General features: G+C 39.8%; 3 protein-coding genes and 1 pseudogene across 5 annotated transcripts; all 4 read left to right on the top strand.

The window, feature by feature from the left end:
• Nucleotides 1–92,273: 92,273 nt before the first annotated feature.
• Nucleotides 92,274–119,583, top strand: LOC149227957 (nascent polypeptide-associated complex subunit beta-like). Of its 3 annotated transcripts, XM_089378003.1 has the most exons (7): nt 92,274–92,448; nt 101,100–101,189; nt 117,881–117,950; nt 118,187–118,335; nt 118,481–118,537; nt 118,747–118,785; nt 118,938–119,583. In XM_089378003.1, the coding sequence occupies exons 3-7, from the start codon at nt 117,883–117,885 to the stop codon at nt 119,084–119,086; spliced, it is 462 nt and encodes a 153-aa protein (XP_089234129.1). In that variant the 5' UTR covers nt 92,274–92,448; nt 101,100–101,189; nt 117,881–117,882; the 3' UTR covers nt 119,087–119,583. The 3 variants fall into 3 exon arrangements, with proteins under 3 accessions (XP_089234129.1, XP_089234130.1, XP_089234128.1); XM_089378004.1 differs by lacking the exon at nt 101,100–101,189 and having other exon boundaries at nt 117,850–117,950; XM_089378002.1 differs by lacking the exon at nt 101,100–101,189 and having other exon boundaries at nt 92,279–92,448.
• Nucleotides 119,584–180,600: 61,017 nt separating this feature from the next.
• On the top strand, nt 180,601–535,104 carry LOC149227954 (uncharacterized). The gene is made up of 9 exons (XM_089380634.1): nt 180,601–181,030; nt 181,145–181,240; nt 249,508–249,591; nt 333,697–333,854; nt 398,450–398,567; nt 426,513–426,648; nt 494,659–494,837; nt 528,644–528,900; nt 534,945–535,104. The coding sequence occupies exons 1-9, from the start codon at nt 180,746–180,748 to the stop codon at nt 535,102–535,104; spliced, it is 1,473 nt and encodes a 490-aa protein (XP_089236760.1). The 5' UTR covers nt 180,601–180,745.
• LOC149227956 (uncharacterized) lies at nt 319,144–328,787 on the top strand. The gene is made up of 6 exons (XM_089376859.1): nt 319,144–319,354; nt 319,461–319,557; nt 323,477–323,601; nt 326,843–327,712; nt 327,827–327,968; nt 328,093–328,787. Exons 1-6 carry the CDS (start codon nt 319,144–319,146, stop codon nt 328,595–328,597), a joined length of 1,950 nt encoding a protein of 649 aa, XP_089232985.1. The 3' UTR covers nt 328,598–328,787.
• Nucleotides 353,996–354,669, top strand: LOC149227955 (universal stress protein PHOS32-like; annotated as a pseudogene).
• Nucleotides 535,105–576,716: the final 41,612 nt, after the last annotated feature.

The following is a 576,716-nucleotide window of genomic DNA, read 5'->3' as shown; positions in this document are numbered from 1 at the left end:
TTGATTTGGAACTCAATAGGAAGCAGGACTTCCTTCCCATAAACAAGTTCATAGGGAGAATGTCATGTTGTGTTCTTCCATGTGGTCCTATAGGCCCATAAGGCTTCAGGGAGCCTTTCTGCCCAATCTCTTCTATGAAGATGAACAGTCTTGGTGATAATGCCTTCAAGAACTTTATTGGTAGATTCCACTTGACCATTGGATTGCGGATGGTAGGGAGTAGATGTTCTGTGCTTGATCTTATATTCCTCCATCAGCTTCTCCATCAATTTAGATGTAAACTGGCTGCCTTGATCTGTCACAATTTCCCTTGGGACACCAAAACGAGTGAAGATATCCTCAAAAAGAAATTGAACAACTGAATTTTCAGTGGCAGAAGGCAATGCTTTTGCTTCTACCCACTTAGTAACATAATCAGTACAAACCAGTATATATTTCTTTTGCTTTGATGGTGGATTAATTGGTCCAACGAAATCTAGAGCCCATTTCTCAAAGGGTTCGATGCATACCTGAGGCTGTAGAGGCATTTCATTTGAAGGAGTTGGTTTCCCAACTCTTTGGCAGCTGTCGCACCTTCTAACATACTGCTTTGCATCTTTAAAGAGAGAAGGCCAATAATATCCTAGAGAAAGGATTTTATAGGCTGTCCTCTTGTCCGCAAAGTGCCCGCCGCATGGTTCATCATGACATGCCTTAAGGATGTCAGGCATTTCATCTTCCCGAACACACCTTCTGATTATACAATCTGGCCCTGTTTTGAACAATTCATTAGAAATCCAAGAATAATGTGAACTCTCCCGAATGATTTTCCTTTTCTCATTAGGAAATAAGTGTAGAGGAAGTTTCCCTGTAACAAGATAATTAGCCATATCTGCATACCAAGGAGTCTTGGTAGTCACTGCAAACAAGTATTCATCTGGAAACTTATCTTCTACTGGAGAATCCTCATTAGTGTTTTGGATTCTAGACAAGAAATCAGCTACTGTGTTTTGCTTTCCAGGTCTATCTAACACAGTAATGTTGAATTCTTGCAAAAGTAAAAGCCATCTTGTAACTCTACCATTAGTGACAGGTTTGTTCATTAAGTATCTTATGGCAGAGTGATCAGTATGGACAAAGGTTTCATAGCTGGTTATGTAGTGTCTAAATTTGTTGATTGCATGTACCACAGCTAAGAACTCTTTTTCTGTAACAGTATAATTTAACTCAGTAGGAGTCAAATTCTTACTTGTGTAATAAATGGCATAAGGGATCAAATCCTTTTGTCCCAAAACAGCTCCTAGAGCTGTATCTGAAGCATCAATAGAGATGTGGAAAGGGAGTTTCCAATTTGGCCCCCTTAAGATGGGTGCTTCAGATATTCTAGACTTTAAAGCTTCAAAGGCAGATTGACACTCAGGATCCCATTTAAACTCACAGTCTTTGGTAAGCAATTTGAAAAGAGGAGATGCTATCCTAGTGAAGTTTTCAATAAATCTTTTGTAATACCCAGTAAACCCAAGAAAACTTCTAACATCCTTTTGGCAATTTGGAACAGGTAACTTAGAGATGACTTCAACTTTGGATTTATCAACCTTGATCCCATCTCCTGAAATATGATGTCCTAAAACAATCCCTTCAGTAAACATCATAAAACACTTTTCATGACTTAAAGAAAGATTTGTTTCCTTACATCTTACCAGTACTTTTTCCAAATTTTCCAAAGTTTCTTCAAATGTATTACCATAAACTGTGAAATCGTCCATGTATACCTATACACAATCATGAATCAGATCTGAAAAAATTCCTAATACAGCCCTTTGAAATGTAGCAGGTGCATTGCACAATCCAAAAGGGAGTACTCGGTAGGCAAAAGTTCCCCAAGGACAAGTAAATGTGGTTTTGTCTTGATCTTCAGGTGCTACCTGAATTTGATTGTACCCACTAAAACCATCCAAGAATGAGAAATATTTTTTACCTGCTAAAGTGTCTAGTACCTGATCAATAAAAGGTAAAGGAAAATGATCCTTTAGGGTTGCCTTGTTCAATTCTAGATAATCAATGCAAACTCTCCATTTACCATTCTTTTTGGGCACTATAACCAAGGGAGAAACCCATTGGCTGTCTGAGATGGGGTAAATGAAGTTTACCTTGAGCAATTTCTGCAGCTCTTCTTTCACAATTTCCCTAAGGTTTGGATTCATCCTTCTTTGTGGTTGCCTAATAGGTCTGCTATTCTCTTCAATGTAGATGTGATGAATACAAGTCTTAGGATCGATTCCTTTCATGTCAGTGTATTCCCATGCAAAGGCAGTGGAATGTTTTTGCAACAGTTTAGTTAATTCTTCTTGTTGTGGTCTTCCCAAGTTTTTGTTAATGTTTAATGTTTTTCCTGGAAGGATTTCAACTGAAGAACTACCAAACTCTTCCATTGAGAAGAGAGACATTTGTCTAGAGGAGAGATATTCAATGTCTGCATCTATCTGAAAATGTTCAGAGTCATATTCTAAAGATACTTCAAAATTTTCTAATGTATTTAGAATTTGACTATCCTCACTGATCTCAGAGATGGTTAGAACTGGTTGTATAGTATCTTCATCCTCTACCCATTCATCTTCTCCTATTTCTGTTATAGCTTTTGCTAGGGGATACAAGTTGAACTTCTTGGTGGAATTACCATATGATATATACATGTCTCCAGACCTACAGCTTGTGAAAGCATCAGCTGTGGCCAGCCAAGGTCTTCCTAAAATAAGAGGATGTCCTCCTAGATTGTTCTTGGGAGTTAAAATCATAAAATCAACTGGATATTCCCAAGAATCTAGAGAGACTGGAATGTCTTCCAATACACCATCAGGTTTAATGATTGATCTATCTGCAAGCTGCAGCAGAGTGGGTGTAAAGAGAAGGTTAGGAAGCTTTAACTGATCCATGGTCTGTCTACTCATGATGTTGATCGCGGCCCCTAAGTCAATCAGAGTATTTGGGATTTCAACCCCATTAATATGAGTTTTGACAATAGGACTACTGGGATCTACATACTTTTGCATGGTAATCTTACCCATCATTATGTCTGCAATTTTTCCAACTAAATTATCCTTTTAGTATCTCTGGTTCTTTTTACTGTTTTCTTCAAACTCAACTCCTTTATTGTCTTCGCTAGAATGGGAATTTCCTTAATGGCTTGTAACAAGGGGATCTTGATACATACATTCTTCAATTCATCTAGGAAGTTATAGTCAGGCACCCATATCTGCTTTTACACCCCTTTATCAATTTGCAATCTTTCAGGAAAGGGAGGTGTAGCTGTAGGTGTAGGTTGCTCAACTAGGGGAGTTGTAGAGATTGATTCTTTTTCTTTTTCTTTTTGCATATTTTGGGTTTGAAGTGATACTTCAGAACCTTTATTGACTTTGAGAGATTCCTCCTCAGAGATGCTTGGTTGTTGAACACTTGTGGAAGGTTGATCTAGGATTCTACCTGATCTAAGTTGTACTTCATTAAGAGGAACAACCATATAGGTAGGGAATGGTTGACGTTCCATCATGTAAGCATTTTGAGGGTTCCTATTATTTGGATTTGGTAATGGCTGAGAGGGAAGTTGATTAGATTTCTGCTGGGATTGAAGTGCTAATTGAGAATTTTGATTTTGTGGAGGAGGTTGTTGCTGTTGAGGGTATGGTAATGATAGTTGTTGACCTTGGTTTGGAAGTTGTGGAGCTTGCTGATTCTGAAATGATGGAGGATATTGATAGAATTGTGCAAATCTCCCATAAGGATTTTGCATGCTTGGAAAGCATTTTGTGGTTGAGGCCAAGGTTGTTGCCAAGGATTCCAATTTGGTTGGGATTGATAATTCATAGAGTTGCTAAACCCTTGATTCTGTTGTCCTTGCCAAGGTCTCCTTGCAATAAAACAGAGAGATTCAAGTGTATCTGGATCCTCTTGAAAGACTGCTTTGAGGCCAGGGATTGAAGGACAATCCTTGGTCTCATGAGTTTCTGAGCAAATTACACATGTTTCTACAACGTGTGCATCTAAGGGACATTCCCTTAAAGCATGTTTCTTTCTACATTTCGGGCAAAAGATAGCCAAAGCCTCAACTTCTGCTTTTTGTTTATTGTGAATCTTAAGGGTATCAAGTTGTTCACTAAGACTCCCTAAGATGTCAGTTTTAAATTCATCAAGCATACTGCCGATTTCAGCCCTACTCACTGATCCTGTTGCAGATTTATTCGCCCTAAGGAGAGAAGGATCTCTAGGCCCTTTTTGAGTTTTTGATTTGCCCCTTGAGAGATGGATACAAAGTTCTGCTATGTCATTGAGAGAAAGTTGAGAAATATCCCCTTTCCCCATCATGTTTAAGATGTCTATCCATTCATCCCTGATGGCCTTTAATAAGAGGGCTTTTAAGGTCTCTTCATCCAAGGTATTCATTTTTTCTCTTTTCAAGTTATATTGAAACCTTTCAAGTAAATCTTCGAGACTCTCATCTTCTTTTTGTACCATTTTAAAAACCTCGTCCTTGTGATTAGTAGGCATGCAGTAGTCTAAATACCTATCCAAAAATGTTTGTTTCATCTCATCCCAAGTCCTAATGGATTGAGTGAGTAACCCCATGAACCATTTCAAGGCTTGATCCTTCAATGTTGAAGGGAACAACTTGAGTTTCTGAGAGTCATCCAGGTAGTCATAAGTTCGACACACCACTTCAAACTCAAATAAGAATGTTTCAGGGTCCTCAGTCCTTAACCCATGGAAGTTAGGGAGGACAGATGGTGATATGTTTTTCATAGTGGCTCGGGAATCCTCATTAACAATGGGAAACCCAAATGAATTATCCCCATTTCTATTTCCTCCTCCAATGGGACCTCTACCTCCATTATTGTTATTGTTATTTCCTCCTCCTCCTCTACCTCTACCTCTACCTCCTCCTTCTTCCTCTGCCATGATGATTCTCCTAGGGATTTCAAAATCTTCTGGTTCCTCTACAAAAGGTGAATGAGAAGAGATTTCTCCTTCTTCTTCAGATGATTCCAATTCCTCAATTACAATTGGTCTTCCTGTAGGAGCAAAAGAAGAGTCTCTTCCTGGTTCAAACTCAATAGAAGGTGTAGGAGAGTCAACTCTTGGCTCTTGAATTCTAGGAATTCCAGGACTAGGAGTTTCGGTTGGAGATAAGGGGGGTGTCTCTTGTCTATCCCTTGAAGCAGATGGACTTGTAAAAATTGAACTTCGAGCTCTAGCTAAAAACCGTCCTCTAGAATCTCTAGCTCTATGCATGTCATTTTTTTTATTTTTTCTTCAAGTCAAGTTAATAGTTCTTTTTCTAATCTTCCAGTTCACTCTAGGTGCAAGAAGAGAGCATACTCAAGAGACTACTAAATCAATAACTTTCTCCTTTCTGATCCTCCAGATCACTTTAAAGTGCAAGAGGAGAGCATACTTGGATAGGTTATTAACTTCTTTCCTCGAAATTTTTATATTTTTTTTCCTCTAAGTATGGCTACTTAATTTCACTTCCCCGGCAACGGCGCCAAAATGTTTAGTCAATTTAGTGTTCCTAAATTGATGTCATTAATTGTCAACCCGGGGCTCGTAAGCTGATGAAGTGAAGGTGTACTATATGTACTTAAGCAACTTTCTTAGAGCTTTTGTCGTTTGGGGGTGTTGTTTATGGTTAACTTATCTTCCTAAAATGGAGTGATGATTATAGACAGATGAGTGCAAGTGTGTGAAAAGTGAGTTCTATATGAGTGAAAGTGTGTGTGATTGGTGATTCTAATTACTTGCTGAATTTGTAAAGGAACAAAACTTGAAAGAAATGAATAAATTGAAATGACTTGAAAGTAAATGACCACGTTCTAATGGCATTAGTCTCTATCCATATTGCTGCAAATAAAAGAAACAAGAAAATCATTTCAAGGATTTGATGATAATGATTATCTCCTCCTAACTCCCTGCTTCTACCACATAGTACTGCGTAAAACACGATTAGGAGGTAGCTGAAGACAAATCCAAGAATTGATAAAAACTCTAATTGACAAATTGTAACACTACTAAGCCTTTTCCATCATACTGCTTCCTACATATGTGATTATGTGTAACAAGTGGAAAAAAGTATTAGTGTCACAAGCCAAGACTACTCAAAGACAAGCTGCAATTAATTAGTGTTCTGTTCTCTTGAAAGATAAGCCATTCGTGATAAAGAGAGCATAAATTAGTTAGCATCCAACTTGTAAAACTAAGCTAAAAACTAATCTAGAAAACAGAGTAAAAAGGGCAGCATTATGAACAAGACAACTGCAACTACCATTAGGTATTAAAGCAAACACAACACACTCAATCCCGGGTGAAAACCTGCAAAGAAGTAAATCTGATCAGTGAAAATAAAGGCTGCAGCAATGAAAAGAAATCAAGCTGTACATAACTCAAGAAAGGGAATTCTGTTTGTAAAATAAAGAAATTGCAGAAGTATAAACATGAAAATACTTTACAAGGCTAATACGAACAGGGGCCCTCCATTCATATTATCCACAGAAAACTCAGATGCTCTTAAGACTTCAAAACAGCGTTTCCATTACTTTATATGCAGAGATACATAGTCAAAAAGTGCTGGAACAGCTCTTATAAAAACAGAGTTTGAAAACGTGCCAAAATTCTCACAAGTACATACACTACAGCATCTAAAAGTTAACATAAGCGTACGCAGACGCAAATATATATATAGGCATCTGCAAGATGGCCTAATACGTAAACATAAAAACAGAAAATAAACTGACTGTCATGCGTATTAAAGGTGCAGTTAACACGTCATAGGCTTCGTGGTCAAGCTGGAGGTCCTGGTCGATATGGGCAATGAATCCAGCATTAGATCATGTCCCCCACGGCTTTCAAAACATGGACAAGTCACCTTTTCCACCGACGTGATCAAACAGCTTACGTATCAACGTTAAGCTGCCTTTATTTGACCGTAACTTGACCCCCTTTGACCGGAGGTACAAATGACGTGGCCGGCTGAACTGATGGCACAGGAACCTCGAGCACGTATATTCCAACATGCCCACGTGGCTCGTTCTGCAAAATAGCACGTGGAACCTTGAGATCAACAAAATGGCTGCGGGATCATCAGATGGCTGCGGAATCAGCAGATGGCTGCGGAATCAGCAAAAAGCTGCGGAATACCTGTAAGTATGTCAAAAACTAAACAAAACAATTACCCATTAGCAAAGCTCACTTGATCATGTTTAATGACAACTAATGTAATGATTTGGGTGGAAAATGAGGCAGAAGAGAGAGGAAGGTGATGAAAACAGTAGGTAATGATGGATTATAAGGTGTAAAGTAGGGACTCTACACCATGTGAATAGATGTTTTGAAGTCGAACATGGAAAGACATCATCTGATTACCAGCCAATGATGTAAGTTGTTAATAGACGCAATAGGAATCACTGATAATGATAATGACCCTCAAGGTACTACAGTACATTTCGCATGGTGTGAATAAATGATTTGATGTCGAACACCATACAAAGTCTTTCGGTCGAAGGCCAGTGATATCAACCTATCGCCGGAAGCGAGAAACCTGCCATTGATGTATGCAAGCCTCAAGGTACTGAAGGGTTGTTTCTAATTCAACTTCTTGGATGATGTGCTGATGTCGACAAGAAGTGACTCGTCGCAGGAGGGCCTAGATGTATCCCACATCAATGACATGAAACGAGGTAAATGGTTTTGGAGATGAAAAATCAACTGAATATAGAAGGTTCAGGAATGGAAATCATGAAAATGAAGGTTTATGGTATTGCAAAGGATGATGTTTGAACTGAATGACTTCTCTTGAACATGTTGGCGACACTAGGATGAATTGGTGGCATTGACCCACAACAAAGTAACAGATGGTATGATAGACCAACGGTGTGATAACCATCAAGCTGAAAGATCCAACCCACATAGTCACAGTGATGAGATGAAAGTGTCATGTTCAAGAGCGACTTGCTACCATAAAATATTTTCCCTTTTTTCCCAATTTTCCCCAACCATTGCTGACCAGTACCTCTTTATTTTTATCAAGCTTGAGGAGGATAACATATGCTTGTTGTATAATTTCACCCTTCGGGCGAATCCATCGTTATTTGATGCTTTAACGAGTCTAGCGAAGGTGAAACTCAGTCTTGTGTAGATGGACAAGTTTGTCACTATTTGATGTTTTTAACAAGTTTAACGACAAAGATAACTCGGTCCTTTTCATGTTTAGGGAGTTTGAAAAGGGACGAAAATGAAACTCCAAAAGTTCTTTTTCGTAGATTAATCTCTCAAGTCCGAAAAAGCGTAAAATAATACAAGAGAGATATCGTTTCCTATCGCTTAACGAGCTGGAAAAGACGAGCGCTCGACAATCTTTTCATGTTTAGAGAATCTGAAAAGAGCTTAAAGAGGACTCCCAGGGGGTTCCTTTTTCATTTTTAACAAAGCTCGAAAAAGAGATAAAAGTTTTCTTTGTGGTCAAATATGTTCAATTTACATTTGAGCACGTGAAATTATACATTTCAGTTTGTTAAACCTGCTCAAAACACCATCAAAAGAGATTAAAAATACCTGTTTCATGGATAAAATGAATAAAAACTAATGTTTACTCTATTAATGTGTAAGAAATTTACATAAAAACAAGTTTTACCATTTCACATTTACCCTTTGATTTTGGTGCTCTAGAGCAGTTTTTACCTCGAAGTTTACTAGCTAATTGCGGAGGATTCAGTGGACCGTTCCTCGTGCCGTCCGGACCAGGTAGGAGCTATCTCTGTTCTCTTTCATTTCATTCCATTTATTTTCAGTTTTAAGCAAAAATTTCAAGTTTTTGAGGCCCCTAGGGTTTCAATTTTGAACTTTGGAATCAGCGCACCCTTTCAATATCGAAAGGTGGCTGCATGCATTGTAGCACACTGTCTCTAAGGCACGGGTGTGTTGGGCGCAAAACCTATGTTTACACAGCTATTTTCTCCCAAATTTTCCACTGTTTTTTTTTGCAAAAAATGGATCCTAATTTGTCTAATGGTTGCATTGCAGACATTCATCGGATCAAAATGGTGATTATATGGAGAGAATGAGAGCACGAAGAACAAGATATGATTTCCCTAAATAATCAAGGTACGGTTGAGGCCCTAAGGAATTGCAGGTTACTCAAGTATTTCTGATTATCTAGCATGCGACAGCAGATTGAGCTTTTACAGTTCCTTGTTCGTTCATGGGATCCTACTGATCAGGCCTTTCATATTAGGGACAAAGTGATCCCATTTACCATCGATGACATCTACTTTCTGACTGGACTGTCGAGGCAGGGTGCCCCCATCTCACTATCAGGATTTGCCAAAGGAGGTGAATCAATGAGAGACTATATACGACAGTTCTGCTGGGAAGGTGCTCAACCTAGCAGAGACGAAAAGATTAACATTAGGGATGTTAGTGATTTACCATTGAGGATGATCCTCTTCACCCTCGCCAAACTGGCTGGCAGTGTGACATTACACTTGGCAAACAGATCATACATGTAGTATGCTTTAGAGTGTTTAGAGCCAAAAGTGTTCAACTAGTGTGAGGCAGTTCTTTCATCCGCGAAAGAACAATTGACCAAGGTGAAAAGTGGAAAGACAAAGAACTTTGGCTATGGGTCAATCTTGATTTCTTTCACCTTGGAGAGAATTCCACTTCTGCAGCCACAACTTGTTTCACTGGGTGTATCTGGACCTAGAGATCCACGAATGCAGAGATGGGTAGATCTTATGGCTAGACACGCTGGTCAGTCATTGATCTCATTTACCCTTGCATTCTTTGAGTGGTTTGATCGACAGGATATGGCCATCGCAGAATATCCATATTCAAGAATGGATTTTCATGGTGATCCAGACTTGATGTTACTAGTTGGAGCACAGTGGAGTGCTATAGGTAAATTGTTTGACCAAAGTGTGGTTTTTTTTTGTTTTTGTTTTTGTTTTTGTTTTTTTTGTTTTTTGTTTTTTGTTTTTTGTTTTTTGTTTTTTGTTTTTTGTTTTTTTGTTTTTTTGTTTTTTTTTTTTTGTTTTGTTTTGTTTTGTTTTTGTTTTGTTTTGTTTTGTTTTGTTTTGTTTTTTTTTGTTTTTTTTTTTTTTTTTGTTTTCTTTTTTTTGTTTTCTTTTTTTTCAAGACTAAACAAAACATTTTTTATGTATGCAGATGTTGGACCTGTGGGGCACCAACGAGAGGCAGGTGGGCCAGCATAGAGACCTGTTGGGAGAGCAGTTTTCCGCGACTTAGATATAGCCGAGACATTGATTGAGCTACAGGACCACATAGAGGGTTTGACCCTAGGCATTCCGGATGTCCGGATCGAGGAATTGCCTATGCGACTGCAGCGCCACACCATTGGTGTGTCGAGTCATTGGATGAGACTTTTACGCATGATAACACAGACTATGACCTGTTATCATGAGCAGCACTAGTCTACTTAGATGTTTTCTGCATACATTTTGAGTTTTTGGGTCACATGACCAATTTTTGTCTTGGACACAAACTGTTTGTAAAAACTTTTAAAACAACTATTTATTTTAATTTCAGAGTTTTATTATGGTTAAGTGATGCAATCCTATTCAACTAATGATGTGAATAGAAAATATTTTCTTTACATATGTCGCAAATGTGTATTTAACACATAATTTGCTAGAGAATCAGTTAATGTGTTTAGATTTTTGGAAATATGATGATATTGAATAAACTTAAAATACCTTTCCAAAATACAAACTCTAAGGAACATGCGATGAATTGCTGGGTTTCGAACAGTATAAACACGAGTAATTTGTAGTACAATGAGTTGTGAATCTAGCCTAATGATGATTCGGCGTATGCCAAGTGAAATGGCATCAGAGAGAAGTTCAATCAATGCGCTATACTCAGCGATGTTGTTCGTCGATCGACCAATACAAATCCCTCTAAAACTCACTAACTCGCCGCTTGGAGCGAAAATGGCCCATGCTGTAGAGGATAGATTCTGCGTACTACGACTAGCCCCATCGAGGTAACCAACAAATGGTTCTGAAAAGTTCGACATCTACAACAAATGCAAATTGGATTACTTAACCAAATAAGAACTCTAAAAGAGACACACACACATGTAATCAAAGCATATATAGAGTGAGTTTTACTACACTTAACTAAGCATAGTAACGTTTAAGGTACAGTCCATTTCGGGGTTGCGACAATGGAATCCCATCATAGTCCACTAACTCGTAGGCACCTTTCGTCAAAACACGCTTAACAATATAAGGGCCCATCCAAAGCAGTTCAAATTTTCCTGCACCAAGTTTATCAGACTCCTGATCGTAAATCAATACCAGGTCACCTTATGAGAAGACACTAGGCTTGAAATTTTTATCATATTGCGCCTTAATAAGTTTCTTGTGTGCTTCGTTAGCCAATGTGGCATCACGACGGGTTTCATCCAGATGGATTAACTCTAAGAAACGTGCTTCTTCTTCGGAAATGTCGGGTAGCAGGTCAATCGCAATTTTGAGAGACGAGATTTCACATTGGATTGGTAAGACTGTTTCCAAACCATACACCAATTGAAAGAGTGTAAATCCGGTCGCATTTCTCATCGAGCTTCGATATGCCCACATAGCCGAGTACATGATTAAATGCCAATTTCGTTTATGAACTCCAATCATTCTTTGCAACATGCACTTAAGGACTTTGTTGATAGCCTCAACTTGTCCATTAGCTTGTGGGTAATATGGAGTAGAACTATCATGTGACAGTCCTAACTTGGCGGTCAACTCAACCATCATGTGATTGCGAAAATGCGATCCATGATCTGTAACTATGGCTTGTGGTACACCAAACCTGGCAACCACATGGTTGAAGAAAAATAAAGCAGTCGTTTCGCCACTGTTGTTCAATGTTGGCATCACCTCGGCCCATTTGGTAAAATAGTCAACGGCGACTATAATATACCCATGCCCCCCAGCCGAGGTGGGGTTACATGTCATAAAGTCAATGCCCCATTTGGCAAATGGGCCAATAGCAACGACTGGATGCAATGGTGTAGGTGGTAATCTAGTTTTTCGGTCAAATATCTGGCAAGCATGGCAACTTCTGATAACAGTAATGCAATCTTTGAATATGGTTGGCCAGAAGTAACCAGCACGGAGAATTCTCTGCACGGTAGCGTAACCAGATAAATGTCCACCACAAGCACCTGAATGACATTTATTCAAAGCTTTTTCAGCTTCCTCATGAATGAGGCACCTACGTAAAATCGTATCAACACCACGATGATAAAGTGTATCACCAATTATCAGATAATCTTTGGCTTGGTATCAAGTACGTCGTTTTTCAGAATGAGAGGTATTGGGCTGAAAAGCTTGGGTCTCGAGATAGACCAGTATATATCCATACCATGGATCACTTGACGAGATAAGAAACAGAGACTCATCCAAGATTCATGATTCTAATGTTAAATCATTGGAGGATGAGGGAAGATTGCAAAGTAACTCGGCAAAGACAAGAGATTTATTTGATTTAGATTTGATGAATTCCAAATCAAACTCTTGCAAAATTACTATCCATTTTGAATATTTTCCCCCCAGCAATTGACATGACAAAATATATGTCATAGGGTTGCAATCCAATATAATGGTAGTTTTACGGAGGAGGATGTAATGATGAAATCTCTGTACAGCTTGAACGGTTGCCAAAGCTAACTTTTCGACATAGGAATACTTATTTTTGTGTCATTGAGATTACGACTCAAGTAGTAAATAGGATGTTCAATTCCACTTTCTTCTTGGACTAAAACCATACCAATAGTTGTATCTGCAGCGTTGAAATACAGGTAATAGTATTTTTGATAGTTTGAGGCATACATTAATGATGCTCTAATCAAGGAATATTTAAGAGCATCAAAGGAAGCTTGCGCAACCTGATCCCAATGGAAGGGTACCTCTTTCTTCAATAGACGCGTAAAACCTTTAGCCAACTCAGCATAGTTTGGAATGAACCTCCTAAGAAATTTTGTCTTCCCTTGAAGTCTCTGTAACTGTAACAAGTTTGAAGGCGGAGGCAAGTCAAGGATTGCATGAACCTTAATTGGATCGAGTCAAATTTCATCTTTTGAGACTACGAATCCAAGCAATCGACTAGAGCCAACACAAAACACACACTTCTGCGGATTGAGTCTTATCTTGTATTGTCGACACCGTAAAAATATTGCTCTCAAATGTTGTGGGTGATCAAACCGCTTTCGTGAATGAGCAGGTAAATCATCAAGATAAGGTTGAACAATGTGCTTGATGTCATGGAAGGCATAATTCATTGCCCTCTGAAATCTAGCCCCTACATTCTTCAAACCAAAAGGTAACTTTTGATAGGCGAATGTGCCCCAAGGACAAATAAAAGTTGTTTTAGATTGGTCCTGTGGGCGGATATTGATTTGATTATAGCCAGAAAATCCATCCATGAATGAAAAGATTTCACATCCATCACACTTGTCAATAATCTGGTCGATAAAGGGTGTAGGATAATTGTCTTTTGGACATGCTTGATTTACATCCCTATAATCAACACACACTCGAATTGTCCCTTATTTTTTCATAACTGGAATGATGTTAGATACCTAGGCGGTAAGAGGCACAGGAAAATGAAGCCAGCACGCAAAAGTTTTTCAACCTTGGCTTTAATGGCAACGACTTTCATAGGATGAACAGGTCGAAGTCGCTGTCGTACTAGTTTGACATCAGGGTACATTTTAATCTCATGTTCAAAAATGCTTGAGTCAATTCCTGGTGTCTCCTCATAAGACCATGCAAAAATATCTCTAAATTCACGAAACAAAGCATGGTAATTATCAAGTTCCAATGGAGAACAAGATTTTCCAACATGAATGTTCTCTACAATGTTAGGTTTGGTCGAAATGTTTATAGAAATTGTTTCTTCTATGTTTGATAAATTACACTCAGAATCTACAGTATTTACTCTAACAGAATTCGACAAGAAATCAAAGATTGATGGGTGGTTTAGTTCATTTGAATAATCTTCATTGTCATCTAGAAGGTGGGAACGATGATGATAATCTCCCCACGGTTCCTCTCATATCATCATTGATTGGATGATTCCTTCATCCGTAGAATGTATACGTGAAAAAGGATCCGAAGAGGTACCATATTCTAACGATCTATCTACCCATACAAAAGTTGAGTGCGGATTTGGGTTTGCCGCACAAGCCCGAAAAAATTGATTGCTATGATAATTCAATGGGGCTTAACGGCAACACCTAAAGATTACTATCAACTTCAATTTGGTTGGAAATCCTCCTTAAATCAGATGAGGTGGAGGAAATCATGTTGCAAGTCTCTACTCTTGCCACTTCCGCCAAATCAGATGGTGATGGGAGGGTCAAAGTACCCATTAGGGAAGGATCTTTAAAGAGACATACTCCAACACTTTTAAGTGACAGCAGGGGTCTGTGTACCAACGGAATGCTTCCCGTAGCTTGTGAACTATTGGTAAAGAAGGCTCGCTGATCAATGACTGTGATTCCACCCTTAAAAGGGAATGCAATAGTACGAAAGTACGTGGAAACCACAACAACCATAGCATATACCTAAGGCCTTCCTAGTAAAATGTTGTAATCGAGGGGTTCGTCAAGTACCTCAACCTCAACAGTAATCATTTTGCCCCCTAGTTCGATTTGTAGGTTACTCAAAATCCCACATGGAGTATAAGTTCTTCCACCAAAAGCTTTCAATGTGGTTGGTGATCGTGATAATGGCGGTGAACCAAGTGTTTTCTAGCAGCTCATGGACATAATGTAAGTAGATGCTCCCTCGTCAATAATAGTTCGGTGAACATTGTTATTGAGAGCTTTTACTTGGATTAGGAAAGCTAATTGTGCCGGTAACTGTGGTGAATATCCCGCATGGTTAAAAACCACAAGATTTTAATCCATAGGATCTATTCCGCCTATCGCTGACAATAAACCCTGTTTCTGGGAGGGATAGTTTTGCAACACTTCAAATGTCGACATAGCTGAAGGTGATTGAGCAAGATATTATACTATGTTATAGTTTTGAGCTGCTCGAGCCCGAGGGCTGAATGTTGATTTGTGCACAACTCCCTTTGGTGGTTTTATTGTCAATTCAGTACAATAGGTGGAACAACTTCAGATGAAGTTGAGGTCGGCGGATTAGGTTGATCAGTGGCCTGATTATTCGACGACAACGAATTTCCATAATCATTGTTTCTTGTTGACACCAAAACATCGTTTTGTGGCTTTGTGATGGATAACATGAGTACTTGGGATGTGGAAACATGGTCTGTTGCAACCAAATGTGTCTCTAGGGTTGGAAACGGATCTGTCAACACTGTCGATGTGTTTGAAGTCTTTAAAAGTTTAGAGACCTCAGAGTGATGTGGACAATCTATTGTATAGTGCTCGTCATGACATATCAGACATGGATAACGAGGTTTCCTTGCCACGATAGAGGAATCAGATGATTTCTTTGGAGGGGAATTTTCTCATTTCTTTTTGTTCTTCCCCTTTTTCTTGCCTGTTGGTTGCTTTGGATTTTTGCCTTTGTCAGATGACAGGGCATTAATCTCGGAGGCAAGAGTATTTTCTAATGCATTGGTAGTTTGATTGGAAACATCAAGAGTTTGACCAGATGGTCTTCCTGCTGATTGTGTGCTTGAAAAAATGATCACACCGTCGTTGGCATGAGAGTCCTTACTCGATTGTGGAGGAGGTGGAACAGTGAAAGCTGGTCGAGGTGCATTGGGAATTTTATCATAAATCATGTCAGATTGTGTAAATCAAATCCAAGTATTGGTCACGAGCAATGACTTTCTCTTCTGTGACAACTCCACCTTTTGCCACATCCTCGGTGATTGATGGCAACAAGGATTTTATGAACCACTCAGCTAAAAGCTGATCGGGAACATATGTCTTAACCATTCGACGACGACACTACCACTCATGAATATGATATGATATATGGGTAGCAGTAGTCTATTTAAAGTTGGTTAGGAGTTCCATTCCAGTCTTGTATCTGATAGGTAACTGGAAGTGGGTCAAAAAAGTAGTAGCTAAAGTGTTGAAGTTATCGAAAGAAGCTCTTGGTAATTCAATGTACCATTTAGCAGCTAGACCAGTAAGTGTTCTTTGGAAAAGATGAAGTTTGACCGAATCGTCATTTAAGGAGTTAGATGAACACCACAAATGAAAGGTCATAACATGATTTGATGGGTCTTCTCCAGTATTTCCGTTAAACTTTGGAATGTTAGATGGTGACTTATGTGGAATTACCGGGCACCAAGGTGCATATAAGATTAGATCATTAGTGAGCCGATTTAAATCTGGTAATTCTAAAGTTGCTACGAAGGGCAACTATAAATTCAAGTCAGGTTGAGCATACCCAGGATATGATGGAATTACCCGAGCAATAGGTCTTTACATATCGACATAGGGCATTTGCATTTGGTAACCTTGGTATGGTTGTTGAACAAAACCAGTATAAGGTGGTTGTTGATAACCAGGTTGGATGTGTGGTTGTCCATAACCTGCAAAGCCTTGTTGACCTTGACCTTGGTAAGCTTGAGATTGACCAAAACCAGGTTGAGCCTGTGAAACAAGTCTAAACTGGGGTTGGAACTGTTGGAATTGGGGTTGTTGAAATTGAGGCTGCCACGATTGTTGAATCAACTGTTGTTGTTGCTGGTACAGTTGTTGTGTATTCAACGGTTGTTGTTGTCCAGCTATGAAAGGTTGGCCAGGTTGTGAGTAAACTATACCAGTGTAAGCCTTGGTCAGTCCAAATAAGGGTACACTAACCTGAGGTTGTTGTTGAACTCCAGAAACAAGTGGTTGTTGTACAACAACTTGAGGAATTTGAACTTCTTGACTTGAAACTTGTGATTGCAAGGTAGAAGGATCAGTTTGAACAGGTTAACATACAACAGTTTGAACTTGTGACTGTGGTACAGTAGTAACAACAAGTGTAGTAGGAATAGCTGACACAGTTTGCATTTTTTGTGTTGGATACACAAGCCTTGCTTCAATTGGCATTATTGGTTTCCATTGACAAACTCTAACTCCAGGTTGACCTGACTACTGTGGGATATTACCATATGGTAGTCCCCCGGAATAAGGAGGATACGGTGAATAAGCATATTGCTCTCCATATGGTGGCAATCCAGTATTTAATAGATACATAGGTCTTTGTTGACCAGATTACCCAACTTGATACTGATATGTAGGATCAAACTGTTGAGTTCTTATTATAGAAGAACCAGGTAAAATTCCAGTTGAGGACATGGGTGATGACCATGGTGTAGAAGAAACCCCTGAGTGGGTTCCAGACAATGATTGGCAACCAACTGGGACGTACAATTCACCATACAAGTGCGACTTAGGTGTGGTAGAAAACATCAAAGAAGTTACAACAAAAGAATCTGCCACAGCTGCATCAGATGATACAGTCTGGGATGTTGACGGTTGTTCAGCCATAGTTAATTGACCCAAAAGTTGTCCTAAAGATTCGACAGGTACTTGAAAAGCAGCAGGATCAAATGAAGCAAAGAAATCAGGAGTATTAGGGTAAAGATAAAGCCCAGTTCCAAAGTGAAACGGGGTTCCAGGTGTGGAATCTTCTTCCAATTCCTCCTCTATGGCAATCAAACCTGGTGGAAGAACTTCATCGTCAGGTCCGTAAAAGATTTCTGGTGTTGGTGAAGTTTAAGTTTCAATAGTTACTAATGTCTGAGGGGTAACCAGTTGATCATCTTCCGGTAAAGTAACAACTTCTTAAGGTTCAAATTCGAAGTCCAAATGTTCGGGTAAATGAACAACAGTTTCAGTAAGAGGTTCCTGAACAACTTCAGGTTCAAATGTAACTTTTGTTTGAATTGGGATAGATTCTGGATTAACTTCTCGTTGAATTGATTCAAGTTCAGAATTACTTTCTTGTTGAGCAATTTCAAGTTGAGGATCAACTTGTGGTTGAACAACTTCGATTATTGTTTCACTAGGATCAGTGCTAATGTCCTCAGGTAATTGTGAAACTTCTTCTTCAGTAATGAATGTACCAAAAATATTTGGAGTAACTGGAATCTCTGTACTTACCGAAATAGATGATTCAGGTAACTCAGATGAAGAAGTAGGAGTTCTTGATGTACTAGACTCAGTTAAGCGAGACCACTTTGCCCGAATTGGTGTCGCTTCGAGAGGCAAAGGCAATTTGTTTGTTGTTCTCCGCGAACGACGGGGTATGGGTTGATGTTCCTCCATGATTGCTGATTAATTTTATTATCAAAAAGAAATAAACAAAAAGGGGTATACTAGGCAAAAGGTTTACCAAGCAACTATGAACTGCAGAATACTTCCTAGCGAACCGAGAAGTACGAGCAGGCAATCTCCCCAAATGTTGTGTTCGGTGTATCACAATTTACAAGGTGGCCGACTCAGTTACTTGAGGATGGATAGCAACCTAGAGTTGTCCTCAAATATATACTCAAAGGTACATGGAGGCCTAGTCTGTATAAGCGCTTTCTAATGCAAAACCGCACAATGAGAGCATTCCCATATACTTTATGTACTGTAACACCGCCCTATATACTTGAAGGTACGTGGACGAGCTACGATATACTCACGTACGTGGAATGAGATATCGCACTCAAGATGTATTACAAACAAGTTAGTGACAACTGCTTTGTTTTACGACGTCGGAACATGTCTCTAGCCTAGAACCACTAAATGCTTGCGTTAATGACAATGCTCCATTAGGTAAATTGATGTTTATTTTAAGTTGATCTTGCTTATGAATTTGCCTTTCAAGTTCACCATGTGATGTATTCTGAAATTCCTACGAATGCAACTATCATGATAAGCAGTCTTTCCATTCAATTTAACAATGAAAATCCTAGCTACTTAGGGATAGAGCAATCAAATTTCTTTTGATTAAGGAGTAAAGAGCACAATCTAAATGCAAATTCCCTACACTATTCCTTATCAACACACACAAACTTTCTCAATGCAACATACATGTATTTATTTTCAATTTCCCTTAATGTGAATGAACAAAAAGGAAAACTAATGCACAATCGATGAATAAACTCTTTTCATAAAAATGACGATTTTGCAACAATTTATTTTCAAGGAAAGGAAGATTTTACGACATTTTCGTTTTCAAAGAAATGAGGAATTACGACACTTTCAACGAAAAATACTAATCATTTGAACACATAAATTAATCGATCATTCATGAATGAAGATTTGATACCAATTCAATTTTCGAAGGAAAAGATGATTTTACAACACTTTCTTTCGCTAAATAGATTGAAAATGACAAAGTAAATACATAAGAAACATTTATCAATCATAGTCTAAGTAGGGCCAGGTAAGGAGATGAAACACTATTTTCAGAGACAAAACATCATTGACATTCAACAAATCATTCAAACAGGAGAAAATTGGCTCAAAAACTTCAGCTCCTAGATGGGAAACTGACCCTCAAGGGATCAGCGTAGACAGCAGTGAGAGACAGTGTGTTGAAGTGCACTGGATCTATGTGGGAAGTGTATTGTAGTGCATTGTGTCCTTCATTGGGTTTCGCTGGTGACAGTAAGCAATTTTGAAGACAATTTGACACTGTTTTGGCTCAATTTTCAATGAAAGAAGACTAAAATTCAACCAATGACCACAAGTACAGTATGTAGAAATATCTTAAGAGGCTGATAAGCTACTAAGATGGATGATCGCTCCCCAGTGGAGTCACCAATTTGTTTTAGTGTCTATGGATAAACGCTTAAACCCCTACACTAGTAGCTAAGTCTAGAACAACAGTGTAAAGCATTTATAAGTAGAACTTCTGCGTAAATCACATAAAGAGAGACATTTGTTGACGCGTTTCGAACCAACCAGTGTGGCTCATCATCAGGACAAGTTGAAGAAACAGATCCAGCTATGCATGCTAAATAGTCTGAGCAGAGCCTCCAACGGCTATCTTAACCAACGGCTAATTTTGACTTAGGGACTGCAGTCAAAAAGTCAAAATGATAATTAATGGGAGTTATTTAGATTAAATAAAAGAAATAATTATATATATTGATTATGTTATTAGTTTAATAAGAATAGTGACTTATATGGGAATTAGTTAGATTAAGGACATGACTTATATATATATATATATATATATATATATATATATATATATACATATATATAGATATGTATATATGTATATATATGTATATATGTATATATGTATATATATGTATATATACATATATATACATATATACATATATATACATATATACATATATATATATGTATATATATATATATATGTATATATGTATATATATATATATGTGTGTGGATATGGTAGTTAGTTATAATAACTATATATAAATAAAATAACAAAAGTTAGTTGAAAAGTAAAATTAAGGGGGAAAGGTCAAAATATAAATAACTAGAAACTTTTTAAAAAATAATTTTATATGGTGATAACTTATTGGTTGGTTAAAATTTTATATAAATTTAAAGGAAATTAGTTAGATAAAGGACCTTACTTTCATAAATATATTTATAAGGTAATTTAAGGTGATAGATGGTTATAGTAATTATATAGTCCTAATATGCTAAAATAAGATGGATAGCTAACTAAAACTAAAACTGAATAAAACTAATTAAGAACGAAAAAAAATAAAAATAATAATAATATATATATATAATAAAAATAAATAAATTAAATTAATTAATTAATAATAATATATAATAGTTACGATCATATCTATATAATAGTTATGATCAAATTAATATCTATCAGGAAGAAGAAAAAAGCAAGAGCGCCTAACATAAAAAGAAGGAGAAGGACCGGAAATGGCCTAAAACAATAAGGACAAACCCTAACGAAAGCAAAGAAGATGAAAAAGGAGGGAGGAAGAGAAAGACTAGGAAGAAAGGGCGGGGATCCAACATCTACTGATCTTCCAGCCGTCATCTCTATTGAGATTGATTGGCCTTCTTTGAATCTCAATAGCTTCCCTGAATTTACAATGATGGAACTGAGCAACTTTCGCGACAACCTTGGCCTCCTCTATACACACCTGATGCTTGGTCTTTTCAACATGCTTTGCCAATGCTGAAAACTTGGATCTCCGATGTCTTAGGTCGGCTGCTGTCGTCCTTAGAAAGGCTAGGCCCCCTCGGAAGAATCTTAGCAATGAGGAATTCTCTGCCCTAAAATCCTTGAATCAGAACAAAGATATTGTAGTTCTGAAGGCAGACAAAGGAGGATCTACGGTCATCCTTAACAAAGACGATTACCGTAGGAAGATGTTAGATCATCTTCACAATAGTGGCAGTTATAAAAAACTGCCCAAGAACCCTCTGAAGAAGATTTCTAGGACAGTGGCTCTCGCCATCAAATTGAATAACTCGGTGAGTTCCTTGTGCCACAAGCTCATTGAAAGCAATCCCATTGCTCCTAGGATCTATGGGTTACCGAAGATTCACAAGGAAGGGGCTCCTCTGAGGCCTATCGTCAACACCATTGGTGGTCCAACCTATCTTCTGGCTAAGTTCCTTGCCCTCAAACTTAAGCCCCTGGTTGGCCGCACTGATTCCTTCGTGAAAGACTCTGCATCCTTCGTTAAGGAGCTTAAGGATATTAAGCTTAACCCTGAGGACATTCTCGTCAGCTTTGATGTGGTCTCCCTTTATACTTGCATCCCTATAAAGGAGGCCTTGGAGGTGATCTTTCGCCTAACAGATCCCGATACTGCGCATCTGGTGGAGATCTGTCTCACTTCCACTTTCTTCTGTTTCGAGGGTGAGTTCTTTGAACAGACTTGTGGTGTTGCCATGGGTTCCCCTCTTTCCCCTATTGTTGCAAATCTTTTTATGGAAGATTTTGAAGCCAAAGCTTTAGCCTCGGCTCGTCTCCTTCCCAAGCTTTGGAAAAGGTATGTAGATGACACTAATGTCATCTGGCCCCATGGCCCAGAGGAGTTGGAACACTTCTTTAATCACCTCAACAGCCAGTCCTCTGCCATTAAGTTCACCATGGAAAAAGAGGTCAATGGTTGCCTCCCTTTCCTGGATATTCTTATATCCAAGAATAAGGATGGCTATCTCTCCCACTCTATTTTGCGAAAGAAAATGCATACTGAGCAGTATCTTCATGCAGATTCCCATCATTTCCCTGCTCAGAAGATGGGTGTTCTTAACACCCTCGCTACTCGTGCCCTTAAGATTTCTGATAGTGAGAGCTTTGATAAGGAGAGATCCCATCTCCTTGATGTCTTTGTGGAAAATGGATATAGTAGGCACCTAGGTCGGAAGGCTTTCCGTAAAGCCTCTGAAAATGCGTTAATTAAGAAAGAGCCTAAAGAGCGTCGTCTAGGTGTACATCTTCCCTATGTCCAAGGAACCACGGACAAGATTGCTCGGATCCTTAAGAGGTATGAGATTCCCTCAACCTTTAGGCCCCTCAACACCATCCGCAATTCCCTCCGATCGGTGAAAGATCCCATTAACCCTAAGGACATGAAGGGTGTCTACTTGATCCCTTGTTCTTGTGGGACCCCCTATATTGGGGAAACAGGGCGCTCCATCCATCAGAGGATCAACGAACATGCAGCCGACCTAAGACATGGGGGATCCAAGTCTTCAACATTGGCAGAGCATGTTGAAAAGACCAAGTGTCAGGTGTGTATAGAGGAGGCCAAGGTTGTCGCCAAAGTTGCTCAGTTCCATCATCGTAAATTCAGGGAAGCTATTGAGATTGAAAGAAGGCCAATCAATCTCAATAGAGATGACGGCTGGAAGATCAGTAGATGTTGGATCCTCGCCCTTTCTTCCTAGTCTTTCTCTTCCTCCCTCCTTTTTCATCTTCTTTGCTTTCGTTAGGGTTTGTCCTTATTGTTTTAGGCCTTTTCCGGTCTTTCTCCTTCTTTTTGTGTTAGGCGCTCTTGCTTTTTTCTTCTTCCTGATAGATATTAATTTGATCATAACTATTATATAAATATGATCGTAATTAGTTTTGTTTTGTTTGTTTTGTTTTGTTTTGTTTTTGTTTTTGTTTTTGTTTTTTGTTTTTTTTGTTTTTATTCAGTTTTAGTTTTAGTTAGATATCCATCTTATTTTAGCATATTAGGACTATCTAATTACTATAACCATCTATCACCTTAAATTACCTTATAAATATATTTATGAAAGTAAGGTCCTTTATCTAACTAATTTCCTTTAAATTTATATAAAATTTTAACCAACCAATAAGTTATCACCATATAAAATTATTTTTTAAAAAGTTTCTAGTTATTTATATTTTGACCTTTCCCCCTTAATTTTACTTTTCAACTAACTTTTGTTATTTTATTTATATATATATTTATATATAGTTATTATAACTAACTACCATATATATATATATATATATATATATATATATAAGTCAGGTCCTTAATCTAACTAATAATAATAATAATAATATCCATTTTTAAGGTCACAGCCAAGCCAGACACCAAATTGGTGTATGAGACCCCTTGTTTGTGGGACAAGGGACCCACCTCCGCGCAGCGATTTGACTGCTAAGTCTACGAAGGCATACATACTCTACCCCCCTCTGGTTTTGAACCTGTGACCTCTTAGGAGGAAACACATGTTCTTAACCATCAGGCCCACTCAAGCTAATTCCCATATAAGTCATTATTCTTATTAAACTAATAACATAATCAATATATATAATTATTTCTTTTATTTAATCTAAATAACTCCCATTAATTATCATTTTGACTTTTTGACTGCAGTCCCTAAGTCAAAATTAGCCATTGGTTAACATAGCCGTTGGAGGCTCTGCTCAGACTATTTAGCATGCATAGCTGGATATGTTTCTTCAACTTCTCCTGACGATGAGCCACACTGGTTGGTTCGAAACGCATCGACAAATGTCTCTCTTTATGTGATTTACGCCGAAGTTCTACTTATAAATAATATGGATCACATAAGCCTCAATTCAACAATGTAAAGCATTCTCTACTTTTTCTATGATCAACAAATTAAATAAGAGGTAAAGAAGCCTACCTGTAGCTTTCACTTACTCCTTATCTCCCTTGATCAATTATGTTGCTCCTCTCCGTACTTAATCCACTTGAAAAATACCTACACACATACAGAAGACAAAAACCAAACAAAGCATATGATAATGATCTATTGATTAAACATAGCATGGAATCAAGTACATGATACACATATGAAAGCATAATTGAATAACACAAGCATATGGAAAAAGCTTTGAACACTTTATTAGTAAAAGGAAAAGTTACAACCCAATTTGCTTGATTCAGCATCAGTCCTCCAGTTCATCCTCTCCTCATAACAAGCAAGACATTTTGACATCATTACAATACTTGAAATCAACTCAAGTCTCATACTAACATCATCTCCCTATAATTCAATAATTTCCAGCCTCTGATCACTTAGATGATTGGTCTTTTTATAGGTGAATGAAGGAGATTATGCCATAAATGGTGATAATGAATGCCCTCCCAAACTAGGATTTAGTTCCATGGAGGAAGGGATAAAGGGATTGATGTTCCTTAACTCCCTTTCTCATCCAAATACGAGCTCAAAGGAGTAGATAGCCTTGAGAAACTTCCAGAGGCATCCAATGGATAAGGAATTTTTCAAACCCTCATGGAAATTCGCTCAAATTCACCCAGCGCAGGCCAAAGAGGGCTCAAGTGCGCTGCATAACACCCTATTAGTGTATGGTCTGCATTGTAGTACACCCTAATGAAGGCATTCCTGCACTGATCTTCTTAGAGGCAGTTTTTGGATGATTTTCGTCATGGAACTTCTTGGGAAGCTAGGAATTTTGATGGTTGACTTATTTAGGGCATGTAACAACTGAATTAGGGTTTGATGGGCCCTAATAGTACTGATCTGTAGGTTGGGGTTGATGTGCACAAATGGATCTATAACACACATCCATGGCCACATGAAATTGTTGATGTTATCAAAACCCAAAAGCAATAGACAAAGATAAGCTGTGTTCAAATCCCAATGGAAAATGTCCAACATATAAGATAAGATCGGGTAGTTTTATTAATGTCTAACAAAGGACCACGACTATGTAACTGAGACCAATATGTGGAAAAGTGTGTAGTTGACACATCAAAACTGAGTGAAATCCTTGACTATCTTGATGATCCACAAATGATGGATAGGGATGATCAATGTTCAAATACCAATAAATATCATTTAGTGGAACAACTTCATTCAATACAAGTTAAAATTTTAATGCCTTAATGGCAAGTTGTTACATGTCAATTTGTCGCCATGACACTTGATCAATTTATGGGTCTTTTTACCATCCGTGAACATGTTTGAATGAACTGCCTTAGAAGCTAAACAACCCAAAATATCTCGAAGTAGATGAGAAATTTGGGAAAATAGTTGTCATGCCTTGTTAAGTTTCACCTGCGCTGATTTTTCTAGCTTTTCCTGCGTATTCGCTAGAATTAACTCTGAGAACAGCGTAGAGCTGCGCTCTGTCTGTCACTATAAACCCACGCAGGTGAATTCAAGAAAGTAAAAATAAAAAGGACATTATAGAAACATATTTCCCAACTGAAATCTTCCAGGTGATGACTGTTCGAATTATAACCCTCAGATGATGCATCTTAATCCCTTTTCTCATGATCCCTCAATTAAGGAGTCTCATCCTCCTCTTTTGGATCTGAAACTTCTTCCCTTGGCCTAGAAAATGGCTAGAGGGTAGAGGGATTGAGGAGGTCAGAACTCATAGAAGATAAAATTATGATGTTAGTTTGATATTGGAAATCTTGTCATCTAAGGAGGAGATTGAAGGAATTTGGGAGGGACCTCATGACATCAAGACAGAGGTTGTAAGGCTCCTATTTATCTTTGATTAATACAGATGAACACTTTCTCCCATTGAATTTTCTTATTGGAATGATGAATGGTTTATAATTGTTTATAATGTTTATTAAGGCAAATTCAATTCCTAATTTCCTTGATCATTAGGTGAAGTTTTGTTTGGATTATTATATCACATGTGATTTTGATCCTTTTATGGTCTATGATTGCAGGTCTTATCAAGCATTGAGGAGCTGCATCAAATCACAACAAGGGATCTTCATTAAGCATTTCATGAAATAGGTAAGAGGCTCATCCATTAGCCTTAATTCTTATAATTCAAACAAGTCCAACTTAGTGAAAGAGTCAGTTCAATTGTCTTACTTGTTTCTAGTTTCTGTCAAGGGTCTAGGGAGATCGCTCTTGTCCGCAAGAGGAATTTTTCTGGTGTAACAAATTGGCGACTCCACTGGAGAACGTCTATGTTCTCATCTTTTTCCTTAGTTTTGCTTTGTTATCCTTCTCATTTATCTCGACCCGAGTCTTTATGAATTAATGACCTTTCAGACCTATGTGGTTGATTCCTTGAATTTTTATTTTTTCTTGGGTTTATGACACTTGCGTTGTTTTCGTTCGCTAGCGTAGTGCAATTCTGCACCAGTTTCACCTTAGCAATCGGGTGCATGGGCTCTATTTTGTATTGCTGACCTGCGTAAGCCTTAAGAATTTTTGAAAATTTGCCTTTTGCTTCAACCCATACCTGAATTTGTTTTTCTGGAAGTGCCATTATCTCCAACTCTCTTGATTGATTTCTGTGATACTTTAAAATTTTGAGTGATAAAAGATCAAGAGTATTTTGGTTTATTTGATATTTAGGGAAATCCGGAACTTGGTTTGTTTTCTGCATTTTCATTGCATTAAGATGAAATTGCTTGTTTTAGGAAAGTTGGAAAATTTGTAAGTTTTGAATTTCATTTCGGAAAAATCAAAGGAACTCTTTCTTTCCTCTAAATAGGATTTCATCGAATTTGAAATTTGCCATCGCACTTTTGAGTGCATTAATATTTTGAGCCGTATCATAACATCATGAGTTTCACCTTCGTTATGTATTGAGTAAAGAACAACTTAATAATACAACATTAATTAAAATTCATCTAGAATAAGTGTAGGGATTTGGAATAGGGAAGGAATTAAACTTTCCAAAGCTACAAACAAACAATAGAATCTTGAGTTGGGGAGAGAAAATCCAATTATTTCCGTTTTGCTTTGGGAAGTTCTTCTTGTACATGAGTTAAGCACGAGATCATGTTGAATATGGAAGTGATCATACCCACTTCATCAACCTAGATATAGTGATTTTCACATATTATAATGGTACCGAAAGCTACTTGGGGTCACTTGAAAGTAAACCTCCAATTGATCATGTGGAGGAGCCTTCGAGGAGATTGAGCTTGTTACTTTGCCCTTGCGTGTACGTCTAATCTGCGACTGTCCCCCCAATTAAAATTGTTGTATTTGGTAAACTTAATGACTTTAATCCTAGGGCTCTACCTAAGGTGACAACAAAGGGAAGGCCCTGTTGTACCTTGAACATACGTTGACTAGACTCACTTGGACTTTTTAGAGGGTAATCTTTGCTCGAGATGGTTTATAACAAAGTTACTTGCACCAGACTGTTTTGTTAAGCAGGGTATCATGGTAACTGGTTCCAAATGCTCATTTCTCTAAATCTTTTCACCTTGGTCACTGTGATGTTGGAATTCACCACCAACTAGTATTATTGATCTCTTTGAAGAGTCAGTTTGTATGGTTTGAACTCCTAGATTTTTAGCGTGTGTTACTCCCTGTGCTGTTTTTACTTTTTTGATACTTTAGGAGTAATTTAGATATTGTGTGATTTATTAATTGAAAATTTTCATATTGGCAGAATTACCAAGACAATCAAGTAGGATACTCGAGAAACCCCCTGAGTATGCACCGAGTCAGTTAGAAAAGATAAAAGCCAAAAAATCTAAATCATCGGGATTCGAAACTATAGAAAAAACTGGAACTTTTACTATTATAGACTCTGATGTAAAAGGAACTGAAGTTAATCAACCAAAAACATCTACTATCTTAGGCCTTGAAGTGACAAAAACTGAACTAGATCAAACTCAGAAATTAGTATCACACTCAGGAGCAACTGATTTACAAATTACTAAGCTCATTCAAACTGAATTAGACACTGGAGACTTTTTAGATACAAATCCCATTTCTGAACCAGATATTAACGAACCTGAGTCTAATATTTCTAAACCTGAGACTTATACGCCTGCTACAGCGCATATTGCAGATCCTCCACATTCACCGCGTGTGAAACTTATTATTACTGATAGTCTCCCTCCTGGTCTCATTAGCATCAAAGAAATTGTTTCAGACGAAGAGGAAGAACCAATAGTTTCTACCAGTGAACCATCAGATATCTCGGATATTTTGTTTAGATCTCTTCACCTTGACCCTTGGTATTTCACACCCTTGAACTTTTTAGGGCAAAGGATTCCACGATAAACGATTCCTTACTCTATTGTACCAGGTTTTGACTGGTCTTTGATGTCTTATAGAAGTGCCTCATTAGACACATCTATGTTTTCTACTTCTCCGGAGTCAACATTATATGGTGGTTTTCTACCGCCTAGATATCACTCTCTTGTTGGAGCTTATTTAGGAGCTTCTTCCTCAAATTCATCTTCAAACATGTCAACTGGTGTAATTAATCCTACCAATGAAGGTTTGACATCTGAAAAATTTATTAATATGATTTCCGGTAATGTTGGTAATCCTCAAATCAACCCAACAAGTGGTTATTACTCGCCTCGGGGGCAACAATCGTATTCTCTACCTGGAGGACAACCTTTAGGGTGCCTTTAAGTGGATCTCACCCTACAGCTGGGGGGAAACCCCCCGCCAGAAATTATCTTAATTATGCTCAAATGCATCAAACTGGTTTTGGTCAACCTGTTATGCCTCAAACCACCATTAGAATGCCTTACCCTGGCATGAATACAATCTGTAACCCTTCTTTAAATCAACAATCAATTCTAGCTGCTTCTCAAGTGCCAGTGTATCAACTTGTTCAACCTATTGGACAACCTACACAACAAATACCTTTTCAAGGTATGCCTTTTCAAGTCCAACCAACTGCCCAGGTTATTTCATCGACACCTACCCAGCAACCACTCCAACATACTGTCACGAGTACTCCAGAACCCTTGGTTGAGTCTGTTGTACCAACAACTGTTCAGAATTTAGGTTTAGGTTCAGCTCAAACTCCCATTCCAGGAGTATCGCAGGTAACTATCCCACTTATATCACAAGTAACGGTGCAACCTCTTGTTCAGTCTATCCCTCAGGTATTTGGTGTTCAATCTATTCCTACAATTCCATCCATACCCCAAATACTTGTTGTACAGCCTAATGTCCCATATATGCAAGTGTTGTTTCAAGGGAAACCTTTCCAAGGTCAACCCCAGAGTCAATTTGTTCAAGGTCCACCTTTTCAAACTCAATTTCTCCAAGGTCAACCTTTGAAAAATCAACCCTTTCAAGGACAGTTCATTCAAGGTCAAATGGGTCAAAGTCTTCTGTTTCAGAATCAACCATACCTAGGTCATACATTTCAAGTACCTATGCAACTGCAATACGGTATGGCTCATCCTGGATATCTAGGAGGTATGCAGATTCCAACTGCTCAGGCTATTCCAGGATATCTTGGGTATCCTCCTCCCAGTACAGGACTCGTCCCTCAGGGTTATCAGTATGCATCTCAGGATCCTAACCGCCAATTTCCTTTCATTACAACTTTGGATTTGCATGACCTCTCTCGGTTAACTAATTACCATTTTGGCCAGCCATTCCTACTAAGTTACCTAGTGACATCCCTATGTTTGAAGGTAAGTTAGGCGAAGACCCATCAAACCATGTTATGACCTATCATCTTTGGTGCGCATCCAACTCATTAATTGACAATTCTATTAGATTACGACTTTGTCAACAAACCTTAATTGGTTCAGTAGCCAAATGGTATGTAGAATTACCGCGAGCTTCCTTCAGTACATTTAACACCCTTGCTACAACTTTTTTGACCCATTTCCAATTGCCCAATATGCTAATGGAACTGAACTTTTGACCTCTTTAAAACAGTCAATGTCAACCTATATCTCAGATCACATTCATGAATGGAGATAAAGGTGTCGCATGGTTAAAGTTTACATTCTAGACCAGATTTTGGCCGAATGGTTCATAAAATCTCTTTTTCCAGTAATAACTGAAGATGTTGCCAAAGGATATGTTGTAACTGAGGAGCAAGTAATTGCTTTTGCTCAATATCTTGATCTTTTTTATACTCAGTTTAGTACTTTGTATGAAAAGATCCCATATTTACCTCGCCTTGGTCAAACTAATCCACCCCTTACATGATCACATGCCGCTGATGGTGTGATTGGTTGAGCGAAAAATCTAAGAGTAAAAAGAAAAATTATAAGAAAACTCAGATTTCGACTCTATCTGATTCACCTGAAGAAGATCCCTCTCCCGAAATTACTTCGGAAATTAATGTCGTAGAATCATCTATTGGCAAAGGTAAGCAATCCGGAAATAAGAAAAAGGGAAAAGGGAAAGCTAAACAAGACACTCATTCTAAGGAGAAATCAAACAAGAACAAACTGCCTGATGAAAAGAAGAAGCCTCATTATCCTTGCCTAATTTGTGATGAATATCATTACACCAAGGAGTGCCCACATCGTGCCAAAGTTTCTAAATTTGTCAAAGGTTCACCCACTCTTGTTGTTTTGAAGGACCCCTTTCCTCCCCAAGACAACAAAATGGTTTCTCATGACCAATCCTCCTCATCTGCATCGGCAGATATCATGATGATGTCTTCCAAAGTTATGGTAGTAACGAGATCCAAAGATTACACATCAAAGAGTCATGTTGAAGATGGAGATGACTCCAGTCCAGCTGGTAAAACTTCCACATCTACTCCTCCTTCTTCTGAACCATTACATATTGAAAAACCAAACCCTAATATGATAATTCATCCGCCTCCTAAAGGTATGCTTCAAAAGTCAGCCTTTAACCCTCATGCTAGGGCTGCTCAGACTATAACATCGTCGAAGATTTGTCTATGTCACCTTTGGCAATGTCGGCTCTTGAAGTGTTGTAGAATTGTCCAGCACAAAGGAATCTATTATTATCATCCATTGGAGCAATAGATCCTCATGACTCCAATTTGATTGTTTTCAATCTCGAAATCATGTCCCGTGTCTCCCGCACCAACTGGATTTTCAGATACTTGTTCATGTCAAAACACGATGAGTTTTCAAGCAGTGATTCATGAAGGAGCATCAACATGTATTATGTCCATTTCCTGTTGGAAAGCTTCAGGTTCTCCAACAATCAATCAATTTCCCACAACTTTGAAAGCCTTTGATGGAAGAGGTTTTCATCCTTATGGTCTTTTAAATGATTTACCAATCGACTTAGAGGGTAAAACAGTTTCAATAGACGTTGAGGTTGTTGATGCTCAACTTGAATATAACCTCTTGCTTGATCGGAGATGGACTTATGCCATGTCGATAATAGTCTTGTCATATTTTAGGATGATCATGTTTCTTCACAAATGAAGAATTGTAAAGGTAGACCAATTATCCTACTATACCTCAGATCCTAATTCCACTAGTAGTGTGCCTTTTGTTGGAAAATCAATGACTCCATATGAATAAGTTGGTGTTGGCCTTCTCAAAGACTCATCTTGGATGGGAAATTTCGCATTCCCTCCACCCAATTTCCCTCATAATGATGCCAAAATTAACATGACATCAAGTACTTTCGAATCAGGAGATCCGTGGAAAGTACCTTCAGAGTAAAAAATAGTCTTATATGGCAGTGAGATGCCTCGTAGCCCTTTTGAGTTGGCTTATGAGGCAATTTAGTCCTTTTCCAACTTATCAACATCTGAAAACAATCGAATGAATACGATTATTGATGAATATTCTCATTTGTCACGCTTGGAACCAATCTCTATGCCTGATCCTTTTAACACATATTTCTTAACTGATGAAGGGATTATGGAAGTTATGACCTTGGACGAAATTCCATGGAACGATACTCATCATCGTTCAACCTTCTTGCCATCCTTTGACAAAATTGAGAATAATTTCTCATCTATGTTTTCATCTAAGACTCTTAGTGATCCTCAATGTCCAATATCTACCCTTTCTTCCAATTCTGAACAGAATTTAGGGAACATATCGGCAATGATACCCATAGATATCTCAATGAAACCAAGGATAACTAAAAATATTCATATAGGAGTTTCTTGTTCTTTAGAAGAGATTTAAACTTATAAAGCCCTAGTTTAGAATTGTGCGACATCTTTTCCTGGTCATACGAAGAATGTCAGGAATCAACCCTAGTATAGTTATACATGAAATAAAAATTTATCCGGATGTTAGATCTGTTAGACAATGATTGCGTCGTATAGATCCATGAAAAAATGTCGCTATCAAAACTGAGGCTGAAAATTTGTTGAAAGCAAGATTCATTTACCCTGTTCCTTTGACTGATTGGGTATCAAACATTGTACCCATTAATAAAAAAACAAGGAACTATTCGAGTATGTGTTGATTACAGAGATATTAATCAATCTTGTCCCAAGGACAATTATCCAACTCCATATATCAACCAAATTGTTGATGACTATGTCAAGAATGAAATTTTTTCATTCATGGATGGATTTTTTGGCTACAATCAGATAAACCTACTCCCTATCGATACAAAACCGTGTCTATATACCCAAGGGGGACTTTTGCTTATCGCAAACTCTCATTTGGCCTAAAAAATGCTTGCACAACTTTTCAGCGAGCGATGTCTTATGTATTCCATGGTATCAAGCATATTATTCAACCCTATTTAGATGACCTGTCGACTCATTCAATGAAAAGACAAGATCACCCATTACACTTAAAAGAAATTTTCATTAGATGCAGGCATTACAATATTCACTTGAATCCGAACAAATGTGTCTTTTGTGTACAATCAGGTTGGCTTCTTGGTTTCATCGTTTCGAAAGAGGGTAGTTATGTTGACCCCCTCAAGGTGGAGGCAGTTCTAAATTTTCCTACTCCTTATAGCCTTACACAACTCCAAAGTTTGCAAGGGAAAGCAAATTTTTTTGCGTAGATTCATCCACAATTATGTCGAACTAACCAGGGTTTTACTCTACTATTGAAAAAGGGCATCCCTTTTTTTGGGATGATCTTGCCGATAAAGCATTTGATGCATTAATGCACTGACCAATGCATCATTACTGCATCCACCTAATTATCTTCAAGATTAATTTTTGTACTTAGTTGCATTTGATGCCACTGTTGGCATGGTGTTAGTCCAAGAGGATGATTCTAACAGTGAACATATGATTTATTATCTGAGTATAAATCTCACTAAAACTGAGATTAAATATGCACATGTGGAGAAGCTAGCCTTGGTAGTTGTTCAAGTTGGTCAACGATTCCATCACTATATACTTCTCCGAAAACAACTATCATTTCAGATTGCAACCCTATGATGTATATTCTCACTAAGCAATTGATAGGGGGCAAATACTTCAAATGGATAGTTATATTACAAGAGTTTGATTTAGAACTTGAAAAATCTAAATCAAAGAAACATTTGGTTTTCATCGAACTATTGTGTGACTTTCCTCATACTAATATAGAAACTGTAGCAGAAGCTTCATTTGCTGATGAATCTCTCTTTCTTATTAGCATGTCGAATCCATGGTATGGAGATATCATTCTATATCTCCAAACACAAACTTTTAGGCCCGAGTTATCTAAAACTGATCGTCATCAGATTCGATACCAATACCAACAATACCATATTATTGGTGACACTCTTTACCGTCGCGATGCCAATTCTATATTTCAACATTGTTTGACTCTCCAAGAGGCCGAAAAAAACATTAAATGACTACCATGCTAGAGCATGTAGCGGTCATATGTCTAGTTATGCTATTGCCCAAAAGATATTACATGTCATTTATTTTTGGTCTTCAATGTTTAAAGATTGCATTACTGCAGTTTGTAAATGCCATAATTGCCAAATCTACGAGCGAAAAAATGCAAGCACCTCCAACGCCTCATCACCTTATCATAGTTGTCAGTCCTTTTTCCAAATGGGGCATTGATTTTGTCACCTGTAACCCTCACTCAGCCGGGGGGCATGGGTATATTATCCTTGTAGTCATTAGTTTACTAAATGAGCCGAGGCGATGGCTACATATAGAGACAACGACGAAACTACAACAATTTTCATTTTCAATCATGTGATTGCTCAGTTTGGTGTCCCACAAGCTATTGGTGAAGACCATGGTAGTCATTTTTGTAACTTTATGATGGTTGAACTATCCGCACAACTCGGCCCAGGCCATGATAGCTCTACTCCTTACTATCAACAAGCTAATGGTCAAGTCGAAGCTGTCAATAAAGTTTTAACCAATATGATTAAACAGATAGTTGTTATTCATAAAGGAAACTAACATTCCATGCTCTTTTCAGCGTTGTGGGCTTACCGTACTTCTGCAAAAATATTGATAGGTTGTACTCCTTTCCAACTTGTTTATGGTTTTGAAGTAGTGTTATCCATTGAATGTAAAATCCCATCCCTAAAACTAGCTATCGAATTACTATCTGCTACCTCTGCAGACAAAGAACATTTTGTACATTTAGCACGTTTAGATGAAAATAACCTTGATGCCACACTGGCTAGCGAAGCTCACAAAAGACGCGTCAAAGCTCAATTCAATCAAAACGTCAACCTCTTTCATATTCAGAAGGTGATCTAGTCTTGGTTTATGATCAAGCTCATGACAAGTTAGGCACGGGAAAGTTCAAACCCATGTGGCATGACGCTTACATCATAAAACGCATATTGGCTAAAGGAGCATATGACCTGGTTGATTATGATGGTATTCCTTTAGGAAAGCCTAGAAATGGTCTTTACCTAAAGAAATATTATGCATAAAATTTTGGTGGAGATTTGTACATTATTTACCGTTTTTTAGGTATCTGTGCTAGTTAATGTTTTTTCACATTTTCTACTACTCCTACTTATCTTTTTTTTCACTTTATTTGTAGATGTCCATGTTCCCTCAGACTTACGTTAGCTTTGCTAATGGTGCTAGTCTTAGTACTCGGAATTTATCTTCTGCAACGTGGGTTATTTATTCACCCAGTGTTGAGCTAGTCTTTATTCATGGAATATGCTTTGGTCAAACAACAAATAATATAGCGCAGTCATTGAGTTATTAGTTGATGCCATCACATTTCGTATCCGACATTTGATAGTTAGGTTAGATCCACAACCCGTAGTATTACATTTAAATAGTGTCTATACAATAAGGAGTCCAACAATGTTAAGAATGTTTTTACGAGCCTATCTTTTGGAAAGGGAATTTGATTATATCGAATATCAACACTTTCCAAGATATTTAAACACATTGACAGATCCATTGGATAATCATGTGTTAAATAAACATTTGCAACATTTGTAAATTAAAAACAATGTCCATTCATACATTGATCAAGATGAACTTTACGCAAAAGTAGTATATTTTTTTATTAAAATGGAGTTTGTATAAAAGTGTTTCTACAAAATATGTCATCTGAGGACATAAGGCCTTGTAGCCTTTTATTTTTCAAATACGCTAGCACCAAAAATCAAAATGTGGTCCTAGAAACTAGAACAGCTAAGTATGATGATGCTCATGATAGCAAACAACAACACGAGCAACTCGACGTAGTAATTGTCTAAGTGGCCCTAGAACCCCAACTTCATGTCTCTGATATCAGAGAGGAATATAATTAGTCCCAGTCTCTGGGATATCCAAATTCAAGCTCTCTAGGTTATGTTATAGCTCTGTCAAAATCTCTATTGTCTTAGGTTAGTTGTCGTAGCTGCTATAGGTTGCTCGCCTCATCTATCAAATCGCCTCAGCCCTGTTGGTCGATTTGGGCCCACATCTACACATGCATTTCGAATAATTAGCCTTTAAAGACAAAAACACAAAAAATAAATAATTGAAATCATGTCAAAATGAGAAACTCTCACCTAGATCACCACACTAAGTTCCAGCTAGAAGTGGGATATCGGGATCACCTCTGTAATCCATCCCGACATATGGGAAGTCCTCGACTGAAACTATCTATTGACCTAACCAGTCAAAAAACATAGGATATACCTCACTACTGGTGCATCGCCTCCATGACGTGCCATCAATGCAACCCACTTCATCATGCGCGGATCCTTAGGTTCCCCCTCATCTCCTAGAATATGTTGTGGTCGGAGAAGAGGAATCCTCTCTAGGGTGAAAGCAATAAGGATGGTGCCATAACTAAAATTCTTCAGCTTCCCATTCTTGCATGTAGTCAGTTGTCCCTTCATGTTTACCACCACTACCTCGCACCAATTAAACACCGTGGATTCCCAACATTCCACAAAAGTTTGCATCTGTGCCAGTGTGGCTAAATGAAGGGAAGCGCTACCACACAACTTGCTAATAGTGAAAGTAATGGTCCTCAGGGAAAAGAACTCGATGGTATAAATATCAATTATGCCATCCATGGGTGGTGCACTCTTGCAAAAGCGACGTAGATACCCATTCGTAGTATCTCCTCCTGTCCTCTATCCAAATAATGAAATTTCGGCGCCCCGACGAGACAGTCGAGTTAAGAAATAGATTTCATCAGCATCAATGGTAATGTGATGATCTCCGATCACAAATATTGTTCCTGGACATTCCAGGTTGTTACCAACCATGTCATCAAATCTAATTGAGCTTTCATCCCACGAATGAGTTAGTATTTCAAGAGGCCACAAGTCCATAGAGCCTACATGATAGCTGGATTTTCCAAAGCTGCCAAATAATTGGCTTCATACTCTCTTTCTCTCTAGTCCATTTTGAATAATCAATTAGTCTAAAATGACATTTTTAAAAAGGTTAGAATCATTTTTTAAAACAATCTCATGTTTTTTTGGGCCCAAATCTTTCAAAAAAATGAACCCTCGTCGCTTGCATTGTCGCCATTTTGCAGATAGGGCACAGCTGCGTGGATTTTTCCAGAAAAAATCTGCGCAAGCTGCGATTTTCCATGTGGAAAATTTTACCCGCCTGCGCTAGCTCGACTGAAGGAAATCAGCGCAGGGGCGAGGGCGCATTTTTTTACATAACCTTGCCCAAAAAATTAACTAAAAGCTTAAAATGGAAATTTGAACAGATGAAAAGCTAAGGAAAGATCTTCTACCTTGAAGAAGAGGGTTGTGATTGCGTCCACCGGTTAGCTTGGAATCAGTCCTGGAACTCTGGTGGTAAAAACTCCTCTCTCTGCTCTCAAATGGTAAAAATGAAAATGGTGAAAAATAATTTACTTTTCCCACTTTTATAGGGTTTTTAAGCTAAAAAATATTATTTTTATATTTAAAACCTTTTAGGAGGGAAAATCTTATATTTTTGAGCAGTTATAACGATTTATTGAGTTTAAATGTGCAGGATAGGTTACAAAGCGAGGATAAATCATTTTGACTATTTAGCAAACTTTTATCACTTTTCATGCTCTTAAAAAATTACGAAAAGCGAAAATCATAGAGTCCTCTTTTAAGCCCTTTTCAGACTCTTTTAAAAATGAAAAGATTGTCGAGTACTTGCTTGTTTGAACTTGTAAAAGTAAATGAACAACCATCCACTCAGTATAAGTTTACCCCTTTTACGGACTGAGTTAGGACTATTTACGAAAAAGGTATACGTTGATTGAACATGGTCAATATAGTTCTCTCTTGTATTATTTTATCATTTTTCAGACCCAAGGGACTAAAACTTACGAAAAAGAACCTGATGGAGTCTACTTATGTTTTTCTTCTGACTCTCTAAAACTGAAAAATGTCGAGCTTTACTTTCTCCGGGCTCATTAAAATTTTACGGTAAAAGAACTGAATGAGTTTCCTTTTTGTGTATTTTTCAAAATCTTGAAAAGAAAACGACATCGAGTTACTCCTTTACTGGACTCATAAAAATTAAACAGTATAGGACTCGTTAAGCATAACGGGACTGAACCATTCCTTCTTAGGGTTCGTTAAAAATACTTCGATGGACTCATTTGAAGTATAAGCTTATAGTTAGGGCATATGTTATCCTCCTCAAGCTTGTAAAAAAGAAAGAGGTACTTGCCAGTAATGGTGGGGGGGGATTGGGAAAAGGTTTCCATTTCACATTTTCATTTCTAAAGGTAGCATGTCGCTCTTGAACACGACACTTCGTCACACTCATGTCCGGGTTGGGAAATCCATTTGTCTTACAATTAATCGAACCTCATTGAAAGTATTCACGGTTTTTGGTATTATCGTTAAGTCAAATGCTGCCAAGTCATTTGTCATATCATTATGTGTTCAAGAGAAGTTCAACCTCAGTTCAAAGTTCCTTTGCAAATTATAGCGTTCAATCGTGTCAGCCATCCTTGATTTAGTCCTTGAAAACTATTTTCAAAACTTGACATTGTGTTTCATGTCTTAGGCTTTCTTACGACAAGTCACTTCCATCGACTTTAGCTCATATCTAGGAAATTGATCTAAAAACCTTCAGTACCTTGAGACCTACATGCATTAATGGCAGGTTTCTCACCTTCGACAACTGGTTCTCATCATTGGCCTTCGATTGAATGATTATATGAGTGTTCAGATCACCTATTCACACTTCATAGATTGTACTGGGATAACCTTGAGAACCATTGTCATTATTGGTGGTTTCTCTCGCACTTGTTAACGATTCACATCATTGATCGATAATTAAGTGGTTTCTTCCATGTTTGACTTTGAAACATTCACTCACATGGTTAGATCCATATTGTGGATCGAGAGATGGAGATCAAGACCCTGGATCTAGTTTCATCAATCTAGGTTGTGAGGAGTTTTTATATTCACGATTATGTAGACCCATTTATGACAGATGGTTATGTCTATGATGTGTGTACTATCTATATGATTTTGGTTTTTCCATGCTTGTTCATTGAATTTTCTTTACTCTGAGTATGGGAATGCCTACCTGAATGATGATTCTTGATATAAATTTGCATTGTAATCCTTGAATGTTCCCTGCAGGTTTCCGACCATTGTCTCTGATCTGATCCTTGGAATGATAAAGCGCTTCAATATTTTAAACTTATTTTACAGACTTCACACTTTAGGGGGAAATCTATTACATGTCAATTTTTCGCCATGACACTTGGTCAACTTATGGGTGTTTTTACCATCTGTGAACATGTTTGAATGAACTCTTATAAGTCAAACAACCCAAAATATCTTGAAGTATATGAGAAATTTGGGGAAAATAGTTGTCACACCTTGTTAAGTTTCACCTGTGCTGATTTTTCTAGCTTTTCCCACGCATTCGCTGGAATTAAATTTGAGAACAGCGCAGAGCTACTCTCTGTTTGTCTCTATAAACCCACGCAGATGAATTCAAGAAAGTAAAAATAAAAAGTACATTCTAGACACATAGTTGGTCGAATATTTCCCAACTGAAGGCTTCGAGTTGATGAATATTCGAAATATAACCCTCATATGGTGCATCTTAATCCCTTTTCTCATGATCCCTCAATTAAGGAGTCTCATCCTCCTCTTTTGGATCTGAAACTTCTTCCTCTTGGCCTATAAAATAACTAGAGGATAAAGGGATTGAGGAGGAACTCATAGAAGATAAACTTATGTTGTTAGTTTGAGATTGGAAAGTTTGTCATCTAAGGAGGATATTGAAGGCATTTGGGAGGGACTTCATGACATTAAGGAGAAGGTTGTAAGGCTCCTCTTTATCTTTGATTAATACAAATGAACATTTTCTCGCATTGATTTGTCTTATTGGAATTATGAATGGTTTATAATAGTTTATAATGTTTATTAAGGCAAATTCAATTCCTAATTTCCTTGATCATTAGGTTAAGTTTTGTTTGGATTATTATATCGCATGTGCTTTTGATCCTTTTATGGTCTATGATTGCAGGTCTTATCAAGCATTGAGGAGTTACATCAAATCACAACAAGGGATCTTCATCGAGCATTTCATGAAATAGGTAAGAGGCTCATCCATTAGCCTTAATTATTATAATTGAAACAAGTTCAACTAAGGGAAAGTGTTAGTTCAACTGTCTTGCTTGTTTCTAGTTTCCGTCAACAGTCTAGGGAGACTTCTCTTGTCTGTAAGAGGGATTTGTCCGGAGTGACACAAGTATAAACAACATGCAAGGGAGAGCTAAGTTCAAATAGTGGTAAATAAGATACAATAAAACTACTACATCTAAAGTTAAATGAAATTGTAGTTGACCTTGAGGACCCACTAATAGTCAGTAGGAATGTCTCACGTGAACCCTCATATGGTCACCTAACTTTGACTTTAAAATCTCCTCTCCTCTCTTACCCATCATCATGTACATGAGAAGTGGTGGACATGTACACAACTTTTCCTTGCTCGTTATAAAGTTTTGTTGCAATATTGTTAGATGAAATTATCAACATTCTTTAGGGTGTTGTAGAATTTTCACATCTTTGATTAGAGGGCATGGTATTCACCCTACTTTAATTAACACATATCTTTGCATGGATATTATTTAACATGCTAACACATCATCTTTCATGGATTTGAGTCATGTTTGTCAATGATTTAAATGGCGTATTACACGTTAAGCCCATTATTATGTATTTTAGGAATTAGAGGTGGCCACGAAATTTGATCAAGTTAGTTGAAATAAGGGAATAAGACAAGATGTGAGACATAAGCACACAAATTTGGTATAGTGTTCAATCCATTTTTATAAAAATTTTAAATAGATTGTACACAACATTTCCTTATCTTCGATAAAGGTTTGTTCTAACATGGTCAAATAAAACTTTATCGTCATTCATTAAGGGGGTTTATAATTTTCAAAATTCTAATTAAAGGCCGCAACATTAGCACAACACTAACAAATAGAACTCGTTGGATAAGCATCATAACATAATTGACTTGTGAAACTATCATTGGGTCTATGTTCATCGAGTATTGTGTTGATTTATGTACTCATTAACAACGTTGTGCGTGTAAGGGGTTATAAAAGGAAATGAATTAAAAGTTATAGCCATTATCTATTATCAATGACTAAGTTTATAACCCCAAACCTTACAACACCTAAACTATTTAACTTTGATAATCCCTTTGACCCTTTCACTGATATCACCTATTAACACAAATCCCTATAAGTTCTCATCTCTAATACTTATTAAGTTAAATCTATATCTCTTAATCCATAATAGACTTAATACTTGAAAAATGTATTTAGTTCCTCAATCCTAGTAATTTTACCTCATGTCCCATAATATACCCCTTAAGATTGTAAACATTAGAACCTTCAACACTTGCCCCTAATTCCTAACCATCGACATATTAATCCATAATCTACAAACCTATTAGCCACCAACCACTAACTTATATAACACTTGGCTATCGATCTCAATAACTTCCAACCCACATATGAATACGTATCTATAACCCCAATCCATATATCATGTTACCGCCAATCCTTATAATTTACAACTCATATCGATCCTAACCATTAACCATCATAAGCTTTGTAATGCTTATAATCCTTTAGTCTTATAAAGTATCACCTTTAATTTATAAAGTGAAAACTCCTAAATCTTAATAATAATGAATTTATAATGCTTAAATACCATGACAATTATAAGCTTACATGCCATAAAGCTCCAGGTAGTGAACGTGGTTGCATAATAGTTGTGACCTCTCTTACCAGGGTATTGCTAGATTAACTACATGGTGGATATGCTTCCTCCTGTATCTTCTCTCTTTCCTCTATAAACCATGTGATGTAGGTGTCTATGTGGAAAAAAATCAAATACATTCATGTTACTCATTTTGAAATTGTTTCTATAACTATACAAACTCCTCTTCCCTCTTCCTCCCTCTTCTTATAAGGGTTGAAGATCTCACTACATTTTAAAAATATTATACCTTTGGGTTGTCTTTAAAGAGACACGCATATTTTTTTCGTCTTCTTTAAAGACATTATATATCAATGGACCATAACATATGTGACATCCCGTGCACGTTAGTTCCCTTTGTAAGCATTGTAAATAATTCCCTTTTAATTATATAATTATAAATTAAAATGGCTGAAAGAGGGGCAAAAATTCCATTGCTTGAGGAGTTGGTTGCTTTAAATATCAGTCATGGGTTGACTGAGAAGTTTTAATGGAGCTGACTTTGATATTAAATTTAGTTGGAAAAATGAAGGACAAACACATGTGTCTTTTGGCCATGATTACAAGCAAGAAAGGGGGAAATTTTGATGAAGAAGTATGGGTTTTGTTAGCCACGAGGAAGGCCTGTGTAGACCCATGAGACTAGAAGGTCTGTGGAAAAGAAAATAAAAGGACCCATGACTCATACGCATGAGCAGAGAAGGGAACAAGAAAAGAGGGAAGTCGTGAGGCTCCCAGATGGTCAAGATGAATCGCTGAGAGGGGAAAAGAATAACAATACTGAGACAATTCAAGGGGAGCGTAACTCTAATGATAGCCAACTAACAAACCCATGAGGCTTGTTGACTGACAAACATAACGCCTTGGTTGTGCTTTATAAGGTTGATAAATCCACTAAGGACTTTGTTCATTGATAACCTTTAAGAGATGCAGACACATAGGGCTAGTGGGCTGATAACACCTAATGGTATTTCCATGGGATTTGGGCTGAGAAAACAGGTGGAAGATACCACTAAGCTGATGGAATGTGCAATCTTATTCCTCTAAAGGTAATATAACCACTAAACCCTCCATGTTATTAACTAAATATCTCTCTTTCTCCATATCTGAATTGAGACTCTCTATGTCTAAATCCTTAGACAAGTTGGGATGCTGATTTACAATTCTCTTTGCATAAAATAATTAATTATATGTCGTGTGTGTAATTATTAAGTAGTTGGTGGGTGAAAGTAGTGTGGCCTTGAGACACCCTATTTCAGTTGAGGGTATTCATCTAATCTCCTAAGTGGATGATGGTTGTATGCAAGTTAAGTGATTCACTATGGTTATTGATTCTTGAGAGTTGGTGGGTGGAGGTGAGGTATCCTCGAGATGCCCTATCTCACCTAACAAAACCACTTTAAACTCTTCTGAAAGCACTCTATCTCAAGCTTTGGAATATGGCTCAGGGGTGACAACTACAAGAAATACTTGGCTGCAACTTGTTAATGGTTGGGTGGAGAGTTGAAGTCCCACTCTCGGTTGTCAATTTATCTTGCTACATAAGATAAGTATTTACCTGAGATTCTTATGTTAAATGATATGTACATGTTTATGATGTTGGTTATATGGTTATGCTGACATAAACGAATGTGAATATTGCGTTAATGGTCACTATATTTCTTATATGCATGCCTGAAGTAATGGTTGAATTCATGTATGTGTTGTGTGGGCATGAATATCAGTGACTTTTAGCCCAAATGAATAAATGAATCATTATTCATATTCATGAGATGTGATGAAAATGGTGGTTGGCAAGTATCATGGATATCTTTGTATAAGTTTTGGTGAGAATCATTGGTTGTGTTCCATTCATGAAAGCGATGATCCTAATCTATTGGTTGTTTGTTTCTTATTGCTCTATGTATGTGATCTAAGTATAACATATGTGTTTTTATGTTGTGTTAGGGAGTTGCTCAAGTTCCTTGAGATTTTGAAGAAAATCACTCCAATGCGTATTCTCATGTATATGTGGTTTTTCCTAGTTTCATCATTAGAACTCCTGCGTATCCTTCAGTGAGTTAGTTGAGTGTCGCAACATCTATGTGAACTCACTAAGGAGCTTAGAAAATTCTAAGAGTAAACAAGCTTGAATTCACCTATAAGTATTGCCAAATCGGAAGGTCGAACTCGGATGGCCTCGTTCCTGACCTAAGGTGGGTAGGCCAAACAGTTGGGCAAGCCTGCAAGAGAGGGATGTAGATTCCATTGCTTGAGGAGGGAGATTTCTTGAGGAGTTGGTTGCTTTAAATATCAGTCATGAGTTGACTTAGTGGTTTTAATGGAGCTGACTATGTTACCAAATTTTGCTGGAAAAATGAAGGACAATCCCATGTGTCTTTTGGGCATGATTACAAGTAATAAGCGGATGGGGGGGGCGGATTTAATGAATATATGTTGTGATGGCCACAATGAAGGCCTGCAAAAAAACCACGAAAAGACAAGGTTGGTTTGGTTTGTGTAGACCATGCAAGGAGAGACTCCTTCATTAGGCTACAATGAGAGGGACATTCTCTCATGTACTGGGGAGGAGAAATAACAAGAATATATGAGAAGGTATGTGGGAAAAGAAAAGACCCACAACTCATATGCATAGGCAGAGAAGGGAATAAGAAAAGAGGGAGGTTGTGAGGTTCCTAGATGGTCAAGTTGAATTGTTGAGAGGGCAGACAAAATAACACGACTGAGAGAATTCAGGGAGAGCATAACTCTCATGATAGACAACTGAGAAACCCATGAGGCTTGCTGACTAACAATCATAGAGCACTGGTTATTCCTTACAGGGCTGATAAATCTACTAGAGGCTTTGTTGGTTGATAGCCTTTGAGTGGTGGAGACACACAAAGTTAGGGGGTTGATAACACCTGATTTCAGCTAAGCACAGGTGGAAGATACCACTAAGATTCTAGAATTTTCACTATAATTCCTTCAAGGTAATAGATTTGATAAACCCTCCATGTTATTAACTACATATCTCTCTCTCTCTCTCTCCATATTTGAATTGAGAATCTCTATGCCTAAATCCCTAAAGAAGTTGGGATGTTAATCTACAAGTCCCTCTACATAAAATAATGTGTTCCCTACCTTCTGTTTAATTGTTGAGTAGCTGGAGTTAGTGGGTGAAGGTACTGTGGCCTTGAAACACCTTGTTTTAGTTGAGGGTATTGACCTAATCCCTTGAGTGGATTATGGTTGTATGCGAGTGAAGTGATTCCCTGTGGTTATTGATTCTTGAGAGTTGGTGGGTGGAGGTGAAGAAACCTCGAGACACCCTATCTTAACTGACGACATCAGTTTAAACTCCTCCAAAAGCACTCTACCTCAAGCTTTGGAATATGGCTCGAGGTTGACTGTTGCATGAAAGACTTGGCTGCAACTTATCGAAGGTTGGGTGGAGAGTTGAAGTCATGCTCTAGGTTGCTAATATATCTTGCTACATAACATAAGTATTTACTTGATATCCTTATGTTAAAGATATTTACATGTTAAGGATGTTGGTTATATGGTTCCACTAATATAAACGAATGTGACTTCTTATGTGTTAATGGTCACTAGACTTCTTGTATGCATGCCTAAAGTAATGGTTGAGTTCATTGTGTGGGAATGAATATAAATGATTTTCAACCCAAATGAATAAATGAATATCTATGTGTATTCGTGAGGTGTGATGAAATTGGTGGTTGGCATGTATTGTGGGTATCTTTGTATAAGTGTTGTGTGAGCATCGCTTGTTGTGTTCCATTCATGAAAATGACAAACCTGATTTGTTGGTTGTTTGTTGCTTATTGATATGTGTATGCGAGCTGACTGATTATAAGATATGTGTTTTTATGTTGTGTGAGGGAGTTGCTCAAGTTACATGAGGTTCTAAAGAAAAGCACTTGAATGCATATTCTCATAATTTATCCTCCTATATATTTGGTTTTTTCCAAGTTTCTTCATTAGAACTCTTATGCATCCTTCAACGAGTTAGCTAAATGCCACGATGTTTGTGTGAACTTAGTAAGGATCTTGCAAAATGTGTAAAAAACTTGTACACAAGCTTGAATTTTCTTGTAAGAACTGCCAAGTCAGGAGGTCAGTTGAAATGTTAAACTTGGATGGACTCGTTCCCGACCTAAGGTGCGTAGGCCGAGCAATTGGGTAGGCCCGCTAAAGAGGGACACAGGTTTCATTGCTTGAGTAGGGATATTGATTGAGGAGTTGGTTACTTTAAATATCAATCATGGGTTGACTGAGTGGCTTTAATGGAGTTGGCTATGTTATTAAATTTAGCTAGAAACATGAAGGACATGCCCATGTGTCTTTTGGGCATGATTACAAAAAATAAAGGGGAAAAATTTAATGAAGAAGTATGGATTGTGTTGGCCACAAGGAAGGCTTGTGCGGACCCATAGAAGCACAAGGTTAGATTGGTCCGTGTAGATCACGCAAGGAGAGACTCCTTCATTCAGTTACAACAAGAGGAACATTCTCTCACATGTTAAGGGGGAAATAAAGAAGACGAAGAGACCAAAAGGTTTGTGGAAAAAAAAACCATGACTCATATGCACAGGTAGAGAAGGGAACAAGAAAAGAAGGATGTTGTGAGGCTCCTAGATGGTCAAGTGGAATTGCTAAGAGGGTAGACGAGAATAATAAGACTCAGAGAATTCATGGAGAGCATGACTCTTATGATAGCTAGCTAAGAAACCCATGAGGCTTGTTGAATGACAATTACATAGCATTGGTTGTGCCTTACATGGCTAATAAATCCAATGGAGACTTTGTTCATTAACAACCTTTGAGAGGTGAAGACACACAAGGTTAGTGGGCTGATAACATATCATGGTAGTTCCATGAGAACTGGACCAAGAACACGGGTGGAATATACCACTAAGTTGTTGGAATGTGCACTCTTATTCCTTCAAAGGTAATATAGTTGATAAACCTTCCCTATTATTAACTACATCTCTCTGTCTCTCTCCATATCTGAATTGAGACTCATTGTGTTTAAATCCCTAGATAAGTTGGGATGTTGATCTGCAAGTCCCTTTGCATAAAATAATGTGTTCCCTGCCTTGCATGTACTTGATAAGTAGCTAGTAGCAAAACTTGTTGTAGTTGATAATCCCAATGTCTTCTTGCGCTTTCCTGCTTTTCCTTTTCCTTCTTGCTCAAAAACTCCAAGTGTGCCACACTCTCCAAGAGTGCTCCAAGAAAACTCTAAGTGTCCAAGAGTATGAGAGAGAGAGATTCAAAACCATACTAACAAAAGTCTGTGAATTGATCCTCATAAGCCTTTTTATTAATGAGGCCTATATTTTCTTCATTTTCCATTATTTTCCTCCTCACATGCAACATGTGACCTTTCACCTCCTTTTTCTCCTAATTTCCATTATTTTCATAAATAAATGTGCCAAAATGCCATTTTGCCTTTCCAAAGTCTTTGCCATTGCCTTTGCCAAATTCTCTTAGCCATAACAATGGAAACGAACACCCGCTAGGATTTTTTTCCCAACAATCAGCTTGGAATACGTGTCCTGTGACCATGGTTATTATTTTGCCTTTATTAACTTTTATTACATGGATTATTCACTAGGGCTATTATAGAACCCTCCCTTTGGGAGAACACTATCCTCGGTGTTCAACAACACCTACGACCAACAAGGTTGTTGTAAGCAAAACATACTGCCCATGGAGCTTTATAACTTAGCTCATTGCAGTATTTACAATGATCATCCTTGCTGAGAAGCAAACCAACATGAAAACATAACAAGTATAACATCATAATGACATGACACCCATATCGCTTATTGGAGTTTTATAACATAGATCATGTTGATATTTACATCCATATACATATGTACATATACCAAACATCACCAAAACATGTACCAAAAACATATACCAAAACATCTGCTCAACTAGCGAATAAGGAAGGATACATAGCCCGCATCTAATCCGCCATCTCCCATGTAGCTTTGTTAGGCCCAAAGTGCTTCCATTGCACTTTAACTTGCTCGATTCCGGAGCATGAGCACCTTTCTCTGCAATATACACTAAGGTTCCGTCTGGAATTCTAAATCTGGCTCCACCTGTAATACAGACCAATCAATCACATGATCAACATATTTAACATACTTCTTAAACAATGACACATGGAAAAAATCATGGACTTTCACTATCGAAGGTAGTGCATGTTGATAGGATACTAGCCCAATCCTCTTAATAATCCTGAAAGGTCCAAAAAATCTGGGGTGCCAACTTGGCACATGATCCAATCCACAAGGAGCTCTTTTTTGGTTTGATGCACAAGTACACCTATTCCCCAACTTGGAACTCCTTGAACAAGCTATTATGATTTGCATAACTCTTCTGCCTATCCCGTGCTGCTTTCAAATTCTTCTTGATTACTTGCATTTCTCGCTCCATGTCTGCCAACATGTCTGGTCCAATCAACACCCAGTTAACTGGATCACTCCAATTGATGGGAGTATTACAACTTCGCCTATACAATGCCTCCAACAAACTCATCCTTAGTGACTCCTACTACCCATTGTTGTAAGAGAACTCTACTAGTGGAAGATATCTTCCCTTTTTCGTTGTTGATGGATCACATACATCCTTAACATGTCCTCCAATGTCTTGTTGACCCTCTCTCTGTCCATATGTCTGCAGATGATAAGTTGTATTGAAGGCCAACTTTGTGCCTAGACCTACAGATAGATCCTTCCAAAACTTGGAAGTGAAATTCGCATCCTTGTCTAACACAATCTTCTTCGAAACTCCATGCAATCTGACCATGTCCAAGATGAAGACCTGTGCTACATCACTCGCTAAGAATGTAGACGTCACTGGAATGAAGTGTGTTACCTTTGTCAACCTGTCCACCACTACCATGATGGAGTCATGTTGCCTCACTGTCCTCAGTAAACCTGTGATAAAGTCCATGGAAATGACCTCCATTTCCACTGTGGAATCATAATCGATTGTAGCAGTCCACCTAGATGCTTACACTCTACCTTCACTAGCTGACAATCTAAGCACCTAACCACAAACTCTGCCACGTCTCTCTTCAAATTTGGTCAATAATAAAATTTTAGCGTCTTCTAATAACCTGGGTGACCTGAATACAGTTTCACATGAAACTCCCTCAATATCACCTTCTTGAGCTCACTGTTATCTAGCACATATATTCTATCTCTAAATCTAACCAATCCATCTGTCTTGAGATGATAGTCCACATCCTCTGCACATGCATTTGTACCTGTACCTGTACTAGTACATGTACCTATACCTGTACCACTACCTATACCACTACCTGAAATCTACTACACCCTATGCACAATCCCCATATACATGACATCCTGCTAACCTGCTTGCAAGATCCTACATGTAAATCTGTCCCGTAGGAGCTCATAGGTGCGATGTAATTTACTTGTATCTGCCTGCTAAGAGCATATGCCACCCTGTTCTCTTTACCTTTCATATACTTGATCTCAAACTTGAACTCACTGATCGTGGCCAACCACCGAGCTTGCCTGCCATTCAGATTCGATCGATTAAATAGATAACGCAAACCACTATGATCACTCATTAATACAAACCTCCTGCTAAGAAGATAGTGCCTCCACATCTTCAATGCATGTATGAATGCTACCAACTCAATATCACGTGTCGGGTAGTTCTGCTCTCGCTCATTTAGTTTCCTTTACTCATATCATACCACCTGTCCATCCTGCATAAGGTCTCCACCAAGTCCTCTCTTGCAAGCATCTGTACATACCAAAAACTCCTTGCCCAGAACTGCAATTTTTAATACTAGTGCATGTGCCAACAACTACTTGAGCTACTCAAAAATGGCCGCACACTTCTCTGTCCATTCAAACTTATTACCTATCCTTTGCAATGATGTGATAGGATAAGCAATCTACGAGAAGTTCTTGATGAACCTCCTGTAATAACCTGCTAACCCCATGAAATATCTCACCTCATCCACATTCCTGGGAGTTGCCCACTCCATGATAGCTCTTACCTTTTAGGGTTCCACTGTTATGCCATCCTTGGAAACCACATGTCCCAAGTAGTGTACCTTAGTCTGAAAGAAACTGCACTTTTTGAGCTTAGTATACAATTGATGCTCTCTCAACAACATCAACATTGTTGCTAAATCCTCGGCATGCTCTTCTTCATTTTTTGAATATACCAATATATCATCAATGAACACAATAACAAACTTGTCCAAGTATGGACACAACACACTATTCATCAAGAACATAATGGTAGTTGGATCATTAGTTAAACCAAATGGAACTATAACAAACTCATATTTCCCATAACTGGTCTGGAAAATTGTCTTGTAGATATCCTCTTCTTTAATGCATAACTGATTATATTCGGATCTCAGATCAATCTTCAAGAACATTGTTTCTCCCTTAAACTAATCGAACAAGTCATCAATCCTTGATAACAAATACCTATTATTGATGGTCACTTTGTTCAACTACTTGTAGTCAATGCACAACGTGAGAGTACCATCCTTCTTCTTCACAAACAATATCGGTGTGCCCCATGGTGACACACTTGGCCTAATGTATCCCTTGTCCAACATTTCATTCAACTACAACTTCAAATCTACCAACTCTGGAATGCTCATCCTGTAAGGTGCCTTTTGTGCCAGAGCTTCCCCTAACACCAACTTAATAGAAAAGTCTACTTCCCTGTGAGGTCGAAATTCTGAAATATCTACAGGAAATGCATCTTGAAATTGCTATAGAAATGGGTACCTGCTTGGCCTGCATAGTTGTCACCATTTTAACTGATGTTGCTTTCTTCTTACCTCACAAGACTCTTTGTTTCCCATTATCATCTAAGAACTCAATAGCCTTGTCATAACAATCCACCTTAGTCATTGGCTGGGTAGGGCCTACAATTTTTTCATCATATTGATTCAATTTATAGAAAATCACCCAAGCGGGGGTTGACAGTACAACGGGAATAATACAACCTTTGGGGGTGGGCAGGATTGATGAATTTGATTCTTTAGATCTATTACCCTTATAGAAACATTTTCCCTTTTACTTTATGACTTGAGCTCCCCCTCAGGTTCATCAAGGCGTGGAAGAGGGAGGCCCCCCCGTCCCAGACAGAGGTTCGCGAGTTTGCTTATTTTTACGAGCTAGAAGGGTATGTTATTTATGTCCTACCACCCCTTAGAGAAAATGGACAAGGCTCCATTTTTAGTATCTAAACATTCTAGTCTTTTTGGAAATGACAAGATGAATCTCACTCAACACCAGTACTTCTTGAGACATATAGGGAGGTTGGGTGGTGATGTACTCCAGGAATGAATTGTTGTGATTCAATTGCAGGCAAGGTAGGTTAGATGTGAGGTTCACATGTTTGAACCTATCATCCAACAAGCACGCCTAGGAAATTTTGAGAATGTTTGGCTTACCCGCGTTCTCTTTACCATGACACAAAAATGACGTTAATGAATGAAGTGGCACTCCCGATAGCTCGTGAGATGGTGGTGGTCTACGTGAATTGTTCTCTTTAATACGACACATAAATGAGGTTGTTGTGATCGTGTTTTACCAATTCGTTGGTGATCCAGACTATTATGGTGGCACCGATGGCAATGTCGGGTGGTGGCTAATTGAATTATGTTGGTTTGATATTGGCCCTAGTTAGTTGGATGAAAATTGCTAGTATTTGACCTTAGAGAGGGCAGTGGCAATGGTGTTCAACGACTAAGCAAGATACTTCCCCCTTGACCTTTTGGATCATACTTCCCGGGATGGAGGAAAAATGCTTACTCTCATTGTGAATAATGAACCTGGTGGGGACCCAATCCCACAAAATGATTGGCAGGACCATCCATATGCTTCGACCCTTGCCCCCTTGATGGAGCAATGCTACACACTAGCTTGCCAGAGATCCACCGGCATAGTTCCCCTAGTGATTACTACGCCAATAGGAAGGATAGAAGCTTCGAACCTTGAGGTTGTTGTTATTGATACTTCCCGATGAGGTAGGTTGGTTAGAGCGCTAACACTTGCCTAGATTACCACTGATACATAACGCCCCCATGAAGGGTGATTGTTTGCATTGGACTTGGAGGGGCAGGGCCTTGGAAAAGGAAGTTGAAGTGGCCTTGGAAAGGGCAGTAGAAATGGTGTTATACGACAGAGCCAGATCCTTACCCTTGACCCTTGGTTGGATCAGCTTGCCCCCTGGATGGAAGAATGCTTATGCAGGCTGACGAACTTTGATGTTGCTACTTGGGCATATAAGAATGGATTAGTGCTAACTAACCAAAGCACTTGGCATGTAGGGAACTCGGGAAAAGTCAACAAACAAACTTCGAGAGCTCACGAAATGCACAACAGAAAGAAGCAACAAGAGCATGGCGAGGATCAAAATCTAATAGTGCATGACCTCTAAAAGCCAAGTACCCAACTCATTGATAGGACCCTTTCACTACCTTACACACTACAAGAAAGTCACCTATAGAATTTAGTGCAATGCTTTGTAGCTTCTTAGATGTCACACGTTGTAGCAAGAGGCTCACTTGTTGATTGGGTAAAGAACTAATGGCTTGAGCTGAGTCGACCGCTTGATTCATCTTTTGGTTGCGTGATTATGTCGCTTTATTCTTATATTATTTATTGCAACATATTCATTATTCTATCAAGGATTGTAGTTGCTCTATTCTTCTATTGATTGGTGAATTTTCATCCGTGGTATGTTTATAACGATGAGGATTCATTAGTATACTACAATGATTATTCATAGGATTAGCTGCATTATTACTAATTGGACCACTACTACCTACATGACTTGAACAATACAAGTATACACCCTGGGACTTATATTAGTACAACTGGCACTAGGATACCCACCCACAGATTATTCCTACTGTAAGGGCTTGGTCACACACCGGGACCATCGAAGTGGCACTACATTAGGGGTGCATTTAAGAATCTCAACCATAACAGCCACTTTCACGTTAAACTCTACTGCACGTATACCTAACAATTATTTTACTATGAAAAGGAATCATTCTTTGAATCCTACTATGGGGGGGTGATCAAATACTATAGGTGTCTTCAAGTAGATTGACGCTAGTTGAATGAGGGCTCCAAGGGCTCTAGACACCAGATTGGGCACAGGAAAGGTTCTCACTATAAGATAGGATTGTTCTACTCATAGGATAGGGAGACCATACTCAGTTTCAAGATGTTAATTTCTTCATAAACTCTAACAAATTACATTGAAATCATATTTGGTTAGCATCAAACGGATTCTTGTATTGGATATTGATTGGATATTGACTAATGATAACTTGTTGCAGATCAATATGAGGCTTCAGTGTTATTCTGCTACAATCGAGCATTAACTCACAACATAATAACTTGGTATAACAATAGGTACTACCACCTTGAGAAGAGAGGATTTGGTAGGTACAAGGATCACTTCTACACATGCAGGGAAGGACCATACTACCAAGATGAAATGAAATGGTCTAACCCCATCGATTATACACAAACAAACAAAGGGTGCATGCACAAATGGTACACTAAAAAATAGTATAATAGGAAAGATAAACATACCCATCTCTAGCTAACTCACCTGCCAACCAACAACCTTACCTTCCTACAGAGACTGATTCACTGAACCTGAAACATGAGTACCTCCCTAGAAGTCAGAGTGAACAATTCAAGGTAAAGCTTATCCCACCCTTCGATAGGATCAGATTGAAAGGGTAGAGCGCAGGAAGGAAGGGGGAAAGGGGAAGGATTCTGGGTTCAAGGGGAAGGGTTCTGGGCAAGAAGCAATCTCCTAGGGTGAGAAGGGACAAGGTTTGGTTCAAATTCCCTACTCGTGTAACTTTGTTCCTTAGTGGGAACATGATACCCAGAATCTTATATGTCGTACCCATAATTCTTCAGTAGGGAAAGTAGTAAGTAAAGAGTTCATAGTAAGATCCCTCCTAAAATTCATTCATGAAGCAAGCATCTCCTTGTAGTCAGAATACCCCTCGTACAATGCTCTATGTTTAAGTCCATCCACTTATCCATATATCCATCTATTCCTTCTCATAAGGAAGGTGTCATGTCCCTACTCTCTTGCTAAGGTAATAAGTAAGTTCGTGATATAGGGAGGTTATATTTCTTAAGGTGGGTGACTCATTTGGAAACGAAGAAAGGTAGAGAAACAGAGTTAAACCTATTATATCATCCATCCTATTTTTCTATTCCTGGTATAAAGTGTGGTTGGACATAAATTCATCTCCTAGGACTTCGACATAAGTTCAAGGTCTGTAACAAGGTGTATGCTCGTAAGTCAAGGGCTCGTAGCATGCCCCCCCTCTTCCTCCTAGTTTCATATAATGGGTTGGGCATAACTCCATGGACTAGGTTGAAGGGAGTAGCAAGTGAAAGGTAAACTTGATCCCGACCCAAGAATATAAGTCTAGTGCAGTAGCAACTAAGCGATTCATGAATAAAGTGGTATAGTTATAAGACAGATCTATATCGTGGGTAGGTTGTATGAAGACACTTCAGTAAATGTAAGGATAAAGGCAAATAGTAAGAGTGCCTGTTGTATGCCTCTAAATGTTCATAAAGTGGTAATTGAGCTCGTGACCAATGCTCTTCGTTAAAGCCCTTCAATTCAATCAAATCCAGCAGTTCAACGATATTAGCTAAAGTCATCATTCTCTCACGGCTAATGTACCATCCTGCAGCATGGGAAGCTATCTCCAACAAGTCATCGGCTAATCGATCATCCATCTCATAATTTGTTAAGACTATAGTTCTTGAATCTTCTACCTATCCTTTCATATAACATCTCAAGGAATGCCTATCTCTCCAACTTAGGTCTTGTCTATTCGTATAACATCAAAGGTAATGCATATCCATCTAATATCTCCGGGAATGCCTATCTCTCCATCTTAGGTAGCATGCATGTTCGAAGTAACTAGCTTAGGTATCTCATTTCTCTAGCGAAGGTCTCATGCTCATCTAATAATCAATGTATGTTTTGCTGTCTTACTATCTAACTTGGCTTTCTTATAGTACTAATCAATACCACACTTTAGCCCATATGGATGGATGGATCAATCAATATTGGTACCACTAAGACTATTCCAGATGAGCCTTGCCCAAGATATGTTTATTCAGGATTACTACTGCTTGAGACCAAGAGCCTTGAACCTTTACCTTTTAGGACGACTTCCTAACCACCCTTCTACTAACAGATATGGTGGACTTGTCAGATGGATGGATTCTCAGCAACTAGAACTTATGGGACATAGATGGATGGATCGTCAAGCAGAGAGCCTTATGTTGGCTTCTAACTTATTGCTAGGAGATACATGTTCACACTTTATTTATGAATCTTAGGAGGGGCAAAGCTATTAACTACCCTTCTTTTAGAAGGAACGAATGCATGGATAGATAGATCCCTTCCCTTCCTTATTTGTTTACTTACTATCTGTCCCCCTTAAGAGCTAGACATTTAGCTCTATACCACAACTTAATGAAAGAAATTAGGCAAGCAAGGTACGATATAGCTATAGACCTGAGTAGAATGGCATGGCAGGCATGAAACAATCTACCCATTATGTATGTGGTTACTCACTACATGTACACCTTAAGCCCTAGACCACATTTTTGCATTTTTGGAGTGTATCAAATGTGTTGTAGGAAACAACCCCTCAAAGTATTCCCTTCCATAAACCCTTTGGGCAGTGCTCTCTCTTAAGATGACATAAAATCAAAGGAAAGCTTACCATACGTCATATCCTCATAGAGTTGGTCTAATCGTCTAAACCTACTCTTCCTGACCTGAGTTGCCCTATCCCTAAGATAAAGTATCCCTATCTCTTTCCTAAGGTCTTTGCCCATTCTAGCTAAGTTATTCACTCTTTCTTAGCCTGGAAACCCAAACTGCAGAATTCAATCACACCTCTCCATTAGGTTTGAATATTTTACTAATATGTGGGATCTATGCCTTTTTATGGATAAAGTGCATCCTATCCCTTATCGTTGTCCTCTTTCCCTTCCCAGTTTCCGAGTTTCGAGTAGGCTTATAAATATTATTACACACTATACGTACCAATACTTATACCCCATACGTAACAATAGGATAACAAACATACCGAAGGGCAGAGAGCACTGAAGGAACGGGGGGAGCCTATCTCACTCGGGCCAATAGGGGAGAAGAACCGCTCCAATGCCCTGATTGGATATATCACCTGATCAATTACCGGGACCATGTCCCAAGAAGGTGAGCACGATTGTAGAGGCTCCCTCTCAATAGCAGTTGAACACACAGGATACGAAACAATGTAATTCACCTGTGGTGGGGTACTATCCACCCAAACACTAGGAACAGATAAGGGGATCGAATGGTCTGAAATCAAAGGATGAAGGGTATCACATGATTAAATCTGATCAATAGCGACAGTGCTTCCATTGTGAGGAAGAAAATGCATTACATGAAAGAGTGTAGACACCATAGCATTCATAAAATAGATGTAACCACGCCCAAGGAGCATATTGAAGTCCAACGAGCCTTCCATAACTATAACATTGACAAAGAGAGTCTTTCGACCTAACGAGATAGGAAACTTACGAGGAATCCCCAAGGGTTCATTAGGTATTCTATAAAAATCCAGTAGCTTACTAGTAGCTTACACAAGGTTGGGAGAACCCAAACCTTTCCAAGCAGGATGAGGAGAAAATAATAGTAGAGGCTCCTTCATCTACTATACATTGGAAGATGTTGAATGAAATAACTTAAACCCTTATTCGAAAGGGTGTATAGGAAGGAAGGCGAGGCTCGACTAGACCATTCCAATCAAAGGTACGAATGTGAGGGCTTTGAAGATGATGAAACATGGGTGGAACAATTGAGTAGATGAAGATAATAAGGTTTGATTTATGATATGACAACAACAAGAAGGTAAATAAGCCTAGAGAAATATGACATCAAGGAGAGAGAAAGAGGACTAACCTAGGGTTTCATAGGATGACTTAGGAAAGTAAAGATAAGCCCTAAGGTCAATAATAAAGGCTAACTAAGGTTGATTTAGATCACCAACACCAAAGAATGTGGTCTAAATGACAAACCCTAGCCAGGATAGGCTAGACGTTTTAGGGGAAAATGCCTATTTTTGGTATTTTTAGGGATTTTGGAGTTTTTTTAATTTTCTTTTCTTTTTACGAATAGATTAGGTCAAGAAGACCTAATTAGGGTTTTCAGTAGTAGAGATTGAGGTGTGATGGAAAGAAAGGATCTCATATCTGTGCCTCTTCCCCCTTATGGTTGAGCTATGGAGTCAATAAGGTCAAACCTATAGGGTTTGGAGTTTGCCTTGTTTATACAACGGCTTGAACCCAAAGTACAACCATAATAGATAAGGACAATCTAGGGAAAGAATTTAAGGTTTCATAGAAGGGCCTAATTGACACCGACCATACCAAATATAGGGTGATGGGAGTCTAGCTCTAGGATCGTTTATGGGGAACCTTTACCAAACTAGACACACTTAGTCATGTCCTTACTTATCCTAGCATTCAATCCAGAGTTCTATTCTTAGTGTACTTACCAGAAAGAGACAACCGTCATCAACAACAAAGAACCTCGATATCATCTCTTAGAAAATAATCCAATCCAAATAGACAAACTTTATTCCAAAGAAGATATCACCATTTAAGCCAAAACCATGCACAAGACGGAGAAGAGCCTTTAAGGATATCGAAAATCACATAAGAACTTAAACTCAACCATGAGGAATAACAAATGAGGGAGGCTCTAATTATATGAGCTCTCCCTAATCCACAACATTATAATAATACTTAATTATAGCCTACTCAAGCATGACGTCACCCTTAGATTGCTCAATGACCCTCACGCGTGTGAGATCAAGGGCTAGGGTTAACTCATACCCACAACAAATTTCTCTTTAGCCTTAAGGAAGGCCTATTAATGCTTCTTACCCCTAACTTTCTTCTATTTTTCCTCCAAATATGTAAAAATGAGATCTTGGAACTTTATTTGCATGAAAATATGTAGAATACCCCACACATGTGGAGAAACTAGGCTTATGTAGCTCTAAAACTGGATTTGGGAAGGCTGGTAGGAGTCTAACAACTAGAGGAGGTGTCTTACAGGTCCACCATCATCATCTGACTGCCACACGTCCCAATGCTCAATTGGATCAGGGTACAAGAGGTGCAGGGCTGCTGGATCAAGCCACGCGCGTGAAAAGAGGAGAGAGAAACATCCCAAGTGTTCAGCTTCCTAGGCAGGCGTTTTGCATTTGGAGGGGCCTAGGAAGCATACGATATCATCTGGAGGCAATCTGGTGAATGGCTCTACTTCTGGGCATGTGCATATGAGTTTGGGCTGATAGAGCCCCTAGATGGGTACCTGCAACCACAACACCAGATCATGCAACAAGAAGATCCAAAGTCATGCCAATCATGCTTAGTCTCATAAATGCATATAAATCTAATAAAGTACTACAAATAAATGCCATTGTATAACCTCTATATCAATCCATTAAGATGAAGTCATATCTACCTAAAGTAAGAAGGACACATGGCACTAGGACGACATCACTCAACCAGGCAGGTTATGTGGTTCATTTATTAGTTCGAGGGCTTTCAAGGAACAAGGAAGATGAGGGCTAAATGGTAGGTCAAGGGCAAAGGCTAAGATCTACTGTGTAACCATCATTTATAGTCACTCATATTGGAGCAGGGTATGTCACTGAAGCACTACTTTTTATATGTTGTGCTTCACATTTTGGAGACCTGAGTCACTTGCTTTTATTGTTTCATAATAGTGAAAGCACTTTAAGGTCTACCTTAGTAATATTTTCATGTTCATTCTTCAGCAAGCCCTCAACAATAGAAATAAATAGGGGACATTGCTTTGAACTCAGATGGGTCTCTCCTATTGTCACAAGGATGTTATTTATTCAATCCTTCCTATTTGTTAAGAGATGATTTCTTTCATTGCTTTTTTCTTCGTCTCTCTTTCTCAACAGGTCTCTTTAAGCAGGAAATAAAAGAGATACAAGCCTTGAAAGAGGATGGCTACTCGATTCCTACTACTGGCACATGGACACTGTGGTTTGTTTTTGTGCTCCCTCCAGTTCATAGGAAATCATGACATAAGTGTTCAACAACACTTGCTCCATTAGCTGCATTGTTTAAGCCCCAAGAAACATAGGCAAGTCATGGTCATGAATCATGGCCTTAGCGGCCCCTATGATATACCGATTCTTTTGCTCTACAACCCCATTCTATTGTGGGTTCTACAGAACAGTTAGCCGCCTCTTGTTCCCTGCCTCCTTGTAGAAACCCTTGAACTCCTTGGAGGTATACTCACCCATAATGTCCAATCTCAATACTTTGAGATTCTGCCTGCCGAGAGAGAAGAAGAAAGGCAGGCAAGGTTAGCTTTCACTATCATAGATATAAGAAATAGCTCACTACTAGAGCTTCCCTGTCTCCAGTCAGTCCCCTCTGGCTCGGCTCTCGTGCGATAGTGAAATGTGTTAAGATTAGCATGGCGTACGTACTCCTGCCCCCCTTTCTCGAGCGAGTTTGGAACATTCCGTTCCTTATCATAGGTAGGAGAGATAAGGAAGGCGGGATATGAAAGCCTCAGCCCTGAAGCCTTTCCTGATCTGGCCCCCCCACAGGCAGGCAACCTCTGCTTATCGCTACGCTACGGGATTCTGATGGGCACTACATATAACCCCAGCCAGTTTAGAACCCATCAATGTAGCCTGATACCCGTCCGTTTACAGGCGTGGTATGGCTGGTCTTCTTGCTTGCTGGTCTGGCTGGATAGGATGGATGGGATGGATGGGCAACGCCACCTTCAAGGACTGAATTTCCCATATCTCAAGGCGTGGTACGGCTGGTCTTGCTTGTATTACAAGGCCACTTTCCATCCCCAAAGTATAATCTATCATCTCGATCTCCAAACTAGCAATATAACGCATTTGTATTTAGAAACTTGAGATTATCCTAGCTTTTATTCTCGGGTGAGCCATCCTTTCGAACCCTCACCTTTCTTAGGTCTAAGAGTCACTTAACGTACCTCTCCCTTTTGGTCGAGCAATGAATTCCTAGGGGTGAGTAATAAATAACTTATGTGCAAGCAAGCAATCCTTCCGAACCCTTCTTAAGTTAGTTTAGCCATCCTTCTGAACCCTTCTTAGGTCGGGTAAGCATTATTTCCTCATGAACAACCTTTTGGTGGAACCATCCTTCTATCATTCCCAGCCTCTCATTCCCATCAGTAACTGTGGTAGTATTGTTTCGTTAGGGTTAAACGCCTCATGAACAACCAGGTTAGAAGTGGTCATTCATTATATATGTAATTACACAAGCTCAATTTCTCTAACTGACTCAGGGTAGAGTAAGCTTTCAAATCCCATTCTAACTCTAGGGTGGGGTAAGCGATGGATATTCACTACTCAATATTCCCTTTGGGCTAAAGGAAATATTATATGTTCCCTTCCTTTGCTACTATAGCCGCGGTATAGACTTTCGGGTGGAAGAAATAGACTTTTGGAGACATACGGGATAAGGGTATATGTTTCCTTACCCACTCTTTCCTACTCTTTAGGCATATGTACCAATCTTGATGCGAGGTATGGCGAGGAATGACTATCCACTACATTCATTTACATGAAAAAAGGGTTTAAGGGCTCGTGGTTATTGGGTTAGACATTGCCTAACAGGGTTAGACCAATTCGTTTCCTTATGACTAGTAGGAAAGATATTCATTTATATTATTGAAGTGGTGAAGACCTTTCCTTCTACCTCTCATTCACATATGGCTTGTTCGCATAAGCTCTTATGGCTCGTTCCCGTCAAATATAAGGGTCTAGGCTCACTCAGGGTCGTGCGTCTAAGCTCAAACGGATTCCCCATCTGCGTTACGATTGGATGTTTCTCTGTACTTGTGAAGCCCTTTAGGGACTTTTATGATTCGTCTTACTGGCTTTCTTACGAGAACTTTATGAGCAATTTTTCTAAGGCCAAAATGTAACTTTTAGGATATTGATGACCCCATCAAACTTAAAGGTCAGAAAGGTCGGTTCTCTACCTTGAAACACAACCGTAGAATGCATTTTTTGAAAACCTGAGAGTGGGTAGGAATGGGACCAACCCTTTAGACTAATAGTCCTTACCAGAGTAGGTCTTGGTGGTAAGGTATTGGGCTTTATACTTCGCTAAGGATGCTTGCTTAATATTTTCTTACACTAACTAATAACATACTAGGCTTGCATAAGTCTTAGCTAAGGATGCTTTCTTAGTCGTTAAGCTTACATTACTTGGCATTTATTACTTGATGCATACTCAACAACCTAGATCTTAGCGTAGGGGATCAAAGAACTTCAAGTGGTGAAAAGGTGGAAGGATTAATTTAATGTGGCATTATGCTCATCAGAAAATCACTTCCGCTGGGTTGGGCTATGAACTTTCTTAATCGCATCCATTCATTCTGTATAACTAAATATGAATTGGGGGTTGAATTGGTCTTAATCGCATCCATGAAATGGATTACTTCATTTACTCGACCTAGCTTTCCACTAAACTACTTGTATATATATCACACACAACTATACAATGCCACTCTCGATAGCTCGGACCGAGCCTACTAACTTCGATAGAGAGCAACACGATACTGACTTCGATAGAGAGCACAAACAACAATAACACTCACTCTTACACTCATACCCATTTACACTGCCCACTGAACAAACACTACCTACAATAACTACTAACTTTACAAACTAACACAGTAGCAATCCACTAATGTTGGGTAATGCAAGCTTAAAAATGAGCGTAGTATAGGAGTGCCCTTAGGTGACCCTGACGAGCGATACATAAGTGGTTGCTTTCTTTGTTTAATACAGAACTATCCAGGCAGTGAAATCAACACACAACCTTACAACCCGCCTAATAAGAGTCTTAAGAGCTATGTACTTTCCTCAATTAGGAGACTTACTAGAATCTATAGTGGCACAACAAAGCGCTCATTACCTATTGCCTAAGAAAGAACAATCATTAGAGCTCTCTATCTTTCCCAAATTTTTGACTAGTGCGATTGAGGAATAGGATAGGCTCTACGGTTGGCGTTAAATAGACCTCCCTTTGCTAGTGGGAATAGCCTAAACGGTGTTAATGCATTAGGAAATCAATAAAGGGGTAGAAGTGGTTCGAATCCTCACCATTCATATCATACACTCTATGAGCCTACCACCTATCGATTAATATATGATAGAATAATTCTTAGCCTTTACCTTACTACAACAACCATGAAAAGCCCACTGATTCGCCCTACGAGCCTGTCTTTTATGATCAATGTGCTTACACTATTCTCCCAGCCTAGTAAGTCAGTGCAGTGACTCTTTCTTGCTTGGGCCTACCAATAGATAGGCTTGGCGGTGTGGGAGCTCTTTCTTGTCGCTTATCACTCTAGGATTTGCTAAGATCAGGGCAACAATTATTTAACCTAACCTAGTTGAGTCTTAGTCATTTGATCACAACATGTCGACCGTCTCCATGGGTAGCTCACGATAGAGGGCAAGAGGCATCTATCTCTCGTCTAGGTTCTCGTTCATTCTGTTATCATCCTACCCGAGAAATGGATGAACTCGTTGTTGAAGTTCCGACAACTTGTTCCCTTCGTCGTTACACTGTGAGAGAAAGGTTTGTGAGCTCCCGAATGTGAATGTCTCTCTTCTCTCTAAGATATAGGAAAAAGGTCCTCTCCCTTATGGTCGAGCATGCTTGTGTATCCTCATAGTGGTTAGAGAGGAACATAAGGGAATAGATCAATTTTAGGAGAGGTGCATCATACCCAAAAAGGTACCACTTAGTCAATTCTTCTTCATTCAAGCCCCTCCCGCTCATGCTTCTTCGTCTTCCCCAACCTCCAACTTAGATACTCCAGATTTAGAATCTTACAAGACAACATTTCCACACGATGCCCATTTAACTAGGGGGTAGGGAGTCTCAAATCCATACCTTGAAAGACAAAAAGATATCGACACCAACAAAAAACAGACTAGCCTAAGCAATCGCTTTCTGTTCCCTTCCTGTTATACATGCAGATGGGGAAAGACTCTTCACTTGATACCTGAAAGGAATAGGCCCTCGCTGAATATGGAAATGCCTCAGTGATAAGCCCCCGCACGTAAGGCACAGAGCCATTGACCCGAGATACTTAGTTCCTTTCATTTTCCAAGCACTCACAAGAACAACAACTCACTATACCATACAAGACTATAATCTTTTTTTTTTTTTGTAAGTCAGATGTTTATATTATATCACAAAATATAGTACAAAAAATCCGCAGAAGCAGATCGAAAGCAGGGATGTACAATAGATCATAACTTATCACCTGCTCAGAGAATTCAGAAAAAAGAGACTGCAAAATGCACACCACGCAGGGTGGCCCGAGCTAAACTTGTGCCTAAAAACGATACTGCCGAGACATTACAGTTCATGACATTAACATAGATAGACTAAGGCCGAAACATAGATAAAGACGAAGGAAACATCAGAAGTGACTACCCTAGATAAACTTGCCCATCTGACTGATAGTGTCCAGACCCATCTCCCGCATATGTTTGTCCATTCTTGCTTGCAGGGCTTCAATTGGTTCGTTCTCCTGCACCTCAGTTGTGGCCGGCTGCGGAGTAACGGGCGTTGGGTTTACAGTATCCCGCAGGAGCCTGATGAGCAGAGTAAGCTTTCTGTTGACTGTCTGAATAGCCTCATGCACAGTAGTGATTCGGCTGTCCAGCGAACTGTTGTAGTCGATTATCTTTCCCATTTGAGCCTCTGTAAGGTTCACCTCAGTCACAATTTGCTGCTTCTCCTTCTCGATCGATTCCAGAGCTTTGGCGATGAGAGTCTTGGTGCGCCAACTCTCTGCTTTTGTTCTCACAAACTGAGTTGCCCTCTTCGAGGGGGTGCCCGGATCCTTCATCCAATCTACCTCCTCTGTAATCTCCTCCTCCGTGCGCCCCTCTTCCTCCTGCTTAGCCTTGGCTTCCAGTTCAGCAACTTTTCGTTTGTTCTTAGTTGCCGTTCGGGTTTCATAGGCTCTCTTCGCCTCTTGAAAGTCCCGATTTGCAGCAGCACAACGGCAATCTCCCACTTCCATATCTAACTCTCTGTGCTCCTCCCAGCTGAAACAATTGCCGTTCACGGATGCGTGCTCGACACTATGATGAGAAACTGTGGAGAAAATAGGGTCTCTGCCCTCAGATTTATAGTGTTTTCGTTTGTGAGCCCTCCTGAGGTTTGTCTTAATCCCGCTAGAAGTGTGAGTACTGTTGCAATAAATTTGATTGAGGTTCGCACAAGCAAGGCCACTGCAGGTCGAATTGGAATGAAAGTGGCTGCGCATCATCCAATTGAGATTATGCCAAGTGTCCTGTACGTTTGATCTGTTGCTATGGTTAATAGTGGTGTTTGAAAAACCCTGTTTGCCTGCATGTTTGGTCTTCCTGTGCATTGCCTCGAGCCAACCCGCCTCTTTAGAGATCACCATAAATGTTATTGATGCCTCCCCATACGGATCCCTTCCATGTGTCTTAATTTTGATACTGCTGATGCTATAAGCTCTGTGGTTCGATCTGTAATGATCACTCGTCTGGCTGGCCTGCCGCCGCCAGGAATTCCACCGCCAGAGATGTCCTGTCATTCCGTTGCCTTGGTTATTATTGCTGCTTTTACCGGTATCATCAAACTTCCGGTAACATAACCCGACCCCTTCACCTGCTAGGTTGGATCGGCTTGGATTAAATCCTTCTCTGCCAGCTGTGCACATGTCACCTTGAGGATTGGGCAGTTAACCTCCTGCCAACAGCTGTCCAAAATTTTGTTTGGGTTGTCAACACCATGGTTTGCCAAAAAATCTGCCAACCCATTCGCCTTTCTTCTTACTGTTTGGAAAACCATGCCTCTCATTTCTGCCATCAGCTCCGCTATACTCTCAGTGGCTTTAGCCAGCCTCCAATGTTTGGTGGCTTTACTGGTTCTTGTGCCTGCTTGTAAGCGTTTGGCCGCCGTGATGGCCAAGGAAGAATCCCCCTCAACTATGACATTCCCTTGTCGAATTGTTCTTAGAATTTTCAATCCTTGCTCAAGCGCCGCAAACTCTGCTTCATTGTTGGTGCTTTCTCCAAGCGCCCTGCAGTAGATATGAACAATGTCGCCAGCCTGATTGCGAATTGCGCCTCCGATACCTGTTGTTCCTGGGTTGCCCCTCGATGCCCCGTCGAAATTCAATTTTAGGCCTCCCTCTGGCGGGCATTGCCATCTGAGGATTTGCGGTGAAGGTTGTGACCTGTTTCCCCCAGTTGGTTGATTGCTGGAGGCCTCCAATTGAAAACTCTTCAATATGTGTAAGTCCTGGTCCGAAGGTTTTTCATTCGGTTCTTCTTTACATTTTGTTTGTATGAGCTGTTTGATGTTAATTGTGATTGATTCTTTTGCACATTCTATGTTTCTTACTTCCTCCTGAAATATCCTTCGATTCCGCTCTTTCCATATTGTCCATAAGATAAAGCCTGGGGCGCACTTCCAGATACTCTCAACTCTTCGAATTCTAGAAAAGTTTCTCCTCCAGTTGATGATGGTTCCCTGAATAGAGTCTCTGTCCCGATCAGAAGCTCCAAGAACTTCTTCCATCCAGTGCCAGAGCTGGGAAGCCCACTCACAGGAATTAAAAAGATGATTCATTGTTTCCGCCTCCTCCATGCACATAGGACACCTAGAAGGTCCCCTGAACCCTTTTTTCAATAAGTTTTCCCAAGTTAGGGTTTTCTTCTGCATAAGAAGCCATAGAAAAGTTCTAACCTTCGGCCATTGTAGACTGTCCCAAACTTTATCATTCCAGGGCACTATATCAGGCTGCTCTTCCCTCTCTATGATACTCCTGGCTTCTTTCAGGGAGAAATCACCGTTGCCTTTCGGCCCCCATCTGAGCTTATCATTTTCAGCTGCAATTCGGATTTTTCTTTTGAGGATTTGTTGATTTAAAGCTTGAATGGTTTCCTGAATGTCTTCGTTGTAGGTAGAGTTGAAAACTGTCCATTCCTGCCAATCTGGGTCTTCACTGGTTGGGTTCCAGTATTGATTGACTCTGAATTTGCCCTCAATTTGATTGTTTTGCTTCACGGGTAAAAGTTGAGGGGTGTCCAGTTTCGGGGACTGCTGCCAGGCGTCCTCCCAGAAGAGTCCTTGAGTTCCATTTCGTATCTCCTAGAAGCTATAGTCCTGAACAATACTTCTATTGTTTTTGGCATGGTTCCATATTGGCGATCCGTTGGGAGCGTCCTGCATTCTTATAAGTTCTAGATTGGTGCTATTCGGCATATACTTTTCCTTCCAGTGAATGGCCCATGGTAGGCTTGTGTCAGAGACCCATTTCCACCATATTTTGGCCCCGCAGATTCTGTTTACCACTGAGGGATCAACCAAATTAAGACCCCCCCTATCCTTAGGTTTACACAGTTTCTGCCAAGCAACCAAAGACCATTTTTTCTTTTCACTGTTTCCACTCCATAAAAAGGAGCGCTGGATGATTCTCATTTGATTTAAGATTCCTTTTGGAGCAGGAAGAATTGATAGCATGTACTGAGGGATAGCCTGCAAGACCACTTTTGTTAGTATTAATCTACCTGCGAAATTCAGAGCCCTGTTAGTCCAATGTTTGCACTTCCTTTCCATACTGGCTAGGACTTTCTCCCAATGAGCCTTTTGCCAAGGTCTGAGAGTTAGAGGGGCACCAAGATATCTTGAAGGTAAGGAGCCAATTTTGAACCCCAGAAGCCTAGACAGATGAGATTGGATAGCCGGATGCGTGTTGAAGAAGAAAATGGTGGATTTGGAAAAATTAATCTCCATTCCCGAAGCTTTGCTAAAAAGATTGAGAATGTTTCTGAAAGCTAAGGCTTCTTTTACTGTTGGAGTAACATGTAACATGGTATCATCCACAAACTCTTGATGAGTTGTAGCTGGAATGGATCTGATAGGTTGCAGACCTCTAATTTGACCCTCTGCTTTTTTCTTGGCAATTAATCTGCTAAGGCCTTCCATTAGGATGACAAACAAGAATGGGGACAGGGGATCCCCCTGTCTGATGCCTCTGGAAGGGCTGAAGGGGCGCCATTCACAAGGATAGAGTATCTAGGAGATTTTATGAGGGCTAAAACCCATTTGATCCATTGTCTACTGAAACCAAAAGCTTCTAAAACCGCTTCCAGGTAAGACCAACTTACCTTGTCATAAGCTTTGGAAAGATCTAACTGCATGAGCATTCCGGCTTCTTTCCGCGAGTGAAGAGAGTGAATCGTCTCCTGTGCAAGCAAAATATTGTCTAGAATTTGCCTACCTTCCACGTAGCCAGACTGTTCTTGTGAGATGATGCCAGGGAGAATTGCTTTCAGCCTATTGGCTATGACCTTAGAAATGATCTTGTTGATGACATTGCAAAGGGCTATGGGTCTGATTTTTTCTGGTGTGTTAGCTTCCTCCACTTTGGGTATAAGAGCAATGAAAGTTGAGTTTAGAGATTTTAGGATCATTTTGGATCGTCTTGAGTCTTCCACGATCTCCCAAATGTCTTGCTTTACAATGTTCCAGCAGGCTTTATAGAAGTTGATGGTAAATCCATCCGGTCCAGGAGCTTTGTCGCTTGGCATACTTCTAACTGCCTCCTCGACTTCTTCCATGGTGATTGTTCTTCTTAGGGCCCAGTTCTGATCCTCTGTGATGGTTTTAGGTATGACATTGGTAATTTCTTTGATGGCTTCCTCTCTGTTGATCCCTGGTTCTTGCCCTATGAAGCTGAAGTGGTCCGATAGGGAGGCTGATATCTCGTTATGATTTCTAAGGATTTCTCCCTCACTATTTTTTAGTTCCAGGATTTTGTTGGCACTTCTGTAGTCCATGGCTGATCTGTGGAAGAACTTAATATTTTGCTCCCCTTCCTTTAACCAAAGGATTCTTGATTTCTGCTTCCATAATGACTCTTCATGCTTGCATCTATTGTGCCATTGTTGAGTAAGCTCTTTTTCTTGTTCACACGTTTCTTCATTTCTATAGCCTGCCGCACCATCCTTGTGAATTTGTTCCAGCTTGTTTTCGATGATAGCTTTCTCCTGAAAGATATTTCCGAATACTGTTTTATTCCAGTCCTTTAATCTCATTTTGATGTTTTTTAGTTTCTTTTGAAGATTGAACATTTTGGATCCTTCTTCATCTAGAGGTTCTGACCACCATTTTTCCACCACTGTGAGGAAGTTGGGGTGTTCTATCCAGAACTTTTCAAACCTGAAGGGTTTGTTCCTGGGGGTACCCTGAAGCTCAACAGCTAGTGAGATCAGCCAGTGGTCCGACCCTCCACTTGGGAGGATGTTCGACTCAACTACCGTTCCATCTAAAATTAAGCTTTCCGAGACTAAGAAACGATCCAGTCTTGAAGATATTAGCCTTTCACCCCCCCCTTCTGTTGTTCCATGTAAATTTACCACTCTTAGGGTATACATCTACCATTCTTGCATTATCAATGAAACTTATGAAAGCCTCCGCATCCCTGTTTAGTTTTCTGAGGCCTCCTTTTTTCTCCAGGAGGGAGGTGATCATGTTGAAATCTCCCCCCAATATGTATTTAGCACCAGGGTGCCTTTCTATGAATTTGGATAAAGATTCTAGGAAATTAATCTTGTCTTCTAATTTCTGAGGACTATAGACATTGATGCATAGGAAAGATATATAATTACCTGTAGGTTGCACTTCCAGTGCTAAGTAGTTTTTGCTTGCTTCCGCTGTTAGAATTTGGTATCTTCTTGTGTCCCAGAAAGTAGCTAAGCCTCCTTCTCGCCCTTGGCTTTCGATCTCTAGGACTTCAAAATTTCTTCCCATCTTAACTCGTAGCCGATCTATGATGACTCTATTACATTTGGTTTCTTGTAGAAACACCATATCTGGGTTGTATTTTTGCATTTGCCGCTTCATGATCCTCTGTTTGGCCTGGTTGTTGATCCCCCTTGCGTTCCATGATACTATCTTCATATTTAAACAGATCTTTGGAAGGACGGATAATCACTTAGCTGCCTAATCTTACCTGCATTGAACAACATCTCTCCAAGTTCCTGCAGACGTTCTCCGCTCGACTTGCGGCCTCTACGGCGTTTGTGCCTTGAGCCAGAGGTTTTTCCCAGTATTGCTTTGTAGTGTGGGCTGCTTCCTTTGATGATGCCTAATTTTCTCTTCTGTTTCTCTATTACTGCATTCTGCCGTGCAATGAAGAGGTCATTGACCTTCCTGATTTCTTCCTCTGGTACTGCTTCAATCCCTTTGGCTTTCCAGCTTTCTACAATCGCCGTAAGGTCCATTCCTTCCATAGCTAGGGTCTCTTCCAGCTCTAGATCCTCACTTCCCGCTTCACTTGTTAACATCTCTGTTTCTTCGTCTGTTTCTGCTGTTCTATCCTGCATGTGGATTTCACCATTGAAATCTCCTTCCGCGGTTTCTTTCCCTGTAGGTTCTTCCTGTCCTTCTTGCCCTGCCTCCACATTAGGTATATTTTTCTTTTCCTCCGAGTCAGTCTCAAGATCTAGGATCTCAAAGGGGTTGCTGAAGTAGTTTCTTTCTGTGCTACCTTTATTAGTCCTTCTTCTATTGGTGCGCTGCCTGTTCTTTGGTTTGGTGAAGTTGTTCTTGTCTTTGTTGTTTTGTGTTTTCTCGTCTTCTACCTCCTTTCTATTCAGTGGACAGTCCCTTATTAGATGCCCATGCTCGTGGCATTTCCGACACCTGAAAGGTATTTGCTCATAGTCTAAAGCCTGAAAGTATTCCTCATCCCTGTACTCGAGCCATAAACCTTCATGTAGTGCGCGGACACATCTAGTTCCACACAGATTCTAGCGTAGGAGGTATATATTTTCTACATGGTTGCCTCCGAGGCTTTAACAAAGGTGCCTAGCTTATCCCCTATCTGCTTCAAGGCATTCAATCCCCAATAATCTATTGGGAGAGAAAAAAGTCTGATCCAGACCGGTACTTGAGTAAAAGATTCCTTTTCCGGGACGCAGTTAGGCTTCCAAGATCTCATATACAAGCCTGCTGCTGCTAGAAAATAAAGGCCACCTTCGAAGACTCTATCTTTATCTTCTAGACTTGTAAAGACTACTGTGAAAAATCCTTTAGCCCCCAGATGCAACAGCACATCTCCTTTCGGCTTCCACTGCTGTCTTATCCACTGGCACAGAGTCCTTTCAGACGGCCAGACTCCCATAAATTTACAAATGATGGCATGTTCAGCCATGTGCTCCCTATAGGCCTGGATTTCAGGGTCAGTGATTGTCACCCGTAGGTTGTCTTTTTTCTTGGGCTTGCATGCATTGCTGGTCATAGGGGTCCTGTTGGGGTTCGCGCTGGACTCCCCCTCCTTCTCCGGTTGGACCTCGCTTTTGTTTTTTGGCTCTTTGTCTCCTCTGGGTCGTTCCTCCTCATTTTCTGAGGGTTGAAACTTTGCATCCGTTTTGTCTTTTGTGTCTTCTCGGTTCTGCTTCTCTTTATTCCTGACTTCTGAGGTGTTTTCTGTCTTGTCAGGCATCATTGGTGTCTTTTCCTTGTTTTTTCTGCCATTCTGCATCTTGCTGTTCATTCCCTCTATTATGACTCCTTCTTTCATTTTCTGTTGTTGTTTTTGCATGACAATCTGCTTAAACGTTGGGGTCCCACTGGACCCCTCTGCTCCCATCCAGTCCAACAGCAATCGCCCCTTTCGAAACAATGCTGCTAGTCTGACTCTGTGGTATTCCAGCCCTGTCTCAAGCGCTAGATCGCATAAACCATAGCTCTCGGCTCCGTTGCTGGATTCCCAGGAGTTCATTCGATGGACCGAATCACTGTTGGATTCACTACTAGAAGAAGTTACAAGACTATAATCACTAGCCCAACCTAGATAGTCAATGTAAGTGGAACATAACCCCTTTGCTTCCCTTTCCAAAAGGGGGGATGGTCACAGAGCTCCCTTGTTCCTTAATCTCAATAGCGGAACAAGGAGCATATACAACCTCATTAGGTAGGAGAAGCAGGCTAACTACAATCCCCAATAGGCCCTACAACTAACCAACCTCAAATCAATTGATAAAGGCCGTTGATTCCAATAGTCTATCTTTCCTTTTTTTCCCTCACCATAAGAAGTTGAACTCCTCGTTGATATACATACAATCTAAGTTAGTTTGAGTGAGAGATTTGTAAGTGGAATGAGATTAGCACAAGTGGAAAGCATGAGATCAAAACTTGCTCTAATATATGTATGAGCCAGGTGAGAGGCAAACTCAAACTACCATACTAGAGGAGAGCTGCTAGAATAGGTTGCTCCCCATGGATTTTTGACTCTACTCTGAGAGGCTCGTAGGGTGCATTTTCAGAAATTAAGCTCTTAGATACCACCCTTATATCAAATATTTTTTCAATCAAGATCTATCTTCTTGTGATCTACGACCACTCTTACCTTGACCTTTATGTGTGGATTCACCAACTCTCTCTTTTTGGAACCTCAACATCTGTCCTTCTGCTATCTTTGATTACTGTAATGAATAACATTATGCATGAGAAGCATACAAGAAGGGCTTCCTCGCAAGAAGCCCTAAAAGAGCGTTATTCATTGACACCCTGACCTTTCCTTGGCCTCGAGCCTAGGGGATTGGGATTGTGCCTTTGTCCTGTGGATCAAAAGAGATATATTTATTTTTGTTTGGGTTGTGGACCTTCCCCTTGATTGGGCAAGCTAGATTAGGTTCTGTGGATCGAGTTCTTTCCTTTGGTCTCTTACTCGAGTCACTTGGGCTCTATCCTTATGATTAGCTTATTTGTCTCTTCCACATTTCATTATCTTGACTCGCCTATGCGCTACATCTGCACTTCACTATGCTATATCGTTTCGTTCCTCGAGTCTTGATTTGATCTGCTTTTGGTTGGTTTCATAAGGGGGTTGGAGTTAACTCGCTCCTTTATGGAAGTGGTTTATACCCCTTAGGTAACAGATCAATCTAGTGATTAGCTTACCGCTTTCCCAGTACAGGTCTCTCACGGGTCATCAACATGTCAGATAATTGGTTTGCTTCTAATGGATAAGCTTACCAATGATATGATAACTCCTATAGTTTAGTTGGCTCCTTGGATCCGAGCTCTTTCCCTCAAGATGCGACTTGAGGAATTGGAGCAAAACTACCCCTTTCCCCTTCCAGTTCCATGTGACCCCAACCCGACTAACAACAATGTTATTGGATCTCCGAGCCATAAGCAAAGGAAGGCATCGGTAGAACTGGTGGATCAAGCGGACCCAACATCTTAGTTCAATCATACGAATGCCTCGTAAAGGCATTGGGTAAAGAGCAGAGGCATGGGGTATGACTATGCTTGCTTTGATACTTACTTTGATGCTTTTATCTTAGATATTGGTATAGGTGGTGCTTTCATTCGATCAATTCAATCAACTTAATAAACTGGATACGCTCGAACTAGGTATGCAACTTAACCTGGTGCCTTTATTCTAGTTACCTTTGCCTCTCTCTCCCGCTAATGCTTATACTCCTCTCGTTCCTCCTATTACCCCTACTCTATTTGTTGCTTTCCTTGATGCTGGTCAAATGGTTACTGATGCTATTGATAATGCACTAGGAATTGGATATGAAACTGCTTCCACCTCTGCCTCTGGTTCTGGGCGATCAATTGCCTTCCTTTCTGTTGCCTCCACTAGGTATTAAACCAGTTCATTTGCAGCTGCATCTGCCTTTGCTGCTATCTTAGTTGCTCCTTGCTCGGATACTGCTCCCATTGACGTTGTTGCTATTGGTCATGGTGGTGGCAAGGAAGTTGGGACTAGCAAAGATGCAGACTATGATGGTTACATATAAACTTCAAGAGAAACTTGAACTGGCTTTACATCTTCATATGGATATCAATTTGCGCCTGGAATAGGAAAGGGTGCTAGTGGTTTCAAGTCAACTGCTGGTTCAGGATCAAGCGCCTATGCTGCCAGTGGTGATAAAGTTGGTACACTGAAAGAAGAATGAATGGCACCTACCTTTGCCCTTGTTGTTGTGTTCTTTGCCTATCTTTCTCCTAGTGCTCCTTGCTTGGATGCAGAGTCTGCTGGGTGGTAAACTGCGAAAAATGGTGCTACCTTAGATGTGGCCTCTCCTGCAATTGGTGCCTCCTCAATTGGTTCATAAACGGGTGCTTCATAAGGTGTAAAAGTCAAAACATCCTGGGATATACCAGAAGTCAGAACAAGCACTGATGTACCAAAAGTTGGAACTCCCATCGATGTACCGAAACTCAGAACAAGGTAGAATGTGCAATAAGTCGGAATAGATTGGGAGGCAAGTTAGCAACCTGGAATTGCTGGATCATCCGCTAGATCAACGGGTGTTATTTCTTGGTAAACAAGGTAAACTCAATCATTTGGTTATGACTTTCAAACTAAAAGGGATGCTATGGGAAAACCAGCAATAATGGCTCAATCCACATAACCTAATAGGCAAACCATAGATCGATCTATCTTTCGATGTAACCCCATCACCACCCCAACATTCATCATTGCCTAGTTAACGGGTCCATATTCCCTTTTCCATCTCTTTGCATATACATACTGAGGCACATTCTCTTTAGGTAGCCAATACATCCTTTTCTAGGAACAACATATGTTGAACAGGAAGAGATCCTGGACGTGGTGGAGATTGTGGATTTGGTACTGGTCCCAGATCAATTGATCCAGGGTCAACAACAACTAGTTCAAGTTCAATCAATTTATGGGTCAAATACTGAAACTAATGTGGGGTGCTTCAGCTGGCTGTGTCCCTACCTACCTTATTGTTGTCGGTGATACTGCGAATGATGAATCAATGGGTTCAACTGTTAGATATGAAACTAGATTTGTAACTGGGTCAACTTCACCTGCTCCTTCCCTTTTTGTGAGGTCTTGTTATGGGGAATGAACTTGAACTCGAACTGGTTATAAATAAAATGGATACAGACCTGGGGAATGAAGTGAAAGGATTGTTGCTTATTGTGCTCTTGGCTTTGCCCCTTTTATTGGTGGGTTTGGATAAACTGGGATTGGGTATATATCTATATCTATAAGGGATATTGCGAGAACTGATTCAACTTCACCTAGGACTCGATAATCGACTAGCTTTGGCTTAAGCTCTACTACTATCTTTGCTCCTACTACGTGTCTTTATGCGGGGGCGCAAGTCTTCCCCGGCCGATTGGGCCGAGTGAAAAATAACAGGCATTGCAAGGCCCTTTCATGTTCAATGCTTTTAATGAAAGGCCCTATTTGTGGGTTGGGGCATGGTGTTCCATCCTACGGAAGTTGACATCGAAGGGTAAGGTTAGTAAGGCTTCTCTATTTCTAACTATCTACCCACCCACCCAATCCCCGAAGGATGGCTCGCCCAAAGAACGAGGGTGAGGGAGTGTGCGAAACTGACTTAGCTTTCAACTGAATGAAAGGGAGGATGCCAGCAGAGATCAATTTCCTTCAGAAATGATGACACTATCCAGTCTGAAGCGACAAGAATCAATTAAGCTATCTATCTTTCCCTCCTTCCTTTCACCCTTGGGACTAGAACTTACGAGATTTGCTTCGTCAATATGATGATAAGAACTAGTTCACCTCCTTATGGATGTAGGGCTGCGGCTTCCTTCGCTAAACGTGTTATTGTATCCATAGGCTAGGTATATGGCATCTATCAATGGAAGAGGGTTGACATCAATTGACCCAAGCCAGAATCAACATCTATCCACAAGCATCCACCGCTAGCATCTATTTATGGTAGTTGGCATCTATCCACGAGCCCAATAACAAAATATATATATACGAGCTAACTTTCAAGGAGGTAGGCAGGAGATAGACTATCCAAAAAGGAGTATCTATCCACAGGCGTTGAATCAAAGACTACAAAGAGAAACCTTAATCAAACAAAAAGAAAAAAAGAATATCTCTTTTTCATAGGCGTGTGAGAACCTCATGCATATACATGGATCTCGAATTACTACAATTAGGTTGGGACACTTTTATAGCAGCTATCCAGGGAAAAGAGAATAAGTCCTTGACCTATGGATGGGTTGGCGGGTGAGGTTAGAAATCGCTTTAATTGGGATGTGAATGTGCTTTATTGCCACTTTCCTCCCACAAAGGTGTCTTGATACATGGCCTACTGAATATTTGATAAAATCAACATTTTTGAGGCGAAATCTCCACTTAGAACTCTTTATAAAATGCACGTACATTGCATGACTCTCGTGGCTAAGATCATCTAATCAGTCCCAACCACCCTTTCTCCTTAGTTTAGACTTTCTTATTTGCCCTATCTAGTAGTTCCCCATTTATTGCAAACCCCTTGTAGTATAAGTCATCCCTATAAAAGGCCCTCTCCCCAAGGTAGCAACCTTAACCTATAACATAGTAGTAGCACTAACGATTATACTTCTCCCCCATAAAGTATAATCGCTTATCCGCATTGCCTTGTGTGTAACCGAGCCCCGACAGTTGAAATAGTTTGTTAGTTAGGCCTGGTGGAAGACTTACTAGTATCTTTCTTATAGGTAAGTAGATATGTTGTAGTGAAATTAAAGTAGGTGGTCCTCGTTTCAGTAGTCAAAACTCAAATACTAATAGCTAGCTTGATCGTAATAGTTATTTTTGCAGTGAGAAATTATATGTTGGTAGTATGGTCCTTTCCCTGCGTGTGTAGAAGTGATCCTTGTACCTACCAAATCCTCTCTCCTCAAGGTGCTAGTACCTACTGTTATATCAAGTTATTATGCTATGAGTTGACGCTCAATTGTAGTAAAATAACATTGAATCCTCATATCAATCTGCAATAAGTTATCATCAGCCAATATCCAATCAATATCCAATATAAGAATCCATTTAATGCCAACCAAATGTACTTTCAATGTAATTTGTTTGAGTCAATGAAGAAATCAACATCTTGAAACTGAGTACGATTTCCCTATCCTATGAGTAGAAAAATCTTACCTTATAGTGAGAACCTTTCCTACGCCCAATCTAGTGTTTAGAGCCATTAGAGCCTTCATTCAAGTAGCATCAATCTACCCAAAGGAATCTATAGTATTCGATCACCCCCTATAGTAGGATTCAAAGCATGATTCCTTTTCATAGTAAAAGAATTGTTAGGTATACTTGCAGTAGAGTTTAAGGTGAAAGTGGCTGTTATGGCTGAGATTTTTAAATGCATCCCTAATGTAGTGCCACTTCGATGGTCCCCAGTATGTGACCAAGCCCTTATAGTAGGAATAATCTGTGAGTGGGTATCCTAGTGGAAGTTGTACTAATATAAGTCCTAGGGTGTGAACCTGTACTATTCAAATCATGTAGGTAGTAGATGGGCATTCTGATCATTGTGTTCAGGCAAATGAACCTGAACTGTGCTTTCTGCCAAAATAATGTCTGACTCCTCTGTAAGGCTGATTTGGTCGTTAGGCTCGCAGTCATCCTCATACTGATCATATTTGGGCAGACAGTTGAAAGAGGAGAAGCTATTATATTCATACATTATATCAACAGACTGCTCCATCATGTATGGCGGTATGAATATGTCATCTGTTTTGTGACAGGTTTGTTCATGAATATCATTACTTTCCTTTTGCAAAACAGATATGTTCTGGTGCTCTAAACGTTCAACTTCTTTTGTGCACATCTGCTTTAATTCCTCTGCTTTCTTTACAAAGATATCAAGTTCATCCCCTTTCTCTACTTTCAACTTCTCATCCCTAACTTTCAGATTAACCTCTACATCTACTGCCATGTTCTGCATCTGTTGCATAGTAGAGGGGCTCCTTTCTCTCAGATGGAATTCTATTTCTGGATCAAATGCTGTTGGATAATGTAATAGGGCCAAATCAGGGGGAGGTCTTATATTCAGTGGTATAGAATGATAAACTTGATTGAATCGGTCAGAAAATTGTTGAACAGATTCATTTGGGATCCTTTTTAACTGATTATATTCTTCTATGAGCATGAGGAAATTGACTTTGATCATCCATCTATCAAGGAAGAGTTTGAATAACTGCTGAAGATTTGAGATGCTTGCCTCAGGCAATGCTTTAAACCAAGTCCTAACTTCGCTTTGTAAAGAAAGGGCAAACAGCCTAACACTAACATCCTCATCCTCCACTTCAAAAATGTTCAAATAATCTTCAAAAGCTTGGATATGCTTTTGGGCAGTAACTCCATTCTCTCCATCAAATCTTGGGAGATACATGGGATGATTTTTGGGCAAAGGTTTAAGCACGGGAGGCAAAATGAGTGGCTTATATCTATCAGGGACCTTACGAGGCAGGGGATTGTGTACAGGGGCTAATTGATTGGGTTCGGTGTGCACAACAATAGGATGATTTGATTTGACAGTAGTGTCCCCCTTGACTATAAGGTGAGCATCAGCAGCATTTAGAGGTTGTTGTTCTAATGTGCAAGGAGGGTTTTCTTCAGCATTTTCAAAAGGAAAAACATGAAAGTCAAGTTCAAACAATATGTACAACAAAATTTTATGGAGGAGAAAGAACATGACCTCTTGGATCATAATCCAGGTCAAAAGCCTGATCTGCTCATAAATTTCTTTTGGGTTCATTTCTCCAGTGGAGTCTTTATTATGAGGATGATGTGGAGTCGCCAGGTGGATATATTAACTTTGAGTGCCTGATCTCTGTCCACCATCAAAGATCAGAACTAGACTTGAAAAATGGTTGTGAAGGTTTGGGTCTTCCCAGTGGAGCTTTCCAACTTTCTTTACGAAACTATCTGAGGAAGAATCCCCAGTGGAGTCGCCATTATGTTATCACTCAGGTTGTCCTTAAGCTCCGGAAAAGGATACGACTGAGGTAACCACAGACCAACTTTGGACTGCAGGTTCTAGCCAACCTGCAATCAGAGAGGGCTCTCTCTTTATGATTTAGCTTTGTTTAAAATGATTTCAGGCTAGTTATCGAGTCCAAGGGTTTTGTTTTGTTTTTTGGTGGGAAGGATGATGTTTTCAGGTAGAGAGGCAAAACATAGTCTGGTAAGTTTCAAACCATTGGGCGTGGAGTCAAGGAATCGGACTACTGGTGCGTTTTCTTGGTCACAAGAGAAATAAGGAGCAAGGTAGCTGCTCATGAAACAACACTTAAAGCTTAAAAGGATGGAATGAGGGATAAGGAATGAGAGGCAACACAGAATCTCTCACTATGCTTAAAGGGGGAAGGTGAATGAGCTCTATCTAGGAGCAGTTAAGAATTCCTAGACAACTGTCAAAGATGAATGGATTAGGGGAAATATGAGCCGAAGGGAATTCATATTCATGACTGATCCAGAGGAAAACATAAAGAAACAGCAGAAAATGAGCATAGAGGGCAATTAAACCAATTCTAGATATTCTTTCTTTCTGCTATTTAGACGGTATATCAATGGAAAAAACAGAGATAGGAAAACTTATTGAGTCATGTTGCAGCACATGAATTCCAGATTCACTTCTTCAAACCATTAAACACAAAGCAGACAGTCTTTCCTCCAAGCTTTTCAGCAGTCTTTGATTACAGAAAACATATCAGGTATACAGTGCGAGTCTTCACCGAAAAAACTATCAACCAACCGACCCTTTAAACAAAACAGAGGGTGGTATATATAGGGAAGATTTATAAAAAATTATCTATTACAGTCGACCTAACAGGTCTGACAGAAAATTGATTACTTTAACCTAATCCTATCCAGAAATAAATGCCAGAAAATATCTTTGAGCTTTGCTGGGGGTAGCTGTATCAAAATGAGTTAATATCTGTCCTGGTGGCTCTATGCTTTTTATCTGTCATAACTGTGCATTGGTCTTTGCACCCTTGATGTTCGGCAGTTTTAAATGCCTCTGATTGTGATTTGAGAGCTAGGATGGGCTTACTCCTGTTGATTTGACTTTCTGGGGGGCTCATCAATGTTTAAGTGCTTCGAGCCCCTAAAAAAAATCTTTGGGTGATACTCTTTGGCTCTCCTTCTTCCTCTAATACCATTTGGCGATAAATTGATGCTGTTCTGAGGTGCCGTGGGTCTTGTTCACAAATAAATGACCGCTGTTCAGCCTCTGTTTCTTTCAAAACTGTTTTTGCTCCTTCTGGCAAGCTTCGCGAAGAAAAATGGGTCATTCGGCGCCTTTCGGGCTTGCTGGGGGCCGCAGAATGAAAAGATTCTCTAAAGATTCCCCATTTAGGTGCAAATCGCTCATCAAAAACTGCCTCAGAATTGGATTACGGGGCTCCGAAGTGCGATTTTTTGCCCTTCGCGTCAAAAAGTGCTGATGACGTCAGCATGATGTGACATTTGTACGGCGGGTGATGTCAGCATGACGTCAGTAGGACGACGTGGCGGGATGACGTCAGCATGACGTCATCATGTACGGATGGTGATGTGGCAGGTACGGTGGCAGGGATACGTGGCAGGAGGCCACGTAGGCACTCAACATAGTGACTGGGCAGGGGGGTGACGTAAGCGGTGATTGTGTAGGGGTGACGTCACTGGGCAGGCGGGTGACGCAGGCAGGGGTGGTTTCCGGTTTTGGGCGCACCGCTTATGGACAAAGGTGGTTTCGGGGGAGAGGGCACCGCCACAGCCCAACGCTTGACGCGTGGCGGGAGGTACGGCGGCAATACCGCCCATCTCCCGGACGCTAAAGCTCGGGCGTTTTGAAGATGGGACGGCCCGCCAGCCGTTGATCTGCGGGGTGAGGGATCCAACGGTTGGCGGTAGACTCGAGGCGGCGGTGAGTTAGTGGGCGGGGATATTCGCGGGAATATTCCTTTTTAAATATAGCGCGCGGGTGGGTTTAAACAATGATTTATGCAGGTTATGAGGGTTATATGTGGCGGGGTTAATATTTTATGTACAGAACGTAGGAAACAGGTGCAAAAATGGGTTTTTTTTAAGGTTTTTGAGGGGTTTTTGGGCTAGGGGAGAGGTTACTAGCTGACCAGATGTCAAACTAGCTCCTTAATGACTCGGATGGGCTAAAGACAGCCCCAAATGGACTGTAATTTCCCGGACTCAGTAGAATTATGGCTATAATGCCCGGGAGGGAGTATTTACATAAGGGAGTTTTATATACATGATTTTAATAGGGGAAGGGAAAAACTGATAGGGAGTTATATAATAAAGTTAGTAGTTAATATGGAGATGAACAGAGGGCGCTAAGGTATGAGACCTTAGGCTTTGTTGGGAAAAGAAGGCTCACAGAAGATGAGTGAGCAATCCTTGGGTGAAGCAGATCCTCACCAAGGCGAATGTCATGGAAATGATGAAACTGAGAGGCTCAAGCAGATCTTGACCTCTTGGGGGATGTTAGTAAGTGACTTGGGGGAAATGAGAAGAAGGGGAGGTTAGTGAATTCCAGCTTGAGTACCTCCTTTGAAATAAAACTGCCTGATAACTGTGATCTGAAAAGATAAGACATTGCGAGACACAAAATTTATCATCAGTCATCATTCTGCCACCAAACATCTACCTACCCAGCCTATTGTCCTAGCATTTTTTCTTCTTTTCTGATTAGGGTGCACTTAGACTTGCAGACCCAGAATTACAATTTTTCTTTTGAATGTTTCCTATCTAAATTTGCACTTATTTCTGCCAGGGCCTAGATTAAACAGTTGGGTCCCTTTGATTCTCTACCTATCTACAAATCTGCCAAGGTTGAACTGTTTGGACAGATGCATTCTCTATATTCTACAACAGGAAATTGAAACCTAGGGAGACCAAGATTTAGCTGTTTGGACCTCCCTTAAATGAAAAAACTCATCAAAAATGGAATACAGCAGTGGCATTTGGACCAGCACACTTTCATTGCTTCTTGTGGAAATATGGAACACTGCAGCTTGCAGAGTATGACATATTTGGCATGTAAAAATGTCAATCATGAAAAATGAATACTTGCTGCAGTAGGAGGCTAACAGGATGTAATGTAATGAAAGGGTCTTATCAATGAGCTAGGTGCTTGGCTTTCGGAGGTCATGCAATGCTGGATTCTGGTCCTGGCCATGCTCTCGTTGCTACTTTTTGTTGTCCGTTTCGTGAGCTCTTGAAGTTTGTTTGTTGATTTTTCCCTAGTTCCCTGCATGCCAAACGCTTTGGCTAGCTAGCACTGGTCCATTCTTACATGAATGAGCAACAACATCAAAGTTCATCAGCCTGCGTAGGCGTTCCTCCATCCAGGGGGCAAGCTGATCCAACTAAGGGTCAAGGGTAAGGATCTGCCTATGTCGTATAACACCATTTCTACTTCCCTTTCCAAGGCCACTTCAACTTCCTTTTTCCAAGGCCTTGCCCTGTCCAAGTCCAATGCAAACAACCACCCTTCATGGGGGTGTTATGTATTAGTGGTAATCCGAACAAGTGTTAACGCTCCAACTAGCCTATCTCACGGGGAAGTATCAATAAAAGCAACCTCAAGGTTCGAAACTTCTATCCTTCCTGTTGGTGTAGTAATCGCTAGGGAAACTATTCCAGTGCATCTCTAGTAAGCTAGTGTGTAGCGTTGCTCCATCAAGGGGGAAAGGGTTGAAGCATATGGATGGTCATACCAGCCAGCTTGTGGGATTGGGTCCCCACTAGGTTTGTTATTCATCAACATGTGTAAGCATTGTTCCTCCATCCCGGGCAGTATGATCCAAAAGGTCAAGGGGGAAGTATCTTGCTTAGTTGTTGAACACCATGGCCACTGCCCTTTCCAAGGTCAATTACCAGTAATTTCCATCCAACTAACTAAGGCCAATATCAAACCAACACAATTCAACTAGCCACCACTCGACATTACCATTGGTGCCACCACAACACTCGGGATCACCATCAAACTGGTAAAACACGGTCACAACAACCTCATTTCTATGTCGTGGTATAGAGAACAGTTCACGTAGACAACCACCATCTCACAGGCTATCGAGAGTGCCACTTGATTCACTAACGTCATTTATGTGTCGTGGTAAAGAGAACGCGAGTAAGCTAAATATTCTCGAACTTTCCTGGCCATGCGTGTTGGATGATAGGTTCAAACACGTGCACCTCACATCTAACCCTACATTGCCCGCAATTGAATCACAGCAATTCATTCCTAGAGTACATCACCACCCAACCTCCCTGTATGTCTCAAGAAGTACTAGCGTTGAGTGAGATTCATCTTGTCATTTCCAAAAATACTAGAATGTTTAGATACTAAAAAGTGGCTCCCCGTCCATTTGCTCTAAGGGGTGGTACAACATAAATAACATACCCTTCTAGCTCGTAAAAAGAAAAAAACTCGCAAACCTCTATCTGGGAAGAGGGGGCCTCCCCCTTCCATGCCATGATGAACTCGAGGTGGAGCTCAAGTCGTAAAGTAAAAGGGAAAAGGTTTCTACAAGGGTAAAGGATCTAAAGAATCATATTCATCAATCTCGCCCACCCCCAAGGGCTGTATTCTTCTCGTTGTACTGCCAACCCCTGCTTGGGTGCTTTTTTATAATTTGAATCACTGTGATAAAAAACTGTCGGACCCGCCCAACCAATGATTGTATGATCCCAATGATAATACATTCAAATGTGCTGAGGTAGGCATACCATTCAAATCAAATGCACAAGATCTTACCCAATGATGAACTCGCTTCTTTGTACCTGTAGCCAACTACACTAACCAAGACTCAGCATGTACTTCTTTATTCACACTTATCCACCAAGTCAGGATTAATATAACTATAATTAGATCCAGGGTCAATCAAAATAGAAACAACTTGATCACAAAGCTTACCATCCATCTCAATGATAGATACCTGATTGTTTGCATGTTTGTTATCCAGTGCTGCATAGATCCTAGGAATAATCTACTCAACATCTCCCACTGTTTGTGCCTCCTGAGCATTGTATATTTGCGGTCTACCACCATGATGTTATGGACAATCTCTCCTATGATGCTTTCTTCCACAATTCCAACACCGCACGGGCTCCTTATTTTGCACCTCAGATCGAAGTCCCTGTCCTCTGTGAGATCCATTGAACTTCTTAGACGACGTTGCATTCTCTTTATTACTTGTACCCTGAGGTCTTTCTCACTTCTTGTCCCATTTTCCTTTGTTCTTTGCATTACCTTTCCAGTCTGACTTAGTCTCAAATCTACGCTTCGATTTCTCATAACAATGCTTTAGCTTTCAGATGGCCTCCTCTAATGATCTAGGCTCATTGAACTCAATATTGTCTTTGAATGTAATCAGTAATCCACTAGTGAATCTTTGAATCTTGACCTTCTCCTCCTTGAGGTAAGGCACATACCTCAGTAGCTCTAAGAAGCTACTAGTGTACTCCTTGTCTGTCATCAATCCCATCTTTAGCTCATAGAATTATTTTGCCCTGTCATCAAAGTATCTCTCCGATAGGTACTTCTTCTTGAATAATCTCTTGAACTCATTCCAAGTCAAGTCCTCCTCATGAATACCTTTGACATTCTTCACATATTCCCACCAAATATCTGCTTTACCTTTGAGATTGAATGTAGCTATTATGCCTTTCATGTTCTCTGAGTAATCATGCAACCTGAAGAAATTCCTCATACTAAGCAACCATGCCTATGCATCCTATGATTTCTTCATCTCTCCATCAAATGTAGGTGGCTTTTCTTTCTTAAACTCGTCTGGAAAATATCCCCTATCACTCCTCCTATAAGGATGATAACAATGACGATCATAGTGCTTGTCACAACCTTAACTATAATAGTACATGTGTCCATCACCTCTCCTATCTGGAGTATCCAAGGACCTATCATATCTATCTGACCTGTACCCACTAGGAGACCTATTGCCACATGCCCCATTAGTTATGTCCTCCTGCTCATGGTTGATCCGAAGGGGTCCCTGTTGCTACAATTTTGACAAACTCTAAAGTATCAATGCATTTACCTCTGCTTGTTTCTCTTGTGCCTGTATGATTCTGTCATTGTCTTCCTTACAACTCCTTATTTTTCCCTTTAAGTTTCTCAGTGTGTCTGCCGAATCAAAAGAGTTCCCAACACCACATTGCTCATCTGATACATAGGGAGAGTCTCAGGAACTATAGTCTACCATCTTGTTAGTCATCTTTGATATTCTTCATGCAAGGTATATCATGTCAGCTAAACCAAATCACAATAAACCAATGCACCTTAGTATAATTCAGGGAGGATACCTTGTCTGCAGGATCAACAAATTAATGTAGTACATGTATAACATAATCATGACAACACATAGAAAGATATCACATAAACATATAAGCATATACGCATCATTATAACTAGAGTCCAGTCATTAATGCATGACCATATCAACTAAACATACCATGACTTCATGCATGAAAACAACCACCACATCATTGTACACTTGACCACATGTGAATACTAACGTGCATAAGCAATGCATAATCAACCATACACTCATGACGACACACTCCACAACAACACCATCAACTTTCCATGGCGACCTCACTGCAACCATAACCCATACCATACAAATTCAACAAGCACATGGTCTCGTAACACAAGAAACACATATGCAACCGACATGGATGCATGACCAACACACATCCCATCCAGTCCAAGGGGTGAACCATGCTCTGATACGACTTTGTAACACCCTCCTCCCACATCTACCCAAGCAATCGGCCAACCAGGGTAAACATGTGATGAGAAGTTACTATGATATGATTCGACGCCCTATGTGTCAGTTAAGGAAATGGAATTGATGTAAACACACCATACAGACCTCCCACATCAACAACAAAACTCCAGGGGCCATCCCAACCACTTACGTAACCAGCCCCTGGGTCCCACTGAGTTTTTAGACCATTAAACCCCTAGGCGCTCCCTTGATATGGACAAGCATGCGTCCAGGAGGCTCCAGACGCTCCCACAGCATGGGTATGCATGTGTCTTGGGGCTTTTTTCCTTTGACTTGTGCATGTGACTCCAGGATTTGTGCCAATTTTTCATGCCCAAAGCCCTGGTCACTGCCTAGAACTCAATGACGGGTTCATAAATGATTTATCACAATGGAACAATGATACATTTACAAAAACATTGACAAGGTCTAAACTGGACCCCTACTAGCCAATATATGCATTTCGTCAAACATGTCACAAATATGAAAGATAGAAGTCTTAATAGCAAAACTGAGCATATGGGTCACATACTTATATGAGAATCGCTTAGAAGCATTGATGCCTCAACACATTAGCTGCAATTTCATCTATTAGGCCATAGATACCTTGTTCATTCATTTACAAGTAAAAACATGATGAGAGCCATAGATAGCCACTGTCATAATACATGTTCATAACTAGTATAATAACAACAAAAATACCAAGGAAACAACATCCATATAATCCACATATAAATCAATACAATACTCATGAAATAACAAGGATAAATAACCTTATTTTAATGATGCAAATGCCAACCAGGTTCAGGACTTCCACGAACCACCTGACCATAGACATGGCTGAGCCAAAACTCTCTTTAGCCAGCCACCCCCGTGCCATATTCCAAGCATGAATGTGGAATCTCATAAAACACATCAATCAAAACCATCCAGGGCTTCCAGAGGCCAAACCACCTCAACCCATCAAACAATGATTCCACCTCACGGTCAAACATCACAAACCATCACCATATTGGTCTCTACCCAAGCCTTCTAGGGCTCCAGAGAGTTTGTTCCAACCAAGGCTCCAGGACTAGTAACTCAACCCACCACTGTCTCCGGGCTCCAGAGCATTTGTCCAACCAAGGCTCTAGGACTAGTAACTCAACCCACCGAGGGCTCTAGAGTGTTTGTCCAACCAAGACCCCAGGACTAGTAACTCAACCCCAACTGTTACAGGGCTCCAAAGCATTTGTCCAACTAAGGCTCTAGGAAATAGTGACCTAACCCGAGCTAAAGGAAACATTAGAACCAACCAGAAAAACAAAGAAATGAACCCACAACACCATGGCTATCCAAGAAATGGCAAGGCTAGGCAAATCCACTGTCAATCTAGGCAATCCCCCATGCCAATGAAAGATCGTGACCAATAAACCACATGCATGCCAAAACTAGTGAGGAAAACATACATGCAACTCGGTACCTATAAAAAAAACTCACTGTAGCTGCTAATCCCAATGTCCTCTTGCACTTTCCTGCTCTTCCTTTGCCTTATTACTCCAAAACTCTAAGTATGCCACACTCTCCAAGAGTGCTCCAAGAAAACTCTAAGTGTCTAAGAGTATGAGAGAGAAAGAATAGAGAGAGAGATTCAAAATTGAACTAACAAAAGTATGTGAATTGATCCTCATAAGCCTTTTTATTAATGAGGCCCCTATTTTCTTCATTTTCCATTATTTTCCTTCACTTTCCTCCTCACATGCAACCTGTGACCTTTCATCTCCATTTTCTCATAATTTCCATAAATAAATGTGCCAAAATGCCATTTTGCCTTTCTAAAGCCATTGCCATTTCCTTTGCCAAATTCATTTAGCCATAATAACCGAAATGAACACCCACTAGGATGTTTTGCCCAACATTCAACTTGGAATACATGTCCTATGACCATGGTTATTATTTTTCCTTTATTAACTTTTATTACATGGAATTTTCACCAGGGTTGTTACAATTGCCCTTCATATGTGAGCTAATTGAGTATAAGATATGTGTTTTTATGTTGTGCAAGGGAGTTGCTCAAGTTCCCTGAAATTACGAAGAAAAGCACTCAAATTCATATTCTCATAATGTATCCTCCTGTATATGTGGTTTTTTCAAGTTTCATCTTCAGAACTCTCGTGGGATCCTTAGCGAGTTAGTTGAATGTCGCGACGTGGGGGAATTTAGCAAGGAGATCAGAAATTCTAAGTGTAAAAGGCTTGTAAACAAGACTGGATTCACTTGTAAGAACTGCCAAATCATGAGGTCGGTTGAAAAGTCAAACTCAGATGGACTCGTTCTCGACCTAAGGTGGGTAGGCCGAGTAGTTGGACATGCCCACTAAAGAGGGACACTGATTCCATTGCTTGAGGAGGGAGATTACTCAAGGAGTTGGTTGCTTTAAATATCAATCATGGGCTTACTAAGCAATCTTAATGGGAGTAATTGTGTTATTAAATTTAGTTGGAAAAATGGACAAGCCTATGTGTCTTTTGGGAAAGATTACAAGCAAGAAAGGGAAAAATTTAATGAATAAGTATGGGTTGCGCAGGCCTTCCTCGTGGCCAACGCAGACCCATGAAAATACAAGGTTGGATTGGTCCATGTAGACCACGTAAGGATAAACTCCTTCATTCGTTTACAACACGAGGGACATTCTCTCATGTGTTGGGGGAAAGAAAGAAGAAGAAGATACTAGAAGGTTTGTGGAAAAGAAAAATGACCCAAGACTCATACGCACAGGCAGAGAAGGGAACATGAAAAGAGGGAGGTCGTGAGGCTCGTGGATAGTCAAGTTGAATTGCTTAGAGGGCAAACAAGAATAGTAGGACTGATGATAGCCAGTTGAGAAACCCATGAGGCTTCTTAACTGACAATCACAGAACATTGGCTGTGCCTTACAGGGCTGATAAATCCATTGAAGACTTTGCTGGTTGATAACCTTTGAGAGGTGGAGACACACATCGCTAGTGGGTTGATAACACCTAATGGTAGTTCCATGGTATTTGGGCTCAGAACATAGGTGGAAGATACCACTAAGTTGTTGGAATGTGCACCCTTCAAAGGTAATATAGCTGATAAACCCTCCATTTTATTAACTACATCTCTCTCTCTCTCTCCATATCTGCATTGAGGCTCTCTATGTCCAAATCCGTAGAGAAGCTGGGATGTTAATCTACAAGTCCCTCTGCATAAAATCATGTGTTCCTTGCTTTGCATGTAATTGTTAAGTAGCTAGTGGGTGAAGGCAATGTAGCCTTGAGACACCCTATTTTAGTTGAGGGTATTGGTCTAGTCCCCTAAGTGGATGATGTTTGTATGCGAGTGAAGTGATTCACTTTAGTTATCGATACTTAAGAGCTGGTGGGTGGAGGTGAGGCAACCTCAAGACACCCTGTATTAGCTGACAACATCGATTTAAACTCCTCTAAACGCACTTTACCTCAAGCTTTGTAATTTGTCTTGGGGATGATAGATGCAAGAAAGACTTAGCTGCAACTTGTCTATGGTGGGGTGGAGAGTTGACGTCCCTCCCTTGGTTGCTAATTTATCTTGCTACATAAGATAAGTATTTACTTGAGATTCTTCTGTTAAATTATATGTACATGTTTATGATGTTGGTTATATGGTTCTATTGATATAAACGAATGCAATTTCCTGTGTGTTAATGGTCACTAGATTTCTTGCATGCATGCCTAAAGTAATGGTTGAATTCATGTATGTTCCATGTGGGCGTGAATATCAATGATTTTCAACCCAGATGAATAAATGAATCTCTGTGCGTATTCATGAGATGTGATGAAATTGGTGGTTGGCATGTATTGTGGATATCTCTATATAAGTGTTGTGTGAGCATCACTTGTTGCGTTCCATTCATGAAAATGACAAGCCTGATCTACTGGTTGTTTGTTGCTTATTGCTCTACGTATGTGAGTTGACTGAGTATAAGATATATGTTTTTTATGTTGTGCGAGAGAGATGCTCAAGTTCCTCGAGATTATGAAGAAAAGCACTTGAATGCATATTCTCAGAATGTGTCCTCCCATATATGAGGTTTTTCCAAGTTTTGTCATTAGCACTCTTACACATCCTTTAGCGAGTTAGCTGAATGTCGTGGTATCTGTGTGAACTGAGTAAGGAGCTTGGAAAATTCTAAGTGTAAAAGGCTTGTAAACATGCTTGAATTCACCTATAAGAACCACCAAGTTGGGAGGTCGGTTGAAAGGTCGAACTCAAATGGACTCGTCTTCAACCTAAGGTGGGTAGGTCGAGCCATTGGGTGAACCCTCTAGTCGGGATTTGGATAATAGGGCTCAATGGAATAAGTGAGAGGTCGGGGTCAGGCCTTTGAGTAAAGCGGAGGTTGGGTCAACCACTAGGTTGGGGGTCTGGCCCTTTTGATAAGTTTAAATGTGTGGGTTCGTGGAATTAGGACAACCTCTAATTTTTTAGAGGAGTGTGCCTATCCACGTGGATTTGTCCACAGTGGTGGAGTAGGTGCATTAGGCACCACGCATGGCATTATACGATTGCCACGTGGAAATTAGTGATGACGTGGCAAGGTTGTAATTGGCCTATCTTTGAATGATCACATGTTATGATCAGTAAGTCGAACATAGCTAAAATTTATATCGTTGGAAAGATCTTGCTGAGACTAACACAACTATGTCATCCATTTCAGGTTTTGAGAAAGTTGGGTAATATCGAGAATTTTAGACCCCATTTCCATAATTGTACCATGGAGATTAGGTCAACATAGTGGCCACCTCCTTCTCACCTTATTTGGGGCAGGGGATTATGAGGGGGTGCACTACATCATATATATTTCAAGACATGCACATAAAGACAAATTAATAGATTTTTATTATTCTTCCTTTTTTAGGAGAAAGTGAGTTTGATAATATTTATGGTTATCGATTAAGTGAGTAAGTTATGATGATTGAAAAAAGCTTTTAAGTCACTGATATAAAGTTTGTAAACCTTAGTACATGTGTTATGTCTTTGGAGGTTACATGGTCAATTTCAAAGGGGATAAGTTATCTACAACTTGCAATTTTTTTGTTTTGTTTTTTGTTTTGTTTTTTGAATATAAAGGAATTTGTAATTGATCGGGTTATTTCGGCGAGGCCTAGGTCCAAATTTGGTTGTCATTATAACCTCTAGGCTTGTGACAACGAATCCACAAACCAATGCATAACTGGAAATTTATAACTTAGCAAAAGTCAAGACATCCCATCTAGAGGCATCTACCCATCTAACTTGAATATGAGAGATGACCACACTGATAGTTTCCAACTACTAAAGTTAAACCTCTATACACCTTTGTAAACTAATTAGTGAAATTATTGCGAGGAGGGGGTCCCTTTTCCCACAAATAAAAATATTTTATACATTAATTTTGGTCTTACTTGAAAGCCTCCCTTATCCTGTAAAACATATCTCATTGCGCTTCGAGCCCAATATGGGAGAGATGTTGTAAGGTTATGCTATGTTATGTGATGTTGTGCTTTGTTATGTAAACATTTTCACTCACTCAAATTAGATAACAATAAAAAGTAAATGTAAAATACAAATAAATAAATAAATAAATATAAAAATGAAATTAATAATACCATGATTTTCTCATGGTATTCTGAACCCATGGTTTTTCCCATAGCATTATCTAAAGTGGGTTTTTATTAAGAATTTGAAACATGATTATCTTAAACATATTATAAAGTTAGGTCCTCTATTGTTTAACATTTTGATTTGGTCAAATTACATAAAAATTAAAAAAAAAAATTAATAATTTTGCCAACCCATGGTTTTCCCATTCTTAACCCATGGTTTTTCCCATGGTATTATCTAGGCTTTTACTAAGAATTTGAAACATGATTATTTTAAACATATTATAAAGTTAGATAAACATTTAAAAATACTCTAAAGTTTAAAAGTTTATTGCCCTAAAAGGTGCTCTTTAGCCCAATATGGTAGAAATGTTGTAATTTGTCCTATCATGTTTAACATTTTTATGTGGTCAAATTACATAATAATAATAATAATAATTTTGACAATCCATGGTTTTCCCACTGTATTATTACCCATGTTTTTTCCCATGGTATTATTCTCTAACGTGTCCTATCATGTTTAACATTTTTATGTGGTCAAATTACATAATAATAATAATAATAATAATTTTGACAATCCATGGTTTTCCCATGTTTTTTCCCATGGTATTATTCTCTAACGTGGTCTATTTAAACAGGTGCATAGTATTTTTAAAAAATTACAATTTTCCAATTTTACCCAATAATATTAGTTTAGTTTTTGTTGGTTAGAGATCAACTAGTTTTTGTTGGTTTCAGAAGAGAGATCGTAACCATTTCAATTTACAAGTTGTTTCATTTATGAAGGTAACCACTAATTGTTGTTTTATTTGTGGGACAAGGGACCCACCATTTTAACCATTTTTCAATTTATAAGTTGTTTAGTTTGTGGGACAAGGGATCCTTTGACTGCTAAGTTGCATACATACTCTACCCCCCTTTGGTTTTGAACCAATGACTTCTTTAGAGGAAACACATGCTCCTAACCATTAAGCCCACTCAAGGAAGTTTACTCAAACATAATAGAAGACTCAACTTTGAATCAAACTAGTAGTCTCCCCTTTCCTCACAAAACAATATGATTGATTTTCTTAACTCAAGATCTACTAAGCCTAGAGGGATCAAATCTCTTTCACTCTAAAATAGGTTTGATCCCTCTAGGTGTTTGGTAGATCCATGGTTAAGATGAATCTACATTAGTACATTAATTTAATATTTAACTAAATTTTAACATTAAATTGAATTATTATTATAATTTTGAAAGATTTATTTTTGTTTTTTCCACATAGTAAGAAAACCTAACACATTTGTTAAACCACACCACCTAAAATTAGTCACTCTGGTCTCACTTCTTAAACACAAACTCTACCCAAATACAAGTGATTAAGAGCTAAGGCTACATTTCTTTTTGTTTTAAAGGTGGGAAAACCAATGTTGAAGAACTAAGACTATTTTTTTTTTTTTCCGAAGGTGGTAAAACCTATCAACTCAGGTGTCAAACCAACAGTGAGGACAGCCATCTCTGGCTGCTATCCGCGAATGCTGGGATGACTCATCACTGTTAAATAGGAAAACCACGCCACCTGACATAACCCTGCTGGTGGTCCGTAATCGGGAGCAGGCTCTCACTCCTACCAGATGCCTCTAGGTCTTGGGCCGTTAACCTGTTTCCTTACGTCCGAGGAAGACGAGCTCTTAGCCAAGCAGAAGCAGTTTTAAGAACTAAGACTATTTTTTTTTTTTTTTCCGAAGGTGGTAAAACCTATCAACTCAGGTGTCAAACCAACAGTGAGGACAGCCATCTCTGGCTGCTATCCGCGAATGCTGGGTTTGACTCATCACTGTTAAATAGGAAAACCACGCCACCTGGCATAACCCTGCTGGTGGTCCGTAATCGGGAGCAGGCTCTCACTCCTGCCAGATGCCTCTGGGTCTTGGGCCGTTAACCTGTTTCCTTACGTCCGAGGAAGACGAGCTCTTAGCCAAGCAGAAGCAGTTTTACGGCATACTCCAGGCCGATAAGAACTAAGACTATTAATAACAAAACAATTCTAATAAAAAATGAAATAATGGTTTATTTTTATTTTTAATTTAAATTTTATATGCGAATACATTAACGTCTTCGGACTGTTTCCGAATTTTCCAAAATTTAAGGTATTTTTGTTCTTGTATATAGTGCTCCGAAGTTAGGGTTCGAATGGAAACGGACGGTAAAGATTTAGGTAGGGTTTTAAGGAAGAAAAACGACCCAAGCAGTGGGTTTTTATTGAGCTCCCACGCAGTTTGAAGGGTGTCGCAGCAGAGGAAGATCGGATTCGTCCATCCCCATCACAAAGTGAGTAGAGTTCTTTTTGGATCCGCTTCCTTTTTTCTCAAGGTTCTCAGGGTTTCACTGAGATCTTCTTGTTTGTCACTTTCACTGGATGCAGATATGTGAATGGCTCATTTGTATGATTCTTCTTTGTTTGTATATGTTTTTTCCTCATCACATTCGCAACTGAGAGTGGCTATAATTTTTTTAAAACTCAAATCCAGTGGAGAATAAATGTGTTTGGTGGCAGGCTATTTGTTACATATCAATGTCAGGACCAGTTCTTCTTCTTTTCTTTCCTCCCCAATAACTTCTTTTTGGGTGGGAAATGAAACGCTGTGATATCATGGCTATAATTTTTTTAAAACTCAAATCCAGTGGAGAATAAATGTGTTTGGTGGCAGGCTATTTGTTACATATCAATGTCAGGACCAGTTCTTCTTCTTTTCTTTCCTCCCCAATAACTTCTTTTTGGGTGGGAAATGAAACGCTGTGATATCATGGGGACTGTCATCAGTCTATCAGATCTACCAGACAAAGCGAAGAAAACATCGATAGGACATATAGTGTAGGATCAATCCCTCATGCCTGTATAAGGGTTACGTTATCATTGCCTGTTCTGTGGTGTGGACCACTGCAGAACTCCCAAGACACGGTATTAAGCGTTAATTTAATTTGGAGAAAGCAAGAATCCTGTTGATTTCATCAAGTCTTACTTTGATGCAAGATACTTAAAGAATCGGAGTTAATCATAATGAAAGGATTCTCAATCCACTAGTTTGAAATTGTTTTGGACCAAGCTATGAGAACCAATGACCGTACCGACTGGTACCCAAGCTTAGCCCTGCATGGGGAACATGGCCTCAAAACCGTTGACATAGTTGATTGCTTATGCGGGCCCTCTTTTTTTAATTTACATTTGTAATAGAGACAAGGTGTTGATGCTATTGAGCTGGATGATCTCTGTTGCAGCTTTTCCCTTTTCACTGAAGTTTGAACTATGGATTGGTTAACATGCAAACCGGCATTGCAATTGAGTTGGATATTTCAAGCACCACAGGCGATTTCCATGGGACAGACAGCTATTGAAGGGCAAACCACTGATCACTAGCACTCGCCTTTCGCTAAGCTGCCCCAACTGTGCGATATTCCCCTGACAAGGACATGCACCTGGCTCCAATTTCTTAGTTGGGTCTCCGGGGAACTAAACCTTGGTTGTTGGATTAATATGCCACTATGTTCCCTAAAAAACCATGACCCCTTTGGCTCTATATTAGTTATTGTTTCCATTCTATTTGCCTTTTATTTTATGTTTTGTTCTTGTTTGCATTTAGTTTGTATTAACAAAATTAATGCAAGTTGCAAGGTTCACCAATGTTATAGTCATGTAAAGGGAAGACAAGAGATAGATGTCAAGAGATAGATAAGGCATGTGCTACATTATCATTTATAAAATACACAATAAAACATTAGATTATGACCCTTGGTTTCATATTCCAAGATGGACTTCTCATGACTCTTCACATTCACTTGTGGTTTTTTGTTTTCCACACAAGTGACTATTCCAAATTTACATAATCCTTGAGGAATATGTTTCCAACATTCCCCTCTTTAATTTGAGGAGGTGTCAAATCTTCTATTTGTGGTGGTTTAAAGAAGACCATAAACCAAAACAGTAGCAGAAGTCAAAGTCTTCTATTGGTGATGGTTTAAGTAGTTCTTGGAAAAATTCCAAATTTGTCTAGAAGTTGATGTCTTTTGCAAAATGGAAGTACTCCCTAATGATGGTTAAAAGATAACCACAAAATATTGAGATGGTGGTTTAAAGATGACTACAAATTGTAATTTAGCAAAACAACAAGGCTTCTATTGAGTGGTGGTTTAAGGAATACCAAAAACCAAATTATGCTCATGGAACACAAGTTTGTCTTTGTCTTACTTTGGCTCTAGGCTCTAGTTGTTGGCCATGGCTTAGGCTTGCATGTTATGGAACTAGTAACTAACTATCCATTCCCTCGTTGTCAGATACAAGGCTAGAAGGGGAATTCTCTCCACTGTAAGATTTATCAATACTTGAGGACAAATTCATTGATATGACCGATATATCTTCTTGGAGGTTGAAGACCATTGTTAAGAAGTGATCCATCCAAGGTGAATCTTTTTTCTTGCGGGGTCCTTGTGACCAATGTCACATGGTTTGAGTTCGATTTTGACAACAATAAAGTTTGATTCAAATTCGAATTCGACAATGAGGTTTGGATAAAGTTTGCCATTAAATTTGTCCATATACATATTTTAAATTCTCGAAATATATAAAAATATTCATAATTATATATAAATTATATATTAGATTAATAAATTGATAATTTTTTATAAATATAAATTAGATTTATAATGTTTTTACAAATATATATATATATATATATATATATATATATACATAGCAATGTAAGCCATGTTAGCCATAGAATAAACCAAAGGTTGTGCCACTTGCTACCTAAAATGTGGTGAAAGAGGTACACCCTCGTGTCGTTCAAACACACATTCCACTTGGACTTTGGAGGGGCTTCATAAGTCATATACGACCTTTCACTCCACTTGCTCAACACAAGGATGAGGGGCTATGTTCACTCAAACTTATAAGAACACTCTTTCTTAGCACTGCAACACGCTAGGTTGTGGGATCACAATGAAAATGAAACCTCGTTAAACGCAGAGGGACAAACCTTCTATATATGAAATTTTTTAATTTGTAATATATATTATAAATCAATATGTTAGATTTTAGAACTGTAACCTGTAACACAAATTCGTAACTCACATGTGATTTTACCCGTAACTTGAATTTGTAATCGTAACCTATAACATAGATTGTAACTCGCATGTAACTTGGCCCATAACTCAAATTGATTTGTGCGAACTTGTTCATTGAGGGTTTTCAATATTTTTCATTAGTGCACGAAACAATGAAATTCACAGACTTCCTCTTATAAAACTCCACATGGAATTCTCCTAGGAATCACAGGTCTAATAACGAGATCTTGATGAAACTCACTAGCACTGCGAACAAACAATATTAACTAGTTTTGACCGCATTTTTACTATCAAAATGCATGTTGTGGGGTGCACGTGATTAAACCGAATCTCGACAAATTTAAACAAACTTAATGGATTTATTTGTGGTTTGTTGAATTCCAAACCTCAAGGTTTGGGTTTGGCGAACCCTGTGACATAACTTGTGAATGGAACATCTTTTTGAATGATGATTGTGCTTTCCATAATGCTCAACAAGGGTGAAGAACAAAAAATTGATCTTTCACATGGCCAACTCAATGGCAATGTGGGCATTTTAGAATCTAATGCGAATGTAAAAGATAGGTTCAGAAGTGCAAGAGGAACTTTTCCATTTTCACTTGAAATTGCTGCTGAAGAAGCATCACTAATCTAAATCAACAATTGGCCGTTGATGAATCAATCTCAAACAAAGAATTGTGCTGAACAAGAACTAGTTCAAAATGTTGTTTCCTTTGTTGTAAATTATCTTGTTGAAGTTGTGATCCGAGTTGGAGAAACTTGATTTGTCCTATGCATCTTATAAAGAGATTTGAACACTAGTGATAACGGATTTACCAATTTTGACCATGTTGTCAATAGTAGAAAACATTAGAGATTTTAGTAACTCTAATAACTCAGCAATTTTGGCCGTTTTCTCAACAGTTCAAACTCAACGAATGGAGGGTGTCGACTTCAACCAGAAATGCACCTGTAAACATACAAAATGACAGATAGCTCCAATGCTAGATAGCTATAACTACAGAATGAGTAGTGTGCTACAAACAAAACAATGAAGAATTCCTCTCAATTTGCAAATAAAGTGAATCTCACAAGTGCTGCTCACAACTCCACCATAAATGGATAGCAAGGAACCTGTATCCTTCTAGAAATACTATTGCAAATATCTTTATTAAATTATTCTTAGTGAGGCCAAGAGCTTTAGGATTAGATATCAATTCATGACAGTGTTGCTTTCACACTATCAAGTTTCAATCAGGGCATTTAATTGAGCTCGTCCTTTTACAAAAACCACTAAAATCTAGAAAATGGGAAATAAATAGAACATGCTTTCTCCATTGTTGATTTCATTCTTGTCATGCAAATTGAAGGGACCTGAGCCTTTGTTGGTCAATTGGAATTCCAAATACACATAACAAAATGAACAATGTGGACCAGGGTGGACATTCAACCAAGAGTCTGCAACCTTTTGATTAAAAGTTGGTCAATTTTTCTTGGAAGTTGTCTTCTCTTTTAGTGGGAGCAATTCACTCCATTCATAGTGGAATTCCCTTTGAATGAATTGGAAAAATCTTAATCGGGTAGCTCCCAAGAGTTGTACTTGTAATGGGAAACAACAAATCGCTTACCAATAAGGATATTACAACATAGATTTGAAGGTGAAAGTGAAACACTAAACAAAAAATGCTCGCTAAGACGAAAATAATTGCCAATGGCCTTGAGAAACTTTAGGGAAGATTTTTAGTTTGTATGTCGAAGATCCAAATGCCAACAACCTTTAGAATCTTCAAGGAAATCAAATGGTCAACTTCCAATGCCGTAGTTACAATTCCCTTCCTTGTTTTTGGGTTTATTATTGTTTTAGGTACTAAAAAATGGTTTTCTTCAAGAGATAACTCAACGAGTTCCGGCCATGTCAGTACTCTTCGCATAAAATTTGGTGTAGATTAACTCTTTCAATAATGCCTTACAATATAGTTTTGGAACTATTATTGTCTCCAAAGATGGACATTGCCATGTTGAAGACGAGGAAAGATGCTTGGTGCTATGTCTCAATAGTTTCTTCTGTATTTTTCCACTGGAGGTCTTCTAGATGCAAGTGGTGCCATCTTCATTGGCTTTGTCAAGCAAAAATTGTTAATTCTCGTATTGCATGAACAAGGCATTCTCAGATACCACCTTGATGTGCAATACTAGCACCCATTGAAGTAGCGGGCATTTGATTCCAATAATAATAATATGGGTATCAATATATCATTGAATGATTTCATGGATTCTTTGAGTTGAGGGACAATTCTAATGTTGCACAGGTCTTTAGGATGAGAGAGCTCCCAAGTGGAGGTGTGGAAGACAGTGAGTGAGTTTAGTGGTGAGAATTCCACATTTTGCCTATGGAGACTTGGGCTCGTATCCAATAGCCACACCAGAGAGGGCCAAGGTAATTCTCAAGCCACATAGAGGTAATTCAATTCCAGTCGCAATGGGAGCTTCATTGGATTGAAGGTTTGATGAGGGAGTCAGAAGTGACAATGACATTAAAAGTGGTAGTGGACAACCATGTTAGGACAGGACATGAAATGCTCAAAGAATGAGTGTGGCATTATAGCCAAATAGGAGACAGATGAAATGACTATGGCTTTTGGTGTTCTTCAGAGCACATGTGAGTCACAGTCCTGACAAATAGGGATGGTAGAAAGGAGTTACATGGGCAGAAAAACCCAACACCTAAACCAATTTTTGATACCACTGTTAAACTAACGTAAATGAAAGATAAGAGATAGATAATGTGTGTTACATTATCATTCATATGTTACAAATTACTACATCAGATTATGACCCTTGGTTTACACATTACTACATCAGATTATGACCCTTAGTTTCATATTCCAAGAGGTATCTTGGACTTCTCATAACTCTTCACAGGCACTTGTGGCCTTTTATCTTCCACACAAGTGAATATTCCAAATTTACATAATCCCTAAGGATCACATTCCCAACAACCACGTTATACAAATGACAGCACGCAGTCCCTTCTAAGGGACTTGAGTAGTTATACTTGTAACAATGAGTCCCTAGGGTAATCTATCCAAGATTGAGTTTTAGTTCTACTCCGCTATAAAACTAGTACTGGAATTTGAGAAATCTACATTGAGACATTGTTGTATGCACCTATTTTTTCTTATATACAGTTTTAATCTTTGTCAAAGATGAGTAGCTTGTTGTTATTATTGTAATAAGCACAAATATGGACGAAGGTAGTCTACATTTAGCAGGTTACCTTCATCAGTTGCTCTTCTAGTCGGAGAAAAGCAAGTTCCAGATTTAGAACTAGTGTTTTTGTTCATCTTCAGTTAGATGCTATTTCCAGATCCAGTTCCAGTTCCAATTGGATGCTATTTGCCGTTTTAGCAGTTCAGTTTTATTTTGGCATGCACAGTTACTTAAGAGAGTGCTGATTCCTAGGTAGTGGTGGCAAGAAGGTAGTTGGAGTAGGTGAAAATCTCAAGGAGATATCAGGTTTGCATGCCTAGCGTATTCTCCAATTGAGTCACACTTCTTATTGGTTCTTCTATCCATGCAAGAGGTACACTAGTTAAGTAGGGTTTGATTTGGTATAATATGCACCATTGTGCATGTGTCTAGTTTCAATGTACTAGACATTCTACTAGTCTGTAAAGGACGTAGAGGGTGGCTCTTACTAATTGAGAGGTAGTGATTGTTTTTCCTGTACATGAATAAATGGAGTTGCAGATTCGAAACTCATACTTTTTGAGTGTGTTTACTGTCTTAGCTTTTGGTAAATTTCGGTAGAATGTATAGTAAATTTGTGTTTAAGTTATTTTTTTCACGGTAATTGGTGAATTGGTAGCTTCATAGGACTGTTCTCGGCAAGACCCAAGATTGAATCACAATGGTTGCCACTATTCACCTCAAATCAAGACATTTAAATTTTCCTGCCCTGTTGGGCTTATAGAAATTACTTGTCAATATTTTCATCTTGTTCAAATTTTTGACACACAGGTTAACATGTCTCTGGAGAATAGAACATGGGTGGAGGGGGGATTAAAGTCGCTAGCTATCACTTGAGCTATTGCACTTTGACAAGTTAGTGTAATAATTAATTTTGGCCGAAGGTTAAGGCTTTAATTTCCTAGAATCAGGGTTTGTTTTTAAGTTGAGATCTGAATACCATGGTTTATAAATTTAACATGAAGCATGTATAAATATAAAAATTATAAATTACAATACTTCTGTACAATGCTAATATCCAAAAAAGGTTGAACTTCATTAGGTTTTGTTGCATCATCATTGTTATTGCCTTCCAATCTAATGCCAGCTCATGTCACATTGGCTAAGCTTGTTAGTGGATTTATAAAGTACCTCAATCATCAATATGTGAAGCATCCGTGTTGTCTACATCTCGTTGTGTTGCAAGGCCATGTAAATGCTTTGGAGCCTTCCCTCTTTGAAGGCAAAGACTGCTATCCACAAAGACAAGTTTGTTGTACTCTCTTGAAGGTGAGATTTTTCCTTTTATTAGAACTTAAATACATAGCAAGTTGTTAGATTAACAAAGATTTGCCCCATTATCCTTAGCCATGTAATTAGATTCCTCTACATTGTACTAATGTTGACTAGGGGTGGTTCCACTATTTGTTTAGGGAGTAATAGATCTTCCAAAGTTGGGTTTTCTAACCATCAATACCTCTCTCTATACATGCAAGAGGCCCTCAAGACTTTTGTTTTGGATTCTTAGGCCAGTCCATAGACAAATCCCTAGTCGATTGATTAGTCCCTTCTTTGTGGTGTTGCATTCTACTTGGGGTACCAAGAGGCAAGTAAACAAGTATGGCTCACGACTCTAGATAAATGTAGGCGTGGGGATATAATTCCCCTTCCCCAAGACCTCAACATTGTTGCTAATTTAAAATCCATTCCAACAGTTAGATAAAATCATCCAGGGCTCAACAACGAGAAATCCCATATAGGCAGTAGTACAATACACAATCTAGATCATCTTCTACTACATCTACTAGATGACATTCTATATAGAGTTTCATCCACTAGTCCTCGGATGTGGGAGTGAATGCAAGCAGATTTTGTCATGCTTGCTTCATTTGAAGTTTAGTTGGTGGGTCCATTTTTCAAAAATCTGTTTTTTGCTATTGGTGTCCAGTTTATCTTAGCTTAAAGTTGGTGCTTGGGTTATCTTAACTTAGAGTAGTGTTTTACTGTATTTCACTTTTGACATCTTGTTTTTTCTTTCTTTATTATTTCTTTTAAAGTAGTGATCGACACTATTGTACTTAGGAGTCCCCAATGACCTACTATTGTGGTCAGTTGTTGGGCATCAGTAAAATTATTGTATCTTATCTTATCTTCTCTATCAACTTTTAATGGTTTTAAAGAATTTTAAAGATGGATCTTTGTGACAAATGATGGATATTGCTTTGTTAATCATGTTATAAATTGCCTTGTATGTTCCCCAAGACCATGGGCATTTGAATTTGCATAACTTGTCTCCACTATTGGAGATGTGACTGAAATGGTGTATCTACAGTCATTCGACCTATCATGATCCAAAATCATTTTACTTGTCTTATTTTGTTTTGGATTTTGCCCATGTAGATTAGACACAACTAATATCAGTAGATTGTAAGGTATCTTGCTATGCTATTCTATCCAGATTGATTTTACCTCTGCGCTATTACTATGCTCTAGTAATGCCTACACTGATATTGTTTAAAGAAATGCCAAAAAAATTACAAAACTTTGCTGGCATTAAATAGAATTTAAATATAGACTATGCTCCTAGCCATCTATTATAATCAAATTCATTGTTTATGCTACTCGATTAAGATTAGGAAGTCCAATTGGTGCAGATTGTGCTGAGTTGGCTGAAGACATCAGAATTCCATAGTCTTGCCCACCTCCTTGCTGCATGGCATGAAAATTCTACACCCAAAGCTGAAGTATGTATATTTATGCTCTAATCTCTTGTAGTTTTTGGCGATGGGTAGATAAGATGCTTGTCAATGTATTGTGCAATTAGCTGGTCAACCTTCCTACTGAGCAACACAATTTCCATTCTTTTGTCTTCCTTTACTAGCTTTTTGCTTTTCTCACAATGTTTTTCTTCTTCCCTTTTTATCCTCCATTTCTGTAAGTTAAATTTCGTATGCTTGTGTCTGACAACACCCTATTGAATTATCCCTTTCTCTCTTAGTGTTGGTTGTGTCAATTGCCTTGAATCCCTTGTCCATCCCTAGTTGACTTATGTTCCAAAAATAGAGAGATATTGAAATTAAATCCCATGCAAAAATTACCACCTATAGCATTGTGATATCACCATTGCTCGGGATGCGAAAACAAGAGATAATTACGAAAGTAACTTCTTTGGTCTTCTTTCTTCCTCATGCCACAATCCTTGTCTAATTCATAAAACTTTGAATACTTGTTTCCAGGGGGGGGTGTGTGGAGGCTGTAATGTTGAGCTATCCTTTCATGGCCCTTCCATGTCCTTCGCCCAAGGAAGTCCCTATGTATCACCCATAGTTTTAGAAACCGGAACCAGGCATCGAACCAGCCACCTATCTAACCTTGATTCAAACTGGAACTGGATCAAACTGGAATTGAAAAAAGTACATAAAATATTTATTTTTTAATGAAAAACTTATTTTTAAGATTACAAACCATGATTCCAAAACATTAGAGACAAAATATGGAAATTCTTCTCATTTATATACCATGTAAGGGTGCATATATCAAAATGGCACCAAGTACAATACATATAAGTGATATCATCAACAAAATATATAACTAATGAGGCTCTAAATGGCCTCTAGAGTCCAAAAACAATGCTAAAACTCTAGCTACTAGGCCACTAGCTTACTACAAAGTACAAAATTACAAATCATTGATCAACATGATCACTCATCAAACTCATCACCACTACTAGACATGGGCTCATTAGCGGGAGGTACATAAACATCATATGGGTTAGAGTTTGAGGACTCCTCACACTCCTTTCCAACCTCAATAACAGTACTAGGCCTAGCAAAACTAGAAGCACTAGTTGGCCAAGTTGAATGATTACATGCTCTCCTCACCAATACCATGTGCCATGCTTGGTCTCGCCCTTGGTGGTTTGCTTCCTCCAGTTTTTGGTTCTACTTGATCTGCATTGGAATCGACACCCCTTAACACCATGTCAATATTAAAATCAACATCAAACTTAGTGGGATGGGTCTCCTCCACCCATTCCGAAGTTGGATCAATATCATCCAACACAATGGGATTTGTGTAAGGTCTTTTGTTCAACAACTAGTTGTGCCTTAGTCGAAGGTTGTACTGCACAAAGACAAGATCATTCAATCGTTTTTGTTCCAACCAATTTCTCTTCTTTGTGTGAATCCGTTCAAAAACATACCTAGAAGCACTGCAAGTTTGGTTGAGAACTCTAACTGCAAACTTTTGCAGTTGAGGGCATTGGCTTCCAAATGACTCCCACCAATGTGCTACAAAGACATATACTAGAGTTAGTTCATTATTCAATAATTTATACGGTAAGTTTGAACAATTTACAAAATACAAATTATAGGTTTACAACTTTAATTTTCAACAATTGAACTTTACAAAAAAAACAAATAAATTGGAATAACTTACCTGGTTGATCAACATCTTTTGCAATCTTTGCCAACGTTTTGCCAAATGTGCTTGTGGCCGTAGAGAAAGAAGTGAGTTGTTGATGTATTTCCAGTTGCTGCTACTCATCGAGTAACATGCGCTCCAAGCACTTGTACAACCCATCTTTGACCTCCCCAGTATAATCTTCTCCTAGCTTAACCTTATAATGATACTTTGGGTTCAAGAAATACCCAGTTGCATGTATAGGATGATGGAGTTGATTGTTCCATCTATTATTAGTGATCTCCCAAATAGGCCCATATTTACCTACTTTGTCCTTGTAGGTTGCCCGTATCTGCTCCTTTGCCTGATCCATAGCCTCATAGATGTAGCCCATGGCCAATTTTTCCCCATCCACCAACCATAACACCTTAACAAGGGGCTCACCAATTTTCACAACCTCTGCTGCTTTTTTTCTAAAAAGTGTTGTAAAAAACTTTCCTTTTGGTGTATTTTCCATTTGCTCTGCAAGCCCACCAAGGTGAATTCTAGTAATCACTGGAAAACATTTTTTGCAAGTTTTGTTGTTGGGAAGTGAGAGATTGCAATGTGAGGAAGTGAGTTGCAAATCTCGTGATGGCGAGCCTATCAAGCTCTTTGCCCCCAATGTTTTTCTTCATTAGGCTCAATAGCCATGAGTGGTTGTAGATTTATTTTATGATACTCTTGGCATGCTCTACAATGTTCTTCACCCTCCCCACTTTTCCTATGTCCTCAAGCATGAGGTCTATGTAATGTACAACACATGGGGTCCAAAATATGGTCCTATATTTGGCCTTTAACATCTTTCCAACAAGGACATAGTTTGAGGCATTGTTAGTGATGACTTGCACAACATTCTGTTTCCCCACTATTGTAACAATCTCATCCAAAAGCTCAAATACTAGGTTGGCATCTTTCACCCTATTAGATACATCAACCGATGTCAAAAACATGGTTCCTTAAGGGCAAGAGACAAGGAATTTTATGATAGTGCGGTTTTTTCCATTAGTACATTCATCTGACATGATGGAACAAGCTGTTTTGGTCCATGGCTCTTTAAATTCATTCAAGTAATCTCCAATGGATTCAATCTCTCTTTGCAAAAGAGTTCCCCTCAAGTCATGCATAGTAGGGCCTTTGAAGCCCTTTCCTGTAGCAATAACAACATCCCACATAGCTTGATAGTAAGGTGAGTGAGCAACATTAAAGATATATCTGCATCATACCACCATTTGGCAATGAATTCAAAAGCAACATCTCTGCATTGCTTTTTCCCATGAGCATCTAGGGTAGGTTGACTTAGACTTGGTTGGGAGGCAATGGCACTAACAATAGTAGAGGTAGAGGTGGAGGAAGGTGTGAAATAACTCTTATTTTTAATACTTTTTTTACATTTGGCTTGGCCTTGAGGTTGAGAGTGAGATCCAAGAGAGGGAGGAACATAATGTGAGGGGTCATGTTGATTGGTGGAGGAGTCTTCAAGGTCAAAATCATCATACCCATTTGCTTCTCTCCTTTTCGTAGCTTTTGCAAGTTCCTTCTTCCTTGCAATTTCATTTTGTATAGCCTTTTCCCTTGCCTTTGCCTCCTGATTCTTCCCAAAATGTTCAAGGTGTTCTTTCCTAATAGGCCCTATCACTTTATCATCAACATCACAAGGGGTTACTTGGCCTCTTATACTAGCCAAGTGTTGTTTCAACCTATAAATACCCCCTCCTCCCATTGGGTGCTTGCAATATTTTCACAACATTTTGCCAACAACATCATAGTGAACCCATGGCTTTTGGGGCCATAATGGATGAAATTTGAGATTTTGAAGGAACGAGATCTGCAAATAAAATGGGAAAATGCAAAACCTATGATCAACTACTATCCTTCTTCCTTGATGCTTTTTAACTTGAAACTTGAAACTTGAAACTTGAAAGGGGAAATGAATAAAAAATAGTGACAACAATGAAATATGGAAATTTTTAAGGGAAAAATCATACTAGGAAGGTTGGAAATGAAAACTAGTTGATGAAACCTCCTCCCAAAGATGCCAACTCCACTAGAAAGCTCCTCCAAGATGACAAAGAACCTCCAAACTCGCTGTTGTTGCTCCAAAACTCAAGGCTGTTGCAGTGCCCTCCAAGCTCCCAAACTCTTGCAAACACTAGAAATCAAATGTGTGAGGAAAAGGAGAGCTTGGGCTTGCTTTTATAATTTTAGGGGAGCAAATTTGGAGGGAAAATAACCCATGGTTTGGATAAAACCACCCTAAACTACCATTTGTGGCTCCATAAAGTTGCCCAACTGTGATCGGATCGCACTGACCAGTTTGGTTAGAATCGACTGATTAGGACCAATTAGGTGTCAAACTAGTTGGTTTGGTAAAAAATCGCTCAGTTTGGCACCTAACTGGTCCTGACTGGCCTGCCAATTTGGGTTGAGTGTGAAGTCTGCCAAGTTAGTCTCAAGCAAATACATGGTGTATTGATGACTCAGTAGACTTGGTCAGATTCACGAATCTTGGCTGAGTTTGACAATATCTCCTTATGTTGCACCTTATAGATTTCAATCAAATTTGCAGGTCTTGAAGTTGTCATCGTTATGCTAGAAGGCCCTTGTAGATTGAGGAGGTGGTACAATTTTCCTTCATTTGAGAGGACTCTAAAGTTTGGGGTTCCATGAAGTTCATATTCGCACAAGAAATTGTATTATTTTCAGCAATGATGTGAAGTGTTTTCATTTTGGCCTTTTTTCCCCAGTGTACATTCGTATGCCCTCGCTTGATTTGGTCATAAGATGTTGGTAATTTTGCGTGTAGAAATCATTAAAAGGATAGACATAAAGAGTACATATCCATTCATAGAAGTGATCATTATTTTATTCATAGAAGTAGGGATTTTTGCCATAAAGGTTAAATTAGAATTGAAGTTGGCAAATGTGTTTATCTCAAAATCTACTCAAATCTGTGTCACTTCTAGTTGAATACTTGCGAAGCTTCAACTTGAATATTTATACTACTTGAATCTTTAATGTTACCCACTTCGAGGTCCAAATTAGTTGAAAATACTATTTTCTGCTAATGGCGACTTGCTTCACTGTTGAGTTTGACAAAATGTTGAGATATCTACTAGGATCCTATTGATGCTTTTGATGTGCCCCACTAAATCACACGTTCAAAAGGGACAAGGTTGGGCACATTCCCCAAGTGCAATTGGCATTATAGAAGGAAATATTGGCATTGAAGTAGAAGGACATCCATGTTATGTGGTTTAGTCTCTTGGGGCAAGCTTTTGGAAGCACTCCTAAAAGAATTAGTGGTTTATAGTACTTAAAATACCACCCTTGGTTGCCCTTGATTTTTTTGTTCTAATTTTGTGTTGGGAAAATCATCCATAGTTGATGTAAATAGGGAAAGATCTAAAATTCTAGTGAGTTGCTGATGAGTTAAGTTAGTAGGTTAGGTTTTATTTCATTTGCTTTTCTACTCATTTTACTTTTTAATTAATATATCTTATTGAAAGTGCTTCCCCTAATCTTAATATAAGCATTACAACAATCTTGAAGAAGTTGGGCACTAGAAGTGGCCTGCTTGCATGTGAAAAATTACCCTTAGGTTGAGCCATTAATGCATGCACTTTTGTTTGGTTAAGTTGTGATGAGAAGGGTTCTTTCTAGTTAAAGTCACCCAATACTTTCTCGGGTTCCCAATTGATTACTCGTGTGAAATTGAACTGTGGTGGGTGGCTTGACATGAGTTATTGATGGGTTTTAGGTTAGTAGGTTAGTTTTTCTATTGAAATTGCTTCCCCTAAACTTAATAGAAGCATTACAACTATCTTGAAGAAGTTGGTCACCACAAGTAGCTTGCTTGTGTGGGAATAGTAACCCTCAGGGTGAATCGTTGATACAAGCACTTTTGTTTGGCTAAGCTGTGATGGCAAGGGTTCTTTTCAATTAAAGTCACCCAAAACTTTCTCTTGTTCCCAACTTCTTATTCGTGTGAAATTGAACCTTGGTGGGTGGCTTGACATGCCACCAACTTCAGTTTTGAACCAAAATTCCATTGATAGGGGTTGGTTTTAAGGTTAGTATGTTAATGGTATTTGGTTAGCAAGTTGCTCAATTTAGGTTTTTTCTATGGTGTTTTTAATGCTAAAGTGGCACTTGTTTGGGGAATATATCGTAAAATGTCCCTACGCTGATTTGGGGATACTTGATTGTCCCTTGGATCATCCAAGGGTGTTCCCCTAAACATTGGCAACTTGTCCTAGTGTAGGGATGTGTCCTTGATGTGACAATAAATTTATTATCTTTCTTATGGGTGAGGGAATTAAGCTCTTTCATTTTGTCCTTTGTGTTGTGAAATTTAGTGCCAACTAGTGCATTGAAATATGTCTTGGAGAGATCTCTTCATGAGAACTAACCATCATTGCATGGTGTTTTGTAATATACCATCACTGGCTTTTCTATTTTGATTCTTAAATATACAATGAAATTGAAAGGAACACGGGAAGTGATATAGATTTTTACTATGTTGCTAGGAAACGTGGGTTCAAGAACGGGGACGAGGATGGGTACGTCACTTTTTGAAACAAGGTGTGTGGGTTCATTAGGGGTATATATATATATATATATATATATATATATTATTTTATAAACTATAATATATATGAATTTGTATATTTTCCAAGTTTAAACAAGAAAAATAAAATATTTATGATTTAAACTTTAAAGGTTTAAACATGCACATTATTGAACATTCATATTGAATTTTCAAAATTTCTAGTTTGATATCAAGTGCAAATTGGAGTTTACATATCAATAAGAATCATGATATATGTCCATTGTCATACTAAATTCAAAATTTGCCTCAAGGCATCTCCAAACATGAACTAGGAAATTTCAAAATAGTGAACAATGAATTTTTCAAGCCATGTCATCAACATCACTTAGATCTTCAGTCAACATGCTTTCCAACTACAATAATAATGACCTTAACATAGCTACAATAGTAATGATATTCAACCTAAATAATGAATCTACAGTGGCCATCTCTAGGTCGAAACTGCAGAAAGGGAAATAAAAAGGCTGAGCTTGAAAATAATTACAACAAAAATAGTAAAAAAACTTGACCCCAATGTTCCCAATTTTGGGGTTCCACGCACCGATTGTTGTTGTTTAGCGCACCCAATTAGACAAAAGAACCCAAATTTTAGTTGCAAAGAACCTGATGCTTACTCAGAGAACCAAGTACTTGGGGACGAGAACCCGAGACGGGTTTGAGAACCCCCCTCGGGTCTGTGAACCTGTGCAACAAGGATTTTTATTTGTTGAAATTTGATCATATTGATTGTTGTAAAAACCATGTAAATCAATCTTCCTTTAGAAATTTAAATTGTTTCTGTTCTTTTGTCAATTTCTAAATGTGTTTCTCTATTCTTGGTACAAGATATATCATCATATATATGGTAATTATAGTGCGCTCCTCATACAATTTATCTTATGTAGTAACTTCAATTCAACACTTTAAGATTTTTTTTTCCTTTGGTAATTACAATGTGCTCTTTATATATGTTATCTTACATAGTGTTGTAGTGGCTACAACCCTAAATTTTCCTGACATGAGGCAAATTTAGGGTCCCCTCATCCAAAACACTAAGGCATCTATGTGACCAAGACCCTAAGACCATCTTCATACCCTTGAACTATAATACATAAGGAGGTCATAACTTAGAAAATTCATTAAATTTAATGAAAGGTGCTTGTAACCTTTCATCAATCGCAAATCAACATCATACCAATGCAACCAAAATATACTATGCCTCATCACAAATCTCTTTGCGATTTGTGAATGCAATTAATGCGCATTTAATGCACTTCCCATGATGAAATTGTTATCTATATATATATATATATATATATATATATTCCCTCTATTCCATTTTCATTGTGATATATTGTGGCACGTCTTCCTTGGATACTTGTGTTGCGTTGATAGGTAACGCATCCTTTTCGCTCAAGTTTGTGCCGCACTGGTTGGAGTTGTAATGCGTGCGCTTCATGATGCCACATTTTAGGTCAGTTTTTGTGCATCCTCTTCTCCCATTTGTTTGTGTTAGTAGATTGTAAATGTCACCCTAAAATTTTGGCGCAACTTTTCGTTTATCCACACTTAGCCTTCTGACTTTATATATATATATATATATATATATATATATATATATATAGATATATATATATTGCCGAACTCTTATTTCTAGCTTGCTTACATGGGAAAAATAACCCTCAAGGTGATTCATTGGTGCAAGCACTTTTGTTCGGCTAAGTTGTGATGACAAGTGTTCTTTTCAATTAAAGTCACCAAGGACTTTTTCCTATTTCCAACTTCTTATTCGTGTGAAATTGAACCTTGGTGGGTGGCTTGACATGCCACCAACTTTAGTGTTGAACCATAATTCCATTGATAGTGGTTGGTCTAAGGGTTAGTGCTTGCGTGGGAAAAATAACCCTCAAGGTGAATCATTGATGAGAGCACTTTTGTTTGGCTAAGCTGTGATGACAAAGGGTTATTTTTAGTGAAAACCACCCAAGACTTTCTCTTGTTGCCAACTTCTTATTCGTGTGAAATTGAACCTTGGTGGCTTGACATGCCACCAACTTTAGCATTGGACTAGAATTCCACTGATAGCGGTTGGTTTTAGGGTTAGTATGTTAATGGTAATTGGTTAGCAAGTTGTTTAATTTAGGTTTTTGCCTTGGTGTTTTTAATGCTAAAGTGGCACTTGTTTGGGGAATATAAGCTAAAATGTCCCTAGGTTGTTTTGGGGATATTTGATCATCCCTAAGATTATCCAAGGGCGTTACCCTAAACATTGGCTTCTTGTCCTAGTGTAGGGATGTGTACTTGATGTGACAATAACTCTATTATATTTCTTATGGGTGAGGGAATTAAGCTCTTTCATTTTGTCCTTTGTGTTGTGAAATCTAGTGTCGACTAGTGCATTCAAAGATGTCTTGGAGAGATCTCTTCATGAGAACTAACCATTATTATATGGTGTTTTGTATTATACCACCATTGGCTTCTCTATTTTGATTCTTAAATATACAAAGAAATTGAAAGCAACACAAGATGTGATTATAGATTTTTATTTGTTGAAATTTGGTCACACAGATTGTTGTAAAAACCATGTAAATCAATCTTCCTTTAGAAATTTAACTTGTTTTTATTCTTTTGTCAATTTCTAAATGTGTTTCTTTGTCCTTGCTACAAAATATATCATCATATACTTTGGTAATTACAGTGTGCCCTTCATACAATTTATCTTATGTAGTAACTTGCAATTCAACACTCGAAGATAATTTTTATTCCTTGGGTAATTATAGTGTGCTCTTCATACAATTTATCTTACATAGTGTTGTAGTAGCTACACTAACCCTAAATTTTCTTAACAACAGGGAAATTTAGGGTCCCCTCATCCAAAACACCAAGGCATCTATCTGACCAACACCGTAAGACCATCTTCATACCCTTGAACTATAATACCAAAGGAGGTCATAAAGAAAATTCATGAAATGTCATTGCATCGCAAATTAACATCATACCAATGCAACAACAATCTATGACATTAAGTTTCATCACAAATCTCTTTGCAATGTGTGAATGCAATTAATGCACATTTAATGCACTTCCCATGATGAAATTGTTATATATACCTCCCTTGCTCTATTTCATTTTCACTGTGACATATTGTTGCAAGTCTTCCTTGGATACTTGTGCCAAAGATTGGTAACACATCTTTGTCACCCAAGTTTGTGTTGTGTTGCCAGGAGTTGTAATACTCGTGCTTGCCACACCATGTTTCAAGTCAATTTTTGCGCATCCTCTTCTCGCATATGTTTGTGTCAGCAGATTGTAAGGGTTACCCTAAAATTTTGGCGCGAATGTTCATTTATCCAACCCTTCGCCTTTTGACTTTTGCTTATCGAACCCTTATTTCTCCAACACTTTGTCGTTTTCTTATTCCCCTTTCCCATTGCGCAATGATTACAGATCACATTACTACATTACTTCCTTGGCGTAGCGTGCATCACACTTTGATATATGAATTGTTGCCCCCTCTTTGCACATTGCGTTGCAGATTTGTTGAACAATCAAAGTTTTAGTGTTGCACTACGACACATTGCCCCCTCTTTGCACATTACATTGCATATTTGTTGAACAATCAATGTTTTAGGGTTGCACTACGACACAATCCCTTTGCATAGCATGTGATGAAGTTATGCGATGCGTCACATAGTTGTGTCACGATCCACCCCCACAAGAGCGCATTACCTCTTTTGCCTAGCCGTGGTGCAATCTTGTTTGATAGCCTAATATTTTGCCTTGCACCACAAGTCCACCATGCATCTCTCGGGTTTAGACTGCATTGCTCCTTCGTGCTGCGCCCCAATTTACTTTAGCTTTCTAAGTTACTTATTCTAATGAATATCTTTGATCTTCCAAGTTTGGTCTGCTTGCAATATTTCAGCATATCATTGTCTAAAGATATGGCTTCTCCCAAGAGAAGACCTTATGGAGGAAGAATTTGACGAAAGTCCTATCACATCAGTGCCCACCTACACGCTGATACTAGGTGTTATATTGATAAGTCAATTTCTCTGGAGTGGTAAAAAATCTACCATTTGTTCGCGAAGCAAGAATATTCGGATGAGGAGGAAGACATTTGGGTGTACGAAAATGTCAAGAAGTCATGGCTGCATAAAGTGGCTTTACATCTAGTGGTATTTCCATGTGGTGAGACCATAGAATGGGTAGTCAAGTGTATTGATACAAGGGATATGACTATCAGAGATAGTCATGGCAATGAAATTGTTGCATTTACGTATCCCCATATAGTGAGTATTACAAGTTACCAAACATCAAATTGCATTCTCAGTGGCTTGGTACAACATGTTTAATTTGATTAGCAAGGACATCCTAAAAAGTTGGTAGCAAGACCCCAACAAGTTCACAAGCCAGACGAGATATAAAACAAAGTCACTTCGAAGAGCATATCAAATGTTCGCAACTATGTGTTGTAGGTTGTATGCAAAGCAACAATAGAATTCTTTGAGGAAAGTTGGGTCCCGCTCATGTACACATGCACTCATGATGGGGTCATTTTTAATTGGGCTGAAATTATTGTTGCATCTGTCGAAGCCAATGTGATAGATGCTCACATTCCAATAGAAGGGGAGCAACACGGGTTTTACATGGCTTCTTACAGTTGCCTGCTTGATTGCATATGTGCTAGATGTGAGTTTGAGATGATGGGGTCGAGGTGGAGTCTAAGTCGAGACATTTAGCCCATGCATATTTACTGTAGGGAGTTGTGGGAGAGCCAATATATGAGATCATATATAAAGATAGTTGAAGGCTTTATTTCACCAGTCTTCCATATCTTATTTGATCACGATTCACCCTGCATGTCTGATTGTGCTAAGGAAGCAATCCATGGAGTTGCTAACTAGTTCAACCCACTAGATTCAACATATATCAAAGTATTTGGCTTGTGGAAACCACCACACCAATTCCCATTGTTTGTAACTGACAAGATAATTTCACAAGAAATTGCATATCAGGGGACCACAGGTGTCGGTGGCCTGCTAAGACTAAGGCACCATGGTCTACATATCCCTTTTATGTAGGTATGTATGGTGTAAAGTATTGTAAAGAAGCACAAGCAAAATTTGCTGACTTGGATCATTTGAAATTTGGAGAAATGGACTTCCATAGGTATGAACCAAGGGGTGTAGTCTCAAAAAATTGTTCCAAATGTAAGTGCAAGTGGGATTACTCTTTGCAAATCACTAAAGATGAAGAAAGAATTAAAAACTGTTACAAAGCTATAGAAGCCTTGGAAAGAATTAATGACCTTGCCTCTGCAACAAGAGAGTATTTCGAAGGAAAAAATGTTGAAGACAATAAAACTACACAGAAAAGGGCATCGGAAAAGGAACCTGCAAAGAAAGAAAAGGAGAAGAAATTAAAAGAAGATCTTAGGCTAAAGAAGGAGAAAGAGAAGAGAAAAGGAGGGGTTAGAAAAAAGGGCACAAGCAAAAAGAAAAAGACTGCAAAAGGAGGAACAAAAATAGGAAGAAGAAAATAAAAGGCAAGAAGAAGAATGTCTTGAAAGAGAATGGTTGGAAAAACAAGCCCAAGAGTAAGCAAGGTTGAAAGAACAACGGGAACAAGAAGCCCAAAATGCAGGCAATAATGGCTTGCCTAGTATGTACATTGATTTGACAACCTTAGATTCCACATCGTTGAATAGAGGCCATTTGCCAATTGGTGAAATGGGAACCACTTTAAGTGACGAGAAATAGGTCATTTGCCAATTGGTGAAATGGGAACCACTTTAAGTGACGAGAAATAGGTTATGGATTTGGCAAAATTCTGCTTTGACAGGGACTCTAATCGGATTGTCCAGGGGAGGAGGAAATGGTTGGTGCGAGAACCGCCAAAGTCCATCTCAGTGACGTCAAAAAGAAATATAGTATCCAACACTTTAGATAATTTTTTGCCATAGCCTCAGTGAGGATTTCCTTTTCCTCAACAACAAAAAGGAATATTGAGCATTTGATGAAAAAGGTAAAAGAGCAAGATAGGAGTTTGAAGAAAGCCAACCAAGAAATCAGAAGGCTGCAGAAAGAAAACCAAGCATTATTGACTTCAAGCTCTTATGATAAGGATTATCAGATTGCATCATTGGGGATAAATAAATCATTGTAGGACATTGTGAAGCAATTGTACCAAGAACTCGGGAAACTCCAAAAGGTGGCTGCTATACTCATTTCAATTCAAAATGCAATTAATGGGAGAGGTGTGCAACTCAAAGACACCTTGTTGGCGATCCATCAAATGCATGCGTAGGGTATGGAACACCCTGATTCACTAGAGGTATTGTCGAAAAAAGATGAGCTCAGTAAGGAAAGAGATAAGGCTACAATCAGATTTGCTATCTGAGCACATGAAAAGCTCGAAAAGGATGTGATAAGAACTATGAATACTTGTCAATGACATCACATTATGATGGAGAGACTAGTAAAAGCTCATGGGTTAGTCTCCATCAGAGCCCAAGGAGAGGTGGGACCTGAGCAGGATATTGAACGTGAAATACAAAGGATTCTTGCATGACAGCTAGCATTCACGGAAAACGATATAAAGGCGACTAAATAAGCATTGACACAACATTTGTCGGAGCCCACTAAGCTGCATAGCATGCTCACTTTGTTATTTAACCAGATCCAAACTAACTTGAAGACAATAGTACCAAATAGTAAATACATGTGAATACAAAGTCATAAGTGAAGACCTAATTTTGAGAAAAGTTCTATCTATTGCAACAGATTATAAAGCTTGGTACATACACTCATGTGACCCAAGAGTTACAAGTCCAAGTGCAAGCCTTATCAATTTTGGGGTTAGGCTCAAGTTAGATGTTTATTTTAATTTTTATTCAAAAAGTTATTGTGAAATTTCGATGTAATGATGTAAAAGTAAAACAAAATTAGGGAATAATGTGAATTAGAAATAAGAAATGAGGGTAGGTGAAAAGTCATGGAAGATGAAGAGTCACCTCACTTTTATATAAATATAACCCTCTAGTAAGGAGGAAGGATCTCAGATTTTGGACTTTGGAGAGCTCTTGAAAGGGAAAAACTTGTAATCACCTTGAGGATTTGTTGTGAGCTTTATGCACTCCCACTATTGGGGTTTTGAAGACACTTTATTATTTGGCATTGAATGTTCAACTATAATATTTAGAAGCCCAAAGGGCCATGTCAAGGACTTTCTTATCATGTGTTATCGACTGCTGTAGCTTTTCTTTATTGCTGTTCGTTAAATCTATGATTGCTTCATATTTGTGACAAGTTAATGAACTTTTTTTTCCCATAGAAAAAGTTGTAATTTTATTCATAAGACAAAATTACATTTTGTAGATGCTAAAGAGCATATGCAGATGATTTGTTCCTGTTTTCACAGAAACCAAAAAAATAATAAAAAATAAAAATAAAAATGCTATTATTTTCTCCCTTTCTTTTTCTCCACCTTTTGCCATCCTCCAGTGTTAGGGGTAGCAGTTATAATGGATAGCTGATTTTTGGTTATAGTTATGGGAGAGTCCTTGTCCGACTCAGATCCTTTTGATCCATGAGTTCTCTTGTTGCCAGATATTTCCTTTCCTATTGGCTGGGAAGCTTGTTGCTGCAAAGGGTTACTGGGGGCTTCCTCTTTCTTTGGTGTGCTGTTTTGGACTTTTTGTTCATCCATTTCTGCTTTATATTTTGTAGTCTCTGCTGTGTCTTCTTCTTCATCCAATGGCTCTGTATGTTGCCATCCTTTAGGCTTCCTCTGTTGCTTCTTGTTCCATTTGGGGGTGTTTCTTGCCTGTGGACAAGCACTGAGGAGGTGGCCTGTTTGTAGGCATCCACGACATTGGAACGCTGTATTTTCGTAATCCAAGGGTTGTATCCACTGTGTATTATTGAAATTCAGTGTTATACTTTCTGGTAGTCCCTGGCTGAGATCTACTTCAACACAAATTCTGGCAAAAGTAAATATTCCCTTTGTGAGTCTGTCTCCATCAGTCTTTAGAAATTTTCCCAAGGTGTTCCCTATGGCAATTAATACCTTGTGGTGCCAAAAGTGTAATGGAAGGTTGTGCAACCTAACCCAGACTGGCATCTTTGATACCACCATTGTGTTGGCATCGAAATCTGGAAACCAAGGGGTCATGAAGAGCCCTGCGCTGCCCCAGAACCATGGTCCCTTGTTGAGGATATATTCCTTTTCCTGTTCTGTATTAAATCTTACTATAAAAAAACCCTTGGGGCATAAGTATATTTCGCAGTTTGGTGTCCATGTAGTGTGAATCCAGTGGTGCAGAACATCAGATTTGGGCCAAAATCCATTAAATCTACAGATAACTGAGTGGGAATAAAGATCTGAGTACAAAGCATTTACCTCAGGCATTGCAATGGTGAGAGCAGGATTCTCAGTTTTTTGTTCTACAATGTAGGGCCCGGGAAGTTCAGGCGTTGTTGTTGGTTTGGTCTGCACTTTCCCTTTACCTTTGACTGCATCTTTGAAGGATCCTGTGTTCTTTGAGCTGGTCCCAGAACATCCACCCCGCAGACAGAGATTGATGATGATGGTCGAGTTTGTAGTTATATTGTAATCCTGAAGGGTGTAGTTATCCTGTAAGCTGTGTCCCATGTGGATCAGATTTTGCCCATGTACTGGTATACCAAGGAGGTTCTGTATTTTATATCTTAGATCCTGGATCCTACAGCCCTTCCAAAGCCTCAAGCAATAATGCCTGCCTTCCGGTGTTTTGATAAAGAACTGTGTGAGATCCGTCTCTATAGGGTATGAATCCGTTTGAGAATGACCTTGATCTATTGCCTAGGTTGTCCTGTTCCAAACCACTAGATCACCACTGTTCTGCTTGCCTTTCAGGCCTCCTCCTGCGTTTTGGGCCTGTGATTCAGGGCAGAGAGGTATCTTGGTGGCTACATGCCCCCAGATCTGAACTGCGTTTTGGGCCTGTGATTAAGGGCAGAGAGGTATCTTGGCGGTTACATGCCCCCAGATCTGAACTGCGTTTTGGGGCTGTGATCCAGGGCAGAAGGGAGACTTTGTGTGAGCAGGCCTCAGATCTGGGCTTGGTGTGGCCTATTCTGTCTGTTGAGTGCCAGATCTATTAGATCAATGGCAGATCTGAGGTTAATACACCCTTCCATTATGAGAGGGATCAACCAGGAGCCATGCAAATGCCTTACAGGGACAGCGATATCAGACTCTGATTTGTAGAAAAGGTACGAGGAGGACAGGTTGTCCCAGGCCTCAGATCCAGTAGTATATTAGCCAGCAAAACTAGCGCTGTCTTTGTTGATGTTCCCTTTCATCCTCTCGCAGCTTTTGATACTCAGGGAACCCGGTACAGCTGCATATTGCTGGAGGTGTTGTGCTCTGGCCCACTCTGCGATGGGCGTGGGTGCTGCGTCGCCATTGGATCTGCTTCTGTTCGTTGCCTCCCATCCCCTATAGCCGAGGTGCAGTACCGATGAGGGCACACAGGAGTTCATGGCTCAGTCGCTCACCGATCCTATATCAGAGCAAACCTAAGTGGTTTTCGTGAGTTAATGAACTATTTTGGTAGTTGTAAGCATTTCTTGCTGATCTTTGCATATGTTTATGCTGGTTATTGATTGTAAACTGTTTTACAATTAATAGCTAGTGTACTTTTAGTTGTCATGTATCTTAATTAGAGATTGCTGTCACTCTTTCTTTGAGATATATGCTTATTATAAATATACTGTAGCATTCTTTGTACAGATTAATTTAAAGCACTTTCATTGAAGTTGATTTGACTTGCATTCCATCAAGGACTTAATTTAGGTTTCCCTTTCATATATCATTCATCGAAAATTTAACATTTGTAAAAGCATAAGATGGCAGCCAGATCAAAAAACCTGATGGGACTCTCATCCCAAACCGTGTGAAGCCTAGTTGGGGCCTCATACTAGAGAGATCACCTTAAGACTAAGCGGTGCATTCAGCCCCGTCAACACAGTAACTTGAAATTCAGCACTTGAAGAGATTTTTCAGTAGGACCCAAAAATATCTCAATTTGAAAATGGTCCTTCAATTGAGTTTCAAGTGCCTTAAAATCAAGAATTTCATTGTATTCTTGTGGCTGTTGTTCAGCTATTAATTGTCCTCTTTATATCTACGGGGAAATCACACAGATCCTGTGTTATAAGTACTATTGCCAATGGTACCATGGGATGATATGTCTTGGGTTATTTAGTAAAATGGTACTATGATACTATGTCTTGGACTATTTTTTAATCTGTTTATGGAATAGGAGGAATTTGCAAATTTATTGTCTTGCTATTTAACTCTGTAAGATCCTGAATTTGTATGTTCAGACAATATTGACCTCTAATTGATGATGATCAGAGATGGATCGGGATAAGCTTATGAAGATGGCTGGTGCAGTTCGTACTGGTGGAAAGGGTACAGTACGCAGGTGCTTAATTTAAACAAACAACAAACGCCTGGATGTTTACTTTTGAGATGCATGATTATTTTGATGCAAGATATTGTAATGGTTAAAGATTGAACTTGTTAATAGTAATGGTGCATGCAATTCAAGACTTTTAGAGTTTGAACATTTTGAATGTTGGCAGTTCTAGGTATTTTTGACAAGGGTTGTGCCAAGAATGCTTAATAGTTATGTAAATTCTGTTTCATTCAAATATGCAGAAAGAAGAAAGCAGTTCACAGAGCCACAACAACAGATGACAAAAGGCTCCAAAGTACCTTGAAGAGGTTAGGAGTGAATACTATTCCTGCTATTGAAGAAGTAAATATTTTCAAGGATGAGATGGTCATTCATTTTTTAAACCCAAAAGGTAAATGTACTTTATATCCTGGACCTGCTAGTATTTACTGGGTTGCATGCATGCTCTTGGAACTGTTGCTTGATAAATTATGTGATGATCATGTAGAATGCACGGCTGTCTTTCATTAACAGCTGGTATTCTATGTTTTGGCCAGTTCAAGCCTCTATTAATGCCAATACATGGGTGGTCAGTGGATCTCCCCAGACAAAAAGTAAGTTACCTAAAATTTTCTTTTTTCCTCTGCCTATATTTTTAAGTGGAGGGGAGGATAGGATTAGCCTCTTCATTATGTTAGTTAGAAAATCGTTAGAACAAACTAGGTACATCTAGATTATCCAGTCTTTACTTTTTTGGTATTACCGTTAATGTTATACAATGTTAAATCTAAACTCGACTATTACTTTGTATGTCTCAAATCAGATTTACAAGATCTCCTTCCCGGAATCATCAATCAGCTTGGTATGCAAGAACTTTTCTATTCGTTTTGGTTAAGGATCACCGTTTTTAATGGAGCTTACTATCTAGTGCAATTGACCAGTGTGCTTTGATATAGATTTAGTGTTCTGCAACACAGCCGTGCTGATTGCCTGTGCAACTGTGGATGAATGCAGGACCTGATAATTTGATTAATTTGAAGAAGATTGCCCAACAGTTTCAAAGGCAAGAGTCTCACACTGTTGAGGAAGATGATGATGATGTGCCTGACCTTGTTGAAGGGGAGACCTTTGAAGAAGCAGCTAAAGATGAGCCTTCTTCATAGGTTGCTGAAACCTTGAAACAGAGCTGAGAAAGGAAACCAATTCTTTGTCTGGGCTGTTATTATATTCTGCATTTCTTTAATTACATGTGAGTTGTATGCAAGAGTTTTTGATTAATATTGTTTGACGGCTGGCCTGATTAGTGGTTGTTGGCATTGTTCCGAGGTCAGAGATGGAATGGTGTTCTGTCATTTTCTCAGCAGATTAAACCTTGACAAAATTTCGAAGTTACCTCTAGGATATGCGGTCAATATTTATATGTTTTTTGGACAAAGCATGTTCAAGGCCCCCCACCCTGCCGCTCTATTGATGTGAGGGAGGCAGAATCATTTTCTGTGTCAGGATATCCTTGTGTTCCTGGCTTCTATTTATTGTTCGCTGCAACAGTAATTAACAGCAACTTAAAAGTTAATGCCTCTAAGATATGCCTTAAAAGTTAGTCTTTATATATATATTTTTCCAGATAGATAATAATTAATATATGAAAATTTCTTTGGTAGTTCCTCTATAAATATCTGAATGCAGTTGAAGCATATTTTTTTATTGTTATGGCTTAAGTGCTATAGATCAGTGTTGCAGAAATTGGCATCTGTAAAAAATTGGCCAGGGTCATCAGCTTGTGAAATGGACAAAATCAGGAAAAATCAGAGAACTACAAACCTGGATACAGAAAACCCTGGAAAATTTGGAACAATTAGCCACCTGAGAAACTCTGATTTCTTTTTTAAAAATGGGGTAAAATTGGAGAAGCTTTCGTACATAACAGAAGCTCTTGCTAATTTGTTTACGAGTTATTCTGTTTAATTGACACTTTTTTTTTTAATCTACACCTTACAGACCTATACGAAGGTTCCGTCCCTAGAATATTTGACATGTAATGCTACATTGCACAGATACTTTGATATTACAAATCAGGATATCTTACGACATGGCTGTGTGATGACTTCCTCTTCATTGTCTCCACAAGATGAGCCTGTAACTTACATTTCTATAAACATATCCCGTAAGTGTCGCTGCTGTGGATTTTACAATCATATTCACCTCTGTGCTCCGCTAGAACATTTTTTTTCAGTCACTCTCCAGGGCTTATTTTTAATATCTAGTCAGTCAAACATGGCATATTTATAGTTATATTCAAGTGCAGAAAAGCTGTCAAGTATAATCATTGATATGCTAACTTTGTGCCAAAAATACATACTATATATTTTATGGGTTGTATCAATATCTGTTAAGCAACAGACATTTGGATTATCCTACCACCGTTTGTTGCTTATAATGCCTTTTTGAATCTAGGTTGTTTACTTGCATACTCAAATGTGTACAAGGGGCAGCGTAATTGAATATCAATTAAATTATTTTTTATATCTTGTTAAATTCTGGTCAGGGTATATGTATGAAATTTGGTACATAAGAGGGCAGTGTAATTGGAATATTGTAATATTCCAATACTTCATATTTAATATTTATATGTTGTTAAATTTGGTTTAGGTACTCAATACATAACAGTGGCAGAGTAATTGGAATGGTAAATAAGTTAGTTAATTTTGGATATAGTAAATGTTAATGTTGGTCGTATTGTTATATGATATTTCTATTGAGGTTTTTTTTTTTTTTTTTTGATTTGTAATATATTATTTATCTATACATAATAATGTGATGCATGATGATGGTGTATAGTAGTTTGGTAAACATTGTAGAATATTTTCTACATTTGTTGCCAAATCAACAGTGTAGCTATTAAGTCAGTGGTTTGATTAAATAAAGAGCATAACACCCAAGTATACAAGACAATTGTTTAATAACTTTAATACATTGACTACAATCACTTTACAAAATGGGGTAGTGCCTTTTAACTTCTTTTCATATTAAATCTCCACCCCTCTTATGATTTTCATTTTATATTCTTTTTGTCCCTACTTTCCATCTGCGTTTTTCTGTATATTCTTTGTCCTTGCCATTTGCCATTTGCGTTTTTCTGTATAGATAGATTTATGTTCCTATGTAATAGACCCACATTCGTGCTATTGTTTCCCTCATCCTTCCTCTCCTTCCCATTCTCTTTGTGCATACTGTTCTTTGTCTATAAAGATTGTTTTTTGTTCTTACCTAATTGTGATTGTTTCTTGTGGTTTTATTTTTGGCATACAACCCACTTTATCTTAATTATCTCCCTCCTTTGTTAAGTTATGGTATGTTCTATGTTTATAATAGTTTATTTATTTTTCTTATTATATTCCACAGATTAGCAATCACATGTACATAAAGTAAAGTGTAGATAGAACATTAAACGATCGACAGAAAACAAACCAAGACAATAGACACAAGATGTAGCAGCTAGCCAGAGACAAACCTCATAATGTGTGGGAAACCCTTTGATCAAATCTTTTTTTATCTTCAATAATTCAGCAGAGATAAATAGTATAATAAATTTGATTCATATCAGTGGTAGCAAACCCTAGATTAGGAGCATTAGCATTAACAACTTCATCATCAAATTAGGGCAGACGATATCTTACAAACTCACTGTCGGATCGACTTGATTCCACCACCAAAAGTTGCGGTTTCCAGAGGAGGTTTAGATGAATCTACAACGCAGTTCAGATGAAGAGATCTTCTTCTAGTCCACGCAGGTCAATCTTTATTTCTGCAGTTGCAGCTTCAGTTTCAGTAGCTTCCGGCTTCAAACTAGGGCAGTCGATATCTTGCAAACCGTCCATCAGATTGACTTGATTCCACCTCCAAAAGTTGCGGCTTTCATAGGAGATTCAGAGGAACTTACAGCGCAGTTCATATGAGGAGATCTTCTAGTTCACGCAGGTCAATCTTTACTTCTGTAGTTGCAGCTTCAGTTTCAGCAGCTTCCGGCTTCACATGTGTGAGGGAGAGACCCTTTTTTGCGCAGTAGAGAAGAGACTTTTCTGCGCAGTAGAGAGAGAGACATGATGAGATGAGTGAGTCCAAATGAGGAAAACTCCTGTATTTATACACAACGTTGGTGTTTGAATAGATGCGACTATTGGGTTTTTGAACCTACATGAGTTGTAGGTCGGCTTGATAATAATTACATAATCAAAATAAATTCATATTTCCATAAATACTTATCAGAATCGGATGATCTTTATATCAATCCTACACCTCTCGACGAGAGGAATCTAATAAAAATATTATCAACGATGAATAAGATGACCCACATGAAGTTTTAACTTAGTTGCCAATTTTAACACTCCTTCTCAACTATGGAGAACTTCATCTGCAATCTGTCTATCGGTCGGTACTATTCATCCATCAAATGCACTGCCCTGTATAGCTTGATCCTTGCCCTGCTCTGCTCTATTCTGCCTGTTCTGCTTTGTCTTGTTCTGCTTTGTATTGATTTGTATTTTTGTGCTTTGTTCTGCTCTCTGCTTGCATTGTTCTGTTCTACTATGCTTTTGTCTGAATTATGAAGAAGAAGAAATGATCGAGGATGTATCATACTGACTCAAAGTCAGTCTCAGAGTATGTACCACTGGTCTCAAACCAGTGTCAACCAACCCGAAGTTAGCGTCATAGTGAGTACGACTGCACTGGTCCTAGACCAGTGTCATCCTCCTTTGACTCAAGGTCTGTCTCAGAGTGTGTACCACTGGTCCCAGACCAATCTCAGCCGATCCGAAGTCAACTTCATAGTAAGTATCACTCCTACCACTGGTCCTAGACCAGTGTTGCAGTCTTAGAGAGTGGACCACTGGTCCCAAACCAGTCTCAACCGACTCAAAGTCAGCGTCATAGTATGTACCACTCTCACTGGTCCTAGACTAGTATTGCACTGACACGAAGTCAGTCTCAAAGTATGTACCATTGGTCCAAGACTAGTGTCAACCAACCCGAAGTCAGTGTCATAGTATGGTATAGCTCCTACCACTGGTCTTAGACCAGTATCATTGATCCCAGATCAATGGAGGTCATCCTAGCGTAGGGTGTACGGTAGATACAACGATGCATCCATTGGTACTACTATAGTCCTTAACTTCATTTCTTTGCTCATTGATCAGATGAGAGGTACTTTCCATGAGTCCTAGACTGCATGGGTAGGATGCCTCGACAGGAGAACTAATCAATCCAGGCCTCACAGGAGAACACATCAATCTTGCTACAATCGCCATGGAGAACACATCAATCTAGGCCTCACAGGAGAACACATCAATCTTGCTACAATTGCCATGGAGAACACATCAATCCAGGCCTCACAGGAGAACTAATCATCCTGCTACACAGGAGAGCGAATCATCATGTTCCACATGAGCGAATCATCTTGTCCCACAAGAGAGTGAATCATCTTGCTCTAGTGCGCACCACCAGGGGAGGGTGAGTCACCTTGTGGTCGTATGTTGCTCTAGTAAGAATTGCAAGCCCTTAGAGCTTTTAGAGCTTAATGTATGCAACATGCAGGACCCTTGTACAAGGGTTTCTTGACAACTCCAAGTCATTTGGGAAAATCACAGATTAGATCTTTCCTCGGGGCTTTGACAAAGTGTATCGACCTGTACATCATTTTAATGCGATGGAGCCTCCTTGCTCATCGACTTACCATATCCCAGATGATGTCTATCTGCTGGAGCAATCGACGAATACGAGATTCCTCAATAATTGAATCCCACCTCTGGTTGTTACAGAGAATTACAGTGGTGTGTGTTCAAATAGCTCGCTGAAGAGCTTCCCCAACTAGGTAGCTTCATATGAGATAATACTCGTAGATATATATTTGGTCTCGACGGTGCTTATGGCAACCGACTTCTGCTTCTTGCTCATCCATTATATCAAAACATAATCCAAAGAGAGGCAACATTAAAAAGTGCTCCAGTGATCCTCCACACTAGCTGCTTAATCAGCGTTCGAATAATCATGCAGTTTCATATTCTCGGCAATGTATCTCCAATCCATGAGAGATTATGTCCTGAAGACATATTAGAAGATTCTTGGCACCAATTTAGTGAGGCTCAACCAAATATGAGTTCACAATGCTAACTGCAAAACATATGTTTGGACGGAGTTTCACCAAGAACATCAACGTGAATGAGTTTTTGAAACTCATATGCATTTCCCAATTCTGGTCCGACATCACTACCATATAACTTCTGAAAGTTAAGATCCATGAGGTAGTCACATGCTTGCAGTCCATCATACCAAATATTTTCAGAATCTTCAACACATATTTTCCTTGAGATAGGAAAATTTCCCTTAGCTTCTGCCACACTTCAAGTCCTAGGAAATAGTGCATTGGTCCTAGGTCCTTCATTTCAAATTCAGAAGCCAACTCCCTCTTACATTTGTAAATGAGAGGGTATGCACCTGTTAGAAAGAGGTCATCCACATACAACACCAGTATGAGAGGCTTGTCATCTTCAACCTTAAGGTAAAGGTTAGGATCGACTTCACTCCTAGTGAATCTCAGCTTCATCAAGTAGCTATTATTCTCTCATACCATGCTCGGGGTGCTTGCTTCAGCCCATAGAGAGCATTCTTCAACCTACATACATGAGATTTTCAATCTTAAATCTCAAATCCTTTGGGTTGCTCCACGTAGACCTCTTCTTTGATCGAATCGTGCAAGAACACAGTCTTGACATCCATCTGATGTAGGTTCCATCCTTGTGAAGCCACAAGGGCTATGATCAAGTGGATGGTCATATATTTGGCAACAGGTGAAATATCACATCATAGTCTATACCTTCCTTCTGGGAGAAACCACGAGCAACAAAACGAGCATTATACTAGTCCGTACTTGCATCTGCTGCAGCGTTATCTTGTAAAGCCATTTTGAAGTAACAATTGTTTTGTCTTGGGGTCTGGGAACTACTTCCTAGACATCATTCTCCATAATGGTCATAGCATCCTTCCATACTTGATGCTTGACAACATCTGAGAATGATGAAGGCTCATTTTGTATGATTGTGCTCATACTGGTCAGGTATCCCTGATACCTGTTGGGTTTCTTACTTTCATAGAAGGTTCCTCGGGGTGCAGCTTGTCTTTCAGCATAATCAAGTATGCCCCTAAGCCATGAAGGCCTCTTCCTAGAAGAGGAAGGCTCATGTGGAGGAGGGTCAATCGGATCCATGGGTTCTTCTACATCAGGCATTGATTCATCATCCTTTTCTTTCGGTTCCCTGGTGTCGGCTTCTTGAGAGCTCCTCAAAGTCGGAAGATTGTTCACCTTGCTGAGAGCCATATCTTCGTCAAAGGTGACATCATGATTAATTACGACTTCCCTTTGATCCGCTACATAGATTCTGTAGCCTTTAGTGTTTTCACCATAGCCCACGAAAATTCCCTTCTAGATGCACCCAATTTATTTCTTTTCTCTTTTGGCACATGAAAATATACAGGGCTTCCAAAAAAATGAGAAACATCAGGTTTCTTACCGGTGACATTTCTTCAAGAGTCTTGGAACCCAATGCTTGATGAGGGCATCGATTTTGTACATATACGACGGTGTTTGTAGTTTCAGCCCATAGAAACTTCGGAAGTCTTTGAACAACGTTCATAATCGTACGGTTTTTCCTTTCCGCTACACCATTCTGCTCAAGAGTATGTGGCGTAGTAGTCTCCCTCTGAATGCTAGCCTCAGATATGCCTGAGTGAACCAATTGTAATATATCGGAGGTCTTGCTTTGACTTGAGGGGAATGGTCCCTTTTTAGCTTTCCTTTGGTACATCCTAGACATACACCTTCTTTCGGGCATCCCTGTTACCATCTGTCTTACATCGGGTAGAACTTTATAATGAAGGGGGGGAAACCTTCGATGCCAAAGTTCAGACTGAAGAGATGTGTCATAAAACATGACACCTAGTGGACTTCCATCGACCTAATAACATGAAACCCAAGAGTAAAGGCATCTTTAACATTATTTTTCGATACACGTACCTTGCCATCGCTGAAGGTTACCTTGTAGCCTTTGTCTTCCATTGCCGAGATGGACACCAGGTTCTTTCGGAGGTCAGGTGCATTTAATACAACTTGGAATTTCTAGCCTTCTTGAATGGTTGTCCTCTTCCTTGATTCCCAGCTCTCCTCTTACCTTTGCTGTTGAATTTTCCATTCCTTCGATTACCATGAGAGGGATTTTGATCATCGTCACGGTGAGAGTCCTTTCTATCAGGACATTCCCTTGCATAGTGACCTGCTTTATTGCAAATGAAACATCGTCCTTTTCTTCCAACCTTAGGTCTAGCTTTTCTTTTCAATTTAGACCCAAAATTATTTCTTTTCTTAGCATGAGAAGAAAACGCAGCAGGAGGACCTTTGGGCAAGGGCATTTCTTGCTCTTCTACCCTTGTTTCTTCTTGAATGCATCTAGCCATTAATTCCTCGAAACCAGGAATTACATTATTGTTCAGAAGTGTAGTCCTGAACACGTACCATTCGGATGGTAATCCTCCAAGAGTCGTGAGTGCCATTTCCCTATCAATGATAGTCTCCCCAATAGATAGGAGATCGTTTCTGATCTCGATGATTTATAAGAAGTATGCTTGCATACTCTCATCTTTACTCTTCTTGATTTCCCTAGGCTTATTTCTAAGAAACAAAACTTGATTTGCATCATTAACTTTAAATAAACTCACCAGTCTATTGTAGATTTCATTGGAGGTGTCTACTTCAGAGATGTAGGCCACCAAGTGCTTGTCGATAAAGTCCAGGATGATCTTTGCTTTAATTTCTCCGTTCTTCCATTTGTTCCAGGTAGCAGCGGATGCATTTGCTGGAGGCTCAACAATATTGCTTCTTACATGGCCCAACACTCCTTGATCCTCAAGAGTTAGATCGATAGACATCTTCCATTTGTGATAGTCAGCTTTCTCATGGAGCTTGTCTTCGGCAGGTAAGAGTGTTGAGGACCCTATCGTTCTTTTAGAATAGCCTTGCCAATCTTCTCTTCGGTGATTGCTCTTGCTTTTGCTTGAGCTTTGTCTTCACCTCAGCGCTGATACTATGTTAAGTTATGGTATGTTTTATGTTTATAACAATTTACTTTTTTTTCTTATTATATTCTACATATTAACAATCACATGTACATAAAGTTAAGTGCAGATAGAACATTAAACGATCGACAGAAAACAAGCCAAGACAAGAGACACAAGATGTGGCGGCGAGCCAGGGACAAACCCCACAATGTGTGGGGAAACCCTTTGATCAAATCTTCTTTTATCTTCAATAATTGTGGTTTGACGGTAAGTCACATGGGCGAAGCCCGGGAGGACTGAAGTTCAAATCTCATTGAGTACAGTGACCTGCTGTGGTGGCGGCTAGAGGGGCGGACCCCCCTCCCGTGGGTGTGCTCTTGCTAAAATCATAGGATCTTAGTATACCCGACTTGCAGGTGGTTGGTTATGCTCTTGGTGTTATAGTGGCAGCAATGAGGTTTGATCCTGGGTCTCCCGTGGATTAAACTTGATAGTTACCGATTCACCATGTGTTAAAAAAAAAAAAAATTCAACAGAGAGAAATAATACAATAAATCTGATTCATATCACCGGTAGCAAACCCTAGATCAGCAGCATCAGCGTTAACGACTTCATCATCAAACTAGGGCAGACGATATCTCACAAACCCACTGTCGGATCGACTTGATTCCACCACCAAAAGTTTCGGTTTCTAGAGGAGGTTTAGATGAACCTACAACCCAGTTTAGATGAAGAGATCTTCTAGTCCACGCAGGTCAATCTTTAATTCTGCAGTTGCAGCTTCAGTTTCAACAGCTTCCGACTTCAAACTAAGGCAGTCGATATTTTGCAAAATGTCCGTCGGATTGACTTGATTCCACCACCAAAAGTTGCGGCTTTCAAAGGAGGTTCAGATGAACCTATAACGCAGTTCAAATGAGGAGATCTTCTAGTCCACGCAGGTCAATCTTTACTTCTGCAGTTGTAACGTCAGTTTTAGCAGCTTCCGGCTTCACATGTGTGAGGGAGAGACCCTTTTCTGCGCAGTAGACAAGAGACTCCTTTCTGCGCAGTAGAGAGAGAGAGATGTGATGAGATGAGTGAGTCCAAATGAGGAAAATTCCTCCTGTATTTATACACAACGTTGGTGTTTGAATAGATACGACTGTTGGGGTTTCTGAGCCTACATGAGTTGTAGGGCGGCTTGATAATAATTCCATAATGAAAATAAATTCATCTCTATGAATACTTATCGGAATCGAATGATCTTTACATCAATCCTACACCTCTCGACGAGAGGAATCTAATAAAAATATTATCAGCCATGAATAAAATGACTCACATGAAGTTTTGCTCTAGTTGCCAATTTTAACACCCTTTCTCTTTATTTTCCTCTAAACCTTTTCCTTCTTAGAACCTTACCTTTAGACTTTTAGCATTTAGTTACTCAAATCGTTGCCAAAGCACTCAAAATTTTGGTGAACGCCATCAATTCAAGAGCTAGGCCTTATGACATCACCGGTTCATCAATTTTGTCAATGATATGGTGCTTATAAGATGTTTGAATGTCATCTAAAAGCATAAGGTCAACCATGAGAAAATCACCAAGAAAACGATGGCTGGGGTTGCAAAATTGTGTTGATTGTGCCAAGGTTTCACTCCACTCACCATTTTCCCCTCACCTCTCATTTTTCCCATCTCCCCTTAATCATTTTTCCTAAACCCCTGCCCTAAGTCACTACCAAATCCTCTCCCTATTCCTCCACTATTTGGTTAACGCAAAAACACCATAGGACCAACTTATTGGGCAAGCAAAGCTGTGGAAGAGGGGTGTATGGTCGAAGAGTCAAACAATTAGGAGTGGCTTAGGGTGATTTCAGGGCGCGCGGCGCACACACCAAGGAGCGCGGTGCACTCATTGGGCGCGGCACACACAGGGCCCGTCCACTGTGTAAATCCACCACTGGCGCGACGCACACAGGGTTCGTCCACTATGTAAATCCACCACTGGCGCGACGCACACAGGGTCCGTCCACTGTGTAAATCCACCACTGGCACGACGCACTGGGCATTGCGCGTGGCGCACAGAAATATAAAGCCCAGAAACTATTCAATCTGCCTAAAAAATTTTGGATGCTCACCAAATTTGAAAGGTAGACAACCTACCTCCATTCTTGCATCAAACTTGAAAGGGATAGCATGGTTGTAGGGGTATAAATCAAATGCAATTTTTTTTTGTAAAGCAAACAAAAGAGAAACAAAGAAATCATGATCCTAGGGTTTATGCTACAGTGACAGTGCTGCCAATATGTTTCAAACCCTACCCCATCAACACTATACCTAAACTACTCCCAAATCCCTGATAAATTTCTCCCTTCAAAACCCCTATTCCCCTTTCGTCATTCCTCTCCTAATACTCCCTGTTTTATTGTATCCTTGGTGGCAGATTTTCAAAGCAACTACCAGCTTCATTGTTATTCAAGGGCAGCATAAAACTCAGGGTACAAACAGCAGTAATGGCATCCGAAGTTTCATCAGAATATGAGGAAGAGACCCACAGTGACACAACTACGGGAGAAAGGGCCCAAAGGAGACATCACCGGAGTGGTAGACATCTTAGAGATGAGCCAAACACCCTCACCGAGTTGCAGGCATGCCCTCTTGCTATGTCTTGTTTCCAGCACTTAGCATGTTTTGAGTTTTGTCAGAGGGTGGCAAATGTCAGAGTTCATCATGAGTTGGCCCGTCTTTTCATGCTTCACTTGCATGGAGGACAATCTATCTTGGCTGGGGTCACTTTCACATTGACACCCGAAACCATATCAGTGGCAACAGGGATACCAAACATTGGAGAGCAGTGGCACAAGAAGAAGAAGGTAGAAAGGCATCATTATGAGCCTTACATCAAAGATAGTTGTTTGAGCCACCTCACGAGAGTTTTTCCATTCAGATTTCTGAAAGATGAGTATGCCCCGCTCATGAAATTGATCATGAAATACTTCGGTTGCGCGGGGAGGTTTTCTCGCCTTTATGCATACCACATCAGGGTGCTTATGCACTTTACCAGGGTTCGGATGATGAACCTCCCATTTTTCATCTGCGGGAACATAGAGAGGATGAGAAATTTCATGCAGCACAAAACCCCTCGACAGCAGCTTAACAATGTGTATCACTTTGCCCTTATCCGGATTTTGGTAGACCATCAGTTGGGATTGCAGGGTATTGCTTGGGAGGACTTCATCTCCCGTGACTTCTTCAGCGCTCCACAGGTGGTTTCAGAGGCAGAGCATGAGGTAGGGGGCCCATCTCATCAGTATGAGCGACATGAGACTGCCACTATGCCAGTATACATCACTTATCAGAAAGGCAGTAGACCCTTATTTGCAGCAGCAAAGCGAGTGTTATCTCCACCCGGGGTGGAAGGGGCCTCGCTTCCGACATCAACATCACAGGAGCAGGGTAAGGGCAAGGAGCCAGTGCAGGAGGAGGGGCCATCAGGTGAGTGAGAGACCGAGTTTGTTCTCCTCCGGGATGATGAGACAGATGCAGAACCAACAAATGAGGAGCTTACAGTGATCATCCAGGAGCAACAGTCAGTGATTGAGTCCTTGTCCCTTGACTTGGAGAGGGCCAAATTGAACATGAACTACCTGGAGCGGAGAAACAAACAGTTTGAGGACCAACAAACGATCATGGAGCTGCAAAACCTCCGTGAGCATCGCCAAGCTGCTCAAAGAAGAAGGGTTGCGCTCACATCTTTGGAGCAAGCAATCAATGAGGATCGGGAGGCCAACCTTGAGAGTGTCAACATGCATTTGGAGAGGCTGCTGGACAAAGCCGACCAGGACCTTGCTCTATTGAGACATATCGCTTTCCGTTACAGGGTGCGAAACATGAGTGCACAGGCTCAGATAAGGAACTTGAAGGCAAAATTGAGGAAAGCAACAAGAAGAGCAAAAAGGGAAAAAGAGAAAGATCGACTTCGAATCTTGGCTGAGGCTTCCTTGGCCCATCATAGCACCCCATAGAGATCCTCCAGCCCAAATTTCAAAAAATTTGGGGAAATTTTGGTCACTTGGTAATTTTTTGGGTTCAAAACAAGGATTTTCTCCCTGTGCGCCGCGCCACTGGCGTGACGCTAAAATTCTAGGGCTCCAATTGAGAAATGGCTTGCAGATTTGGATTCAGCATGGAAAATTACGACCACTGGTGTCTGGGCAATAGATTTGGGCAAGATCTGGGTCTCCTAAAGGTCCAAAAACACCCAAAAATGGCCTCTCTGCCGCTTTTTTGACACAGAAAAAAGTATTGGGCGAATGGAGGGGCAAATGAGCACCAAATTTGAAAATTCCAGTTGGGTTAGAAAGTAGACAGGACATGCTTTCCATCAAGCCCACTTGGGCACATTTTGGACACCTGCAAGTGCCCCAAAACAGATCCCAAAGTAGCGCGACGCATAGAAAAAATAGCGCAGCGCACAGAGAAAAAAATTGCCAATTTGCTTCCGTTTCACGAAATTTCGGTTCACGACTTCTCCAAGTGGGCCCGCTCATCTACCCTTCGGTTTTTTGGCACCAAAGGTGGCATTTAAAGAGTTTTTTCTCCAGATTGGCTTCTATCCAAGTGGCCAAGGAATGCAAACGGTCACCCCAAGCCAAATGTCATGTTTGCATCGCTGCACCTGTAGCTGATGGTTGGCTTTCCATCTCCATTTTGTAATGATTCGAGTAACTCCCCAACCCTTGGACGTTCTATCTCTTCCTCACACATTCTATATATTGTATGCAAGTTATTTGCAAAGGGTTGGTTGGCTTGTAACTTCTGGGAGACTGTGGGAAAGAAACTTTGTTTCTTCATTGTGTATTTTTGATAGAGAATTAATGAAAGGCAGCGGCTCTGTTTCATGAGATTCTTGTGGTTTTGAGTGTAACAAATGTGTCTCTTATGTTTTCATATGTATTTCGTTATATTTCATAATTTGATTCATGTTCATTTCCAGTGAAATTTTCTGAGTGAGATTAGGTAGAATTCAATTTTATTGCTCTGCCTGTGGGAAAATTTCATGTTCAGCGTTATTCTTCTGTTGAAAAGGATTCATGTCACTATGCTCTTTTCACTTCCTTCAACAATCTATTCATGCCGCGGTACCTCAAACTAAATTGTTACATTTTCCGCCTACCTTGCCTCACGAAATAATCTGTGCCTTTGTATTAAATTATCCGTTCTTTGTTGAGCGCCAGTGCCATAACATCCCAGAAGCTCAGTGATTCATAAAATTGTTTCGAGAATCCCTATTCACTTACTAGGCTAAGGTAAATATTGCATTGTAAGTCATCTCAGACTGTTTTCGATTATCTATTCACTGAGCGTGACTCAGAGAGAGCCCTCTCCTGCTTTGGTAGGGCTAGCTACCAGACTGAGCGTGGTTTGTGGTTACCCTAATTTTTGCCTTTCTTCAGCCTGAGGCAGATTTAGGTGCTAACAGTTTCAAGTTGTAAACTTCATAATTATTGATTGGAAAAGGAGTAACTGGATAGGTCTTTCATCTTACTTGAGTCTATCATGAGCTTTCCACATTCCATTAATAGCTCATTCTGTTTTTTTCTGCCCCTTTTTTTCCCCGGGTTTTTTGGAGCCAAAATTGGAGTTGGTTTTATCGCTTTCATTCCCTGCTTGCTTTGTTTTTCCATGGCATTATCTTTTTCCAAGCTTTTTGTCTGAGTTTTCCATAAGAATAACTACTCTATTCGCTTGCATTATTCTTGTGGTAGAGATTCTACTCCACCTGTTGTTCCCTTACTCAAGAACCCTTCTAGATCTAGGTTTTCTCGGTCGAGGATCTCTTGTAACTCATTGTCTTCCATTTCCATCTCTGATTCACTCATCGTGATCCCTTTATGTATTTCCTTTGCTTGTTTCTGCTCTTGTTCTTCTTCCTTTTCCTGCTTGTCATCTCCATCCTTCATAACTTGATTTTCGACCACTGCATCCTCCTCCTCTTCAAGAATATGGAACTGATTTGGCCTCCCTTTTTGGTCTCCACGTTGGTGATGTTTTTGCCCTTTTTTTTTTTTTTTTTTTTTTTTTTTTTTTTTTTTTTTTTTCTGTTTTTACCCTTGTGAGCAACTTTCTGAAAGCCATCTATCTCTTTCATTGTGTTAGGTTTACTTTTGTTCTCAGCCCTACTGATAGGACAGTCTCGAAGAAGATTCCCGTGTTCATGACATTTTCAACATTTAAAAGGAATGTGCTCGTAGTCAACCGTTTGCACCCATTCCTCATCATATACCTCTAAACCTCTAATATGACCTTGTCCAGAAGTGCTCCAGATAGGTCTATCTCTACACAAATCCTGGGGAAGGAGATATATTTTCCCCTTCTTGTGGCTTCAGAGGTTTTGATATACCTTCCTAATTTATTTTCTATGGCTGTAAGTGATTCTATTTGCCAATAATCCAGAGGTAGCGAGTAGAGTCTTACCCATACCGGGACTGAGGTAAAGGTTTTCCGCTCTGGCATGAAGTTCATCATCCACGGCTGCATGTAGAGCCCTGCTGCTGCATAGAAGTAGGGCCCTCCTTCAAACACTCTGTCTTTGTCCTCTATGTTTGCGAACACCACTGTAAAAAAACCCTTGGATCCTAGATGAAGACCAATGCCTCCTTTGGGCTTCCAGTGGTATCTGATCCAAGTTTGTAAAGCCTTTTCAGTGGGCCATAGTCCCATGAATTTGCATATGATTGCGTAAGTCTACATGTGCTCCCTGTGGGCCTGCAGCTCAGGGTTATTTAATATTACTCTGGGAGTGACTTCAGCTTTGGGCTTGCACGGGCCCTGATGTTTCCTGTCTTTTGTTCCTTGTTTTTTGTCATTTTCCTCTTTATCCTTTGTGCCATCATTCTCCTTGCTACTTTCTGTTTCCTTTTCCCCCCTTTTGCCCCCATCCATCGTGTTGCCTTTGCCTTAAACTGGAGATGCCTTGCTCTTGTTAGCCACTGCCTCGCGGTAGGAGGGAGTCGTTTAGTATAGTGTACTTCATAAGTGTATGAACCTGGATTAACATTTTAATGTAAGTAATTTAAAGCATTATTAAATTACCCAATAATGGGATATAATTGGTGATGGTATGTGCAATGTTATAGCTGTCTCCATATGAATGTTCAAAGAGAATTGTCAGTTGATCCTAAAGCTCTCTTGAATAGTTGCAAGTGTTGAACAAGTGGTTGGAATCTTCAGAGATTTTGTGAAATAGATGGTATACAGAAGGTCCTTCAGAGCCACATTTAGTCAGTTGATCCCAAGTTTTGCTTCCTAACGAGGATGAAAATGAAGTGAGCTACTTTTGTGGTATAGCATGGTAGAAGACTACTCTATACACACCTGAGAAAAATGGAGTTGTAGAAAGAATGAACAAGACGTTGGTGGAAAGGGAAAGAAGCATGCTCAGTGGTGTCGGGTTACGACAAGAATTCTGGGCAGAGGCGGTGGAGACAACATGTTACCCAGTCAACAGATCACTTTCATCAGCGTTGGAGGATAAGACTCCACAAGAAGTATGGACTGGTAAGAAACCCTCTCTTTCACATCTAAGGGTATTTGGATGTGATGCATAAGTACATGTTCCAAAGGAGAACAGAACCAAGCTGGATAGTAAATCTGAAAAGTGCATATTTATTGGGTATAAGGATGGTTTAAAGGATTATAAGCTTTGGAACACAGTAACAAGGAAGGTTGTGTACCACTGAGATGCGGTGTTCAGAGAAGTTAAAGATGTTACTAAACATGAAGTCCAACCAAAGGAACCTGAGAAGATAGAGTTTGAGCTTAAGGAGGAATAATCTGACTCTACTACAGAAGAGGAATCAGAAGATGAAGAGCCACAAACTCCGGGTGTGAGAAGATTAGTTCGAGAAAGAAGGCAGCCAGAAAGGTATAGTTCATCTGCTTTCTGTTCAAATTTTGATTTATCTATTACTGATGATGTTCCCAGAACTGTGAAGGAAGCAGTAGATTCATAGGATGGAAAACTCTGGAAAGAGGCCATGATTGATGAAATGGCATCTTTGCACAAAAATGAGGCTTGGGATCTGGTGGAGTTGCCAACTAGAAGGAAACCCATTGGAAGCAAATCGGTGTTCAAGAAGAAAACAAATGCAGAAGGAAAGGTGGAGAAATACCAAGCTCGTTTGGTAGCAAAAGGTTATTCCCAAGTGCTGGGAATTGATTTTGGTGATATTTTTTCTCCTGCTGGCAAGGTAGCTTCTATTAGATTACTTTTATCTGTTGCTATTGCTTTTGGTTTTTAGGTAGAACAAATGGATGTGAAGACAACATTTCTTCACAAGGATCTGGAAGAGGATATCTACATGAAGCAACCTGAAGGCTTTGCGATGAAAGGTAATAAAGAACTGGTATGCAAGTTAAAGAAGTCTCTGTATGGGTTAAAACAATCACCAAGGATGTGGTATCAGAAATTTGATACATTTATACGGGGACTTGGCTTCACCAGAAGCAAAGAAAATCATTGTGTGTGTTTTAAATTAATTGGTGACCGTGTTATTTATCTGGTCTTGTATCTATATGATATGTTGCTAGTTGGAAATGACAAAGAAATTATCCAGGATTTGAAGACCCAATTGTCCTCCAAATTCGACATGAAAGATCTTGGTGCTGCAAACTATATTTTGGGAATGGAAATTAAAATATATCAGATAAAGAGGAAGCTTTGGTTAAACCAGAGGAAGTATGTCGAGACAATACTACAGAGGTTTAATATGCATGATAGTAAACCGATGAAGGTTCCTATTCATGTAGGTGTGAAGTTATCTGCTGAACAGTGTCCCAAAACACAGAAGTGGAAGAGGACATGTCCCGTGTTCCATATGCAAGTGCAGTCGGCAGCCTGATGTATGCAATGGTCTGTACTAGACCAGAAATTGCACATGCAGTTGGAGTATTGAGCAGGTTTATTTCAAAACCAGGGAAGGAGCACTGGACAGCAATGAAGCGGATTTTCAGGTATTTGTGTGGTACTAGTGATTATGGTTTGCGTTACCATGGAAGACCAGGATTGGACAGAGTGTTGGATATTCATGGCTTTGTTGATGCAGACTGGGTTGGAGACCTGGATCAGAGAAGATATACAAGTGGGCATGTGTTTAACCTATTTGGAGGTGCAGTCAGTTGGACGAGTAAGAAACAATCTGTAGTGGCAATATCAACTACAGAGGGAGAACACATGGCAACCACTCATGCAAGAAAGGAAGCAATTTGGTTGCAGATATTGTGTTCAAGTATAGGGTTAGTACAGGGAGCTATAAGGATAGATTGTGACAGCCAAAGTGCAATTTTCTTAGCAAATAACTTTGCTTATCATTAAAATACAAAGCACATTGTTGTTCAGTGTCACTTTGTGAGCGATATGATAGAAGACAAAAGGGTGTTTCTCGTAAAGGTGGACACTTTGAAGAATACTGCAGATGCATTGACAAAATCTGTGAGCTCTGAGAAGTTTCCTTGGTGTAGAGAAATAATGGGTGTTTCAGGGCTGGATAAATGACTAAGCTCTCCTGTGGCCCCCAGGGGTTGTGTTGTATTCTTTCCATGAGTAGCTTCCCTAGTTAACCAGGGGGTTAGGCCCCCGCTTTGTTGCACTAACTGCGCAATGAGGGGGGGGGGTTAGCCCCCCTCTACGGGGTCCGGGGCAGAGCCCCAGGGAATTTCTTTGGGACCCTATATTAGGTTGGGTGGACATACCTATGGTTTTGTGCATGGTTTTCGCACATGGTTTTGGACGCGATGGTTTTTGGTCCATGGTATTGAATGCTTCGGCATGTATAAATATGTATTGTAACATTGAAATGAGCATAATGAAAAATCAAGCTGGTAGTCCTGATTTTGGGATCCAGGGGAAAATCTATGTGTATATGTGTTTTATGTGTTATGCTCTCGCATTGTTTATTTTATATGTTTTAGAATTCATATGTAGGTAATTTCTATATGGGGTAAAAACCTACAAAATTGAAAAAAAAATAGGTGGAACCCAAATGGCTCATTGATTTTTTGGACTTCGAGATTAGAGTGAGGAAGGTGGCATTAACATAAAAAAATATTAAAGTTCTCACTTTTGATTCCTCCACCAGGGCATGGATTTCATGCTTATGGAACGGACAACATGCTTGGTAGAAATCGATGGTGAAGCCATTAGGGATTGGAGCTTTATTTTTTGGCATGCTTATGACTACTTCCTCCACTTTCTATAAAGAGATCTCATCAGCTAGGGATTCATCATTCTCCTTAACAAACTCACATACAAATAAATAGGCCAATTAAGATAACTCATGTGATTAATTGATTCACAATAATATACAGTTATACAATATATTATGACTTGTGGTTTTCATATACCAACATGTCTCTTGGACTCCATTGAATATTCATATTCCACAAAAAAACCCTTACCAGATTAGGTGTCCAACATTACCCCCCTTAATCCGAAGGGGTATATATGAGTCCAAGAAGAGAGATATAATACAAAAATACAACAATGCATGACAAAAATAGGTTGAATGTTCTCTCTGAGATGATGGTATAAAGTGGGAGAACCCGAGGTCTCAATCGATGGTGGTTTAAGGATGACCACCAACACTATAATGCTTAGTGGAGTTCCTGGAACTCTTCCAAATATGGATAGAAGTTGAAGTCTTCTACTAGATTAGTGCTCCCTAAAGCTTTGAAAATGGATACCATAAAGGTCTCAACCTATGGTGGTTTAAGAAAACCCACCAACCAAAGGCATGCTCATGGTCTTCTCTGTCTTTGGCTAAAACTCTGAATCGTTGTATAGCTGACTCTAGCTCTAGGCTCAAGCAACAAGTTTAGGTTGTGCCTAAAGCTTGCTTGATTTAACTTTGAAGCTTGTGGATGAACATCGATTCCTCCCTGTCAGATACAAGGTGAGAAGATGAAGAAAACTCAATTGCAATAATTTTCAATACTCAAGAGAAAATTTTGTGGTATGACCGAAATATCTTCTTGGTTGTTGAAGCCCATTTCTTAGAAGCAATCCATCCAAGTTGTATATTCGTTCTTGTAGGAGGCTTGTTTTTTAAGCATATTTTTGAATAATGAATGTGATGACCATAATGCTTACATGGGTGAAGCTCAAAATAGTTATATTTCACATGGCCAAATTTGTCACAATGTTGGAATTTAACAATTTGTTGTTGTGGAAGAGGAGAAGGATTTGGAACAGGTGAAAATGAACCATCTTGAAGAAATAAAACATTTTGACACTGAATGGGCTAGGTGTAGTCAAGAATATGAAAGGACACCACCTTGTCATATCCAAGACTTGTTATATGCTTGTTGCTGACAATCTCTTCCCAAGGTCTAATGACGGACTTGGGAAGCACGCGCTGAATTTCTACATCTGCATGCAAATATTCTCTTGAACCAGGCACTGAATGAACCTCAACTTCACTAACTTGATCACTTTATCGCTATTTATGGGAGTCTATCTCAAACTCAAAGAAAGGATTTTTCTGAACAAAAAAAGGGTTTAGAATGATGTATATTCTAGTGTACCTCATCTTGTTGTAGTTGTGACTCGAGCTGCAAATTTTTTTTTTTTTTTTCGTGTGCATCTTGCAAACATATTTGAATATCAAAAAGAGTTTCCTTTCTAATTTTAACTATGCTTTCAGTAGTAGACATGATTAAAGTTCTTACTAACTCTAATAAATTGTCAATTTTAGCCAATTTTTCAAACAACTTAAGAAGAAAAGGGTAACGAAGCAACTTTTATTTTCATAAGCAGGAGAGAAATTGTGCCTCAATCAACCGGTCATTATCCGCATTACAACTTCTAATCTACCCTCAGACTCCTCAATGTATTTGATAGTCAGGAGAATATTCCTCTCCTTACTGCTCCACTGACTTTTCCTATTCCACTAATTTCACTTCAAGCATGTACGGGGAGTCATGTGAACTATAATCCACCATTATAATCTTCATCTTTTGGTCTTACCATGATAGATAAACCAAATAGAAGACATAATCAAATTCGTACCTCAATATATCTCAAGGGAGGCTATTACATCTGCACAAATCAGTCCATATTAGCACAATATATATATATATATGAATCAATACAAAACTGAAACAATAACTACATGCATGATAACCATAACCATCTGCAATTACCCCGAGGTCCAACACTGTAAACCTTGCTTTAATACCACTTTATAACACCGGTACCAGAGAAAGGCTTACAGGGAACAAAACTACTTCGATACCACCCTATAACACCCCACCCCATATTTACATGCTTTTACAAGCTCTCTAGGATAAACATGAGCTATCCGAGAAACAAAAAGGAAAGGTTGTCACCACTGTCAATCCAGGTAAATCCCATGCCAATGACAACAAAGCAATCATGTAAACCAAATGCATGCACCATGCATTCAAATCATATGAAGAAAATCACACATGCAACTTGTTACCCACAAAATTTTCCTATTGTGGTTGCTCTTCCAATGTTCTCTTGCTACTCCCTTGCTTTCCTTCGCTTGATCTTTTTCTTGCTTGCTTACTTGTGTCTAATTGATCTCCCTCCCTCTTAGAGTTCGATTTCAAGAATTGATCAAGAGATGTCAAGTGTTTCTCAGATGCCTTTTTATCATTGATGTCTAGTGTCTCTTACTTTCCTTTTTCATATTTTCTTTAATTTTCCTTTCTTTTCTCTCTAATTTCCCTTGCATGCACATTTTTATCTCTTCGTCTTCGTTTCCTACTATTTTCCTTTATTTCTTGTATGGAATTATCATTTATTTCCCTTTGCCTTTGCCAATTCCAATGGAAATTTCCATAGTCATTAATTAACCACAAGTAATACCCACTTTAATGTTTTTCCCTCCATTCAACTTGGAATATATGTCCCATGACCTTGGTATTATTTTGCATTTATAATATCCTTCCATTTAGATGGAAAATCGACCCGGGGCTATTACAAACCCCTCCCCTTTGGGGGAACACTATCCTCGCTGTTCTATGACACTTATGACTAGAAAACCGCTAAAAACAGAGCATATTGAGTATTGGACTTTTATAACACAAATTGATCGATGCATTATTTACAATGATGAATCTACATGGGAGATGGTTGATCAGATGTGGGCATTATCTCCTTTATTTGACATAATGCCCACATCTGATCAATATACCAAAAAATAATTTGCTTCAACCAACAAATAAAGAAGGATATAATGCCTGCATCTGATCAGCCATCTCCCATATAGCTTCATTGGGCCCAAACTACTTCCACTGCACTTTAAATTTCTCTATTTCCTGGTTTCGGAGCATGATTTGTTTCCACTGCAATATGCATTGTTGCTCTAGCCGGAACTCTCCCTCTGGTTCCACCTGTAATACAGACCAATCAATCACATTATCAACATCTTGCACATATATATTAAGTAATGAAACATGGAAAACATCATGGAATTTGATCGATCACATCAAAACAAATTTTTAGGTCATTGTTCCAATCCTCTCAAGGATCTCAAAAAGTCCACAATACAAAATTTCCACCTTGGCACCTAACCCAATCCTCAAGGAGATCCTCTTAGGTGTGATGCACAAGTACACATGCTCCCCAACCTAAAACTCATTCAATACTCTGTGTTGATTCGCATAACTCTTATGCCTTTCCTGTGTTTCCTTTAAATTCCTTTTAATAACCTGCATCTCTTGCTCCATCTCTGGCAACATATTCGGTCCAATAAACACCTTGTTCACTAGATCACTCCAACTGATAGGAATATTGTAAATCCTCCCATAGAGAGCCTCAAATGGACTCATCTTCAAGGATTCCTAGTAGCCATTATTTTAAGAAAACTCTACCAGTGAAAAATACTCCTCCCACTTCCTTTGTTGATGCATGACATACATCCTCAACATATCCTTAAGGATATTGTTAACCCTCTCTATCTATCTGTCTGTCTGCGGATGGCAAGTTGTACTGAAAGTTAACTTTGTCCCCAAGCCTACAAAGAATTCCTTCATAAACTTGGAAGTAAACTTGGCATCTCTATTTGATATAATTTTCTTGGAAATTCCATGCAACCTCACTATCTCCCTGATGAAGATCTGAGCCACTTCACTAACTAAATTAGTAGACTACTGTAATGAAGTGAGATACCTTTCTAAGCATGTCAACCACAACCATGATAGAATCATGTATTCTCAATGTCCTAGGAAATCCTATAATGAAATCGATGGAAATGACCTCCCATTTCCATTTTGGAATTGGAATAGGCTGCAAAAAAATAGTTGGATGCTTTCATTCAACTTTCACTTGCTGACAATCCAATCACTTAGCAACAAACTCAACCACCTCTTTCTTCAAATTCAGCCAATAGTAGAACTTCTTAACAAATGTCAAATTCTTTTAGTATCCTAGGTTTCCTAAATATGGATTGACATGAAATTATCCCAAAATAAGCTTCTTCAACTCGTTGTGATCTAGGACATAGATCCTGCTCCTGAATTTGACCGAGCCATCGACTGTGATGACACTCACCCTGCTGTTGCAATATCTGCGTAAGTTGTTGATACTTCTCATCATGCTTCCCTGCTTGTAAGATCCACTCCTGAAAATCTATCCTATAAGAGCTCATAACTCAAATATGATTCACCTGCACTCTCCTACAACTCTGTTCTCCTTCCCTTTGATGTACCTGATCCGAAAATCAAGCTCACTGAGAGAAGCCAACCATCTTGCTTGCCTTTCATTCATATTGGGTCAGTCAAACAAATACCTCGGTCAACTGTGATTACTCATCAAGGCAAACCTCTTGCGAAGTAGATAATTTCTCCACATCTTCAACACATGAATGATCATTGTCAACTCAAGATCATGAGTCACATAGTTCTGCTCATGTTCATTCAGCTTCCTTGATTCATAGCAAACCACCTGTCCTTCCTGCATCAAGACTCCACCAAGTCCTTCCTTGCAAGCTTGTATAAAAACCAAAAATTCATTACCAAGATCTACAATCTTCAAAACCAAATCCCTTTTCTCTACAAAGATGTGATAGGATACCTAATCTTGGAGAAGTTCTCGGTGAACCTCCTAGAATAACCTACTAATCCCATGAATGATCTGACCTCACCCACATTCTTCGAAGATAAATACTGCATGATATCCTTAATCTTTTCTGGATCCACTCTTATCCCTTCCTTGGAAACAACATGTCCCAAGTAATGAATCCGAGACTAAAAGAAACTACACTTTCTAAGCTTGGCATACAACTAATGCTCTCTCAACAATCTCAATACCAATGCCAAGTGTTCTACATGCTCTTCCTCATTCTTCTAATATACCAATATATCATCAACAAATACTATCACAAACTTATCTAGGTTAGGGCACAAGACAATTTTCATCAAACACATGTAGGTGGTTGGAGCATTGGTAAGACCAATGGAGCCACCAAAAACTCATAGTGCCCATACCTTGCATAAAATCCAATCTTTTAGATGTCTTCTTCTTTGATGCACACCTGATGATATATCTTTATCTCAGATCAATATTCGAAAGTAATGCTACTCCCTTCAGCTGATCAAATAAATCATCAATCCAAAGCAATGGATACCTATTCTTCACAGTCACCTTGTTCAACTGCTTGTAATCAATGCACAATCTTAGCGTAACATCCTTTTTCTTTACAAACAACATTGGTGCACCCCAAGGAGACACACTTGGCCTTATGTATCCCTTATCAAGCATCTCTTTAAGCTACAACTTCAATTCCTCAAGCTTTGGAGTGCTCACCTTGTATGGTGCCTTAGATGTTGGTGCTACCCCTAGCACTATCTCAATAAGAAATCCACCTCTCTATGAGGAGGCCGCTCTGGAATCTTCGTAGGAAACATATCATGAAACTATTGTAAGACAAGGTACTTCCTCAAAACTTCAATATCCTTCCCTTTGTCACTGGAAACATGAACTACAAACAATACACACCCTTTCCTGCAACTACGCTTAGCTTGCATAGTTGTAACCATTCTCACTGATGTAGGCTTCTTCTTTCCCTGCAAGACTCTCTTTTCTCCATCATCATCTAGGCACTTAATGTCCTTCTCATAACAATCTACCTTGGTCCCGTGAGTAAAAAATCAATCCATGCTCGATAGCATGTTATATGCACCCAAAGGAAGCTCATTTAGGTGTGTTGTCATAAGCATGCTATTAAGCTCAAATATACAAAACTTCATTCAATGATGAAATATTCTCTTGGTCCCTGTATCCAACTAAACCAACCAAGATTATGCATGCTCTTCTTTATTAAAACGACACTAATCCACTAGATCAGGACTAACATACCTATAATTACATCAAGGATCAATCAAAATGGAAACAACTTGACCTCGAAGCTTACCTTCCATCTCAATAATAGATGCCTAAAGGTCTGCCTGCCTGTTTTCAAGTGTTTCATATATCTAAGGAATAATCTGACCAACATCTCCAACCCTCTTCATCTCCTGAGCACTATATATTTGTGGCCTTCCACCCTGATACAATGGAAAATCCTTCTTGCCATGGTCTTTACCACAAATCCAACACTTCAACGGTTCCCTGCCATTGCCTTTATTTTGTTGCTCTCCAAGTTGAAACCCATATCTTTTCTCAGCTGCAATAAACTTCTTGTGAGGAGTTGAATTTTCTTTCTCCCTTGCATCTTAAGATATTCCTTACTTCTTGGGTCATTTTCCTTTATTCTTCTCATTACCCTTCCAATCACATTTGAACTCACACTTGTGCTTTGACTACTCGTAACAATGCTTTAACTTCCTAATGGCTTCCTCCAATGATTGAGGCTCATCAAACTCAATCTAATATTTGAATGCTACTTGAAACCCACTGATGAACCTTTGGATCTTTGCTTTCTCACACTTGAGATAGAGCACATATCTCAACAACTCTAGACATTTGGTTGTATACTCTTCATCTGTCATGGAACCCATCTTGAGCACATAAAACTCCTTGGAATTTCCATCATAATATCTCTCAGACATGCACTTCTTCCTTAGAGTCTTTCAAACTCACCCCAAGTCATCTTCTCTTCTCTAATTCCTCTGACATTCTTAATATCTTCCCACCATATATCTGCTTTTCCTTTGATACTGAAGCTGGATATCTTGGCTTTCATGTTATCTAAGTAATCATGCAATCTGAAGAATTTCCTCATCCCAAGTAGACATGCTTCTGCATCTTCTGATTTCTTCATTTTCCCATCAAAATTAGGAGGCTTATCTTTCTTGAATTCCTCTGTAAAATACTCGCTCCTCTAATGATGTTGGTGGTGACGGTGATGTTGTCTCTTGGAAGAAGAGCTAGAATAAAACCCATGCGTACCAATCCTCTTGTCATGTGTATACAAGAGTTTGCCACTTCTTACTATATCATATTTTTTTGTCTTGTACCTTCTATGATACCTTCTACCATCTACACCATTAGTATACTCCTCCTACCTATCTCCATGACTGATCTCAAGTTGTATTTGATTTTGTAAGTCTGAAAGGCTTTGAAGAATCACTGCATTGACTTCAACTTGCTTTTCTTGAGCCTTTGCAAGTCTTTCTTGTGCCTCAGTTAACCTATCAATATATTATTTACAACTTCTAATATCTACCCTCAGACTCCTCAAGGTATTTGATAGATCGGGAGAATATTTCTCTCCTTACTGCTTAACTACCTTTTCCCATTCCACTGATTTCACTTCAGACATGTACGGGGAGTCATGTGAACTATAATACACCATTCCGCTCTTCATCTTTTGGCCTTCTATTTCCTACAAACATACCATGTTAGATAAACCAAATAAAATACATAATCAAAATCATACCTCGTTGTATCTCAGGGGAGGCTATTACATGCATGCATTCCATGTTGTGCATTTGTCCAGAAGGCTCGAGCCGCATGCACATGCCTTCCTCCATGCAGCTATAGCTGAGATTTCTTAGTTAAGAGACTGTGGCCAGAAGCCCTGATTCAGATTTTTAGGACTAGCTACAAACCAACTACCCAAAGTAACCCAAAACGTTCGGTAATCCAATCAATGATGATGATAATTTTGTATAATCTATGCTAAGACTAAGATCTTTCCCAAACTTGTCAAACACATGATAAAAATTTTGACAAACACATGATAAACATAGTAGCTACAAGTTATGAATGCATATTTGTTAAATTATGGTATGTTCTATGCTTAGAGAAATCTACTTATTTTTCTTCTTATTAGCCACAAAGTAGCAATCACATATACATTAATTAAAGTGCAGATATAACATTAAATGATAAACAAAAAACAAGCCAAGACAAGAGACACAAGATGTGGCGGCTATCCAGGGACAAACCCCAATGCGGGGAAACCCTTTGATCAAATCTTCTTTTATCTTCAATAGTTTAGCAGAGAGAAATAGTACAAAATCTCAATTCTATAATTTTATATCAGCAGCAACAAACCCTAGATCAGCAAAGTCAAACTTGCTCAAACTAGATGAAATTGACCTCTAATATGTTTGGTCAATTTCCAGTCAACTTGCCCTTGAACATCCTGAAGAAATAGCCCTTGAACAGCTCCAAAAGTACAATCAATTTGCATATTTCTGAAATCAACTTGCAGCCCTAAACTAGGGCAGTCAATATCGGTCAAACCAAAGGTCAGATCACCTTAGTTTTCGTGCCAAAATTTGCGGCCTGCTTAGGAGAGGCAACCACACCCAATCCTCATCCCTAGATGGTCAACACTGATCAAAGAGATGACCTGCTACCCTAGCATCCTTCTTTCTGCGTCTTCCTTGCCCTAGAACGTCTTCCTTTCAACCACACATGTGTGAGAGAGAGGCGCTCCTTTTATGCGTAGGAGAGAGAGAGAGAAGATGAGTGAATGAATGAGTTCCAAATGACTCAACCTCTCTTCTATTTATATGAAACGTTGGGCATTTGTGCCACACACTTAGCTGCTGGTCGACCTTGACAATTTGTTAAGTGATTATAAATAAATTCATATCTCCACAAATACTTGTTGGAATCAGATGATCTTTAGATCAATCCTACACCTCTCGATGAGAGGAATCTAGGAAAAATATCAGTAGCCATAAATAAGGTGAACCACATGGAGTTTGGCCTAGTTTTCAATCTTAACACTCCCTCTCAACTAGGGAGAACTCGATCTACAATCCATCGGACTGTCGTTGCTATCAGTCCATCAAATGCACTGTCCTGCACAGTTTGACCCCACTCTTCTCTGCTCTGCTCGAACTGTGAAGAAGAAGAAATGATCAAGGATGTATCTTACCATCCTCCACTGACCCGAAGTCAGTCTCAGAGTGTGTACCATTCTCACTGATCCCATATCAGTATCATTCATCCCAGATCAATGGAGGTCATCCTAGCATAGGGAGTACGGTAGATACAACTATGAGTCCATCAATAGTACTACTATGGTCCCTATCCTCATTTCCCTCCTCATTGATCAGATGAGAGGTACTTCCCATGAGTCCCAGACTGCGTGGGTAGGATGCCTCGACAAGAGAACTAATCATCTTGTCCACAGGAGAACAAATCATCCTATCCAGTGGATGCCACGGAGAACTAATCATCCTAGCCTACAGGAGAACTAATCATCCTGTTCCACAGTTGCCACAAAGAACGAATCATCCTGGCCCACAGGAGAACTAATCATCCTGTTTCACAGTCGCCACAGAGAACGAATCATCCTGGCCCACAGGAGAACTAATCATCCTGTTCCATAGTTGCCACAGGGTGTCACAGGGGAAGGTTGAACATTTTACCCTGTACATAGTGCATCACCAGGGGATGGTGAGTTGCCCTATGGTCACATGTCGCTCCAAGAAGTACCTCGCGCCCCCCTGGAGCTCCCAGATCTCAATACATCATACTCGACCCTCATAAGAGGGTCGCTAAACGACACCGAGTCGTTTTCAAAAAGTCGGGAATTTTACCTTTCCCAGGGGCTTTGTCAAAATGTCGGCAACCTATTCATCCATACCGATATGTTGGAGCCTTATTTCTCCCCGCTGCATCATATCTCGAATATAGTGGTACCTGATATCGATATGCTTGGAGCGATCATGGAAAACGAGATTCTCTGATAAACGAATCCCGCTCTGGTTGCCACACAGGATCACGGTGGTATCCAATGTAAATCCAAACAGCTCACTGAAGAGCTTTCGCAACCAAACTGCCTGATAGGAGGCCATGCTAGCAGTAATGTACTCTGCCTCAGTGGTGCTCAAAGCCACCAACTTCTGCTTCCTGCTCATCTAGGATATCGAGACAGGTCCTAAAGAGAAACAACACCCGAAAGTGCTCTTTCAATCCACCACACTACCTTCCCAATCAGCATCAGTATATCCAAGTAGTCTAACATCTCCGGCAGTGTATCTTAACCCATGAGTGATTGTGCCATGAAGATATCTCAGTTGATTCTTGGCACCAATCCAATGTGTGTGGTGAGGTTCAACTATATGTTGACTCAACGTGTTGACTGCAAAGCATATATCCAGACAGGAGTTCACCAAGAACATCAATGCTCCAACGAGTTGACGATACTCGGTAGCATTTTATAAAACAGGTCCAACAGCACTACTGCTTAAATTCTTGAAGTCAAGCTCCATCAAGGTAGTTATGGTCTTGCAGTCCACCATGCCGAATCTCTCCAATATCTTCACTACATATTTTCCTTGAGATAGGAAAATCTCCCTGGCTTCTACCAAACTTCAAGTCCTAGGAAATAGTGCATCAGTCCTAGGTCCTTCATCTCAAACTCAGAAGCCAACTCCCTCTTACATTTGTGAATGAGAGGGTCTGCACCTGTTAGAAAGAGGTCGTCAACGTACAACACCAGTATGATAGGTTTGTCATCTTCAACCTTAAAGTAAAGGTTAGCGTCGGCTTCACCCCTAGTGAATCCCAACTTCATCAGATAGCTATCGATCCTCTCATACCATGCTCAGGGTGCCTGCTTTAGCCCATACAGGGCTTTCTTCAACCTGCACACGTGAGGTTCTCGATCATAAATCTCAAATCCTTCAGGTTGCTACCCATAGACCTCCTCTTTGATCGAACCATGCAAGAATGTAGTCTTGACATCCATCTGATGTAGGTTCAATCCTTGCGAAGCAGCAAGGGCTATGATTGAGCGGATGGTGGTATATCGGGCAGCAGGTGCAAATATCTCATCATAATCTATACCTTCCTTCTGAGAGATGCCATGAGCAACAAAACAAGCCTTATATTTTTCGATACTTCCATCAACTTCATGCTTTTTCTTGAAAAGCCATTTTGAAGTGACAAAGGCTTTGTCCTGGGGTCTGGGGACCACATCCCACACATCATTTTTCATGGTGGACTCATATTCCTTGGTCATAGCATCCTTCCATACTTGATGCTTGACAACTTCTATGAATGACGAAGGCTCATTTTGGATGATCGTGCTCATGATGGTCAGGTATTCCTGATACCTGTTCGACTTCTTACTTTCACGGAAGGTTCCTCTGGGTGAAATGTTTCCTTCAGCATCATCAAGTTTCCCCCTAAGCCATGAAGGCCTCTTCCTAGAAGAGGAAGGCTCTTGCAGAGGAGTATCAATAGGATCCATAGGTTCTTCCACATCGGGCATCATCTCTTCTTCCTTTTCCTTTGGTTCCCTTGTGTCAGATTCTTTAGATCCTCTTAGAGTAGGAAGATTGTCAACTTGGCTAAGAGCCATATCTTCGTCAAAGGTGACATCATGGCTGATTTTGACTTCCCTTTGTACAACCACATAGATTCAATAACCCTTAGTATTTTCACTATAGCCCACGAAGATTCCTTTCTTTCTAGATGCACCCAATTTATTCCTTTTCTCCTTCAGCACATGAAAATATACAGGACTTCCAAAAATTCTAAAATGAGATATGTCAGGTTTCTTACCAGTGAACATTTCTTCGGGAGTCTTGGAACCCAATGCTTGATGAGGGCATCGGTTTTGTACATATACGGCGGTATTTGCAACTTCGGCCCATACAAACTTTGGAAGTCTTTGATCATGGAGCATAGCACGGACAACTTCCACAATTGTACGGTTCTTCCTTTACGCCACACCATTCTTCTCAAGAGTATATGGTGTAGTTGTCTCTTCTTAATGCCAGCCTCTTTGCAAAAGTCATGAAACTCATTGGATTCATATTCAGTCCCATTATCATTCCTTAATATCTTGATCTTCTTTTCGGCCTGATTCTCGATCAAGGCTTTGAAGTGCCAAAACTAGGAGAACACTTCCTCCTACTTTTTCAAGAAGTATATCCAAGTCTTGTGAGAATAATCATCTGTAAAAGTGAGGTAATATGAATATCCTCCCAAGGATTTCACAGGAATCATACCAGATATGTCTGAGTGAACCAACTGCAATATATCGGAGGTCTTGCTTTGGCTTGAGGGGAATGGTCCCCTTTTGAGCTTTCCTTCGGCACATCCCGAACATACACCTTCTTGCTCTACTCGGAACTCGGGCATCCCTGTCACCATTTGTCTCGCATCGGGTAGAGCTTTATAATGAAGGTGAGCAAACCTCTGATGCCATAGTTCAGACTGAAGAGATTTGTCACAAGACATGACACCCAACGGACTTCCTCTGACCTAATATAATGAATCAACTCGAAACCCAAGAGTGAAAGCATCTTTAAAGTTCTTTTTCCATACACGTACCTTGTCATCGTTGAAGGCCACCTTGTATCATTTGTCTTCCATTGCTGAAATGGACACCAGGTTCTTTTTGAGATCAGGTACATATAATACATCTCGTAAATGGATTGTATTTCCCTAATTCAATGAAGAGTGACATTTCCTATGCCTTTCACGAGATATTTTGAATTATCTCCAAGAACAATTTCCAGGTTGGTTTCCTTCTCTACCAGATTAGAGAGAGCTTCTTTGTAACCAGTGAAGTGCCTTGAGGCACCACTATCAATAAGCCAATTTCCTAGTGAGTCATGGGGATCAGTAATAGAGAGAGCTACTGGAAGATAATATTCATCTTGCTTATTGTTAACAGTTTTAGATTCATACCTGGACTTTCTTGCCTTCTTGAAGGGTTGTCCTCTTCCTTGATTTCCGACATTTCTTTTGCCTCTGCCATTTGCCCTGCTATTCCTTTGATTGCCTTGAGAGTGATTTTGATCATCGTCGCGGTGTGAGTCCCTTTTATGAAGGCACTCCCTTGCATAGTGGCATGTTTTATTGCAATTGTAACATCGTCATTTTCTTCCACCCTTTCGTCCAACGTTTCCTTTGGATTTAGCCTCGGAATTGTTCTTCTTTAAGCATGAGAAGAAAAAGCAGAGGGATGGCCTTTAAGTGTGGGCATTTCTTGTTCTTCCACCCTTGTTTCTTCTTGAATGCATCTAGCCATCAATTCATTAAATCCAGGAATTACGTTATTGTTGAGAAGAGTAGTCTTGAATCTATACCATTCAGATGGCAGTCCTCCAAGAGTTGTGAGTGTCATTTCCCTGTCAGGGATTACTTCTCCAATAGATAGGAGATCATTCTTGATCTCGGTGATCCTTAAGAAATATGTTTGCATACTCTCATTTTTTCCCTTCTTAATTTCTTTCAGCTTATTTCTAAGGAACAAAACTTGATTTGCATCATTAACTTTTAATAAACTCACCAGTCTATCGTAGATTTCCTTGGAGGTGGTCAGCTCAGAAACATAGGCCACCAAGCCCTTGTCGATAGAGTCCCGGATGATCTTCCTTGCCCTCCCTTGGTCCATTTGTTCCTATTAGCAGCGGATGCATTTGATGGAGGCTCAACAATTCCTCCTCTCACATGGTCCAACACTCCTGCTCTTCTAATGTTAGATAGAGAGACATCTTCCATCTGTGATAGTCAGACTTCTCACAGAGTTTGTCTTCAGCAGGGAAGTGTGTTGATGACCCCATGATTTCTTTAAGATAGCCTTGCCAAACTTCTCTTCGGTGATTGCTCTTGCTCTTTATCTTGCTTGGGCTTTGTCTTCACCTTAGCTCTGATACCATGTTAAGTTATGGTATGTTCTATGCTTAGAGAACTTTGTTATTTTTCTTCTTATTAGCCACAGATTAGCAATCACATATACATTAAGTAAAGTGCAGATAGAACATTAAATGATCAACATAAAACAAGTCAAGAAAAGAGACACAAGATGTGGCGGCTAGCTAGGGACAAACCCCAATGCAGGGAACCCTTTGATCAAATCTTCTTTTATCTTCAATAGTTCAGCAAAGAGAAATAGTACAAAATCTGAATTTTGTAATTTTATATTAGCAGCAACAAACCCTAGATCAGAAAAGTCAAACTTGGTCAAACTAGATGAAATTGACCTCTAATATGTTTGGTCAATTTCCAGTCAACTTTCCCTTGAACAGCGTGAAGAAACAACCCTTGAACAACTCCAAAAGTACAGTCAATTTGTAGATTTCTGAAGTCAACTTGCAGCCCTAAACTAGGGCAGTCAATATCGGTCAAACCAGAGGTTAGATCACCTTAGTTTTCATGCCAAAATTTATGGCCTGCCTAAGAGAGGCAACCACACCCAATCTGCATCCCTAGATGGTCAACGATGGTCAAAGAGATGACCTGCTACCCTAGCGTCCTTCTTTCTACATCTTCCTTGCCTTAGAACGTCTTCCTTTCAGCCACACGTGTGAGAGAGAGAGGCTCCTTTTATGCGTAGGGAAGAGAGAGAGAAGATGAGTGAATGAATGAGTTCCAAATGACTCAACCTCTCTTCTATTTATATGAAACATTGGGCATGTGTGCCACACACTTCGTTGCTGGCTGACCTTGACAATTTGTTAAGTAATTATAAATAAATTCATATCTCCATAAATACTTGTCGGAATCGGATGATATTTAGATCAATCCTACACCTCTCGATGAGAGGAATCTAGGAAAAATATCAGCAGCCATAAATAAGGTGACCCACATGGAGTTTGGCCCTAGTTTCTAATTTTAACAATATATTATCATTGTCTCATTCATTCCATCAAAGAATCATCAAGACGGCTCACTCGCCTTTCAGGATAGTTGCAACAACACTTGTTAGCTCATACATTCATGTAATCATTCACTAGCTTTTTGAATCATGAACAAGATCCATAACAAGGTCACATCATTTAACCATGCACATAACCAAAATTTAATTAGAATGAAGCCATGGAAAACCAATCATAAAATCAACATGATAACCAATACATGTGCTCATTGATCCCAATAAGAAATAAGATATAATAACATATGCATAGATCCAACCAAATCAGGGACTTCCACATACCACATGACCGTAGATTGGGCTGAACCAAATCTTTCTTTCAACCAATCACCGCCGTTCCATGTTCCAAGCATGAATTTTGGATCTCATGGGCTAAACCAAAACAAAACCAACCAGGGCATCCAAAGGATAAACCACCTCAACCCTTAACCACAGTGATTTCATCCAAACCGGTCTAGAAATCACCAAACCAACACAAGCTTGGATGCCTTAGAATTTCTTCACCATACCGAGAATAATTTTCATATCTCCACCCACCTGTCAAGGTCTTCCTGGAGAAAACCATCTCCATCGCCAACCATTGGGATTTTCCTAATACCACCTCAACCAGATCCAAAACCTTCCGAAAATCCAAAGCTCAACCTAGAATGAATCCCATCACACCATGACTATCCAGGAAATGTCAATGAAAGGTTGTAAGCACTGTCAATCGAGGCAAATCCATTGCTAATGACAACAAATCAATAATGTAAACCAAATGCATGCACCATGCTTTCAAATCCCAACAAGGAAATCACACATGCAACTTGTTACCTGCAAAATCTTCCTATTGTAGTTGCTCTTCCAATCTTCTCCTTTTGCTCCCTTACTTTCCTTTGCTTTTCCTTTTGCTTGCTTATTTGCTTGTGTCCAAGTGCTCTCCCTCCCTCTTGGAGTTCAATTTCTGAAACTGACCAAAAGTTGTCAATTGTTTCTCTGATGCCTTTAATCATTGATGTCTAGTGTCTCTTCTTGTCCTTTCTCCAATTTTCTTTCATTTTCCTTTATTTTCTCTTTAATTTCCCTTGCATGCATATTCCTTTCTCTTCATCTTCCTTTCGTCCTATTTTCCTTTATTTCTTGTATTGAATTGTCATTTACTTCCCTTTGTGTTTGCCAATGCCAATGCCAATTTCCATAGCCATTAATTAAACAAAAGTAATACCCACTTTAATGCTTTTTCCTCCATTCAGCTCGGAATATGTGTCCTATGACCTTGGTTTTATTTTTCCTTTATAATTTCCTTCCATTTACATGGAAAATCAACCCGACACTGTTACATTGGGTCTATACATGCCTTTTTGACTATCGTTGGCTTTAAAAGCATCACATGTTTTCATAGATGGCTATGTAGACCCCCCATATACTTGAGGAGTTCATTTGGTTTCTTGGGAGAGATAGCTAACATGATGGTCATATTTCTCATTTGATTGGTGTACTTTTGTACAAATCACCCTTGCCTTTACCTGAAGTAGTACCCCTAGATCTATTGGTCCTCTAACTACCAGATAAGGTAAAATTAGGATTTAATGAGAGTTTTGAAGTCCACTCACCAAGTTACTAATGGACTAATGGATCACCCTCCAACCTAAGTGTTTCTACATGGATTTCCCACTAGGTTAGAGCATGGCCCTCTAACTTTAGTATAACAAATGATATCTTTTGCTCTTCATATATATGGTGAACACTAAAATAAAATACTAATTGCGACAACAAATGATTCAGTTTTAATGCATCCATCTCACCTTACTATGGATTTACGTCCATCTTTGCTTCCATCTATTATAGATACTGTGAATTGTTAATAGCACTAGAACTAGATGTCAATCTTCCAAAGGGCTAGATTTTTATTTGCTTTAGATAATTGAATTACATATTTTACAATCAATTCAACCTATCATCATCGCATCATATCATCAATAACAATGATGTTGAAAGAACAATATCATCAATGATGCAACAAAATAATAAAAGGAACATCGAAAGAAAAGCATGCACAAATAGAGACATCAAAATTTGGTCGGTGACCAGGGAAAAACCCCATGAGGGGGAAAACCCATAATCAATTCTTCTTCTTCTATTATATTTCATCAATTGTTCAACTAAGTACAAAGAGATACATCAACAAGCCTCCAAGGACCAAATTAAGTCAATTCACAAATATGTTTTTTAACGAGCATTCGATAATTCAAGAATCCTTTTGTTATATTACGGTTGCTAGAGTCATCCATTACTACTGTATCAAAGTCGCATTGAAAATACTGCCACAATAGATTACAATTATACCTAGCGACTACCAAATCATCACTACCTTAGATCAAGGTCTAAGTTATATCCTATCTTTGAGATACATCAAAATATTTGCCATGACTGTTATATCATGTCACTGGCATACATACATTAAAATAGCCTACCAAATTTGTTATAAAAATCATAGCTATATATCACAAGGGTGAACACCATCATATATATTGTTTGTCATGTCTTATATGTCTGCAATGTCACATATACTACTTCCCATGTCATACATACTATAAAGGTGTTTGCGATGTTTATATAAACTATCTGCCATGTCTTATATGTTTGCAATGTCACCTATACTGCTTTCCATGTCAAACATATTGTAAAGGTGTTTTTTATATTCACATAAACTTTATGCAATGTATTATATGTCTACAATGTCAAATATAATACTTGCCATGTCATACATACTACAAAGGTGTTCGTCATGTTTACATAAACTGTTGTGGGACTGCCATCCTTAGTTACTTTACTTGATAAAAAAAAATATTGACATAAATGTACCAAAGTTTGTTGTCAAAATAGAGATGATTTCAAACCACATGAGGTATAGGAGAAACTCATATTTTATAACATGCATCATGGCCATCAAAGTTATACGGTGAGAGGCATATCATATAGCAAAAGAATACATACCATAACACAAGGTATGTGTGCCCTAAGGGAGAGTGGTCCTTATCTTAAAGAATGTAAACCTTAATATAGATGAACCGTATCAGATGGAGACAAACCATCAATGATAGAGAGGCACAAAAGAATAGGAAACGAGTCAATGCCGCAGTATAAATAATGCTATTGTACATAATTGATACTAGTGTAAAGGGTGTAATAAATGATGTTGATGCCACTAGAAAGATAAGTTCAATGACACTGGAAAGACTATGTGTTGTTTCTGAAGAAGAAAACCATTGTTTGATTGTTGGGCATACTATATGGTCACACTATAATATATGCATCCATGTTGTACCATGGCAAGCCATCCATGTAACTTATTTGAGCCATACCATTGCAGGTCATGTGATACATGCCATCCTGTAACATATGTGAGCCATATCATTGCGTGCAGACCATTATCATTTATGCATTTCCAGGTTTCTAAGATTACTACAATTTATATGACCACAAATCGATACGGTGTCACCTAAAGATCAGGCCATCGTAATTGGCATAGATTGAAACAAGCTAAAAGCATTCCTTAATTTAGTTCGAGCATCAACAGAACATCCAAGCCAATAGTATGAACGAGAAGAATGTTGAACCACTAAAGTTGCAGCAAACTACAATAAAAATATTCGAACCTTAGAAAAAATCGAACCTCAAAGGTTATTCAATAATGATGAATAAGCTTACATCGATCTCTATTTATATTAATCGAAATCCTTTTATTTTACTCAAGTCGACTTTGAATTCTTTGTAGGGAAACTGATTAAATTTAAATTTCACTCCAAACATATTTGATTTAATACTTATTTGTCAAATCGATTTGGACCAATTGAATTTTCAACATAAACTCTCTTTAGGGTTTCCTATATGAATTTCTCCCTGGCTACCAATTTTAGCACTCCCTCTCAGCTAGGGAGGAATTCCAACTGAAATATAAGTCTCAAGCAAGTGACCATCATAAGTTCCATCTCGAATGCCATGACTCAAAATAATAAGGTAGGAAACAACATCATCATTACATCTCATCTCATAGAAGAATAATGCACAAACAACAATAGGGGAGATCAATCCTCAATCCCTGCTAATCTCTAAGTCAAATCACATGACCTCCATCTCAGCACATCTCACCTAAATTTCCTTTGATCATCAGTTGAACAATCACGATCTAATAAAAGAAGAAGAATCACCATAGAGTATTCTATCTCAACTCACATCATTATCATAAGGGAACAACCGACTTCCACGCTATATCTAATAATTAATACAGTTATTGAAATAGAATCATCATCATCATCGAGTCATTTCTCATTTCGGCTCATCCATATTTGTTTAATGATCTCAAATATGAAGAAAAATGAATTGACATCATAGGGGAGCCCATCCCAATCCACAAGAACATAGGAGAGCTAAGCTTAATCTAGAACAACATCAGGGAGCCTTGTTAAACCTGGAATCACAACTAGGATCTAAAGATACCACCCTCTATCCATCAGGGACCCACTGCTACCACCTGGAATCATTGTCATCGGGGAGCCATTTCTACCACCAATAATCTATAGAAAATGGGAGGGATGCAACTTACATTATGAGGTAAGGATTTTTCATATCCTACTGCCTGGAGATAATAGGAGGGATACTACTTATAATGAATGTTAATGATCATGCCTATCCTATTATGTGTTGATCTTCCCATAATGACACTAAAGAGTCAAGTGGTAGAACATCTGCATCATAATTTGAGCTTGGGCTAGATACCTGACTTCCCAAAGGTAAGGATCACACACTCCCAAGCCTCCTAAACCCATTGGCTAGATGGAGAGGGGAAATCCCAACAAGCCCAACTTGTGGGTATGATTCCAACTAGGCTATACTCTGCTAGACCAAGATAGGGGTAGATACCCAAATTTTCAAAACAAAAAAGGATCAGACACACCCTATGGGTGACAATAGGGGAGACACCAAACCTACTGCAAGAATAAGGATCAGACACACTTATTGTCCAGAGTTCCCTTAACCTCGAGAGCTCTTCGACTCAATTCCTCACCCTAGGAGCTCAGGTAGGGTGGGAGAGTTAGCTCAGTGTCCTTGATTAGCCTAGACCCTTTCCTAGGAGGGTCACATCCATCAATCCAAGTTACTATCTGAAGATCTCAATACATATCAAAGTGGTCATATCTGGTACCAGCTCAAAATATCTCGTTGACTCTCTATTTATCCTCTTCATATAGGTCATCAAAGGTTAGAGAAAATGTATGACATAAAAGAAAATAACACCAGATTCATCCTTTCTCCCTCATACGCAAGGGGGCAGCAGCCACAAAGCTAAGAATTATATTAATCCATGAAGATATCTTTATCCCATATATATATGAACAAACTATATCTAACTTAGAGTGTATATAAGGATCCATCAAATCCAATAACAATAATCCATCAATGCAATCTAGCATGCCATTTAAGAACTTCTATACGAGATGTGGATCCTGATGCTGCATGGGTAAACCAATCTTGTTAGCAAAGAACTGATAGCACATACCATCAATAAATAACATTAGATGTTTATCAATTCATATCCAAAAGACTTGTTTCCTTCTGCAAACATAATCAACCACCATAGTAATAGGCGATGGGATCTCATCAAGGGTCTCTCCCTCTGAATGGAAATCTTCTTCAATCACAATCAATCAAGTGCATCAACTAAAATTGTCATGCATCAACAAAATTGTCATATCATGGAGTCAAATCATATCAAGTTCACATACATATATATCATAGTCATGACAAGTCACCATCAACTGTTTCACTCTCACATATGGTTAGTGTCATATAGCTAGGGAAACTGACAAGTGTAACTTCATACTTCAAAAATCATAACATCACTTCTTTCACATCATATAAATATTGTCACCTGAGTCCTATCATTGTGTTAGGGCATCCATTTTTATCACATTGTTAACTCATCATATGAGTTAAATATAATCAAATCCTTATTAAGATAAACAAGAAGATAGTCAAAATATCATGAGTATCAATCTTACAACCATTCCACTTCCATCAAGGTCAACATGCTCATTACAAGTACTATCAATAGTATCAGGTTAACATATATCAAAATATCAATGATATTTAAACTATGAAGTGCACCAGTATATCACATGTACAAGGAATCAAACTTACATAAGTATATGACTGGCATGCAAGAGTTAAGAGAATTGGAAGAATAAAAAAATTGAGGGTGTTATTTTTGACATACCTCAAGAATTTTCTTGCCATAAAAACAAAACATTGTAGCAATTATGATACACTATACATACCTCATAATATTCAAATACCTTTAGCAACTCGTAGCACTTGTTCACCATTGGAAACTGTAGCTAGCTGCTTTGTCATCTTGCATATCTACTCTAGCTTCCTTTTCTTTTCTTGCACTAGCTTTTCAAATGATCCTCGAGAAGGATTTTCTTATGACATCTTCAGCGGGAAGTTAGAAATATTCAAATATTCATGCAGGAAAGATAAGCAACAATTGAGACAATAAATGTAAACAAGAGTAGTTCCTAAAGAAGGTACTTATCTTTAATGAGAGATGATCAACTCCTTCTTGAATCAACCTTCAAGAGCCATTGTTGCTTGGTAACATCAAGTGACTTTATCAACATCCAAGCCCAAACCTATCATCTTCAATCCATATAGGGTTACATAGAATCTGTACAAGTACTGGATTGACTTCTCACAGTTCTTACTAGGGTTTCAATACTTCAAGCCTTCATCATATCTAGTCCACACTTCAAGGTTTCTTCCAAACCCAATCTTTATGTTATCCACCAAAATCTCTCTTCCTTTGATTGAATAAACGTGTCTAGGGTTTCCTTAAAACCATATATTTTCTTTAGGTCTTCGCAATCTTCACTTTCTTTCATCAATGATGTCTTCATGGGGGTGATATCCATGACCTTTCTTCAACCTAGGCTCTGATACCATGTTAATTTTCCAAAGGGCTATATTTTTCTTTGCCTTAGATAATTGCATTACATATTTTACATTAAATTCACCTCATATCATCATCACATCATCTCATCATTAACAATTATGTAGAAAGAACACTATCATCAATGATGTAGTGGAATAATAAAAGGAACATCAGAAGGAAGCCATGGACAAATAGAGACACCAAAATTTGGTCGTGACCATGGAAAAACCCCATAAGGGGGAAAACCCGCAATCAATTCTTCTTCTTCTATTAGATTTCATCAATTTTTCAACTGAGTATAAAGAGACACATCAACAAGCCTCCAAGGACCAAATCAAGTCTATTCACAAATACGTTTGTGAACTGACATTAGATAATTCAAGAATGCTTTTGCTATATTATTATTTCTAGATTCATCCATTACTATTGTATCAAACTCATAGTGAAAATACTGCCACATTAGATTATAATTATACCAAGCCACTGCCAAATCTCACTGCCTTAGAACAAGGTCCAAGCCATATCCTATCTTTGAGATACATCAAAATATCTGCCATGACTTCTATATCATGTCACTGACATACATACATTAAGAGAGACTACCAAATATGTTATAAGAATCACTATTATATATCATAAAGGTGACTGCCATCATATACAATGTCTGTCATGTCTTATATGTCTACAGTGTCACATATACTACCTCCCATGTCATACATACTCTAAAGGTGTTTACCATGTTTACATAAATTGTTTGTCATGTCTTATATGTTTTTTATGTCACATATACTTCTTGCCATGTCATACATATTATAAAGGTATTTTCCATGTTTACATAAATTGTCTATCATGTTTTATATTTTTGCAATGTCACATATATTGCTTCCCATGTCATACATTTTTGAAAGGTGTTTGCCATGTTTACATAACTTGTTGTGGGACTGCCATCCATAGTTACCTTTACTTGATTAAAAAAAAAACATATTGACATATATGTACCAAAGGTTTTTTTCACAATAGAGATGAATTCAAACCACATGACATATGGCCTACACTCATATTATCTAGACATACATCAATGCCATTAGAGTTATAGGATGAGAGGCATAGCATATAGCAAAAGAATACATACCATAACAAAAGGTATGTGGGGCCTAATGAAGAACGATCCTTATGTTCAAGAATTTAAACCTTAATAGAGCTTAACCATATCGTATGGAGACAAACCATCATTGATAGAGAACCACAAAAGAATAGGAAACGAGTCAATGCCACAGTATAAATAATGCTACTGTACATAATTGATGCTAATGAAAAGGGTGTAATAAATGATGTCGTTGCCACTAGAAAGATCATTTTTATGCCACTAGAAATACTATGCGTTGTTTGTGAAGAAGTAGACCACTCTTTGAATGTTGACCATACCATATGGTCACACTATAATATATTCATCCATGTTGTATCATGGCAGATCATCCATGTAAGTTATGTGAGCCATACCATTGTGGGTCATGTGATGTAGGCCATACTGTAACATATGTGAGCCATATCATTGCGTTCAGACCACTGCCATGTATGCAATGCGAGGTTCGAAAGACGACTACAATTTATATGACCACAGATTCATACGATGTCACCTAAAGATCAAGCCATTGTAATTTCCATATATTGAAATAAGGTAAAATCATTCCTTGATTTAGTTTTGGCATCAACAAAATGTCCAAGCCAACATTACGAACGAGAAGAATGTCGAACCACTGAGGTTGGAGCGAACTATAATAAAAATATTCGAACCTCAGAAAAATCAAACCTCAAAGGTTATTCGATAATGATGAATAAGCTTACATTGATCTCTATTTATATTAATAGAACCCCTTCTATTTTACTGAAGTCTTTGAATTAATTGGAGCGAAATTGATTAAATTTAAATTTGGCTCCAAATATATTTTCTTTAATACTTGTCAAATTAAATTGGACCAATTTAATTTTCAACATAAAATCCTCTTTAGGGTTTCTTATAGTAATTTTTCCCTAGCTGCTAAATTTTAACACTCCCTCTTAGCTAGGGAGGAATTCCAACTAAACTATAAGTCTCAAGCAAGTGACCATCATAAGTTCCATATTAGATGCCATGACTCAAAATAAGAAGGCATGCAACAATATTATCATTACATTTCATCTCATTAAAGAAAAATGCACAAACAATAGTAGCGGAGATCAATCCTCAATCCCTACTAATCTCTAGGTCAAATTGCATGACATCCATCTCAGCACATCTCATCTCAATTTCCTTTGATCATCAGTTGAACAATATTGATCTAATAGAGGAAGAAGAATCATCACAGAGGAGTCTATCTCAACTCACATCACTATCATAGGGGAGCATCTGAATTCCACCCTATATCCAATAATTAATACAATCATTTGAAATAGAATCATCATTGTCATTGAGTCATATCTCATTTTGGCTCATCTTTATTTGTTGAACAATATCAAATATGAAAAAGAATGAACTTATATCATAGGGGAGCCTATCCTAACCTAAAACAACATAGGAGAGCTAAGCTCAATCCATAACAACATCAGGGAGCCTTGCTCAAGCTAGAACCACATTGAGGAGCTAAAGCTACAACCCAAAATATATAGACAAAAGGAGAAGTGCCACTTACATTATGAGGTAAGGATCACATCTATCCTACTTCATAGTGATAATAGGAGGGATACTACTTACCATGAATGGTAAGGATCACATATATCTTATTATCGGTTGATCTTCCCAACATGACCCTAAAGATTCAAGTGGTAGAACACCTACATCATAATTCGAGGTTGGGTGTGATATCTGACTTGCCAAAGGTAAGGATCACACACCCTCAAACCTTTTCAGCTTGTTGGCCAGAGGGGGAGGGACAATCCCAATAAGCCTGACTTGTGCGCATGATGTTAATTGGGGTATACTCTACTAGACCGAGATAGGGGGAGATACCCAACTTGTCAAAACGGATAAGGATCATGCACACCCTATGGGTGACAATAAGGCAGATACTCGACCTACTGCAAGAGTAGGGATCACACACACCTATTGTTTAGAGTTCTCTCAACCCCAGGAGCTCTTCGACTCAATTACTCACCCTAGGAGCTCAGATAGGGAGGAAATGCTAGCTCAGTGTCCTTGATTAGCCTAGAACCTTGCCCATGAGGGTCACATCCATCACTCCAAGCTTCTCTTTGAAGATCAAAAACATATCAATGTGCTCATATATGGTATCAGCTCAAAACAACTCGTTGAATCTGTGTTTTTCCTATTCATATAGGGCATCAAAGGTTAGATAAAATGTATGGCATAAAAAAAATAACATGATATTTGTCCTGCAACCACAAGGTTAAGTATAATCTTAATCCATGAAGATATATTTGTCCCATATATATATGACTAGACTCTATCTAACTTAGAGTGCATACAAGGATCCATCAAATCCAATAACACTAATCCATCAATGCAATCCAACAGGCCATAAAAGCACTTCTATACAAGAGGTGGATCCTTATGTTGCATGGGCAAACCAATCCTATCAACAAAGATCTATTAACACATAACATCAATAAATAACACCAGATGTTTATCAATTCATATCCAGAAGACTTGTTTCATTCTGCAAACATAATCAACCACCATAGTAATAGGTGTTGGGATCTCATCAATGGTCTCTCCCTCTGAATTGAAAGCTTCTTCAGTCACAATCAATCAAGTGCATCAACTAAAATTGTCATGCATCAACGAAATTGTCAGTTCATGTAGTCAAATCATGTCGGGTTTACATACATATATATCAAAGTCATGACAATTCACCATCAATTGTTTCACTATCACATATGGTTAGTGTCATATAATTAGGACAATTGACAAGTGTATCTTCATACTTCAAAAATCATAACATCACTGCTTTTACATTATACAAACATTATCATCAGATTCCTATCATCATGTTAGGGCATCCATTTTTGTCACATCGTTAAGTCATCATAGTAGTTAAATCTAATCAAAGCCTCATCAAGATCAACAAAAAAATAGTCAAAAGATCCTGAGTAACAATCTTACAACCATTCTATTGTCATCAAGGTTAATATGGTCATTGTAAGTACTGTTAATAGTATCAAGTTAACATATATCAAAATATCAAGGAGATTTAAACTTGAAGTGCACTAGTATATCACCTGTAATGGGAATCAAACTTACTTACATAAGTATATGACTGGCATACATGAGTTAAGAGAACTAGAAGAATAAAAAAATTGAGGGTGATACTTTTGACATACCTCAAGGCTTAGCTTGCCATGGAAACATAACATTGTAGCAATTATGCTATACTATACATACCTCATAATATTCAAATACCTTTAGCAACTTGTAGCACTTGTTCACCATTGGCAGTTGTAGCTAGCTACTTTGTCATCTTGCATATCTGCTCTAGCTTCCTTTTCTTTTCTTGCACTAACTTTTTAGATGATCCTCAAGAAGGATTTGGTTATATTCAGTAGGAAGTTAGAAATATTCAAATATTCATGTTGAAAATATAAGCAACAATTAAGTCAATAAGTCTAAACGAGAGATGATCAATTCCTTCTTGAACCATCCTTCAACAATGATTTTATTTTGGCATCATCAAGCAAATTTATCAACAACTAGGCCCAAACCTGTCATCTTTAGCCCATCTAGGGTTACACAGAATCTGTACAAGTACTGGAACGTCTTCTCATAGATCATATAAGGGTTTCAAGACTTCAAGCTTTCATCATATCCAGTCCACACTTCAAGGTTTCCTCCAAACCCAATCCTTATGTTATCCACCAAACTTTCTCTTCCTTTGATTGAATAAAAGTGTCTAAGGTTTTCTTCAAACCCTAGCGTTCTTTTAGGTATCTGCCATCTTCACTTGCTTTCATCAATGATGTCTTCATGGGGGTGATATACATGATTTTTCTTCAACTTGGGCTTTGAAACTATGTTAATTTTCCAAAGGGATATATTGTTATTTGCTTTAGATATTCGCATTACATCTTTTAAATTAAATTCACCCCATATTATCATTACATCATCTCAACATTAGCAATTATGTAGAAAGAACACTATCATCTACAATGCAACGAAATAATAAAAGGAACATCAAAAGTAAATCATGCATAAATAGAGACACCATAATTTGGTCAGTGACCATGGCAAAACCCCATTGTTATAGGATAAAACACCCTAGGGTCTGGGTTGAAAACCCCAATAGATCGAAGGGAATATGGCAAAAATAAGCAAGCAAACAAGCAGTCCTAATGCTTAAACTACTAAAGTGGGATGAAGAGAGTACTCGTAGATCCTACGTTTGAAGATGTTCCCACAGGGTTCAAACCCTCTGCTTCCTCCAATGCTTCAAAACCTACAACTCATTCCAAAAAATCATATATACTAGTAGTAGTTCGAAGCATGTTCAAGATATAAATGTTAGATCATATACACATATAGATATAAAACATGAAATCATACATAATTAGATCATAACATGAATTAAAGCATAAATATCATAACCTCAAGAACAAGACAAAGCTTCTTTATTGATCTCTTCAAAGAAATCTGGAAGAATACAACATGATTCGACCACGACTCCAAGAAAAACCTTCCTCTGGATCTATCCATCCCAAGCCTCAACAATCCTCTTTCAAATGCATACACATAAATGTCATATAAAGAAGATGAACATATCTGTGAGGAAACAAGGGTTTCCTATACCTAGGAGTACAAGAGGCACAAGGATAAATCAGACTTGATCAGGGACCAATTGGATATAATATCAATATCCTATCTTTCTCTCCCCTTAGGCCTTCCCATGAGGTGTATTTATACCACCTCAAAATAGTTGTTTTAGTTGGGATATAGTTAGGCCACAGGCTCATGTAGGTGGTCTTTTGGTGTAACCCTAAACCCCACCCATAAAAAAGGGATTTTATATTTCTTTTATATTTCAAATTATATGCGCGGGTTGGGTATAGATGGACCCACATGTGTACGTGCTTTTTGAAGGGTAGAGTCACATATGGAATTTAAAATAATGTTTTTTAATAAAAGGACCAATTCTGAAGGGAATGGGCTGCCCAAGGCCATGACTCAGAGCTTCAAGTATACAAGGGTGATAAATAATGTTATAATAGATGTCCCCTAATATATGAGGTCAAAAGGGGTACATGATGGCTGAAATGTATTAAGTGTATCAAAAGAATCATGCGAGGACTTGGGAGGAGATCACCAGATTCCAGCCTGCCAAACTAGTGGAAGAGATCAGAAAGAAAGCTCATGTCTGAGGCGAGCATACCCATGCTCAGAGATAGTAAAGCATGTTCGCATATCAAGTGTATAGCGGATCCAATATGTATACAAGTACAAAGGAAATTGAGAAATACATAGTGGATCATCTTATCATAGTCGCAAAACTACATATCAAGGCCATGTCACAATATCACATATAAAAGAACTAATCAATGATGCTAAAGGAGATATATCATCACTGATGTCACATAACTGATCCTCAAAGTACCAAGTAAAAAAGTGGAATAATGGTATTACATGCAACTCGGGTGCCAACATATAAAATGTTGTTGTGATGAACTGCAACATATAAGGTGGATGGTGTCACTGGTAGAAAACTGGAGGAACTGACAAGTGAACCAAAAAATGCTGATGCAACCCAAGGTCTTCACCGACCGCCATGGTACATTTCTACACTATGGGAATAAATGAGCTGAATTTGACCATGTGAGAAATCATTTGATTACCGGTCATTGATGTATACCATTAACAAATACGAGACAACTCACCAATAATGATGATGAGTGTCAAGGTACCCCAATACAATCTAACAAGTGCGATTAAATGAGTTGAACTTGAACACTTGAGAGAATCTACCAATCAAGAGACAATGATGTATTCTCACTATTGATAGTGAAGGAGTCTGTCATTAATGACAGCAAACCCTAAGGTACTGCCAAAGGACTCTAGACCTTATTCCCAGAGCAATGAGTTGGAGTCGATGGGAAAAGATCTGTTGGAAGGAAGGCATTAAGGCATCCCACATCAATCCAGTGTGAGTGTAACCCGCATGCCAATAATTTGGAAGGAATCAGATGAAGAAAGATAAAGTAACCATACCAAAGCACGTTTCTGACATACATAAGATGTGGCTAGTGCACAACAGAAACCCTCTAAACCAACCAATAATGAAAGATGACACAGAGGCGAGGAATCCACCAATAGGGTCAAATGAAAACCAAGGTACTGCATGACTCTAGACCTTATTCCCAGAGCAATGAGTTGAAGTCGATGGGAAAATATTTGCCGGAAGGAAGGCATTAAGGCATCCCACATTAATCTAGCGCGAGTGTAACCCACAAGCCAATAATTTGGAAGGAATCGGACAAAGAAAGATAAAACAACGATACCGAAGAACATTTTCGGCGTACACAAGATGTGGCTAACGCACGACAGAAACCCTCTGAACCAACCAATAATGAAATCTGACACAGATGCGAGGAATCCACCAATAGGGTAAAATAGAAACCAAGGTATTGCATGAATCCCAATGTGTGATAATGTAAGCTGACGTCGAACACAAGGGAAACCACTCAATCAAAGACCCATGATACTGATCGATGTTGAGCACAAGGTCACCTATCAATGATGGAAATAGGGCCAGGGTGCGACTCTAGGTCTACTCTCAGAGCAATTTGTCGAAGTTGATAAGAGAAGACCTGCCAACAAGAAGTCAATGGATACCTTCTTAACTAGCACAAGCAAAGGACCAAATAGCTGATGTGATACTAAACATAACTTTAATAGATCAGGTATGGCCGACTGAAAATGAGTCAAGAGACACCGTAAAAAGGCCGACTCAAGTTTACTTCCCTTGAACAAAAGCATGACTCAAATGTGACTGTATGGCAACATATGATAACTTTGTATAAGTTTGTCATGCAGGAGGCATAAACAAACTCTCCATATGATTGGAAGAGATAACCAACCAGAGGAGTATTGACTCAATGACAAGGTTATGGCTCTCCTAAGTCAAACTAAAGCCCATCCCGATGGAGGAAAGACTTTCTTTGAGTACTTTGTTCAAGAGTGACACAAATGACTCTTGTTGCCATCAATTATGGAAGTAAAGTCTCTTTCCCGATCTTTTTTGCAATATATATATATATATATATATATATATATATATATATATATATATATATATATATATATATATGTCTTTTTCATATTTTAAAAGCCTGAAAAAAGAATAAAAGAATGCCTATGGTACAGTTAAAAGAATGAGTGTCTAAATAAAAATGCGCTAGTTCCTGGGAGTGCAACATTCCCATGCTCAATGCAAGGTGATGAAACTGGTCAATGACACTCAAAGGAATTGTCTTTCCATGAGCATAAGGTGTCAAGTTGCAGAGGATAAGTGATTGCAAGGTTGATTTTGCAGAAAGACATGGTCAAAAAGTGTCTTATACACGATTCCAAGTGAATTCGGCTTAAGTCCAAAAGGTAAAACTAATCAAAATGAAAATGCAACAATATAACTCAACATGTAGGAGCCTCTAGGGTATAAAGCTAGAAAAAGAGAAGAGGAATGAGGCTTCATCGCAAAGTCATGGCGGGACTAAAGAGGAGTCTCGAGCCTAAGAACAAAAGTTCAGCATGGATGTCGAGTGACAACAAGGTACTATCTAGGGCGCCCATGATAAGGTAGGCTCTACCACACAAGTTCTGCCAATTCTAAGCAATGAGAAGGTTCTGTGTCATATCTTGGTGGGGTTGATCCTAAGGCCAAAATGGAAAAGGAAACCAATAAATGAACAATGCAAGTGAAAAACCTAACCTATATGCCAGTTTCAAGAACCAATACCTGTCAAAGTGGATCAACCATAAAAATTCCCAAAGGAGAATTCTTCCAAGTTCTATAGACATAATTAGGAACACTATACTAGAAGTTAATACATCCCATATACAAAATGCAGATAAAAGCTTGTGTTATAGAATACAAAACTTGAAAATGCGTACCTTATATGTACAATATGGTATAGGGAACCACACAGCCTTGATGCTTACACATAATAGTTCTTTAGGACAAGCCCCTTGCGAGGCTTGGGCCAATGACTCCTTTGGTAGTTAAAACTCATGGCTTCAAAAAAGTTCCTCCTGTGAAGGCAACTCAACTTCCAAGAAATCATGAGAACTAGAAGGATGAAAAGAGGGAATTAAGGGGTCCCATATCCCCATAGGAGAAATCAGTTGGTCAATTACCGGGACCAAGTCCCAAGAAGGAAAATAATAGTTCAAAGGATCCTTCTCAGAAGTAATTGAACATTGAGGATACAATGCCACATAGTTCACCCATGGCTGGGTAGAGTCTATCTGAACACTTGGAACATACCAAGGGGTATTCTGTAGTAAATTCGAATTAGGGGGTGATTATCAGATGCAAGCTGATCAATAGTGACAATATTTCCGTTATGAGGAAAATACATCACTCGAAAGAGTGAAGACACCACAACATTCATAGCATAGACAAAATCATGCCCAAGTAGCATATTAAAGTCTAAAGGGCGATCAACCACTATCATATTGATTAAGACAGTCTTCCCACCTAAATTAATATGCAATTGAGGAAGAACACCCATAGATTCACCAGGTCTTCTATCATAGGCTAACAACTGACTATCAGTTGCCAACAACTTTGGAGAACCCAAAGATTTCCAAGTCAAGGAGGATATAATACTTGCAGAGGATCCTTCGTCCACCATAAATCGATAGATGTTTGTCGAATTAACTCTAACCCTTATTTGGAAAGGTGCAACAAAAGAAATATGATGCTCGACAAGATTATCCCAATCAAAGGAGGCACTCCTAAAACTTGGAGGGGGTACACTCGAAGAGACCGAAATGCCCCTTAGACCAGAAGACTCTGTACTAGAAATCAATAAGACTCTATTGTTCAATACTTCAACCCTAAAAGAGGAGTGGAATTAGCCAGAGATTGCACTGGCTCGACCACTTCATCAACCAATGGTTGATTAGACTGTTGAGAAACCATAATAGATTCAGAAGTAGAAGAATCGTCAAAATCATACTATAACCTTTGTACCACTGGAATACCATGGCACAAATGAGTAAGATGGCCTCCCTTACATAACTTACAAGGGAACTTTGATTTAAATCTTCTACACCTAGGTTTCTGATCAACATCCATTCCGCCAACATGACTAGCAGTAGTTCGTGGAGAGTCCCCAACATGACTAGCAGTAGTTCGTGGAGAGTTAGTGACTCTTTCCCAAGCGAGATAAGACTTTTGCCCCCAATCCTACTCACATAAGCAGGTGAGTCAACAGAAATATGACTCATAGAGGTAGGTGACCCATTGCTAGTATGACTTGCAGTGACTAGACTTATGCCCCCAACGTGACTTGCAGCGGCTGAAAGCTCATCTCCAACATGACTTGCAGGGGTTGGTGATGATTCATGGATATAACTATTCTTCTTCTTCTTCTTCCTCTTTCTCTTCTTTTTAGATCTCTTATTACAGGAGGGAGGAGAAAGAGGAATCCTAGATTTCTCTTTTGAAGAAGATGAAAAATTAACACCCATTTTATGCCCTTGAAATAAAGTATTCATCTGAGAATCTTCAAGAACATTTGGAATATTCATAGTGGACCACAACCAAACTGGTATTCCAACATTCAATCCAGGAATATTCAAAGTGGCCATCAAGGGGGTACCAACATTTCCAAAGAAACGAAAATCACGAGGATCCCCATTTGGACGGGTCACTTGGTTGGCCTCGACAAGAATATTGGCCATACCCATCTTATACGCAGATCCTTCCCTTACGGGATCGTACAAATGAATTTCCAAGGAAGAGAGATGCATAACCAAACCTTTTCCCTTAAGGAGGCAACTCCACAACTTTCAAAATAAAGATCAAAAGCCTTTCAATACTAGTGGATTGGTTGGTCAGTCACTCAGAATCTAAGGTCCAAAAGTGACAAGACAAATCCACCTAAATCTAACTAGAGAAAAGAGCACTCCACTATAAAGTCCCTAAATATGCAACAAATCAAGCTACTTTCAGGTATTTCCGCTCCGGGTGATTAGGATCGGACACCAAATACAAGAAAGTGAAGTAAGGGACCTTACGAAGATAGTTTGGGATAATTACAGCCCAAACCTACCAGCGAAGGTAACAGAAACAATTACATTGACCTCTAAACAAAAGCCTTTGCCGGTGCAAGTACCCTAGCTTCGCAAGGGCACCCTCCAGAAGTACTATGAAAGTGATGCAACGTTTGCCTCAGGTACCATGGGTATTTCCCCCTGCAGTCACCTATGAGATCCCTAGGAATGGCAACTAAGGTCACCATTTCGTATCGGAAGCTGGGCAGAATAGTCTTTGGTTGGGATCTGTTATGAAACCAACTCACAAAAAGATAGAAAAGAAAGATCAATGCCTTTGAATTCAACCTCTTCGAGGGGGAAACCTCCTATACATTACACAAATGAACAATTATTGGATGATACAAATGACAAGACCTCCTTTCTATATATAGGAGTCTAAGGGGTCATAATATAATCAGAGCCGACATAACAATAATAATGTAAGGGCACAATAATAACAATAGTGGGCTTATATGGGGCACAATAATAACAATATGGGGACTACATGGGCACAATGATATAATAAGGGGGTTGTATTGATAACAATAAGGGGTTACACTAGTAGTATAGGGAGCTAACATGCCCCTCTCCTTCAAAAAGTGTTGTCCTCAATGCTTGAATTGTTCTTGATGCTTCTGTATAAAATTCTTATCCTCCCATGTGGAATCTTCAGTGGGTAAGTTCTTCCACTTGATGAGATACTCTGAAATTGATCGATTTCGTAGCTGTCGGGTTCTTATTTCTATGACTACTCTAGGTTCCAATATGATTTTTCCTTCCTCATCAAGTTTTGGCAATATTGTTTGAACTAGGATCTTCTACAACTTTTGAATGAGTGGCCACACTTCTTCGTCCTTATTCCATTCATCCCTTGCTTCGTTTATCCAATCTAGTTGGATAATAGAAATAGCACAAAACAATGCTTCCACATCCTCATCCTTTCTTGAGAGTGCATTTGCAACAACATTTTGCTTCCCTTTCTGTAGATGATTTCAGAGTCATAACCCAACATATTTGTGACCCATTTTTTCTATTCTTCTAAAGGTAATCTTTGTTCTAAAAAGTATTTAAGAATATCATGATCCATTTTTACCTTGAAGTGTCTTCTCATTAGGTAAGGTTGCCATTTCTTAGATTCATGTAGTATTGCCAACATTTCCTTCTCATAAATAGCTTGCTTGAGATGTAGTTGTAAAAATACCCAATCGCCTACATCAAAACTTCTTTCACTGCAATGTTGATCTGCCTGTTGTTTCATTCGATTCTGCACCAAAGTGGCGTTATCCTTTAAAAGTTGGAGAACTTGTTGTTGATGCTCAATGTGATCTTTCACTGCTTGAATCTTTTTCTTCTTGATATGTCCTTCTATATTGAGAGTTTGAGGAGTGGTAATTTCTTCCAATGCATTACAAGATATGGTCGGATTCATTTCTTGATGCTCAATGTGATCTTTCACTTCTTGAACATTTTTCTTCTTGATATGTCCTTCTATATTGATAGTTTGAGGAGTGGTAATTCCGGCCAATGCATTACAAGATATGGTTAGATTCATTTCTTCTTTCTCGATGTGATCTTTCACTTCCTGAACCTTTTTCTTATTGATATGTCCTTCTATCTTGAGAGTTTGAGGAGTGGTAATTCTTGCCAATTCTTTACAAGATATGGTCAGATTCATTTCTTCTTTCTCTGGGGTTGGTTCCTGGTGTATATCCTCTTCTTTTGACATTTCTTGATCCTTTTCTTCCTCCTCTTCACAATCAATGTAAAATAATTTCTTTTGAGCACACTTATGACCTTTAATGTATTTGTTATCACAATTGTAACAAAGCCCTTTTGCTCTTTAATCTTCCAAAAGTTGTGGTGTCAACCTTGTAGGTACTATAAGGCTAGGAGAAACAACACTTCCATCATTATAGTTGTGAGGGGTAGACTTCCTTGTTGCCATAATTTTGCTTTCCACTTTTCTTTCCAACCTGAATGCATTCTCCAATGAATCAGGTTCCCAAAGACGAACCTCATGTTGAATGTTATCCTTTAAAGTCCCTATGGAGACATCAATCCTCTACTTCTTTGGAATATCATTTTCCCTTATATTCAATTTTTGAAAGTCCTAAATGTGCTCTTCCATTGAACACTTTTGTTTGAGATTTATCAATTGGCTAAAGAAGGTGTTTCTCTTTGTATCCTCATAATGTGCTATCATTTCCTCCGTGAAAATTGACCACGTAACAAGTCGTTTACGAGAACACAGCCCTTTATACCATAAAAATTGATCTCGTCCTAAATATGAAGATGCAAAACGTACCTTTTGTAACAGTTCCACTTCATGTAGATCAAAATATTGCTCCATCTATAGTATCCAATTTACCGGGTCCTTTCCATCAAACTTCCTCATATCGCCTTTTCTTGATTTTAGGAGTTCGATCTTGAAATGGCTGTAACTATGTACTTTCAGATCTCAAAGTTCTAAAATTGCGTCTTGCAGTAGCCCTCTGAGTCCTCTTTTTAACCCCGCAAGTCTGATCAAGATTGGATTCTACAAGGAAGAGTTATGTCAAATCTCCCACGATGACCTGATTATAGACTGGTTCAGTAGAGCGAACTTGTACGAAGTACCACGTGTCACTGTTTCAACATAAGGACCTAAAGCCAATATACGTAAAACTACATTTTGTCCTCTTTCTGTAAATTCTTACTAAATTTCAATATGATGTTTGTAGAGAAAGTTATGACGATTTTTCCAAGGTCACCTGTTTGGAATGTAATTAGGGACTCTGCAAAAACCCTAATTTCCTCAGATCATATCTCCTAAAATATAGCGAGACAAGATCTGAAATTCCTACCCAAGGTTCAAAACGATTTATTCTCAAATGGGTTTTTTTTTAGCTTGTGAAACTTCGTAGAGAAAAAGTTATAGTGAAAATTCCATGATGACCTACTTGAGATGGAATTCTGGAGCTTGCAACAACCCTAACTTCCTCAGATCATATCTCCGAAAATGTAGTGAGAAAAGATCTGAAATTCGGAATCGAGGTTTAGAACGATTTCTTCTCAAATGGTTTTTTTTTAGCTTCTTAAAATTCTTAGCGAAAACGTTATAGCAAAAATTCCACAATGACTTGTTTGGAGCAGCAAAACCCTAGAATCCAAAGCTCTGATACCAAATGTTATGAAACCAGCTCACAAAAAGATAGAAAAGAAAGATCAACACCTTATAATTCAAACTCTTCGAGGGGGAAACCTCCTATTTACACAAATGAACAATTCTTGGATGATACAAATGACAAGACCTCATTTCTATATATAGGAGTCTAAGGGGTCATAATATCATCAGAGTCGACATAACAATAATAATGTAAGGGCACAATAATAACAATAGTGGGCTTCTATGGGGCACAATAATAATAATATGGGGACTACATGGGCACAACAATATAATAAGGGGATTGTACTAATAACAATAAAGGGGTTACACTAGTAGTATAGGGACCTAACAGGATCCATCAGGTAGGAGAGGGGGTATCTCTCTTCCCTGCTTTCACTCACCCTCGTGCTTAACTCCTAGAAGAGAAGAGCTTTCTCGAACAACTTAATGACATTGGATTTCACTCTTTTAATCAACTTCTATGTTTAAATTTAGAGTGGCCTTAGAGATTTAACTCTCCACACACCTATTCTAAGGCCCTAAATGACCTAGACTAGTTGATGTATATATGACAAATCAAAAAATTCTAGTTCATTTTAGTTTTAGCACTTGATTTTAATGGTTGTTCTTAAGTCAAGGGTAAAATGGAAGTGCAACTTATGATGTTATTTGACACAAGAAGAAACCAATAGAAAACCTAGCTACATGCATATGCAACTCTTTTTCTTCGATGAAAGAGATTTCTACAAAAGGTTCTATGAACAAACTAAGAAAGAAAAAATTTCTTTTCTTTTTCAAAACACACGCTCACACACTCAAAATCTACAAAAAATATTAAAAAGTCTTACAATGCATCTATCCTAACGCAAACTAAAAATGCTTAATGCAAGATTCCAAGGATTGCTCTTAAAGCAAGCAAATGTGTTTCTCAAAGAGATCAAGAGGTCAAAACTTGACAAAAAGGAGGAACAAATTCAATCAAAAACTTTCCGCCAAAATCAAGCAAATTCAACCTAATGAAAAGACTTCACACTTGCTCAAAAATGATAAGAAGACAAAAAAAAGGAAACAAAAAGATGTTTTTCTATTTTTTTCTTTTTAAGGGCACAAAAAAGTTCTTGAGAAAACAAAACTACTAAAGGCTTCAAGATCAAATTCGAGCATAAAGAACCTAAAATTTCACAAGCCATAGGAATCATTAACATGATAAGGCTTAAAGTGAAAAGAGGCTGCAAACTCAAACAAACTGATCTGAACAGCGGCATACAAACTCCAACAAACAAGAAAGATTCCAAGAAGAACAAGAAAAACTTTTCAAGATTGCAAGAAGGACTTTCTCAAAAACCAAGAAAAAACCAAATATTTCAACTTAAGAAGCAAGGCAAAGCAATGTAAAGGCTATGCTATAAGTGAATTGAGACCAAATCCCTATTCCAAAAGCTCATAACAACCAAGAACTTCACTAAGAAGCCTTGAACCCAAACACAAAAACTAGCACTTCACCAAGACGCAAACCCTAGATTGACTGTGTTTTTCCACAAAGAGAGATAGGAAACTGAAACAAGAAACAAGACTCTCCCAAAAAATCAATGACTAAACAGAAGCAACAAAAAATAAAGCAAAACCCTTTACTGAACTCAGAATCTAAAAAAATCCATTCAAAACCAAACATATGCGACTGTGCAGTGATAGACCTCCGCATATATGCGACTGTACTCAAGGAAACCCGCGTATACACATTTTTCTTTGGACAAAAGCGCGTGTGTACGCAACTGTGTGAATTGAAAACCGCGTATAAATAGACCAACAAAGAAAAATAAAAAATTTAGGCTTGATCCAGAAGATCAGACTTTTTGCCCAGATTGCAAACAAATCAAAGATATTGGAAAAATCAAGAAACCAAACAAGAAGCCCAGATCAAGAGAGAAAAAAACCCAAACAAGGAAATACAAAATTGTATTCCCTAGCGGAGTCGCCAATTCTATTACGGGATAAAACACCCTAGGGTCTGGGTTGAAAACCCCAACAGATCGAAGGGCATACACCAATAAGAAGCAAGAAAACAAGCAATCCTAATGCTTAAACTACTAAAGTGGGATGAAGAGAGAGTACTTGTAGGTCCTACGTTTGAAGATGTTCCCGCAGGGTTCAAACCCTTTGCTTCCTCCAATGCTTCAAAACTTGAAACTCATTCCAGAAAAAAACATATATACTAGCAGTAATTCGAAGCATGTTCAAGATATGAATGTTAGATCATATATGCATATGGATATAAAACATGAAATCATACATAATTAGATCATAACATGAATTAAAGCATAAATATGATAACATCAGGAATATGACAAAGATTCTTTATTGATGTCTGCAAAGAAATATGGAAGAATACAACCTGATTAGATCGCGGCTCCAAGCGAAACCTTCCTCCGGATCCGTCCAGCCCAAGCCTCAACAATCCTCTTTCAAATGCATACACATAGATGTCATATAAAGGAAATGAATATCTCTGTCAGTAAACAAGGGTTCCCTATACCTGGGAGTGCAGGAGGCATAGGGATAAAACATACTTGATCACAAACCAATTGGATATAATATCAATATCCTATCTTTCTCTCCCCTTAAGCCTTCCCATGAGGTGTATTTATACCACCTCAAAACAATTGTTTCAATTGGGATTTAGTTAGGCCACTGTCTCCTATACGTGGGTTTCCGGTGTAACCCGTAAACCTCGCCCATAAAATAAGGATTTTATATTTCAAATTATATATGCGGGTTGGGTATATATGGACCCGCGCGTGTACACACTTTTTGAAGGGAAGAGTCGTGTATGGAATTTAAAATAATGTTTTTTAGTAAAAGGACCAAGTATGAAGGGAAAGGGTTGCCCAGGGCCATGAATCAGAGCATCAAGTATACAAGGATGATAAATGATGCTATAACACCACAAGGGGGAAAACCCGCAATCAATTTTTCTTCTTCTATTAGATTTCATCAATTGTTCAACAAAGTACAAATAGATACATCAATAGGCCTCCAAGAACCAAATCAAGTCAATTCACAACTATGTTTGTGAACTGCCATTCAGTAATTCAAGAATGCTTTTGCTATATTATGGTTACTAGAGTCATCCATTATTGTTGTATCAAAGTTACAGTGAAAATACTGCCACATTCGATTACAATTATACCAATCCACTGCCAAATCGTCATTGCCTTAGATCAAGGTCCAAGCCATATCCTATCTTTGAGACCCATCAAAATATCTGCCATGACTACTATATCATGTCACTAACATACATACGTTAAGAGAGCCTACCTAATATGTTATAGGAATCACTTCTATATATCAGAAGGGTGACTTCCATCATATATGTTGTTTGCCATGTCTTATATGTATACAATGTCACATATACTACTTCCCATGCCATACATTTTGTAAAGGTGTTTACCATGTTTACAAAAACTGTCTGCTGTCTTATATGTCTGCAATGTCACATATATTGCTTTCCATGTCATCATACTATAAATGTATTTTCCATGTTTACATAAACTGTTGTGGGACTGCCATCCTTAGTTACCTTTACTTGATAAAAAAAGAAGAAGCATAATGACATATATGTACCAAAGGTTGTTGTCATAATAGAGATGACTTCAAACCACATGACACATAGGCCACACTCATATTTTCTAGACATACATCAAGGCCATCAGAGTTATAGGATGAGAGGCATATCATATACCAAAATAATACATACAATAACAGAAGGTCTGTGGGCCCTAAGGGAGAGCGATCCTTATCTTGAAGAATGTAAACCTTAATATAGATTAACCGTCTCATATGGAGACAAAACATCAATGATAAAGAGCCACAAAAGAATATGAAATGAGTTAATGCCACAAAATAAATAATGCTACTGTACATAATTGATACTACTGTAAAGGGTGTAATAATTGATGTTGATGCCACTAGAACGATAATGTCGATGCCACTAGAAAGACTATGCATTGTTTATGAAGAAGCGAACCACTATTTGAATGTTGGCCATACTATATGGTCACACTATAATATATGCAACCATGTTGTATCATGGCAGGCCATCCATGTAACTTATGCAAGCCATACCATTGCAGGTCATGTGATGCAGGCCATCCTATAACATATGTGAGCCATATTAGTGTGTGCAGACCATTGTCATTTATGCAATGCCAGGTTCTAAAGATGACTACAACTTATATGACCGCAAATTGATATGATGTCACCTAAAGATCAAGCCATTGTAATTTCCATAGATTGAAACAAGCTGAAACCATTCCTTGATTTAGTGTGAGCATCAACAAAACATCTAAGCCAACATTACAAACGAGAAGAATGTCGAACCATTGAAGTTGGAGCAAACTACAATAAAAATATTCGAACCTAAAAAAAAATTGAACCTCAAAGGTTACTTGACATTGATAAATAAGCTTACATTGATCTCTATTTATATTAATCAAAACCCTTCTATTTTACTAAAGTTGACTTTGAATTCTTTGGAGGGAAACCGATTAAATTTAAATTTCGCTCCAAATATATTTGCTTTAATACTTATTTGTCTAATCAATTTGGACCAATTGAATTTTCAACATAGCCCTCTTTAGGGTTTCTTATAGGAATTTCTCCCTTGCTACTAATTTTAATACTTGACTGCTCTTTCTTAGGCTCTTTCCTTGACTCCTTTTCTGAGTCTTCATTATCCCATGGATTTCCCTCCAATCTAAACCCTGAGTTTGAACCTCCATTCTCTCTTAACGATTTCGACTTGTTTGCTAAAGTTTCCATGAGGAGGTTCATATTGTGAGTGATGTTGGTGACTTCCGCTACCAGCCTCACAAATCTCGTTTTTGCTAAATCATGTGGGTTATCGTGAACAAACTTGTTATCCATGACAAGGGCTATGTGAATTCTTCCTTAGACAAATTCTTGGATCCCTTGCAACTTCCTATAAATACCTAAAAAAAAACTACTCTAGTACCAATATGGATTGTAAATTACCATGAATATTCCACGAAAACATTTTTTCACAACAGATTTGATAAAATATTAGGACCTTTACTGTGAACGTTAATTCCCTTTTAATCTCAAATTATGCATTTATTGTTTTTATGCTTAAAAATAAGTTAGCTAAATTGTGAGAAATACATAATGGAAAAAAATACACACCATCCACAATAGGCACAAAGTTTTCCCTATGAAACCTTTATGGGAGAAAACCCATGTAAATGGTGAGGCTTCTTTACTCTCTTTTCTCTGGTATGTAAATATGCAAATACAAAGGAAGAGTTACCCTCAATGGAGTTACCTGAGACTTTTGTCCTGTAACGTTGTTGGAGAACTTAAACCCCCTCTCCTATCCTCTCTCACTTCCCACTCCTAGTTGCTTTTTTCAATTATGGAACAAAATACAAACATAGAATAGAAGTCTTACTCATGCTAGTGGCCTAGTATTTAACATAGTTCAAATATCCAACCAGGGGTAATATTTGACTCTTTCAACCCTTAATTAGAGTTATGGGTTTGAATCTTCTAGAGTCTTCTTCAAAACTGATATGTGGCTAGCCCCATATGCATGAGTAATGAGGTTTGATGTGGCAACTACTCATACCATGGTGGTCAACATGGTAGGTCAACTTGTGGGAGGCATAACTTTTGCACACGAACTTCGTTTGATGCGATTCTTGTACCATTAGAAAGGTCTTTGAGTGTAGATGATAATTCTAACATCCCATACTAAAGGGGTAAAGTTTTTCACCCACCCCAAAAATAACGTGTGTGTCCCTACACTCTTGACCCTCTTCATTGATCAAAACAAACGGACTGGGTAAATAGCTTCAACTACTGGACCAACAATGAGTTCAACCAAATCAACTGAATCAATGGTTTCTTCTTCAACCCTAACTACTATTAAATTTTGGCCTTGATTTCAAATTGTTGCTTTTACTACATCTAGAATTGGATGCTATTAGGAACAACCAATTTACTTGGAAATGGTCTTGTCCATTAAGTTTTAAAGATGTCATTTTTTCCATCAAGCCTCTCTTATGCCTTTATGCCATTAATTTGTCTCCTAGTCATTTGCTGCCTCAAAATGGCTCGGCAAGGTTTTAGACCCCAATTCTTCAAACTGAGACCCGTCATTAAAAATGACCCTACAAGCTGATTCCACAATTTTTTCTACTTTGAAGCATCGAGATAGATGACAAATAATATAATGGTTTAACTTGGATCATAACCCATTTGTTAATTAGAATGAAGATAGTTATTATTGGTTACTATTCATAAATGCGAGGTGGGCTTATAACTGATCTCTATAATTTAAGAAAGACCGGCACTTGAAATAACTTGTTGGTGGTCCATAAGGGGGTAAACTTTCACTCTTGGCACATGTTTTCAAATCTTAGGTCGTTAACCTGTTTCCTTATGTATGGGGAAGACACGCTTTTAGATAATCATAAGTACTTTTATGTTTGACTCTAAGACTAAAAGGTGATTTCAACATAGATAGTATCCACAAAAAATCCAATATGGCCTATGGGCATTGTCAACACTATGTCAAGTTAGATCATGTGCTTTTTAATAATATTTACCCTTAGTTATATATGAGATCAAATACTATTCCATGTTACATGTAACTTCTTACTCTAAATAGAATTAATTCTAAGATTAGATTCTAATTTGATTTGGTTTGATAAGAAACTAGATACTACCTCATTACTAAAGCGTGAGAGGGCCAAATGAATAAGAACATATCTTTCTTCCTAAAAAGAAACAAGTTAAATTCAAAAAATAGAGCATATATACCTCCATAAACTTTACCAATCAAATTCTAAAGTGACAAGTCAAATTCGAAAAGATAGAACATATATACCTCCAACTTTACTAGTCGAATTCAAAAAAATAAAAGCATATACACCTCTATAAACTTTACGGATCATAACATTGGATGGAAAAAAATCCTTACCCGATTAAAAGTAACTGTAAAATGAAACGGTTGAGTTATTTGAAAATATAATATATTTAAAATGAGGCTACTTTGCTTTTTGAAATTATAATATATTTATTTTGATAGTCGCAGATGACTAACGAAGTGCGTGTTTCATAGATAAATTCATAACTTATACGAGGGGATGAGAAAAGAGAGGCTTACAATTTCGAACGAGTTGACCCAAGAATTCGTGTACTACTACTATATTGAAAGGGTATCCAAAGAGCATTAACATAGAATTGGCTGAAACAATGGCTGGTGCTAGATCATTTATATGCTCCAACGCCCTTTGGAGTTCAAGCAGCATTGGCATCAATCCTTCTGTGAGCAATGGGCATGGTATCGCTAACAACAATAACTACCTAAAGTTCATTCTACCTCCTGCTGCAGTTGCGCAGAAAGGAAGCAGCAGGAGGAAGCCAATCATGGAACCTCCCAGAGCAGTTGTCATGTCTACTAAACAATCTGAAAGCACCCTTCAGTATAAAAAGCTTGGGGACTCCGACTTACTCATCAGCGAAATCACACTTGGAACAGTAATTGCCTAAAGCTCTATTGGGTATTTAAATTTTTATCATCGTCAAAGTTCTGCCTCGTGGTAAAGCAGAAAAATGATTTTGACATATAATTTATGTATAAAATAATTGTAGATGACATGGGGCAATCAAAACAGCGAGAAGGAAGCTCATGAACAGCTCAGCTACGCATTCGACCAAGGAATCAACATATTGGACACTGCGGAGGCCGTAAGTCTCTAATAATAATAACGACATTCTTCATTTTGTTTGTTATACTGTAGCATTATATTTTTATTGAATTAATGTTTCAAATGATCCCGGGCAAGCTCTGCTAATTTATAATCTAGGGCCCTGTGTTTGGCGGGGTTTTAACTGAATAACAATATTCTTCATTTTGTTTGTACTAGACTATTATATTTTTATTGAATTAATGTTTCATATGCTTCCGGTCGAACTCTGCTAATTTACAATCTAAGGCTCTGTCTATCAGGGTACAATCTCACTGCTTGACCATCCTCACAATTTAGAAACTACTTGAAATGGGAAGGCATAGTAGAGTACTATTTAATATTAACAACGTCAAATTTCCCAAAACATTTGTAAGGCATTCTTTAATATTTATAGAATTAGTTTTTGGAAATTTATAATTCTTGTGCCGAAATTAGAGAATTATGTGGGTGGGTTTTGCTTGGTTGGTAAAATGAAAGTTTCATACCCCTACTAAGATTGAAATTCTCTATAGACATTTTGCCCCTTGTAGGTCATCTTGCCCATTTTTCATGTGGTTAGGGGTCAAGTCATGTTTTTGATGAATTTGATATAATAGATGCCCACATACATAGTTTTATGAAACTTATTGCTTGATATGTGGGATGTGTTGTATTCTTTGTAGGTAAACTTAGCTCACACCTTGACGGGGTGTGGGGGGCATGGGGACTCATTTGACCTCTCATTTTGGTGCCCGGATGTTATATACCTAGGGGGGATAATATGGGGTACCAAGGGAGGTACCCAAGGTAATAATGTAATAATGGGATGGGCCATAGTAATAAATAAGGTGGTTAACCCATATCATGTAAGGGACCACAAGTAGTTGGTAATAATGTAATGGGCCCATGGTAGTAGTTTGATGGTATGAAGGAACCATGGTAATGACCCATGGTATTGTATGTATGAGGCCTATATAGAGGCTAGAGACTCCATGTCAAGGAATAGTGTGAAGGATTATTGTATAAACAGGCATATGGCTTGTGGAGTGTTCTCCTTCCTTAAGGAGTGAATGTATGGTGTTGCCCTACCTTAAGGGTTTGATCAATAAAGAAGCATTTCTATCTTATTATTTCTGGGTATATTTGAATTATCTTATACTTTTGGATCAGATCTATAACAAGTGATATCAGAGCTATAACAAGAGGTATCAGAGCACTTTCTTGGGCAAACCGTGGATAACTTTTTATTTTTTATTTTTTATTTTTTGCAGGATTTAGGGGGCGACGAGTTTGCAGATCAAATCTATAAGTTTTGGTGCAAGATCTGTAAAATCTAATTGTAGATCTGGATTTTATGTGAAAAATACCCGATTTCAAAAAAAAAATCGGTCGAATCGGAGTCCGGATGAAGGAGATATCGCTGATTTAAAAATCAGTGGGGTTGCAGACAATTTTGCGGGGCAGCGAAGTTGCGGCACATATTTGGATGTCTTGGTGCAAGATCTGTAAAATCTAATTGTAGATCTGGATTCTGTGTGAAAAATCACTCAATTTCAAAAAAAAATTAATCGAATAGGAGTCCGGATGAGGGAGATATCGCTGATTTAAAATCAGTTCTTTTTTGCAGAAATTTTGGTGATGGCAGGAGAGTTGCAGCACAGATCTGAAATTCCAAGTGCCTAGATTAGAATTTCTATCACATGGGCAAATGCAGAATGATTGTTTCATTTCCAAAAACATGTCATAATAGGGATTCTGAGCAATATTGACAGAATTGTGGCCATTTAAAATTTTCGCCAATTTTTTTGTGATGGCGGGCCAAGATTGGAGTTTGAGAGACTTGTATAAATTTGACGGCTCTCATCCAGCCAAATGGCTAGCACAAATGGAGAAATGTTTTAGTTTGAATTACATCATGGATGATGAGACTCGGCTGAGAATGGGACAAATGTACTTGGACTATGAAAGATGGCAATGGTGGCAAAGGCATCAACATTGCTATCGAAGGCCCTTGACTTGGGACATATTCACAAAAGCTATTATGGACCACTTTGACCGTAAAATTAATCTTGTGGATAAGCTCACACAGACAGACACACAACCTAGCAAAGATTTTATTTTTACAGAAAAGAAGGAAACCAAGGAACCTAAAGGGTTATTTTCTGCTGGTATATCCTTATTGCAGGTTCATGGATTGATTCAGAAAGAGAAGATCATTGTTTCTATAAATCCTAGTTGCAAGCATAATTTCATCAATGTTAATTTGGCAAAAAAATTGCAAGTTCCAGCAAAACAAATTGAAAATACACAGGTTGATGATGAGGATGTTCAAATTTATAAGGATCTGAAGCTTTCTATGGATAAGTATGTGTTGCATGGTGATTTTTATACTTCAGAGATGGATAATATGGATGTTGTTTTGGGATATCCTTAGATGGAATCTGCGGGTACTACCAATATTAATGTGCAAAAGAAATTCCTTAAGCTCTGGTATAAAAAGAAGAAAATTACATTACTGGATATTTCCATTAATAAACAGGTAGATTCCAAGGAGGCTGAAGGAGAAGATGTTCCAGGGTCTGACATATTAGATGATGAGCCGGTGATGATAGACAATCAAACACAAACAGAGGTTGAAGCAGAAAAGGTTACAGGTGTTGATACATCAGAGGAGGGCTCAGTGGTTGAAGTCATATTGGAAAAGAAGACACCACAATAGGCACCACAGCAGGGTGAATTAAAGAAAAAGCTATCGTGGGTTAAAACTTCAACATATCATCACCCACATCACCCCGCAAGACAACCATCAAGATGGCAACCAATTAGCCACATGGACAACAACCCCCGCAGGACATATAGAGAGGAGCGAAGATCCACCTACTACACATCAACACAGAAGAGCTACCACAGTCAACTTCCATCTCAAGCGAGCGAGGCACCAGCGAGACCGAGGGTTCACCTTTCTCTTAGATGGCTAGATTCACGTGCATGGTACCAGTGGACTACTCTTTTGAGTAGATCTTATTATTTGTGTTCTTCCCATGTTTCGGGGACGAAACATGCTAAGGGGGGTGGAATGTTATATACCTAGGGGGGATAATATGGGGTACCAAGGGAGGTACCCAAGGTAATAATGTAATAATGGGATGGGCCATAGTAATAAATAAAGTGGTTAACCCATATCATATAAGGGACCACAAGTAGTTGGTAATAATGTAATGGACCCATGGTATTAGTTTGATGGTATGAGGGAACCATGGTAATGACTCATGGTATTGTATGTATGAGGCCTATATAGAGGCTAGAGACTCCATGTCAAGGGATAGTGTGAAGGATTATTGTATGAACAGACATATGGCTTGTGGAGTGTTCTCCTTCCTTAAGGAGTGAATGTATGGTGTTGCCCTACCTTAAGGGTTTGATCAATAAAGAAGCATTTCTATCTATTTCTATCTTATTATTTCTGGGTATATTTGAATTATCTTATACTTTTGGATCAGATCTATAACAGCGGATGTAAAACCCCCCATATTTTTTCTTTTGTTTTATGTGGTCTCATTTGGCCTCCCATTTTGTTGCCAAGGTGTAAGACCCCCATATTTTTTGTTTTGTTTTATGTGGTTTGTTTTGTGCTTTTTTGGCCAATGTTTTTTTATTCATTGTAGGGTTGTAATTCAACCCGTTTAACAATTAAGGATAATTAAGGTTGCAGAATACCTAAATATTTTATTGTAAGCAATTAAGTTAGTACAATGCGATACAAAGGTGCATGAGTTAGGTTGATTTTCTTCGTTAATGGTTTTTGGGGCAAATCTTGTGTTTACTATATGACTGTGCCATTGTTTTTTCTATTTTAAGATTTTGTAAGCATTGTGTTTCATAAATAGGTTTATCAAACTCTTCATATGGTATTGGAGTAAGATTATTGGCTTCAACGGGGCACCCTTGCTACTAGGGTTTAGCTTATTTCATGAAGAGAAAAGAAGACCGGGAAAAGTTGGATAGGTAGGAAAAGATTGCCATTTTATTGTGCTTTTAAGATTCAATGTTGTGTAATGTCTCTAGAGAAGCCAATGCTGACGAGTTATGGAATAAGGAAAGCGTTGTGTATCAATCTAAGTCCTTGTTAAACAATCTATTCCGTTGAATGACGCTGTATAATCTTAGGATGAATGACAATGACTTCGTGACAAAATGTCTCAATTCGTTTAATACCGTGGTAAGTCTATTAGCCTTTGTTGATATTAAAATGTTTGAAGAATATAAGTGTATTATGTTGTTATGTTCTTTGCTACATTCATGAGATAATATGGTTGTGGCTATTGGTAACACTACTACAACAACTTTAAAATTTGAGGATGTAACCCTTGAAGAGTTATTTTTATTATGTCTTAGGGATGGCCTCTCACAGATAAGGCATCCTTGGAAAAACCCTCCAAGGATTTTTTCCTTATCTCTTATGATTAAAGTGATGCAATTCTATCTTAGGGATGACCTCTCACAGATAAGGCATCCTTGGAAAAACCCTCCAAGGATTTTTGCCTTATCTCTTTTGGTGATAGTGATGCAACTATATAAAAATAAGTCTTTGAGAGGCAGATCGAAATTTAAAGGTAGATTTAATCTCGAGGATAATCTATAAGGAAATTCAAGAAAGTCGATAAAGATGGGCATTATAAGAAAGATAAACGTTGATAAAAGTAAGGGATTCGATGATGCCCGTTGCGTAGAAACGAAAAAATCCATGGAAGAAGGAGGTAATGCGTTCTTGGCATCTATAGACATTCAAATCATGATGCGTGGCTAATCGACTCGATTGCTTCATTTCATATGATCTTTGAGTGGTTTTGTGAATATGAAAAGTACAATGGAGGTGATGTTTTCCTAGGAGATGACTTGACAACCAAAATAATAGGATGTGGAAGGGTCATGTTGTTGCTTAAAGATGGAATGTTTAGGGCTCTCCTTGGGGTTCTACACATTCTATAGTTGGCCAAAAATTTTATATCTATAAAATGAGTGATGTAGGTTCCAATTGTATTTGAAAGAAAACCTACAAGATGGTTCGAGGAGCAATGGTGTTGCTGAGGAGAGTTTAGATTGGAAGTTTGTACAAGTTGTTGTGTGGCACTATTATTGATGGGTGTAACAACTATAGTGTTCCTGAGGGTAGCAATGAAGAAGATAGGTCCCATATTGTCCCTATAAAGAAGACAATGCTTTGGAATCGAACACTGGGACATATTGGAGAGAAGGGCCTTCAAATTGCGCACAATAAAGGCATGGTTGAAGGAATTTATGGTTGTTGCTTAGATTTTGATTTTTCTGAACATTATGTTTATGGAAATATTTTTTTCGTTGAAAATGATGAGTAATTTTATTCGTCTTGAGGAGAAATGAAATTACATTTTGCATATGCTAAAAAGAATTCATGAGAAAAACGTCTATCGACACAAAGCTAACATAGAAAGACATAACAACTGATGCACATACAATATGAAGAGGGCGAACATTTGACTAACATTTTTGCTTAGCCAAACTTTTTACCCTTCTTTTTTTGCACTTTATGCCAAACATCTAGAGCTAGTTCAATAGGAACCAATGCCAAATCTCTACCTTCTTCCACACAGGGGGGCTTCTTTTTCAAAGTCTAAACTGTTTGAAACATGGGCTCTTTTAGTGCCCCCAAGCCCATTTGATGTCTGCACTCTTACATGGTTAGAGCTCTGCTGGACCTGTATGACCAACCCCAACTGAGTCAAGGCATCCTCTTTTTGCTGATGTTTAGGTTGGGCCTTAGTCTCTGCTTTAGGTTGAGTTTTATTATTCTCTTTTGTTCCTTCTCCTTCGTCTTCAGAAAGAGGAAGCTTTGAAAACTGCCATTCCTTTGGTCGATTTGGTTGCTTCTTTTTATTTTTCAGGTTCTTCTTAGCATGTGGACAAGAATTCTATAGATGCCAAGTTTGTAAACATTCATGACATCAGAAAGCCATGTTCTCATAGTCCAAGGTTTGTGTCCACTGTAAGTTATTATGCATCAAAGTTATATGATTTGGAAAACCTTTGCTAAGGTCTATCTCCACACATATTTTGCCAAAGGTGAAGAGACCTTTTTCTATTCTTTCCATGCCCCTATTTTTAGATTTGTCCAGAGCATTTCCAATGTCTTCAAGAATTTTATGATGCCAAAAAGGAAGGGGAAGGTTTGGAAGCCTCACCCAAATCAGCATAGTTGTGACCACCATTGTTGTAGCATCAAACTTTGGGAACAATGGGGTGATGAATAACCCAACATTCCCCCAGAACCATGGCCCTTCCTGTAGAACAAAATCTAAGTCTTTTTGTGTATCAAATTGGACTATGAAGAATCCTTTTGAACATAAATATATGTCACAATTTGGTGTCCATGAGGTGAAATCCCACTGAATCAATGCTTCAGGTTTTGGCCAAAAGCCATTGAATCTACTAATTATTGCCTTATTTTTAGAGCAGAAAAAAGAGAAGAAACCTCTGGATTATTGATCACCATGGTTGGAGCTTAGTCCATTTGGTCTACTATATAGGGGCCTGGGATGTTTAGGCTCTGTTCTGCCTATCCAAACCCCCCTTGAATTGCTTCTTTGAAGGAGGTTGAGTTTCCATTTGATGTCTTGGCCCCAGGAGCACCCCCACATAACCTAAAGTTTAAAATACTAGATGAGTTTCTTGATATGCTGTTATCTTTGAGCAAGGAAGAGTCATGAAGGACCTTCCTTGCATATCACAGACATTGGAACTTAATGGGGATGTCCCATTTTCCTTCAATGGACTTCTTGAGACAAAGCTCATACAACCTTCAAGGAAGTCCTCAAGTTGAGGGGGAAAGAACTAGGGTTTCTCTCTTGGAGCAACACTTAGGCCAAGAGATTTTATGGATGAAATTTGAGTGGATGCCCACTAAACTTGGAGAATAGGTAGCCTAGACCCTAAGCTTGATGTTTAGGCTCTCAAATCACCAAAAAAGCCTCCTTCCTAAAATTTCGCTGGAAGCCCTAGATTTTCACCTTAGCCTTAAAAGGACCGATTTTAAGGAAAGAACATTATGGAAAAAGTTTAGGATTGATCACCAATGACTTGGACTAGTGCCTTGTCCTTTAGGCATATGGAGTCAAGGTTGAAATATATAAGCTAGATCCTTTCTAAGGAGGATAAAAATTGATGCCCTATATATCAACTTTTAGCATTTACCCACTTCAAAAGAAAATGGAGTTCGATGGAGAGATTAAAGATTTCCTCCACTAGGAAAATTTATTACATGTTGTACAATGAATAACATATGCAATACTCAATTAGATAGCATTTCAAAATTGATTTTCAACAATTAGGGCACAATTTAACATAACCTAGAAGCAACAATTCCATACATTAGACAATTTCAAAATAGAAAATCTTCAACAATAAGCACTTACATGAAAACATGTAGTATATCCATCCATTATCCAAAGAAGTAGCTCTAAAGACAATCAAAAATAGCTTCCAAATATCGAAATGGATCCCATAGATCTCCATTAGCCAAAAGAAACAAGTGCGAGTTCTTCTCAAGAAGCCTAATCTCAAGTGTGATGATGATGAGAGACTCAAATGAGGGCTCTTCTATTTCTACATGTTCTATCAAGTCTAATTTTAGCTTAGAACCCCCTCTTAGTTGTCAAATGGAGGGCCAAACTAATTGTGGTTAAAAGCCAACTACATAGCCAATGTAAAATGATAAGATAATCCCACAAGAGGGCCAAAATGTTGACGTCATCATTGCGTAGGCCTCTTGGAGGCATGCATTGAGTTCTCTTGGTGCTAAATGTTAGTTTTTGGTAGCATCAGATGTGCTCTAGCCATGAAAATTAGTGGAGAGGCTAAGGCACATGAGTTCTAAAGAATCTAGAAACCATTTGGTGAAATTCCACCCATTTTGTATTTTATTAAAATAATTAATATTTTTAATGGGGTTCCTAAGTCTAAACTTAGGAAAATCAAAGTATTAATGGGTATTAATCAAAATATGGGTGAGATTGTTCTAGAAAGTGGATCAAGTCAAGTTTTTAACCTTAGCCGTTGATTAGAGACTTAATCTCAGTCGTTGAAGTCTCAACGAGAAAAGTATAAGGAGGCTTGGGGTTCATTCAGGAATATACCAAGAGAACGAATTGATCTAGAGTTCGAAATTTCTGGGGCTTGGAAGCTGAGAAATTCGAACTAAGTGATCATTCTACAGTAGAGGGGCAGGGATAGTTCGAGAATACTGGGCAGAGAGGAAGAGAGCCACCAGTGGAGGCAACACAACACCTAGAGGGACTGATGCCGGGTCAGTCTGAGCCTATGCAGGCTTGACACTGAACCAGGGAGAGCCAGCGTAGAAGTGAGGTTACCCTCACGCAGAAATCCAGAACTGCCGGGGATCTGCCGGAATAGCCAGGAGAGTTTGATGCAGAAGTTCCAAGAGACAGAAGAGACTGGGCAGAGCCTGTAAGGCTGACGCAGAGATAGTTGGGTGTTTGCCAGTTCTGCTATCGGATCAGCCGGGAACTACTAGGAGAAGTGAGGTAATCTCACTCAGTTTTCTGCCATTATATTTTTCTCTGTAACTGGATTGCCGGGAGGGCATCCAACATTGTATTCAAAACTATTGCTTAATAATATAAAACCCTTAGAGCTGCTGCACCGGTTTTCCCACATTGGGTTTTTCCGGGGACTATTTTGTCCAAAAATAATGGTGTCCTATGTATCTTGTTCTTTGCTCAATTTCTTGTTTCATGTAATCAAATTAAATTGGTGTAGGCTGCAGAAGTAATTTACTTCAGTATTTTTCAGAAAATAACTTGATAATGTATATTAAAATCAAGTAGGAGAAGTTTAGTTTTGCTGCAACAGGGGTTCCTTGAGTATAGGAATTTTCACATGGTATCAGAGCATTGATTTTGAAACAGGGAGAGCAGATCCAACACTGAGCAGAGAGGCCAATAGCTGCATTTGACAACAATTCGAATCCCCTTGAAGGGATTGCGCAGTCCTGTGCTAGGAAAGCAGAGATTCTGAGGAAATCTCTCTCTGAGAGAGTCAACAGAGAGGTACGATTTTTGGTTCGTGAGTTTGCAGAGGTAGAGGGAGTGACGCAGAGCCTCAACGCAATGCTTGAAGGACGCAGTTTCTGCTGGGGCAGAAATCTGTCGGAAAAGAGTGAAGACACATAGAAGGGGAATTTTCTCCTCAGAGGACTTTTTCGCCAAAAGTTCGAAGTTTTCACTTGCCGGGAAATAGACCAGTGCTGCACAGTGACTAGAGGAGTCAATTCGACAGTTTGGGTGAGATGGCATCACATGGGCTCAGAGATGGCATACTCATTCTATTACTCAGTATAATAAAATGGCTTAGCATTTCTTTCTGCATTTCTTGAGTATTTGCTTATATCTCACGGTGATATTGTTATATGTTGCACCATTGTTATTTTCATCACTTTGAGTTTCCTGGTTATTATATCATTTATACGTATTTGGTTGGAGTTTACTGGGGTTTGGGGAATATCTCGAAAACGGGATATTACATACCAAAATGTAAAGCCCTGAAATTTTAACAAGATATAACTATCCAAATATAAGAATTTATCAATTTGTAGTTGAATACATACATGATGTTAAGTACCTACCTGGCGGAAGATGCTTCTGATTTGCTCTAGTTCCCGCTCCCGTTACCAAAAGACCAAAAACCTCCCAGCCAAGCTAGGTACAGTCTCAGTACCCAACCCCAAAAAACTTCAAATTCGAAATATTTTGGCCCCCGTGCCCAAAAGTCTCAAGAACAACTGCTCAATCTCCATTAATCTCTGTATCTTCCTCTTATTAGTTCCTCCTCTGCCTCCCTCAGTTTTCTCTTCCAGAATTTCCCCTTTCTACAATCCCATCCCTCCTTTTATGTCCTCCAAAACTCCTCCACCGCTTCCCTTTTCTTTATCATTATAAGTTGTAGAGTCGGTCACCGCCTTCTTCCTTTCCAGTTTGCTGACCATGCAATCTTATTTATACAATATCTCCTTTATCATAATGTTGGGTTTCACTTTTATTTAAATTGAATTATTTTCATAGTATTATGGTTTTATATATATTATTCTCTTTATTACATTCACTATTTAGTATATATATATATATATATATATATATACATATTTTCCTTTAACTTTATATAGTAGAATTATATATATTTATTATGGTGGTGGTACGTATATCATATACCCTACTATCTAATATGGTGGTGGTGTGCATGCTAATATCTCTATGTCCCTATTAATTTAAGATAGGTCCTTACAAATGACAAAGGATAAGGTTGGAAATATGATACAGAAAGATGCCCCATGGCATCAAAGGTCCTCAATGAAGTTCCTGCTAAGAACCTGCTTACTTTCAGGTATATCCATGGGCTACTTTTCTGATGTGCCTTGTCCAATTCTGAATCTCTGAGGACTTTGACCAATCCCAACATTGTGTTGTACATGGCCATCAGATTTACCAAATCCTTTCCGATTTTTTCTTTTCTTCTTAATAGATTGTGATTTTGATGTTGAGGTGATCAAAGTAGACCTTTTTGCCCGATCTTGAAGATGTTCTGATGGAAAATTCGAAGTATCCAAGACTTCTTTGACTTTCCTTTGTCCATTCTGCTTCTTCTCTGACATGGGTGATGGATCAATCTCAGAAGTATAAACTTGATTTCCCTTAGTTTCCTTGCTATCCAAGTCTCCATAAATTAGCTATTTTTCAATGGAGTAAATTACCTCGTCATAATGAGATGAAGATTGCTTCAGTGGACCGAAAGGCTTATGATTTGTTTCTTTGTTCTCTTCCCATTCGTCATTTAACCTAAGTTGGAATTTTTGTACCTGTAAGCTTTTCATTTCATCCAACCTATTCTTGAAAGTGACCTAATTAGACTTCATAACACTTATTTCCTTGGTATGATTTGTTTCCATGGTGTTGATTAATTGCACTTGTTTTTCTTCCATGGTAAGCAACCTATTTTGAAAACTGACCATTTGATTAGAATGATTTACTTCCATGACCGTTATTGCTTGTGCATGATTTTCCTCCATGCTCTTAATGAGTTGAGCTTGGTTGAGTTGCATATCCTTAATCATTCGGGCATATCCTTAATCATTCGGGTCAACCCCTTGATGAGATCCTTATCATTCTCATTTGCTTGAGTTTTGATCTTTCTTTCATCTCCATATTTTTCTTCAAAGGCATCAATGATTGATTCTAGAGAATCAAAATTGTTAGCAGGTGAGTCTATGAACCAATCCATAGCATCGCCATCTAATGAAAAGATGAAAAGTCTCATTTTAACATCCTCATGGTTAATATCATGGCACCTTTTGCTCACACAAAGGTGGAAATTCCTAAGGTGAGTTTCAATACTAATGGCATTGTTACGTAGAAAACTAGGCAACTATTCAATAGCCTCAATGGCCTCATCCGGAATGAAATTCGGATAGCCTGAAATGTTATTAAAATCACAGGGGGTGAACAAATAATTCATGATGTCATGCTCACTTGACCCTGAAAAAGCAAATGGATACTAGAGAGAGGCTCCTATCGAAGATTAGCAAGAAATCTACAAGAAGTAATCTTCAAGCAAAATCCTTGCAGAAAATGAAAATAAGCGGAGTCGCCACTTGAACAAGAATCTAACTCTAAAATCCAACACGCAAAAACCAAAAGTTAATTGTATTTCCCAGGTACAAGAAGACTTGTCCCCGATAACGATGCCAAAAATGTTGACCCTGCCGCCTACAACTACCTACAAGTCAGTGAGAAAAGCCTTCAACCCCACAAGGTGTGGTTGGTGGCAGGGAACTAAGAGAAGTGGCTGTCACACTAAATCCCCTCTCTCCGTTTAAGCTATCTCCTAGGTTAGCTATGGGGGGTGGTCCCTAATATGGAAAACTAAGATAAAAGAAATGTGAGGTTCTAGGAGAGATGTTAAAATGAAAGTGGATTACTTTTAAGATTTATGAGCAAAATATGATATAAGCAATAAAAATCATTAACATAATAAAGCCATAAAACTAGTGCCTTAAGATAAGTTGCTCAACATGAATGAAAGATATATTTGCTCAAAATAAAAGTAGAATGCTTCAAAAAATGAAAGCAAAGCAATCTTGAAATGGAGACAAAGATGTTAGCACGATAATCGATATAAGCTATAAAATGCTTTTAAAATATAATCAATGCCTAAATCAAAGCAAATAGAGATATCTTGCAAAAGGAAAATCAATTAGTGTTCTATTTGCAAAAAGAAAATGGAACAATGCTTGCCAACATAAAATATTGAATAATGACAAGTAAAATGGACAATTGCAAGTGAATTCATAAAATGTATTAGCATGACATACACTTATACTAGATTTGAATGCAATTAGTCTTGGTTATTTTTAATCTAAAATGTCTAATCTAAATGTGAAGTCCTCCTTTTGAGCTTTTACCAAAGGTAAAAATTGGGGTGACTGTAAGAAAGAGGGGGCGAGGGCACGAAGGTGTCCCCTGAGTCTTACGAGCCAGCGTGTCCCTTCATTCCTACAAGGGGACAAACCACCTTCATAGCTGTAGGGTCACAACGTTTTTACCTTACTTCGTACTAGATGGAAGGACTTTCTACGAAAGATTTTTTCCCTATACTTTCTATCAACTAAGCTTATGCTTAGAGGTTAATTTTAGTGAGGCTTGGGGCCTAGGTTGGAAGCCTTATTATACTAAAATGCCTAGATGAAATGCATGAGTGAGTGCAATTGCTTCCAAGAAAGTATTGATATTAGTGCTCAAAATAAAAGACAATGCTCAAATAAACAATACCAATATCTTTCAATGAAAAGGGAAAGTGAAACAATTAGCTCAATGTGGCTCCACATGTTCCAAAGGAAACCAAAGGAGTCTTTTACAACATGCCACTGCCAAGGGCTAGATCTCTTCAAGTAACAACTACAGGAGAGTTCGGAAAAATATGAAAATACAAGAAACAAATTTGCAACAAATCAAATTAGCCACAAAGAGAGTTATATTCAGCACTAAGGAGAGAGGCTAAGCCTCCTCTAGCCCACAACCTAGTGAGAGAAGGATGCTGCCCTCAAAGTAGAACTCGGCCTTTCAAGAAATGATGCCTCAAATACTCACAACCTCCATGGATTTTCGTCTCAAAATGCTCCAAAGGTCCTGCAAATAACTTGTTAAATGTCTCAAATGAAAACTCCCTCAAGTTGCCACAAGGATTGAATTAGTAAATCTGCTCAAAAGGAGTTGCAAAATAGATCCAAAATGAGTGGAAGATGAAATGAAAGAGTCAAAATGATAATATACAATTAGTGTACAAGAACTAGATCAAGACATGCAAGTAGAACTCCATATTTGTCTAGTTAAAACCATGCTCTAGGTAGCATATAAAATTCTTGAAAGCACGAGATATTGATCAAGAAAAATATTGAATTTAAATCTATGTGATCTTAGTAGGCTAGAAGAAAGGAAACTACTTCTTTCAAAATCGTTTGATGAGATCCTTAAGGCAAACCGATTAGGTCCTGTTGTCGCACAAATTGACACGATAATGCTCAGACCGGGGGCTATCACCCTGATCCCCGATCTCTCCGTTTAAACCTGTCTCCTGCGGCTAAGGGGGGTAGACCCTATGGGACAATGGATGACCAAGGGAAAACAAGCACTTATTTGATTTTATTAAGTTAATAGACCAGTGCCTTATGGAGTTAATGACTGAATGATCAAATGCTTGCAGAAATATGAGCTCGTTAACAATCATTTACCATCAAATAACTCAAACAAAGATTGACCTTTACCAAATGCGAGATAATCGATAAATGCTCGATGGCTTAACAATATTCCAGCAAATAAAATTCGAAAGATTAAAAGCTTTATTAGAATATTCCTATTTAGTATTCTGTTTAGTATTTAATGCTCATTGTATTTAGCTGTTGCTATTTGTATTCTTTTAGCAGTTTCTTAGATGAAACTGAGTGTTTCTATATTCTACATAGAAACCTGATGTTTCAATTATTGTAAATATCTCTGTATTATGATTGAGCTGTTTTGCTCATTCGATATGAATTCATTCAACATTCTTTTATGGTATCAGAGCAAGGTTAAGAGATTTCTTGAACAATTATTCTCTCTGCATCGTAATCTCTTGAGTCCTTTCTAAGGTCGAGCCCTCTGTAAGCCAGGCAGCCTTCACTGAGTCTTAGCCTCGGCTTTGCTCGCTGTGATAAAAGCTTACAGTCGTCCATCTTGATACAGAAATGGATTCTTCCCCTGCATGATCATTTTTTTTAAAGGAATTAACTTTGTGGCGGTGACTGTTTCGTGGGAGCGGAATTTTTTTTTTTCTTGGCTGGCCAGTTTGCTTGGAATCGTGAATCCGGCTATCTTCTTCTTCGCCTGGCGGCTACTCGAACTCAACGTGGAATTCTTCTATCGTGAATTGAATCCAGCTATTTTCTTCGGCCACAACGTGGAATTCTTCAGCAAACGTGACCCAGGTGTTTTCTCTCGTTCAAAACTCATTTGCTTTTTGAAAATCGGAGTCGTGGTCTGAAAATTCGATCTGCGGGCAACTGTCTATTTGTTTTTTTTGTTTGAAACCCTGTCAAACAAACCCGTGGATATCTGTGGATACGCGTGTGTTGGTTCATTGTATTTCAAACCCGTGGATATATTTCAAACGCTGTCAAACAAACCCGTGGATATATTTCAAACGCTGTCAAACAAACCCGTGGATATCTGTGGATACGCGTGTGTTGGTTCATTGTATTTCAAACCCGTGGATATATTTGAAACCCTGTCAAACAAACCCGTGGATATCTGTGGATACGCGAGTGTTTGTTCATTGTATTTCAAACCCGTGGATATATTTCAAACGCCTCGGAACATATTTCAAACGCGTATATATAAAGCTCGTATATACCGTGGATATTTCAAACAAGCGTATACACCTGTGGAACTATACCACGTAGCTGAGACGTGAAGCTGAGACGTGAAGCTTTGACAGCTCACGTGGGTCCATTTTTAAATCTTCGTATTTGCTTTATCATCACCGGTTCTGTTTGCCGGCAGTGTGTTCCCAATCAGCGTTTTTTTTTCTCCTCGTGATCCTGACAGCCTCCATTACAAACTCAGACCTGAAATTATCTGTTGCCGCTCGGATTATGGTGCTAGCTGTGGGGTCGGATTATGGTGGAGCTCCACGGACCTGAAGCAAACCTGTGGGAAACTGTATTCTCAGACCTGTGCTTATCTTAGGACAAAACTCAGATCTGGCCAGAGAAAGGAACCTCAAACTTTATTTTATGATTTGGACCTGTCACATTTATTAAAGAAGGGGACTTTTGCAGCAGGATTAAAGGGGACAGTTTCAGCAGTATTACTATTGTTTTTAGACTGGAGAGATATTTTTGCTGGTAAATATTTTTTCTAGCAGAACAAAGTCTGTTTTTTTTTAAATTACACCAGGATAAACAGGCAGCTACATTTTCTTGTGTGTCAGACTTCTGTATTTTCTTTGGGAAAATGGCCACGCTCACCAATCTGATGTTAGAAGGAAATCAACGCTTTAATGGCAGCAACTATAACATTTGGAAACAAAGAATGTTGACCATTTTTGAGTACAGGTGTCTTGATCAACTCATTTTGGGCAAAGAGCTTCGTCCCGGTACAGCTGGGACCGATCAAGATAAATTTGATGATCGAAATCGAGAGGCTGTTATGCTTCTCAAGCTCTCTGTCGCTGATGATCAGTTACCACAGATCCCTTCTGGCAAGACAGCTGCTGAAATCTGGCAACAGTTGAAAGAACTGCATGAGACATCTGACAAAAGCAGAGCTTTTTTTCTCAAAAATCAGTTGTTCTCCATCATGATGGACGAACATATGTCTTTACAGGAACATCTCAACAAAATTAAAGACATTCGAGATCAGCTCGAAGCCATTGGTCGGACCATGGAGGAGGAAGATATGGTAGTCATTACTTTGAAAAGTCTACCGAAATCCTATGAACACTTCATAGAAACACTCAACATTACCACCACAAATGTTGATCTGAAGTTTCCAGATTTATGTACCAAACTTCTGCAGCAGGATCAGTGGAAACAGCAGTTTGGTAGTAGTGCTTCATCAGTGTCCTCGGAAAATGCATTTTCTGCAAAATATCAGTCCTCTCAGTCCTTTCAGCAGAAAGGCTCCTCTCAGCTTTTTGATCCTGCTCGGAAGAAAAGTGTGCAGTGTAATTACTGTCACAGGTTCGGTCACATGAAGAAAGATTGCCGACAGAGGATTGCTTCTGAACAGAGGAAACAGGGAGGGCCACATCAGACAACAAATGTTGCAGAACATTCCGAGCAGACAGAGTCTGCCTTTTACGCCTTTATGGCTAAAAGGTCTTCAGATCCTGTTCCTTCCTCTGCATGGTACATTGATTCTGGCGCATCACGTCATTTTTCTCACAGGCGTGACTGGTTTATTGACTTCTCACCTTTCAGTGATTCCGTGGTATTTGGCGGAGGTGAAAAGTACACAGTAGCTGGCAGAGGTACAGTTCAAATTCAGTCTGGTGGGCGCACACTTATATTTTTGAATGTATACTATGTTCCTGGTATGGAAATTAATCTGCTATCTGTCAGCCAGATTATGAGGAATTCTCCTCAACTTGATGCAGTGTTCAGTACCCACAAGTGCTCCATTATTGACAAGGAGACTAGTTTAACAGTTGCTGTTGGCCTAGAGGATCATGGTCTATACAGGCTACTTGACACCGGTGACTCTCCAGAAGTGGCTCTAGCAGCACGTATCTCTCCTATCAGCACTCTATGGCATCAGCGATATGGGCATCTCAATATGCAGTATCTCTCTCAGCTCTCTCGGGAGGGACTTGTGTCTGGATTACCTGATATTCAGACTCAGCAGTTGGGGGTATGCAGCGCCTGTCAAGCGGGAAAGCAACATCGGTCTTCATTCAAAAATGGAGAATCTTGGCGCGCATCTAAGGTACTTCAGTTACTTCATGCTGATATTTGCGGTCCTATGAATACAGCTTCTATCACTGCTTGCAAATATTTTTTACTTATTGTAGATGATTTCAGTAGAAAGATGTGGGTATATTTTTTAAAAAATAAATCTGATGCTCTTAGTACCTTTCAGAAGTTTAAAACCTTAGTGGAAAAAGAATCTGGTTGTAACATCATGACCCTTAGGACCGACAATGGGGGGGAATTTTGTTCTTCAGTGTTTGCCAACTTCTGTGATATTCATGGCATCAAACGTCAATTAACCACTCCTTACACTCCTAAGCAAAACAGTGTTGTCGAGCATCGCAATCGCACGGTTGTTGAAATGGCTCGTTCCATGCTACAACACAGGAGTGTTCCAAACAAATTCTGGGCTGAAGCAGTATTTACTGCTGTTTATCTTCTTAACAGATCACCCACTCAGGCTGTTACAGGGAAGACTCCTAAAGAGGTTTGGTCTGGCCGTAAGCCTAAGATCAGTCATCTCAAAGTATTTGGCTCAGTTGCATATGTTTGGATTCCAGCTGCTAAACGATCTAAGTTGGATTCCAAAAGCCAGAAACTCATGATGATAGGGTACAGTGATCATCACAAGGCCTATAGGCTGATAGATATAGCCACTGGTCGTCTTAGCTTCAGTCGGGATGTAGTATTTGATGAAGACAGAGGATTCTTTCAGTCTTCTTCTTCTAAGCAGTGTTCTGAGGATCAGCCTCACAGTGTTCTTCTTCCGGTCGGTCCACCTGATGGGAGGGATGATGTAGCATCAGTATTTGATAATACTCTATCTGAGCTTCCTTCAGAAAATAACCCTCCTCTTGCGGCTCCTATTGCTCTTGAGTCTTCTCCACCTCCTCCTGATATTGGTTCCTCTACTCCTGCTATTGCTTCTTCTACTCTTCGGCCAAAATGGTGGGCTAAAACCATTGGTGATCTCCGGGATGATGAGCTCCTTGAAGGCAGAACTTTTAGACATAAGAACAGACAACAGTCTACAGTCAATTTTGCTCTTATGGCTAACCTACACAGTACTTTTGAGCCTCAAACCTATTCAGAGGCTAAGGGTACATCTGAGTGGGAACAAGCTATGGAAGCCGAATTCCAGAGCCTTCAGAAGAATCACACATGGACACTTTCTGATCTTCCTGCAGACAAACAACCCATAGGTTGCAAATGGGTGTATAAAGTGAAATACAAAGCTGATGGAACCATAGACAAGTATAAAGCTCGTCTTGTGGCTCGAGGGTTCTCATAGAAGGAAGGCATTGACTATGAAGAGACTTTTGCTCCTACAGCCAAGATGAGTACCATAAGGCTTATGCTCGCCCTAGCGGCTCAGTTCAATTGGAAAGTTCATCAGATGGATGTAAAGAGTGTTTTCCTAAATGGTGATCTCCAAGAAGAAGTCTACATGACGCAGCCTCCAGGATTCAAGGTTGCTGGTCAAGAACAGAAAGTGTGTCGGTTAGCTAAAGCAATCTATGGATTGAAACAAGCTCCTCGGGCTTGGTACATGAAAATTGATCAATACCTGACTGATCAGGGTTTTCAGCGGAGTCCATCTGATGCAAATCTGTATATCAAGCATACTGGTGATGATATCTTGTTTGTGGTTGTCTATGTGGATGACCTTATCATTACTGGCAGTCATGCACATTTGATCCATAGGATCAAACAAGATTTATGCAGAACTTTTGAGATGACCGACTTGGGACTTCTTCATTACTGTCTGGGGGTTGAAGTTTGGCAGACTGAAAATCAGATCTTTCTCTCTCAGTCCAAGTATGCCAGAAATCTTGTGGACAGGTTCAGAATGCAGGATTGCAAACCAGCCACGACTCCTATGGAACCAGGGCTCAAACTTTCAGCACAGTCATCCTCTCCCCTTGTGGATGAAACTTTATTCAGGCAATTAGTGGGCAGTCTCATCTACCTTACTGCTACCAGACCTGACATCAGTTTTGTAGTAAGCTACATTTCCCGTTTCATGTCAGCCCCTAAAGTTGATCATTGGCAAGCAGCAAAGCGTGTGCTACGATATGTGCGTGGCACTTCTGATTATGGTCTCCTATACACTCGAAGTTCCAAACCTATACTCCGTGGTTACACTGATTCTGACTGGGCCGGTTCGGTTGATGACCGTAAATCTACAGCTGGGTATGTGTTTAATCTAGGATCCGGTGCTGTTACTTGGACTAGTAAGAAGCAACAGGCAGTGGCTCTCTCCTCAACAGAAGCAGAGTATCGGGGAGCAGTTAAGGCATCCTGTGAGGCAGTTTGGCTTTGACGTATGCTTGCAGATATGCATGTTTCCCAGACAGGGCCTACTTCTTTGTTTTGTGATAATCAGGGAGTGCTCAAACTTGCCAAGAATCCAGTCTTTCATGAACGAACAAAGCATGTGGAAACTCATTGCCACTACATTCGCCAGCTTGTTGAAGACGGCTCAGTTCAGTTATAATATGTTCCCACAACAGAGCAGCCCGTCGACATTTTCACCAAGCCTCTTGGTCCTGATAAATTTGTAAAATTCAGAGGGTCTATTGGTGTTGTAAATAGATTGAGCATTAAGGGAGGGTATTAGAATATTCCTATTTAGTATTCTATTTAGTATTTAATGCTCATTGTATTTAGCTGTTGCTATTTGTATTCTTTTAGCAGTTTCTTAGATGAAACTGAGTGTTTCTATATTCTACATAGAAACTTGATGTTTCTATTATTGTAAATATCTCTGTATTATGATTGAGCTGTTTTGCTCATTCGATATGAATTCATTCAACATTCTTTTAAGCTTTAAATAACCATGTAATTTTAAATGCTAACCAGAGATCACATTCATATAGCTAATCTTTAAATGATCATTTAAGCATGTTTAACCACATGAAAATGATAAACATTAATCCCACATCAAAACTCTATTAGCAAAATTTAGAAAAATATGCTAAGACTAAATGCGACACAAAAATAATTCAAAATTTTTATATTTCATATATATATATATATTTTACTTTTTAAATGAAACTGAAAATGTCTAATTTAAAACAAAAAATCGATTTTGATATATATATATATATATATATATATATATATATATATATATATTTATTTATTTATTTATTTATAAAGATTCAAAATTTAAAAATAAAAATAAAACTAAAATCTAAAACTAACAATTTAATTCTAAAATCTAAAACTAAACCTAAAGACTAACCTTTTTTTTTTTTTTTTTTTTTTGTTCTAAAACCAAAAAATTAGAACAGAAAAACTAAGATCTAATTAAAACTAAAATTTATTCTAAACAAAAAATGAAAGGAACCTTTTTATATTTTTTAAATCATTTATGGTTTTATATGAGATCTTTTGAATTTATTAAAAAACTAAAAAAAAAAAAAAAAAAAAAACTTGAAACTAACAACTCATTTAAAATGAAAATCGATTTCCTTTTATTTTTAATTTTTTTTATGACTTTTTTTTTCTTTTTTGCTTGAAATAAAATTAAAATCAAAATCCTAAAGAAAAAAAAAGAAACTAATCTAAATCAAATTAAATTTTTTCCCTTTTACGTGAAGTTTTAAGCCTAGAGATATATACATATAAAACTTAAAATAAAATGAAATACATTTAGCGTAATCATGTAAAATAAAAATGAAAATGGGATTTTTTTACCTTTTTATTTTTATTATTATTATATGATTATAAAATTCTAAATTTGAAACTGGGATAAAAATAAAATCAAATACAACTAAATTAAATCTAACTATAAACCAAAAATTAAAATTCCTTTACCAAAAAACTAAATTGAAATAAAATCAAAACATGACTAAGATCTAATTCTAAATCTAAGTCTTAAAGAAAATAAAAAAAAAATCGAACAAAATCTTTAGACTAAATCATAAGACGCAGCCCAAAATCGAAATGCTTAGAATTTTATTTGCTGCGTATACAGGTCTGCGGCTGAAGAAAAGTCGACGGAGGGAGGAATGTACGCAGGTAGGGAGACAACAAAGGCTTGCAGGTGGATTGGCTGCTGTGCTAGTGAGGGAAGACTGCCCATGTTTTGGGCAACTCGATGGCAGAAGGAGATGACTGCGTGGAGCAGCGTGAGGGGATGCGTGAAAGTTGGCTACAGATAGGTTGATGGAAGAGTGAGTGCGTTTGAGGAGCAAGCTTGTGCAGGTTGGAGCTAAGATGAAGATGTAGAGGGCAGGATATGGCAACGTGCAGGCAGAAGCATATGCGTGGAGAGGGATATGTAAAGAATAGCAAAGCCAGGACTGTAGCAGTGTGGCAGCTGAGAAATATGGAGAGCAGAATAATTTGAGATCCCGGTAGTAATCAGAAAATTGAACGGAAGCCCAAAAAAAAAATCCTTAAAGATTTCCCAGAAATTCCTATTTAAGATGCTATACTTCTGGCTCAGATTTATCAATGAAACCCTCTCAAAAACTTCCTGATCTGAAAGTAACAGAAGTTGAAACCCTTGGACAGCTGAACAATACTCCTGTAAACACTGGTTGTGAGGTCAAATCTTACCCTCCAGGGCCTAGATCTGGCTTCCAACAAGAAACTCTTCCTGTAACCTGCAAAAACAGAAAAACCAGAGGCAAAATATGCAAGGAAATAACTAAAAAATTAACTAAATAATTACAGTATTTACAGATTTATGACTCTACAACAACCAGATTTGTCAGTTATCCACAATAATATTTTCAGAATTTTAGATTTACTATGAGATACTTCAGAAATCTCTCATGCATTTAAAAATAAACTTAAATGATAGACCCAGAATCGAAACTGGCTGGGCTCTTCAAGAAAATGCTTTACGGGAGTTGGCTGGTTCAGCCTAGAACCTCCCCAAACACTCGCTGATCTTCTCAATTTAGATTTCCTGCACGACTCACTTCAACTATTAATAAAGAGGGAAAAAACAATACTAAATTCCAAATCGAATGGAGATACCTGCCATTACTTTCAGAGATTCTATTACCATTAAAACCCTAATGAGTGAACAAGATACCTATGTTCAACATCACTCTTCACCAAGCTATTATTAATGGCTGAAAATAAAATTATGTAGAAAATAAAACAGCTTACAACACTTTACAAGAGTAACACCAGCAAGATTTCAACCCCAAAGTCTTTCTTTATTGCACAAAAAAAAGTTTACAAGAGAGCTTTCTTCAGCACAAGACTCACAGATTGAATCTGATCTCAAATGACCCCTGACACCCTATTTAAAGGAAAAATTCCCAACTGCTAGTTCGAGTGATTCATGTCAAAATGATCTCGACCGTCGATGAGGATCAAAATCCCTTTTAATCTCATCGGTCGAATTTTTAAATGCATTTTAATATATTAAAAAATTGAAATTATGCATTTATTTACTCAAAACTTTGACTTATTATTATTTTATTTTATTTTTCAATTTATTTTTATTATTTTTTAATTAATTAATTAATTAATTAATTTTAAATTTTACTATTATTTTTATCTATTTTAAAATTATTTTAAATTTCTTTAATTTTTATTTTTTGGATCCTCGAACTTAGCCTTTGGAAAAATTACCTAGGACCTAGGACTTAGGACTTATGAGGGGATTAAAACATTTTCTAACCCTCGAGACACTTTACATCATGACTTTTACAATTTTACATCTCAAGGGGGAAAACCCATTTGACATAGACCCTCATAGACCACCCAGTTCTGCGACAAAATATAATCTAGCAGATCAACGCACTAGGATTCCCCTAAGATTCTAATGAGAAAATTCATTCCGGCTTTGGGGTTAGGCTGAAGGAAAACTTTGCCGATCATGGATCGGTGAGACAAAAAAGCTTCCGGAACATAGATTATCACTAGAAAATTAGGTCCACCTAGGCAATTTACATACATGACTCAGATCTGCTAAGATTATTTACAATTTACACATGCAGATTGGGTTTACAAAATAATATGATCGGGCTGATGATGACTGTCGAATGTCACGGACATGTGGATCAAGCGCTATCCCTTTTGCGAAAAAGGGGGTGCACTGCTAATGGGTAGTTGACACGTAGTGGTCAACAGGTCCTTCTATTCTTGATCTTGGGAATTAGTTTGTCTATTGGAGAGTTATCTCACACCCATGTAAATCCTTCAAAGAAATCTAAAGATCTCTACACACTTGGAAAAAGATGTCAGCAATCATAAAGGGATTAAATTATACAATGGAGGAGAAAACTAGAGATTTCACCAAAAATATTCTAGTGCTCCTCTTCCTAGAATATCTCTAACCCAAAAACCATACAAGATAGCTTGCATATGTTAATCCAAACAAGTGACAAAATGATAACTAGCATATTCCAACATACATGTAGAATGTAAAGCACAACAATTGAAATAGCATCACCTCAAGCAATGGAAGGAGAACACCAACACAATAGTACCCCAAAATCTCTTTATTATATGAAAATGAATAAAAAATCCAGTAGTCTCTGTAAGCCCAATAGCACGTTCTAAAGATACAATATGAGAGCCCATGGCTCCATTATATAGAGAGTTGGGAGAAAATCCCAATGTAGAGTGATTAAACAAGTGGCATGAGGTGACAATCCCAAAGAGAAATTCGAATTTGTTGAATGGAGCTCTAATGCCAAGTGTAAAAATCAAATTCTAGCAAGTGGACATCATTTTCTTCTTCCCTTACGTGCCAAATTCGAATTTTATGATGGAATGACAAGTGTATATGGTTGGTAATCCATGTGGGGAGAATTTTCCACAAAAATCTTCACCAAATATTCTCCCAAATCCTCCCAAATGTGCATTATCTTCACAAATTCAAATTTCCAAGTAAGCAACTTTCTCATTTAATGCCAGAAATTCAATTTTATTTGAGCACATGTCCTTTCCTTGATTTTAGGAGTCCACATCACCTTGGGACTTCACTTTAACTCCCCCATAATTTTCCACCTCATTTCCACAACATTTAGCATGCGTGGATATTTGTTTTTCTCCATTTATTTAGTTTCTGGCTTAATTAATTGCTAGATTTCCCACCAAACGTAGGAAAATTGGGTTTTGAGACTTCAAAACACATTTTTAATCCCTCAAAGTGTCATAGTAGAAAGTTGAGGGTGAGTGGTGCAAATTTCATTACTCATACTCCATACAACTTCTCTAGACATCACTTATTACATTACAAATACAATTTTTATTGCAATTTCCGCAGTGTGGAAATTTTAAAAAATAAAAAAATGACTACATAGACCTAACCAAATTCCACGAAATTTTTTGTGTGATCTAGTATGGGAATATACATCGACTCTAGACACTAAGATTTGTTAGGGGCTCAACCTTCAAACCGTCACCCCAGCTTTGGGGTCAAAAGTGAGTGAAAAAACCAAAAAAACTATCTGCTTCTGAAAAAGAAGGAATAATTAACCAGATAAAAAAACACTCCAAAGTGTACTCGTTTGCTGATCGAGTTCCAACATTCTAGGCCTGTTACAGACTCAAAAACTCATCATTACTAGTATCACTTATTATAATCCCCGCAGGATGTGGAATTTGGGTACAAGAAAGATGATGAGAAGATAGAAGTAGAGTTAAAAAAGTCTGTTGACTTATGATATCTGATGGTACAAGTGTCCATTGGTACATCCTTGGGCATGGAGTTTTCATATAATCATCAGGTGCCACTCCAGTGGTCAACATGACTAACAATTGTAAGTCTAGTGAAGGCACTAGGAGGGAGAATGGAGGATTGGATAAGCATCTGCGATTGGTATTCCTTGAGGATTGAGAATTTAAGACAAGAGTGGTCAAAGAGGACCGATATTCTTTGAGGATTGGGATTCCAAGATAAGAATAGTCCTAAAAGGACATACTCGGTGAACATCTGGATGGGGTATGTGCCTTGAGAGGTAGTGTGGTGTTTCATGTAAAGCCTCCTAGAATTGTGCTTTGATCTAGTGAAGAGGTAGAGCTTATTAGTCAAGGCCTTGTTGTGTTGACAATGCTGGTTATGATGTTGATGCTTAAAGACGACTTATCAATCCAAATCTTCTTATGAGAATACTTCAATTTGAGAATCCTTGTACCTCATGATGGGATTATGAATACCTCCCTAGGTAAGAGGGAGTGTTGGAGAATGTAACTAGATTCGGTCTTCATAACGACTTTTGTAATCATGACAATATGCAAAAAGAAAATTAATTTTTTATTTGTTACAACATAGGTTTCATGCTCAACTCTAGGTCAAAGCATGTTCTTCATGCTTTTAGGGCTTGTTGAGTCAAAGAAGAACATTTGTCATGTATTATAGTCCCATTTGGACTCTTTGTAACAAAAGAAAATTATTATTTTTGAGTCAAGAAGAGTCATTTTGTCCTCCAAGACTAAGTTGGTCCTGCCATGAGAAGTCGGCCCTGTTTGGGGCATCTTTCGCTCTCTTGCATGACTATAAATAGAGGAAACTTCGTCCTTATTCGAACACACAATCAAGTTTAATATGTGCATAAGACAAAAAGGAAGGAGTGAAGGACATAGGAGAAAGAGAAACCCAAGGAAGAAGAAGATAACTTAGATTTTTGGATTGTTTTGTTCACACATGTGAGTATGCTAGGGTTTATGCGAGCTACGATGCCGATGTACACATGTGAGTATGCTAGGGTTTATGCGAGCTACAATGCCGATGTTTGCAGGTCTGAATCGTAGACCTGAGATAGAGGGCCGAAACTTTGAGTTGGATCAAAATTTGTGAGTTTTGACCATCATTGACTTGACAAACGTTGACTTGATTGAAGAAGACTTTTGGAGGGCTGACTTGGTGCTTGGAGGAGGTTTAGTCTTTGGGTCTTGGAGGTCTCACTTTGATTTGATTCTATAAGAAGAGAAGAATTCTTTTTGGGTTTTCCCCTTGGAGGGGTTTTGCCCTGGCTTGGAGCCTATATCTTGTGTTCTTTGTGTTCTTGTGATCTTCATGTATTTTATGTTTTGGTAATTGCTTGATGAAGAAGAAATAATAAAGTAATAAAAGGCCAACAAATATCACTAGTAATTCTCAAGTAAGAAGGAATCAATTCTAATCCTCAAATACATTGATTCTCCAACATGGATGAGCACTCGACTGGCAAGCTTTTGGAATTGGGCACTCTGCCACTATAGCTCGTCCACCACGCATCTACAACAAACAAGAGAAACATAAGAGAAAAATTGAAATTTGATAGTTGAAACAAAGTATGAAAAGACAATGAAATTTGAAACAAACTAAAGCTTATCTAGCATTTTGGTCTTCTTATCCTGGATAGCCATGTCAAAGCTAAATGTGCCACCTGCAATCCTGGATATTTCCATTTCTTTAGAAATTTCTGCATGTTACGTTGGAGATGACACCATCTTCTGAACACAACTAAAGAATCCATCCACGACCTCAACATCAAATATGTGTTAGTTTTTGGTAGCAACGGATAGGTGTTCTATTCTTTAGGGTGCCTAAGGGGCTAAGGAACACGAGATCTCCAAAACCTAGAAAAGGTTTCACGAGAAAAGCCTTAGAAACACCTCAATTAGATTAATTAGCCAATAATTAAATATTTTCTAAGTCTAACTTAGGAAAACTAGTTAATTAAATTAGATTAATTGAGGGAGGCTGATTTTGCTTTAGAGACTTCTGGAAAAGTAAGTTGATGGAGTCTAGATGATCTCAGCCATTAATCGAGATGTGATCATGGCCGTTGGTTTTCCAACATGAGATTATAAGAGCAAGTTGTGAAAATTCCTTGAATTGCAGTGACTGAGTATTATTCTCCTAACTTTACAGTTTTTTTGTCTTCTATTAAATTATTAACAACGAATAACGAATAAACCACACTGCAATTCTTCACTAATTAAAATTACGCTGTGGAAATAAAAATACGGAACTGAGAAATAGATGCACACACAAAATAATGACACCGTTATTTTTAGACAATAGTCCCCAGAAAAACCCCGAAGGGAAAACTGCTACAACATATGAGGGTTTATTTTATTATGCAACAAATAGAGAGAATTACAATTGGATGCCCAAATGGCTATCCTCTGACAATTTATCTCCACTAGAAAATAATGGGATTTTTTTTTTTTCCTCACAGCTCCTGGATCTAACCTCTGGCAAACTCGCACTTCCTAGCTAATTTGCACCGTTGGACTGGAAACACGCACTGCCTACTCAGATAAATTCATTCTGCCTCTGGATCACTTCCAAATGAGCTGTCCTACCTCTCTCTAACTTTGGAAACAATTCGCTAGGCTTCTCGAGACTAGATCCGGGCTCTAGCTGTTAAATCGATCCCTCTCTTGGCATCTCACACTAGCAACTAGGCAACTCGCATTACATAATACGACCTTTCTGTTAGATAATTCAGTCTTCCTTCCAGACTCTGGAAACTGGAAAACCACTTGAGAATTTCTTTGGAAATTCTCTGTGCTGCAAACCCCAACTACTCTTCTTCACTAGGCTCAAACTGCACCCTCACTGAATAGTATGAAATGGAGAATTTGATCTACCTTGCTCTCTTGCTGTAAACTGTGTCTTCTTCCAACCCCATTGACTTGCTCTTATAATCTCTCGCTTGAGCATCAACGACCAAGATCTAATCAAGATCTATGGCTCAGATCATCTTAGACTCCGTCAAGTTACTTTCTGGAAGTCTCTAGAGAAAAATCGATTTCCTCAACTAATATCATTAATTAATCAATTTTCCTAATTTAGACTTAAGAACCTTTTAATTATTGATGAATTGATTTAATTTTTAATTGAGAGGTTTCTAAGTGTTTTCTCTTGAAATATTTTCTAGGTTTTGGAGTCCTTGTGTTCCTTAGCCTCTTTGACACCTTAGAGACTAGAACACCTATTCGATGCTATCATATACATAAAACAATAACACAAGTCAATGGGGTTTGGAGAGTACATCGAAATCATTTGAGTAGTTTGACTACCTAGTTGCAATGGTTCAACAAGGGCGCAGTTGAAGCTAGGGAGACCTCGAGCAGCGGGGTTTCAGTAGAGAGTTAGAAGCCGGATTCCAGAAGAGATTTCCTTAGATTTTCCGGTGTCTTAGTGACGAGAAGAGGAGGCTGAATCAGCTAGTGCAAGTATCCAATTTGACAGTGCAAGTGGCAAAGGAGTTCGTTTCAGTGAGCCAAAGCTCGAAAGCAGAACGAGTGGGCCTCGATTAGTGCTAGAGGCAAAACGACTCGTAGGGAAGGGTTCCCAGTGGCTAAATGAATTTTACGGAGCAATAGTGCGCATTTCCAGTAAGGCAATGCAAGTAGCCAAGAAGAGTATGAGTTGCCTGGGAAAGGCCAGATCGAGTTGCAGAAGGAGACTTTGAGTCTTCAATATATTTTTCCAGTGAAGATCAATATTTGACGAAGATTTTCCAATGAAAGGCAAGCAGTTGTAATATTTCTCAAATTGATGAATAACAATAAAACCCTCGTTTCCTGCATTGGTTTTCCCTTTAGGGTTTTCCAGGGACTATTGTCCAAAAATAATGGTGTCAAAATTATGTGTGTGCCTTATTTTCTCAGTTCCAATATTTTTATTTTCCGTAGTGTATTTTATTTATGAAGAATTGCAGTGTGAGTTTATCGATATTTGCCATTAATAATTAACAGAAGACAAATAAACTACATAAGTTAGGAGATAAATTTCCAGTTGCTGCAATTCGTGGAAATTTCACATGGTTTCAGAGTAGATCAGATCAACTCTAGAGTGAAGTTTGTGCAAATCAAAAGCATTTAAGAGTAGATCCGCGTAGGCCAATCAGCCAGTGCGTGTGACAGAGGCAACAGTTCGATTTCTTGTCCAGGGAGGTGATCTAGAGGAAGAGTGAGTTCTCTCAGTGAGCAGTAGCAAGCAATGAGGTTGTTGGAAAGGATTTCTAGAGGTAGATTGAATTTGGTAAAGCAGATTTAGTGCAAAGGGTTTGTTGCAAAGAGTCTTGCAAGAATAAATCAACACGGGTCCTAGAAGAGAAAGCACACAAGGGTTTCAAAGTCCAACATATTAATTTCTCTAGTTTTTTGAGTTTCGCAGAGTTTTCCAGAGATTGCCATAGTAGGATTGAGAGATCATGACAGGCTGGATATAACCTCCAACTTTGGTATCTGGAAGGCCAAGATGTTGTTTCTATTGGACGAGCACGGTCTAAAGGAGTTTGCTACAACAATGATTGTTGTACCAACAAATCCCATCTAATTTCATGAGTACAGGAGGGATAACACCAAAGCCAAGAGGATGATCCTTGATGAAGGCAAGGATCACATCGTTACACATATCACACAAAAGGGATTGGCGAAGGAGATGTGGGATGCCATTGTCATGCTGTACCAGGATTTGTCAGAAAATCAGAAAGTGATCCTCAAAGAGAGGCTGAGAACCGTCAAGGTGAACAAGGGCGAGGATGTAACTACCTATCTCACCAAGATTTAGTTTGTCAGAGATGAACTTGCTGCAGTAGGAGAGAAGCCAATAGATGACAAGCTAGTGCATATAACACTCAATGGGTTTACCAAGGAGTGGCGTACATTTGTCTAGGTGATTTCTGGGCGAGACACACTTCTAGGATGGGAGCGCCTATGGAGTGATTTCACTCAGGATGAGTTGAGGCTCAACCTGGTTAAGGGCACTACCAGCAGTAATGGAAAGGCAACAAAGGTGAAGGAGCAAGAGAATGTTGCTCTTGCAGGAAAATGTAAAGCGAAGAAGGGTCCCAACTAGCAACAAGACTTGAAAGGAGAAAAGAAGGACTTGTCAAAGGCCAAGTGTTTTGGCTGTGGTGAACTTGGTCACTATTTCAGCCAGTGTCCTGAAAGGAAGAAGGAAAAGAAGCAGAAGCAAACAATTGCTTCAACAAAGATTGAGAATGTCTTCTAGACTGGAGGATGAATTCACACTGATAGTAGCAGTACCTCCAGGGGAGGAGGAGTATTACACTTCAGTATGTCAGATCGAGCGGGGTCCAAGGAAGGAGCAACAAGGAGATCTAGATCATAGCCATGCAAGGGCTTGATCAGTACATCAGGTCTAGTTGCTGAGTATGTGATTCCTCAGATGGGCCATTACCTTTGCTACAGAATCCCAAGTATTAAAGTTGTAGGGAGGTAGTGCAAATTAGCCAATCGCAGAGAGCAAGTCATAGTTCTAGCTAGTGAGGTTTCCAGTGTTGTTTTTCCACAATATTGGAGTCTAGGATAGAATCTTAAATCACTAATGCTACCAATCCAAGTATCAACAAGACTACTTTGCACAACGAAATAATATACAATAGTAAATCTACTAGTGCACAAAATATACACAACTTTTTACAAATTTATAAAACAACCCAACTTTGTTATATTAATCAAACTGATAATACAACAGTTTAAGGTTCCCATACTTGGGATAATGGCCTTCAGACATCCACTGATACAAGATATACTACTAGGGTTTGGTGTCGTTCACTTCGAAATCCAATCTACCTTGAACCAGATACATTGATCATCTGGCTGATGTAGCGTGCTCTCTTAGCTCCCCTCAATCGTACCCTGAACACACATGCCCGATCCTTCGGCTCTCGATCTGCAACAACTCCAATTTGCCTCTATCAATGAACCAACTCCATTAGGCCACTGAAATTGGATCCACCTACTCTCTCGTTGATCGTCAATCCTTCAATGCATCAACACATCGAGACTCTTGTCGAGTTGTTCATAATTCTGTTTGTGAATAGCTCTCAACTTGAGTTTGTGTTGTTTTTGTTAGGTGGTCCACAACAGCCGAGGGCTTGAGGGCACCCACTCTATAGGTATCCAGGCCTCTTCAAAGAGATCGATGGCTAAGTAGATGCACAATTTAGAGAGTTGGGCCTCTTAATGACTTGAGCATGTGTTACATGTCTTAGAGCATCCTTAGGATCCAAGATGTTGGTCTACTTTGACCTAGCGTAGAGGATTCTTCATGATGACACCATTGGATCCAACATGCCCCCAGGTTGGCTTTGACATAACTTGATGGGTAGGACTTGATTTAGAGCCTAGATGAGGATGGTCTCCCATTGAGAGACTTGGGAGGGCTTGTTGCACTTGGAGAAGCCCTAATGCTAGAGAGAGGAGGCCTTGTTTTGATAGTTGGAGACCCATGGAGCTGACATGATGGCACCCTAGCTAGACTTGGGACCCCAGAGGAGGATTTGAGGGACCTTCCTCAAATTTTGGATGATTCTAGCATTATGACACCTTTTCACACCTCATCACACCTTGACATGGCATTTGGAGCCCTAAAAGGGCATGACATCAACACTTTTGGAGGCTACGACTCACATGTGTGGGCATTGATGGCTTATTTTGTCACTTGGCTAGTGGGTTGGCTTGTAACCCAAGGTTATTTTATGTCAAACTTGATTTAGGGGCTTCATTAGTCATAAATTAGTTGAGGTAGACCTCATATAAATAGAGGTCACCTCATTTGTCTTTTCATCATCACTTGGGATTCAACTGGGCCTCTATGAAGGATTTCGGCCTAGTTGAAATAGTCTTGTATACTTGTGGAGATGTGATCTTTTGTGGAGATTTTGCTTTTGGAGACATTCTCTTGTTGTGGAGACATCATTTTGGGATAATAAAGGATTGGTTCATGCATTTCTTGTAAGTATTCTATATTGTTGAATATCTTTTATGGCTATTGCATGGAATGGTTATTGTTAGGGTTTCTATGTGCTAGTTTTGTTGAATATTTTTCTATGAAATCTTGGCAAAGTATTGTATGCATTACCCTTAAGAATGTGTGACAATTTCTTGAATGAATATTCATGTTAAGCTTTGTTCAATGATTTTATCCCCTCATAAAATTATAGCTAGGGTTTAGAAAACTAGGGTTTTTCTTATCCTTACTCCATACTAGGGTTTGATTCTTCCATAAGTAGGTCTCCCTTTAGACTCCATCACCCAAGGATCAAGCACTGGCCTTCCACATAGATGATTAAAACAAATTAAAAAACTTCAAAAATCTCTTCTTTTTCTTCTCTTCCTAAAATTTTGGCCCCTAAATTTTTGGCTCTGAAATTTTTTGGCCCCTATAAAGCAAGCCTAAGTGTTAGGGTTTGACACAAAATTTAACTAGGGCTTGGACGTTGAACTGATTTGAAGTCGTTTCACCTTGCCGAGCTTTAAAACATCAAAATCTAGCAATTTACATGGTTGAACTTGCTTCCCTAGGGCTCGTGACCCATCAAAATGGGTAACCTAATAGGAGAAAACTTTCCTCCCACACTTCATAGTCAGTCACACAACCAACTAGGTAGCAACCCCTGACAACCATTATTTGACGATGATATGCCATTTGCCTCTCACCATTTGGCATTAACACTTGGGTGAAGGTGGGATACCATTCAAAAGGTACTTTGATCATTTTGCAATCAGGTGCTTATACTTGTTTGTTTTGGACATTTAGTATGGATAAAGGGGTGATCTGGAAGATTGACCAATCTTAACTGTAATTTTTTTTTGTCACCTTAGTAGGGGGATTAATCTTTAACCTTAGCCTAGTGGGACCTCCTTTAAGGCTCTTGGAGTTATAGGAGGGGCACTACTTGAAAGACAATGATTAAGATAGCATGTTCATTGGCCCCTATTCCATACTTAACTCTTTCCATGCTACATTACAAGCCCCATATCTCACCTCCATTCTTCGGGTCTAACTTGTCATTGGTTCTTTGGGATTTGTTACCATATGTTCACACTCCTTGAGTAGGGACGAAAAAAATTGCCTTACAGGTTGATGCAGCTAAAAGAATGGAAAAACATAGCATGGCTACAATAAAATAAAAAGACGAAAATCAAAATGCAAAAGATGGTCGTTACGTAAGTTAGCATGTGGGAAAAAGACTAACATGAGCTCTACCCTCCTCATTAGCCATCACCTGGTTCTTGAGCACATGATACTTCTTTTCATCAAAAGGAACCTTTGCATGTCCCAACCCTAATGAGTAATGAATTGACTCATCTTAAGGGGTAATAAATGTTTATTTTTAATAGGGCATAGGTTAGAAATATTTTCTTCTACATGATAACATCATTTAATGATACAATTAACATAAATTCCACATAATATTCATTTCATTAAGCAGTTAGAAGAAAAATATCAACTAGTAAACCATGAAAGAGTAGTAGAACAATAATCATGAAACCATGAGACAAGAGACACAAAAATTAGGCCTGAGGCCATGGCAAAACCCACAAGGGGAAAACCCAGAAAATTCTTCCTTACGGGGGGGGGGGGGGAGAGAGAGTTCAGGATACATTAGTACATCAAAAACACCTTCAAGATAATAAAGAGACCAAAACCCAAGAATAAGAGAAATGCCAAGCCAAGTCCCCAAACCCTGCATCATATTTTCGACCTCCTTATCTTCTGAAATTTGTTGGATTAGAGCTCAATGAGAGATGGATCGATGTCACAAATGAGGATACCTCTTCTTTATATAGACTTCCAAGTGGGGTTGAATGGGTGCCTCTTGGGGCCCAACTGACCTAGACACCGGCTGACTTGAACAATTTTGGAGGGAAAAAGTTAAATTTAAATTTTCATCCTTTTTTGCTAGTGAAAATTTCGACTGAAGTTGCCAATCTTCAACAATAAAATTGTTATATCATAAAAAGCAAACTCTAACCCTTGAGCTATATGCAATAATACAAGAAATAATCAAGAAGAAGTAAAAGGTGCGCAAAAGGGGTGGAAAAATCAGGATGAGTGGGTAACTCATGCCTCCACGGTTGCTCCCTCCCTTACATTCATACACTCAGGATGTGGACACCCTTATCAAATGGTCCCTTTGACCAAGGAACTTGGTCATGAAACTTTACCCCCTTAATTACCACATTATTAACACCAACACCTATTGATTGAGGGGTTGGCCTCGGAACTATCACTTACCTTGAGGGTTGGTGTTAGGCCCCTATACTACTAGTGTAAACCATTATTGTTATTAGTACAACCCCCTCGAAGAGGTTGAATTCTAAGGCGTTCATCTATCTTTTCTATCTTTTTGTGAGTTGGTTTCATAACATTTGGTATCAGAGCTTTGGATTCTAGGGTTTTGCTGCTCCAAACAGGTCATCGTGGAATTTTCGCTATAAATTTTTTGCTACGAAGTTTCAAAAGCTAAAAAAAAACCCATTTGAGACGAGATCGATCTGAACCTCAGCTTCGAATTTCAAATCCTCTCGCGCTATATTTTCAGAGATATAATCTGAGGAAGTTAGGGTTTGTGCAAACCCCCGAATTACATTCCAAACAGGTTAGCTTGGGAAAATTGTCATAACTTTCTCTTTGAGCATCAGATTGAATTTTCGTAAAAAGTTATAGAAAGCGGACGAACTGTAGTTTTTTTTTGCTATCCTTTTCAGAACCTAAGGTTGAAACAATGACCCGCGGTACGTCGTACAAGTTCGCTCTACTAAACAAGTCTATAAGCAGGTCACCGTGAGAGATTTGGCATAACCCTTGGAGAAGCCACTCTTGATCAGACTTGCGGGGTTAGAAAGAGAATTCAGAGGGCTATTACAGACCAAAATTTCAGAACTTAAAGTTCCAAAAGTATAGAGTTACAGTCGTTTCAAGATCGAGCTCCTAAAATCAAGAAAAAGCTAGATGAGGAAGTTTGATGGCAAGGATTCGGTAAATTGGATACTACAGATGGAAAAATAGTTTGATCTACATGGTGTACCACTGTTACAAAAGGTATGTATTGCATCTAATTATTTAGAACCGAATCAATTTTTATGATATAAAGGGCTTTGTTCTCGTAAGCCACTTGTCACATGGTCAATTTTCATGGAGGAAATGATAGCACATTATGAGGATACAAAGAGAAACACCTTCTTAAGCCAATTGATAAATCTCAAACAAAAGTGTTCAATGGCAGAGCACATTAAGGACTTTCAAAAATTGAATATAAGGGTAAATGATATTCCAGAGAAGCAAAGGATTGATGTGTTCATAGGTACTTTAAAGGATAGCATTCAACATGAAGTTCGTCTTTGGGAACTTGATTCACTGGAGAAGGTATTCAGGTGGGCAAGAAAAATTGAAAGCGAAATTATGGAAACAAGGAATCCCACCACTCACAACTATAATTATGGAAGTGTTTTTTCTCTTAGCCTTCCACAACCTACAAGGTTTACACCACAACAATTCGAAGAAAAAAGAGAAAAAGGGCTTTGTTACAATTGTGATAGAAAATGCACTAAAGGTCATAAGTGTGCCCAGAAGAAATTATTTTACATAAATTATGAAGAGGAGGAAGAAAAGGATCAAGAAACATCAAAAGAAGAGGATATACACCAGGAACCAACCCCAGAGAAAGAAGAAATGAATCCGACCATATCTTGTAAAGCATTGGAAAGAATTACCACTCCTCAAACTCTCAAGATAGAAGGCCATATCAAGAAGAAAAAGGTTCACGAAGTGAAAGATCACATCGAGAAAGAAAAAATGAATCCAACTATATCTTGTAATGCATTGGCCGGAATTACCACTCCTCAAACTATCACTATAGAAGGACATATCAAGAAGAAAAATGTTCAAGAAGTGAAAGATCACATCGAGCATCAAGAAATGAATCTGACCATATCTTGTAAAGCATTGGAAGAAATTACCACTACTCAAACTCTCAATATAGAAGGACATATCAAGAAGAAAAATGTTCAAGCAGTGAAAGATCACATCGAGCATCAACAACAAGTTCTCCAACTTTTAAAGGATAATGCCACTTTGGTGCAAAATCGAATGAAACAACAGGTAGATCAACATCGTAGTGAAAAAACTTTTGATGTAGGTGATTGGGTATTTTTACGGCTACATCTCAAGCAAGCTATTTATGAGAAGGAAATGTTGGAAATACTACATGCACTTAAGAAATGGTGACCTTACCCAATGGGAAGACACTTCAAGGTAAAAATGGATCATGATAGTCTTAAATACTTTTTAGAAATTATCTTTAGAAGAACAGAAAAATGGGTCACAAATATGTTGGGTTATGACTTTGACACCATCTACAAAAAAGGGAAGCAAAATTTTGTTGCAGATGCACTCTCAAGAAAGGATGAGGATGTGGAAGCATTGTTTTGTGCTATTTCTATTATCCAACTAGATTGGATAAACGAAGCAGGGGATGAATAGAAGAAGGACGAAGAAGTGTGGCCACTCATTCAAAATTTGCAAAAGATCCCAATTCAAACAATATTGCCAGAACTTGAAGAGGAAGGAAAAATCATATTGGAACCTGGAGCAGTCACAGAATCAAGAACCCGACAGCTACGAAATCGATCAATTTCAGAGTAGCTCATCAAGTGGAAGAACTTACCCACTGAAGATTCCACATGGGAGGACAAGAATTTTATACAGAAGCACCGAGAACTACTCAAGCATTGAGGACAACACTTTTTGAAGGAGAGGGGCATGTTAGGCCCCTATACTACTAGTGTAAACCCTTATTGTTATTAGTACAACCCCCTCAAAGAGGTTGAATTCTAAGGCGTTCATCTATCTTTTCTATCTTTTTGTGAGTTGGTTTCATAACAGTTGGAAGCACCTAAGGGTTGGCCATTAGCCACCTCTACCAAGGTATGGAACACGTTATGAGACTTTGTCTAGTTAGATATTGGAAGGTGATCCTTGTTTGAAGTATTGATATGCCCTTAACATTCAAGTTTGGTCCACTTAGATGCATTATTGATCTTAGTCTTTGATGGATGGTTGTTTTCACTTAAGTCCATGTTATTGTCAAGTGGTTCACAACAACCCAAGCCTTAAGGGAACCCACTCCATAGGTACCTAGGCCTTCCAGAGAAGTACATGGCCTTAGCAGATATAGCGTTGAGAGACTAGAGCCTCTTGACAACATGAACAAATGTTACATGTCCCAGAGTACCTTGAGGACCTAGGATGTTGTTTAATTGTGACCTGGCTTTGAGGATTCTTCATGATGACACCATTGGACCTAGTATGCTCACAAGATGGCCTTAACACAACCTAATGGGCAAAAGTTGATTTAGAGCCCAGATGAGGATGGTCTCCCATTGAGAGACTAGGGAGGGCTTGTTGCACCAGAGGAAGCCCTAACGCTGAAGAGGAGGCCTTATTTGATAGTTGGAGACCCATGGAGACCACTTGATGGTGCCTTAGTTGCACTTGGGACCGCAAAGGAGGTTTTGAGGTGTATTTGAGGACAATCCCTCAAATTTTGGATCATCCAGGCATTTTCACACATTTTGACACCTCAACACACCTTGGCATGGCATTTGGAGCCCTAAAAGGGCATGATGTCAACATTTAGAGAGGCTACGACTCACACATGTGGGAAATTATGGTCTATTTTGTCATTAGCTAGTGGGTTGGCTTGTAACCCAAGTTCATTTCATGTCAAACTTGTTATTAGGGGCTTCATTAGGCTAAAATACTTGAGGTAGACCTCATATAAGTAGAGGTTACCTTCATTTGATTTTGTATCAATTCAACCCTCTTAGAGATTTCAGCCTATGTTGCGCGAAACTTCAAAGAACCCGGCGTTTCAGGCCGTACTCATACCCGAAACTCCGAAACTTGGCCGAAACTCGACCATCATGTAATCATATATTAGAGTTAATATAGACTTCTTTTTCCTTTTAAATTGTCATATATGGGTCTTATTCCCTTTTTTCTGGTAAGATAATGTGTTATTCACTTATTTCTTTATATATTAATTTTTAGATATACATATATGACGTTTCCGCTGACGTTTTGGCCGATGTTTCCATTTTTGGGAGGTGACGTTTCTAAATGTACCTGTTTCGGAAACTCCGAAATGTTTTGGCGTTTCGTGCAACTTAGATTTCAGCTTAGCTGAAATTTGTCTTATATCTTGTGGAGATATGATCTATTGTGAAGTTTTTGTTTATGGAGCTATTCTTTGGTTTTGGAGATGTCATTTTGGAGCAATAAAGGATTGGTTCATGCATCTATCTTGTAAGTGTTCTTTGTATTGGAATTTATTTTATGGCTATTGCATGGAATGGTTATTGTCTAGGGTTTCTATGTGCTAGTTATTATTGAAATTTTTTTCTGTGGAATGCATTACCCATTGTAGAATTTGTGTGATAATCCCATGAGTGATTCTTCATGATAAGCTCTCATTGACTTTGCTCCCTCATAAAATGATAGCTAGGGTTTGAAACTAGGGTTTCTTATTCCCTTACTCCTTGCTAGGGTTTAGTCTTTTCTCCTAAGTATGCCTTAGACTCCATCACCTAAGGTCAAGGCACTAGCCTTATTCACATTGTTGATCACACCTAAATTCAACTTCAAATCATATTTTTCTTCCCCAAATCTAATTTTCGGCCTCTTAAGGAAAGTTGCTAGGCTAGGGTTAGGGTTTAAATTCAACTAGGGTTGACTACATTGTCTTGTGGAGGGATTCAACACTTGGTTGTGAGGTCATTTCCTCAAAATCAACCTCTTCTTGTGGCTAATTTCTCCATTTTAGGGTTGATGTCCTTTGCCCTAGGTAATTTTTTCCCTAGCTAAACCCTAGTCTTTCCCTAGGCTTCAACTTGGGGCTTGTTGAAGGATTTTTGTGGCACAAAATTGATCATACTTATCTATTTCAAGTCTTTTCTTAGCCTTGTGATCCTAGGTGAGCCTATTGACCTTGCCTACTCTTAAACCCTAGGTCACTTTCTACCCTAATTAGGCCTTTTGGAGGTAACACATTGCCTTGTTGTGCTCGCTGAGCCTTGTTCTTAGGCAGAGTGTCTCTCCTTGGCCTATCCTTGTCACCTCTAACCCTTGGATTTGGAATATCCTCCAGATGACCTAAACCAGGAAGCCTCTCTTGTGGTGAAAATCCACTAAAGAGCAGGAGGTGGTGTGCTATGGTTACAGTGGGCCTCCACCCCATTGTTGTCCCTTGGTCTAGTTCTTATTTTGTGAGCTCCCTCCACAAGACTTGCTAGATTTTGAGGCAACAAGGCTGACATCATCAACCTTAGGCAATTCTAGGGCTAGAAAAACCTTAATTCTGCACTAAGGCTTCAACTTAGGGTCACTTGAAGGTTTTCGACTCCCTTTGTTGATCGTACCAATTTTCATAAGACTTTTCTTGGTCTTCTATGCCTTTGTAAGCCATTATCATTGCTTATCCCTTAAACTCTAGGCCATAAGTACTTTTGATAAGTCCCTTGGAGAGCACATTATTCCTTATTTCATTGGATTGGGCCTTGTTCTTAGTTGAAGTGCTCTCCTTGAGCCTTTGGAGGCTGTTCTTAAGGTACTCTATTCCTTGTCTAGTAAGATTGAGCCTTGTCCTTAGTCTAAGTATCTCGGGTAAGCCTATTAAACCTCCTTTATAGGTTCCTTTGAGGGTACACTTCTCCTTATTACATAGTGTTGTTGCACAAAGTGTTTAGGCATTGCGACAACGCTCAGAGTAAGGGCTGTCACTCTCAAATCCTTACTCATGCCGTTTAGACTCTCTCCTGGACAAGTCAAGGGGGGCAGTCCCTAGGTAAACAAATGAGGTTAGCTTGTGAAAAACAGACTCTAGGAGATTTTAATGATGGACAACTTAATGAATGTAAGTGAATCTTGATTAACTCAAATGAATAGATTAAATGCTAATGTAACCAAGACACGTCCACAAGATATAAATAATTATAGACCAGTGCCTTTAATATTTGAATTAATCATCAACTAAATGAAACAAGTTATCCAAAACAATCTTCAATATGTGACGAATAATGACAATCATAAATAATTCATATAAACGCCCAACACTGTAACATGCAAAAGATTCCAGATCTAAAATGATTTTCATTAACTGCCCAGATCTAGATTCAATTAACTTTCTTCAACAACCAAATATGATTTAAAACATTTATTGCACCTTGACCATAGAAAAATACATTTAATAACACTAAGGAACTTCAAATTCAAATCTTAATTATTCCTTAGGCGATAACTAAAGAAGTACAACAAATCAATGGGTAAAAAAAAATCCAAGGTTTTAATGGGCTATAGGGCACATTAAAAATTTTAATGTTTAAGAGAAAACCCCTTTATTTCATTTTAAATCCTTAGTCACAAATTTAACTTTTTTTTAGAATTTTTTAATGTTTTTTAATTTTTAGGATTTTTTAAAATTCTTTAATTTTTTTTAGGATTTATTGAATTTTTTAAATCAGAAATAAAAGAAAGAAAAATAAAATGTGAAAAGGTTAATTTTTTAAAAGTTTTTAGATTTTTAAAATGTTTTTCAAATCTTTTAGATTTTTTTAAATTTTAATTTTTTATGATTTTTAGATTTTATATTTTTTAAATGTTTCTATTTTTATTTTTATTTTTATGACTTCGTATATTTTGAAAATTTTAATTTTTTTGAGATTTTATTTATTTTTAGATTGTTTTTAAATTTAATAAAACAAATAAAATCAAAGTCAAAAAATAATGAAAACTAAAACCAAAAATAAAAAGGAGACCAAAATAGAACGTTGATTGTTTTTTTTTAGTTTTTAAGACAACTTCCTTCATAAAATAAAAAATTAAATGCTATCTATCTAACCCTAAGTTGAAACTAAAAAAATGTGAATACACTAACCTAACTAAACCCATACAAAATGAAAAAAATGGTCGAAATGTTTTACTGTTTGTTGTTTGCAGGTGAGGCGACGGAAGGAGAGCTCGAAGTGTTTGCTGTGCAGGTTGATGGATTGATGGAAGGAAAGAGTATCGAGATAGAGAACGCAGGCTTGGAAGGGATGGAGAATAACTGGACGGCAGCAAAGGAGACATGTCGAGGAGGCTAGACAGATATGGCAGTAAGGGATGAAATGCAGAAATGGAGCTGCATGAGGGAAGATGGAGCAACGAAGGATCAATTGCGGGTGATGTAGCTTGCAGGTCTGCGGAGCGTGGGCAAGGAAAATGGCAAAGAAACGATGGAGGGAATAGCCCCGACGGAAAGAGATCTGTGCAGTGGAGAGAAGCTCACGCAGGTTGATGGAGCCAGAATTGATGGTTTAGGCAACGTTTGGATGTGTGGATGGAAGCTTGTAGGTCAAGGAGTATGGAGACTGCAGGAATGATGAGGGAGAAGCGAGTAGCGGATTAAGCAGGTAAAGATGAGGAAGGCCGCAGGGTTTTAGCAGCGTGAGGGTTAAGGACGCAGCGTGAGGGGTGAGGGATTACTCTTTGCTTGTTTACTGTGTATGCAGGTTTGCTGGAGCAAAAGTATGGACTTGAGCAGCAGATCAAATGCAGAGGGTATGGCAGCAAAAGAGAATTGCGTGAAGACAGAGGAAAAACTCAGGCAGACAAAAATTTCCAGATCTAAAAAAAATTAAAACCCAAACTTAGACAACAAAAATTTTCTTTCGAAATTTTTCCAGAAAACCCGAGGCAGCAAAGGAACTGCAATCAAAAAACGAATTTCACACCGATATGTTTTAATGCTTCAGATTTCCCGAAAATTTTGATTAAAATGATATATTCATGCTTAAGATTTTTAGTGAAACCCTCACAAAATTTCCAGATCTAAAAATAAAAATTTAAATTTAAAACCCTTGGATTGCAAACCTCTGGATAGAATCCCTGCAAAAAAAATGACTTTGACAAACCCCATATATCCAAATCTTACCCTCCAGGGCCTAGATCTGGAATCTGCACAGCTTTCAGCTTCACATTTGTAGCTACAGGACAACAAGCAACACCCAAATGATATATACAATGACCCAAAAAACTAAAACCCCGAAAACCCAAGTTAGAAAACTGAAAATAATTACAGATCTATGTACATAAATGGCAGATCTATTAGATATAGGGAGTGTGAGTTCGACTCCGCTCCCAGATCTGAGGCTCTCAACAACCAGATCTATCAATTTAGCACAAAAAAGTTCAAATTTTTCAAATTTTAAAGGAGGTACTGAGCTCAAAACTCTTCACGCATCACCCATAAAAAGTATCTTATGATAAGCCCAGGATCAATTTTAAGGTGGGCTCTTCATAAAACACAGATTGGGAGTTGGCTGGTTTAGTTGAGAACTTCCCCGAACGTCTGATGATCTAAAAATCAAGACTTTCTTGCAAAACTCAATTCAGCCATCAACATAGAGCGAGAAAACGATAATAAAATTCAGATTTAATAGAGATACCTGCTATTATATTCAAAACTTAAATTATCATTCAAACCCTAGCGACTAAGCAAGATACCTGTACTCAAATCACTCTTCAGAAAGCTATCATCAATGGCTAAAAATAAATTTATGCATGAAAATGACACATCTTATAGTATTTCCACGAAGAGTAACACCAGCATAAATTAACCCCAAAGTCTTTCTTTATTGCTCATAAAAAAGATTACAAGAGAGCTTTTTGCTTAGTGCACGATCAAAAGATCGGATGGAACTGACTGACAAATGACCTCCTATTTAAAAATAAATCCTCCAACGGCTAGTTCGAGTGATCCTCGTCAAAACAATCTCGACCGTTGATGAGGATTAAAATTTCTTTTAATCTCATCCATCGAAATTCGAATTTTTCAATTAAATGCATTTTAATTAATTCAAAAATTAAAATTTTGACTTTGACTTAACCCTAGGGACCAAAGGCTTAAAATTTAGCAAAATAATTAATTCACCTTGGTCCCTGGACCTCTTAAACTTTAATTTTTTAAGGACAAACGAATTTTACATTTGGAGAATTTAAATTTACTTAGGACCTAGAATTAATCAAATTTCTGGCTTAGGATTTTAATTAATTTTGGCCATAAAATTTAATTAATTAACCTACGAGGGGATAAATTATTTTTCTAACCCTCAAGACACTTTACATGATGATTTTTACATTTTTTACATCTCAAGGGGGAAAACCCATTTTGCAAAAGACCCTCACAGACTACCCAGTTCTACGACACAAATATAATCTCGCAGATCAAGCAATTTGTAATAAAATAACCTAACCAAATAGCTAGGATTATTCCCAAATCACTTTTACATAGACTCAATCTAGAACACTAGGAATCCCCTAAGATTCCAGTGACAAGATCCTTTTTGGCTTTGGGGTAACGCTGAAGGAAAACTCTGCCGACCATTCGAGAATGGATCGGTGAGACAAAAAGCCTCTCAGAATGTAGATCGTCACCAGAAAAGTAGGTTTACCTAGGTAATTACATACATGACACGGATCTGCTGAGATTATTTAAATTATACACATGCAGACTGGGTTTACATTATAAGATGATGATCAAGCTGATGATGATAGCTGGACAACATGAACACATCGATCAGGCACTATCCCTTTTGTGAAAAAAGGGGGTTTACTGCTATGGGTTGTTGACACATAGTGGTCAACACATAGAATTGAGCCTTATTCTTAGTTTGGGTACCCCATCTGAGCCTATTCAATTGTCACCTTTGAACCCTATATCAAGACTATCCTCTGGATGACCTAAACCAGGAAGCCTCCCTTGTGGTGAAAATCCAATAAAGAGCAGGAGGTGGTGTCACAAGACTTGCTAGATTTTGAGGCAACAATCCAGATATAACACAGTTTCCAGTTACCTCATGAAGATCACTCAAATACATGATCAACTTGTAGTAGTTGGGGTAAAAGCAGTGTTATCAGAACCAGACCAGAATTGGTGGAACTTGTCGGTCCAACTGTTTTTGGCCCAAAACCGGTCTGAACCGGAATAGGCCAGTTTGATATCGAACCGACCGGTTCAAGACCGGTTTTGTGCAGTTTGACCTATGCAGACCAACGTAAAACTTTTGCTTTTATTATTTTTGATTTTTTAAATTTTTTTAGTTAGTTGACCCACTTCTAATTCTCCCCTAGGCTATCTTAATATTCAAGCCTATGGTTCTCAGCCTAATAATGAAGCCTATGGCCCTAAGATTGCTATGCAATTCATGGTAATGTTAAATTCTTAAAGTAAAAGTGACTTCTACTTAAATTTTTAACATTACCATGAAATGACTCAGGATGTTTGAGAGTGGTTCCAACCTCATTGGATTTCTTATGGAGAAAGTAAAATTTTAGATTTCACTCAAAAGCCAGCAGACTTAACAATTTTTCAGGATTGGTGGGATTGCAACATTTCAATTGGATTTTGTCATTGTACGAGAGTATGGAATTAGTATTTAATAAAGAGCACCAAGCTCTCTAAGTACTTTGACCTTTGTGGCATTGGTTGTCAAATTCCTCTATCATGACTCTACTAAAAATGTACGCATCACTAAAACAAAATCTTGACATGACATGCTACGTTGTTTCTATCTTATTTTGCCTAAATGGTTATATTGATGATGAAGACCCCAATATAGGAAATGATTTTGATGATCTGTAGGTATTTGTTGTAGCATGATTTTCTTTGGATGCTAGAGGCCATCTAGAGCCTATTTGTTGATGTATTTTCAGAGATGGATTGCAATGTTGCACTCGATGCTATTTTGGTTATGTGCACCCTTACATGCTATGTAAATGAGAACTGCATATTTGTGTATAAATGGTTTGGATTCATATGGATTCACATGAATATATATGTTTTTCTTTAAAATATGAATAGTTTATGTTCTTTTAGTAAACTGATTTTATTTTTATTTTTATTTTTTATTTTTCCGGTTTTTCATCGGTTCCGACCGGTTCTCGGTCCACAAGGTTTTTCAGTTTGATCACCGATTTGGTTCTAATAACATTGGGTAAAAGTGGCCAATGTAGAATTAATAAATATTGCATTGAATGGATTTCCAACATCTTGAGAATCATTTGTCAAGGGCATCTGTGCATATGAGAATCATCTCAATTTTAAGAGACCGTGGGATGACTGCATCCAAGAGGAGACTCAAATTGGAGTCTAAAGCCCACAATAAGGGAGGTGATGAGAACCTGGTCCTGAATATTCATAATAAGAAGTGAAAAGGAAAGGGTTCCAGTAAGGGTAAGGGTAAGGGAAATAGTGAAAAGTCAACCTCATAGTTGGAGAAGAAGAAGGATTTTAGTAAAATCAAGTCCTTCATATATCATAAGAATGGACATTATGCATTACAATGTCCATAAAAGAAGGGCAAAGGGAAACAATAGTAGAAGTAGGAGGCGGCCTCAACAGTGCTTTATCCCGAACACTGTTTCTTAATTCAACAGTTTATTGCTATGACAACAACGAATTAATCACATTGCAATCTTCACAAATAAAAAACACTGTGGAAGGTAAATTGGAAACTGAGCAAATACTGGCACACACACACAAAAATAAAACACTATTATTTTTGGACAAAAGTCCCCAGAAAAAATCCAATGTGGGAAAAGCTTTGCAACAACTGAGGGTTTTTATTATTAAGCAGCAGTGAAAATTTTTGTGTACAATCTATGGATGCCTAACTAGTAATCCAATTAGCAAAATAATTTGGCCAAAATATCTGTGAGGCAAATACCTCAATGCCATGCCCGATCCAGCTCCGACAACTAACAAAACTAGCTAGTCGTACAATCTCTGTGTAGTGCTTGCGTAGACCCCAACTCGCCGAGCCTCAAAACTACTAGAAAAAATGATGTCCTAGCTGACTCTGCCTCTGGAAGGAATTTGCTTGGCCTCCTATAGAATTTCTGGACCAATTGCAACTAAGTCACTCTTTCCTTCAGTGAAATCGATCCCCCCTAGGAAACTATCTGTGCTGCTGTGCACAACTTCTCTGGGAAATGTGACCCTTCTATTGTTGACTCTGCGAAACTAGAAGATTTCCTCTCCTCCGGACTCACTGTCTCTGCCCCTCTTCGTCTCTTCTTCCCTTCTCTGGCTCGAACTCTCCAGCGAACTGATGCTGCTCTCTAGAAAATCTAACTGCCTAAGGAAAATCGATCTCAAGTGTGTTTGTCCATCTACCCATCGACTTCTTCTTATAATCTCACTGTGGGACTCCAATGGCCAAGATTAAAACTTAAACAAGGGCTGAGATTATTTCTTAGTCGATTTGTGTGAGTTTCTAGAGAAATCTCACCTTCCTCAATTAATTACTGTTAATTAGTCATTTCCCTAAGTTAGACTTAGGAAAAATTTAATTACTGACTAGTTAACTTAATTAAGGCATTTCTAGGCGGATTTTCCTGAAACCTTTTTTGGGTTATGGAGTCTTAGTGTTTCTTAGCCTCTCTAACAACTGGCTGGACAAGAACACCATCCGATGCTACAAAAAATAACACTCCCTCTTAGCGAGGAAGGTGTTCTAGTGCTGAACTGCTTCCAACTCCCTGTCTCTGCATCACCTTCTGTACACACTGCTGATATCTGGCCACTATGACTGTTTGCCACTGCACACCAACCATTGCGCAACTCTGATGCTGCATCTGTGCTGCTGTTGACACTGCTATACTGCTGCCAACTCTGCATTTGCACTGCAACTCCCTCTCATTTGTTGCTGTTGCTATTGCAACTACTGCAATTGAGAAGTATTTGAAATACTGAATCAACTGCCTCTGTGCTGCATTTGTCTCCTGAGAATCTTATTGCTACTAGTCTCTGCACTGTCTACAGAAGAATCTGTGTTGTCGCTGACACTGTCTCTGAGCCTCCTACTCTACTGTCAACATTACTCTAAGCTCCTTAGCATCTGACTACTACTAGTCTGCAACTGGCACTCTGGAATCTGACTATATCAACTGACACTGATCCATCTTGCTAGTGAATACTGTGGGCCCTTGTAGTAAGGTAATGATCCATGAGGAAGACACCTTAATGGACCCTGCGCAATCCTCTGCGCTGTTATGTGACTATAACTCCATATCGCCCCACCCCACTCCTGGAGGTATAACTGGAAACATAACAAAGTCTTCCTCCAATGTGGAGGAAAATTTGCCTATCTCTGTGGACGATGCTGCCTGGTCTTGCTTCTCTTGCTTGTTCTTCTTCCTTTGAGGACATTGAGTACTGTAGTGTCAAAACTCGTTGCACCTGAAGCACTTGACCTTAGATAGGTCCTTTTTTTTCTTCTTCTCACCCTGACCTTGACTGGGACCCTATGATGTAAGGGCCACATTCTCTTCCTCCTCACCTTTTGAGCCTTTACTGCTGCTTCCGCTAATGGAGGTCTTCACAAGTGCTTGCCTCATCTCCTGCTGCTGCAGGTCTAATCACATCCTGTCCCACCTAGGTAGAGTATTTCGTCCCAAAATACCTTGGATGAAGATTTCCCAGTCTTCTGAGACATTATTTAGTGCCAAACGTACAAACTTTGTGTCTTGAGGCGCCTCCCCAATGGCTACAAGCTGATCTCGGATTTCCTGAATTCTGGTGAGAAAAGGATCAATGCCTTCACCCTTATACATCTTGATGTTTCTCATCTTTTCTTTCAGGAACATCTTCTATTGCTCAGAAGGATTCTGATATCGCTGAGCGAGAGCATCCCGCATCTCCTTGGCAGTGTTCTTGCCAGATATGTGTGAAACTATATGGTCACAGACTCCATTGAGGATCATCTGCTTCGCCTTGGCCATCTTTTTCTTGTACTATTTCAGTTGATCTGCATTGGTAGTTACTGCCACAACACTCTCTGCAAAGGTCTTCATGCCAAACTCATCTAATAGGAAGGACATCCTGGCCTTCTAGATGACATAGTTGGAGGCTCCCTCCAACCTATCCTGATCTCTAAGCCCAACTGTGGCCATCTCTGAAACTGAAATGGAAAACTCCCTCTTTCACCTGCTCGGCTGTTGAATCTGCTATTCACACTCCCTTCTGGAGTGAGAAAAATTGTGTGCAACTACTGCTGGTTGCAATTGGAAATTTGGATTTCTAAACTAGAAACCCTTTGAGAGAAATTCCCTCTGTGTGTGTACTTTTTGTTGCACCCAACGTTGATTCTGCTCTAGCAACTGTTGCAAAACCCTTCTGTGCCCAAACAAGGAATCTGCTTATTGAAAATATGAGCCACTGGTGTTCCCTCTGCCTGCTGGAATCACTCAAGCTGGAAAGTCGAATTTGTCTGCAACCTTGCACTGAAAAATCGAACTACCCAACAATTTGCACGACCTTTCTAGGCACTACGCAACCCCCAGAAAATTCGTCCTACTGCTCCTTCTGAACAACACATTTTCTTCTTCCACTTCTGAGCTTTCCTGCCTGATCAAATTTGCTCTGATACCATGCGAAAATTTCACTACTGAAATTCTATTGCAGTAACTGGAATTAATTCTTCTATATGTAAATTAATTTAGCAGTTTATTGCTACGACAATAATGAATTAATCACACTGCAATCTTCACAAATAAAAAATACTGCGGAAGATAAACTGGAAACTGAGAAAACACTGGCACACACACACAAAAATATAACACTTATTTTTGGACAAAAGTCCCTAGAAAAACCCAATGTGGGAAAACCAGTGCAACAACTAAGGGTTTTTATTATTAAGTAGCTGTGAGAAATTCCGAGTACAATTTATGGATGCCCAACTGGTAATGCAATTAGCAAAATAATCTGGCCAAAATATATGTGAGGCAAATATGTCAACACCACGCTTGATTCAGCTTCGCCAACTGGCAAGATTAGCTAGTTGTACAACCTCTGCGTGAGCTTCCGCGCAATGCTTGTGCAAACCCCAACTCGCTTGTTAGTTTTTGTAGCATTAGAGGTGTTCTAGTCTCGAAACTTTGTGGAGAGGCTAAAACACAAGAGTTCTCCATAACCCAAAAATCGTTTATGGAAATTCCACCTAGAAGTGTCTCAATTAGATTATTAGCCTATTTTTAAATATTTCCTAAGTCTAAACTTAGGAAAAGTGGTTAATTAATCAATATTAATTGAGAAAGGTGTGAATCATCTAGAAACTCACACAGATCGATCTAGAAATAATCTCATTCATCGATTATGTTTTAATCTTGGCTGTTGGAGTCCCAACTGGAGATTATACTAGGAGGTCGATGGGTAGATGGAGAACACACACTTGACACACTTGAGATCGATTTCCCTAGGTAGTTTGATTTTCCAGAGAGTAGCAACAGTTGTCGGAAGAGTTCGAGCCAGAGAAGGGAAGTAGAGATAGAGAGGGGCATGGACAATGATCTGGAGGAAGTTTTCCAGTGCTGGAGAGGCAACAACAAGAGATCGAGTTATTCCCAATGAGGGAGCGCAGAGGTTTGCGCAGACAACTTCAGAAGGAAATTTGATTTAGTTGTTGGGAAATTGATTCAACATTCAGATGCCGGGAAAGTCTTCTAAAAGGCCAGATAACCATTTCCAACAGCAAAGACATGCATAACGACTTAATCAAAGGCAGTTCCGAGCTAGACGTCAAAGGGTTTGCACAAGCACTGCGTAGAGGCCTATGCAAGAGTTTCAAGAGGACAAGTTTCTGAAGCCGAGTTGTGCTGGGGTTGCTTGTGGAGGAAGGGAAATTCCCTTAGATAATTTTGGCAAGATTTTCTTGCTGTGTATAGTCAGTTTTCGGCATCCAGATTGTACTCAGATTATTTCACTGCTGCTTAATAATAAAAACCCTCGTCACTGCATCGATTTTCCCAAGTTGGGTTTTCCCAGGGACTTTTGTCCAAAAATAACTGTGTCAAATTTATTGTGTGTGCCGATATTTTCCTAGTTTCTAATTTAACTTCCACAGTATTTATTTTTGTGAAGATTACAGTGTGATTAATTTGTTGTTGCAATAGAAATAAACTGTTAAATTAATATACAATTAGAAGAATTAATTCCAGTGGCTACAATAGAATTTCAGTAGTAGAAATTTTCAAATGGTATCAGAGTGATTTTGATAAGATTGGGAAGCTCAAAAGCAGAGGCAGAAATTCACTGTTTAGAAGGAGAAGCAAGATGAATTTCTAGAGGTTGCGCAAAGCCTAAGCCAGGCAATATGGATTGCTGGGAAGATCAATTTTTTAGCGCAGGTTGGCAGAAAAATTTGGCTTGCCAAAAAGAGTAATTCTAGCAAGCAGAGAGAGAAACAACTGAGTAATTTTCACTGAGTCGATTCCTTATTTGGGTGTAGAAGAGTTGTGTAGTAGGTTGCAGTAGCAGAATCAACGCTGGGTGGAAGAGAAAGTGCACACACAAAGAGAATTTATCTTAGAGCGTTTCTAGTTTAGAAATCTGATTTTCCAGTTGCAAATTGGCAATAGTTGTAAGCAAAATTTCTCACTCCAGAAGGGATTGCTTGTAGCAGATTCAGGAGCTGAGAAGGGGTAAAGAGGGATATTTTTGTTCAGATTCAGAGATGGCCACAACTGGGCTCAGAGATCAGGATAGGTTGGAGGGAGCCTCCAACTTTGTCATCTAGAAGGCCAAGATGACCTTCTTGTTAGATGAATTTGGTCTGAAGGCCTATGTGGAGAATGTTGTGGCAGTACCTTAGGATGCAAACCAATTGAAGGAGTACAGGAAAGAGATGGTGAAGGTGAAGCAGATGATCCTAGATGGAGTTCGGGACCATATAGTCTCGCATATATCTGGCAAGAATACTGCCAAGGAGATGTGGGATGCTCTCGACTAGCTATATCAGAATACTTCCGAGCAGCGAAAGATGTTCCCGCAGGAGAAGCTGAGAAACATCAGGATGCAAAAGGGTGAATGTTAATTTTAGGTATGTTCTATGCTACAGCAATTTATTTCAATTTCTTTTCCACATTAGCAATCACATCAGCATAAAGTAAACTGCAGATAGAACATAAATATAAATCGCAGAAGACAAGCCAAGACAAGAGGACACAAGATGTGGCGTTAGCCAGGGACAAACCCCACAATGTGTGGGGAAACTCTTTGATCAAATCTTCTTTTATCTTCAAAGTTCAGCAGAGAAAGAGAGAGAGAGAGATAATACATTTACAATAGAAGTCAACACTTTGACTTATTTGGATCTGAGCATAGATCATTTCCTATAATGATGAGATCAGTTGAAGACATTCTGCTTCAACTGAATCTCCTAGGTGACGACTTCACCTATCCATTTCGTTCATCTGCTGCACCTTACCGTGTAGCACCATCATGCTGCATCATGCATCTTCATGCTGCTCATGATCACTGTGCTGCCCATACATCAAGTTGTCCATGACTTCATACTTCATGCTGCTCATGCATCATCATGCTTCATGCTGCCCATGCATCATCGTCATCATGCTGCCTGTGCATATGCTGCCCCTGCTAGTATGAATCATAGTCATCATGCTGCCTGTGCATCATCATGCTGCAACACTATAACACTGTCATCAGCCTTAGCTGCTTGCTATGGCTTGCAGCCTAGCAAAGCAGCTAGGCTATAGTTCCGAAATCCTCCATGCAGTCTCAAACTACACAATCATGTTGTCATCTACAGTAATCCGTTTTCATCACTGCGTATATATATATTGCCTGAATGAAGCTGTGCGTGTATATATATATTGACTGCGTGTATATATATATATATGCCTGATATATATATATATATATATATATATATATATATATATATCTATATATATATATATATATAGATAGATATATATATGCCTGCGTTATATATATATATATATATATATTGCCTGAGCTGCGTTGAATACATATATACCTAAGTGACTGCGTGCCTACATATATGTATCTATTGCTGCGTGGAAGGAGTCTCTGGACAGCGTATGAGACCATATGTGACTGCGTTCCAATTTCATATATGACTGCAATCCATATATAAATGCGGCTGCGTTCCATATATAAATGCGGGTTATATATGATTGCGTTCCTGTTCCATATATAACTACGGGTTATATATGACTGCATTCCAAACAACAGGTTCTATATATGACTGCGTTCCATATATAAATGCAGCTGCGTTCCATATAAATGCGGGTTATATATGACTGCGTTCCTGTTCCATATATAACTGCGGGTTATATATCACTGCATTCCAAACAACAGGTTCTATATATGACTGCGTTCCTTCCACGAGCAGCATATCTTTGCATGAACTGCGTATATAACTCAGGAATGAACAACGTGTGACTGCAGCTCCATGCATAGACTGCGGCTATCATGCGTTGACTAATTCATCACAGCATTTAGGGCTTCACGTGCCTGGGATCTACGTCTAGACTTCTTCACGATCGTTGCTCCTGCGTTTTAGATCTAGGGCATTATTTGTACATAGGCCAGCATATCCTTTATGTGTTTTTCCTTCTCCAAAAACCCAAGACGTGGAGAGGAGATCACACATGAAGAGGATGTTTAAATGACTTCAAATCCTCTTCTATTTATACCAAAACGTATAGGTTGAATAGACATGACGTTTGGGCTTCCTGAGCCTACGTAAGAGCTGGTCGGCTAGATAATAAAACCATAATCTAAATAAATTCATATCTCCATAAATACATATCGGAATCGGATGATCTTTGGATCAATCCTACACCTCTCGACGAGAGGGATCCAATAAAAATATCAGCTGCCATAAATAAGCTGACCCACATGGAATTTGGCTCTAGTTGCCAATTTAACAGTGAAGGCATAAATCCCTTCCTCACCAGGATTTAGGAGGTCTGAGATCAACTAGCAGCCGTTGGGGAGGCGCGTCAACCATCAAAGCTTGGACATTTGGCACTGAACAATGTCTCAGAGGAGTGGCAAAGCTTTGTCTAAAGTATCTTGGGGAGAGACCAATTGTCTAGATAGAACAGGATGTGGTCAAACGTATAGCAGGAGGAGATGAGGCAAGCTCTAGTGAAGACCACCATTAGCGGAAGCAGCAACAAGGGCTCGAAGGGTGAGAAGGAAGAGGAGAATGTGCCCTTGCATCAAAGGGTCCCAGTCAAGGATATTTGGATAAGAAGAAGAAGGACCTATCTAAGGTCAAGTGCTTTAAGTGTGGCAAGTTTGGCCACTACAGTACTCAGTGTCCTCTCAAGAAGAAGTACAAGCAGGAGAAGCAAGGCCAGGAAGCAGCGTCCACAAAGATAGACAAGCTATCCTCCAACCTTTTTCCATGTGTCTAGCTATGCCTCCAGAAGTGAGTTGGGGCCATAGGGAGTTGTAGTCCCAGAGTTGTAGAGTTTAGGCAGGGTTGATTGAGGTGTCCTACTCATGGATCATTACTTGGCTATAGGGGCCCACAGTATTCAATAGTAGGATGGATCAATGTTAGTTGATGCAGTCAGATTGTAGAGTGACAGTTGCAAACTAGTAGTAGTCAGGTGCTGAGGAGCACAGTACAATGTTGACAACAGAGCAGGAGGCTCAGTGGTAGATTCAACAACAATGCAAATTCCCTAGTGTACAGTGCAAACGATAGTAGAAGTTAGATTCTTAGGAGATAGATGCAACACAGAGACAGTTGATTCAATATTTTGGATGCTTCTTAGTTGCCGTAGCAACAACAATAGATGAGGGCAAGTTGTAGTGCAAATGCAGAGTTGACAACAATATAGCAGTGCCAACAGTAGCACAGATGCAACATTCGAGTTGTGCAAGTTGCAAGTAGTCACATTTTCCAGACATCAACAACGTACAAAGGGTGATACCGAGACAGGGTGTTGTAGCAGTAGTGCAACACTAGAACACCTTCCTCACTAAGAGGGAGTGTTAGTTTTTGTATCATCAGAGGTGTTCTGGTCTCGAAACTTTGTGGAGAGGCTAAGACACAAGCGTTCTCCATAACCCAGCAATCGTTTTTGGAAATTCCACCTAGAAGTGTTTCAATTAGATTATTAGCCTATTTTTAAATATTTCCCAAGTCTAAACTTAGGAAAAGTGGTTAATTAATCAATATTAATTGAGAAAGTTGTGAATCATCTAGAAAATCACATGGATCGATCTAGAAATAATCTCAACCATCGATTATGTTTTAATCTTGGCCGTTGGAGTCCCAATTGGAGATTATAAGAGGAGGTCAATGGGTAGATGGAGAACACACACTTGAGATCGATTTCCTTGGGCAGTTCGATTTTCCAGATAGAAACAACAGTTTCCAGAAGAGTTCGAGCAAGAGAAGGGAAGCAGAGACAGAGAGGGGCAAAGACAGTGATCCGGAGGAAGTTTTCAAATTTTTGAGAGGCAACGACAAGAGGCTGAGTTGTTCCCAGTGAGGCAGCGCAAAGGTCTGCACAGGCATCTTCAAAAGGCAATTTGATTTAGCTGTTGGGAAATTGATTCAGCATCCAGAGGTCGGGAAAGTCTTCTAAAAGGTCGGAGAACCATTTCTAGTAGCAGAGATAGGCAAAATGACTTGATTAGAGGCAGTTCTGGGCTAGACATCAAAGGGTATACGCAAGCATTGCATAGAGGCCTGCGTAAGAGTTCCAGGAGGATGAGTTTCTAAAGTCGAGTTGTGCCGGGGTTGCATGTGGAGGAAGGGAAATTCCCTCAGATAATTTCGGCTAGGTTTTCTTGCTTGGGATAGCCAGTTTTTGGCATCCAGATTGTACTCAAATTATTTAACTGTTGCATCGCTTTTCCCAAGTTGGGTTTTTCTGGGGACTTTTGTCCAAAAATAACTGTGTCAAATTTGTTGTGTATATACCAGTGTTTTCTCAGTTTCCAGTTTATCTTCCGCAATATTTAATTTTGTGAAGATTGCAATGTGATTAATTCATTGTTGTTGTAGCAATAAACTGCTAAATTAATTTACAATTAGACTAATTAATTCCAGTTGCTGCAATAGAATTTGAATAGTGGAAATTTTCACATCACTAAGCCTTCGAACTGCTGGAAAAAATGGCGTCCTGGCTGATTCTGCCTCTGGAAGGAATTCACTTGGCCTCCTGGAGAATTTCTGGACCAACTACAACTGAATCACCTTTCCCTTCAACAAAATTGATCTCCCTCTAAAGCTATCTGCACTGGCTCTACGCAGCTTCTCTGGGAAATACGACCCTTCTGCTGCTGACTCTCTAGAATTGGAAGGCTTCCTCTAGACTCATTGTCTCTGTCGCTCTCTGTCTCTGCCTCTCTTCTCTGGCTCAAAATATTCCGGCAAATTGTTGTTGCTCTCTAGAAAGTCGAACTGCCCAAGGAAAATCGACCTCAAGTGTGTTTCTCCATCTACCCATCAAATTCTTCTTATAATCTCACTGTGGGACTCCAACGACCAAGATTAAAACTTAATCAATGGCTGAGATTATTTCCTAGTCGATCCGTGTGAGTTTCTAGAGAAATCTCACCTTCCTCAATTAATTATTGTTAATTAATCATTTTCCCTAAGACTTCTAAAAAATATAATTTCTGATTAATTAACTTAATTAAGGCATTTCTAGGTGGATTTTCTTGAAACCTTTTCTAGGTTATGGAGTCCTAGTGTTTCTTAGCCTCTTTGACAACTGTCGAGACTAGAACACCATCTAATGCTACAAAAACTAACATTAAGATGAATTGTATTCAGTTTTGATCATGGAGGATAAGGATCTTGCCATGGAGTTCAAGAAGGAGCAAGTATATATATCAGGGCAGAAGGATCTAGCCCAGGCATAACTTAGGTGATTGGGGTTAGGAAAGGCAACTTGTATAGGTTATGAGGTGAGCCTATTCGAGCCTTGGTTCATAGTAGTGATATCTTGTGTGAGTTGTGGCATAGGAGGATGCGGCACTTGCATTACAATGCAATGTTGATTCTGAGGGAGATAGTCACTAGTTTTCTATGTTTTAGCATTGAGCAAGAAGGGTATGCAAATTGTGTGCGCTTGGCAAGTACACCAAGGTTGCTTTCCCAAGTAGTGAGCATAGGTCCAAGGAGATTTTAGACTTGATTCATTTGGATGTATGTGGGTTGATGTTAGTAGCATCAGTTTGATGAGGTATGTATTATGTAGTTTTTATTGATGACTTCTGTAGGAGGACATGTATCTACTTCATGAGGACCAAGGATGAGGTTTTCAGTTGGTTTCAACAGTTCAAGACTCTTGTGGGGAAGTAGATAGGGAAGAAGATCAAAGTCTTGAGGTCAGAAAATGGGAGTGAGTATACCTCTATTGACTTCAAGGATTTTTGCAAGGAGGAAGGAATTACTAAGAGTATCTGACAATCCACAACAAAATGGGGTTGTAGAGAGAAAGAACATGTCAATTATAGGGGCTGTTAAAGCCATGTTCCATGATAAAGATTTGTCCATGTTGCTTTGGGCAGAGCCATGCAAATGACAATGTACATCCAGAATAGGAGTCCTCACAGGATCTTGGATGACAAGATACTAGAGGAAGCATTCATTGATGTGAAGCTAGAGGTGGACCACTTATGTATCTTTGGTTGTCTATTGTATATGCATGTACTAGAAGAGAAGAGAACCAAGATGGAGTCATCCAACATGAAGGGCATGTTTGTGGGATACAATGAGATTTTAGAGGCTTACATGATTTTTATTCCAGCACAACAGACCACTATGGTGAGCCAGGATGTGAAGTCAAGGAGGACCTTGCATCTAAGAAGTCACATGAGACCCTACCAATGATAGAGGACGAGGAGTAGGAAGCTCCAAAGGTTGAGTCTAGATCAACAACTTCCAGTTTATCTACTGGAAGGTTGAGGTACTCCCACAACCCTTGGGGTACTGGGTTTGTGAGGAGTTGACCCATAGAAAAGTGGTTTTGTGGTCAATGGACCCAAGTGGTGGGCTTTGTACCCAAAGTTGTGGGCGAAAGATCCAAGGAGAAATGTTGTTTATTCATTGGATGCATGAGGGGCACCCTTGATGGACTAAGGGGCACTTAGGGCTTCAATGGTGTGGGCAAAGTCAAATGAAAGAAATTTTATTTCTTATGTTAGTGGGGTTTTTGTATGTAGGTTCAAGTCAGCTTGGGCTAGAAGACATGACCCTTGGTGGAAAGTGACACCACCTAGATCATTGTAAGTAGAGATGGGGTTGTGATCATTTGGAGCAACAAAAGTGCAATCATGTAAGTGAAGACTAGAGCCTAAGAAGGATGTCAAGCCTCCGGAGATAACCGAGCTGTGAAGGAGTAATATCAAGGTCTGTCTTGTGCTACAAAGGTTGGAAAGAGGCCGAGTTTATCCTGTGAAAGAAGCCAAGTTTCTGTGGAGGAAGGACGAGCATCCTTGCGTGGTTTTGGGCTAAAGTTTGCGTTTTGCCTTTGTGGAATAGGTCGAAGTATTGTTTGCTGGATCAAGGAGGGCCGAGGTGCTTGGGGTGTTTGGATATTAAGGTCGAGAATCCTGTGCTATTACAAAATTGAGGACCAAGCCTCCTCTAAGTGTAGGTGCAAGGTTTAAGGGTTGAAAATGAGATAAACACATAAGTAATAAGGTTTGAGCTTGAGGAAATTAAGGGTCTAAATTTGAAGTGTTACAGGAAGGAAATCAAGGCCGAGTAACCTGAAGAAGTATGCCCTAGATCAGGACCTTCAGGACTATGCCGAGTTCATTAGAGGTATGTGGTTAGGTCTTCTAGTTTGATGATTGCAGTGTTGATAGTATAACAAGAAGATCTGTCCTACAGGAAAGTCTGGACAACGTGATTAGAAGCATGTGTTCAATGATATTGGAGCTGCATTATCATTGTTAGAAGGCATTTTGAAGATCCTAAGAGCAGTCATCTTTGGAGGAACAAGGAGACAGTTAGAGGGCAAGTTGTAAAGACCCTAAGTGCAACAACCTTTGGAGCAGTTGATGTGTTGTTAGAGGGCAGACTTGTGTAGCCCATGAACAATGACTCTTGGAGCAGCTAAGATATTGTGTGGAGGCAAAGTGTTGGAGCTGATGGTGCAAGCGAATCTAAAGTTACAAAGGACCTTGTGAAAAATAGTGGCAAAGGTGTTGGAGCAACAAGATCTATGCAAATATAGGTGGCAAAAGACCTGCTAGGTGTTCAAGGCAAGTGCACTGAAAGGGTTGGTGTAAGCGCTTATTCAACAAGTAAGTCGAGTTTGTTCTTGTTCAAGGGCAGATTGATGGTCATGTGTTATTGACATCAAGCCCTAGTTTCTCTTGTATCAGGGCTAATTGTAAGGGCCATGATCCCTGGTACGAGAGTCCTATGTTTGTTGTATTAAGTTGTAATATAACAAGTTTTGGGTTGCAAAAATCTATTGTGTACTTCATTGATTCACTACTGTACATTTTCCATTGTGAAAAGTTCTTGTGTTGTGGCATTTTAGTGTGTTTTAGACATATACCTGATTCTAAAGTGTTAAGGAAAAAATCAACAAAGTCAACCTTTAGATGAGGAGGAGGAGAGATCGACTCCTAGTTCTTGTAGGAGACCTCGATGGTTCACGTAGACATTGAGAGATGCTTAGTAGCATGTGGAGGGTTATAGGAGTGCAGTCAAGGAGACCAAGCCTCCGAAGAATTTTTTGAACTATATGGAACTAATAACTAGCATCATTGAAGAAGTAGAAACCCAACAAGTTTGGAGGAATTCCATGGTGGAGGATGATGTGTGGGACATTGTCCCAAGACTGGAGGGAAAGCTAGTCCTAGAAGTTCCTTCCTTGCTTAGGAGAGTGTTGACGATTGTAGCATCAGATAGGAACTTCTGCATAGGTCTAGTGTCAGACATGTGGAAGTTGTCCAAAAAGGTCCTTTTTAATTTGTAATTCACTTTAACTAAAGTTAATTATTAAAGTGAAGACTTTTATTAGTGAGTTGATCAATGTCTAATAAAATGTAAAGTATTTACATTAGTGATTTAGATATAATCTCCATCATTAGTTGGGTTTTAATCTCAATTGTCAATATTATTGGGAGATTAGGGTTATGGAGACTTGGTCATCAACTCAATGTTATAAAAGAAAGACGAACTGAAAGGAAAAGACACACATAGTGTGATTCACAGAGAGCAAGGCAAAGAGAGTGATAAGGGATTTTCATTCAATGTGCAAGTCCAAAGGAGAAAAGAGAGTGAGTAGCAAAAGGAGATTAACCCAACTCTTAGAAATTGAAGGGGCTGTACACAACAGGTGCAAAGACAACTTCAAGAGGCTGTACAACCCAATAGAAGAGAAGGGTGATCGTATAAATCTTTGGGATAGATTTCGACAGTAGTAGGTGGTGAAGAATGTAACTAGTATCGGTCTTCATAATTGTACTTGTCAAAAGAAAATTTATTATTAAAGAAAATGACTTATTAAAGCATGGGTTTCATGCTTGGGTCAATGTTTTCTAGGTCAAAGCCTCCATTGAAGGCTTCTAGGTTTTCTCTGAAGTCATTAGAGTTATTGTCATTTTTATTAGACCCTTCTTGGGCTTCATATCATGTAAAAATAATTGTTTTTGAGTCAAAATGGTTATTTGTCACCTCCACACCAAGTCGGCTCTGTCCCCATGAATTCGGCCTACATTAGGGCAATTTGACCCAGCAAAAAGGCTATATATAGAGAGGCAATTCGACCTATTTGGAGCATTCACTCAACAAGTTCGATCTTCAAGGAAGAGAGGTAGAAAAGAGAGCAAAGTAGCTGGAGAAGGACGAAATTTGTTGGGAAGACCTAATTTGAGTTTTTGGGCTATCTATCTCTCACACGTGTGAAGTTTCTGGGTAGTTGTTGGGGCCGAAATTCTGTGTCTACTGCAGGTCTGAAATTCTGTTGCTAGGGGTTGAAGTTTTGTTGTTGGGGGCCGAAATTCTGGACTGAAGCTGCTGCTGGGGAGCTGTCACTTGGAGACTTTGACAGGGATCATCTATTGAAGGGAAGGATTGACTTGGTGGTTGGAGGAGGTCTTTGTCTAGGTCTAAGAAGTCTGGAAGTGTCTCATCTTGATTTGAATCTACTGAAGGAAGAGTTTGACTAGGTTTTCCCCTTGTAGGGGTTTTTCCCTGGCTGAGCGCCTACATATTGTGTCTCTTGTTCTTGTGGTCTTCATATACATATAATTTGGTAATTGCTTGATGAAAGATAAACTAATAAAGAAGTAAAAGAAGCCAACATAATTCGCAAGTAATTATCAAGAAAGTGAAATCAAACCCTCATTCCTATAGATTTCTCAACATGGTATCAGAGCTAAAGTCGAAGAAGGTTGAATATCACTTTGCTGGCTTGGAAGAAAATCTTACTCCCTCTATGGCAAGTTACTTGAAGATGGGATTCAATATCGTGAGAATTGCAGGAAGCTGGATTGGAAGGATTATCTACAATCTATCTAGGAGAGTCAAGAGTGAAGGATTCTTGATTGCACTTACAGGTACTCTCGATGATGACAACACATGGATCATTGATAGTAGGGCATCAAGACATATGAGGGGAGAAAGTGGACAATTTAAGACTCTATCAAAGGAACCATCATCTCATGCAGTGGAGCTAGGAGACAATAACAGTTATGCAGTCAAGGGCCTTGGGTCTACATCATTCAAGCTATAAAGTGGAGCAAAGTTGGAGCTAGGAGACAACAACAGTTATGTAGTCAAGGGCCTTGGGTCTACATCATTGAAGCTGGAAAGTGGAGCAAAGCTACACCTCAACAACATCCTTTATGTCCCAGGTTTCTTGTTTAGAAGATAAAGGAGATAAGGTTTCCTTTGTGGATGGTAAAGTTTTGGTTTGGAGAAAAGATTTAAGTATTGAAAAGGCAAAAGTTATTGGAGTTCGTGAAGGAAGGCTATATAGAGTTATAACACCATCTCTTCAAGCTCTAGTTCACATGGAGATCAATCCTATTAAACTATGGCATAAAAGATATGGGCATATTCATCACAAGATAATACCCTCACTTTTTCAAATGGTAAAGGGCATCCCCAACATCAAAGAAGATCATGAAGTAGTATGCAAGGGATGTGCTTTGGGAAATAATACAAGGAAAACTTTTACAAGCAATGATACAAGGTCGAAGGAGATATTAGACCTCATTCATTTCGATGTGTGTGGGCCAATGTCTAACAAATCTCTTGGAGACCATCTTTATCATGGGACCTTCATTGATGATCACTCTAGAAAGACATGGCTCTATCTTTTGACGACAGAGGACAAAGTATTTGAAAAGTTCAAAGAATTTAAATCTGAAGTGGAGACCTTAACCAAAAGAAAGATAAAACTTTGAGATCCGACAATGGTGGGGAATACACTTCAAAAGAATTAATTGCATATTGTAAAGAAGCAGGTATTAAGAGGGAGCTCATTGTTCCCTACAACCCTGAGCAGAATGGAGTTGCAGAAAGGAAAAATAGAACAATTGAAGAATGTATACGAACTATGATATTTGATCAAGATCTACCAAAGTTTCTATGGGGAGAAGCAACAATGACAACAATATATATACAAAATAGAAGTCCTCATAGAATCCTTGATAATATGACACTGGAAGAAGCATTCACAGGGAAGAAGCCATGTGTAGACCATCTCCGAATCTTTGGGTGTCTCGCATACATCCATGTTCCAAAATACAAGCGAAAGAAATTGGATTCTACAAGCATAAAAGGGATCTTTGTTGGTTACAGTCTTTCTTCAAAGGCTTATAGAATCTACATCAAGGAAGGAAGACAAATTGAAGTTAGCAGGGATGTTATATTTGACGAAAATCATGCCTACAAAAGATCCAAGGATATACAAACCGAATTAGATGATGAAGATGTACCACTATTTGAAGAAGAAGAGCATCATGATAAGAGAAGTACAAACCAAGAAGTAGAAGAAGGAGGACCAAGTGAGCCTATTCAACCTATAATCATTCCTGAAATGAAGAAGATGCCAGATTGGTTAAAAGGTACACTTGAAGATGCCGAAGGACATGGAGATACTAAAGGATCTTTTAGAGAAAGCAAAAGATTGAAGAGATATTTAGGATATGCTGCATAAATGACAAAATTAATAGAAGCTGAACGAACTGCATTTGAGGACGCTGCTGATCAAGAAGAATGGAAGAAGGCGATGCAAGAAGAATATTAATCCATCATGAAAAATGGGGTCTGGGAAATCTCCTAGACCAAATGACAAATTGGTTATCACCTCAAAATGGATTTACAAAATCAAACATGCTGTTGATGGAAGCATAGAAAAATACCAAGCTTGATTCGTTACAAGGGGTTTCTCACAAAAGGAAGGTATAGACTATGAATAATCCTTTGCTCCTACTACTAGGTATACTACACTAAGATCTTTGGTTTCACTAGCTGCTACTATGGGATGGAATATCCATCAAATGAATGTCAAAACAACATTTATAAATGGAACCATTGATGAAGAAGTATATATTGAACAACTGGAATGCTTCAAAATAAATGGCAGAGATACACATGTTTGTAGACTCAAGAAAGCCGTATATGGCTTGAAGCAAGTTCCCAAGGCATGGTGGGTAACGATGGATGCATATCTCTTAAGAATTGGGTTTGTCAAAAGTTCTGTCGATGCAAACCTCTACATTAAGGTGGTGAAGAATGAACCAGTTATTAGCTTTGTTTATTATAGATGTGGAGCACAGAATACTAGAAAGCAAGAAAATGTTGGCCGCTGAATTTGAGATGAAAGATCTAGGACTCATGCACTACTTGGGCTTGGAAGTTTGGCAGAAACTAAGTGATATATATTTGGGTCAAAGTAAATATATAATCAAGATATTGCATAAATTCGGTATGATGGATTCCAAGCCTCTGACTACTCCCATGATCACTAATCTCAAGAAGTTGAGAACCTCCGACTCCAGTCTCGTCGATCCTACTAGCTATCATAAGTTGGTGGGTTCTCTAATGTACTTGGTAAATACAAGACTTGATATATGTTTTGTTGTAAATGTTCTTAGTCAATTTCAATTGGAGCCTCGTCATGATCATTGGATAGCTTCCAAGCATATTTTGAGATACCTATGTGGCACAATACATCATTGTCTGAAGTATGATGGAAAGGAAGTCAAGTTAACAGGTTTTACCGATTCCGATTGGGGTGGCAGTGAGATTGATGGAAGAAGCACTACCAATGGATGTTTCAGTTTGGGATCTGCAATGATTTCATGGATGAGTAGAAAACAAGATCTTGTTGCGTTAAGTAGTGTTGAAGCAGAATATGTTGCTGCATGTGAAGTAGGAAAGGAAGTTGTTTGGTTAAGAAAACTCTTGTCAGATTTGTTTGGAAAGCCTCTAGATCCTATAGTGATAAATTGTGATAATCAAAGCAACATCAAGATGTCTGAAGACCCCGTATTCCATGCAAGGACAAAGCATATCAACAACAAGTACCACTACATTAGGAGTTTGGTACAAGATGGGGTCGTGAAGCTACAATATATTCTGACAGATGAACATGTAGCTGATGTGTTGACAAAATCTCTTTCAAATAAGAAGTTTGAATATTTTAGAAGCATGCTTGGGTTGGTTGATGTTATAGATTTAGTTGATAGGGAGAGATGAAGCATCTTATGGCAAGATGCTTGGGAGGACATCTGGCTGACCTATGTGTTGATGTCTAGATCTCGAAGTAGGGAGGGTGGCATTGGTCATGGAGCTTCGACCTTGGATACACACCTAGATCCCTGGGTTGATGGTAGAGCTTAAAATCCTGATGGTACCTAGAGTGGCTAAAGCTTGAGTCCACCTTAGTCCCACCTGATTAGAGTACCCTGGTTAGGTATCTAATCTGTAGCATTGAGTGTGCTAGAACTCTTCATAGTTCATTTCATTTTGAGATCTTCCATGTACTCTTATATGTATGTAATTATGAATACCTCCCTAGTTAAGAGGGAGTGTTGAAGAATGTAACTAGTGTTGGTATTCATAATTGTACTTGTCAAAAGAAAATTTATTATTAAAGAAAATGACTTATTAAAGCATGGGTTTCATGCTTGGGTCAATGTTTTCTAGGTCAAAGCCTCCATTGAAGGCTTCTAGGTTTTGTCTTAAGTCATTAGAGTCATTGTCATTTTTATTAGACCCTTCTTGGGCTTTTGTATCATGTAAAAATAATTATATTTAGTCAAAATGGTTATTTGTCACTTCCACACCAAGTTGACCCTGTCTCCATGAAGTCGGCCTACATTAGGGCAATTTGACCCAGCAGAAAGGCTATATATAGAGAGGCAATTCGACCTATTTGGAGCATTCACTCAACAAGTTCGATCTTCAAGGAAGAGAGGTAGAAAAGAGAGCGAAGTAGCTAGAGAAGGATGAAATTGCTGGGAAGACCTAATTTGAGTTTCTGGGCTATCTATCTCTCACACGTGTGAAGTTTCTAGGCAGTTGTTGGTGTCAAAATTCTGTGTCTACTAGAGGTCTGAAATTCTGTTGTTGGGGGTCGAAGTTTTGCTGTTGGGGGCCAAAATTTTGGACTAAAGCTACTGCTGGGGTACTGTCACTTGGAGACTTTGAAAGGGATCATCTATTGAAGGTAAGGGATGACTTGGTGGTTGAGGAGGTCTTTGTCTAGGTCTAAGAAGTCTGGAAGTGTCTCATCTTGATTTGAATCCACTGAAGGAAGAGTCTGACTGGGTTTTCCCCTTGTAGGGGTTTTGCCCTGATTGTGCGCCTACATCTTGTGACTCTTGTTCTTGTGGCCTTCATATACATATAATGTGGTAATTGTTTGATGAAAGATAAACTAATGAAAAAGTTAAAGAAGCCATCATAATTCACAAGTAGTTATCAAGAAAGAGGAATCAAACCCTAATTCCTATAATCATTGGTTTCTCAAAAGGAGAAATCAAAAGGGGCTGTACACAACAGGTGCAAAGACAACTTCAGGAGGTTGTACAACCCAATAGAAGAGAAAGGTGATCATATAAATCTTTGGGATAGTTTTCAATAATAGTAGGAGGGTTTTTACAACAGGTTTTGGCAGGTCCCTATAGGGTGTGCGATGCACCAAAGCAACCGGGTTTTACTGTAATTTTTTTCTCTCATTGGACTATTTTCCCAGTTTGGGTGCTCTTGTAAGCTTGGAGTGATTTTAATGGAAACATGATATTTGAAGGGAAGAAATTTCTGTGTATTTGGAGAATTTGGAGATTGGTTTCCTATAACTTCTGCTGATCTTTATTTCCATTTAGATATCCAACAAATTTATTTTATTGTATGATCTAAAGAATTCAATCTAAATTAATTTTTCAGTAAGGAAATCATAAGGAATTAATTTATCTAGGTTGCTAGAATAAACATTTTAACAAATAGATTATGTTACAATAATTATGAACCATGCTTGTGGTGCACCTAGGTTAGAATAGGTAAACCCTAACCTTAATCCCTTTGGAGAATGCATATAACATTCATGGATATGCTTGTCTATAATAGAGTGCTCTTAATGAGATAAATCAATAGACACATGCATGCATCAGTTCCTTGAAGTTTGCACCCAATCTCCTTATGCATAACACCTTGTCTAAAATTGGACTTGTAGCTAAACTAGAACTGAAACAACACTTTCTATGTTAAAGAAAAACATGTGCTTTCCAAAGGATGCAATAGACTTCCTTCCTTGCCTTGGACAATGTGAAACATTGCCTTATAGAGTGCAAAGTCATCATGAATTGTGAGATTGCCATGAAGAATGATGACCATGGCCAAAGAGGTGCGCATACATAAGAGAAATGGTCCATGCAAGGAATAAAAGATAGGTGCACTAAGACAATGATAAGATGGGTGTTTCCACCCTTACATAGTGCAATCACTTTTATAAGGCTAATACAACAAGTGTTTCTTTAAGCCATGTGTCCTAATAGATCCACCTCCATGATGCCCGAATACCAACCTAGGACATAAGAATGTCCATCAAGGTAGGGAATCGCCACCCACTACGGGGCAGTTACAAAAACTATAAAACCAAGCATCATGAAGATGAAACTAAGAAGACCAGTCATGCTCGTCCACCCAGTGGGAACTAGGATACACTTTTACACTTCATCCCACATGGCCTATAGGGCCATAGATTGCACACATTTGGGCTTACAAATGGCATGGTCCTTTGCCAAAAATTTTGGAGTACCCCTGCTGAAAGAGGGGTAACAATTGCAAAATCTGCTCACCATGTGTTGAGAATTTTATAATCTCACCAATTATGACTCTCTTTTAGATGGTTATTGGTGGATTTTGTACCAAAATGAGTAACATTGATGACATGCTAACAACATAGGAGTTAAACAAGGATGTCCACTCTCATTTTCACTCTTTGGGCTTTATTTTAATGAGTTAGAGATCTCATTTCAAAATCTGGGGGCAATACAGGTTGCTATTCTCTCCACGGGATTTCCATGGCCTTTATATTGTTGTATGTAATATTCCTAACGGAAATATTATGCGAATAACTAAAACATGCACTATAACAACAACTAGGAAATTCAACACATACACATGAAATCAAAACACAAGAGGAAATGCACCAAAACTCTGAGCCATTTTATTTATTTTGAGCAGAATGGAGTACAATGAGTATGGAAATAGGAACCTAGGCTTGCTACAGCAAGCTAGGCGAAACCCAGGTTGGAATTGTGATGCCCAAGTACTGGAATGACTCCACCAAAAACCTCTGTGCTGACCCAGTGAATTACTGCCACTGTTGTTGTAGGTGAATTGAGATTTTGACCCTCAAATCTACTCCAAAAATTATGCAAAATTAAATGTAGGCTCTCCACACTAGATCCAACAAAACCTAGAAACATCTCACAGACCCAAGTGGTGGAAATGGTCCTGGGATAAATTGCACCCTCCTCCAACAATTTCTGCTGCTGGCTGTTGAATGGAACTAGGAATTTTGCCCTTAGAAGTGCTCAGAAAATTCTGTAAAATTAATCCTAGCCTCCTCTCACCAAACCCACAAAAACCCAAAAAGGGTTTGGGCTGAATCCATTGACCCCCAGTGACCCCCAACAAGTGTGAATTACCCAATTTGGCCAGAAAATGCCCCACAAAATGGAACTACTGTAGGATGCCAAAATATGACACTGAAAGCCTCCCAAAGTCCTGCAAAGATCCCCTCCGGAAAATGCTTGATTTCTCCAACCCAAATTTCCTCGGAAAGAAGCCACCTCCTGCTCCTGCGCAGACTTGAGCTAGTGAGCTCTGCGCACTATCAAAATGAGGGGAAATTTGTCCCAAATTCTGACCTCACTCATTGCCCTGAAAAATTCTCCAAATCTTCGGCCTTAACTATGAAGAATGTCTCAGCAAAATCCTGGAGTCTCCAACCAACTGCAACTGCTCCAAATGATGTGCCACGAACTCCTTCCGTGTCTGGGAAATGTGCATAACTGGGAAAACTCCTGCAATGAAGCTCAAGGAAAGCCCTGAATTGGACTCCAAAATTACCTGACTAGGGAGATTACCTGACTAGGGAGACACTCGAAGTTCTCCGAAATGAGGGTGGAATTTCACTTGGAATTCCTAGTGCTAAACAACACTTTTCTTCTTGTGTTAAATAGCCCCAAGAGAAGATGAAAGGTGAAATATAATAGTCAAAAGATGATTAGCAAATGAGTCCATCCTCCTCTTATAATTTCTCCCCATGCTTCTAGACTCCTTTTTTTAATTATTATTTTATTGGTGGGGGCCATTTTCCATTAAGTGACTTTTGCCTCCATTTTAGTAAAATAATAATTTGCTGCCAATCTCCAATAAAATAATACTTGCCACCTTTCTCCAAAATAAATTTTGCCCCTTTACTTAATATCACCAAAATTAGGTAAAACTCCCATGCTCAGAAAATTGGGGACATTACATTGTAGATAACGTTGTCCTTTATACTATTTAGTATTTGCAAATGACATTGTCCTTCTATTCCATTCAATTGTAGGCCTCCAGAAACAGATGGACAATGTAAGCTCATTCGTGATAACCATGTTCTTCATGTCAACCTTGCAAAGGCTATTGGTTATGGCCTTGAATACATGTAAGCAAGGGGCATCTGATACTATTCTCTACTGTTCTCAATAGTTCCATTTGGTTATTGGTGACGTTTCTATTTCTTAATTCTTAGTTTTAATTTTGGATACATAGTTTCCACTTATATAATTATTTGCTTTTTGTCCTCAATTGCTATGCAAGAACCATTGCATCTGCTTGGAAAGAAGGAAATTTAATCATATGCTTGATTTATTGATTTGGTTTTCTAAAACCATGTTCGAGCCTAACATTGCTATCCATTTTTCAGGAAATTCCTAGTTTATTGAGTCTAGGTAAGAGATCCACTAGGATTTGTTCTAGGATAGAGGAATCTAGATGTGCATAGCTGGAGACCTTGATCATTCACTAAAGTTCTATTTGCAATAGCCATGTAAGAGAACAATTTATCTGTACTTTACTTTTAGTTCAACCAGTTCGTTTTTTGTCATTTGTTACAATATTGGAATTGTTAATCTGTTCAGTATCCTGTTCCAATGAGCAAGGCAACACAAGGGAGGACGGATCTGATTATAGGAACATGGCTCAAATCTCAACCTCGTGAGAAGGTACACATTTTTTATATTTGTAGCTAACCATGCTCTCCCTTATACATGAAATATTGATAGTAGCTGATTTTATCCTATTCCCATGCTTCTTTTATTCACTATGTTGTATATGCCTTTTCGTGAAACATAATATAACTCTTGTAAAGAAAATAAGTTTCTAATAAGCAGACTCAATGTTATATTTATCATTTGGCTTCCATAACATAACCAGTATACTACATATTCTAGGATTCAAATATAGAAGAATGGCATTTGGCATTTTTTCAAACTTTTCTGATGTTTTTATTTTCAAATCTCCTTATAAGGTTTTGATTGCTAGTTTTTGTTGTGTACTTAAACACAACATTTTTACAATGAAAGTAGAATCTATGTATGTGCCATTAGGTCATTTTGTTGCTTCATTAACCATCAGTTTCTGTCATTTCCTGTTTTAGGGATTTTATATTTTTAATAGTTCTATTTATACCCTAGAGTTGACTGGTTGACTAGTGTTCAATCATTAGTATTATTTGTATTTACATAATGAATTGAGTGCTTCACATGTTTTGATGTGTGTTCATCACATAGAGGAGTGTGCTTGGCACATGCTGGCATGTGTCTACCTATTCTTGGCACGTGGGGCACATAACTTGAGGATTTACATAGAGGAGTGTGCTTGGCATGTGTTAATGTGTGGCCACCAGACGGATGAGTGTGCTTGGCATGTGTTAATGTGTGGCCACCACACGGATAAGTGTGCTTGGCATGTGTCACTTTCTTAGCACATGTGGGATGCATTACTTGGGGAGCTGCACTTTTCTATTCTTGAATATATTTGCATCCATGGAACCCTCTTGTATCCTATAGAAAAGATGGATAGCACATTAATGAACAAGTAGTCATTGGTAATTATTCTTCAGTGTTAATGTGAAGTTAGGTGATTGCTGCTACAGATTTCTGGCTTGCTGGTTTTGATTTGCAGATTTAGTAATTTTAAGATCTACACTTGTTGCTTGTTGGATTGATTTGAAGCTCTGATATGCATTGTTTACACTCTTAATCTATACTCATATGCTTTTAGTTTGCAAAATCTGAACCTTTGATTGGTGTTTATTAACATTTTCAGATTCAGCTGTAGGGTAAACTGTAAAACCTTTGAGTGAAGATCTCTTATCATGAGCTGAAATTTTAACATGGTATAAGAACTTGTTTTCTGAATTTGGAGCAGATCTGTTAACAAGCCCCAATGATTGGAGTGATCCATACCTGAGAAAAGGATATGGACCTTTGAGAGGTTGTACTAATTTTTATGCCTGTAAAGGAGAATTAGACTTGTGAGAGGTTGCTGATTTTGGCTGAACTGTTTTGTATGAGTTGTGATCTAAAGGACTACAGGAATGGTGAACTTTGGAAGGAGTGTGACCGATTAGAAGGATATTCACTCTATGGAAATGCAATTTGTGGGAGCCTATGGAGGAGATAGATCTATGGGGAACTAAGTGACATGATAATGGGACATGGGGACACATGGACATGAGTGTCCATTGTCCAACACGTGACTTATAGGCTCTTAAGATGTGACAGTCAGGGAGAAGTATATACTACATATATAGTAAAAATAAAATGATTACAGTTAAGGAAATAGATGTAAATATGCAAATGTTTAGAACATTTCGAAAATATTGATACAACTAGTAACTTACTACATCAAACACCCAAGGAATTAGAGTACATTTAGAAGTTTAGAACAAAAAACTGCAGTTTTCTCTGAGTCTTTTGATGTCATCAAAATCAAAATGTATAAAATAGATGATAGTCATAGATAAGTTCATGATTCTTAGATGATCATGATACTAAATACAAAAAAGGGTAGAATGGTAGAACCATAGATAGAAGAATTTCATTGCCCGTTTGTTCCATGTCCATGCCATAGCCATAATCATCAAGATCATCACCACTGCATTCCTCTCCTTTCTCGTCCTCTATGTTCAGTTTGATATCTAGGTCGTTGGGGTGGAGGATGACACCTCAAGAGGATCACCATCATAAAAATAACCATCTCTAGCATTTGTTCATTGAGAGATCCAATTTGGCTAATGCCAACTCAACACTATTGTCCAAACCCATATCATTAGGAAATACATCCTACATCTTTGTTCTTCCCTTCAAGTAGTCTTCCTTGATCTTATATATAAGACGAAGATTGGAATGCACATTCCCCATTGTATCCACTTTGGATTGCTCAAGCTTGTTCTTCATTGAAGTGTGCACATTCTTGTATTTGCTCCAATTCCTCTCACATGAAGAGGATGAAGGAACTTGAGAGAGGTGCCTCATGGTTCATTGTTATAGAATAGTGCATGTTGTCCCATGTGTTTCCCATCAAGAATAGGGCTTCTTAAGCCCTTGCTTATTCTCACATTATAGCCTTTGAATCTCCTACAACTAGTGGAAAACTCTACGGAGCTCTCGTCCACCTCATCAAGGGTGGCTCTATCATGATTTATCTTGTTTATTGTGATCTTCCTCTTCTCTGAAGTTTCCCTACCCTTGTAGGGAGGGAATTGTGTGTAGGCCCAACATTGAGCCACTCATCATTATAGTATTTGGGATTTATTGAGTGAGTTGAGCAATGCAATTGTTTAGAATTCTTATCACACATGCTTGTAGGAACATCTTGTATGGTGGTGAGCAAGATCTTTGCTAATGTTTGATACCAAGGACATGTTACTGCACAAATTGTACGTAAGAATAGTGAAAGCTCCAACCCACACTGTACAATCCAAGTGTAACCTCAATAGGCCACCCATTGTCACCTCAACAACCTACCTTTGTCTCTTTAGGCTGGTTCTCCTTTGGTTGTAGGGGGCTTTCTTGAAATATCACTAGGGCTAGCAATAAGGAGTAGGGTGATATCACAAGTAACCCTAGTGATCAAGTTGGGTTTAATAGAAAAAGGAAATACTCATGATGGAGAGATGTGAATACCAATGCCACTATTCAAGGGTGATGGAGTCAAGGGAATATGAATGATGAGAGGATATCAAGAAGAAACCCTCCTTAGGTCAGTGACCTAGAATAATGGATTAGGGGAAAGATTACTATCTAAGGATGGGTAATCTCTTGGCTAATTAGGGTAAACTGTAAAGTCAGAAACCCACTAGAGGATTCTTTAATAGGATTTCCCTTATCCCGAGGATCAATTATCGCATGTGAAACAAGCCAAGAATTTACTAAGGGAACTGTGATATCCCTTATCAGGAATATTCCTCAAACACAAGCAAACTCCAACCAGAGATGGACTGGGAGGGCATTTATCAGATATGTCGCCTCTGAAAAGAGGACAAGATCCGGAGGCTGCTTGGCCCTTTCCAGACTCTGTCTAAGAGTATAGGAGAAACACACAAGTGGTATAATAGCTGAGAATGCTCAAAGAGATACAAATAACAATGGTGCAACATATAACAATATAACCATAAGCAGATACTCAAGAAATGCAGAGAGAAATGCTAAGCCATTTTATTATACTGAGTAATAGAATGAGTACATGAAGTGATCAGAAAGATGGCACCTCGACTTGCACAAGGCAAGTGAAGAAATACACTCAGAATAGCAAAGGAATAGCCCCTCTCTGAATTGCGTCCAAGCTGCTAGAGAACTGCTGTGCTGTTGCTGCTGCTAGAAATCAAATGAGGATTTGGGGCTGCTCCCCTCCTCAGAAAACGCTGAATCTCTGGAATCAGACTCTACTCAAGAAACCTAGAAAAGCCCAGAAAGCTTTTCTGAAATGCCCGACCCCCGAAAATCACCCCCTTGGGGTTCTGCGCAGTCCCTCAATGCTTTGCGCTGCCACTGAATGAAACCCTCCAGAAATCTTCCTGAAACCCCTGCCAAAACTCTCTAATATGCAAGGGCTGATCCCCTGCTCTATCTCTCAGCACAAATCCTACTGCAAACCCTCAACCCAGAACTCCTGCCAGAAAGAATTGCGTCACCCCTCTCAGTGCTGCGCAGTCCTCCAAAACGCTGATGAAACTGCTGCTAAAATGCTGATGAAACTACTATTGAAATGCCAATGGAAATACCTTGCCCGAGCAGGCACTCGAAGTCCCCTGGGGCTAAGGGTGAGATCTCCGAACGGAGACACTCAATGCACTAAACAGTGTTGCAGACTAGCTAAACAGCCAGCGTGCTCTAAGTCGAAATGACTATCACAAATGCTCATAACTGAATGATCAAAATGAGGGGGCTTCTCTCTCTTTTATAGCCTTTGCCTCTCTCAATCCCAAGGCTCACCTCCTCCAACGTAATTCCCCTCTTGCCACGTGTTTCTTTCCTTCTGCGCAGTCCCTCCAAGTGTCTGCGTGGGCTCCATCTCTGCGTCCCCCTTTGGCCCCCTTGGCTCCCCTTTAAGTCACAACGTTGTGTTACTAGGAAGTGACTTTTTATTCTAAAAGTGAGTTATGTCCTCCTTCCTCACCTTTTTATTTATAAATAACTATAGAAGGCAAAAATTGAGCAAAATCGAATATTCCAATTAGCCATGGCTAATTAGGAATATTACAGGAACCCTCGCTAGGGTTTGTGTAACAAAGAGTCTCAATGATTACTTTACACCAACAAAGGAGGAGATGAAGGCTAGTGCCTTCAACCCTCCTTCCACATGACTCGTTGCCCCTCAATGGATTGATCTCACTACGCATTGTGGTGATATTGAATCACTTACAATTCAAACCCTTTAAACACTGTAGATGGAACTAAGAAAGAAAATTCTTCTAAGTCGAAACATATATGGCATGATAAACCCAAAACACCAGTAAACACCAAGAAATATTTTCATTAAGCCCTAGGGAGAGGAATACTCCCACTATCCAACCATGAATTACAAATGAGGAAGTCCTTCCTTTATATAGAGGAGGTAAGGAACTTCCTTTACATTAAAATAACATTATTTGGGGAATTTCCTTAGATCTAGCAAGGAAATTCTAGATCTAGTCTACTTCTAGAAACTAAAATTAATAAAATAAAGTGGTCAAAGCCACATGTACAATGAGAAATAATAGATTGCCACAAAAGGTGGATTGATCCATCCAACTAGGGAAGAAAAAGTCGATAAATTATTATTCTTTGAAAACGCTAACCAACATCCCCTTGTTTCATTCTCGAAATAGTTGTTAAACCTTGAATGATGTGTCCACGTCCCAAGAAGCAATCCAACTTTCCCACATTTGACTTGATACAAGTTGAAATGACAATTAGTAGCCCAACGACTTGCATAGGAAGCTTCCAGTGGTTACTTTGACCATTTTTGACTCCCACATGTGAGCTTGCATGCATGTAAAATGGTTCCATGAATTGCATTATGGAGAAAACACCCTACAAGATGAGCCCAAAATTTTTGTCGAGGAAGGTGGACTAGATCATGAGGATTCCAATGAGCTATCACTTGATCAATTTGGAGCCAGGGCATTGCCTATAGACCACTTGAATTTTGCCACGTGTGAGTTGGAAACAAGGACGATTTTGCTTGCATGGATAATGCCCTGCTCCATTGATGGATTTTGGCATCTGGGTTTTGTTCAGAGCATGATTCATTTCAACTTTGATGTAAAGTTTATCCATGCATGTCAAGGAATGACCTCCTTTGGCCATGTTGTTTTTTGTAGCATCGGGAGGTATTCTTGCATGTCAACGAACCTTCCAAATCAACAAAAAGAAAATATAAAAATTAAAAGAAAAATCATTTTTTGTATCGGTTTATGTAGGCTCCAAGAATCCTAAGTCGGCCCACCATTGGAGGTGACCCTTGGTCAAAAAGGGACACCCATTTGACCACTATAAATACACAAAGATGACATCTAATTCAATCATCCAATCCAACCAACAATGAAGATCTTATCTAAAGTAATCACACATGTGGACAAAGAGAGAGAAGGCCGAAGTTGACTGAGTTGATAGAAGGTTGTTTTCTTGTGAATTTGGACCAAGCTATGCTGAAACAATTACTTATTTAAAAACTTATTTCTGCTGCAATATTAGTTAAGAAATTGTAGGTAGAACATAAACCAAATGCACAATAAAAGACAAACAAGAACCAAGTGAGACACAAAGAATTTAGGCCCAAACCCACAAGGGGAAAACCCAACCAGATTCTTCTTCTATTAGATATCAATTGTTCAGCAGAGATACAAAGTACAATGATAGATCAAGAGAATGAGTAAGTCCACCAAAATTTGAACATTTTGAAGCATAAAGATCACTGGTAGTAGCACCAAATGCAAACACTAAATCAACCTTCCCTTCAACTGAATCAACACTAAAACACTGAATCAACCTTGGCTCACCAAGTTTTGCTCTTACTCTCCAAGTCTCTCTTTCACAATCTTCTTCAAGTCTTTCCAACTCTTCTCAAGTTCGAATTCTTCTTTCACAATGCACAAGTAGTAAGGAGAAGGGATGATATGAGATACATATATAGGAGGAGCAATGAATTCTTGTCATAAAGGAGGAGAAACACACATGCCTTGAGGTAGGTGCAATGTATGCCCTTTTTGGGAAGAGCAACTTATGCCATTATGGAGAGGCAACACATGCCTTGTAACTTATGCCATTAAGGAGAGGTAACACATGCCTAGATGGAGGAATCTCGCATGCCTTAGAAGAAGTGTAACATATGCCATTAAGGAGAGTGTAAGAGTATCATCATTTAGGAGAGTAACATATAACTTTAAATGAGGAGAGTGTAACATATGCATTAAAGAGAGTGTAAGAGGAATCTTTTATGACATGCCTTTAATGAGTGTAAGAGGAATATGCCATGTCTTTATTGAGAGCATAAGAGAGAGTGTAACATATCCATTAAGTCAGAGAGAGTAACGTAGAGCCATGAGAGTCATCAAGGAGAGAAAGGTGCAAAGTGATTGAGAGAGATGAAGGTAAGGTGACTTGTAATTCCTTTTAATAATAATATCATAGTAACATAAAGGATAATAATAATAATAATAATAATAATATTGATGAGTAAGTCGATGTTGAACTATTAGGATTGATTAATGATAAGTGAAGTGATTTTCCATCAAATATACTTGATTACCAATTGATGCAAGGTGATTGACTATTTCTGGAAAGTGATACTTGAGATGCTAGAGATGACTTTCTAATTTTGGAAAGTCATTTTAGAATTGAGAAAAATGAGCTTTTATTTAAGAAAATTCATCCTTGAGCTACCAATTTTCAACACTCCCTCTCAGCTAGGGAGGAATTTCTTTCTGCAGCAAATATGTTAAAACTGGCAACTAGGGCAAAACTTCATGTGGGTCATCTTATTCATGGCTCATAATATTTTTATTAGATTCCTCTTGTCGAGAGGTGTAGGATTGATATAAAGATCATCCGATTCCGATAAGTATTCATGGAGATATGAATTTTTTTTGATTATGGAATTATTATCAAGCCGACCTACAACACATGTAGGCTCAGAAGCCCAATAGTCGCATCTATTCAAACACCAACGTTGTGTATAAATACAGGAGGACTTTTCCTCATTTGGACTCACTCATCTCATCACATCTCTTTCTCTCTCTACTGCGCAGAAAAGAGTCTCTTCTCTACTGTGCAGAAAAGGGTCTCTCCCTCACACATGTGAAGCCGGAAGCTGCAGAAACTGAAGCTGCAATTGCAGAAGTGAAGTTTGACCTGCGTGGACTAGAAGATCTCCTCATCTGAACTACGTTGTAGTTTCATCTGAAACTCCTCTGAAAGACACAACTTTTGGTGGTGGAATCAAGTCAATCTGACGGACGGTTTGCAAGATATCGACTGCCCTAGTTTGAAGCTAGAAGTTGCCGAAACTGAAGTTGCAACTGCAGAAGTAAAGTTTGACTTGCGTGGACTAGAAGATCTCCTCATCTGAACTACGCTGTAGGTTCATCTGAACCTCCTCTGAAAGACGCAACTTTTGGTGGTGGAATCAAGTCAATCCGATGGACGGTTTGCAAGATATCGACTGCCCTAGTTTGAAGTCGGAAGCTGCCAAAACTGAAGCTACAACTGCAGAAGTAAAGTTTGACCTGAGTGGACTAGAAGGTCTCCTCATCTGAACCGCGTTGTAGGTTCATCTGAACCTCCTCTGGAAGCCGCAACTTTTGGTGGTGGAATCAAGCTGATCCGACGGTCGGTTTGTGAGATATCGTCTGCCCTAGTTTGATGATAAAGCCGCTAATGTTGATGCTGCTGATCTAGGGTTTGCTAGTGCCGATATGAATCAGATTTATTGTACTATTTCTCTCTGTTGAATTATTGAAGATAAAAGAAGATTTGATCAAAGAGTTTCCCCACACATTATGGGGTTTGTCACTGGCTAGCCACCACATCTTGTGTCTCTTGTCTTGGCTTGTTTTCTGTCAACCATTTAATGTTCTATCTGCACTTTACTTTATGAACATGTGATTGCTAATCTATGGAATATAATTAGAAAAAGAACTAAACTGTTATAAGCATAGAACATACCATAACTTAACAAAATATCTCTTCTTTCTCTGCTCATCTCTACCTTGGAACAATGATGTCTCAATCTAATGAAGAAGAATCATCATAGGGGAGGTTCATCTATCACCCTATATCCACTGATATTCCTAGCTTGACACAGAATTGGGGGGATTACCACTCGTCAACACATGACAAGGATTGCGCACAACCAAGTCTCACCAAAAGAGTCAAGTGGTAGAACACTTGCAACCACAGACTTTGGGGGGATTACCACTTATCAACACATGACAAAGATCATGCACAACCGAGTCTCATCTTTGCTTGGGGGGATTACCGCTTATCAACACATGACAAGGATCTTGCACAACCAAGCTTTACCACATCCATTGGCTAGATGGGTGGCAATCCCAACAAGTCAGCTTGTGGGTAGGATGCATTCTGGGGTATACTTTTGGCAAGTCCTAGACTTGATGGTAGGGGGGATCACCACTTGTCAACACATGACAAGGATCGTGCACAACCTATAGTCAAGAGTTCCTTCAACCCCAAGAGCTCTTCTGGCTCCATTCCCAACTTGTGAGCTCAAACAAGAGGGAAGAGCATAGTTCAGTGTTCTTGATCATCCATGACTGCCCCCACTAGGAAGAGTCACATTCGTTAGTTCCAAGCTACTCTCTGAATACGAAAAACTTCCCTTTTGACAACTATTTGATCATTAGTCACAATATGATGGATTCTCACTGCTCCTCTCTACACCATATCCCTGATATAGTGATATTTAATCTCAATGTGCTTGGACTTGTCATGCAACATGGGATTTTCTGCAAGTCGAATCCCACTCTGATTATCACAATATATTATTGTCGTATCTGGTACATGCTCTAACAACTCTCCAAAGAGCTTCCTTAGCCATGTTACCTCACAGCTAGCCATGCTAGCAACAATGTACTCGACTTCAACTGTGCTAAGGGCTACAAACTTCTGTTTTCTGCTCATCCAAGATATCATGGCAGATCCTAAGCTAAAACAACATCTAGATGTGCTCTTTCTGTCAGTAGAGTTACCAACCCAATCAACATCAGAGTACCCATGTAGTCTCACATCTCCGACAGTATATCTCAATCCAAGATTGATGGTCCCATGTAGGTATCTCAGCACATGATTTGCAACAATCCAGTGTGCATGTGATGGCTTAATCATATATTGGCTCAAAGTATTGACCACAAAATATATGTCTGGTCTAGTGTTCACTAAGAACATCAATGCCCCAATCAGTTGTCGATACTCAGAAGGATTTGCCAAATCAGGTCCTGCAACTTCACCACATAACTTCTTGAAATTCATTTCCATTGGTGTATTCATGGACTTACATTCTGTCATACCAAATCTTTCCAGTAGCTTGACAACATATTTTCCTTGAGAAAGGAAAATCTCACCAAGTGTTTGCCATACCTCTAGGCCCAGAAAGTAGTGCATAAAATGAAGGTTCTTTCATGTCAAATGCATAAGCTAACTCCCTCTTAGATTGGAGGATAAGAGGTTCTCCACCTATCAAGAATAAATCATTAACATATAATGCCAAAATTAAAGGCATTCCTTGGACCGTTTTGAAGTAGAGATTTGGATCAACATTGCTTCTGGTAAAACCAAGCATCATCAAGAAGCTATCAATACGGGCATACCAAGCTCTTGGGGCTTGCTTGAATCCATAGAGGGCTTTCTTCAGTGTACACATGAGTTTTCCTGTCATTTTCTTCTAAGCCTTGTGGTTGCTCTACAAATACTTCTTCCTTGAGGAAGTCATGTAGAAAAGCAGTTTTCATTTGGTGAAGAGTCCATCCCTGGTTAGCAGTTGGGGCTACAATAGATCAGATGGTAGTATATCGAGCAATAGGTGCGAAAATCTCATCATAGTCTACTCCCTCTTTCTGAGAGAAACCTCTAACCACAAATCTAGCTTTGCATTTTTCAGTACTTCCATCCACACCATGTTTAATTTTGTACAACCATTTAGAAGTCACAACTAACTTACCTTTGGGTCTTGTAACTACTTCCTATACATCATTATGTATGATGGACTCGTATTCTTTGGTCATTGTATCTTTCCATACTATTTTTCACTACTTCTTCAAAAGTGCATGGTTAAGCCTGAATACAACGTATCCCTGGAACCGACATGGCTTCTTACTTTCTCTAAAGGTTCCTCTAGGGGAGCATGTATATCAGCATCCTGTAAAGTGTCACAGAGCCATAATGGTCTCTTTTTAGCAAAAGGATCACATGGAGGAGGATCCAAGGGGTCTTTGGGCTCCAATGGTTCATCAACAAGATCAGGTTCAGGCTCAGGATCTTCTTAAGAATCCAAGGCATCATCCTAACTTTCAACATTAGTAGGAGGGCGAGGTGTTGGAAAATCAGAAAGGCAGTAAAGATTTTCTTGATCTTGATAAGTACTTGTGATTGATCTTGATAAGTAGTTGTGATGTTTCTTATTATTACGATTTTTTATATCTTCTTTCTTTAGTTCATTAAGCAATTACCAAAAGAAGCAGCACATAAAACAATGGACAAAAGATGTAGGCACATGCCAGGGCAAAACCCCCCTCGAGGGGAAAACCCAGTCAAAGTAATTCTTCCTTTCAATAGTATTCTTTGAGACTCTTCACCCTAGACCTTGACCAGACCTTCCCTCCACACCAAGTCAGCCTCTAAAAGATTGACCTCTTGCCAACAACTTCGACTATGCAACAAATTGCAGCAGCTAACAGCTTTCGGCAGTAGTCCAAATTGGAAGACTTCGATCTCCCAATCTAGAGCAAGAAACAGAGAGAGACCACCACCAAAATTTTGATTTTCCTCGACTCCTTAGACTCACCCAAACTTGCATTCACTTCGGCTTCCCTGCAATAGACTTTCCCAGCTACCCACTTCACACTTCTGCCTAACAACAAGATTTTCACACTTCTGCCCAGCAGAGAGAATTCGAACTTTATGAGAAGTGATGCTCCAAATGAATTTGATGTCCTTCCTTTTATAGGCTTCTTGTGGGGTCCAATAGGGTCTTAGGCCGACTTGATCTTACCTTAGGCTAATACGGTGTGGAGGTTTCATAATTCATATTTGACTCAATACTTAACCTTTTTACATGATTCAAAAGCCCATGAAGGGTCTCTTTAAATGTACAATAATTCTATAGACTTGGAATAAATCCTAGAAGTCCTCAATGGAGACTTTGACCTAAAAGATGGTGACCCAAGTATGAAACCCATGCTTTAATAAGTCACAATAGTAATAATAAAAATTATTTTCTTTATTCTTTTGACAAGTACATTACATGATGACTCAGGTACATTATTGAAGATCGAACATAGTTACTTTTTCCAACATGAGTGTTTCTTTCCTTTCCAAGAGCCGCATCTTCATCAAATGTTACATCCTTGCTAAACTCTATAGTTCTTTGACTAGGCACGTATATTTTGTAGGCTTTAGAATTTTCACAATAACCAACAAACATATCTTTCTTACCTGAAGCTTCCAGCTTGGTCCTCTTTTCCTTTGGCACATGAAAGTAGACAGGGCAACCAAAGATCCTTAAGTGCCCAACCTCGGGCTTTTCACCAGTGAAGACTTCTTCAAGAGTCTTGTTGTTTAAGGTTTGGTGTGGAGATCTATTTTGGACATAAACGACAATGTTTGCAACTTCTCCCCATAGATACTTTGGTAGATTTTGGTCATGCAACATAGCTTTGATTGCTTCCATGAAAGTTTTGTTTTTTCTTTCAGCCACACCATTTTGTTTTGGGTTATATGGTACGTGGTCTCTTTCCTCATTCCATCTTCTTTGTAGAAGTTAATGAAATCATTTGAAGTGAACTCTCCTCCATTGGCAGATCTAAAGATTTTGATCTTCTTTCTAGTTTGTTTTTCTACTAGAGCTTTGAAGTCTTTGAACATGTTAAATGCTTGACTTTTGTTTTTCAAAAAGAAGATCCATGTTTTGCGAGAAAAATCATCCACAAAGATTATATAATACAAGTAGCCACTAAGAGAAGTTACAAGCATAGGTCCACATAAATCATAATGTATAAGATGAAGTACCTAACTGGTTTTGCTTTTGCTTGAAGGGAATGGTCCTTTTACATGCTTTCCACTTGCATACTCTTAACAAACTCCATCATGATCCACTCTAATCTCGGGCATTCCGAAAACCATCTTTCTCACATGAGGCAAAGCTTTATAATGTAGATAAGTGAACCTTTGATGCCACATTTCACATTGATGATTACTATCATAAATCAAAGCATGGATTGGTCTTCCATTGACTTTATAAACACCTTCAAATCTTGATCCCAGAGTGAAGGCATCGCTCATGCTAGATTTCACTGACCAAGTCATTAAGGGAATTTTGAGGTCTAAAATGGGCCTCCTAAGAAAAATGTACAACCAAAATATACTTTATAAGAACTAATAGGATTCAAGATGATGATGTCAACCATGGGGGACGATTCACCAATTTTGGAGTAAAAAAGTAAAAAAAATTAAAAAATAATAAATTAATAAAACTATTTTTTTCAACTCGTATTTTCACCTCATCTCCATAAGGTTTTACTCAAATTTCGAGTAGGAGTACTCATTGGATGCAAAATTTAATTCTTCATCGAAGGAGTACTCATGTTGCATACTTTCGATGAACCTTGTTACAAGAAAAATGAGAAATACATTCATGTATTTCTCATTTTTCGTGTAGCATGGTTCATCGAAAGTATGCAAAATGGGTACTCCTTGGATGAGGAATCAAATTTTGCATCCAACGAGTATTTCCGCTCAAAATTTGAGTAAACCCATAGGGAGATAAGTTGAAAATACGAGTTGAAAAAAAGAGTTTTTTCTTTTTTCACGCTAAAATTTGATGATGTAATCTAATCTTGTTTTATTATTTTCACTATTATTTTATAATTTCCTTAGGAGGCCCAATTTAGACCTCAAAACTCCCCTAATGGAGAACTTTTCCATTTATGAAAACAATTTTCATTCCTTTGTCTTCTAAGGCAAATATAGATACAAGATTCCTTTTCAAACCAGGTATATACAAAACTTCTTGAAGAGATATAATTTTACCTTGATCTAGATGAAAAGAAACAGAATCAAATCCCTTTACAGGATATGTATAATTATCTCCAAGTATGATTTTCAGATCCGTCTCCCTCTCAACCAGATTTGAGAGAACTTCTTTATAATTAGTAAAGTGTCTTAAAGCACCACTATCAACCAACCATCTATCGCAAGAATCCACAGGAAAGGAACTAGAAAGAGCAGAAACGAGAAAGTACTGTGTTTGTGTTTTAGCTGCATTATTATCATACCTTGGGTTCCTTGAAGTCTTGGAAGAACAGTAGCTTTCTTTATGAACAACAGGAGCTTCTCTTCTTCTTTTACATGTGGAATTCTTGATATTTCGAGCTTTACATGATGGGTTACTTCCTCTCTTTTTTCTGCTTTCATATTCATACTAAAGTAATTGATCTGTAATTCCTTGAGCGGTTTGGCTTCCTTTGATTTATCATTTATACTGCTGTGTATCCTGCATATATGAATGTATAAAGAAATCATGGATTATGTCTTTCTTTGATGATTGAACCAACTAAATTCTCTTAGCAAGAAATGTTATAAGTGATGTCTCTATTCTTTGAAGAATGATCAGAGACACGCCAGATCTAGATGTCCTAGGCACTGGTCTCTCAGCAATCAAGAGGCTATCTTTAGAATCGACAACAGGTTCCTTGAAGTCTTGGAAGAATGGTAGCTTTCTTTACGAACAACAAGAGTTTCTGTTCTTCTTTTCTAATCAAATTTGAAGTTATTGTTACGATTGTTGTAGTTGGATCTTGGCGCACTTTAGTTTTCTAGACAGTCACGGGCATAATGGCCATACTTATGGCAATTGTAGCATTGAACTTTTGATAAGTCCTTGTTCCATTTATAGGAACTATTGGATGTGGGAGCAAACTTTCTTGAAAAGTGATGACCTCTTTTTCCTCTTTTCTTCTTGTCTTGGATAACAAAGGCAGTAGGTTCTCCCTCTTCATGTTTGGGAATTCTTCCTCTGGCAATCATTCTGGCCTCTTCTTGACTGCACTTTCCCAGGAGCTCATCAAATGTGGGACACTTATCATTGTTGCTAATGGTAGTAATAAAAGTTTCCCAAGTTGGAGAAAGACCTCCAAGCGTAATCAACACCAACTCTTTATCAGATATAATTTCACCAGCAGTTGACAACTGATCCTTAATTTTAGAAATCCTCATGAAGTATGCTTGAATTGTTTCTCCTCTGTACATATTAATGTCCTTGAGTTGATTCTTCAAAGCAAGGATTTGACTCAAGTTGTTTACTTGATACATTCCAATCAGCTTGTCATACATTTCCTTAGATTTCTTCAACTTGGAGACATAGGTGATGAGATGATCTCCAAGAGAATCAAAGATAATCTTCTTGGTCTTGACTTTTCCCTTTTTGTATTTGGCCTTGACAACATTTGAATTTTATGGTGGTTCTACTACCTTGCCTTCCACATATTCCAATACATCATGTTCTTCAAGGGTAATATACAATCTTGCCTTCCATGGACCAAAATTCGAAGCACCATTCAACTTGTCTTCAATCTTGAAGTAAGAAGAAGACATCCTGATCAAGTCAAACAAATTTCAGCAGCAAACAAGATCTTCAACGAAGCAACAAGTAAGATTTCAGCAGCAAGTAAGAGCTTCAAAGAAGCAACAAGTAATATTTCAGTAGCAAGTAAGATCTTCAAAGAAGTGATAGCTCTTATCTTCTTGGGCTTGTCTTCACCAAAGCTCTGATACCATGTTGAAATTCTGATGTTCTATGCTGAAACAATTACTTATTTCAAAACTTCTTTCTGCTGCAATATTAGTTAAGCAATTGTAGATAGAACATAAACCAAATGCACAATAGAAGACAACCAAGAACAAAATGAGTGTTAAAATTGGCAACTAGGGCCAAACTCCATGTGGGTCATCTTATTTATGGCAACTGATATTTTTATTGGATCCCTCTCATTGAGAGGTGTAGGATTGATCTAAAGATCATCCGATTCTGATAAGTATTTATGAAGATATGAATTTATTTGTGTTATAAATCAAATTGTCAAGTCAGCCAGCATCTTATGTAGGCTCAGAAGCCCAATAGTCATGTCTATTCATCATCTACGTCTTAGTATAAATAGAAGAGGATTTGAAGTCATTTGACACACACATATACTCTTCATGTGATCTCCTCCTCTCCACGTCTTGGGTTTTTGGTGAAGGAGAGACACCAAGAGTATATGCTGGCCTAAGATGATGCCCTAGCTGCAGTACGATGCCCTAGCCGCAGTGAATCTAACTACAGAGAGGATGATGCCCCAGCCGCAGCCAAATGGAGAGCTCTAGCTGCAAATTGAAGGAGATCTATCAACTGTCTTGGGGAGCTCCAATACGCAGTATAAAGAAGCCCTAATCTGTTGACTAAAGGAGGCCCTAACTGCCGTTGAGAGGAGCCTAATCCACAACACGGAGGAGGACCTTATATGCAGGTCAAGAGGAGACTTAAACGCAAGTCCTAGTCATCTAAAGAGATATCTAGCCGCAGTCAAGAAGGCCCTAATCCACAGCAAGAGAAGGAGCCTTAAGGCAAGAAGAAGGGTCTCTGTTTTAGGGCCGCAGGTTAGGGTAACTTCAGCGAAGAAGGGAAGGACGTTAGGGTCATTCTCATGACTGTTTTGAAGTGCAAATGAACAGCATTAAGGCCACATTACAGGAGTCTACTTCTGGGCTGTTTGTAAGGGCATTTGTGGCAAGGTTCATCTCTGTCTTGGGCAGCGGATTGCACAGAAAACATTGCGGATGGACTGAGCCTTTTTAGTGGGCTGTTGGGTGTGTATAGGGGCTGGTTCTAGCCTTATATTCCAGCGTTTGACAACAGCTAGGAAGGGAGATAATACCGCAGTCTATTATGCCTGATCAAGAGGCTGTGTTGAATCTGATGGGTGTAAATAGGGTGTTGTAGCAGACAGAGTTTGTGCCCCAACCAGTGTAGTGATGAGGTTGTTCATGAGGACAGTTTAAGGTAACCTATCTAATAAGCAATCACAGCTAGAGCAACAACATGATGATGAATGAGATCATAGGCATGTTAGTAAAGGGCAACATGATGATGAATAGGGCTGCATAATGATGGAAGATGCAACATAATGGGCAGCATGATGATGAGAGCAGATGAGAGCAGCTCAGTCATCAAGGTCCAACACTGTGATGGTACAACATGGTGTCACATGGTTATGTGCAGCAAATGGACGAGAGGTAGCACTATGATAGGTGAAGTAGTCACCTTAGAGAATTAGTTGAAGCAATATGTCTTCAACTGATCTCATGCAGATATCAAAAGTCAAAGTGTTGACTTCTATTGTAAATGTACTATCTCTCTCATTTTCTCTGTTGAACTTTGAAGAACATAAAAGAAGAATTGATCAAGGGTTTCCCCACATTGGGGTTTGTCCCTGGCTAGCACCACATCTTGTGTCCTCTTGTCTTGGCTTGTCTTCTACGATTTATATTTATGTTCTATCTGCAGTTTACTTTAATGCTGATGTGATTGCTAATCTGGAAAAGATATGAAGCTAACTGTGAAAATTGAAATAAATTGCTCTAAGCATATAACATACCTAAAATTAACAATGAGACATAGAGAATTTAGGTCCAATGACTAGGGAAAACCCACAAGGGGAAAGACCAACCAGATTCTTCTTTTATTAGATGTCAATTGTTCAACAAAGATACTGGGTACAATGAGAGATCAAGATAATGAGTACGTTCAACCAAATCTAAACAAGCTGAAGCATAAAGATCACTAGTAGCAACAACAGATGCAAACACTGAATCAACCTTCCCTTCAACTGAATCAAAACTGAAACATTGAATCAACCTTGGCTCACCAAGCTCTACTCTTACTCTCCAAGTCACTCTCTCACAATATTCTTCAAGTCTCTCCAACTCTTTTTCAAGTTCAAATTCTTCTTTCACAATGCGTAAGTAGTAAGGAGAAGAGATGATATGAGATACAAATATAGGAATAGCAACGAATTCTTGTCATAAAGGAGGAGCAACATGCATGCCTTGAAGTAGGTGCAACGTATGCCCTTTTTGGGAAGAGTAACTTATGCTATTATGGAGAGGCAACGCATGCCTTGTAACTTATGCCATTAAGGAGAGGAAACACATGCCTAGATGGAGGAATCTTGCATGCCTTAGAAGAAGTGTAACATATGGCATTAAGGAGAGTGTAAGAATGTCATCATTTAGGAGAGAAACGTATAACTTTAAATGAGGAGAGTGTAACATATGCATTAAAGGCAGCATAAGAGGAATCTTTTATGACACACCTTTAATGAGTGTAAGAGGAATATGCCATGTCTTTAATGAGAGCATCAAAGAGAGTGTAACGTACCCATTAAGTTACAGAGAGTAACATAGAGCGATGAGAGTCATCAAGGAGAGAGAGGTGCGAAGTGATTGAGAAACATGAAGGTAAGGTGACTTGTAATTCCTTTTAATAATAATATCATAGTAACATAAAGGATATAATAATAATATTGATGGTTAAGTCGAGATTGAATAATTAGGATTGATTAATGATAAGTTGAGTGATTTTCCATCAACTATACTTGATTACCAATTGATGCAAGGTGATTTACTATTTTTGGAAAGTCATACTTGAGATGCTAGACATGAATTTCTAATTTTGGAAAGTCATACTTGAGATGCTAGACATGACTTTCTAATTTTGGAAAGTCACTCCAAAATTGAGAGAAATGAGTTTTTATTAAAAAAATTCATCCCTAAGTTGCAATTTTCAACACAAAGTTTGACTGTCGATTGTGTTGTTGCTCAGATTGTATAGGCACAATGCGACAACAACTTAGTTCGAGAGTTGTCACTCTGATCCCCAACCTCTCCGTTCTAGCTGTCTCCCAACAACAGGCTATGGGGTGTTGATTTGGGGTAGCATCGGATGTGCTCTAGCCACAAAATTTGGTGGAGAGGCTAAGGCACATGAGATCTCCAATACCCAGAGAGGGTTTGGGCAGATTCTAAACAGCTTGGGAGATATTAAAATAATTAATATTTTTAATGGAGTCCCTAAGTTTAAACTTAGGGAAATTAAAATATTAATGTGAATTAATATAAAATTGTGTTAGAATGGTCCAAAAGTCATGGATCAAGCCAGATCTAATCTTAACCGTTGATTAGGGACTTAATCTCGGCCGTTGATCTGCCAACGAGAAAAGTATAAAAGGAGGCTTGAGGGTCTTTTGGAGAACGCACCAAGAGATCAAGATTTCGACTTTTTGGAGTTGGGTTTGCTGAGAAAGTTGAGAGAGTGATCTGGAGTTGCAGTTGAGGGGTAGTGAATACAGAAGCAGAGAGGTAGAGATAGTGTTGGGAGGAACAACGCAACAGCCGGGAAAGCTGAGTAGAGGGTAGAAGCTGGAACAGCTGGGAATAGCCGGAACTGCTGGGAATAGCTGGAACTGCCGGGCACTGCTGGGAATAGATGGAACTGCCGGGCACTGCTGGGAAAGTTGACGCAGAGGGCAAAAGCTAGAACTGCCGGGAACAGTCGGAACTGCTGGGAAAGGTGACGCAGAGGGCAGAAGCCGGAACTACCAGGAACAATTAGAACTGCCGGGAAAGTTGACGCAGAGGGCAGAAGAGGCTAACAGTCCCTAGAGGCTGACGTTGGGGTTTTTCGTGGGGCAGATTAGAGCTGAGGAGCTGCCAGAGTGTTTATCCGGGGTTTTAGCCGAAGCATCTGTCTCCGAAGGAGAGGTACTACTGCCGAGATTTTTCTCTGTTGGGTGAGCTGGATTTGGCACCCAGATTGTATTATGAAACTACTTAATAAATCAAACCCTCAGATAGCTGCACCGGTTTTCCCGCATTGGGTTTTTTCGGGGACATTAGTCCAAAAATAACGGTGTCATTTGTGTGCTTGTTTCTGTTTCCTTCAGTTGATGATCTGTAATGTGTTGAGCATGTACTTGTGTTTATTTTCAGTATTTACATGGTAAATAACTTGTTAATTAATCAGAACAAGTAGGAAGGAATAAATCAGAAAGTACATGGAGGGTTTCTAACTATTAGACTTAGAAACTTCAACATGGTATCAGAGCGTGGTTGCAGATCATAGGAGAACTGAGGACATCAGCCGAGCAGAGTAGCAACAGCAGAAAACAGCTGTCCCGAGTGACAGAAGCTATTCCTAGCAGCAAAATAGCAAGGAAGGGGTGACGCAGTGCCTGCGTCATCAAGTTTGGGCCAAGAAGAGGCTGCGTAGAGGCTGAGGGAGGCAAAGATAGGCTCACACAAAGCCACACAGAGGCTAGGAGGGCTGACACAGTTGGCTTAGGGAGCTAGTTTGTCGGTGCTGGGACTGCGCAGAGCCTAGGAGCTCTCACCTTCAGGTTGCTGGGGTTTAGGAGGCTGTGGATAAGTTGCAGAGTGGAGCTGGTGGGGTATTGTTGTCAGAACAGTACCTAACAGGGCAAGGCCAAGGAGGAGGGAGTTGCTATTGAGGGTTTCTAGTCAAGAAATCCAGATTAGTGGTGTGGTTGCACAAACGGTCACAGTAGGGGGCATCTCGACATCGACAGAAGGATTTCCAGGAGGGAAATCGAGGCTCAGAGGGAGTCACATCGAGAACTTCCAAGAGGGAAGTAGAAGAGCAGCGGAATGGCACTACATGGAGTAAGAGACCAGGACAAACTGGACGGAGCCTCAAACTTCGTAGTCTGGAAGGCCAGAATCTTATCCGTACTTGACAGAAATTGTGTCAAGCACTTCGCCTTGAAGACGATAGCGGTCCTAGTTGACCCAGCTGACAATGACAGGTATGAGGAAGCAATTGCGAGGGCCAAGAGTATCATTCTTGATGAGGTCAAGGATCGTATAGTACCACATATCGCCGAGAAGAATACGACACAAGAGATATGGGAGGCCCTGACCAAGTTGCATCAACATACTTCCGTGCAGAGGAAGATGCTCCTAGAAAATTAGCTACGGTCATACCAGATGCAGAAGGGAGAACAGATCGATACCTTCCTCGGTCGATTAAAGGAGATTCAAGATTAGCTGACTTCCATAGGTACCACACCAGATCCAGAGATGGTGAGAACAATCCTGAATGTAGTCTCAGAAGACTGGGAGGTGTTTGTCTAGAGCATACTGGGTAGGGCGGCCCTTCCAGATTGGGAGGAAGTGTGGGCCGCTCTTCGCCAAAAAGAGATCAGGAGGTTGACCAAGACGGGAAGCAGCAACAAGGGGATCAAAATCAAGAAGGAGGAGGAGGTGGATGCTGCCCTAGCATCTGAGGGTAAACACGAAAAGCGGAAGAAGAAGGACCTCTCCAAGGTCAATTGCTTCCACTGTGGGGAGCTGGGTCATTATGCGACCCAGTGTCCGAGGAAGAAGAGCAAGGACAGAGAAGTGGAGACAGATGATATCTGTGCCATGAGTGCACACACACCACTTGAGCAAAAGTGGGGAGACATCGAGCTTTAGTCAGGAGGACTACAAAAGATGAGGGGAAGGATCCTCGAGGTACCCAACCTCTTGGATTATACCTGGCTACGGGAGCCTGGAAGAGGAGTAGCAGGACTGGCGAATGTCTGTAGAGATGGATGAGGATAGAGCGGCAGAGAGAGCTACAATGCAAGATTCCCAGGACAACGTGAGGCTAGCAGGTTGCAACAGTGCGAGAGGCACGGGAGTGTTGCACTAGTGTAGGATGGCACAGAGAGGTGTGCAACGGTGCGAGATGCAGGGAGTTGTTGTAGCAGCGCAGAGGTCAGAGAGGGAGCACTTGTCAGCGACAGACGGAGCTTCAGCATTGGGAGTGTCTCTAGCCTGACAAAGATGTCAGAGTTGGGAGATCAGTTACTTCTTATTAACTGAGTTGTAGTGCAACAGTTAGTAGTGGCGGTGCTATGGAAGCACGATGCAACATGATGAGAGGGGATGTAGTGCAAACGCAGCAGTGGCAGGGCCATGGGTAGCAGGCCTAGCATCAGGGACTGATGCGGGATGATCAGAGTAATACTCAATGAGGAGTATTGCTAGAGCATAGTCCTCGCTAAGAGGGAGTGTTGATTTGGGGTAGCATCGGATGTGCTCTAGCCACGAAATTTGGTGGAGAGGCTAAGGCACATGAGGTCTCCAATATCCAAAAAGGGTTTTGGGCAGATTCTAAACAGTTTGGGAGATATTAAAATAATTAATATTTTTAATGGAGTCCCGAAGTCTAAACTTAGGGAAATTAAAAATTAAAAATATTAATGTGAATTAATATAAAACTGTGTTAGAATGGTCCAAAAGTCATGGATCAAGCCAGATCTAATCTTAGCCATTGATTAGGGACTTAATCTCAGCTGTTGATATGTCAACGAGAAAAGTATAGGAGGAGGCTTGAGGGTCACTTGGAGAACACACCAAGAGATCAAGATTTCGACTTTCTGCGGCTGGGTTTGCTAAGAAAGTTGAGAGAGTAATCTACAGTTGTAGTTGAGGGGCAGTGAATATAGAAGCAGAGAGGCAGAGATAGTGCCGGGAGGATCAACACAACAGCTGGGAAAACTGACACAGAGGGCAGAAGCCGAAACTGCTGGGAACAACCGAAACTGCTAGAACTGCCGAGAAAGATGACGCAAAGGGCAGAAGCCGGAACTGCTGGGAGCAACTGGAACTGTCGGGAAAGCTGACGCAGAGGGTAAAAGAGGCTGACACAGTCCCTAGAGGTTGACACTGGGGTTTTTCGTGGGGCAGATTGGAGTTGAGGAGTTGCCTTATGGAGTTAACTATTTGCTTTAGATCAATTAAATACCAGGTGACCGAATGAACAATTGCTGCTCAGATGCTTCACTATGCTATATGCTATGCAAATACTATGACGTAGGTGAGTAGGTGAGATGCAAAAATCTTGATTGATTTTAATTATATGCCTAGCTAAGTGTATCCCTTGATCCTTATCTATTTTGAGGCTAGTCTCAAAAGTAAGTGGCAGAGAGAAGTCAAGGTGAAGCAAGCAAAAGCCTGGTTAACGATACCTCTCCTTGAAATTTAACATACCTAGTGTCTCTGGTGTTGCAGAAACTGTGGCTCTGACAACTGCAAGGTCATCATTTTAACCAGTAGAGAGGGTTTAACGTTTGCAAGCAAGAGATGAAGGGTGTTTCTATTTTTCTATCAACCAAGCTTATGTTTGGAGGTAATTTAGTGCAAATCTGGGCCTGGAATGCAATGCAAGATGATTTGAGTGCTCTTGAATTAAGATTGTTTGTGATCTTAAGTACTTAGTTATGATTAATCTTATGACAAGAGTACTTAATCAATGAATGAAAAGACAATCTTATACTTAATCAATGAATGAAAAGACAATCTTATACACAAGATAAAATGCCAATTTTACTAATTCTCACAAGATGTAACCAATGTAGCCAATAGATAATTGCTCAAGTAAACAAACGAGATTAATGTTCTTTATGCCAAATTTACCAATATGTCAAACCAATAAATCCAATGACAATAATAGACCTTAGAGCACTTATTACCAAGATGTTACTTGAAGCAATTCAACCAAAGGTTCTTTTGAGATAACACAATAATGAAAAGAAATTGCCAACAAGAGATTGCTCAAAATTTAGATGTTCTTTAAGCACAATTAGTGATTAACCAATTATCACAATGTCAATTAGAAGTAAAACAATTAGATCTCCAATGTGACAATACTAACCATTCAAGATGAATTTAGATCTTTGAGATTAATGTGCTTATGTGAGTGAGCTTAGTAAGTGCACAATTAGGATTATTAAACTTCACAAGAAACCAATATGTTAGTGTCTTTATTGGAAAATGAAATAACTTCACCAATTACTAAATTACTTGAACAATTTAATGCAAAGAATCCTTTCCACAATAGAGCATAAAACCATTCAAGAAACCTTATTTAACTGTAATATTCCTAATTAGCCATGGCTAATTGGAATATTCAATTTTGCTCAATTTTGCCTTATATAGTTATTTATAAATAAAAAGGTGAGGAAAGGGGGACATAACTCACTTTATGAATAAAGTCACTCCCTAGTAGCACAACGTTGTAACTTAAAAGGGGAGCCAAGGGGGCCCAAGGACCACGTAGAGAAGGGGCCCACGTAGACACTTGGAGGGACTGTGCAGATGGAGAAGGAACACGTGGCAAGAGAGGGGCTATGTTGGAGGAGGTGGGCCTTAGGGTTTTGAGAGAGGCCAACGCTATAAAGGAGAGAGGAGCCTCCTCATTTTGATCATTCGATTATGTTGCATTTGAGCTAGTCACTTCGACTTAGAGCACGCTGGCTGTTTAGCCTGTCTGCAACACTGTTTAGTGCATCGAGTGTCTCCGTTCGGAGATCTCACCCTTAGCCCTGGGGGACTTCGAGTGCTTGCTTGGGCAAGGTAGTTTCATTAGTATTTTATAGGAGGAGCAATTTCTGGAGTTGAGGAGGAACTGAGGATTTTGATGACTGCGCAGTCTTGAGAGGGGAAGATGCAGTTCTTTTGGTGGGAGCTCTGGATTGGGTTTTTGTGGAGGATTTGGGCTTGGAGATTGAGCAAGGGATCAACCCTTGCATATTGGAAAATTTTGGCAGAGTTTCGGGTAGAGTTTTGGAGGATTATCTTCAGGGGTAGCGCAGAGCCTTGAGGGATTGTGTAGATCCCCAAGGGGGTGATTTTCGGGGGTCAGCTATTTTAGAAAAGCTTTCTGGGCTTTTCTAGGTTTATTGAGCAGAGGCTGATTCCAGAGTTTCAACATTTTCTGAGGAGGGGAACAACCCCATATCCTCATTTGATTCCAGTAGTAGCAGCGGCACAACAGTTCTCCAACAGTTTGGACACAGTTCAGAGAGAGGCCATTTCCTTACCATTCTGAGTGTATTTCTTCACTTGCCTTGTGCAAGTCAAGGTGCTATCTTTCTAATCACCTCTTGTACTCTTTCCATTACTCAGTATAATAAAATGGCTTAGCATTTCTCCCTGCATTTCTCGAGTATCTACTTATATTACATGTATACATTATTGTATGTTGCATTACTGTTATTTCTCTGGTTGGGGTTTGCTTGTGTTTGAGGGATATCTCTGGTAAGGGATATTACAGTAACTTATGTTTCAATGAGCAACAATCCAACCTTTAGGACATCAATAAACAAGTTATGACAACATTGAATTAACTAATGCTAAATGTGCCAAAACAGTCCCAAAATTATCTCTTTTCTTTGATTTAAAATAAGAGCACTTGAAATGAAATGCAAACAATGAGAAAATGCCTATGTATGCAAGAGAATAAGAGCTTATGCCAATGTTATATATTAGACCTTGTTATTGTTGGAAATACTGAGAGGGGGAGTGAACCAGTGATTCTTTTCAATTGTTATTTTTGCCAGTTAAGATCACTTATAATTAGAACACAAAATGAACAATGATAGAATAATAATTTTATTAATAAATGACGAGGACTCCAATTCTCTTTACAATCAATCAAGTACAATAATAATTAGGGCTCCAACCTTAGATGAAGACACCAATCTTGAAAACTACCAGGCACCAACCTGTACTTTGCCAAGCACTAACTTGGATTTCACGAGGCTCCAACCTCTAGGGCTCCAACCCTCTCTTCCAAGGCTCCAACCTTGTCATTTTGAGGCTCCAACCCTATGTTCCCAAGGCACCAACCTTGTCTTTATGAGGCTCCAACCTGGTCTTCATGAGGACTCCTATCCTCTAGGGCTCCAACCCACAACTTCAATTCGTCAAGATAAGTTTAGTGATTCTTCATGGCTCCCAATATCTTCTTCAACAAGCCCTGTCAATCTCTTCACCTTCAACATTGCCCTTAAACGATCTCCAAGGCAGTCGGCTCATCAATGACAACTTTGTCTTGTCATGAAGGTGTCAATACAACTCTTGTTAATTTTAGGTATGTTTTATGCTAGAGCAATTTATTTCAATTTCTTTTCCACATTAGCAATCACATCAACATAAAGTAAACTGCAGATAGAACATAAATATAAATCGCAGAAGGCAAGCCAAGACGAAGACACAAGATGTGACGCTAGCCAGGGACAAACCCCACAATGTGTGGGAAACCCTTGATCAATTCTTCTTTTATGTTCTTCAAAGTTCAGCAGAGAAAGAGAGAGAGAGAGATAGTACATTTACAACAGAAGTCAACACTTGACTTATCTAGATCATTTCGTATAACGATGAGATCAGTTGAAGACATTCTGCTTCAACTGATTCTCAAGGTGACGGCTTCACCTATCGTAGTGCTGCATCTTGGTCCACTTGCTGCACCACTGCATATGCTGCACTAATCATGATTATCATCATGCTGCCCTTCATGTCCATGATCTCATTGATCATGCTGTTGTCCATGCTCCATGTCATCATGCACCTATGCTGCCCATCATGCTGCTCATAATGCTGCTGTTATAACTTCTTGATGCTTCATCATACAGCCATATGCACATCAGCCTTAGCTGCTTGCTATGGCTTGCAGCCTAGCAAAGCAGCTAGGCTATAGTTCCACGCAATACTCTACGCAGTCCCATTATTTTCCGTATAGGGTTTGCTCAGGGATACCCTTGACTGCGTTCATATGTGCTGCCTTGACTTCCATACACAGCGTATACCCTTGACTGCGTTCATATGTGCTGCCTTGACTTTCATACACAGCGTATACCCTTGACTGCGTGGTAAGGTGTGACAGTGCGTTCCACCCACGCCATCGTATGATATCCACGTATAAGCCAGGGCATGACTGCGTTCCATCCACGTAGTGTTTGCTGCGTATATTGCTAACTGCGATGACTGCGTGACCACTATAGCTTCATTCCCATATGCGTATATGACTTGACCATGACTGCACAACGTTTACCTTTACAACGTGTATTCATTGCTGCCCAACGTTTAACCATGACTGCAACGTATATATGACTGCCCAGTGTATCCATATGCGTTATATCATTTCCTGATCATGAACAGTGTGTAGATGGTATTATATCATGGCCATCGTCCTGATCAAGAACAACGTGTAGATACTACTGCATTACTGTGGCTCATTTCCAGCGTAAATATATATATAACTATGATAGCCCATCGTATAACCATTCATGAAGACCTGCGTGTAATTCTGTGCGTATATTTGCTGCGTATCCACCTGCGTGTATCACTGTGCGTATTCCAGTTTATATGTTTCCACGAACGGCGTAGGGTTTCACTTCCTTCATGACTGCGTATATATGAACGTGGTTCCATATTCCGTGGCTTCTCCTCCATAGCTGTGCTTAGATTTAGGGCAAGCATATCAGAACGTAGATCATCCTTATATGCCTGCATAGTTATGGTTGTGTTCTCCATTAGGGCATCATCATATTAGGCCAGCGTAATCCATAGAGTATCTCCTTCTCCAAAAACCCAAGACGTGGAGAGGAGATTGCTTGAGGTGAGTTTCAAATGACTTCAAATCCTCTTCTATTTATACTAACGTGTAGGTGATGAATAGACACGTCTATTTGGATTCTGAGTCTACTCAAGTTGCTGGTTGGCTAGATGATAATTCCATAATCTAAATAAATTCATATCTCCATAAATACTTATCGGAATCGGATGATCTTTAGATCAATCCTACACCTCTCGACGAGAGGGATCCAATAAAGATATCAGCTGCCATAAAGAAGCTGACCCACATGGAGTTTGGTCGTAGTTGCCAATTTTAACAACTCTTCATTGTACCCAAACAAAATCTTCAAGGTCACCACATGATGGCTAATGCATCATGGTCTCCAAGAATCTCCAAGATCAACTACAACTTCTCAACAAGATGTCTTCAATAGGCTATAGTAAGTCTGCCCCAAAAACTTATTCTGCCCTCCAAACTTCAAGGGATCTTCAACAATGCTTTGGTAATGCTTCTCTTCAAGATGTAAATAGCCGAAACTGTTCTCAAGCTTATCACAGGTCAATAAACTAAGCTATCATAAGTCAACTCCACAGGTCCGAACTCCAAAAGATTGCAAGCCTCTATTAAACCGGGTTGTTTGTGATCACAGTCCTTAAGTCCGAACTTCAACACATCCAATTCTTCCATAGTAGACTGTCTACACTGGTCCGAGCCTCCTCTTTACAAGTCCGAGTCTCCTTTTCCAGTCTTGTAGATCTGAGCTTCTCAAAATGAGTTAATGCACCGAGCTACAAATCTGGGCAAGTCCGAGCCAAGGCAATGTGTCTGTCCACTCACCGAGCTGTAAGTGATGACTGATTTGAGATTATACCCTTGAGACTGAGCTTCCAAGGTGAGTCCGAGCCTAACATGTGAGTGTCCTTACACCTGTCACAGGTTCGAGGTACCGATGGTAATTCTGGGCTTTCACACAAGTTAATTTACCATCAATCTGAGCCTTAAATGAGCTCCCACAAAGCTATCCTGCACAAGTTCTAAGGCTAATTCGAGCTGAGTCCACAAGACTGTGTCTTGTTGTAGGTCTGAGCCTTGTCACTAAACAACTCACTGTTTGAGCTCTCAAAAAGTCTGCAATTCGAGCTTGATAGGAGGTTACTAACAACACTTTTTCCACAGAACCTAGTTCGAAACACTACGAGTCTCCTTACTGATCCTTCCAATGAGGTGACTGTCACTCAACCTAGATGACTGTCCGTGCTATAATGAGTGAGTTATCTAAAAGTTTGAGCTAGAAGAGACATAGGTCCGAGCACAGGTCTGCCCTCAAGCCTTCACAGATCACTGTTCTCTGTCTCAAGTTCCTACAGGAGACTCTCCACAATTTCGAGCCCTTACTGTCCAACAAAAAACGAGTTTCTAACTAGTACCAATCACCGAAAATTCCCAAACTGTGAACTTGTTTTAGGTCTCCTCAGCCATGTTGCTTCAATGCTCCTACAGGAGACTCTCCGCGATTTCGAGCCATTACTGTCCAGCAAAAGCCGAGTTTCTAACTAGTCCCAATCACCAAAAATACCCAAATTGTGAACTTCTTTTAGCTCTCCTCAAGATTGAGGTCATGGTCAATGCTCCTTTTGAGTGAAGATCTTGAAGTTTATCCCACATAGTAACATACCTTTTGCCGATGAACATTTCTCCACTTTAGCCTTTATAGGATTTGGTATTCCACTCAAGATTGCCTTCATCGCTCTTGCATTATATTCCTTGGATTCTTCTTCCATCGTGCTTGCAGTGATCACGAATTCCCAAACTTCAATGGTAGCTTTTAAGATTTTATCTTTATGTTTTAGGCATTCAATTTTAGGGCTGCTTTATCATAGACTTAGGCCATTCAAGGTAAAGGCTCCTTTAAGGCTTGACAATAATGGACATCTTAGGATTAAGGCTTCCATCATCATGAGTCAAGATATAAAGGTGGTTTTAGGGCTTCTTCATCAAGAGCAAGGATATCATCATGGTTTTAGGGCTTCTTCATTAGGGCTCTAAGTGACCTTTATTCATGTCACATTATATAGAGTTAAGGATTCATAATATACATGAGGCATCTAGGGTATGCACATAGGATTAAGGTTTTGTTATGACAAAAGCATCTAGAATTTCATAAATGCACTCATGCACCTAGGGTCTAGTCAAGTAGATAGGGTTTAGGTCTCCTAGGGTTTGCATGAAGTTAGGGTAACATCTCAAACGTTAGGACATCTATCACAAGAATATTTGCCATCACAAACAATGCCATATTGACATCAATGACATCTTTGACTTGATGGCAATATTCTTGCCCTTTCAACAATTTCTCCCCCTTTGACATCAATGGCAAATGGGGTGTCCAAGTACTCCCCCTATCAAGCTGCTTCTTGACATGCTGCTTCATCGTGTTTTTGTCATCAATGATTTTTCTTTATGATGGTTATGTTGCTCCCCCTGCCATGGTGTTCTTCTTTAATGAACTTGTTCCCCCTAAGCCTTTGCATGCCTTCATGGAAATGGATGAGGTAGATGATCAACCAACTCCCCTTGCCTGCATAAACTCCTGTAGCCCTTCTTTTTGCCGAAGTCAAGAAAGATTGTTGCCTTGTGATTAGGTGGAAGATATCTCAAACAATGATCCATCGGGAGATATGCCTCATAGCACGATTGTTCATGTGTGACTCATCAAGGTTTTCATAGGGATCTTCACGGATAGCTTCTGCAAGAATAATCAAGAATCACAAGCTCCCCCTAACAGTATGCATGGTCTTCTTCTTGGCAGAATTTCATCATCAAAACTTGGAATATCATATCTGCCAAAGATGCACTCATCAGATCAACAACATGAGTGGATGTCTTGAGTGTTCAGGTACTTTCAGATCCAATTTGCTTCCTTCTCCATACTTGTGTAACTTTCTTTTCTTGTTTGGTAGACATGTTTTTAGCTTGTTTAGGAACCCGAGTCATGTTACAATCATGAGCCATATGTCCAATGTTATGACAATTGAAGCATTCAGTTTTGTACATAAATGAGGAAGCATAATTTCCTCCTACAAAGTTGCTTATGGGACACTGATGGGGACCATTATATTTGTCCTTGTGGTATGCCCTACAATCCTTTGCCATGTGCCCAAAATTTGTACAAGAATAGAAATAACCAAAAAATATACTTTGGTACTTGGAGGATGGAGATTGCCTTGATGTACTTCTAAAGTCATTCTGCCTTGGGATCCTTTGATGATATCCATTGCCTCTTGCATCTTTGACACCATCTACATATCTTCTTGGAGGAGGGTTTCTTCCAATGTCATCTTGACTCTTCTCCTTGCCTTTGCTGGAATTGGGGGCATCAATATTTCTTCCAAGCTTCTCCACATCCTTGTTATTTGAAGCATTAGGGTTTGCATCATTACTATTTGAGGGTTCACCTGTATAACCAAGACTTGATTTATCAAGAGGAGATCTTTGATGACTTAGGATGTCATCTAGGGTTTGAGAGCTCTTTAGACTCTTGTTCAAATGTTCAACTTCTTTCTTTAGGTGATCAATTTCTTCTTTCATCATCTTGCATTCTTCATCCTTCTTTCCTAGATGATTCTGTTGATTTGGGGTAGCATTGGATGTGATCTAGCCACGAAATTTGGTGGAGAGGTTGGGGCATATGAGATCTCCAATACCTAGAAAGGGTTTGCGCAAATTCTAAACAATTTAGGAGATATTAAAATAATTAATATTTTTAATTGAGTCCCTAAGTCTAAACTTAGGGAAAATAAAATATTAATGGGATCTAATATGAAACTGTGTTAGAATGGTCCAAAAGACATGGATCAAGCTAGATCTAATCTTAGCCATTGATTAGGAACTTAATCTTCGCTGTTGATATGTCAACAAGAAAAGTATAAGAGGAGGCTTGAGGGTCACTTGGAGAACACACTAGAGTGATCAGTCATTCTATACTCTAGAGCGGGGTTTGCTAAGAGAGATAGAATTAGTGATCGGGAGATGCGGCTGAGGGGCATTTGAGTACATAGAGACAAAGAGGCAGAGATAGCTGGGAGAGCAATGCAGTAGCCAAGGAGGGTGACGCGGAGCTAGCCAGGGCTCACGCAGAGGCAGCCAGGAGCTGTGCAGAGCCTCAGAGAGGCCAACATTGCTGACGCAGAGGGCCAGAGGGCTGACACAGGGCCTCTGAAGGCTGACACAGGGCCTCTGAAGGCTGACACAGACGCATCCGGGGTGACGCAGGGCCAGCGTGGGGCAGAGAGGGGCTGACGCAGTTCAGAGAGAGGTTGACGCTGGGGTTTCTGGGGCAGAATTGTGCTGAGTAGCTGCCAGAAGGTTTATCCAGGGTTTCAGCCAGGAAATTTGTCAGAAACTGAGAGGTATTACTGCCAAGGAAATTCTCTGTTGGGTAGGCCAGTTTTGGCGCCCAGATTGTACTTTGATATTGCTTAATAAGGAAACCCTTAGATAGCTTCACCGGTTTTCCCACATTGGTTTTTTCCGGGGGCACTAGTCCAAAAATAATGGTGTCATATGGTGTGATTGTTTCTGTTTCGTTTAGTTGTTGATCATTAATATGTTGAGCATGCACTAGTGTTTATTTTCAGTATTTACATTGTAAATAACTTGTTAAGTTAAATAACAAGTAGGTAGGAATAAATCAGATAAAGTGCATGGAGGGTTTCTAACTAAGTAAACTTAGAAACTTCAACATGGTATCAGAGCGTGATTGCAGATCACAGGAGGACTAAGGACATCAACCGAGCAGAGAAATAGCAGCATAAAACAATTGTCCCGAGGTATTTGTCCAGAGTATACTGGGCAGAGGGACTCTCCCACCTTGGGACGAGATGTGGGCAACTCTTCGCCAGGAAGAGATTAGACGACAATCGAAGACAGGTAGCAGCAGCAAGGGGATCAAAGTCAAGCAGGAGGAGGGAGATGTTGCCCTAGCATCTGAGGGAAAGCAGGAGAAGCAGAAGAAGAAAGATCTCCCCAAGATCAAGTGCTTCCATTGTGGGGAGCTGGGTCATTATGTGACTGAGTGTCCAAGGAAGAAGAGTAAGGGAGAGTCTTCTGAGACTAAGGCAGCGCCAGCACGGGCAAAGAAGGAAGTTTTGACAAACGATCACTGTGCCATGAGTGCACATGCGCCACTTGAGCGGAAGTGGGGAGACATCGAGCTGTAGTTAGGCAGACTACAGGCGATGAGGGGCAAGATCCTTGAGGTACCCAACCTCTTGGATTAGACCTTGCTACGGGAACCCCGACGAGGAGTAGCAGGACTGGATGATGTGGGTAGAGACGGATGCGGATGAAGCGACAGAGAGAGCTACAGTATAGGAGTCCCGAGACAGTGTAAGGCTAGCAGGCTGCAGCAGTGTGAGAAGCACAGGGGTGTTGCACCAGTGCAGGATGGCACAATGAGGTGTGCAACGGTGCGAGATGCAGGGAGTTGTTGTAGTAGCGTAGAGGTCAGAGAGGGAGCACTTGTCATCTGCAGAGGGAGCTTCAGCATCAGTGGGTGTCTGTAGCCCAACAGGGAGGTCAGATTGAGAGATCAGTTACTTATTTCTCAGTAACTGAGTTGCAGTGCAGTAGTGGGCAGCATGATGCAACATGATGAGAGGAGGTGCAGTGCGGATGTAGTGCTGGGAGAAGGACTAGCAACAACACGGACGTAGAGGGAGTTGTCGTACAGATGCAATAGTGGCAGTGGCAGAACCATGGGCAGCAGTATAGGATGCAGCAGTGCAGAGGATGTTGGGTAGGAAGGCCTAGCATCAACACAGGTACCGATGCCGGATGACTAGAGTAATACTCAGTGAGGAGTATTGCTAGAGAACAGTCATCGCTAAGAGGGAGTGTTGATTTGGGGTAGCATCGGATGTTGTCTAGCCACAAAATTTGGTGGAGAGGTTGGGGCACATGAGATCTCCAATACCTAGAAAGGGTTTGGGCAGATTCTAAACAATTCAAGAGATATTAAAATAATTAATATTTTTAATGGAGTCCCTATGTCTAAACTTAGGGAAAATAAAATATTAATGGGATCTAATATGAAACTGTGTTAGAATGGTCCAAAAGACATGGATCAAGCTAAATCTAATCTTAGCCGTTGATTAGGGACTTAATCTCGACCGTTGATATGTCAACAGGAAAAGTATAAGAGGTGGCTTGAGGGTCACTTGGAGAACACACCAGAGTGACTAGTCATTCTATTCTCTAGAGCAGGGTTTGCTAAGAGAGATAGAATTAGTGATCGGGAGATGCAGCTGAGGGGCATTTGAGTATAGAGAGACGGAGAGGTAGAGATAATACCAGGAGAGCAACACAGTAGCCAAGGAGAGTGACGCGGAGCCAACCAGGGCTGACGCAGAGGTCCAGAGGGTCGACGCAAAGGGCAAGAGGGTTGACGCAGACCCATCTGGGGTGACGCAGGGCCAACATGGGGCAGAGAGGGGCTAACACAGTCCAGAGAGAGGCTGACGTTGGGGTTTTTGGGGAGTAGCTACCGGAAGGTTTATCTGAGGTTTCAGCCAGGAGATTTGTCAGAAACTGATAGGTATTACTGCCAAGGAAATTCTCTGTTGGGTAGGCCAGTTTTGGCACCCAGATTGTACTCTGATATTGCTTAATAAGAAAATCCTCAGATCGCTGCACCGGTTTTCCCACATTGGGTTTTTCCAGGGACATTAGTCCAAAAATAATGGTGTCATATGGTGTGATTGTTTCTGTTTCCTTTAGTTGCTGATCTGTAATATGTTGAGCATGCACTAGTGTTTATTTTTAGTATTTACATTGTAAATAACTTGTTAAGTTAAATAACAAGTAGGTAGGAATAAATCAGATAAAGTGCATGGAGGGTTTCTAAATAAGTAAACTTAGAAACTTCAACAGATTGTCCATTTCATCCTTCATTCTCATTGCTTCACATGATTGGACCTTAAGTGAGGTGATTTCTGATTTTAATGTGGTGATGTCTTCATCCTTTTCTTCTAGTTGGCTTGTCATGGCATTTCTTTCTTTTTCTACTTCATCAACTTGTTCTTATAGGAGTGCTAAAGCTTCCATTACCCTTTCAGCTCCTTGTGCTTGTTTCTTTGCTTCTTCTAGTTGAGATTTAAGGGAGGAGACCTCTTCCTTGTATTGACCAATTTTTGCTTCAAGTTTGTTCAAGTCCTTGTGTCTTTGTTCAAGGTGGCTTGACAAAGTGTCTTCCCTTTTCTTTGCTTTATCCAATTGATTTGTCATGGATATGACTTCTTCATGATGCCTTTTCTTGTTTTGATGAAATTCCTCCTTTAGCTTGGTGAGCTCCTCATCTCTTTCTTGTACCTGAAGCTTGAATAGGTCAACTTCCTTCCTTGTCTTGTCAAGGGTATGGTCACCATCTTGTGATTGCTTCTTGAGCTCCTCATTTTCCTTTTTCAAACTGCTTATCTCTTCTAGGGAGGCTACAAGTTTTGCCATGAGATCTTCTGTAAAGTCCTCTTCATTTTCTTCATCTTCTAGGTCTTCTTTGGTCTTGATATCTTCTCTCTTATTTTCAGCTTCCTTAATGGGTTCTGGATTTCCTTCTTGCTTTCCATCATCTTCTTGACTAGAGGTCATGGTCAATGCTCCTTTTGAGTGAAGATCTTGAAGTTTGTCCCACATACCTTTTGCCAATGAACATTTCTCCACTTTGGCCTTTATAGGATCTGGTAGCCCACTCAAGATTTCCTTCATCGATCTTGCATTATATTCCTTGGATTCTTTTTCCATTGTGCTTTCAGTAATCAAGGATTCCCAAACTTCAAAACCTTGAGCCATTAAAAAATTCTTCATTCTTGCCTTCCATATATCAAAGTTTCCATTGAACAATGGAGCTTTCCCAATTTGATTATCTTCTACTTTCATGGTTGAAGAAGAGACATCTTTAGAAGGATTGGAGGCTTTCTTCCTTGGCTTTGCCATTTGTGTTATAAGGATCTACCTTAATGATGTTAGGCTTTGAGTGAAAGCACTGGCTCTGATTGCAATTGTTGGAAACACTGAGAGGGAGGGTGAATCAATATTTCTTTTCAATTGTTATTTTTACCAGTTAAGATCACTTATAATTAGAACACAAAATGAACAATGATAGAATAATAATTTTATTAATCAATAACGAGGACTCCAATCCTCTTTACAATCAATCAAGTACAAACAAAATTAAGGCTCCAACCCTAGATGAAGACACCAATCTTCAAAACTACCAGGCACCAGCCTGTACTTTGCCAAGCACCGACTTGGACTTCACGAGGCTCCAACCTCTAGGGATCCAACCCTCTCTTCCAAGGCTCCAACCTTGTCACTTTGAGGCTCCAACCTCTACGGCTACAACCCTATCTTCCCAAGGCACCAACCTTGTCTTTATGAGGCTCCAACCTAGTCTTCTTGGGGCTCATATCCTCTAGGGCTCCAACCCACAACTTCAATTCGTCAAGATAAGTTTAGTGATTCTTCACGGCTCCCAATATCTTCTTCAAGGAGCCCTGTCAATCTCTTCACCTTCAGCACTACCCTCAAACGATTTCCAAGGTAGTCAGTTCATCAATGACAACTTTGTCTTCTCATGAAGGTGTCACCACAACTCTTCATTGTACCCAAACAAAATCTTCAAGGTCACCACATGATGGCTAATGCATCATGGTCTCCAAGAATATCCAAGGTCAACTATGGCTTCTCAACAAGATGTCTTCAATAGGCTGTACTAAGTCTACCCCAACAGCTTCTTCTGCTCTCCAAACTTCAGGGGAACTTCAACAATGCTTTGGTAATGCTTCTCTTCAAGATGTATATAGCTGAAACTATTCTCAATCTTATCACAGGTCAATAAACTTGAGCTATCATAAGTCAACTCCACCGGTCCAAACTCCAAAAGATTGCAAGCTTCTATTAAACCAAGTTGTTTGTGATCACAGTCCTTAAGTTCGAACTTTAACACATCCAATTCTTCCACAGTAGACTGTCTACATTGGTCTGAGCCTCCTCTTCACAAGTTCGAGTCTCCTTTTCTAGTGTCTTGTAGATCCAAGCTTCTCAAAACGAGTTAATGCACCAAGCTATAAATCTGCACAAGTCCGAGCCAAGGCAACGTGACTGTCCACTCACTGAGTTGTAAGTGATGATTGATTTGAGATTATACCCCTGGGACTGAGCTTCCAAGGTGAGTCCGAGCCTAACAGGTGACTGTCCTTACACCTGTCACAGGTCCGAGGTACTGATGGTAATTCTGGGCCTTCGCACAAGTTAATTTACCATCGATCCGAGCCTTAAATGAGCTCCCACAGGTGGTTGCCACAGACCTGTCCTGCACAGGTTCTAAGGCTAATCCGAGCTCAGTCGACAAGGCTGTGTCTTGCTGTAGGTCTGAACCTTGTCACTAAACAACTCACTGTTTGAGCTCTCAAAAAGTCTGCAATTCGAGCTCGAAATGAGGTTACTAACAACACTTTTTCCACAGAACCTAGTCCGAAACACTACGAGTCTCCTTATTGATCCTTCCACCGAGGTCACTGTCACTCAAGCTAGATGAATGTTCGAGCTGTAATGAGTGAGCAATCTGAAAGTCTGAGCTAGAAGAGACACAAGGCCGAGCACATGTCTATACTCAAGTCTTTACAGATGACTGTTCTCTGTCCCGAGTTCCTACAGGAGACTCCACAATTTCGAGCCCTTACTGTCCAACAGAAACTGAGTTTCTAACTAGTCCCAATCACTGAAAATGCCCAAATGGTGAACTTATTTTAGCTCTCCTTGACCTTCTTGCTTCAATACTCCTCCTCTGAATTCCTGTGATATTCTTCACCAAAATGGATTGCTGAAATGATGAATTCGACCTTGTATTTATAGTGGTTTTCGACTAGAAATGAAGGGACATGTCTCATGGTGGTCAAGCTGACTTAGGTAGATTTAGGTCGGATAGGGGAAATAATATGATATATCATCTTAAATATTCAATTTCTTCCAATCTAGGAGGAGTTAGAAGATGAGTGAGGACTCATTGGAAAGAGGAAGAAATCCTCTACAAGGCTATGCCAATTTTATCTTTGAGTGAAGTCATTTTCATTCATAAAAATTGTTTTTGTGAACTGTCATAATTATTTTTCAATGGCATCTTTTAGGATTTTATCTTTATGTTTTAGGCATTCAATTTTTAGGGCCCCTTCATCATAGACTTAGGCCATTCAAGGTAAAGGCTCCTTTAAGGCTTGACAATAATGTACCTCTTAGGATTAAGGCTTCCGTCATCATGAGTCAAGATATAAAGGTGCTTTTAGGGCTTCTTTATCAAGAGAAAGGATATCATCATGGTTTTAGGGCTTCTTCATTAGGGCTCTAAGTGACCTTTATTCATGTCACCATTATATAGAGTTATGGATTCATAATATACATGAGGCATCTAGGGTATGCACATAGGATTATGGTTTTGTTATGACAAGAGCATCTAGAATTTCATTAAATGTCCTCATGCACCTAGGGTCTAGTCAAGTAGATAGGCTTTAGGTCTCCTAGGGTTTGCATGAGGTTAGGGCAACATCTCAAAGGTTAGGACATGTATCACAAGATTATTTGCCATCACAAACAATGCCATATTGACATCAATGACATCTTTGACCAACTGTTATGTTTTCCAAACAGAAATGACAGTCAGAAAAAATCTACGAGTTTATGCCAAAATAGTGAATGCCCAATTTGTGCAAGTGACCTATCAATGTATTAGACAACTTATGAGTTAATTTTATGCCACTTAGATGAGAATTTTACCACTGTTAGGAAATGATCAGATGGCTGTGGCAAAATAGTGAGGAGAATAAGAGTTTTGAGGGAAAACAAATTGGCCTCTTGGCCTAGACGATAACTAGAAGACTTGCCCATAATTCCTCCAATGGTGAGGCTGCCTGTAACCACCAAAATTTGACCGATATCTCTGTAAACAAGTATTAGCTGAAAAAGTCGAATGATAATCCAATGAATGACTGAATGAGGCAACAAGGGCTAGAGGAGGGCTAGGAGGGGGGACGCTAAACCTAGAAAGGCTAGCAGCTAAGGGAGAGACCAAAATAGGCCTGCGTTAAGGCTAGAAGAGGCCTCAAAAGGAATTGCGGCAAGGCTGAGGAGAGTTGCCAAGGGAGGCCGAGAGGAGGAGTCATCTGGCCGAGGGGGTTTTGAGGCCTGCTGCCAAGGTGGAGAGGGCTCACGGAGGGCAGCAGAGGGTAACAGAGGGCAAGGGGAGGCCGTTAAGGCCTGTGGCCAGGGCTTAAAGCCCTAGGAATGGCAACCACAAGGCGTGATAGGCCTGTGACTAAAGGGAGAAGCCCCTAAGGGGCTGCGGCCAAGCCTTGCGGGTTGTCGCTAGGAGGCTGAGACCTCTTGAGGGCCATACAACTCCCTAAAATGGAAGTTGGGGCCTTTAGGAGAACCTTCATGGGGATGCCAAGGGAAAAAAAGGTTGCGGCTAGGGTTGGAGGCTTGATGCTGGGCCTAAAAGCCCTAAAAAAATTTTCGGACCCCTGCAAAAATGAATCTCGCTTTAGATCTGAAAAATTGTTCAAATTCATTGCAAAATCTTGGATTTTGGCCTTGCAAATTTTGATGGAGACTAGATCTTACCCTCATGGGCCTAGATCTCACTCAAACCCCAACAAAATCCTCTTGATTAGCTTGAAGCTGACCTGCACAAAGGAAAATGATTTGTTTTCGAAACCCCAATATATACAAAATTTAAAATAAAACCCCAAACCCCAATTGCCGCAAAACAAGGGTTAGAAAAATATTTTACAAAATTGTATACACAAAATATTACAAAATATATAGTGCTTGCAAATAAAATATTTTTGAGATTTTTTTTTTTTAAATAATGACAATGGGTTGATGTGTCTTCAAAGTTATAGTATTAACCACAGTCTTTAGCTAAGTAAGAAAATCACATAAAAATTCCCGAAGCCCAAACAAGGTTGGCTCTTCTCCAAAGTCTATGAACTTGGAGCCCAAGGGTCAGTGTACCTGCAAATCTCTATATATTTCTTCAAACAAACTTCAATACCAGCATTACAAAATTACATAGACCAGAGTAAGATTTTTCATCATGACTTGAGAAGCAAATGACTTCTAATTTATAGAGAAATCCTCCAAGTGGAAAATAACGGCTAGTTGGCTTGATCCCCGTCAAAATAATCTCAACCATTGATAAAAATTTGATGATCTTTTAATCTCCACCATCGAAAATATTTATTTTTGAGGAATTTTCGAATTTCTCTTAAAAACCATTTTTTATTAATCCAAAAATAAATATTTTGGATTAATTTCCTAAAAAATTTGACTTTGACTTAACCACCAAGGTCCAAGGGCTCAATTTTTCTTAAAATATCCATTTTTGCCTTGGTGGGGGACCTCAAAAAATTAATTTCTTTTTGACACACAATTTTTTTGGTCATTTTTTACTTGAGAAATTAATTTTTCTAAAATTATTTTTTTGACTCAAAATTAATTAATTTTCTGGCTTAGGATTTAATTTTATTTTGCCAGAAAAAATGATTAATTAACACTAGAAGGGATTGATTATTTTTTCCACTCTCAAATATTTTAGCCATGGTGTCTAAGTATGAGGGACCATGCACTAAAATATTTTTTACATCAGATAATTACAAATTCAACCCTTAAAGGGGGAATACCTCTTTATATATAGACCCTCAAAATAATTACCCAATTCTGCGACACAATATGATCTAGTAGACCAAGTGATTTGTAATAAAATAATTTAGCCAAATAGCTTAAATTATTCCCAAACCACTTTTACAAAGACTCAATATAACACTAGGACTCACCTAAGACTTTGTCAATAAATTCCACCCTAGCTTTGGGGTTTAAGATGGAGGAAAAACCCTGCTGATTATCAAAGACTTGATATAACACTAGGACTCACCTAAGATTTTGTCAATAAATTCCACCCTAGCTTTGGGGTTTAAGCTGGAGGCAAAACTTTGTCGATTATCTGTGTTTAGAAACACACATAATGCGGCGAGGTTAAAAAACCTCCCTCGCCAAAATCAGAGGCTTACCTAGGTCATTACATACTTAAATGGTCGTATTAGCATCGTTTACATTTATATTTGCAGAAATTGGGTTTACAATGATATAAGAACTGGCTGGCTGATGATTCTGATAGTTGATAAAATTTTGTCCACTGCTTCCTTAGAATTGTGACAAAATGGGTGCAACAGACCAAATTAAATGCAACTTAGATTTGACCTCAGTGTGTTGATTATAGGCCGAGTTGACCTCAGGACCTTGACTGTAGGTTTGAACCTTTTTGTTGACCGAAATTCTATCTGTAGCCCAACATTGACTTTGTTTTGAAGCAGTTACAGTTTGGTATAATCTTTACCAGGTTTGACTGGTATCTGGGCTTGAGAATTGACACAAATTTCTAGAGAATATATATTGTAAACTTTTGTTGACCAATGATTTCTCCTTAGAAGAAAAGTTTGTTGGGTTTTTCCCAAGGTTGAGTTTTCACAGGGTAAATTTGTGTCTCTTGTGTTTGGTTCTCTTTATGATCCTACTGTTATCATTGTTCTACTGTTGAGATTTTCTATGTATAATTGCTTAATGATTCATATGACATATTATAAGTCATTAATTATTAATATTAGAAGATTTATAAGAAAAATCAACATGGTATCAGAGCTGATGAAAGAGAAACCATCAAGGTGACTTGAAAAAGCTTTCTCTAGTAAAGAAGATTATCCTGATTTCATCGAGGATAGTCAATAGTGATGTATTTGCTGGAAACACAAATAAAGGTTGCATTGTTCATTAAAGATTAGTGTTGTATTGAATAGATATCTGAAGTTGGAAAAGAAAAGGAAAAATGAGTTTGCAACAATCCCGTAACTAGATACATCTGAATATCAAATTCTAAAGAAAACAAGCTTCAAGTGTTGATTTTTGGTAGCATCGGATGTGCTCTAAGCCTCAAAATTTGCAGGGAGGCTAAGACACATGTATTCCAGAATGCCCAGAAACCTTTTTGGGAATTTCCACCCAGAGACAGTTTTATTAAAATAATTAATTATTTTTAATGCATGGCTAAATCTAAACTTAGGAAATTGAAATAATTAAAGGTTATTAATTAAACCGGGTGCGAAACTTCTAGAAGAAGACGAGGATCAAGTCGAAATGATTTGAGCAATTGATTAGAATCTAATTTGGGTCGTTGATTAATCAACAAGAGGATTATAAGGACTCCGATCAACATTTGGAATACAACAGGCAGATACTTAGCTCCCCAAGTAGATCGATTTTCTCACTGGCTGAAGTTCGTCAAGAGGAAATCGAATTAGAGGGTGAGTTGCAGATGAGAGAGAGAGGGTATTAGCAATAGTCAAGAATTCAGGAAATGACAGGAAGAGGCAGTGCAGATCACTCACACAGAGGCAGTGATGAAGGGACAACGCAGTCACTACGCAAAGGGTGACGCTGTGTGGCTAGCGTGAGGGTAGCAGGTCCTCTCAGGTGTCAGAAATTCACTGTGGAGTGGAGAAATTTGCTTGTAAAATTTCTCTCAGTGATTCTTCTTCTATTTTGCTATCTGTAGATTGTACATGAGATTTTGCTGAAGAATAATAAAAGAAACCCTCATCTACTACACCGGTTTTCCCACATTGGGTTTTTCTAGGGACAATTGTCCAAAAATAACTATGTTAATGTGTTATTGTTGTGCTAGTATTTTCCTTACATTTATTTTCCCACAGTAATTAATTTGTGAACACTGCAATGTATGTATTTCAATATTTGCCATAGATAACTGCAAATAATTTGTTTCAGTAAATTAACAAATAGAAGAAATATTGTCAGTTGGTGCAGTAGGATTTGGAATTTCCAGATTTTCACATGGTGTCGGAGCATCAACCTTGTAGGAGAGATCTAGTACAGAAGAAAAGGGAGCAGTGTAGCACTGCATAAGCAACTGCTTGAAGTCCACAGAAGGGCCAGACAGATAAGATTTCAAGGGAGAGCTAATTATCTTAGTAAGTTGGCAGAGAATCAATCTCTAGATTGAAGGGTTGTTAGAGGCAGAGGGAGCAACTGTGGTTCTTTGGCAGAGCAGATCTCCAGCTAAAACGTAGTGTCTTGCAGTAGTAAGTGTTGATTTCTGTTAGCATCAGATGTGCTCTAAGTCCCCAATTTTGCAGGGAGGCTTGGGCACATGTATTCCAAAGAACCCAGAAAGCGTTTTGGGAAATTCCACCTAGAAACAGTTTTATTAAAATAATTAATTATTTTTAATGGGACCGTAAGTCTAAACTTTGGAAAATAAAATAATTAATGGGTATTGATCTAATTGTAGGTGTAACTTCTAGAAGAAGACGAGGATCAAGCAAAAATGATCTTAGCCATTGATTAGCTTCTAATCTGGGCCATTGAATGTCAACGAGGAGATTATTTAAGGAGGCTTGAGGGTCATTTGGAGATACACACACATAGAGTTCAGAAGTTTGATTTTCTGATGCAGAGCAGTTGCTGGGAGAATTTCGATAGTGAGCTGTTGCAGTGGGGCAGAGGGAGTTTTGGCTAGAGGATCTTCTCCAAAGCCAAGAATACTCAACAAGAGGCAGAGAGACACACAGAGGAGGCAACGTAGAGTGCAGAGAGGGTGATACAGAGCCAAGAAGGGCTCACACAGGTCCCACGTAGAGCAACGCAACAACTTCCAGTGTAGAGGTCTGAATTTGCTGATGGCTCTGACGTTTCTAAGCTGGGAGGGCTGGAAAAGGCTTCTGAAGGCAGATCGATTTTCAGTTGAGCTGACGTAGTGACTTAGAGGCTGACGCAGGGTCCATGCAGGGGCATCACAGATGTAGCTGGGGAACTCGCAGTTCAGCTGCCAGATCAGCCGAGACTTCCAGTGTATAGTGAGGTAATCTCACTAGTTTCTTCTGCTAAGTGATTTTCTCTGTAACTGGATTGTTGAGAGGGCATCTAGTAGTTGTATTCAAAAATACTTCAGCTTAATAATAAAAACCCTCAGATCTGCTGCATCGGTTTTCCCGCATTGGGTTTTTCTGGGGATGTTTGTCCAAAAATAACTGTGTCATTTGTGTGTATCTTTCTCTATTGTTCAGTTTCTTGTTTCAGCACATTAATTAAATGGTGTATGCTGCAGTGTATGTATTTTGATATTTGTTGTAGGAAACTGCAAATAACTTGTTCATGTAAATCTAACAAGTAGAAGAAATATTATCAGTGCTGCAGTAGGAATTCCCGCGTTTAAGGAATTTTCACAGTGAGTACAACGTTGAGAAGGAGAATAACACGAAACAACATGAATAGTCAAGATGTATTATCTTCCAGTTTGGCAGAAGAATTCACATGTTTGTCAAGTTCAACATCAATAGTTGTTTTGTATATTGATAGCGGGGCTTCAGCTCACTTGTCTGGAGTACGAGAGTACTTCTCTAGCTATCAAGAAGAGCAGATGGACTTCTAGATCATTATGGGAAACAAAACGAAGTGTACTGCAGTAGGGAGAGGCACCATAGCATTTCAGATGGAAGTAGGAACTAGCATAAGAGCCACTAGTGTGCTCTATGTGCTGGGGTTAGGAATGAATTTGATTTCAGTGTCCCAATTACAGGACACGAGGTACGATCTATACTTCATTGGTAGAAAGGTGTATGTCAAACATCCCAGATGGAAGAAGAAGAGACAAATTGGAGCTCGAAGCAAAAGATTGTATAGATTATAGCTTGAATCTCCAATGGCACTGATAGGCAGGAGTCATAATGGTGAAAAGGAGTTGAATGAACTATGGCACAAGCGAATAGGACACTTACACCATGGATCACTGAGGATGCTCAGAGAGACTGTTACAGGAGTTCCAATCCTTAGTACTGAGCATGATGATGTATGCAGAGGATGCATACTAGGGAAATACGCTAAGGCAACTTTTCCCAGAAGTGACAATAGAGCAAGAGGCATGTTGGGATTGATACACTCAGATATTTGTGGCCTGATGTCCACGAAAGCTGTTAGCGCTGATGAGTACTTTGTCACCTTTATTGATGATCACTCTAGAAAAACCTGGATCATGTTCTTAAAGACCAAGGATGAGGTCTTTGGTCGGTTTAGAGAGTTTAAGGCTCTCATTGAAAACATGACAAGGAAAAAGATAAAGGTATTGCGTTCAGATAATGGTGGAGATACGTGTTGATTTGGGGTAGCATCGGATGTGCTCTAGCCATGAAAATTGGTGGAGAGGCTAAAGCACACGAGATCTCCAAGACCCATAAATGGTTTGGGCAGATTCTAACCGGTTTGGGAGATATTAAAATAATTAATATTTTTAATGGAGTTACTAAGTCTAAAATTAGGAAAAATAAAATATTAATGGGTATTAATATAAAACTGGGTTGAAAGGTTCCAAAAGTCATGGATCAAGCCAAATCTATTCTTAGCCGTTGATTAGAGATTTAATCTCGGCCATTGAAGGACCAACGAGAAAAGTATAAGAAGAGGCTTGAGGGTCAGTTGGAGAATACACCAGAGTGATCAATCATTCATTTTGCTAGAACAGGAATGCTAAGCAAAGTTGAATCAGTGATTAGTAGCGAGGGGCAGTGAGTACGAGGCAGAGAGGTAGGGACAATACTGGGAGACCAGCACAGAAGCAGAGAGAGCGAGAGCAACAGTCAATCCAGGCTACGTAGAGCCCAACAGAGGCAGTGCAGAGCCTAGAGAGATTGCTCCATCCACGCAGAAGGTAGAGGGAGTGACACAGAGGCTCCCAGAGGCTGCGCAGCGCCTCAGAGGGTTCTGGGGCTGACGGCCAGAAGGGTCAGTGCTGAGCTTCAGTTGTGCCAGAGAGGTTTTCGTGGGACAGGTTTTCTGAATATCTGTTTCCAGATATAGAGGTACTGCTGTCGTGTATTTTTTCCTTTATCGGGTGAGCTAGTTAGGCACCTAGTTGTACTCAAATAGACTGCATAATAATATAACCCTCAGAATAGCTGCACTGGTTTTTCCGCATTGGGTTTTTTTGGGGACATTTGTCCAAAAAAATGGTGTCACTTGTGTGCTTGTTTTCTTTCAGTTGATGATCTGTAGATGTTGTGATTGTATTTGTGTTTATTTTTAGTATTTATATTGTTAAATAACTTGTTAAGTAATTAAACAAATAGGTGAAATAAACCAGATAGTACAAGAAGAATTTCTAATGGGTTAGAATTAGAAATTCCAACATGGTATCAGAGTGTGGTTGCAGATCACAGGAAAAGTGAAGGCATCAACTTAGCAGAGCATTTGCAGTAGATTCAGCTGTCCCGAGTGACAGAGCTGATCCTTGCAGAAAGTGACAGAGGAAGGAGTGACGTAGAGGGACTGTGTCATGAGTCTAGGCCAGAGAGAGGCAATGCAGAGGGTGAGGAGGGCAGAAACAGGCTCACGCAGAGGCCAAGTGGGCTGACGCAGTTGGCTAAGGGAGTTGTTTTGCCGGTGTCGAGATTGCGCAGAGCCAAGAGGCTCAATCCTTCAGTTGCTAGGGCATAGGAGGGTGTGGGCAGTTTGAGGGAGCGGAGCTGGTGGGGTACTGTGGTTAAAAAACTACCTAACAAAGCAAAGACCAAGGTAGAGGGAGTTGCTGTTGAGGCGGATTTATATCCAAGGAATTCGGATCAGTGTTGCAGTTGCACAGACGATCAGAGTGGGCCAACTTGACATTGGCAGAAGGATTTCCACGAGGGAAATCGGGACTCAGAGGGAGTCCAAAAGAGAACTTCCATACGGGAAGTAGAGAGACTCAGAGGAGTTGAATCGGGAACATCCAGACAGGAAGTAGAGAGACTCAGCAGGAGTCGAACCGAGAGCTTCAAGACGGGAAGTAGACTCAACAGGAGTCGAACAGAGAACTTCCAGGCGGGAAGTAGAGAGACTTAGCAGGAGTCGAACAAAGAATTTCCAGATGGGAAGTAGACTCAGCAGGAGTCGAACAAAGAACTCCCAGACAGGAAGTAGACTAAACAGGAGTCGAATAGAGAACTCCTAGACGAGAAGTAGACTCAGTAGGAGTCCAACAAAGAACATCCAGGCGGGAAGTAGAAAGACTCGGAGGAGTCGACAAGAAGAGCAGAGAGATGGCCATGAATGGGCTGAAGGATTAGGACAGGTTGGATGAGGCATCCAACTTTGTCATCTGGAAGGCCAGGATCTTGTTTGTTCTGTGTGCCATGAGTTCTCATGTACCACTTGAGAAGAAGTGGGGAGACATCGAGCTGTAGTCAGGAGGACTACAAGCAATGAGGGGCAGGATCCTTGAGGTACCCAACCTCTTGGATTATACCTTGCTATGGGAGCCCTGAAGAGGAGTAGCAGGACTAGCGAACGTCGGTGGAGACAGATGTGGATGAAGCGGCAGAGAGCGCTAGAGTGCAAGAGTCCCTGGGCAGTGCGAGACTAGCAGGCTGCAATAGTGGGAGAGGCACGAGAATGTTGCAACGGTGCAGGATGGCACAGAGAGGTTTGCAATGGTGCGAGATGCAGGGAGTTGTTGCAGCAGCGCAGAGGTCAGTAGAGGGAGCACTTGTTAGCGGTAGAGGGAGCTTCAACATTGGGAGTGTTTTTAGCCTGACAGGGATGTCAGTAGTTGTGTGGATCAATTACTTACTTCTCAATAATTGAGTTGCAGTGCAATAGCACGATGCAACATGATGAGAGGGGGATGAAGTGCAGATGCAGTGTTGGGAGGATAGACCAACAACAACACGGATGTAGAGGGAGCTACCATACGGACGCAGCAGTGGTAATGGTAGAGCCATGGGCAGTAGTACAAGATGCAACAATGTAGAGGATATTGGGTGGGGAGGCCTAGCATCAGCACAGGGACTCGTGGCGGATAATCAGGGTGATGCTCAGTGTGGAGTATTACTAGAGCACAATCCTCACTAAGAGGGAGTGTTGATTTGGGGTAGCATCGGATGTGCTCTAGACATGAAAATTGGTGGAGAGGCTAAAGCACATGAGATCTCCAAGACCCAAAAATGGTTTGGGCAGATTCTAACTGGTTTGGGAGATATTAAAATAATTAATATTTTTAATGGAGTTCCTAAGTCTAAACTTAGGAAAAATAAAATATTAATGGGTATTAATATAAAATTGGGTTAGAAGGTTCCAAAAGTCATGGATCAAGCCAAATCTAATCTTAGCCGTTGATTAGAGATTTAATCTCGGCCGTTGAAGGACCAACGAGAAAAGTATAAGAAGAGGCTTGAGGGTCAGTTGGAGAATACACCAGAGTGATCAGTCATTCATTTTGCTAGAGCGGGGTTGCTAAGCAAAGTTGAATCAGTGATCAGCAGTGAGGGGCAGTGAGTACGAGGTAGAGAGGCAGGGACAATACTGGGAGACCAACATAGAAGCAGAGAGAGCGAGAGCAGCAGTCAGTCCAGGCTACGCAGAGCCCAGCAGAGGCAGCGCAGAGCCCAAAGAGATTGTGTCATCCACGCAGAGGGCAGAGGGAGTGACGCAGAGGCTCCTAGAGGCTGTGCAGTGCCTCAGAGGGCTAACACAAAGGGTTCTGGGGCTGACGCAGAGACCAGAAGGGCCAGCACTGAGCTTCAGTTGTGCCAGAGAGCTTTTCATGGGATAGGTTTTCTGAATACTTGTTTCCGGATATAGAGGTATTGCTGCCATGTATTTTTTTCTCTGGCGGGTGAGCCGATTAGGCACTTAGTTGTACTTAGATAGACTGCATAATAATATAACCCTCAGAATAGTTGCACCGGTTTTCCCAAATTGGGTTTTTCCGGGGACATTTGTCCAAAAATAACAGTGTCACTTGTGTGCTTGTTTTCTTTTAGTTGATGATCTGTAGATGTTGTGACTGTACTTGTGTTTATTTTCAGTATTTATATGGTTAAATAACTTGTTCAGTAATTAAACAAGTAGATGAAATAAACCAGATAGTATAGGAAGAATTTCTAACGGGTTAGAATTAGAAATTCCAACAATACGGATAAAAACTTAATAGATTTTTGCGCAATGGAAGGCATCAAAAGATAGTGGACAACTCCATACAATCCACAACAGAATGGAGTAGCGGAGCGGAAGAATAGAACAATTGTCGAGGCAACAAAGGCTATGTTATATGACCAAGACTTGCCTAGATTCTTATGGGCAGAGGCATGCAAGACAACAATGTATATCCAGAATAGAACTCGCCAAAGAGCATTGGGGAAGAAAACGCCTAAAGGAGTCTTCACAGGGAAAAAGCCAAAGGTGAGTCATCTCAAGATATTCGGAAGTGTGGCATATTGTCACATTCTAGACGAGAAATGTAGTAAGCTGGATCAGACTGCAGAAAAGGGGTACCTCGTAGGGTATAGCGAGACCTCAAAAGCATACAAAATCTACATTCCAAGCAATAGGAAAATTGTAGTAAGACAAGATGCAAAGTTCATGGAAGATAGAGCTTTCAGGAAATCTCGAGAGATGCTAGTAGAAGATTGGTCAGCAGATGTTCCATTAGTCCAATAGCAGCAGGGGAAACAGGAAGGACAAGCAGGAGGACAGATATTAGGATCAAGTACCGTAACCAACACTAGTATTTCCTCAGGAGTAGGAGATCTAGGCAGTTCTCAGCAGATGGAACAACGGGAATAGGGGGAGGATTTGATTGAGCCTCCCACCACTAGTGGTAGAACCAACAGGGAAGTACGACAGACCCTGAGGGACATAGAGGAGCTTGTTGGAGCCTTGGTAGCATAGGCTGAAGAATCCTCCAGTTTTCGAGATGTCGTACAACACCAAGTTTGGGTGGATGCCATGGTAGAAGAGTATAGTTCTACCATGACGAATGATGTCTGGGAAGTGGTACCTAGACTAGAGGATAGATCAGTTGTAGGATCAAGGTGGATCTACAAGATTAAGTGTGTTGTAGATGGCAGTATAGAGAAGTACAAGGCGAGGCTTGTGGCAAATGGGTACTCACAAAAGGAAGGAATAGACTATGAGGAGACCTTCGCCCCAGTAGCTAGATATACCTCTATTATATTTGTTATATCCCTAATAGCTCAAATGGGATGGGAGATTCACCAGATGGATGTCAAGACAACATTCTTAAACGAGGTGATAGAAGAAGAGGTGTATATAGAACAACATGAAGGATTAGAGACTCATGAAAGGAGAACTCATGTATGCAGGTTAAAGAAATCCCTGTATGGGCTCAAGCAGGCACCCAGAGCATGATATGGTCGAATTGATAGTTACTTGCAAAAGTTGGGATTCATCAAGAGTGATGTTGATCCCAATCTCTACTATCTAATGGTGGAGAATGAGTCACTTATTCTGGTATTATATCTGGATGACTTATTTCTAACAGGGTCATCTAGGCTCATAAAGGACTGCAAGAAGAATCTTGAAGCAGAATTCAACATGAAGGATATGGGGTTGATGCATTATTTTCTACGGTTGGAAGTTTGGCAGAAGAATGGGGAGATCTTCCTTGGGCAAGGAAGATATGCTATAGAGATTCTGAAGAGATTCAGAATGCAAGATTGCTGGCCCATGGCTCTGCCTATGATCACCAACTAGAAGAAAATAGATGCATCAGGAGACAAGTGGACCTCACCTTGTATAGACAATGCATTGGGTCGTTCATGTATATGGTCAACACTAGGCCAAACATTTTTTTCCCTGTCAAAACCCTTAGTCAGTTCATGGTGGAACTGAAAAGGGTACATTGGGCAGCAGCTAGGCACATTCTTAGATATGTGCGTGCAACAGTCGGGTAGGGGTTGAAATACACCCGAGGAGATGATGTTAGATTGAGCGGATTCACAGATGCAGATTGGGCAAGTAGTTTAGTAGGTCGGAAAAGTCTCATGTCCCTTCCTAAATTAATTTGGAACAAGACTAATTATTGCATTTTTGGGGCCAATTTTGGAGATAGTAGGGCTCATTCTATTTTTATTAGGAGATTAGACCTAGGAGAAGTTATTTTGTTGTGATTAAATTACACATGGGGACCACCCACACTAGGGAAATACGCACTCCCTAGTTCGATTTGCATGGATGTGGTTAAGTGATGACCCATGATGGAGGTAAAATTGGAGGGAAAAGTGCTCCACAAAATCTATATAAGGAAGGCAGATCTCCTCATTTCAATGATCATTTTGGTAATATCGATTTTTCTTTGGTTGCTCGAGCTGCTTAGCCGAGTCACTTGTTGTTCAACATGAGTTCTTCAAGCGAAAAGCTCACCCTTTCTTCGGGGGACTTCGAGTGCCACCCTATGAAGGTTTTCTTTCATTTCTTCAGGAGGAGGATCTCAGTGTGATTCCTAGCGATTGCATCCATCTCCAGGTGGTGCATATTACCAGAGGACGTAGTGAAGAGGAGGCCGAGTTTGCTTGTGGCTTCTTGCAGAGGAGTTTGGGTGAATGATTTTTCGGAGAGAAGGCATAGGAGGATTGTTGGCATTTGGGAGAATATTTTGGAGCTGGAGGAGTGTGCTACTTCGCAGGGTGATTTTCGCACTTCTTGGGCTAGCGCAGAGGCAACACTGGGTGTTCACGTGGAGGGTAGAGTATCAGTCTTTGAGGTTGAACTTTACCGTGGAGGTTAAGGGAAATATTTGGAGAAGTGATTGCTGCATTTTCATGAGATTGGAGGAGGATTTCGTTGGGGTTTATTGTAGGCCGTTTTTTGGAGTAGCTTGGAGGGCGTGGGGCATATTGGAGGTCGATTTTGAAAGTTCAAAATCCAGCCAAACCATTTCTAGGTTTTTCTAGGTTTTCGGCAAGGATCCAAGATATAAAGTTTCATAATTTTTTGAGCATCGGAGGTGGGGTATTCAGCCGTATCTTTGCAGCAGACAGTGCAAAATTGCTCGGGATTGCGTAGGGCATATTGGAGGCTGAATTTGGGAGGTTGGATTTAGTGCAAACCCTTTCTGGGTTTTTGACAAGGATCCCAGATATAAAGTTTCAACGTTTTCTGAGCACCAGAGATGGGGTTTCTTTCAGTTTCTTTCTAGCCAACAGTGTAGTTTCTGGGGACAACACAGAGCATTAGAGGAGCAGTCATTTCCAGCTTCGAGATTATTGTTTTATCCCCTGGGTCCTGTCAAGATTTCCCTTGAGGCAAGCCTAGGTGCATTTCTCCATATTATTGTGTTTGCTCCATTTCATTAATAAAATGGCTCAGCTGGTTCTCACTTATGGAGTTTTAATAAGCATTTGCTGATTGTTTTTATTTCTTGTGTCACAAATCGATTTTGTTTTGCATATCACTATTTATTTAAGTTTGAAACACTACAATGGTATCGCAGGATGATCTTGGCCCAACTGTGGGAAACTAGCCAAAAGTGTTGATTTCTGGTAGCATTGAATATGCTCTAAGTCTCAAATTTTGCAGGGAGGCTTAAGCACATGTATTCCAAAGAACTCAGAAATCGTTTTGGGAAATTCCACCTAGAAACAATTGTATTAAAATAATTAATTATTTTCAATGGGACCCTAAGTCTAAACTTAGGAAAATAAAATAGTTAAAGTGTATTAATATAAACTATGGCTGCAACTTCTAGAAGAAGACGAGGATCAAGCATAAATGATCTTAGCCATTAATTAGATTCTAATCTGGGTTGTTGAATTTCAACGAGGAGATTATTTAAGGAAGCTTGAGGGTCATTTGGAAGACACACAGAAAGTTCAGAAGTTCGATTTTCTAAAGTAGAGCAGTTGCCGGGAGAATTTGGATAGTGAGCTTTTGTAGTGAGGGGCAGGGATAGTTGGGTTGGAGTATCTTCTCTAGGACCTAGGTTCAGCAACAGATAAGCAAAGAAACACTAGGAGGCAGCGCAGACCTAAGAGGGGTTCACGTTGGGCCAGAAGGGCCCACGTAGAGTTGACGCAAAGCCAGAAGGGCTCACGCAGTCTTCCAGTGCAGAAATTCGAAATCTGATGGGGAGGTGAAGTTTCTGAGCCGGGAGGGCTGGAAACTGCTCCAAAGGGCAGACATTTCCCAGTTGGGATGACGTAGAGCCTGTTGAGGCTGACATAGGGCCTATGCAGGGCCAACGCAGAGATAGCCGGGGACAATTGGTTTAGCTACCGAAACAACCGGGAATTGTCAGGTAGAGTGAGGGTAATCTCACTAACTTTTTCTGCCAGTTTATTTTCTTTGTAACTGGATGTCCGGAAGGGCATCCAGAGTTGTATTAAAAAACTAATGCATAATAATATAAAACCCTCAGAGTTGCTGCACCGATTTTCCCACATTAGGTTTTTCTGAGGACATTTGTCCAAAAAATACGGTGTCACTTGTGTGGTTCTTTCTCTATTATTCTGTTCTTGTTTTGGGCAAATTAATTAATTAAGTGAAGGCTGCAGTTGTATTAGCTTCGATATTTGCTGTAGGAAGAAGTGGATAATTTGTTTCAGTCATTAACAAATAGGAGAAGTTTAATCAGTTGTTGCAGTAAGTAGATTTGGGTGGGATTCTCGAATTTTCACATGGTATCAGAGCTGCAGGTGGAACAAGGAGAGCAGTGCCAGAGAACCTAGTGTTGAGCAGAAGAGGGAGATCAGAAAGTTGCAGGAGGCAGCAGTTCTTGTTATGGAACCAACTTAGAAAAAGATAGAAAAGAAAGATCAACGCCTTAGAAACAAGCCTCTTCGAGGGGGCAACCTCCTTTACATTACACAAATGAACAATGCTTGGATGATACAAATGACAAGAACTCCTTTCTATATATAGGAGTCTAATGGGTCATAATATAATCAGAGCTGACATAACAATAATAATGTAAGGGCACAATAATAACAGTAGTGGGCTTCTATGGGGCACAATAATAACAATATGGGGACTACATGGGCACAACAATATAATAAGGGGGTTGTACTAATAACAGTAAGGGGTTACATTAGTAGTATAGGGACCTAACATGCCCCTCTCCTTCAAAAAGTGTTGTCCTCAATGCTTGAGTAGTTCTTGATGCTTTTGTATAATATTCTCATCCTTCCATGTGGAATCTTTAGCGGGTAAGTTCTTTCACTTGATGAGATGCTCTGAAATTGATCGATTTCGTAGCTGTTGACTTCTCGGTTTTGTGAATGCTTCAGGTTCCAATATGATTTTTCCTTCCTTGTCAAGTTTTGGCAATATTGTTGGAACTGGGATCTTCAGCAACTTTTGAATGAGTTCCCACCTTGCTTTGCCATTATTCCATTCATCCCTTGGTTTGTTTATCAAATTTGGTTGGATAATTATGCCAACCTCTGCAATTCAATTTCACTCCTTTGGGCATATGGATATCTATAAGGCCTGATGTTTGGAGGAACACTTCCTGGAATAAAATGAATAGCATGATCATGATCACGAATACGTGGGATACCTTTGGGAGTTTCAAATACCTTGGAATGATTGTCCAAGACTTTTTGGAGATCTGGAGAAATAGATGATTTCGATGTGGGAACCATTATCGAACATAATTGTGCAATTACGCCTCGTTGTTCTTTCTTTAGAAGCTTTGTCATTCTGTTAGAGTTGATTAACTTTCCTGGTTTCCCTGTGATACCCCTTAATTCAACTTACTTTCCTTTCGAAGAAAATTTCATGTAAAGTTCTTGAAAATTAAAAGCTATTGTACCCAAGGATTGTAGCCATTGGACTCCTAGTACAACATCAGTATCACCCATTGAAACAGAAAGCATTGGGCTATTCAATACATATTCTCCCATGGATATCTTGATATTATGGCACTTTCCAGAGAAATTTATGGTTCCTCCACTTACAACCGTCACTTGACACTCTGGTGCTGGATATAGGAAGCAATTCAATTCCTTGGCTATCTTACAATTAATAAAATTATGGGTACTGTTGTCGCGCAGATTGACACGACAACGCTCAGACCGGGGGCTGTCACTCTGATCCCCGGTCCCTCCGTTTAAGCCTGTCTCCCACGGCTAAGGGGGGTAGACCCTGAGGAAAGATGAAGGCCAACTGCCAAACAGTTGGGCCGGGAGACGAGATGCACTAAAAAGGCTTTATTGATTTTGATAGACCAGTGCCTTGTTAGATTTGGTGCCTAAATGATTACTTTCTAGGTGATATAAGAGCATAAATCATAAGCAGCAATCACCTATCAACCAATGATCAGAACGATGCTTCAAATATCCAGTGAAAACCTCAAAGCTCCTCGAATAACGATATCCGACACTAAGAGAAATAAATTGCTTTGGAGAACAGAGAAACCAGATACTTGCTTTGCTCAGATCTCAGCGTGAAAGATACAGCATAAATGAAAAAAAACTGAACTGGCAAAAAACAATTTTCCAAATTTTTTTTTTTTTTTTTTTAAACAAAAGTAAAACTAAAATCTAGAAATCTAATTAAAATCTAATCTAACAAAAGAAAACTAATTTTTTTTTTTTTTTTTTTTTAAATAAAAATATAGAAATCAAATCTAAAAATCTAAAATCCCTAAAACCTAATTCCTAAAAAAATTAAAATCCCTCTTTTTTTTTTTTTATGATTATGAAATAAAACTAAATTTACATCTAAAAACTAAAAAATAATTAAAATCTAAAAAAAAAAACAAATAAATGTTAAGATCTAAAACTAAAAGATCATCTAACTCTAAACTCTATGGAAACCTAGAATAAATCTAAAGTCTAAAACATATAAAAAAATAAAATCTAATTAAAAAAATCTAATTAAGATCTTAAACTAAGTAAAGAAAAGAAACTAAAAATGTGAAACGAAACCCCTCCTTTACCTTTTATTTTATTTTATTTTATTTTTTTTAAACTTATGTCATAACAAAACTTTAATCAAACCTAAAGAAAAATATAAAGTGGTATCCTAAATCTAACAATCGATATGGCAAACAAATCGAAAATTAAAGCAATGGTCACGTATGCATAAATTTAAAACACGCTAACCCTAAGACTACGCTAATGGCAGCAGATCGAACGTATTCGACAGCAGATCGAACGCTGAGCAATGAGCTTGACGGAGGAAAACGCGGACGGGAGCCAATCAAACGCATTCAAAACCACAACCAAAGCTGCGGACGAGATCCAGTAATGAGGACAAGAGAAAAAAAAATCAAATGCCACAGCCGCAAGCTAAAACCGTGAAATCTGGAAATGTGCAAATGCGGTTTGATTTCAGAATTCGTTCTCAACAAAAAACGGGTTGCACTGAATCCCTGTCAAACGAAATCCGCAAGGGGAGCTAAAGCTAGCACATGGAAACGGGAATCATACTCTGCTCCAACGCCAGAAAAGAGATACGCTGAAAGCTTTCACGCAACAGCAATCTGGGCAGGAAAAATAGAAACGTGATGGCAAGGCCAGCAATCGCAGTGCAAGGAGTAAACAAACAAAAAGATGCCCCAAAAAAACGAGAACGTGACCCTGGCTTTGAAAGAAAAATGCAATAAAGCCAAATACGTGATACAGTGATGGGATTAGATGCAAGAAATCGAAGAAATGATTAACGTTTATCCGTTTTCTGTGCGAGAATACAGAAGAAACGTGAACTAACACCGCCTGGCAAACAAAAACGACTTGTGGAGAAACGACGGCAGTGAATAATAGATTCAGCACAGCTGTGTACGCAAATATTCCTGAGCACAAAATCGTAAATGCATACATGCAGAAAAAGAGCAATCAAAATGATGAGCAGCGTCTAGGATTATGCTTTGCCATACAGAACTCAGGTCAAGACGATTTTACGCTGACGTTCCAACAAGAACTGGTTTGCAAGTGAACTGAAAGCGTACCTTATGAAATCGATTGAGAGATTACGTCAGTTTGCAGATATCTCACCCAGATTTGACAGTGTTCGTTTGTGCTAAAGGCATTATTAGATTCCCAGCTCTGATGACGGCTGTAGGCTGAGGGGCAGAACTATGATAATGCTTTGAACCCAGTACAAAATTTTGAATTTCTACCCGCTCCAGCAACCTTGAAAAATTCCTAGATCAGATACACCTGTAATCTGCAAAGATGAACACGAAATCTGGCGGACATACACAAAATTTTGCAGTAAAACCCTTGAAAATTCACCTAAAATCAAAATTTTACAGCTCTAAGATAGCCAGATTTAACCATGATTGCAGTAACATTTTCAATATGTCATAAATTTGAACTTTACTGTGAAAATAAAGAAAAATCTCTCATGTAAAAAAGAAAATGGACTTTAAATAATTAACCCAGGGCACAATCAGCTGGGCTCTGCAAAGAACAGCCTGTGGGAGTCGGCTGGTTCAGCCCAGAACTTCCCCAAACGCCCACAAATACCCTTCAGCTAAAGGTTTCCTGCGCACCTCAAGCAAACATCAGCAAAGAGGGCAAGAAATGCTGCTAGACTTCAAGAAATAATGGAGATACCTGCCATTATTCCAGAAACCCTACAACATTCAAACCCTAGCACGTGAGCAAGATACCTGTACTCACAATGCTCTAGAAAAACAACTATTTTAACCGTTGAAAACTGAAATATGCAGAAAAGCAAACATCTCACAGCAATTCCAGAGAGTAACACCAGCCAATTTGAACCCCAAAGTCTTTTTATTAATCAGAAATCAGTTTACAAGAGAGCTTTCAGTACAGACTCACAGATCAGATAAACCTGTAAAACGACCCCCTAAGACCCTATATAAAGGAAATGATCCCAACGGCTAGTTTTGGGTGATCCATGTAGAACTGATCTCGACCGTTGATGAGGATCAAGACATCTCTTGATCTCATCCGTCGATTTTATTTAAAAAGATATTTTGCATGTGTTCACAAAAAATATTATTATTTTATCATTTAGGGTTTTTGCTTTGTTTTATGAATTTTTTATTATTTTTTATTTTTTATTTTTATTATTTTTTATTTTTATTTTTTATTATTTATTTTTTTTTATTTTAGTATTTTATTTATTTTCTAAATGGATCATTTGAACTAAACCGTTGGAAACATCTCCTAGGACCTAGGACCTAGGACTCATGAGGGGATTTAAACATTTCTCAACCCTCAAGACACATTTCATCATGACTTTTACAATTTACATCTTAAGGGGACGAACCCACTTTAACATAGACCCTCATAAACCCCCCAGTACTGTGACACAACTATAATCTAGCAGATTAACACGCTAGGATTCTCCTAAAGTCCTAATAACAAAATGCATCCCGGCTTTGGGGTCGGGTTTGAAGGAAAACTCTGCCGATCGATGGATCGGTGAGACTAAAAACCTCCCGGGACGCAGATCATCATTAGAAAGTTAGGTCCACCTAGGCAACTTTACATACATGACTCTGATCTGCTTAGATTATTTACAATTCAAACATGCAGACTGGGTTTACAACAGGAAAGATCAAGCTGTCGATGACTGTAGGCTGGCATGGACACGTCGCTCAGGAGCTACCCTTCTCTGTCAACAGAAAGGAGGAGGACTGCATGGGTAGTTGACCAGTAGTGGTCAACATCTGGCTCTACTTGGGGACACGTTGCTGCACTGGCAGGAATGTGAGAATCCAGAATCTGCATCCATACAACACACAAATAAAAATAAGTAGCGTCCATTCCCAAATCATCATATGCATTAAGTACAGGAAAGATAAAAGCTCTTCATTTATTGACTAACTAATAACATGAAAAGTAAATCTAATCCTAAAAACAGAAATGAAATGCTGAAAAAAACAAGGAGTAGGGATAGAAATACAATACAAAAGATGCCCCATGGCATCAGATATCATCTCTGAAGAACAGCTTGAGCATTTGGCCGTTCGCTGGTAGATGAAGTGGTTCACCATCCAATCTGCTCAAGTGGAATGAGTTTGGTCCAGCTATGTCTCTAATGATGTACGGTCCCAGCCACAAGCTGTCAAACTTTTTATGCTTTCCTGGTTTTTCATTTTTGCGATCCCAAAGTAAAACCATATCTCCAACCTGCAAAGATCTAGATCTAGAGCATTTATCAAAGCTTTTCTTAATATTAGATTGATTTTTACATATAGTTTCAAAAGCTGTCCGACGAGTCTCATCTAATTCCACAATCTGATCTATCCTATTCTGAACAACATCTTTATCAGTGGAAAAATTTTGGAGAAGCTGATAGGCTGGTAATTTTAGGTGCACAGGTAAGGTAACATCCAAGCCATAAACCAATTCAAAGGGAGATTTACCAGTAGATTTCTTCTTAGTAATTCTGTCTGCCCACAAAGCATACTTGATTTTGCTGTCCCAAGACTTCTTGTTATCTCCTACTATTTTCTTGATAATGGTTATGAGATTTTTATTACTTGATTCAGCCAAACCATTACCCTGAGGATAGTAATTCGATGAATGAGATAAGACGATGCCATATTTGAAACAGAAAGATGTAAACTCTGAAGAACTAAAAGCCTTGGCATTGTCCGTAGTGATTTTAGCGGGGACACCAAATCTAGTAATGATGTTATTCTCAATGAAATCCATAATCACCCTTTCAGTGGCATTCTTAGCAGGAATGGCTTCTACCCATTTAGTGAAGTAATCAGTAGCAGTCAAAATCCAAGAGTAGCCATTGCTAGAATTTTCATGGAACTTGCCTATGAAGTCCAGACCCCAATGCTGAAAAGGTGCCTCTACAATAACAGGCTGTAGAGGAAGGGCAGCAAGCTTCTGTTTCCCAGTGAACAGTTGACAGGCTTGACACGATCTAACAAACTTGTGCACATCAGAAAAAATCGAAGGCCAATAATAGCCAGCTCTCAGGATTTTGTGGGCAGTAGTTCTAGCGGCATAATGACCACCACAAAATCCTGAATGAAATTCGGAGATTAATCTTTTGGACTCAACATCGTCAACACACCTAAGCACTATGCCCTCTGGATTTCTCCATCCAAGGCCATCCTTCATAAGGCAGTACTTAGTGGCTTTTAGTCTAAGAGCCCTTCTTCTATGAGCGACTAAGTGGTTAGGACATGCAAGATTTGTTAAGTAGTAAACTATGTCCTGATACCATTCATGCTCAGCTAACCTTCTTAATTCTGGTGAAGAAAGATCGTCAAGGAAGAACAAACCAAGAGTCTTTTCATTACTTTCAGTTAACATTTGAGCTAATCCTTGGCCTTTGATCAGCTTGGTGGGTCTAATTTCTAAATCATACTCCTGTATCTTAGTAACCCACCTAGCACGAGTCCCTAAGCAATCAGTTTGAGTTAATATGTCCTTAATAGCAGAATGTGGGACGAAAGCAATGATCTTAGAATAACCCACATAAGTTTTAAAATGCTTGAGAGACTTGACCAGGGCATAGGCTTGCTTCTCCATGGTATTGTACTTCAACTCAGAGTTTTGAAGTGCTCTACTCATGAAAGCAATAGGCTGCTCGTGACCCTCTCTATTCTTTTGAAGCAAAACACCGGCGATGGTATCTTCAGAAGCGAAAGAAAAAATCATGAAATCCTTGGAGTAATCAGGACTAACAAGGACAGGAGCCTTCGCGATAGCAGACTTGATTTCTTGGAAAGCCCTTTTGCCCTCTTCTTGCCAGACAAATTTCACATCCTTCTTCAGAAGACTTTGAATGGGCTTAGCTATTTCCGCATAATTCGGGATAAATCTTCTAATAAAATTTATCTTTCCAAGGAAAGACTGAAGGGACTTGAGGTTATGCGGGAGAGGAATCTTTTGAATTGCTTCAACACGTTCAGGATCGACCTTGACTCCTTCCTTAGAAATGATATGACCCAGAAGTTTCCCTTCAGTTACCCCAAAGACAGATTTAGCCGGATTCAAAGAGATTCCATATTCTCTGCATCTATCGAAAACTTTCCTAAGATGATCTATATGGGTGATACCATCTTTAGAGAAAACAGTAAGATCATCTTGGTATATTTCGATAATTTTCCCGATTAACCCTTTGAAGGCATAGTCCATGGCCCTCTGGAAAGTAGCTCCAGCGTTTGTTAACCCAAATGGCATTCTGATGTATTCAAAAGTGCCCCATGGTGTTGTGAACGTGGTCTTGTGTCGATCTTCCTTTTTAACCCAAACTTGATTATACCCAGAAAAACCATCTAGCAATGACATCATTCCAGACCCAGTTACTCTTTGCAACAAAGTTTCCATTTTTGGCAAAGGGTAATTATCCTTTTTGCACGCTAGATTAAGGTTTCTAAAATCGACACAAAGTCTTATTGTACCATTCTTCTTCCTGACAATCACCAAATTCGAACACCATGTCGAATGCCTAGTTTGAGCGATGATTCCTGCTGCAAGCATCTTCGCAAGCTCTTTTTGGACCAGGGGGGCTAACTTAGGATTAATCTGCCTAAGTTTCTGCCGAAAAGGTTTAGCATTTTCGTCTTTTAAGGGAATAGTATGCTCCATAATATCTTCCCTATAGCCCTTCAACTCATCATAGGAAAAAGCCAAAACATCTCGATATTCACGAAGTAAATCAATTAACTTTTTCCTTTCCTCCAGACTAGTACCTTTACCGATTTTAACCATTTTCGGATTTTCAAAAGTACCAATGTTAACTTCAAGGTACTCGCCTGGGTCCAACCTGTCTTCTTCTCTCAGCTTCGTGGCATCATGCCGATCAAAATGTTGCTCTAAGGCAACTACATTTCTGGGAGTAGGGTTTATGATATGTCCATGATCTAAAGAGCCATCCTCGCCAGAAACTATCCGGAAATCCTCAAACTCATCCAAACGATTGAGAAAACGAACGACTTGTTTTTCATCATTAAAAACTTGCCAATGCTCTGAGCTGTCTGGAACAGATGGTCTGAATATTATTTCCATTTTAATTTTATCGTTAATTAACTCGTCAGACAACTGGAAAGTGGTAGCAGCTACGGCCAGCTCATCTGCCAAACTATTTAGACCTCTAGGAATTGCTTCAAGGTTGAGGGCATCGAAGTGCTCCATAGTATCCCACACAGCATTTCGATAGTTTCTTAATCTCTGATTTCTACACGTGAATTTGTTCTTAAGCTGCATGATAACCAGATCGGAATCCCCCTTTATGCTAAGCAACTTAATCTTCAAGGCTTTGGCCAGTTCAAGGCCCAACAATATGGCTTCATACTCAGCGACATTGTTGGTTGCTTCAAATTCTAAACGATAGGCAAACTTGAATACGTGACCAAGGGGAGATTTAAGCACAACTCCCGCACCTTTACCATGACTAGAGGACGCACCATCAAAATACATATACCAGACTTCATCCTTAAGATCTTTAATCTCATCATCGGGAGGAATTATGAAATTGGACATGATAGCATAGTTCCCGATGTCAGATTTTTCTTTAATTATTTCGTTATGAGGCTTTTTAGGATTTTCAACATGAAATTTCCTCTCAGGCTCTCTATTTAGTCTAACGAAACCGTCACCGCTAGGAGAAGGAATCATAGCATATGACCAATTCATCTGAATGCTTCCCCCTAGATCAGAGGCCCACTTTCTGGATAACAGCATACCCCAAGCATCAGGTACATCAACGACAACAATATCCATAACAACCATGATGTCTGGGTAAACCGAAAGGTGAACTTGCAAATCCTTGATTAAACCATGAACTTCGATTTTCTTAGAATCCATGGCACATATATTATAGTAAGGTCTGGAAACTCTTAAGTTAAGCTGTTCCATAACCCTTTTGGTCATAACACAAGCAGATGCACTAGAATCCAGCATGCAGTTATTCAATTTATACCCATTGACTAACAACGTGATAAAGAAGGGTTGATGATCCTTGTTATCAGCATCTACGCTTTGCAGATAAATAGGAGCGTCATGATAGTCAACCTCACGAATCTTCTGTTGAGAAGCGTTGACTTGAGGACCCTGAATTGCTTTTAGTAATTTGTCCCTTTGGGAAGGGATCTTAGCGATCTCAGACACGGGAACCCAGATTTTAGCATTATTAAACCAACTCCCCAAATCGACATCTATTCCAGAATTCACACCAGGGTCTAAAGTTCGAGGGGGAATTTGATTCCCGCGCTGATCCTTATCCTTTCTCTGATATGTCAAACCCTTATCTCTAGCAATTTCCAGAATTTTCTCAGGAGAAGGTTTCTCACCATATAACCTAGCCAAAATGTCATCTTCGTCTTCAAGGTTATTTATACTAAAAGCAGATTGAGGATTCACAACATCATAGCTCCTTTCCTTAACCTCTATCCAATCATTCATGGGCAAAGGAAACTTGCTCCCTACCACGTTTATTTGCTCACCTGTCCCAATCATTCCATTATCGAAAAGTCTTCTGATAATGGGACAAGAGGATTCTTCGTGAAAATCAGCACAAGCACGACAGTAAGGAGGAGCATCATCCACCAGATTGGTAAGCGGATTAGGGGGCCTCTGCTCACTAGATTGACCCTTTCTTTGCCAGTTACTATTTCTGTTATTATTATTTCGAGGCTGAAAATTTTGCGGTTGCGCTCTTTCCATTTGAATTAACCTATTCTGCAAAGTGTTTATCTCCTTATTATGGTTGATTTCCATAGTTTCAATTTTTTGAAGCAATTTAAGAACAAGTTCATTTTCAGGCTCTTGGACTGCTTTTCCCTTAGGTTCCTTTAGTTTTGTAGCAGCCCTATCAAAACCTGGGATTTCAGACTTCCCAGAAGCTGCCTTGTCCTTTTCAAGTTCTACAACTAAGGCTTGGCTATCTCGATAATCAGTAAGTTTAGCACGCCTTAACTCGTAAGATGGCTCAGGACCAAAGGCGTCAATATAAAAATCTTGGAGAGTTTTATCTGAAGGTTTATAGTCTTGAGGCAATTCTCTAATAATACCATTAAACCTTCTATTAAATTCTTCAACAGTTTCGTCTTCTCTCTTTTTCATCAGAGTAAGAGCTCTTACAAGATGTCTTCCTTCTCTCTTATCTCCAAATTTTTCTCTAAATGCATTAATGAGTGATTGTAGAGAGTCAAAAGTATTAGGAGGTTTTTCTGTATACCAGTCATGAGCATCACCTCCTAAAGTCAAGACAAAAAGGGTCATCCTGACATCTTCATGATCAAAATCAGGAGATCTAGCATACTTAGCCATCCATATGTTGAAATCTCGCAGATGGGAGTTAACAGTAATGGCATTATCTCCATGAAAGCTAGGCAATTTGTCTATCCCAACAGATGGAATATCATTGGGGGCTCCAGGAATGTTAGAAAAATCACAAGGGGCAAACAGACTCATGGTGCTGCGCTTAACTTGACCTTTAAAGAGCAAATGAATATCGGAGAGGGCTTCTTGTCCAAGATTTCCAAGAAGTGTACGAGAAGCGAGTTTGTGTGATCGCACCCTATAAACCTTTTCAGGATCAGGAGTAGGATTGCACAGACTGCTCGGATGTCTTCTAGTGTACACTCTTGCAGATAATATAGGAAGTGGAGTCGCCACCTGAACAAGAAGCTAAGCACGGAAAAGCTTGAAAAACGAGGACCAAGGACAGAAAAACTCTTTCTCCGGCAACGGCGCCAAAAAATGTTGTCGCGCAGATTGACACGACAACGCTCAGACCGGGGCTGTCACTCTGATCCCCGGTCCCTCCGTTTAAGCCTGTCTCCCACGGCTAAGGGGGGTAGACCCTGAGGAAAGATGAAGGCCAACTGCCAAACAGTTGGGCCGGGAGACGAGATGCACTAAAAAGGCTTTATTGATTTTGATAGACCAGTGCCTTGTTAGATTTGGTGCCTAAATGATTACTTTCTAGGTGATATAAGAGCATAAATCATAAGCAGCAATCACCTATCAACCAATGATCAGAACGATGCTTCAAATATCCAGTGAAAACCTCAAAGCTCCTCGAATAACGATATCCGGCACTAAGAGAAATAAATTGCTTTGGAGAACAGAGAAACCAGATACTTGCTTTGCTCAGATCTCAGCGTGAAAGATACAGCATAAATGAAAAAAAAACTGAACTGGCAAAAAACAATTTTCCAAATTATTTTTTTTTTTTTTTTTTTAAACAAAAGTAAAACTAAAATCTAGAAATCTAATTAAAATCTAATCTAACAAAAGAAAACTAATTTTTTTTTTTTTTTTTTTAAATAAAAATATAGAAATCAAATCTAAAAATCTAAAATCCCTAAAACCTAATTCCTAAAAAAATTAAAATCCCTCTTTTTTTTTTTTTTATGATTATGAAATAAAACTAAATTTACATCTAAAAACTAAAAAATAATTAAAATCTAAAAAAAAAAACAAATAAATGTTAAGATCTAAAACTAAAAGATCATCTAACTCTAAACTCTATGGAAACCTAGAATAAATCTAAAGTCTAAAACATATAAAAAAATAAAATCTAATTAAAAAAATCTAATTAAGATCTTAAACTAAGTAAAGAAAAGAAACTAAAAATGTGAAACGAAACCCCTCCTTTACCTTTTATTTTTTTATTTTTTAAACTTATGTCATAACAAAACTTTAATCAAACCTAAAGAAAAATATAAAGTGGTATCCTAAATCTAACAATCGATATGGCAAACAAATCGAAAATTAAAGCAATGGTCACGTATGCATAAATTTAAAACACGCTAACCCTAAGACTACGCTAATGGCAGCAGATCGAACGTATTCGACAGCAGATCGAACGCTGAGCAATGAGCTTGACGGAGGAAAACGCGGACGGGAGCCAATCAAACGCATTCAAAACCACAACCAAAGCTGCGGACGAGATCCAGTAATGAGGACAAAAAAAATCAAATGCCACAGCCGCAAGCTAAAACCGTGAAATCATATGAAACTGGAAATGTGCATTGCGGTTTGATTTCAGAATTCGTTCTCAACAAAAAACGGGTTGCACTGAATCCCTGTCAAACGAAATCTGCAAGGGGAGCTACAGCCAGCACATGGAAACGGGAATCGTACTCTGCTCCAACGCCAAAAAAGAGATACGCTGAAGGCTTCACGCAACAGCAATCTGGGCAGGAAAAATAGAAACGTGATGGCAAGGCCAGCAATCGCAGTGCAAGGAGTAAACAAACAAAAAGATGCCCCAAAAAAACGAGAACGTGACCCTGGCTTTGAAAGAAAAATGCAATAAAGCCAAATACGTGATGCGGTGATGGGATTAGATGCAAGAAGTCGAAAAAATGGTTAACGTTTATCCCTTTTCTGTGCGAAAATACAGAAGAAACGTGAAGGCTAACACCGCCTGGCAAACAAAAACGACTTGTGGAAAAACGACGGCAGTGAATAATAGATTCAACGCAGCTGCATAAGCAATCTTCCTGAGCACAAAATCGTAAATGCATACACGCAGAAAAAGAGCAGTCAGAATGATGAGCAGCGTCTGGGATTATGCTTTGCCATACAGAACTCAGGTCAAGACGATTTTACGCTGACATTCCAACAAGAACTGGTTTGCAAGTGAACTGAAAGCGTACCTTATGAAATCGATTGAGAGATTACGTCAGTTTGCAGATATCTCACCCAGATTTGACAGTGTTTGTTTGTGCTAAAGGCATTATTAGATTCCCAGCTCTGATGACGGCTGTAGGCTGAGGGGCAGAACTATGATAATGCTTTGAACCCAGTACAAAATTTTGAATTTCTTCCCGCTCCAGCAACCTTGAAAAATTCCTAGATCAGATACACCTGTAATCTGCAAAGATGAAAACGAAATCTGGCGGACATACACAAAATTTTGCAGTAAAACCCTTGAAAATTCACCTAAAATCAAAATTTTACAGCTCTAAGATAGCCAGATTTAACCATGATTGCAGTAACATTTTCAATATGTCATAAATTTGAACTTTACTGTGAAAATAAAGAAAAATCTCTCATGTAAAAAAGAAAATGGACTTTAAATAATTAACCCAGGGCACAATCAGCTGGGCTCTGCAAAGAACAGCCTGTGGGAGTCGGCTGGTTCAGCCCAGAACTTCCCCAAACGCCCACAAATACCCTTCAGCTAAAGGTTTCCTGCGCACCTCAAGCAAACATCAGCAAAGAGGGCAAGAAATGCTGCTAGACTTCAAGAAATAATGGAGATACCTGCCATTATTCCAGAAACCCTACAACATTCAAACCCTAGCACGTGAGCAAGATACCTGTACTCACAATGCTCTAGAAAAACAGCTATTTTAACCGTTGAAAACTGAAATATGCAGAAAAGCAAACATCTCACAGCAATTCCAGAGAGTAACACCAGCCAATTTGAACCCCAAAGTCTTTTTATTAATCAGAAATCAGTTTACAAGAGAGCTTTCAGTACAGACTCACAGATCAGATAAACCTGTAAAACGACCCCTTAAGACCCTATATAAAGGAAATGATCCCAACGGCTAGTTTTGGGTGATCCATGTAGAACTGATCTCGACCGTTGATGAGGATCAAGACATCTCTTGATCTCATCCGTCGATTTTATTTAAAAAGATATTTTGCATGTGTTCACAAAAAATATTATTATTTTATCATTTAGGGTTTTTGCTTTGTTTTATGAATTTTTTATTATTTATTATTTATTATTTTTATTATTTATTATTTTTATTTTTTATTATATTTTTTTTTTATTTTAATATTTTATTTATTTTCTAAATGGATCATTTGAACTAAACCGTTGGAAACATCCCCTAGGACCTAGGACCTAGGACTCATGAGGGGATTTAAACATTTCTCAACCCTCAAGACACATTTCATCATGACTTTTACAATTTACATCTTAAGGGGACGAACCCACTTTAACATAGACCCTCATAAACCCCCCAGTACTGCGACACAACTATAATCTAGCAGATTAACACGCTAGGATTCTCCTAAAGTCCTAATAACAAAATGCATCCCGGCTTTGGGGTCGGGTTTGAAGGAAAACTCTGCCGATCGATGGATCGGTGAGACTAAAAACCTCCCGGGACGCAGATCATCATTAGAAAGTTAGGTCCACCTAGGCAACTTTACATACATGACTCTGATCTGCTTAGATTATTTACAATTCAAACATGCAGACTGGGTTTACAACAGGAAAGATCAAGCTGTCGATGACTGTAGGCTGGCATGGACACGTCGCTCAGGAGCTACCCTTCTCTGTCAACAGAAAGGAGGAGGACTGCATGGGTAGTTGACCAGTAGTGGTCAACAGGTACTACCCGAATCAATCAACACTATTACCTTTTTCTTCTTGATATGTCCTTCTATCTTTCTAGTTTGAGGAGTGGTAATTCCGACCAATGCATTACAAGATATGGTCGAATTCATTTCTTCTTTCTCTAGGGTTGGTTCCTGGTGAGTATCCTTTTCTTTTCATGTTTCTCGATACTTTTCTTCCTGATATTTCACTGCTCGAACCTTCTTCTTCTTGATATGTCTTTCTATCTTGAGAGTTTGAGGAGTGGTAATTCTTGCTATCACAATACAAGATATGGTCAGATTCATTTGTTCTTTCTCTAGGGTTGGTTCCCAGTGTATATCCTCTTCTTTTGATGTTTCTTGATCCTTTTCGTCATTAGGAGGCCTTTCTTGTAGCGGCTTTGTCCCACCTTCCTTCAAACCTTCCATGTCTTTCTTCAAATCTTCCATGCCTTTCTTCCAATATGCTTTCATACCATTGATATCAGCTTCCATGGCATAGATAAAACTATTTATCTTTTGCTTCTCTAGAATATCATTTACCCTTATATTCAATTTTTGAAAGTCCTCAATGTGCTCTGCCATTGAACCCTTTTGTTTGAGATTTATCAATTGGCTAAAGAAGGTGTTGCTCTTGGTATCCTCATAATGTGCTATCATTTCCTCCATAAAAATTAACCACGTGAGAAGTGGTTTATGAGAACAAATCCCTTTATACCATAAAAATTGATTCGGTTCTAAATATTTAGATGCAATACGTACCTTTTATAACAGTGGTACACCATGTAGATCAAAATATTTCTCCATCTATAGTATTCAATTTACCGGATCCTTGCCATCAAACTTCCTCATCTCGTTTTTTCTTGATTTTAGGAGCTCGATCTTGAAACGACTGTAACTCTGTAATTTCAGATCTTTAAGTTCTGAAATTTCGGCATGTAATAGTCCTCTGAGTCCTCTTTCTAACTCCGCAAGTCTGATTGCAATTGGATTTCCGAAGAAAGATTTATTCTCAATATCCCACGATGACCTAATTATAGACTAGTTCAGTAGAGTGAACTTGTACGACATGCCACATGTCACTATTTTAACCTTACGTTCTGAAAATTATACCCAAACAAAACACAGTCCGTCCTCTTTCTGTAACTTACAAAATTTCAATTTGATGCGTAGAGAGAAAGTTATGACGATTTTCCCAAGGTCAACTATTTAGGATGTAATTTAGGAGTCTGCAATAACCCTAACTTCCTCAGATCATATATCCGAAAATATAGCGAGCCAAGATCTGAAATTCGGACCCAAGTTTCAAACCGATTTCTTCTCAAATGGGTTTTCTTTTTAGCTTCTGAAACTTTGTAGCAAAAACGGTATAGCGAAAATTCTGTGATGACTTGTTTTAGATGAAATTCTGGAGCTTGCCCAAACCCTAACTTCCTCGGATCATATCTCCGAAAATATAGCGATACAAGATTTGAAATTCGAACCCGAGGTTCAGCGCGATTTCTTCTGAAATGGTTTTTTTTCGCTTCTGAAATATTGCTGAAAAAATTGATAGCGAAAATGCCACAATGACCTGTTTGGAGCAATGAAACCCTAGAATCCAAAGCTCTGATACCAAATGTTATGGAACCAGCGCAGAAAAAGATAGAAAAGAAAGATCAATGCCTTAGAAACAAGCCTCTTCGAGGGGGCAACCTCCTTTACATTACACAAATGAACAATTCTTGGATGATACAAATGACAAGACGTCCTTTCTATATATAGGAGTCTAATGGGTCATAATATAATCAGAGTTGACATAACAATAATAATGTAAGGGCACAATAATAACAATAGTGGACTTCTATGGGGCACAATAATAACAATATGGGGACTACATGGGCACAACAATATAATAAGGGGGTTGTACTAATAACAATAAGGGGTTACACTAGTAGTATAGGGACCTAACAGTTTGAAACCCCAGAGGGTTTGCGCAGTGCTAGCCGGAGGGCTGAAATTTCGAGGCAGTCTCTCTTCGAGTGAGTTGACGGAGAGAAGGGCTTCTAGATCGAGTTTTTACCGGGGCAGAGGGAGTAGCGCAAAAGCCTTAACGTGAGGAGAGCTAGTGGGACGCAATCTTTTCTGTAGGTCATTTTTGTGCTAGGCAGAAAGACGTCAGAGGAGAAGGAAGGGGCACGGTTGAGTGAATTTCTCTTGAGAGGACTTCTAGCCAAGGAGTCTGAATTCTCACTTGTTGAGCAATAACGGAGAGAGACAAATCTACAAGCTCCAGCAAGGAGTGCGTAGGCCATTCAAGTGCTGCAGAGAGATGAGAGGAGGTTATTCAACAATTTCATTTGGTAGAGATGGCAGTCACATCTTCAGGAGGGAGATGGGGTGATTTAGAGTTGTAGTTCGGAACAACTACAGATGGGAAGGATCCTTGAGGAACCCACCTCTCAGGTCAAGTCCTTGCTACGAGAGCCCAGATCAGAAGTAGCAGGATGGACTAGTGTTGGATGGGGCCTAGGAGTGTCGAAGAGACAATTGCAGTGGCTAGGAGCGCCAGAGACTGACAATGTAGAGCAAAGTTGGCAGCAGTGCAAAACAGAGTTCAACAACAACGTAGAAGATTCAGAGGGTCAGTGCAAAGAATAGCAGCAGTCAGGGTCCAACATTCACATAGTATCATACTGAACACAGTTGGTTCAGTAATTTGGGATGTTTTTCTGTTGCTGGTGGAGTAGCAAAAACAATTTGCAGTGCAGTGGCAATGCCAGCAGCAACACGGATGTATAATTTCAGATGGATTTGGAGTATGTATGTAGTGTTGACAGTGGCAGGGTTAGCAATAGTACAAATGCAGCATTTACGCAGCAGTTGGTGGACAATGATGCAACATTTACGCAATGGTTGGTGGACAACATGTCAGACATCAACAACGCAGAGGGAGATGTTACAGAACAGAGTGATGCTTCAACAGGTTGCATTGCTAGAGCACATTCCTCGCTAAGAGGGAGTGTTGATTTCTGTTGATTTTGGATAGCATCAGATGTGCTCTAGCCTTGCAATTTGGTGGAGAGGCTAAGGCACATGAGATCTCCAAGTTCCAGAAATTGTTTGGAGAAATTCCACCCAGATGAGGAGTGATTAAAATAATTAATATTTTTAATAGGTTCCTAAGTCTAAACTTAGGAAAATAAAAATATTAATGGGTATTAATAAAGACAAGGGTGAGAAGCTTCTAAGAGACGAGGATCAAGTCTGTTTTAACTTTTAATCTTAGCTGTTGATTAGAGACTTAATCTCAGCCTTTGATTCATCAACAAGAAAATTATAAGAGAAGACTTGAGGATCATTTGGAGATATACCGGCAGATACTCAGTATCCTAAGGAAAATCGATTTTCAAAGAGGAGATCGATTTCAGAGGGAGAGTTGTAAGGTGGAGGAAGAGGAGGGCATCAGCAGCAATCAGTGACTAAGGAGGAGGTAACGCAGGGGTATTGAGAGACATCATAGTCCACGGGAGATGTAGTCCAGGGGAGACGCAACTCTCACGCATGCTGACGAAGAGGGACGTAGAACCACACAGAATGATGCAAAGGTGACGCTGAACTGGGAGAAGGGTCTCCAGAGTGTCAGAAAGTTTCTAGGGGAAAGTCTCAGATGTTTTCTCTCAGTTTCTTTATAAAATCATTCCTTGTAAAGCGATTATTGCTGAAGATTAATAAAACCCTCATTTGCTGCACCGATCTCCCCACATTGGGTTTTTTTGAGGAAAATTGTCCAAAAACAACTGCGTTGATGTGATTGGTTCTTGTGCATGTATTTTTCTCTGTGTAATTATATGATAACTGTAGTAGAATTTATTTTAATGTTTGCTGAAGGGATTTCGTAAATAACCTATTGTGAAGAATAAGTAGGTGAAATAAATTCGTTGATGCAGTAGAATTTCAGGTTAGAAATTTTCACAATTTCTGGTAGCATCGGATGTGCTCTAAGTCTCAAATTTTGTAGGGAGGCTTAGGAAAATGTATTCGAAAGAACCCATAAATCGTTTTGGGAAATTCCACCCAGAAACTATTGTATTAAAATAATTAATTATTTTTAATGGGACCCTAAGTCTAAACTTAGGAAAATAAAATAATTAAAGGGTATTAATATAAACTATGGGTGCAACTTCTAGAAGAAGACGAGGAGTTTCCTTTCCTCTAGCTTATTAAGATCACATAAATTTAAATTAAATATTTTTCTTAATCAATATCTTGTGCTTTCAAGGATTTTATTTGCTACCTAGAGCATTGTTTTAACTAGATAAGTATGGAGTTATACTTGCATGTCTTGATCTAGTTCTTGTACACTAGTTGTAGATTATCATTTTGACTATTTCATGTCATCTTTGTCTCCATTTCAAGATTGCTTTGCTTTCAATTTTGAAAGCATTCTACTTTTGTTTTAAGCAAAATACAATTTCATTTCTTAAAGAGCAAATACTTGGAAGACACTGGTTGTTTATGCATTTTATGCTTATCATATGATGGTTATTGCTCATATCAATTTTTTTGCTTATAAATCGTAAAGAAATAATCTATTCAACTCTAACAAGTCTCCTAGAAACTCACATCTCTTTTTAGCTTAACTTTTCATTAGGGACCACCTCCCTTAGCTAACCTAGGAGATAGCTTAAATGGAGAGAGAAGGGATTTAGTGTGACAACCCCTTCTCTGAGTTCACTACCACCAACCACACCTTGTGGGGTTGAAGGCTTTTCTCACTAACTTGTAGGTAGGTGTAGGCGGCAGGGTCAACAATTCCCAAATCACTTTTACAAGGACTTGACTAATAACACTAGGACTCACTTAAGACTTCGACAATAAATTTCACCCTAGCTTTGGGGTTTAAGCTGGAGGGAAAAAAACTCTTGTGATTAGCAATCTTTAGAAACACAAGTAATCTGTGAGGTTGAAAAACCTTCTAGGATAAAATTTGTCGACAAACTTATAGGCCTACCTAGGTTGTTACATAATTACATCGTCTTACTAGCATAATTTACATTACAAATTTGCAAAATGGATTTACAATGACATAATAAGCTGCTCGCTGATGATTTTGATCTTTTGAAAAATTTGGCACAACTGCTTCCTTTGAACTGTGATAAAATGTGTACAACATGCCCTTCTAGACTTCTGATACTTTTTGTAGATTTGAATTGTTCCTCCTAAGGCCTCTTGCTTTACTTCATCCAAGGAATCTATGGAAACTTCCTTAGACCTCCTGTTGACCACTACCGGTCAACTACCCATGCAGTACACCACCCTTTTCTTGGACGTAAGGGGCAGCACCTGATCAGCATGTCCGTGCCATCCTGCCATCATCAGCGGCTTAATCATTTTTAATTGTAAACCCAGTCTGCATGTATGAATTGTAAATAATCTAAGCAGATCAGAGTCATGTATGTAAAATTGCCTAGGTGGACCTAACTTTCTATGATAATCTATGTCCCGGAAGGTTTTTCGTCTCACCGATCCATGGATCGGCAGAGTTTTCCTTCAAACCTGACCCCAAAGCCGGGATGCATTTTGTCATTAGAACTTTAGGAGAATCCTAGTGTGTTAATCTGCTAGATTATAGTTGTGTCGCAGAACTGGGTGATTTATGAGGGTCTGTGTTAAGTGGGCTTGTCCCCTTGAGATGTAAATTGTAAAAAGTCATCATGAAATGTGTCTTGAGGGTTGAAAATGTTTTAAATCCCCTCGTGAGTCCTAAGTCCTAGGTCCTAGGTGATGTTTCCAAAGGCTTAGTTCGATGATCCATTTAAAAAATGAAATAAAATAATAAAATAAATAAAAATTAAGAAATTAAAAAAAATAAAAAAATAAATAAATAAAATAAAATAAAATAAAATAATCAATAATAAAAAATTTAAAAATTTAATAAAAAATAATAAAAAATTTAAAATTTAAAAATTTAAAAAATAATAATATTTTAAGTGAATAAATCGACGGATGAGATCAAGAGATGTCTTGATCCTCATCAACGGTCGAGATCATTTCTACATGGATCATTCGAACTAGCCGTTGGGATCATTTCCTTTATATAGGGTCTTAGGTGGTCATTTCAATTCATTCGATCTGTGAGTCTGATACTGAAGAAGCTCTCTTGTAAATCTGTTTCTGGTTAATAAAAGAAGACTTTGGGGTCCATATCTTGCTGGTGTTACTCTCTTAAAATGCTGTGAGATTGTTTCATTTTCTGCATATGTTATTTTCAGCCGTTAATAATAGCTTTTTGTAGAGTATTGTGAGCACAGGTATCTTGTTCACTTGCTGGGGTTTGGGTGCTGTTAGGGTTTCTAAAGTAATGGCAGGTATCTCCATTACTTCCTGAGATCTAGCAGCATTTTTGCCCTCTTTATTGACAGTTGTTTTGAGCTGTGCAGAAAACATCATTGAAGGAAATTTTGTGGGCGTTCGGGGAAGTTCTTGGCTGAACCAGCCAACTCCCGCAAGCATTTTGTGTTGAGCCCAGTTGGATTTGATCCTGGGTCTATCATTCGGTTTTATTTTTCTGATCTGCATGAGAGATTTTCTGAAGTTTTTCACAGTGACAATCTGAAATTTCTGTCCTTTAAATATTTTCTGTGCTTACTGCTAAATCTGGCTGTTAAGGGGCCAAATTTGTACATTAATCAACTGTCTTAGGGTTTCTGATCTAGGGTTTTGTATGTTTACTTTACACAGATTTTTTTTGGGTTTTTTGCAGTTGCCCAGGATCGGCCCACAGGCGACTCTCTCAGAATTTTGATGCAAGCTTCATAGTTAAATCTGAATGCAATCAATTTTATGGAAAGATCATCCAACGCCGGATTCCTCAGCATCAGATGCCAGGTAAACTGCGGGTCAAACGACTCAGTATCATAAGGCAGCTGTCAAGCTCAGGAAATATCAAGGAAATAAAGTTGCAGCTGTGGAGGTTTCTCTGTCCGCCGTCAAAGATTTCAAGCCAAATTCGTCATCACGTAGGCAAGGGATTCACGTTTGAGTCTCATTGCATCTCCTGACGGCAGCCACGTCCTGCTCTCACCTCTGATAAGAAATATAAAGATAATAAGACTGCGTTCGGCTGCCCTGTTTGCAAATCGATCGAGACCAGAAAGCGTGAGCAAGAGTGTATTCATCTATTTCCGACGCATGAGGGTAATTTATTTACGTTTTTGCAAAAAGGGGCGATTCTCGTCCACTGCATATCAAGATCCAGCAAAATCGTGGCCATCTCATTCCTTCACGTGGCCGTTTTCCCCACGCACCTGCGTTTTCAAACATTGACATTCGTTTTTATTGTGTGGGCACGTCTGCATGTAATACCATTGCCGCCATCACCTGCAAACCCTGCAAAAGAAAAAACGATTTTGAACTCTGTGGCCGCTGACAGGTATCATTGCATTCAACGGAACAGAATTTACGTAGGTAAGATCTCGTCATTTGGCTTTATGTTTCATCCTTAGGGTCGATTCAAAGCAACCATCGGTCACTGCATCCAGCATCGTGCCCATTTATCAACGACGGAACAGGTAAAATCGAAATTTTTTTTTGTCGTCTGTCAATATAATGCGTGTTACATTTGCGTGGGTATCAAGAAACTTGTGCACGCCGGCAGCAGGGGCAATCAACGATTCATAGCAGGTAATCGAAATTTCTTCGTGGTTATGAAATGCGCATTTGGTAATTTCCCTTGAGCCAAGGTTGCGGCTTCCGTCTGAAACTGGCAGCTCGAATTTTTGCTATACGGCTTTATTTTCATTTCAGTTTATCAGTGTTAGTTTTATGTATTGTTTTGTATTTAATGTAGATTTTAGATAGTCTTAGTTTTTAAGTTTGGTTAGTTTAGGATTTATTTGATTTCTGATTTAGATTCGTTTTAGTTAGTTTTTAATGTATCAGTGTTTTGTTAATATTTAGATTTTAAAATTTTGTTTTGTTTAGGTCTTTAAAATATAAAAAAAAGAAAGAAATAGTAAAAAGCATTTATGTTTTAGACTTAGGTTTATATTTTGTTAGTGCTTTAGATTTTAGTTTTTTTTAGATTTTAGACTTTTGTTTAATTTTTTTTAGATTTTCAATAAATTGTTTAGTTTAGATTTAAAAAAAAAAAAAAAAAAAAAAAAAAAAAAAAAAAAAAACTATAAAAATAAAAGGATTTCTTTTTCTTTTTTTAATTTTAGGATTTAAAGCTTTATGTAAATATAATTTTTGGATTAAAGTTAGATTCTAGTTATTTAAATTTTTTATTTAACTTTTATATTTTAGTTTAGGACTTTAGTTTGTATAAATTTTAATTTTAGAATTTAAAAAAAAAAAAAAAAAAAAAAAAAAAAAAATTGAAAAAAGGATAAAAATCTTTGTGGAAAATTTTCTTCATCAGATCAAGTCATTTTCGGGATTTATCATCTTTCATGTTGAGAATCTAAATTTTCAAGCCGAGATGCGAAATTGATATCTGGTTAATGGTTTATGATTTTCGTGGTGATTTAACGCATTCATCTTTTCAAATTTTCAGCTGCTGGATATCGTTTTGGTCATTTTAAGAGCATTGTGTTTTCGCCAGTGTTGCACACATCGCGATTTAATCGCGATAAAATCGGAAAATCGCGATTTTTTCAAAATGCCGATTCAAATCGCGATTTTTATCCAAAAAATCGGCGGAAATTTTTTTTAACGATTTTTATCGAAAAAATCGCGATTTTTTTCGAAAAAATCGCGATTTTTAAGGAAAAAATCGCGGGAGGCGCGGGCAGCGGGGGTTTTATATGTAAAATCGATTTTTTGTTTATTCATTCAGCAGTCCGCCGCGGAGGAGAAGGAGGAGAAGGAGAAGAAGGGAGGGAGAGGGTTGCCGTCGCTTGTGGGAGCCGATTTTAGGAGGAATCCAAGCCAAGATCGCGAATTTGTCCATAAACCAGGTATGTAGATTAATTTTTTTTTGTTTTGGTTCTCTAAAAACTTTGTTTTTCATTGTTTTTAAAGAATTTTTAGAAATTTTTCATTGATTTGGGATGGGTTATTTGTTATGACTATGAGAACCAATTTTTGATTTTTATTTTCTCATTTTCTTTAAACATTGTTTATTTTTTTTTATTTTTCATTGTTTTTTGGGTTTAGAAATTCAAATTGGGATTTTGGAAATAATTAGCTTGTAATTTTGCAAATGCTAAATTGTAATTTGTATTTACTATTTACTATTATCATTTATGTAATCCTAAATTCCTATTTCCTAATCCTTATTTTTCCATAGGTTTGCAAATTCAAAATTCAAAAACAAACATGCCAAGGAAATTGGATCCTTTCTGGGAATATGGTGACCCTAAAACTCCGAATGATAGACAAAACTTGATTTGCAAGTTGTGTGGAAAGGAAATATTCGGGGGGGTGTACAGGTTGAAGTTCCACCTTGCACAAATCCCTGGACGTGATGTGGGGCCCTGTCTAAAGACAAATGCTGAAATTATCCAAAAAGCCATGAGAGCATTGGGAGAATTAGAGCACACTAGAGACGCCAAAGAAGAACTCAAAAGGCAACTAAGAAGGTCAGTTGAAGGAAGTGGGCCAAGTGGCACAGGTTCTACTGCAGCGTCAGTCAATCCGTTTGCTGCATCATCATATTTTGTTCCTCGAACCACACCTGGTTCACAACCAACTATCGGTTCAATGATGAAAAGAACTGAAAAAGAAAAAGTTGACAAGTTGATGACAAAATTTCTCCTCTGGAGTGATATTCCTTTCAGCATTATAAGGAATAATCCATTTTTCCAACCTACTCTTGATGCTGTTGCCAGTGTTGGCCCGGGGTACAAACTCCCTTCTCTTCATGATTTCAGAGGCCGGCTTCTTCAAGATGAAAAGCGTGACTGCACCCAAAGATTGGAGGATTTTAGGGCATCATGGGCACAAACAGGATGCACTGTTATGTCAGATGGTTGGACTGACCAAAAGGGGAGAACCCTTATAAACTTCTTGGTTAGTTGTCCCTTGGGGACTATGTTTATCAAATCTGTTGATGCAACTCATCAAATCAAAGATGCAAAAAATTTATGTGATTTGCTGGATGTGTTTATTTTGGAGGTGGGTGCAGAAAATGTTGTCCAAGTCATAACGGACAACGCTGCAAATTATGTTGCTGCTGGTAGATTGCTTATGGACAGGCATCCTACTTTATTTTGGACACCTTGTGCTGCCCATTGTATTGATTTGATGTTAGAGGACATAGGGAAAATTCCCTTTGTCAAAGAGGCTGTTGACTCATCAAAAACCATCACAAAATTTATTTACAATCACACATCTGTGCTTAGCTTGATGAGAAAATGCACCAACAACAAAGAGTTGGTGCGCCCCGCCATTACACGGTTTGCGACGAGTTTCATATCTCTTCAATCCCTCTTGAATTCTATGTGGGATTTGAAGAGAATGTTTGTTTCAGAGGAGTGGCGTTCTTCGCCAATGAGCCGCAAACCAGAAGGAGAGGCCGTCTGCAGACTTGTTTCATACCAAGAAGACTTCTGGGCGGGAGTGCAGGAGGTGTGCGCTGTCACAGAACCTTTGGTAAAGGTTCTTCGGTTGGTAGATGGTGAGAAGCCCGCAATGGGCTATTTGTATGAAGCCATGGATAGGGCCAAAGAAGCCATTCGGTCCTACTATGATGACAAGGGAGATGATGGGTTCCAGAGACAACTCCTTCTATGGAAGGTCATTGATGAGCGATGGAACAACACACTCCATCGTCCCATTCATGCTGCTGGCCTTTTCCTGAACCCTGCATTTTCTTATGCATGTGGGTTTAATTTTGATGTTGAGGTCGTGGAAGGATTATTAACCTGTGTCCAGAAGATGGTGAAAACTCCAGAAGAACGTATGGAGGTCTCTAGACAAATTGAGCAATATAAGTTGTCAGGTGGCACATTTGGCTTTGAGATGGCTATCAATGATAGGACGGTTAAAATCCCAGGTATTTTTTAGTTTGTAGTATGTACTTTGTAACTTTGTTTCAAATTTCATTGTTTCTTCAAATTCCATTTTTTTCTTATGTTTATTTAAAATTTTCTTTGTAATTTTGTTGTAGACGCATGGTGGAAGATGTATGGTGGCAGAGTACCCCTTTTGCAAAATCTTGCCGTGCGCATCCTCAGCCAAACATGCAGCTCCTCGGGATGTGAGCGCAATTGGAGTGTATTTGAAAAAATACACAACAAGAAGCGCAATAGGTTAACACTTAAACATTTAAAATATTGCAAATTTCCAAATAAATTTTTGAATTCATTAAAGTTTTAAACAATATTTTTTTTATAATATTAATTATTAATTTATTATTTCATGAACTTTGTACAGGTTGGAGTCCCATAGACTTAATGACATGGTCTATGTCTACTACAATCTTCGATTGTGGGTGAAACAACTAGAGAAGACACCTGATACGGAAGCCATCTCATTGGATGGGATTGACACCACTGCTGAATGGAGGGTTGAGACCGAGAGGCCTCTCATGGATCCCACTGAGGATTGGTTAGTGCAGGATGAGGGGGAGGAGGAGGGGGAGGAGGAGGAGGAGGAGGAGGAGCAGGAGCAGGAGCAGGAGCAGGAGGAGGAGGAGTTGGAGGAGCAGGAGGAGGAGGTGACACCGCCTACCCGGGCTACCCGGGCTACCACTACCACCAGTAGAGGACGTGGTCTCCGTCCACCTCAGCCTCTTGTAGCTGCTACTACTAGTTCTTCAGCTTCTAGAGCACGTCAGACTCCACTGCCATTTCCACCACCACAGGCACCAGCTTCTACATCTAGAGGGAAAGAGAAAGCTGTGCCATATTCTCGCAAGAGGGGCAGAGGAAATCAATAGGATTAGACTTTCATTTTATTGTATATGACATTATGACATGATGAGATACATTATCATATTTTTTGTTGATATTTTGAGGCTGAGTTGGACTTGGGACTCAGGACTTACTATTCAGGACATGATTCAATGTTATGTGTGATTTTAGCGCTAGAAATGATATTGAACATCTTATATATTAGTTTTTTTATCATATTTATGTGTCAATGTATTTATTTTATGTTGTAGATGGTTTAGATATTAAAAAAATTGAAAAAAAATGAAAAAAAATGAATATTTTTGTGCCAAACGATTTTTTCCGATTTTTTCCCGATTTTTTCCCGATTTTAACGATTTTTCCGATTTTTTCCCGGCGCCGATTAAATTCCGATCGCGATGTGTGCAACATTGGTTTTCGCTGATGATAGATGATTGCTGTTCATGGTCCATCTTTTATATCATTTAACAAGTAATCGTTTTAACCACAATCTCTTAAGGCACTGGTCTGCTAAATTAATCAAATCCTTCTAGTGCTTTTCTCATCGTGTCTCGTGTCTCCCAACCAACTGGTCGACAGTTGGTCTCATCACCTCACAGGGACTACCCCCCTTAGCCGCGGGAGACAGGCTTAAACGGAGGGATCGGGGATCAGAGTGACAACCCCCGGTCTGAGCGTTGTCGTGTCAATTCGCGCGACAACACCTCCAATATGCCACTTTCTCATCGAAAGTGACATCGGTTGACCTTAATTCATTGCTGCTCTGGAATGTAAATTTTGTATTCTTTTGAAGATTCACTGTATCCAACAAATATGCCTTTCTTTCCTGAAGGTTCCTTGTTCCTCTTATCCTTAGGAACATGAATATATCAATGTTCCACCAAGGTTCGGGGACGAGGGGGCGAGGGAGCAAGGATACGCGGGAGCGGCCTATGCAAAAGATCCCCACCAATTTTTAGGAAACGTGGGGGGGCGTCAGGGTCTTAAAAACTTATAAATATAAATTATAATTTATAAATTGAGTCCACTATGACAATTGGGTTTGAATTGAAAAGTTGCAAAGCATGATCATTGATATGAATATCATTATCTAATATCATATAAATTTAAAATTCTAATTTATAATCATACATCATACATTATGATTAAAGTTTAAACCATATTGATGTTCCACTTCCTACTATGAACATTGAATACTGAACAGTGAATATTGACATAAAATTATAAAAGTCAAGTCTGATACATCATACATCAAGAATCAAAATTTTATAGAATTATAAAAGACTAAAGTCAAGTCTGATACATCAATAGTCAAAATTTTATAGAGTCAGAATAACATAAGAACATCAACATATCAAAAGATAAACGAGCATAATTTTGCTCAAGCCTCAAGGTAATGCCCCACTAGTCTTTGCATCCGGCTACTGCATGAATAAATCAGGATCAACCATATCACCATCTGAATTTGAATCACTAGCATTCTCAAACATGCTAAGTGGCACACCAACCAACCCCATCTGTCTCTCATTAAGTCTCTCCTCCATATCTACCTGTGCATCATCCTCTGGATCAACATCCCATCGTGTTGTTGGTCCCTTCAAATACTCAGCGGTCTTCCTATGCTCAAGACGTAGGGCACTGTGCACAACGACTAACTTCTCCGCTCTTTTAGAGGTAAGCTTGTTCCTCTTGATAGAGTGGATGAAGCTATATGTGGACCAATTCCTCTCTGCTGCAGAGGAACTAGGAACGCCTTGTGAATGGAGTGAGGGGCCAGGGCGAATAATGAATTATATTTATAAAAAATGAATTGAAACCCTAATGTATTAAAACTAATGTTAAATTTTAATTATAAACAAAAGTTTATTTAAAAAAATCAAGCCCCTCGACCCCCCATGACCCTTCATGACCCCCCACGACCCCCCTTTCAAAAATGACCCCTCAGCACAAGGAAACGACCCCCTGGCACGTCCCCCTGTGTACCTTGTTTTTTGGGAGCGTGGGGAAATGACCCCTTCTCATCCCCAAGTCCCCGGAGTGCGGGGGAGCTAGGAAACTAGACCCCTGGGGGGGGGGCGAGTCCCCGTGGAACACTGGAATATATAGGACAACCATAGATTCTCATGTACGAGAAGCCTTCTTCATGAGTCATACCTTCCAGAACTCTATGAGGACTTTGATTTTGAATGTACACAACTATCCGTGATGCTTTACCCCATAAGAACAACAGAAAGTCAAAATCATGTATCATGGCCTTGACAAATTCTTCAATGGATCTATTCTTTTGCTTTGCTACACCATTTTGTTGTGGATTATAGGGAATAATTAGCTCGCTCTTAATCCCAGTCTGCTTGCAAAAAACACCAAGCTTCTTTGAGGTTTATTCTCCTCCATTGTCAAATCTCAATATCTTGATCTTTTTACTTGTCAAGTTTTCCACTTTAGCTTTGAATTCTTGGAACTTGTTGAATACTTCATCTTTTGTCTTTAAGAGATATATCCATGTCTTACAAGAGAAGTCATCAATAGTTGTCATATAGTGCAACAAACCACCAAGCGATTTTATGGGCATCAAACCACATACATCAGAATGAACCAAGTCCAAAACTTCCTTAGATATATTGTCACTGTTTGGAAATGGTTTCTTGATGTTCTTCCCAAGAGCACAACCTTTGCATACATCATCATTCTTTACTTGTAGTTCAGGAACTCCTGACACTATTTCACTTAATTCAGGAAATGATCTAAAATGAAGATGTCCATACCTTTGGTGCCATAACTCACTTGGATCTATTTTGTCATGTACTAATGCTTGATCTGGTTGACTCACAAGTCTATACAGTCTACCATCACGAATCCCAATAACCCTAGCATCATCTATACTAGAGCCCTTTGACCAAACAAGTACTTTTCCATCCACAAAAGAAACCCTATCTCCTTTATCTTCTAAACAAGAAACAAATACAAGATTCTTTTTCAACTCAGGTACATAAAGGACATTGTTGAGATGTACGTGGTTACCAGATTCTAGCTCTATGGATGCTTTTCCAACTCTTTGAGATAACTTCTTCTCTATCATGCTTGAAAGATTCCAACGCTCTCCGGTCATGTGTCTTGATACTCCACTATCTACCAACCACATGTCATCATCATCTGCAAAGGAACTTGTCAAAGTGGAATAGTAGAAGAGATCTTTTTCTCCTTTGGGTTTCTTTGGCTTTTCATCTTCTTCAACTTCTATTGCAAAAACATGTTGTTTCCCTTTTCTTTTTCTTGTTAGCCATATTAGGACAATCTCTCTTGAAATGCTCATATTCTTGACAACCATAGCATTGTATCTTAGATAAGTCTTTCTTCTTAGAGGAAGAAGATCCTTTTCCTGACTTCTTATGTTGAGGTCCAAACTTCTTCTTTCCCTTGTTCTTGAAGCAAGCTGCAAGGGCTTGAACTTCTTCATCTTGACAATATTTAGTCATCAATCTTACTTCTTCTTGAGCACATGATGTCCATAATTGCTCAAATGAAGGAGCTTCTTTCCAACTGCTTATGCCTACTGCAAATGCATCCCATGATCTAAGAATACCATGGAGTGCTACAGTCACAAGTTCTTGATCAGAGATGGTTTCTCCAATAGCTGAAATTTGATCTTTGATTTGTGAATCATTACGAAATATAAAACCATAGTATCATCATTAGTCATCCCTGTATTTCGGAGCTCATTCTTCAAACTCATGGATTGACCAACATTCTTGATAGTGTAGAGATTTATTAGGGCATCATACATCTTCTTGGAGGTGTCATGCTTTGCAATGTAGGGGATGAGATGATCTCTAATGGAGTCTACTATTAGACTCATGGCAGTGATATCATCTTCCTTGAACTTTTCCCTTTTTAGCTGCTTTAGATGGTTCAATAGTCTTTTCTATCACAATATCCAATACTTTGTTCTTGGCAAGTATAAGATCTATTCTGACCTTCCAGGCTCTGAAGTTTGATGCTCCCTCTAGCTTGTTTTCAGATTTCATGGAGGAAGCCATATGAGCCAATATACAAGAAGGACTTTAATAAGATGCTCTCTCTAGGGTTTCTACAAAAGTGATCTCAATATACCTTCCTTTTGTCAACAAAGCTCGATACCATGTTGATTTTTTAGTGCAATTAGGGTTAGCACAATATTTATGAAATTATGATAATTACTTTTGATGTAGATCTTATTTTAACTTATTTCAACATATCATTCAACAATTATACTGCATCAATTCAACAATAGAACAATAGAGATCACAATGCACAAAAGAGAGACAAGAAACCCACTACAGGGAAAAACCCATCAACCTTTTCAATAAAGAATTTCTTTTTGTTCAATAAGAGACACACCCAGACCTGTGGTCAAACCTGGTCTTCTCGTCTAAGTCAAGTCACCCAAACTGATCTTGCACTTCGTTCTGCCCGCTTGATTCAGAAATTTCGGCCTCCCATCAACTGTCCATGAGCACAGAATTTCGGCCCCCTGAAGCTGCCCAATAACCCAGAAAATTTTGGCCCTCCAGAAGCTATTGCCCTAGAAAGATACGAATCACAAAGAGAGGCTTCTATCTACACGTGTGAGTTGATGAGAGAGGAGAGAGAGAAATTCAACCTTCTTTCCTTGTCCTTTTTCGTCCTTCTTGACCTCCTTTGCTTGCCCAAAAGCTGTCCTAAGAGAAGAATGCAAATCTTTCAAATGAGGAGCTCGAGTTGCCTTTATATAGCAGTCTGTCTCTAGGGTGAATAGACGTGTCTCTTGGCCAGGGCTGACTTGACTTGGAGGGAAGCCGATTTGTCACTTTTGGGAGCCACAAATTACATTTCTAAAATTCAAATATACATCTTTTAAAAGTCTGACTCAAGATAAATTTTTCTTTGACTCAAGCATTTATAAATGTGCTTTACAATGATAAATACAATTTCATCAAGTGACCAAAAGTACATTATGAGGACCGACCATAGTTACATATTCAACTGTTATAGGCCTAGGGGGAATTTGTTATCTTTTGTTTAGGTAGTTCAACACATGAGAATACGAGATTTTATCTATGCATGCTTACCACTTACATTGAATCATATGTTTTTGACTGATTTATAGGTAATCTTGGCAACAAAGGTGTGTGGTTATTCAACACAATCCGGCTACTTGCGTAATGCAGATATACTACGCGTTGATGCTGCTAACATTAAAGAAAGTGTGGAGAAAAGCTTAAAGCGTCTTGGCACAGATTACATTGATTTGCTACAAATCCATTGGTTTGTCACCCTATCAAATGAACTATTATCCTTTTCTTTCAAAGATTGATGTCAATGTATACTATGCATTTTGTTTGCAAAGATAAATGAATAATAATTCACACTTTTTTCATCAACCACAAATGTGATTCAAATGACTTTTTTTTCCTTTTTCTGCTTTTTTACACATTAACCATTGCTAGATCGTTGCATACGTTCCAAAAACTAGCATTGCAAAGTCTAGCACTAGTGAAAATGAGAGACATTCTGTAGAATTGTATGCTATCATTGTTTTACCAACAAAGCTTTCATAATACTTTGGAAAGAATAAAGTGAATTTTGGCCCATTTCTTCATAGATTGTGCTTTAATATTTTGTAAAAAGGATTCTTGTTTAATATAAGTGAGCATGAAACATTTTTTTGCTACCTCTTCAACTTGAATTTAAGTGGATAAAATCCCAATCCATGGATGCAAGCTTGAGGTAAACCTTGGAAAAGTACCGCTGTAACCTTAGGGTAATTCTCCTCTCACTTTTGGCCAGCTCTCTTAAGGCCAAGGGAGGTATACCTAGACATTGAATGAAAAATAAATGAAGTCCAAAATTGATGTATTAAAATGAGAGCCTTAGACTTGGAAGTAAATTTGATTTATGATTGTAAATTAAATATGATTCTCGGATTTGCATTTGTAAATGTGAATACATGAATTAAATCTAAGTAAAGATAAGGCTTATAAAGTAAGAGGATTTAGTATGTAGATGATGTGTTGATGTGATGCTTTATACAAGTAAATTCCAGTAATGAGGGAACTGAAGCATACACCAATCAGATCCAGTAAAATATAAACATTCACAAGCGCCTTGAATGTATTCATTAAATCTGGTTTTTATGGTGTAATTGAAGGTAACTTCAAGATTGGTGAAAACCACTTGTTAAACCAATTAAAAGATATGAAATTAATTGCCAATAGATAACTTGTATATCTGATTTATTGTGCAGAAATTTAATTTTCAGATTTGCATAATCTGACAAATAACTTAAGTGAATGAGAAAGAAGATGAAGAACAACTTACGTTGATCACAACTCTATTTTAAGAATAAACTCAAGTAAAATTGCAAAATTGTGATCACATAACCTAAGTCTAATATGAAAGATTTAAATCTGTGCAAACTAATTAGACCTAATTTGATTTATAATATTCAGAAATCAATTTCCAGATTTCATGTAACAAAGAAAAAGAAATAATTTCTTATATTTAAGTGGTGGTTGAAAGGAGAGATAAGCGGATAGTAAAACCTAGGGCGAATAGAGTTGTTACCCTCTTTCAGCAGGGGCACCCCAAAAATTTTGGACAATGCCATTTGTAAGCCCAAATATGCGCAATTTATGGCCTTGAAGGCCATGTGGGATGAAGTGTAAAAGTGTATCCTAGTTCCACGTGGGTGGATGCTCATGTTTGGTTCTTTTAGTTCATCTTCATGGTTCTTTGCTTCGTGGCTTTGTTGATTGCCTCCTAGTGGGCAGAAACTCCCTGCCTTGATGGACATGCGTATGTCTTGGGTTGGTATGCTAGCATCATGGAGGTGGATTTATTCGGAGCCATGGCTTAAGGGAACAGTTATTGTTCTACACCTATAAAGGTGATTGCACTATGTAAGGTGGAAACACCCATCTTATTGTTGTACTAGCACACCTATTTTTGTTCCCCAAATGGACTGTTTCTCATATGTATGCACATCTCTTCGGTCATGACCATCATTCTTCATGGTAGTCTCACAATTCATGATGCATTTTCCCTCCCCAGGGTAATGTCCCAAATCCTCCAAGGTGGAAAGAAGGTCCATTGCATTGTCAAAGTCAAGCAAAATCATCTCCAAGTTGAAGCATTTCAAACGCCATTCTCAAAACGCCATTTCAAGCATTATTTCTCCATTTTAAGGGGGCTGAATTCTCTTGGGCCAGCCGTGAGGGGTTAAAGAGGTAATGTGTCACATATTATGAGCAAGGGAAAGGTCGCTTCAAGTCAAAGTCACCTTAATGGACCAAAGTCAATACACAAACAAGATAATTCAAGTCTAAAACCATAAAATGAAGCAAGTATGGACCAAAATCAAGGGAGCCATCCACCTTTCCTAGTCTTTGGAGGGTCAAAATGTCAAATTAGAGGAATGTTGAGAAGGAAATGCAAGTTTTTGGGCCTTCTAAGGCTTTCCAGTTTTTCTCCAAGCCTTCTCAAGTCAAATTCTAAAGTAACGTTGGACCTCTAGGCCAAATTCGCCCCACCCTAAAGCAAATCAAGCCTCTTCTAGTGGGACATGACCTTCGTTTTGAGGGTTTGAAGCAATGCAAAATCAAATTATTATAATGAATTAGTCTCCAAGTTTTTTTGGATGGCAAGTCAACCATTCGACAAGGTTTCTTAAACTTTTTCTAAGGAGCAAAAGGGGAAGATATGCCGAGAGCCTCATCTATGAATAGAAAGCTTGCTATCCACCCAAATTGTTGTGAATTGTTGAGATCATTCTTGCCATAATGTAGTTATTTTCATGTAGTTTTTTTGTTGACTTTGGACTTTCCTTTTCTTGTATTCTACAATATTTTTCAAAGGAAATTTTATGATTAATTCAATCTGATAAAAGGCGATCAAGATCAATCCATTTGAATGGCAACTTTGTCAGTTGGAGGGAGACGTCTGGGGTAAATCTCTGACTTCGCCTTTGTTGGTGTATGGATTGAAACTCCTTGTTGGTCCTTACCCTAAAATTCCTTAACAAGGGATTGATTTTATTTCATTCCATAGTTGATCTTATGGTTGAAGGTTTTCCCCTTGAGAGGGATCCCTTCTAGTAGGGCTTGTTTCAATAACTTGTCTTGATTTAACAAAGAGCTAATTTTAACTTCTAGGGTTCTACCTCTTTTCCCTAATCCATAAGCATTAACTAACCAACTTATGAGGGGCATTCATCGTAACCCCAATAGCTCTAGTGGAGATAAGGCACTTAAGCCCTAATCCAACCACTAACAAATTTTTCCAAAGTTCTTTAGTAATTCAACTTAGCCACATGGAAGCTGGATCTCCAATGTCCTTGACTTTTTGACAATTCTAGTACATGAATATGTTGAAATCAACCTGGATCTGAATTGGGTATCTCTCAAAATCTGCATATCTTGCCTAGCATTGCTAAATGATCACCTTGTTGATATTCTTTCTTTTGGAAACAACTATGTAGAATATAGGAAACCACACACTATCCTTAAAGAATTGTTTAGGTCTGCCAAAGATAGGTCCGATCCTGTGCCTGGCCTAGGAGTCTATCAAATCACTTGCTTCTATGGCAAAGCAAACATTGGCCAAATAGGAAGATCCTTTAAGGGTCAATTGAAAGAGAATATAGTTGACAATCATCATAATTGAATCTCAAATCGGTTATCGCTGAGCATTCCTATAATACCAAACATCTCATCAATTTTGATGAATTCAAAATCTTGGTAGCTTCTCCTTTCTTCAAACACCTCTCAACTTCCGACATTCATGTTGAAGGGAGGTGGGTCACCATTCAGTAGGTTCTTTAGCGATTTTGCAATCATGTGCTTTTACTTGATGTTTTGAGCATTCTAACATGGATAAAGGGGTGATCTAGATGATCGACTGATCTTAATTGTAAATTTGTTGAAAAGAGTAGCTTAGGAGGTACTCCCACAACCCTTCGGGTACTGGGTTTGTGTGGAGTTGATCCATGAAAATGTGGTTTTGTGGGAAATGTACCCAATTGGCGGGCTAAAGACCCAAAATAATGTTTTGGTTATTCTTATTGTTGTGTGAGGGCACCATTGATGAGCAAATGGGGGCACCTAAGGCAACAAGAGAAAAGTATAAATTAAGGAGGCTTAAGAGGAGGTCAACCACACAATAAGAGCATTCAATCTTGTGACATATCTTCCCAGAAGGGGCCACATACCTTAGGAAGGAGCCGCAACCTTGGAGAGACTAGTTATGGTCTGATTTTCTGTGTCAATGAAGGCTGACTTTTGCTCAGATTGAGGCCGAGTTTTTGTGGAAGGTGTGTGCCCTAGAAGGCTTTATTTTGGCCGAGTTAAGGAGGGAAGGACTACGAAAGTCTGAAGTAATTATGGGCCCTAGTAATGGTTTAGACAAGTCAAGAGTAGGCTATGTTGCACTGATTTTGTGGACTAGGAAACAACGGGGATGGGTATATATATATATATATATTGACATTTGTAGTTGTTTCAAGCTAGTATTATGCACAAACCTTACACTCGCCAATTAAAATCTCAAACAATTTGAAAAGGGGTTGAGTGACATTCCATTATTGGCCACTTGACATGAGCTTTAGCTTTAGGAAACTCAAGTGTAACTACTTTAAATTTGTAATAAGGTCCATGAACAATCTATCAAGGAGAACTGTCTTTATATTAGTTTTTTTCCTCATATTTCTTGTTAATGATGACTATGTTAAACACAAAAGGCATTCCCTTTTCAATAGGTTTTGCAAAATTTTATAGCTGCGTTGAAAACCACTATAAAATAATTTGGTTTTCTAATCATATTAAATTCATATTTCAGATTAAGAAGGGGATTGAATAGGAATTTATTTAAACATTTAGTACTCAATCCAATTCACAACTATCTGATTGTTTTCACAATGCTTGGAGTTGGGACGATGGAAGCACTGAACTTGAATGAGTCCTCAAAACCCACATACAATATGTAAAAACCTAAGTCACATGACACGAGGACACGAGACACGGACGACACATAAATACGAGTATTCAATACGAAACGCAGCAACCTGGAAATAGGACACAGGGGACACGTTTTATATATATTTAATAATATATTTATATATATACCGAAATATAGTTGTTTATCCATATTAAATTGCAGGTTGCAACTTATCTAATCAAATTAAAATATAATTACTTCTCAAAGTTCATAGTTCACTTTAAAAGAAAAAGAATCAAAATTTACTATTTAGAAATTAGAATGTGATATGCTTGGTCTTGATTCTTGAATATTCAATGTTCATTGTTCATGTACAACTTACAAGCACATAAGAAACTACTAAGTACTTACTACTAACTATAAATTTAGAACTTAGATATTAAAACCATAAAATGTAGATTTTCCATTAAGTCATCAAAATCAAAATGTATCACTGTTCAGTGTTTACAACAATGTTGCATTAATCATTATCAGGGTAATATCAGCGCGAGGAAAAAATCGGAAAAAATCGTAATTATCGGAAAACAATCGAAAATAATCGGGAAAAAATCATTTGGTACAAAAATATTCATTATTTTTTCATTTTTTTCAATTTTTTTAATATCTGAACCATCTACAACATAAAATAAATACATTGACACATAAATATGATAAAAGAACTAATATATAAGATGTTTAATATCATTTCTAGTGCTAAAATCACACATAACATTGAATCATGTCCTGAATAGTAAGTCCTGACTCCTGTGTCCCAACTCAGCCTCAAAATATCAACAAAAAATATAATAATGTATCTCATCATGTCATAATGTCATATACAATAAAATGAAGAAAATAACTAAAGTCTAATCCTATTGATTTCCTCTGCCCCTCTTGCGAGAAAATGCCACAGCTTTCCCTTTCCCTCTAGATGTAGATGCTGGTGCTGGTGGAGTTGGCAGTGGAGTTTGCTATGCTCTAGAAGTTGAAGAACTAGAAGTAGGAGCTATAGGAGGTAGACCACGTCCTCTACTGGTGGCAGGGGTAGCCCGGGCAGGTGGTGTCACCTGGAAACATTACAATCTCCCAATCCTGAAATCCTGAAAAACTGATAAGTCTACTGCATTTTGAATGAAATCTAAAATTCTACTTTCTCCATATGAAATCCAATGAGGCCGGAACCACTCTCAAACATCCTGAGTCATTTCATGGTAATGTTAAAAATTTAAGTAAAAGGATGACATTCTCCTTAATCTTCATTTTCATCCTTTTACTTTAAGAATTTAACATTACCATGAATAGCATATCAATACTAGGGCCTAGACTTGATTATTAAGCTGCCCCACTCAAAAATTATTTGTTTCTTTCAAAAAAAATTGCAGCTTAGGCAGACAACGTTTTCTATCAACGGAATACACATTTTCCAGATGCGGGACACGACGAAAACCAACGAATACGTTTTACATTTTATAGGACACGATGAAAAACGTTTTCGACACGTTTTAGAGCCGTTTTCGTGTCCGACACGTAAAATACGGGACACGGGACCTTGGAGGACGTGTCCTGTGACTTAGGTAAAAACCGAGATGATCCTAAGAAAGAACAAGAAAAATAACCATAGGGACTATCCTTTTAAAACGTTGTATTTTCTGTTTTCTTGACATGGAGGGTATTTTTTGTAATTTTACCACTGAAAATCCAATATCTAAATCACAAGAAATCCAAAATGAATCCCATCATACAATTCCCATGTTTTGAGCTGCAACTTGTATAAAAAATTTAGATTCAATGCATTCCAAAAAAATGAATGGGAAAAATGATCATATTGTTCAATCATCAATGTCCATGATTGTCAAAACTGAAGCTTTGTGCTTGGATTATCCCTAAAACCTTCCCAAAACATCCTTGAAATCTGCCCAGAAAACCCTTGAAATCTGCCAAAAACATTCCTGAAATCTATTTGGAATATCCCTGAAATTTGTTTGGAACGTCTTGGGGATGAGTAGCAAGTCCCCAAGTCCCTAATGGAGTCCCCAACAATTTGGGGACATTGACTAAGGGTCCAAAAGTCCCTGGAACAGGGGAACGCAAGGTACCTGAGTATTTTGGTGGGGGACGAGTCCTCGTGCAACATAGAGATTAAGCATCTAATTCTCTGTGTAAGGGATGGTATTAGTTATGTGCATAAGGATGGAGGTTCGAGCCTTGAAGGAGGCCGTTTGTGCCTTAGCACAGTCTGTTAAGGAGGGAAGCAAGGCATCTATAACAACGCATGGGTTTTGTGTCCCAACTTAACCCTAAAGTAGGTCGAAATTACCCTCAAACTTGGACAATGGAGTAGCGTGTCATCTTGTGCAGAGAAAGGGGGTAGTGAGACATTGAAGGGCTAATATTTTAAGGAGATTGAGCGTTGAGGTGTATGCATGGAAGTCTGTCCAACAAAGGATTCTTGGATAGCATGTTTTAGGGTTGCGTTGAATAGTAAAACTCAACGACATATTTATTGTGTGTTTCAGACCTTGTTTTGGAGGCTATATACAACGGTATAGGAGGAGCTAACCCATTGTGAGTTGTTGGTATATTAGAGCCTATATATAGTGACCTGGACATAACATAGTCATTGTGAGAAGGCAAATTTGTGAAGCTGATTGTGCAAGTGTTTTGGAGTAGCAAAACCCTAGTGAGCAACTGATGTGCAAAAGTGTTGAAGGAGCAATATTCTCTGTGAGTAGAGGTGGCAAAGGACCCACCATGTGTTCAAGACAAGTGGACTGAAAGGGTTGTGGCCAAGTGCTTCTTTAGCAAGTCAAGTTTGTTCTTTTTCTCGGGTAGAGTGAGATTCAAACGTTGTTGACCTCAAGCCCTAGTTTTCCTTGTACCAGGTTTAATTGTAAGGGTCATTATTCTTGCTATGGGAGCCCTATGATTGTGTCATGTCCCTTTTCAAACACATTTGTAACAGGTTATCTCTACCAGTCTTGCTTGGGAGCGGGAACGAAAACGGGTGCGGGAGCGACATTTTCAAAAGCTCCCAGTTTGGGAGTGAATCCCGGAGCGTTTTTTATATAATATATATATCTATCTATATATATATATATATTATATTTTGATACATATATGTCAACAAAAACATGTATAATGATGAATTAGATATAAAAAAACATAAAAAACATAGATTGATCATTGAATCATATAACAACAATCATCTAGAAGTTGTAATCTTCATCAACCATGTCCACAAGTTAGTAACATACAACATATTGAGTCTCATGAATCATGATTCATCAATCTTAAAGTTTCAACTTCAAGCTTTCAAAATTGAAAATTCAATATATAACATTTATCATTACTGATCACCAAAGTTGTACTTGTAAGCTAAGTTTAACCATTACAAGAAATAATATCTAACATGAAATGAAATGTTATAAAATGAAATGAAATGAAACAACTTTCACGAAGCATCATATTCATAATTAAGAATCATTACCAATGAGTTATAATTGCCAACTTCAAACTTCAAACTTAAATTATCGTATATTGTTTACAAAAAATATCATAATAAATATGAAAGAGTCAACAATTATGAAAAATACTAGAAACTAGAAAAGACAAGTAAACTGTAAATCTATTATCCACTACTTCATGTGGCCCTTGCCACGAGAAGTGTCTGATGTATGAGCAGGTCATGGTGGTCTTCTAGGAGTCTCCTCCCGCACAGACCGACGACCAGAACCAAAAGGCACATGCCCTCCATGTGAGGGTGTAGATGGAGGCGGTGATAGCAAAGGAACAAAACTCGGAACTCGAGCACTACTACTGGATGGTGGAGGTGGCATGGTTGTTGCTTCATCTTCCTCTCTCATAAGTTCCACTTCTAGTTCTTCAAGATGTATAGTGCCATCCTGCAAATTATCATCCTCTAGGTGGTTGTCCCAAATTTTATATGTTGGATCCTCATAAGCCCGGTCATAGTAATGACTCAACAACCTCAAGTTGTAGTGCACATAAACTAAGCTTTTTGCTCGGTTTTCATTGAGTCTGTTTCTTTTCACATTATGTATGACGCTGTAGGTGCTCCAACACCTCTTTGCAGAAGAAGTATTTACAACCTGTGAGAGAACTTTTTTTGCCAATTTTGGAAAAGGTCCCTGGCCGCCATATGCTTCCCACCATGTGAGAGCATCAAATCTGTCTCTATCTTCCATTGCACGGAAGGTACAAAACAAACGAATGCAACTGAAGTATCTGCCTAATTCAAGACGCAGACTAGCACATTCCTCCCTGTCAGGTATCAACTTGTCTAATGCTTACAAATATCCTGTAGATACCTCTTCATCTATATGGGGTTTGACCCTAACCCCACCCCCTGGTGCAGGTTGGCCCAACCAAGATGCAGAGTAGTATTTTGGTGTAAGGATATATGCCAAGGCATGTAGTGGAACATTAAGTTTATTCCACCATATACACACACAATCATGAATCAGTTTAGACAAGTTGGGATCATTTTTATGAACAATATCTTTTATTTGCCCCTACATGGTATCCATTTGCTCATACACCTCGCCAATCACTAGTTTATCTGTATTTGCAAACTGAATCATGTGATAAATGGGCTTGGTGAAATCCAATACTTGCCTCACACGTGCCCAAAACATACCATCAAGAGTGGTCTCCTCCACCTGTTCAAAACCTTGCTTGTCAGCTGCATTTGTAGCCCTTTCCTTTAATACCTGCCAGTGTGGACTTGATACCATGCTAGCCAATGACTCTCTTACCTTCAAAAGGCCCCTGAAGGTGAGGTAATAGCTACCAAATCTAGTCCTCGCAATTTTCAACAACTCCAATCTTTAGTGGCTGCGGAAAAGGCCATGGGTATTGCTATGATTTGCATTAAATTTTATCATTTTTGTGCCTCCCTTGTACAAATCACCAATCCATTTGTTTTGTTTGTTTTTTTTCTTAACAATATCATGCATCAAAAGGTTCATTGTGTGAACCAAACGCCCAAACCAAAATATGTTGAGGTATTTATCCTCAATAATTGCTCCCGTCGCCTTACAATTAGGAGCATTATTAGTGATGACTTAGATGACATTGTATGGCCCAATACGGTCAATTGTTTCAAGTAATGGTTTTGCAATGTTGATGCCAGTCTTGAACTTGTCTGAGTAATCATATGCTGAAAGAAAGATGGCACCACTAACAGACGCAGCAAGAACACTTATCAATGGCTTGCCTTTTACATTTGTCCATCCATTTAGATACAGTGGACACCCCATGGTCAGTCCAAGAACTTGTCATTCTACTAAAAGAATGTGATATTTTTGCTTTTTCATGATCAAGTCCAACGGTTCTAGCCTTGTCATACCCAGGGCTCTTGTATCCTTTAGGGGCATCATTTATGGCAGAAACCATTTTGTGCCAATAAGGTGAGCGAAGAACATTGAATGGTATCCCACATGCATAGAGAACCCTGTAAACTTTTGAATCCACATCATTCCTACTCCCTTCATCAAGGAAATATGATATACTTCTATGCCTTAAACCTGGTGACCCTGTGGCTCCATATCCACTGCCTTGGGAGGATGCTCAAGGAGTTCTTTGTGCATGTGATTGTGAGCTTGGTTCAAAGAAACCATTTGATTTTTTAGATTTGTATTGGGCTTCCTCCTCTTCCCTAATGTATTTGGCTCTATCTGCTGCTGACGCACCTGTACAAGTTTTGATTCCTATTTGTTTATCTCCATCCAATGGCCTTTTCCCGTGGAGGTGCTTTCTGGCACGGGTGTATGAACCTGTGTAATTATTGTTGCAATAGGGGCGAAATTTAGTGGTTCCATCCCCTTTCCCTGCTTTAGGCCTATTAACATATTTCCCCAATGGAGTTTGGTCTTGTTTATTTTTTTGAGACTCATGTTCACTCTCCTCCAACTCCTACTCTTCGGGGTTTTCGTCAAATCGACTATGACCCATTTCTTCATCCCCTTCTTCATTTTCAACCCTCCTTTTTCTACTCTCCAACACCATAATAACCAAAAAAGGAACCAAGAAGAAGAAAATGCCAAGAAATATAACCATGATGTTTGAATCTGCAAAAAAATGGAATGGGAATGTGTTAATTTTTGGTATGTATGTTCTATGCTAGAGCAATTTATTTAAATTTTCACAGTTAGCAATCACATCAGCATTATGATAAACTGCAGATAGAACATAAATATAAAACGCAGAAGACAAGCCAAGACAAGAGGACACAAGATATGGCGCAAGCCAGGGACAAACCCCACAATGTGTGGGGAAACCCTTTAATCAAATCTTCTTTTATCTTCAAAGTTCAACAGAGAAAGAGAGAGAGAGAGATAATACATTTACAATAGAAGTCAACAACTTTGACTTATCTGGATCTGAGCATATTTTATTTCCTATAACAATGAGATCAGTTGAAGACATTCTGCTTCAACTGAATCTCCCAGGTGACGACTTCACCTATCCATTTCGTTCATCTGCTGCACCTTACCGTGTAGCACCAGCATACTGCATCATGCGTCTTCATGCTACTCATGATCACTGGGCTGCCCATACATCAAGTTGTCCATGACTTCATACTTCATGTTGCCCATGATCTCATCATGCTTCATGCTGCCCATGCTAATATGAATCATCATCATTATGCTGCTTATGATCATTATGCTACCCATACATCATGCTGTCTCATTCATCATCGTGCTGCCCTTTACTGACATGCTCATGATGCTGCTTCTATCATTATGATTTGAGACTGTTCATCCTTATTATTTCCATACGAAGGATCACATGACCATCATAGTTCTATCATTGCCATATACATTTATATCCATGTGATTAGGCTGTTTAGAAGGTAGATCCGAAGTGATGTTTAACTGAGACATATTGAACCTGCACCTTGACATCAAGAACCTGAACTCACCAGATCTTGACTGTAGTTATGTAGACAGAGTATCAAGGTAACATGTGTGCAGTTATGGTTCCCTACTGCCCACAAATATCTGCGTATTGTGCGTGCATATAAATTGACTACGAATATATATATATGTTGCCATCGCATATATATATCTCTTCATTGTTTGCCTACATATATAAATATATTGCAGCGTTGTATCATAGCTTGCCTACAGCAAATCTATTGACTGTACATGATGACTGCCCAGCGTATACACATGAATGCAGCATATATACATGACTGCCCAACGTATTCATGATTGCACAGCATAGACATGACTGCAGCTACACCTCAGGACTGCGGTTGACTGCGTCCATCATTTATGTTACAGCATGGCGTATTCATGATTGCACAGCATAGACATGACTGCAGCTACACCTCAGGACTGCGGTTGACTGCGTTCATCATTTATGTTACAGAACAGCGTATATATATATATATTGAGATCCATAATATTTCTACAGCGTGAAGCATATATATATTGCATTCCCAGCGTATGGCTGCGTGTCACCATTATTTGCGTGTAAGATACTCTATGAACTGCGCTTTGACATTAGCATATATAATCCTTTATGAACAGCGTATATGATCCTCTAAGTACAGCGATATAAAGGCATTCATTGACTGCGTTTAGGGCTGCTTAGAACAACGTATAAGTTCATGACTGCGTGTAGGGTTTCCAGCGTACAAGTCCTCATCGTATAGGCGCTGTGCATTGTATGAACTGCGTTCCACCCATGCCATCGTATGAATATCTGTGTATATTGCTAGGGCTGCGTATAATCAACATGCACAGCGTGATCCTATGAAACCAGCGTATAGCATCCACAGCGTATCCAATGTGAACAGCGTATATGATGAACAGATGTTTTCATAAACAGCTTATGGACCAGCGTACTCCTTTTGTGATTCTCCTTCCAAAAACCCAAGACGTGGAGAGGAGATCACTTGAAGTATGCGTTGTGCTAATGACTCCAAATCCTCTCTTATTTATACTAAAGGTGGATGATGAATAGACACGTCGGTTGGGCTTCTAGAGCCTACATAATAGTTGGTCGGCTTGATAATAATTACATAAACAAAATAAATTCATATCTCCATAAATACTTATCGGAATCGGATGATCTTTGGATCAATCCTACACCTCTCGACGAGAGGGATCCAATAAAAATATCAGCTGCGATAAATAAGCCGACCCACATGGAGTTTGGCCCTAGTTGCCAATTTAACAGAATGGGAGAAAAAAATGTATTTATTTATTTAGTAATGAACATTCAAAAACAATTGCTAGAATAGAGCCTACCTCTTTGGCCTCCAATCTCCCCTTGCTCCTTGGCACTTGCTCTCTCCTTGCTCCTTGCTCCTTGCTCCTTGCTCTCACTCTCACTTGTTCTCTCTTGCCCCTCACTCTCTCTTGCTCCTCACTTTCTCTTACTCTCTCTTGCTCTCACTCTCACTCTCACTCTCACTCACACAATTTCTAAAATAATGAAATTCATTGGAGGGAGGGTTTATTTATATTCCCTCCCTCCCTCCCTTTCCTCCCTTCCCTCCCTTTTTTTCCCAACAGGTGCCTTTTTTTTATTTTTTATTTTTTCTGCGTGATTTTTTGGGCGTTGCTCACGCTGCTGGGAGCGTTTTTTATAGCCTGGGAGAGGTTGGGAGCGACCGCTCCCTGACCGCTCTTGGGCTATAAAAATCACTCCTGGAGCGACGGGAGCGGTGCTCTCCAAATCGGTTCAATAATAGGCAATGAGCGATCTATTTATTTATTTATTTTTCTCTGGGAGCACGCTCCCGAGTTGCTCCCGCCCGGAGTGCGGATTGGGAGCGGGAACAAGGGGGGTGGGCCGCTCCCCCGCAACACTGATCTCTACACATTTTTGGCTAAGAAAAAGGACCCAACAGTTTCGACTTAGGGACTTAGGAGAAATTTCGGCTTAATTTGATTGCTAGTGGAAGGTGGGGGCCACCCACGTGGGAATTCGAACTAGGCCATTCGAATGGCTTGGAGGGAATTCGAAATGCTGATTGGAGGGGCCCACATGAGGCAAGGAAGGTCCACGAAGACAAAAGGAGGAGGAGGCTCTCATTTGGATCATTCATTCACCTTGCATATCGAATTTACTTGATTGTTTGCTCAGCTGCTTAGCCGAGTCAACTGGCTGTTCAGCCATGAATCTCTCAAGTGGGAGATTCAACCTTACCTTCGGGGGACTTCGAGTGCCCACCCTAGGAAGGCAGTTCCACAAGCATTTTCAGGAGATCTAGGGAGTTTCTACAACACCATCACTCAACTACACTCAAGAAATGCGTATTTCTGGGCCACTGGGAGAATACGCAGAGGGAGATTGAGCCACATTAGATCAACCACTTGTCGGAGGGGTCAAGGAATCTAAAGGACAACATTAGGCCAACATTCAGTGAGAGTTTTGGAGCCAAAGAAGCCAACAACTCAGCAGTTTGAATTCCAACCCTGAGAGACAACATAGAGGTCGAATTCTAGGCTTGGGAGACAGCGTAGAGGTCCAGTTCAACAATTTCGCGGGTCTTGAGGGCAAGAGCTACAACTTGGAAACTCTATTGGGAAGTCAGGAGATCTGTAGGAGGGATCATCCCCGCATTTTTGGACACTTTCCAAGAGGTTTTATAGTCAGAATCAGGCAGGCCGAGTTTTGCAGTTGCAGCTGAGGTTGGGCTCCTTCGGGGTCAAATTTCAAAAGTCTGAACCAGTCAAATTACTTCGTGGGTTCTTTTGGATTTAGGCCAAGGAGTCAGGAGCTCAACTCTCATAATTTTCCGAGCTCGAGAAGTAGTGATTCCAGCCCTTCGAAGTCAGCAAAAAGAGCTTTTTTCTGGGGCGACACAGTGCAATTTGGTGCAGCAGTTGTAGTAGCCTTCAATTAAGCTATTGCTCACCTGGGTTTGGTCACGATTGTCCATTGAGACAAGCCTAGGTGCACCATTCTATTTACTATTGTATTTTGCTCTTGAAAAAGTAATAAAATGGCTCAGTAGTTCCTTATTTCCAACATTTCCATGGGTGCTTAGTGTCTATTTCGTTTTTCTGTTTGTTGAACTGATTGTATACTTGTATATCACTTGTATTCCTACTTAGGAACATTACAGATTGTTGTATTAAATTTGTAATATGAACAAGTTTTGTGTATGAAAATTCTTGTGTACTTTATTGGTTCATTGCTGTTACATTTTCGTTGTGCAAAGTGCTTGGAGTTGTGTGTATTTTAGTGTGTTTGTGATCGTGTTTTAGACATAGCCTTGATCTTGAAGTATTAGGAAAAATCAACACAGTATCAAAGCTCCTTTGAAGGGATAACTGAATCAGAGTCTGCACAACGAACAACTCAAGAGGGAGTTAGTTTCCTTGTTGTTGAAGGACTAGCAACATGGTGAAGTTGGTCACTAGTCTGAGGTATGAGGATAGATTGGATGGCTTGTCCAACTATAGTCCTTGGAAGGAAAGGATCAAGCTGGTCTTGTTGGTGAACAAGATATGGGAGTTTGTTGACAAGGAGATTCAAAAACCAACAAACCCTAAGGAGTTGGAAGTATATGAAGAGTTGGATGTGAAGGCTAAGCTCATCATCCTAGATGGTGTCAAAGATCACTTGATACCTCATCTAACTGGGAAGAACATTGCATGAGAGATGTGGAAGGCTCTTTAGGATTTGTTCTAGAATAAGAACGAGAACTGATTGTTGGTATTGAGAGAGAAGTTGAAGAGCACCAAGATGTTGAATATCAAAGGTGTGGCTTTGTATTTGACGAGACACTTTCTTAAATTTGTGATGAGCTAGTTGCCATCGGAGATAACATTCCAGAGTCAGAGCTAGTGAGGACTACTTTGAAGGGCTTCTCGAGGGATGGAAGCCATGTATCAAAGGGATAGTTCCTTGAAATCAGCTGCCATATTGGAATAGGTTATGGGATGACTTCATCCAAGAAGAACTATGGGACAAGGATCTTCATAAGAAGAAGAAGTCTACTGAAGATAATGTGGCTCTTGCAGGAAAGATGAAGGGAAAAGTGAAGAAGGACTTGAGCAAGTTGAAGTGTTATACATGTGGCGAGTATGGTCATTATGTGAGCAAGTGTCCGTGAGGAAAGAAGGGAGACACTGAGAAGAAGAAGGAAATAACAATGGTTGCTACATCTTCAGATGAGCTGGATGACTTCTCTATATGATTCGAGGAAGACTTTGCTCTGGTTTCTCATTTCTGTGAGGGTACCATTGATGAGGGTGCATGGTACGTGGATAGTGGAGTGCCGAAGCATATGACAAGTTTGCGAGAATTTTTTGAGTCTAATTGAATGGGACTCAAAATTGCACATGGAGGTTGGTGATAAGAGTAAGAAAACTGCGAGAGGATGCGGTGTTGTGCCATTCAAGATGGAGTTAGGTGGGTTGTTACAAGTTCAAGATGTACTGTGGGAACTAGAGCTCAAGTATAGTGTGTTGTTTGTCTGAGTGATTGAGGCGAAGGGGTTTGAGGTGATATTCCAAGATGGGAAAGCAGTACTTAGTCCCAGAGGGTCTAACTTTGCTGGAGCAGTCATTGGAGTTAGGGAGCATGGTCTATATAGGTTGACGGGCAAGCATATAGATCAAGGCAAGAAGCAGGTTCCTGAGACTCGGAGGGAGTCAAGTTTGAGTGGGAGTGTGTAGGTTCAGAGGGAGAATACACAACCCAAGAAGACCACATGGTCAGTGGGAGTAAGGAACTTCTACAACTGGCAAGAAGGAATTGTGGAATGGGTTGAAGGTCTATAATGAGAAGAAGAAGCCATAGGCTTCTAGTGGTCGGGACACTATCGAGGATAGTGTTGTTCATTTTTACAAGGTATGTTGCAGTGGTGGACACCAAATATTGGGCTAGTGTCGCTGATGATTTACTTCCGAGTAGTGGAAGTACCTCCCTCTCTAAGAGGGAGTGTTGAGAAGAGTAGCTTGGGAGGTACTCCCACAACCCTTGGGGCACTGTGCTTGTGTGGAGTTGACCCACGAAAATGTGGTTTTGTAGGAAATGTACCCAAGTGGTGGGATTTGGGCAGAAGTTGGTGGGCTAAAGACCCGAAAGAATGATTTGTTTATTTTTATTGTTGTGTGAGGCACCATTGATGAGCAAATGGGGGCACCTAAGGCAACAAGAGAAAAGTATAAACTAAGGAGGCCTAAGAGGAGGTTAAACACACAGCGAAAGCATTCAATCTTGTGACATATTTGCCTAGAAGGAGCCACATACCTCAAGAAGGAGCTGTAGCCTTGAAGATATGAGTTATGGTCTAATTTTCTGTGTTAATGATGTTGAAGTTGTAACTAGGCTGGATTTTTATAATTATGTCTTCAAAGAAGTAAAAAATATTTATTTTATCATGTCCCATTTGGACCTTTAAAAGAAAGAAAATTGAATTTTAAAATACATTTTTAGTGTCTCCCAGTTGACCAAGCTAGCCCTCCCGAAGACAAGTTGGTTTGCCCAAGGGATGTGTCCCTTCGCATGAGGAAATGACTATATATTGGCATTATTCCTTCACCATTTGGAAACCAATTTAGGTTCTTCTGTGGACAAGAATTTCAGACACCTGAGGCAACTTGTGTGCAACAGCAGAGGCAAATTTTTGAGATAGATTGTGTATAACATCTGAAGCATTTTTGAGGCAGTTCGAAGTTCAAGTCTGAAACTCTTGTACGAAGTTCTGAGACTTTTTTTCTTGTGGATAACGAATTTATGAATGATAGGCATTATGACATCTTAAGAGGACTGACTTGGCACTTGGTCTACTGGTCAGTTCATTTATGACTTGGATTTCTATTGTTGACTAAGGCTTCTATTAGAAAGGTTGCTGGGTTTTCCCCTTGTGGGTTTTGCCCTGTCCTTTGGCCTAATTCCTAGTGTTCTTTGTTTTTTGTGCATTGTATTTGTATAATTGCTTGATGATCTAATGAATGAAGTAAAATGTATAATGGAAAACATGAATATAATGTCACAAGTTATTATCATGTTAAGAAATTATCTCTTACAACCGAATTTCAACATGGTATCAGAGCTAGTTTTGCAGAGTAGTTCAAATTACCTCCGTGATGAAGTCCTCCTCTCTAAGTTTTGAACTGCCTCTGTGAAGTAATCCAAGTTCTAATTGTTGTGTTGGGCAGAGTTTCCTAAAGATATATCTCTACGAAATTGAATCAAATTAACAAAAGGAAAGGTGGAGAAGTCTCTTGGTTCAGTGAGTTATCTCTGTGGTCTTCATCTGCTCAAGAAGGATGAATTTTTATGACTTGTTTTTGTGGCATATAGTTCTATGATTTGTTTATATGGCAGAGGTCCAAATTCTATAATACATTACCAGTGGAAGTCCGAACCTGCAAGAGATCATCTGTGACAGGGGTCTGAACCTGTGGGAGCCATTTATGACAGAAGGTCTATGACAGAATTCTGTATATTGTCCGAGCCTCTGTGGATTATAATAAGGTTTTAAACCTATTACAATCATTGAACAATGTGAAGTGTAGTCTGAATCCATGTTTTAAAAAACAGTCGAATCGAATCCGAAACGGCCGAGTTGATCCGAGTCGTTGGGATTTTTTGTGACCCGGCAGAAAAAACAGAACGGGAGCCGAGTTATTGAATGCGGCCTGTTCCGCAATAACTCGGTCGAGTCAATGAATGCGGCCTGTAACCCCAAAAAAATGTGATTCCAGTTCCGCAATAACTCGGTCGAGTCAATGAATGCGGCCTGTAACCCCAAAAAAAATGCGATTTTTCATATTTAAAAAAAAAAATTTAACTGTTAGTTGAGTGTTGGGGACTCCAAGGTGTTTTCTAAATTAGTTAAATGCTATTTGGCAGTGTTGTGAAAATCGCGATAAAATGAAAAAATCGCGATAATTAAATGAAAAAATCGCCGGATTTTTTTTGCCGATTTTTATTGAAAAAATCACGATTTTATGAAAAAATCGCGATAAAAACGAAAAAATCGCGATAAAAACTTAAAAAATCGCCGGGGGTCGCGACAGATGGCAGCGAGGTTTTATAATGTTTTTTTTGGGCTTTTAAGGGATGCTAAATGTTTGAAATGCAATTTTTTTTGAAAGAAACAAATAATTTTTGAGTGGGGTAGCTTAATGATCAAGTCTAGGCCCTAGTGTTGATATGCTATTCATGGTAATGTTAAATTCTTAAAGTAAAAGTGACATTCTCCTTAATCTTCATTTTCATCCTTTTACTTAAATTTTTAACATTACCATGAAATGACTCAGGATGTTTGAGAGTGGTTCCGGCCTCATTGGATTTCATATGGAGAAAGTAGAATTTTAGATTTCATTCAAAATCCAGCAGACTTATCAGTTTTTCAGGATTTCAGGATTGGGAGATTGTAATGTTTCCAGGTGACACTGTTAAATTGGCAACTAGGGCCAAACTCCATGTGGGTTGGCTTATTTATGACAGCTGATATTTTTATTGGATCCCTCTCGTCGAGAGGTGTAGGATTGATCCAAAGATCATCTGATTCCGATAAGTATTTATGGAGATATGAATTTATTTTGTTTATATAATTATTGTCAAGCCGACCAGCGCTTATGTAGGCTCTAGAAGCCCAACCGACGTGTCTATTCAACCTCTACACATTAGTATAAATATAAGAGGATTTGATGTCATTGAGACACATTCTTCATGTGATCTCCTCTCCACGTATCTGGGTTTTGGTGAAGGAGAGACACAATGAATGATGCCCTAACCGCAGGAAGCCGCAGGCATATGAGGATGATCTACGCAGCAAACAGAAACATAATACGCTATCCAGAAGTCTAATACACAGGTCCTAACCTACGCAGTCAAGGGGGCTCCCATTATGCAGATTAGGGAGACTTATATAATGTTCATAATGGAGACATATACGCTATACATTGTTCATTATGGATACGTTGGTCATTAAATGATATACGCTATTCTTATACCCTGTTCTGGAAGCAGGGCAGACAGACTCCCTACACACAATGACTCTCATATGGAAGGCGCGGTCATAACCGTAGTCACGAGGAGGTGAAGCTGCGATTAATGTGGAGCTGCAGTCACGAAGAAAGTCGCAGTCTTGGTAAGGGAAGCCGCTGTCATGAAGACCTCAGTTAAGCCGCAGTGATGAAGAGTCAAGCCGCAGAAGGCCGCAGTGATGGAGAGGGAAGACGCAGTAGCAGCCGCAGTCAAGTGTAAGGATGCCACAGTCATGGTAACCCGCAATAGCAATCTGGAAAATCAAGTCTCAGATAAGGACGTTGTATTTATATGAGTTCTGGGCTATTTATAGTCTCGAACATAACCATGGTGAGCCGCTATCTTGATGAAGCCCTCTCGGTGGTCTCAGCAATAATGGGTAGAAGAATTCATGACTGTGATCATTCTATACGCAGCTATGAAGCCAGCGTAATGAAATAAAAGGGAAACTCATAACAACCGGATCTCAATGCAACACAAGATGCCTGGCGATCGAAATATTGGAGTTGCAGTGGACTACTCAGCCTCAAGCAAATTTGCCCTCAAATGGGCTCTGGATAATCTGGCAGACAAGGGAGATCGAGTCGTGGTTATTCATGTCAATCAAAACAAACCGCCGGAGAGTGGACAGAGTCAACTGTGGGAGCAGTCCGGATCACCTCTGATTCCTTTATCCGAGTTCAGAGTAGCCAATATGTCTAAGCTCCGGATGCTGAGACTCTGGATTTGCTGGACACTGCGTCAAGGCAAAAGGAGCTAGAAGTAATAGCCAAGGTTTATTGGGGTGATGCGAGGAAGAAGTTATGCGAGGCGGTTGAGGACCTTAAGCTTGATAGTTTGGTGATGGACAGCAGAGGCCTTGGGCAGCTGAAAAGGGTTTTCCTCGGAAGTGTGAGTAATTATGTTATAAGCAGCGCAAACTGCCCCGTGACTGTTGTAAAGGAACCTGGATTCAAACCATGAAGAGAATCAGTGTTTCATATAGGTATAAATAAAAAAAACAAAGAAACCTTTTGGTTTGTTATGTCCGTAAGGCACTGGGATTTGAACATTACCTATGCCCTTTTGATTTACGAATTGTAATTTGTAAGGTTGGGACAGATATGGTCAGTATGTGATGACAGCATTCCTGCAATGTTCATCGTTGTTTGTATTTTTTTATATATTTTGGTATCTCCGCCACAGCCAAACTAGTTTTTATATTTTGGCCAAAGCTTATTTGTGTTATTAGCTGATGAAGATCATGGGCAGCACAATGATGTATGAGAGCATGAGCAGCATGATGATCATGGGCAGCACAGTGATGTATGAGAGCATGAGCAGCATGATGATCATGGGCAGCACAGTGATGTATGAGAGCATGAGCAGCATGATGATCATGGGTAGCATGATGGTGCTACACAGTAAGGTGTAGCAAATGGACGAGATGCAGCACGATGATAGGTGAGGGAGTCACCTTGAGAATCAGTTGAAGCAGAATGTCTTCAACTAATTTCATCATGATATGAAATGATCTATGCTAGATCTAGATAAGTCAAAGTATTGACTTCTGTTGTAAATGTACTCTCTCTCTCTCTCCTTCTCTGCTGAACTTTGAAGATAAAAGAAGATTTGATCAAAGGGTTTCCCCACACATTGTGGGGTTTGTCCCTGGCTTGTGCCACATCCTGTGTCCTCTTGTCTTGGCTTGTCTTCTGCGTTTTATATTTATGTTCTATCTGCAGTTTATCGTAATGCTGATGTGATTGCTAACTGTGAAAATTTAAATGAATTGCTCTAGCATAGAACATACCAAAAATTAACACACACCACCTGCCCAGGCTACCCTACCACCAGTAGAGGACGTGGTCTACCTCCTATAGCTCCTACTTCTAGTTCTTCAGCTTCTAGAGCATAGCAGACTCCACTGCCAACTCCACCAGCACCAACATCTACATCTAGAGGGAAAGAGAAAGCTGTGGCATTTTCTTGCAAGAGGGACAGAGGAAATCAATAGGATTAGACTTTAGTTATTTTCTTCATTTTATTGTATATGACATTATGACATGATGAGATACATTATCATATTTTTTGTTGATATTTTGAGGCTGAGTTGGGACTCAGGAGTCAGGACTTACTATTCAGGACATGATTCAATGTTATGTGCGATTTTAGCGCTAGAAATGATATTAAACATTTTATATATTAGTTTTTTAATCATATTTATGTGTCAATGTATTTATTTTATGTTGTAGATGGTTTAGATATTAAAAAAATTGAAAAAAATGAAAAAAATGAATATTTTTGTACCAAACGATTATTTCCCGATTTTTTTCCGATAATTTCCCGATAATTCCGATTTTTTCCGATTTTTTCCCTGCGCCGATTTAATCCCGATAATGATTAATGCAACATTGCTATTTGGGGTCCATTCCCCTGTCCTAGTATTGATATGCTATTCAAAGTTCATGGTAATGTTAAATTCTTAATCTTCATTTTCATCCTTTTACTTAAATTTTTAACATTACCATGAAATGACTCAGGATGTTTGAGAGTGGTTCTGGCCTCATTGGATTTCATATGGAGAAAGTATAATTTTAGATTTCATTCAAAATCCAGCAGACTTATCAGTTTTTCAGGATTTCAGGATTGGAGGATTGCAATGTTTCCATTGAATTTTGTCATGTATTAGGGTATGGAACTCGTATTTAATTAAGAACACCAATCCCTCTATGTACCTTGATGTTAGTGACATTGGTTATCGAACTCCTCTGGGATTCGCTCCCAAACCAGGAGATTCTGAAAATGTCGCTCCCGCTCCTGTTTTCACTCTTGCTCCCCACTTTCGCTCCCCCTCCCAAGTAACACTGAGCCAGATGATGTTGGCAACTCTAGCAGTAGCCAGTAGTACTGGTCACGGACTTTTGTTGTAGAGGCCATTTATAGCCTCTTTGGTTATGTGTTTTTGTTTTGATCTCTATATCATCATCGCGTATGTATTGGACAATGCACTGGGTGCCATTTTGATATAATGGATATATTCATGAGCCTACTTTGATCATATGTTGTCTACTATCTATATTCTAATGCTGTGTGTTTGGAAACATGAATGGAAATCTTAAAATTATGTGTTTTTATAAAAAATAAATATTTAATGTATTTTTTACAACGACCGAGTCATTGAAATCGAGCCGACCGAGTCGATACTGAGTCGGAGTTGACCCTCGGCCGAGTCAAAGTTTTAAAACATTGGTCCGAATAGAGTTAATTGTAGACCGAATTTTAACAATGACAATTTGAAGTCTGAGTTTAGAATCCAAATTTATGATGGGTCGAGTTCTCTATGTGGCAAGATCGAACATCCAAGTTTGGTTTATAGTTTTGAGCACTACTTAGTCCAAGGTCTATAACACATGTTTGAGGGCTGTGGAAGGGATCCAAAGGCTGAGCTTATGGAGAAGAAATGTAAACTCTATTATTTGAAATGTGACCAATAGTCTGAGCCAAATCAGAGTATGTAATTGATCCGTTCTGCAGTTCATCATCTTTGTAAATATGAAAAACTTCTTGGTGATCCGATATTCTGTGGCTTTGAAAGATGCTCTTTTGAAGGAGCTTGTTATGAGAAATAGCTTGAAATTTTGATCTTACTAGCCTGTTGCATCAAACTCTTCACTGTGATCAAGGTTCAGAATTGACACTCGAGCCTCTGTGATCAAGTTGGAACAACTCAAACTACATCTTTGAAATGTTGTTATACTTCATCCTTCCTAAACAGATTCTGTAATGATGTTCCATGTACATGATTACAATTATGGTTCCTACATAAGCAGGGCCGAGTCCCTGTGATAGACCAAAAGTCTGTTTGTTATACCTCAAAGACTACAAATCATTAAGACATTCATACCATCCTCAACCAAGATATAATGACTCTTGTGACAAGTATGACCAAAGACAGAAAGTTGAGATACATCCTGTATATATATCAAAAGGAAAGTTGGGAGACTCGACTTGAAGGAGTCAAGGATACATGAAAATTTTGTATGCCCTAAGAAAATGCCAAGCCCTACTTCAAGTTGAAGGCTAAACTTGGTGAGGACATCTTATTTGATATATTGCTAAATGGGATCTGGACATGTGTATCTAGAGCTTGGAAGGCTAAATGCTCTGACCAGATCCAAAGTTTTTGATATTGGAATATCTAGGGTTTGTGAAACCTTAGCAAAAGGGGTTTTGAAAGAAAACCCTATGGATTGTTAACCCTAGCAAAGGTTGGATAAAAAACAAGGCATAGGGTTTGTAGACAAAACCCTAGGATTGCATGTTTTCGCTGAAGAAAAAACCCTAGAAGGTATAACATCATGCTGAGGATGAGGATGATGAAGTTGTAAGAAGAATGCAAGAGGTCTAAGATCAAGAGGGAGCCAATATTTTTCTCAAAAGATAAGTATTTTATATCTCTCTTGTTTGATTACTACCACTGTTATTATTATTAGTTAGCCTTTTGTCTTTGAATTCTTTGCTTGGCTGTAATTGTTTCTCCATGGCCTCTTAGTGAGGATTGCAAGTACATAGAAGAAGCTGACAAGTCTTCGACAATAGTTAGAAGAAGTGGAAGAACGAAGCAAAGCAAGAAGACTTTCCAGAATTGCTACTTGAAGGATATTTTACTAGATGAGTTCCATGTTCAGAGGAAGCAGACAATTTAAAGTATACCTTGATTGTCAAGATCTAGCATGCAACAAATGGCAGCGTGGAAGCAATATTTGAGAAGGTTCTCCCAGTAAGAGGGAGTGGATCATGTCAAAACGTTTGCCTCAGTTGCCTCATATTTTTAAAGAGCATGAAGAAGCCTCATGATCAAAGATGATCATATGTAATTTGTCTGTGATAGAGGGAGCAACTGTGAAGAAAGTATTGTCTTTAGAAGGGAGCAGTAAATCTCGAATATATATCCACTGATGAACAAATAGACAATATGCCGATGAAGCCTCTTTCTAAAAAGAAGTTTGAGATGCCTCTTTGATTAAGAGGGAGTGATGATTATATCATGGATATGGTTTCTCCTCGTGTCTTGTACTTTGACTTGAATTAGGGAGGTTATCCTTGTGTCAAGTACATTGACTAGAATTAGGGAGAATGGTTTGAAAGATTGGATAGCATCATGGATTGACATTCTTCCTGTGTCATGTACTTTGACTTGATTAGGGAGGTTATCCCTGTGTCAAGTACATAGGTATGATTAGGAAGAATGGTCCAGTGGACTGACATTCTTCCTGTGTCATTGTATAGTGACCTGATTAGGGCTATAGTCCCTGTGTCACTTTGACTTGATTAGGAAGAATGGTCCTGTGGATAGACATTTTCTCGTGTCATTGTATAGTGACCTGATTAGGGCTATAGTCCGTGTATCACTTTGACTTGTATAGGAAAATCGTTTGGCAAAGGACAATCATTCTCTCTGTGTCATTGCATAGTGGCCTGATTAGGGAGGTTATCCCTATGTCACTTTGACTTAATCAAAGAGAATGGTCCTATAGGCTGTAGCCTCCTAGCATCATGCTCGGATCTCTTTCTAGAGTGAGCTCATTTTTCCATATGTTAGGGGTACTGATTGGGTTATGGTAGTGTGATTGATGCTGGTCATGATTTTGATGATGATGCTTATCCTAATCTTGATGATCCTTTCTTATAGAAGTCTTCAACTTGAGAATGTCCTGATAGTCATTATGAATACCTCCCTGGTTAAGAGGGAGTGTTGAAGTTTGTTAAATTGGAAACTAGGGCCGAACTCCATGTGGGTCAACTTATTTATGGCAGCTGATATTTTTATTGGATCCCTCTCATTGAGAGGTGTAGGATTGATCTAAAGATCATCCGATTCCGATAAGTATTTATGGAGATATGAATTTATTTTGATTATGTAATTATTATCAAGTCGACCAGCTCTTACGTAGGCTCAAGAAGCCCAAATGTCATGTTTATTCAACCTATACGTTTTAGTATAAATATAAGAGGATTTGATGTCATTTAGACACACTCTTAAGGTGATCTCCTCTCCACGTCTTGGGTTTTTGGAGAAGGAGAATCACTAAGTATACGCTGGCCTAGAAGGATAGCCTACCTGAGAATGATGCCCTAATCCTACGTCAGGTAAAGAAGACATCTATCTGCTGGAAAATGATTCGTTGTTCATCTCTATACAGGAAATCTGACACATGATGAAACCCTAGCACAACAAGGAGGCCTTACACAGTTAATACATGGAGATTCTATCAATGGATACATGTTGTTATGAATAACGCAATCATGGCAATGCATATATACGTTGTTATGAATTAACGCAGCTATGACAATGCATATATATGTTGTTATGAATAACGCAGCTATGGCAATGGATACACGTTGTATGGAACGCAGTCATATAGACAGTCATGGGACACAATGATGTATGGAACGCAGTCATCATACATTGTATGGAACGCAATCATATAGACACAGTGATATATACACGCAGGTGGAAACATATATGCTGTCATACGCAACAAATGTATGTGGTTGATAGAATTGCACAGTATTCATGGATATATATACACGCAGGTTGAAACATATAAACTGTCATACATGATAAAGGGTCTATACGCACCTTGAAGAATCACACACGCTGTTCATACGCTGTCATGGTAACAACATGATACACTGGTTCATGGAGAAACCCTATACACTGTAATAGAGACCTGTAAACGCTGTAATGGAAAACTGTTAACACATGGAGACCTGTTAACGCAGAAAGAAGGATAGGTTAAGAAGTCTGCCGAATAGGATCTATAGCCTAGCTGCTTTGCTAGGCTACAAGCCATAGCAAGCAGCTAAGGCTGATATCAACAGAAGAAAATTGTTGCAGCATGATGAAGCAACGAGAAGGCAGAGGCAGCAGCATGATGGGCAGCACTATGAGATCATGTGCATGGGCAGTACAATGATACATGGAGCAGAGGTAGCAGCATGATGATAATGCACATTAGTTTGAGCAGCATTACGATGGATAAGATCATGGACATGGGCAGCATGATGATAATCATGATTAGTGCAGCATGGTTTAGCATGTAATGGTGCGGCTAGAGGACTAGATGCAACACGATGATAGGTGAAGGAGTCACCTTGGAGAATTAGTTGAAGCAGAATGTCTTCAACTGATCTCATCGTTATAGGAGATGATCTATGCTCAGATCTAGATAAGTCAAAGTGTTGACTTCTGTTGTAAATGTACTATCTCTCTCTCTCTCTTTCTCTGCTGAACTTTGAAGAACATAAAAGAAGAATTGATCAAGGGTTTCCCCACATTGTGGGGTTTGTCCCTGGCTAGCGCCACATCTTGTGTCCTCTTGTCTTGGCTTGTCTTCTGCGATTTATATTCATGTTCTATCTGCAGTTTACTTTAATGCTGATGTGATTGCTAACTGTGAAAATTTAAATAAATTGTTCTAGCATAGAACATACCTAAAATTAACATGGTATCAGAGCTGAGGTGAAGACAATGCCCAAGCAAGAGTGAAAGAGAAATCACCAAAGACAGTTGGGACAGGACAAAAGGATCAATGGGTTCCTCATCCCTCTTCTAATTCACCAAGGGTGAAGTCGAAGCAGAGTATATTATCAGAATGGCACACCGGAAGTTTCTGATCATCACATCATTAGGAAGTTCGGATCTAAGGGTAGAAGGAAGGGCGGATGCCTTGGTTGCAAGAAGTTTGGCCATTATGCGAAGGAGTGTCTAAATGGCAGAGACACATCTCTTGATGAAGATGACAATCATTCCAGGGACATCTTCAATGATCAAAGGAATGACAGGTATTATAGGTCATCAACGAAATGGTTGACTCTTCAAAGAAAGCAAGGAACCCCAAGTATGAAAAATCAAATGTTGTTTCTGATAAGATAAAGAAGCGTTATCTTGTATTGGCCCTCTCCTTCAGATTCTTTGGGAATCTGGCTTATTGATTGTAGTGCTTCAAGGCACTTCATCGGATAGATAGGTATAGAGATGGAAACATTTGTGGGATTATACTTGGAGCCGATGCCACCTATCTCAGAAGGGGTGTAGGGAATGTTATCCCTCAATTGAATGAGGGTAACTCAATTCATTTACAAAATCTCTTTTATGTACCTGATCGCAAGAAGAACTTGGTGTCCATTTCACCAATGGAAGTCAAAGATTTCAGGGTGGCACTCATCGATGGAAAGGTACGTGTTTGAAAATAGAATTTTCAAAGATGTTTTTGAGTTCAGAGTTGTATCAAGTTGCAGGAAGTCCATTGGGGACCATGTCCATTGACACATAGCATCGAAGATCTGTGAGTTAGATGGTGGCAGGGATGCCTGAATTCAAAAGGAACATGAAAGTACATGTCTGAAATGTACCGAAGGAAAATCTTACAAGGGGACCATGTAGCAGGTCCACAGGTTTGGAACAATCAGTGGAGTTTGAGATTCTTGAACGGGAATCTCATGTATACAGGTGGAAGAAAGCCCTCTATGGCTTGAAGCAAAACACCCCGTGTGTAGTATGAGAGGATTGATAGCTGTTTGATGAAGTTGAGATTCACTAGGAGTGAAATCGATCCAAACCATTCGAAGGTTGTGGATGACAGACCTCTCATATCGGCACCTATGTCTGACAGGTGCAGACCCTCTCATTTGTAGAAGATAGAGGGAGTTGGATTCTGGATGTGGAATGATAAACTACAAGCCTGTGACTACCTCGAGGATCGTTAGTTATATGGTAGTGATGTTAGACTAGATTTGGGAATGCCTCTGAGTTTCATAAACTCATTCGCGTTGATGTTCTTGGTGAACCTCTGTCTAGACATATGTTTTGCAGTTAGCATGGTGAGCTCATATTTGGTTGAGCCTCTTTGGATTGGTGCCAAGAATCTTCTGAGATATCTTCAGGGCACAATCTCTCATGGATTGAGATACACTGCTGGAAAGATGAAATTGCATTATTATTCGAATGCTGAATGGGCGGGTAGTGTGGAGGATCACTAGAGCATTTTTCAGTGTTGGTTCTCTTTGGATTCTGCTTCGATGCAGGAAGCAGAAGTCGATTGCTATAAGCACTGTCAAGACCGAATACATGGCTATGAGTATGATCTCGTATGAAGTTGCATGGTTGTGGAAGCTCTTAAGTGAGTTGTTTTTCTCTGTAACAACCAGAGGTGGGATTTGATTATTGAGGAATCTCGTGTTTGATGATTGCTCCAGCAGACAGACATCAGATACTGCCTTATCTGGGATATGGAAAGTCGATGAGCGAGGAGGCTCCATCGCATCGAGACTGATGTACAGGTCGCAGACATTTTGTCAAAGCCCTAGGGAAAGATCAAATTTGTGATTTTCCCAAACAACTTGAAGTCGTCGAGAGACCCTTGTAAAAGGGTCCTGCATGTTGCATACATTGAACTTTGGGAGCTCTGGGGGGCTTGCAGTTCTTACTGGAGCAACATACGACCATAGGGTGACTCACCCTCCCCTGGTGGTGCACATGTGGACAAGATGATTCACTCTCTTGTGGGACAGGATGATTTGCTCTCCTGTGGATAGGATGATTCGCTCTCCTGTGGACAAGATGATTCGCTCTCTTGTGTAGCAGGATGATTAGTTCTCCTGTGAGGTCTGGATGATCTGTTCTCCATGACAAATTGTAGTAGGATGATTAGTTCTCCTGTGAGGATGGGATTGATTAAGTTCTCTTGTCGACGCATCCTACCCATGCAGTTAGGGACTCATGGGAAGTACCTCTCATCTGATCAATGAGCATGGAAATGAAGTTGGGGAGCATAGTAGTACCGATGGATGCATCACTGTATCTACGTACTCCCTACGCTAGGATGACCTTCATTGATCTGGGATCAATGATACTAGTCTGGGACCAGTGGTAGGAGTTGTACCTACTATGACGCTGACTTCGGGTCGATTAAGACTGGTTTGGGACCAGTGGTACAGACTCTGAGACTGACTTCATGTCAGTGCAAGACTGGTCTGGGACCAGGGAGAGTGGTACATACTATGACGTTGACTTCGGGTTGGTTGAGACTGGTTTGGGACCAGTGGTACACTCTCTGAGACTGCAATACTAGTTTGGGACTAGTGGTAGGAGTTGTACCTACTATGACACTGACTTCGGGTCGGTTGAGACTGGTCTGGGACCAGTGGTACAGACTCTCAGACTGACTTCGTGTCAGTGCAGGACTTGTTTGGGACCAGGGAGAGTGGTACATACTATGACACTGACTTTGGGTTGGTTGAGACTGGTCTGGGACCAGTGGTACACTCTCTGAAACTGCGATACTGGTCTAGGACCAGTGGTAGGAGTGGTACTCACTATGACGCTGACTTTGGGTCGGTTGAGACTGGTCTGGGACTAGTGATACGCACTTTGAGACTGACTTCGGGTTAGTGGAGAATGGTATGAGATATTCTTGATCAATTCTTCTTCTTCATAGTTCAGCGGAGTAGAGTAGAGCTAGCAGAGCTAGTAGAGCTGAGCAAAGCATAGCAGAGCTGAGCAGAGCAAGCAGAGCCAACAGAGTTGAGTAGAGCTAGCAGAGCAGAGTAGAGCCAACAGAGTTGAGCAGAGCTGAGTAGAGCTGAGCAGAGCTAGCAGAGCCGAGCAAAGCTGAGCAGAGCAGAGCAAAGCCAGCAAAGCTGAGTAGGGCTAGGCAGAGCAGTACAGGCCACGGATGGCAGAGATAGTACAGTCGGACATATGGATCAGTGGATGGAGTTCTCCCTAGTTGAGAGGGAGTGTTAAATTGGCAACTAGGGCCAAACTCCATGTGGGTCAGCTTATTTATGGCAGCTGATATTTTTATTGGATCCCTCTCATTGATAGGTGTAGCATTGATCATCTGATTCCGATAAGTATTTATGGAGATATGAATTTATTTTGATTATGTAATTATTATTAAGCCGACCCACTCTTACGTAGGCTCAAGAAGCCCAAACGTCATGTCTATTCATCCTATACGTTTTAGTATAAATATAAGAGGATTTGATGTCATTTAGACACACTCTTAAGGTGATCTCCTCTCCACGTCTTGGGTTTTTGGAGAAGGAGAATCACTAAGTATAAGTTGGCCTAGAAGGATAGCCTAGCTGAAAATGATGCCCTAATCCTACGTCAGGTAAAGAAGACATCTATCTGCTAGAAAATGATTCGTTGTTCATCTCTATACAGGAAATATGATACATGATGAAACCCTAGCACAACAAGGAGGCCTTACGCAGTTAATACATGGAGATTCTATCAATGGATACACGCTATTATGAATAACGCAATCATGGCAATGCATATATACGCTGTTATGAATTAACACAGCTATGACAATGCATATATATGCTGTTATGAATTACGCAGCTATGGCAATGGATACACGCTGTATGGAACGTAGTCATATAGACACAGTCATATATACATGCAAGTGGAAACATATACGCTGTCATACGCAGCAAATGTATGTGGTTGACAGAATTGCGCAATATTCATGGATATATATACATGCAGGTTGAAACATATAAACTGTCATACGCAGCAACTTGATGATAAAGGGTCTATACGCACCTTGAAGAATCACACTGTAACGCAGAAAGAAGGATAGGTTAAGAACAACATGATACACTGTTCATATGCTGTCATGGTAACAACATGATACACTGGTTCATGGAGAAACCCTATACACTGTAATAGAGACCTGTAAACGTTGTAATGGAAAACTGTTAACACATGGAGACCTGTTAACGCAGAAAGAAGGATAGGTTAAGAAGTCTGCCGAATAGGATCTATAGCCTAGCTGCTTTGCTAGGCTACAAGCCATAGCAAGCAGCTAAGGCTGATATCAACAGAAGCAAATTGTTGCAGCATGATGAAGCAACGAGAAGGCAGAGGCAGCAGCATGATGGGCAGCACTATGAGATCATGTGCATGGGCAACACAATGATACATGGAGCAGAGGCAGCAGCATGATGGGTAGCACTATGAGATCATGTGCATGGGCAGCACAATGATACATGGAGCAGAGGCAGCAGCATGATGATAATGCACATTAGTTTGAGCAGCATTATGATGGATAAGATCATGGACATGGACAACATGATGATAATCATGATTAGTGTAGCATGGTGCAGTATGCAGTGGTGCAGCTAGAGGACCAGATGCAGCACGATGATAGGTGAAGGAGTCACCTTGGAGAATCAGTTGAAGCAGAATGTCTTCAACTGATCTCATCGTTATAGGAGATGATCTATGCTCAGATCTAGATAAGTCAAAGTGTTGACTTCTGTTGTAAATGTACTATCTCTCTCTCTCTTTCTCTGCTGAACTTTGAAGAACATAAAAGAAGAATTGATCAAGGGTTCCCCACATTGTGGGGTTTGTCCCTGGCTAGCGCCACATCTTGTGTCCTCTTGTCTTGGCTTGTCTTCTGCGATTTATATTCATGTTCTATCTGCAGTTTACTTTAATGCTGATGTGATTGCTAAATGTGAAAATTTAAATAAATTGCTCTAGCATAGAACATACCTAAAATTAAAAAAGTTGTAACTAGGTCCGCTCTTCGTAATTTGTCTTTAAAGAAATAAAAAATAATTTATTTTATCATGTCCCATTTGGACATTTAAAAGAAAGAAAATTGAATTTTAAAATATATTTTTAGTGTCTCCAAGTTGACCAAGTTGGCCCACCCAAGGGATGTGTCCCTTCGTATGCGGAAACAACTATATATTGGCATCTTTCCTTCCCCATTTGGCAACCAATTCGGGTTCTTCTGTGGAAAGTAAATTTAGACATTTGAGGCAACTCGTGTGCAACATTAGAGGTAAATTTTTGATTCAAATTGTGTACAATATTTGAAGCATTTCTGAGCCAGGTCGAAGTTCAAGTTTGAAACTCCTATACAAAGTTCTAAGGCTTTTTTTTTTCTTCTTTTCTGGTGGATAATGAAGTTTTGAAGGACAAGCATTATGACACCTTGAGAGGACTGACTTGGCACTTGGTATCTAGTTTACTGATTAGTTCATTTATGACTTGGATTTCTCTTGTTGACTAAAGATTCTATTAGAAAGGATTTATGGGTTTTCCCCTTGTGGGTTTTGCCTTGGCCTCTGGCCTAATTTTTGGTGTTCTTTGTTTTTTGTGCATTGTATTTGTATAATTGCTTGATGACCTAGTGAATTAAGTAAAATGTATAATGGAAAACTTAAATATACTGTCACAAGTAATTATCATGTTAATAATTTCGCTCTTGCAATCGAATTTCAACAAATGAAAGCTGAATTTTGTTGAGATTGAGGCTGAGTTTCTGTGGAAAGTGTGTGCCCTAGAAGGGCTTTGTTCTAGCTGAGTTCAGGAGGGAAGGACTACCAAAGTCTGAGGTAAGTCCGAGCGCTCGTAATGGTTTGGACAAGTCAAGATTAAGCATCTAATTCTCTGTGTAAGGGATGGTATTAGTTCTATGCATAGGGAGGGAGGGCCGAACCATGAAGGAGGCCTATTGTTCCTCAATGCGGTCTATTAAGGAGGGCTGCAAGGTATCTATAACAACACAGGGGTTCTGTGTCCTAGTTCAGCCCTAAATTAGGTCGAAATTATCCTCATACTTGGATAGTGGAGTAGTGTGTCACCTTGTGTAAAGAGAGGGGGTAGTGGGATGTTGAAGGGATGATATATTAAGGAGATTGAGTGTTGAGGTGTATGCGTGGAAGTTTGTCCAACAAAGAATTCTTGGATAGCATGTTTCAGGGCTGCATTGAACAATAAAACTCAAGGCAGATTTATTGGGTGTTGCAGGCCTTGTTTTGGAGGCTATATACAGTGGTATAGGAAGAGGTAACTAATTGTGAGTTGCTCGTATATTAGAGCTTATATACAGTGACCTTGACATAGCATAGTCATTGTGAGAAGGCAGATTTGTGAAGCCGATTGTGCAAGTGTTTTGGAGCAGGAGAACCCTTGTGAGCAACTGATGTGAAAAGGTGTTGAAGTAGCAATGTTCTCTGTGAGTAGAGGTGGCAAAGGACTTGCCATGTGTTCAAGAAAGTTGACTGAAAGGGTTGTGGTCAAACACTTCTTCAACAAGTAAGTCAAGTTTGTTCTTGTTCTTGTCCAAATTGAGGGTTGAACGTTGTTGACCTCGAGCCCTAATTTTCCTTGTATCAGTGCTAATTGTAAGGGCCATGATCCCTAGTAAGGGATCCCTATGATTGTTGTATTAAAGTTGTAATATAAACAAGTTTTGGGTCTGCAAATTCTTGTGTACTTTATTGGTTCATTGCTGTTACATTTCCACTATGAAAAGTGCCTAGAGTTGTGTGTATTTCGAAGTGTTTGTGATCATGTTTTAGACATAAACTTGATTATGAAGTCCTAGGAAAAATCAACACTTGTTCTCTCACTAGGGGGGTGAATTTTTTACCCTAATCCAGTGGGACCTCCTTTGAGGCCTTAGGTTTATAGGAGGGACACTAATTGGGAAACTTGGTTTGAAGTGGTGTGTCCATAACCATTCCATACTTAACACTTGTCATCATTCCCCTGATTTCAAATCCATCCTTCGGGTTTGTTGTCATTAGTTCATTGGGATTGGCACCCTATATACTCATCCTTCATTCCAAGCCGGAAACTTTTCCCCAGAGGTTGATGCAATTGCTGCCACCTGAATCCACACCTGGGATATCGTGGAGAAAATCTTCAAATCCACTTGGTGTGATCTTGGGGAGCAAGTTTCGAGTTGAGCAACTACCATCAAATCTCAACTAGGCTAACTCCTAGCAAAGCCAAGTGGGGTGGACCCTATGAAACAAAATAAACTAAGGCTTGATTAATCTAAGTTAAGAAATTTCTAGGAGTTAATTACAATTTACAACCACCATCAATAAAGATCACAACATATACTTCCAGGCATGTATATGATAACCATAAGCATCAAATTCATTGATAAACCATAGATATCATGATGTTAAGCAAAAGCTTGACAAGTAAAGATATGAAACAACAAACCAATGCCAAAAATGTGCTCAAGAGATGCTCAATTGAAGTACTTAAAATTGTAAATGTTGAAAGTAAAGTACATGAAATAAAACTGCCTTGAAATATAAATGTGCTTAAACTTAAAATGGAAGTGCCCAAACCACCAATTGACTTGAAAGTGAAGTGCACAAAAGATACTACAAGATAAAGTGTCATGGAGCGTGTCTTGGTTCATTTTTATTAGTAGTAGATTGTCAGTTGAGGTTAAGTTATTTCAAGGTGGGTGTGTGTGACATGCAAGTGTGATTGCAAAATTAGAACAAGTTACAAATGAGCTTCCCCTTCAGGCCTTATGCTCGAAGGGGCACCAATCTCAGAAAATGAAGTCTTAGAAGGGGAAGGGTCCCTATTTAGACTACGTCAGCCAACAAACTATTGAGGCTTGCTGGAGGTTGATTACTCCTTGCAAAGGAAATATAATGATGCAAAAATAAGTCAAATCTGAAGCAAATATAAAATAAATGTAACAATGGAAATAGAGCTTCAAATGAAATAAGAGACTAAACTATATTGCATATGCGAATTGAATTAAAGAAAAGAGGCTTGCTCAAATGAAAGGAAAATGCTACTCTAAATTGCAATTAGAACAAGTTAATGAAGATAACTTGAAACTATATTAGATTGCATGAAATAAAAGGGAAAACTAGGTTAAATGCAAAATGTTATTACCTACTCTAAGTTAGTTTTAGATCCACTGGAAGAAAAGCAAATCACACAAGAGACAGCCACACATAACAATCCCCAAATGGGGAGAGGGATTCTTAGGGGAAAATCCCCTAACTCCCAAGAAGGAATATAATATTTTGTTAGATCCCTTATCAACCAAGGGATGGAGAGAAATCAAAAGAATGGTTACAACGAATCCCTTGTGAAATAAGGGATTGAACAGGATCTTGAGAAAGTTACAATAAATCCCTCCCTCGGTAAGTCAAAAGGGGTAGTAAGGCCTCTTTACGAGGTTAGAAGAACAAGTATTGTTGGATTTTTACAAGGAATGGTTTCAGGGTAGCCTTTAAATGCTCCAATTCCTCCAAGTTGGGCAAAATCCACAAGCACTCCCTCTTGTGAATGTCAAGGTCTGTAAAAAATCAGCAGTTAAGGAAGTTGGAAAGTGGCAAAAAGGGGTTTGAAACAATTTGAAATCACTTGCATAAGCTAGGCGAAAATTCTAAGCAAGAAAAGCTAGTTTCCTATGATAATCAACCAAGGGAAAAACCAAGAAAACTTGGTTTTTCCTTATTCAATATACCGCTGTTACAACAATAGTAGTTTAGCAGCTTTATATGCTTGATATTCAATGAAGAGCACAAGTGAAAATGAACAAGAAATATTTGAGATTTAAATGAAGGAAAGAAGGAGAGTCTTGGAGCTTCTTAAAGCCCTCTCAGTATCCTGTTTTGCAGATTCCTGGACAGCCCTTTGGAGATGCTTGGTGTGAAAATTTCTGAATCTAACACATCAAAAACCCCTACTACAATATTTGGTTTACTATCTCCTACTTGTTCTTTACATTAACAAGTTATTTAATAACATAAACATCGAAGTAAACACAATTGCAACCTTCACAAATATACAGATCAATAATTGAAATCAACTGAGACAACACAAGGGACACTGTTATTTTTGTACAATCGTCCCCGGAAAAACCCAATGTGGGAAAACTGGTGCATCATATATGAGGGTTTTATTATTGAGCAGATTTTTGAATACAACTAGGGTGCCAGAAATGGTTCACCCTTTAGAGAATATCCTCAACAGTGGTACCTCTATTCGGAGACAGATATTCCGGCAAATTAGCAATCGGATGAACAATCCTTCAGTGACTCCAGCTGTTCCTTGTGCTGGACAGTGAAACCTGTGCTAAGTACTTCTCTAGAATTGCGTCACCCTCTTTGGAACTGCGTTACCCTCTCCTGACTGATCTGCTCTCAGTCTGCCCCACAGAACCTCCTCAACGCAGCTTCTTTAGCCTAGCGTGAGTCTCTATAGCCCTCTGCGCTGTCCGCGTCAGCCTCTGCGGCTTTCTACATCAACCTCTCCGTCCTCTGCGTCTGCCTCTACGGCTTTTGCATCCTCCACGCTGACCTCCTTAGCCTCTGCGTCAGCCCTCCTAGGCTCTACGCTGCCTCTTTTGGCACTTTGCTGCTTCTCTGATATGTATTCTTCAGCCTTGCATCGAAATCCCTTGTTGAACTGCCCTCACTGCAACTGATCTCTAACTCGATTTCCTCAGTAAACCCAGCCCCAGAAAATCGAATTCTTGATCTCTCTTGGTGTATCTCGAACTGACCCTCAAGCCTCCTCTTATACTTTTTTCTGTTGACAATTCAACATACGAGATTAAGCCCCTAATCAATGGCTAAGATTAGATCTGGCTTGATCCTCGTCACTTAAAACTTTCTCACCCATTTTATATTAATACACATAAATGTTTTTATTTTCCTAAGTTTAGACTGAGGAACCCATTAAAAATATTAATTATTTTAATATCTCTTCATCCGTGTGGAGTTTCTCCAAACGATTTCTCGGTCTTGGAGATCTCATGTGCCTTAGCCTCTCCACCAATTTTCATGGCTAGAGCACATCCGATGCTACCAAATATCAACACTCCCTCTTACCGAGGAATGTGCTCTAGTAATGCTTCACCATAGAAACATCACACTGATCCTCCGCATCGATACCTGTGCTGATACTTGGCCTGTTGCCTCACATCCACTGCGCTATTGGCCATGACACTGCCACTGCCATTGCCTCTGCCTTCACAAATATACAAATCTTCCCTCTATCTTGGTTCAGTCTCCTTAGACACTGTTCTGTACTGACATAACTAACGTCCCACCAGCTCCTCAAATCACAATCTGCACAGCTCCCTTAGCCCCGACAACTGAAGAATCTGAGCTCTTCAAGCTCTACGTCATCACAGTGTAGGCTAAATATGCTCCTCCCGACCAACTGTGTCAATCCTTCCTGGCCGAGAAGGATGACGTGGCTCTGTGTGAGCCTGTTCTGCCCCCCTTTGCCTCTGCGTTGGCCCTTCTCTTGGCTCAGAATGATGACGTAGGCTCTGCATGAGCCTCTGCATCACCCTCTTTGCACTGCGTCACTCCTCCTCTTGCCTCTTCAGCTCTGGAGTAGCGCTGTCTCTCAGGACAAGTTCTTTTTTGCTGCAAATTCTCAGATTTCTTCAGCTGGTGTCTTCAGTCCTCTTTGATCTGCAATCGCTCTGATACCATTTGAAATTTTTTGAATCTAACACATTAGAAACCCCTACTGCAGTATCTGGTTTACTATCTCCTACTTGTTCTTTACATTAACAAGTTATTTAATAGCATAAACATCGAAGTAAACACAATTGCAGAGTTCACAAATATACAGCTCAACAACTGAAATCAACTTAGACAACACAAGGGACATCGTTATTTTTGGACAATCGTCCCCGAAAAAAGCCAATGCGGGAAAACCGGTGCAGCATATATGAGGGTTTTATTATTAAGTAGATTTATGAATACAACTAGAGTGCCAGAAATGGCTCACCCTTTTAGAGAATATCCTTGGAAGTGGTACCTCTATTTGGAGACAGATATTTCGGCAAATCAGCAAATGGATGAACAATCCCACCGTGACTCCGACTGTTCCTTGTGCTGGACAGCGAAAGCTGCTCCAAGCACTCCTCTAGAAGTGCGTCACCCCCTCTCGAACTGCGTCACCCTCTCCTGGATGATTTGCTCTCAGTCTGCCCCACAGAACCTCCTCAGCGCAACTTCTTCAGCCCAGCGTCAGCCTCTACAACCCTCTGCGTTGTCTGCATCAACCTCTGCGTCCTTTGCGTCTGACTCTACGACTTCTGCGTCCTCTGCGCTGGCCTCCTTAGCCTCTGCGTCAGTGCTCCTAGGCTCTGCACTGCCTCTTCCAGCACTTTGTTGCCTCTTTGATATGTATTCTTTAGCCTTGGATCAAAATCCCTTACTGAACTGCTCCTCACTGCAACTGATCTCTAACTCGATTTCCTCAACAAACCCAGCCCTAGAAAATCGAATCCTTGATCTCTCTTGGTGTATCTCCAACTAACCTTCAAGCCTCCTCTTATGATTTTTCTGTTGACAATTCAACGACCGAGATTAAGTCCCTAATCAACGGCTAATATTAGATCTGGCTTGATCCTCGTCACTTAGAACTTTCTCACTCATTTTATATTAATACACATTAATATTTTTATTTTCCTAGGTTTAGACTTAGGAACCCATTAAAAATATTAATTATTTTACTATCTATTCATCCGGGTGGAATTTCTCCAAATAATTTATGGGTCTTGGAGATGTCATGTGCCTTAGCCTCTCCACCAATTTTCATGGTTAGAGCACATCCGATGCTACCAAAAATCAACACTTGGATTGGTGAAAAAAGTGCTCCTTAGTGCCTTGAAGGTGGTTGATCCAGCCGAGGATATGGCCAACTTCAAGCTGGGAGATACCCTGTATAACATTATAAATCTTGCCCACACACCACTAGTAACATAGGTGTGACTTTACAAAAGGAAGAAGTTGAAGATGCTATTCGCAAGTACATGTAGTAACTAAATTATTTTGCAAAACCAGCAAGAGAAATATTAAGTACTTAGTACTTACTATCTTCTCCTTAGACAACACTGTCCCTTTAAATACCTATACTTACAAGATTTAAGGCAATTAAAACATGCACAAACACAGGGTTACCTCCATAATAATCAAGCCAAGAACACCATCGAGTGACCTCCAAAATCTTTTTATTTATGAAGAAAATATGACAGTACAAAATGGCAGAGTATCCCCAAGCTCAAGTCTTCCAACGCTCAACCAATGAGAGCTAGGGGTTTATTTATAGAAATTTGGTAGACAATCTAAAGAAAGCACTGAGCAACACATGGCCAAGAGGAGGAGATCACAAGGCAAGTCAGATCCTCCAAGTGTATGGATTGTTGTGCATGCATTTTGTAGGTGGCTGAGCGTGGATCTTCTTGCTGGCAGCATATTCTTCCTTGAGGACCAGTGCATGGGATGTTGAAAAATGCAGCTAGTGTCGGTCTTCATAATTGTACTTGAGTCATGATGTAATGTATTTATCAAAAGAAAGATAAAGAAATTTTATTATTAAAGAAAATGAGTTATTAAAACATGGGTTTCATGCTTGAGTCAATTGTTTTAAGGTCAAAGCCTCCATTGAAGGCTTCTAGGGTTTATGTCAAGTGTCCTTGTCCATGTCATAATGTAAAGAACCCTTCTTGGGATTTATTTGTCAAGAAAGAATTTATTTTCATGTAAATTAGGCCTTCTCCACCAAGTCGGCCTAAACAGAGGGCAAAAACTACTATATAAAGGCAATAACTCTACCTCATTTGGAGCAATCACTCACCAAGTTTGATATGCAATTGTTGGGGTAGTAAAAAGTGTGAAATTTAAGGAAGAAGGTGAAATAGGATGGTGAAGGAGAAGGAGGTTCATCTCAAGCAAAAGAAGTAAAAAATCTCTCTCTCTCTCTCTCACGTGTGACGTTGCTAAGCTGCTGGAAGGGTTGAAACTTCTATTCTGTTGCTGGGCCGAAATTTTGCTGCTGGGGGTCAAAATTTTGAAGCTAGGAAGTCGAATTTCTAGATTGTTGTTGGGTTGAAGCTGTTGGACAAGAAGAGACTTTTAAACGTTGTTGAATCATTTTGGAAGTTTAGTGTCCAAAGCAAAGTTTAAGTTTCTAAATTCTACTAGAGTTTAACAACTGCAATTTAAACAAGAATTTAGCAATTTAATTCACAGATAGCTACCTGGTTTCCGAGTTTGAGGTCAATTCCAAGTTGTTGTAGCACCAAACTTGCTCCTGTTACCAAAACGACCAACACCTCCCTGCCAAACTGGGCACAATCTCGGTACCTAGCTCCAAAGTACTTCAAAATGGAAGCACTCTAGCCCCCGTGCCCAAAACTTCAAGAACAATTAAGGCCCACTCTTCCTCTTTGTCCTCTCTGTCTATGGATTCCTTGAATTTTCCTTCACTGTCTACGAAATATTCCCAAAACTCCCCCCCTTCAAATTCGTCCATTGATCCCCTTATATTCCTGAGGTTCCTTCCTTCCTCGGCAACCTCTCCATTGCCTCTTGACACGGCAACATCATGGTTGGAGGTTGTTGCCTTCATTTTTCGACAGGTCATAGAGTATCACATATATATAGTCCCTTTTATATATACTATAATTTCTCTTTAGTTGTATATAATATTTTTCATATATATACCATTCCTTTTAATTTGAATATATGTTTGATATATCATATTGAATTCTCTTAATATATATTATATTGAATTATGTTAATAATAAGAGAAATTAAGTATTCAATTTATAAACATTTAATTTATTCAAAATTAATAAAGAGATATTTACTATATATATATTTGGACTGTTATGTTTAGGGTAAGATTTCCCTTATTAATTGTTAGGATTTCAATCCAGTATTTTAAAAATTAATTCGTTTATCATTTCTTTAGATATCTTTTATAACCAATTAGTAAGTTTACTAATGCAATGCATGCATATGTAGCTATCATATGCATGCTAATACTCGTTTTTTGCCCATAGTTTGTGGTGGGGTTGTTACAGGAAGTTTGACTTGGTGGAGGAGGAAGGCCTATTGGTCTAAGGTCTTGGTCCATCTCATCTTGAATTACTGAAGGAAGAGTTCTTTGACTGGGTTTTTCCCTATATAGAGGTTTTAGCCCTGGTTGAGTGCCTAAATTTGGTGTCCTTGATCTTTGTGTTTTGGTTTTGGTAATTTCTTGACGAACAAAGATAAAAGAGAACATAAGAAAGTTAATAAGAATATAAAGACATCACAAGTAATTATCAACATAAAGAAAGTCTTTCTGCCTTTTCAATTTTCTAACATGGTATCAGGGCTAAGGCGAAAGAAGGAAGAAAAAGGTAGCCTGAAGATCTAGTGAAAGGAGAATAAGGAGTTTCAAGTTTAGGTCACAAGGAGTAAAAGATATCAATATGACAAATTCAATGAAGGGAGAGAACAAGCTAGAAGGAGCCTCTAACTACAGGGCCTGAAAAAAGAGGATAGATCTTATTCTCGAAAAGAACAAAGTTTTGAATCTTGTTCAAGGAAAAATCAAGAAGCCTACAAATGAATCAAGTGAAGCAGAGAAAGCAAAGTTCAGAGAAACAAAAATATTGGCTATGAACCTAATAGTGGATGGAGTAAAGGACAACCTCATCCCATACATATCCAACATAGATTCCGCTCAAGAAATGTATGAGGCTCTTTCCAAATTATTCACAATCAAGAACATTGGTCAAATAACAAGTCTCAAGAATGAATTAAGGACTATTAAGATGACAAAATACAACACTATATCATCCTACTTTATAAGGATATCTAGAATCAGAGATGAACTCCAAGCAATAGATGAAGTTGTCCCAGAAAAGGAGCTCGTAATTACTGCTCTTCTAGGACTACCAAAATCTTGGAGTGCCTTTGCATCAGGACTTAATAGTTGGAAGGATACTCCAACATTTGAACAAATGTGGAATGCATGTAGTCAAGAAGAAGCTCAAGTATCGTTAGTAACAACAAGGAGGGATGAAGAGGAAAACATCTCTATTGCCTATTCTGCTCATCACAGGAAGAAGGGAACCTTCAAGAAGTTCAACGGACCAAAGAAGAAGGTTGGCCTATCCAAGATCGAATTTTACAATTGTCACAAGATGGGTCACTACAAAAATCAATGTCCAAAGATTCCAAGGAATAAAAAGAGAGATAGGGATCAAGCAAATTTTACTGATGAAGCTCCACCGAAGAAGAACAAGATTGAAGAATCACAAGTCAAGGACTTATACTACTAAGTCCTCTCTCTCACATATCCCTTGGTCTTCTATTTTAAGTTTTGAATTTTTTTCCTTTATGTTTTGATTTCTAGAGTTTGTAGGTCTAACATGTCTTGTTAGAACATTTTTGAATTTTTGATAAGGTTGTAGGTATCCCTCAAAAGGATTGGGTTAAGAGGGAGCCTCCACCATTTTACCAAAAGATAAGTATCCTATTCTTATTTTCATGTTTGGTTTCCTCCTCACATCAAGACTTGTTTGTATCGTATACTAATAACCTGTGTTGCACGGGTACCCGCACCCGGGGGTGGGGTTCTCGAACCCGTCCCGGGTTCCCGCACCCAAGTACCGGATTCGGGTACGGGTTCTTCCCAAACGAACCCAGAAGAACCGGGTTCTTCAAAAAAAAAAATTGGGTTCTTTTCCTTTAACGGGTTCTTGGGTTCTTCGGGTGCTTGGGTTCTTCGGGTTCTTCGTGGGCTTGGGTTCTTCGGGTTCTTCGGGTTGGGTTCTTTGGGTTCTTCATAAAAAAACTATATTAAAAATTTAATTTTCAAATAATTTTTTTTTATTGAAATTTAAAAAATGATATGCCATAAACGAATGATATGCCATAGAATATAGAATATATGCCATAAACGAATGATATCATTTTTGGAGTCATTGATGGTCATTGGTCTGGATTGCCCTTCAGAGATGGTTGTAAGGTCTTCTGAATGTTTCTCAAAGAAATTTTCTGCCATCATTTCCAAAGATTACAGTTTCCAAAGACTGTCTTTGTTCACATGCCTTAGCATTGCTCTGTGGGCATGACGTGCTGCTCAAGGGTAATGAATCATTGTAAAAATTTATCAACAGTGATAAGTTTTTCAAAACTTATGAGCGACACAGTATTCTGAAATCATATACGATTATGATATCTCAATATTATAAAAGGAACATTATGGGTGTACAATCCCACAAGCAGAATATCATATCATATTGGCTGTAGCTTTGTGGAAATATTTAATAAGGTGATGACCATAGTTGGAAAAAAAAGGGTAGCTGTTTGCACATTCATGAGTCCCTTCCTACCGCAGGAGACTCTTATGATCAGTCTCTCCATTAGTCTTATGCTATAAATTTATAAAAACAATTTCAAAACTTATGCCCAAGGTTTGTTAGAGTCTCAATGTAAATTATGAATCTCTTGTATTTGTGGATTTTCAATGCCTTTAATATTATATGGCATCGAAACCAGAACTGGAAAAGAGACCTCTTACTCTGTAATTTGGCCTGCAGATTCTTGTAAATCAATTTGGAATGAATTTATGAAACATTCATTCCTAAGCCAAATAAGTTAATAACCATCAAATTATAAACTGTAAATTCACACATACAGGTTCAGTCATTTTCGGTCAAATAGAAAGTAGGATTGAGACCAGCCATAAGCTGTAATCAACTGATGCTGTTAAATGACGAAGGGCTATTTTGGAAAATGGCTAAATTAAGTATCAAAATCTGCCAATTTCTCACAGCATTCTGATAACATCATGTTAAGATTAAAACTAGGAAAATATGCCTAAAAGAATAAGCGTGTTTTGTGGAAGGGTAAGGCTGCCACTGTTTTAACTTTTGGGATTGCTTTACCACAGAGCACACCATGCATGGGGTAGGTGGATGATTAGACATCAAGAAAAGTCTAGACGACTATCAGGTTGAGAAGAATATCCTATGAAAAAATTGTGTTTTTATATGGGAGAGACTAAACATGTTTAAATGATTATCATTAAAGTTTTTTTGTTTAAAGTTGAAAAAAATATACAAATTCAAATTTAATATATATTATTAATTATAGATTTATAATTTGTAAAATATAATTATTAAAATTTAATATTATTATATTACCCGACGAACCCACGCACCCTGTTTCCAAAAATGCCGTCCCCGTCCCCGTCCTCGTCCCCGTCCCCGTCCCCGTCCCCGCGCCCACGTTTCCTGGCAACATAGCTAATAACCTTTCTCTTTATATTTTCCTTGGTTAGGAAAGCTTATTGAATTCTCAAAGGTTATGGAGACGAATTCAAAGGATAAACTTGAAGAATGGAGGAAGTTATGATGCAAAGCAAGCTCTTCAAGAAGTAATGTTCTACAAGGTTTGTTAAGGAACAACTCAAAGGTATGCCTTAGACTATAAATCTTTTTATAAAGTTATCTTCATATAAAAGGTACGATCATTCTTATTGTGAAATTTTCTTTACATTACTGACATCATTATGTCTAGGGTTTTGAATCTCAAAGATTCTTGTTAGCGTGATTAATCATTAGATTGAATCTATCGTCATGATATTATTTGATCATTCTTGTGTAACCCTAACCTTTAGGGTTCACTACAAAACCCTAGCCTCCTGTTGCTAAGGGTATGTCAATATTATGAAACCCTAATCTACTTAGGGTTTTTGATGAAATCTAGAAATTCTATTCTTTTGATGTTTAGGGTTTTGGTATTGTTATGATAAAAACCCCAACCCTTTAGGGTTTGTTTTTAATGTCTAAGCCCTATATCTTTAGGGTTTATAAGCTAAAATCCTTGTGATAGTTGTAGTAAGAGCCTAGGAATGAAATCATAGGTGTATGTTCGTCTGTCTAGCTTGATCAAAATTGTTGTATATCTAACTATAATGTATTGATGTTTGTGTCCTGGGTTTACCTAGCAGATATTATTGTGATATGCTAGTGCATGATTATGAAATCCTACTCATGTATATGTGAGTATGCTGATTGATACTCATGTTTTAGTTTGTGAATTCTAGGGTTTGTAACAAAACCCTAGTAGAAATTGATATTCTATGACTTGATGATATTATTGATATGTTTTAGTTTTGATGACGAAAATCTAGGGTTTGGAACAAACCCTAGTAGAGTTTGTCATATAATATACTATTGAAACTGTGATTGGATTATTATTTGATTTGTTATCTAAGGCCTTGTATCTCAAAATGGAATCTAGGTTATATAACAAAACCCTAGTAAGAAGTTGAAGTTTAGTATGGAAATAGGTGTGTCTCTTATCAATTATGAATCTAACTAGGTTTAAGTATTTGATGTCTAATGTTTGAATGCTTTAATGCTTCCATTATAAGAATTTGACATAACCTCATGTATTTGGTTGTACTTGCTATTAAAGTTTTGCAGGTACTTAATCTTCAAGATGTTGGAGAATATTCATAATTGAAAAATAATAATGAGCATGATAAAGGAAGCTATAAGGATATGATAAGCAAGATGACCTTGATGGATTCATGAAAGGTTGAAGCTTCTTCGATCTTATAGAAGAAGAAAATTGTTGATCTCGCTATGTTAAGAGGGAGCATGGTTAGAAGAAAAGAGAACATCTCCCCAATTGAGAGGGAGGGCATATGATGATAGTCATGATGGATACCTTGTAGAAGAAATCAGAGAATGAATAGATCTGCAATGTATTGAGGATGTCTTGGTGTTGCTGAAGAAATGAAAGAAGAAAAGCTTCCGAATATTTGAATATGAATAACTAAGTGACATCAAGATGATTGAGAACCTCGAAGGTTTGTATTTGTTGGGCATTGGATAAACCAATGCTCCCTGTGTGTTTCGTGACATGGACTAACCACCTATCGTGGATCCTTATATCTGGCGATGCGATCGTTGGCTAACACCTGCGGGTTTTGGTCTAATGACAATCGTGATTCCCGACAAGTGGTATCATAGCGTAGGTCACAAGTTCAATACACACCCAGCGCGCGTTGGGGGAGAGATTGTTGGACATTGGATAAACCAATGCTCCCTGTGAGTTTTGTGACATGGAATAACCCCCTCTTGTGGATCCTTATCTTCGGCGATGCGGTCGTTAACTAACACCTGCGGGTTTTTGTCTAATGGCAATCATGATTCCCAACAGTATTTACTTGTATATGTATATTTGAAAGTTTATTGTTGATTGGGGTTTGTGTTTGAATGGGTAAATCTCTCCATAAAGAATGATGAACACTTGGGAAGCATGCTTGGACAAATGGATATATCTAGTTTATTAGGGATAGATGAAGCATGTAATAGCAAATGCTTGGGAGGACATTTGGTCGGTCTTTGCAGAGGATCATAGTGGTATCCATCACATGTCCAAACAACTCACTGAAGAGCTTCCTCAACCGGACAACTTCACAGGAGGCCATGCTAGAAGCTATGTATTCGGCCTTGATGGTGCTCAAGGCAACCGATTTCTGCTTCCTGCTCATCCAAGATATTGAGGCAGAACCCAAAAAAAAACAACATCCAAAAGTGCTTTTTGCGATCCACCACACTGCCAACCCAATCAACATCAGAATAACCATGCAGCCTCACATTTCCAACTGTGTATCTCAGTCCATGAGTGATTGTGCCCTGAAGATATCTCTGAAGATTCTTGGCACCAATCTAATGTATATGATGAGCCTCAACCATATATTCGCTCAGCGTGTTAACTGCAAAACATATGTTCGAACAGGAGTTCACCAAGAACATCAGTGCTCTTATGAGTTGACGATACTCAGAAGCATTCCCCAATTCAGGTCCAGCATCACTACCACATAACTTCTTAAAGTTAATTTCCATCGGAGTAGTCATAGGCTTACAGTCCACCATCCCAAATCTTTCCAATATCTTCACAACATATTTTCCTTGAGAGAGGAGAATTTCACTTGGCTTTTGCCAGACCTCCAATCCTAGGAAATAGTGCATTGGTCCTAGGTCCTTCATCTCAAATTCAGAAGCCAACTCTCTCTTACATTTGTGAATGAGAGGGTTTGCACCTGTCAGAAAGAGATCATCCACATAACGTACCAGAATGAGAGGTATATCATTTTCAACCTTAAAGTAAAGGTTCGGATCGGCTTCACTTCTAGTCAATCCCAGCTTCATCAGATAACTATCGATCCTCTCATACCAAGCCTGAGTTGCTTGCTTCAATCCATAGAGAGCTTTCTTCAACCTGCATACATGAGATTCCCGATCATGAACCTCAAACCCCTCGGGTTGTTCCACATAAACTTCCTCTTTGATTGAACCATGCAAGAAAGCGGTCTTGACATCCATCTGATGTAGGTTCCATCCTTGCAAGGCAGCAAGAGCTATGATCGAGCGGATGGTGGTGTATCAGGCAACAGGTGCAAATATCTCATCATAATCTACACCTTCCTTTTGAGAGAAGCCTCGAACAACAAAGCGAGCCTTGAACTTTACTACACTTCTATCAGCACCATGCTTGATTTCGTAGAGCCACTTAGAGGTGACAACCAATTTTCCCTGAGGTCTAGGGACCACATCCCAGACATCATTAATCATAATTGTCTCGTATTCTTCATTCATATCATCCTTCCATACTTGATGCTTCATGGCTTCTTCGAATGATGAAGGCCCGTTTTGAAGAATGATAGTGCTCATGGCGGTCAAATATCCTTGATACCCGTTCGGCTTCTTGCTTTCACGGAAAGTCCCCACTGGTGCAATGTGTCTCTTGGCATCTTGGGGACTCTCCCTAAGCCATGAGGGTCTCCTTTTGGAGGAGGAGGGCCCCTAAGGAGGAGGATCAATAGGATCCATAGGTTCATCAACATCAGGCATCGTTTTGTCTTCTTTGGCACCCTGATTTTTGGTGTCAGCTTCTTTGCCCTTCCTTAGGATAGGAAGGTGGTTGATATTCCTGAGGGCCATATCTTCATCGAAGGTGACATCATGACTTATCTCAACTTCCTTTTGACCAGCGACATAAATTCTATATCCCTTAGAATTTTCACTATAGCCCAGAAAGATTCCTTTCTTCCTAGATGCACCCAATTTGCTTCTTTTCTCTTTCAGCACATGAAAATATACGGGACTTCCAAAAATTCTAAAATGAGAGACATCGGGTTTCTTACCAGTGAACATTTTTTCGGGAGTCTTGGAGTCCAATGCTTGATGAGGGCATCAGTTTTGAACATACACGACGGTATTTGCAGCTTCAGCCCATAGGAACTTTGGAAGGCCTTGATCATGAAGCATGGCACGAACTACTTCTACAATAGAGCGATTCTTCCTTTTAGCCACACCATTTTGCTCATGAGTGTATGGCATTGTAGTCTCCCTCTTAATGCTAGTTGCTCTGCAATAATCTTGGAATTCATTGTATTCGTACTCGGTCCCATTATCAGTCCTCAATATCTTGATTTTCTTCTCGGATTGGTTTTTGATCAAGGCTTTGAAGTGTCAGAACTAGGTGAACACTTCATCCTTCTTCTTCATGAAGTAGCTCCAGGTCTTGCGAGAATAATCATCCATAGAGGTGAGAGAAGTATCCTCCCAAAGAGTTTATGGGCATCATACCAGATATGTCGGAGTGGATCAATTGCAATATCTCTGTGGTCTTGCTATTACTTGAGGGGAATGGTCCCCTTGTAAGTTTTCCTTCGGCACATCTCAGACATACACCTTCATGCTCCACTTTGAACTCGGGCATACCTGTCACCATCTGTCTCACATCGGGTATGGCCTTATAATGAAGATGGGCAAACCTTCGATGCCATAGTTCAGATTGTAGAGATGTGTCGCAAGACATGGCTCCTAATGGACTTCCTCCAACTTGATACAAAGTGTCAACCCTAAACTCAAGAGTGAAAGCATTTTTAAAATTTATTTTCCAAACATGTACCTTTCCATCGATGAATGCCACCTTGAATTTTTTGTTCTCCATGGTTGAAATGGACACTAGGTTCTTCTTGAGATCAAGTATATATAATACTTCTTGCAAATGAATAGTGTTACCTTGATTCAATTGAAGGGTAACATTCCCTACTCCCTTCACGGGATAGGTGGCATCGTATCCAAGGACAATCTCCAAGTTTGTCTCCTTTTCTATCAGATTAGAGAGGGCTTCCTTGTATCCAGTGAAGTGCCTTGAGGCACCCTTATCAATCAGCCAATTGTTGGAAATAATATTGAGAGGGGGGGTGAATCAGTATTATCAAATCAAACACTTTTTCATTTCCATACTCAGATTCATATATGCTACTTCAGTTAAGGGAACCTGCGTGTACACGCAACTGTCTAATGCAACCAACGTATATCCAGTAAACTTATGATTTGGTTAATCCGTTAAATGTTGATCTTTAGTTAGTGCATCAGAACTTTATTAACCATATGAACAGTAAATAGGTGCAGTAAAACATAACAGATCATCACACACAAGAAGCACACATGAACACCATGATGTAAGGTGGAAACCCAATGCGGTTGAAAACCACCTGCTGCAATTCGTCTCTATCTTCTTTTAATAAGAAACTTCTTTTTACAATATTTCTATACTGGTGCAGCCTTATACCAGTATGCAGGCTTCTACCTGCAGAAGGTTACAACCTCCTCTCGTTCTCCAACTTCTCCTGGAAGGGAGCTACAACTCCCTTAGCTCTTGTACTAGTTGATGTACTAGTATGTAGGTGCTGGCCTACTGAATTCTCCAACCTTCACTTGTTTTCCAACTACTACTGAAAGGAGCTACAACCCCCTTTGCTCTTGTACTAGCTGATGTACTAGTACGTAGGTGTTGACCTACAAAAGGCTACAACCTTCTCTTTCATCCTCCAGGTACCACGTTTCATAAATTTTCAGACTGGATACTCCTGAAGCACAACACCATAATCTGAAGGCCACGTTTCATTCAATTTTCATACTGGACCCATCAATATCATTGAAGCACTCAATCAATCAACACTAGCATCATCAATCTCTGAATCACCCAATATTGAATCACTGAAACCCTGTCAACAAATTGCAATCACCAGAACACAGAGCAGAACACAAAACTCTGCAACAATGTTCAGATCTAACTGTATCATAAAAAATCATGCATCAGAGTGCATACGCTACTTGGAAGAGCCAAACCAGCGTGTATATGCAACTTCACCAAAGCGAACTAGCGTATATGTCATTAATTACTTACTTATGTCTTTGCTGCACTTCCTGACTTCAGACATAACCAGATCATTACATATACAAGGATAATATGTGTGTTAACAACCAGATCTAGTCCATCAGATCACATAAAGGTAAGTTATTATGATCCTGATCCATTATTAGATCTCATCCATCAATACTGAAGCTAAACACAATCAATCAATTTGAATATGCAGAATACTAACACCAGAACTCAGAACTTTGCATCAACAACCAAAACCACCTGTAACTTCAAACTTCATAGTTCATATGGTATACGCTACTTAGATGTATCTAACCTGCGTATGTACGCGCTTTTATCATAGTCAACCAGCGTATACATCTGTAAATATTCATTCATCATTTGCAGCTATTCCAAAACTTGAGTTATACCCAGATCAGAATATTTACAGAACATTACATGCGTCAGAATACAGATCTAGAATAAGCGTGATCAAACCGTATAGAGATGATTCATTCCAAGCCATTAGATCCGGATCTATCCTTAGATCTTGTTCTCCATCAACCGCTAAGATTTCTCCTTAGCTCAGATCAAGCAAAGCATTATAAGCCCATAACCTGCATACTAGATCTCATACTTCATCAGATATTCAAGACTTTCTTCCTACCCTTGCCTAATGATCTTCTCCTCCTTTTATAGTCTTAGGCCTTACTCAATACCGTGGTCCAAAACCCCTTAGAAGTTAGAACCAAAACCTTGGACCAAATACTTGGGATCAACATGTCGGACAAAATACCTTGGACCAATACCATGGATCACAATACCATGGTCCAAATACCACGGACCAAAACTCAATGTACGCGCCTTCCCTTGCATGAAAGTGCGTGTATACGTATATACACCTTTTGGTCAGCTAACCCATGTGTATACACGACTTTATCAAGGGGAACCTGCGTGTATCCCCTTTTCTTCATTCTGTAAGACTGAACCGTGATCTATAATCTTAGTAAGTTGCCACAAGGACAACACCTATATCATAATGCCAACAATCTCCCCCTTTGGACTTGATGGCAAAACTAGCTTGCCATACTGAGAACTGTGATCTGATTCCTTTGAGCTGCCTTGCATCCCATGTATTCTATCACATTTGATATCTCTTCTGTAGATTCATCTAGTTATATATATACGTGAGATGTTCTGCTTAGTGTGGAAAAAGTCCTGAAAAAATCGGGATTTATTCTTAAAATTGCGATTTTTTCAGCAAAAGGATTAAATTGGCCGATTTTTTGGCGATTTTTTCATAAACGAAAAAATCGCGATTTTATCGAAATACTCCCGATTAAATCGCGAGTCGATCGAAAAAATCAGCGTGAAATTTTTTTGGCTGATAAAAAGCCGCAAAGGGTTATTTGGCCTGTGTGTTTGTGGCTGCTGTGGAGAACCGAGAGAACGAGGGTTTGCAAGCGTGGCGAGGAGCCGGCGTAAATTCAAATTGTGAGCCGGATTGAGAGCATTTGCCAAGGTTGACCATTGAACAATCTGCCGTTGAATAACTGTTCCAGTTCAACATTGCCGGTAGATCCAATGTTAAATCCTTTCCTGTTTAATATTTATTGCTTTTCATTTCCCTATAAATATTAAAAAGAAAAGTCCTGTTGCCTGCATGAATTGGTTCTATTGCTACACAAGTTAAACTTTTAAAGGATTTTGGTGGTTGATTTCTCAATTTTGTGGGTTTGAAAATTTTCGTTGGAAACTTAACAAGTTAACAGTTTATTAACCAGTGGAAAACCATTCCAAGTCAAAGGGAATTGAATCATTCATCGTATCATAGGATCAACAGTTACAATGAAGGTCTGTTTACTATTTAGGACAACAGAAAGCATGAATTTGATGAGTAAAATACTAAAATTCAACCACAAAAATATCAACTGCTGTAGAAAAGGACGGTGAAATAGTTGAATCAAACCATTGAATATATGCTATATCTCGAGTCCTCATTAGTAATTACTAATTACCATATCCACACATCCAATATTTTTGAAATTTCTTAACAAGATGTGGAAATGACAAGGGCTGAAAATTGAAATCACAGTGACAGTACCACTTTCATGCATTCTTGCCATTCAAAGAAAATGCGAAAACAGTGATCAAGGCATTTTCATGGACAATAACAATAAAGTTATAAACTTCATCAATTGTGAAAGATTCATGGAAGCCAAATGGGGCTATTCCAAAATCTGGGAACATGTTGAATCCAAACGTTGGGATGAAGTTGAATTCATCAAAAGGAAACTTGTTGATGCCTGTTACATGGTAGCTTTCCTCACTTGCACTATGCTAATTTTTTAACAGATTCATGCCCATGGAGTCACATTAATGCCTATGAAATTTGAATCTGTTAGTGGGCAGTGTAGAGTAGCACAGTTGCATAAAGGGCATCAAATGAAAATCACTGTGACTGGTCACTGAACGACATTTAATATTTCCATAAATATTAATGTATCACCAGAGGATAACAAATTCATACCTGATAGTTCTTTTGCTTGTTCATCTTCATTCTGAAGTGATTCTGATTCACATATTCCCCAATCGATTCTCCCACTGTCATAGTTCTTCTGAGATGTCTTCTTCTTCTTAGGCGCTTTCTTCTTAAGCTTCTTTCCCATTGTTCTACGGATCTCCTTCAAGCGATCAAGCTTCTACCAAAGGACCTGCTCTGATACCAATTGTTGGAAATAATACTGAGAGGGGGGGGGGTGAATCAGTATTATCAAATCAAACAATTTTTCATTTCCATACTCAGATTCATATATGCTACTTCAGTTAAGGGAACCTGCGTGTACACGCAACCGTGTCTAATGCAACCAACGTATATCCAGTAAACTTATGATTCAGTTAATCCATTAAATGTTGATCTTTAGTTAGTGCATTAGAACTTTATTAACCATATGAACAGTAAATAGGTGCAGTAAAACAGAATAGATCATCACACACAAGAAGCACACATGAACACCATGATGTAAGGTGGAAACCTAATGTGGGTGAAAACCACCTGCTACAATTTGTCTCTATCTTCTTTTAATAAGAAACTTCTTTTTACAATATTTCTTTACTAGTGCAACCTTATACCAGTATGCAGGCTTTTACCTGCAGAAGGATACAACCTCCTCTCGTTCTCTAGCTTCTCCTGGAAGGGAGCTACAACCCCCTTAGCTCTTGTACTAGCTGATGTACTAGTACGTAGGTGCCGGCCTACTGAATTCTCCAACCTTCACTTGTTTTCCATCTACTATTGAAAGGAGCTACAATCCCCTTTGCTCTTGTACTAGCTGATGTACTAGTACGTAGGTGCCGACCTACAGAAGGCTACAACCTTCTCTTTCTTCCTCCAGGTACCACGTTTCATAAATTTTTAGACTGGATACTCCTGAAGCACAACACCATAATCTGAAGGCCACATTTCATCCAATTTTCATACTGGACCCATCAATATCATTGAAGCACACAATCAATCAAAACTAGCATCATCAATCTCTGAATCACCCAATATTGAATCACTGAAACCCTGTCAACAAACTGCAATCACCAGAACACAGAGCAGAACACAAAACTCTGCAACAATGTTCAGATCTAACTGTATCATCAAAAATCATGCATCAGAGTGCATACGCTACTTGGAAGAGCTGAACCAGCGTGTATACGCAACTTCACCAAAGTGAACCAGCGTATATGTCATTAATTACTTACTTATGTCTTCGCTGCACTTCCTGACTTCAGACATAACCAGATCATTACATATACAAGGATAATATGTGTGTTAACAACCAGATCTAGTCCATCAGATCACATAAAGATAAGTCATTATGATCCAGATCCATTATTAGATCTCATCCATCAACACTGAAGCTAAACACAATCAATCAATCTGAATATGCAGAATACTGACACCAGAACTCAGAACTTTGCATCAACAACCAGAACCACCTGTAACTTCAAACATCATAGTTCATATGGTATACGCTACTTAGATGTATCTAACCTGCGTATGTACGTGCTTTTATCATAGTCAACCAGCGTATACATCTGTAAATATTCATTCATGATTTGCAGCTATTCCAAAACTTGAGTTATACCCAGATCAGAATATTTACAGAACATTACATGCGTCAGTATACAGATCTAGAATAAGCGTGATCAAACCGTATAGAGATGATTCATTCCAAGCCATTAGATCCCGATCTATCCTTAGATCTTGTTCTCCATCAATCGCTGAGATTCCTCCTTAGCTCAGATCAAGCAAAGCATTATAAGCCCATAACTTGCATACTAGATCCCATACTTCATTAGATATTCAAGACTTTCTTCGTACCCTTGCCTAATGATCTTCTCCTCCTTTTATAGTCTTAGGCCTTACTCAATACCGTGGTCCAAAACCACTTAGAACCAAAACCTTGGACCAAATACCTGGGATCAACACGTCGGACAAGATACTTTGGACCAATACCATGGATCACAATACCATGGTCCAAATACCATGGACCAAAACCCAATGTACGCGCCTTCCCTTGCATGAAAGTGCGTGTATATGTATACACACCTTTTGGTCGGCTAACCCGCATGTATATGCGACTTTATCAAGAGGAACTTGCGTATATCCCTTTTTCTTCATTCTGTAAGACTAAACTGTGATCTATCATCTTAGTAAGTTGCCATCAAGGACAACACCTATATCATAATGCCAACAATCTCCCCCTTTGGACTTGATGGCAAAGCTAGCTTGCCATACTGAGAACTGTCATCTGATTCCTTTGAGCTGCCTTGCATCCTATGTATTCTGTCACATCTAATATCTCTTCTATAGATTCATCTAGTTATATATATAAGTGAGATGTTCTATTACAAGTGGGTTGCCATCAAGTACAACACATGCATCATAATGCCAGCACCAATTTCCCAAAGTGTCCGGAGGAGAGGCAATGGAGAGATCCAATATAAGATAGTACTCTTTTTGTGCATTGTTAACAACATTTGATTCTTCATACCTGGAGTTCCTTGATTTCTTGGAGGGTCGACCATTTCCTTGATGTCCCACATTCCTTTTTCCTTTGCCATTGGACATACCATTCCTTTGATCGTTGTTGTTGAAGTTGCCCCTGGAATGATTGTGATCATCATCATGCGATGTGTCCCTTCTATTTAGATACTCCCTTGCATAGTGACCAAAATTTTGCAAATAAAGAACCTGCCCTTCCTTCCTCCCTTAGATCCAGGCTTTCCATGGAAATGACCTTTAGACCCTGCATTATTTCTCCTTTTGGCATGAGCAGAGAATGCAGTGGGGTTGCTTCTATTAGAAGGTATTTCTTGCTCCATCATTCTTGTTTCTTCTTGAATGCATCTTGACATCAATTCTTCAAACCTTGGAATTTGATCATTGTTGAGGACAATGGTTCTAAATACATACCACTTAGGTGGGAGTCCTCCAAGGGTGGTGAGAGTAAGTTCCCTGTCAGGAATGACTTCTCCAATCGAGAGTAGATCACTCTGGATCTTAGTAATCCTCAAGAAATAGGATTAAATATCCTCGTCCTTGCCCTTCTTAATATCCTTCAACTTATTCTTGAGAAATAGAATTTGATTAGCATTACTAACCTTGAACATGTCGAGCAACTTGTCGTAGATCTCCTTGGAGGTCTTCAATTCAAAGATGTAGGCCACCAGATGCTTGTCAATGGAATCCTTGATAATCTTGTTTTCTTTGACTTCAGCCCTATTGTACTTGGTCTTGACAGTAGCCGGTGCATTTGAAGGAGGTTTAGGGATTTTACCCTGCACATAGTCTATCACTTATTTTTCTGCCAAGGTCAAATCAAGAGACATCTTCCATCCATGATAGTCAGATTTATCATGGAGCTTGTCTTTAGCCGAGAAATAGGATGAGGAACCCATTGAACCTTTTGTCCTTGTTCAATTGTCTTTGGTGAATTCTTTTTCACTCTTGCTTGGGCTTTGTCTTCACCTCAGCTTTGTTACCATGTTAATTTTAGGCAACAATGGTATGTTTTATGCTTTAGAGCAATTTTACTTCAATTTCTTTATTAGCCCAGTATCAATATTCAGATTAGTAATCACATCAACATGTTAGTAAAATGTAGATAGAACATAAACATAAAGAGTAGAAGACAAGCCAAGACAAGAGGACACAAGATGTGGCACCAACCAGGGACAAAACCCAATGTGGGGAAACCCTTGATCAAATCTTCTTTTAGTCTTCAATAGGTCAACAAAGAGAGATATTACAATTTACAAATCTGATAATTTATAACAGCAGCAAAAGAGCCCTAACCAGAAAAGTCAACACTGGTCAACAGGGTAGATTTGACCCTTAGCAAATTTGTCAACTTCAATCAACTTCAACCTCCAAACAACAAGATAAAACAACCCCAAAATAGTGAAATTTAGCCCAGTCAAAGTCTGGTCAAACAACCCACCTATAGTCAGCCCTAGCTGCAGTCAATGCTGGTCAAGAGTCAATGTTTAGCCTCGATTTTTGTGCCCAGAAATGTAGCCTACCCAAACAGAGATAACCCTCACAAAAACGCAGTCAAAGGAGGTCAACGCATGTTGGTCAACGCTTGGTCAAACTGTCCAGAAATTCGGTCTCCTGAAATTTCAACCTCTTGAAATTTCGGCCTCCTGAAATTTCGGCCTCCTGAAATTTTGCTCTCTTGAAATTTCGCTCTCTTGAAATTTCGGACGTGTGGAGAGAGAGAGGCCCAGAAATCCGTACCCAATTAATGAGGAGAGAGAGAGAAGTGTGAAGATGAGTGTGTCCAAATGAGGCTAAGTCACCTTCTATTTATATGCAACGTTGAGCATGAATAGACGTGACTCTTGGGCTTCTGAGCCTACATAAGTTTGGTGGCCAACCTTGACAACTTGACCATAATCAAAATAAATTCATAACTTCATTTGTACATGTCAGAATCAGATGATCTTTGGATCAATCCTAGACCTCTCATATCATCTATCATAAATAAGATGACCCAGGTGGAGTTTGGCCCTAGTTGCCAATTTTAACATACTTCAACGCATCAACACAAAGACTCTTGTTGATTTGTTCACAACTCCGTTTGCGAACAACTCTCAATTGCCCACTGCTACTCTTCAGCTCCTTTGGGACTTCTTCCCTCTAATGCCTTCATGCGTTACTCCAATGAAGACAAAGTTCAGGCTGGAGGGCTGCCACCTATCATTGCAATATGTCCTTCTCCATCAATGATCTTGGGCTGATGTAATATGCTCCCTTAACCTCCTTCCTTTGTCATTGAAGAATCAATCCCGAGCTTACAGTTTTCACCCTTCCTTCCAATTGTCAATTCCCTTCTTGGAAACTGATGTAGGGCTACTTTGAGAACCTACTTGTTGCCCTCCAACAACCTCAAGATGCCCAATACCAATATGTCCAAATTGGACCTATCCTCTATCAACAAATCAACCTCAAGCACATCATAAACATACCTCAAGTCTGATGTATCTCTACCATAGGTCTGCGGTCTAGTTAGGGCACAATAACAGTCCACGTCAGCCCTTCCAATCTGCCACACAAGCCTCTTTATAGCTCCGACCTTCCTCCCATAGCTTCTTACTCCCACACGGTACTATTCTAGGTGGAATCCAACCTTGGTTTAGGCCTTACAACCCCCTCCAACCTGAGGTACAAGGCTTGGCCCTTCTCCTAAACAATGTATAGGTTTGCGACTCCCTTGTAAATAGACCAAGCAATGCTTCGACCTCCTGCAATGGAACAGAAACCTGTAACCTACAAAACAAAGGAATATGCCACTCAAAGCAACACCAAAACAACCCAGATTTTACCCAAAACAATTCCGCCCCTGCTCCTAGTTTCTGTAGCCCTCATAGTCACAAAAGATGCCCAAACTAGCCTCTTCCTTCGCTGAGGTCTACCTTGATTAGCGACCCAAAACAAATGTGTTATCTTGTGATTTGACGCTTCTTGGATGTGTCTACTAGCCTATTTATATGCATCTTCTAAACTTGTTACCCACCACTTGTGGATGACACCCATAGGAGAGTTTTCTTCTACATTGTCTTCAGCTGGCAGCCTGTGGCCCCTTGCAGCCAACATATAGCTCGATGTGCCACTATCTCCGCTACCTGAGCCTACCATTATGCACCCTTGCCCATCTGTCATGATCGTATGTTTGAAGGTGGGCCTTCCAACTCTAAAGGTATGGCTTTGATTATGTAATTGGGTATTTTTTCTTACTTATTATGGACACTTATGGGAATGGATTAGTGGGTGGATTCAGTGGAAAGAATGGGCTTGTTCTATACTCTTGTCCCCTCGTCCAACTTGGTGATTAACCTTGTATCCTAGTCCCATGGGAACTCCTCTATTGGCTATTAGCTTTAGGAGTGGAATTACATGGGAAACCATGATTTTGGTTGCGTGGTTTCGCTTCCCAACATCACATACATAACTCCCTTATTCTCATTATAACCCCTTTTCACATATTTCCCATCCGGGTCCACATTTTTCCATTGGATCCACAAGGATTTAGCGTCCCCCTCCCCTTGTCCACACTTTGGGTCGGACCTGGAACATTGCCCCAGAGGTTGATGCAACTAAAAAGAAAGTTAAAAGCATAATTTGGCCACTTACAACAGGACATGTACCATAAAATGCAGAAGATGGCTAGGACAAAAAAATAGCATGTGGGAAAAAGCCAAACATGAACCCTACCCCTTATCATGGCCATCATCCTACTTCCTAGAGCCCCTATGTGAGCCCCTTGCGTCATTAAGAAACCCATGATTGCCCCAACCCCTGGTGGGTGATGAACTGCCCAACCTTAAGGGGGTATTCACTGCTATATCATTCACATCATGTTCTCATTCCTTGGAGCCCTGAGCAGTTATGAAAAAGAAAAATCAATAAAAGGAAAAAGGCATATGAAGAAAGGTTGAAAATCAAAGGTCGATGTAACTCATATACCACGATTGCTCCCTCCTACATTCATATACCCAAGTGTGGGCTTCCCCTCTTATGGCTACTCTTGTACCATGGCATGTGGTTTGGAGCCTTCCCCTAATGCCCCACTCCATTCCATCATTATGTCATATGCCACCTCCACTTGCTGGGTGTACCATGGACATGTCACCCCCTTTAGAGGCTGAAACCACCTAAGAGGGTCCTTGGTTAACCTCCTTATTGAGCTTGGAGACACCTGTAAATGCTAAAGCCCACTATCGAAGGGCATGCCACTATGAAGTGTCCATTTGGTTCCATGGTTTGTAAGCTCTTTTACTCAATTACTCTAATGGTTTGTTGCACTGGAAGGTGAGGGGATACATTGGATCTTATACAAGATTGCAGTTGGATCTCCATTTGGGGTTTGGTCTCCCTATACGGGGTCCACGCTCTCTAGAGCAGTGTTGCACGAAGCGCCCCCCCCCCGGTTCCAAGCCCCGAAGCGCGTCCCGTACGGAAGCGCCTAGGAAGCTTGGCCGGAAGCGCGCTTCCGAAATTTTTAGACGCTTCTTGGAAATTTGGAAGCGTTGGCGCTTCCGAAGCGCCGAAGCGCGCTTCGTACGGCGCTTCCCAGACGCTTCCCGGACGCTTCCCGGACGCTTCCTGGACGCTTCCAGAAAAGCTTCCGGAAAAGCATTTAGAAAATCGTTTTTTTTTCAATTTTTTTTTAAATTTTAGGTGAGTTTGCTTGTTGGGGGTGGGTCCACCTTGGGTTAGGGTGACAAATGAAAGCAAAAAAGAATATAAATATAGCAGATGCTCCCTCATGGTAATGTTAAATTCTTAGATTACTCATTAGATTGTGAACTACTACTTTTTGTCATAGATTACTCATTAGACTTGTAGACTTGTGAATTTGAATTTTGAACCTTTTTGGCTTGGCGGTGACCAAGTGACATATTTTGTAAACATTATTATTTGAATTTTGGACATGACAAATGTTGACAGTTGCTCACTTGCTAGATAAATCATAATATGCTCTATGTTTTATGTTTTATAATATGCTTAAATGTTTTATGTTTTATAATATGCTTAAAAATTTGATGTATGTTTGTAATAGCTAGAATATAGATGATTGTTGTACATACTAGTAACTACAATGGAATCATGGATGCCATATCTATCTTGATTTATGCAAAAATATGCATGTTTTCATGTCTTCTACAATTAATTTGGTATTTGGGATGTTTGTTTTGAGTATAAATGCAAAAAAATATAAAAAAATATATATATATAGCAGACGCTTCCGCGGACGCTTCGCTTCCTAGATTTTTGGAAAATGACGCTTCCGCGCTCCGCGCTTCCGCTTCGCGCTTCCGCTTCGCTCCCGCTTCGTGCAACATTGCTCTAGAGGGTTATATTGGCACTTGTAGGGTGAGCGTTGAGAGCCATAGGCCTCCACCATAGCAGAGAGTAGATTACCACTTCATGAATCCCTCAACACCATTCATTGATTGCTTGTGTTCCACCTTTTGGATGAGGATGATGCACTTGGACCACCATGCCCAGCTGGCTTCACACTTGCACCACACACTTGGCAGATGTTCCAGGGCCCAGATGAGGATGTGTCTCACCATGGGAGACAGAGGGATGGGTTATGTCATCATTCTCGATCATATACAGGGATTATCGATCCACTTGGAGACTCATGAGGATGTCATTGTGCCCCCACACCGACTTGGGGAGACCACATTTGATTTGCTTGGATATCAAGGGGCCACCCCCTTGATCACTATGTTTGGAGCCTATTCTCTCACCTTGGCATATTTGGACTCCACTATGCCTCTTCAATGGCCCAACGACTCATTGGATCTATTATTTTGCTCTCTTGAGAGGCTTATATTTGTATTATGGAGCTATCTTGGTGGGCTTGTCACCAAGTCATGTTACTATTGTACATTATTTTATTATTTGGGGCTTAATTAGGCCATTTAGGCTATTCGAACTCCCTTATGGATTGTATAAATAGATGAGAGGCTCATTCATTCCTCTCATCATCACTTGGATTGGATTAGTATCTCTTGAGATTTTCGCACTTGCTTTTGGGACAAAATTTGGAGTTTCTTGATGCACTATGATGTTTGGATTTTTGCTATTGTCTTTGGAGCTTCTTTCTATGCGAAGATGATGAATGGATATACTCTTGTCTCTCTTGTAAGTGAAATTTAATGCTATTTTGTCTTTCTTACTTGTCTAATGCATGGAAATTTTATCATTGTTCTTGTATGGGCCCTAAATAATGTGAAATTCTTCTAAGTCTTGAATAATTGATATATTGCATGCGTTGCTCATAGAGAGAGAGAGAGCGAATGTTCCTAGAGGCACCCTAGAAGGTTAACAAGCCTTGAAACTTCATCTCCTTTGCAAATCGAAGTATAAATCCCTAAATGACCTAGTTGCTACACTTGGAAGGGCTAGCAAAAGTCATATAGGGATCCTGAGCATATGAAAATTCTTGATCTAGGTGTATCTTGATTCCATTACGCCCAAGAAGCAAGGCATTGATCCTTGCATCCCTTTGGTGGTCAAAATAACCTTTCTTTTCTTTCTCTTTTCTAACTCTAGACCTAACCCTAGAAGGCCTCCTAGGGCATCACACGAAATTATTTGCAGCCATAAAAAACCCTTGAAAATCGGTCTAGAATTGCACTGGGGTCTTCTTGAGAGGTCCTCCAATTTTGAGCTCAATCCGACAGTGGAATCCCAAGATATTGCAAGCCCTTCTCCCTAGGTTCCTTTGGGTTAGTGTCTTCATTTGGATCAATGCACTTAAATTCCAAGAGAAAATTTCTCCTTTGATCCTATTCTTCTCCCTAACTTGGTCAAGTCCATCTATTGTTGATCAACACCTCACCTTTGACCTAGTTTGGGTCCACTTGGGTTCTTTGTGGTCCCACAATTTGTGACTCAAATTCCGCAAGGATTATATATAAACCATTTCTCCTTTAGGATTCTTAGGTCTAGGATACCTCTTGTTAGGAGATATTCTCCAAACCTAGGTCTAGGTATCCCCTTAGCCTTTCTTAGAGAGCTAATCACCTTGCTTCCAAAGTAAGTAAGCTAATTATCTAAGCCTCTCTTGTGAATAGGCTTTAGGAATCACTCCACATTCTATCATTTATCTATCTCTCCTTGTGATTCCTCTCATATCGGGATTCCTCCCATTGGTGAAAGTCCATAAAGAGCAAGGAGCTTTATTTGAGGTGATAGTGGGCTCTTGTTCCATTGTTGCCCCTTGACCTAGTAGTTCCTCTATAGGATCCCCTCCTAGGACCCTTGCTAGTTTGAGCGGTAAAAAGGCTCCAACGACCTATCCTTTAGGGCTCAAACTAACCCAGCAAACTTGACTTTTCTTGTGAAAACCCAACCAACACATAAATAAATTCATATCTCCCAAACTACATGGCATCTCTTGGTCCTTCAAGTGTCCCCTTGCTCCTCTTAACCCTTCTTCCTCCAAGTGCCAAGTGTCAAACTATCCTTGTGGTTTCACACCCATAAGCTTGGGTGCAAAGGCCACACCTTGGGTTCTAAACCCACAAAGCCATTTGTGGAGTTCATTCCACCAAAACCCTAAACCATAGGGCTTGGAGTACCTCCCAAGCTACCAATTTCAACATCAAGGATCTTTGGCCCAAAATGCTTTTGATCCAAATGTGGTTCTTTGGGAGGTATAATGGTCTTGGCCTTGCCAGTGGGCTTGGGAAAAGGGAATGGTTCTATGTCTTCAATATGCTCATGCATGTGTAACTCTCTTTACAAAATTGATGATTTCCCATCCATAGTGGCTATTGTAGCATATGATAGATCCATTTGTAATTGGCCACCTATAGATGCTCAACATTTCTTGGAAAAGAGCATACCCCAAGCATGTGACGCATCAATTACTACAATATCCATTAACATCAATATATCATACCCCAAGCATGTGACACATCAATTACTACAATATCCATTAACATCAATATATCATTATTAGCGATCAATGACACTTTAACTTCTTTCATCAAACCATTCACAAGGATAGGCTTTTAGTCAAAGCCACACACATTCCTATATGGTCTAGTGATCTGCATTTCCAATTGATTCATAACTCTTAAAGGCATTACTTTTGCCGAGGCACCAAAGTCAAGCATACAATTGTGTAGATCAGATTGTTCACCGCTAGAGACATTAAGAAAGGTGAATGCCCTCCATTTCTTTGGTCATTATACATGTTCTGAAGTATCATAGGAGGATCTTCAGACTCTTTTTCAAGGTTGAGTGCTTTTTTGACTTGACACACACACACACACACAACACCAGATGTAACTTTGAAGTAGATTGATATAATACATATCTCTCTTTCCATCTCACTTGTCTCTTTACTTGTTTTCCATATTTTAGTTTAACAAAAAGGTGTTTAACTATTTCTATTTTTTCCAACATTAAAATTCCTCCATGGGATCCAACTTTCTGCTTTTGTGTTTTGCGAGTTAGTGGTTTTTTATTTGTATGAAATTGTTTTCCAATAATATACAGTAGTCGATATTTTTTTGGATATGCTGAGTTAAGATTTCTAATGAATGACTTATCAAGATCTTTCATATTGATATCTGAAACTTTGCTATGTTTGTTGTGATATTGTTTGTCATTTTTTATCAAGGATGATGTTATTTTAACTTATCGCTAGTTCATTGTTGCTATGGTTGCTATGATATATCTGAAAAAGGGCATGAGATTTACATTTATAACATCAACATGATTAGCAGGATTATTTTAGGCAGTGATGGTTACTTTATGTTGTGGTTGTAGCTCTTTTATTTTTTCTTTGTTCAATTATGTTAGTAGCAATATGGAATCTTCTTCATCTTTAGACTTACTTACCTATCAAGCCAAGGATTAATTTTAAGCAGCAATGGTTACTTTATGTTGTGGTTGTATCTCTTTTCTTTTTTGTTTGTTCAATTATGTAAGTAGCCACATGAAATCTTCTTCATCTTCAGACTGACTTACCTATGAAGCCATTCAGGCCTGATCGTTATGTGCCACTTTTTGGCGATTTCTCATATGATCCTTCAAAGTGGAGGGAAAGTGTGCCAATTTTTGAGCAATTGAAGGCATTTCAAGATATTATTCAAGAAGGAAAGGTACTTTATTTCAATGTGTATGAATAATAATATATGTTGATGATGTTAAATAAAATGTACTTGGAATGCTAGGTTTCCAAGGTGTGCTTATAAGATTGTTTGTATCTGATAGACTTGTATTAGATTTGGTGTTTATTTAGCACCTTTGTCTACATTTGCAACAAAGCCCAAACTGCAATGTCACTGTTCTATTTATTGAGCCTTCATTCTTGGTAAACGTGAATAATTATTATTTTTCTCATTTCTCAGTTTATCATTTTGTTCATTTATGTAGCTAAATTGCTATATGTCACAAGGATGCTTTTGTAAAAGCAATGCCAATCCCCTACTTTGAACATTGAAATATTACACCAAACTTGTTCCTTGTTCAAGTGTAGTGTCTTTTTTATTGACTGTACTGTACTTGTAATCGCTCTAGGCAAGTTCAGCTGCATCTTCTTTATTAACTGTACCTTACATGTAAGTGCTCTAGGCAAGTTCAGCGGCATTATGCGACAACTGGAATTAGACTTGGAGGACCAATGTGAATTGCAACAGATAAAAAATAAGGTAATTTTATGAATATCCAATGAATGGAAACAAAAGTAGGTCAATAGAACTAAAAGAGCACATCTAGTGGAGATACATAATAGAAGTGCATAAGAAACTCTTGTAGCTATGCTATCAACAAGAGGGAAAGAACTAAGAACATGGCTAAAAGACTAGCTCAAAGAAAGAAAGTGATAGAGAAACAAAATGAATACGTAAGTGAAGTCTCATCAAGAACATGTCAAAATGTGTTGGAGTTAGATTCTGAGGCTAAAAGAGAAGGGAGGGAAGAAGTCTCCTCATTTTAGTCATCAATCACCATGAAGGGGCTGATACACTATCTGAAAATGTCATTTGGAGAGTACCTATTGTTGAGGGGGAAACTTTGCTATCCTAAGAGGTATCTTTGGGGAGACGCAGATCAAGAAGGCCCTTCACTCTTAATAATAAAGGTTGGGGGGATGAAGCTCCAAATAGATGAATGGTTGCTCGATGGAGCCCGAAGAGTAGCACTCTATGTAGAGGGAGTTTGTCTTCGACTCGAGACACTCCTAGAATTGCTATGCCTATCAGTCTGGTGAACTGTCTTGGAGTTTGGAATGAGAGCTCTTCATAAGTGTCTTGGAAGTAGGTCGACCTATTGGGGACATTATGTGTTGAAAAGAGTCTTAGCGATGTGATAACTAAAGAAGCTAGAACCTTTGTTTATCACTTACCACCTTGCACTAACTAGAAGGAGGAGGTGCGCCTCATGGAAGGCTCTAGATGGGGAGGACCATAGAATGATAGTATACATGAGAATATCTTTGTTGATTTTTCCTCAACACTTCAGAATCGGGTCTATGTTTAAAACATGATCACAAACACATTAAAATGCTACAACACAACCACTTTGCACAACAAAAAATGTACAACAGTGAATCAATGTAGTACACAAGAAATTTTTGCGAACCCAAAATTTGTTATATCAGAACTTTAATACAACAAACATAGGGCTCCCGTACCAAGGATCATGGCCCTTACAATTAGCCTTGATGCAAGGAAACAACTAGGGCTTGATGTCAACAATGTATGACAATCAGTCTACCCTTAAACAAGAAACACTTGACTTGCTGAAGGAGATCTCACACTAGCCCTTTCAGTCCATGTACCATGAACACCTGGCATGCCCATTTCCACCTCTACTGCTGCTCACAAGTACTTCTGCTGCTCTAGAATTGTTTGGATCTTCAACTAACCAATTTGCCTCTATCAATGGCACCTCTGCTCCAATGACACTGAACATAGGCCACACAAGTCTGCCCTATAGCAACCCTCTTGCTGCTCCAAGAATGCCTGCTCTTAGGGTCTTCAATCAGCTGCCCTCACACCAATGAATCCCTTCCTGAGTTCACTGAATTTAGGGATTACATGAACTTATCTCACAACATCCATCTTGCTCAACCAAGATTACAGTACTTAGGGCTTACCTGGCAGCCCTTACAACTATGACTCAACACCTCATGAGTTATTTTACTTGGGGCATATCAGACCAACCCACACACAGTCCCTTAACACACTATACGAAGACTGATCTAGTGTTGGATAAATTTGTCATTGATGTCAGTGACCCTAACATTGTTGAAGATGATGAAACCCTAACATTGTTGAAGAAGCGCTAAGTATTGTTGAAGACCTTGCACTATTGAAACCCTAGCAATATATGAATCCCTGTCAATATGATGTGAAGCCCTAGATGTTTGATGACTACATGATGCCCCAGCCCTAGAATTGGTGATGTCTATATAATTTTTTGTTGAAGCAAGCCCTAATGGATGAAGATGCCCTAATCCTAACGGATGAAGAACATATGTGAAGGAGTCATTATGTTGACTATTCACCATGAACTTGAGGAGCTCAACTTGGTCTCCTATTTGTCAATAACAATGGAAAAAGTTTTCTGTTGTATAGCTCCTATTGTATGTACCTTTCTAGCATGTCCAATATTTGCATATAACGCTGCTTCTCTAGTAACGAAAATCACTAATTCTATATCCCACTCTGGAAGACTTAAATGGAACCACTTCCGTGCCATGTTAATGAAACCACTTCTGTGCCAAATTCAGTTTGTGAGATTGAGCAATGAAAGAATATCCTCCAGCATTTTGTTGAATACATTAATGAAAGGACAAGCAATGCACAAGAAGGCATCATTCAAGGGATTACAAGAGATTACAAGTTGGCTCAAGCAACAACAAATTTTTAAATACAAAAATGTATTTTTTGTGGCCTAAGAAGTCAACTCAAATACTCATGTCGGCTCCTTGACCAAAGGTCGTGTCTCTCCACAACATACTCAAACAAGTGTAAATACCAAACCAAACTCCTTCAATTGATCACCAATTTGGTCAAGTACAGAAAGAAAGAATATGGATTTGAAGTGAAGACAAAAAGAAGAAGAGCAAGAGATTTAGTGTTGATTTGGGGTAGCATCGGATGTGCTCTAGCCACGAAATTTGGTGGAGAGGCTAAGGCACATGAGATCTCCAATACCCAGAAAGGGTTTAGGCAGATTCTAAACAATTTGGGAGATATTAAAATAATTAATATTTATAATGGAGTCCCTAAGTCTAAACTTAGTGAAATTAAAATATTAATGTGAATTAATATAAAACTGTGTTAGAATGGTCCAAAAGTCATGGATCAAGCCAGATCTAATCTTAGCCATTGATTAGGGACTTAATCTAGCCACGAAATTTGGTGGAGAGGCTAAGGCACATGAGATCTCCAATACCCAGAAAGGGTTTAGGCAGATTCTAAACAATTTGGGAGATATTAAAATAATTAATATTTATAATGGAGTCCCTAAGTCTAAACTTAGTGAAATTAAAATATTAATGTGAATTAATATAAAACTGTGTTAGAATGGTCCAAAAGTCATGGATCAAGCCAGATCTAATCTTAGCCGTTGATTAGGGACTTAATCTCGGCCGTTGATTTGTCAACGAGAAAAATACAAGGGGAGGCTTGAGGGTCACTTGGAGAACACACAAAGAGATCAAGATTTCGACTTTTTGGGGCTGGGTTTGCTAAAAAAGTTGAGAGAGTGATCTGGAGTTGCAGCTGAGGGGTAGTGAATACAGTAACAGAGAGGTAGAGATAATGCCGAGAGGATCAGCGCAGCAGCCGGGAAAGCTGACGCAGAGGGCAGAAGCCAAAACTGCCGGAACAACCAGGAAAGTTGATGCAGAGGGCAGAAGCCAGAACTGCCGGGAATAGCCGGAATTGTTGGGAACTGCCGGAACAGCCAGGAAAGTTGATGCAGAGGGTAGAAGCCGGAACTGCTGAAACAACCAGGAACGCTGATGTAGAGGGCAGAAGCTGGAACAACCGAGAACAGCCGGAACTGCCGAGAACTGTCGAAATAGTTGGGAATGCTGATGCAGAGGGCATAAGCTGGAACTGCTGGGATCAGTCAGAACTGTCGAGAACTGCCGGAACTGTCGGGAAAGTTGACGCAGAGGGCAGAATCCGGAACTACTGGAACTGCTGGGAAAGCTGACGTAGAGGGCAGAAGAGGCTGACGCTAGGGTTTTTCGTGGGGCAGATTGGAGCTAAGGAGCTGCCAGAGTGTTTATCCGGGGTTTCAGCTGTAACATCTGTCTCAGATTGAGAGGTGCTACTGCTGAGATTTTCTCTGTTGGGTGAGCCGGATTTGGCACCCAGATTGTATTCTGAAACTGCTTAATAAATCAAACCCTTAGATAACTGCACCGATTTTCTCGTATTGGGTTTTTACGGGGACATCAGTTTAAAAATAACAATGTCATTTGTGTGCTTGTTTCTGTTTCCTTCAGTTGATGATCTGTAATGTGTTGAGCATGTACTTGTGTTTATTTTCAGTATTTACTTTGTAAATAACTTGTTAATTAATGAATACAAGTAGGAAGGAATAAATCATAAAGTACATGAAGGGTTTCTAACAGTTAGACTTAGAAATTCCAATATGGTATCAGAGGGTGGTTGCAGATCATAGGAGAACTGAGGACATCAGTAGAGCAAAACAACAACAGCAGAAAATCTTTGTCCTGAGTGACAAAAGCTGTTCCTAGTAGCGAAGCAGCAAGGGATGGGTGACGTAGTGCATGCGTCATCAAGTTTGAGCCAAGAAGAGGTTGTGTAGAGGCGGAGGGAGGCAAAGACTGGCTCATGCAGAGGCCAGGAGGGCTGCCGCAGTTGGTTGAGGAAGCTAGTTTTCCGGTGTCGAGATTACGTAGAGCCTAGGAGCTCTCACCTTTGGGCTGTTGGGGTTTAGAACGTTGTGGGTAAGTTGCAAAGTGTTGCTGGTGGGGTACTGTGGTCAGAACAATACCTAACAGGGCAAGGCCAAGGAGGAGGGAGTTGCTATCGAGGGTTTATAGTCGAGAAATTCGTATTAGTGGTGCGGCTGCACATACAATCAGAGTGGGGGGCATCTCGACATGGGCAGAAGGATTTCCAGGAGGGAAATTAGGACTCAGAGGGAGTTCAGAAGAGAACTTCCAGACATGAAGTAGAGAGACTCAGCATGAGTGGAACTAAGAACTTCCAGACGGGAAGTAGAGAGACTCAGCAAGAGTTGAACCGAGAGCTTCCAGACAGGAAGTAGAGAGACTCAGCAGGAGTCGAACTGAAAACTTCCAGACGGGAAGTGGAGAGATTCAGCAGGAGTCGAACTGAGAACTTCCAGGCGGGAAGTAGAGAGATTCGGAGGAGTCGACAGAGGAGACATATGATGACTGTTCCATGAGTGCTCACATGCCACTTGAGCGAAAGTGGGGACACATCGAGCTGTAGTCAATAGGACTACAAAAGATGAGGGGCAGGATCCTCGAGGTACCCAACCTCTTGGATTATATCTGGTTACGGGAGCCCCGAAGAGGAGTAGCAGTACTGGCGAATGTCGGTAGAGACGGATGAGGATGGAGCAGCAGAGAGAGCTACAATGCAAGATTCCCATGACAACGTGAGGCTAGCAGGTTGCAACAGTGCGCGAGGCATGGGAGTGTTGCACCAGTGCAGGATGGCACAAAGAGGTATGCAACAATGCGAGATGCAGGGAGTTGTTGCAGCAGCGCAGAGGTTAGAGAGGGAGCACTTGTCAGCGATAGAGGAAGCTTCAGCATCGAGAGTGTCTCTAGCCTAACAAAAATGTCAGAGTTGGGAGATCAGTTACTTACTTCTCAGTAACTGAGTTGCAGTGCAGTAGTTAGTAGTGGCAGTGCTATGGGAAGCACGATGCAGCATGATGAGAGGGGATGTAGTGCAGATGCAACAGTGGCAGTGGTAGGGCCATGGGCAACAACACGAATGTAGAGGGAGTTGTCGTACATACTATAGATGCAGCAGTGGTAGTGGCAGAGCCATGGGTGGCAGTACGAGATGCAGCAGTACAGATGATGGGCAGCAGGCCGAGCATCAGGGACCGATGACAGATGATCAAAGTAATACTCAGTAAGGAGTATTGCTAGAGCACAGTCCTCGCTAAGAGGGAGTGTTGATTTGAGGTAGCATCGGATGTGCTCTAGCCACAAAATTTGGTGGAGAGGCTAAGGCACATGAGATCTCCAATACCTAGAAAGGGTTTGGGCAGATTCTAAACAGTTAGGAAATTAAAATACTAATGTGAATTAATATAAAACTGTATTAGAATAGTGCAAAGGTCATGGATCAAGCCGGATCTAATCTTAACAATTGATTAGGGACTTAATCTTCGCCGTTGATTTGTCAATGAGAAAAGTATAAGAGGAGGCTTGAGGGTCACTTGGAGAACACACCAAGAGATCAAGATTTCGACTTTCTAGGGTTGGGTTTGCTGAGAAAGTTGAGAGAGTGATCTAGAGTTACAGTTGAGGGGCAGTGAATACAGAAGCAGAGAGGCAGAGATAGTGTCGGGAGGATCAGCGCAGCAACTGGGAAAGCTGACGTAGAGGGCAGAAGCCAGAACTGTCGGAACAACCGGGAAAGATGATGCAGAGGGCAAAAGCCGGAATTGTCGGAACAGCCAGGAAAGCTGACGCAGAGGGTAGAAGCCGAAACAGCCAGGAAAGCTTATGCAGAGGGCAGAAGCTGGAACTCCCGGAACAACCGGGAAAGCTGATGTAGTGGGCAGAAGCCGGAACTGCCAGGAACAGCCGGAACTGCTGGGAACAACTGGAACTGTCGAGAATTGTCGAAACTGCCGGGAAAGCTAATGCAGAGGGTAGAAGTCGGAACTGCCAAGAAATCTGACACAGAGGGTAGAAGAGGCTGACGCTGGGGTTTTTCGTGGGGCAGATTGGAGCTGAGGAGCTATCAGAGTGTTTATGCAAGGTTTCAACCGTAACATCTGTCTCAGATTGAGAGGTGCTACTGCCGAAATTTTTCTCTGTTGGGTGAGCTAGATTTGGCACCCAAATTGTATTTTGAAACTGCTTCTTAAATCAAACCCTCAGATAGCTGCACCGATTTTCCCGGATTGGGTTTTTCCGGGGACATTAGTCCAAAAATAAGAGTGTCATTTGTGTGCTTGTTTCTGTTTCCTTCAGTTGATGATCTGTAATGTGTTGAGCATGTACTTGTGTTTATTTTCAGTGTTTACTTTGTAAATAACTTGTTAATTAATCAGAACAAGTAGGAAGGAATAAATTAGAAAGTACATGAAGGGTTTCTAACAGTTAAACTTAGAAATTCCAACATTAAGAGAAGCTTGAAGAAATTTTCTGTGGTCACATTCTGAGATTTCAGCCTAGGGTTACTGTTATACTTATGTGGAGTCTTCACAACGAAATATTTCTCTGTGGATTTTTTGTGTTACTGTGGAGTAGTTCTGTGAAATTTCGTGGAGCAATTTTTGTGTCTTAGCCTCTTATCAAGGACAAACCTTGACCTTGGAAGGAACTAAAACTATAGCTTATATACTCTGAGTTTCAGACCTGTAGCTTACCTACTGCATTCGGACCTTTGAGATGCATGAAAAAGTTCGGACCTGTGACATTTAAACCTCGGATCTGTGGCTTATTAACTATGCACTCGGATCTGTATAAGTTTGCAATTTTGGCACTGTAGAAGTCTATAACATTAAGGTCTATTACAGATCTCTGTAATTTCGACCTGTGGTCAGATTTCGGGCATCTATGACTTGGGCCTGTGACCAAATTTCGGCCATGTGTGGCTCAGCTAAAACAAACCTCACTCTACAAAACTCGGTCCTAAAATCAGTCATAAAGGTTTGTTCCTGCGACCCTTTTGAAGAGGATTCCTACTGGAGCAGAAAGTTTGGACATTTGGTTTTGTCACTGTTGAAGAAGATCGAAATTCTACGACTAGATCCTGTGGAAGAAGGATCAAAGGTGTGTAGTATTCTTTGTAATAGAAGCCAATGTATCTCTGTAGTATGCCTCTGTGGTTATCGTAAATTGTAGATCTCAGATCCTCTACAGAATTTTGGTGCATTTGAAGCAACAGACCAAGGCCACTATAGGAGTTGACCTTGGCCTACTAGGACAAAGAAATCTTTGACTTGCATAGGAGTATATCTTGACCTATTGAACAGACCTTGGTTTGTAGAGCAACAAACTTTGACCTTGAAGAGTCTTGATTGATGCCATCATTGAAGTGTCTGTTGAAGAGCTGATTGTATCAAGAATAGGCCTAGAAACTTGTAGTGGACCCTGAATCAGCCTTGGAGCAAATCTAGAAGCAATCATTGAAACATTGTTTGGAGCATTTTGGTAAAGCGTTGATTGAAGACTTATTGGAGTTGACCAGACCTTGAAGCCTTGATGAAATATCTTCAAAGAAGACTGTTTGGGTGACATGAAGAGTCTTGGAGACACCTACTAGAGTTGCTGGTGTTGACTTTCATCTTTGGAGCTGAACTGAAGAATTGTTGAAGATCCGTTGCAACAACCATTGAAGATTTGTGATCTTGTTGAAGTAGTCCCCTGAGCATTGTTGAAGCCTATTGAAGACATTTGTTGAAGGATCATTGAAGACTCTGTCATTGCCTTGGTTAAAGACAACATTTATTACATCTTATATCAAAATTTACATAGAAAATCCGGTCCCGTGGGAAATATTTAACAATTAAAAATTGACACTTAGACTTGTTGTCGCACAAAGTGTCTAGGGACCGCGACAATGCTCAGAGTAACGACTATCACTCTAATCATTACTCACTCCATTTAGACTCTCTCCTAGGCAAGTCAAGGGGGGTAGTCCCTAAGGTGAATGGATGAGGGTAGTCTGGGGAACACGGGCTCTAGGAGATTTTAATGATGAGCAACTTGATGAATTTAAAGCAAGTGTCTGTCAATTAAGATAGATGGATTAAAATAAGACAACTACAAGATACAAATGACTACAAACCAGTGCCTTTAATATCTGCATTAACCATAAACTAAATAAAACAAGTTATCCAAAACAATTTTCCAATATGTGACGAATGGTGACAATCAGGAATGATCAATGTAAATGCCCAAAACTGTATTATGCAAGAGATTCTAGATTTAATGATTTTCGTTAGGAATTCAGAACTTTTAATCACCAAATAACGCCAAGGAAATTTAAATTTGCATTTCAATTATTCCTTAGGCAATTTGCTTTAATGTGAAAAATAAAGAAGTAAAACAAATCAGCGGGTTAATAAATTGAATTTTTAATGGGCCACAGGCCACATTAAAATTTTTTGATGTTTAAGCACAAATCCATTAATTTATTGTAACAACCCATCTAATTGACCCATTAATAAAATGTTAAACTTTATAATATATGAATATATCTATATATATATACATTAAATTTTATGATATATAGTTAGACTTTACAAATATAATTTATAAAAAAATATATATATCATTAAATGTTTATAACATATTTTGAAATGTTATAAGTATATATATCATTAAATATTTATATCATATACTTGATAAAATGTTATAAGTAAAAAAAAATCATTTAATGTTTATAAACTATATATTAAAGGAAATGTTATAAGAAATATCATTTAAAGTTATACCATATATTAAAGAAATGTCATAAATATATACATAAGTTAAAGTTATGAACTTATGCAATAAAGTGTCATCATGGATATCAATCAAACTATATAAATATCACATATAATGGATCGTTATAAAATATCTGAACTCATAAAGACTACCCTACCTACTGAAGATTTATTACAAAGCCTGGGAACAGTAAGATGTATGGCAGAGCGACATTAATGCTGAGAGGCGGTGGCTGCAAGTGGGAGGGCGGCCACCGCCAGGCGAGGGGATATATAGCTGAAGCCTGAACCAGGAGTGGGTGCGGAAAAACGAGAGAAGTATAGACTCATTAGCAGGAAACCCGGAGAAGAGATTTTACAGTGGAAGAGCTTTGAGTGATCTGAGTTCTGGGCACGGAGGGACAGAGAGCCTCTGTGGAGAGCTTCTCTGGATCGGGCAACCAGGTTGCTCTGTCTGGTCGGGTGGTATTGGCCATCTCGAAATTGAATCAAATCAGTCAGCAGTTCAGGATTTCCAGTTCAGCAGCGGAATCGGAAGTCAGCCAGCAGCTCAGGTAGGTACAGATTACAGTTTTATGTATTACTGTTTTCAAATTTCATATGAGTGTTTATCTGGTAACTGTAAATACGAATTTCTTAGACCACTACACATGGTATCAGAGCCCTGTTCAAACCTTCGGACCTCCCAACCCTACGCTCCTGTACGCTGTGATTTAATTCTGCCCAGGACCTGCTGATTCCGCCTTCTAGTCGCTCAAGAATCCCCTTCTAATTCGTCCTGTCACCTCTCGTCCAAGAAATGTTCAGGCCTTACCGCTGGCCACCTTACCCAAGGGCCACCGCATTCTGGATTTCATTTTCTTCAGAACCTCTGGCCTGAGCATGTGCGTTTGCGGAGTTACGGCTTATGATTGAATGGCATCGTGTAATTTTCTGTTGAGCTGTTGCCTAAATTTTTTTATCAAATAAGAAATTTACGGTTACGTTCTGTGGTTGAACTCTATGTAATCACGAAATTTAATTATGAGTGAATATATGAATGAATTTCTTAGGCCTTGTCAATCTATATTTCTAATAGTCTCCGCACTGGTGATAATATCTCGGTTGTCGTAATATCCAGAAAATTTACGGGAAAATAATCAATTTAGTTAATATAATTGAATGTGCAATTGGAGTCTCAATATATATATATAAATATATATTTTTTTTGTTGTGCTGTCTGTTGTAAGAATCACAATGATCGTTCCTACTCGTCAGAGTCGAAAAATGGAGTGAGGTAACCCTCTTCTAGTGTGCATCCATGAAATTACTCAATTAATATGCCGGGGAGTCAATTGATGTTTTAATTTCTTCTCGGCTCTGCCTTGATCGCGTATGAGTGAGGTTAGCGTTTATAGCTATTACTCATAGTTTGTCCTTCACAGAAGGTAGGCTTCGAACCTGGGTGGATACTTTATTGTTTATGTCATTTATACGAAAACTAATTCAATTAAAAGAGAGACTATGCCATTTCCAAATAGAAACTAATTCAATTAATAATAATAAAAGTAAAATATTTAGCTCTCTATATATATTTGGTGTCGTGACAGAAATTAGAATGATTTTTCAAGTTCGATTCTATTAGTGAATTAATACGACAGTGTTTGGTTCATGGATCAATGCACAAAAGACAGAGTTAAAACACCAATAATTTTATTTATTTTTTTTAATTTCTGGTGGCCCATTTACTTTTCAGAGGCCTTTTCTGATCCATGAGATGCCATACCGTTACCCGTTAATGAATGTAATGGTAATCATAGTTGAAATTTTTATATACCGTGAGATTACAAAGTAACATTTTGTTTTTAGGGTTGTTAATGAAATTAGTTATAATATATAACTTATGATATATAACATAAGCAATAGATTAATCTACATAGAAAATGAAACTGGAAATGTTTAAATTAGAGTGGGTGGATTGCACGCGTTATGTTGAGGATTCTCTCATCCCACCGACTTTCTGAACCGCAACTTCATGATATATAAATTATGAGAGACAGAGAACCGCAAGGATTTCTTATTGTTCGGGCTGTTGGAAAACAAATACACCGTTAGCCCGTTATCCAAATTATGTTTCAACTTCATATTGGAGCACCACGATAAAACTGTGAAGATTAATGGACACGTCTTGCATATACCCCATGGGCTCCTTCCCTGTGACTGACGCTTGGTCTTGGTCAAAGCGCTGGACCTGTGTCGAAAAGGCGCAGTCTGGTGGAGACGTGAAGGCTACGGCTCCTGTGGGATTTGAATTACGTGCCGGTTTGGAGGTATGGTGGCCACATGGTACACGGGCTTGGCACGCCCCTTGTATCTTACGGGTTTGCTGTGGATATAATGTAACACGTGGATGTAGGGACAGGTACCAAGAAGAGCGGTTGAAAACTTTGCTTTTCTACTATGAAGCCATGAAATTGTTTAAGAACAGATTCCTTAAAACATTACCATGTCAGCATGTTTTATTTTGTTTTATACACCCGGTATTGATATAAAACCTCGCTGACAAAGCCTTTTGCTATTGGGACCCTAGGATACATCATAAAAGCTCTATGCTAAATTTTTTTAAATAATAAGGTACTTTTATGAAAAGCATAGAATTCGTTTTCCTAACAACAACAATATTCACGTTGGGATGAGACTGACCATGCATGCTTACATGGAAATTTAATGTAGATTATAGGCAGTAAGTAAAATATAATACTAAATTAAATATATACTTTGTACGTAGGGTAAAAGTAAGAGTAATTTTCAAGGTCGAACTTTAATCCAACAGTCAAACTTGATATATGAAATGTCAGTCTACATAGTATGAGATTTTCCAAATTCTGTCTGTGGAAAATGTGCATTATTCATAATTATATAACAAAATTTTATTAAATATTTCTGCACAATAGACTATGCAGAGATATCAGTAAATTCTAGATCAGAATAAGAAGGCGAAAATTCTGCGTCTGTCATAAATGAGACATGGGCCTTATGGAACACATCATTTTTTTTCCTAGGTTTTAGGCTAGTAAGGAAAGGAACCAACCCTTCTTTTATGGATTAAATCCTCATCCCAGTAATATATTAGGGACATAAATATTCATGACCCCCTTAAAAGTAATAGTCAGGTTAGGTATGACGGGTATGTTACCGATGTACCTTGTGATTGAGACATCTAACATTTTCATTTTGTGGGTGTTGTTAGGTTAATAAGCCTTGGGATGTCGTACCTTAGGGGCTAATAACCATACACTCTGCATTATTCATTTTTAGAAAATCCTGCATTAGGACAAGGAGGTCGCGTGACCACCCTCCTTGACCTCGGTACCAGTAAGATCCGCCTAGCGGGTAAAAATAGCAAAACTATACCCGTTTTAAATGTGAAGTTGCAAAGAAATTGGTGTGTTAAAATTCGGTTATCCGCCTCATTTTTCTTATATAGATACATTTTATTTGTGTTCAGGGACCATTGCGATGGTAAAGACGTATGAGCGACGACGACGTGATCAGGCAGCATCATCACCATTAATGCCGCCACCGTCGCCATCGCCATCCCCCTCACCCTCGTCACCACCAAGGCAACCGTCAACATCAAACGCTCCAACGCCAGAGTTGACTGTGATAATGAACTCTTTGGAGGCCTTGTTGGAGACATTAAAGGAATCAACTAAGGCTAAAAACAAAGAGGAATTTCAGCATGTAGCCACCAGTTCAGCGGAACCACATAATTTGGAGCCCAGAGGATCGAGAGAAGACATCTCTAGGGAGCTTCAGAAAATTAGACTCCCAGAATTTTCGGGAGGTCGAGCTGGTGAACGCGCTGAGGCATGGTTGGAGGGGATGAACCGATGCTTTAGGTTAAGAGAATATTCGCCTTCAGCAAAAACGAAAATTGCCGTGTTTCAACTAAAGGAAAGTGCCCTGATTTGGTGGGGAAACCTGGAAAAGCAGCTACACCTTACATCAGACAACGTTCCTTGGGATCTGTTTGAGGAAAGGTTCCGCGCGAAGTATTTACCTCCATATTTTCAACAGCAGCAAGCCAGAGCCTTTCATACACTAATTCAGGGAAGTAAAACGGTGGAAGAGTACGAAATAAGGTTTATGGAGCTGGTAAAATACATTCCCTACTTAGACTCTGATGAACGTCAAGCTGAACGCTTCATATTTGGGTTAAACCCTCGCATCAGAGCCTTGGTAAGTATGTGGAAACCATCATCTGTAGCCGAGGCAGTCGAATGTAGCCGTTATGCAGAAGAGCACCTTGGAATCAAAAAGGATATGGGGCCAGCAGGGCCTTTTCAATCTGGGTTTCCAGGGAAGGCTCCCCGGAACGTTTTCAGAGGAGGTAGCTCGAGGCCACCTTACGGTAACAGGTTTACCCCAAGTATGGGGACAAGAGTTCCCATGGCCGTAAACACTATAGCTGCGGAATCGTCCAACACCAGACCGTGGGCATCGCGAGGGACTACCGGTAGAGGAAGGGGTGCGAGAGGAACCAACATGGGAGGACGCGGCTCGTTCTCTAGAAATTCACACCTCGATTCAAGAGGATCAGCGCAGCTCAATTGTTGGGGATGTGGGGGGCCGCATTTCCAGCGTAACTGCCCAGAAGCGTCATCAGACATATTGCAAAGCACTGGGAGGGAGCCGATATCAGCCAAGCGAAGTAATCATAGAATTCATGCAGTAGTCAACCACGACCAAGCAGCCCATCAATCCACTGTAGTGGAATCTTCAGGTATTATCAATGGTGTAAAACTCAAAATCTTATTTGATACTGGTGCCACAGATAGTTTCATTTCGTCATATGCATTAAACAAATGTGGGCTGGCAGCTCGTAGACAAAATGATTTCCACCAAGTGGAAATGGCCTCAGGAGAACTCCAAACCGTGGGCTTGAGTGTGGATCAATGCAAAATTGACCTAGGGGTCTGTTCGACTAAACTAAAAGTCTATGTCACAGCCCTAGGGACGTATGACCTTATCATAGGTATGGATTGGCTGGAAGCTCACCAAGCGTGGGTAGATTGTTATGGGAAAAGGATTTTGGGCTTAAATGATGAGGGAGAAGTAATCCAAATTCAAGGAATTAAGAGAGAAATTTCTTTGCGCTACATTTCGGCAATGCAAGTGAAGCGTTGTTTAAGAAAGGGTTGTCAGGCTTATGCAATTCACGAAGTAAGCCAGGAAAAGGGACCGTCCTTAGAACAATATCCGGTGTTAGCCGAGTTCCCGGATGTATTTCCAAAGGAACTACCTGGGTTACCCCCGGTAAGAGAATTGGATCTCACTATTGAGTTAAAGTCCGGTACCCAGCCGATTTCTAAAGCGCCTTATAGAATGACAGCCCCAGAACTTCAGGAATTGCAAATCCAGTTGAAGGAACTACTCGATATAGGGCTTATTCGGCCCAGTACCTCACCTTGGGGCGCTCCTGTAATTTTTGTGAAGAAGAAAGATGGATCCTTAAGATTATGCATAGACTATCGGGACTTGAATCGAGCTACAGTAAAGAATCAATACCCTATGCCGCGAATCGATGATCTTTTCGATCAAATGAAAGGAGCTTCTGTCTTTTCAAAAATTGATCTTCGATCAGGGTATCATCAGCTAAGGATTTCTGAAAATGATATCTCTAAGACAGCATTCCGGACACGTTTTGGGCACTATGAATTTACTGTGGTACCATTTGGGTTAACAAATGCGCCAGCCGTATTCATGAATCTTATGAACAGTGTTTTCTGTCAGTATCTTGATAAATTTGTACAAGTCTTTTTAGATGATATTCTCATCTATTCCAAGAATGAAGAAGAGCATAAGGAGCATTTGCGGTTAGTATTGTCCTGCCTTAGAGAACGTCAGTTATATGGAAAACTGTCCAAGTGTTCCTTCTTCCGGAAAAGATTCATTATTTGGGTCACATCATATCAGGTGAAGGGATTTCAGTAGATCCGGAGAAGGTAAAAGCGATCATGGACTGGCCAATATCGAAAAATGCACATGAGATACGAAGCTTTATGGGCTTAGCGGGCTATTACCGGAGATTTGTGGAAGGATTCTCCAAAATCGCGAAGCCAATCACAACCCTCCAGCGTAAAGGTGTTAAGTATGAGTGGACCGAGGAATGTAATACTGCATTCTCTGAACTCAAAAGACTACTCACTAGTGCACCAATCCTAAGAGTCCCGGATATGGGCAAAGACTTTACGGTATGTACGGATGCATCCAAGCAAGGGCTGGGTGCAGTGTTAATGCAGGACAGGGGAGTGATAGCTTATGCTTCCAGAAAACTAAAACCTCATGAAGAACTTTATGCTACTCACGATTTAGAATTGGCCGCTGTAATGCTAGCTTTAAAGATCTGGAGACACTATTTGGTGGGACGAAAGTTCACACTTAAAAGCGACCATCAAAGTCTACAATATTTGTTCACCCAAAGAGACTTAAATGCCAGGCAAAGGCAATGGAGTGAATTCCTAAGTGAATATGACTTCGGAATATCATATATTAAGGGAAAGGAAAATGTGGTAGCCGATGCCTTAAGCAGGAGACCCCGGATATTTTCTCTCATACCCATTAAAGTGGACTTAAGACAACGAGTGCTGGATCGTCTTATAAAAGACAGCTGGTATTTAAAAGTGAGGGCAAGTCTTGAGGGGATTAAGGCAAAAGAATCTAAGTTCGAGGGTTATGAATTAGAAAGCGATGGGATCTTGCGATTCCATGGAAGGATGTACATTCCTGATGATAAAGATCTTCGAGATACCATCCTCAGGGAAGCTCACAAAGCCGTATATTGTGCTCATCCTGGAGTAGGGAAAATGTATGCGGATACCAAGAAACTCTTCTTTCGGGCAGGCATGAAGCGGGATATCGCTCAATTTGTTGCAAAATGTATGGAATGTCAGCAAGTAAAGGCAGATCATTGTCACCCAGCGGGTCTCTTACAACCCCACGACATACCTATGTCCAAATGGGAGACCATCTCTATGGATTTTATCACTGGACTACCTCTTACTTCCCAGAGACACAATGCCATTCTGGTAGTGGTGGATAAATTAACAAAAAGCGCCCATTTTATTCCGGTAAGGGATACTTATGATGTTGCTGACGTAGCTCGAGTATTCATAAACGAAATTATCAGATTTCATGGAGTACCTAAGAAGATTATATCCGATAGAGATTCGCGATTCACTTCCAGATTCTGGACGTGCATGCAGACAGCCTTAGGTACTCAGCTAAATTTAAGCACGGCTTACCATCCTGAAACTGATGGGCAGACTGAAAGAGTAAATGAAGTACTTGAAGACATGTTGCGGATGTATGTAATGGATCAGCAATCCCACTGGGAAAAGTATTTACCCTTGGTTGAATTCGCATACAACAACAGTTACCACAGTTCAATTGGGATGCCTCCATTTGAAGCTTTATATGGCAGACCGTGCAGAACACCGTTAAGTTGGGACAGGATAGAAGATCGAGTGATAATAGGACCAGAATTAATCCATGAAATGGAAGCGCAGGTCAGACAGATTAGACAGCGGTTAAAGGAAGCACAGGATAGACAAAAGAGTTATGCTGATGCTCACCGATCTGATAGGAAGTATGAAGTAGGGGACCAGGTCTTCGTCCGCATCAAGCCAAATAAAAGTACTATTCGATTCGGAAAAGGGACAAAGCTGTCACCCCGATTTATAGGACCGTTTAAAGTCGTGGAAAGAGTTGGACCTGTGGCCTATCGTCTTGCCCTGCCACCTCACCTGCATAGAATTCATAATGTATTTCATGTTTCTGTATTAAGGCATTATGTAGCTGATCTATCTCATAACATCCAGTGGAAAGAATTGCAGGTATCGGACGAGGGAGTCATAACGGTCGAACCGTTACGTATACTGGAACGTAGAGTTCGACAGCTGAGGAACCGCCTGGTGGACCAAGTTAAGGTCCAGTGGGACAAGTATAGTCCCGGATCAGCGACTTGGGAGAATACAGAGGACATATGTCAGAGATACCCTAGTTTATGTCCATTTTGAAGAACTTTACACTATGTTTAGTATATATATTTACTTCACCTCTGTCAGAAAACCAAAAACATTTGAATGATTAGTGATAAACATGAAACTTTGCGGCATAATATATGTTTAAATTCCTGCTGGTACATGGATACCAAAATAATATATGTTTAAAATTCCTGCTGGTACGTGGATACCAAAATAATATGTGTTTAATTCCTGCTGGTACATGGACACCAAAGCAATATATGTGATTATATTACTAAATTATAAATGTTGAAGTAAAGTTAAGACCGTCAAATGATTTTACTTCTGGTAGGAATTGAAACAATATAAATCTGTTTTATTTTATGCATGTCAAGAAATGAACAACTGAAATAAAAGATAGGAAGTGAATACATCCTATAGAAAAGTCAGAATACATGCATAGAAAATAACAAAATTCTGTTATGCTATAGTATCATATGTAGATAATACATAAGTTATTTCGAATATGCTGATGCACATTTCACAAATGCTGGGTAAGTGTAAGATTGCAGATAAACTTGCAGATAAACTATGATTGCAGATAATTGATCCAATTTTCGAGATGACCACGTGATGACAGAACTCAGATCAGTTAAAGCTCAAAGTGATTCTATGATAGGGTAGTAGCCCTGATACTACTGGAGGGGTGGAGGTGTTACCCACCGTTTATCCTCCGGAACCTGGAGTCATGGGAGGACTGTGCGAGTCACGCTCCCCTAGACGTGTGATGATGACTGCCGGATGCCTACTGGGAATCAGGTCGGTATAGCCGACGCTGTTACCTTTGTGTTATGAATGGTTAGGTCAATAAATTGACGCCATGGCATACTCTAGTAGAGGACGGATAGGATGGGAGCAGAAGAGATTAGGGAGGAAAGGATGAGTTTGAATAGCTTGGGGACCTGGATAGATAAGGGCATATCCATTAAAACCTTGAACCTAAAGCTCTAACTTCGGGACAAAGTTTTCAGAAGGGGGAATGTATGTAACAACCCATCTAATTGACCCATTAATAAAATGTTAAACTTTATAATATATGAATATATCTATATATATATACATTAAATTTTATGATATATAGTTAGACTTTACAAATATAATTTTTAAAAAAATATATATATCATTAAATGTTTATAACATATTTTGAAATGTTATAAGTATATATATCATTAAATATTTATATCATATACTTGATAAAATGTTATAAGTAAAAAAAAAATCATTTAATGTTTATAAACTTTATATTAAAGGAAATGTTATAAGAAATATCATTTAAAGTTATACCATATATTAAAGAAATGTCATAAATATATACATAAGTTAAAGTTATGAACTTATGCAATAAAGTGTCATCATGGATATCAATCAAACTATATAAATATCACATATAATGGATCGTTATAAAATATCTGAACTCATAAAGACTACCCTACCTACTGAAGATTTATTACAAAGCCTGGGAACAGTAAGATGTATGGCAGAGCGACATTAATGCTGAGAGGCGGTGGCTGCAAGTGGGAGGGCGGCCACCGCCAGGCGAGGGGATATATAGCTGAAGCCTGAACCAGGAGTGGGCGCGGAAAAACGAGAGAAGTATAGACTCATTAGCAGGAAACCCGGAGAAGAGATTTTACAGTGGAAGAGCTTTGAGTGATCTGAGTTCTGGGCACGGAGGGACAGAGAGCCTCTGTGGAGAGCTTCTCTGGATCGGGCAACCAGGTTGCTCTGTCTGGTCGGGTGGTATTGGCCATCTCGAAATTGAATCAAATCAGTCAGCAGTTCAGGATTTCCAGTTCAGCAGCGGAATCGGAAGTCAGCAAGCAGCTCAGGTAGGTACAAATTACAGTGTTATGTATTACTGTTTTCAAATTTCATATGAGTGTTTATCTGGTAACTGTAAATACGAATTTCTTAGACCACTACATTTATTGCATTCTTAATTCTCATGGCACCAAGAATTTAAAATTTTTAGATTTTTTAAATGTTTTTAGATTTTTTTAATTTTTAGGATTTTTTAGAATTTTTATGATTTTCTGAATGGATTTTTTTTTTTAAATGAAAACAAAACTAAAAAAAATTAAAATCATAAATCAAAAATAAAAAGTGAAAAAAAAATCAAATAAAAAAATAAAAACGTCAAGATAAAAGGTGGAATAATAATTAAAAAAAGGAAAGAAATGAATCTAAGTAAAGCTAAAAAAAAAGAAATCGAATTATATAAACATAAGAAAAAAAACTAACCGAAAACCTTAATGAAACATAAAAATAAAAATAAAATCAAACCCAAATCGTGAAAAGTTAAAGCCTAAACTAAAATTAAAAAAAATCGAAATGTTAAACTAGCTCATACAAAAAAATATCGAATGTTCCTTGCTGTGCGTGTGTGTAGGTGTGGAGCTCGATGGGAGGGCGTGTTATTGGGAAATCTAGTGTCCACTCGAATCTGCTAGTCCCACTAAGACTGGTAGCTATCTTAGAAACAAACAAACTAAAACTAATTTCGTTTTCCTTTATGAGAAGTAGATGAGAGTGGAATGAAGGACACCAACCTCAGTCTTGCGCTTGGTTCCTTGCTCGGTTCCTCTCCCTTCTGACAGATCCTTGCTGCTTCTCCTTTGTCTACCCAGCTTCAAAGAGCACTTGTGGAATCAAAGCAGCATAATACTATCGAAGAACAGAGATCTACAATCATAAACAATATAGGACCAAATGTATATTGAGCACACAAATGCATATATCATCAAACATACAAGAATGTGGAGGAAAACTTGAATAGATTTATTAATAATCAAGAATAGCAAAGAGGATTACAACCAATTGTTTTGACCCAGCGTCACCCTCCAGCATGAAAGCCCTTCTTTCACCTCATGAAAAGCTTAGATCACCCAACACTATGATATTCCAACAAGAAACCAACAACACTTCCTTACAAGATACAAAATTCCAGCCTCTGGATCTCTGGGATGAGGGATCCATATATAGATGATTGCAGGGGGTGAGTCAGCTTCTAGGATTTTGATTAGTGTCCTCTCTCTGATAATTCTTGATTCCACTTGGAGATTGATGATCTCTTACTCATCCCTAGGCGAATTTAGAGAGGCAAGTGTCACAGGAGAAGTTTCTGGAAGATTCCATGATCATCCACCTCGCAAAATGCCTCTGCCATTTGTCCACTCTCGCCCATCGCACCCCATAGAAGGGCTTTTCAGTATGCATCGCACCTCCCATGTGCATTAGGTGGGATGCATCGCACTTTGACCATGGAGCAGGTGAGATGGTCCAGTTTTGACCAGTTATGAGCAGTTTTTTATGGGGAACTTCTGGGAGATGATGTAATCAGCTGACCTTGTTCTTTTAGGGTATGGAACAACACTTTTAGGGACTTAGGAGCCCTTGGTTTATGGACATGTCTGATTGGGATTGCAGTGCCCAAAAATGTCTATAACAGTTGCCCCCTAAAGCATGAGGTTGTTAATCTTTTGATGTCGGGTGAAATGCTTTATCCCGAGGATCTGAAGTTTTTTCGAGCTAGAAGGCGACCTGTAATAAGATACAATACAATACATTATCTTCACAATATTTTTCATGATCTAGCTGAGGCGGGCATTCCCATGCTCAGCTTTATAAATTCGTTTTCATGTACATAAGACAGACAACCGTCTGTGCAGGAGACTGATGATTCTAATAGAGTCATCATCCTTTGATTTGGATGATTATCTGTGCACCAGCAATGTACATTTGATGTCTTTATTTTCCTGAATATATCACAGCCCGGATGGATGAAACTAGATCCGGGGTCTTCAAACTTGTTCAATCTTCACTCGGAGTACAAGTCGATCCATGTGAAAGATGTTCTGGAGTTGAACATGGAAAGACATCGCCTGATTACCAACCAATGATGTAAGCTGTTAACAGGCGTGAGAGGAATGACCGATAATGATGATGACCCTCAAGGTTCTACAGTACAATTCGCGTGGTGTGAATAAGGGACTTGGCGTCGAACACCACGCAAAATCTTTCGGTCGAAGGCCATTGATGTAAACCTATCGCCGGAAGTGAGAAACTTGCCATTGAGGCATGCAAGCTTCAAAGTACTGAAGGGGTTGTTCCTAAGTCGACTTCTTGGATAATGAGCTGATGTCGACAAGGAGCTATTCGCTGTAGGAGGGCCTTAATGAATCCCACATCTACGACACGGAATGGAGTAAATGATTTTGGAGGTGAAAACGATCTGATGATACAGGGTTCAGGGTGGCGGTCATGAAAGAATGGAGCGTGAATGTATTGCAGCGGATGAGACACAGGTGAATTCTCTGAGCGACTTCTCTTGAACATACCGGTGACACTGACATGATGGATTGGTAGCGTTAACCCCAAATGTGGATGGTGTGATGGACCAATGGTGATATGACCAGTGAATGGAACAACCCAACCCGACTCGGATGCGGAGTAAAAGTGTCATGTTCAACAACGACTTGCTACCAATAAAGTTTCTTCAAGTTTTCTTCCCAATTTTTCCCCAGTCATTGCTGACCAGTACCTCTTTATTTTTGTCAAGCTTGAGGAGGATAACGTATGCTTGTTCTATAATTTGCCCTTCGGGCAAATCCGTTGCTATATTTTAACGAGCCTAGCGACAGTGAAACTCGTTCTTGTCTGTATGGACAAGTTTGTCGCTATTCGGTTTTAACGAGTTTAACCAAAGATAACTCGGTCCTTTTCAATTTTAGAGAATCTAAAAGGGACGTAAAGGCAACTCCAATAATCCTTTTTCGTCATATAATCCCTTAAGTCCGAAAAAGTATAAAATAATACAAAAGGAATGAATTTTCGGTAATTTTAACGAGCTGAACAAGACAAGCGCTCGATCTTTTTGTGTAATAATCCCTCAGGTCCAAAAAGATTAAAATCTAGAGGAAGGATAGCACTTCCGGTAATTGGAGAGGCCAATTGCTCGGCAATCTTTTCATATTTTACGAGTCAGTTGAAAAGAGCTTAAAGGAGACTCGTTTTTTAAGGAACGAGTGATAATTTCGGGTAGCAGCTGATTCCAGGTAAGGTTTGGAATTTTCCAGTCACGGCAGTGTCACAAGGATGGCTAACAGGATCACTCTTCGCAGTTGTTCCTCAAAAGGGGTAAACAATCAAATGGAGGTGAATGATCGGCTAAAACAGAGTGGAGGTGATGAAGAGAACACGACCAAGGCTCAAAAGCTGATGATAATGCATTCACAATGGTTATTTACCGGAAATTGGTTCATTTTTTAATGAGCTTAAACTCTGGGGGAACGTTTGCTCATTGCTTATGTTTAATTTTTAACGAGCTTGAACTCCACATAAAAACTGCTCGTGCCAGTCGTATAATAAGGATGTCTCATCTAAGATGCCATTTTTTATGGAGCTTGCACCTTACAAAGCTTTGCCCCGGATCCTTTCTTTATGCAAGTTAGGAACGACCAATCCTACGAGTTTAAAGGGTTGAGAAACTACAAACTAAGAAAATAAATGGTCGCTTTTCGCTTGTATGCCAAAAGGTTTGCATGCCCCTCAGGTATAGCGAAAAATTCCCAGGTTACCATATGAAAGCTCTCCATCCGCGTTGCAGACAGAATGCTTCCTTGGCGATGTCTACCGAAATAGACAAAGGTGAGTGGCGCAGTTGCCTCCACTCACATAACTTTGACGAGGGAATCTTATTCCAGTCTAATCCCATTTTCCTAAACGGACGGGTGTGTCAGAATAGTCATATATCCTTCGCAGAAACCTATCCTATACCCAAGGTTTTCCTGCTGAAACAGACCAGGGTGCATGCCCCCTGGATTTCAGTCATGTCCTCCTGAATCACTCGCGCTCATTAGGGGGACGAACTGGAGATTGATGAGACTTTCCTTGTGTGAAAAGACCATCTAGGGATGGTATTTGACTATTTGCTATGTGTGAGCCAGGGAACGAAAGCTGGTCTACGAGCTTGACCACTCGTCCTTCATGCGGAAAACACATTACTCTAAAGAGTGAGGAGACAATGGCTCCCATGCAATAAATATAGTCACGCCCAAGGAGTAGATTATAATCCAGAGGTCCTTGGACTACCATTACGTTCATGTGAACGGTTTTCCTTCTCAAGGTTATCGGCACATTGGGAAGGATCCCTAATGGTCGACTGGTTCCTTTGTCGAAGCCTGTCAGATTTCTCATCTTAGGCAAAAGCAATGGCGAGCCAAGCGCTTCCCAAGCAATTGAGGAAAGGATACTCACAGAAGCCCCTTCATCTATGATGGTACCGACCATGATCATTTTGTAAGCTTGTACAATGATTCGGAATGGTACATTGGCCGGTACCCGGGGTCTGCCTAGTAGATTCCAATCGAAAGAAATGACTAGGTTGCTTGGAGGTGGGACCGAATAGACAGCCGGATATGACTTTGACGAACTTCCTTCCTGCGGTAAAGGAACGGGTAGACTGCCCTCATGTTCATCGGAGTCTGTGTTTACGAAAAGAATTTGGATGGTGTCGTTCTCATTCTCTTCAGTGATTGTGTCATCTGAAGATGGACCTTCCGAAGACAAGACCGGGTTGACTGCCGCCTCAACCTTTTGACTTTCGTCTGGTATGGGTTCGGCGGGTTTATCTTCAATGACAGATGCTTCGACCGAACACAATGGCGTGTCAGTCGGATTTTCAACCAGTGATGGACTTGGCAAGAGTTTCTTATATCCAGGAGGAAGCCGTAACGGTGAAACCGGATGGTCATCCAAAACTCTTTTAGCTTCGTCCAGGAAGGGACAATGGTGGAGGGCATGATTGCCTTCACACAGTCTACAAGGAAATTTACATTTTCCTTTTTGTCCAGGTGCTTCGCTTTCACTAGTTGATGGTGTACTTTCAACATGGTCCTCAGAGGTTGATGACACCGGGTTGTGCAAACGAGGAGACCAGTCCCTTAAGATCCGAGGGATGCAGGGACAATCTCGGTGGTAGTGGTCTCCTTTGCAAATGACACATGGCGATTTAGGCCTGGACGGTGCAGTGTGTGGATTTTCGCTAGATGATGCATGGTTGCCCCCTTTCGCCTTTGGCTCCTTCTTCTTCTTCTCCTTCTTCTTCTTAGTTACTTGGTTTTGGGCCTTACCGGCTTTATCAAGCGAAGAGGAAGGAGGAGAGGGAGAACCGAATGAAGTAGAAGGTTGGGGGGTAACTTTAGTATCATCTAGTTGCTGACTCGATTGTTCAGGAATCGCGGTATTCTAAACGACGGAGGTCGAGAAGAGCCATACGGGCAAGCCAATCGTCAATCCTGGAAGCGACAATGTGGCCTTGTGAGGTGCACCAACATCTCCCCAAGAGGAGAAAGGACTAGGATTTCCTCCAAGGGAACTCCTTGGTTGGTGGACTCCATTTTTCTCAACCTAAGACCAACGCGGGAATGGTGATATTATCCCGATTAAAATAAATTTTAGACGCTTTGACACAACTTGTTTTTTCAATTTTTAAGAGTCGAGAAAAAACAAAAGATGACTCTAGTCGCCTTCGATTTTTAATGAGCCTGAAGTGACAAGTGCTCAGATAGACCTTTTCCTTTAAGGAGTCTGAAAAGGAACGAAAGAGACTACTCTGGAAATCTAGATAGAGGGATTACCAAACCAATCGCAAAATTGCAGAATACTTTTTACGGTATGGCAGTCAATCTTCCTGAATGCTGTGTTCAGTGCATTGCGATCGATAGGGCGGCAGACACGGCTTCCTATGGATAAAGGATATAGCCTATTGTGGTCTCCCAATATATACTGGACGGTACGTGGGAGCACAAGTCCGTACTGGCACTTATCGTCTCAAAGAGGAGGATTCACCCAACCAACAGTGAAAGCGACAGTTACCAAGTTTTACGACGTCAAAATACGTCTCTAGCCTAGACTTCTAGATGTTGTGCGTTAGGTTCCAAAGCGTTTTTAGGTTCATTAAATTTATTTTACAGTTTATCTTTCTTAAGAAATTTGCCTTTCAGGTTCACCGCGTGATGTAGATGTACAATTCCTAAAATGCAATCTAAGATGATAAACAATCGTTTACTCTTCTTTTGCAATGAAAATCCTAGCTACTAAAGAAAGAGAGACAGTATTCTTTCAACATAGAGCAGAGAGCACACACTAGATGCACTGTCCTAAATCAAACCAACAAGCAGTCTAAATGCAAATTCACATGCATGTATTTGTTTTCAGCTTTCTTAATGTGTGAATAACAAGAAGAATGCTAAGTACAAATCTGAATTATCTTTTCAAAGCGACAATACTAACAAATTTCTCTTCAAAAACGAAAGGAAGATAATGACGACCCTTTACTATTTTGAATTGAAAACTGCTTTCGACACTTGAAAAACTACTAATTCAAATCAAATACAAGAGTAACTGTATAATCGACCATCAAGAACAATAGAATTCTTTTCTTTGATTGAAAGTGACACTTGCGACACTTTCAAATCAAAAGATGACAGTTCGACTATGCTACTACTTTGTAAAAGAGAACTGAAAATAGCGGAAAATACATAAAAACATTCACAATTCTTTGCACAATGGAGGCGGAATGATGGAAAGGAAGGGGGTTTCCACAGTGGTATACTGATCACAGACAGCAAAACTCCAGAATAGAGCTGAAAAGAGTGAAGAAAAACCAAAACCTGGAGGCAAAATTAGCCTTTTCTGATCATCGCACTTGTAACACAGGGAAACAGGGATGCATCCCACCTACTGCACATGGGAAGTGCGATGCATCCAGATTTCCTTGAAGAGAGGGTGCGATGGTACCAGGATGAGACTTTACTTGGCTCTTGGTCACAGTTTGCAGCTCAGTTCAGGGATTTAGGCCGAGCAAATGATGTACAGTAAATAGCAATCACAGGGGTTGATCTAATGAGGTTACTAGAGCCACCACTAGGGCAATTAGAAGGTTTGCAAATCAATTGTTCAGTTTATAAACAAAACCTGGAGATAGACTGAAGTAGCATTGATCTACTTTGCACTTGCATAGCAAATGCAGTTCGAAGGCTAGCTGGCTTGACTTCAGGCTCCGTCTGTAAGTTTATAAAACAAACAAATATAGACAAACAAACAATCTATTCGCTCCCCAGCGGAGTCGCCATTTTGTTATCGGGAAATCTAGTGTCCACTCGGATCTGCTAGTCCCACTAAGACTGGTAGCTATCTTAGAAACAAACAAACTAAAACTACTTTCGTTTTCCTTTATGATAAGTGGATGAGAGTGGAATGAAGGACACCAACCTCAGTCTTGCGCTTGGTTCCTTGCTCGGTTCCTCTCCCTTCTGACAGATCCTTGCCGCTTCTCCTTTGTCTACCCAGCTTCAAAGAGCACCTGTGGAATCAAAGCAGCATAATACTATCGAAGAACAGAGATCTACAATCATAAACAATATAGGACCAGATGTATATTGACCACACAAATGCATATATCATCAAACATACAAGAATGTGGAGGAAAACTTGAATAGCTTTATTAATAATTAAGAATATCAAAGAGGATTACAACCAATTCTTCTAACCCAGCATCACCCTCCAGCATGAAATCCCTTCTTTCACCTCATGAAAAGCTTAGATCACCCAACACTATGATATTCCAACAAGAAACCAACAACACTTCCTTACAAGATACAAAATTCCAGCCTCTGGATCTTTGGGATGAGGGATCCATATTATGCACACACAGACATTTCTATATATGTATATGCATGAATTTATAATACTCCAGCTTCCTTGTTTCTCAAAATTTCTAATTTCTAAAATCTATACCTGTTTTGTATACCATACTGTTTCCTATGTCAGGCAACTTAGCTTAAAAGCCTAGTTCAATACACTTTGATGGAGACATACATAAGTGTAAATATTTTCTATGCATTTTGGTAATATTCCTTTTATTATTTCAGGTATGAAGGGCATATGTGGTTTATTCTAATATCATGGGACCTGTTGGTAGTCTTTAGGAGTTCAACTAGTTACTCCTCTAATATAACCTGTTTCTGGTTTCTTGATCTAAAGAATCTGAGCTTGTGCTTCTGTCTTCTTGTTAGGGCCCTACAAATGTGAAACATCTATCTAATATAATCAACAATCTCCATGGAAAGAAAGAAAAGATGCATGGACTGATCTAAACTGTTTTGAATGTACAGACTTTAGACATTGGATCAGTATGACTTTCTATTTTTTATCTCAGTTAGCATTTCTTGTCCCGTATAATGCAGGTGTGATTACAAAAATTAATTTTAAAGAGTCCATTTCAATTAAAGATTTTCTTGTAGCACTTGACATTGATGGACAGATTTTGCGTTAACCTTTTAGGTACGGTATATAGGTGTTTCTAATGAAACATCTTATGGAGTTATGGAGTTTGTTAACGCTGCAAAACTGGAAGGCTTACCAAAGATCATCAGTATTCAAAACAGTTACAGTTTGCTAGTACGGTGTCATTTTGAAGGTCAGTAATTACAGAGTTGGTTAAATTGTTTTTCATTCTCTTAACCTAAAAAATAGTAAATTGATTATTTAGAATGAGAACTCTTACGTGAAATAATTGCTTGAATTGCCATTCATTATTGATCGATTATTGTTGGTGCCCTAGATTGACATTGAAGACAAGCATATTGATATGAGTTAACGAGCATAGGCATATTGATAAAGTCAATTATTGACTTGATAGACATAGGCATATCAACAAAATCATTTATTGACTTAGCCTTGCCAATATTTACAAGCTTGGGACTCTCATCTGTACTATCATTGACTTCAATATAACCATTGTGAACACTAGAGAGTGTTTCCCTTCAGTTGTACCTCATTTTCTTCACAAGATATGTTCCAGCATATGAGAAGATCTTGTACCTATCTTGACTATGTTAGAGCTATATTGCAGGAAAGTTGGCCCCCCCTGCTTATCAGCTGCGTTTCAGTTTGAATGAAATGCATTTCAGATGTCAGAATGTGTTTTATACAAACTGAAATGCATCTCAGTGTCTGTACAATGCATTTACAAATGAAATGTCTGATTTCTCCTTGATTTAATTGTTGGGACCTATATTTTTGGTTTTATTGCCTAATCAGAGGTCAATTAATGAGACATCTAGAAATCTCTAAGACTGGAAAATTTTCTTTAAAAAGTGTTTCACTCTCAGTATGCAACTTTGCAAGTTTGCACCAATGTAATCAGAACTGGACCAGTCATTGAACCGATAGAACCTCTGGACTGGGAACTGGTCAGAACCGAACGAAAACTAGTAAAAAAACCAGTCAACCAAAAACACATGAAATATTCACATTTTAAAGAAAACAATATATATTCATGTATGTCCATATGAATCCAAACCATTTATATACAAATAAGAAAAAGTTCTCATGTATATAGCATGTAAGGGTGCACATAACCAAAATAGTACTGAGTGCAATACATATCTAAACTGAAAATGCATCAACAAACAAGCTCTAGATGGCCTCTAGTATCCAAAAAGAATCATGCTACAACAAAGGCCTACATATTATCAAAATCATTGCCTATATTGGGATCTTCGCCATCAATATCACCCTCTAAGCATTAAAATAAGATAGAAAAAATGTAGCATGTCAAGTCAAGATTTTGTTTAAGTGATGGGTACTTTTTTAGTAGGCTTATGACAACAGAGTTCGACACCCAATGCCACTAACATCAAGGTACATAGAAGGGTTGGTGCTCTTGATTAAATATTAGTTCCATACTCTCCTACATGACAAAATCCAGTGGAACTGGAGCAACCACCCCCCACCCATCCTGAAATCCTGGAAAATTGTTAAGTCTGCTAGATTTTGAGCGAGATCTAAAATTCTACTTTTTGTTGAAATTTGGGGCAGCTATGGGATGAATTTCCCATGAGAAACCTATCTACCCCAAAAGAAGCCCATGTTGCCCCAAAGATGAATTCAAATTGGACAAAAGAAATATTATTATTATTATTGATGTGTTTGGCACTCCTATTATCATTTGAGGTGACAAATTTACTTGGGCTAATAATCATCAAGGCAATTGTGGTAAATATATTTAAAAGAATTTTTATTAATTTATAGTGGGCTAAATGGTGAAGATATCAAGCTGGCTCTACTAATTGAAGGGTCACATTGGCACTTAAAGAAACCCCTTGACTCCTATATTGATTAATATAAATAAACGGCCTTGGAGCTCATTCATACACACAAGTTCACCAAATCTCTGATCTGAGGTAACCACAAGTATTGAGAGCCTAGCCAAAAAGAAGAAGAGGTCTATGCTTTGTGATTGGTTCATGCCGAGTTAACTAGAAGAGATGGTCAAATGTAGGAGCAACATTCCAGGTAAGCTCGTGCTTTGTATTGTGTTGAATCTCTCTATGATAGCATTGCCTCTGTTTCTGAGCTATAGTAGGAGGGCCGAGCCCTAGTTTGAAGTTGGAATAGGGTCACATAATGCTAGAACAACCCAAACTTAGAAGGCCAAAGATAAACTATTTCTTAGCTAAATTTATATGACAAGTTCTGTGCAGTTTTTTTGGAGTGTTTTTTCTATTAGAAACTGTTAGTTTTTGGTTATAATGGTAGCAATAGACAAATTTTCTAGTCTCAGATAGTGTTAAGAGGTTAAGGAACACAAAATTTCCAATACCCAGAAGTGGTTTCGTGAGATATGGCTCTGAAACACCTTAATTAAATTAATTATCCAATAATTAAATTATTTCCTAAGTTTAACTTAGGAAAGTTGGTTAATTAAAGTTAATTAATTAAGGATGTTCAAGATTTCTCTAGAGACTTCTATTGATGAAGTCTAATTGATCTTAGCCATTGATGGATATTTAATCTTGGCCGTTGAAGTCTCAATGAGAGATTATAAGAGCAACTCAAAGGGATGGAGAGAGACACAGTTGTGAGAGCATCAATCATCTAGGCAGATCAAGCTACCTAGTTCACAGCTTCAGTGAGGGTGCAGTTCGAGCCAAAGGGAGAGCATCAGAGAGAGGGAGTAGCATAAATTCAGAGAGAAGGAGTTTAGAGAATTTCCTAGCAGTTTTTCCAGTGCCGGAGAGGCAGGAAATGGGAGGGCGACTTCTTCTGCAGAGACAGTTGTCCAAGTAGTGTGAGTTAGCCAGTCCAACAGAGCAAGTTGCCAGAAAGGGTTCGTTTTAGTTACTGGAGGTCAGATCCGAGTCCGGAAGGCAGAAAAATATTTTTCTAGCAGAAGAGGGAGGCTAGACACCTAGTTCAAGGCAGATTTGGGGTTGTGCATATTGCCCAGAGCTATTAGTGTGAATTCTAGTAAAGTGCCAGTAGTGCGAATTCTAGTAAACTGCGAGTTTGCTAGTGTGGGGTTCGAGCAAGCCAGAGGAGGCTAGATTGATTGCAGAGGGAGAAAATATTCTCCATATTATTTTTCTAGTATATATGCCCAACGATTGCCAATTAGGCATCCAGATGATTGTACTCTCAAAATTTGCTACATAATAATAAAATAAACCCAAATCTGCTGCACTAGTTTTCCCTTCAGGGTCTTTCCGGGGACTTTTTAGTCCAAAATATTTGTGTCAATTTTTATGTGTGTGCATCTATTTCTCAGTTCTCGAGTTTTACTTCTGCAGTGTATTTTTTATTGGGAAGAATTGCGGTGTGATTTATTCGTTATTTGTCGTAAACAAAAAATGTGAATCAATTAGAAGAATAAACTCCATTTGCTGCAATTTAAGGAAATTTCTCATGGTTTCAGAGCATTGTTGATCAAATCAGAGGCTTAGAGGCGAAATATCAATAGATAATGCAGTTCCAAAGGGAGATCTGAAGCAAAGAGTTCAGATTTGCGCAGGCCAGGCCACGGGTGCAAATTGTAGAGGCAGAGGGTTCAATTTCCATATCCAGTCAGGACAAAAATTTGAATAGCCTCAAAAGCAGAGTTTGTAGGCAGTTTGGTTGTCGGAAAGAGCTTCCGAAAAGTAGACCAGTTGATTCACAGAGTAGATCTCGGTGCAAAAGATTTGCAACAAGGGTTGCAGTCACAAATCTGTGCAGGGCAGGAAGAGAAAAGCACACAAGGGGATTTCGAGAATTTCTCAGAGGGTTTCCAGTCCTAGCTTCAGGGAGGAGATCTTCGATTTCTAGGGGCAGTAGACCGTAGCGGTTTTTTTAGTCAGTTGGTGCAAGCTTTAGGAGCAGCAGATCGTGTAATGGATTCTGGAGAAGGACTTCTAGAAGGTTGAGCGAGTTGCCTAGTTGAGGTGTAGCAAACAGTGCGAGTGCCAGAGAAGGACTTCCGGAGGAAAGTAGGAGTAGATCTGCGTATTCCTAAGGGAGTACGAGTAGCAGAAGGAAGGCCGAGTAGGGAAGAGAAGGAGATTTCCAGATCTAGTCTCCAGTTTATTTGAGTTCCACAGAGATGGCCATAACAAGTCTCAGGGATCAAGGCAGAGTTGACAAAGCTTTGAACTTTGGCGTCTGGAAGGCTAGAATGCAATTCTTATTGGATGAGAATGGTTTGAAGGAGTTTGTGACAAATTTCATGGCAGAGCGGACAGATCCATAATAGCTGGCTACCTTCAAGAAAGAGATGGCCAAAGCTAAGAGAATGGTCCTGGATGGTGTTCGGGATCATGTTGTTGTACATATTGCATAAAAGAATACGACAAAGGACATGTGGTATGCCTTCAAAAAGCTGTACTAGAATCTGTTAAGGAATCGCAAAATGGTTCTCAAGGAGAAGCTTAGGACTACTAGGATGCGGAAGGGTGAAGGCGTTACTTCTTATCTCACCAGACTTCAAAATGTCCGAGATGAATTCGCAACTGTTGGAGAGAAACCATTTGATGATGAGCTGGTGTGTACAACTCTAAATGGGTTTTCCAAAGAGTGTCGTACTTTCGTCCAAGTTATTTATGGGGGAGATACACTATTAGGTTGGGATTGCTTATGGAGTGACTTCACTCAGGAGGAGCTGAGACTCAACCTCGCAGAAGGTACTACCAGTGGCAATAACAAAGAACCGAAAGTGGAGAAGGAGGAAGAGGAGAACATGGTCCTTTTAATTAAAGGGAAGGCAAAGAAGGGTCCCAGTCAGGGACATAACTCAAGGGGAGGCAAGAAGAAAAAAAGGACCTTCCAAAAGACAAATGTTTTTGATGTGGTGAATTTGGTCACTATGTCACCTAGTGTCTCGAGTGAAAGAAGGACAAGAAGGGGCAGGAGCAGATGGTAGCTTCAACATAGATAGATGAGTTGATCTCCACGTTGGAGGAGTTTGCATTGATAGTAACTCTACCTCCATATGGAAGAGGAGCATGATGCTTCTAGGTTGCAGGATCAGGCAGGATCTATGGGAAGAACGCTATTCTTCACATGGATCAATTCTTTTACTACGGGAGCCCATAGTACAGAGTAGCAAGATCAATGTTAGCAGGATGCAGTCAGATAGACAGTAGTAGAGCTAGTAGCAGTCAGTACTCAAGAGACATTTGTAGAACTAGTTATCGTGACATAAGCAGTGCGAATTTGCTATTTGTAGAGAGAAAGGCGTAGTTCCAGCCAAAGAGGTTTCTAGTTTTTTGGAGGGGGAAAGGAGGTTGAGTTAATTCCGACAAATGAAGCCGAGGGAGGCACAACGAATTGGCCAGTATCAGAGCGCAAGTCACGGTTATAGCCAAACACAGTTAGCCAATCCATGTTGCAGAGGCTACAAATTGTGTACCAATGCCGAGAGGTGATCTGAAGGAAGAGCGAGTAGCTTCAGTAAGAAGCAGGAGGCAAAGTTACTACTAGAAAGGGCTTCTGGAGACAAGATTGAATCTCCTGCAGCAGAACTATGTAGTCTTGTTCGACATGCAGTCAGGAGTGTGAGTTGCAGAGGAGAGGCTTTGCTGGAAGGAGGAGATATTTCCCAGTTCTGTTTCAGAGGAAGATCAAATGAGATTAGACTCACTATTGTAGTAGTTGCAATAGTAGTGCAGGAATAACAACAGAGCAGTAGCAGCAACACTGTGAGGTGGATCAAAGTATGCACAGTGGGTTGCTGGACAGTGAGAGCTAGTTGTATCACAAATGTCAGACACCAGCAGCGTGATCAGTCCAGCTACAGATTGTAGAGGAGAGAGATGATGTGGAGAGAACACCTTCCTCGTTAAGAGAGAGTGTTAGTTTTTGGTTATGATGGTAGCATTAGACATATGTTCTAGTCTCAGATGGTGCTAAGAGGCTATGGAACACAGGATCTCCAATACCTAGAAATGGTTTCGCGAGATATGGCTCTGAAACACCTTAATTAAATTAATTAGATAATAAATAAATTATTTCCTAAGTTTAACTTATGAAAGTTGGTTAATTAAAGTTAATTAATTAAGGATGTTTGAGATTGCTCTAGAGACTTCTATTGATGAAGTCTAATTGATCTTAGCTATTGATGGAGATTTAATTTTGGTTGTTGAAGTCTGAACGAGAGATTATAAGAGCAAATTGAAGGGATGGAGAGAGACACAGTTATGAGAGCATCAATCATCTAGGCAAATCGATCTACCTAGTTCACAACTTCAATGAGGGCATAGTTCGAGCCAGAGGGAGAGCATCGGAGAGAGGGAGCAGCAAAAATTCAGAGAGCAAGATTCTGGAAAATTTCCCAAAAGTTTTTCCAGTGTCGGAGAGGTAGGAAAAGGGAGGTCTGTAAATTTTCTCATGTTCTATGCTTAACGCAGTCACTTTTCCATTTCTTCTTTAATTAGCAATCTATTATCCAATAAATTCAATCTTCCAGTAATAATATAAGTAAGTATAGATTGAACAGTAAATTAAATTCACAATAGAAGATATCTAAGAGCAATAACAAGAGACACAAGATTTGGTCAAAGACTAGGGAAGAGCCCCACAAGGGGGAAACCCTTTCAAAATTCTTCTCCTATTAGATTGTCATCAAATGTTAAATAGAGAGATACAATGTTCCAATTCATCAATAAAGAGTGAAAGTCAAATTTTTAACTTATCTAGCAATCCACTAACCAATATCCTAAGATGTTCCCAAAAGTCAAATTTGGTCAACAAGTCAAATCTGCAAATTTTTTGAATGTCAACAACAATAAATGATGCCCTAACCAATCCAAAAGTCAACGGTCAAAGGTCCTCCAAATGAGCTCGATCAACAGTCAAGCAACTCAGCCTTCTTTGTTGGTTCAAACTCAGTCAAAACAATCCTCAAAAGTTTGGGCAAAGGAGCAAGAAGACTTGTGGTCAAACCCATGGTCAAACTTCAGTCAAAGGTCTGCGGTAAACTCAAGTCAAATTGCCTAGAAAAGTTCGGTCGTTTGCCCAACAAATTCGACCTCTAGGAATTGAAATTTTCCAAATCAAAGCAAGTCAAAACATCATGTCAAAGTTGGTCAATGGCTTGGTCAAACTGTCCCAATGAGAAAGTCAATGAAAAAATATTAAACTGCCTCCTTTCCTTCGCATGTGTGCTCTCGGACCTTCAATTGCAAACCTATACGGACCAATCAAGAGAAGAGAGAGAAGATGCGATGATGCTCCGAAGTGATGTGACATGAGGTCTACTTATATGAGACTTAGGAGGTCGAATTAACTTGCCTAAGCTGACTTGTACTTTTGTGCACATGTGGGTTTCACCTTAAAAATTAAAATTTTCCTTGACCAAATTAAATTTTTCCAAGGGCTAGGAGGGGTCTTTCTTGACAAGGAAGGTTGTCCAAAGGAGGGAATTTGTCCCTAAGCTGCCAAATGAACACGACCACCTTCTTCTGCAGAGAGAGTCGTCCAAGTAGTGTGAGTTAGCCAGTCCAGCAGATCAAGTTGCCAGAAAGGGTTCGCTCCAGAGGTTAGATCTGAGTCTGGAAGGTAGAGCGAAAATTTTCCAGAGGCAGAGGGAGGTTAGACGAACAAGTTTGAGGAAAATCCAAGGTTGTGCGTATTTCCCAAAGCCAACAATGCGAATTCTAGTAGAGTGCGAGTTTTCCAGTGTGGGGTTCGAGCAAGCCAGAGGAGGTCAGTTTGATTGCAGAGGGAGAAAATCTTCTCCATATTATTTTGTCGGTATATTTGCTGGAGGATTGCCAGTTAGGCATCCAGATTATTGTACTCTCAAAATTTGCTGCCTAATAATAAAACAAACCCTCATCTGCCGCACCGGTTTTCCCTTCGAGGTTTTTTTAGGCACTTTTCAATCCAAAATTATTGTGTCAATTTTTATGTGTGTGCATCTATTTCTCAGCTCCTAAGTTTTACTTCCGTAACATATTTTTATTGTGAAGAATTGAGGTGTGATTTATTCATTATTTTTTGTAAACAAATAAACTTCTAATCAGTTAGAAGAATAAACTTCAGTTGTTGTAATTAAAGAAAATTTCATAGAAACAAGGCTGAAATTTTTGAGTAGGCTACAGGAGGGTTGAACCCAATGTTGTGAAAATTGCGATCGGGATTAAATTGGCGCGGGGAACGAATCGGAAAAATCGGGAAAAAATCGGAAAAAATCGGGAAAAAATCGTTTGGTACAAAAATATTCATTTTTTTTTTCAATTTTTTTAATATCTAAACCATCTACAACATAAAATAAATACATTGACACATAAATATGATAAAAAAATAATATATAAGATGTTTAATATCATTTCTAGCGCTAAAAACACACATAACATTGAATCATGTCCTGAATAGCAAGTCCTGACTCCTGAGTCCCAACTCAGCCTCAAAATATCAACAAAAAATATGATAATGTATCTCATCATGTCATAATGTCATATACAATAAAATAAAAGTCTAATCGTATTGATTTCCTCTGCCCCTCTTGCGAGAAAATGCCACAACTTTCCCTTTCCCTCTAGATGTAGATGCTGGTGCCCGTGCTGGTGGAAATGGCAGTGGAGTCTGATGTGCTCTAGAAGCTGAAGAACTAGAAGTAGGAGCTATAGGAGGTAGACCACGTCCTCTACTGGTGGTAGTGGTAGCCCGGGCAGGCGGTGTCACCTCCTCCTCCTGTTCCTCCTCCTCCTCCTCCTCCACCTGCTCCTCCTCCTGCTCCTGCTCCTCCTCCCCCTCCACTACATCCTGCACTAACCAATCATCAACAGAATCCATGAGAGGCCTCTCGGCCTCAACCCTCCATGCAGCAGTGGTGTCAATCCCATCCAATGAGATGGCATCCACATCAGGTGTCCTCTCAAGTTGCCTCACCCACAATCGAAGATTGTAGTAGACGTAGACCATGTCATTAAGTCGCTAGGACTCCAACCTGTACAAATATCATGAAATAATAATTAATAACTATAAAAAAAATATTGTTTAATGAATTCAAAAATTTATTTGGAAATTTGCAATATTTTCAATGTTTAAGTGTTAACCTATTGCGCTTCTTGTTGTGTATTTTTTCAAATACTCCAGTTGCACTCACATCCTGAGGAGTTGCATGTTTGGCTGAGGATGCGAATGGCAAGCTTTTGCAGAAGGGGTACCCTACCACCATAGATTTTCCACCATGCATCTACAACAAAATTACAAATAAAATTTTAAATAAACATAAGAAAAAAATGGAATTTGAAGAGACAATGAAATTTGAAACAAAGTTACAAACTAAAAAATACCTGGCATTTTAATCATCCTATCAGTGATAGCCATCTCAAAGCCAAATGTGCCACCTACCATCTTATATGTCTCAATTTGTTTAGAGATCTCTATACGTTGTTCTGGAGATTGCACCATCTTCTGGACACAGGATAAGAATCCATCCATGATCTCAGCATCAAAATCAAACCCACATGCATAAGAAAATGCAGGGTTCAGGAAAAGCCCAACTGCATGAATGGGACGATGGAGTGTGTTGTTGCATCGCTCATCAATCACTCCCCATAGAAGTTGTTTCTGAAACCCATCATCTCCCTTATCATCATAGTAGGCCCGAATGGCTTCTTTGGCCCTGTCCATGGCTTCATACAAATAGCCCATTACGGGCTTCTCACCATCAACCAACCGAAGAACCTTTACCAAAGGTTCAGTAACGGCACACACCTCCTGCACTCCTGCCCAGAAGTCTTCCTGGTATGAAACTAGTCTGCATACAACCTCTCCTTCTGGTTTGCGGCTCATTGACAAAGCATGCCACTCCTTTGAAAAAAACATTCTCTTCACATCCCACATAGAATTCAAGAGGGATTGAAGATATATGAAACTTGTGGCAAACCGTGTAATGGCGGGGCGCACCAACTCTTTGTTGTTGGTGAATCTTCTCATCAAGCTAAGCACAGATGTATGATTATATATAAATTTTGTAATGCTTTTTGATGAGTCAACAATATCTTTGACAAAGGGAATTTTCCCTATGTCCTCTAACATCAAATCAATACAATGGGCAACACAAGGTGTCCAAAATAAAGTAGGATGCCTCTCCATAAGCATTCTACCAGCAGCAACAAAATTTGCAGCATTGTTTGTTATGACTTGGACAACATGTTGTTCACCCACCTCCAAAATAAACACATCCAGCAAATCACATAAAGTTCTTGCTTTGATTTGTGCAGATGCATCAACAGATTTGATAAACATAGTCCTCTTGGGACAACTAACCAAGAAGTTTATAAGGGTTCTTCCCTTTTGGTCAGTCCAACCATCTGACATAACAGTGCATCCTGTTTGTGCCCATGATGCCCTAAAATCCTCCAATCTTTGGGTGCAGTCACGCTTTTCATTTTGAAGAATCCGACCTCTGAAATCATGACAAGAAGGGATTTTGTACCCTGGGCCAACAATGGCAATAGCATCAACAACAGGTTGGAAAAATGGATTATTCCTTACAATGCTGAAAGGAATATCACTCCAGAGGAGAAATTTTGCCATCAACCTGTCAGCTTGTTCTTTATCAGTTCTTTTTAGCATTGAACCGATAGATGGCTGTGAACCAGGTGTGGTTCGAGGAACAAAAAATGATGATGCAGCTACCGGATTGACTGATGCTGCAGTAGAACGAGTGCCACTTGGCCCACTTCCTTCAGCTGACCTTTTTAGTTGCCTTTTGAGTTCTTCTTTGGCCTCTCTAGTCTGCTCTAATTCTTCCAATGCTCTCATGGCTTTTTGGATAAGTTCAACATTTGTATTTATACAGGGCCCCACATCATGTCCAGGGATTTGTGCAAGGTGAAACTTCAACCTGTACACCCCCCCGTACATCTCCTTTCCACACAACTTGCAACTCAAGTTTTGTCTATCATTCGGAGCACGAGGTATAGCATATTCCCAGAAAGGATCCAATTTCCTTGGCATGTTTGTTTTTGAACTTTGAAGTTGCAAACTTGAAGTCTTGAATGGTGTTTTGGTGCAGTTGTGAACCTATGGGAAAATAACTTAATAAGGATTAGGATTACAATTTAGCATTTACAAAATTACAAGTTACAAATTTACAAATTACAATTTAGTATTTTAATTTTTAATTTTTACATTGATGATTGAATGAAAATTCAAGTTACCCATAACCCAACCTAAAACAACCATTCCAAAGTTCAAAGTTTCAAACACAAATTACCCAACCATTCCAAACCCAAGTTACCCAACCAAATGGCAAAAACAATGAAAAATTAAAAAACATAAACAATGTTTAAAAAAAATGAAAACAAAAAAAAAAATTGGTTCCCATAGTCATACCAAGTTACCCAACCCAAAACAATGAAGAAATACAAAAAATTCTTTAAAAACAATGAAAACAAAAGAAAAATGGTGCCCATACCAAGTTTCCCAACCAAAAACAATGAAAAACATACAAAAACAATGTTTTTAAACAATGAAAACAAAAAAAAAAATAATCCTCATACTGTTTCTATGGAGAAATCGGTGGTCTCCTCTTGATTTTCTCCTCTAAGCACTTAGATTTGGCTGAAAACCCTCTTCAGCTTGGTCTCCAACAGCTCCTCCTCCCTCCGCGCGCGACTGTGCAAATGAGCGCATTAAAACCCAAAAAAATGTTATAAAAACCCGCTGTCGAGACCTCCCACGATTTTTTCGTTTTTATCGTGATTTTTTCAGAAAAAATCGGCAAAAAAAAATTACCGCGATTTTTTCATATAAAAATCATGATTTGATTGGCAAAAAATAAAAATTGTGATTTTTTCATTAAATCGCGATTTTCACAATGCTGGTTGAGCCCTAATCAAGTTCAGATATGAGGTCACATAATCTTATGATTAAGGGCCAAGAATCCTTATAGAATAGCGTAGAAATTAGGTCTCAATGAAGATGGATTAGCGCAACAATTAAACGTACTTGAGGCTGTGTTGGAGTAGATCCTTAGCATTACAGGTTGCCCTAACTAGAGGACCGAATACCTCTATGTTGTGCTCATAACCAAGGTAACTTAGGAACGCATCTTGGGCGTCCTATAAGGTATTCAATTTCTCATTCTATATTGATGAATACTAAAAGGTAGTGGATTAGTTTGGTCAAACTTATTTGGTAGTGCTCTTATAACTGTGATGTATGGTAGTGCTCCTATGATATATGATAGAATTTGTATGACGATGATTTATGATAATGCTCCCATGATGAGTGATGTATGACAATGTCCAGTATCCTTATGACAATAGTGTCCCTATGATAGTAAAGTATGTGACCTTGATGTATGGCATATGGCAATAACCTTGATATAGCAGTGACCTTGATGTATGGGATATGGTAATGACCTTGATATATGGCATATGACAATGACCTTCATATGGCAGTGACCTTGATGTATGGCATATGACAGTGACCTTAATATAGCAATGACCTTGATGTATGGTTTATAACAGTGACCTTGATATGGCAGTGATCTGGATGTATGGCATATGACAGTGACCTTGATGTATATGGCAGTGCACTTGTAACAAATATGTGTGGCAATTTTCTTATGGCAATGTCCTTATGACAGTGTCCTTGCATGGAAAAACCTCTATGATAACGACAATGTTGTATACTTTGCTCTTATGATAGTGTGATATGGAGTACCTCTTTAATATGCTTGTTTGCTACTGGGTTAGCCCTATGAGGCCTAATGTGATTGATGATGAAAGACATGTCTCTTTCTTACTGTTCTTTGTATCTCAGTTGAGCATTGATGAATATCTACTAGAAGAAGAAGAATTGAATTATGGGTTTCCCCCTTGTGGGGTTTTTGCCCTGGTCTTTGACCAAAATCCAGATGTCTCTATTGTGTATGCTTTTCTTCTATTGTTTCTTATTTTTCCGCTTCATTGTTGATGCTATTGTTCTCTTTACATAATTGCTAATGATGATACGATGTTATGGGGTGAATGTAATGTGAAAATGTTGAAGAAGATTAAAATTGCAATTATCCATAGCAGAGAACAGTGTCACCTTAAAATTAACACTTTCTCCATATGAAATCCAATGAGGTCAGAACCACTCTCAAACATCTTGAGTCAATTCATGTAATGCTAAAAAATCAAGTAAAATAATGAAAATGAAAGATAAAGGAAAATGTCACTTTTATTTTAAGTATTTCACATTACCATGAATTGCATAGCATTAGTAGGGAAATATGGTCAAGTACTAGGTTTTGCTTGTCATAAATCATTTTTTTTGGAAAAAAATTGCGTTCAAAGTGTCCTTGGCAACATTGTACAAAACCGACCGATTCTGTACCGAACCGGTTTTTCCCTCCAATAGGCCGGACTGATGGTTCGGTCCAATTCTGATAACATTGGTTTGCACCAAAATGTTGTTAATTAATGGTAATGTTAAATTCTTAAAGTAAAAGAAATGTCACTTTTACTTAAATTTCTAAGATCACCATTAATTGTTTCAGGATGTTTAAGAGCATTTCCAACCACATTTGTCTTCATATGGAGAAAGTAAAATTTGCATATCCTATTCAAAATTTAGTAGACATTAGAGGAAATTTCAGCCTAAAAGCGCCCATGAAATTTTCATGTAATTTCCATGTCATAATATGTAAACCATTCAAAATCCTTTAAATTTAAAAAGTGGTACATATCCTAAATAATTTTAAATTGGTTAATTTGGGTATCCGTGAATTATTTTATTATTAATTTGGGTATCTGTGAAATATTTTATTATTAACTTGTGTATTCATGAAATATTTTATTAATGTTATTTATCTACCTTACTCATATGAATTAGAATATCGAAAAAGTTATTAGTCCAATGCAAATCTTGATATTATTGAAAAAATATAAATTAAAAATGCATGCCCATTTGTCATTAATAACCATGCCCAAAAAACACCAAAAAAATAGTTAAATATAAAATATAAATATAGACAATTATAGTTAAATATAAAACAGTTAAATAATTAAAAAGTAGTTAAATATATATTATAAAATATAAAATAGTTAAAAATAAAATATAGTTATAGTTAATATAAAATAGTTAAATAGTTAAAAAATATATTCCAAAAAGGACAATTACCAGATTTTGGCCAAAAATATCAAATATATAGTTAAATATAAATAGTTAAATATAATTAAATAGTTTAAAAAATAATTAAATATAAAATAGTTAAAAAACATATTCCAAAAAAGACAAATTATCAGATTTCATCCAAAAATATAGAATATATAATTAAATATAAAATAGTTAAAAAACATATTCTAAAAAGGACAAATTACCGGATTTTGGCCAAGAAAAATATTTCAGGTGAAATTGTGGCTTCAGCAAACAACGTCATTTAAAAAACCAAAAAAAATAGTTAAATATAAAAAATGAAAATAGAAAGTTAATTTAAATAAAAAATATATAAAGACAATAATATTAAAAAATTGTCTACATGGCATTTTTTTATTAATTCCTTGGTTTTTCCTAAGGCCAATTTTACGCTGAAATTGCCTCTAATGCTTAACAATTTTCAAGATTCCAGGATCATTTTCATTAGATTCTATCATGTATGAAGGTATGGAATTATTCATTACTCAAGAGCACCAAGCCCTTTATGTACCTCGTTGTTAGTGATATTGCTTGTTGGACTCCTCTATCATGGCCTTAATAAAAAATTACCCTTCATTCAAACAAAAATCATTGATCATGCATGGTAGGCTTTTCGTAGCATATTTTAAAGCTTGGATTCAGTGGTTTCAACAAAATTGGGTGGTGTTGACTAATGTCCATAGAGAATTGAGGTTGAGGCAAAGGGTGATACTAATGATGAGGATCCCAATATAAGTGATGGTGGAACATTGCTTGTCTTTTAAATGTTCTTTCTCATTTATTCATAATGATTTGTTTCCAGTTCTCAATATAATGTTCTATATATGTGTGTGTGTGTGTGTGCGTGTATATTACACATTTCCCCCTTTCCAAAATTTTTGGGGGTCATCTTTCTAGTATGTTTCCATTTTAGAAATGCATACTTGTTTCCCCTTATCATGCAACTTAGTGTTAGAGCCTAGACTATTGTGATTAGATGTGCCATCGTATCGTTTCAAAAAAACCAAAAAAATAGTTAAATATAAAATATATATAGATAGTTAAATATAAAAAATGAAAATAGAAAGTTAAATTTAAATATAAAATATATATAAACAATTATTTTAATAAAAGTGCCATATATTGAGGGATTTCGATAAAAGTAAAAAATTAGAAATAATGTATTATAATTTTTATTAAATCTTGTGCTAATAAATATTGTGGAACAAAGATAAAAATAAAATAATATTAAAAAAATTGTCTACATGGCATTTTTTTATTAATTTCTTGGTTTTTCTTGAGGCCAATTTTATGTTGAAATTTCCTCTAATGCTTAACAATTTTCAGAATTCCAGAATCATTTTCATTAGATTCTATCATGTATGAAGGTCTGGAATTGGTAGTTAATCAAGAGCACCAAGCCCTTTATGTACCTCGATGTTAGTGATATTGCTTGTTGAACTCCTCTGTCATGGCCTTAATAAAAATTTACCCTTCATTCAAACCAAAATCATTGATCATGCATGCTGGGCTTTTCATAGCATATTTTTAAGCTTGGATTCAGTAGTTTCAACAAAATTGGGTGGTGTTGACTAATGTCCGTAGAGAATTGAGGTTGAGGCAAAGGGTGATACTAACGATGAGGATCCCAATATAAGTGATGGTGGAACATTGCTTGTCATTTAAAGGTTCTTTCTCATTTATTCATAATGATTTCATTCCAATTTTCAATATAATGTTCTATATATATGTGTGTGTGTATATTACACATTTCCCCCTTTCCAAATTTCTTGGGGGTCATTTAAAGGTTCTTTCTCATTTATTCATAATGATTTCTTTCCAATTTTCAATATTTATTTATTTATTTATTTTTTCTGAATGCGACTAATTCTATTATCATACAAAACAGAGATACATATAGAGTACAGTGGGCAAGGCTATGAAGTTTTGCCAATCAGCCCTTTCCTTGCCCTGATTCCAGTTCCAAAATTGAGCAGATTCAAAATTGGAATTTGATGCTTGACCACTGAAGACACATTGACATGACACATAGAATCTGAACAGACACCAGGGCCATAGACTGACCCGGACAAAGACAGACAGACACCTGAACAATTACATCCGACACATGAATAATTACATCCGACACATTGACAAAGATGTAGATGCCGCTTGGCAGAGTCATACACAGAAAACCCAAGAAAAACAGCTGAGGTTACCGGGAGCGAGTTCATTCGTCATCGGTGGTCTGGGGCGCCTCTTCGACTCGGCACCCGAAACGGAGAGAATCTTCGGAGTCTGAGAGCTGGATGACCGCGTCAGGGCTCCCTTCCTGTGCTGGCCTGCTTGGACCAGCAAGCGCTGAAGGGCCGGCAGCATAGACGCAATTTGTAGCTGGGCTCGCGAGGTCAGATCCGAGCTCACGTCCAGGGGCCAAACAACTGGTTCCTACCCCAACCGGAAGGCACGCAATGGGGGATTCCTCTCTGCTGGAGCGCTGCCCATCCGGTAAAGGCTCTGCCTCCGTGTTTTGAGAAACGCCAGGCTCAATCGTAATGGAAACAACCAGAGTAGAATTAGCTTGAGGGCAGGGGAGCCGATACCTGAGCGTGGGGAGCTCCATCTGACCCTCCTCTGAACGTGGGCTTCTGCTATCATAACCACCATCCTCCTCATTGCTGCCTTGGTACCTCTGAGGCATTGACGTTACTTCAATGGAGGAGGAGGGCGAATTGTGGTCTTGCCGCTGCGTGAAGGCCCTGCCTCTGGTTCCTCCTCGTCTGCTGCCCATACGCGGCCTCTCCCTCGGCATTTCTGAATTTTCCAGTTGCAGCCTTACACAAGCATCCGGAGCTCCTCCCGCTATGAAGACAAACTCAATCTCAACACGGTTGCAGGGTGTGCTCGTTCCTAGCCCTGAAACCGGCGGAGCGCACTTCAAATCCTCACTCTCGTTCCCCTCTGAGCGGAGCAGGGCCTCAACACATTGCTCTCCCATGTTCCTCTGCAAACCGAGCACTCTCCCATTTAATCGCTCCACTGCATCGATCGCCATGCCCCTCGCGCGAGCTGAGAAGACAGGCATTAATGCCTTCGGCTGTCGAATTTCATGCGGGTTAATATCCCGCCTCGCATGGTACCCCTTGACAACACGGGCCTGCCACCTGCCCACGTGATGGCTAACGCCATCAACACGTAGCCGCTGCACCCGCATCCGGGAAATTTTCAATATAATGTTCTATATATATGTGTATATATTACACATTTCCCCCTTTCCAAATTTTTTGGGGGTCATCTTTCTAGTGTGTTTCCATTTTAGAAATGCATACTTGTTTCCCCTTATCATGCAACTTAGTGTTAGAGCCTATACTGTTGTGATTAGATGTGCCATTGTGATGATTCTTATCACTGTATCATGATCAACTAAAAGTGTGACCATTGTATCTTATGTATGGTACTGGAACATTCTTAGTGATCTATGTAAAGTGTTTTTTTTGGTTAACCTAGGTGTTTGCTCTAGAGTCTAGACCCTTTGTTCTTTGTCATAGCCCATCGTCTTAGTCCTCGTTTCAAGATTTTCCTTTCCATTATGGATGATATTAATCATCTCATGAAGGTGGGTATAAGGGGGTCTTGTAATGGATCCTACTACGGCACATGACATGGCGAATACCTAGGTTTGTTTGCTTACCCTTAGGTAAAAGTATTGCTCATGTATTTGAAATGTTGTTATGCCTAGAGGCACACTTATTTTATGCCTAATCATGGATCTCTTTATGTATTTGCCATAAGTTGGCCCAACTGATCATCTTCTTCATGTTACCCCTCATATTGCATGAGAGGTAAAATTGTGTTTTTCATCGCATGATAGGGTTTTTGTAGGTTGGTTTGATGATTCTAGCCTTCCAAAGGTTGGAATGTTCGTAGAAGTTGTCTCACTTGTGAATCAAGCTTTTCATGGACCAATTTTATGGTGGTGACTTAGTTATGTTCTAATCAATTTTAGTGTGTGTTGCATGGTTAGTTTGTTGAAATTTAGTAGTGGGCAAGTGCTTCTACATAGACTAGGTGTGAAGCATGCAATGTCGATGTTTTTGCAGCATCGGGCAAACATTTTTCCATGGGGTCATGCTAATTTGACTAGGGGAGAATGACACATTCACCCATGGGGCCATGTTGATTTGGCTAGGGAACATTGGCCCACGATGTTGACATTTCTTACTCCAGAAAGGAGCGATCTATTTTTTATAGAGTGAGTTTGATTTGTTTATCTAATGGGGTTCTTACCCATTAGTGGAATAAGCAATTCTAGTCCAATGTTGAGTTTTAATGTAGGCTTCGCAAGTGAAGGGATTTCTTGTGATAAGGTGACCCTTTATGGGTCTCCACTCAACATTAAAGCTCTATATAAATAGCCAAGCATGTGAGGAAACAAATAATCAACATAGCAAGCTCATTCAATCCTTTCCAGTGGAGGAGAAATTTAGCCAACGAGAAATATGTTCATCTTAATCTTTTTTCATCATTCCATCTCTCTCTTGGAGGCTGCATGTGTGATTGAGCTTGACCAACTTTGACTAGTAGCTTGACCAACCACACATGTGAAAGAAGTTGACGAAGTTGACCATAGGTTTGACCACAAAGTTGACCATAGTATGTACAACTGCATGTGTGAGTTGACTACAGGGCCACACATGCAAGTTGATTGTAGAGTTGATCGACTTGACCATAGGACTGAGTTTGATTGTAGGGTTGAGTTTGACTATATGGTTGAGTTTGACCACAAGTTGAGTTTGACTATAAGCCATTGACCAACGTTGACTTCTATTTTTTGGACTAGTTTGACTAGAGTTGGCCAACACCTGTTTGACCAGATTTGATTAGTATTTTGACTTGTAAAGTTGGCTCAAATTTCTAGAGAAATTTCTGATTTGTAAACCTTGTTGGAAAGATGATTTCTCTTTAGGAAAAGATTGCTAGGTTTTCTCTCAAGGTTGGGTTTCCCAGGGTAGAAATATTGTGCATACTGTGCATGGTTGTCTTTCTATGATCTTTATTGTTTCCGCTGCATTTACAGTTGAGATTTTTGGTGTGTAACTATTCAATGATATTAGTGGCATGAGAATATTGTTTGAAAATCATAGGAAGTAATTATCACATCATAAAATTGTATTCTACTGCACTTGCCATAGAATTTCAAAATGCAGGAGTCGAGGAAACTTGCTTAATTAACTTAAGTTTTTTATATTTTCCTAACTCAGGGAAAGTATGTTAATTATAGTTAGCTAATTAATGCTGGCTATTGAGCTAGGAAAGTCTAAGGAAATATAAGTTAATTACTTTACTGAATTAGATTTAATCTTAACTATTGATCTCAAGTGAGGTGAGATCTAATCTCAATTGTCAATCACTTTGGAGATTAAGGTTATTAGGGGTTTAGCTCAATAAAAAATTATAAAGGAAGCTTAGGGAGAGAAGAAGACACAGTCTTGAGAAAATCATTTCTTAGTGTGTGAGACACAGTAACTGTGAAAACACAGGTTAAGGAAAAGAGGAAAAGGAGCAGCAATAAAAGAAAAGACGAGGCTAGCAGTTGGAGATAGATCTAGCCTTATCTTTTAGTGGAGACCGAGTGAATTTTCAAGTAGCAAAATTGCAAAGGTAGAGGAAACAAGTAGGGCACAACTTGAGGATTGTATAGTTTATATGATTGAGTCCAGGGTTGTGGGGGAGTGCCCCCCTGTTGAATCCGCTCTCGGAGCGCGCTACGGGTGGGAGCGTGCTCCCAAAATTCGTTCCTTGCCTGTTAAGGAGCTAATGAAGATTGGAAACAATTTTTTTCGAGTGGGGTAGTCTAATGTTCAAGCCTATGGCCTTAGCATTGACATTCTCCTTTATCTTTCATTTATATCCTTTTACTTAAATTTTTAACATTACCATGAAATGACTCAGGATGTTTGAGAGTGGTTTCGACCTCAATGGATTTCATATGGAGAAAGTAGAATATTAGATCTCACTCAAAATCCAACAGACTTGTCACTTTTTCAGGATTTCAAGATTGTGGGGGTATTGCAATGTTTCTATTGGATTTTGTCATGTACTAGGGTACGAAACTTGTATCTAATCAAGAGCACCAAGCCCTCTTTGCGGGGGAGACTCCCAATAATCAAGAGCACCTATGGTACTAGGGTATGGAACTTGTATTTAATCAAAAGCGCCAAGGTTGTTCAATTATGCAGGAGGAGACTCCCAATAAAGCACAAGACATGAAATTAGAAATTTCTCATAGCAAGAGGGTCAATCAATAGATAATATATTTACTTGTCTTTTCTAGTTTCTAGTACTTTTTATAACTATTAACTCTTTCATATTTATTATGGTATTTTTTGTAAACAATATATGACAATTTAAGTTTGAAGTTGGCATTTATAACTCATTGGTAATGAATTATGAATATGATGCTTTGTGAAAGTTTAAAGTTGAAACATTTCGTTTCATTTTAGATAGTCTTTGTTATCATTTGGTTACTTGGTAATGGTAATGATTACAAGTACAAGTTACAACTTTAGTGATCAATGATGATAAATGTTATATATTGAATTTTGAAAGCTTGAAACTTTAATATTGAAGAATCATGAGACTCAACATGTTGTATGTTACTAACTTGTGGACGTGGTTGATGAAGATTATAACTTCTAGATGATTGATGTCATATGGCTCAATCCATGTTTTTATGTTTTTTATATCTAATTCATCATTCTACATGCTTTTATTGACATATATGCATCAAAATATATAAAATTTATATATTATAAAAAAATTCGCTCCCGAACTGGGAGCTTTTGAAATTGTCGCTCCCCGCTCCCGCTCCTTGCTTTCGCTCCTGTTCCCAAGTAACCTTAAGTGAGTCCATCTTTTACCCAAAATTCGTACAACAATGTGCAGGTGAGATTTTCTGTAGTTTCAGTGTTCTTTTTTTTGCTGGGGACTGAGTTCAATCAAGTTTAATTGATGTAAATTACTAAATTCCATAGTTTAATTGCTGTAAATTCCATATTTTCTTTGTGGGCCTTATTACCCACCAAAATGCGGGTAACTCATAGGAGAAAGTTTTTCTCCTCTATGGACAACCAGCTAGCCAACACCCCTATATGATCAACACAAAATTACGCCAAGATCCTCCACTTCTTGCTCTTGTCAGACTTCTCTCCCATCTGGCATTTTCTTGAAGGAAGGTGGGTCAGCCAATGGAAGGTACTTTAACTATTTTTGTGTTGAAGAATCTAATATGGTAGCTATTTAAAAAATTCTCGTTATCCTCAATAATTGCTTGTGAACTTTACTTGTCTATTTATTATTCTTTATTAGATCCTTTCGTCAAACAATTATCAAGAGCATAAACAATGAAGACAATAGACACAAGAAGTAGGCTCCAAGCTAGGGAAGAACTCCTCCAAGGGAAAAACCCAGAAATAATCTCTTCTCTTCTTGATCAAATGAGAAATCCAATACCCAAAGACCAAAGTCAAGACCTCCTCCAACCAGCAAGTCAACTCTCCACAAACTCCTTCTTCAAACAAGCTCTAGTCAACAATGTCAACGAAAGCCAAACTTCAAGATCCTTGGTCAAAGTAGAGCCCTCTATTTCAGACCTGCAGTTCGGACCTACAATTTTCAGCCTCCTAGTAGCTGCAAAAACCCTAAATTTTGAGTGTGTGAGAGAATCCAAGCTCAAAATCAAATTTTCTTCTTTTTCTTTGACTTCTTCTCGCTTCCTTGACCTTCGCCTTTGCTTCCTTGTCCTTCATTATTGTTTCTTCTTCTTCCTTGCTTTAGATTGAACTTGTGTGCTAATGAGGTCAAAGCTCCTTCTATATATATGCTTTTCATGAGGTGAAATAGCCTCTTCCAGGCTGACTTCTCACAGTTAAGGCCGACTTGGTCTTGGAGGTCTTTTTGACTTCCTAGACACAAAAATAAATTCTTTTTCATGTTACAACTTGCCCAAATGGGTCTTATACAAATGATATTGACACTCTTGACTCATGGCAAATATTCTCATCACATGACAATCCCTAGAAGCATGAAGAACATGCTTAACCTATTGACCAATCAAAAGAAGCATGAAACCCATGCTTGAAAATAATAATTTGTCTTTATTCTTTTTCTTGTTACATAAGCTATACATTATGACATGAGTACAATAACAATTATGAAGACTGAAACTAGTTACATTTTCCATCACTCCCTCTTAACTAGGGAGTTATTCATAATTGTACAACCGGTACAAGGATTCTCTCAAACTGAAGAGTTCTCATAAGAAGAATCGGATTGATAAGCCATATTTAAAGCATCAACATTATAACCAACATTGTCAACATAGTAAGGCATTGACTAACAAGCTCTATCTATATAAAAGTATAATGTTGGAAGGCTTTACATGAGACACTGCAGTACCTCTTAAGGCACATACCCCATCCGGATATTCACTAGGTATGTCCTTTTAGGGCTATTCTTATCTTGGATTCTCAATCCTCAAAGAATATTGGTCCTCTTCGACCACTCTTGTCTTGGATACCTGTCATATCCTCCAAGAGTGTTAGTCTACTTCCTATCTTGGATTCTTGATCCTCAAGGAATATCAATCACAGATGCTTATTCAATCCTCCATTCTCCCTCTAGTGCCTTCACTAAGACTTATGACTGTTAGTTCTGGTCTAGTGCATGACACATAGAGAATATGATGTCTAACGTCACTCCGTCTCAACCATAGAGGAAATCCTCATTCCCTTTTCATTAGGGAATAGATTCTTGCTCCTTTTTAAACATTCAAGGAGACTTTTTACTCCCTCTCAAACATAGAGGAGATGCCTAACTTCCTCTTATTTGGGAAGTCATAACCACAAATCATAACCACAAGTCATAAGCACAAGCTCTTTAGCTTGTCTTCATAACTAATCAACTACTAGTTCTTCATGGAGATCTTCAAGTAGTAGTTGCATGGCTCCTCCTTTCTTTTGCACCTCATCATATTGAGCTTCTACCTTCCTTGATGTTATGCAACCACCTCTTACTTTAATCTTGTGATAAGGTCCAGGCCATCAACCTTTTATATCACTTTCCCTCTAGCCATTATCAACAAAGGCATTATATTGAGCCTATCAAAGTATAGTTAATCATAGCTTCCTCTAAACATGAAATTGATCTTCATTGTTATACAAATATCAAGGTATCTTCCTATACTGGTACCTTTCAATTCCAAGGTGATGATGTAAACATCTTTGTTGGAATTTCTAAGTCTAACTGTTAGAAATCTTTCATGTACTTTCTGATTTATTTCTGCCTACTTGTTTTGTTTAATTAACAAGTTTTTACTAGGTAAATACTGAAAATAAATACAAGTACATGCTCAACACATTACAGTTCATCAACTGAAGGAAAAGTAAGCACACAAGTGACACCGTTGTTTTTGGACCAATGTCCCTGGAAAAACCCAATGCGAGAAAACCAGTGTAGCTATCCAAGGTTTTATTATTAAGCAGTTTCAGAATACAATCTGGGTGCCAAACTGGCTCATCCAACAGAGAATGATCTTGGCAGTGGTACCTCTCAGTCGGAAACAGATATTCCGGCTAAAACCCCAGATGAACAATCCCACAGCTCTCAGCTCCAATCTGCCCCACGAATTCTCCAGCGTCTACCTCTAGGGATTGCGTCTACCTCTAGGGATTGCATCAGCCCAACTAGCCCTGTGTCAGCCTCTAGAGGCTCTTCGTCAGCCTCTGGAGCCTCTGCATCACCCACACTGGCTCTCCTCAGGCACTGCATAGCTCCTAGCTGCCTCTGTGTGGCTTCTGGCTGCCTCTGGGTGGCTTCTGGCTGGCTCTGCTTCCCTCTCTCCCGGCTTCTGCGTTGATGCTCGTGGTACTATCTTTGCCTCTCTACTTCTGTATTCATTGCCCCTCAGATGCAACTTTGATCACTCCTTTGATTTCCTCAGCAAGCCCTGCCCCAGAAAATCGAATTCTTGGTCAACTCAGTGTGTTCTCCAAGTGATCCTCAAGCCTCCTCTTATACTTTTCTTGTTGACAATTCAACGGCCAAGATTAAGTCCTTAATCAACGGCTAAGAATAACTCTGGCTTGATCCATGACTTTTGGACCCTTCTAACACAATTTTATATTAATTCACATTAATATTTTTTCCCTAAGTTTAGACTTAGGGCCTCCATTAAAAATATTAATTATTTTAATATCTCCCAAACTGTTTAGAATCTGCTCAAACCATTTCTGGGTATTGGAGATCTCATGTGCTTTAGCCTCTCCACCAATTTTCGTGGCTAGAGCACATTCGATGCTACCCCAAATCAACACTCCATCTTAGTGAGGACTGTGCTCTAGTAATACTCCTTACTAAGCATCGCCCTGATCATCCGACATCGGTCCTGATGCTGATGCTAGGCCTACTGCCCAACATCACTGTTGCATCATGTACTGCTACCCATGGCCCTGCCACTACCACTGCTGCATCCGTACGACAACCCCTCTCATCATGTTTTATCGTGCTGCCCATAGCACTGCCACTGCTAACTGCTGCACTGCAACTCATTTACTGAGAAGTAAGTAACTGATCTCCTAACTCTGACATATCTATCAGGCTAAAGATACCCTCGATGCTGAAACTCCCTTTGACGCTGACAAGTGCCCCTTCTCTGACCTCTGTGCTGTTGTAACAATTCCATGAATTTCGCAATGCTGCCTCAAACTGTCCTGGGAATCCTGCACTGTAGCTCCCTCTGTCGCTCCATCCACATCTGTCTTTACTGACATCTGCTAGTATCGCTACTCCTCTTCGGGGCTCCTGTAGCAAGGTATGATCCAAGAGGCTAGGTACCTTGAGGATCCTGCACCTCATCGCAAATAGTCCATCTGGCTACAGCTCGATGTCTCCCCACTTCCTCTCAAGTGGCGTGTGAGCACTCATGGCACAATCATCATCTGTCTCCACTTCCTTCTCCGCCTTTGTTGGCGCAGAAGGAAGTGGAGACAAATGATGATTGTGCCATGAGTGCATAGTGACCCAGTTCCGCACATAGTGACCCAGTTCCCCACAGTGGAAGCATTTGACCTTGGAGAGGTCCTCCTTCTTCCGATTCTCATGCTTTCCTCAGATGCTAGGGCAACATCCTCCTCTTCCTCCTCCTTGATTCTGACCCCCTTGCCATTGCTTCCCGCCTTGGTTAGCCTTGTGATCTCTTCTTGGCGAAGAGCCGCCCACAGTTCCTCCCAATTTGGAAGAGTCGATCTGCCTAGTATGCTCTGGACAAACACCTCCAAGTATTCTGAGACTGCGTTCAGCGCTGTCTTCACCATAAATTCTTGATCTAGTGTGGCTCCTATGGAAGTCAGCTGATCCCGGATCTCCTTCAATCGTCCGAGGAAGGTGTCGATCTGTTCCCCCTTCTGCATTTGGTATGACTGCAGCTGATTTTCTAGTAGCATCTTCCTCTGCACGGAAGTATGCTGATACAATTTTGTCAAGGCCTCCCACATCACATTTGTCGTTTCCTTTTCGGCAATATGTCCTTGACCTTGTCAAGGATGATTCTCTTGGCCCTTGCCATTGCCTCGTACTTATCATTCTCAACCAGGTTAATTGGGATCGCTATCGTCTTCAAGGCGAAGTGCTTGAAATGATTCTTGTCTAGAACAGACAAGATTCTAGCCTTCCAGACTACGAAGTTTGAGGCTTTGTCCAATCTATCCTGGTCTCTTACCCCGTTCACTGCCATTTCGCTGCTCCTCTACTTCCCTTCTGGAAGTTCTTAGTGTCACTCCCTCTGAGCCTCGATTTCCCTCCTAGAAATCCCTCTGCTAATGTTGAGATGCCCCCACTCCAATCATTAGTGCAACTGCACCACTGATCCAGATTTCTTGGCTAGAAATCCTTGGCAGTAGCTCCCTCCTCCTTGGTCTTGCCCTGTTAGGTACTTTTCTAACCACAGTATCCCACCAACTTCACTCTACAACTTACCCACAACCTCATATGCCTCAACAAATTGAAGGTTAGAGTTTCTAGGTTCTGCGCAATCCTGGCACCAGCAAAATCCGCACCTCCTGGCCACGGGCGTCAATCCTTCCTGACTGAGAAAGATGACCAGGCACTGCGTAGGTCAGGTCTGCTCCCTTTTGCCACTGCGCTGGTCCTCCTCCCGACTCAAACTTGATGATGCAAGCACTGCATCATCCCTTCCTTGCTGCTTCTTCGCTAGGAACAACTACTGTCACTCAGGACAACTATTTCTGTTGCTGCTACTCTGCTCGGCTGATACCCTCAGTTCTCTTGTGATCTGCAACCATGCTCTGATACCATGTTGGAATTTCTATGTCTAACTGTTAGAAATCCTTCATGTACTTTCTGATTTATTTCTGCCTACTTGTTTTGTTTAATTAACAAGTTATTTACTAGGTAAATACTGAAATTAAATACAAGTACATGCTCAACACATTACAGATCATCAACTAAAGGAAAAACAAGCACACAAGTGACACCGTTGTTTTTGGACCAATGTCCGTGGAAAAACCCAAAGTGGGAAAACTAGTGTAGCTATCTGAGGGTTTTATTATTAAGCAGTTTCAGAATACAATCTGGGTGCCAAACCGGCTCACCCAACAAAGAATGATCTCGACAGTAGTACCTCTTAGTCAGAGACAAATATTTCGCCTAAAATCCTGGATGAACAATCCCACAACGCTCAGCTCTAATCTGCCCCACGAATTCTCCAGCGTCTACCTCTAGGGACTGCGTCAGCCTCTTTGGCCCAACGTCAGCCCAACTAGCCCAGTGTCAGCCTCTAAAGCCTCTGCGTCACCCACGCCGGCTCTCCTTAGGCACTGCGCAGCTCCTGACTGCCTGTGCGTGGCTTCTCGCTGCCTTTGTGTGGCTTTTAGCTGGCTCTGCGTCCCTCTTTCCCGTCTTCTGTGCTGAAGTTCCTGGTACTATCTCTGTCTCTCTGCTTCTATATTCACTGCCCCTCAGCTACAACTTTGATCTCTCCTTCAATTTCCTCAACGAGCCCTACCCCAGAAAATCAAATTCTTGATCAACTCGTTGTGTTCTCCAAGTGACCCTCAAGCCTCCGCTTATACGTTTCTCATTGACAATTCAACGACTAAGATTAAGTCCCTAATCAATGGCTAAGATTAACTCTGGCTTGATCCATGACTTTTGAACCCTTCTAAAGCAGTTTTATTTTAATTCACATTAATATTTTATTTGGACTCCATTAAAAATATTGGGACTCCATTAAAAATATTAATTATTTTAATATCTCCCAAACTGTTTAGAATCTTCCCAAACCATTTCTGGGTATTGGAGATCTCATGTGCTTTAGCCTCTCCACCAATTTTCGTGGCTAGAGCACATCCAATGCTACCCCAAATCAACAATCTTGACCACATAATCCTTTAAGGATTACCAAAACCATTCACTCAATCCATATGTTCTTTGAATTGAGTTCAAAACCAAAAGTTGAACTATAATACCCATATTGTGTAAATTTAATCATTAAGTCTTAACTATGAATTTTAACCAGATAGTGGCTGAAATTTAAAATTCAAGTTTGCAGAGGAATACCTGGAATCAGTTGAAGGTGTCCTAGACTGTGGTTGTTCCCATTGCTCCAATTACCAAACCGCCATTTTTTTACCTCCCAGCCTATCTAGGGTCTACCTGTACGGTCCCCAGATCCAGGAGGCAAATCTTTTGGACCTCATGCCCATAATTCTAAGAACAATCAGGCTCAATGTTTCCCTCTGACTCTATTGGAAGTTTCTGCCCTCTCTCTGTCTTGTTTTTGCCTCCCCCGTCTTTGTGCATTACCCTTCGCCTTATACCTTCCATACCACTGTCTCTATCTTTCCTCGGTTCTACTGTCTCCTTTACCTTCCAGCATGTGGAGGAGCATATCGGTCATCCGTCTCCCACGTCACTCTAGAGGAAGTCTCTTATATTGATTATAAACAACCTTCATAATGTATCCTGAGATTCATATTTATAATATTTTGATTTAATTCTTATTCATAGTTTATCAAAGTTTATACTTTAACTTAAAATGTTTTAAGCCTTGGATCGGCTACCTTGTAAGATACAAGGATCATATGTCGAAAATACCCCAACTTGTGTTGATTTTGAGGAACTTAAAACCTTATTTTGTATATGGCTACTTTCTTTTGAGTTGGATACTTAAAACTATTATTTTGGAATTATCACATGTAAAAATAAATTTTTATGTTGTTGGAACATGGCATATGTTATCTGCTTAAATCACGTATACCAATATGAAATAAGTAATTTGATTAACATTGCTAGAATATGGATAGCAATATGAAGTTTAGTATGTGATTAACTTTACTATGAAATCCAAATTATGAATTATGTTATGGATGAGATATCTATAAATTTATTTCATTTTGCATATCAACATGATTGACGAGATGGAAATACAAGAATGACTACATTTAATATGAAAGCTAACTTACAGATATATACGCTGGACATGTTGTTAAGTTATGGTATGTTCTATGCTTATAACAGTTTACTTCTTTATCTTATTATATTCCACTGATTAGCAATCACATGTACATAAAGTAAAGTGCAGATAGAACATTAAACGATCGACAGAAAACAAGCCAAGACAAGAGACACAAGATGTGGCGGCTAGCCAGGGACAAACCCCACAATGTGTGGGGAAACCCTTTGATCAAATCTTCTTTTATCTTCAATAATTCAGCAGAGAGAAATAGTACAATAAATATGATTCATATCAGCAGTAGCAATCCCTAGATCAGTAGCATCAGCATTAGCGGCTTCATTATCAAACTAGGGCAGACCATATCTCACAAACCGACAGTCGGATTGACTTCATTCCACCACCAAAAGTTTCGGCTTCTAGAGGAGGTTCAGATGAACCTACATCGCAGTTCAGATGAGGAGATCTTCTAGGCCACGCAAGTCAATCTTTACTTCTGCAGTTGCAGCTTCAGTTTCAGCAGTTTCCGGCTTCAAACTAGGGCAGTCGATATCTTGCAAACCGTTCGTTGGATTGACTTCATTCCACCACCAAAAGTTGCGGCTTTCAAAGGAGGTTCAGATGAACCTACAACGCAGTTCCAGAGAGGAGATCTTCTAGGCCACGCAAGTCAATCTTTACTTCTGCAGTTGCAGCTTCAGTTTCAGCAATTTCCGGCTTCAAACTAGGGTAGTCGATATCTTGCAAACCGTTCGTCGGATTGACTTCATTCCACCACCAAAAGTTGTGGCTTTCAGAGGAGGTTCAGATGAACCTACAACGCAGTTCCAAAGAGGAGATCTTCTAGGCCACGCAAGTCAATCTTTACTTCTGCAGTTGCAGCTTCAAATTCAACAGCTTCCGGCTTCACATGTGTGAGAGAGAGAGACGCATTTCAGCGCAGTAGAGAAGAGACTCATATCTGCGCAGTAGAGGGAGAGAGATGTGATGAGATGAGTGAGTCCAAATGAGGAAAAGTCCTCTTATATTTATACGCAACGTTGGTGGGTGAATAGATGCGACTGTTGGGCTTCTGAGCCTACATGAGTTGTAGGTCAGCTTGATAATAATTCCATAATCAAAATAAATTCATATCTCCATGAATACTTATCGGAATTGGATGATCTTTATATCAATCCTACACCTCTCGACGAGAGGAATCTAATAAAAATATTATCAGCCATGAATAAGATGACCCACATGAAGTTTTGCCCTGGTTGCCAATTTTAACACATGTCCAAGTATGTTATGAGAACACAAAGTTCAATCTTGTAGATAGCAACATATGCGAAATACACAGAAAATGTTATTTAAATGCAATTTATTTTGAATATATTGATGCATATGTCATAATGTGTGGACAAGTGTTTACATTGCAGATAACATCACTACCAAACCGACCATGTGATGACATAATTCCATGAACAATTAAGGCTTAATGAGATTCCATGATAAGTTGTTGACCCTAGTCCTACAGGGAGGGGTGGAGGTGTTGCCCACTGTTTATCCTCCAAAGCCTGGAGTAATGGGAGGATTGTGCGAGTAATGCTCCCCTAGACGTGTGATGATGACTGTTGGATGCTTACTAGGAAATCAGTTCTATATAATCGACGCTGTCATCCTTAGGGTCTATTAATGGTTAGGTCAGTGTAACTGACGCCATGGCATATTCTAGTAGAGGACGAATAGGATGGGAACGGAAGAGATTAGGAATGATAGGATGATTATAGAATAGTGTAATGTTCCAAACTAGGGAAAATAGTGTTATGCAAGTGGACAATAAAAATAACACCCATAAAATTAAATCAGACCATCAGACCACAAAATTGGCAACCAAACTGTGTTGTATACTCATTTTATTAAATGAGAAGAGGTGTACAACAAGGTGCTGGAATGTGTGCACCTGGGCTTGCTCTAGGCAAGCTAGCAAAAACCCAAAATGAACAATGAAACACCCTCCTCAAATCTGCTAGTAATCTGGCCCAAGAGCTGCGTTGTTACTGCCCAGAAAGGTTTTGCTGCCTGAAATGATCTGCTGTTAGAGCCTTCCCTGTTGCTTAGAAAATTCTGGGAAATTATTCCTAGCCTCTACGCAAGAAACCTAGAATAACCCACAAAGGAATTGGCCAAATGTTGCCCTCAGAATTTTGGCCCAAATTCCCCTTAGCTTCTCTAGCTGTTGGCTGAGTCGGGACCCCTGTTTGACCCCTTAGATCTGCCCCTATAAAATTAGGAGTGTGATCCTTGCCCAAAACCCATAAAAACTCCTGAATGGCCCACTCTATCTCGTCCCGATAGGTCTTGGGATGCCTATAAGGGGTAGTAATCACTGCTTGTATACCCTGCTCAAGCTCAATAGTGTGCTCAAACCCCCTGTCTGGTGGTTGACCCGGCGGAATCTCCCCAAATACTATGGCATACCGGTCAAGGATGGATTGTATCTCCGAGTGCACTGTCTTCCCTGTAGTCCCTGCCTCCGATGCACACAGCTCTACTGCCCACTCTATGTCTCCCTTCCGGAAGACTGCCTCCATCCGATGAGCCGAAACAGTCTGAGGCGGATACGTATGCTGTTCCCGTATCTTTTCATGCCTCCTTGTCTTCTCATCATCCCACTCCATCTCTAGGGTCTTCCAATCTGTCGTGACCTTCCCTAGAGTGATGAGCCTTTGAACACCCAGTATCATGTTGGCGTCCGGAATATCGACCACGAAAAAGTGGTCAGTCAATGTGTAGGTGCCCATCGTCACTGAAAGCTCTGGAACATATCGAGCACATGTCATGGTCTGATTCCCTGGGACCAAGACTGAAAACCCATCGAAGCTCTCTGTCTGTATGCCTCTCCGCTCAACCATCTGTGCATCGATGAAGTTGTGGGTCACTCCATTGTCAACCAAAACTGACACTTGCTGACCACGTACCGTCCCTCGTATGCGTAGCGTCAAATACTTGGGAACTCTTTGCAATGCGGCAAGGGCCCCTCCGGTGGGTGCAAAAGATGCACCATTTGCTGCTGGCGGTGGAGGTGTCAAAGGTCCCTGTCCATCATGGCTATCTCCTGCCTCCACACCATCCTCGTCATCCTCTTCTCCACTGCTCTCAGAGAAAACCTCAATGAAATGTGCCTTGCCAGCAGCACATCTATGTCCTAGTTCCCATGGCTCCTGACATGTGAAGCACAACCGCTTCTTCTTCAGCTCCCTCTTGACATCATCGTCAATCTGCACTCGTCCTGGATTCCCCTTTAGAGGTGGAATCCTCACATCCTTCCCCTTAGACTGGAAAGTCTGTCTCTGGGGGTAAGGTGTTCGGGTCCTGGGTAAGACATCTTGTAGGTCCCGGGTCCTGCTGATAGCATCCTGAAGGGTGGTCGGTCTAGCGGATCTGACTAGACCCCGAAGTGGCTCTGCTAACCCCTCAACATACATATAGATCCTCCGTGCCGTGGATAGATCTGGCACCATCACTGAGACCCTCAAGAAATCTGCAATGTAGGTCTCTGGGCTCCCTGTCTGTTTGAGCCTTGTCAGCTCAACAAAATGCTGCTTTGGATCCCTCCGATCAAATCGCTCCATCAATCTCCTGGTGAACTCGGCATATGTCGTCACCATGGAGTGTCCTAGTGTAACCATCCCATGAAACCACCAATCTTGGGCCTCACCATCCAAATGCAATGTCGCCACCTTGATGGCCTCTGTCTCCGACATCTGGTTAAGCTGGAAATAAATGTCCTGCTTCTCCACCCAAGACCTTGCTGAACTGTTTGATGAGCCATCAAACGTAGCCAAGTGGAATCTACTCGCTGCATGGTGGGTGTCACCATCATGATAATGTCGGTACCCTCTGTGATGGTCGCAGGGCCTACTATCCCGCTAGAGCTAAACAAAATCACGGAATGAGAGGGCTTCCCTGAACTCCTGCCCATAGGCCTAGTACTCTACAAAATAATCACCCATGTGTTTAGGCTCTACCTCCTACTGGGCTACGGCCCCCTTGTCTGCTCCTAAGAAAGTGGGCATGGTAGAGTGTGTAGGGGCATGTGAGGCCACCTGCTGCGCAGTATCACACTGCTCTGGCAAATGATGGGATGCACCTGATCCCTCACCAACTTGGAAAGCCCGTGGGCTCTCACGCTGTTTGGCATCTATTGCTGTGAATCTCTGCCCCATCACCTCATTCTGCCTCGACAGATCCTGCACCGATTTGAGGAGCATTTCTGCAAATCTCTTCCCGTCATCATCTGCCATTGGAGCCCTCTGTTCTACGTCCACCACTGGCTCCCTCTGTTCTGCGTCCACCACAGGCTCCTCCTATTTTGCGTCCACCATCGAAACACAGTCTCCCTCTCTGTAGGTATTCTCCAACCTACGCCCAGCGTCTCTATATCTCCGACCTCTATAACAGATATAGGGTTTCTCGCCCGGTGTCATAGATTGCTAGCTCCATAGGCTGAGCCAGATCTATGCTCTGATATCGCTGTAATATCCCATATCAGGAATATACCCCAAACACAAGCAAACTCCAACTAGAGATGGACTGGGAGGGCATTTACCAGATATGTCGCCTCTAAAAAGAGGACGAGATCCGGAGGCTACTTGGCCCTTTCCAGACTTTGTCTAAGAGTATAATAGAAACACACAAGTGGTATAATAGCTGAGAATGCTCACATAGATACAAGTAATAATGATACTATAAATATCAAATAAACCATAAATAGATACACAAGAAATGCAGAGAGAATGCTAAGCCATTTTATTATACTGAGTAATAAAATGAGTACAGGAGGTGATAAGGAAGATGGCACCTCTACTCGCACAAGGCAAGTGAAGAAATACACTCAAAAAGCAAAGGAATGGCCCCTCTCTGATCTGCGTCCAAGCTGTTGGGAAAACTGTTGCGCTGCTGTTGCTGGTAGAAATCAAACGAGGATTTGGGACTTCTCACCTTCTTAGAAAAAGTTGAAACTCTGCAATCGGACTCTACTCAAGAAACCCAGAAAAACCCAGAAAGCTTTCCTGGAATGGTCGACCCCCGAAAATCACCCCCTTGGGGTTCTGCGCAGTTCCTCACTGCTCTGCGCTGCCACTGAATAGAACCCTCCGAAACTCAGCCCAGAACTCTGCCAAACTCCTCCAATATGCAAGAGCTGATCTCTTGCTCAATCGCTCGGTAAAAATCCTCCACAAACCCTCAGTCCAGACTGCTCCCAAGAAGAACTGCGTCCCTCTCCCAGTGCTACGCAGTCCTCTAGAACACTGATAAAACCACTGCTGAAATGTTGAAGATACTGCTGTTGAAATGCCAATGAAAATACCTTGCCGGAGCAGGCACTTGAAGTCCCCCGGGGCTAAGGGTGAGATCTCCGAACGGAAACACTCAATCCACTAAATAGTGCTGCAGACTAGCTAAACAACTAGCGTGCTCTAAGCCAAAACGACTATCACAAATGCACATAACCGAATGATCAAAATGAGGGGGCTCCTCTCTTTTATAGCTTCTGCCTCTGTCAATCCCAATGCTCACCTTCTCCTGCATGATTCCCATTTTGCCACGTGTTCCTTCCCTCCTACACAGTGCCTCCATGTGTCTGGACTCTGCGTGGGCTCCATTTCTGTGTCCCCCTTTTGGCCCCCTTGGCTCTCCCTTTAAATCACAACGTTGTGCTACTAAGAAGTGACTTTTATTCTAAAAGTGAGTTATGTCCCCCTTTCTCACTTTTTTTATTTACAAAATAACTATAGAAGGCAAAATTTGGCAAAATCAAATATTCCAATTAGCTGGGACTAATTAGGAATATTACACTCTTTCACTAAAACCCACGACAAGTGGAGAGAAATCAAGATAGAAGTGTGTGAAAAATGACTCTCAAGTGATCTCCTTTTATACTAAAACATTGAGCACATGTGGGGTTTATTTGGTTGTTGGCCGACCTTGACTAATTGTCTTATAACACAAATAAATTCATAACTCCATGAATACCTATCGGAATCAGATGATCTTTAGATCAATCCTACACCTCTTGATGAGAGGGATCTAAGAAAAATATCAGCTGCCATAAATAAGATGACCCGCATGGAGTTTGGCCCTAGTTTCCAATTTTAACACTCCCTCTCAACTAGGGAGAACTTCATCTGCTGATCCATATGTCTGACTGTACTATCTCTGCCATCAGTGCCTTGCACTGCTCTGCTCTGCTCTATTCTGCTGAGCTCTGCTCTGCTGAACCATGAAGAAGAAGAATTGATCGAGAATGCTTCATACCATTCTCTACTGACCCAAAGTCAGTTTTATTGATCCTAGATCAATATCACAAGAGAGTGTCTCAAACCACTCATACTGATCCCAGATCAGTTTCATTGATCCCAGATCAATGGAGGTCGTCCTAGCATAGGGGGTACAGTAGATACAACGGTGCGTCCATCGATAATACTACTATGGTCCCTAATGCCATTTCCCTACTCATTGGCCAGATGAAAGGTACTTCCCATGAGTCCTAGATTGCATGGGTAGGATGCCTCGATAGGAGAACCATTCATCCTGTCCCTAAGTCGCCTCACGGCATCACAGGGGAAGGTTGAGCCATTCACCCTGTACACAACGCACCATTAGGGGAGGGTGAGTCACCCTATGGTCGCTGGTTGCTCCAATAAGTACCACAAGCCCCCCGAAGCTCCCAAAGTTCAATGCATGCAACATGCAGGACCCTCATAAGAAGGTCTCTCAATGCGTCCAAGTCGTTTGGGAAAGTCACAAATTTGACCTTTCCACAGGGCTTTGACAAAATGTCTGCGATCAGTACATCAGTCTCAATGTGATGGAGCCTCCTTGCTCATTAACGTACCATATCCTAGATAAGGTAGTATCTGATGTCTATCTGCTGGAGCAATCATAGAATACGAGATTCCTCAACAATCAAATCCCCCCTTGGTTGACACAGAGTATCACGGTGGTATCCATCATGTGTACAAACAGCTCACTGAAGAGCTTCCGCAACTAGGCAGCTTCACACGAGGTCATACTCGTAGTTATGTATTCGGTCTTAGCGGTTCTCAAAGAAACCGTTATCTGCTTCCTGCTCATCCAGGATATCGAGCAAAACCCAAAGAGAATCAATACTCAAAAGTGCTCTTGAGATCCTCCACATTACCTGCCCTGTCAGCATTCGAATAATCATGCAACTTCACGTTTCCGGCAGTGTATCTCAATCCATGAGAGATTGTGCCTCAAAGATATCTCAGTAGATTCATGGCACCAATCTAGTGACGCTTTTTTATGATTTCTATTTTTCTTTGTGATGTTTTTCCTATCTTTCTTTGTGCTATTTTTGAAATTAGTAGTGTGACCTTTCTTTCCATCTTTCTGTGTTATTTTTCCTATCATTTCTGATGCTTTTCTGCCCAGGAACTACTGCAAAAAAACTGCGGCTTCACCTAAAGACTGCTCTGTGCTGAATCTTTTGCTACGCTGCTCCCTCTGCCGCAGACAAATCTCGATCTGGAAACCTTACCTCTGTCGACTCACTCAGAGAGAGATCTTCCACGAAAATCGTGCCCTTTTGGCTTGGACTGTGCAATCCCTCTGGGGATTCGATTTGCTGCTTACGCAACACTTCGACTTCCCTCCTCTTCAACGCTGACTCTTCCGGTCTGCACCCCTGTTTAACTCAACTCCAAGACCATGTGAAAATTTCTAAATAGAAATCCAATTGCAGTGACTGATATTATTTCTTCTACTTATTAATTCAAAAATAAGTTATTCACAGTGATTCTACAACAAATTTTGAAATAAATTTCATTGCAGCCTTCACAATTAAAATATTGTAGAAAGTAAATGCAAGGAAAAATACTAGCACAAGTATAATCACAATGACATAGTTATTTTTGGATAATTGTCCCTGGAAAAACCTAATGTGGGAAAACCGATGTAGTAGATGCGGGTTCCTTTATTAATCTTCAGCAAAATTCTCATGTACAAGATACAACTAACAGAATAGAAGAGGTATTTATGTGAGAAATTTTACAGACAATATTACCATGCTTCTTAGCAAGATTCTGTTAAGATTAGGTATGTTCTATGCTAGAGCAATTTATTTAAATTTTCACAGTTAGCAATCACATCAACATTATGATAAACTGCAGATAGAACATAAATATAAAATGCAGAAGACAAGCCAAGACAAGAGGACACAAGATATGGCGCGAGCCAGGGATAAACCCCACAATGTGTGGGGAAACCCTTTGATCAAATCTTCTTTTATCTTCAAAGTTCAGCAGAGAAAGAGAGAGAGAGAGAGAGATAATACATTTACAACAGAAGTCAACACTTTGACTTATCCGGATCTGAGCATAGATCATTTCCTATTATGATGAGATCAGTTAAAGACATTATGCTTCAACTGAATCTCCTAGGTGACGACTTCACCTATCCATTTCGTTCTGCACCTTACAGTGTAGCATCATCATTATGCATCCTGCATATTCATGTTGCTCATGATCACTGCTGCCCATACATCAAGTTGTCCATGACTTCATACTTCAGCGGCTCATGCATCATCATGCTTCATGCTGCCCATGCTGCCCATGATCTCACCAAGCTTCATGCTGCCTATGCTGCATCACACTGTTCTATTGCTGAGTTGTTGTACACAACTTTACTGCCCTCCATCATTATGTTGTACATACTTTGCTGTTGTCATCATGATGACGATTAGGGTACCAAGCACTATTGAAAACAGTCCTTCAAACAAACTAGGACACTTCTCTGGATGTGCGTATTAGTCCTCTCTTATCTATGGTTAGGGCCTCCTTAGACCAGCGATCTTCATAGTCATGTTGGACAACAGTTATAACAGAAGTAGATATCTCTGTGCATATGAACAGCGTATAGATATGTCATATTATGAACAATGTTGAACAACGTGTATATATATATATGAACTGCGTGTAGTGATGGCAACGGATCCAGGGTTAAGGCATCACGCTGATTGTCTTCATGAAGACAACGTATTCTCCATGCTGTGTGTTATGCTATGTCTCATTATAGCATATGATGCATATCATTACAGCGTGCGTATATATCTATTTCAGCTGCATATTGCCTGCACGTATTCTCCATGATCTGCGTATACCTCACAAGTAACAAGAACTACAGTTGCACCAGAACACAACCTGTTCTTGTGGAAAACGGTTGCGAAGACGAGCATCTGTTGTTAATATGAATTCTACTGGAAGTTTCTCCACATAAACAGGATTACGGGCTTTGTTGTTAAGACAAGCTTTCCGAAAGGGCACACGAGCCTCAAATCCATCTTTGACTGTAGGCCATAGATCATTTACATCTTCAATGGCAACGATGAGCCGCTCAGATGTGCTCTTAATGTTCTGAAACTGAGTGAGGAAATTCGCCATTGTTGTGCATCGCCTACCAGGCAAATTCTTTGAATCTCTTCCACTACCGATCTCGCAAACAAATCGCCTGAGATGTCCCCGGTTTTACGACTTCAGCCAGCCAGGGGCTTTGATGCGCTGAGCTGCAATGCGGGTTCAGCTTCACCGCTAACTGATATAACTTAGCGTATTAGTACTTCGAAGTGAGACCTACCCTTGCTTGTCTAAACACCGAGGCTTAAGGCCTTTAAAATGTTTCTTCATCAACTGCCAGAACAACTGTGATTCTAATGCCTGCGGCTTTACTTCATGCTGCGGCCAACTGTGCTTCACGTGGCTACCATGACTGCGTCTTCATGCCTTAATACATGACTGCGACTTCATACCTTGACAACACTTTCATTTGCTGCGAGAACATATCTTCTTGTTGCGTATTAGGATATATTGCAGCGTTGTATCATAGCTAGCGTATAGATGTTTCCATAGACACGAATTTAGGGCATCACTTTGAGGGCAACACGTTGACTGTGATTAGGGCTTTATCTGCAGCTAGGGCTTCTTCTAGACCAGCGTATCCTTTTGGTTCTCCTCCTTCTCCAAAAACCCAAGACGTGGAGAGGAGGAGTTCCCATGGAGAATGACATCAAATCCTCTCTTATTTATACTAAAAATGTAGAGGTTGAATAGACACGTCGGTTGGGCTTCTAGAGCCTACATAAGTGCTGGTCGGCTTGATAATAATTACATAAACAAAAATAAATTCATATCTCCATAAATACTTATCGGAATCGGATGATCTTTGGATCAATCCTACACTTCTCGACGAGAGGGATCCAATAAAAATATCAGCTGCCAGAAATAAGCTAACCCACATGGAGTTTGGCCCTAGTTGCCAATTTAACACTCCCTCTTAACTAGGGGGAACTCCATCTGCTGATCCATATGTACGACTGTACTATCTCTGCCATTAGTGCCTTGCACTACTCTGCCTAGCTCAGCTGGCTCTGCTAAGCTCTGCTGGCTTTGCTCTGCTCAGCTCAGCTCTGCTAGCTTTGCTCTACTGGCTCTGCTCTGCTTTGCTCATCTCCGCTGAACTATGAAGAAGAAGAATTGATCGAGAATGAGTCATATCATTCTCCATTGACCTGAAGTCAGTCTCAGAGTGCATACCACTGGTCCCAGACCAGTCTCAACTGACCCGAAGTCAGCTTCATAGTAAGTACCACTCCTACCACTGGTCTCAGACCAGTATCGCAGTCTCAGAGAGTGTACCACTGGTCCCAGACCAGTCTCAACCGACCCGAAGTCAGCGTCATAGTATGTACCACTCTCACTGGTCCCAGACCAGTACTGCACTGACTCGAAGTCAGTCTCGGAGTATGTACCACTGGTCCCAGACCAGTCTCAGCCGACCCGAAGTCAGCGTCATAGCATGTACAACTCCTACCACTGGTCCTAGACCAGTATCATTGATCCCAGATCAATGGAGGACATCCTAGCGTAGGGAGTACGGTAGATACAACAATGCGTCCATCGGTACTACTATGGTCCCTAACTTCATTTCCCTGCTCATTGATCTGATGAGAGGTACTTCCCATGAGTCCCAGACTGCATGGGTAGGATGCCTCGACAAGAGAACTTAATCAATCCTGTCCTCACAGGAGAACACATCAATCCTGCTACAATCGCCATGGAGAACACATCAATCCAGGCTGCCATGGAGAACACATCAATCCTGCTACAATCGCTATGGAGAACACATCAATCCAGGCTGCACAGGAGAACTAATCATCCTGCTACACAAGAGAGCGAATCATCTTGTCCCACAAGAGAGCGAATCATCTTGTTTTAGTGCGCACCACCAGGGGAGGGTGAGTCACCCTGTGGTCGTATGTTGCTCCAATAGAACTGCAAGCCCCCCAAAGCTCCTAGAGCTCAATGTATGCAACATGCAGGACCCTTTTACAAAGGTCTCTCGACGACTCCAAGTCGTTCGGGAAAATCACAAATTTGATCTTTCCTCAGGGCTCTGTCCTGTACATCATCTCAGTGTGATGGAGCCTAATTGATCATCGACTTACCATATCCCAGATAAGCCAGTAATTGATGTCTATCTGCTGGAGCAATTGCCAAATACGGGATTCCTCAATAATCGAATCCCATCTCTGGTTGTCATAGAGAATCACAGTGGTATTCATCATGTGTACAAACAGCTCACTGAAGAGCTTCAGCAACCAGACTGCCTCATAGAAGGCCATACTATCAGCAATGTATTCTGCCTTGGTGGTGCTCAGAGTCACCGACTTCTGCTTCCCGCTCATCCAGGATATCGAGGCAGATTCCAAACAGCACTGAGAAATGCTCTAGTGATCCTCCATACTTCCTGCCCACTCATCATTCGAATAATCATGTGGTTTCATATTTCCGGCAGTGTATCTCAATTGATGAGAGATTGTGCCCTGAAGATATCTTAGAAGATTCTTGGCACCAATCTAGTGAGGCTCAACCAAATATGAACTCACCATGCTAACTGCAACATAGATGTCCGGACGGAGGTTCTCCAAGAACATCAACGCGAATGAGTTTATGAAACTTAGAGGCATTTCCCAAATCTGGTCTGACATCATTACCATATAACTTTTGAAAGTTAAGATCCTCGAGGCAGTCACAAGCTTGCAGCTTATCTTCCCACATTCAGAATCCAACTCCCTCTGTCTCCTATAAATGAGAGGGTCTGCACCTGTTAGACATAGGTGTCGGTACAAGAGGTTTATCATCCACAACCTTCGAGTAATGGTTTGGATCGGTTTCACTCCTAGTGAATCTCAGCTGCATTAGACAGCTATCAATCCTCTCATATTATGCCTGAGGTGTTTTTCTTCAAGCCATAGAGGGCTTTCTTCCACCTGTATACATGAGATTCCTTGATCATGATTCTCAAACTCCTCGGGTTGTTCCAAACCTGTGAACCTGCTGCATGAGGGGAATGGTACCCTTATAATATTTTCCTTTGGTACATTTCAGACATGTACCTTCATGCTTCCTTTTGAATTCAGGCATCCTAGTCACCATCTGACTCACAGACCTCTAGAGCTGAGTCAATGGACATGGTCCCCAGTGGAATTCCTGCAACTTGATACAACCCTGAACTCAAAAACATCTTTAAAAGATCTATTTTCAAACACGTACCTTTCCATCGATAATTGCCACCCTGCAACCTTTGACTTCCATTTCTGAGATGGACATCAGGTTCGATCAGGTACATAAAAGAGATTTTGGGGTTCCTTGCTTTCGTGGAAGAGTTGACCATTTCCTTGATGACCTGCATTACCAGTCATTCTTTTGATCATTGAAGATGTCCCAGGAATGATTGTTATCTTCATCAAGAGATGTGTCTCTGCCATTCGGACACTTCTTCGCATAACGGCCGAACTTATTTCAACAAGGCATCAGCCTTTCCTTCCACCCTTAGATCTGAACTTCCCAATGAAGTGATCTTAAGATGGACCATCAAAATCTTCCGCTGCGCCATTCTGATAACATTCTTTGCTTTGAATTCACCCTAGGTGAATTATGAGGAACCCATTGATCCTTCTGTCTTGTCCCAATTGTCTTCGGCTTGGGCATTGTCTTCACCTCAGCTCCGATACCATGTTAAGATTAGGTATGTTCTATGCTAGAGCAATTTATTTAAATTTTCACAGTTAGCAATCACATAAGGATTATGATAAACTGCAGATAGAACATAAATATAAAATGCAGAAGACAAGCCAAGACAAGAGGACACAAGATATGGCGCGAGCTAGAGACAAACCCCACAATGTGTGGGGAAACCCTTTGATCAAATCTTCTTTTATCTTCAAAGTTCAGCAGAGAAAGAGAGAGAGAGAGAGAGAGAGAGAGAGAGAGAGAGAGAGATAATACATTTACAACAGAAGTCAACACTTTGACTTATCCGGATCTGAGCATAGATCATTTCCTATTATGATGAGATCAGTTGAAGACATTCTGCTTCAACTGAATCTCCTAGGTGACGACTTCACCTATCCATTTCGTTCATCTGCTGCACCTTACAGTGTAGCATCATCATTATGCATCCTGCATATTCATGTTGCTCATGATCACTGCTGCCCATACATCAAGTTGTCCATGACTTCATACTTCAGCTGCTCATGCATCATCATGCTTCATGCTGCCCATGCTGCCCATGATATCACCAAGCTTCATGCTGCCTATGCTGCATCACACTGTTCTATTGCTGAGTTGTTGTACACAACTTTACTGCCCTCCATCATTATGTTGTACATACTTTGCTGTTGTCATCATGATGACGATTAGGGTACCAAGCACTATTGAAAACAGTCCTTCAAACAAACTAGGACACTTCTCTGGATGTGCGTATTAGTCCTCTCTTATCTATGGTTAGGGCCTCCTTAGACCAGCGATCTTCATAGTCATGTTGGACAGCAGTTATAACAGAAGTAGATATCTCTGTGCATATGAACAGCGTATAGATATGTCATATTGATATTATGAACAGCGTTGAACAACGTGTATATATATATATATATATATATATATATATATATATGAACTGCGTGTAGTGATGGCCACGGATCCAGGGTTAAGGCATCACGTTGACTGTCTTCATGAAGACAACATATTCTCCATGCTGTGTGTTATGCTATGTCTCATTATAGCATATGATGCATATCATTATAGCGTGCGTATATATCTATTTCAGCTGCATATTGCCTGCACGTATTCTCCATGATCTGCGTATACCTCACAAGTAACAAGAACTACAGTTGCACCAGAACACAGCCTGTTCTTGTGGAAAACGGTTGCAAAGACGAGCATCTGTTGTTAATATGAATTCTACTGGCAGTTTCTCCACATAAACAGGATTACGGGCTTTGTTGTTAAGACAAGCTTTCCGAAAGGGCACACGAGCCTCAAATCCATCTTTGACTGTAGGCCATAGATCGTTTACATCTTCAATGGCAACGATGAGCGCTCAGATGTGCTCTTGATGTTCTGAAACTGAGTGAGGAAATTCGCCATTGTTGTGCATCGCCTGCCAGGCAAATTCTTTGAATCTCTTCCACTACCGATCTCGCAAACAAATCACCTGAGATGTCCCCTGTTTTACGACTTCAGCCAGCCAGGGGCTTTGATGAGCTGAGCTGCAATGCGGGTTCAGCTTCACCGCTAACTGATATAACTTAGCGTATTAGTACTTCGAAGTGAGACCTACCCTTGCTTGTCTAAACACCGAGGCTTAAGGCCTTTAAAATGTTTCTTCATCAACTGCCAGAACAACTGTGATTCTAATGCCTGCGGCTTCACTTCATGCTGCGGCCAACTGTGCTTCACGTGGCTACCATGACTGCGTCTTCATGCCTTAATACATGACTGCGACTTCATACCTTGACAACACTTTCATTTGCTGCGAGAACATATCTTCTTGCTGCGTATTAGGATATATTGCTGCGTTGTATCATAGCCAGCGTATAGATGTTTCCATAGACACGAATTTAGGGCATCACTTTGAGGGCAACACGTTGACTGTGATTAGGGCTTTATCTGCAGCTAGGGCTTCTTCTAGACCAGCGTATCCTTTTGGTTCTCCTCCTTCTCCAAAAACCCAAGACGTGGAGAGGAGGAGTTCCCATGGAGAATGACATCAAATCCTCTCTTATTTATACTAAAAATGTAGAGGTTGAATAGACACGTCGGTTGGGCTTCTAGAGCCTACATAAGTGCTGGTCGGCTTGATAATAATTACATAAACAAAAATAAATTCATATCTCCATAAATACTTATCGGAATCGGATGATCTTTGGATCAATCCTACACCTCTCGATGAAAGGGATTTAATAAAAATATCAGCTGCCAGAAATAAGCTAACCCACATGGAGTTTGGCCCTAGTTTCCAATTTAACAGATTCTAACTCTGGAGAGGACCTATTGCCTCCTCTTGATCTCACTCGTCGACTTCTGCGTGTGGACTATGCAGTCACAGCCTCTGCATTGTCCCTCCTTTGCTCTGCGTCTACTTTCTGCTAGCGCACTCTTGGCTGATGCTGATGCCCTCTCTCCTTCTCACCTGCAACTCTCCCTCTGATTTGATATCCTCTTGCCGAATTTTGATCCGTGAGAAAATCAATCTTACTTGGGTAACTGAGTATCTTCCTGGTGTGATTTCCAAATGCCCATCGAAGTCCTTCTTATAATCCTCCAGTTGAGTAATCAACGATCCAAATTAGATTCTAATCAATGGCTCAGATCATATTGACTTGATCTTCGTTTTCTTCTAGAAGTTTCACCCTTAGTTTAATTAATACCCTTTAATTATTTTAATTTCCTAAGTTTAGACTTAGGCACCATTAAAAATAATTAATTATTTTAATAAAACTGTGTCTGGGTGGAATTTCCCAAAACGATTTCTGGGTATTGTGGAATACATGTGTCCTAGCTTCCTTGCAAACTTTGAGGCTTAGAGCAGATCCGATGCTACTATAAATCAACACCCCAAGCTCTTGCAATTGGTCCCTCAATTCTGAGATCTTTATATGATATGTGGCCATATCTTCATTCTTTGATATCCTTGTTCTATATAGTTGATTCCTCAAGGATATTTTCTGATCTGATGTACTTATAGAGTATAATTTCACCAACTTATCATACATAGCTTTAGAGGTACTTAGATTAGCAACAAAGGGAATGAGATGATCCTTTATAGATTCAATAATAATCCTTGTGCCCTCACTTCTCCCTTCTTGTATTTTGTTAGCTCTTGAGTCTTATCTTTGTTTGGTACAATAACTTCACCAAGAACATATTCCATGACTTCATTTTCCGTTGGTACCAAATCAATCCTCTTCTTCCATGCTAGGAAGTTTTGATGATCCAACGAGCTTATTGATTTCCTTGCAAAATGTAGCCATTTGATTTGTAGATTGAGACATGAAAGTCAATATGGTACTTACTTTTCAACCAAGTGTTCTTCTTCTTGATGTCTTGAATTATCTTGATCCTTTCAAGAACTTCTAAGAGATTTCAAAGATGTCTTTCAACAAAGATCCTTCAAGAGAGATAGTATCCTTCCTTCCTTCAATGAGAGCTTGATCCTTCTTAAAATGATGAGGTCTTCAATGAGACCTTGATGTAGTAACCTTCCTTCTAGGTTAATAGGTCTTCTTCTTCTTTCCTTGTGTCGTTTTGTCAACAAGATGATCTTCAAACTACCTTCTCTTTATTCACCTTTGCTCTGATACCATGTTGGAGAATCTAATAAGGTAGTTATTTAAACAATTCTCCTTATCCTTAATAATTGCTTGTGAAATTTAGTTGTCTTTTTATTGTTCTTTATTAGACCCTTTCATCAAACAATTATCAAGAGCATAAACAATAAAGACAAGAGACAAGAAGTAGGCTCCAGGCTAGGGAAAAACCCCTCCAAGGGGATAACACAGAAATAATCTCTTCTCTTCTTGATCAAATGAGAAATCCAAAACCCAAAGACCAAAGTCAAGACCTCATCCAAGCACCAAGTGAACCCTCCACAGATTCCTTCTACAAACAAGCTCTAATCAATAAAGTCAACGAAATTCAAACTTCAAGATCCCTAGTCAAAGTAGAGCTTCGGCTCTCTATTTCAGATCTGCAATTTTTGGCCTCCTAAGAGCTGCAAAAACCGTAAGTTTCGCACGTATGAGAGAATCCAAGCTCAAAATAAGATTTTCTTCTTTTTCTTTGACTTCTTCTTGCTTCCTTGACCTCTGCCTTTGCTTCCTTGTACTTCATTTTTGTTACTTCTTCTTCCTTGCTTCAAACCGAACTTGTGTGTTAATGAGGTCGAAGCTCCTTCTATATATATGCTTTTCATGAGGTTGAATAATGTCTTCTAGGCCAACTTCTCATAGTTAGGGCCGACTTGGTCTTGGAGGTCTTTTTGTCTTTCTAGACACAAAAATAAATTATTTTTCATGTTACAACTTGCCCAATGGGTCTTATACAAACGATATTGATTCTCTTGACTCATGAAAAATATTCTTATGACATGAAAAATACTAGAAGCATGAAGAACATGCTTGTGAAAATATTGTGACCCAAATTTCTACTGCAACAACTGATTAAGTTTCTTCTATTTGTTAAATGACTGAACAAATTATTTACTGTGTTCTACGGTAAATGTCGAAACCAATACACTACAACCTTCACTAATTAAATTATATGCTCAAACAAGAACTGAGTAAGAGGAAATACACAAGTGACACCGTTGTTTATGGACAAATTTCCCCAGAAAAAACCAACGTGGGAAAACCAGTGCAACAACTAAGGGTTTGTATTATTAAGTAGTTTTCTGAATACAATTCCTCTGATGCCCAAACTGGAAATCCTATACAGAGATATAACTAGGCAAAAGGTAGTGAGATGATCTCACCCTGTCACTGGAAGATCTGGCACTGATTTGCGCTGGAGATGAGCTTCTGCATTGCCTCTGTGCAGTATTGCGTCACACCCACGCAGTCAATGCTGCTGGGATTGTGCTGCACCTCCTATCGATCCTCTACTAGCTGGAAACTTCGACCCTCTGGCCTCCCGGTCTCACACCTTGGCTTCGACAATAGATCCTGATTGTTCCTCAGCAGAACCTTGATCTCCCTCGGAAGCTCTGCGCTGCTACAACGTAGCTGTGCGTGGCCCCGCGTCAGCCTTTTCTGATGTCTTTTTGTCCTCTCTGCCTTGTACTCTCCGAATCAGGAAAAAATCCTCCGGAAACTATCCTTGCCCCTCACTGTAAGAAATCACCTTCATCACTTCTCTAGAAACTACTGCGCTACTCTCTTGAGAAGATCGATCTCTGATCTATCACTCGATGTGTTTTCCAAATGCCCATCGAAGGCCTTCTTATAATCTTCTCGTTGAGTAATCAACGGCCCAAATTAGATCCTTATCTTCTTCTAGAAGTTTCACCCCCAGTTTAATTAATACCCCTTAATTATTTTAATTTCCTAAGTTTAGACTCAAGCACCCATTAAAAATAATCAATTATTTTAATAAAACTGTCTCCGAGTGGAATTTCCCAAAACGTTTTTCGGGTATTATGGAATACATGTGTCATAGCCTCTCTGCAAATTTTGAGGCTTAGGGAACATCCAATGCTACCAGAAATCAACACTCCCTCTTAGCGAGGAATGTGCTCTAGTAATACAATCTATTGAAGCATCACCCTGACTTTGTAACATCTCCCTCTGCGTTGTTGATGTTTGACATTACTGCCCATCAACTACTGCGCAAATGTTGCATCTGTGCTGTCGCTGGCCCTGCCACTGCCAAAATTGCATCTAGATTGCAACCCTCGCAAATGTTGCATCTGCACTGCTGTTGGCCCTGCCACTGCCAACACTGCATTTGCACTACAACCCTCTCTAGCTGTTGTTGCTGCTACAATAACAACCGAAAAGCATCCAAAATATTGAACGTGTTCAGCGTGATGCATATTTTGCTGGAGTTTTGACTGCTGCTAGTCTCTGCACTGACCCTCTGAAGCCTCTATGTTGCTACTAACTCTTCACTGTGCCCACTGAACTGTTGCCAACTCTGCTCTCCGCTGCTCAATCTCTAGTACTCCTAGCCACTGCAACTGTCACTCGGCACTCCTCTGCACCAACTGACAATGGTCCATCCTGCTACTTCTGATATGGGATCTGGGCAACCATGGCAAACTCCTCCTTGATCTTTGTGGTTGCAGCCTTTGGATCATGTTTCTCGTCTTTGTCCTTCTTATTGAGAGGACACTATGTAGCGTAGTGACCAAATTCACCACACCGGAAACATTTGATCTTCGAGACATCCTTCTTTTGCTTCTGTTGCTCCTGCTGCCCCTTTGATGCAAGGGTTGCAGTCTCTTCCTCCTCCTTGGGCTTGTAATATTCCTAATTAGCTATGGCTAATTGAAATATTCGATTTGTTCAATTTTTTCCTTTTATAGTTATTTGTAAATAAAAAGTGAGGAAGGGGGACATAACTCACTTTAGAATAAAAAGTCACTTGCTAAGTAGCACAACGTTGTGACTTAAAGGGGAGCCAAGGGGGCCAAAGGGGGACATAGAAATGGAGCCCACGTAGACACATGGAGGAACTGCGCAGGAGGGAAGAACATGTGGCAAGAGGAGAAGCACGCAGGAGGAGGTGAGCCTAGGGATTGTGAGAGGTAGAGGCTATAAAATAGAGAGGAGCCCCCTCATTTTGGATCATTTAGTTATGTGCATTTTGAGCTAGTCATTTCGACTTCTGGGCATGCTGGCTGTTTAGCTAGTCTGCAGCGTTGTTTAGTGCATTGAGTGTCTTCGTTCGGAGATCTCACCCTTAGCCCTGGGGGACTTCGAGTGCCTGCTCGGGCAAGGTATTTCCATTGGTATTTCAGTAGTAGTTTTATTAGCATTTCAGCAGCAGTTTCATCAGCATTTTGGAGGACTGTGTAGCACTTGGAGAGGGACGCAGTTCTTTTTGGTTGTAGTGCCAGATTGGGGTTTTGCAGGTGGATTTATGCTGGGAGATTGAGTAAGGGTCCAGCTTTTGTCTCATTGGAGGATTTTTGGCAGGGTTTCAGGCAGAGTTTAGAGGGGTTTTCTTCATTGGCAGCGCAAGGCATTGAGGAACTGCGCAGAACCCCAAAAGGGTGTTTTTCGGGGGTCGGCCATTCCAGGAAAGCTTTATGGGTTTCTTGAGTAGAGCCCGAATCCAGAATTTCAGCTTTTTCCGAGGGGAGCAGCCCTAAATCATCATTTGTTTCCTAGCAACAACAGTAGCACAGCAGCATCATCCACGCAGAGAGGCCATTCTTGTCATTTTGAGAGTATTTCTTCACTTGCCTTATGCAAGTCGAGGTGCCATCTGTCTAATCACCTCTTGTACTCATTTTATTGCTTAGTATAATAAAATGGCTTAGCATTTCTCGCTGCATTTCTTGTGTATCTACTTATATTTCCGATTTACATTATTATATGCTGTTCCACTGTTATTTTATCACTTCTGGGTTATTATATCATTTGTATATATTTGGTTGGAGTTTTTGCTGGGGTTTGAGGAATATTCTAGGTTAGGAATATTACAGTGGTATCAGAGCATAGATTTGGCTCAGCTTGTGGAGCTAGCAATCTATGACACCAGGGGAAAAACCCTACATTTGTTACAGAGGTAGGAGGTACAGAGACACTGGACGTAGGTTGGAGAATACCTACGGGGAAGGACACTGTGTTCCTGTGGTGGATGTAGAACAGGAGGAGCCTGTGGTAGACACAGAACATAGAGAACCAATAGTGGACGCAAAACAGATGGCCGACGAGGACGGGAAGAGATTTGCGGATATGCTCCTCAAATCAGTGCGGGACCTGTCAAGGCAGATTGAGGTGATGGGGCAGAGATTCACGTTAGTAGAGGCCAGACAACGTTAGAGCCCACGAGTTTTTAAGATTGGTGAGGGATCAGGTGCATCCCATCACTTGCTAGAGCAGCGTGATACTGCGCAGCAAGTGGCTTCACACGCCCCTACACGCTCTACCATGCCCACTTTCTTAGGAGCAGACAGGGGCCGTAGCACAACAAGAGGCAGAGCCCGGACATATGGGCGATTATTTTGCAGAGTACTAGACCTATGGGAAGGAATTCAGGGAAGCCCTCTCATTCAAAGATTTTGTTTAGCTCCAGCGGGATAGTGGACCCCGAGACCATCACAGAGGGTACTGGCATTACCATGATGGCGACACCCAACATGCAACGAGTAGATTCCACTTGCCTACGTTTGATGGCTCATCAAACAGTTCGGCAAAGTCTTGGGTGGAGAAGCTGAACATTTATTTCCAGCTTAACCAGATGTCAGAGGCAGAGGCCATCAAGGTGGCAACATTGCATTTGGATGGCGAGGCCTAGGATTGGTGGTTTCATGGGATGGTTACACTGGGGCACTCCAGAGTGACGACATATGCCGAGTTTACATGCAACGAGTAGATTCCACTTGCCTACGTTTGATGGCTCATCAAACAGTTCGGCAAAGTCTTGGGTGGAGAAGCTGAACATTTATTTCCAGCTTAACCAGATGTCAGAGGCAGAGGCCATCAAGGTGGCAACATTGCATTTGGATGGCGAGGCCTAGGATTGGTGGTTTCATGGGATGGTTACACTGGGGCACTCCAGAGTGACGACATATGCCGAGTTTACTAGGAGATTGATGGAGCGATTTGATCGGAGGGATCCAGAGCAGCATTTCGTTGAGCTGATGAGGCTCAAACAGACAGGGAACCTAGAGAACTACATTGTAGATTTCTTGAGGGTCTCCGTGGTGGTGCCAAACCTATCCACGACACGGAGGGTCTATATGTATGTTGAGGGGTTAGCAGAGCCACTTCGAGGTTTAGTCCAATCCACTAAACCAGCCACACTCCAGGACGCTATCTGCAGGACCCGGGACTTACAGGATGTCATACCCAGGACTCGGACACCTTACCCCCAGAGACAGACTTTCCAGTTTAAGGGAAGGATGTGAGGATTCCACCTCCAAAGGGAAATCTAGGATGAGTGCAGATTGACGATGATGTCAAGAGGGAGTTGAAGAAGAAGCAGTTGTGCTTCACATGTCAGGAGCCATGGGCATCAGGGCATAGATGTGCTACTGGCAAGGCACATTTCATTGAGGTCTTCTCCGAGAGCAGTGGAGAAGAGGATGACGAGGAGGATGTGGAGGTTGGAGATAGCCATGCCATACAGGAACCTTTGCCACCCCCACCACCAACAGCAGGCGGTGCATCTTTTGCACCCACTGCAGGGGCCCTTGCAACGTTGCAAGGAGTTCCCAAGTATCTGATGCTATGCGTACGAGGGACAGTACATGGCCAATGCGTATCAGTTTTGGTTGACAGTGGGGCAACCCACAACTTCATCGATGCACAGATGGTTGAGCGGAGAGGTATTCAGACAGAGAGCTTCGATGGGTTTTTAGTATTGGTCCCAGGGGATCAGACCATGACGTGTGCTCGTTATGTCCCAGAGCTTTCAGTGATGATGGGCACCTACATATTGACTAACCACTTTTTCGTGGTTGATATTCCAGACACCAACATGATACTGGGTGTTCAGTGGCTTATTACTCTAGGGAAGGTCACGATGGATTGGAAGACCCTAGAGATGGAGTGGGATGATGAGAAGACAGGGAGGCATGAGAAGATACGAGGACAACACACATATCCTCCTCAGACTGTGTCGGCTCATCGGATGTAGGCAGTCTTTCGGAAGGGAGACATAGAGTGGGCAGTGGAGCTGCATGCATCAGGGGCAGGGACTACAAGGCAGACGGTACATCCAGAGATCCCGTCCATCCTTGATCGGTATGCCATAGTGTTTGGAGAGATTCCACCAGGACAACCATCGGATCAGGGGTTTGAGCACACTATCGAGCTTGAGCAGGGCATCCAGGCAGTGATCACCACCCCTTATAGGCATCCCAAGGCCTATTGGGACGAGATAGAGCGGGCCATTCAGGAGTTGGTGGCTCTTGGGCACATCCGATCGAGCACGAGTCCTTTTGCTTCTTCTGTGGTGTTGGTGAAGAAGAAGGATGACACATTGAGGATGTGCATTGACTACAGGGCCCTGAACAAGAGGACACTGAAGAACAGGTACCCCATACCCAAGATCAATGAGTTGATGGATGAGTTGAGAGGAGCACGGTTCTTCTCAAAAATTGATTTGAGATCAGGGTACTATCAGATTTGCGTGAGGGAGTAGGACATTCCCAAGACTTCCTTCAGATGTCATTATGGGCACTTTGAGTTTTTGGTGATGCCCTTTGGGCTAACCAACGCCCCAGCTACATTCCAGTCTTGCATGAATCACATCTTCCGTAGTCACCTGAGGAAGTTTGTGTTGGTGTTCTTTGATGATATACTCATTTACAACAGGACGTGGGAGGAGCATCTCCAGCATATTGAGACAGTATTACGCATCTTGGAGGAGCAGCAGTTCTATGCCAAGCTCTCCAAATGTGAGTTCGGGTTGACGGAGATGTTATACTTGGGACACATCATTGGAGTGGACGGAGAGAGGGTCCACGAGGAGAAGATTAGGGCCATCAGAGATTGGTCAGAGCCGAGAAATGTGACGGAACTTTGAGGATTCATTGGCATTTGTACTTACTACCGGAAGTTCGTCAAAGGTTTCTTGCAGCTTGTTGCACCCCTAACGGATTTGACGAGGAAGGGGGCATTCGATTGGTCAGATACGGCGCAGTGAGTTTGACAGGTTTAAGGAGGTTATGAGCAGCTGCCCAGTGCTTGCGTTGCCGGATTTTACGCAGCGATTTATTTTAGAGTGTGATGCGTCGGGACAGGGGATCGGCGCAATGTTGATGCAGGGAGGTCACCCTATAGCCTTTGAGCGTTGGAAGCTCCTTCCGCACGAGAGGTTGTATTCTATATACGACAAGGAGATGCTGGCCATCATGCATGCATTGGCTAAGTACCAGCAGTACTTGGTGGGTAACAGGTTCAGGGTGAGAACTGATCACAACAGCCTCAAGTTCTTTCTGGAGCAGAAGCAGCTACAGGAGAGGCAGCAGAAGTGGATCAGCAAGATCCAAGCATATGACTTTGACATTGAGTATGTCAAGGGTAAGAACAACGTGGTAACAAATGCCCTTTCACGTAGACCAGCCATGTTGTCTCTTATGAGCTTGGATACAGATTGGAGGGCTCGACTCTTAGTAGAGTACTCCAAGGACATGTTTGCATGTGAGGTTCTGGATGGGCAGGGGGCAGATGACAGGTACAAGGTGGTCGATGAGATCATCTATTATAGGGATCAGATCTTCTTGACTTGGGGGTCTCATCTTAAGAAGAAGATACTTCAGGCATCACATGATTCACCATTGGCAGGACATTAGGGGTTTACCAAAACCTACAGGGCCATTAGGGAGAGGTTCTCATGGAAGGGCCTCAAGGAGGACGTACTCCAGCACATCCGAGAGTGCGATGTTTGCCAGAGGAACAAGAGAGAGATGAGCCATCCCGCGGGATTATTGCAGCCTCTTCCCATTTCGGAGGAGAATTGGGAGAGTATTTCGATGGACTTCATCATAGGGTTGCCCATGATACAGGGCAAGGATTGCATCTTTGTCGTCGTTGATCGACTGACGAAGTACGCACATTTTTTTGCCATATCCACACACTATACAGCAGCACAGGTGACCGAGCTGTTCTTTAGAGAGATCTTCAGGCTACATGGTCTTCCTAAGATCATCGTCAGTGATAGGGACAGTCGTTTCATGGGCGGATTTTGGCAGGAGCTTTCCGGCTGGTGGGGACAGAGTTGACACCGAGTACCAGTTATCATCCACAGACGGATGGGCAGACAGAGATAGTTAACAAGTGGCTAGAGGGCTACTTGCGTAACTATGTCAGTGAGCAGCAGCGAGCGAGCATGGTTGAGGTGGCTACATCTAGGGGAGTACTGCTACAATACTTCACATCACATGTCCATTGGTATGTCACCATTCTATGTCTTATATGGGTATCATCCTTTATCTTTTTCTAACGTGATGTTTGGTGATAGCAAGGATCCCAGAGCCAAGATTTGGATCCAAGAGAGTCAGGATATTCTCCGAGCTCTCAAGGATAACATGGCTACAACACAGAATCAACAAAACCTGTATGCCGACAGGGGTCGGGTGGAGAGACAGTTCGAGGTAGGGGACATGGTCTACCTACGATTACAACAATACCGACAGTCGTCACTAAAGCAGAAGGGGGCTGAGAAGCTCAAGCCCCGCTTTTATGGGCCATACAGGGTGATACGCAGGGTTGGACAGGTTGCATATGAGCTGGAGCTGCCCCAAGGCAGCAAGATTCATAATGTTTTTCATGTATCATGCCTGAAAAAGGCATTGGGGCAGCAGGTGACAGTGACAGATGAGCTACCACCCATGGATGACGAGGGGCATTTGGTATTGCAGCCGGAGGCTATCATTGATACCAGGGAGAGGCAGCTGCAAAGCAGGGCAGTCCGGGAATTCTTGGTGAGGTGGAAGAATTTGCCGGATGAGGATGCCACTTGGGAGAGTGAGAGGATCTTGCAACATCCATCACTTCAGTTGCTTGAGGACAAGCAACATTTTGCTGGGGGTGACTGTAATATTCCTAATTAGCTATGGCTTATTGAAATATTCGATTTTGTTCAATTTTTGCCTTCTATAGTTATTTGTAAATAAAAAGTGAGGAAGGGGGACATAACTCACTTTAGATTAAAAAGTCACTTCCTAAGTAGCACAACGTTATGACTTAAAGGGGAGCCAAGGGGGCCAAAGGGGGACGCAGAAATGGAGCCCACGCAGACACATGGAGAGACTGCGCAGGAGGGAAGAACACGTGGCAAGAGGAGAAGCACGTAGGAGGAGGTGAGCCTAGGGATTGTGAGAGGCAGAGGCTATAAAATAGAGAGGAGCCCCCTCATTTTGGATCATTCAGTTATGTGCATTTTCAGCTAGTCGTTTCGACTTCTGAGCATGCTGGCTGTTTAGCTAGTCTGCAGCACTGTTTAGTGCATTGAGTGTCTCCGTTCGGAGATCTCACCCTTAGCCACGGGGGACTTCGAGTGCCTGCTTGGGCAAGGTATTTCCATCGGTATTTCAGCAGTAGTTTTATCAGCGTTTTAGCAGGAGTTTAATCAGCATTTTGGAGGATTGCGCAGCACTTGGAGAGGGACGCAGTTCTTTTTGGTTGTAGTGCTGGATTGGGGTTTTGCAGGTGGATTTATGCTGGGAGATTGAGTAGGGGTCCAGATCGTCTCATTAGAGGATTTTTGTCAGGGTTTCAGGCAGAGTTTGGAGGGGTTTTCTTCAGTGGTAGCGCAGGGCATTGAGGAACTGCGAAGAACCCCAAGAGGGTGTTTTTCGAGGGTCGGCCATTCCAGGAAAGATTTCTGGGTTTTTTTGGGTTTCTTGAGTAGAGCCTGAATCCAAAATTTTAGCTTTTTCCAAGGAGGGGAGCACCCCCAAATCATCATTTGTTTCCTAGCAGCAGTAGTAGCACTGTGCACAATAGCAGCATCCACGCAGAGAGGCCATTCTTGTCATTCTGAGAGTATTTCTTCACTTGCCTTGTGCAAGTCGAGGTGCCATCTGTCTAATCACCTCTTGTACTCATTTTATTGTTCAATATAATAAAATGGCTTAGCATTTCTCGTTGCATTTCTTGTTTATCTGCTTATATTTCCGGTTTACATTATTATATGTTGTTCCATTGTTATTTTATCACTTCTAGGTTATTATATCATTTGCATATATTTGGTTGGAGTTTTTGCTGGGGTTTGAGGAATATTTTGGGTTAGGAATATTACAGGGCTTCGTTCCACCGCTGATGCTGCTATCATGTTTGCACTTGACTAAGTCTCACCTCATCTCTTTCTGTTGAAGAGCGGCCCACATCCCTTCCCAAACTGACAATCTCTCTCTACCCAGGATACTCTAGACAAACACTTTCCATTCTTCTGAAATTGAATTCAAGGCCAACCTCACCATCTCTGTAGGCTGAGGCGTTGATCCTACAACTTCCATTGAGTCTCGGACCTTTTGAAGCTTCAATAGGAATGGATCAATGCATTCCCCCTTCTACATTCTCATGGATCTTATCTTCTCCTCCAAGTACATCTTCTGCTACACGGAAGATCCCTAATACAATGTAGCCAAGGCATCCCACATCTCTTTGGCAGTCCCTTTGTCAGCAATGTGACATACAATGTGATCCCTCACTCCATCGAGGATCCACCGCTTGGCCTTCGCCATTTCAACCTTGTACTTCTTGAGTGGATCCGCATCTGCAGGTTCAGCTACGACATTGTCAACACAGGCTTTGAGATTATGCTCATCCAAAAGGCAAGAGATCCTAGCCTTCCAGATCACATAGTTGGATGCTCTGCCCAACTGATCTTGATCTCTTAGCCCATTAGCTGCCCATCTCTACCAACAAAATGTCGAATTTCCTCCTCTCTCCTCTGTGTAGCTGCTAGGCTGGCCTACGCACTCCCTGCTGGAGTTAGTAGATCTACTCCTCTCTACTGCTGCTCAGCACTTGAGAAATCGAATTCCTTGGCTAGGAATTTTCTGAGGAAGAAATTCCCTCAAAAGTGTCTCCTTCCTTCTTCTAATGTTTTTCTGCCCCAGCGGCTGTTGCAGAAAATTGCGTGTCACCTGAAGACTTCTTTGCAGTGAAGTTTACGCTGTGCTGCTCGCTCTGCTGTTGACAAATCTCGATTTGGAAATATTAACTCTCTGTTAACTCACTCAGAGAGAGATTTTCCTTGAGAATCTTGCCCTCATGGCTTGGACTGCGTAATCCTTATTGGGATTTGATTTGTTGCCAACACAACACTTCGATCTCCCTCCTTCTCTTCAACGCTTGGCTCTTCCGGTCTGTTGGCATTATGATTCAAGTGTTGTCCTTGATGGCAACTCACTCAGAGGTTGGTACAGGTGATGGCAACTTAATCAGAGGACAGATCTTAGTACAGCAGGCCAAGAAAGTTCATACACGCAGGTTCATTAAGCCCAAGTCGCGTATACACGCTGGTTCACTATATACCAAGTCGCGTGTACGCAGGTTCTCTATATACCAAGTAGGGTATACACGCAGTTTCATGAACGGAAAAGAGCGTACATGTCGGAAAGCTTACTTTTGGTCCGTGGTAGTTAGTCCTTGGAATTTGTGCCTATGGTTTTGGACCATGGAGTCTCGACAGACGTGTTGATCCCTAGTATTGAGTTGATGGTATTGGGTTACTATGGTTTTGGACCGTGGTATTGTGAAGGGCCTAAAGCTATATAAGGAGAAAGATCATTAGGCCAGAGGAAGCAGTAAGTGAGTGTGTGAGTGATGAAGATCTGAGGAAGTGTGAGATCCAAATGCAGGTTACGGGTTGGTGATCTGAACCAAGGTTTCACTCATGTGGAGGATGATGAATGATGGAACGAGATCTCAAGGCTTGGAAGGATTATCTTCCTATGGTTTGATTGTGGATAGACTAGATCTACTGACGCATGTTTATTATTATGATCTGGGTATGTTTTGATGTCTGATATGGCTGCGGAGTTTTAAGCTTGAATTTGCAGATCTGTACGCAGTTGGTTTTGGTAAAAGGGCGTATACACGCAGGTTGGGTTCATCCAAGTAGCGTATACAATGTGAAGTATGATAATTGAAGATGGAGTTCGATCTGGTTGTTGTTATGATGTTGTTGACAGGGTTTCAGTGATTCAGTATTGGGTGTTTCAATGATTGATGATGCAGGTTGTACTACAATGGTGATTGTCTTATGGATCCAGTATGAAAATGTATGAAACGTGGTCCCGGGAAGATCGTAGGCCGGCACCTATGTACTGGTAAACATATCAGCCAGTACAAGAGCCAGGGGGTTGTAGCTCCCTTCCAGTAGCAGCTGGAAAACGAGTAAAGGTTGGAGCATTCTGTAGGCAGGCACCTACGTACTAGTAAATGGATCGGCTAGTACAAGAGCTATGAGGGTTGTAGCCCTCTGCAGGTTGTAGCCTGCGTGCTAGTAAAGGACTGCACCAGTACATTGTAAAAGAAGTTTCTTATTAAAGGAAGATAGAAACAAATTGCAGCAGGTGGTTTTCACCCACATTGGGTTTCCACCTTATATCATGGTGTTCTTGTGTGTGGCTTTTGTGTGATGATCTGTTTTGTTATATTGCACCTGTTTACTGTTAATATGGTTAATAATGTTCTGATGCATTTACTGAAGATAAGCTAACTGAATCATAAGATTGCTGGATATACGCTAGTTGCTTTAGACACAGTAGCGTGTACACGCGGGTTAACTTAACTGAAGTAGCGTATATGTTTCTGAGTATAAAATTGGAAAAGTTTTATTGATCTGATAATATTGATTCACTCCCCCCCTCTCAGTATTATTTCCAACAATTGGTATCAGAGCAGGTCCTTCAGAGAAGCTTGATCGCTTGAAGGAGATTCGTAGAACAATGGGGAAGAAAGCACGTCAGAAGAAGAAGACAGCTCAAAGGAATAATGACAACCTACCGTTGAGTGGAAGGAAGTATTCAGATCCTGAATCACCTCAGATTGAAGATGGACAAGCAAATGAAGCATCAGATCAAATCATAGATCATCAAGATCTACCTAGCAAAAGGGAGAATGCCCTCAAAGAAGAAATCATCGTATTAAAAGATCAGTTGGAATGTGCATCCAGAATTCGACAAATGCTGCTGGCGCTGAATAAAGAGCAAGAAAACGAGATCCTCGAACTAAGGCATTAGTTGGATGAAGGAAGGAAAGCTGAAGAGACCTTGAAGAAGCAATGTTTGGAAAAAGAAGAACAACATCAAGTTGAGGTAAATATCTTGAAAAGTAAATTAGAAGAAAAGGATAAACTATTACGATTTCAAGATAGTACTAAGATCTTGGATGATATTCTTAGTAGTCAAAGGTCCCCTGCTATCAAAACTGGTCTTGGTTTTCAGGAGTCTATTGAAGGTGAATCTGGTTCACAAAGTAAGACAAGAATCTCTAATGCAAAATCTGAAAGGTTCTACAAGGAGATGAAAGGACAACCCCATCAACAATCAAGGAAAGAGACTCCTCAAGGAAAATCTTTTACTCCTCCCATGAATAATGTTGAATGTTATGTATGTCATAATCTTGGACATGTTGTAGCCATATGTAGAAGAAGAAGGTTTCAAGACCATCATGCAGAAAGATCATCACATTCAAGGTACTTCAATGGATATTGCTTTTCTTGCAATATGTTTGGCCACAAAGCTGCTGATTGCTATAGGAGGAATATGAAACATGTAAGATGCTATGCATGTAACAAGTTTGGACATAGAGCAAAGGATTGCAGGAACAAAGCTCATGATAAGAAGAAATCATCAACATGCCTGAAGATATGGAAGAAGAAGGAAGTTTAGTCAGAAAGATGTGGCACAGCACAGGGTACTCAGCACAGCACAGACATAACAGACTCAGGGAGAGCTGAAGGTGTAAAACTTCAGTGTTCTAATTCTCATACGCAAATTTCATGAAGGAAAGCCGCGTATATACGCGAGTTTCACACTGCAAAGTCGCGTATATGTCAGTTTGTGAAAAAGCAGTGGGGACAGACTCAGAAAAGGGGTCTGATATGATCCAGTCCAGTATATGCTCTATTAGTTAACAGTTACAGCTTGCTGAGGATGTCTGGAAATGTCTTGATACTTGCTCAGGGGGAGCATATACTTCAAATAATGCATTGTTGGCATTATGGTTAGAAGTTGTTGATAAAGTCTATGAAGCTAAATGATACATCTTGCTGTTTGATCAAAGGAATGGTATTGTAGGCTGATGCTTATGGTACAGATCATGATGTTGCTGGTGGCTTTCATAAGTCTTGGTCTAGATATTTCATCACTATGTCATGTATCTCTTTTGTGATATCTCTTTTATGATGTCAAGGTCATGTAACGGCCTATGTTGGTTTCCCCACTATGCCTGGGATGAATGATGTAATGTTCATGTCTTATCATGAATAAACTCTTAATGTATCTCCACATGGTTAGGTGGATGAGTCAATATTGGTATATCCCCACTAGGTTGGGTGATGAATGTATGTATTGAGTCTTTTGGTGATAGGAAGGTCTTCTATGATGTATAAGTCTTTGTTCTTCTTGAAGAACATCTTTTGCAGATCTTGCCTACAGTCAAGGGGAGCATGAACATCACAATTCAGCAAGAGCAGGATGGATAGATTGGTACACTTTGGCATACACAAAGGGGGAGCACATTTGGAGATTTCAGCAGGTACTCAGGGGGAGTATGGACAGCAGAAGGTATACCAAAGAAGAGAATATCTTGGTCCGCCCTTTGCCCTTGATGTCAAAGGGGGAGAGTGACTTGGTGTGGTGGTTGCCATCAAGTCCAAAGGGGGAGATTGTTGGCATTATGATTCAAGTGTTGTCCTTGATGGCAACTCACTCAGAGGTTGGTACAGGTGATGGCAACTTAATCAGAGGACAGATCTTAGTACAGCAGGCCAAGAAAGTTCATACACGCAGGTTCATTAAGCCCAAGTCGCGTATACACGCTGGTTCACTATATACCAAGTCGCGTGTACGCAGGTTCGCTATATACCAAGTAGGGTATACACGCAGTTTCATGAACGGAAAAGAGCGTACATGTCGGAAAGCTTACTTTTGGTTCGTGTTAGTTAGTCCTTGGAATTTGTGCCTATGGTTTTGGACCATGGAGTCTCGACAGACGTGTTGATCCCTAGTATTGAGTTGATGGTATTGGGTTACTATGGTTTTGGACCGTGGTATTGTGAAGGGCCTAAAGCTATATAAGGAGAAAGATCATTAGGCCAGAGGAAGCAGTAAGTGAGTGTGTGAGTGATGAAGATCTGAGGAAGTGTGAGATCCAAATGCAGGTTATGGGTTGGTGATCTGAACCAAGGTTTCACTCATGTGGAGGATGATGAATGATGGAACGAGATCTCAAGGCTTAGAAGGATTATCTTCCTATGGTTTGATTGTGGATAGACTAGATCTACTGACGGATGTTTATTATTATGATCTGGGTATGTTTTGATGTCTGATATGGCTGCGGAGTTTTAAGCTTGAATTTGCAGATCTGTACGCAGGTTGGTTTTGGTAAAAGGGCGTATACACGCAGGTTGGGTTCATCCAAGTAGCATATACAATGTGAAGTATGATAATTGAAGATGGAGTTGGATCTGGTTGTTGTTATGATGTTGTTGACAGGGTTTCAGTGATTCAGTATTGGGTGTTTCAGTGATTGATGATGCAGGTTGTACTACAATGGTGATTGTCTTATGGATCCAGTATGAAAATGTATGAAACGTGGTCCCGGGAAGATCGTAGGCCGGCACCTATGTACTGGTAAACATATCAGCCAGTACAAGAGCCAGGGGGTTGTAGCTCCCTTCCAGTAGCAGCTGGAAAACGAGTAAAGGTTGGAGCATTCTGTAGGCAGGCACCTACGTACTAGTAAATGGATCGGCTAGTACAAGAGCTATGAGGGTTGTAGCCCTCTGCAGGTTGTAGCCTGCGTGCTGGTAAAGGACTGCACCAGTACATTGTAAAAGAAGTTTCTTATTAAAGGAAGATAGAAACAAATTGCAGCAGGTGGTTTTCACCCACATTGGGTTTCCACCTTATATCATGGTGTTCATGTGTGTGGCTTTTGTGTGATGATCTGTTCTGTTATACTGCACCTGTTTACTGTTAATAATGTTCTGATGCATTTACTGAAGATAAGCTAACTGAATCATAAGATTGCTGGATATACGCTAGTTGCTTTAGACACAGTAGCGTGTACACGCGGGTTAACTTAATTGAAGTAGCGTATATGTTTCTGAGTATAAAATTGGAAAAGTTTTATTGATCTGATAACACTGATTCACCCCCCCCCTCTCAGTATTATTTCCAACACGGTCTACTCTCTTGCTTCACCTGCGCTCTGATACCATGTGAAAATATGGTGACGCAAATTTCCACTGCAACAACTAATTAATTTTCTTCTATTTGTTAAATAACTGAACAAATTATTTACTATATTCTATGGTAAATATTGAAACCAATACACTACAACCTTCACTAATTAAATTATATGCGGAAACAAGAATTGAGCAAGAAGAAATACACAACAAAAGTCACACCGTTGTGTTTGGACAAATGCCCCCAGAAAACCCACTGTGGGAAAACTAGTGTAGCAGCTGAGGGTTTGTATCATTAAGCAGCAGTTTTCTGAATATAGTTCTTTGGATGCCCAAACTAACAATCCTATATAGAGATCTAACTGGGCAAAAGGTGTTGAAGAATCTAGGGCAAAGTGGTGTAGTGTGATTCTTCGTTACTTGATAGCAATTTGTGGAGTCTTTTTACTTTTCTTGTTATCTTAATCTTCTTCTTCTTATTATTAATGCATATATGTGTACTTCATCAAACTGCTACCAAAACATAAAACCAAGAACACAAGATGTTGGTTTTCTACAGGGCCAGAACCTCTCTTCTCTTGAGAGGAAAACCCTTTAGTGAATTTCTCTTATTGAAGCTTCTATTGATCAATGCCAAACCCTAGACCCTTGACAAGAATATCCTCCAAGCACAAGTCAAGTCCTTCCTTCTTTCTGCACCTTATTTCCTGGCACTTCTTCCGACACTTTGTTCTTTGACACTTCGTCCTCCTTCTTCCGGCACTTCGTTCTCTTACTATGATTCTTGTCTAGAGATAGACCTTCCTTGAGTGAGTCTTCTAGATGAGGTGTTCCTCTTCTATCCCTTGCTCAAGTATACTTCAACTTTGACCAACCGAGATCCTTCTTGAGTGTATGATTGTTCTGCTGTTCTACTACCCTAGTTTTCCACGTGTGGAGAGTACCCTTAGTGAATTAGGGTCTTTCTTCCTTCGCTAGAGAGAGGGACTTCTTCGCTTGACTTGGGAGGCCTTGTAGGCCTAGTGACTAGCCCAAATACCAACGAATCTTGCACTGAAATCTTGTTGCTTCTAAAACCGCAGTTTGTCTTCCTTATCCTCACACATGTTACTGTTTCTAGCCCTGGAAACAATCCTTCACCTTCGCAGTCCTTCCTTCTTACTTTGCTGCACCTAGGAGACCCTTATATACTTGATTCCCTTTACTTTATCTCGGCTACTTCCTTCGCAGATTTCAGAGATGATTGATTGCATTATAGAGGAGTGGACAACCTTTATATATAGAGGTTCGTCCCTCCATTTAGGCAGATTAGAAGGCTGACTCGTCACCTTGTTTGTAGGCCAACTTGAGGACTGCTAGGAGGTTGATTTGTTGAGCAGACTTCGGATAGTTTCCATGGTGGCATAGCATGCTTGTAGGAGCTTCTTGATGGTGCCATTGCACAGGAGTAGACTTGAATTTGCTTGGAGGTTTTCCGTTTGACTTTAATATATATTTATACATGGTGTAACATGCCCTTAAGATCTTCAACATAATTCTTTTGACTATTTGACTCAGCTTTAGCACTTTAAATAGTGCTAGACCTATTTCAATGAGAAAGAAACTCATTGACATATATTATAAAAATAATATTTTTTTTCTTGAATAAGTACAAATATCAAATGTACATTTATGAAGATTGAACCTAGCTACATTTCCTTCAACAAAGGGTAGTGGGATGAACTCACCCTATCACTGGAAGATATGGCATTGATCTGCGCTAGGGATGAGCTTTTGCGCTGCCTCTACGTAGTAATGCGTCACACCAACGCAGTGACTGTGTCACTACTGCTGGCACTGCATTGCACCTCCTATCGATTCTCTACTAGCTAGAAACTTCAGCCCTCTGGCCTCCCGGTCTCACATCGAGGTTCCGGCATTAGATCCCAACTATTCCTCACTAGAATTTTGATCTCCCTTTGAAGCTCTGCACTGCCACAGCGTAGCTCTTCGTGGCCTTATGCCAACTTCTCTGGACGTCTTTCTGCCTTCCCTGCCTTGTACTCTCTGGATTAGGAAAACTTCCTCCGGAAACTATCCTTGCCCATCACTGCAAGAAATTACCTCGATCACTTCTCTGGCAACTGTTGCATCGCTCTCTTGAGAAAATCGATCTCTGATCTCTCACTTGATGTGTTTTCCAAACGCCTATCGAAGTCCTTCTTATTATCTTCTCGTTGAGTAATCAACGACCCAGATTAGATTCTAATCAATGGCTCAGATCATTTCGACTTGCTCCTCATCTTCTTCTAGAAGTTTCACCCCTAGTTTAATTAATACCCCTTGATTATTTTAATTTCCTAAGTTTAGACTTAGGCACCCATTAAAAATAATTAATTATTTTAATAAAACTGTTTCCATGTGTAATTTCCCAAAACGATTTATGGGTATTATGGAATACATGTGTCGTAGCCTCTCTGCGAATTTTGAGGCTTAGAAAACATCCTATGCTACTAGAAATCAACAATGATTAACCTAGTTGACCAATTAAAAGAAGCATGAAACCCATGCTTGAAAATAATAAATTTTCTTTCTTCTTTTGCTTGTTACATACGATATACATAATGACATGAGTACAATGACAATTATGAAGACCGAAACTAGTTACATTTTCCAACATTTCGCAATCATGTGGTTTCACATAATGTTATGGGAATACTAATGCAGATAACGGAGAAAATATGGATAATTGACTGATCTTGATTGTATTCTTGTTCTCTTACTTCACCTGGGAGGTTAATCTTTGACTCTAGTTAAGTGGAACCTTCTTTGTGGCCTTAGGGTTTTATGAAGGGCACTATTGGGGAAGCATTAATTGATATAGTGTGCCCAAGGTAATCCATACCTACTGCTCTCCATCTCTTCCTATTATTCATCTCCATTCTTTGGGTTGTTGGTCATTGGGATTGGACCATTCATTCTCATCCTTGAGTCTGGGCCCGATAACATAGCCTAGGAGGTTGAAACTTGATGCAACTAAAAGAAAGACAAAAGCATAGGAAGTGACAATGAAAGAAAAATGTAAAATGCAAAAGATGACAGGGATGTTTATTTAACATATGGGCAAAAGCCTAACATGAGTTCTACCCCCTCATTAGCCATCATTGAGTCCCTCAAGTATTTAATACTTTATCTGAAGAAAGGAACTCTTGTATGTCCCAACCCTAATGAGCAATAAATTTCTTCATCTTAAAGGGTGTTAAAGTTTTATGGGTTAAATAGTTCTCTGCTATAGATGATTGCATATTTAAACTTGTCCATCAATTTTCACATTACATTCACTCCATATCATTATAAGCAATTATATAGAGAGAACATTAACATTAACAATGAAGCGGAACAGTAAGGAACATTAGAAGAAAAGCATACACAATAAACACAACAGGATTTTTGGTCAGAGACCAGGACAAAACCCCATAAGGGGAAGAACCTAGAATCAATTCTTCTTCTTCTTAGATACATCAAATGTTTAGTTGAGAACTTGAGATACAAAGTATAATTATAATGAGACACAAATCTTTCAACATCAATCACATGAGGCCTCCTAGCGCCAACCTTGGATCTTGCAAGATCCTTATGAGATGGCAACAAACAAGTATATCTGAGAGGCATTCACAAGGCCTTCCACAAAACCTCTGATAGGTTTCCTAGTGACCAACAAATGAAACCATAAGGTTGCCTCCATATCACTGTCACAAGTAGCACATTTCTCTGTCAAGTATTTATGACATCACAATCATAAGTATTACTACCATACATCACTGTACATCACAATCATAAGTATTACTACCATACATTACTGTCATTGCCATACATCACTGTCATAAGGACACTGGCATACATCATTCTCATAAGAACATTGCCATACATCATTGTCATAAGGACACTGCCATACATCACTGTCATAAGGACACTGCCATACATCATTGTCATTACCATACATTACTATCATAAGGACACTGTCATACATCATTGTCATAAGAACACTGCTAGACATCATTGTCATAAGAACACTGGCATACATCACTGCCATAAGGACACTGTGATATACATCACTGAAAATGACCAATGTTCCACCAAGGTTCCGGGACGAGGGGGCGAGGGAGCGAGGGGGCGCGGGAGCGGCCTATGCAAAAGCTCCCTACCATTTTTTAGGAAACGTGGGGGAGCGTCAGGGTCTTAAAAATTTATAAATATAAAATATAATTTATTAATTGAGTCCACTATGACAATTTGGTTTGAATGGAAAAGCTGCAAAGCATGATCATTGATATGAATATCATTTGACATTATCCAAATTTATAATATCATATAAAATAATAAATTTAAAATTCTAATTCAGCTTGGTCAAATTCTAATTTAGATTTTGGTCAGACAAAGGGAGAGCTTCAGCTTGATAAGGTAGCCACTGAATTCTGTGAAAAGGTAAATGAACAGATCAGGAACACTGCATTGGCAGTATAAGGGGCAACTACAATGGGTTGTCCAGCTGTATTGGATCCAACAGCTAGAAAGTTTGTTATATTATATATAATATAGACAGTACACCATATGCTGAAAGAAGAGTTTTAGTTCCAGGAGAGATGAGAAGATCACATGAAAGAGTTTCTGACAGTTTACTATCAAATGACATTGACTGCAGGATGACCATCTGCGAACCAACTTGGGTGACCAACGATGGCATGGATAATTTGTCTACCTTATTAGAGCAATGCCATGCAGTTCAAACTTCAAATTAGCAGTGTATTTCAGGGGTGAAAATAATTTTCAGACCTGAGAATTCAAGCTGAGCCACTGTGCTCTATGTAAATTTTGTAACTGTATAAATTCATATATAACGAAAGTTCCTAAGATTTCTTGTTGCCCATAGTATTTTGTCATGCTTGCAGTAAACACATGTTAGTCTATAGTCCACCCAATTATTTCCCACATGACATAGGTGCTGCTTCCATAGTTTGTATGTCAAATGTCATGCAAATTAACAACACAAACTGAATGTCTCATATTCTTTGCCTGTCACTCCAGTTATCTCCCACTGTAATCTAGCCATCACTTGAGAAAAAAGGAGAAGTTTTAAAAGGGAAAATTCATGTACGTGCTATATGGTCCAACAAATTTCCATGATACTGACCCTCTAAAATAATGCTTGTTGAAACCAAAAGACAACACAAGACATTATCCCCATACAGAACATGAGTAGCTTTGTACCACTTTAGGTCTATTAAATCATAAACTATAAGCAAGGCCATTTTTTTGGGAGCGTGGGGAAACGTCCCCTCAGGGAAGGGAAACGTTTCCTTGGCAAGTCCCCCCGAGTTTCCTCCATTTTGGGAGCGTGGGGAAACGTCCCCTACTAGTCCCCAAGTCCCCGGAGCGCGGGGGAGCGAGGAAACTAGACCCCTAGGGGGGGGGGCGAGTCCCCGTGGAACATTGAAAATGACTCCAACTCAATAAACTAGGGCTTGATAACTAGCCCTCTTGACTGCCCCTTAGATCAACCCTTAGGACTTCTCAGGTCTGCTCACTAACTGCCCTTTATTGTCTATCAGATTAGGGCTCTCCTAACAAATTTCATACAACCCCCCATACTGTATACAAACTACCATAGACCTGTCCAACCTAGACCTAAACTACCTGGAAAATCATCAACTTGAGAATACAATTACATACCTTTGACGACATTAATTTCTGCTCATAAAAACTCAGCCTTGTGCACGCTTTGTCTCTAAAGCTTCGGGCTTGGTTAGGGCTTCCTATAGCTGATGTGTCAGCCCTAATTCTATCCTCCAAACCACCTCAAATCCTGCGCTTTTCCCTAGCAAATTGTCCTTATCTCCTATGCTGCTTCACAAGCAAATTTGACCCTTAGACATAGGTCTGTTCCAGTGCTATATGACCTCAAGCCAACTCCAATTTAGGGCTCGACTATCCTGCAATATCATAGATATGATGAGGTCTTATCATAGAGGTATGAGAGCACTTCTAAGGGTCTCGACCCTCCCTTTCTCCACACAGGATTTTAGCTAAGATTCGGAGGACATAGAGACAGATACTTTGGTGATATAGAGCTTGGATTTAAGCCCTAACTTGGACAAGAATAGTCTCCTATAGCCAGCACAGTATTCTACACAAACTCGGCCCCTCTCCCTTCACAAAAAGACCATAAACCCTTGTTCCTGTGGCTTCTTGAGACCATTCACACTTTAGACCAGAAGATGATATAATTGTTGTGTGTTGAATGAGCTCCAAGGCTTGTTTATTTCTACTAGACAGTGGAGGAGCCAAGGGGTGCCATATGTGCCAGGGGGAGCAAGTTTGTCAGCTTAGAAGTTTCTATTTATTGAATAGACATGTCTTTTATCCATTATAAATAGCTAAATGTTTTTCGTACGCTGTGTGTATATTTGCTAGGATACTCACCCTCTATAAAAGCATATAAAACATCCAACAAGGTTTCTGATTTGTAAATATGTATGCCTTATTTTTAATCAGGATAATTTTATTTCTTTTCCTGACTTAAGATAATCTGTCAATCCAGTTGATCTGGTGGAGGTGTGCATGCCTCAACATTGCAATGTTGGTCTTTTGGCATATTCTCCATTGGCTGGTGGGGCTTTGACTGGGAAGTATACAAATCCTGATTCTGTGGCATCGAAGAAAGGGCGGTTTAATCTCTTTCCAGGATACATGAGTCGCTATAATAATTCTTTGGCTAAGGTCTCTTTCTTTCTCTCTCTCTCTCTCACACACACACACACAAACAAATACGTATGCATGAACATATGGTTAAGATTGGAAGCTGACTGATATAATTTGTTAATTTGTCAATTTTTGTTTTGGAAATGCGTCATATATTTAGATTATTGAATGATAAAAGATACATCTAGTCCTGCATCATTGGGTCAGGTTGCAATTATATTTTCTTTCCCTCCTTAGGTCAAAAAGGAATTCTTGGATATCCACCCGATATTAGAAGAGTCTACAGCCTAATGGAATTTGATAAAAATGTGGGCTGCCAGCTCTGTATTAAAGGCTCTTATCCCACCTAAATCAAAAGAGAAAGCATTCCCGTCAAATGTTGCATGACATTGCCTTTTCCATAGAAAATATATACCTGTAAACCTTATGATGTTCGATATTCTTCTACCATTTATAGTTGTCCATTTTCCCCAGAAAATGATCCCTTTTACTGAAAAGGGCTAGAAAGGAAGTTGATATTCATTGGTAACCTATTCCTACAATGCTTTGGCAAGTCTGCAATTCCAAAATACATGGTTGGCAGTCTCTGTTTTATGACAAATCAGACAGCAGCTATCTATTAACCTGAGTCATGAAGTCTGTTTTAAGTTGGTCGACTCTAATTATGCACCAACTGTCTAAACATACTAGTCCTAAAAGGTGAGTTAAAATGTCTAGATATCTTGACACCTCTTAATCCATTTGGTTTCATGATCTTGAATAGCTCATGCTTTATTAATTTGAGGTATGTTACCTCCCCAACTTGCACATAATGATAAAAACCCTTATCCACAAGGTGCAACCTGAGAGGGAACTACTTAGTACTAGGATGGTCATCACTGTCACAATGTAACCTATCCTATTCATTTTAGGCTGGATCTTCTCCAGCTCAAGGGGGTTACCCCTAATAGGATTACTAAAGCTAAGAAATGAGGCATGTTTCAATTAAATCCCTCACTTCTCGAGATAAAGATCAAAATCTCAAGTGCAATATCTTTTGTACTCAAGAGAGTGTTAGCTGTCACCTCACCAACCCTCTTCTCAGTTCTGGCCAATTCTCCTCCAGCTCAAAGGGGGTTCTCCCTAGTAGATCTTAGGGATCTAATGCCCCTGTCAAGCCAAGTGAAGAGTGCTCTAAGGCTTCTACTTCAAATACCACCAATCAGAGGATTGAATCATTAGGGTTTATGGTGGATAGGATTGCTATGGTTCTTTTGGACAGTTTCTTGGTTTGAGTTGAAAAGGAAGGGTCCCAAAACACACACAACCAAGGAATCACCAATAGAGTAAAATCCCAACAAAAAAATTTAAATGATTGCAAGAAAAAAGGGTGATGGGGGATAGAAGATTAGTGCCTTAGCTTGCCAATATATTTTTGGGGCATATGGGGTCAATGAACAACAAAATTGGAGAGAAATGGAGTTGATTTATGCTCAAAGACTAGAGCAAACTAATTTGTGTGCCCTAATGTTTTGACCTATGCGTCCTTCAATCTTCAAAGATGGGATAAGTGTTAATTTTTCTTAGGGATGTTTGTTCTTTGCTTTAGATAATTGCATTCCACCATTTATATTATCTCACCCCATAGCATTTAAGCATTATTAGCAATTATATAGAAAGAAGAATATTGTCAACAATGCAATGGAACAATAAAAGGAACATTAGAAGAAAAGCATGCACAAATAGGGACACCATGTTTTGGTCAGGGACTAGGGAAAAACCCCACAAGGGGGAAAACCCTTTCCAGCACAATTGAAGCTCAGCGCTGGCCCTTCTGGCCTCTACGTCAGCCTCCTACTGACCTGCGTCAGCCCCAGGATTCTCTGCGCAGCCCTTTGAGGCACTACGTAGCCTTTGGGAGCCTCTGTGTCACTCCCTCTTCCCTCTGTGTGGATGACACAGTCTCTCTGGGCTCTGCGCTGCCTCTGCTGGGCACTGCCTAGCCTAGACTGATTGCTGCTCTAGCTCTCTCCGCTTCTGTACTGGTCTCCCAGTATTGTCCCTGCCTTGCTGCCTTGTACTCACTACCCCTCGTTGCTAATCACTGATTCACTTTTGCTTAGCATCCCCGCTCCAACAAAATGAATGATTGATCACTCTGGTGTGTTCTCTAACTGACCCTCAAGCCTCCTCTTATACTTTTCTCATTGGTCCATCAACGGCCGAGATTAAATCTCTAATCAATGACTAAGATTAGATTTGGCTTGATCCATGACTTTTGGAACATTCTAACCTAGTTTTATATTAATACCCATTAATATTTTATTTTTCCTAACTTTAGACTTAGGAACTCCATTAAAAATATTAATTATTTTAATATCTTCCAAACCGGTTAGAATTTGCCCAAACCATTTCTGGGTCTTGGAGATCTCATGTGCTTTAGCTTTTCCACCAATTTTCAAGGCTGGAGCACATCCGATGCTACCCCAAATCAACACTCCCTCTTAGCGAGGACTGTGCTCTAGTAATACTCCACACTGAGTATCACCCTGATTATCCAGCACCAGTCTCTGTGCTGATGCTAGGCCTCCATGCGCAACATCCTTTCCATTGTTGCATCATGTACTACTGCCCATGGCCCTGCCATTGCCACTGTTGCATCGGTACGACAGCTCGCTCTGCATCCGTGCTGCTGCTAGTCCATCCTCCTAGCATTGCATCCCCTCTCATCATGCTGCATCGTGCTACTGCATACTGCTACTGCACTGCAAATCAGTTACTGAGAAGGAATAACTGATCCACCCAACTTTTGACATTCCTGTCAGGCTAGAAACACTCCTGATGTTGAAGCTGCCTCTGTCGCTAACAAGTGCTCCCTCTACTGACCTCTGCGATACTGCAACACCTCCTTGCATCTCGCACCATTGCACACCTCTTTGTGCTAACCTGCACTGGTGCAACACTCCCATGCCTCTCGCATTGTTGCATCCTGCTACCCTTGCACTGTCCCAGGACTCCTGCACTGTAGCACTTTCTGCCACTCCATCCGCATCCGTTTCTACCAACATCTGCCAGTCCTACTACTCCTCTTCAGGGCTCCCATAGCAAGGTATAATCCAAGAGGTTGGGTACCTCAAGGATCCTGCCCCTCATCACCTGTAGTCCTCCTGACTACAGCTCGATGTCTCCCCACTTCTTCTCAAGTGGCACATGAGCACTCATGGCACAATCATCCTCCTCCTCGACTTCTTTCTTCGCCTTTGCAGGCACTGCCTTCGAGTCCGAAGCCTCTCCCTTGCTCTTCTTCCTAGGACACTGGTTCGCAAAATGACCCAGTTCCCCACAATGGAAGCACTTGACCTTGGAGAGGTCCTTCTTCTTCCTCTTCTCCTGCTTTCCTGCAGATGCTAGAGCCGCATTCTCTTCTTCCTCCTTCTTGATCCTGATTCCTTTTCCGCTACTCCCCCCTTGGTCAACCGTCTAATCTCTTCTTGACAAAGAGCTACCCACAGTTCTTCCCAATCTGGAAGACTCGTCCTACCCAATATGCTTTGGACAAATACCTCCCAATCCTCGGAAATTGCGTTCAGTGTAGTCTTCACCATCAATTCCTCATCTGGCATGGCCCCTAGTGAAGTTAGCTGGTCACGGATCTCTTTCAAGCAACTGAGGAAGACATCTATATTCTCTCCCTTCTGCATTTGGTATGCCCTTAGTTGATTCTCTAGCAACATCTTCCTCTACACATAAGTATGTTGGTATAATGTCTTCAAGGCATCCCACATCTCCTTTGTCGTTTCCTTCTCGGCAATATGTGGTACCACATGATTCTTGACCCCATCAAGGATGATGCATTTAGCCTTCGCCATTGCCTCCTCGTACCTTTCATTAGCTACTGAGTTAACTAGAACAGCTATCACTCTCATGACGAAGCCCTTGAGGCGATGTCTGTCTAGAATGGACAAGATCCTGGCCTTCCAGACCACAAAGTTGGATGCTCCGTCCAGCCTATCCTGATCTCTCAGCCCATTCACGGCCATCTCGTTGCTCTTCTTTCGACTCTTCCGAGTCTCTCTACTTCCCTCCCGGAAGTCCTCTGTTCGACTCCTACTAAGTCTCTGTACTTCCCGTCTGGAATTTCTCGATTCGACTCTTGCTGAGTCTCTCTACTTCCCGTATGGAAGTTCTCTTCTGGACTCCCTCTAAGTCTTGATTTCCCTCCTGGAAATCCTTCTGTCAATGTCAGGTTGCCCCACTCCGATCGTCTGTGCAATTGCAACACTGATCCAGATTCCTTGGCTAGAAATCCGCCTCTGCAGCAACTCCCTCCACCTTGGTCTTGCCCTGTTAGGTACTGTTCTGACCACAGTACCTGACCAACTTCACTCCCAAACTACCCATAGCCTCCTATGCCCCAACAACTGAAGGATTGAGCCTCTTGGCTCTGCGCAATCTCAACACCGGAAAAACAACTCCCTCAACCAACTACGTCAGCCCACCTGGCCTCTGCGTGGCTTTGCATGAGCATGTTTCTGCCCTCTTCAGCCTCTACGCTGCCTCTCTCTGGCCCAGACTGATGATGCAGTCCCTTTGCGTCAGTCCTTCCTCTGTCGCTTTCTACAAGGATCAACTCTGTCACTCGGGACAACTGAATCTACTGCAAATGCTCTGCTAAGTTGATGCATTTAGTTTTCCTGTGATTTACAACTATGCTCTGATGCCATGTTGGAATTTCTAAGTCTAACCCATTAGAAATTCTTCCTGTACTATTTGGTTTATTTCACCTACTTGTTTAATTACTTAACAAGTTATTTACCATGTAAATACTAATAATTAACACAAGTACAGTATCAACATCTGCAGATCATCAATTGAAAGAAAACAAGCACACAAGTGACACCGTTATTTTTGGACCAATGTCCTCGGAAAACCCAATGCGGGAAAACTGATGCAACAATTCGGAGGGTTATATTATTATGCGGTTTATCTAAGTACAACTAGGTGCCTAAATTGGCTCACCCGATAGAGAAAAATATACGACAACAATACCTCTATATTCGGAAACAGGTATTTAGAAAACCTGTCCCGCGAAACCCTCTCCAAAACAACTAAAGCTCAGCGCTAGCCCTTCTGGCCTCTGTGTCAGCCTCTTGTTGACCTGTGTCGCCCCTTGCTGACCTGTGTTAGCCCCTTGCTGACCTATGTCAGCCCCAAGACTCTTTGCGTCAGCCTTCTGAGGCACTACGCAGCCTCTGGGAGCCTCTGTGTCAGTCCCTCTGCCCTTTACGTGGATGACACAGTCTTTGTAGCCTCTGCGCTTCCTCTACTGGGCTTTGCGTAGCCTGGGCTGACTGTTGCTTTGGTTCTCTTTGCTTCTGTGCTAGTCTCCCAATATTGTCCTTGCCTCTCTGCCTTGTACTCACTGCCCCTTACTGTTGATCACTGATTCACGTTTTCTTAGCAACCCCGCTCTAGAAAAATGAATGACTGATCACTCTGGTGTGTTCTCCAACTGACCCTCAAGTCTTGTCTTATACTTTTCTCGTTTGTCCATCAATGGTCGAGATTAGATCTCTAATCAACGGCTAAGATTAGATTTGGCTTGATCCATGACTTTTGGAACACTCTAACCCAGTTTTATATTAATACCCATTAATATTTTATTTTTCCTAAGTTTAGACTTAGGAAACCATTAGAAATATTAATTATTTTAATATCTTCGAAATCGGTTAGAATCTGCCCAAACCATTTCTGGGTCTTAGAGATCTCATGTGCTTTAGCCTTTCCACCAATTTTCAAGGCTAGAGCACATTCGATGCTACCCCAAATCAACAAAAAGGGGTTATCTTTACACCCTAAACCTCTCTAAACCTCATTCTGAAAAAGCACAAAATGGAGCCTAATTCGAAAATAAAAGAAGGAAGTTCTCTTGTAAAGGTATTCCAATTGTAAATTTTAAATTATTTACATTAAAAGGGTGTATCCAAAGGAAAGAGGTTAGCATCACTATTAATGCAAACATTGGGGATAATTACATTAATATTAAGTTGGCCAATCAGCCATTAATTCTAGAGCCGAATATAGGCGAACGAGAAGATTTTTTTGGCAGAAAAAATATGAAAATAATGATTTGCAAGTGACAATTGATCATTATGAGTACATATCCCAATTCTATGTCGTAACTATGCTTGAGAAAGAGGTTGACATAATTTTTGGTCGACCTTGGTTCAAGGAATTAGGTACATTCATTCTAAACGCAATTTTTTTTTCTTGATGTTCCCTTACAAGAAGAAGATGGTAACGTTCCAAGACATGACAAAAAAATCAAAACTGATAATGCCTTCAACAAAAGATCTTAAGGATATTTCGAAACTAATGTTTCAAGAAAATCCAGAAATAGTATCAAAGAAGAACAAAGAGCTTGAAGAAGTCATATCCAACAAAAATAAGGAAAATTCATGTTTGAAGGAGCATAATTAGAAGTTATTTACACAAGTAAGAAAATGTAAAGCTAAGAAACACTAGTTAGAACAAGAAAAGGAAATTTCTGAAAAGAAATTCAACGAAAGTTTATCAGGAAAAGAAGAGGAAAGTTTATGCTTAAAGAACCTTAACCAAAGGTTATTAGAACAAATCAAGTGTTTAAAAGATGAGAAGCTTGAATACCAAAATAAAATTGACTTAGAAAATGAGGAACTTTTTCGTCTCAAAAACCATAATCAAAGTCTACTCACTCAAATTAAGAAACTTAAGGATGGTAAGAAATCATTGAAAAACAAATTACAAGAACTTATCATGGAAAAAGTGTCGAAATCTTCAGTCCAAGTGGAAGAAAGAGAAATTAATATTGAACCAGTCAATAACAAAACTCAAGGAGATCAAATAGTGGAAGAAAAAACACATTCACATGTTACAATCCAGAGGATGAAAATTCCAAACGAAGATTATGTACCTAACTCAAAAACCGTAGCACCAGAAGGAAATCAAAAAATTTCCACACACCTAATAAGGCAAAGTCAAACCCAAAAGGTTCCCTATCGACATCTGAATCACGAGAGTAGACAACTCAACCAAGCTACGTATCGGGAGCATTCAGACCAGAAACAACAAACTGATGTTCCAGAGAATAGTGATGTAACCTCAATCCAGTCATGCCAAGTCGTTACAAAATTCCAATGATCAGAATATTCCACAGTAGATTAATCTAGGATGGTTTGATCCCTTCTGAGTGTGACAATTTTGTTTGTCACTTAGAAGATCATATCAATTGTATCGACAAAGATGATCGTTCCAAGATGAGAAGACATTCGAAATCGAAAAAGAGATCAAGCCATTTTCATCGACAAGCTTTGAGGACAAAACTTTTTGAAGAGGAAGGCAATGTTATGAATAAATATATAGGAAATAATGTAAAATATTTTAAATGATAATAATCATATATAATGATTAGTTAATTAGTAATTAGGTTGAAGAGTCATGTCTAAATGTGACATGACTCTCCATGAAGAGACACTTGCTTGGTTTATAAGCAAGCCTCTCACTCTCATTTGTATCAATCTTATTCGTACATTTTTAATATATATTAGTATCCTCAATGGATATCTTTATATTCCAAGTCTTTTGGAGTAATTAATCTGAAGAAGGTACTTTGTTTGCTTCACTCTGAGCTGCAAGGCTGCCATATATGAGTGAACCGAGATGTCAGATATACCATACAAAGTAACTGAACTGAGGTCCAAGAATGCCATACATATCATTGGACTCACGCACCAATACTGCCATATATATCACGTGACTGAGATGCCAATACTGTTGTACATGTCACTAGATTGAAATGCCAATGAAACTCTATAGAAAACAGAACTGAGATGACAGTGCTAAACTGTGATCTCATATATATATATATATATATATATATATATATATATATATATTGTATTGCCAAATGATCCTTAACTAAGGTGACAAACCAACCATAACTGAGAGGTCGATAGAGTTATCCATACAGCATACATATATCATTGTTGAGTCATACTAAATAGGGAAGTGGAGATACAAAAATAATCCAAGAGTTACAACATGATAATTGGACACACATTAAACAATGAGAATTATGCAATGAGATTGGAATGATTGCAAGACTGTAACCACACAAAAGTGTAATTATATGTGAAATTGTAATCATGCCAAAGTATTAAGTGGAAACCACAGAGAGTGTGAACTTATTTACTCATAGTAAGACTAAACATTAATACAACTGTAAGACAAGAAATAGGGACATCATACACTGTAAGCAAGACGCAGAGGAGTCAAATGTCTGAACTGTGTTACGAGACCAAGCCACGATAAGAAAGTGTGATCACGGAGATATGGTGCAACGTTACAACACATAAATTCAAAGACGCCATACCAAAATTGTAATATCCCTTATCAAAGATATCCTTCAAACACAAGCAACTCCAACCAGAGAAATAACAGTAGTGCAACATACAATAATGTATACATGGAATATAAGCAGATACTCAAGAAATGCAGAGAGAAATGCTAAGCCATTTTATCATACTGAGTAATGGAAAGAGTATGAGAGGTGATCAGAAAGATGGCACCTCGACTTGCATAAGGCAAGTGAAGAAATACACTCAGAATGGTAAGGAAATGGCCTCTCTTTGAAGTTTGAACTGCGTCCAAACGGCCGGAGAACTGCTGTGCTGCTGCTACTGCTGGAATCAAATGAGGATTCGGGGCTGTTCCCCTCCTTAGAAAATTCTGAAACTCTGGAATCAGCCTCTGCCCAATAAACCTAGAAAAGCCCAGAAAGCTTTTCTAAAATAGCTGACCCCTAAAAATCACCCCCTTGGGGATATACACAATTTCTCAAGGCTCTGAGCTGCCCCTGAAGAGAATCCTCCAAAACTCTACCTGAAACTCTGCCAAAATCCTCCAATATGCAAGGGTTGATCCCTTGCTCAATCTCCAAGCTCAAATCCTCCACACAAACCTAGTCCGAAGCTCCGACCAAAAGAGACTGCGTCCTCCCCTCTCAAGACTGCGCAGTCATCAAAATGCTCAGTTCCTCCTCAGCTCTAGAAATCGCTCGTCCTGCAAAATACTGTTGAAGCTACTTTGCCCGAGCAGGTACTCGAAGTTCCCCGGGGCTAAGGGTGAGATCTCCAAACAGAGACACTCGATGCACTAAACAGGTCTTCAGACAGGCTAAATAGCTAGTGTGCTCTAAGTCGGAGTGACTAGCTCAAATGCAACATAATCGAATGATCAAAATGAGGAGGCTCCTCTCTCCTTTATAGCGTTGGTCTCTCTCAAAACCGTAAGGCCCACCTCCTCCAACATAGCCTTTCTCTTGCCACGTGTTCCTTCTCCATCTGCGCAGTCCCTCCAAGTGTCTACGTGGGCCCCTTCTCTACGTGGTCCTTGGGCCCCCTTGGCTCCCCTTTTAAGTTACAACATTGTGCTACTTGGGAGTGACTTTATTCATAAAGTGAGTTATGTCCCCCTTTCCTCACCTTTTTATTCATAAATAACTATAGAAGGCAAAATTGAGCAAAATCGAATATTCCAATTAGCCATGGATAATTAGGAATATTACAGTCTCCCCTGGCAAAATGTTGCTTGTCCTCAACCAATTGAAGTGATGGATGCTGCAAAATTTCCTCACTCTCCCAAGTGGTATCCTCATCCGGTAAATTCTTCCACCTCACCAAGAATTCCCGGACCGTCTTGCTCCATAGCTGCCTCTCCCTGGTATCAATAATAGCCTCTGGCTGCAACACCAAATGCCCCTCATCATCCGCGGGTGGTAGCTCATCTATCACTGTCACCTGCTGCCCCAATGCCTTCTTTAGGGATGATACATGAAAAATGTTATGAATCTTGCTGCCTTGGGGCAGCTCCAACTCATACGCAACCTGTCCAATCCTACGTATCACTCTGTATGGTCCATAAAAGCGGGGCTTGAGCTTATCAGCTCCCTTCTGCTCCAGTGACGACTGTCGGTATGGTTGTAATCGTAGGTAGACCAAGTCCCCTACCTCAAACTGTCTCTCCACCCGACCCCTGTTAGCATACAACTTTTGCTGGTTTTGCGCTATAGCCATATTATCCTTGAGAGCTCGGAGGATATCCTGACTCTCTTGGATTCAAATCTTGGCTCTTGGAGCCTTGCTAGCACCAAACATCACGTCAGCAAAAGATAAAGGATGATATCCATACAAAGCATAGAATGGTGACATACCAATGGACATGTGATGTGTAGTGTTGTAGCAGTACCCCCCCAGATGCAGCCACTCCAGCCATACTCGCTGCTGCCCACTGACATAGTTACGCAAGTAGCCCTCCAGCCACTTGTTAACTATCTCCGTCTGCCTGTCTGTCTGTGGGTGATAACTGGTACTCAGTGTCAACTCCGTCCCCACCAATCGGAAAAGCTCCTGCCAAAACCCGCCCATGAAAAGGCTGTCCCTGTCACTAATGATGGTCTTAGGAAGACCATGTAGCCTGAAGACCTCTTTGAAGAACAACTCAACCACCTGCACTGCTGTGTAGTGTGCGGATATGGCGAAAAAGTGTGCGTACTTTTTCAGTCAATCAACGACAACAAAGATACAATCCATGTCCTGCACCATGGGCAACCCTGTGATGAAGTCCATCGAAATACTCTCCCATTTCCCCTCCGGAATGGGAAGAGGCTGCAATAATCTTGCGGGATGGCTCATCTCTCCCTTGTTCCTCTGGCAAATATCACACTCTCGGATATGCTGGAGTAGGTCCTCCTTGAAGCCCTTCCATGAGAACCTCTCTCTTATGGCCCTGTAGGTTTTGGTAAACCCTTGATGGCCGACCAATGGTGAATCATGTGATGCCTGAAGTATCTTCTTCTTGAGCTGAGATGCCTTAGTCAAGAAGATCCAGTCCCTATAGTAGATGATCTCATCGATAACCCTGTACCTGTCATTTGCCACCTACCCATCCAGAACCTCACATGCAAATCTGTCCTTGGAGTATTCTACTAAGAGTCGAGCCCTCCAGTGTGTGTCCAAGCTCATAAGAGACAACGTGGCTGGTCTACGTGAAAGGGCATCTGCTATCACGTTGTTCTTACCCTTGACATACTCAATGTCAAAGTCATACGCTTGGATCTTACTAATCCACTTCTGTTGCCTCTCCTAGAGCTGTTTCTACTCCAAAAAGAACCTGAGGCTGTTGTGATCAGTCCTCACCCTGAACCTGTTACCCACTAAATACTGCCAGAATTTGGCTAGTGCATTCATAATGGCTAGCATCTCCTTGTCGTATATAGAATACAACCTCTCATGTAGAAGGAGCTTCTAGCTCTCAAAGGCTATAGGGTGACCTCCCTGCATCAACACTGCGTCGATCCCCTCTCCCGATACATCACACTCCAAAACAAATGGCTACGAAAAATCCGGCAATGCAAGCACTGGGCAGCTGCTCATAACCTCCTTGAGCCTGTCAAAGGCTCCCTGCGCTGTATCTAACCAATTGAATGCCCCCTTCCTCGTCAGTTCTGTCAAGGGTGCAACAAGCTGTGAGAAACTCTTGACGAACTTTTGGTAGTAAGTACAAATGCCAATGAATCCCCGAAGTTCTGTCACGTTCCTCGGCTCCTTATTGGACTGCAGCTAGGGTAGATAGGAGCCCCATCAATCTATGTATTAGGGCGCTTAGATTAGGCTGTGTATTAGTGCCTCTTGACTTCGTTTACACTGCGGATTAGATCCCTTCCTTGGACAACATATAAATCTCTTCCTTGACAGTGTCTAGGGCATGCTAGAACACCAGCTCATGACAACATATAAACCCTCATTGACTGCGGCTTTGAGTAGCATATAGAAGGCCAGATCTTGTTGCAAAGATACTCTCCTTGACTGCGTCCTAGATGTCTTCTATGACTCCTCTAGGATAGCGTTTAGGTCACATAAGGATCTTTGCATTTAGGGCAAATTTGACAGCGTTAGAACTTCTCCTTGCTGCACTTATAGAAGCCTCCTCCATGACTGCGTTGAGGTCTTTCTTTCATGATTGCTAGGGCAATGTAAGGGCTTCTTCATTAGGGTAGCGTTAGGGCTTCATTAGGGCAGCATTAGAGCTTCTCCATTAGGGCAGCGTAGAGCCTAGGGCACTCCCTCTAGATCTCTCCTTCATCAAAACCCAAAACAGAAATGAAGAGAGATCACAAGAGTGTGTGTGAAAATGACTTGAAGGCCACCTCTATTTATAGTAAAACGTTGAGGACAGGTGGGGGCAATTTGGTTGCTGGCCGACCTTGACGAATTGTCACATAACACAAATAAATTCATATCTCCATGAATACATGTCGGAATCGGATGATCTTTAGATCAATCCTACACCTCTCGACGAGAGGAATCCAAGAAAAATATTAGCTGCCATATATAAGAAGACCCTTATGGAGTTTGGCCCTAGTTGGCAATTTTAACACTCCCTCTCAACTATGGAGAAGTCCATCTGCTAATCCATCTTCCAGTCCGTACTATCTCAGCTATCAGTGCCCTACATTACTCTGCTGAACTATAAAGAAGAAAAAGTGATAAAAAATGTATCATACCATCCTCTATTGACTCGAAGTCAGTCCCATATAAAAGAGAGTGTCTCATACCACTCTTACTGACCCGAAGTCAGTTCAATAAAGAGTGTGTCATACCACTCTCACTGATCTGAAATCAGTGCCAAATAGAGTGTATCATACCACTCTTACTGATCCGAAATAAGTTCCAATACAGAGTGTGTCAAAAACCTCTTACTAATGCGAAGTCAGTTCCAATTGATCCCAGATCAATATCATCCTAGCATAGGGAGTACGGTAGTTACACGATGCATCCATCAGTACTACTACGGTCCCTATCCTCATTTCCCTACTCATTGTCTAGATGAGAGGTACTTCCCGTGAGTCTCAGATTGCATGGGTAGGATGTCTCAGCAGGAGAAGGATGAACCACTCATCCTGCCTACATGTCACCAGGGGTATCCCAGGGGAAGGCTGAACAACTCTGTACACAACAAATCACTAGGGGAAGGCTGAAACACCCACCCTATGATTGTATCTCGGTAGGAGAAGGATGAACCACTCATCTTGCTTACATAGCAGACCACTAGGGGAAGGCTAAACCATTCACCCTATGGTTTCTCATCGCTCCAAGAAGTACCCCCAAGCCCCCCGGAGCTCCCAGAGCTCAATGTCCATATCATACAGGACCCTTAGGAGAGGGTCTCTCGACGACTCCTAGTCGTTCTTGGAAAGTTAAGAATTTGGTCTTTCCCAGGGGCTTCATCTAAATATCGACGACCTGCACATCAGTCCCAGAGTGATGGAGCCTTCTTGCTCCCCGTTGTACTATATCCCATATAAAGTGGTACCTGTTCTCTATATGCTTGGAGCGATCATAGTACACGGTGTTGACCACTACGTGTCAATGACCCATAGCAGTACACCCCCTTTTTTTGCAAAAGGGATAGCGCCTGATTGACGTGTCCATGCTGTTCAGCTATCATCATCAGCCTGATCATCATGTTATATTGTAAACCTAAGTTGCACGAAACGGGGAAACGGGGAAGCGAAACGAAATGCGGAAGCGAAACGAAACGCGACCTCCCCAAATTTTGGAAACGGGGAAACGCGAATATATATATATATATATATATATATATATATATATATATTAAAAACATTTAAAAATTATTAATATATATATGTGCAATCATAAAGCATTAATGATACATTTACTTAAACATTTTAGCATTAAGATTAAATTTACATCACAATGATCACATTTACTCATGAGTCATCACATAATGAAAATAAAAATATAGGAACTGGAAAATCCAAAATCAGCCTTTATTTATATTAGTATATGAGGCTGCAAGTACAATAAAGACTATAAGGCTGCAAGAACTATAGAGACAAGTCACAAAAGACTAATCCTCATCATAACAATCCTCATCAAAAATAGAAGCAGCAGAATGCTCAACAGTGGATGGTGGTGCTGAAGAAGATGATGCACCAATTCCACTTCCAGAATCCTCCTCAATATTCAGGGCAGCAAGAGAGAGATCCAAATCAGGATTTTCTGCATCCACATCCCATTCTTTAGAAGGACCATTGTTGTATTCTGGACCCCTACGAGATGCAAGGCGAAGGTTGGAGTGCACATAAACAAGATCCTCTGCTTTCTGTGAGCCCAACCTATTACGCTTCACAGAATGAATAAAACCATAAGTGCTCCAATTCCTTTCTGTTGATGAAGAGCTTGCCACTTGTGAAAGAATACGAATGGCAAGGCTTTGCAAATGTACACCATTTGCTCCATGACAAATCCACCACCTAACTGGATTCATGGTGCTTCTCTCCTCCAAAGCTGATATATCTGCATAATCATCTATTCCTGCAGCAAAACTGGCAAATTCCTCCTTTACCTCCCTATGTAGATGAGAAGGAAACATTCTCATTAGTGCTTTTTTCACCCCAGTAGCCACCTCTCTATCCTTATGGGGTGCCTTCCTCTTCCCATTGCTTTTAGCAATAAGCTCCTCATCATAAAATTTGGGGTTCAAAGCATGTGCTAAAGTGTGCAATGGTGTATTGAAATTGTTCCACCTGTCAACAATGATTTTCTTGATCAAACCAGCAAAATGATCATCAACAAACAGAAGTTGTGGAGACTCCTGCGAAATGATTTCCATAGTTTTCTCAACCATGGAATCCATGCCATCATATACCTCTCCCAAGAAAGGTTGGTCAGTGTCAGCACTCCGGAGAAGCTCAAATGCAGGGGTTGTGAACTTTAGCAAGAAATCTACCTTGCTCCACCAATCCTCATCAAGGCACAATCTACGCACCATAGATCCCCGCTTTGAATCTGCTTGTCTCCACTCAATCCACAGTTGACTCACCACCATAGAAACTAATGCATGCTTAACCTCAACAAGGCGGCGCAACATCACGAAGTTTGAGGCATATCTTGTCTCAGCAACTTTTAACAACTCCAATTTGGAGTACTCTCGAAATATGGCCTGAGACTGGTGGTGGTTGGTGATGAATTTGATAATCTCCCTTGCTTCCCCTGTGACTTCCTTTATCCAGGAAACTTTGTTGTCGATCTCCTCTAAGATCAGATTCAGATTATGGACAATGCATGGTGTCCAAAAGATGTGGTCATACCTCCCCTCAATAATTAAACCTGCAGCTTTGCAAACTGGTGCATTATCCGTGATAACTTGCACCACCCTGTTAGCCCCTATTTGTTCAATAGCTTTTATAATAACATCAGCAATGAACTGTGCATCTTTCACCTCTCCTGAGCAGTCTTCTGCCTTGATAAACATTGCTCCTTTGGGGGAAGTGGCAATGATATTTATCAATGGTCTACGCCTCATATCTGTCCAACCATCTGAGACTATGGTAACCCCAGAGCTACTCCAGGAAGAACGAATTGGAGCTAAAACGTCCTCCACAAGTTCCTTCTCATTTTTGAGAAGCTGGGTTCTGACTTTCTCATAGTTGGGCCCCTTGTACCCTTGAGGAGCTTTGTTAACTGCCCTTATCATATCTTGCCAGTAAGGAGAGCGAACAACATTGAATGGGATACCACATGCATAAATGCACCTGGCCACTCTGGAATCAGCTTCTTCTCTTGCTTGCACATTCACCAATCTAGCAATTCTGCTATCCTGAACTGATGGGGATGGCCCTGAGCCTCTGGTATGTTTGGGTGCTGCTTGTTCATGTTCTTGACTGTGACCACCTCTCCTCTTTCTTGCTTCAACTACAATCCTTGGCTCAATGTTAGATGTAGCCTGAGTATGCTCATCATGCCTTCTCTTAGTACCATCCGCCTCATCTTGCTCTCTTTGATATGCCCTCCTTACCAACGGATCTGATGTTTTTGTGCAACCCAGAATCCCCTGTCCTCCTCCATGCAACAGATGCGCCTTCACTCTTGGGTAGGAGCCCTTGTACGTATTATTGCAAAGAGTGCATCGCCATTCCCGTGAGCCACCACCTCCACATTTTTGAAGCTTCGTCACATGCCTCCAAAGAGGATAATATTCAGCCCTTGGGTTGGCCCTAGGGTTTGAAGTTGCAGCTGCACTTTGGCTGGAAGCCATTGCTGCAAAAATAAATTAAAAAAACAAATCTGTAAATAATAAATTTATAAAAACGTTTTTCATACTTTTGGCTGTATAAACCCTAGAAAAATTAAAGAAATAGTAAGAAAAAAACTAAGAAATGAATGTGGCTTACCCAAATTAATTATCTATGGCTGAATCTACCCTAAAATGTCAGAAAAGAGGAGAAATATGGCTGTAGCTGAGCCAAATCTGCTGCAAAAATAAATTTAAAAAACAAATCTATAAATAAAAAACGTTTTTCAGCAATTTAGCTGCATAAACCCTAGAAAAATTGAAGAAATAGTAAGAAAAAACTAGCAAAATGAATGTGGCTTACCCAAATTAATTTTCTGTGGTTGAAACTACCCGGAAATGCCAGAAAAGAGAAGAGAAATATGGCTATAGCTGAGCCAAATCTGCTGCTACAGAAATCTCTTGCTGAAATCTCCTTCTCTTGCTGCTGAAATCTCTTTCTCCCGCTGCTGAAATCTACTTTGCTCACTACTCAAAACACCAGCTACTGAAACAACTGCCAATCTCCAAGAGAAACTCCTTGCTGAATAGTGTGATGAGAGAATGAGAGGCACTGCTCTTTTATAACTTTAGAAATGGTTTCTAGAAGTGCTTAGAAACCCTAAAAAAATTTACAAATTAATTAGAAAAAAAAAAAATTTAAAAAACAAGTATTTTTTTGTGGGAAACGGGGCCCGTACGGCCTGGAAACGCGTTTCCGGCCGTACGGGCACGTTTCCATTTCGGGAAACGTGCCCGTACGGCCGGAAACGCGTTTCCAGGCCGTACGGTACGCGGAAACGCGTTTCCGTTTCGTTTCCGTACGGAAACGGACCCTCCCCCTGCGTTTCCAGGCCGTACGTGCCCCGTTTCCATTTCGGGAAACGTGCCCGTACGGCCGGAAACGCGTTTCCAGGCCGTACGGTACGCGGAAACGCGTTTCCGTACGGAAACGGACCCTCCCCCTGCGTTTCCTGCAACTTAGTTGTAAACCCTTTCTGCATGTGTAAATTGTAAATAATCTCAGCAGATCCATGTTGTGTATGTAATTGCCTAGGTAAACCTATTTTCTTGGTGACGATTTACATTCCGGGAGCTTTTTTGTCTTACTGATCCATTCTTAGATGGTCGGCAAAGTTTTCCTTCAGCTTTACCCCAATGACGGAGTGGATTTTGCCACTGGGATCTTAGGGGAGTTATAGTGTTCTAAATCGATTCTATGTAAAAGTGATTTGGGAATAATCTAATTATTTGGTTAAGTTATTCTTTTACAAATTGCTTGGTCTGTTGGATTATATTTGTGTCGCAGAACTGGGTAGTCTGTGGGGGTTTTTTGCAAATGGGTTTTTCCCCTTGAGATGTAAAAAATGTGGAAATCATGATGTAAAATGTCTTCAGGGTTAGAAAAATAATTTATCCCCTCATAGGTTAATTAATTAAATTTTCTGGCCAAAATTAATTAAAATCCTAAGCCAGAAATTTAATTAATTATAGGTCCTAGGTAAATTTAAATTTTCCAAAAGCAAATTTCATGGGTCCTTTAAAAATTAAATTTTAAGAGGTCCAGAGACTAAGGTTAATTGATTATTTTGCTAGATTTTAAGCCTTTAGTCCTTGGGGTTAAGTCAAAGTCAAAATTTTGAGGAAATTAATTCAAAAATTTAATTATTGAATTAATTAAAATGCATTTAATTGAAAAAATCGAAATTTCCTCAATAATTGAAATTTCGATGGATGAGATTAAAAGAAATTATGATCCTCATCAACGGTTGAGATTACTTTGACAAGGATCACTCGAATTAGCCGTTGAAAGATTTATCTTTAAATAGGAGGTCAATTGTCACTTGAGATCCTCCGATCTCTAGATCGTGTACTAAGTTCTCAAGCTCTCTTGTATACTTTTTTGAATTAATGCAAAAGTCTTTGGGGTTTCAACGTGCTATAGTGTTCCTCTTCATGAATTTATGGCAACATTGTTTTAATTTTTGCTTAATATTATGTGAAAATTATCAATCAATAACTCTCTTAGAATAATCTGAATACAGGTACCTTATTCAGTTTGTTGGATCTAGGGTAACATTTTTAATTTTGATTGATGTGGTAGGTATCTCTATTTCTTCAAAATTTTATTGTTTTTCTATTTCTCTACTTGATTTGATGGTTGATCTAGTGTTTGCAGAAGATCTCTCAGATTCTCATTGAGCGTTTGGGGATAGTCCTCAGTTGGACCAGCCAACTCTCAACACATATTTTCTGAAGAGTCTACTTCATATAAGCCTCAAGATTTATCTAACGATAATCTTTCTTTTACAGAGTGTTTTTGGGCTAGTACCTCTCTAAAATTTCAAAATCTCTTAAATATTTTGTTGAAATTTTGATAGATATGGTTATTAAGAGCCTTAGATTATCAGATCTAGAAGCAGAGTTGGACTCATACTCCTCAAATCTGATAGATCTGTAAATTATTTGTATAGATCTGTAAATTATTTGTGTAGATCTGTTATTTACTTGTGTATATATGAAATTTTGGAACATAATTTTGTATTTTAACACTTAGGTTTTTGGGATTTCTCTATTTTTGTACATATTGGGTATTGCGTTTTTCTCTTTTCACTTGTGCAGAAATAGATCTGAGAAATCAACAAAGTAAGTCTTCAAATCTGAGGTAGATTTAGACCCTGGAGGGCAAGATCTGGGCTCAAAGATTATTTGCAGGAATAGATCTGAGAAATCAACCAAGTAAATCTTCAAATCTGAGCTAGATCTAGACCTTGGAGGGCAAGATCTAGGCTCAAAGATTGTTTGCAAGAATAGATCTGAGAAATCAGCCAAGTAAATCTTCAGATCTGAGATTTTTCAAGTAGATCTAGGGGTTTTGAGACAAATCTAGGCCCTGGAGGGCAATATCTTATCCCGAATCTTTTTACAACGCCAACCGTTAAAGATTTTGCAATAAATCTGAAAATCTGAAGCAAAATAATTTTTTTCAGAACAAGGGTTTCAAGTTTTGGGGCTCCTAAGTCTAGATCTACCTTCTCTGTAATATCCCTATTAGGGGTATCCCTTGAACACAAGCAAACTCCAACCAGAGATGGACTGGGAGGGCGTTTACCAGATATGTTGCCTATGAAAAAAGGACGAGATCTGGAGGCTACTTGGCCCTTTCTAGACTCTGTCTAAGAGTATAGGAGAAAAACACACAAGTGGTATAGTAGCCAGGAAGCACAAGAGATAAAAATAACAGTAGTGCAACATACAATAATGTATACATGGAATATAAGCAGATACTCGAGAAATGCAGAGAGAAATGCTAAGCCATTTTATTATACTGAGTAATGGAAAGAGAACAAGAGGTGATCAGAAAGATAGCACCTCGACTTGCACAAGGCAAGTGAAGAGATACACTCAGAATGGTAAGGAAATGGCCTTTCTCTTAACTGTGTCCAAGCTGCCGGAGAACTGATGTGCTGCTGCTATTGCTGGAATCAAGTGAGGATTTGGGGTTGTCCCCTTCTTCAGAAAATGTTGAAACTCTGGAATCAACCTCTACTCAATAAACCCAGAAAAACCCAAAAAGCTTTTCTAAAATAGTTGACCCCCGAAAATCACCCCCTTGAGGATCTACGCTATCCCTCAAGGCTCTACGTCGCCCCTGAAGAGAATCCTCCAAAACTCTATCCGAGACTCTGCCAAAATCCTCCAATATGCAAGGGCTAATCCCTTGCTCAATCTCCAAGCTCAAATCCTCCACACAAACGCAATCCAGAGCTCCTACCAAAAGAGACTGCATCCTCCACTCTCAGACTACGCAGTCATCAAAATGCTCAGTTCCTCCTCAACTCCAGAGATCGTTCCTCCTACAAAATATTGATGAAACTACTTTGCCCGAGCAGGCACTCGAAGTACCCCAGGGCTAAGGGTGAGATCTCTGAACGGAGACACTCGATGCACTAAACAGCGCTGCAGACAGGCTAAACAACCAACGTCCTCTAAGTCGAAGTAACTAGCTCAAATGCAACATAATCCAATGCCCAAAATGAGGAGGCTCCTCTCTCCTTTATAGTGTTGGCCTATCTCAAAACCCTAAGGCCCACCTCCTCCAACGTAGCCTCTCTCTTGCCACATGCTCCTTCTCCATCTGTGCAGTCCCTCCTAGTGTCTACGTGGTCCTTTGGCCCCCTTGGCTCCCCTTTTAAGTTACAACATTGAGCTACTAGGGAGTGACTTTATCCAAAAAGTGAGTTATGTCCCCCTTTCCTCACTTTTTTATTTATAAAGAACTATAGAAGGCAAAATTGAGCAAAATCGAATATTCCAATTAGCCATGGCTAATTAGGAATATTACAGTCTCCCCTAGCAAAATGTTGCTTGTCCTCAAGCAACTGAAGTGATGGATGCTACAAAATTTTCTCACTCTCCCAAGTGGCATCCTCATCCGGTAAATTCTTCCACCTCACCAAGAATTCCTGGACCATCCTGCTCTGCAGCTGCCTCTTCCTGGTATCAATAATAGCCTCTGGTTGCAACACCAAATGCCCCTCATCATACGTGGGTGGTAGCTCATCTGTCACTGTCACCTTCTGCCCCAATGCCTTCTTCAGGCATGATACATGAAAAACATTATGAATCTTGCTGCCTTGGGGCAACTCCAATTCATACGCAACCTGTCCAATCCTGTGTATCACCCTGTATGGCCCATAAAAGCAGGGCTTGAGCTTCTCAGCTCCCTTTTGCTTCAGTGACAACTGTCAGTATGGATGCAATCATAGGTAGACCAAGTCCCCTACCTCAAACTGTCTCTCCACCTGACCCCTGTCAGCATACAACTTCCACTGGTTCTGCATTGTAGCCATATTATCCTTGAGAGAGGGCATCCTGACTCCTTTGGATCCAAATCTTGGCTCTCGGAGCCTTGCTATCACCAAACATCACGTTAGCAAAAGATAAAGGATGATATCCATACAAAGCATAGAATGGTGACATACCAATGGACATGTGATGTGTAGTGTTGTAGCAGTACTCCCCTAGACGCAACCACTTCAGCCATGCTCGTTGCTGCCCACTGACATAGTTATGCAAGTAGCCCTCCAGCCACTTGTTAACTATCTCTGTCTGCCCGTCCATCTGTAGGTGATAACTGGTACTCAGTGTCAACTCTGTCCCCACCAACCGGAAAAGCTCCTGCCAAAACCCGCCCATGAAACGGTTGTCCCTATCATTGATGATGGACTTAGGAAGACCATGTAGCCTAAAGACCTCTCTGAAGAATAGCTCGGCCACCTGCGCTGCTGTGTAGTGTACAAACATGGCGAAAAAGTGTGCGTACTTTGTCAGTCGATCAACGACAACAAAGATACAATCCTTGCCCTGCACCATGGGCAACCTTGTGATGAAGTCCATCAAAATACACTCCCATTTCCCCTCCGGAATGGGAAGAGGCTGCAATAATCCTGCGGGATGGCTCATCTCCCCCTTGTTCCTCTGGCAAATATCGCACTCTCAGATATGCTGGAGTACGTCCTCCTTGAGGCCCTTCCATGAGAACCTCTCTCTAATAGCCCTGTAGGTTTTGGTAAACCCCTGATGGCCGGCCAATGGTGAATCATGTGATGCTTGAAGTATCTTCTTCTTGAACTGAGATCCCTTAGTCAAGAAGATCCGGTCCCTATAGTAGATGATTTCATCGACTACCCTATACCTGTCATCCGCCACCTGCCCATCTAGAACTTCACATGCAAATCTGTCCTTGGAGTACTGTACTAAGAGTCGAGCCCTCTAGTCTATGTCTAAGCTCATAAGAGACAATGTGGCTGGTCTACATTAAAGGGCATCTGCTACCACGTTGTTCTTACCCTTGACATACTCTCTTACTGATCCACTTCTGCTGCCTCTCCTGTAGCTGTTTCTGCTCCAAAAAGAACTTGAGGCTGTTGTGATCAGTCCTCACCCTGAACCTGTTACCCACTAAATATTGCCAGAATTTGGCCAATGCATGCATAATGGCTAGCATCTCCTTGTCGTATATAGAACAGTGTTTTTAAAACCGGAACTGGTGACCGGACCGGTCCACCTAATGAACCGGTTTACCGACCGGAACCGGTCTAACCGGGACTGGTTTGGTCTAAACGAACCGGTTTTTAAAAAATACATTAAATAATTAATTTTTAATGAAACAAAACTATTTTTAAGATGTAAAACCATGATTCCAAGCCAATAGAGACAAAATATGCAAAGTTTGCTCATTTATATACCATGCAAAGGTGAATATATCAAAATGGCACCGAGTGCAATACATATCATCGACAAAATAGCAAAATACATAAGAAATGAGGCTCTAAATGGCCTATACACTGGCAAAATACATAAGAAATGAGGCTCTAATAAGAATCATAGATTTCCCACTGCAAACCCTGCAAAGAAGTCAAACATCTACCAATAAAATGCATCAAAGCCATGACACAAAGTAATAACATGCAATCTTCGATGCAGAGACTTCATATCAGTTACTTAGTCAAGATTCTCTGGATTGGTTAAGGGAAAAAGCTAGCTGCAGATAAGCAAGAGTCAGGTCTTGACTCTTCTGTTAGTAATTGTACAGGACACATTTGTTTAAAAACGCCAATTCACAATCAAATTCAGATATTGCTATTATGATCCTATTCAATTGTTGTAAAGACTAGCACAAGATGGCTAATTGAAGGGAGCAAAAGGAAAGGTGTGTGGATACGGTTAGCATTTGTAACAGGAAGATTCCAAGGTAACTCAAAACAGTACATCGTCACCACATCCTATTTCTGTGCATTTAAGGTTAGTGATTTGCTAACAACAGAGGGGAATCCCTAGGTGTCTTTAGGAGTCAACTAACAATTAAAAAGTGATTATTAACACTCAAACAGAAATAAAATCTTGCTGTCCTGGATAATTTTGCTAATAATAATGAAAAAACAGCAAGCAGAAAATGACCTAATAACTTTTTCAAATGCATGGAAAACAATGCACAATTTTATCTAAATGTTTCACATCCAAGCCACTGAAATTCTAGACTAACAAATGCTGAAATTTCTCTCAATTATTCTGCTAAAAAACAAAATTACAGCAAACTAATCTTGCTGTAATCTAACAAAAAAGGCAGTGTGAGAACTAATTGTGGACCCTATAACAGAGAAAAGGCAGTCCAGACTCCATACAATAGTCTAGAGGCATGAAAATTGAGGCTGAGAAGGGGCTGTCCATAAACCGGCCGGTTTGCTATAAACCGGCCGGTTCCGCCCTAAACCGGCCGGTTTTTACCGGTTAGGGCCGTTTTTTGGGCACACAAGGGTATAAACCGGGTTTGATAGGCCGGTTCGGACCGGCCAGGCCTCCAACCGGCCGGTTAGACCGGTTACCGATTTTTGTGGCCGGTTTTTAAAACTATGATATAGAATACAACCTCTCATGCGGAAGGAGCTTCCGGCTCTCAAAGGCTATAGGGTGACCTCCCTGCATCAACACTGCGCCGATCCCCTCTCCCGACGCATCACACTCCAAAACAAATGGCTGCGAAAAATCCGGCAATACAAGCACTGGGCAACTGCTCATAACCTCCTTGAGCCTGTGAAAGTCACGCTGCGCTGTATCTGACCAACTGAATGTCCCCTTCCTCGTCAGATCTGTCAGGGGTGCAGTAAGCTGTGAGAAACCTTTGACGAACTTCCGGTAGTAAGTACAAATGCTGATGAATCCTCGAAGTTCTGTCACTTTCCTCGGCTCTGGCCAATATTTGATGGCCCTGATATTCTCCTCGTGGACTCTCACACCGTCCACCCCTATGATGTGTCTCAGGTACAACATCTCCATCAACCCAAACTCACACTTGGAGAGCTTGGCATAGAACTGTTGTTCCTTCAGGATGCGCAACACTGTCTCAATGTGTTGGAGATGCTCCTCCCAAGTCCTGCTGTAAATGAGAATATCATCAAAGAACACCATCACAAACTTCCTTAAGTGACTGCAGAAGATGTGATTCATGTAGGACTGGAATGTAGCTGGGGCGTTGGTTAGCCCGGAGGGCATCACCAAAAACTCAAAGTGCCGATAGTGACACCTGAAGGCGGTCTTGGGAATGTCTTGCTCCCTCACGCGAAGTTGATGGTACCTAGATCTCAAATCAATCTTTGAGAAGAACCGTGCTCCTCTCAACTCATCAAACAACTCATCGATCCTGGGTATGGGGTACCTGTTCTTCAGGGTCTTCTTGTTCAAGGCCTTGTAGTCAGTGCACATCCTCAATGTGCCATCCTTCTTCTTCACCAAAACCACGGAAGAAGCAAAAGGGCTTGTGCTCGACTGAATGTGCCCAAGAGCCAGCAACTCTTGAATGGCCCGCTCAATCTCATCCCGATAGGCCTTGGGATGCCTATAGGGAGTAGTAATCACTTCCTGTATGCCTTGCTCAAGCTCAATGGTGTGCTCAAGCCCCCGGTCCGGTGGCTGTCCCGATGGAATCTCCCCAAACACTGTGGCATACTGGTCAAGGATGGACTGTATCTCTGGGTGCACCATCTGCCCTGTAGTCCCTACCTTTGATGCACACAGCTCCATTGCCCACTCTACGTTTCCCTTTCGGAAGTCTGCCTCCATCCGATGAGCTGAAACAGTTTGAGGTAGATATGTGTATTGTCCCTGTATCTTCTCATGCCTCCCTGTCTTCTCATCATCCCACTCCATCTCTAGGGCCTTCCAATCTGTCGTGACCTTCCCTAGAGTAATAAGCCACTGAACACCCAGTATCATGTTGGTGTCTGGAATATTGACCACGAAAAAGTGGTCAATCAATGTGTAGGTGCCCATCGTCACTGATAACTCTGGGACATAACGAGCACACATCATGGTTGATCTCCTGGGACCAAAACTGAAAAGCCATCGAAGCTCTCTGTCTGTATACCTCTCCGCTCAACCATCTGTGCATCGATGAAGTTGTGGGTTGCCCCATTGTCAACCAAAACTGATACTCGCTGGCCACATACTGCCCCCCGTACGCGCAGCGTCAAATACTTGGGAACTCCTCCCAATGTTGCAAGGGCCCCTTCTGTAGGTGCAAAAGTTGCACCACCTGCTGCCGGTGGTGGAGGTGGCAAAGGATCCTGCGTGACATGACTATCTCCCGCCTCCACATCATCCTCCTCATCCTCTTCCCCACTACTCTCGGAGAAGACCTCAATAAAATGTGCTTTGCGAGCAGCACATCTATGTCCCGGTGCCCACGGCTCCTGACAGGTAAAGCACAACCGCTTCTTCTTCAGCTCCCTCCTGGCATCATCATCAATCTGTGCTTGTCCTGGATTCCCCTTTGGAGGCAGAATCCTCACATCCTTCCCCTTAGGCTGGAAAGCCTGTCTCTGGGGGTAAGGTGTCCGGGTCCTGGGTAAGGCATCCTGTAAATCCCGGGTCCTGGGTAAGGCATCCTGTAAATCCTGGGTCCTGCTAATAGCATCCTGGAGTGTGGCTAGTCTAGTGGATTTGACTAGACCCCAAAGTGGCTCTGCTAACCCCTCAACAAACATGTAGATCCTCCGTGCCGTGGATAGATTTGGCACCATCACTGAAACCCTCAAGAAGTCTGTAATGTAGGTCTCTAGGTTCCCGGTCTGTTTGAGCCTTGTCAGCTCAAAAAAGTGCTGTTCCGGATCCCTCCAGTCAAACCTCTCTATCAGTCTCCTGGTGAACTCGGTATATGTCGTCACTGTGGAGTGCCCGAGTGTAACCAACCCATGGAACCACCAGTCCTGGGCCTCACCATCTAAATGTAATGTCGCCACCTTCATGGCCTCTATCTCCAACATCTGGTTAAGCTGGAAATAGATGTCCAGCTTCTCCACCCAAGACTTTGCCGAACTATTTGATGAGCCATCAAACGTAGGCAACTAGAATCTACTAGCTGTGCAGTGGGTGTCTCCATCATGATAATGCCGGTACCCTCTGTGATGGTCACGGGGTCTACTATCCCGTTGGAGTTGAACAAAGTCTCTGAATGAGAGAGCATCCTTGAACTCTTGCCCATAGGCCTGGTACTCTGCAAAATAATCGCCCATATGACTGGGCTCTGCCTCCTGCTGGGCTCCGGCCCCCGTGTCTGCTCCTAGGAAAGTGGGCATGGTAGAGCGTGTAGGGGCATGTGAGGCCATCTGCTGAGTAGTATCACGCTGAGTGGCACCCTGCTCTGGCAAATGGTGGGATGTACCTGATCCCTCACCAACTTGGAAAACCCGTGGGTTCTCACACTGTCTAGCCTCCACTGCTGTGAATCTCTGCCCCATCACCTCGATCTGCCTCGACAGATCCTGCACTGATTTGAGGAGCATGTCTGTAAATCTCTTCCCGTCTTTATCTGCCATGGGATCCTCTTGCTCTGCGTCCACCACAAGCTCCTCCTGTTCTGTATTCACCACAGGCTCCTTCTGTTCTGTGTCCACCACCCAAACACAGTCTCCTTCTCCGTAGGTGTTCTCCAACCTACGCTCAATATCTTTGTATTTCATTTCTCTGTAACAGATATAGGGCTTCTCTTTCGGTGTCATAGATTACTAGCTCCACAGGCTGAGCCAGATCTATGCTTTGATACCACTGTAATATCCCCTATCAGGGGTATCCCTTATAGTTATTTTTAAATAACTATAGAAGGCAAAATTGAGCAAAATCGAATATTCCAATTAGCCATGGCTAATTAGGAATATTACATTCTCCTATCCCAACGCTAGTTCTATTGGGCCTAGTGCTAGTTCTCATTGGCCCTAGATTCCCTTGCTCCATTTCTGATTTGAATATTTGATTTTCTGAAGTTAATCATTGGTGGGTTTTTGCAGAAAATTTGGTAAAAATTTGTGTTTCAGATATTGAAATTTTTTGGCAACTTGGGCAAGTGATCTTCAAGGCCTAGGGCCTAAGGGTTTGATCTCTAAACCATCTTTTTCCTCACTATTTGCTACAACAGTGATATACCTTTCTAATAGTGGTGAAAAACACATCTAAATGGTTTGAAATTAACTAAAAAATTGCTAAATACATTAATAAGTCATTTATGTTTGATGTGTATCAAGAATTTGGCCTAGATTTACATTTTGGGTCACTGTTATCTCTGAATAATTCTGTTTCTGAAGTCTGAAATATAACAGTGGAAAAATTTCATGTGGGTTAGCCTAAAATCAGTTCCTAAGTTGTCTAATACATTAAGGGATTAATTTCTTGAGTTTTGCATTCATCATTAGGCTTATTTTATGTTTTAATTGCTGGTCGTAATAAATATATCAGATCTAATATAATTCTAGAAATCACATCATAACAATGTGAAATTTTTTTATAATTCATGTGGGCAAGTTTGGAAAAATTTCAGTAAGGTTTTGGCATAAAGATATTATTGATAGCTTACTATTTTCATTGTCATATTGTTGCTGTCAAAAAGTTTTTTTTACTGCTGTCCTAAAAATTTATTTCTGAAAATTAAGTACTTTGTCATGGAATTGTGATAAAATGCATATCCTTTGTTTCATAAACTGAGTACTTTTTGAGCATTTGTTGATATTAATTGCAAAGAAGTTTTTGTTCTCTTTGAACTATAACTGTATCAGAAAGATTTGAAATAAGCCTCTGTTCTAATTGTAATATCTTCAAGGGTTTAATTTTGAGTCTTCATTTAATAAAGCAAACATTTCATTTGGGTATTGGAAGTTTCTGCAACATAAGCATTTTCTCATCCTCGAGTCTAACTTCATTTCATCTTCCGTTGCATTTGCATATAAGTTAACTTTGCATAGATAAAATTTACTTCCAAGCATAAGCTTGGTCGATAGAGAGATAGGTATCCATCAATCTTTGCTTAGGAAGCCTGATTTAATATTACTTGAAATGGTGACCTTGCAGTCGTCAGAGCCATAGTTCTTTGCAGCGCCAGAGGCACCGGGTATGTTAGAATTTGAGGAGAGGTATCGTTAATCATACCTTAGTGTGCTTCTCCTTATCTTCTTTCTGCCAATTACTACGAAATCAGGCTCAACATAGAAGGGATTGAAGGATTCACATTTAAATAGTCATTTAACTAAAATTAACGAAGATTTTTGCATCTCACATTAGTTTTAGGGTTTGCATTTCATATAAGATAGTCATTCATTTAAGTAGTAGTTGCTAACCGATTACTTGGTCTTCAATTCCCTAGCAAGATCGTTGACTCCATAAGACACTGGTATCAATCATTTAAAATCTAATCAAATCCTAGGTCTTGCTAAATTTTAATCAAGTAATTGATCGCCTCGCTGTGTCTCTCGAACTAGTTGGTTCTCAACTAGTTCTTCTTCATTCCATTTTTCCATAGGGTCTACCCCCCTTAGCCTGTTGTAGGGAGACAGCTTAAACAGAGAGATTGGGGATCAGGCTGACAGCCCCCGATTTGAGCGTTGTCGCGGTTCCTAGATATTCTGTGTGACAACACATGGGATTCTTCAACAATCGAATCCCCCTCTGGTTGTCACAGAAGATCACGATGGTATCCAGCACGTGTCCAAACAGCTCACAGAAGAGCTTCCACAACCAGACAGCTTCACAGGAGGTCATACTCACAGCTATGTATTCGGCCTCATTGGTGCTCAAAACAACCGACTTCTGCTTCCTGCTCATCTAGGATATCGAAGCAGAACCCAAAGAGAACCAGCACCCATAAGTGCTCTTGCGATCCTCCACACTGCCTGCCTAATCAACATCAAAATGATCATGCAGCTTCACATTTCCAGCAGTGTATCTCAATCCATGAGAGATTGTGCCCTGAAGATATCTCAAATGATTCTTGGCACCAATCCAGTGAGGCTCAACCATATATGAGCTCAACATGCTAACTGCAAAACATATATCCGGACGGGAGTTCACCAAGAACATCAATGCTAGTATGAGTTTATGAAACTCAGAGGCATTTCCCAAATCAAGTCCGACATCACTACCGCATAACTTCTTAAAGTTAGGCTTCATCGAGGTAGTCACGGGCTTGCAGTTCACCATTCCAAATCCGGAATCCAACTCCCTCTTACTTTTGCAAATGAGAGGGTCTGCACTTGTCAGAAAGAGGTCGTCCTCATAAGGTACCAGTATGAGAGGTCTATCATCGACAACCTTAAAGCAATGGTTTGGATCGGCTTCACTCTTAGTGAATCTCAGCTTCATCAGATAGCTATCAATCCTCTCTTACCAAGCCCGAGGTATTTGCTTCAAACTATAGAGATTTCTTCAACCTGCATACATGAGATTCCCGATCATGAATCTCAAACCCCTCGGGTTTATCCACATCTGTGGTCTTGTTATAACATGAGGGGAATGGTCCCCTTTGTAAGATTTTCTTCGGTGCATCCTGGACATGTATCTTCATGCTCTTCTTGAATTCAGGCATCCCTGTCACCATCTGTCTCACATTGGGTAGGGCCTTACAATGAAGATGGGTAGACCTCTGATGCCATTGAAGAGATGAGTCACACAACATGGTCCCCAATGGACTTTCTGCAACTTGATACACATTGCGAACCCTGAACCCAAGAGTAAAAGCATCTTGAAAAATTCCTTTTTCAAACACGTACCTTTCCATCGATGAATGCTACCTTGAAACTTTTGACTTTCATTGTCGAAATGGACACCAGGTTCTTCTTGAGATCAAGTACGTAAAGAACTTCTAGTAAATGAATCGCGCTACCCTCATTCAATTGAAGGGTAGCATTCCCTACATCCTTTCCAGGATAGGTGGCGTCATCTCCAAGGATAATCTCCAATATTGTTTCCTTCTCTATCATATGAGAGAGCACTTCCTCGAATCCAGTGAAGTGCCTTGAGGCACCACTATCAATTTTCCCAATGAATCCTGTGGAGAGGGTCAACATAAGATAGAAACAACATTTGATTCTTCATACCTAGAGTTCCTTGCTTTCCTTGAAGATTCGGCCATTTCCTTGATGACCTGCATTCCTTTTATTCCTTTTCCATTGTACCTGTCATTCCTTTGATCATTGAAGATGCCCCTGGAATGATTGTTATCATCATCAAGTGATGTGTCCCTTCTATTTGGACACTTCCTCGCATAATGGCCAAACTTATTGCAAGCAAGGCATCTGCCTTTCCTTCCATTCTTAGATCTGGACTTCCCATTGAAGTGACCTGTAGGTAGGCCACCAGATGCTTTCGCTGCGCCACTTTGATAATCTTCTTTGCTTCGACTTCACCCTTGGTGAATTTGAAGTGGGATGAGGAACCCATTGAGCTTTTTGTCCTTTCCGACTGTCTTTAGTGATTGTTCTTTCACTCTTGCTTGGGCTTTGTCTTCACCGCAACTCTGATCCCATGTTAATTTTAGGTATGTTCTATGCTTAGCGCAATTTACTTCAATTTTTCCATATTAGCCCAATGACAATATTCAGATTAGCAATCACATCAGCATGATAGTAAAGTGCAGATAGAACATAAACATAAATCGCCTAAAACAAGCCATCACAAGAGGACACAAGATGTGGCGCTAGCTAGGGACAAACCCCAATGTGGGGAAACCCTTGATCAAATCTTCTTATATTGTTCAATAGTTCAGCACAGAGAGAGAGATAGTACACACACACACACACATATATATATATATATCAGAAGTCAGTGCTTTGACTTGACAAGATAGAAGATCAGAGATCTGAGATCTTCACCATGAAGATGACATAATGAGGTTGCAGATCTGATGACATGGACTGCAATTCTGAACTCAGGTGAAGGCATACCTCAACTGATTCTCCAAGTTGATTCCATCACCATGCTGCATCCATCCACGTTGCAACCATGTTGCATCCAACCATGCTGCATCCATCGCTATGACAATAGCTCTATCAACCTCATATTGCAACAGCATCATACATCCCTCTAACAGTTTGAGATCTCAGCAGTATTATACACTACAGCTCCATACATAATGCTAACAATTTGAGCCCTCAAATATCCATATGAAATTGACTGTGATGTTATGGCCTGTGGCCTAACACATAGTCTTCAGGCAACATATTCATTGTGCTTGTCCCTTCACATAGTGACCCAGTCAGCCTACAAACAACAGTCACAAGCACCTCCTTACTGCAGATTCTTCTTCTCTTTAAATCAACCTCAGGAACAATACTAACATGCCCAAATAGTTATGTTGCTACCTACAACATTGTAACAATATCACAGATCCTCTGCTGTAATGTAATTACCCTTGCTGTGGTTTAATTGTAGCATCTAAGGGTCCTTTCATATATAGATAAGGGCTCCTTCAATTAAGGCTTTCCTCCTTTATTTGCTGTAGCCAAGATGTCCTCCTTTAGGACTGTGACAAGGGCAGCACTAGCCCTACTTTGACAGCAGATGAGGGCACACCTGAATGCAGCTTAAACTCCTTGATTGGTAAAGGATGGAACCTCCTTATTAGACTGCGGCTAGGGCAAATAGGAGCCTCATCAATCTACGGATTAGGGCTCCTAGATTAGGCTGTGTATGAGTGCCTCTTGACTGCATTTAGACTGCAGATTAGATCCCTTCCTTGGACAGCATATAAATCTCTTCCTTGACAGTGTCTAGGGCATGCTAGAACACCAGCTCATGACAGCATATAAACCCTCATTGACTGCGGCTTTGAGTAGCATATAGAAGGCCAGATCTTGTTGTGAAGATACTCTCCTTGACTGCGTCCTAGATGTCTTCTATGACTCCTCTAGGACAACGTTTAGGTCACATAAGGATATTTGTGTTTAGGGCAAATTTATAGCGTTAGAACTTCTCCTTTCTGCACTTATAGAAGCTTCCTCCATGACTGCATTGAGGTCTTTCTTTCATGACTGCTAGTGCATCGTTAGGGCTTCTTCATTAGGGTAACATTAGGGCTTCATTAGGGCAGCGTTAGAGCTTCTCCATTAGGGCAGCGTAGAGCCTAGGGCACTCCCTCTAGATTTCTCCATCAAAACACAAAACAGAAATGAAGAGAGATCACAAGAGTGTGTGTTAAAATGACTTGAACGCCACTTCTATTTATAGTAAAACGTTGAGGACAGGTTGGGGCAATTTGGTTGTTGGCTTAAACTCCTTGTTGGTAAAGTATGGAACCTCCTTATTACACTGTGGCTAGGGCAAATAGGAGCCTCATCAATCTGCAAATTAGGGCTCCTAGATTAGGCTGCGTATGAGTGCCTCTTGACTGCGTTTAGACTACGGATTAGATCCCTTCCTTGGACAACATATAAATCTCTTCCTTGACAGCGTCTAGGGCATGCTAGAACACCAGCTCATGATAGCATATAAACCCTCATTGACTGCAGCTTTGAGTAGCATATAGAAGGCCAGATCTTGTTGTGAAGATACTCTCCTTGACTGCATCCTAGATGTCTTCTATGACTCCTCCAGGACAACGTTTAGGTCACATAAGGATCTTTGCGTTTATGGCAAATTTACAGCGTTAGAACTTCTCCTTGCTGCACTTATAGAAGCCTCCTCCATGACTGCGTTGAGGTCTTTCTTTCATGACTGCTAGGGTAGCATTAGGGCTTCTTCATTAGGGCAGTGTTAGAGCTTCTCCATTAGGGCAGCATAGAGCCTAGGGCACTCCCTCTAGATCTCTCCTTCATCAAAACCCAAAACAGAAATGAAGAGAGATCACAAGAGTGTGTGAAAATGACTTGAAGGCCACCTCTATTTATAGTAAAACATTGAGGACAGGTTGGGGAAATTTGGTCGCTGGCCGACCTTGACGAATTGTCACATAACACAAATAAATTCATATCTCCATGAATGCATGTCGGAATCGGATGATCTTTAGATCAATCCTACACCTCTCGATGAGAGGAATCCAAGAAAAATATCAGCTGCCATAAATAAGAAGACCGTCATGGAGTTTGGCCCTAGTTGCCAATTTTAACAAACAAGAACTTAATGACCATCATTAAGAAGATAGTAGGGAATAACAAGAGGTCATGGGATAGTAAGATAAAATATGCATTATGGGTGGAGAGGATTGCTAAGAAAGTTCCACTGGAAAAAATCATTTCGATAGTGTATGATTTAGATGATACCTTACCAGTGCATTTAAAGCTTCCAGTGTATCAATTGCTCCAGAACTTTACTTCATAGAAGGATGCAATACAAAACAAGATAAATCAGATTGTGGAGTTAAATGAGATCAAGAGAAAAGCTTTTGATCAAAGTTGTAAAAATCATGCAAAGATTAAATAGGCTTTTGGTAATTCTTCTAGGGAGAGAACATTTCAGAAGGGTGACATGGTGCTACTCTAGGATAAGAGAAGGGAAAAACAGGGAAAACATGGCAAATTTGATAGTTTGTGGATAGGACCCTACATTATTAGAGATATGGCTAGCTAAAATTCATTTCATCTCAACAAGTTATATGGAGAGCCAACTGACTTGCCTGCAAATGGGAAAATGCTCAAGCTATTCTTCACTGAAAATGTTTGATGCCCAAGGGGTACCCTTTGTAATGTATTTCTAACCTTGCTTGCATTTCATTTTCTTGTTTTTGATTTCTGCATTTTATTTCCACATTTTCATGTTAGGATTTTTCTTCTTATATTTCAGCTAGATATTGATGATTTTATATATATGGTGCATGTGCCACTGATGTGTTTTGTTGCAACATGTTTTCATTACAGATTCTTGTAGTTCTCGCATATTTTCCTGAAGATCAAGCACACGTCCCCATGGGGAGCCCAATGTTACCCGCTAAGTTGTACCTAGTAGAAATGAAGACCCCATGGCCCAATGTACAAAGAACCTATCATTTTTTCAGAGTTGAGAAGTTCAACATGGAAAGCTTTTTCAGGGAAATGAAGACCCCATGGCCCAATGTACAAGGAACCACTCTTGCCTTTTATCTTCTGTTGGAAATACTAAGAGGGGGGGTGGCTCAGTATTTCATAAATTTCAACAATTTAAGCATCAAAACAATTAACCAGCGCCCACTAGGAGCAATAACCTCCTAGGTAGCTTCCTTTCATAGCACCACCCTGCCACCCTTTAGAATAAAGGGTAAAACAAAAACTTCTTGTACTCTTGTACCAGGGATAGTGACCTAAATACAACGATATACAATCATTGCTATGTTTGCCTAAACAATATTCAACTTCATATCTGCTCCAATAAATATGCCACTATAACTCTGACCTCCAACACAACAAAATAGATTCTAATTCATACATTCAATCGATTTCTTTAGATATGCCTTAGTATAGACCTTGAATTGTGATTTTAGTAGCTCAGATCTCCCTCAGAAACTCTGCCTCAGAAAATATTGTTGATTTGCCTCAAAAGGTAACTTGAATCTGCTTCAAGACTTCTACAAGGATGACATCAGGGTTTGCTCCAAACTTCTACAAGAATGACTTCAATATCTGCTCCAAATTTCTAGAAGAATAACTTCAAGATATGCTCTAAAATTCTATAAGAACGATGCCAAAAAGAACTTCAAAAACTATGCCAAAAGTTCTTCCATAGATAGCCTCCCCAATTTGGCCTCTCACTTTCATGAGATATGAACCCCGAAAACACTTCTTTTCTTTTCTTCTTTCAACAGATCCGAATTTCCCATGAGCAAATTGCTAAAATGCCTCCTCACACCTATATATACTGCATTCAAGGTCTATATTGGGCCGACTTGTCCACTGGGTGTGTCGGCTTATTCATTGTTTGGATTGGCTTGTGCAACTAGCAAAATGTATAGTGAATATTCAAAAAATCATATCTCCTCAATTGTGAGGAGTTAGAGGGAGTTCCATATACCATTGGAAAGGTCTTGGAATAAGCTTTCCAACCATGTATGTTATACTTCCATTTGAGCTAGGTAAATGGAGTAAAAATTCATTCAAAGATAAGGTATCCAAATGGAGCCTCAAAAATTTAAAATTCATTTCTATTCAACTGTGAGGAGTTAGAGGAAGTGCCATATACACCATTGGAAAGGTCTCGATGAGGGCTATCTGATGATATAGTCCTTCCTTGAATTTGCTTTGTCTTTGACCACCTTTTCCTTGCTTTTCTTTTGACTGTCAATTTTGCATATAAGGGCTTAAACCCTTTTGCTCTTTAGATCTTATTGAAGTATTATCACATGCTTTGATCATCCCAAAGCTAATACATCATCCCTAAGATTAGGGCTTTGACATCAATGACAGCATTACTTAACAATGACTCGTTCACCCTTTGACATCAATGACAACTTTCATCCAAGTTCTTCGTCTATCTTCTCTCTTTATGCAATTTTCAAACCCCCATGGTTAATTGTATAAAATGACAATAGCATGATGAACTTATGTAACAGACTTAGACCCTTGGGACCTAGTTAGTAAGAATGTCACTCAAGTGTTTTTCTTAATTAATTTTTTTTTCTTTTTAGCGATAAATAATTAATTGAGTTTTTTCACTCAGATCCTCCAAAGCTGAAGTGTGATTACTCACTAGGCCTTGAGTGTGTTTTCTATGTCTAAGGTCAATGTACATTACCATGCTAGGCATTATCCAGAGTCCCACGGAATTGCATTAGTTTTTTCTAGTAAATTTTAATAATTGAAATTTTCCCAGAGGATGGGAATTTTTAATTAATTTTTATGTAACAAATAAAAAAGTGGTGCTAGGAAATGTTGTTGGGCATGTAAGTACTTGATTTTCATCCTTAGAGTACCAACATTATTCTAGTACCCACTTTGGGGTGAAAAATATTGATTTTTCCTCACAAAAAATCACTTTTATTCAAAAGGTGAGAAAAAAGACCAGAAATCAGAAATTAAATAACTGGGAACATATTAAAAACATGTTTCTAGTCAGCTCTCTCTCACAAGCAACGAATTAAAGTGATAACACATCAACGGATTAGTTAAGTGATGAGTTGGACCTCGACCCAAGCACCATGAGTTCGCTGCCCTCGGCCTTGAGTTAGCTGCCGGAAATTCGAGTTAGGGAGGCTGAGTTCCCTCTTTATAGGGGCCGAGTTTGCACATTTGGAGGGGTCGAGTTGTTTCATTCATTGTTGGCTGAGTTAGCTGTTGGGATTTGGATGAATTACACTAGAGATGGCACAAGTTAGGAAGGGCATGTGGCAAGGCCACACGTAGCCCTCTCTTGGACTTCACACTTGGAAGTGTACATTGCCTTTCTTCTCATACGCACGCCCTCTTTTGAACAATTATTTACACACTTGGATGATTTGTATTGTTGCCCTGGGACACCACTCCCACTCCCTCCACACTTGGAAGCTCTTTCTCTATACGTTATCATCACACAACCAATACACAACACACTTGTAATAAGCACAACTAGAAGGGAGATACACCTAACTCACTTGGAAGGTCCCCTCCACTTGGATCAACTCGAGACTTGCCCCCAAGGTGACACCAAGTGGATTAAATATTTTCTCCATGTTAGCACAGATGTGGATTAGGCAGTAATAGTGAGCACCCCTACAAAAAATGGGCTCCTCTAAACCATATGTCTAGATAGGTCCATCCTATGCCCTCCAATCCTACATTGGGCAAAAGGACCTAAGACTAACTTTTAAGCAGATCGGGCATGGTAGACCACAATAGGCCTTGGATACCACAATACACAACATCACATGGCCTATAAGTCTTTGGCTTGCATTCTCTAGGCTTAAAATGGTGTTTCCCAAAAAGAAAAATGGATATAGGTAGCCTTGCTAAAATGAGGGGTAATAATGTCCTATGTGGTCCTTCACTGCTTGAACCTTTGTCGTCCCTTTCAAGGGTGATGTGATGGATGGAGGATATCCATAAAGTGCCATTGAGGAGATTTTTGATGAAGTATGGAAAGATGTGTTGTTACGTACCACCATTCTGCCAAGGGAAACTACTTGACCCATTTTGTTTGTTTATCTCAATCAAAGCAAGGAAGATATCCTTTTAAACGCTTATTCACAATCTCAATTTTCCTATCGAATTGAGGATGGTAAGGTGAGTTATGACCCATTTGAGTACCAAAACAAGAAAATAATTCAATCCAAAAGTCTACAATGAGAATTGGATCTTTGTCACTTACAATAATCTTGGGGATTTCATGTAGCTTTTGAACTGTTTCCATGAATTTTGTTACTACTATACTTGCTTTAAAAGGATGATAAAGACAACAAAAATAGGATATTCTATCAATTAATCCACTACTACCATGATGCCATTCTTTTTGATTTCAGGTAGCATTGGATGTGCTCTAGCCTCAAGATTTTGCAGGGAGGCTAGGACACATGCATTCCACAATACCCATAAATCGTTTTGGGAAATTCCACCCGGAGGAGGTTTAATTAAAATTATTAATTATTTTTAATGGATGCCTAAGTCTAAACCTAGGAAATTAAAATAATTAAAGTATATTAATTAAAATTGGTGTGAATCTTCTAAAGAAAGACGAGGATCTGAGCCATTGGTTAGAATTTAATCTAGGCCATTGATTGATCGACAAGAAGATTATAAGAAAAGGCTTGATGGGCATTTGGAAAGACAAGTTGAGCGAGATCAAGAGATTGATTTCTCAAGAGAGCAGCGCAATAGTTGCAGGAGAAGTCATCGAGGAGATTTCTTGCAGTGAGGGGCAGGGATAATTTTTCCGGTTGGAGAGTTTCTTGATCCAGGGATACATTGCAGAGGAGGCAGAGAGAGATCCAGAAGAGGCAGCATAGAGCCATGTTGGGTAGTGTAAAGCCGCGTTGATGCAGCATAGAGCAGATCAGATCCAGTGGCAGGAACCAGGTTGTGAGACCAAATGGCCAGAGGATCGAGCATCTAGCTAGCATATATCAGCCAGAGGGAGTGATGCAGTCCCTATCAATTGCGACGCAGAGTGGCGTAGTGATTGCGCAGAGGTAGCTTGGGGCTAGCGATTCAGTGGCTGGATCAGTGTTGAATCGCTAATGATAGTGTGAGGTATTTATCACTAATTTCTCTGCCAGTCAGATTCTCTATATCAGATAGCCAGTAAGACATCCAAAGATTGTATTCAAAAACTATTGCTTAATAATTAAAACACTTAGCTGCTGCATTGGTTTTCCCACATTGGGTTTTTTCGGGGACATTGTCCAAAAACAATGGTGTCAATTGTGTGTGTTATTTCCTTCTTGCTCAGTACTTGTTTCCGCAGTATTTTATGTTTTGAATGCTGCAATAGATTTGATTTCGATGTTTACTGTGTAACACTGTAAATCACTTGATTTAGAAATTAACAAGTAGGAGAAATTTAATCAGTTGCTACAGTAAGGAATCGAGTAACCGATTATTCACATGGTATCAGAGCGCAGGTGAAGCAGGAAATTAGAGTCATAGAGCCCAGTGTTGAGCTGAAGAGGGAGATTGAAGAGTTGCGTAAGCAGCAGAGAAAATCCCCAGAATGATTGCGCAGTCCAGTGCTAGGAGGGAAAGATTCTCAAGGAAAAATCTTTCTCTAAGTGAGTCGACAGAGAGAGATTTTCCAAATCAAGATTTCTCAGCAGCAGAGGGAGCAGCGCAACAACATCTTTAGTGTAGAGCAGTCTTTAGGTGGGATGCAGTCTTTCTGCAGCAGTTGCTGGCGCAGAAAAGCGTCAAAAAAAGAAGAAGGCACATATTGAGGGAATTTCTTCCTCAGAGAACTTCTAGCCAAGAAGTTCGAATTTTTTCTAAGCAGAGCAGCAATAGTTATGTGTGGGATTTCTCACTCCAGAAGGGAGTGCGAATAGCTAGGCAATGATTGCACAGAGGAGAAGAGGGAGCAGTTCGACTTTTCTTAGAGAGATGGCTGTTGAGAGATCAAGATCGGTTGGACGAAGCCTCCAACTATGTGATCTGGAAGGCTAGGATCTCCTACCTTCTAGATGAGCATGATCTCAAGATGTATGTCAATAGTGTGGTAGTTGTGCCCACCAATGCAGATCCACTCAAGAAGTACAAGGCTGAGATGGCAAAGACTAAGAGGATCATTCTCGATGGGGTTTGAGATCATGTAGTATCCCATATATCCGGCAAGATATTGCCCGACAGATGTGGGAAGCCTTAGCTACGTTGTAGGAAGGATCTTCCGAGTAGCGGAAGATGTACTTAAAAGAGAAATTGAGATGCACGAGGATGCAAAAAAGGGAGCGAATAGACCCCTTCCTTAAGAGGCTTCCGCAAGTCCGGGTCCCGGGATCAGCTGGCTTCAGTAGGCTCAGGGCCCCAACCTACAGAGTTTGTTCAATTAGCATTGAATAACGTTTCTGAAGATTGGCAAGTGTTTGTCTAGAGCATCCTGGGAAAAGAAAACCTGCCAGATTGGGAACGTGTATGGGATGATTTGCAACAAGAGGAAATGAGGCATGATCTGGTGAAGGCCATAATTAGTGGTAATAGTAGCAGTGGGATGAAGGCTGTAAGGAAAAGGAGGATGCGGCCCTTGCATCAAAGGGGTAGCAGGAGTAGCGCAGGAGGAAAAAGGACGTTTCAAAGATCAAGTGCTTTAGGTGTGGTGAGATAGGCCACTACAACACTTAGCGTCCTCTCAAAAAGAGGGACAAGGAGGAGAAGTAGGATCAACAAGCCGCATTTGCTAATATTGACAGGCTTTCCTCTAGGCTAGAGGAAGAGTTTGCCATGATTGTCGAGATGCCTCCAATTCGGAGGTGGGGTGATCTAGAGTTGTAGCCTTATAGAGCTACAAGATGGGTAGGATCCTTGAGGAATCCACCTCTTGGATCAAGACCTTGCTATGGGAGCCCATAGTCAGCAGTAGTAGGATGGACCAGTGTCAGGTGGTGCAGTCAGGTGCCAGAGTGACAGATGCAGTAGCTAGTAACGGTTACATACTGAGCAGCGCAGAGCAGAGTTGGCAGCAGTGCAGAGGCTTCAGTGACAGCGCAGAATCTAGCAGCAGTCAAAACTCGAACAACGAATGCATGATACTGAACACAGTTAGTTTAGTATTTTGGATGTTTTTTCGTTGCAGATGTTGCAGTGGCAGCAGCAACAGAGTTGCAGTAGTTGACAACAGTTCAACAGAGTCAGCAGCAGCATGGATGCAACGCAAATCAGAGTTGCGAGGTAGTTGGTGGGAAATGAGGCCAGACATTAGTAGCGTAGCAGGAGATGATGCAGAGATAGAGTGATGTTTCAGTTGGTTGTAGCACTAGAGCACATTCCTCGCTAAGAGGAAGTGTTGATTTCTAGTATCATCATATGTGCTCTAGCCTCAATATTTTGCAAGGAGGCTAGGACACATGCATTCCACAATACCCGGATTTGTTTTTTTGGGAAATTCCACCCAGAGGAGGTTTAATTAAAATTATTAATTATTTTTAATGGATGCCTAAGTCTAAACTTAAGAAATTAAAATAATTAAAGTGTATTGATTAAACTGGGTGTGAATCTTCTAGAGAAAGATGAGGATCAAGTCAAGATGATCTGAGCCATTGATTAGAATCTAATCTGGGTCGTTGATTGATCAACGAGAAGATTATAAGAAGAGGCTTGATGGGCATTTGGAAAGACACATCGAGTGAGATCAAGATATCGATTTCTCAAGAGAGCAGCACAGTAGTTGCAGAGAAGTCATTGAGGAGATTTCTTGCAGCGAGGGGTAGAGATAGTTTTTCCAATTGGAGAGTTACCTGATCCGGGGACACATTGCAGAGGAGGCAGAGAGATCTAGAAGAGGCATTGTAGAGCCACGCTGGGTAGTGTAGAGAAGATCAGATCTAGTGCCAGGAACCGAGGTGTGAGATTAGAGGGCCAAAGGATCGAGCATCTAGCCAGTAGATCGATCAACCAGAGGGAGTGATGCAGCCCCTATCAGTTGTGACGCAGAGCAGCGTAGTGACTATGCAGAGGCAGCTTGGGGCTAGCCATTCAGTGGTTGGATCAGTGTTGAATCGCCAATGATAGTGTGAGGTATTTCTCACTAATTTCTTTGCCAGTTAGATTCTCTATATCAGATAGCTAGTAAGGCATCCAAAGATTGTATTCATAAACTACTGCATAATAATTAAAACCCTCAGCTGCTGCACCGGTTTTCCCACATTGGGTTTTTCCGGGGACATTGTCCAAAAACAACGGTGTCAATTGTGTGTGTGCTATTTCCTTCTTGCTCAGTACTTGTTTCCGCAATATTTTATGTTGTGAAGGTTGCAATGAATTTTATTTCGATGTTTTCTGTGTAACACTGTGAATAAATTGATTTAGAAATTAACAAGTAGGAGAAATTTAATTAGTTATTGTAGTAGGGAATTGGGTAACCGATTCTTCACAATTCTTTCTTTCAGATTTGGGTAAACTTGTAATAAAATCCATTAAAACTTCTTCCCAATGTTGACTTGGTATAGCTAATGGTTGTAGGAGACCTGGGGTCTTAATTGTATCTCCCTTATTCTGTTAGAAGACCACACATTCAACCACAAACTTTTGAACCTCTGTTTTGAGACCTTCCCAGAAAAATCCTTATTGATCCTATGGTAGGTTTTCCAGATCCATTATTGTACTCTTATAGGAGAAGTGTGCAATTACAAAAGGACCTTTTGTTTGAATTGGGAATTCTTACATAAATATAGGTGATCTTGATACCACAACATATCATTCTTCCACAAAAAATTATCTAATGCACTTGGGTCCTCTTGTAGTTGTTGAATGATTTTGCATACCTTTTGATCTTTCTTCCATATTGTCCTTGCTTCTTCAACCCAATCAAATTGTGGAATAGAAATAACACATACTAAATCCTCAATTTCTTTTTATTATCTACCACCATATTATGTTTTATTTTTTTTATACATAATTTCAAAATTATAACCTAACATTTTTGTAAACCATTTTTTGTTGCTCTTCTAAAGATAATGGTTGCTCCAAGTACTTCAAACTGTCATGATTTGTTTCTACTTTGAAGCTATGTTGCAGGAAACGTGGTATAGAGGTCCGTTTCCGTACGGAAACGGGTACGAAACGTGGAAACGCATTTGGTACGGCCCTGAAACGCGTTTCCGGCTGTACTGCCACGTTTCCTGAAACGGAAACATGGCCAGTACGGCTAGAAACGTGTTTCAGGGCCGTACGACCCACGTTTCCTCATTAACTTGTGTTTTTCTTTAATTTTTTTTTTTAATTTACTTTTAGGGTATGTTAGTGACTTCTTGTTGCTTCTAGATGCATGTCTAAAGTTATAAAAGTGAATTTTTTCCCTAGTGTTGATATGCAGTTCATCAGGAAGTTTGAGGGATATGCAATTCATGGTAATGCTAAATTCTTAAAGTAAAAGTGATATTCTCCTTTATTTTTCATTTTCATCCTTTTACTTAAATTTTTAACATTACCATGAAATGACTCAGGATGTTTGAGAGTGGTTTCGCCCTCATTGGATTTCATATGGAGAAAGTAGAATTTTAGATCTCACTCAAAATCCAACAGACTTATTTGTTTTTCAGGATTTCAGGATTGGAGGGATTGCAATGTTTCCATTGGATTTTATCATCTACTAGGGTATGGAACTTGTATTTAATCAAGAGAACCAAGCCCTCTATGTAGGGGAAACTCCCAATAATCAAGATCATGTAGGGTACTAGGGTATGAAACGTGTATTTAATCAAGAGCACTAAGGTCGTTCGACTATGTAGGAGGAGACTCCCAATACAACAGTGGTCCTTCTAAAGAATGGGATGTGGATGCAGAAAATCCTGATTTGGATCTCTCTCTTGCAGCCTTATAGTCTTTATTGTACTTGCAGCCTCATATATTAATATAAAGGTTGCTTTTGGATATTCCGATATTTTTATTTTCATTATGTGATCATTCATGAGTAAATGTGATGTAAATTAAATCTTAATGTTTAAGTGTAATAAATTATAATGTATCATTTATGCTTTATGATTGCACATATATATATATATATATATATATATATATATATATATATATTGAAAATATTTAAATATATATATATATATATATATATTTGCGTTTCCCCGTTTCCAAAATTTGGGGAGGTCACGTTTCGTATCGCTTCCCGTTTCGGAAACTCGTACCCGTTTCCCCGTTTCGTGCAACTTAGCTTTGAAGTGTCTTCCTATTAGGTAATGACACCATTTTTTAATTGCATGTAGTATGATCAACTTATTTTTCTTTCAAAAATGGGTTTGGGTAAGTTCTTTCCTTTAAGTTGGTCACATCCAAAGGAAAGGGGCCTTCATTCTTCCATTAAAATTGCACCAATTCCATGGCCGAAGGCATCGTGCTCCACAATAAAGGTTTATGTGAATTCAGGCATGGTCAAAACAAGAGCCGTACACGTAGTCTCCAAATTTTCAAAGGCTTTGGTTATTTCTTGAGTTCAAGAAAATGTTTTCTTTAATAATAGAGTTTGAGGTTTTGCTATTTGACGATAGTTCTTGACAAACTTGACGTGATAGCCTATAGATCCTAATAATCCTCTCATTTTTTTCAAGGTTTTAGGGATTGGTCATTCTGTCATAATTTTAATTTTGTTAGGGTCCGCTTTGATACCTTCATGAGATATAGTTTGACCCAAAATTCCACTTCATAAACCCTAAAAGCATATTTGGAAGGCTTTGCGTATGGTTGTTGATCTTTCAATAGTTTCAAGACCCTGTCAACATGTTGTATGTTCTCTTCCTAAGACTTTCTATACATTAGTATGTCATCAAAAAATACTACCACAAGTTTTCTAGGTAAGGGTTTGACAATAGAATTCGTCAAGTTTTGAAATGTTGAAGGTGCATTAGTAGGTCACGCTACTGCAAAATCTAGTAGGCCTAGTGCAAAGCTTCAATAGGCAACCTAGGTCTGATGGCAACAAGAGATTAGCCACCACTGCCACCTTAGTGGCTTCTCTTCAGTTGATTAGTGGTGGAATTTATCCCCACAAAGGAGGCTTGCCTACAAAAGATCACCAACAAGATATTCAACTAAGGGTTCAACGGTAATGCAAGGTCTAATAATTGAAGGAAAAGGTATCGACAAAACCTTCAAAGGCTGAGATGAGAGTTGCCTAAAGTTCAAGTACACTTCCCTAAGACCTTTATAATTTAGGAGAAGGTTGCTATAAGTTAGGATTTGTATAATAAGCAGATTTAGGGTATGGCATATAGAACCTCAAGATTAGGATCAAGAAAGGACCAAACACTATGAAGGAGGTAAGCTAGGTTTAAGTAAACAATGGTTTTAAATGGATGAGAATGCATATGATAACAATAAATACCAATATAGTGATATGGGGTTTAACGGTAAGTTTCACTGGGTGAAACCCACGAGATGAGGGTTCAAATCTCATTGAGTATATATATGACCTGTTGTTTCTTAGCTAAAAGAGTAGGCGACCCCATAGCGGACGTCTCGGCTCTTGTTGAGGCATAAGTTTCCTGCTATTGTGCAGCTTGCAGGCTGTTGCACGTAGCCTAGGTTTATAGTGGCAGCCAGTTATATTTGATCCTGTGTCTGTTCAGGATAACTCTCACCAATTACCGATTATTCTAGATTAAAAAATAAAAATAAATAAATAAATACCAAGACGTCAGCCCTAATTTTAGGGTTAAGATATGAAATTAATGCTAGATTTTTCCTTTTTGTTATTTATTAAAATGCAATCCCTTCTAGTAAGGCAATAACATATGGATATAAAGTTTCTATAAATACAGATTTAAGCTAACCTAAGCCCTAGTTCTTAAGAAACTAAAGAAAGAAAGAGAAACTTTGGATTATCAACACCTACTAGACTAGTAGCTTTATCTAATTGGGCAACGGAGTCAAATGGGACAAGGTCAATGATAGAGGGTGGAAGATTGAATTTCTTCTCTTAGAAGCCTTAGCGACTTCCTTTTGTGGAAAATTTTTAGGTCAAAGGATGCATGAACCAAGTTCCTTCGATGGATTCTTGCAAGTCAAATTTTACATCCCACAAAGGATCAAGATTTCAAGAAAAGACATTGCAATTTTTAATATGTCACACATAGAAACCCTAATTTTAGAAATATAGCATGCAAAATGCAAGAAAATGGCAATAAACTTGCACATTTCCAACAAGAATCACTTCAGCCAATCCCAAAAGTCTCTTCATGCAAACATCTCCATCCCATGACAATTTGCTCCACGAAAGATCACATTACATCCAAGAAGAAACACAAGAGCTAGTGCACACTCCTTTAGAGAAGAAGTGAGTGAATGATGATGATGAAAAATGAAAAGTGACTCCCCTCTATTTATAGGAGGGTAACCAAGTCAAATTTTCATAACATTACAACAAAATCCCTAAAATTTTTCCATGAAGCATCCTCTTGGTGGTCAAATTTATCTTTCTTTTCTTCACCCTTCCAAATTTTAGGCCTAACCCTAGAGTATCACCTAGGGCATCATGCAAATTACATTATAGCCATCCAAACCCTTCAATTTTTGGTCCAATACTTGCATTGGGCCTTTCTCTAGAGGTCCTCCAATTTTGAGGCAAATCCCACTGTGGAATCTCGAGATATAGCAAGCCCTAGCCACAAGACCAATTCTTGCCCTAGGTTGATTTGGGTTAGTGTCCTCATTTGGATCATTGCATTCAAATCTAAAAAGAAATTAGCCCTTTGATCCTATTCTCCTCCCCAATTAGGTCAAGCCCCTCCTTGAGTGATCAACTCCATACCCTTGACCTAGTTTGGGTCCACTTGGCTTCTCTGTGGTCCCACAAATCTACAACTCAAATTCCACAAGGATTACTTAGAAGCCATTTCTTCATTAGGATCCTTGAGTCTAGGAACCCTCTTGTCAAGGCATATCCCCTAAACCTAAACTCAAGTATCCTCTTAGCCCTTCCTAGAGAGCCTATCACCTTGCTTCTCAAGCAAGTAAGCCATTTGTTTGAGCCTCTCTTGAGAATAGGCTTTGGGAATCACTCCTTATCTTAATTATTGCTCCATTCATCTCGTGATTCCCCTTATACCAAGTCTCCTCCCATCGGTGAAAGTGTAAAGAGCATGTTAGGTCCCTATAATACTAGTGTATTCCCTCATTGTTATTGTCAATGTAGCCCCCTTATTGTTATTGTTGTGCCCATGTAGTCCCCATATTGTTATTATTATGCCCCATAGAAGCCCACTATTGTTATTGTTGTGCCCTTACATTATTATTGTTATGTCGACTATGATTATATTGTGACCCCTTAGACTCCTATATATAGAAAGGAGGTTTTGTCATTTGAATCATCCAAGAATTGTTCATTTGTGTAATGTAAAGGAGGTTTCCCCCTCGAAGAGGCTAATTTTGAAGTTGTTGATTTATCTCTTCTTCTATTTTGTGAGCTGGTTGCATAACAGAGCAAGGAGCTTTAGTTGAGCTGACAATGGGCTATTGCTCCATTGTTGCTCCTTGACCAAGTACTAACTCCATAGGATCCCCTCCTAGGACCCTTGCTAGTTTGAGCGGTAACATTTTGGCGTCGTTGCCGGGGACATGAGATGTGTGTCTTGTTTCCTTTACGACATCATTGATATATCATTCTTGGCGACTCCATTGGAAGAACGAAGCCCTAGTTCTTCATTGAACTTTAAGGTCAATGCTTGTAGGGTGGAGCAAGCATTTCTCTAGGCATCTTTGAGTTCACCCTAGTGACTCCTATGTAATTTACATGCATATCTCAATAGGATGTCTTTCTTTGATGATTTTCCCGCTTTGGACATCACTAGCATCCCGTGGCACCCTAATCATGTCACAGGAAAGATGGTACGTGGGGTGCCCATGTTTGATGGTGATCCACTCTCCGCAATTGATCATGTAGAAAGATTTAATGCACATGCTTCAAAGGAGAAAGTGGTCCACCAGGATGTCCTTATGTTGTTGTTCATGAGATCTCTCTGTGGTCATAACTCATGGTTGCATAATCACAAACCTAAGAGCATCTCATCTATTGAGGAGTTCTTTGATGGATTTCTTAGACATTTTCAAGTATGCCCTGCATTAAGCATTCAAGAGGAAGCCTTCATTGAGCATCATCATGACCTTGATGATGAGCAGGAAAGGGGGTCCTCCCTAGGTCCGCATGATGAAAGATGGGATGATGATAATTCTGAAAACATGTGTGATAGGGAGGGTGAGTTTGTAGAGAGTGAAGTTAGGGTTAACCCTACCTTTTCCAAGGATACTATCTCTGATGATCTACCCTTTGAAAACCTTGGAGAAGGTGATCCCATAGCCCCTTCAAACATTGATATCAATGATTACTTACATATTAAAGAAGGAAAATGGGAGGTCCATGGAAATTGTTTTGACAAAGACCCTATCTATGACACCGATGACAATGATATCAATAGGACCCTTGTCTTTCCTCACAATCCTGGGGTTGTAGTTGAGTCTCATGTGGACCCTTTCCTCAACCCTTCTTACATTATCACTAATAATGAGGAATCCTCCATCCCTCCTAAGTGTGATCATCATGGGCAACCTACTTGTGTTTCTCCATCTCATTAGTCTCCCTTTCCTACTAATCATAACCCTATGGTGGCCATAAAGCATGACATAAGTGATAAGGACCATGATGGAAGTGATATGCCTAACATTTTCATCCATCAAACGTTTATGAGCCTAATTGTTGACATCTTTATCTTTTGGTTAGAGGAGAGGATCTCATGGAGTAGATTACACCTCTTTGTCCCCTCCTCTTCCATGATCCTCCATTTTCCCACCTCCCGCCCTGGTGACCCTCCATATGATTGTTCCTATCCTTGCTCTTGGATTTGCTACATAAGTAATCATTGGGAAAAATGTTTTTATATTGACCTAGTGATGTCTTCATTGCATTGGCTCTATGATTACACTTAGTACTTGCATAATGTAATATGCATGTTAGTTAGAACTTAGGATGCATTGCATGCTAACTTGTCTCAATAGAACTAACATCATATGATATTATCATGATAGATTAGCTACATTTAGATGGAAATTGCATTTGAAATTTTATTTATTAGTTGATTTTCAGTGGCCTAATGTAAGGTGTTCTCATGACCTCCTGTTTGAGTACCTTTGTGCGCACTTCCGAGAGCTCATGTCCTAGTTGGAGCCAGATGTTACCCACCACTTGTGGGTAGTATGCATAGGAGAAATTTTTCTCCCAAATGGTCCTCAACCAACAACCCCTTGCAGCCACCAGATAACTCGATGTGCCACTATCTCCATCACCCTAGCTAGCCATGTGGTCCCTCGCCCATTTGTTATGATTGTATGTTTGAAGGTGGGCCTCCCAACCCCAAAGGTATGACTTTTCATTGGTTTAGTTGAGTAATTTTGTTTACTTATCATGGATACTTTTGAGCATGGATTCATGGGGACATTCAGTGAAAAGAGTGGGCTTGGTCTATACTCTTGTCTCCTATTTTGAAAATTTTATCATTGCAACAACTGATTTACTTTTCCTACTTATTTCATCATAAGTTATTCATGAAATTACTTCAACAAACATTAAAATAAATACTGCTGCAGATATCACACCATAATACAGAAACAAACATATGCACACATTGACACAGTTATTTTGGACTAATGTCCCCCGGAAAAACCCAATGTGGGAAAATCGGTGCAGCAAGGGAGGATTTTATTATTCAACAATTTTCTTGTACAACAGGGTGCCAAACTGGCTTACCCACAGATAGACAAACTTCTAGCACTTTTCTAAACCAGCATAGGCCCTTCTGACCTCTGCTACAACCTGAAACCCTCTGCATCAACTTGAAACCCTCTGTGTCAACCTGAAAACCCTCTGCTTCAGCCTACTGAAGCTCTACGCAACCTCTCTGGGCTTCTACGTCACTTTTGCAGCCTCTACGTGGATGACGCAGGCCGTTCTGGCTCGGCGTGGCTTCCTCTGGCTCTGTGTCTGCCTCTTCTATGCTGATCTCCCGTCTCTCTGTTCCGTACTTGCTGCCTCTTGACTGCTCTCCAGACCACTGGTTCAATTTCTCAGCAAACCCCGCTCCAGAAATTGAACTGACTGGTCTCCCTTAGTGTGTTCTCCAAGTGCCCCTCAAGCCTCCTCTTATACTTTTTCTGTTGACATCTCAACGACCGAGATTAAGTCCCTAATCAACGGCTAAGATTAGATCTGGCTTGATCCATGTCTTTTGGACCATTCTAACACAGATTCATATTAATACACATTAATATTTTATTTTCCCTAAGTTTAGACTTAGGGACTCCATTAAAAATATTAATTATTTTAATATCTCCTGATCTGTTTAGAATCTTCCCAAACCCTTTTTGGGTATTGGAGATCTTATGTGCCCCAACCTCTCCACCAAATCTAGTGGTTAGAGCACATCTGATGCTACCCCAAATCAACACTCCCTCTTAGCGAGGACTGTGCTCTAGCAATACTCCTCGCTGAGTATTACTCTGATCATCTGGCACTGGTACCTGTGCTGATGCTAGGCCTTCCTACCCAACATCCTCTGCACTATTGCCTCCTGTACTGCTTCACATGACTCTGTTAATGCCACTACTGCATCTTAACGACAACTCCCTCTGCAGCCATGCTGTTGTTGGTCTTTTCTCCCAACACTGTATCCGCACTACAACTCCCTCTGCATCTGTGCTACTGTTGGTCCTTTCTCCCAACACTGCATCTGCACTGCAACTCCCTCTTCATTCATGTTGCTAACACACTACTTCTAAAAGGGGTTCTTTACCATCCCCATCTTTTCCTTGAAGTAGTCAAATTTTGACTTTCCAAGGTCCTTGGTGAGGATATCTGCCACTTGTTCCCCTATAGGAGTGTAGCTCAACTGTACAGCTCCTCATTGGACACAATCTTTGACAAAGTGACATCAGATATCAATATGCTTTGACCTATCATGAAATACTGGATTCTCAAAGAGTTTGATGCAACTCTGATTATTAGACATGATCTTGGTCGCCTCCATATTTCTTCTGAATAGGTTTACCAACAGTTTTCTAAGCCATATGGCCTCACACGAAGCTGTGCTTGCTGCCATATAATCTGTCTCAGACAAGCTCAGAGCCATGGACTTCTGTTTCCTACTGCACCAGGGGGCTATTCCTGATCCAATGTTGAAACAATACCCAGAGGTACTTTTCCGATCCACTAAACTTCCTGCCCAATCTACATTAGTAAATCCACTCAACCTGATATCCTTCCCCTTGTTGTACAAGAGCCCATAATCAATTGTTTCCTGTAAATACCTGAGAACGTGCTTGGTTGCTGCCCAGTGAGCCCTCTTTGGTTCCACCATGAACTGACTGAGGGTGTTGACAGCGTAGCAAATAACTCGCCTGGTATTGACTAGATACATCAGGGACCCTATGAGTTGTCAGTATAGGGTGGGATCAACATCCCTGTCTTCTGATGCATCAATCTTCTTCCAGTTGGTGATCATTGGCATAGCCATAGGTCTATAGTCTCCTATCCCAAACCTTTTCAGGATTTATGTAGCATACCTTCCTTGCCCAAGGAATATTTCTCCTTTTTGCTGCCAAATTTCCAACCCTAGGAAATAGTGCATTCGTCCCAGATCCTTCATATCAAACTCTATGGCTAGATTCTTCTTGTAGTCTTCAATGAGTCTGGATGATCCTGTCAAAAACAGATCATCCACATATAATACTAAGATAAGTGGCTCACTCTCTATGTCCAGATAGTAGAGATTCGGATCTGCTTCACTCTTGACAAACCCCATCTTCTGCAAGTAGCCATCTATCCGACCATACCACGCTCTTGGTGCCTGCTTCAGCCCATACAATGCTTTCTTAAGTCTACATACTTGAGACTTCTTCTCATGAGTTTCAAAGACCTTTGGTTGTTCAAGGTATACTTCTTCTTCTATTACCCCAGTCAGAAATGTCGTCTTGACATCCATCTGATGGATCTCCCATCCCATCTGGGTCCTAATACATGTATACTTGGGTACTGGGGCGAAGGTTTCCTCAGAGTCAATCCCTTCCTTTTGAGCATACCCCTTAGCCACAAACTTGGTCTTGTATTTTTTCAATACTACCGTCCGCAACATATTTGATCTTGTAGATCCATCTTGAACCTACCACAGATCTGTCTTGAGGCCTTGACACCACCTCCTAGACATTGTTTACCATTATGGAGTTATACTCCTCCACCATCGCATCTAGCCAGACCTGATGTTGAGCTGCCTCCTTGAAGCTGGCAAGCTCTTCGTCCTGAGCTACTAACGCCTAATACCTGTCTGCCTGTTTTCGCTCCCTTTTACTGTTCCTTGGCTCTCCGATGAAGTTCTCTGCATCACGCAAAATCTGACGAAGTTTCCTGCTGGTTCTTCCACTGCCAATAGGTGCTTTTGTTCACTCCTCTTCCTCATCCTTAGAATCTTCCTGATCTGAGGAAGGATTCTTCACTTTCGTTGTTTGAAGAGGCATGACCAACGGATCTTCTTTCGACTGCTCCTTAGAAGGCATTTCGCAAGATCTTCTGAAAGCTTTGTCCTCCATGAACTTTACATCTCATCGTACTACTACCTTCCTTCTCCTTGGAAGATAGATCATGTATGCCTTAGCGTTCTCACTATATCCTGCCAGATACCCCTTTTCTGCAGTCTGATCCAGCTTCTTCCTCTTTTCTTTAGGTATGCGACAATATGCCAAACTCCCAAATATCCTGAAATGACTAACTTCAGGTGTCTTCTCAGTGAAGACTTTCTCTGGAGTAATCTTGCCCAATGCCCGATGAGGAGTCTTGTTCTAAACATAGACAGCTATGTTGCATGCCTCTGCCCACGGGAATCTTGGCATATCCTGATCATACAGCATGGCCATAGCTGCTTCTACAATAGTCTTGTTTTTCCTTTTTGCCACCCCATTCTGCTCCAGATTGTAGGGAGTTGTCCACTCTCTTCTAATGCCCTCCTTAGCGCAATAATCAATGAAGTCCTTATCGACATATTCTCCACCATTATCTGAGCGCAAGACTTTTATTTTCTTACCTGTCAGATTCTCCACTAGAGCCTTGAACTCCTTGAATCGACAGAAAACCTCATCCTTGGTTTTCAAAAAATAGATCCAAGTTTTCCTCGAGTGGTCATCAATGAAGGTAAGGAAATACTCGGCACCGCTAAGAGCTTTGACAGACATAGGTTCACAGATATCTGAGTGTATCAATCCTAGTACACTCTTGGCCCTATGGTTGCTCCTAGGAAATGCCGCCTTGGCATACTTTCCTAGAGCGCATCCCCTGCATACATCATCTCGTTCCGTACTCAGATCCGGAACTCTTGTTACAGTGCTTCTGAGAATTCTTAGAGCTCCATGGTGCAAGTGACCCATCCTTCTGTGCCATAGTTCGTTCAAGTCTTTGCCCCTATGACTTCCTATTAGTGCCATTGGAGATTCTAGTTGTAATCTATAGAACCGATTACTTTTGATCCCGATCTGCACTTTCTTTTTCCAGCTCGAGTGTTTGACATATACCTTTTCCTTGATGAAGTAGACACCATAGCCCTTGCCTTGTAGTTGTGACACGGAAAGTAAGTTCATCCCCAATCTTGGCACATGCAGCACATTTGTGGCACGGAACCGCTCTCTCGATTCTGTCAGAAAAATTATGGTACCCTTTCCTACTGGAGTACATTTTTCCTTGCTCCCCATGGTGATCTGAAAGTTCATCTTCTCTTCTCGATATTTTGAAAAACACTCCCTGATTCCCATCATATGCCACGAGGCTTCACTGTCTATATGCCATACTTTTGATGATGCAGTGCTAGTCATGCATGCCACTTCTTCTTCCAACCTGGAAGCCAACATAGAGAAATCAAAATCTCTCTCTCTCTTGTGCAATCTTCTGAAAAATCTGCGTGAGTCCCCTGAGGTGGATGCCTCTGCATTGTGGTCTCGACCCATAACTGATTTTCCCTTTCTATCTCTAATTACTTGCTCTGATACCGTGTGAAAATTTTATCACTGCAGCAACTGATTTACTTTTCCTACTTATTTCATCATAAGTTATTCATGAAATTACTTAAACAAACATTAAAATAAATATTGCTGCAGATATCACACCGTAATACAGAAACAAACATATGCACACATTGACATAGTGATTTTGGACTAATGTCCCTGGAAAAACCCAAAGTGGGAAAACCGGTGCAACAAGGGAGAATTTTATTATTCAACAATTTTATTGTACAACAGGGTGCCAAACTGGCTTACCCACAGATAGACAAACTTCTAGCACATTTCTAAACCTAGTGTAGGCCATTCTGACCTCTGTTATAGCTTGAAACCCTCTGCGTCAGTCTGAAAACCCTTTGCATCAGCCTGAAACCCTCTGCGTCAGCCTGAAAACCCTCTGCGTCCGGTGCAACAAGGGAGGATTTTATTATTCAGCAATTTTCTTGTACAACAGGGTGCCAAACTGGCTTACCCACAGATAGACAAACTTCCAACACTTTTCTAAACCCAGTGTAGGCCCTTCTAACCTCTGCTACAACCTAAAACCCTCTGCGTCAGCCTGAAAACCCTCTGCGTCAACCTGAAACCCTCTGCGTCAGCCTAAAACCCTCTGTGTCGGCCTACTGAAGCTCTGCACAGCCTCTCTGGGCTTCTGTGTCACTCCTGCAGCCTCTGTATGGATGATGTAGGCCCTTCTGGCTCTGCACAATCTCTGCTGCCTCTGCGTGGCTTCATCTGGCTCTGTGTCTGCCTCTTTTGTGTTGATCTTCCGTCTCTCTGTTCTGTACTTGCTGCCTCCTGACTGCTCTCCAGACCACTGGTTCAATTTCTCAGCAAACTCCGCTCCAGAAATTGAACTGATTGGTCTCCCTCAGTGTGTTCTGCAAGTGCCCCTCAAGCTCCCTCTTATACTTTTTCTGTTGACATCTCAGTTGCCGAGATTAAGTCCCTAATCAATGGCTAAGATTAGATCTGGCTTGATCCATGTCTTTTGGACCATTCTAACACAGATTCATATTAATACACATGAATATTTTAGTTTCCCTAAGTTTAGACTTAGGGACTCCATTAAATATATTAATTATTTTAATATCTCCTGATCTGTTTAGAATCTGCCCAAACCCTTTTTGGGTATTGGAGATCTTATGTGCCCCAACCTGTCCATCAAATTTCGTGGCTAGAGCACATCCAATGCTACCCCAAGTCAACACCTATGCCTGATTCGATGGTTAGCCTTGTACCCTAGTCCCATGGGATCACCTTTGCTGGCCATTAGCTTTAGGATGGCACTACATGGGAAATCCCAATTTTGGTTTCATGGTCCCGCTTTCTGACACCATATACATCACTCACCTTTGCTCATTTTAACCCCATTCATCACTTTGCCCATCCAGATCCACATGTGTCCACTAGGTCTATTGTCGCCCAAAGTGTACACCAAGGGCCACAATGCTCAAGGAAAGGATTGTCACTCTAATCCTTTCCCACTCCATTCTCAGTGAATCTCCTAGAACTTGTTATCTCCCCTACTCTGAGCATTGCGCCTTAAGTGTACACTTTAAGTGACAACAGGGTCCATAGAGGGTTAGCCTCCCCCTCCCCTTTTCCACAATTTGGGTTGGGCTTGGAACTATGCCCGGAGGTTGATGGACTAAAAAGAAAAGTAAAAGCATAATTTGGCCACTCTTAACAAAAAATGTACAACAAATGCAAAAGATGGCCGGGACATACAAATTTAGCGTGTGGGAAAAAGTGAAACATAAGCTCTACCCCTCATTCATGGCCATCACATTGGTTCCTATGGGTTGTAGATGAGCCCCCTTCACACTAAGGAACCCATGATTGTCCCAACCCTTGGTGGGTGATGAGTTACCTCACCTTAGAAGGGTGTATCTACTGCTATATCCTACACTTCATGCTCTCATCCCCTAGAGCCCCGAGCAGTTATAAAGAAAAGTCAGTCAAATGCAAAAGGCATATGAAGAAGGGTGGAAAAAAAAGGCTGAGGTAACTCATGTACCTCGATTTGCTTCCTCCTAAACTCATATACTCAGGTGTGGGTTTCCCTCATCATAGCTACACATGTACCTTGATCTGTGGCCTGGAGCCTTCCCTTGATCCCTACTTCGTTCCATCACTATATCACATGCCACCTACCCTTTGACGAATGTACCATAGACATGTCACCCCCTTTAAACACTGAAACCACCTAATAAGATCCTCAATTAACCCCTTATTGAGATTGGAGACACCAGTACATGCCAAAGTCCACTATGGAAGGGCATGCCATCATGAAGTGCCCAATTGATTCCATGATTTGTAAGCTCTTTTACTTGATTATTCTAACGATTTGTTGTACTGGAGGGCAAGGAGACGCATTGGAACTTATGCAGGATTGCAAGTGGGTCTCCATTTGGGGTTTGGTCTCCCTATACAGGTACAAGCCCTCCAGAGGGCCACATTGGCACTTGTAGGGTGATCGTAGAGAGCCATGGGACTCCACCATAACAGACAACACTTCAAGGATACCAGCACCATTCAATGATTGCTCGTGTTCCACCTTTTACATGAGGATGATGCACCTGGTTCACCATGCCCAATCGACTCCACACTTGCACCATACACTTGGTAGATGTTCCAGGGTCCAGATGAGGATGTGTCTCACTGCAGGAGACAAAGGGAGGGCTTATGTCATCATCCTAGCCCTTACAGATGGTTTACAGGCATTATCGATCCACTTGGAGACCCATGAGGATGTCATTGTGCCCCCACACCCACTTGGGAGCACCACATGTGACTTGCTTGGAAAACAAGGGGCCAACCCCTTGTCCACTATGTTTGGAGCCTTTTCACTCAACTTGGCACATTTGGACTCCATTAGGCCTCCTCAATGGCCCAACGACTCATCATATTCATTATTTTGCCCTCTTGAGAGGTTATTCTTTGTATTATTGAGCTATCTTGGTGGGCTTGTCACCAAGTCATGTCATTATTATGTATTATTTTATTATTTGGGGCTAAATTAGGCCAATTAGGCAAATCGAATCCCCTTTAGAGTTGTATAAATATGAGAGAGGCTCATTCTAACCTCTCATCATCACTTGGATTGGATTAGTATCTCTTGAGAGATTTTCGCACTTTTTGCTGGGGTGAACTTTTTGGAGTTTCTTGATGCACTATGATGTTTGGATTTTCGCTATTGTCTTTGGAGCTTCTTTCTAATGCAAAGTTGATGAATGGATATACTCTCTCTCTCTCTCATGTAAGTAAATTTTTAATGCTACTCGTGTTATCTTACTTGTCAAATGCATGTATATTGTTATCATTATTCTTGTATGGGTTAATGTAATGTGAAATTCTTCTGGGACCTTGAATAAGTAATTTAATGCATGCGTTGCTCTTTGAGGGATTGGGTGAATGTTCCTAGAGGCACCTTTTAGGTTGAAAGACCTTGAAACTTCATCTCTTTGGAAAATTTGAAGTATAAATCTCTAATTACCTAGTTGTTGCCTTTGAATATGCTAGTGAAGGTTAATTAGGGCTCCTTAACTCACGGAATTCCTTGATGTAGGTGTATCTTGACTCCATTAAGCCCCCCTAAGCAAGGCACTAATCCTCGCATCGTCTTGGTGGTCAAATTTATCTTTCATTTCTTCACTTTTCCAAATTCTAGGCCTAACCTTAGAGGGTCACTTAGGGCATCACACGAATTGTATTGCAGCCATACAAACCCTTCAATTTTTGGTCCACTATTGTGCTAGGCGTTTCTCTATTGGTCCTCCAAGTTTGAGGCAAATTTGACGGTGGAATCCCGAGATATAGCAAGCCCTAGCCACAAGACCAATTCTTGCCTTAAGTTGATTTGGGTTAGTGTCCTCATTTGGATCATTGCATTCAAATCTAAAAGTAAAACTAGCCCTTTGATCCTATTCTCCTCCCCAATTAGGTCAATCCCCTCCTTAAGTGATCAACTCCATACCCTTAACCTAGTTTGCGTCCACTTGGATTCTCTGTGGTCCCCACAAATCTACAAGTCAAATTCCACAAGGATTACTTAGAAATCATTTCTTCATTAGGATCCTTGAGTCTAGGAGCCCTCTTGTCAAGGCATATCGCCTAAACCTGAACTCAAGTATCCTCTTAGCCCTTCCTAGAGAGCCTCACCTTGCTTCTCAAGCAAGTAAGCCATTTGTATGAGCCTCTTTTGAGAATAGGCTTTGGGAATCACTTCTTATCTTAAGTATTGCTCCATTCATCTCGTGATTCCCCTTATACTAGGTCTCCTCCCATCGGTGAGTGTCTGTAAAGAGCAGAGAGCTTTAGTTGAGGTGACAGTGGGTTGTTGCTCCGTTGTTGCTCCTTAACCTAGTAGTTGTTCCATAGGATCCCCTCCTAGGACCCCTGCTAGTTTGAGCGATAAGAAGACCCATGCACAATAGAGACAACAAATTTTCCCTAGGAAACCCAAACTTGGGGAAAACCCAACAATTTTTCTGGTAGGAGAATTTTTTCTTCTTTAAGGTTCACAATTACATAAATTGTCTAGAAATATGTGCCAAAAACCAAGTCCAAAATACAAGTCAAACTTGGTCAAATATCAGCTAGTCAATGTTGGTCAAACCACCCAAGACCAGAAAACTCAATGCTAGTCAACTGTCAGGGCCTATTTTCAATCTCGGAGTTGCGGCCAAAGGTCTGTGGTCATAAATCCTTACTGCGGTTAGCATCAGTCAATGGTCAAGCTCGGTCAAATTTGGACTTAGTCAAACACAGTCAATCTTTAGATAATTCACTCTTCTTTTGTTCACACGTGCGGCTCTCTTGTGTAGAATACGTGTTGATGAGTAACTGGTCAAAATGAGGATGTCTTTTGTGTATTTATATTTTTCAAGTGAGTGGGTTTTGACCAAGTGTCACACCCTTTCATGGTGGGGCTAACTTCATAGTTTGAAGCTTACATGAACCCCAAAAATTTAACTTTTAATTTTTATTTTCATAATTTTCTTTGGCCAACTTGGGAGGCATATTGGCACATTGTGGGAATACCTCCCAATGCTACACAAAAATCAACGCTGCCTCTTAGTGAGGGAGGTATTCTCTGCAACAGATTTCCCCTTAGATGAAATTTCTCCTCCATAAGAAAAGTTCATGAGCTTGCCATGTTATGCTAATGTAAGTATCAAATGTTTTTGGCCAAAGTCCTTTGTGGCACCTTAGGCAAAATGTATCAATCTCCTATGGTCAAAGTCCCTTATGACCTAGCCAAGTCGTTTTGGCTTCTCAAGAGAGAATTTTCCTTTTGACCATTCACCCTTAGCAAAATTCCTTTGAGGCCTCTTAGGTGAATTACATCTATCTACTCTGGTCAAAGTCCTTTATGACCTAGCCAAGTCCTTTTGACTTCTTGGGAGAAGAGTTTGTTCAATCTTATAGTTTTCCCCTATAATTTCCTTATGCCATTCACCGTTTTGGTCAAAATCCTTTATGGACTAGCTAAGTCCTTCCAGCTTCAAAGGTGAATGTATCCATCTCCCCTGGTCAAAATCCTTTATGACCTAGCCAAAGTCATTTATGGCTTTAGGGGATGGTTTTCCCTAATCTTGCAAAGACATCAGCTCTCCCTCTTAACGAGGGAGACATTTTGCATCACACCAAGCTTGTCTGTAAAGTATACAAACTTCACTCGGGATAGAGGCTTGGTGAGAATTTCGACAATCTATTCATCTATGGATAGATACTAGAGATCCATTGCTCCTCTCTGCATTTGATCTCAATATGCTTCGACCTGTCATGGAAAATTGGATTCTCTAAAAGCTTGACACAACTTTGATTGTCACAAAATGTCACGATCGACTCAAGCTCATGAACAAATAGTCTTGTAACTAGCTTCCGAAGCCACACTACTTTGCTGCAATGAACTTTGCCTCTGCTATACTAAGTGCAACTGAAGTTTACGTCATGCTAAAGTAGCATCCTGATGTGCTCTTCCTGTCTTCTACACTCCTGGCCCAATCTAAATTTGTATATCATTGCATCTTCACTTCACCACCTGAGATATATCTCAAGTCATATCCAACTGTACCACGTAAATACCTCAACACATGTTTTGTTGCAACCCAATATCTGCCTCGGCTCAACCATATACTAGCCTAAGGTGTTTATTGCAAAACAAATGTATGGCCTGGTGCTAACCAAGAACATCAAGGATCCGATCAACTTCCTGTACATAGTGGGATCCACCAAATCTGAGTCTAAACCAGAGTCACTAAGGTTCTTCAGATTGGTCACCATAGGTGTAACCATGGACTCGCAGTCTATCATATTGAATCTCTTCAAGATTTGAACAATGTACTTCCCTTGTCTAAGGAAGATTTCACCAAGTTGTTGCCACACCTCCAATCCCACAAAATAGTGCATCAAGCCAAGATCATTCATCTCAAATTCTGAGGCCAACTCCCTTGTGCACGCAATGATGAGTCTCTCTGCTCCAATAAGGAACAAATCATCGTCATATAGCACCAAGTTCAAAGGATCACCTTTAGAAACCATGAAGTAAAGGTCAGGATCCACATCACTCTTGATGAAGCCTAAACTCATCAGGTATCCATTAATCCTAGAATACCATGTCTTGGGTGTCTACTTGAGTCTGTACAAAGCCTTCTTCAACTTGCATACATGGGACTCCTTCCCATGCACCTCAAATCCCTGAGGTTTCTCTGTGTACACTTCCTCCTTTATTACACCATTGAGGAATGCAGTGTTTATATCCATCTGATGTATCTTCCAACCCATAACATAAGCAAGAGAAACAATAGTTCTAATAGAAGTGTACTTGCAAATGAAGCAAACATCTCGTCATAGTCTACTCCCTCTTTTTAGGAGATGAACCTCGCTTTGTACTTCTTGACGTTGCCATATGCTGCATGTTTGATCTTATAGATCCACTTGGAAGTCACCACTAACTTCCCTTCTAGTCTCGAAACTATCTTCCACACATCATTCTTCATGATGGATTGATATTCCTCCATCATGGCATCCTTTGAAACCTATTGGCCTGCTACCTCCTCATAAGTGGAAGTTTTGGAATCAATGATGTGACTCATTAATGCCATATAACCCGAGTACCTCTAAGGTCGTTTACTCTCCTTGATTGTAGCTCTCTAGGAGTTGCATGTCCTTTTGCACCCTGTAAAGTATCATGAAGCCATGTTGGTCTCTTCCTGGTGACAAAAAAATCTCTTGTAGGTTCTACTAGTTTTGCTAGTTCTACTTGACTCTTGATCATATGAAAGATGAGTAATTGGTCTAGAGGGACCTATCCCTGCATTCTTTGAAGCCTCCTGTTCCTCATCACTAATCTCCATGTGGGACTCTCGAGTCTCTAAGCTTCTGGAAGGCTATCTCCTCATCAAAGTGACATCTCAACTGACCTTGATCTAATTTTGTTTTGGAATGTAGATCTGGTATGCCTTCAAAGTCTCAATCCCACTAAAATCACCTTCTTTCTAGAAGTTTCCAACTTCTTCCTCTTCTCCTTGGGCAAGTGAACATATATTGGACAATCAAAGATCCTTAAATGACTGGCGTCTACTCTTACTCTTGTGAATGCTTCCTTAGAAGTTTTGTCTTCTCATATTTGATGAGGACTTCGATTCTAAACATAAACAACTGGGTTGGCAACTTTTGCCCATAAGAACATTGGTAGACCCTAATCATGAATCATCGCCTTTACTCTTTCCACAATGATTATGTTCTTCCTTTTTGCTACTCCATATTGTTGAGGATTGTAAGGAACAATCCACTCCCTCTTCATTCCTTCCTCCTTGCAAAAATCATTGAAGTCCCTAGAAGTATATTCTCCTCCATTATCTGATCTCAAGACTTTGATTCTCCTTCATGTTGTGTTCTCTACTTGTGCTTGGAATTCTTGGAACTTGCTGAAAACTTCATCCTTGGACTTCATAAAGTAGATCTAGGTCTTGGGAGAAATCATCAATGAATGTTACATAGTACAAGTAGCCACCCAAGGAAGTTGTACTCATATGTCCACATATATTTGAATGTACTAGATCCAAGATCCCCTTGGATCTACTATCATTGTTCATAAAAGATCCTTTGGTATTTTTACCAAGTGCACAACCCTTGCAAACGCCATCATGCTTGATCTAAAGCTCTGGAAGACTTGTAACCATCCTTCTTAATGCTGACAAAGCCTTGTAATGTGAGTAAATCTTCGATGCCATAGCTCACATAAACTGATACTATCTGCCACCACACAATCTAGCATTTCCCTAAGGGAAGAAAACCTATGGGACAACTACTAGACTAAGTGACAACAATGGGACAATGACCTACTGTCACCACAACCAAGGTCCCCTGCTCTTTATGAACTTTCACCAATGGAAGGAGTCCCGGTATGATTGTGATCACCTATAATAGATATTCTATGTTTGAAGGTTCAAGGTGATGGAGATAGAACTCATTCGAAGAGAGGCTCAATAAAGGTATGAGGCTTCAAAGAAGAAAACTGCTCTCTAAGAAAAACCTTAGAAAAGAAGGCACAAGACCTAGGGTTTTTAGGTTTCTCGATGGTAATAGGTATTCACAAGGTCAAGGCTCGAGAGAAGAAAGGGCTTCTTATGATTTATTCCAATGAATACTAAGCTCATACAACCCTCAAAGAAGTCCCCAAGGTGAGAGAAAGACCTAAGTTTTCCCTCTTGGAGTAGCACCTAGGGCAAGAGATTTTATGGATGAAACTCGAGTGGATGCCCACCAAACTTGGAGAATAGGTAGCCTAGACCCTGAGCTTGATGTTTGGACCCTCAAATTCTCGAAAAATCACCTCCCTAAAATTTTGCTACAAGCCCTACATTTCTGCCCTACCTTTAGGGAACCGAAATTTAGGAGGAGAAAATATGGAGAAAGAGGAGTTTGATCACCAAAATCCTTGGACTAGTGCCTAGTCCTTTGGGCAATGGAGTCTTGAGATGCTTAAGATAAGATAAAACGTCTTCTAAGGAGGCTCGAAATCGATGCCCTAAGTACCAATTTCAAACATTTACCCTCTTCAAGATATAATGGAGTTTCATGAAGAATCAAAGACATTCATTCACTAGGAACATTCATTACATGCCTTGCATTAGATAACATATGCAATACTCTACTAGAAAAGCTTTCCAAATTTAATTTTCAATAATTAGGGCACAAATTTGCATATTCTAGAGCAGAAAGAAAAATTTCATCAACAAGAAGCACTTACAAAGAGACATGCAATATATCCATCCATCATTCAAGAAGAAGCTCCAAAGAAGAAAAGTGAATCATCTTCCACACATCAAAATGCATCAAAAGGATCTCCAATAGCTCCAAAGAAAAAGTGTGAGTTCTTTACAAGAGAACTAATCCAAGTGTGATGATGATCAAATACAAATGAAGGTGAGTTCTATTTATATGTGTCTCACCAAGTCGAATTATTAGCCTAGGAGCCCCCTAACATTATAAAAATGTGCAAAATACAAGCCTTGGTCACAAGCCGACCAAGTAGCTTTCATAAATTATGAATTAGCCATCCAAATGCTAGTCGAATTGATGACGTCATGTTGATGTAGGGCCACATTGAGTCCTCTTTGTGCCAAAATGTGAGAGGGCTCTATAAATCTTGAACAAGGGTATGGCCCCTTGGTCTCCATGCAAGTCATCATGTGGGGCCCCAAATTGGGTTTGGGGCACAAGAATTGGTCTCATGGGTCTCTTGATGATAGAAAAGCCTGTGCTGCTCCAATGATGAGGGCTTTGACAATGGTGCTTTCCCTCCCATGTCTCAAGGGTGAGACAAACCTCCTCTGGGCCTTGGATCAATTGCCATAATATGCTAAGCCATTCGGGGCACACTGGTCCAAGTGCATCATCTCGTGAATAATGTGGGGCAACGAACAAACTGTTGAGGGTGTTGAAGGTTCCCATGGCATGAAATGATGCTCTAATGCATGATGGAGTCCCATGGCTCTCAATACTTCCCCTGGGGGGGTTTAATATGATCCTTTGGTGGGCTTGGGCCCCAATTAAGTTGCCCAGCCCATGATGAAACCACCTTCCAATTACATATAAGATCTAATGCGCTTCCTCACCATCAGGTACAATAATTCATTAGTGCATCTAAGTGAATCAAGCTTGTTAATCAAGGTCACATTGAGACTTCATAGTGGGATTCCCTTCCAAATTTGGGGCTTCAAGCTCGTAATAATGTTACCTCCCGAGGTAGGAGTGGCTAATGAATAATCGTATTAGGTGTTCCCAGCCCCTAAGGGGAAAGATATGTCCCCGGTACATCCTTCAATTGATACGTGTCATGTGAATGATGATATATGGATGGGGACACAGGGGTCTCAAGGCCAAATGCCATGGGTTCAAGGATGGTAATGATGAGGGATGTATTTGGGTGTATAGATGTAGGAGGGAGAAATCATGGACACATGAGTTCATCGCCCACCAAGGGTTGGGACATGCATGGGTTCCTTAATGATGTGGGGGCACTCATGGGGCCCTAGGAACCAGGGTGATGGCCATAATGATAAGGGGTAGAGCTCATGTTTGGCTTTTTCCCACATGCTATTTAATGTCTTGACCATCTTTTGCATTTTATAATATTCTTTTCTTTTGTTTCTTGCTTGTGGCCATGATATGCTTTTAACATTCTTTTAGTTGCATCAACCTTCAAGGCAACATTTCCAAGCCCGACCCAAACATGTGGACAAGGGGAGGGGGTGTACCAGTGCCTTGTGGACCCAGAGAGGGAAGATGATGAAATATGGCTTGTAATGTGTGGAGGGGAGTGAAAAATGTGGAACGAGAAAACAAGACCGTGCTACCAAAATCAGGGTTTCCCAAGTAGTGCCCTTCCTAAAGCTATAGGCCAATAGGGAGATCCCACAGGACTAGGATTGAGGATTAACCCCTCATTTAAGGTGAGGGAACAAAACTACAGTTAAAACCCTTCCTTCTTCCAAGTCACCTAATAATCCATGCCCAAGATGCCCAAGGAAAACAAGCATAAGCACTCGATTGTACAATGAAAAACATACCTTTAGGATTGGATTTCCCACCTTCAAACATATGCTCTTAACAAATGGGCGAGGGGACATATGACTAGTTTAGGGAGTGGAGATCAAATGGCACAATACATCGACTACATCGGTGGTTGTCAGGGGTTGTTGGTTGCCAGCTAAAGAGATGTCTAGGAGAAAAATTCTCCTATGGGGTCACCCACTTTTGGTGGGTAACACTATCATTGACCAATACTTGGGCTGATCATCCTATTAGTATATATAGTCCTCCCTCTCAAATAGCTTGCAGATTCTATGCTTGAGTTCTTAAGCCATATAAGAACTTGTCCATCCAAGAATGCAACTTTATGCCTTCCTTCAATATATAATAATGGCCTCATAGCAATGGGATAGAGCTCAATCCTTACTTTGGCTTTTGACTTATCATTCATATCCCTTCATTTTCTTTTACATTTTGAAATTTCTATCTTGCTCTTTCCTTTTTTTTTGAAATAAATCTACGTCAACCTTGAATATTCAAGCTCCTTCTTCTCATGGAATTATGAATCATGTGTTTAAATATGTAACTAGGTTCAGTTTTCATAATATTTTATGTACTATTGATTTTATGTATTTGATGTAAAGAGAAAAGAAAATTATTATTGTTATTTTTATGGCATGGGTTTCATGGTCAAGGTCAATTTATTTATAGGTCAAAGCACCCATTGTGTGCTTCTAGGATTTGTCATGAAGTTAAAGAGTCAAAAGAGTTATTGTAATATGTAATAGATATGGCATTTTGTATCATGTAAAAAGAATATATTTAGAGTCAAAAAGTGTCATAGTCTCTGTCCAAGATCAAGTCGGCCTACAAGAAGACAATTTGGCCTACAGAGATGAACTTGGCCTCATTAGGGCTATTCGAGCCTCACTAGAAGCCTATATATAAGAGGCATTCGACCTCATTTGAAGGTAGCACAAGAAGAAAAGCAAGAAAAGGAGTGAAGAACAAGAGAAGACAAAGAGATAACAAGAAGAACCAAAATCTGAAATTTCTCTATCATTCTCTCTCACACGTGCGAGGAACTAGGGCATCACTTTGTTGCAGCAAGACCGAAATTGCAGTCATCATAAAAGGTTGAAGTTTGGGTTCAAAGGATCAAGTTTGGAAGCCGAGTTACCAAGGAAGAAGAAGCACCCTAAGCGAAGGAGAGAGAAGGTCTAATTTAACTCTATCACCCACACATGCGAAAATTGCAGCTACTGCAGTAGAGGCCGAAAAGTTGCAGACCTAAAGCAGTAGCCGAAATTCTGAAATAGAGGTCGAAATTTGAAGTTTGAAGTTGTTTGACTAGTGTTGACTTTGTGGGAAGGAAGCTCATCTACAAAGAAGGTTGACTTGGTCTTGGAGGGGTCTTTGTCTTGGGTCTAAAGGTCTTGGAATTCGTCATTTGAAGATTCTATAAGAAGAGAAGAATTCTTGTGGGTTTTCCTCTCTAGGAGAGGTTTTGGCCCTGGCTAGCAGCCTATATCTTGTTTCCTCTTTGTTCTATTGATCTTCATGTTTTGGTAGTTGTTTGATGATAAGAACACTATAATAATCAAGAGAAGAAGAAGCTAATTGAAAATTCTACAAATTGAAGTAAAGAACATCACAAGCAGTTATCAAAGTAAAGAGAAATCACCCTAATCTAGATGCCCTTGATTTCTATGTGTAACATGTAACAACCAACTCAAAAGGATGGACAACATAGATGGGAAAGATGGAACATGTTACTTATGAATTGGGACATGGACACGTTACTCCTATCAAAGTACCCCAGTGGTAACCCTATACCCAAGAGTGGCAACGCTTGACTAGGAGATGATGATGATCACCAAGGTGAAACAAGGCAAGAGGTACAAATTCTAAGTATCATGATCCATTATCCAATTCAACTAATAGTCACTACTTTCATTCCAAATACATATGCCATTAACACTTAATATGAAGCAATGAACAAATGTACCTCCTATGTGTCGAGCACCAAAATCATCAAATGGGTGAAGCTAGGTGGTCTAGGAAGCATCTCTTGGAAATTGTTAATGGAGAACCATGGGTGTCCAACATGGAACTATTGTCTATAGTCAAGATCATAGGAAAATAAATCTCCTCTAGTTACCCTGAATTGTGATGGGGTAACAAGTTCAAACTCATTACCTTTTAATAAATAATTTTTAACATGCTTTTAAGCAGTGATCAAACTAAATGCTTTGAAATGTGTCCTCTGACCTCCACACAATTTTCATATGTGCCCTATGTGACTCTTTCGACCTATACCAATTGCCAATTGTGATTTGGGGAGGAGGGGAGATCTAGAGCACTTGATGTTGCCTACGCCCTTCATGGTTTATAGAGAATCTGGTTGGCTCTATCAATTATGCACACTTTGGTGGGTCACTTTGGTTCCTCTCATAGTGGTTTTGTTTTGTATATGTCCAAATGCATCATGTCAAGTTTTTCATCAATGAACTCACCACAATTCCTAGTCTATTTCTTGGACTTGTTCATTTTAATAAGAGATAGTTAAATAAGTTGGTAGCTAGGTTAATAAATTTTATCATATGAACATAAACTTATTTATTACTTTATCTAAAATAATATTTTATTACATAGGTATTTTATATTAATGCAAACTTATTATTATATATAACAAGTAATACATATGAATTTTTGCTATAAAAGATATGTTAATTTATAATTTATTTCAAAGATTATATATATATATATATATATATATATATATATATATATATCAAAAAGTGAATATAGTTGAACTTAATGGAGGAAAGCATCATTTAAACCTTGTCAAAATTTGAATTTGAATCGAGCCTAATCATTGTCAAACATGAACCATGTGACATATGCTAAGGACATTAGTAGAGCAATAATATACAACACTCGTGAAGATTATGATCTCCCTTAATGAAATGTATGTGCATTAAATCAAGTGATAACAATAATGCATCAATAAACAACACCCAAAGATAACATAATGGAAAATGTGAGAGAGCCTATTAAATTCTTTCTCCACATACATATTTTAAGAAATGGCAATGATGATATAACAGACTCCTCACCCACAAGATAACTGAGTTGATCCTCCAACAATATCTAATAGATATTAACTAATCTCCAAAGGATTTTTCCTTGAATCCAACAATTCAAAGATGAGAGCGAGTAAATAGTTTTATAGGTTTTAACTCAACTCTTTTTTAACAATAAAATAATAATTGTTTTCCTATATCCACTAATCTCTCCAATGAATATAATAAAATAACCTCTTCAACAACTTCATTACTAAAAGTAGCAATGATTTGTTTAGATCCACTTTCTTCTCCAAGAAGAATCAATAATATATGCTAGGAAAGCAATATGATAATGCTCTCATGTAACCAACTCCATAAGACAAGTCAACAATAATAAAATAAAGGAATTGGTTATGCAACAACCTCCACAAAGTCCTCAAAGGTAAAGCGTCCTATCAAAAGTTCATAAAAATGTGTTCGATGTGGCCTCAAGAGCTTCGACACTCCCCACCATGGGCACACATCAATAATGATCTTCCAAAATACCAAAAGCACTCTAGCAATAAATGTGGGGCGCTCACAAATGTGGGATCAAAATGTGGCAATAATTTTGTAGTAGCATATTTTCAAAACACCAAAGCTACATCAATTTTTGTCAGAGTTTCTATTATGACCACATTTTGGAAATGCCATGGCCCCTTTGCATCTAATGGCTCTATTTGGTGGAAATTTGGGCACGTTGTCAATAGATAATTGCTCCTAACCTAGACCTCTCTAAAAATATGCAATGAGACCCAAGATATATTGCACATGTGGGAGAAAAAATAGAGTATGATACCAGCCCCCTCAATCACTTGCAATCCAATTCTCTCCAATATCAAAACAGATGCAAGATCCAATTCAACATGGCACATGTGAACCAAGTAGGCCGCACACCCCTCCAAAAATAGCATGTAGTAGTTAAAAGTGTGGTCTCCAAGGTGTAATAATCATCAAATCATGTGAAAATAATTAGATCCCCTAATGTAAGGGGTCAAACCACCAACTAGCTACTCAATCCATATGCAAAATGCTAACAAACACCTTGGAAAAGGGGACAACCCCTCTCTAGCAATAAAAAATGATATAAATAATGAGATGTCATATATGTGTGCCATGGTAAGTGAATTCTCCATTAATAAACTCCTTAAAGGCTAATATCCATATGCTAGATCCAACTCTTAATGCAATGTCACTACTGTCAATGTAGTGTCACAACTCTCAATGCACTGTCATAATGCCAAAGGCAATGTCGCAACCCGCAATGCATTGTCACAATGCCCAAGGTAGAAGGCTCCTCAAAAGCTACAACATATACAAATGTATCCAAGTGCTAAAATCACCAAACAAGCGAGGCCACCCCAATAGTAGATCTCCATCAAGATGACTCATGCCAACTTGCCGAGTCATCCTCAAAACACTAGGACACTCCGTCACAATCTCAAATAGGTCAAAATGTGTCAACTAGCTATTGTGAGGGATAGGATTATGTTAAAATTGGCAACTAGGGCCAAACTCCATGTGGGTCATCTTATTTATGGCAGCTGATATTTTTCTTGGATCCCTCTCATCGAGAGGTATAGGATTGATTTAAAGATCATCTGATTCCGATAAGTATTCATGGAGTTATGAAATTATTTGTGTTATAAGACAATTCGTCAAGGTCGGCCTACAACCAAATAAACCCATATGTGCTCAACATTTTAGTATAAAAGGAGATGACTTGAGAGTCATTTGTCACGCACTTCTATCTTGATTTCTCTCCACTAGTCTTGGGTTTTAGTGGAAGAGAAATCTAGGAGTGGAAGCCCTAGGCATTGGAGGAAAAGAGGTTGCCCTAGATGCAGATGGAAGGCAGCCCTAGATGCAGATAGAAGGCAACCCTAACGCAAATGGAAGGCAGCCCTAGACGTAGATAGAAGGCAGCCCTAACGCAGAAAGAAGGCAGCCCTAACGATATCCTAAGGAAACCCTAAAACAGTCCTAGAAGGCAGCCCTAGACGCAGATGGAAGGCAACACTAACACTATCCTAAGGCAGCCCTAACCTACGCTATCTCAAGGGTAACCTAACTGCAGTCAAGAAAAGGATATACGTTGCCCTAATAAGTCCTAGCTACAACAAAGTCATGGGTCTTTTGGAGAATTGAGTTGTTGTTAGGAGGGCCTAGGAGCAATACAAGGCCTACTTCAGCGAAAGAGAAGGGATGTTAAGCTAACCCTTGTGACTACTTGAAGAGGCAACAAGGTCCGTGTGAAAGTCATAGGCCTGTAAGTATTGTTTTGATGGTCAAAACAACCCTCTACATGGAGCTATAGGTGTCTCCTTAACTAGCGAGGTCACCTACCTTGTAAAGAAAGGGAGGCCGCATAATTCAAGGTGAGTTATGGGCTGATCGTTGGATTGTTGTAGGTTACAGGAGGGTGCCCTAACCAATGATTGAATTTTGTCCATGAACAATAGTACAGAGGTGTTGGATACTGCCACATAGGAGCTGCAGTGTCACTAAAAAATAGGACAATGGGGCAACAACATGTTGGGATAACAACTTTGATGGGACAACCCAATGACGTAGGACAACAATGACAATTGTGTAGCAGTGGCACAAGTGGGACAGAAGCTATGACAAGGCAGCAAAGTGGGACAGCAACTATTACATGACAGCAACAAGCATGGACAGCAGCAAGCATGGATAGCATGACAAGCATGGTAAGCATGGAAAACATGGATAGCAGTGGCAAGCATGGTGCTGCTAGCACATGAGACATGCTGTATGACAACATGGTTCAACAATGACACATGGGACAACAGTGCAGCGTAAGGTGCAGCAATATGATGTGTACAACATGGTCATGAGGTCCAACATTATGATGATGGGTGTTGCATGGTGCAGCATGATGACGAGATGCAGCACAATGATAGGTGAAGGAGTCACCTTGGAGAATCAGTTGAAGCAGCATGTCTTCAACTGATCTCATGTAGATGATCTATGCTCTTATCTAGATAAGTCAAAGTGTTGATTTCTGTTGTAAATGTACTATCTCTCTCTCTCTCTCTCTCTCTGTGTTGAACTATTGAAGAACATCTAAGAAGAATTGATCAAAGGTTTCCCCACATTGGGGTTTGTCCCTAGCTAGTGCCACATCTTGTGTCCTCTTGTCTTGGCTTGTCTTCTGTGATTTATGTTTATGTTCTATTTGCAGTGTACTTTAATGCTGATGTGATTGCTAATCTAGAAAAGTTATTGAGCTAATTGTGAAAATTGAAATAAATTGCTCTAAGCATAGAACATACCTAAAATTAACATGGTATGAGAGCTGAGGTGAAGCAAAGCCCAAGCAAGAGTGAAAGAGAAATCACCGAAGACAGTTGGGAAAGGACAAAAGGATCAATGGATTCCTCATCCCTCTTCTAATTCACCAAGGATGAAGTCAAAGCAGAGAATATTATCAGAATGGTAGAGTGGAAGCTTCTAATGGCCTACCTAAAGATCACTTGAATGGGAAGTCCAGATCTAAAGGTGGAAAGAAAGGCAGATGCCTTGTTTATAATAAGTTCGGCCATTATGCGAAGGAGTGTCTGAATGGCAGGGACACATCACTTGATGATGATAGCAATCATTCCAGGGACATCTTCGATGATCAAAGGAATGACAGGTAATGCAGGTCATCAAGGATACGGACAACTCTTCAAAGAAAGCAAGGAACCCCAGTTATGAAGAATCAAATGTTGTTTCTGATAAGATAAAGAAGCGGTATCTTGTATTGGCCCTGTCCTTTAGATTCTGTGGGAATCTGGCTTAATAGATAGTCTAGGAGGGGAGCTTTGACTAGCCTCCGCCTACATCTCCATTCATGTATATGATCAGAGATGTGGGTGGCGGTGTTTTAATGTAATGAAGTGAAGAGTTTCGTCCTAGTTTCATAGTGGATGGGTAGCTAGAAGTGTTTTAAGAATTCCATCGCTAAAGCGCCAAAGGTATTGACTGACGCGCGTGGTAACTTGATGTACCACTTGGTTGCATTGTCAGTAAGGGTGCAGGGAAAGCGTTGTAGGCGGATACTATCATCCACCATGGAGTTAGAAACACACCATAAATGATAGGTGGTGATGTGTGTACCCGGATCCTCCCTTGCTTCCCTTCGAACTTCGGGATTTTATGCGGGATTGGTGGCCAAAGTAAGTTGTGATAGATGGGGTCATTTGTGAGTTTGTACAAGTCGGGGATATCAAGCGTTGCCAAGAAAGGCAAGGTGTTTGATGCCCCCAAATCGGACCAAGGCGATGACATATTCCTTGCGGTCCTCCCAGCGTGTTGTTTCCAATATTATACACAGGTTGCGTGGTATAGTAAGTGCCTTGGGGTATAGTCGTGTACTGTGGGTTTCCATAGGGGTTGTTAGGCTGGGGGTTGGAAGTGCACCCTTGACTCATTTGAGGTTGTGAGTAGGGTGCCCATATGGATTGATTATATAGAAGGGTGCTCTCTCTAATTTGGTAGAGATGGAAACAATCGTGGGATTATACTTGGAGCCGATGCCACCTATCCTATAAAGTGTGTAGGGAATGTTACCCCTCAATTGAATGAGGGTAACTCAATTCATTTACGAGAATCTCTTTATGTACCTTATCGCAAGAAGACCCTGGTGTCCATTTCAGCAATGGAAGTCAAAAGTTTCAGGGTGGCATTCATCGATGGAAAATTACGTGTTTGAAAATAGAATTTTCAAAGATGCTTTTACTCATGGGTTCAGGGTTGGCAATTTGTATCAAGGTACAGGAAGTCCATTGGGGACCATTTCAATTGACACATCTCATCTATAGCACTGGAGGTCTACTTATTATGGGGCCCTACCCGATGTGAGTCAAATGGTGACAGGAATGCCTGAATTCAAGAAGAGAATGAAGGTACATGTCTGAGATGTACTAAAGGAAAATCTTACAATGGGATCATTCCCTTCATGTAGCAGGTCCACAGGTTTGGAACAACCTGAGGGGTTTGAGATTCATGATCAAGAATCTCATGTGTGTAGGTGGAAGAAAGCCCTCCATGGCTTCAAGCAAAACACCCCAGGCTTAGTATGAGAGGATTGATAGTTGTTTGATGAAGTTGAGATTCACTAGGAGTGAAGCTGATCCAAACCATTGCTCGAAGGTTGTGGATGATAGACCTCTCATACTGGCACCTTCTGAGGATCACCTATTTCTGACAGGTACAGACCCCCTCTCATTTGCAAAAGTAAGAAGGAGTTGGATTCCAGATGTGAAATGGTAAATTGCAAGCTCGTGACTACCTCGAGGATCTTAACTTTCAGAAGTTATATGGTAGTGATGTCGGACCAGATTTAGGAAATACCTCTGAGTTTCATAAACTCATTCGCATTGATGTTCTTGATGAACTTTCGTCCGGACATATGATTTGCAGTTAGTATGATGAGCTCATATATGGTTGAACCTCACTAGATTGGTGCCAAGAATTTTCCAAGATATCTTCAAGGCACAATCTCTCATGGATTGAGATACACTACCGGAAATGTGAAGCTGCATGATTATTCGAATACTGACTGGGTAGGCAGTGTGGAGGATCGCAAGAGCACTTCCGAGTGCTAGTTCTCTTTGGGTTTTGTTCGATATCTTGGATGAGCAGGAAGCAGAAGTTGGTTGCTATAAGCACCGTTGAGACCGAATACATAGCTACGAGTATGACCTCGTGTGAAGCTGCCTGGTTGCGGGAGCTCTTCAATGAGTTGTTTGTACACATGATGGATACCACCGTGATCTTCTGTGTCAACCAGGGGGGATTCGATTGTTGAGGAATCCCGTATTCTATGATTGCTCCAGCATATAGACATCAGATACTACCTTATCTAGGATATGGTACATCAATGAGCGAGGAGGCTCTATCTCATTGAGACTGATGTACAACTTGCAGACATTCTGTCGAAGCCCTGGGGAAAGGTCAAATTTGTGACTTTCCCAAACGACTTGGAGTCGTTGAGAGACCCTCTTATGAGGGTCTTGCATGATGCGGGCATTGAGCTCTGGGAGCTCCGAGGTGCTTGGGGTACTACTTGGAGCAACAAGCAACCATAGGGCGACTCACCCTCCCCTAATGGTGTGCTGTGCACAGGGTAAATGGTTTAGCCTTCCCCTGTGATACCTCGTGGTGACTTAGGGACAAGATGAGTGGTTCTCCTGTCAAGGCATCCTACCCATGTAGTCTAGGACTCATGGGAAGTACCTCTCATCTGGCCAATGAGCGGGGAAATGGGGTTAGGGACCATAGTAGTACTATTGATGGACGCATCGTTGTATCTACTATACTCCCTATGCTAGGATGACCTCCATTTATCTAGGATCAATGAAACTGATCTGGGATCAATATGAGTCGTTTGAGACACTCTCTTGTGATCAATAAAATTGACTTTGGGTCAGTAGAGAATGGTATGAGACATTCTCGATCAATTCTTCTTCTTCATGGTTCAGCAGAGCAGTGCAGGGCACTGATGGCAGAGATAGTACAATTAGACATATGGATCAGTAGATGGAGTTCTCTCTAGTTGAGAGGGAGTGTTAAAATTGGAAACTAGGGCCAAACTCCATGCGGGTCATCTTATTTATGGAAGCTGATATTTTTCTTGGATCCCTCTCATCGAGAGGTATAGGATTGATCTAAAGATCATCTGATTCCGATAAGTATTCATGGAGTTATGAATTTATTTGTGTTATAAGACAATTCGTCAAGGTCGGCTTGCAACCAAATAAACCCCACATGTGCTCAACGTTTTAATATAAAAGGAGATGACTTGAGAGTCATTTCTCACACACACTTCTATCTTGATTTCTCTCCACTTGTCTTGGGTTTTAGTGCAAGAGAAATCTAGGAGTGGAAGCCCTAGATGTTGGAGGAAAAGAGGTTGCCCTAGACGCAGATGGAAGGCAGCGCTAGACGCAGATGGAAGGCATCCCTAGACGCAGATGAAGGCAGCCCTAACGCTATCCTAAGGCAACCCTAACACAGTCCTAGAAGGCAACGCTAGACGTAGATGGCAGGCAACACTAACACTATCCTAAGGCAGCCCTAACCTACACTATCTCAAGGGTAACCTAGTTGCAGTCAAGAAAAGGATATACACTGCCCTAATACGTCCTAGCCGTAGCAAAGTCATGGGTCGTTTGGAGGACTAAGCTGCTGTTAGGAGGGCCTAGGAGTTGGGCTGGAAGGCAACAATACAAGGCCTACTTCAGCGAAGGAGAAGGGGACGTTAAGCTCACCCTTGTGACTACTTGAAGAGGCAGCAAGGTTTGTGTGAAAGCCGTAGGCCTGTAAGTATTTTTTGATGGTCAAAACAACCCTCTACATGGAGTTGTAGGTGTCTCCTCAACCAATGAGGTCACCCTACCTTGTAAAGAAAGGGAGGCCGCATAATTCAAATTTCAAGGTGAGTTATGGGCTGATCGTTGGACTGTTGTAGGTTACAGGAGGGTGCCCTAACCAGTAACTAAATTTTGTCCATGAACAACAGTACATAGGTGTTGGATACTGCGACATAGGAGCTACAATGTCACTAACAAATAGGACAATGGGGCAACAACATGTTGGGACAACAACTTTGGTGGGACAACCCAATGACATAGGACAACAATGACAATTGTGCAGTAGTGGCACAAGTGGGATAGTAGCTATGACAAGGCAGCAAAGTGGGACAACAACTATTACATGACAACAGCAAGCATCGACAACAACAAGCATGGAAAGCATGGTGCAGCATGGCAAGCAATGGACAGCATGGCAAGCATGACCAATATGGTAAGCATGGCAAACATGGACAACACGGATAGCAATGGCAAGCATGGTGTTGCTAGGACATGAGACATGCTGTATGACAACATGGTTCAACAATGACACATGGGACAACAGTGTAGCGTAAGGTGCAACAGTATGATGTGTACAACATGGTCATGAGGTCCAGCTTGTGATGATGGGTGCTGCATGGTGCAACACGGTGAGGTGCAACATGATGATGAGATGTAGCACAATGATAGGTGGAGTCACCTTGGAGAATCAGTTGAAGCAACATGTCTTCAACTGATCTCACGTAGATGATCTATGCTCTTATCTAGATAAGTCAAAGTGTTGACTTCTGTTGTAAATGTACTATCTCTCTCTCTCTCTCTGTTGAACTATTGAAGAACATATAAGAAGAATTGATCAAGGGTTTCCCCACATTGGGGTTTGTCCCTGGCTAGCGCCACATCTTGTGTCTTCTTGTCTTGGCTTGTCTTCTGCGATTTATGTTTATGTTCTATCTGCAGTTTACTTTAATGCTAATGTGATTGCTAATCTGGAAAAGATATTGAGCTAATTGTGAAAATTGAAATAAATTGCTCTAAGCATAGAACATACCTAAAATTAACGGATTACATCAAAACATGTGTACAAAATGAGCATTGTACTTGAAGTGATAGACCATTTCATAAAATGCCATGTCAATGTCATAAAGGGATATCTTTATGAAGATCCCTCTCTAGTGTGTCAAGTATCATAACAAGATCATCATAGACATCTCAAGCATTAGGGCACTCTCACCATCCATTAACCAATAACAACATGATGATGCCATGTGCAAAACAACCATTGATATGGTAATACATGAGGGCCAAGGCACATATACCATGTAAAGGGTGATCATCATGTAGAAAAACAATAGCGTCAAATATCATCTCATAATTTTCAACCAAAACATGGGATACCATGAAGCGAGAACCAAGCCATGACCATCAACCAAGAAGAAAATGCTTCTCCTCTACAAATCCAACATGCACTAGAAGCAACATCTTCCAAATTCCAACCTTTGAAAGTATATATTCACCATGCCGCCCCAACAGATCTTAGATCTCTGAGTCATGTGATGAAAATCACGTGCAATCCTCATAAAAATGGGGGATATCAAAGATAATGCCTGATGTGTTATGGCCTAAAGCTACCTCAGGCTGAGAAAGGCAGGTCTAGGGTAACATCAAACCATGCTTAACCTGGTAGCTAGCCCTACCAGGTCGGGAGAGGGCTCTCTCCTTGTCAATCTCAGGAAAATATGGCAAATAATGCAAGAGATGACTGATATAAAGACTAATTTTAGGCTAGGTATATGCTCAGAGGAGTTTGATTGAATTTAAAGTTGGTTTGCTGGATCAGATGAGGAAGGTAGTTTTGGGTCCGGGGAATGAACTCAGTTTTGTAGAGGTTTCTGTGGGGCGAGGTAGGCAAGTGCTTTAGTACTTTGAATTAGGTGAAATGGAGAGTTTTAAGACTGGTGAGGAGTTGGAGAGGGCATGGAAGTGTCATGAGTCCTCTTCAAATAGTAGAAAACATGTAAAGCTAAATAAACCCTAAGGCAAAGCACTGAAACATCAACGAATTCCACCTTTACACTTGATTCATTTAGTTATGCAGAAAGAGAGAGATAATGGCACACATAAACATATGATAACTTGAATCACAGAAGAAAAAACAATACTAAGTCACCTTGACACAAGAATCCCACAAAATGCTGCAAACCCTGGTCTATTTCCTTGCCAAACTGCAAAAATGATGTAGAATAGTGCTCAAAGCATCCACAAGAGTCCAACCTTTACAAATCACTAAGAAAGTACAAGATATAGGCATCAAACCACCTATGCTAGCCATCAGGAGTCGAATCCATGAGTCAAGGCTGTTTCAACAAGATCTAAACTAGGAACTGAAAAATAGGCAGTGGAACAGCTTGCTTTTAAAACTATGGAAACTGATTCATTCATCCTCAAACCAACTCAAACTGATGTATCTACCTCCTCAAGTCATTTTTCATCATATTTACATCATGGTAAATCAAGTTACATCAAATTACATTATTAGTTGACCAAGAGAGAAGAAAAAGTCAAATTGACAGCAAACTGGGCGAAATTCTGAACAAACAGGCAAAACTGGCGAATTTTTCTCCTATGCACAGCGCCACTGATCCTATGTGTAGCTCTTTTTCCAGGCCACTTTTGGAAGGCTTCCCGAAGTCCAAATCAAGTGCAGGATAGTTCGTTGGAAAGCTTGGTGAGTCTACTTTCTGGAACAACTTGAATTTTTGGATTTGGAGTTCATTTGCCCCTCCAAAAATAGAATCTTCCGAGACTGCTTCCTGTGTGACAAAAAAGTGGCAGAGAGGGCACTTTTTGGGTGTTTTTGGCTCTTCTGGAGGTCCAAAACTTGTCAAAATCTCTCAGCGATTTCTGAGCGTGCATAACTTTTCATGCTGATTCCAAAAATGTAAACTTTTTGGCAAATGGATGCTCCCAACAAAAGTGTAGCACCGGTGGCGCTACGCACCTGTTGAAAAAACCTATTTTTTGCCTTAAAATTTTCAAAAATGACAAAAAATGCTCCAAATTTCTTGAAATTTGGCATGAGTGATCCTTATTAGGTGCTTTGATGAGCCAATGAGGCTTCAGCCAAGATCTTGAGCTTATCTTTGCTCTTTTTTGCTCCTCAAAACTCTTTTTAGCTTGGCCTTTAACCTCTTTGTCCTTGCATTACAAATCTTGTTCCGGGTTAGGTAGTGATAGGCTAAGTGACAAAGCATTTTTTTGTCTCTGTTAACCCTCTCAATCAACTTCTCCAGGTGTGTGTTAACCGCTCAAGACAAATCTCCTTAGGATTCTCAATTTCCTTTGCCTTTTGTTTTCTAACCTTGCCTCTTCGTTGCCTAGTCACCTGGCCTTTTTCATTGTTTGTGAACACTTGTGGTGAATGATGAGATAGGGTGGATGGATGAAAGATGAGTATGAAGAGATTTTAGGAATGAATAGGTGAGAGGGAATGGGAGTGAGTAGGGTTTAGGGATAGTGTAGGAGAGATGTATGTAGGATAAAGTGTGTAGGGTTTTGAGGAGAATGTATAGGGTTTGGGAAATTTATATGAAAGAGTGGGATTTAGGGAATGATGTTTGGGAAATTTATATGAGGGAATGGGGTTTAGGGCAAATGGATGAGATAGGAAAACAAATGAGAGGGTGAACTTGTCAATTTTATGGGACAGTTTGGGTGAACACTAGGGTTTTAACTTTATGAGTGAAAGAATCACCAAGACTTGATGCAAAACCCTTTTCAACAAGAAGGATTGATTTACTTACTTGCCAAGAGATAACTTGAGAGATTTGAAGCAAATTGAGTGATTTTGGAGTGATTTGGGGCTTCGCTGCCAGGTGCATAGCGCCAGTGTAATTTTACACTAGAAACCTATCATAGGTGCGTAGTGCATTTTTGCAGACCAGTTTTGAGGGCCTTCCTAGTGTCCAAATTGGGCGTGTGATAGCTCGTTGGAAAGCTTATTGAGTCTACTTTCCGGCACAACTTGAATTTTTCAATTTGGAGGTCATTTGCCCTATCAAAAGTCCAATCTCCCAAGACTAGTCAAAATGTGCAAAATGAAGTTGCCTAAATGCAGAATGTTGTTGCAATCAACTTTTGAAGGTCTTCCTCAACTCCAAATTGAGCTCATGATAGCTCATTGAAAAGCTCTTTGTGTCTAGTTATCATTTCACTCGTCAAACAAGTCATTTGGCCAACCAAGCTAGGAGCAGTCTTGATTTTCCTAAGGTCACTCCAGAGGTGCGGAAACTCTCCTGAGGCAACTATATTTTTGACATTTCTCTAAAACCATGACACCTGTGTAAAAAGTGAAGGAGGTTTTTCTTCCTTGGCTTGTGGTGGACAAAAACCTCCCTCACTTTTTCCAAATTCATTTTTTTTTGCTCAGAAACATCATTTGAGTAAAACCTATCCTGATGTGTGGAACAGGGGATTTGTCGAAATGAAGGGGATAGGGGCTTCTAAATTCTTGAGAAAATTTTGAGAAGTAGGGAGAGATGTTAGGAAATAGGGGAAAGTGGAATTTCAAATATTGAGTGAGGGGAAGGGGTCCAAAAGGGCAAAACGCAGGCCTAGCTAAGAAAATTGTCAAATTGTAGCAAGAAACTAGGGTTTGCGGGAAAATGAGGAATTTGAGGGATCTTAGTGGTGGGAAGTGTTTAATAAGGTACATTAAGGATAGAGGAAGGTGTATGAGCATCAGGATGCAAGCTTTGTTGATGATTTGACCATACAAGAGAAATTACCTTCAAAACCCGGAGAGGGAAATGAGTCTTGCCCAAGCACAACTGAAACATGAACAAAGTGTAAAATGACCCATTAGAACCTGAAATGATGATGACAACTCTCTGAATGATGATACACTCAGTTGAATGGTGACATGGACCAACATTTGGAAAACTTTGGGAGTGAACACAAACCCTAGACCTAATACCTAGTGACCAAATTTTACTTGAAAACTCACTGAAGTGACAAAATTTGACTTTGACACTCTAAGACCACTTTGTAAGAGCATATTTGATCACTGGAGGAAGGCTGCAAAGACTGACACTAACATGATGGACTTTTGACTATTAGTATTAGTAATAACTATCGAATCTTTAACCCTCTTAGTGGTAGTGACATGTTGGAAGGAGATGATTTAAGTAATTATCTAGGGTGCTTTGAAACAAACGATGCTTGAAAGAAGCAACCTCCCTAATGATTAAAGACAAACACATCTAGTTAGGATCTTTGAAGAAAATAGAAAGTGAGCCCCCCGAATCCTTGAAGTAGTGGTCTCTACCATAGATCTCAAAATAAATAGGGCAATGGAAGAAGTGTTCTTCCTTCTTGACTTCATGCAAGGCACATAACTTGTGCATCCATTCTTCCCTAGGAAGATTATGATTTATTTGGACCCTCAATGGGTGTGAACATACACAAACTTACCCAAGAGGAATGTGAAGTCCATGCATGAAAAGGTGCTAGAGAAAGCTTGACTAACCAATGAGGCCATTGGAAATCTAGATGGGGTGCTCAAAATAGAAAGCCAATGTGGTATTTCAAGGTATTCCCTATGAAATCCAATAGATTTGAATGTAACTCCCATGCATATCACTCTTTATAACTCCTTGGATCTCCTATTTTAAAGGAAGGAGATGGGGAATCATCAAAAGAGATCCAGTGCAAGGTCATTTTACCAACATATATGCTAAGGATCTTGAGAAAAGAATGTCTACTTTACTGGTCCAAGTTGGCTAGCCTCTCAAAGGTGCAGAGTGCTAAGAAAGGAGATCTATCACAACCTAAGAGAGTGCTTTCCATTTTTGTTTAACATGTGGAGATATGTAGCAACCTTGAGTGCAGTCTGAAGAAAAGGGGAGAAGCATCAAATCTAGCCTAGATAATGCATTGGGGGATAGTTTGTTTGGAACAAATGAGTCTCTAAACCATGATCGTTTGAACTGTCTCCTCCCAAGCCCTTTTGGTGTGACCCTAGCTTCCCAAATCTCAATGCCTTAGTTGTATAGTACTGCAGATTTAACCAATGAGTCAAATAATTCCATTTTCAAAGGAAAATCTTGGAGAAAAAGTTGGAAGCATTGCTCTCAAGCACTACTAAAGAAGCATACCCTTTACAGACATGAGGCAAGGAAGTTGACAAATAATGGTTATCGCTTGTTATACTCTCTTACCATTGTATCTCATAGGCTAATTTTTGAACTTGATTAGGCTGAAATATGTAAATATGTGTTTAGTTATAGAAAGTTACCTTGAAAATAATTCAACATCCATTTGCATGATCATCACTTGCTGCATTGAGTGCTAACCTATATTCCACCAAGACTCCGGGACGGGGGGGCGCGGGTGTCGGGAGACACCAAAGAGGAGCATGTGAGAGTACCCTCAAATTTTAGGGAAATTTAGAGGGGGACAGGGGGATGTCGAGGTATAATTATAATTATAATATAGGATATATAAAATTCATATTCAATAATGAAAGCATAATTACATTGACCCATACATAATTGAATTAAATAATGGAATACAATGAACCGTACTCATCATTCATACTAATACACACACCATTCATCCATACACCGCAAGATTCAGTAATGAATGAAATGCATTGATCCATATTCATCATTTTATAACCTACATTGATTTAAAAATTAAATTCACCATTCATCATTCTAGAATCTAACTAGAACTAAGCAAAATAGACTATGATAGATACTGAAGTTTGAAGAATGGAATTGTAAATTGATATAACTCAAACTCAAAAATAGTAAAGAGTGACGAGTCAAAGAATCAGTTTAAGACTTTAAGGTCATCAATATCTAGAGTCAAGACTCAAAAGTTAAACATGGACAATGATCATTGAAGGAGCACCTTAGGGGAGAGAGGAAAGAATTAATTGGTAAGTCATATAGCGTTGCGGAGTAAGCTGAGTAGAAATAAGCTTGTTAAATCGTGTGAAATTTTAAATATTGTCGCAATTATTAGTTATTATTGTCCTATCTAAACAGATTATTTGTCTTCTACAATTTATTTGCAACAAATACTGAATAAAACACAACTACAACTTCACTAAAAAATAAATAACCACAGGAACTGAGAAAATTATGCACACACAAAAATAATAAACACCAATATTTTTGGACAAATGTCCCTAGAAAAACCCCAAAGGGAAAACTAGTCTGCAGATGAGGATTTTATTATAAATTCTTCAGCAAATTAAAGAGTACATCAATTGCTTGTCTGACACTAGCAAAGCACTGAAAATTT

This window comes from Pinus tabuliformis, chromosome J (genome assembly GCF_031772625.1).
Source record: "Pinus tabuliformis cultivar Carrire ecotype Pingquan chromosome J, CPIR1, whole genome shotgun sequence".
In the NCBI taxonomy this organism is placed as follows: domain Eukaryota; kingdom Viridiplantae; phylum Streptophyta; class Pinopsida; order Pinales; family Pinaceae; genus Pinus; species Pinus tabuliformis.
The sequence above is the reverse complement of the archived record's forward strand: the minus strand, read 5'-3'. Positions and strand labels throughout refer to the sequence as shown.

What these genes read in the sequence shown, in the direction of transcription:
- LOC149227957 (XM_089378004.1), top strand. Translation starts at nt 117,883, where the DNA reads ATGGATCGGGATAAGCTTATGAAGATGGCTGGTGCAGTTCGTACTGGT. An exon ending in TCATTTTTTAAACCCAAAAG is followed by an intron (nt 118,336 to 118,480) that starts GTAAATGTACTT and finishes TGTTTTGGCCAG; the next exon opens with TTCAAGCCTCTATTAATGCC. An exon ending in TGGATCTCCCCAGACAAAAA is followed by an intron (nt 118,538 to 118,746) that starts GTAAGTTACCTA and finishes GTCTCAAATCAG; the next exon opens with ATTTACAAGATCTCCTTCCC.
- LOC149227954 (XM_089380634.1), top strand. Translation starts at nt 180,746, where the DNA reads ATGGCTGGTGCTAGATCATTTATATGCTCCAACGCCCTTTGGAGTTCA. An exon ending in ATATTATTCAAGAAGGAAAG is followed by an intron (nt 398,568 to 426,512) that starts GTACTTTATTTC and finishes TTAACCTTTTAG; the next exon opens with GTACGGTATATAGGTGTTTC. An exon ending in ATAATAATTCTTTGGCTAAG is followed by an intron (nt 494,838 to 528,643) that starts GTCTCTTTCTTT and finishes TTTTCATTACAG; the next exon opens with ATTCTTGTAGTTCTCGCATA.
- LOC149227956 (XM_089376859.1), top strand. Translation starts at nt 319,144, where the DNA reads ATGGGAAGGATCCTTGAGGAACCCACCTCTCAGGTCAAGTCCTTGCTA. An exon ending in TAGGACGGTTAAAATCCCAG is followed by an intron (nt 327,713 to 327,826) that starts GTATTTTTTAGT and finishes ATTTTGTTGTAG; the next exon opens with ACGCATGGTGGAAGATGTAT. An exon ending in CACAACAAGAAGCGCAATAG is followed by an intron (nt 327,969 to 328,092) that starts GTTAACACTTAA and finishes AACTTTGTACAG; the next exon opens with GTTGGAGTCCCATAGACTTA.